Source organism: Ceratotherium simum, chromosome 37, assembly GCF_057802395.1.
Source record: "Ceratotherium simum simum isolate JZ-2026a chromosome 37, ASM5780239v1, whole genome shotgun sequence".
Classification (NCBI taxonomy): domain Eukaryota; kingdom Metazoa; phylum Chordata; class Mammalia; order Perissodactyla; family Rhinocerotidae; genus Ceratotherium; species Ceratotherium simum.
This window is the reverse complement of record NC_141936.1, coordinates 28,131,923-28,708,638: the sequence shown is the minus strand read 5'-3', so window position 1 is coordinate 28,708,638 and position 576,716 is coordinate 28,131,923. Positions and strand designations below refer to the sequence as shown.

The window sequence follows — 576,716 nt, the reverse complement described above, 5'->3', positions numbered from 1 at the left end:
TGGTTGCTGGTTTCCAGCCAATTCTATTTTTGCATTTATTTTCTCCATTACATTCCATTTTCTTTTCTGAGTAGAAGAATTTTTTGTGTTTTTCATTTTGTCAAAATGGAATTCTTCTCATGTCATGTCACGATGTTGGTATTTTCAGAGCTTAAAAAGCAAAGCCATGCAGAGGAGATTTCTACATAATTAAACATACCGTGGGCTTTTAGAAAAGATCTGATAATTCAGAAAGTATTCCGACCATCAGTGGGTTGGGAATGCCCAATCACTTTTCTCATAAGTCCTATGTTTTTGAGTGTAGCTGTCAGCTTGATGCAGCTGTGGTTTAAAAGAGGAAACTAGGAGTTTAGGAAGTGACCTCATGAGAATGCAGAAAATGAAGAGATTAAATAATAATAATATACAAAGACAGACAGCTTATTTCATTCTCTGAGTGCATGATAATTCTGAAAGTGGAGGGAATTCAGCTTAAAGAATATGCAGATGGGTGTGCACGTATGAGCACATGGAGAGAGTACTGGAGTGAGACTTTTCTCAGTCTGTTCTTTTGTTTCTTTTCTATTTTTATTCCTTTTCTTTTTTGGGTACGTGTTTAGAGCACTCTAGATTTATTTGGGTAAGATATATGAGCATTTGTAGTTCAGGATGTAAGCATTTATGAATTTAAAGGGGCTAGGACTCTGCCTTGGAGCAAATCCTTATTCTTCTGCCTCTATACTGTATGTTGAAAAATAACCAAGAAGTTACCTTAGAATTTGTAGAATACCTCCTAATTGAGCTGTCGGTGCTAGACGTTTTCAGAAATGTTGGCTGAGCTAAGTCCTGACTGTTTTCTGCCCCTTTCAACCTGAAGGTGAAAGAAGGAAGTGTTGCTGTGGGGAGAACTGTAACTCAATCAGACGGGATTCCTGTGTTCTGATCACGGTCATTGTGTGTTGAAACAGTTTCATTTCAGACCTTAAATATAAAAAGTGCAAACCTGTTTCCTAAGCCTGACCCTCCACAGCACAGCTATGGATGGGATATAGTGAGGAATCTGTGAAGCTGACAAATACCTTCTCTTCTCTCCCAGACCTGCTTACACTACAGCCGTGAATGTCTCAGTAGCTAGACGTCAGGCTGGAGGGCTCTCGTGCGTTCTGCACCCTCACTATCTGGAGTTCTCTGTACCAATCCCGGCGTCTGGGGAATGTGTAATTGCCACGGTTACCAGTTGGAATTGTCTCCGTGTCTCTCGGCAGCTCTCATGTCTGATGTCTGGTGGGCATCCTTCCACATCACCCCCTGCAACAAATGAGCGCTTAAATCCAATCTCCCCCACCCTGGATTTTTTATCCATAGCACGTATACGTTCTAGATGTATCTGTTTTGTCTTATATTTATTTGTGTGATTATTTATTTTTTATTTCCCCTAACTAGAATGTTCAGGAGAGCAGGAGTGTTTTCCTTTTTGATTATGATGAGTCCCTAACCCCCAGCCCAGTTTTTGGCGCATATTACATGCTCAGTAACTGTTTGTTGGATGAATAAGTCTGGTTGCCATCTTCACGCGTCCACTGATGTCCACTGGTCTTTGGTCTCCCCCTCACACACATGCCCTCTGCCTCTCTTCTCTTTGCCTCTCTTCTCTTTCTCTCCACTTCCCACAATTCCCATCCTCAGTAGCTTTCTTCAGTGTGGTGAGGTTACCCACGTGATTGAGGAACCATCTCTTCTAGATCTTTCTCAGGTGCTTAATGTGCCACCGTCTGTGGCTGTGCCCTGCTAGAGGTGAAGGTTGAGCTCCTCTTTGGCTTCCGTACGCTCTTCCTTGATGTGGGACACTGGTTCTCAAAGTGTATTTCCTGGACCAGCAGCGTCAGCATCATCTGGAAACTTGTTAGAGATGCAGATTCTGGGCCTGCCCAGACCTGCTGAGTCAGAAATGTGTGGATGCAGGCCAACAACCTTTTCAGCAGGCTCTCCAAGTGGTTCTGAAGCTGACGTTTGAGAGCCAGTGAGGGCACACAGGTTGCATCCCTGACTTTGTTGTGAACTTTTCAAAAACCCCGTAATTTCTCTGGGTTCATTTCTTCAGGGGCTCCATAAGGACTCATTATACTCAATTCTCTGTCTAGGTTAATACAGCGGCTTAAAATTTATGTACTGGGGCCAGTCCCGTGGCATAGTAGTTAAGTTCGCACGCTCTGCTTCGGCAGTCTGGGGTTCACCATTTCAGATCCTGGGCGTGGACCTACACACAAGCCATCAAGCCATGCTGTGGTGGCGTCCCATATACAAAATAGAGGAAGATGGGCACGGATGTTAGCTCAGGAACAATCTTCCTCACCAAAAAAAAAAATATATATATATATATATTATGTACTAAATTGTGGGTATGGTGGATAGAATCTATTATATTATGTACCTTTGTCAAATTTTGCTATCTACAAGAAGCTATCACTTTTTTTGCCTAAAAAATATCCAAATTCAAGTTTCTAGAAGACTGACTGTAATTCCTAATCCCTTTTTATCTGCCTGCCTCCTCCATCCTCCAAAAACCTCCCCCTCCTGGCATATGTAAATTTGACTCCAGAACCTGCTGCAGGTGAGCCATAGATCTTCAGGGAAAATATTCAAATAACTAATTGGGTCTAAGCTTAAAAAATAAAATACTTTAGAACAAGCGATGTTACACAGATATTATATATATTTTTCCTGAAATTTTATGTAATTCTGTTTTAGAGAAAGATAGGAATAATTGCCCATTTTTTAATTTTTATGTATTAAGTCTGGTTTAATTTATAAGATAAATACAATATTGCATTTTTTTAAATTAAAACTGCTTCTGTCATTTATGAGAAGATTTATTGGAGGCCACATTTCACTTGAAATTTGATGATAATTTGGTTAACATATTGGCAGTTCAGTCTTTTGCATGCTTGGCTTCCAGACCTTTTGCTGTGGCTAAAACAGCACAAGGATTAGGGCTGTCCCTCGAAAAAAGAGGGTAGCTGAAGCCAGGTCATCTTAGGACCTGCAGATCATCAGTCAATTTTTTTTCACACTTTTAAAAGTGAAATCACATCTCTAGCCTCTCTTTCTGGGGAAGATCAATGAATTGTGGTTCCTTAAGAATCTTTGTGTCTGAACTAAGAATAAGGAGGTGCTATTTGTCCTTCGAAATGGAGTTTGCCTGGTCCAGATGAGCACTAACGAGGGGTCAGGGGTTGTAGCTAGGACCGTGGGGATGTGAGTGAAGCAGCAGCTGGTGTCCAAGGTGGAGAGAATATCAAAACGTCCTTAGTTGCAGTGTTAGAGCCACAAAGGCATGGCATTTTGAAGGGAAACAAGCAAGTTTTAGAAGACCAAAACTCTATTACCAAGATTATAGTTAATTAGCAGGACATTCGGTCCAAACCGACTTGTAGTCAACGTATTGCACACTGACCAAACTGAGTAAGTAAACTTCTCAGGAACTATTGTATGTGTGCTCTGATAAAGAGATAGTAATTGAACCCTGGGGATGAGGGACATTGCCTGGTGGAGGGAGAAAAAGCCTACATCTCCTATGAACATCATGGATGTTACCATTAAGTCCGTTAAAATAGCTCTTCAAGAAAAAAATATGGGTCTGATAATCAGGAATGTTATTTATTAGTGTATCCAGTCTTCTAATGACAGCGTCCCCTAAAATCCCTTTTTAATTGTTCTAAAAATAGAATTCAATTTGAAATAAGTAGGAGGCAAGCAGATTCCCAGTGCCTAAAGGGTATTAGCAAGATGAAAAATGCTCCAGGGAGAAGCAATAAATACTATGAGCAAATATATATGTCACTAACAACTTATAAGCTATTGATTTCTCATTTTAACCATAAACTTTCATTGTTCTCCTCTGTATCCTAGACCAGTTACTCCCTTCTGGACTGCTGAAGTAATTTGTTAGCATTACATGTGGCTTAACTTTATTCTTTTTTTCTTTTCCATTGGCGACTGTAGAAGGAAAGCAAATCCAATCATTCTACAATTGTTGAGAGCAGTTTTTCTTAGGTATATTTAATTTTGACTAGATCTAGGAGAGAATGACAAAAAACCTCTGAAGAATATTTGTCAGTATGGTTTAAAATGGTTTTCAAAACTTGTTATCCTAACTAAATTCTAAAATTTGAAATAACATTAACGTAAGCCAGTCCACATTTGGCATCGTGCTCCATTATCATTGAGGACCAGATGTGCTGTGTTCTGCCCTGCCAAGCTCAGCTTGCAGCTTCCATTTTGTGTACAAGATGGCTGCTCCCGCGCCTGCTGTCTCATCACATAGACATCCACATAGCAGGAAGGGAACGAGCAGGGGAAGGGCACAGTCCCACCCTTTACACACACCTCTTGTGCTCAGTTCCCGTTGACCAGAGCTTAGTTATTTGGTCATACTTTGCTATTGAGACGAAATGTGGCCTTTATTCAGAATAAACATGTGCCCAACTAACGTTTGAGGATTCTTTTGCCAAAGAGGAAGGGAAGAATGGATAATGCAGGACAATTTGTAGCCTCTGCCACGCTAGAATTAGCTCTGTTTATTTTGTTAATCAGAGGAGGAAGTGCAGATGGTTAGGGTTGCAGTGAATGTTCACTGTTCAGTTACATGATTTTAGGACAAATATAGACGCGAAATTAAATATTCCTAGGAAATTGTGTAATTTGAGATCTTAAAATTGCCTGCTATTAATGAGGCTGAGTATTTTTCTCAGCTTGAATTAAATCATAAATCCTAGTAATTGGTGTTGATAAGAGGACAAACATTTATGAAGCTCCAGTCAGCGTGCTAGGTTTCTGATACATATTATCATCTTTTTCTTTATAACCATCCAGTAATATAGGTATTCACCTTCTTTTATAGTTGAAGAATCTGAGGATTACAAGAATTAACTTGTTCAAGGTCACATAGATGATAAGAAATGGAGTTGGATTTTAGCCCATGTCTGTATGATTCCACAGTACGTGTTCCCACCGTATTGTTCTGTATTCTAGTAGCTTCTCAGTGTTGCTGGCACTGTGTTTGATTTGTTTCATGCATCTGTAGATCTTCCTTGTTAGGGATAGTACCTGTAGCTACTGACTGAATGAAGGAAATACTGAATCCACTATTTTTACTGATGCTGTGAAATATTTTTTTTTCGTTTGTAGACAATCCAAAGCCATATAGTGCCTTTGCTATGTTTAATTTGTTTAATTTCTGATCAAATCCAGGTAATGGCTAAAATTTTATTGAGCAAACTCGGTGACATGAATGATAAGTGGGAAATTCCAAATAGTTTTTTTCTATTTGGAGAGATAGAAACAGATTAATAGGAAAGAAATGATAATGTCCTTTTGTTTGTTTCTGAATTCTTAATGTCCCTGTCTCCTCATGTTGTGGGCGCATTTTGTCTGTATTCTGTGACCCAAAACATTTGCTCTTTCTCTTTCAAAATTTTTCCCTCATCATTTAATAACGTGGCTTTTAAAGCCCTTTAGTTTACGAACGCATGTCTAGTGCCATTGAGTGATGATTACATTTGAGCACTACAGTAAAGAAAATGCAAACAGTGCTTTTATGAGCCTGAGATAGACTTTCATGAAATGAGTTATAAAATAAGTAAATATGTGTTTGGCATATTTATGGATATTAGGCTTGAGAATGTTGAGACAGAAGTTGAATAAAATTTGTCTTCAATACTCTTGAGTTTACTGGTTGGCTAATATGACTTATTTGTCATTATGGTTTAAAATGCTTTTTAAAATTTGTTATCTTAACTAAATTCTGAAATTTGAATAATAAAATTAGCAATATATGGATCGCTGGTTTAAACTATTTTTGCAGACAATTCCTCTTTCTGTTTTTAATGCTAAATTGAAGTGAGTTTAATTATCCAGGTAGAAACAGTTTTGGTCATTAACCAAATTAGGATCCTCTCATGCAACCAATCTTAGGCTCCTAAGGGAAGGGTCTTATTGAGAAGAAAGTGTCTTTAAACAATGTCATTCTTTTCTAAAATGTACATGTTGATTGTTTCCTTCATTTGGCTAATTAGAAAATGGGAGCCCTTGGTATGACTTGAGCTAGACTATGCTCTAGGGTTTATTTATTTCATATGAGCTCTTCATCATCATCATTTTCTTCATCATCATGCCTAATTTTCACCGAGTGCTAAGCCCTTACCGTGTGTTATTTCACTAGATAATATTATTATCCCCATTTTAGAGATGATGTAACTGAGATTTAGTAAAGTTAGACAATTTTCCCATGGTCTCACAGCCTGTAACTGACTGTGCCTGGATTCAAGAGGAGACAGTCTGAACTCTGGAGCCTGCCGTCTAAACCGTGCTCTGACGCCCGTAGACAGCAGCTCACAGAGTCTTAAATCTGGAACTGGCCACGTTTGGACGGCCTCTTCTGGTGCTTTCTCCCTACATCTTCTGTCTCCATTTTTAGCTGGCCCCCTGGGATTCTGGGTCACAAAAGCACATCCTGCACGGAAGTGGAGGTGGACTAGATCTGCAGGCTTTTTTCATTTGCCATTTTGATTCAGTTGGTTGATTGTTTTAATTGACCAGCAGGTTTGATGGAGTTTTCACCGGTGGATCAAGTGGTGATTTTAATGTACCTTGAAAACTAGGCTTGGGGCCAGCCTGGTGGCGCAGCAGTTAAGTGCATGCGCTCCGCTTCGGCGGCCCGGGATTCACAGGTTCAGATCCCAGGTGTGCACCGACAAACCGCTTGTCAGGCCATGCTGTGGTGGCGTCCCATATAAAGTGGAGGAAGATGGGCACAGATGTCAGCCCAGGGCCAGTCTTCCTCAGCAAAAAGAGGAGGATTGGCATCGGATGTTAGCTCAGGGCTGATCTTCCTCACAAAAAACGAAAACAAAAGCAAAACTAGGCTTAACCTGCTCTCTGTGAACTCATGAAACAGCTGAAGTTTGCCCACCTCTCCCCCTTCCCCTGACACACGACCCTTCCCCTTTCAGACTTTTTTTCCGTCCCGGGGTTCCCCACTGCACTCTGTGCGCACGGCCCCTTTTTACCACTTCAAAACCGAGTCTTGTAAAATGAGTGCAGCTTTACTTTCACATTGTTCTTCCCCACTGCCCCCACCTCCCTAGTCAAGATATGTTTTAAAATATGTTTCTTCTGGTTTCTAATTGTTGTGTTTTCGCTGTGGAAATTTTAGAAAGTACAGTACGGTATAAAGAAGCAAAAAGGAACATAGAGCCCTGACTCTGCCACCCAGATGCTGCTACAGTACACATTTTGGCAAATTCCCCCTGGTCTTCTTTTGTATGAAAAGTTTCTAAAGCATGAGGAATTATTTTGTTAATAGGATACAGCCCTTTAAAACAAAGGCCCGATTGTCAGGGTTTACTTCCAGTTCAGACGAGACAGAAGTTTCTGGTCGTTCTGGGGGGTCAGTGAGGATGTAGTGCCGCCCTCCAGGGGAGGACAGGGAGTTACTCACAGGTCAGGACCATTCCTGAGAGAAGTGGGGTGAGACAGGGTGAGGGGAGCCAGGCCAGGGAAGAGAGGTCTTTCTAGGAATTCTGTTAACACAGGAGGGTGGAGGCAGGGGCCTGGCCCAGCTGGAGGGAATGGGAGCTGAGTGCTGGTGGAAGGAACCAGCACATCCCCAGAGACCTGGGCTCCAAAGGGCCAGCCAGCTGCCTGGCTGCCCTAGGGGCTGTGCACAATCCCGAGAGAACCTGCCAGAGTGTGTGGAAACTCCACTTCAAAACGAAGGCCCAGTTGGCTGTTCCTGATGTGAGACCTTTTGTCAGTCTGCTGTTAATAACAGCTAACCTGTCCTGAATCGGTGTCCAGCACTGGCTGGTCTATTTCCTGTGTTATCTCATTTGGCCCTTACAGCAAGTCCTTTACTGTTAGGGTCTCCATTTTACAGATAAGGAGTCAGAGGCCTTGAGAAGTTGATGGCTTTGCCCAAGGCCACTTGGATAAATAGAGGAATAGGGATTCCAGCCCAGGCGTTGTCTGACCCCAGAGTTCTTGCTCGTAACTACTACCGGCTCTGTGATTTAGTCTTCTGTCTGAGGCTCGTGGTGGTATTCTGATCGACTAGAAGAAGCAGGTGTGTGTGTATGTGTAGGGGAGCAGTCTTTTCTGCAGGTCCTCAGACTAATGTACAAAGGTAACGTTGCTTAGCCCTTCTAAATTACTTTATAAAAATCTGATCTGTAAGTATGTCAGGTGTTCAAACTATCTCCTGACTTTGAAGTATTCTGGGCTCTTCTGTCAACTTTTTTTTTTTTTTTTTTTGGTGAACCTCAGTTTTATTCAGGTAGAACAGAGAATTATATAACAAGAATATCTTTCTCAATTGCCACAAATTCTGCAATAGTTACAATTCAATATTTAAGTAAATTACGGTCTGAAATAGCAGTCATTTTAAAGCTAATCTGTAGCGACGTGAAGAAATGTCCATGAGATCGCAAGGTCGGGTACCCTGCCTTAAATTTTATTGAATAAAATACTTGTGTAGTCTATTAAATAGAATGCTTGCATTTTATTTTTTTAAATAGCTTTTTTTGAAATATAATTCACATAACTAGACATTTCAAGTATACAACTCAGTGGTGTTTAGTTTATTCACGGGTATGTGGAACCATCACCACAGTCACCTTTAGAATATTTTCATCATGTCAAAAAGAAATCCTGAATGCTTTAGTTATCACCTCCCCACCTGCCCCCACCCCCAGTCCTAAGCAACCGTTAATCTACTTTCTGTCTCTTATAGATTTCCCTATTCTGGATTTTCATATGAATGGCATCATATAATATGTGGATTTTTGTGAGTGACTTCTTCCACTTAATATTTTCTAAGTTCATCCGAGTTGTAACATGTACCCAGTTGTTCTTGGTATTATATTTTTTTTCTAAGGGTTCTCACCCTTGATGCCACTAAAATGTGACTCCTATTTATCCTTGAAGACTTCGTTGGATATCCATGACATTTCCAAGGAGCACTTAGAATCCTAAATTTTGCACAGCATTGTAGAGAGGTCTTTGGTTCTTGCAAAGCTTTGAGGACAATCTGCACTACTTCAGAGATGTCCGTGTTCTCCTCAGCACATTTGTTCCACCTGAAACGTGTTTTTCAGACATGCATGTGTGGTTCTCTGCGGTCTTCCCCTATAATCTTGTAAAGTATCTTTTATTGCAGGGGAAAACTAATCCATGGCTTTGAATTGGAGTCAAAGGAATGCTGTGAAGCAGATAATGAGAATTCAGGATGGTCAGTCCATTTTTGGGAGGTTTATAGTTTTAGCCTCCATTAATAAAATTGCAAAACAGAGTAAAACTGGTGATAAATAATGTATTCATTTTGTTACTGTTTAGGTTTTCTCAGTTATACTCTGTTGTATATGTGGCGTGTTGTATGTATTACTACGTTGTATGTATTAGTACTATGCTGTATGTATTACTTTTAAGCTGTTCTCAGTTATACCAAATTAAATATAATTCTTTGATTACAATAATATAGAAGCTAGTATAATTTAAGGTTTTACTTATTCTCTCTTCCTCATTGTCTTTTCCTATAAACTGACCCATTATACTGGGGTTAAGTATTGTAAATATTTGTTCCATTCACTGTACCTTTGTCAACCTAGAATGAATTTTATCAAAAAAAACCCATAAAATTAGCTTTTTCAAAACTTTCTTAGAATGGGGCAGATTATATATAAAAATAAAATTATAATAAAGTGGCATTTTAATTGTTATGCTTTTTATGTCAGCACTGCCTCAAATTGAGACAGCTGAATTTTGAAATTACTCTCCTAAACATTCGTTAATCATCTGATCTGTGCCATATGCTGGGCTAGGTGTCTTTAAGTATATCTTAATTATTTATGACATATGCAAATTTAAAATACACAGGCAAAATGATGTCACATTTTATAGTAGGATTGTCCCGGCGATCCGTGTGTTCCTTGCCAAAAATGGATTTATCACTGTGCGTCCTTTTGAAATTCAGCTGACATCAAGAAAACCAGGCTGTTGAAAATGTGGATCTTCCTGGCAAATTAAGAGTTTGATACACAGTTATGGGACGAATCATGGATTCAGACACACTGCAAATCAAATTGTGTACCTATAGAAAGTTAAATACTGATGATACAAACTCATATTGGGGGAGTATTAGACGTGTTGGTCAACACTAGCTCCTTAAATGCTTTTGCTGTAGCTATAAATGATCTGTCATAGGCTGATTATATAGAATGGATTCAGAACTTCTAGAATAGACACCATACAATTGAAATCTTTGGCTGAGCCATAAGGTGGTGGTTTCGATTCCAGTATGTTTCAGTTCACAGGGGTAACTCTGGGTATTATTTCATGCTTTCTCTGTCTTCAAAATTGTTGATTTCCTCTTCTTTAATAGCCCTAGAATCATATTTTGATATCTGTTCTTGGAATATGAGGCATTATTAAGACAGTGATATTATTGATGTATTAACTAAAAAAATTGCATTCCTCAGGCACATTGTTATAAGGAAAATATTTAACTATTAGAATATGAAGCTACCTCAGAGTATCACTGTGGCATAAATTTAGTTTCTCATTAATCTAAAGAAATTTTAAAATATGATAGTAATTTTTTTTCATAAACCCATGACAAGTCCAAGTGGTTAACTCTGCGGAAGGAACATGTATTTGTGCCTATCCAGGATGGAAGTTTTTGTCTTCATCCTCTGTTTCTGTTTCCACTCTACTGGGGTGCACCAAACCAGGGTTTTCACTGAATGTGTTTATTAACTGTGTGTGCAAATACTCTGAGGGCAGCTTGCAACAGTGGGGGCATGCATTTTGTAGGATTTTTTTTCTAAGTGATCAAACAACACTGACTCAAGAGTAAATAGTGAGTACAGTAGATCAATGATATCAAGAGCAAATATGTGTTGAATATCCTTGATGTGTCCCTGAAATTTATTAGATGTTTCCCTTTATTTAGAACTATCGCTCGACAGCCGCAGATATCAATGTCATCAGTGACATGAACATAGAGAAATACTTTATTGGCATGTTCTGAGAATGAAAAGGGCTTAGTTACTGTTGAGATCTCGACCTTATAAAGTACTATAGCTCTTAATTACACTTTTAATGGAGAAAATACTCAGGAATGTGTTATATATATATGCTAATCTTCAAAATTTAGCTTTTTTACTTTCCTTATAATTTCCCCTAACTTTTCCTCAAGCCAGTAATCACAGAAAGTGGTTACTGCGTATTTCTGGTGTCCTCTGAGCTCACTCTCAGTGACAGATTCTGGGCCTAATCCACTATTCTATACTAACGTGGCTTTTGTGTGGTTTGGGCAGGTAAACAAATATCTCTCGCATGGGTTTGTCGATAACAAATCTGCACATCTCCTCAGTACAGACATAGAAAAACCAATTGTTAAACTTTTAAATTTAAATTAAAAAATTCTGACATTCATTAAGTGTAAATATAATTATATTACAGTATTCATTCACGTCATATCATAATAAGTGATTTCCAAACAAGTCAACAACAATGATGAGAAAAACCTTAGAAAAAGACAACCAATGAAGCCTTTAGTCCTAAAATTAAGTCCTAATTTTTGGGTATTCTTTAGGGAAAAGAGTCCTTTAGAAACAATAAGATCACAAACTTGCTCCTATATTTAATACTCAAATGAGCATCTCAGCTTAAGGGCCAATATATTATCAGAATGGAGAATATTAATTTTTTCAGCAGAAAAGACTAGCTACCTTAAATGGCTAGTCCAGATATTCTGAGTTATGTCATATATTAGGTCACACGAGTGGCTGGATCATGAAGGAGTAGAGGTGAATATTGTATAGAATTAATTAATCCAACAATTCATTACCTACAGAGTACATTCACATCTATTACAGAAACATTGTTCGGTTAATACTAAGTTATTTACTCTGTTCTTTATACTTGGCACCCTGTAAGAACAAAAATAATCCATAAATTTTAAGGTAACCCCCAAAGTGATAACAATCCTGGATAATCATATGATTGGCAGGTCAAATGAACACAAGGTTGAACTAAAAATTTAAGTTTTTAGTCCAGAATACCATCAATTACCAAAATATTGCTTTCCACCTTAAACATCGGGATCACACAGAAAAGATATTATTTTAATATTTTGTTGAAAAACCAGTTGTACACACAGAGTCTTGAATTAAAATTTCATTAAGCTATTAAAATGTACCTGGTTCTTAAAGAAGGAAACCACTGATTATTTTTCCATAACTAACTTAATAACAACAATGATATTCTTTGTTAGCTACTCTAACACATATCTATTTGAGAGTTAAACTTCCTTCTTATTGAGCAAACATTAGGATATTTAACAATAGATTTGGTTAAATCAGTGTGATCCATGCTGAGAAAGAAATATGGATTTTTTCAGCATTTCAATTTCAAATGCGTTTTTAGTAACTGCACAGGCAGATGGGGACAATATGGAAATTTATTATATCTTTTAATCCAGAGTATAGTGGGCATTTGCATTTATCTTTTCCAGTGTGTACCACATTTCTCCAAAACTAACTCATTACCAGTTCCATCCGTATGCAAAGTCACATGCAGAGAAGAAGATAGGTACTCTTTTGCCCTTTTGCTCTGACCTGCTGATTCATCCACTTTTTTGGATTAAATTGTGTTTTGTTTCAACTGGCTCAAAAAAAAAATAACAAACATTAAGCACATTTCATCATTATTATTTTGCTGAAGAGGATTTGAAGAACTTGTTGGCATGTGAGCCAATGATATAAAATAGCAAAAATGTCAGAGTCATGGTAGGAAATTCACTAACAACTCTTTCAACCTAACATCGGTCGAGACAATGGTCGTGAATCCGAAATATCAACCAGCTTCACTGTTGTTTTCCCCCTCTCCTCTCAGCATTATTTTCAACATGCAGTTCATTTATCTCATCATGTCATGAATGGTATTAACCACTTGTAAGGAATCCAACAGAGACAGTATTCACAGGCACAAATCCAAAAGTCAAAGTCCCCTCAGCAAAAACTGCCCAACCGGTTGTGTGTGGGACACAACCAGAGATGGTCTCTGTTCATGATCAGCATAGTCGATAGTCATGCTCAAGTGAGGGGGATGGACCAGGTTGAATCCACCTGACTGTGACCTTGGGTGAGGTCCTTAACCTTGGTGAGCCAGATACTATTATCTACCTGAAGATTTGAAATAAAATCATATGCAGAGGGTTTGGCACAGGTGCCAAACATCAAATGTGGTTGATGTTATTATCATTTCAATCCTTTTTGTCACCTCTGTGAGCAGTAGAAGAGAAAGAAAATTAAGTTCACATTGGTCAGTAATGCAGCTTTGTGATAAAATGCGTTGAAGGTGAGTCAGAGGCAGGCGAAGGAAATAAGTAATATATTCAAGAACATCGACGAGGGCGTCTTCACTGTGAGTCCAGGGTCTATTAGTATCCCCCTAAGGTTATTTCAGATCTTCCAAAGGACTTGGCTTAATTACAAGCCAATCCACAAATACTGATGGAATGACTACTAGTTTCTCAATGCCGTGCTAGACAATGATGGTACAGGCTCATGAACAACGTTACCGCCCTCAAAGCCCCTGAAATACCAGGAGACAAAGCTAATATACATACAGAAATAGTACACAGTACACACACACACATCTGTAATTAGTTTCTAAAGTGCATTATCTAGAAAATGATACAATTTGTCTTTTATGAAGGTTAGTTGAGAGTTTTTGGTTTATTTAGCCATTTTATCTAAATATAGTCTCAGTACAGAAGCAACCAGAATTTTTTTCTTCATTATGTTTCTAGTTGCCTTGTTAATTTACACATTAGCCTCCCCAGGTATAAATTAATTCAAATTATACTGAAAAATTTCTTGTGTCATTTTTTTTTAGTGACATTATTTAATTAAACTTGGATATGTGTTAGTTTTCAGATTTTAAAATTTGGCATGGAGGATGCTAATTTATCTTGGAAGAAAAAGTAAAGCTTCACTTCATCTTCATTTTAGATCAAAATTTGTTGGGGAATTTTTGAATAAAGATTTTCTGCAATTTAATAAACTTAATTAGGGTATGGTAAACAGTAATCTGCACTTCACAAAAGTTATGAAGTCTTAATTATTCACCATAGTTACCATTTATTAATTGAAGTCTGAGCAAAGATCCATTTGTACTTTTATATGCATACTTTCTTCTTCTCTCCAGTTCTGCAAGGCAGGCGTCATAGTTCCCTCATGAGGCACTTGAGGGCCAGAGGGATTAAACAACTTGTGAGAAACATACAGTTTATCAGTCATGGAGCTGGGTTTCCTATCCAGGTTTGTGTGATTTCAATGCCTGAGATATTTTCATTTCACCCTTCTTTAATATAATTCACTTTATTTACTCTTTTCCTTAAAAGTAAACATGGAACTCACAACATAGGGTAGTTTGGTTTAGATGTATTGTTCTGCAAGAGAATAATTGGATATTTTAGCCATATATTTTGGAATAAAATCTCAACATCTATAAATCTTAGGTATAACAAAATATATTTGATAAAAATAAAGATACAATGTAATATATTTATTGTCATTTTGTGAAATGAAACTGTGACAAGTCCTGTTTGGTTGTAGATGTAAATATACTGTACATATTAATTATGTTAATGGAGTATAGTATTCAGAAGTGTGCTTAGACGATAACTCTTCCCTTTACTTAATCAATGCTGCCTTAAACCAACATGGTGGGCAAAATAACCTTTGGAAAACATTTAAAGCTATTTTGCATCTGTTTCTATATTTTAGGATTGTATCAGGAGTTTTTAGATGCCACACATATATTTTAAAGATTTAAGGGCAGTTTACAATGATTCACTTTTTCTCTCAATGCATCTCTCTGTAGAAAACAGAGCATAGAAATCCTGGCTTTAAAACTGCATGAAAATGTGGTATCAAGTTTTATTTTGTAATTATTTAAAAATAATAATTGTGTCATAAATATATAAGGCCTCCCTCTCTAAGAGCTTTCACTGTTTGTATCTTTTTTTTTTTTTTTTACCTTCCTTTTTTTTTCTTATGGCAGTGGGGAAGGAAGGGTAATAGTTTTTCCCTTGACTGTGGAGAGGAGAGCTATATGTGGGATGATTTTATTTATAGGAGCCTCAGGGCTTTAAAATAATGAAGTTATTACTTTATGTATATATTTTGGAGCTGGTTCCTTCTTTCTTCTTCGGTTGATGTCCCATGTCTTCTCAGGTCCCTACTCAGGCAGCAGAGGGGATGTAACCTTGACCAAGTCATTTGCCTCTGAAGCCACAGCTCCTCTTCTATAAATGGCGATGCCTCATCAGAGGTTGTTTTCTCTCTTGAGAATTAAAAGAGATAATTTATGTAAAGTACTGGCACTCAGTAACCACTAATATATATTAACTATTATTTTCTAAGAAACCATTGAATTACTAGCTAAAAGCAGAAGAATGAAATCACAATCATGGACTGCTCACCCTTAGATTCTTCATCCATTTAAAAAATGTATTCTAACCCAATAATGTGATTTAATGGGGTATGGAGTCAGCATTGCACACCATCAATATCTTTATGGAGATTGGGGCAGATATTATGTGTACATTAAAATACAAGTACAGCAAGTACTCGATTATTCAGGCCTTGAACAGCCAGTGTCTAGATTGCATGGATCTTTGTTAAGCTTGAATATTCTTCTTCTGGCCATTTCACTGCTCATTAAACTATCTATCAGAACATGAATAGTGGAAAGGGAAGCAGATAAAATAGAATCCAAATTATTTTTGCCACTGTTTAAAGAAAGACACTGCTGTTAATTGTTTTTAGGGGGTTTCAGCTATGGTAAAATGGTAAGAGTGTTCTTTTTTGGGTGGGTGGGGGGATCTGGCAGTGACTGGATTATTTTACACATTTAAATTAGGTTATGTATACTCTACTAATTACTGAAGGTAGTTGTGAGTTTCCTGCAGTGTGCTGATCCTTAATTTACACTTTGCCGTCTATCTATGTCTTAAACATGTAATAGATTCTGCCCTGAAGTGTCTTCTTGTAAATGAAATCATCTTTGGAAAGGCATCCACTTTTGTAAACTCACCTAACCTGCACTATTGGGTCTCTACCTCAGAGACCTAGTAAAATTCAAGAGGCAGGTAATTATTATTTTTTAATGCTGCTTTGGGTTTTTTTGTTTTTATAGTGTAAAGCTTGGAATAAATATTAATCAGTTGGTGACAACAATATTATGGTAACAATGCACCTGACAATATTGTAACATTATTAGTCAAGTCACATGACTAGTGTCCCATTAACCTGAGAGTTTGTTTTCTATTTAAATTAATCATGGCTTTTCTGCTACGGAAGTAAAAGGTGATAAAAAAAATCAAATTAAAACTTATTGTGAGTTTCTAGCACACAAATTGCTGCATTTATATATTTTTTGTCACAATTTAAACTTTTAATTAAAAAAAAAACAAGTTTGAGGCCAGCCCTATGGCTTAGTGGTTAAGTTTGGTGCACTCAGCTTCAGTGGCCTGGGTTTGGTTCCCAGGCATGGACCTACCCACTCATCTGGGGCCATGCTGTGGCGGCAACCCAAATATAAAAATAGAGGAAGATTGGCACAGATGTTAGCTCAGGGCAAATCTTCCTCAGCAAAAAAAACAAAAAGGGTAAAAAGTACAGGAACATTTTGTGACAATAAAACTGAATAATTATGTTTTTTAAATTGTGAGTTGAATGTGAAGTAGTGAATAGTACTGAATTTAATCAACATATAACACTAGATGATATTTAACAAGCTTAATTTAGGAAATGCAACTTTTTGTAATTTATAGTCATGTTTATTTCACATGTGTATGGGTGTTTGTACATAGACATATATACTTGTATGTATATCTTTATGTGTATATATGTGCATGCAGATGGATATTGTGTATCTACATATATATACACATCAGTATACATATATATATTCAGTTACACAACTAAATATATATGTGTGCCTGTATCTTTATATATGCATATGTATCTATGTGTAGGAGTATCTTTAATGCTACATCTAAAAAGTAAAATGATTATGTAATTATGTATTATCAGTGTTGTCATTGAGAAAAAAGCTTGATCTATGGGTCAGATAAAGCTGAATTTCAACTGGGTCTGCCCCTCACTACTTATGTAATTTTTTCATCTCTTTGACCCCCTAGCTGCCTCACCTATAAGTTAATGCATATCAAAAAGACTATCTGTGAAAAGTAAATGAGATGATATGAAATGTATCAGGCAGAGATGCTGGGACTTATGAGGCTGTCAGAGTTAGCTGACCTTCCCCTAAGAGAAAGAAATAAAAAATTTGTTTGAGTCTCAAAAGGGTATACTGTGTTAAAAATGAGATGAAGAATATGATATGCTTGGCTTCCAAAACCATGTGGTTAGCCCAAAATTAAAAGGCATTTTCTATAACATTATGTAACAATTCTCCAAATAATCCAGGCTTTAGAAGAATTAATTAACTAAAACTCTATCCCTTTTATTTTTCACTGGCCTTGTCTTTAAGTAAAACAGGAAGATTGACTAAAATATGAAATTATGGATTTAAATAGTCCAGTGGCTAGGAAAATGCTTCAAGCATGGAGCACACATTAGGACTTTCCAGTGAGTCAATAAATAGAAGAAATTGTTTTTTTTTTAGTTGATACATATTTGGAAAAAAATTGTTTAAAATGCTCACTCAAACAGTCCAACTGGGAAAAATTACTCCAATTATACATATCCTGAATTGTGTTTTTGTTTTAGATACTGTCAGCTGGCATAAATGCATCAAGTTGGCTGGTGCAGGGGTTGTGGGAGGGAATGTGCTCCCGAGTGGGACCCTGGAGCAGAGGGGGCTTCCCATGATAACTTGGAGGGATTTGGCCTCACTTCTCCCCATCCAGTCTTCACACGAAGCAACTCCCCTCCAAAAGAAAACCAAAACCACCATTTGAATTAAATGCAGTATGTTTGCTCTACTCATGTCAAGTCCTGCTCAGTCCCTGAGCTTCTCACACGTGAGCCCCAAATAATCAGACATTCGAGTTACAGCAATGCTTAAAATACCAGCAGATTTGAAAGCTTGAAAGATCAGAAGAAGAAAAAAAATGACATTGGTAATAAAAATAGCTGTATTTCATATTGAGGGTTAGGGAGTCACATCACCTGGGTTCAAATTCCTGCTGTACCACTAATTTGCTGTGTATCTTAGAACATGTGACTTAACCTTTCTGTGCCTGAGTTCTCGTTGTCAAATGGGGAAAATAAAACCACTGACCTCGTAGTGGTTGTAAGAATGTTGTAAGGATTAAGTGAGCAATCAATGCAAAACACTTAGCACAGTGGAGTTAAAATAAGAATTAGTTGTTGCTGTAATTTCCATTATTATTATTAAATGTGGTGTCATATTGCATAGAAACAGACTTGTGAATGTGCTTGAAGGCTAGAATTCTTTCACATTTTCAGTACTAGAATATAGTCAGTCTTTTTACCAAAAATGATACTCATTGTGCAACAGTCTTTAAAATGGAAGAAAGGAAAGAAATAAGAACACAAGGCTTCTCCTTTTCCTATGTTTTTCACTCAAACAGTGGAGCTTTATGTAGTGCTTTTCTCAATAAAGCACCAGAAATAAACTGACTGCTGTTAATTATTATCTGGACACAGTGTCCTGATTGCTTTATTTCATCGAGGCATGTAAATGATGCCACATTCCACACTAAATTTGACTTCAGGATCCAGCATCAGTAGGAACGTATTTCCTGAGTAGCTTAACCAAAGGTACAAGGTTGAAATGAACGCTTTTGGGGCAGCCCCACGAGGAGACAAGTCCCTCAGCTTTGGTGGGCAACGTGAGGAGGTCCACAGACCTTGATTCTTCTGTAGGTCCACTTAGCCTGTGCTCAGAGGGACAGCGAAGATGACAGCCCGCCAGGAAAGGCTCTGTGTTTTCATTTGTCCTCTCTCTGCTGCTCGCCAGACCTTCTCTCCCCTTTCTCTGCTTTTTCTTTGCTAAACAAATAGCAGAGCTTATCTTCATGGCTGGACCCACACGTTTTATGAATCATTTTGACAAATACGGAAGGAGAAGCTTTTTCAGATGTCATAGAAATGACATAAGCACAAAATGTCAGAAATATATCGGGCAAAAATGTAATCAATTGTTCAGTGATACCATTAGATACCTAATGTCCTTACATCTTTTTACATCTTTCTGTGTTTTTATAAGGTTGACTTTTTTTCAGTCCTACCATTTGCCTCCTATTCACAAGATGGCTGCTACACCTTCAAGCGTCATATCTGTATTCCAGGTGGGAAACAGGAATGGTAAAGGCTTTCACCTCCAGAGGATTTGCATTTGGATTTAGCACAAAATCCTCTCTCCAGGAGATTTTCCTTTATTTATTATTTCCCCAGACCAAGCCAATCACTGGCCAAGGGAAATGGCCATTGAATAGACAGAATCTGCCACACTTGTCTTTGACAATGAGAAAACCACCGTCTGTGCCCCAGAACAGACCTGCACACGTCTCACAGTTACCGGCAGAGAAAGGTTAGTCGGCTCTGGTGGCTTCCACCCTAGCAAGCCTTACCCCTCCATTCATCAATCAAGTGTTCATTGAAATCCTCTCTAGAACTGTGTTGTTATTTTTGAAAGTCACTTTTAACTACCTTTAAGGGATAATTAGAAGTATATAATATAGTGATAAATAAACCACCATACTAGATATCTGGAAAAAAACACTTTGTAAAGAGTTTTCTATTTCTTAGACCTTTAGAGAAACTGGTGTAGGTGAAAATCTGTCAGGAGACTTCTTGAAGTGTATTGTTTTCTTCTCTGCAGCTACTGTATATTCTGCTGCCTGCTATTTTCGTGGTAACAATCGCAAGTCAGATGCTCTTTTTAGCATCCAACGGGATGCTGAATAGGCCAGCTGAGAGCTGTTTTACGAGAAAGTTTAGCAGTCGCTTTGGGGGGATGGATGTTGGTTTGTGGCGCATGCGTTCCAGTTTCTGCCTTGTTAAACGCTGTAAAGCAGCTCCAGTTCACCTGGCTTCTCTTTCTGACCCCTGGGAACTACAGCTTTTACGAATCTTGACCACTGGTGGTGAGCAAAACCGAGCTGAGCTTAATTGCGTATTTGCCCATTGATATTATGTTGAGAAGGCTACCCGGACACTTTTTAGTAACTTTTCATTTTATGCTGCTCCAAATGATGGAGAAGGTGCTGATTCATTATGATACAGAGTTCCAGCATCATCTGTTTGCAGATCTTCCCAGATTTTTTTAAAAGGGGTTTTTAATGGTTTGGAGAAAGGAAGCAAAATTTGGTGAACTCCATTATTGTCAATTCTGGTGGAAGGTATAGCATTCAATCAGTCAACTGTGTTTTACATTAGAGACATTGAGGGCCGGCCTCGTGGCTTAGTGGTTGGGTGCGCGCGCTCCGCTGCTAGCTGCCCGGGTTTGGATCCCGGGCGCGCACCAAGGCACCACTTCTCTGGCCATGCTGAGGCCGCGTCCCACATACAGCAGCTAGAAGGATGTGCAGCTATGACATACAACTATCTACTGGGGCTTTGGGGGAAAAATAAAATAAACAAAAATTATAAAAAAAAATAATAAGAGATAGGATAATTAATGGTGCAAGATCTCAGGAAAGGAAAAGGAGATGGGGTGGGGGAGGACGAAATCGGAGAAGAGGCACACCTCTTCCTATAAGATTTAAAGGATGCATAAAGAGAAATATTTAAAAAAAAAAAAAGAAACATTGAAAATGTGATTGCTGCTGGAATAAGATACTTAATGAAATGCCATACTTAAAAACAATATTCCTGTCTCTCTCTACTCTGAGACTATCAAACCATACTCAAAACATTGAAGCTGTTCACAATATCTATTTGATGGAAAAATAAATGTGCAGGGAGCCCATAAGCTTATGGTTATAGAAATAAAATATGTCCTGCTTTATAAAGTAATATTGACTCTAAATTTTAGTAGTAGACTGTCATGAGTGCCGTGTTAAAATGTATTATTAGGTCCAGTTAGAAAAGTTAATTAAAAGATTCAAAGAAATCAGGTTTGTTGCATATTCTTTCACAAAAATATTTTATTTCTCTGATTCTAATTCCTACACTTGATATTTTCTCTGAACCTGAAACAAGACTTCTGAAATATTAATAATGAATATGAAACAGACTTCTGAGTAGTATTTCTTAATTTCTAAGCCAGAGTTAACCAGATATAGCTAGAACGTTTAGGAAATGTTGCAAGAGACAATTTTTAGATGATTAATAAATAATCAAGATTAGTTATTTGCAGTTAACTAAAGGCTATAACAGTTGCAATGTTCAGAACACCCAAGAATAGAACTGGTTTTGTCAAGGATGAAATGTTTCTGGCAACACTTCCTACTTGTCACAGTTCTCATAATGTACTTTTGCTTGATTTAATATAATTAAGTAATAAAACTCCTGAAAGGTAGTCATCTCAGTTTCCCCCAGATGAAGGTTAAATTCTGTATAACTTGCATCAGGGATTTTAATGTAGGCAGGATCTCCTAGTCACATTGAGAAGGTCACCCTGGTCCCTTCTCATATCCCTTCCTGGAGCATGCTCATTGCAGTTTTGTTCTAAGCGAGCCATAAATGAAGGAAGATACATGGTGTCAGTGCTGTCTGATCTCAAACACCAGGAAGGACGTTCTGTGAGGGATTCCATGTTACCAACCAGTGCCTCTTTGTCAGCACAGGAAGTAAAGATTTGATTAGGCTCAAAGTTATAGGACTAGGCAGAAAAAAATACAATCCACCCTTTTTTATCAATGGAAAATTGAGCCCTACAAAAAAGGGGGGTTTACCTATTATTCCATAGGAATAGATTGTGTGGGGGTGTCTGCTGGGAAGCAGCGTCTGGATAAGGAAATGTGACGGTGCACCCTTCCTCAGTCTTAGTTTTGGATCAGTTCCTTCTACAGCTTCATCCATCAGTTTTCATTTCATTCCTTTTAAAAGTAGCATACATAAATATTATCTTTAAAAACATTCTTTTATATTGCGTTATTCACTCTGGAAAGCCTATTGTATTCAGTTGATAAGATAAATTTCACAATTATTCACACGTGTTTTAGTTTTGAATGGGTTTGGCATGTCCTTGCATACAGCCCAGAGAGCTCCGTGTACCTGTTCTGTTTTAGAAATCATTTTGATAACTTTGTTATATGCAGAGCTAATGTAGGTAAAATGCATGAGACTGTTTATTTTCAAGATTTTGTTTTTTTATTTAAGTAACAATTTCCATTTTAAAGATTGGCAGTCTAGTAGAGAAAGCATCTATGGTTTGAGGAAGTTTATGTGCCCTGAAAGCCTCTCTCTGCAGAAGTCACCAATGATTTCCTTTTTAGGGAAACCAGAATATGGTGTGGCCTATTATGAAAGAAAGGGGATTAACTTTATTGGGAGGGTATGAGGTGCTGTTACTTTGTACACATCAAATTAATTATTTCACACAATGATCCCATGAAGTAGGGATTCGTTAAGTCTAGGCTACTCAGTTTCCCCAAGGTTTTACAGCTAGCAAATGACAGAACTCAATGTTAAACTTAAGACTCACCCCAAAGCCACACACCACTCGGTGTACCACACTGCCAGTAAGATTAAATGGCTCAACGTGAATAAATACAGTTTTGGGTATAATGAATTATTTCTGTTATGGAATCATGGCACGTGAAGTTTCTGCCAAAGCAGAAAGCTTACATAAGTGTTTATTAGAGCATATATTCTAAATTTTTTCCCACTGTGAAGTTGTGGATAAGAACTTTGATAAATAAAAATATCTATAATAAAATAAGACTTAACTATAGACAGACTTAGCTCTTTTTACTGTTTCTAATTTGCTGTCAAGTTGCTGAACCCTAAGCTGTCATGAGCAGAAGTCTCTCCCAGGTTGTTTGGAAGCTTCACTTCTAACGACTTCCGGCCTCCATTCCCTGGGCTTCTATTCCCTGGGCCTGCATTCCCTGGGCTTCTATTCCCTGGGCCTCCATTCCCTGGGCCTCCATTCCCTGGGCTTCTATTCCCTGGGCTTCTATTCCCTGGGCCTCCATTCCCTGGGCCTGCATTCCCTGGGCTTCTATTCCCTGGGCTTCTATTCCCTGGGCCTCCATTCCCTGGGCTTCTGTTCCCTGGGCTTCTATTCCCTGGGCCTCCATTCCCTGGGCCTCCATTCCCTGGGCTTCTATTCCCTGGGCCTGCATTCCCTGGGCTTCTATTCCCTGGGCCTCCATTCCCTGGGCCTGCATTCCCTGGGCTTCTATTCCCTGGGCTTCTATTCCCTGGGCTTCTATTCCCTGGGCCTCCATTCCCTGGGCCTCCATTCCCTGGGCTTCTATTTTTAACCCTCGGGGTTTAGAGACAGACTTCGCACAGTGCCCGGAACATAATATATTTAAATAATGTGGAATTTGTGCTCTTAATACCATCAGAGTGTAGCGTGAAGTGAGCAACCCAGTGGCTCTCTCCCACTTCGCAGTTGTATGCACGGCCATCATTTCCTTTGCTTATATAATCTCTCCTTTTTTAAAAAGTCTTATCTATATGGCTAAAACTTGCTTTTTAAATACTTACTTTTAAAATTAACTAAAATAACTGGGAGGATTTTTTAGACTCTAACAAACACTATTTGAGAGAGCTGAGTCATCACAAAACAGAGTTAAACATTGAAAACCCACAGACAGACCCATTTATTTATTTTTTTGTTTGTTTGTTTTGTGTATTGCAGAACATTGGTTTATAACATGGTATAAATTTCAGGTGTACATCATTATACTTCTATTTCTGCATGGATTACATCATGTTCACCACCCAGATACTAATTACAACCCATCACCACACACATGTGCCTAACTATCCCTTTCGCCCTCCTCCCTCCCCCCTTCCCCTCTGGTAACTACCAATCCAATCTCTGTCTCTGTGTGTTTGTTTATTGTTGTTATTATCTACTACTTAATGAGTGAGATCATACGGTATTTGACCTTCTCCCTCTGACTTATTTCACTTCGCATAATACCCTCAATGTGCATCCATGTTGTCACAAATGGCTGGATTTCATCATTTCTTATGGCTGAGTAGTATTCCATTGTGTACATATACCACATCTTCTTTATTCATTGGTCCCTTGCAGACCCATTTATTTTTAAGAGGTGGTGCGGTGGAGTGAAGAGAGCCCTGTGCTGGGGCTCCTGACACACGGGGCCTGTGCTGCCTTCTCCAGAATCCCGGTGCCTGAGTGTATGAAGAAGCTGTGTGTGGGGATAAAACGGTTCCTGGGCCCAGCACCTTTACAGGATCCTCGGGAAGGACAGAGGAGACGCACACAGGAAAACGCTCGGTCAACAACACAGTGGTGTCCAGGCGTAGATGACCTCCCTGAATATTGCTGTTCTCAATACCCACCTCATAGTCCTGATAGCAATAATTGGACAGTCGCTCAGTTGAAGTCCAACAAGCCATTTCAAGTAATTTTTCCTGTTTGTGTGTCTCTATTGCTCTTATTTTTGGACTGTCCCTACCACATTTAATTAATTTGTCCTCATCCCAAAGTGAGGGATTTGGGAATGTTACCACTGCCTAAAGAAATGTAAAAATTATGTCAAAAGGAGGAAGAATCTCAAACTTTGAAGAGTTAGTAGTGTGCTTGAGGGGAGGGGGTGGGGCGGGAAGAAAACAAGCCCTGATTTGTCTCGTTAGCTGGATTTCTGTGGGTAAATACTGCCGCTGTGGCCAGTTGCGAGCTGCCATCTCGTTGTCATTGACCGCAGAGTTGTGAAGAGACGCACATAACTGGCTCTCGGGAGCGGGTAGGAGCCCAGTCCAGCGTACACACCGAGGGCCTGGGATCAGATGGGTGTCTTGAAGGTGACAGCTTCAAGGTGCCCGTTCCTCGGTAGAACCTGCTGAAGACAAAGGCACGGACGGAAACGTACGGCCCTCTTTCAGCTGATGGTCTTTTGGCTCTTGGACTCTCACCACAATATCTATTTCTGGTCTCTAATGGAGCATTTAAATTCAGTCTTTGGGTATTTAAGTCTAAACTGTCCCATCAGACCCTGGCTTGGCTCAGCCTTGTAGCCCGTGGCAGCCAGGTTGTCTCCAGGAGGAATTCTCGGCTTGGCTTCTGTCTCCTCCAAATTAAGCCCACCATTCTGGCCGCAAGTGTCCTACATTCCAGCTGCGTGTACCCTGCTGCCCTCCCCTCCCCTCTCCCCAAGGGTACAAAATTCAGACAAGTATAGCCACAGTACCATCGTGAATTAATATAAATGCTGCCACAGGAGGCTACTGAGGAGCAGAGGAGAAGAAGGAAAGTCTAAAAGCTTATTCTGGGGTTAAAAATTTAGAATCATTTTAATAGCAGGTAGACTGAGACCGCAGGATTTAAACGAGCCATAGCTATTTGATAATTATTTATATATATATATATAAATTTATATAAATAATTTATAATAATATATAATAATATATTATAATATATAATATATATAATATATATATTATATAATATATAATAATTTATATAAATATATATATATATATAAATCCCAGAAATGTAGTTACTGTTTGCTTGATACATTTTATATAGGAAGATGGGACTGTTTACTTTGGGCGCCCCTGGAAATCTCATGGGGACACTGAACTACAAAGGGGTGCCAATGTATTTATTTACTTACTTACTCACTCACTTATTCTCTGCCTTGTTTCAGAAAGGATTTAAAGTGTCAGAAAGAATTTAAGGATAGCCGTCGAATGGGCAAATACAATTACACGGTCCTGGTTCGCAGGGCTCCTAACTAAATAACTGGAAAATAACATATGATTTGTACAGGAGGACAGCAAAGGGCTGCTCGCTGCCCTTCAGAATCCTGATTATCCTTCATTTTATGATCTTATGTCTGTTTTTTGTTTGAGTCTATGTTACTGCCTAGAATTCGACCGTGGGGGTTCATTTGATAGAAAACATCTGATAAACAAGGATTTATTTCCCTTTAAAAAATGCATGTATTCTGAGAAAGCTAAGATGCCAGCAAACATCCATTCAGTTCAGTTATTGATTTATTTTTTCCATACTCTGCGTAGAATGTGCAGTGTGTGTGTAGGGGGGTTAATGGAGTCTGAGAGGTAGGCAATTTTGAATTATGGAAAATTCTGGGAAGGTGGAAAGACCTGAATGGGATTCTTAATTGAGTTCAGGGCTTATGGTTAGGCTGGAGGTAACGTAAGTTACACTGAGAATGTAGAGAACTACAGGGAAAGTTCTAATTTTCTGATAACCAAGATGCTTATCTGTAAGTTTTCAGTACAAAGGAGTCAAAACAGAAACTCAGCTTTATTTCTTTACTTTACAACTCGAGTTTCTTTCATTTTCTTTTTAATTATTTTATGGAGATCATATTGGTTTAAAACATTGTGTAAATTTCAGATGTACATTATTATATTTCAGTTTCTATATACCGAGTTTCTTTCTTTTATTCATCCTCTCAGCGTTTGAGAAGCTGTTAGCATCTTCCAGGAATAGTGCTCCCGAAAAGCACTTGCATCTCAGATTTGTACTATGATTCAACCACATTATGAGTTAAATAGATTTCTGTGGGCTAGCCAGGAAACCCAAGTAATATCTGTTACGCTTCATGAGCTGGGGAATGCCCGTATTCCACTGCTATCCTTCACTCAAGAATAAATGTAAAAATCTAATCACATTCTCAACTTCTGCGGTTTGTAACTCGTGTCAACCGTGAGCAGAGAGGGTTTAGCACTTGTGTTCTAACCATCCTGTTAATGGCGTTAGTTCTGGGGAAGCTAGATTTTCTGCTTGAGAAGAAATTGGAAAGAGAAAATTGTTTTAAAGCATTCTTTCTTTGATGATTTGTGGTTCCACTATTTATTGTTTTCTTGGGCAAGTTACTTAACTTCCTGCACCTCAGTTTCAATATCTATGAAGTGGAGATAATAATAGTCCCTGCCTCCTACATACTTGTACGTGTTACGTGAGCCTTGTAAAATGCTGAGCAGTGTCTGGCGCATAGCAAGTACAACGATTCTGCCCTCTACTGCTTAGAGAGAAACTTAGGGACCAAAAAATGGTGCCAGATCTCAACCTGATACACCTTCCACACAGAAACACACACACACACAGCAACATAATCCAGTTTATTAAAAAAAAAGGGAGACACACAGTGGAAGAAATAATCAAAATGGAAAGAAATATTTCAGCTAGAGATAAGCCAGCATATGACCACTGAAGCGTATGTTGACATGTTAAACCCACAGATGTTCTAACCTGCTTTCTAAAGATTCGTAAAGGTAAATGCATTATAAGCCACATGTAAAAAATTATGCCTCTAGTGCTGATATTTTTGTTAATTATTAAACAGTGCAAAAGAAAACAAAACAAGAATATAAGTGTAATGTTCTTCATTCTCCTAAGGGAAATATAGAGTTACTCATCATGCGCCACATAACATTTTGGTCAATGAGAGATCACATATACAAGGGTGGTCTCATAAGATTAGTACCATACAGCCTAGGTTTGTAGTAGGCTGTACCATCTAGATTTGCGTAAGTACACTCTGTGATGTTCAAACAACAACAAAATCACCTAACGATGCGTTTCTCAGAATGTGTCCCCGACATTAAGTGACAGATGACTGTATATGTAGATTAGAATTATAGATTATTCAGATCAATAAAGGAGTTGTTGGACACTGTTGTTGAGGTCCTCCAGATGAGGAAATTAATATATTTTGAATCTTTTAGTTTAACAGAAGACATTTTCCTTTCTTTTGACTGTTAAAAATATTTTAACATCCTCAACTTGATAAAGAATATCTACGAAAAACATACAGTGGAAGAAATAATCAAAATAGAAAGAAATATTTCATCATAGTTAACGGTGAGAGACGTGAAGCTTTCCCACTAAGGTTAGCTACAAGGCAAGTGTGTCCCCTCTCACCACTCCTGCTCAACATAGTACTGGAAGTTCTAACTAATACAGTAAGACAAGAAAAGAAAATAAAGGTATACGGGTTGAGAAGGAAGAAATAAAACTGTTTTGTTCACAAATGATATGATTATCTATGTAGAAAATCCAAAAGAATCAACAAAAAACTGCTGGACTAATAAGTGATACAGCGAGGTTGCAAGATACAAGGTTAATATACAAAATTAAATTGGTTCTGTATATACCAGCAATGAACAAGTGGAATTTGAAATTAAAAACACAATACCATTTACATTAGCATCTAAAAAGATAAAATACTTAGGTATAAATCTAACATAATATGTACAAGGTCTATATGAGAACAACTACAAAACTCTGATCAAAGATATCAAAGAATAAATGAATAAATAGAGAGAGATTTCATGTTCTTGGATAGGAAGACAATATTGTCAAGATGTCAGTTCTTCCCAGCTTGGTCTATAGAGTCAATGCAGTCTCAATCAAAATCCCACCAAGTTATTTTGTGGATGTTGACAAACCAATTCTAAAGTTCATACGGAGAGGCAAAAGATCCAGAATAGCCAACACAATATCGAAGAAGAGCGAAGATGGAGAACTGACACTACCCAATTTTAAGATTGACTATAATGCTACAGTAATTAAGACAGTGTGGTGTTGGCAAAAGAAAAGACAAATAGATCAGTGGAACAGAATAGAGAATGTAGGAATACACCCACATAAATATGGTCATTGCTCTTTGACAAAGGAGCAAAGGCAAAATAATGGAGCAAAGACAGTCTCTTCAACAAATGGTGCTGGAACAACTGGACATGCAAACGCAAAAAAGTTAATCTAGACACAGACCTTGCACCCTTCACCAAAATCAACTCAAAATGTATCACAGACCTAAATGTAAACTGCAAAACTATAAAACTCCTAGAAGAAAACATAGGAGAAAACCTAGATGACCTTGGGTATGGTGATGCCTTTTTACGAACAACATCTAAGGCATGATCCGTGAAATAAATAATGGATAATCTGGCTTCATTAAAATTAAAAACCTCTGTTCTACAAAGGACAATGTCAAGAGAATGAGAAGACAAGTCACAGACTTGGAGAAAATATTTGCAAAAGATACATCTGATAAAGGATGGGCAAGGATGTGGAGCAACAGGAAGTCTCATTCATTGCTGATGGGAATGCAAAATTGTACAGCCACTTTGAAAGGCAAGTTTTTGGAGGTTTCTTACAAAACTAAACATACTCTTACTAAACAATCCAGCAATCACACTCCTTGGTATTTACCCAAAGAAGTTTAAAACTTATGTGCACACAAAAACCTGCTGCTGCGTGGATGTTTGTAGCAGCTTTACTCCTAATTACCAAAACTTGGAAGCAACCAAAATGTCCTTCAGGAGGTGAATGGATAAATAAACTGTGGTGCTCCTAGGCAGTGGAGTATTATTCAGTGCTAAAAATAAATGAGCTCTCAAGCCATGAAATGACTTGGAGGAAACTTCAACTTAAATGCATATTACTAAGTGAATAAAGCCAATGTGAAAAGGCTGCATACTGTAGGATTCCAACTATATGACATTCTGGAAAAGGCAAAACTATGGAGACAGTAGAAAGATCAGTGTAGCCAGGAATTGGGGGTGGTGAGGAGGGAGGAAGAGATGAATAGGCAGAGCACAGAGGATTTTTAGGGCAGTGAAAATACTGTTTGATACTATAATGATGAATACATGTTACTGTACATTTGTCCAAACCTATAGAATGTATAACACAAAGAGTTGGACAGTAAACTGTGGACTTTGGGTGATTATGATGTGTCAATGTAGTTTCATCAGTTGTAACAAGTGTGCCACTCTAGTGGGGGATATGGATAATGGGGGAGGCTATGGGGGCATGGAGTATATAGGAATTCTCAGTCCCTTCTCCTCAATTTTGCTGTAAACTTACGGCTACTCTAAAAATATAGTCTTAATAAAAATATTTAACATAGTTAAGAAGTAAATAACACCCAGTAGGGTTTGAAAAGTCTGATCTCACATTTCACTCTCATCATTAATTCATAATGCGTTCAATAAAATGCTATTGAGTTTCATCTGTATCCTTGAATCCTATGACTTCTGATCGTGAGATCAAACGATGGACACGGCATCTTATTGCTCACACGACGTGACCATGTTGGCTGCATTAAGAAGACTAAAACTTCAGTTCAGAATGTCACTCTGACGGCAAAATGATGTCTGTGTTGCCTTTCTGGTAAGAAGACTGTTGTCCAGTTCTTCACAGATAGTGTAATGGTAAATTGCAGGAAAAGAATTGTTTTCTTTCTGTTTAAACTGCCGTGTTCCAGCTCTGTCCTGGAGTGTAATCACGCCCAAGAGTGAACCTTGTGTGAGGGCTCTTGTCCAGCACAGCTTGCTGTCCAGCTGCACTCTCAAGCATCGCTAGAAGGCTCTCCTAGTCTTGTTCCAAGTGGGTTTACAAATACCAAATGTAGTCTGTAAAATGAGTCCCCTGTCCTGGCATCTTGAGGCAGCCTGAATCCAAAGAGGCCTGGGGACTGAGAATGAGCTAGGTGGTCTCCAGCTGAAACTAGGTCCCCTTTTACTAGGCAGGTAAAGATAAGAGGTTGAAATGACGGAGAGGTGCAAGTCCAGGAGCAATGCAGGAGAGTGGAAGCTCGGGATATGGTCTCAGGAGCCAGGAGTTAGAATCCAGCTCCTCCTCCTCTGTGTTCTCATGGCTCCTTGTGCGAAACTATTGCAGAGCTTATGACATTGAACTCTAAAGAATTTTTATGTACCTTTCTCCTCCACTTTATTGTGAGCCCTTTGGAACATAAACAATATATTTTCCCCCCAACTTTTAATTTTGAAGAATTTTACAGCTACAGAAAAGTTGAAAGAATAGAACATTGAATGTCTATGTATTCTTCACTAGATTCACCAATTGTTCACATGGTGCCATGTTAATGTTATCCTTCTTTGACTGTATATTGTCTGTATCCTCATTTTTCTTCTCAACCATTTGAAAGAGAAGTTGCAGACATCATATTTCATCTCTAAATACTTCATCTTGTTTAAAGACCCAGACATTCTCATAACCACAATACCATTATCAAAGCCAAGAAATTTAACATTTATTCCATAATATCATCTAATATACAACTCATATTCAGACTTCCTCATTTGTCCCCCAAATGTCCTTTATTGCTAGTTTTTTTTAATCCAAGGATCAATCAAGGTTGCCATGTTTCTTTCGTCTCTCTTAATTTAGTAGAGAGCTCCTACCTTTTTTTTTTCTTTCATAACATCAATGTTTCTGGAAATTCTACCAGGTGTCTTGTAGAATATTCCACATGATGAAGTTTTTGTTTGTTTCCTCATGATGATATTCAAAAAAGATATTTTTGGAGGAAAATAGGTAATATTTGGACTTTCTAGCAATTAATTGTTAAAAGTACCTTTCTCCCTGTATAATGAAGAGAGAAACTATGGGTGACACTTTGAGGTCGTGGGAATATCCTGTCTCCTAATGACCTTTCACCCAGTACTTTCAGCATACATTCATGAGTCTTGCCTGTGTTCGTTGTTATATTGAGGATGCAATGGTGATTTGAAAAACATTTAATAATTCTTTCTACTCTTATTGACTAGAATTCTTCTCGAAAGATGACTTGTCCACATTCCCCACCTTCTCTAGGGCTCTCTCTCTGTCTCCATCTCTCCCTCTCCCCTATTAGAGCGTCTCTATAGACTCATGGATTTTCTTCTATTCAGTGTCTTATAATCTCAGTGCTGTCATTATTATATTTGATGCCTAAATTATCTCACAGTTGGCCACTGGGAGCCCCTCCGAGACAGCAGTAGTGTCCTTTTGACAAGCCCCATTAATCCCCCAGCAATGCCCTGCTTTCCGGTGCAACAAGATGTCCAGGGACGCTGTACTTTCCCTGCCCCAGACCTGGGATCACCCACTCTTTTCCAAGAAGTTCTGGTTCCTTTTAGTGATAAATGGTATTTAAAAACCAAGACTGGGATGTCGTTGCTTCTAGGACACAGTGAAGTAATTGATGTGAGAGTACCTAGTAAGATAGAAAGCTCCACACTGTCGCCGTTGTCATTAGAGTCATCAGACAAGCATCAGTTTCTCTGGAGCAGTGCTGAATAGCAGCACCAGTATGAGTCTCCCTGTGTTTAGAGCGTAATTAGGAGACACAGGGCACATGTGACGGGGGGGGGGTGGGGGGTGGGGAGAAAAATAAGCCAGCTTTGTCAGATACAATGTGAATCCTTGTCTTACGGCTCCAAGAAAGTATTTAGAACAGAAGAGAAGACCGTGGACTGTGTTCTTACCTTTTCCTGAAGTTGCTTTGTTATTAGTACTTCAGATAGAAAAGCATCAAGTATTTTATTTTGTGGGTCAGTGGTAATTTTTTTAGAAAATGAAACATTCATCTGAAAAATGATGAGACAGAAATGTGTGATTTTTTCTGTTTTTACCTTTCTTACATTTATTTAGTAGGTTCTAACAGAACAGGGAAATTTAAAGAATTCTGAGATTTTTAAAAGTTGCAAATATGTAACTTCTTTTATTTTCCCCAGTGGATGTCGTACCTAGGTTACATTTAAGGAGTTAACGTGGTGGCATCTTTGAATTTCTTTGTAGGCAAATGGATTGCTGTGGGTTTTGCTTCCTGTGACTTTATTACAAATAGAGAGCCTATGTATTTGTCTATAAATTCATTTTTAAGATTCACACTAGAAATATCATTTGGTTTAATTTCCAGGCTTTCCTGCTTGTGCTGCATCTCTTTATACTCTCAAATTAAAACTTTTTAATGACGTTCTGCTCTAAGACCATAGATTATGATAAATTGGACAGAGGACAGAGATCGGTAAACAGGTGATGTTTAGCATCTCATTAATTCCAGGGAGGGAAAGCACAATAGCCCAGATGTCCAGGAAACAGCAATTCTTTTCTTTTTAGCTTTGCCAGGACTATTTCTTCTGACCGTGGTGGCAAAGGCAGGGATGACGCTGGGGTAAGGAAGACGCACAGAGACCCAATGCTTTTATAAGTCCTCTTTTCACAGGAAGCCAGGCTGAAAAAGGAAAAGAACAAAAGGCATGTGATGGTATGGTCCATGTGGAGTGTCCTTTATTTCTCTACTTGCGGTTTTGGGTAAAATTCAGAGAAGGGATGCTGAATGCCCTTGTGTCTGGTGGGCGGGCTGGGCTAAGCGAGGGAGGTGATTGGGTTTGATGGGTCTGTTTCAGTTGTTTCAAGAACTCCTCGTTTTCCAATACTGAACAGAGTGAGCTACTCCCATAAAGAATTCCAAACATATGCAGGAAAATTTAGGCTCCTGGAGAAATTCACTGTCTGGTTCATGAAGGCTCTTCAGTTTGCTAGCAGTTTGTCCTTGGAGAAGTTATCTAACCTCTCTGTGACTGAATTTGCCCACCTTTAACATGGAAGTAATAAAGAACCTTCCTTATAAGGTCCTATTTTATGTGTAAAGTGCTTAATATAGTGTAGGCAATACTAAGCACCCCACAAACATTAGCTCATCTTGTTATTATTTACATATGCCTTAATAGAAATATTAAGAAAATAATATCACTTCTTATCAATATTAAAACAATCCAGCCAACAAATGGATCAAACACTCAACCTTCAAACTAATTTTATAACTTTATTTTGTTATTGGTTTCTTTAATTTTAGAGGTGTAATATTTTTAAAGACTTTTATGCCTCTCTTATTACCCAGATCCGCCAACTCGATACAAGACGCATTGATGAAGGACCTGCTATGGCTGGTACTCTACTAGCTGCTGGGACACAAAAATATAACACAATAGTTGTCCTCAGGTGGCTAACTCTGGTGGGGCAGACTGTTGTATAAACAAAGAAATGTTATTTGGTTTGATAATTACTGTTACAAGATACAATGGAGGTATAAACTTGTGAAAATTAAGGAATTCCTTAGACTGTAGAGTCATGAAAGATAAGCAGATGCTCCCCAAGTTAACAAAGCTGCAATGAACTTTCCAAAATGAAAATAGCAAATAACTTGGATTAGTGACCAGAAATATTTTTAAGTCAGTATGCTTTAACTTTAAAGCAATGATCTACACATAAGTGATTCTGAAGATTATATTTAAGAATTTATCATAATGTCCATGGCTTGAAGTACTGTTAATTTGTTTATTTTCCCTGGGCACCTTGTAATTTAAAAGAATAAAATATCACTTTCTCCTTTCAGCTAGAGCACATAAGTCTCAAAGGTCCCTACATACAGGGGTGTCTCTAGCTTAAAAAAAGAGCTGATGCAAACAGCATCTATATGAAGCACCGAAAAGCTGAAACCAGTGCTTCAGAAGACCAGCAGTGTTCCAGACTAGCTCAAGGACTAAAGCACGGAACCTTTTATTCTTTGACTCCTCAACTAGCCTTAAAATATAAGGCAGTTTTTGAAAATTTAGGACAGATTTCATTTAAAAAAAAATCTTTAATGTTAGTTATCCGCACATCTCAAAATAAAAAGTCTTAAGCAATGAGTTGCTGAAATTGTTTTTGGATATTCCATTGCTCCCTGGGTTATTATTCGTATTATTGATTCAGATTATTCATGTTATTGATGTGGACTCATTGTCAGAATTTCCAGCTGGAGGACTGGGATGCTAAACATTAACCCCTGCAAGGCCTTTAACCATCTCCCTGCTGTAGGAACAGTTTAGGTTACACTCAGAATATGTAAGAATGCAGAGTAGTAGGAGGTAGTGGAGTTTCTTGTTTGTTTTTCGAGTGTAATTTTAAAAGCATATCTGTAGCCAGATATGAACTGAGTTCATACCCAGTGGTTTAATCGACCAGTATCCTGGTTTCCTCATTTATAACTTGAGGATAGCGAGAGTAACTACCTCACCGAGTTGCTATGAGGATTAAATGACTTAAAATAAATAAATGCTCAAAAAAGTGCCTAGTCCTTAGTAAGCTCCTGATACAAGTTTCTCATTATTATCTAGAGACCCTTGGGCACAATCTTCCTTCAGAGGCCATCTGGATCCAGTTCCCCACCCAACCTCCATCCCAGCCCAGCATAGCTCTCTAGCTCGTGGCGGAATCTCTTAGCATCTCAAACTAAATCAACGTGGGCCTGGAATTCCCAAGTTCTGAAATCAGTCCCAAGTTCTGAAGACCACATTCATATAAGACGTGGGCATATGCCCTTGTGGGTGCTGGCATGTTGTCCCCACATCACTGATGGAGCTTTTGTCTTTACTCAAGTTAAAACCCTGTGAACGCTGAAGTATTGTTGCACTTTCATCTTCATAAACAGATATCTCACACACCTTATAGGTGCTTTGCAGTTGAGAGAGTAAGCTTTTTTCCATGGTTGCCAGTTCATAAGCACCAAGTACAAAACTTGCACTAGGGCCGGCCCGATAGTGTAGTGGTTAAGTTGGCACACTCCGCTTCAGCAGCCCGGGGTTCACAGGTTTGGATCCCAGGCGTGGACCTACGCACCGCTTGTCAAGCCATGCTGTGGCAGGCGTCCCACATATAAAGTAGAGGAAGATGAGCACAGATGTTAGCCCAGGGCCAGTCTTCCTCAGCAAAAAGAGGAGGATTGGCAACAGATGTTAGCTCAGGGCTAATTAATCTTCCTCACAAAACAAAAAATAAAAAAACAAAAGAAAAATTTGCGCTAAGATGATAGAAATATGGCAAGAATGTTAAAGACAACGTTATGATTTTATGAGCAGTATTTCAGTATTTGTAGATTTTATTTAAAGTATATGTCATAAATACAATCTTGGAATTCTCTTGGTGTCTTCATTTGGCTCTTAACAGTCAACGTGAATGAAAGTCAGTTAATCTTTAGTGTCCTTTGAGTATTTTTTCTGAATGTTACTTGTTATTACTGATTGTAGCCAATGAGGAAGGAATGATAGGAAAGAAAAAAATGAACAGAAAAATTAAAGGAAACAATAAAATAAGTCATGCTCTTTAAAAGTGCATTTCTAATTTTAATATAATCTTTAATTATAGAAGACGTGGTAATTCACTATGCTTGTTCTTGGCACAAATTCATATTCATGGAGTCTGACTCCTCACCCCTCTTTTTTCGGAGCCCCTCTTGGTTTCATTGGGACAAAACACAATACCTTTGCATTTGTTGAGGAAATAATTTATCCCGTTTTTTTTAATCCTCTGTGGTACTTTTTTCAAACTGTATTCCATGAACCAGTGGCACCAGAATCACCCGGGGTGCTTCATAAATACACAGCAGACTCAAGGCCCCTCGGGACTTCTGGATTGAATCGCGGGGAGGTGAAGCCAGCACAGTTCCGTGGAGTCCAGAAGAAAGGGGGTGAGCCACAGCCGTGGTTTCCACTTTCACAGTCTCCCCCCAACAGGTGGTGCGGGGGGAGTGATGGCAGGGTCTCATTTCATAACCCCTTGTTGTTGTAGTTGATGGTGGTTGTGTTTTGAACCACAGGTGCAAAGGTTGGAGTTCTTCATGCTCTTCATTTTGGGGGACACGTGATCATCAGAACATGAAAGTCCCTTTTCTTGCTTCACGTTATTTCCATTTTTCCCTTTTATCTCCAACTTCCATTTCCATCCCCTCTCCCCTCATACCCTCATTGCAATGTGCTTCATGTAAATCGGCCCTTGGTAGAGATGCCGTTCTGTATGCCTTTTTCATTCAATACTGTTGTGTGTTCACCTGGTTTGAGGCTACTAACAGCTGCACAGGACCCCAGGACCCCTCTGCCACCTTTGACTTGTCCATGCCCCTCGCCATGAGCACCTCAGTTGTCCTCAACTCACACCATCGTGTACCCGAGTTCACTCACCTCACGGAGCTTCACCACTGGACCCATTCACTTGTAGTCAGGCCTCAAGAATACTCGCACCGTTTTCCTTCATCTCTTATTAAATCCAGACTTTAAAAATTCTTTCTCGTTGATGATGTCCTAATAAGCTGGTTGGATAACATGTATTGGGAGGAACTGCAAACTCAATGGAAAATGTCTTTCAATAACATTGTAGAATGAGTTTTATCTGGATTTCCTTTAACCAGCTGCTTCCAGCTGTGATATATAAGTCTTTAAAAATATCAGTCTTAGGTAGTGCATCCTAACCCAAAGTTGTTTTCTTTTTCTTACATTTGTCATACAATTTTGTGATCCATCTCTCCAGGACTGTGGCTCTTTGTTTACTAAGTTATTTAGAATGTCTGACAGGGAGTCACAGATCCATCTTCGCTAGTAGAAAACATGTGTCCTATGCTAGAGGGCATCATTTCTTAATGAAATATGCACTCTTGATGCAAAGGTCACAATCTAAGACTATTTTCTCCTCTTACTTGCCTATGTGCAGTATCAGGGACTCTTGATCAAAATGCTCTCTTTGAATCTTTTGTCTGGCTGCACAGATGTTAAAAAGAAAATTATTCTGAGCGAAGATATTTTACGTGAGTAATCAAGCGTTGAACCTAAAGAAGAATGCAGCCAGCCAGTCAATGGTGATGCAATGCTCTTTGTCTGTTTTTCACTCTCCCTTGCTCAGACTACTGGCTGTTCACCTCCAGGCCATAGGCACATTGAGGGTGACATTCTCTCTTTCCAAAATAATCCCCATGATAGGATGCCTTTAATTTGTGCCGTTGATGGGATTGAACTGAACTGATTTGCATATCATCAATACACGTGAGTCCTGAGTAGAGGCCCAACCATCCAAATTAAAATATTCCCTGTCAAGGACTTGCTGTGTCTAGCAAATTCTGGAGTAACGCTGATTGCAGGTGGGTGGTAAATATTGGTGCTGTTCAAGATTTATAAGGCTGCACTGGAGGGCACATGAAACTTAAGATTTCTTTAGAACAATGTCCCTGTTTAAAACTACTCTCGTTCAGACCCAGCTGGGCACACAGTAATGCCAGCCACTGAATAAGATCTTTCAAGTGCTTCACCCTCCTCACCTGTCAGACTGGCTCCCTGGCTAATAGATGAAACCCTGTTTGCTTCCAAAGCTCCTGGTCCTCCAGCTCTTCTCCACCTCTCTCCCATCTTTTTACTTTTCCTTGTGATTTCAGCGTCTTAACCCTCCCAACACACACCCTCAGTGTTCATTTACTTCTTTCTTCAGGCGATGCACGAATAGCAATAGTCAATATTAGCGTTTCTCTGCTATTTTATCATCTTCACTCCCCCCGTTTTTTTTTTAGCTTTTCCTTATAAAATAAGTTTCTCTTTCATCACACTTGGCTTTTAATAGAATGTCCTGACTGCCAGTTTCTCAGGTCTCCCCTTTGTGCATTCTTTGAGCATTTAACACCGGTCTCCCTTCCGCTTCTCTCATCAGCCAGTCAATCGCGCATTTTGTTGAGCAGCTCCAAATTAAAATATGAAATTATAAGAAAATTATAAGCAACGTTTTGCCATCTAGAAAAACCTGTCATTGAGGTACCTCCTGCTCTTTTCTAAATGGGGTCTGTGTGATTACAGGCATTTCAGCAGCATTCTATTCTCTTTTCTTTATCTCGTCAGTTCTACTGGGTTCAAAATACATAGATACCATGCTGTAGTGCTATGCACAATGACCACAATAACCACATATTTTTCTCACCATTTCCAATTGCATTTTTTCTAAGTCAATATCCACAAACAAAATTATTCATTGTGCACCAATGCAGAAAGACTTTACCAGATATTGTAGAAAGAAAATGGTGTGAAACACATGGAGTCTGCCCTCAGCCAGCATGAAACCAGAACTCTAGGTAAAGGAAAGTCTGACTAATGGTTCTTCAAATATTTTCCTCTTTCCTTGACCGTACTCCCCAGACTTTCCAGTAAAAAGGAGAAGCAAAAGTTGGAAAGGGGTAAGCAAAGCAAGAGAGTGGGAGAGGAAATTTAAAAAACACAACAAGAATGTGGCAGTTGAAAACAGTTAGTGGTGCTAGAGGTGTGGACGTTTCTCTCCCAGGAAGATTTCATTGGCTCGGATACTTACAATGGCTACTTTTGCAAGGAGTGTATTTTCACAGTCCATTTTAAATATAAATCACAGTAGATGGAATGTCTAGAAAAAATGTTTGAGATTTTTTTCCAGAACATTAAAAAAAAATTCTGATTTCTTCAATCACGTGTTTGCTATTAGAAGCAAAAGGGGAAAAAAGTCCACAAAACTGCGGAAACTGATAGTTTAAGTTCAAATATTGCCATCTAGAATCCTTCCCACATAAGCTCTTTCTAGCCAAGTTGATGGTCCTGTTGAGTGAGAAAGAGTATTCATATATAGATATCGATCATATATAATATTTCCTTTAAATTTAAAGGCCCATGTGTCTTTTATCTAGAGTCTTGTGTAGCTTAGAAATCTGATGATGGATGAAGCATAAAAGTGCCCCACTCTCTATGATGGTGCCCGTTTCTGTTCACAAAAGGGATTTGATATCCTCATCATATTCTTTGCTTCCAGTCAATAGGATTTTGGACTTTAGTGCACTTTTAGATGTACCATTGAATGTATTCTAAATATTCAAAGTATGTGTCATTCTGACAAACTGTTTTATTTAGACTATCCATAAATAAATACCCACATTGCTAATTAATGTTCTGCCCTCATCTCTACTGTCCCCCTAGGACAAGGACCAGAGGGAGAGGAGCAATAGGGACTAAGAACCTCTATAAGCAATTCTTGGTGGCTGTCACTCTAGAGTCTACTCTCCCCTGAACAGCAGAGAGAGGAAGTATGGATTTCATAAATGTTTGGAATGTGGATTTCAGCTATTCACAAAATAAATTTGTTCCCTTAATAGATACATTTTCAGAAATCATTCCACATATGACATGGCATTTATTACACCATCACAGTAGACATTTTACGATGTGAACTATAAATTTTAGGCACTGAAAGAAAATGCTGCAGGAGCTTGCAAGATGTAAACCTCTTCAGAAGAATCTGGTGATGCTGAGGTTCAAGACTGCCTCATTCAAGTAGAAGGGCGCTAACTGACCTCTCAAGTACTGCTCGCTCTCTGATTCTACAAAGCTGCTGAGTATTGAAGGGATGACAGAGATTTAGGATATTGAGATATCTTAATCTTCAAAGCTTAGAAAGCAGTAAACAAAATAACCCGTTAGCATTTTTCAAAAAGAAATCGGAATTTTAGATCTAATCTCATGCAATGTAGTGTTTGATTTTGTGCCGTTATCCTGCCTTCTGTTGAATTGTAGTGGTCCCACTTGTGGAGACGTTAGATAAAATGAAGGTTCATTTCTTGCTTCCAGGAAGCTCAGCCAAGACATTCGTAACTCCTGATGAGGATTCTGCCTGACTGGCTGCTAAATGAAAATTTTATTGAATGAGAATTCTTCAACACTAATTCTCATAATTTTCTTTCATGGCTTGCCCATTTCTCCTGTAAATATGGTTTCCCCAGCTGGTTGTATCTCCAGTAGTGAAAGAAAGCAGTTCGTATCAACTTTTAGGTAATTGGAAAGATGAAGATAAACATGCAAGTTATCACTAAGGATTCATGAGCATGTAAAAAAATTGCTAGAACTTTTGTAAAAACAAATAAACATAGATAACTATTGTTAAAAATCTGAAGTAAAGGGAGAGATACTTAAAATAGCTCTAAGTGTACCAAAGATTGAAAGCCTAAAACTTGTATATTTAAATGATTAACCAAGACACAACCTAAATGAAATACATCACGTGTTTTGTCTAGTAATTTCTGAAACTAAATATACTCAACTGTTTGAGCTCAGAATTCAGATTTTTTAGGAGATAATTCATGCTTTTTATATGAGTTTTAGTGTTATACTTTGAATTATTCATGCATGCATGCTTGCATGAGTTCAATGAATATTTATTGTGTACTAGTTATAGACCAGGCCCAGTTCTAGGTAGCTGGGATATGTTAGTGAGCAAAACAGGCAAAGAGCTTTGCCTTCATGGAGCTTACAAGTGAATGAGGAGAGACGGACAATAAAGAATAAACATAAATAAATTATATAGTATATTAGAAAATGATAAGTATTATGCAAAATAGGATAAAGGAGACTGGGAATGGGAATTGCAGATTGCAGTATTACATGGGAGGATCAGGTTAAGCCTCATTGAGAAGATACTATTTGAGGAAAGACCTGGTGGAGGGAATGGAATTATTTGGAAGAAAAGTGTCCCACACCCAGAATTTAACTATAAATAAATTTAAGTTAATTTAAACAAGACATGCATTACATAATACGATATTGATATAATGTTTTCTGATGTAACCTTTAAGATTCACCATGGTATTTATTGCTAACTTGGTATAATAAAATGACGGTAGTGATTGACCATGTAAGACAGGCATTTTACTATTATAATCTATACTTTTAAGACTTAGGTTTCAACAAGATGTTTAAAAACATACATAATAAACCCAAATGGTCAAACAGTGAAGTTCTTTAAAAAAACATGAGCGTATATCTCACACCTTTGACTCTATATTCTCTGCCAAAAATAGGCCAGATAAATAGTAAATAAAATTATAGTGTCTTCCTCAACTACAGGAATGCTTGTGTTCACACAAAGACATCATTTACATATGAACTGATGGAATCTGAAATGATTCTGAAAGTAAAAATTCTTGTATCTAATACTATCCGTTATGTGCCCCTGGAGTAATACATAGTCAATCTTAAAGCGCCTGTTGTAGAACAATGGAAAATTCTTAGTTGTATGTTTTATTTCTCTCTTCCTCTTCTGATACCTTAGTTAGGCTGAATTAGAAACTACCTCAGAAGTCCAGAGATTGAGTTTCTATGCCACCACCTACCAGCTGTGTGTCCTTGGCACATAACTAAACCTCATTGGACCTATTTCCTCAACTGTAAGATGGAGGTTCATAACTCTCAGAGTTATTGAATAAAATAATGTGTTTAAAGAGGTTGGCACATTATAGATACTTAATCATTTATATTAGAATCATGTCTTATGCTTTTTTCATTGGTCAATATTAGAATAAATAGCTGAATATAAACAACTGAAGACCAGCCCAAGGCCATATGTACTATCAGGCATTATAGTACCATGGTGATTTTTTTTTGGTGCCATGGTGATTCTGAGAAAGGAAAGAGCTTTGTGGCACTGTCTGCTGGGGGAGTTCTGGAAGCCATTGTGAAAGAGGGCAGAACATTAAATGGACCAAACAGGAAGTATAAGATTTGGGTTGGAAGAAAAGAAGTAGATGATTTCTAAAATAAACTAGTGATTATGATGAGCGACAAAGGGCAAGGGATTTGTGTGAAAGGAAGATTATTCAAAGCACCTTACCTGTCCATTCTTCTGTCGTAGTGTGGTTCAGTACGTGTTCCTACAGACATTTTCACTTGTTATATTCCTAAGATACACATTTTACTACACGGCTTTTTACTGCGTGGTTTTTACCTTACAGATGCCTATTTATTAAAAGCCCACGTAAAATGTCCTCTCCCTTCTGAAGAAAACAGCCCCTTACAACGTGTTATTTAACAAACATATGATCATCATGGGGCCTTCACTTATGCAGCCACGGTTACATGGGACATTTGCAAAATGTATGTTCATACCAGAACCCTTTTGCATAATGTTCACTATAGATCCTAAAATTTGTTGTAAACAAAGAGTTTCTAAACCAATGGCACCATATTATCTATTATTGTTGATGTTATTATTATTACTGAAGTATAACATACCTTGATAAAGTACTCACATCTCAATGGTACACGCCCCCATGTCGTTGCCACCTACATCAAGAAGGCATTGTACTTCTTCCCAGTCAATACTGCCCTCCATCTTAATCCCCACAGGGGTAAACGTTATTCTAACTTCTGTCTCTGAATATTAGTCCTGTCTGGTCTTGAAGTTCTTATAATGGAATAATGCAGTGTGGGCTCTTGTGTCTCTTGCTTCTCTTACTCATCATTACGCTGTGAGACTCATCTGAGTAGTTGCATTTGGCAGTAATTCTTTTTCATTCTTTTTTTTCCTGTGTAGTAACCCGTTATATGAATATACCACAATACATTCTGCTATCAATGAGCATTTGAGTGGTTTTCAGTTTTATGCTGTTATGAATAAAGCTACTGAGAACATTTTTGTAAATGTGTTTAAGTAGACCCACGTACTCAGTTCTTTTGGTTATAGACCTAGAAATGGAATTACCGGGTCATAAGGCAGACATACATTTAGCTTTACTGGGTATTACCAAGCAGTTTTCTGAAGTGGTCAGACTAGTTTACACTCCCACCAGCAATGTGTGACAGTTTTAGTTTTCTACCATTATAGTTTTTTTTTTTCAACATCTGGAGAACTCTTTATTCTCAACATCGTTCTCCAGGCGTAATGAGATTATGACTTGATGACTTGAACTAGCAATTATTTTTCATAATTCACATGACACTGTTTTTAAAAAGAAGTTTTAAAAAAGAAATTTGGTTCAGTTTACTTTGGTGAAAGTATGTGAGCAGAATAGAACTTTGGATACTGTCATTTCCTAAGCCTCGATGATAATGGCACACAAAACCTACATATGGCCTTTGAGCTGGCTGGTTCCCTAGATGACAGTCAAACTTTATTTTGAGTGCTGACAAGAAGAGAAACTTTTGTCTTTCTCTCAATCTTTCTCATTTACATCATCTTTTTGGCTTCAGCTGGTTAAGTGAAATAAAAACACTGACGGGAAAAAGAAAAACAAAGTTTATTATTTTTAAAACTACCTGTGCAAAATTTCCAGTGAAATTTGAATGTTTCTGAGGTTCAAAATGGTGCATTATCCAAAAATAATTTGAAATGTATTTTGTCCTTACATTTGGATAAGAATATAACTGATTTTTAGGGAAAATCACCACACTAAGGTTTAAAATGAAATTGTGAAGCCAAACTCTGATCATGATGACTCAGAAGGGTAAGCATGATTCAGGGGCAGCTGGAAAGAGGTCCACGTATCCTGCCTTCCTCCTCACCCAACTTGCTTAGACTGTATTCATCCTTCCCACTGCAGGCCAAGTCTAATCAGAATCACAGTGAGGATGTCAAAGATGACCACGGGTGACCCGTATGTCACCATGGCTTCTTTAGAAACATACTTTATTTCTGATCCATTCTTTATCAAAGTTCCATGGAGATACTGAATATTTTGGTTTAAAATATTTCCTACTGGGTTATATGTATAAGAGAAAGTTAAAATAAATATAAAGTAAGGCAAATAATTATCGGGTTTGTGGCCTGGACAATATCAGTCTGTTTTCAAACTTTAAATAAGTAAAAAGTCCAGCTCAGTAGCATAGAATACCTAGTGAAAGTAAATGAGACATAAAGTACACAATAAGCTAATTAATGCAGTCTGTCCTCATCAGTCATAACAAGAAGAATTTGGGCAGGAGTCAAGTGATTCAAGTATTTTATTTTTCGGGGGTAATTTTTTTTTTTTTGGTGAGGAAGATTAGCCCGGAGCTAACATCTGTTGCCAATCCTCCTCTTTTTACTGACGAAGATTGGCCCTGGGCTAACATCGGTGCCCATCTTCCTCTATTGTATATGGGATGCTGCCACAGCATGGCTTGATAAGCGGTGTGTAGGTCTGTGCCCGGGATCCAAACCCACGAACCCAGGGCCACTGAAGCAGAGTTTGCAAACTTAATCACTACACCACCATGCCGGCCCCGTGGGGGGGAAGTTTTTGTCCTTCAGTAATAAATTTGTCCATTATCTGCTCTCAAAATCTTGTACATGAGTTTCTCAACATGTTGATTATTTTTTATAATGGATAATTCAGCTTTGTTGATGTTATGTAATTAATAATTTTTGTAGTTTGAAATGAGAAACAAAAGAAAACCATGTGAGTAATTTACATAAATTTATACTTTTGGTGCTTGGTGATGGTCTTTCAACTCCTGACCCGTTGTTATTCATCCCATTCGTTAGGGATTCTCTAGAGCATGTGTCTTTCATTGATGGTGTTGTGTTGAATCTATTTCCCATGCAAATTAAAAAAGAGAGAGAGATCTAGAAACCTACTATTGAATTTGTCAAGGAATTCAAGAAACATTTCTAGAAAACTTTCAGATCCTCAAATGAATCATAGAGCCCCATGGCCTTAAAAAAATCAACAGCTTTTGGAGCCATGCTTTTAATAATTTTTAATATTCGGAAGGTGCTGCAAATTGAATTTGAAACTTATACTTTAATCTGTGGGCATATAGACTTGCCCTGCCTGGAAACTGGGGCGTTGTGTACAACTCAGTCTACACAATTCTCCTTCCTTTTATAGCTTCTCCAGTATTAGATTGAACCATATGAAATTGCCATTTTGTAGGTAAAAAGTAATAGAATTTCAACATTTCATATAATTCAGACTAATATGCTAATTATGACACTTCTCTTTCTTGTTTTGTCTGTTTGGCCTCAGAATACTCTGTGTGGACCATACCTGTTGGGAGAGAAGATGGTGTCTGTGGTCAATAAGGCCAGACAGTGTGCACTGAATGTGGATGTGATAACAATTTGTAAAATACTTAGTTATTTTTACCTATTATGTTTAGAGTAACTCAAATTCAAGAGTACTAGGTAAAAGTATAATTATTATTTCTATTATTACTTTTAAAAATAAAAATTATAGTAATTATAGTCAATTTTTAAAAAGCCACTTCAAAGCAATTTTAGTCTTGAGGCAATATTGATTTATTAATTATTCTAATTTTATTCAAATAATCTGAAGATTAAAATTTAGCATATTTTGCCACCAATAGAAACATGATTTATCAAGCAAGCTTTTTCTCAGCATTTAAGAGTTGATAGCCCCATGCTGGGTACTTTCCAGAATTCAAAGAAAGTAGGAGACAAGTCCCTATTTTAAATAAATGCATATGCTTTAATGGAAACTACAGAAAATATTGGTTCCATGGGAAAAGGTGACTTATAATACAAATAAAAGACAATATTCATAAGGAAGACTGAACATAGAAGAAGGAAATCAGTATAGACTTTTCTTGTGCTTGAACACTCCAGTTCTCCCACTAATGTTGTGATTTCACACTCGCTCATAGAAAGAATTTTTCTGAGCGCCTGTATGTTCCAGCCGCTGTTCCAGGTGCTCTGGAGACACCAGTGTCCCAACCCGTGAAGATGATTTCGCTCATGACACTAGTAGAGTGAGGCACGTAGTGAATGGTAAACATGATAAAATTTATGGTATGATTGAAGGTGACAAGTACTATAGAAAAAAGGAAAACTGGGGCGGGGGATGAAGGGCTGTGAGAGGCACGAGGCTGCAGCTTTCGCTGTGGGCGTCAGGAAAGCCCTGGTTGGAAGATGGTATGTGACCAAAGCTTCAGGGGGGTTAGGAAGGTACGCCTCCATTTAGTCCTGAAGAGACTCAAGAGTGACCTACAAGTACACAGACTAATATATTTGGGGAATGAAACCAAGGGTCTTCCAGGGGAGCCACGTGGGTGAGCTGACTGAATCTGGGGATGTAGTTAAATCAGATTCCCAAGAATCGGGATCTGAGATCAAGCAGGGATGACAGAGGGGCAGAGACAGTGTCATCGCCGTGAGGAAAAGAAGCACGGAGTCCGATTTCTGTTTACTTCTAAGTTCTCTCCACTGTAGTTGAAGCTCCTTAAGGAGGAGATGTTGTTTCCTTTTTCTCTAGAATCTGTCAAGTGTCTGAAATACATGTGTTGATGTATGTGTGTCACCAAGAGTGGTTAAAGGAACTGACGATGGTGCTCAGCCAAGGTCTCGACTAGCTTAGGCTCATTAGCACAAATATAAAAATCATGCAAGTCTCTCAATTATCTGTCGTGCTGCGTTCTTAGAATATAATGTAAATAAAGGCAACAATTATATTTTACACACAGTGCTTATTCTACAATGGACATGTCAAAGTGATAGTTCCTTCACTAACAAATGGAAAAAAAAGGAAAAGAGGAAGAATATGCCAACCCGTTCTCAGTGGCTGAGCCGGACGTCCTGATTCTAGATGACTCCCAGAGAGTACTGAATGTTTTTGGAAGCTGTGCTATCTTTCAGACTGACCAAGAGTGTTCTGTGTGCTTTGTGAGATCTTGATGGAATATGACTCATGTTTCAAGAAGCGACAGGCTTGCGCATCATTTTTTTGTGCTCATAAGTGAACAACAATGTGTTAAAACAAAACATTTGCTGCAAAAAATAACCTTAGCATCCACAATCACTGAGGAAAAATAGACGTTTAACAGAGGGATCACATTGAAAGGGACATTGTTGGAGGAGAAGGATCCTTACCAGTATGTAGGATTCACTGAAACCTAGAATTTCTTGTAATTATTACCTAGGATAATCATGTTTTTTTTAAATGTGATTTATTTATTTTAGAGCTGACAAACTGGGGGAAGAGGATAGGGGTGGTGGCAGTAACCGTATTTCAGACATCAAAAAAGGCAATATGACCCTACGTACAGATGAGTTAACCTAAAAGCAATGAGTCATAAGGACTGAATATTGAAAAAATGTTTGAGAAAGGAAATAAAAACAGTAAAACATCAAGGTCAAAATCCTAGTCACAATTTTTACTGAGTAGCTCTGAAAGATTTTAGCAAGTATTGCGCCCCCTAGTGGTTGTTTTTGAATGAATTATCTTTTTTTATTTATTTTTATTTTTTAAATTTTACCTGGGCTCCCAGTTTTCCGGCTTCATTATTTTGGGTAACCACCAGAAGGTCCACATGGTCTCTGACTAGGGGAACTCTTGGGAGGCCAACTCAATTTGGTTGCCCAGGTTCATGCCTGCAGAAAGAGTGATGCCAGGGATGTTAGAGTACGTGGTGTGTCACGATCAAGTTCAGGCTTGACAAGGTAGGCTCACAAAAGGCCAGTCCTGTCTGATTCATCTGTGTTCCAGACAAGGAAGGAAAGGAAAGCAGTGACATAAGACCCCAGACTCTTCAGCCCTCCAGCACAGCGCAGCACAGATCTTAAGCAAAGCCAGCCCGCAGAATGACTGCAACACATTTTAGTGAGGAAGATCGCTGCCTGAGCAAATAAAAGAAGGCTTACAAAATCAAAGACAGAGGATGTTTCTGGAATCTGTTTTGCCTGCGAACAGAATGGGAGAGAGCACAGAAAGAAAGTCACTTGCTGAGAGGAGAAAAACGGGGACCTGTGCTAGGAAGCAGAGACGGTGACTCTGCTGCGTCTCCAGGCAGCTCTGTGACCTTGGTCAGACACCGTGGGCCTTAGCTTTTCACCTAGGAAACAAGGGTGTAGACTAGGCCGTGTGGTGGCCATGAACCCAGAAGATGGACAGAGGCAAGGAGTAGCAGGCTCCATCTCGTACAAAAGAGCCGTCATTTGAATATTTATGAAAGCAAAATTAGCTGGTGATCAAAAAGTGGAGAAGGAGAGAAGAAAGGTGGCTAATGGAAAATGCAAATTCATCCTAATGCATTCAAAATATAGTATAGAACTGACAGAGACAGTTCTTTCCAGAAGGAAGAGAATGAAGCATCTCGTTCTGTCTCTAAATTTCCTCCAGTGTAGTCTCCTTCCCTCTTCTCTATCATCACCTTGTTTTTCTCTGTACTTTCTGTTTCCGGTAACTACGGTGATGCTCCCTCCCCGCAATCTTCTTCACAGCTGGCCCTTTTGGTCCACATCGAATTTTGCGCCATTCACAGATGCAGGAAGCTAACAATGCTGTAAAAATTTATTTATTAACACTTTTCTCCTTCCTTTTTGTCCAAGAAATAAATGTAGGGAATTACTCCACCTTTAACCTCCCTACATGAGGGGCGCTGTAAAACCCGGATATTCAACTGTTAATTTCAGCTGCTAACATAAAGGGGATACTGATTATGCCAGAGATTCAGTTCCCTGCCTGGTCCTCAGGGGCTGTAAAGTCCCAGTACACAAGCTGGTTGCTATCTCATTTTGCTTTTTTATGTACAGGGAATAAAGTCGATTGCCCACAGAAATCACACATCAGCCCTGGTTTCCTAAGCCTCTTTGTTTTTTGCTGCATTCTCCCTTGTAGGGAAAACATTGCCAAGTGCATAATCATCACAGTTACAAAGTGACTGAATTTTCCATAAGAAAATCTACATAAATATATGCATTTCTCGAATGAGCACAGTTATTTATTTTGGAATATAAATAAGCAATGTGTGATAGTTTTAAAAATATTGTAATTATCTGCCAATGACAAAACATCAAAGAATCTGTGATGTCATCAATGCAGATAATAAAAATTCCCATAAACTGTCGTTTAGTCATATCCAGTTTCTGTAGCCTGACTTATTTGTAATCCTATATGCCCGGAAACTGTCTCTCTGTTTGAGCACGGGTGTGTGTGTGTGTGTGTGTGTGTGTGTGTGTGTGTGTGTGTGTGTGTCTGGCATTAACACAAAGGAGACCAGACGATGACATTCATAGGCTTACAGACTGACTCCTGGGGACACACTTGGATGGAGGCGATTGAAATGCCTGTCAGGGGTTTGATACCAGCAGCCCCCACGGCAAAGAACTAGATCATAAGCCAGGGCTGCATCTTTTTGTCAGTGAATGATGGCGGAGCTGGGTGGCTTGTCATCATTCTAGAAAATTCTGAGGCTAGCGAGCGCTCTCTCCCTCTCCCACTCGCCTTATTTTGCTTTTCGCCACTGCGGGGACTTTTTCTAATTTGCAGCTTCCCTTTCCCCGACACACACAGACAGGAGCTCGTGGCTTGCAGACTGCGTCTGTCTGGGGCTGGAGAGCAGAGCCAGCCCGCGGGGATAATGCTCCGGCAGGAGGATTCTGCAGCAATCCTCAAAGGCTAGACTTGGGTGGTATCGCTGCATATGCGCTGGTAATGGTTTGGGGTCTTCTAAATTTTATTTTATTTTGAATCCGTTTTTCAAAGGATCTGCTTTATGTGATCTCAAAGTAAAATGCTTTAACATTCATTACCGAGCTTCCAAAAAATTCCAGTACTGCCTTTTTGGTACCACAGATCTCAAGACGTAGATTTACTATCTGGATATAAAGAATGCATTTGCTTACTGGTGAGTTCCAATTTTCATATTTTGTTAACGAATCTACGTATGTATTTTTTCCTTTGTTTTGTTTTGGTAGATTCTCCAGCTTGGCTCTAACCGAAGAAACATTGACTGGGAACTACTCATTCAGAAAATTAAAAGGTACCACATGTTTTGTTTGGATGTTTAAATGGGAGAAAATCGTGGAAGATTTGGGATGTTTTTAGTTAAATTAATCTCTGTATGGTGGGTCTTTATCCTTGAGGCTGCGTGTCATTGTCTATAGCGTGTATGATTTCCTACGCAGAGAACGCCCTTATCAAGGCTGTTGTGATTACAAGATGTCTAAAAAATTGTCTTTTGCCTCTGTTGCAAGATGTTAACAAATATAAATATGTCTGGCTTATTTTCGAATTTTTATCATTGTAACAGCTAAAAAAAAATGTCCAAAATTCTCTATCTTAATGAAAATTCAATAATCTGAATGTAAGAGAAATATACTAAGTCATGATTTTATCTCAGGGCATCCTGCTAATAAGTGGTTTTTAAAAATGGCTAAATAAAATGGTTTGCCGTTCCCAGGTGGAATGAGCGCGAGAGACGAAAGCCCAGAATGACTCAGTATTGTTGGGTTTTGGGAATAAAATAATGGACTTCTTCACTGATGCTTTAGGCTTTAGCACAGGATATATTTAAAGGCCAAGGTTGTTAGTTATTAAGAGAACTGATTTTATATATGCTTTATTGGGCGTTGACAGCATAAGAAAGTAATCCTTCATCTTGCCGTGTAAGCAGTTGAATCCATTGATCCTGGGCCTGATGCCTTACACAAAAAATATTAATTTTCAGATTCAGCATCAGGATGTATATTGATTGGAGATGGCAATTATGAATATTACATTTTCTTTACTTCTTTAAGATAATCTTTGACTTTAACGTATACTCATGTCAATAAAACGTATATACATAATTTGCCTTTAAAAAAATGGGGAAGACATTTTCTGCCTTCCTGAGAAGAAAATCAATATTAGCTTTTAAATCTTTCCTTGGCATACATATAGTATTTCCCCTCAAGACTATCAGTCCAAAATATTTAATGCAGTAAGGTTAGTTTTAAAATGTACGTTAAAAATGGCTAATGTTCACCTCCTGATCTTGAAATCCCCAAAGTACGTGCGTGTACATCTGTGAGCGTGGATATTTGTAGCCCTTGAAGGAGACGAATGCATTGTCCTTGTTTAATTTCTTCTGCGATGTGTAATTATGGGAACCTGAGTGCATTCATTCCACAGCCCTTGTTAAGAGCCTTGCTGCTGTGGGCAGTCATTGTGGGAGGGGAGGGGCAGAGGCCACCGGCACCACCCTTACCCAGCGCAGGCAGCAGCACAGGGGAATGAATTTGCTAAAATACATCAGTGTGTTCCAAAAAAGGAAATTGCGTTATTTCAGATATTGAACAAAATCTAATAGACCGGTCTCAGAAATGCATGAAATGTTACATTTTTGTCCTCAGAAATTACTCAGTGGAATCATATATGAAATCCCCAAACAGGATTTACTATTCCTCTTGGATATTGTAAAACCCTTGGGACCATACTCTCTTTTTAGGTTTCACTCAGAGTAAGTGAAAACATTTCATGTTTGGCAACAAACAAATAAACAAACCCATCTATTTGGTATTTTTCCATCTAACTAAATCCGTATGGTAAATATTTCATGTGAGAATCTGTTTCCTAATCTTCTGACTCATTTAGCAAATCATTGCCATATTAATTTTGAACTTTGGGGTATTTTCAAGAATTGGAAAAGGATAAAATTATTTAACCACTAAAAAAATGTCTTCAATATATTGTCAATAGGAACTCATCAGGTTTGTTGCGATTTTTCTGGGTAGTGGAGAAGTGGCATGTTAACCTTACCAAGAGCCTCTTTGTGCCTAAGTTTTGTAGGACCATTTTAAAATTCATCCAGGGGTGTGTTGACAGATTTTGTGTAATAAACCAGAGTTTATCCAAATAGTCTATGTCGTCAAATCAGAATAGAATTTGATTATTGGACTCTCAGAGAGTCAGGGATCTATATCACGGTTTTTCTAATCAATATCGTCTTGGCATTAGTTAATTCCTTTACTGATTTTTTCACTCGTATCTTTAGCACCTAGAATAGAGCCTGGACCACAGTTGGAGTTCAATAAATATTTATTTAATTATTTGATAGATAAATGAATTCATCTGCGTTTTCCTCCGTTACGTTTTCGTTCTTGTTTTTCGTGAGATTACGCACTGTAAAACAGAAATTTGGTACATTTCCTTTTTTTTTTTAGTTACCCAAATATTCATTGTATATCTCTAACTAATGATAATTAATTACATAATTAATACTGGGTAGAAAAGCAGGCGAACTGTTTGTAGCAATTTCTCCAGGCTATATGGAAAAGAATTTTTCTGGTTTTAGGCTAAGATGGAAAGAGTTTCTGAAATGTCCCCTTTCGCTTTCGTCAGTCAGGGGACAGATGCCAAACTGCAGCGTGAGTTTCGCTTTATGGACGCTTCCTAAACACTACTCCCCGGCTTGACGTTGTTTATTGCTCTTCACGTCTTCAGCCAAGATGTAGCCGCAGCAGAGGGAGGAGGCCTCTCTCGCTCCCTCTCTCAATGTAATACTAGAAATGGTGTCATAGTCTTCTTAAACGCTTTCTTGCTCATTGAGGACTGCTAAGTGTGACATCATTTTATAAATATATATTTAAGGAATCTCTAAAGAAACTTCTAGAATCATAATAGCTTCAGAGAATGCTATTCTTACTTGTCATTTATTTTTATTAATAAAACTATAATGTTTTGTTATTAACTATGTGCCAGATAGTATCCTAAGCCCTTAACACATGTTATTTCCTTTCCACTCTCCCTACAATCCTGGGAAGTGGGTCTGGTCTCCATTGTACAGATGAATGAACTGAGACTCCAACATGGGCAATAACATAAGTCTGGCCCAAAGTCTTTCATATTAACCACAATGTACTACATTTTTTAGTAGATTTTTTGACTCATAGTCATTATTTTAATGTTTTTTTTGTGTACGTGATATATATGTTACTGCAATAAGGTTAAAATGGTATCCTCTAGGTTCTTGTTTTTCTATACACAAGGTAGAAGTGAATGTCTCTTCAGATACTTAACTACAATATTCAAGCTCTGGTATATTTTATATTTTTAATATATATTTTATATTTGACCTGAGGAACTTTATTCTTTAAGGAAGAATATCAGAGATAAATTAAGAAGTTTTAAAATAAACGAATTCATAAAGCATCTCCTCTATCATTACAATAAAGTCATATTACTGAATTGCATAATCTATGTAAGAAAGTTAGCCAGAGAATTCAAGTGCTAAATAGCATAACTGATGCCATTATCTTGCAAAGGTCTTTTTTTTTTTAATTGAATTAATGGCAGAAGAAGTTTCAGATGGCCGGTATAAATAAACAAGCAGGGAACAGTACCATGAACAGTGAGAAAATACCACGTTCAACCTTAAGTACAACTAACCCAGAAGAATAACTGAGGGTACTGACAGTTACACAAATATGCATTAAGGTGCTCTGCTTGCAAAGGGGTATAAACAACAGAACACTTTCGGAGCTCAGCCGGCGCAGCAGGATAAGACAGGGAAGTAGCACCGATGCTCATTGGTACCATAAGAGACACATGCATGATTTCTTAATAGACTTCCTTGTAGAACAAGATGACTAACAATTGAGAAGGGACTCAACAGGAAATAGATTGTGGAGGATGAGTCTTTTGAGGTGGAACTTAGAGATGAATAGAGGTATTCAAGGGAGAGATAATGCATGGAGGAAATCCAGGAAGAACAAACAACGTGAGCAAAGGGACCAGAGGAAGTGAACACACTTGGAAAGCGTAGACCGATCTCGGTTGTATTCTAGAGAACAGGGCAGAAGAAGGGATTCTTAGCAGATAAGGATGGAAAGGTCCGTGAATAGGAGTAGGTTGTATCGTATGAAGTGGCTAATAGTCTATCCTTTTTGAACTAAAAAATAAAAATTTCATTCAGTTCCACCTAATACATTGGAAGGGGACGTTAAATGCCAAGTTGAGGGGTTTCTTCAGTATTCAGCGGGAAGCTGTTGAGCGTATTTGGAATAAGAGACCACTATAAGGTAAACTGCGTTTTCAGATGACTTATTTTATACTCTGTATGAGATAAATTAGAGTTGTGTGTGAGAGCATGTTGGAGAAAGTATCCTCTGGAAGCTGTCATAGGATAATCCCGGAAAAAATGGGTGCTCAAAGAGGGTGTTGACAGTGGGCACAAAAAAAGAGGTAATGACGATGAGAGATGTTTCTGAGGTCAAATGCTTATACACAGTATAGCAGCTCTTGACTAGTAGGAGGAGTGAGAAGCAGAAGGACTCAATGGTGGCTCTAGCAGCTGAATTTGATAACTGGAAAAATGAGAGAAGAAAGGTAGCTAAAAGCTCCTTGAGGAAAGAGGCTCCTTTTTATTTTTATTGTATTCCTAGTCTCTAGCAGACTGCCTGGTACACAGAAGACAGCTAATAAATGCTGACTGAGTTAGTAAGAGAGTGAATAAAACATGAAGAGGCGGGTTTGGGCCATGGTGGCTGGATAAGTAGGTGGATTGGTCTGGTAGATTGCAGAACAGGTAGATCAACAGCTGAGAAATTAGGGAGATAGGACGTGGATGACATTATCAAGAAAGGTGAGACAAGAACCAGAGAGAAAACTATTAGCAGCACTGACATTTAGGATGCAGAATGAGGGGCAGAAATTGGTTAAAGGAAGAACTTAAAAAAGAAAAAGCAAAGAAAGAAGGACAGGTGAGGTAGTAGAAAACCAGGCTAAAATTCAAGTTCTACAGAAAAATTGAAGAATGAGAATAAATAAAAGACCACTGGATTTATTATTTATTTCAGTAATGTTTTCTGTTGTAAAAAGAGTAAATCCACCTTTTATAAAATTTAGACAAGTGTAAAGAAGGATGGAATGGTCATCCATAATTACACAATCCAGAAATTATGGTTAACACTTTTTAAGCCACTTAGCTTATTTCTTTTCATCTAGTGCATTTGAATTTACATAATCAAGATCAGAACAATACAATTTTGAATTCTTCCTTTTTTCCACTCAGCATTATCTTAAGCATCTCTTACAACGTTTTGCTACCTGCATAATGTTCTATCATGTAGACAGTGGACATGATTATTCCTTATTTTTCACTATCATCAGAATGCTGCAATGGAATAGATTGTACATTACTCTTACATGATATTTCAAATTATTTCCAATGGTTATTTCCTAACAACAGAATCACTGTATTCTATATTGTCAAATTCCTGGTCAAATATAATTTGGTGGTTGCAAAATTAGCCTCAGCGTTCCTCCAAGAAAGGGAATCTACAATTATGTTAGCACCTGCCACATGCCAGCCTCTGTGACAGGCACTTTAATAATCACAGTGACTGATGAAGATTCTATTATCTCCACTTAAATGAAGGAACAGAGACTGAGAGAGTCACACAAATTTTAGGACTAGTTTTGAATCTGGGTCTGACTCCAAACCGAATTGTGGGGACAGAAGCAAGATCTTGGGAAGCGAATGAGTCAATAAGGGTAGGAAAACACGCTTGAGAAGTCTAGGACTCACAGGAAAGGGAGATAACATACGTACGGCTAGTAGGGCAGCGACGGCAGTGGGCTTTGCTCTATTAACGTGGAAGGTCCTAAGCGTAAGGGCAGGGCCGATAGAGAGGGGATGCTGTATATGTAAGCAGAAGAAGGGCAAATTAGAGAACCAGGTCCTAATGGAGAGGAGATAAAGACTTGGGCTTGGAAAGCACAATTCATCTTCCCTATAGATAAAAGCAAGAGAAAAGAGCATGAGACTGTTCTAGGGGTAAAGAAAAGATATGCGGGGCCTTACATATCGTCTGGACTTTATCTCAGACTGGAGGAAGTTCACTTATTCATTCAGGGAATATTTATTGAACACCAATTCCGTGCCCTTTTCCTGCCCTCATGAACTTTCCTTCTAGAGGGAAAAGATAATCAGTGGGTAAACAAACAAAATTTAAGGATTACCCAGGCGGCTGTGCCCAGAGTGGACGATAAGGTGGTCAGAGTAGATCCTGGGAGATAGGCTGCTCAGACGTGAAAGCAGAGATGAGTGAACTGCGGCTCTTACTAAAAAGCAAGTTCAGAGTCAGTAGGTCTGAGGAGGGGTCTGAGATTCCATATTTTAACAAGCTCCCAGGTGACATTGATGCTGCTGGTCCATGGACCACGCTTTGGTCGGCAAGAGGTTAGATGGTGAATGTCCAGGCAAGGAAAAGCAGAGCTAATTGCAGCAGTTGTTCAGAGCGAGTCAAATGTGAGCCCTTCTCTTCGAGCAGCAGCACCACGTACTCGTAAACCTCTTGGATGATGAGAGAGAGAATTGTCCCTCTTTACTACTGAGCTTTTCAATTCCAGCCCGTTGTTTTATGAAAGATCCATTAAACCAGCCCTAATGAGCTACTGGCATTTCATTCTCTCTGCCGGGCTTGGTGCTTATTATGCTGTGTAATGAATACTTGTGGCTCAGGTTTGGGGATGTGATTGCATATTACTCTGGGCCAGTTTCTTAACTCCAATTCTGTTCCCTCCTTCATGATTTCTTTGGACTTTTAACCCCTACTCTGCCTGGATGTTCAGCACTGTGCCAGCCTGCTAAATTCTCTGGCCCCCTAGCTCTTCACATCCCCCATGTTCCCCTGTGCTGAGCAGCGAAGCTTCGGGGTCTCCACATCCAGTCTTCTTGCCACCCAGATCTTAATACAAGCCTTGGGGGACTCGGCTGAAAGCCACAGGGGACTATTGAGGATAGTCTCTGACTTACAGAATGGATTTTTCCAGCAAAATAATTTCTCATTGGAGGACTATTTTGGTTGGTGACAGCAGCCTGCGTTCCTCTGAAGGAAGGACGCTTGTGTTTGTAGACGATTAGATTGTTCAGAGGAGCGGAGCGTTCACAAGAAGTCTGGACAGACTCTGCTGGAGGGGTGTCATCTTTCTGCCTCCAGTCCTAGGCTCTAATTCTCAGTCCTCCCTTACAGCTGCAGGAACTTGGGATCATTGACCTGTTTGATTCCTCCCACACCACACTTTGCAGCTGTAAAATATCTAAGAAAGTAAGAAATCAAATAAATATGGCATACTCATCCATCAAGGAAGGCAGCTTAAGTGCATATTAAACATCTGGGGTGTCCTCATATTTATTAACACTTATCCTTTGTTTTAAGGGCTGGTTCCATCTCTAGGCCATGCCATGGCCAGGTCTCTGGACCTTGTTACTGTCATTTTGTAACTTGGTGTTTAGATCAACAACCAAGTGGGTGTGAGCAGTGTCATTAGAAACTTTAAAAATTCCAGTGAAATATCAAATTATTTTCAAATGAACAGAAGTCAACTTAAATTGATAACCATGTTTCTTCAAGGAGAACATTTAGGAAATGTCCTTGAGGAGAGAAGCCATGTCATAGGCATCTTAGTACTCCCTCTGTTGTCTACACAGAAAATGCCCTTCATGCATGTGCCAGGTGGAAGCTAAGAAGATGAGTGTGGTGCATAAGTGTGTGTGTGTGTGTGTGTGTGTGTGTGTGTGTGTGTGTAACTCTAGTCTTTCTATGAGGGACAGTGCTGGTCTTCTTTGCACAAACCGGAATTGGGAAAATTTCCGGAATTTGAATACTATGCCTATGCCCCTTAGCCATTCATTCAATAGTTAAGAATCTCAAGGTAGCACAGGATAATCTCTAGTCTGTCTGACGCAAATTCTCCCTTTTTCTCAAAAAGAAGTCTGAATCAATCCTCTTTTTTTGTGGATTCCGTTTGGGGCTGCCTCAGATGGTCTGAATTAACCTTTCTTCAGATTCTCTCCTGGTGTTAATGACTCTGGATTATGACCATTTAAAGCAGGCGGAAGAACATCGATCCACATCTGGCAATTGTTAAAACAAAGCTGCTCCCTTTAACACATTACAGCCAAAATGTATTTCTTCACATTGTGTAGGAACTTAGAAAATGATGTTTCTTTTTGGGAAGATCTTATGCTTTATTGCCAAGGTGAACAATGCTTGTATATAGTTTTCTTGAAAAATAGTTTCTTGCTCATTGTAGGATTTTCTGGTGGAAAGATTTCATGGTTATGTATACGGAATGAGATACAACACGTGGGCATTGAGGATTCTTCTCACATAGTGCCCAAGGGCAACTGGCTAGCACGATTTTGAGCGTAGCTGAATGTGAATTTGTGATATTCTAGAATCTTAAAAAAACGTAACTAAACTGCCTACACTTTAAATAGTGAGGACAGAAATCCCTAAAATGACTAACTTCCCAAGATTACATTGGTCCTCGTGGAAATATGAAATCTAACAATGTAAAAATTTACAAAATCCTACAAGAACTCACGGTCCTGAATAATTCCTATAACTCTGGTCAGACCGCTGTGCTTTTCCTCTGCAGGATGGTTATGGTCCAGTAGATCAAAGGGAAATAGTAAATGTCATATATAGCTCAATATGTGCACGCATTTTTAGTTCTGCCCCATATGTTATGTTCACAAAAAGGCCCAGGACATAGACTTTGGATTATAAAATTGTTGGAGTAATGCAACCAGTTAAGAAGTTGCATTTAGACTTTAAGAAAAAAAAATAATTCTGTACCACTTTTTAAGTTATACAAAGTATTTTCTATTCCATGATGTCCCAAAGCAATCTCTGGAATGGGAAAGGAAGATCTTATATTTGTTACAGATGAGAAAACTGAAGTTTGAAGAATGCAAATGACCTACCTAAGTCACTCCACCAGAAAATGATAAACCTGGGGCTCATATCCTCTGCTGACTCCAAAGCCTTCACTTTCCACCACTCTGCAGCCAAAGCATATAAATGAGTGTATTGTCCTAAATCTGGACGACTTTCATAACGCGTTGACTTGATTGCTAAAATAAAGAACCCATTCCAAGGTAGCTGTGACTTCCACTAAATGGATTGGCCTGCTCTCCCAAAAGACCCTTGCCTTTTAGAGTCGTAGATCAGTATGGCATGGAGCTCAGTAAATACTAGTACAAATAAGTCATTATTGAAATGGTTTTAAACTTTTCAGTACGAAAAAGAGATAAGGCTAAATATATCACAGAAAAGGTAATCTTATTGATTTAAAAAGCATTTGATGGAGGGATAGATAAAAAGAGTCCGCTGTTTAGTTTTGAGTTTCACAGAATTTTAAGGAAGCGGTAAATAAATAACTCAGCAAGAACCCAGGATCACAAAAGAAAATGATTAAAGCTTCAGAAAATCTGATCTATGGAGGAATATTTTGAAAAGCAGGCATTGTGATTTGCCTATTATTAGGATAATTATAAAAGCTTATAAAGAAGAACTTTGAGCTGGAAGCTGTGGGTCCCAGTTCTGATCTCAGAGGTGGAAATGGAATGGTGGCCTGTGTAAGGAAAATGAAAACCTCAGGGGTCAGTGAGTAGGGTTGGGGTGAGGCTAGATGTCTCAAGGCAGACGCCAACAGGAATAGGTCCACTGAGGGCATCCTCTTTGTGGTGGCCCGTCCCTAACCCAGATTCTCCTTTCTACCACCCCCATCCAGGCTCTCAGTATAGCATGCCAGGGTTACTGAATTCTGGTCTCCCTGCCCCGAGCACCATCAACCCACTAATCCACCAGACAAACTGTATCACTCCTCTTTGTTGTTCATTTATTCTCCCTTCAGTGGCTCTCGTTTGCTTTCTTGAGTTGTGCTGGCCAAAAAATATGGCAGCAGCCGGCCACGTGTGACTATTTAAATTTAAATTAATTAGAACAAAAACAATTAAAAGTTCACTTCCTTAGTCATACTAGCCCCGTTTCAAGCACTCCATAGCCACATTATTTTTCTATAACATGGTATATTATAGTCCATTTCCATCATCACGAGATGTTTCCTTGGAGAGTGCTGCCCTGGAACGTAACCAGACCCCTCACCCGAGCGTCCAAGGCCGACACTGACTTCCTACCCCCACTACCCTTGGCTGATACCCTCACTCCACACACTGCTCTCCTATTCTTCCTCGTCGTCATGACTACGATTATAATTGAAATAGTAATAGCTCTGATGTATTCAATGCATATTATGTGCCAAGTGCGTAAATTTTCTAACTGGATCATTAGAAGAAAAAGAACAGAAACAGGAATAGGAAGGAGAAGAAGAAAACCCTGCCAGATAGTTTTTAATCCCCATTTCACAGAAGAGGAAAATGAGGTTTAGGGAAGTGAAGTATAGTTCCCAAAGATAAATAGCTAATCGTCGGTGGTGCTTGAAATAAAAGCCAGGTCAGTCTGGCCCCAAAGCCAAGCGTTTTACCCTGAACCAGTGGTTCTTCGCCAGGACAGTTTGCCCCCTCTGCCAGGGGTCGTTTGGAGATGTCTGGAGACATTTTTGGTTATTGTAACTGGGCAAGAGCTACTGACGTCTCACGGGTAGAAGCCAGGGATGCTGCCACGTTCTACAGTGGACAACCCGGCAACAGAGAATTATCTGGCTCAGAATGTCAGTAGTGCCAACGTTGTTTGTTTTCTATCTCCTCCCACAAGAATTTAAAGTCTGAAAATATGGGAACTTTGGTTTGTCTGCTGCTATTTCCTCAGCGCCTTGAAAACTATTCACCTCAGAGTCGGCATGCAGTATATATTTTTTAGTGAGTAGTGTATTTACTTTTTAAAATAAAACTAGTACCTGCACGTGGTAAAAAACAAACAAGCCAGACAAAGGGACCAACATAAAATGAAAGTTTTCCTCCATAAACCCACCCCCAGTCTCACATGCCAGTGAAAACCATTTTATCAAAATTACCAATTGCAATTCTCTAAGAATTCTTCTGATTACCATTTTGGTGTAAGCAGTAGTTCAATTTCTTAACTTTGGACGGCATCTTTTGACTTCCTACAATTAAAATTGCGGAATTTAGCACACTAACACTGTCTTTCCCTCTTGCCTCCCTTTTTACTTTATTTTTTTTTCACAGTTCATTTGAATTGTATTTGATTTTATGATATTATTTGTTTATTTGTAAATTTGCTTTCCTTTTATAGTTGTATAAGAGCCACGGGTACAAGGAGTTAATAAATATGTACAAATATAAAATATCTAAGTAATAGTAAAATAAAAATAGTTTCAGTCCAGTGGGAGCCCCTCCAGGCAGCTCCCACATCCTTTGGTGGTCCCACTGGTCGTTGGATACACCTTTGCCTGCTGGCACCACAAGGTGTTTGCAGCTCACCTGTGCCATCCTTTCCCAGGACTGTAATCAGGTATTTCTCCAAAGGAGGAATTCGGAAGGCAAGATCTGGGTACCAGGTAAAGCTCATTGCTACTGTGGTGCTGTCGCTTCTATACCCTTCTATTCGACAGAAGTAAGAAAAATATATTTCTTAAACATTATAAATTCATACTTATGTCTCCAATTGAAATCCATTAACACAAGGGTTTTCCTTGTCTCCCCCATTCCAGGAGGAACCCCATATTGGTTTTTCCTTTTTCCTACAGTAAGAGCCTTCGTTCCCAACATCTTTATTTTTACTCATATACTCTCTCACAGAATGTTATTTTTATATTGTCAAGGTTTATAATGTTTATATTTCTGTTGTAACAATAATTAAGCAATCTGCATTTTTTTAAAGCTGATTCAGAAGAGTAAACCCTTCTCAAACAACATTTACAACTTTGCTTATGGAAATATATTTCCCTGTTAAATCAAATACTGTTACACTGAGAGATAAATGTAGTCTTGTGTCTCCCCAGGCTCCCCCTTTTCAAGTGAGAATATCCTGAGTGTTAAGATCCAGTGACTTGAATCTCTTTCAAGCTAATTTCTTTCTTGTAGGCTGAGATCAGCAGAGTTTTTCTATGAAGGGGCAGATAGTAAATATTGTTGGTTTTTGAGAGCCATGCAATCTCCATTACAGCTACTCAAACCGTCTCTGTCACAGCCACAATGTGCTCTGTCATCGTAGCATGAAAGTTAGAGAGATGATAAGTAAATGAATAGGGGCGGCTGTGTTCCAATAAAACTTTATTTATAAAAACAGGTGGTGGCTGTATTTGGCCCCTGGGCTGAAGTTTGCTGACCCCTTTTCTAGGTTATATTCCTCATTCCCTGTGCTTTCTATCATGTGTTATCTGTTATTGTATTCTCTTTCTGTTTTACTGGACTTTCTTTTGAAGGCGTTTATTCATATGTGGCAGGTCATTGATAAATTTGAGTGCTTACATGTCTCAAACCATATTTTCATAGAGTACTCATACTTGATTGATAGTTTGGTCAGATATACAGTTTTGCTCCATTATATCTTAGCATTCAGTGTTATTGATAACGAGTCTGATATAAGTGGGATTCTCATTCTTCTCTGAATAACCTTGATTTTTTTTCTTTCTAGTGGGTTTTAGGAGTTTTGCACAATTTCAAAAGGATGTGTGTAGATGAAGGTCTTTTATCATGTATCCCGTTTAGCAATCAGACCACTTTAAATTATCTCTTTTTAACGCAGAGAAACTTTCCTCTGGTTTTCTTTGATTGTTTCTTGCCATTCCTGCCCCTGTTCTATACTTAGGGGATTCCTATTGATAAATGTTGATTTATCAACATCCTGGAATGATTTGTCGTGTCTCCTTTTCACATATGTTTTAATCTCTTTTACTTTTTCTACATTCTAGGAGTTTTTTTTTTTAAATCAATTCAGTGAATTACTTATGTAGGTAGCCATATACTAATTTCCAGGAATTCTTTCTTATTCTCTGATTGATGCTTTTCCTTGCATTCCATAATTCATTTTTGGAAGGAAGTTCATTTTTAAAGTATGCAATATTCTTTCAAATCTCTGAGAAAGATACTTACAAGTTCTGTCTTGTTCCCTGAATGATCTCTATTTCCTCAGGAGTCATTTTTAAAAAGTATTTTTCTTGTCCATGCTGCTGTTTTTTCTCACGTCTTGATTTAGAGGGGTTTTTGTTGTTGTTGTTGTTCTTTTTTAATGAGTGAAAACCTAGGCAGAGGATCACAGGTGGCTGTTGTAACTTACTCTGCAACTGTGCAGATCCGTCCCCACTCACCGTGAAGGCTGACTGCTGGGCTGCGTACGTGGGCAGAGTCTGTCAGGAAGCAGGCATCCCAGAAGGAGCATAGAGACGGAACTGGCAAGTGAGCAGGTCGGGATCCCCACGGTTCCACAGTGTGTTTCAATTCCGCCTGGATTTATCTGTACTAGACCAGGTTCTAAAACTGATCACCTATTTTCATTAAAGTCTAGTTGTTCTTTTCACTCTTGGGGGATAAAAGCTTCTCCTGTCAGGTGAAAAGGAAGTAGCAAGGTAGAAGAAGAAGAGAAAGGGTCCCAACTGTTCTGAATACGTTTCTTAACGAATTGTTGTGATATTGGTCCCTCAGCCCCCTCGGACTCTGTATTTGAAGACTCTGAGCTTGGAGTTTCTCCCAGTTTTGTTGGAATGGACCCAGATGCTCCTGGCAGAAGTTTCCCTCGTGTTGTTTCTCTGTCTCAGCCCATCTGCATTCTGACTTCTAGAATATCTTCAAAATACATCTTAGGGTTACGTGATTTTTCAACATTTTTTATCATTTGAATGATAATTAGGAGAAAGGAGAAGTGCCTGTGATGACATGTCCATCAGTGATCATATTTAATTTCCTTCACTCTGATTTTTTATAACATCAGTGTATGTTTGCCCTACACTCTTTTGCAATTATTACATTCTTCTACTTCTACTATTCACTGGCTAGCTGGAAAAATTACTTCTCCTTCCTGGGCCTTTTTTTCTGCAAAATAAGGATAATATCTGATTTTCAGGGTTGAGATGGAACATATGAATGCATGTTGCAAGCTCTAAAGTAGAATATAAATATAAGCTATTTTTACACATAAGACTTTGTCACGGATCCCGAGTCATGGATAAACACAAACGTGGAGATTGGCCACAGTCACAGGAAAACCCCTTCCCTACCCGATAGGAATTACCAGGTGACCCCAAGTTGAGACAAGAACTAAAATTCTATATGCAATGCCAAAGAACAAGAAATTGTGCATTGGTTGCAATAGTAAAATAAGCAATGGTTCATAGGCATATTTTTCACTAAATGGTAAGACAAAGATAAAAGCAGACCAAGAATGCAGTTGATGTACTTTAGTTACAATAAATGTGAATTGTAGGTTTGGCATAGAGTATATGACTGAATATAGTTGATATATTTTAGTTAAAATAAATGTGAATTGTAGGTTTGGCGTAGAATATATGACTGAATGTTGTGTGATCCTTTTGCTTGGCACAAGTAAGAATGTGAATATGTATGTTAATAATGATGATAATTAGCTGCCACAATAATATTATTGATTTTATATGGCTTCAGTTAGTTGAAAGTTGCTGCTCTCTCGGTGAGGTTGGGACATGAAGCACCCAATAAAAGGAAAATAAAGAAAATGTGAATAATAGTAAAGTGGCTTAGTTGTAAAACTTGAAGAAATGTTAAGAGGAAATTAAACAGAAAGTTGAGTTACACTGGCCTCTGACCAGTGTGCTCGGAAGTGTTTGTGGATGATAAAAGGAGTATATTCCATAAATTATTAAAACACAGTATCTTACTGATAGCCTTTATTCTTAGAAACAAACTGAGAACACATCAGACAGACAAAGCATGAAATAAATCACCGTGAAGGTACGCTGAGGGATGCGCGTACAGCTCACTGATGCTAGTAATCCTCATTTTCTGCGCGCAGTTATTACATTCTGAAGTTGAATGTCTGTAGAGGGTGAGCCACCAGCCCTAGTTAAATGTTAATGGAACCAGTGACGTAACGTAATTTAAATTCGAGGCCTCTTCCAAAGGAATGTGAATAAAACGCATTTGTTTGGCTTTCTATGGCCACTACTAAAAGGAAAGGAAATGAAACCATAAACAACTATGCTCAAATATTGCTGTAGCTGAGGCTACCCTGTCGCAGTATAAAACTGTAGTCACCGATGGGAGAGCTCTGTGTAACTTACCAGCCCGTCTAGATTGTAATTGAGGTTAAAAAAATGTACTTGGAGACTTAGGCCAAGGGTGGAATGTTACTTCAAAGTGAGTTCATTTTGATGTGTTTTAATTTTCTGTTGTTGTAAAGGGCTGGTACAGTTTTTAAGTTTTATTTTTGTCTAATCCATACCTAAGACTTTAGCCCATAATTAACGTAGTACAGATTACTTTTGCCGCCAATATTGATTATCTCTGTCTTCCTCAGCAGTAATAGAACTCCTGCTTTTTGGGGGGGTACATGGGCATGTGGCCACTCAGAATGAGATGCAGAATTCTAGCCTCCTTTGCAAGTAGGTGTGACCATGTGACTAATTTCTGGCCAGTAAGATATGAACAAAAGTTGTGTGAAACTTAGGTCAACTACTTAAAAAGAAAGAGTGTGATTTTCATCACTCCTTTTTTTCTGCTGTTGGGAAGTCAGACTTAATGGCTGGAGCTTCAGCAGCCATTTTGAATATGGGATAATGTTGTAATGAATCCACTGGTATTTGAGATTTTTCCATTACTTACAGCCTACCCTAGTCATCATTTGTATAACAACTTTGCAGCTTTATATTTACTTTCAAAGTTTCTGAAATGTCATTTTATCAACTATCATTGTTATTTAGATAAATAATGTTTATATTAAAATTGTTACCTAAAATATGCCAGTTCAATCAGTACCAAGTCCTGTCAGTTCTACTTTCTAAACATTTTTCAAGTCCATCCGTTTCTCTAACCCCAAGGACCACGTTAGTTTCCTGTCATCTTTGATCTTGACAACTGCAGCAGCTTCCTGCATCAACTCTCGCCCCTTTCGAGCCATTGCACACACAGCGGCTGACCCATCTTTTAAAAATACAATCTAATTGTGATATGCCTGTGTTTAAAATCTTTCGATACTTCCCAGAGCATTCATAATAAAGTCTGGAATCTATAAATTGTGCTAGAAGGCCATCCATGATCTGGTCTCTGTCTGACTCTCCAGGCCCATCCTGAGTTTATTGCCTTGGGCTGTTGCACATATTATTTTTCTCTTTGACTGGAACACTCTTTACACTCCTCCCTCCCTGCCCTACTCCCACCTCCCCAGCCCCTCCACTTACTCTAGTCCCGCTCATTGGTTAGGTCTCAGGTTTCGTGGTTAATCCTTCTCTCAGCCTCAGGTCTAAGAGAGGCCTGCGTGTTAGATGCTTCCATAGCACTCTGCACTTTTCTCACTTAGATTTATCAGTTTAATGCACGTCTCCCCCTGGAGCCTGGAGCCTCCACGAGTGTCTGTCCCATTCCTCACTGGAGCCCCAGAACTCCCTGCAGAGACTGGTACAGAGCAGGTGCTCGAAGAGTGATGTTGACTGACTGACAGACTGAGCCTTTGTTCTCTTCTCTTTCCCTGAAAAGCACCTAACTGACATCTCAGCCAAAGTTCCACCTATCAAAACCCCGTCCATCCTCTGGATCATTTACACCATGTATGTGCTTTCTCCTTTTAATTAGATGTTTACTGTATTTTTCCTTTTTTTCCCTCCATTTTTTAAGACTTTGTTTTTTTAGAGCAGTTTTAGTTTTACAACAAAATTGGGAGGGAGGTGCAGAGCTTTCCCATGTGCCTCCTGCCCCCACACACGCACAGCCTCCCCCAGTATCAGCCATCACTCATCAGAATGGTACGTTTTTCATCAGGGATGACCACCGACACATCGTAATCACCCAAAGTCCATAGTTTACCTTAGAGTTCTCTCTTGGTGTTGTACGTTCAGTGGGTTTGACAAATGTATAAGGACATGTGTCTGTCGTTATAGTGTCACACAGAGTATCGTCACTGTCCCAAAAACCCTCTGTGCTCCACCCGTTCATCTCCCCTCACCCACTGAGATGTTCTTTTCTTGTCATCATACACTACACTTTAATTACAGTTATTTGTTTACAGAATTCTAAATTACTATTTGGGAACAGATTCTGGAAAATATGAAGTCTTTTAGAAAAGTTTTTTTTTTATAATAACAGCCTCTACTTAAAAAGCTATTTATTACAATTGCCTTCATCCCAACAGAGCAGGAGTTTCTGGAGGCTATGGCTGTTATTGCCTTTTGCAAGCAGAATGTCTGGCACATAAAAGGCATTTAACAAGTGTGGGTTATAATGTAGTGGCATGAGTGCCGACCTTGACATTAGATACCCCTGGGTTGAAATCCAGGCTCTGGCCCTCGTCAGCTGTGAGAAATTGGGAATTTATCAAGCCTCAGTTGTACAAAACAGGAATGATAACACCAGCGTTATTAGGATCTTGCAGGAGTTCATGAAGATAATTTACGTAGCAGAAATTCTATAATGTTTATACTTGGTAGAAACTCTATAATTGGTAGCGATTATTATGACTTTTCAAGTTTGTATTTCTGCATCCCCTTCGTAACAGTCAAGGTAGGTGCTCAGTTCTTTGTGTTGTTTTGAAATGAGCGATATAAGTTTGATAAAGACAAACCCTAACACTACGTAAAGGATGAGACCCAGTAAAGAAGTATTGAAGGTCCTGCACGGTTTTGTTTACTGTGCCCCTTTCCTCCTTTCTGCACAGTCCACCCCGCAAAAAAAAAAAAAAAAAAAACAGGTGAAAAGCAGCAAGACAAAAGATGGAATTATGTTAAGTCACCCGAGGTCACCAGAAAGGCCTGGAAATTATATACATTCTAAATTACACCACCTGAGGCCACTCTGCTCTCAGGAGAGAAGCTGGCTTTGGGGGGATGTTAAGAGTTCAGCTGTCTCCCGTGAGGTTTATCTGCAATGCAGATTTTTCCGGCCTGTCCGAGGTGTTTCAGCCTCCAGACCAACCAGCCGCTCTCAGTCCTCCCAGCTGGCTTAGTAGGATTTGTCTTCTCTGTAGCCTGCTTCCGGCTCGTCCGCCACCAGAACATCTTCCGGATAAACGTTTCCCCCCTACTTTGTTATCAAAATCCCTACCAATCCCCGAAGTTACAAGGGTCCATTATTGCCTGACTCCAAGAAAGGGAAATCAATGGAGGAATTATCTCCCACTCTGTGCCTCTTGTCTTATAGATGTTACCTTTTGCAGGAGCTCAGTCAGTCCTGCTGCAGAATAAAAGTGGCCTCTCTGCCTGTAGGGCTGGCGGGGCCGGACAAGGTGGGTGAGCTTGAAGGTACGGTGGGTGAAGCCTGGAATTTGCAGGCTTCCCAGGTGTTAGTGTCACTGAGCTACCTGATTTAGACACTCTGCTGCTCCTTGTCTGCGGGACTGCAGCAGCTGAGCCAGGAGGGTGACTGTGCACCCTTCCCTGCAGGTTAAGGTTACGCTTTCTTCCCATGTACAGATCCGTGCTCGGTTCTTGGTGACTAAGCGGGCGTATTGTTGAGAGGCTGGGAGCTCAGGTGGGTTCAGGTGTGGGCATCTCTCTCTGATGGCTGTGTGCTCCTGGCCGGTTACTCTGTGGGGAGAGGTTTCTCACGGGTAAATTTCAGTAATCCTTACCTCAAAGTCATGGTGAGAAATAAATGTCACATTGATTATGAAGGACATAGCAAGATTGTGACGTACTTAATAAATCTTTATTTTTAAAGACTTACATTTTGTGTATACAAATTAAAATTAGATTGTAAAACAGACTCCTTAATGACATTTCTACTACACCTCAGTACTTAGATATGGTGAATAAATAGTTGCTGGTATTCCAATTGTTTTTATTTATATTTATTTATATTTACTGACAAACACAAATTATAGGTAGTCAATGAATCTTTTCCAGTTTTTTCTTTTTTTCTTTTGTCATAATAATGTAGGGTTGTATTTTCAGAACATGTTTATAAAGAAGCATCTCATTTGTTTCTACATCTGATGTGAAAAAATAATTGTCTTTTTAGGCTTAATTGTAATACTTCAGGAAAATGGGTTTTTGTATCTAGAGGGAAAAATGTATTTATTTTCATAGGATATTTAATAATCTATGATGTGTAAAGCATTGCTTTAAAAAAAAGGTAAATAGCTGTTCTTTACTTATAAAGAGAACTTTTTTGAATTATGTCCGAAATGCGGTGGGCTTGGGAGGCAATATGCTACAGAGGTATGCTCCTGGGAGTTTTTATTTCTTTAATGTCTTTTCACCTGTGTGGCTAATGATTTACCAAGTGTGTCAGTGAGAAGAATGCTGATTGATTCTGGTCCATCAATAATGATTCTTGAGTCTGCTACAGATCAGCTCGGGGGAGATGCAATCGTGTTTGGCTGGCAGTGTATTTTTCTGCTATCTAGGATCTACAGATAAGAGAGGATAAAGGATATTCAGCATCTTGGACTCCTTTGAAGGAGTACTACTTATATTTTTAAAAATAAATCTTAATTTTTAAAGACTTCCACTTGGCATCTGCAAACTAAAATTAAATTGTTAAACAGACTCTCCTTGACGACACTTAAGGAAGGAGGTTGTCTACTTGTGTGACAGGCATAAACTCTTCTATGCTTTAAGGTTCAGCTTCATAAATTCCTCTTTTCACAGACATTTTGAGTGAAAAATCTCCCAAACTAACTTATGCAACATCTGACTCAAGCATGGAATATTGTTGTTGTTGTTGTAAATGACTTGTTCATCTTTTGAATTTTATCTGGTTTGAGAAGGAAATTGACCAATATGCCTTATCTTCAGTTTTCAGCTCCAACAAGGCTCAACTATTGATTTGCTTTTTATGTTCCCCAAAATGAAACAGATCAACTCTCAGTTAAAAAGAAAAAGTTGGCAGATTTCATTTACTGTTAAGGTTAAAAATATCATTGGCTGTTAAAACAAATATAACAACTATTAGAATTTTTGTCTTTAAATACACTAAGGTAGAATGAGCAAAGGATGCACAGAAGCCGTGGTATCCATTCAGTGGTAAAGGAAACGTGGCTGAACACTCTGCATTTGCTGTCACGTGCTCCGCCTCAGCAGGCCCAGAGCCACCTTGGGCGTGCTTAGCCCTCGGAAGGAAGGAGCCCTTTGTAAGTTCACTGGATCAGAATCCCAGAACTGGGAAGAGCCAGTGTAAATGGGAAGATGAGTACAGAGATAAACCCTAAACTTCTATGATTAGTGTTGATAATACCCTCTACCAATAAAAATACTTATCCACGCTGGGCATTCCTTTTAATGAGCTCATAGGACAGGAACCAGCTCTCCTGACAACTGAGCGAGACCAGGAAGACTCAGGTGCTGTAAGAATCTTAGTGGATTCTGAGCACAACAAAACGGGACCAGCTCTCCAATGGGATTTCTGTGAATGTGAAAGCTACCTAAGGGGCTGGGCACCGCTTCTCTCAAGTCAATATTACACACTGGAAATTCTCTACCACATCGTAAAATGGCTTCGTAAGTTGCCCTGTTTTCTGGAAATAGGAAGCAGACCAGCAAAAGCTACACTGGCAACCACACCTCTCAGGCAGCCCTAGGCAGGAGGCTGATGCCTCAGGCAGACATCTCAAGTTTAAAAATCAACGGTTTGACCTGAGTCCATTTATGATAGAAAGGAATTAACCCTAAATATCAAAGAAAGATAAGACATCCTTAAGGAAGAGGCTCGTTGGCTATGCACAGTCATTCTTCATCCAACTCCAACCAGGAGCCAAACTGCCTTCAAGCATGGGGGCAGTCACAGCTGGGTGAATAGGGTTGCCTCTTCAGACAGACCTGAAGCCAAGGAGTTTCTAGGAAAAATAAACTCCTTGTTTTACTAAGGCTAAGGTACAGCGTGGAAACTACAACATGGCGTGGCTGTTATTTTTTCTACCGAGCGTGTTCCCATGACAGGTGCCTAAAAAGACCATGACACTAATCGATAATCAACAGAGGGAGCTTTGTCGCCTCCAGTGTGCCTTCCTGGTTATTGTCTCATTTGTTGTAGAAACTTGAAAGCGAGCTTAGCACAAACAGTCGACAGAAGTACATGAACAGTATCCTCCCTAGTAGTGTTCCATTGACCTTTTATATGTAGAAGAGAGAAACAGGCACAGAGAAACATTTAGAGGTGCATTTTCAAAGCTTTTCTGCTTGATGTGGGCAGCTCCTTTGGCTCAATTTTAATAGCTAAGGGGGCAGAGGAGTTACCCCACTCCTTAATCGCTGTTTAACCCTTTCTCATCTCTTTTTATCCTCTGTTTTTGGCCTCATAACAGAATAGCCACAGTTTTGCACAGTTTTGACAGAATCTCAATTTTTGGAATAAATACAATGCTGTAAGAGAACCCTTCTTTTTAGCAACTGTCTCAAACTTTTCATCAGTGGAACAACCCACAATTGTTACTGGTTTCAAAGTTGATTTAACAATCTAAGGGCTGAGTGTGCTCAGGTGGCAAAAAACCAGATTTGGAAAAGTTTGTATAAACTCAAGGTAGAGGCACAAATGTCCTGCTTTTGCCAGACAGAAATGTGCGATTGCCTGGGGGGACGTGTTACACATTCCACTGAGCTCAGGGTTCTGCTGGATTATTTGGTTTTACATACTGTGTGCATTCACTCGTTTGCACTAGTCTACCTCTGAGATTCACTGGATCTCTCCAGCATTAAGGAGAGGTACCAAAAGGAAGGCTGTAGATTAAGCTAGGGACCACGAAGGATGAACAGACTTATTCTTAGAACGATTGCAGTTGTTTAATCATAGCTTCAGTGTAGTATTCTTAGCAGACACTGGGGTATTCATGAGGTCTGCGCCCAGTGCCCTTGAAACACACACGCCGTCCAAATCCTGTCCTAATCTGCCCTAATCCAGATGAGCTGATTTGGTGGTTTGGCCCTTGAGTTAACTAAAATGACTGCCACACAGGGACGCAGTCAGTGCCATCTACATCATCAATTGTAGCAAAAAGAATTTTGCTCCGGGTCTCAAGAACCTTACCAAGGTTCCTTTTAGTGATAGCTTTGTTCTCTGGGATGAACATCAGCAGTTAAAATATAATTGGAACTAAGAAAAGGGAGATCTTTTTGAGTGTGACTAACTTGCTTGCTCTTGGAAGCTTTTTGTAAAGGATGTCTGTGAACTTGCCTTTGGTATTTCACTGGAGGAACTTCAGTGGCAGCCTGTTTTATGGAGCACAGTGGGATCTGTCCATGTTGTGCAGAGGGGCAGGCCTGTAACCCTGTGCACTTGAGTCTTGTTTGTGGGGAGAACACTGTTGGTTCTTTTATTGCTTCAGCAAAAATAACAAATAATTATCCTGCTGTAAAAGAAAATAGTGATAATTATAGTTTGCCAGGCATGTGGTGTAAGGGGACTGGAAAGACAAAGTGTTAGCATTGGCAAATCCCCAGCAGAATCCTTCTGCAAACTGAGATACACTCCCACACTAATGGCCTCCCCACAGAAATCCTGAAGACTTCAGACTATGTGGTTATGGTATAGGAGAGGTAATAAGAGAGAGGCAGTGTTAATAGTTTAAATAGTCGAGAATTTCCCATTGTAGTTGAGTTAGTGTAGCAGAAATATACCCAGAGAAAGAGAGAGAGAGAGAGAGAGAGAGACAGAAAGGGAGAAAGGAAGAGGGAGAGAGGGAGAAGGAGAGAGGGAGGGAAGGGGGGAGGGTACAAAAGTGAATAAATAAGCTTGAAAGGAAAATACTTAGATAGAGATAACTGGACTTTTCTAAGAAACTGCATTTTTAAAATGCAGTATGACTTTTAGACAGTACTTATGGAAATAGATTTATTCAAATTATATCTTTTGCATTAAACGTGTACAAGAGGACTTCATTATCCAACAATAAGTGGTATCAGAAAAGAGGACATTTAAAGTGAATCTTCTTCGAACACAGATCAAATTTCATTAAAAACAGTGAAAAGAAGTGTGAGGCAATCTTTAGTTTGAGAAAATAAATTACATGTTATTAAATGTTTATTATAACTGCATAGACATATTGCCTTTATAATCACAACTCTGTGCTAATTCTAAGAAAAATAAATCAGGTGTTGTTTGGGTTTTTTGAGAGTGATTTCCCCACAGATTTTACTAGAGAACAATTCAACATCCTTTATGTCACATTTGACTTTTTCAGCATGCTCCTTAAAGAGGCTGTTTTTGTAAAAAATTCAAGAGCTTAATAAATTTTTTCTAGTTTATAATTATTGTAACATACAAATAACTATCTGCTAAAGGGAATAGTGTGTCCTCATCCTTGTGGATTTTCCCTTTTTCACTGGGAAACTGGTCTAACCATATCAGATATTCATTTTTCCATGATCTGTCTGTTACTTGAACATTTCTCCAACATTGCCTTCATGCTCTTTAAGAAATTCTGCATCTTTTGCACGACTTGCAATTTTAGTTTGCAGTGGAATGGTATCAAATTTGTGTTGTGTGGTCAGATATTATCTTCAGACAGTTGTCTGGGAATTGATTAAAGAGCAAAGACCTTGACTTTTTGATAAGGGATAGAAGCTAGTGTTAACGAGGGGCTAGATGGATGTTCAAGTGGATGCTCGTTTACACATCGTCAGTTTATTAGTGACCTGTGTTCATGTTATGATGGGAAAACCCAGTAGAAAGGAAATTTTCCAAATTTGTAAAATGGAGTTCCTCACTTAAATCATATATCAAGCCTTTTCTTTAAGAAAGCATCCATTAGGTTGACACCACCTCCGAGGACCATTAGTCATAAATTGTTCAGTCTTTTTGATTTCTAACTCTTTCAGAAAATTACTTGAAGACTGTTTCTAAATATATGTCCATGTAAAAATTTAGGTAAAAATATAAAATATAAATAAAAATATATGTAAAAATAAAAATATGTATGTAAAATTATAAAAGAAATGGAGAGCTGCTGGGTATAACTACACATATTTAGTTTTCAGGCACAGTAAAAGGACAGGTCTTCCTCTTGGTGTTAACATATGGAGAAAGAATAAGGAAATTGGTGTTAAAACATATAGTAGATTCACTTTGTGGACCCAGTTGAATCAGAAACTAGTTAGCGTCTGTGTCTATGAAGTTGGGCATATAGAGAAGCTTTAGAAAAATCTGTACAAATCTCTTCTTTTGGTTTGATGACATCATTTTGAATGTAATAAATAACGGTGGCATTTGATTGTTGACGTCATATCTCTGAGTCATTTGCTTTTGCATCTATGAGGCTCTTTTTCCTTTTTGGAGCTAACTGCATAGTTAAATTGTCATTCAAAGAAATAATAACAACAGCAGAAAGTCAAATGCTAACTCAAGTGACATGTGGTAAAGAAGGTCTGATATTTGTATTTTACGAGGACTTCACAGTAAACTTACAGCATTAATGATATTAAATATATTATTTGCTGTTGTGTTCCTGTTAAGTTCCAGCAGAAATATTTATTAATCTGAAATGTATTTTGAGATTGTTTTATTTTGAATGATCAGAAAAACCAATACCATCTGCCGGTTAGTATAATAAAACACTAGCAAAACTCATACGTTCACTAACACTTCTTATGTTTCGCCATTATATCCAGGGTACATTTCCAAGGAGATGGCATTCTACTTTTAAACAGAATTGGGAACTATATAACCATTGGATTCAATTTGACATTTAAAGGATTTTCAAAAGTTGAAGGATGTTCTGAATATGTAATGTTTTTTTCTTGTAGTATCTTAAGAGATATATACTTCAGCACAGGGAAAGACACCTGTTCCACTGACTAAAGCGAATCAGTGAGGAGATAATATAAAATTTGATCCCAGGGCCAGTCCATAGGAACAGATTGTGAAGTGCGGTCAGTTATTCCCTCTCTTTGCATGACCTTCAGTGTACGACCCTGTCGCTGCCTTTCCCCACTGCCTGTGCACGTCGCTGGATCTTGACCAGTTTGGTGCCTTTTACTCCAGAATCTCCATTCGGAAAGTTCCAGGCTCAGAGCTTACTGCTCAAACCTGCTTCTGTTTCTGGCTACCCTCTCTTCATTCCCTTTGCTCCAGCTCCTCTAAATGCCGGCTGCACTTATCACTCATTTCTTATCTGTCTCATTCTCTTCTGAGCATTTTGCTAGATTTTTTTTTCACCCTACTACTAGCTAAAAATACTTTTTGGGAGATTTCCTGTGCTAATCTTATTAAACAATTGAATGGTTGTCCCTTAGCCTTCATGCTGAATGACTTGTCTCTGCCATATCAAAGATGCAGTGGAAGGAATACTGAAAACTTGATTTCAGTCTTGATTCTGTCACCCACAGCTGTCTGTGAGACCTCAGACAAGTATAAAACATCAGAAGACTGTCAAAGATTAAATGCTATACACACACGTAAATAGATAGTGGCCACCCATTTCTCCTTGAAATCCCTTTTTCATTAGATTCTGCAAGGCTGACTTGTCTTGTTTCTTCATTGTTGTCTTTGCTAGCTTTTCCTGATTCTGCCACCCTACCCTTGGTCTCTCCCAAGACTATTGGTCTATCCAAAAATACTTCTTCCACAAATATTTGATGAGCTCATCCATTTCAATTCAAGGTTAATCTTCCTAAAACACAACCAATTATATAATATCGTACCTAAAACCTCCAAGAACTCCCTGTTACTACAGAATGATATACGTTCTTCCAACTAGGATTGCAAGCTCTCTGTCATATGGCTGCCACCTGTATTTCCATTTCCATCTCCCACAATTCCCCGTGTGCCAACCGTGTGTAGTTCTCGTTGCCCCATCCTCCTATACTTCTATTCTTTTACTTCTGCTTTCCCTAAATGTCTTCTTCTTCTGTCTCTCATCCCCTGCTTTCCTAAATCATGGGTAACTTTATAAAGCTCCTCTTAAATGCCATTCTCTCTAGAATAATTGAAATCCAACATCATCTTTCCTTTGACTCAGCATAGACCCTGATTTGTACTTTTTCTTCTGTGCTCTCACTCTGTGCTTTGTGTTATGGTTAATTACCATCCCAGATATGATTACATAAGCTCCTTGAAATCAGGGAGGATGTTTCATGCATTTTTTAACAGAGTCTGACTAGACAGGGTATAATTCAGTGTTTAATATATAGTAACCAATGAAGAAATAGTCAGAAGGAATATTCTGAAAATTTTGTTCCATTAAAGGAAGATTTTACCATTGCATGGGTTTAAACCTCTTTGAAAACTTAAACTTCTAAAAAAAAGTTAATATTTACCAAATGAATTTAGATTTTAGTATTAAAACTGTGAATTAATTAACATAGCCACTGGGTCATTGACTTTTTTTTTTAAATAATAGCTATGTTGAAATATAATTCACATATAAAAATTCACCCTTTTATATGATACAATTAGTGATTTTTAGTATTTTCACAGTTATGCAACCATCTTCACTATCTAATTTTAGAGCATTTTCCTCACCCCTGAGAGAAACCCCACACCCATTAGCAGTCTCTACCTTTCCACCTTACATGTACCCTAGGCAACTGCTCTCTTAGTTTCTCTGTTTATGGATTTGCCTCTTCTTCTGGACATTTCATATAAATGAAGTAATACAGTATGTGGTCTTTTGTGAGAGGCTCCTTTCACTCAGCATAGTATTTCCAGGGTTTATCCACGTTGTAGCAAGTATCAAAAAGTACTTCATCCCTTTTTATAACTGAATAATATTCCACCAAATGGGTATGCCACATTTTGTTAATCTATTCCTCAGTTGAGGGACTCTGGGTTGTTGAATCCCTGGTTTTTAAAACTGAAAGGGAACCCAGTGATCATTTACTCAGACACCCTCCTTTTATACCTATGAAACTGAAGCCCAAAGGTGTATTCCTAGACCCTTACCTAGTTATTGAGTTTCGTACTATATTACAGATGCTGGGTTGACACAAGATGATGCAAGCATTCATTCATTCTTCCGTATAGTTAACAAATGGTCATGGAGCGCCAAGTCGTTATGGTCTGGGTAGCAAAAACACTTGTGATCCTTGTCCTTGTGTAGCTTCCAGTCTAGTGGGGAACAAGCTTTTAATCAAATAATCACATAAATACATGCAAAATTGGAACTATGATAAGGGCTATGAAGGAGAGATTCAGAAATTGACCTTGTCAGGAAAGATAATTTAGCTGTGATCTATGAATAAGTAATGATTAAGTAGGCAAAGAGGGTGGAGAAGAGCATTCCAGGTGGAGCAAAAGCACATGCAAAGGCCATGTGGCTGTAGGAGCATGGCATGTGAGGGGGATTCCAGGAGGCCAGTGTAACAGGAGACCAGAGGGTGAGGGGAGTGTGGTGTCGACTGAGGCTGGAGAGATAAATAAGGCCAGGTAAGCAGAGTCTTCCAGGTCAAGGAAATGGTTTTAGTCTTTTTCCTAAGAGCATTGGGCTGTTGAAGTATTTTAATCCCAGTGGTAATACAACAAAAAGAAAATGTGCATTGCCGTACATTTCTCTCCCAGGGCTTAGATGTATTAAGAATGGTAAAACTTGCTGGATAATACATACCGATTTTGCCAAAATTTGTAGTAGAATCTGTGGAATTTAAGGTTTGTTTTTACTGAATTCCTTGTTATCCAAAGTAGAAACTTGTGTTATTTTTGCAGAATAAACAGCCTCCTTATTAGAATTCTCCAGTTCGGTTTTGTAAAGAACTATGCTTTCTAACCCTCCTACAGAATAAGCAATCACAGCTACTTGAGAAGTAACAAAAAGATACATAAAGGTCACATTTTTTCCCATTGCTCAATAACCACGGTTTAGACCCGTAAAATCTAAAGACTGCAGAAGTAGTTCTCTAAACTGCAGTGGTTAATACCTGAGTATTGAACCCCAGGTGCTTTTAACCTGAGGTCCGTTGGCTCCCAGGCTGTATTTGAATGGGACGCTGGAGGCTTTTGTACTAATAAGGGTTGTGCCTACATAGGCGTGAATCCGAAGCTTTCCTTAAATTTTATAAAGAGTCTATCACACACAGAAAGCTAAAAACCAGGGTTTTTTGAGAAGAGAAACAATCCATAAATTACTAGGAAAAAATATTCGGACTTATTTTGTATCACTTATAGAAGTTTGTCTATACAACAACAACAACATTAAGCTAACATCTTGAGAACAATATCATCGTTTTTTAAAAAATGATCTAGTGACAGTCAAAATCATCATGATTATATCGATAGAATTGATTAGGTATTCTATAGCAGTTATTTCTAAAACTGTGATCCCCTGGGATCATATTGAGTCCTGTAGATTCCTGGATCCCTCCAGACCTCTACAGTCAGAATTCCCAGAATGGAACCCAGGACTCTGAGTTTTTAACCAGGGTCCCAGGCGATTGTGTCATCACCCGTGTTTGGAAAGGGCTATAGAACATAATAAATAGCAAGACTCTTTCTCTCTTCACTGTCTTGACAGACGGTCCCCACCCAGTTCACAGAGTTGTGTAATAATACTAGTACCATGGAACAAACACTCAACAGACATGAGCCCTGTATAAGGAGCATTCTCTAATTCCTCCCTTGTCCTTAAAATTGTTCCACAAGAAAGTAGATGTTATTATCCACAATTTATGGATGAAGAAGTTATGGCCCAATGAAATTAAATAACTCGCCACATAGAGGGATGGCTGGCTCCAAAGCCTTTCTTTCCACTCTGTCAAGGAGCCTCTTGCTGTAACCATTATGCTAGTTCCCCGCTGCAAGAAGTTTCCAGAAAAAAGAAAGTGAATAGAGTTACATACAAGTCTGACAGCCCCAGTCAGCATCCACTGAAAGCCCCAGTCATCAACAAAATCGCAGATTGGGAATGAACCAAGTGTGACACCTGGGTCTCTCTTGCTGAGCACGACTGTCTGACACGTTTCTAAAAGGAGCTTCCAGAGGTGACACTTCACAGGCAGGAACAGTGTGAATGTGAGAAAATTGCTTCCAGTTGTTACAAATTAACAAGCAGAGAATATAAAGGGAAATCAAACATTACATTATATAAAGTGACCCTAAAACCTACCAGCATGTATCACTACCAAAAACAAAACAAAAAAAAATGAAAAAAAAGAAAAGAAAAAAGCTCTTTGTAACCCAATAAAGGAGCCAGAAGACAGGCGTTTTTTTAATATATGAGCTCTTACAAGATTTTTGCCTAAGAGAGATGGCGCTGTGATATGTGTGTGCTGTAACACTTGAATTATGCTTCATTTCGTTTAACGCCTTCACTGGGCACTGATAATTGAAATTATTCAAATAAAAAAAATCTTGGCAATCATCTCCGTTTTATAAGCTTTTACTTGAAGAAAGTTTAAACTTCTTTGCCAATATAATAATCAATTCTTGCAATTTTGACAGTGACAAAAAGCAAATTTTCTAGTTGTTATTCTAGTAGTAATTAAAAAACATGTTTGCATTTCAGTTAAGTCATCAGATTAAGAAATTTAACGGGACTTTTAAGGAGGCTTTATTGCAATAACAATGATTTCTTTTAAAATATCTTCACAGATTATTTCTCTTTGGGGAAAAGGATTTTTAATTATTTGACTAATTATTTAAGAGAAATGGCTGTTCATTTGTATAATGCTCAAAACCAATTCTCTGGGAAAGCAGAAACCAGAAATTTCCCGAGTCTGTTGTGACTCAGCTCCATATAAGGGCGCAAATTCTATTCCTTGTGGTCCCCACTGGAAACTGACTGTGCTATTCAATAGGCAGCTGTGGCAAGTAATTTGTTAAATGAATAAGAGAACTACTACTGGACATTTATATTTACGCCACACCTTAGAGACTGTTAGGAGGTGCAGTACCGCATTTGAGACCGTGGGGAGGAGTGAGTGGTGGATGTCTGTGATAGTGCCTGGGCTCCTTTAAGGCGTAAACACATCGTATTAGAACAGGTTTCAAAGGGAGTCTTATTTAGGGACAGAGAAGCTTGCAACTATCTTCTGACAGTTAAAGGTCCTTACCTTTTGGTCTAGCAGCAGAGTTATATGTGCTTTCTTACAGTTTAGTTGAAATCTGTATTCCAGATTTTAGTGTTATTTTCAAGTTATGTCAGAATCTAGTGAGTCCTCGCCCCTTCATGTCTAAGCTCTACTGTAATGGCCGTCAGTGGATTTCTGGAGGCTAGTGGTAAGATTACTGTCCATTACACCAGGGTCTCGGACCCCGCTGCGGCCACCAGGAGATCTCCAGAGAACCAGTGAGAGGAGTTCAAGAGCTTGAAGCTGATGTGCTGTGCATGGACAAAACACGCTCTCAAGAACTGGATACAGCCACCCAAAATGTGAGGCAAAGAGGAAGTCACAGATGGCTTCCAGCCTCTTTTTGAACTGTTTTCTTTTTTCCTTTTCTTGAGGTGCTTGAGTTTTCTTTTAGCTGAGTGATGTTCAGTTCCACATTACGTTAGAAAATAGGATGGATGTGAGATGGAAAAAGTAAAATCATAAATAAATTAAACGAAACCAAACCAAGCCAAACCACTGTACTGTAGGATCTGTACCCCTTCACTAAGAAGGTATTCTTACATCCTTAAAGTCAAAGCCCCTGCTACAGGTGAAATAATGCAAGGCTCTGGGTTTGGGGGCGCTCTCGGAGCATGCTGCTGGCCCTCAATGTTGGGAAGATCCTGGAGGGAGCGGGGTGGGCAGTGGGGGTGGGGGAGATTAGCCCTGCGCAGGGCGTTAGACCACTGTAAAACTCTAGGACTTCTGTACTGTCATTATTGGAGCCGTGATTTTAAAAGATCATACATTTTTTAAGTCTCAATAGTTCTGTTTAAAGACTGTTGACTCTTCATGGGCCTAGAGCAGCTCTAAAAACGATTCTCAGAGTGCGAGTGAAACCCTACCTCTGAAGCAAACTTTTGTGCCAGAAAACACCAGAGGTGGCTGGTGTAGCCCCCCGGGAGCCCAGGGGAGCCCAGAGTTCCTTCGGAACAACAGTAATTAGAGCAGCTGGAATATTTGCAGCCTCACTGGCTCACTTGCTGGTTTTCTTAGCTTAGACTTGAATCTTATATTCATATGTTTTTGTATAAATCAGACACATGTGGCTTGATTATAGATGTTAAGTGGCCACTAGGAGCTTTAGGTAAAAGCCTTTCATGAACACACAACACGCAATGCTGTGGGTTCCCTGGGATCTGGCGACAGCTCTGCAGTCCTATCTCTCTGGGCCACTCCTCCTGTGTTGATGTCTGCCCTCCTCCTCCCTCCATTCCCACTGCCTGTCATCTCAGTGGTATCTATTTACTAGAATCTCAGCCAATTAAAGCATAATAATGGAACACCCTTCACAAAGGAGGGGAATTTCATGGCCACCGACAGAAGAATAGAAGAGGGGGAAAACATTTTAAAGAGCTCTCAGCATACGATCTGCCTCCTCCTTTGCTTCCTATTTATAGGGAGGCAAAGCCTTTTTTTTTTTTAACCAGCATCTTCTATGCCAAGTCCTCTCCTTTGTTTATTGAAACCTTAATGATATATCTTTGTGCGTCTTAATATTTCTCAGATACTGATGGGAGAATCGTTATATCATGCACACATGAGTATTGTTATAGAATTTCCAGAACACCTGGGAATGCTAATATTGTGGATTCAGATATATTTCAAGGCTAGATTTTATTTTGATGTACCTTCTCAGCCAGTAAGTAATATTGTCACTCAATTAAGAAATCTTCACTTTTTAAAATGGGTTATTACTGGCAATTTCTTCAGTAATAAAATGTTGGCTGCCACTATTAAGAAAATAACTTGGGGAGGAAAAGAAGAGACTTCAGATTAGCCAACTTGTCCCCACCGCATTAATTAAGTGATCACGCATTGCCTCTTGAACAATATGCAGCAGAAGATGAAGGACCCAAATCAGCTGGAGATCACTCGTAATTGCAGGCTCTTCCCCAGGACTGCACCGAGCTGATGAAACACCTCTGCTTCCAGAGCTTCTAGCTCTTCAGGCTAAAACTAGATCTGCCAGAGTTCATTTTTCCGGTCAGGTGACTGCAGCACAGCATTTGCCTCTCTCAGGGAGTCCTCTTCTCTAAATGCAACCTTTTCAGATTATCCAGCAGTCGGGAATGTCATCCTCAGAGCATGCAGACGCTCAGACAAAGAACACCGTCAGTTGATTCTGCCTGCTTTAGACCACAGCTGGAATCTGAGTGCTCACAATGCCCTCAGAAAGAGCCTGGCGCTCTGTCCCCGGGTTGAATAAATGCCTCCTCGGTGCGATTTCTGTCTGCTGCTGCCGGTTGACAGATGGCTCCCAGCAGGTGAACTGGGGGCTGTTAGTGAATGAGCTGCTTTCTTTCTCCGGCACAATCCTTCTCAAAGGCGCTCTGTGTCTTAAGAACTTACAAAAGGCATTTGGCTGTAAAGCAAAACTGAAGAGAAGAGTTGAAGCTAAGACACCATGTGTTGGCATGAACACTGCTCCAGTTAACTCCTCGTCTCTTCTCAAGGGTCTGCAGTAGTGCTAAGTGGTGAGGAAACACTATTGGAAGACTGATGTTGACACCTTGCAATTTTCCACGATTGTCAAAGCATTTTTCTACAGATGATTTTATTTAATTTCTGCAGCGACTCTATAAGGGAAATCTCATTAATAATCTCCATTTTACTGATAACACTGAGGATCCTTAGAGTTAGAAGGTCCGCTGAGTATTCCATAGCCAGTAGGTGATAGGCCAGGGTTCCAACGAAGCTTCCATCTCCCAGGTTTGTGTTGTTTTTGTTTCAGAGATCTAACTTCATCAAATTCTAGTCAGCATGGTTAGGGAAATAAACTTGTTATCATTCTTTCATTCATTCACCCTTGACTAATCACCCACTTTCAAATCAGGGAAACTGCAAGCCAGGGAAATAAGGAGATTTCATTGGTTGGAACAGAGGAGTTCATATACACAAAATTAAAGCATAGCACGCCTTTCCATTTTCTGCAGTGCATACCTCAATTTTTCATTCCTTTGATGAGTAGTTGTTGAGCAAGTCCTTGCTAGCAGACAGGGGATATGGTAGCCAATGCAAAAGAAAATGGCCCCAGATGTTCCAGAGCTTACAGAAGAGCTGGGGTGGGGTGGGGCAGGCATGAGACAGATAGCGCAGGGTGCTGCTGGAGGTGCGGGGAAATAGGTAGTGGTAGGAGGGTGAACTGCTAATCCCTCTTGAGATGATTTGATGGTGTAGCAGCCTGACTTGAAGGGCATTGTATACTCTCATATTGTTAATATTTTTGTCTGTTGGTGTTCATTTTGAATTCAAAATACTATGAAAAAAAGAATTCATGTATTTGGCAGAAACCGACGGCTTCTAGGATTGCAATAAAGCAGAAAAAAGGGTGGGGATGTGAATTTCTTTCCATTTCAAGGAGCCTTCATTAACACAAGGAATTCATAAGAACGCCGGGTGAGTGATAGAAACAAGAACCGTACAGCAACAGACAGAGACGTTCCTGGAGGCCACTGGGGAGGCTTCACTGAGAAGAGAGCTTCCGTTCAAGGAGGAGTTGACAGACCTAGAGGAGGGAAGGAAGGGAGTGGGGAGACAGAGAGGAAGAGAAGAAAAAGAGAAAGAAGAGGACTTTGCAGAAGGTGAGAAGAAAACTAAGAAGCTGGAATGAGAAGGGCAATTAATAGATCCACCAAGGAACTAGTCTGAGGAGATGTGAGGGTGTGTGATGGTAGGAAGCTGGGGATAAAGTTGACGAAGTAGAGGGTTGTCGCGGTGCAGAGGACCTTGAGGACTGGAACTGTAGTGTTTATCACTGACGAGAGAGTTCTGAACCTGCGAGTGAGCTCAGTAACAGGCCTCCTGGCAGGTGAGTTCTGTGGTAGCCTCACTCTGTCCTCGCTGCCTCCCCTCCGTTTCTTCTCCTTGTACCACATGATCCTGCGGATCTGCAGTTACTTATTCTGCCGTTTTAAAAATGGTTAGTATTTGCATGGAAATTAGAAACAAATGAACAGATGGCTTTCTGTCAGGCAAAGAAGTGTGATTTCTTCAAATATATTCTGATTCTGAGCAGAAGACGGCAGTGTAATATATAAATGAAAACACTGACGTGTGTGCCCCCTGCTGCCCAGGGCTCTCTGGATTGTAGTGCCAGTTCATATTTTATTTATAAAATGAAACATTCAAATGTTCTATGTTCAACAGAGTCAGCGTGTGTTCCCAATTTAGGAAAATAAGTTTTTAGCTGATACCACCAAGCATTATTTCTTTTCAACCCTTTTCAACAAGGAAGGAATCGAAACGCGACCCTACAGTAACTGTTGGTCTTCTGGTCATGCCTATTTCACTGCTGCAGTGGAGATTTTTACTGCTCACCAGATGTCCACTGATCCTCCACGTTTCTCAACCCCTTGGCTTTAAGCCGAGCCATGTGGTTAGTTTGATCCAGTGGGCTGGGAGAGGAAGTGATGTGTATCACTTCCACGGTAAAGCATTTCAGAGCCAATGCACAGCCCTCCGGTGTCTTCCTCCCTGCTGCAGAAATCTGGAGGCCTGAGTTAAGCCACAAGAAGAATGGATCCAGGTCACTGGGTCACTGCGTGGGGCGAAGGTGGCCTGGAAAGCTAACCTCTCACATCAGGATTTGTATGAACAGGATAGAAACCTTGATTATGTAAAGACTCTGAGACCTAAGTCTGACTTTTCTGATGAATCCAGTCCTTCATCCTTCACCTATTCGTATCCTATTTTTACTTGAATTATGTTGAGATGCTTTTGACAAGACTAGATAATTTCTACTAGGTCAGCTTAACCCAGTCTGCTAGTGCTTGGCAATAGCCTGGAGTAGCAGTTTTGAGAAAGAAAGGAGAAAATTCTTACTGTCTGCCTTACTTAGATTCTCTGGTCAACTGGAGATAATATGTTTTGAATAGGCTTTTGTTAACTGTCCTTAATTCTTTCAAGTGTATGTTTTAAAGTATGTTTCCTTTACAGGAAACATAATGTTCTCCTAAAAAGAATTTTTTCAAAAGCCCCTAGGAAGGAATATCTTTCTCTGATCTATTCAGCTATCAGTGATGTTGGCTCTCTGTGACTTCTGGCTGCTCACAGATCAGTAGTGATAATGAGCTGTTTCTAAACCTGTGAGGCATAGGAGGGGTTTAGTGGCAGTTAGACGGGATGATGTTATGTTGGCAGCTGCTCTCCTGTGGAAAGGCTGCTGGGATAGTGGGTATTTTCCCAACACTATTGGCAGTTCAGTCCTCAGCAGTTGAAACCTTGTTATCCTGGAAAGTGCACTGAATTACATGAACGCTTCAAAATCTCCTAGAGCAGGTTGTTGGAGGAGGTGGAGAACATGTTGTTATTGTTTATTTGAGGGCTAACTGAGGAGGCTAATGCTAGCCAATGAGGTTAAGTTTAGCCTTCAGAAACACTTTTCAGGATTCCAGCAACTTCAACCATCTCAGACGTCAGCTTCTCTGACAAAGGCTATCAAAACATGAACAATGACTAAATGATACTTATACTAGAATGTGTTTCAGAGATTAATGAAAAGTATATCCTGGCCTCATAATCCAGGGAATATTTTTTCTTGACTTTGTTGCTGAATGAAACATGGATTCTTACATCAGTTGAGAAATCCACACTTTGGCAATATTTTCTTCATGAGATTCTAAAACTCTGCATGAAGTTATCACTGTAACTTCAACACTATAGGTGTCACATAACTTACACATAAATATGTCAGCAGCCAAACATGTATTATTGCAGCCTAAGTGCATTCTATGCATATCCTATTTATCTGAGTAATCAGCTGATAAAAGCTGATTTTGTTTATGGCTAAACAGTGTCTATTTTGGGTTCCTCTCATTAAATGATTTACTCAACTTACTTTGTGATGCCAACATACATCCTATTCTCTATTATGTGTAGGCTAGCCCTTATATATATACATTTATATATATACATTTATGTATGTATATATAGTTGTTTGACTGTATTTGATTTGTCCGGTGTCATCAGTCATGATTCTCAACAGTGTTCAGACCCAGCTCTAAGAGGTTCTGGAAAGCGCACAAGCAAATCCGATAGAAATAATGGAGTAGAGAACAGAGGCAGAACTGCAGCTGAGTACATTTCAATTTGTTCAAGAAGCTGAGTATGCTGGATATTATATGTGCTGAGTAAGTATTTCTAGTAAATTGGAGGTTGCCGTCGATGAAATACCACTTCCAGAGGATCCACAAAGCCTTCTGCTTGAAATGGTCTTTAACCAGAGTTGAAGACCTAAAACCAGCTCTCAGGGTCTATAGAGTTGGCATGTGGCTGAAAGGCTTGGGCACTTTCTGACTGTGTCAGGCTGGGAAGGGCACTTAGGATCTCTTGGCCTCGGTTTTCTCATCTGTAAATTGGGGATAATAACAGTTGCCTATCTTAGAGGGTGATAGTGAGGAATAAATGAATTACTATATATGAAGTCCTTGGAACCTCGAGTGGCACGTAGTAAATGCCGTGTAAATGTTCGCTAGTGTTATTTTAGGTATGTTGCAGCCACTCTGTATAATGTATCAAATGCTAAAGCTGTGCCAAGTAATATTCTTAACAAAAACTGTGTTAAAGTGATTTAATCCTTTTCATATGGAATAAAAATTATCCCTTCTGACTGCACTGTGTTAATTTAAAATAACTATTAAATTTTATGTGCCTTACGGAATAGGCCACAAGTTGCTTTTTGAAAATGAATCCCAGATGGCATTTATCTCTTTCTCATAAAATAAAGTCTAGAAAAAAGATAGTCATTTTAATTTTCTAACAAACAAAAAAACACAAAAATCAGGATGATGGGTAAATAGGGCATTATTTTTATGAGTAATAGGTACTGGGTACCCTCAATTTTCTAATCGTCATCTCATCCTTTGCCCAATAATCGCCAAATTCTGTTGGAATGAAATTAGCTTTTACGTGTTTAGGGCTGGAATTTCACTTTCATTTATATATAACTATAGTGTAAATTTTTACAAAGACTAAAAAAGACGATGTTATTTTTTAGATATTGTTTTTAGTGTAGCTCAAATGACGAACGTGTTCTTTGATAATAGGTGTCGGCAAACGTTTTCTGTAAAGGGCCAGATAGTAAATATTTGGGGTCACATATAAATATAGAAAAGGCCCTACAGTCTCTGTCACACCCTCTGTTACAACTACTCAGCTCCGGCCATGTAGCATGAGTGCAGCCACAGACATCTCGGAAGTGAATGGACGAGGCTGTGTGCGGGTAACGCGGTATTTAGAAAAATAGGCAGCAGCAGGATGGATCTGGTCCATGGACTATAGTTTGCTTATTCCTGTTCTGTAGAATTCCTTTTTTTTTTCCTTATTTTTACTCAACTGAAAGATACATGCACACATCTGTAATGTGTACTTGCACGCTTATACACATGTGCACGTGTACTTGAAAATCATGAAAATTGAGTACAAAAAATAGGCACCTTAAGGAATTCGAAGAGGAAATAAATCATATTTTTTTCAGCATTCATTTGTTAAATACCCAAAGACTCTTTCTATCAGAACAAGGTCCAGAGCTGGTCTACCATTTTATTTTTGTTCTACAACCAACCTACCGAATTTGCTTTTAATCAAAACTACCCTTAAAAATTCTTTCAGTAGTCCTAAGTTATTGTGTATAGAGCTCTGTATAATAGTGTTATGTAGATCTCACATTTGAGAACCACTGAGCTGGGCTAAAGGGAAAAAAAGCTGTGTTCAGAGGTCTGGGTGATCAAACCTTTTCTTCCTAAGATAAGTATCAGATTATTTGAGGGAGTGCAGAATTCTACTGTGTTTCTTCTTGCCTACAGAATTTTCTTAACTTTTAAAAATTATTCAGCCTTTCTAACCTGAATATGCATTAATAGACTTGTCTGCTGCTGCACGTTTTTTGTGAAGGCTCACAGGTCAAATGAACTAATACGTGTAAAAGCACTTGACACGGGACCTGTTCCCGTTGCTTTTGAGTGCAACCCTTGTCTGCTCACATTCAGACACACGTGGTTCTTGGAAGGGTCCTGGAAGGGAGCTGAGCCTCTTGCTTCTTGTCTTTCCAAGTTTCCATTTCCTACTGGCTCTTAAAGAAGACTTAATAGCTATCACCGTTTGAGTCTTAGGGCTCCTTCTTGTAAAGCTACACCTTCCTTGAGGATATACAATGGAGTCCACACCCATCACTCAGGCCCTGGCGAAAGCACACGGAGATGCATAGGTTTAGACACCTGTGGTAAGAGAGCAGGACTTCGAAAGGGGCCTCAGCTCTGCCCTTGCATTTAAGGACTTGCTTATGCATTGTGCGCCCTTTGTAGTCTTCCCTATAGATGAGGAGGATTACACCTGAATGGCCTATAAGGTACAAAACAAGCCTAGCGACTTCTAGTAATCATGTTTACTTCTAGATACCGCTTCAGTAAGAAGTATCCTGTATTGTTCTAGTGGAATTTCTAAGCAGAAGTGCTAATCCAGATTGACTTTTAGGATTCTGAATGTCAAAATAAGTTTAGTACTCTACGGAGAAAATTTAATTAGTTGTTAAAAAATTCCTCTCCAGGCTGTGCTGGAGAGGATCAGTGCAGGTGGGCTAGAGGCCCAGTCCTTAAAGCTTACTGAATATAATTAATGGTTTACCAGAGTGAATATATTCTCTTGGGGGAGAATACAATTGCTGGCTATTTATTAGCCAAAAACAATTTAAAATTTTATTTTTCCCTTGGATATTATACTTACGAAGCTTCACCGGAGTGAATCTAAAACGTGAGAACAAGTCTGCAACAGTTAGCGTTGTCAGTGCCTTATTCCAGACACCTGAAATAGTGCCTCCCGAGCTGCAAGTGCTCATGGGGTGTGACTGGGAAGAACCGTCCTGAAATCCGTCTCATGGTCTCATGGTTGACCAATATAAGAAGAAAAAGCCACGAGCTGAATTTTGTACTGAGCTACATGGCGTAATTGATATATGTGGATCAGAGACTAAATTATTCATTTCCTAAATTCTTTTTTTTACAGAAAGAAGCCAGGTCATATTATCAACCCTTTGAGAACACAACATAAACTGTACCATTTTACCACTTCCTTGAATAGGTAAGACCCTCCCCTCTCTACAGTAAAAGAGTTACCCACCATTGTGAAAAATAACTCTTTACTAACGATGTTTTGAAAGCTCTTTTATCAATTCATTTTGATAAGGGAGAAACACATATGAATTCTAGAGCTGATAGGTTTAGAATGATTAAAATAGCACTTCCTAATGTTTGGAGTGATTTGATAGCAAAAGAGTGAAATGATCTTTCTCTGCAGTGAGGGCTGAGCTAAGCCTGTCTCTCCTGTTGTGGTGAGCAACACCACTAATGTTACCTCGTGCCAAGTGTGGTCCTACACGACTGGCTTTGCGTAAACTAAACCGTTTATTCCTTACAGCAGCCCTGGGGGTAGATGTGGAGAGCCCGCCCATCTTCCAGATCCGAGGCGTGAGGCAGAGGGAGAGGAGGCAGTCAGTGTAGTTCAGCTGAGGGTACGCAGGGTCCCAGCTGCTGGAGGAAAAACACCAGCTTCGGCTGTTCTTGTGAGAGCAGCTTCACGTTGTGTAGAAATGTCCAGCAGTCAGATTCTCCTGTGTTTTGTAGAAATGTCCAGCAGTCAGATTCTCCTGTGTTTTGAGTTGGTTCTATCTGAATTTATGGAAGAAAAAAAATGTCATGCATTGACTGAAAGGGCCGTATCAGGCAAACTGTCATTTTATGTTTGTGCTTGTTACCTGTACAGTTGCTGCATGAGTAAATAAAGGGATGTATGCACTTGAGCTCAGTTTACAAGCAGAAACAATGTTTTCCTTTATTTAACGTATTTCTTTAAACTTAAGGTTCCTCTGATAAAAGCAGAATAATATTACAGAAAGGTTTCAAATGAATGATTTCTTATTCTAGGAAATGAATAATGCATTTTAATTTCATTTCTTTTTGTTAGAAGCACTGTATATACAGTCTTAAATTGGCCCCAGCAATATTCACTTTACTGTTTTCATTATTTCTCTATGATTTTATTTCTTGTCAAGAACATTTATTAAAAAAAAGAAAATTTATAAAATTTTAAAAGCAAAATACAGAAAATATGATGAATACCCAAGTGTCAGCCACATGGATTAAAAAAATGCTGACATTCAGCTTTGTTCAAATCTCTTCTAAACAATAAACCATCACAGAGAGAGCAAAAGCTCCCTCTTCTCCCTTTCCTTTCCTCCCAAAAGGTGTCACAATCCTGATGATTAACCCTCCCATGCATGTTCTAATACTTTAATGATATGTGTATGAAACAATATGCCCTATAATTATTTACATTTTAGAAGTTTACATAGGTGGTCTCATACCGTGCATATTCTCCTGCAGCTTGCCTTCACTCAACATTCTATTTAGAGATTCATCCATATTGATACGTGAAGATCCAGTTGGCTCATTCTAACTGCCGTAAAGTTGACTCATTTTAGTGTTTCAGTCATCTGGTGCTTAGTATTGTTAATTATTACTTCTAAATAACTTTTAGCGTTTTGAAGATTCAATGCTAAAATGGTATAAGCATGGCTTTTGTTGATGCAAATAATCAATAACAATCTATAAATCAAAATTGGGGTGGGTTTATTATAGGAGCCAGTTTTGAGGACTATAGCCTGGGAGAATGCTTCCACCAAGGAAGGAAGCTCTCCAAAGAAGCGGGGTCTATAGCCTAGTTCTATACCATCTTGGAACAAGGAACATATATCAAATATGACAGGAGTGTCCCTTTTACTACAGTCATGAGACACTTTGCTAGCACAGCAGGTTGGTGGTCACAAGGTGAGCACAGCATGTCAGTAACTAATCCTTAGTTTTGGGGAAGAAATGCTTATCTATAAAGAAATGCTGATATGGGGGAGGCAACATCCCTATTTTTAAGGGCATCGTTCTCAGCTTTGGGACACAGTAAATGTTTAAGGTAGGTGCACAATGCATGCTCAACAGGCCACGTCAGGCGTTTCTGGAAAAACAAGGTCAGATGTATTAGTTTTAAACCAAATGGCTTCTGGGCCGGCCCCGTGGCTTAGCGGTTAAGTGCATGCGCTCCGCTACTGGCGGCCCGGGTTCCGATCCTGGGCGCACACCGACCACCGCGTCTCCCATCATACTGAGGCCGCGTCCCACATACAGCAACTAGAAGGATGTGCAACTATGACATACAACTATCTACTGAGGCTTTGGGGGAAAAAAAGGAGGAGGATTGGCAATAGATGTTAGCGCAGAGCTGGTCTTCCTCAGCAAAAAGAGGAGGATTAGCATGGATGTTAGCTCAGGGCTGATCTTCCTCACAAAAAAAAAAAAACAAAACAAAATGGCTTCCTCATACCTCCATATGTCTTCTTGTTTTTCATTTATTCATCTCTTTCAACGCATCTTGGGATTTGTGTATAAGAAATCCAAAGTTATTAATATGTGGTCGATATCGTGCCCATTCAGTTTATGTTTCCTTTTTTCCTATTAGGCAAGCATTTTTTTGGTGGCTGTAAGGATCTTGCGAACTCATGGGACTCATGATTTTTACTGCTTTTGCCCTAACACAATAATTGAAATCTGTTTTATTTCCCCATAGATGAAATACTAACTATTCCCAAATACAGTGTAAATACTACCTTTGAAATTTGATACTTAAAAGAAAAACACTCTTGTTTGGCCCATGTTAATTGCTTGTGTTCCCTTCAAAAATCATGAGAGAAACTCTTAAAAAAAAAAGGATTTTCTTCCTAATTTTCTGTAACACTATAGTTAATTCCAGAATTTGTTTATGGTAAAGGAAATGTCAACATACAGTAGTAAGATTTATAGACAAAGAATCTTTCATAATTGTTTTATTTTCTGAAGGGAGTAAATTACTACTCTGGCAAAGTCAGGGGAGAAAGAAGAGAGAAACTCACCTTTGCTGGGCAAATATGAGTGAATATGAGACTTTGTGTAAGCCTCGCAGGTCAGAAGTGCAATTCTGCAGATGGTGAAATCAAGACCCATACACGTCAGGTAACTTCTCAAGATCACACAGTGACTGCAGAGACTGGATTCGAACGCATCACTCTCAGACTCCAAAACTATGCTGCCTACCAGAAAAAACAATTGGGAAAACCTAACTGTTTGACACATAAATAGCAGTTTTGTTTATTCCACCAATGTTTATTGGGATCCTTTTATGTGAGTTGAGGTGGCTGATGTTGGAAAATCAAGGAAGACACATTATCTACCCAGAGTGAGAAAACAGGCTATTAGGAAGGGCAGAGACTCCTCAGTGAACCATCATGTGACTACTTAATTCCATATCTCTCTTTTGCTGTCTTAACATTGTTGACCAGGTAATTACCTTTGAGGTCACCTAACCATGCCAGTTAGGTTATATTAATGGGACAATAGGAGTGAAAGTGCTTTGTAAATGACAAAATCTTTACAATCATTTACTGACATTACTAATTATTCTGTAAAATTTAGAATTGAGTATTTCAAATCTAATGCATGTAATTCTAAATGTAAAGATAATGTATGTCTCTGAAGTTGGAGTCTGACTATGTCATCTAATATCAGCGTCTCTGTGTTACAGAAGCCACGTTTAACATCGTAGTGTAGTTAACCGCCCTGACAGTGGGTTTGTTTCCAGCCCCCACCACCTATTAGAGGAATATTATTTAACCTCCTTAAGCCTCACAGCAGATAATAACAGTAGAAGCGCATGCCTGTCCAGAATCTGGTCATTTCTCATGACCTCTGCCGTATCACTGGAATCCGCTCTCTCACCTTGCCTACTGCAATGGCCTCCTGTGCTGTCTTGCTCTCCTACAGTCTGTTGTTCTCATAGTGTGATCTTTTATAAATCTTAATCAATTGATATGACTCTTTTGTTCAAAATCCACCAATGGATGCCCACAATAGTCAGATGAAGGCCATATTCCTACTGTGCCCAGCAAGGTGCTAAATAAACCGACATCTTCTACCTGCCTGACACCATCTCAACATCCTCTCCTCTCACTGGGGGCAGACTGTGACGTCTGAGCTGTGTCCAGAACGGTCTCTATCTTGGTGGACCCTTGCTTGTTGAAGGACTGAGTAGGTATGCGAGGATTACTGTAGAACACACACAGCATCCTTAAGCACATCAGAGATGGTTGTTGCCCTTTTAAGGATTCCTTTGGTTTGTCTTAATAGATTCTGTCGCTTCTGGAATGCTAAGGAGCTTTCATGCATGTTTTTGACACATGATTTTATAGCATTATGACAAAAATTTTTTCTACTGATATGTAATCTTGAATCTTAATTTATAGTACCGAAAACAGAGATAAATTAGGGACAAATTATTTGGGTAGATAAAAGAAAACCATTTAATGAGCAGAAAATATTTATTTGATTATTACATGCCATCTTTTATCTAAATAATAATATTCAGATTTGCCATAATGTGACATTGCTTATATTTTGCTTTATTTTCAGAATAGATTTATATCTTTTCATCATTCATAGATGGGTGAAGTTTAACTTTTGAGGTAATTTTCTGTAAAACAGAAAATTGGTTTTTGGTTTATTTTTACAATACTCCTTAGGAGCAGTGCTTGATGAGTGTTGACGTTGTTAAGAACATTTGTCAAGAGAAAGATAAACAGTAGGACCACAATACCCCAACAGTTAAGGAAAAGAGAAAGAAAAACTGGTATTTTCACCATCCTCTCCGGAAAAAAGTACCTTGACTTGTGTTGACTACTATCTCATCAGCATTCAGCTCTGGTCCGTGGCACTCTATGTGAATAACTTTAAAGGCAGATTTAACATTCTAAAAATAAATGTATTGGTAATGTAGGACATCAGATGTTCCCTTTATGGAAGCTTATTCTAATTTGTACTATCAGCTGGCGCTCATATCCAGACCCCAAACTGTTCTGGCTCTTACTGAGCAAGAACCTATTCCAGGGTGAGGTTCTGCAGGGGATTCTCTCATGGTGAACTAGAGGCGTAAAGAGATAGAGTTGCCCACATAGTCCAGCAGGAGTTAAAATAACAATAACGTCCTCCTACTTAACAGGCTGAGTCATAAGCACATTCTGCTGATTTCCTGGCAGTTCCAAGCAGATTGTTTGGGCTGGATTCTGTAGGCAGAGGTGGGCACCGCCTGCTGCAAGAGGCTGTACTTCTTGTTAGGAGGGTGCTGTTATTAAGTCTTGTCTTTTAACAGTCGGGCAAAAGGAGATAGGAAAAGACAAGAATTTGGTACCAATGAACATTTTTTCTAATGCTCAGAATAAAAGAATGGTGATCCAGGCCTCATTATTGTGCATTTCGTTCTTTTCCTGACCCTGAGTAAAGGTCACTTAAAAAGAGAGGCTTCCCAGGGGAGGTCTTAGAAGTCAGATCTTGCCGGGTGTTTGCCTTCAGAAAACTCTGTGGACCAGTTGCACCACAGTAGCCTTGTCTCAGTCAGTTTGGGGAAGGGGTCAAATCTGCTTTCTGCTTAAGCAGAAGGGGGAAAATTATTCTGTGGTTACTGAGGTACGTCATAATCCGGGGGCTGGGCACTCTCCCTCCCTCAGCCCAGGCCTCCAGTGCACTTGCCTGAACCTTTCAGAGGCCTTTGATGAGTTTGCCTTCTCCTGACTCTTATAACCTGACTTTCCTGCGTGTTGGCACCATATGATTTTTCATACACATCAGATCATTTCTTTTTCCTACTTACAATTTTCCTATAGTATAAAGGTCCAAACTTATTACAGACTTTTCAAAACAGGGCTCCAAGCAGCCGTTTCTGGATGGTCTTCCATCCGTCTCTCACGCAGTTGCCTTTCCTTCACTCTGACCGAGCAGACTACTTCCTGCTTCTTCAACTCGATGATTTCTCTTTGTACTCCGTGTTTTTCTTATGTTACTATTTCTGTGACTCCTGCCTAAATACCCATCTTCCCCTTTCTGACTTACAAGAGCCTATGTCTGTTCAATTCAAATGTCAGTCCCGTGAAACTTTCTTCTCCAGCCCAGAAAATGGTATTAATTGTGCCTTTGGGGGAGCATGGGCTTCCATAGCCTTCTAAGCGTATGTGGACTACAGAAAAATCATCTTGTGCATAGTTATTTCCATCCCTGTCCTTCTCCCTGGCTCTGTGAAGTCCTCAAAGGCAAAAGTTTTATCTTTTCCATATTTGTGCCTCCAGAACCATGTTATTGGATTTGAAACAAAATAGTATTTATTAAATTGTTGTAAATAGTTAATAAAACAAAAAATAATGACTAAATGATGATTGAAAGCGTAAGTGGTAAACAAATGAGGGTTTAAGGAAGTCAAAAAGAAATGAGCTATAGTCTGGGTGGCAGATTTACAAAACAGGTTTTATGGTGGGGGTGGTTGTTTTCTTGTCGTTTCCTTTGTATGTGAGATTGTTTGGGATAGGAAAAAGAGTATGTTTGTAGTCAGAAAGTAAGGGAAGAAGGAGGCTGACACTATGAGACCACAAGGGGATATTTAAGGAAGCAAAATTCCAGAGTGGGCAGGAAAAGTTGTGTTAAAGAACAAGTAGAGAGATTAATTTTAACAAAAATGAGGGCCACTTATTCCTCTAAGGAAAGGTGAAGACAATGAGGGAAGTGAAGAGGGATGGGGTAGACGGGACGTAGACTGTGTGTAAAGGCTTCTGGCTTCTCCCATCTCAGGAAGGGCCGTGCTTCCACTTTGTCCTTGGCAAACATCAGACTGTCCTGAGATTCTCTGAAAGTGATCGCAAATTCTGTCTCCACCTTGGCCACAGAGCAGGTGTTACAAGAGGACTACCCAAAGGCTGGGCCGCCTTGCTCCATCCATACCAGAGAAGAAGCGGGGCGTGGAGAGGGTGGTTCAGGTCCAGGAGCAGCAGGAACTGCTCTCTCACCTCTCCCCCTCCAGCACCCACGGCTGTTCCAACTGCTGTCAAGATTTGCTGTGCAGGCAATAAGTTGGGGATAGTTACTTAAATTTGCTTCCTTTCACCCTGTTAAACTTCTATTAGTCTCATCCTTTTTAAAAAATCTCATTATACTTTTTTTCAAACCAAGTATATGAGTTAGGATTGGCTGATTACTGAAACAAATAGATCCAGCAATGTGTTATAACTTTATTTCTTGCTCACTTAACAGTCCTGGGTGGGTGTTTGGGTTGGGAGACTGTCCTCTTCATAGTCAACTGGGGATCCAGGTGCCTTCCGTCTGTGGCTTTACTTGGTCATTGTCTCCATCCAACTGGTCAAAGGGCAAAGACCAAGGAGGGGCACCTGGGAATTGTATGTAAGCCAAACCCCAAAGTGGCCGTTCACTTCTGCTCACATGCCAATGGTGAGAGCTGACTCCTGTGACACACCTAGCTCCAAGGGAGGTTAGGAAACGTACTCCTGCCATGTGTCAGGACGAAGAAGGAAGAGATTTTGGCCAACTGCTAGCAGTCTCTGTTATACCGAGGGAAAATCTGTCTACAGAATTAATATATTTGAACATTTGGATCAAATAGCTCAAGCCCTGGTGAGAATAGGTACCAGTCATACTACAGAGGTAGACCTGTGAATCATAATTTCAGTATCATGTTAAATTTGGAAATGCATTAGATACATCCATTTATCAAAGTTAATTCTTACAGTAGTACGCAAAAAAGATATTTTTAAAACCTTCCTTATAGAAAAAAGCATTATTTCCAAAAGGATAATGGCTAAAAAAAGCATAGTGCCCAGTACCACTCTTGGTTTTCTTCAGTAACTTCTTGCTAAATAAATCAATTGATTAATTAATAGATGTAGAAAGCTTCCTTGAGGAACAAAGTAAATATTTGTACTTTTATGAATTTCTGGAATTCATTATAAAAATACATGAATTGATGGTCAAAACTCATTTTGAACTCAGGAAGTATGTGCTGTTTAAAGAAAAATAACAAGTAAAGGTAAAATGTTGAGGAAAAAACTCACAATTGGTACATTTTCAAAGATTTTTAAAGAATTTTGGTGTTTTGATGAACTCATAAATAATCATATATAGATTTCCCATCATATTTTGTATCTGTTCTCTTGGTACTATTTATTTGGACAGTAGGAAATTTGCTGTTTGTATGAGGGTGGCATTACATCTTATTATTTTATATGAATAGAATATTGTGTCACAGTGTTGTATAAAAGCCATTCTATTCACTAAATATTCTACAAAATCAGCTTATCTGCTAAATAGTTTTATCATGGAGCTTTAGTTTCCTGTGATTGCAGAACGCTCAGGTTTTTGGGAAAATACTGCATTGCGGTAAGCGTGTGATAATTGGTTTTTCCTGGAAGGTTAAAACACCTTTTCCATTTGAGAGTAGGTAGCAATTTAACCAAGTTCTCATGGCATCAGAGAGCCTTTTAAAATGAAGAAACCCTGATAAAGCTGGCCTTTTGCACGAGTATATAAGGAAAGGCAGTTTGATGTATCAGCCTGTGTGAGAAGAATGAGGGGTGACGAGCAAAAATCCAACAGGGCTGAACCTGGAGGCTGATTCCTTCTGAGTGTCTGTCAGATCTCTCTTCCTGAGAAGTATGATGGTTTACTTAAACCTGCTAATTTTTTGCGATTAATTTTTTTACTCTTTTTCTTTTCTCACCCACCCCCTGCACTTTTTTAAATGAATGTCAAGGACTGCAATCATACCACGTGCTCACAGGAATTACTTCAGAAGGCAGTCTAGTTCTGAGACAGCTGTAGTCTCTGTAAGAGAAATTTAGAATTCACTAGGGCAAATACTTCAGTGAGGGGGTGCCGAAGCTTGAGTCATTTAAAACCATTATGAACAGAGACCCAGGAAAAATCTGGTAGTAATCAATCCTGAATAAAGAGCAAGGGGCCAAAACAATCAAAAGGGCTTTTTCCAAGACAGGCTGCTGTGGTACTAGAAGGTTCCTGCTACTGGGAAGCAGTGTGTAAGGCTTTTGTTCTGGGCCTGTGTATTCCCTTTTGGCATATGTTTACTACTGGAGTGGGTCTTGTTTTTGGAACCTAGGAATTCTAGAGTAAACTTTGTTTTAAAAGCAAGAGAAATTAAAAAATATAGTAATATAAGATAATGTAATATTAATATACATGCACACTCATATATAATCTACCTATACACACATATGTCTATGGATCATTTAAATATACACTGCAAAATTCTTCAATGAAGGGAAATTCTTCACTGAAGCTCTGTAGGGAAGTAGCATACTGATGTGTGTAGTGTTTATGTGATTTTATATAATTTTCTCATTGCAGAGCTGAGTAACTATATTGCATAGTTTATATTATTTGGACATAGAAAATACATAGAAAACCCTTCTGACTTTTGTTTTTCACAATGGTTTGAGTCATGACAAACCTCTCTTGCATCTACTGCTTCTGGCATCCAGAAGCTACGGGCTTCTCATCCTCTTAGCACCCAGGTGATCAGAGCGTCATTGTCTCTCGGCTGAGGACTGCAGTAGACTCTGCCCTGGGCCATGTTTCCGCTCTTTGCCCTGCTGTGCCCTGTTTTCCACACAGCAGCCATATGGTTTTAAACAGCTATAACCACCCTGCTCATATTACTGCAAGGATTTCTTTTCATACTTTTTTTTCCCAGCTTTATTGAGACATAACTGACATACAGCATTGTGTAAGTTTAAGGTGTACGACGTGTTGATTTGATACTCTTATATATTGGAAAATGATTACCACTGTAGCATGAGGTAACACTTCCATCACGCCATATGATTACCATTTCTTTTTTGTGGTGAAAACATTTAAGATCTACTCTGTTAGCAATTTTCGAGTATATAATACATTTTTATTAACTGTAATCACCCTGCTGTACATTGGATCCCCAGAACTTATTGGTCTTATAACTGGAAGTTTCTACCCTTTGACCAGTATCTCCCCTTCCCGCCTTTCCCATCATACTTAGAAATAAATGCAAACTCTTCACCAAGTTCTATAGGATCCCACATGACCTGGCTCTGCTTAGCTCTCATAGCACTGTTCTTGTATCTTACTCCAAGTCAGTCTCAAACTCATTCCCACCTCAGCGCCTCTATACTTACAGCACCGCCCCTTCCTGGAGCATCCTTACCCCGGTTCTTTGCATAGCTTGCGTCCTCCACATCATTTGAGTCTCTCCTCCACACTCCCCTCCTTGGAGATGCTTCCCTGACCACCCTGTCGAAAACAGTGCTTTCCTCTTACCTTGCTATCTTTTTCTCATTTTTTATTTTATATTAACAATATTAAAAATGAGATATTTAATATACAATTAATATTCTCATATTAAATATTAAATTTTGTGTTTTAATTAGTTGTTTGGTTACTGTGTGATTACCTCATTAAAATGTAGCTGTCCTGAGAATAGGAATTTTGTGTGACCTGTGGCACACTGAGAGACCTCCCTGTGTCTCAAAATAAATATCTTTTATCTTCCCCCCATCTCCAATCCCACTACTACTACCTTAATTCAAACTTTTATATGATCTCTCATTGATTATTGCATTATTGACCACCTATCTACTTTTCCTGTTTCTGGTCATAACCTTCTGTACCCCTTTCTCTGGCTCATCTTATCCTTCATCTGCCTAAACTTTCTCAGTGGTCTGCCATTAGCAGTGATAAAATTTATACTGCCCCACCTGACAGACAAGATACTTCATCATCTGGACACCTGCCTCTGTGCAGCGTTTTCCACTACTCTTGTTTCTGGCATTTGGAAACATCCTAGATGTTTTCTAGTTGTTTCCAGTTCTCTCATGCCCCCATGTCTTTGTGTTGCTGTTGTGTGTGTGTAGAATTATGCCCTTGTCCATCATGAATGCCCTTCAAGATTGAAATCAAGTTTTGCTGTTCTCATCTCCCATGGCTTTTCTGATTTCTTAGGAATTTCCATAGAATCCTTTTTTACGTCTATTAAAGCATTTATCACATTGTCCTCTAACTGTATGTTGACATGTTGGTATCTCTCAATACCTCCTTCAGACCAAGACTTGAGTCTTGCTAGTGTTTGCATATCTTCAGCGTCTAGAACCATGCCTGTGACATCATAGATGTTCAATATCTTGTTAAATATCACCATCAGAAAAGAGAATTTTCTAATCTCATATTTCTTTCTTCTACTGTTCATGCTTAAGGCTCTTGCCTCACTTTTTAAAAATTTTAGTTAAGGATAAGGAAGTAGTCTCTGTCGTATTTATAACTTATTCCTGAAGAGACTTTTATTCTTTCCTAAGAAATTTTGGTTTCCTTTACATTTAAGGTCTATGGTGCATCAGAGGAGACACAACTATGCATTATAATTTGCATATCCTGAGTTTACTGAGAAAATATTTATGTTTAACTGAAATGTCTGTTTCCCTTTGCCTCTATGATTAAAGTGCCAGACGTGGAATATAGTTTTGGTTTTGATATTTTATTCTAATTTATTTTTTAAATAAAACAGAGAGAAAAAGGTAAGAAAGATGAAATTAAATCTTGCTGCTTAGAAGTTCTCAACCAAAATACCCACTGAAAATACGGATCTCACGTGAAGTTACATGACAGTTGTGTTGGCCATTTTCTTGGAGAAAAGCAGTTTTCTGGAGCATTCTTAGATCACTGAGTTTCCTGATCCCATCTGGAGTTCACATGTTTTACATAGCTTAACTCTGAACTTCCTAACCTAAATTTGGAGAATTTTTTCCCCTTGGTTGACCTCCTAGTTGAGCTAAAATAAAAGATTTTGAAAAAATTAAATAAGCAAATTCTTTTGGTTCCGTACTTCATTGGGTGAAGATATTGCTTTTTCCACCTACCTCAGTCAGACACTCTTCAGTAGTCGCATCTGGTATCAAGAGGACTGGCCCTATTGGAGATGAGTAAGCTACTGGTACTTGGTTTGGCCGAGTGGAGATCTATGAAAGTTCCATCACCCATGTCCTCTAATCCGTTGCCATATCTCCATCACTTTCTTTATAGGCTTTTAGAAAGAATAAGAAAAACATTTCTCATTGTAATTATCAATGTCTGAGGGTTTTGAGAAACCTTATTAAGTAGATTTGTAATCTTTTCTTTGTTTTAAAGAGAAGACCACGTAGAAATAGTCCATGTGCTTGTCTGTTGTTGAGAAGCCATTTCTTTGTCTATAGATTGACTTTGGTACTCAAGTTCTTCAGCATGGAATTGGAAAGAATCTCAAAAAATGTTTTAGAGATTAACAGTGGCAGAGATAGGAAGAGTCTCTATATTTTCCTACTTCTATAAGAACTTTAAGGTGAATTCTTGGATTTATAGTTTAAAAACCTGAAAACCACAGGGTGCCAAACAAAAGCACAGACAGAACCTACCTGAATGAAGCAGGTAAACTGCCATGTTCCTCTTGCCTCAGACCATCTGGAATCCCAGGAAGGTGAGGAGCAGCCCACAGTGGCCCTTTCTCTCTGCTTTTCAGGGGTGTTATCACGTGTAACACCTCTAACCTGCCCAGAGATTTCTCATCAGCCTCTTCTGTCCCCTTCTCTCCCCTTCTCCTACTGCCATTAAAGAAGCGTCAAGTTCTTATCATTTATCAACACAATGGTTATGATAAAGTGTTAAAATGTATTGGGTTTAATAAAAAGTAAGCATTACAAAATGAATATATTTAAAAAATTAACATGCCTCCTCAAAATTTTTGTGAGTTTCCTAGAAATGTGTTTTATTTTAAAATTAATTTAACTTTTTTTACATTTCAAATCATGTTCTTACTTGCTTTTGGCCAGGTCCCGTTTGCCTGACTTGCCTACGATGGGTCTATTTTTATATCAAAATGTTTTACCTTAGGGCCCACTTAGAATATTGCCACCTCCAAGCCTATGCTTACATTAAGACTTCCACATATAAGACTGGAAGATTTGTCTTTGTGGAAAAATCAATCATGATACATATTTGTTTGCTTGTATATTTTTTCTAGCTCAATTTTTTACCGTCTCATAAACATAGACTAATTACATATATTTTAGGCCTGGAGGATTTAAGAAATTTATGTCACATCATATCACCCCAGAACTTTAGCAGAATACAAGTAGCAAACCGTAAAAATTGACCTGATTTCTAGAGTGCACTCCAGGGCACACAAAGATATGTCTGCTCAAAGAGATGAGTCAAACAGTGTATGAAGACTGACCCAATTGGATCAGACCAGAGTTCTGAGAGAATTCCAAATGGTAAGGATTCTGTGTGCTTCTTTTTTGGCCCAACTCAACTGATAGAGTGAACAAGGCTACTTTCAACTTAACTCAGAATTCCTCTGAGTCACAATTACAGCCAGCAGTGGCACAGCACAACATAGAACACAGCCTGCCCTAAATTCAAAAACAGAAAAAAGAGTGAAAAAAGAAAGTGATCTGCTGTATATGACTCATACTTTACTTTTATATGACTCATATTTCACCTTTTCTAGAAGAAAATTAGCATTTAATATAATTAACTAGATTTTGGACTCTCTGTTGTAGTTTGGCATATTTAAAAATGCATGTAATACAAATATTTTGCATCCATCCATTTTTTTAAAATCTGTGACTCAGAAGATTTATGTTCATGTAGCACCTGTGGTGTCCTTTATTTTGCTTTTACTGTGTTATCTTGTAACATCTATTTTTCAAACACATCTGCCCTACTCAGTATAGTGTGAGCTGTGGCCAGAATCCATGTCTTAGTCATCATGTATTCCTAGTGCCTCACAGAATCCTTCGTATAAAGCTGGTATTTAATAAATGTTTATTGAATAAGATTCTAGAAAGCATAATAAATAAATTGATGATTGATAACCATCTGAAAATTAAACAAAGGCTCAGTGCATGCTTGTTAAGTCCAGTTCTCCAGTCATTTAGGCTCTCTCTCTTTTTCTCAACGTTCTCCATTTCCTTCAACGTCTCATCAGATGAATGCAGATCTGACTAGGCTCATGTGTCTCTGTAACCTGCTGTCACGTCTCAAAAAAAGAAAAAGTGGCATCTAAAAGAACCTCATGGGGCTCGTGCTGGACAAAACCAAACAAAAGAATTCCATCTTACATTGTTCATCAGAAATCAATCAGTATTCTCTAACACTGTGTAGTTTAATGAAAAGGAACTCTTCAGAACATGGGATGTGACTGGACCACACACTGAACTCAGGAAAATAATAAAGTAGATACCTGTCAGAATAGTACAAAACGTGATACTTTATCGTCCTCTTTCTCACAGCAAACAGATGGATAGTAAAGTCTGTAAGTAGGTAGATGATAGAAATATAGATAAAATAGAGAAATTTTAACTTATTAGGCAATCTGTTAAAAGAAGAAGGTTAGATTTTGTTTTTTTTAATTAAGTTTTTGGACATAGAACCTAGCCTCTCATTTCAATCACAATCACACTATCATAGTGCAGGTCTACGTGCTCCCTTCCTAGAGAGATTCTCTCTAAGAGATGCTTCTATATTTAGTCATGCCTCCTTCCAGTTTACTTTTAATACTATTTCTGGATCAATCATCCTCAAAAGTACACTTGGTTATGCCACTCCCTTCTCTCACATCTGTCATGGGTGCCCCATGGCCCTCAGGACAGTCTAGGCATGGCTTCCTGCCCCCCTGGACGATTCCGCCATTGCCTGCCTGTCAGCCTCCTTTCCCCGTCTCACCCTTCACTTCTGGACCATAGTGAACAATCCTGTGCTTTACACGTTCCTCACTCATTCACTCAGGAGACATTTGTTGTTGAGCCTACTCTGTGCCAGGTGCTGGAGGTGCAGAGGTGCACACAGCTCTCCCTCCAAGAGCTCACAGCCTCCTGAGGAAGACAGACCAAACTGGGAGGAACGTCTAACACAGAATGAAAACTGGAGTTATGGGATGCCAGAAGAATGCTCATTATGGTATCTTCCTGGAAGGTATTGACCGCTCCAAGTCAAATATAACATAGGATGTGGTCATCCAGGCTCTTTCTTCCTGCAAAATTTCCCCTCCTTTCTTTGGCTCACTCCTACTTGTCCTTTAAACTCAGCTCAGGTGTTACCTCCTCCAGGAAGTACTCAGTGACTTCCCAGTGTGGTAGGAGCTGTCCGCGTGCCTCTGCAGCACCCTGTCCTCATCTGCATCACAGCAGGCACCACGCTACGTTTTTGTTGTTGGTTTGTGAACTCCTTCAGCGTCAGGGCTGTATGTTTTTTCTTGTATCTCCAGTGCATTCTCTGTGATACTTAGAGCCTTCCCATTAATATTTTGGGGACATTTTTCAAACAATTAATTGTTTAATGAATTAAGATACGTAATCTTAGAGTTGGAAGGCATTTTAGCAGTCTTATTGGCCAGCGGCACACCAGTCAAAACCAAAATTGGTTCTACGGTGTTCATGACAAGATGGAGAGTCAGCTTTTGCTTCAGCACGTGCACTGACGAGGAGCGCATTAAGTTCAAAGAAATGCAGGAAACAACTGCTGTGACGGATTGTGCTCTAAATCCGTATACACTTACTACACTTGGAATTTAAGATTCATAGATTAAGATTTTAATCTAAACATGTTAAGAGGCAGCACTTCAGCCACAGACTTGCGTTTGTGGAGGGAGAATTGTTGGTCGAAAGATGAAGTGGTAGGAAAGAGAACTAACAATTCCCCAGGACGTCATCCTTCCTGCTGTCTTAAATGGCTAAAGCAGATCCCGTTCATGGAAAGCCATAGAGTATTTAGGTTTTGAATTTATGCTCTTATACATCCTTGAATTCTAATTCTCCATCCCTTTTTTTTTTTCTTTTCACAACTACCATTTTCTTTTCCAACTTTTTGGGTTTTGTTTGTTTTTTGTTTTTAATTCTAGCATCTTATTCTGTGATATGGAGCACAACTTCCAAGTTCACCTGGGTCATGGGCCTGTTCCCACCTTGTATAAGGAAATTTCTGAAGCGTCTTGTCCTCAAGGACTGAATATTGTTTTTAGATTGTAGCCACTTTAATGCCCAGCCAGCCTTCCCCATAATGTGGATCTGAGGGGTCTGGAACTAAAGGACCTTCATTTGGTGGTGGTAGTCATTTGGAATATCTGTAATTCTATAGAATATTCCTCAGATTTGTAGCCAAAGAAGATTTACTTTTACAGCATTTTGTTATGTGACGCTGGATAAAGTCTGGCAGGTCTGGAATCAGATTTCAAACTGGAAAAAGTTTTTAAAAAAATCATTAATTGTCAAAATCCAAATTATAATGTTCCTCTTTTTTGATCTTGATGCTTAAATTTATGCTTATTATGGAAAATTGTATTGAAATTATTATGATTGAACTTCTCCTTATATAGTGAAACTATGATGTAGGGGTCAAAATTTATCTGTTCAGTGGTTCAATAGTTAGTTACGTGCTCATGAAACTAGCACTCAGGTCTAGTGTCCTGTCTGAGTTTACTCATCTAGTCAATGGAAGAGCCAGGATTGGACCCTAATTTTCTGGTTGGAAATCATTACTTCTTTCACTCTCTCTCCAGTACCTCAGTGTAGGGTCCTTCCTTAAATATTAGCAGTGAAGGCTAAAGCTTTAGAGCATTTTAAATATTATTTATTTCTGATACGTATATGCGGTATTTATCAGTCTTCTTATGTCATGTGAAAAAGGGCTCAGAGATAGTACACAGCTGTGAAATATAAGTTGTGTACCGTAGTCACCTAAAGCACCTTACCCAGTTCACTAGAGTAGATTGTTATCCATGGAACAGGTTTATAAAGTCAGTGTTGTCATCTGGATTGGATTCTCTTTCTGGTTCCAACCTCATTCCACCTGCCTCCCTGCTTGGCAAAGGAGCAGGCAATGGAATGGTTGTTAGTGGCTTTGGCTTCTCAGACCAAATCTCCCTGGAAATGTCTAACTTGGTCAAATAAGTTACTCTCTCTGGCCTGTTTTTCAATATGGAGCAAACCATGCACTGAATCCTATTGCTAAAAATGTTCACATAAAAGCCATAAGATAATAACAAATAATAGGTAGCTTTTACTGGGCACTTCCGACTTGCCTGGAATTATGCTTTATTTGCATTATCTCTTAGAATTCTACCACCAACCTAACACTGGCTTGTGTGTACTCTGTGTCCATCATCATCAGAAATAATTATGCACCCACCAACTCTCTTCACATGAGTTGTTTCTTAGTCATGGTGTGTGAGGAAAATGAGTCATCCTTATGGGTATTTGACAACCAGCCTGAAAAGAGCAGAGAAGTAATGACACAAATATCTGGATTTTCAACTTAACTTTTTCATGTCATCAAGAACTTTTTCCTCAGTTTTGCATAAAAGACAGAGAGAAGGAATGCGGGGTGATAGTAAGTTAGTCAACAACTATTGAAGCTTAGAATTCCTCAGCATTTATAAGTAAAGATATGGATTCTATGTAAACTCCTAATATTGTTAGGGAGCAAAACAAAGTTTCTGTTTTGTAGTACTTGTCTGCATAGTAATAGTGTAAGGCATAATTGAGCCTACATGGAAAAGGGAAACGATATTCATGTGCTTAATTGTATTATATAACTGATTGTTTTAATCTCTTGTTCGTCGTTGGATATGTAGCAGTACAAAATTATAATCCAAGTGTTTTTATTGAACTGGCACATTACATGATGACAGGGCAGAACATATCGTAGAAGACATTCTAGAACTGTCTGTGCCAAGAGCATTATAAAAATGGCGCATTATAAAAATGGTGGCATGCCTATCTGGCACAGTGTATTTTTCCTTTAGATTTTCTAAGCTTTCATTGTTTCTCCTTTTGCCAATTTTTGAGGGTATTTAATGCTGCCCAGTAATAACTGTAATCGGGGACTATTTCTGTGCTTCGTGATCTTTCTAATATTGCAATTCAAAGAAAAAGAGTGCGATTTGTGGTTATATGGGAATCCCGAGGGAAAAAGTTCTGCTCTACTAAAGGACATCTTCAGCACACGTCTCAATTATCTAGATAGTAAATCATTGAATTACTTCTTTGAGAGCTTTTAAGAACTTTGAGAGCTTTGAGAACTAGTTCAGAATTATCTACCACACGTTCACACCCTGCCTAATACGTGACGTCCATCTCTAAAATGATCTAACAGGTAAAGAAAATTATAACTCGATTGGAGATATTTTAAGCAGTCGTGCTTTTGTCATAAACCACTAATGAATGCCAACGAGTGTCTAAAATAAATACTCTAAAGACGACTTGAAGATGGTGTAGACTGACCAGGGACTAGTCATTGTTGTCACAATATGAAGTAGGTTTTTACTGTAGACAGTGGGTAATTTAAACATTCTTCTGGGGTATTTCTGCCTCCCTCACGTACAATGGAGAACTGATGTGTTCCCAGGAAGCTGACTAAAGCAGTCAGGCTGTGATTGGACTCTATCTCCTCATCATAAACATCCTGGAAGGGGAAGTGAAAGGTTCGCCTTCCATTTGTGAGAATGAGCATGCGGCCTATCCAGATCATCGCCTTAACCTTTTATTCCAGTTATTCTACACGGGTGTCTCACGTGTGTGTTTCTGTCACTCCCTGTTCTTTTCTGAAACGCTGTGCAGCAGGCTTCCCGTAAATCACGTCTTCAAACTCGAGTGTCTCAGAATCACCTGTTGGACTTGTTAAAATACCAGTTTCCAAGCCGCATGCCCAGAAATTCTAATTTCTTAGGTTGACGTTGGAGGTAATTGGCTGAAAACACTGTAAGATGCACTGGAAATGGATGATCACCAAAGAGTGTTTCAGTTTCATGATTTTTAAAACCTTTTCTGAGATGGGATGAAATAGTTTATCCTAAAGGGATTTCTAAAACTGTCTATCACGTGGCCTCTATTATGTATTCCAAGTCTTATTCAGGACTAGTAGTTTGTTCCCCTGGGGCTGCTTTTCGTGGGCTCTCAGTGGAGTTAGAACTTGAGTCCCAGTCCTTCTACCATGACTGAAGACTCAGATTTCAAAACCATTCTCCTCTCACCAGTTGAGCTGATGCTGGCCAAACATCCATAGCTAACAGAACCTTTTCCCCTGTGTTCATCTGTTGACAATTGTGTGGACAATTAATTTATCCAGTAGAAAACAAATATTTAAACCCAACTTATCATTAAATGACACTTTGGTCAGTTTGTATATTGCTATCATGTTTTGGTTGTGTGCACCTTACTTTTGCACAACCCTTTCCATGCTTTGAAGGAAAAATATGAAAACCTCCAAGTAGGTAGAAAATTAGAAAATGGTTTCTTTTTAGTAAAATGTATCTCCAATTTACATCCTTAGCCCTGCATTTGCCCTGAGAAAAGAAATTCATCGGTAGCTCAGAAAGACAGCAGAACTGTTGGGGACATTTTCTTCTAAGTGTTTCTGCTTACTTCTTATTTCTTCCCTTTATTTTTTTTAATTTTTTGTTTATTGCAGTAACATTGGTTTATAACATTGTAAAAATTTCAGGTGTACATCATTGTACTTCTATTTCTGCCTGGACTACATCATGTTCACCACCAAAATACTAATTACAACCCATCACCACACACATGTACCGAATTATCCCTTTCACCCTCCTCCCTCCCCCCTTACCCTCTGGTAACCACCAATCCAATCTTTGTCCCTATGTTTGTTTATTGTTGTTATTATCTACTACTTAATGAAGAAAATCATACGGTATTTGACCTTCTCCCTCTGACTTATTACACTTTGCATTATACCCTCAATGTCCATCCATGTTGTCACAAATGGCTGGATTTCGTCGTTTCTTGTGGCTGAGTAGTATTCCATTGTGTATATATACCACAGCTTCTTTATCCATTCGTCCCTTGATGGGCACTTAGGTTGCTTCCAAGTCTTGGCTATCGTGAATAAGGCTGCAATGAACACAGGGGTGCATGTACCTTTGCAAATTGGTGTTTTCAAGTTCTTTGGATAAACACCCAACAGTGGAATAGCTGGATCATATGGTAGTTCTATCGTTGATTTTTTGAGGAATCTCCATACTGTTTTCCATAGCGGCTGCACCAGTTTGCACTCCCACCAGCAGTGTATGAGAGTTCCCTTCTCTCCACATCCTCTCCAACACATGTTGTTTCCTGTCTTGTTAATTATAGCCATTCTGACGGGTGTGAGGTGATATCTCATTGTAGTTTTGATTTGCATTTCCCTGATAGTTAGTGATTTTGAACATCTTTTCATGTGTCTGTTGGCCATCTGTATATCTTCTTTGGAGAAATGTCTGTTCAGGTCTTTTGCCCATTTTTTAATTGGGTTGGTAGTTTTTTTGTTGTTGAGATGCATGAGTTCTTTATATATTTTGGAGATTAAGCCCTTATCAGAAGTATGCTCTTATGCAATATGGAGAGAGGAGAGTCTTTTCCATTACACAGCAGGAATGGAATGTTACGCTTCCTGGTGCCTCACAAGTTTCCTTCTATAGATTTGGAGGTGATTTGCCTTTATCCCAGCTTTCTTATGTTCTTCAATCCACATTCACACTTTTCAGAGAGATTCGGGTAACAATAATATAATACACCAGGAAGAAGAAATTAAAGGAATCTGTGATCACTTTTGACTATGTTGTAATATCATCTTGAAGAATGGAGATAATCTGTGACCCCAGAACATTGATTAGAAACTTAAGTGAAATTCACCATCCTGTGGGTGGTATTTTAATGATATCCTATTGTGATTATAAGTGAATGTGCCCAAATAGTGTCTCCTTTGATTCTACCAGCTTTTCCCTGGAGCAGAAGAAAATCTTCCCAAATCATATTTTCTGTCAAAGTAGTTTTGTCAGAGCAATGCCAATTCTAGCTTGAAATCTCCTAAAATGATTGTCACTTAATATATGGTTAGACTATGTACATTTCAAAAGCCTAACAAATTAAAAAGTGGTATCTGATTAATCTGCATACATTCTAAAGAGTATATCTGAATAGTATTATCAGGAAGCCAGATGATGCATTTTAGGTAATAAATCCACTTTATTTGTGCCTCCGATATTAATTGAAATCATTGTGGTGAGCCAGCCCTTTCTTTTTCCAAATTAGTTTTTATTGATTAATTAAAAAGAAAGAATCCAAAACTCTAAAACACTTAACACTAAGGAGTTCACCTTTCGAATATCTAGTCTCGAGTTAACATGGGCTAACGTGCGAACCTAAGTACTTCCCAGATCTTCTTGGAGATGTTAGTAAACATGGCATCAGAAAGAGGGTTCTGTGGCCAACTGGTTGGGATGGTTTGCACATCACTGCGCCTCCCTGAGATTCCAGCATCCAGTAGTGTATGCAGAGCTCTCTGAAAGCTCGCATTATATGTGCCCATGTAACTCAGCATTTCTCAAGCTTATTTCAGCTCTTTACCTCTGGTGGTCTTCCTCCTAAAAACACGTAACCCAAAAGGGCCATCCTACAGTTTTCCTGACCAGTACTTCTCAAGGTCGTCAAAAAAAGGAAAGTCTGAGAAACTCTCACAACCAACAGGAACCTTAAAGAGACATGAAAACTAACTGTAATGTAGTATCTTGGGTGGGACTCTGAAACAAAAAAAAAAAGGACATGAGGTAAAAACTAAGGTAATCTAAATAAGCTGTGGACTTTAGTTAATGATAATGTATCAATATTGTTTCATTAATTATAAAAAATGTACCATACTAATGTAAGATGTTAATAACAGGGGAAATTGTGTGCAGGGGTACATGGGAACTCTCTGTACTATCTGCTCAATTTTTCTCTAAAACTAGTCTAAAAATATAAAGCCTATTAATTTTAAAAAAAGCAACATTAACAAGGCATGTACTTCTTTATGTGAAACTTTTTCTGTTTATAAGTGCTTACTCTGCATGCAAAATAGATTGGACCGTACAAGAATATGGAAATTTTAAGTAAGCTGTTCTGATAAAGGAAGAGTAAGGTGTGAAAGCATGGAAAGATAAGGATGCTGAGCCAAGAGTCTCACTATCAATAAAATATTGTGATCTAGAAGGTCACAATTTGAATTTAGACAATTTCTTCAGTCCAAGAGACACATGAAGATGACACAGCAACTCAGAAGAAACACAATCCTTAGACTCCTGAATTAGATCCTTTGATATTTGCATGGAAGACAATGGCAGAACGGAACCTAGAACATTGCAGAATCACCTTTACAAAAGATGGAGCTGAGTTTTCACACGTACACATGGAGTGGTTAATTCTGAGAATGTACCTCCCCATTCAGGCTCTCGTGTCGCAGACATTTGCCGTGTCTGATTTGGACCGTTCGTTCAGTCCTATACAGTATCTGGGAACAGGTTTGCAAGTAATTCTCATCGTTGTACTTATCTAGTGTTCAGGCCCTATGCCAACATAGGTGCCAACAATCCAGAAAACAATCCATTGCATGCTAACAATCCCGGAAAAACTACTTAAAATACTTTATATGTAATCACTGGTGATATAATGTCTGGGGCTAGAGTTATAGTAACAATAACAAAGGTGGTGACCACTATTTATTGAACACTCCAGGGACTGTGCTGAGCCCTTCATTTTATTCTGCTTAAACTTTGTAACAAACCAGTAAACTCGGCATCGCTGTCCTCGTCTTACAGCTGAGGAAACGCTGCTGTGCACACAGTTCCGTGCATGTCGTCAGTGATGTTGGAATGCTCCTTGGTTTATTCACAAGCCCTTCAGTCGATGTCTTAAAAGCTAAACTCCTTTTAATACACAGTGTCTGGAAGAGCATATCCACGTCTGGTTTGAATTGAACACCCTCGAAACTGAAAGGACTAATATGTTGGCTGTTGTCTTTTCTAGGTTTCACTGAGAGTTGTGTTTTTAAAAGAGTACTTGGAGTAATTTCCCCTAACTCAATATTTCCCCTCAGCCATTCCTTTTCTCACCTTTTCCGCCCTAATTTCCTCATACTGCAGGTTTTCCCTATGCTGAAGGATTCCTTGACTATACGGTTTAGTCAATATCATGTCAATGACAGGTCGTTAAAGTGTGACCTTAGATGCCAAACACTAGTTTTTTTTTTAAAGAGTTATGTGTAGATTGATGATGGTCTTCTATTAAAAGAATAGATATGCCAGAAAAGACCTACAAAAACCAAGGTGTTAACAATGGCTGCCTCTTGATATTAAAAGTGGGTTTATTGAACATATTTTTTTGACCATAGCTAACCACTGAGTTTACTATAAATTTGCCCTATATTGGTGCTACTAATATCAGATCAGATTTCCCCAAAGTGATGGCTACTGTTTTTCCTTTTCCAATCACAGGATAGGTCACAGGGCATTGAAGAATGGCGGATGATCGGAAAGATGAAGCAAAGGCACCTCACTGGACCTCAGCTCAACTCACAGAGGCATCTGCACACCCACATACACCTGAGATTAAGGATCAAGGCGGGGCAGGGGAAGGGCTTGTCCGAAGCGCCAACGGATTCCCATACAGGGAGGATGAAGAGGGCGCCTTTGGAGAGCATGGGTCACAGGGCGCCTATTCAAATACCAAAGAGAATGGGATCAACGGAGAGCTGACCTCAGCCGACAGAGAAACAGCAGGTAACCAAGGGGTCTTCTGTCCCCAGTGCCTGCTTTGTGCTTTGAAGTCTGTTTAGTCTGAAAGTGAGTTAATTTACAGCGCTGGTACTCTTTCCCTGGTGCTGGGACTGAAACTCCAGTCAGTCAGGGAAATAGACACCAAAAGGAGAGAAAAATCAGGGGAACTAGGCTGACATTCCCCCAAGTTAGTTGTGGGAATTCTCAATCCCATCTCCCTATTTGTTTTTTACCACTTTAATTTTAATAGACAGACAAATGGCTCAGTGTCTGTGTGTTTTGCTAGAAAATGTCATTATCAAAAGAAAACTTCACAAATAGTTTCATATTGATTCTCTGGAATGACATTGGACCTAAATCCAATTGATTGATTAGAAACATATTTACTTTTTAGGGCAGAAAAGAATGTAGAGTCTGTCTCCCAGCCTTCAAAAAGAGAAAGAAAAGAAAGAAAACAAACACACACACATGCACAGGAACCATTTCATACTTCCTCAGATAGCTTATTAAGAACTAATATTCGATGCTTGAAGGAGAACAATATAATTTACTCTTAGGTACTTCCTTTCAAGGTATGATTTCTACCAATAGTCCTCTTTACTCTATCATTGATAATATTGTCATTAAGGGAAGAGTCATTATATATATTAATGGCATAGAGAAACATTAGACTGCACTATAATATTCTTCACCATTTTCCTTTTTTCTGTAGTTCAGAATTTAATGCATTTGAACACAATAACTTGCAGACATGCTACTCCAAAAAGCATAAGTAAACTACGAGTAGTAAAAAAGGCTATTCCCCCTTCAAAATCATCCCTTGCTTATTCAAAGATTGGTTTTCTACACTCCATCAATTAGTCAGCACTTATTGACTATAGTCTCTGTTCAAAAAATGTGTTTGAATTTTAATGGGGAAATATGAAAGACATTTCAAATGACTGAGGAGATATTACATAAGTACATAGTGTAATTTTTTAAAAAATCCACTCATCCAACAAACTACTATTGGCATTTTCTACATACAGGGTGTCGTGTTAGCTTCTGTGCCAGGGCCAGTGCAAGGAATGGTTTTTGAACTTCATGGAGCAGATGATCTAGTAGCAGATATCAGACCTGTGCGTACAATTAATTCAGATACAAAATACAATGCATTAAGTGCCACATGTGCAGTGTAGAAGGGCAGAGTTGAAGAGGGGTTGTTTCTGTCTAGGGCCAAAGTTCCCAAATTGTGCACAGAAGCATCTCAAGGGGGCACAGCAAATTTACAGGAGTGTGGCAGAGTATTTTCAATACTCAAAGGAAACACAGTGATACTCAACATCTGTCAACCATTGCATGAACTGTTAGCTCTAGATAGTTCACAGTTTCAACGTTAGATCACACCACATTCCGTTTCAAGAGGTCATATCTTGCTGAAGTTGGGTTTTCTGCACTTGCTGTAATAGAAAGCAAGTACCCTGCAGAAATCCATGTGGAACAGGAAAAGAGGGTGGCAGTGTCCAGTCTAATTCAAGGATTTGAGAAATTGTGCAGTGCCCAATGGGTACATACATCCCATTAGTAAGAAATTGTGGTTAAGAATGAAATAAAAGTATTATTTTTACCTTTCATGGTTACAATGAGGATTAAAAGAGTCAAGTGTACAAAGTAAATGGCTCAAGAAATAGTAGCTGTTAATTACCACTATTATTATTATTGGTGGTGGCAGTGGTATCAGTATGGACAAACAGGGCACTCTTGATCTAGGAGTGTTCTTCTACAGCCGAGTATAATACAACTTGAAGAGCATGGGGCTTTGGTGCCAGGAGCACTAACTAGGAAGATTTTGAAGGGATTGAGATGTGAGGAGATGAGGACATGTTAGAGCAAAAGGAAAGAGGCAATGTAGACCAAGATCTTCTCATCATCCTATCCCGCAGCACCTCACATTCCTCTTCAAGGACTCAGTAAGTGCATGTTGAGTGAGTGAATGAATGAATGAATAAATGCAAAAAGAAGAAAGAAAGTCCTTTTCAAATTAACGGTGAAAACTGTTGAAAAGTCTTCCTTTGTCTCTTGGACTCTCACCAGATGACCCTCACTGACTATTATGGGGGTTTATAATACATTCACGAAAAAAATTACTATAGCATGCTTGGTCAAGCGGTGGAGAACAAGCATCACTCACTATTTCATTTTTTCAATGGTCTTAATTATTTAAGAGCATCAGAAAAATCTGTTTACCAGGTCAGAGTGTCCTTGCCAGCTTCTTTGAAAATATATAAATTAAAAAGAGACTAACAGATGTTTCCTTTACTTTATGGGTTTAGGACCATCCAGAGTTAATTTTGATTTCAGCTCTGCATATATCAAATGAATCTTATATTACCTTTGGGAGACTGATTATGAAAGTTTTATGTATATGTTCATAGTGGCAGAGGTTGTAAACAGCCATCTGTGAGTTATCTGAGTGATGTGTTCAGTCCAGACTATGGTGTGGTTTTAAACTAACCGCCCTCCAGAAGTAACAGGCCAAGTACTGAATCCATCAAATATCCATGTGTGGAAAGCTGTAGGAAAGGAAATATGTCAAGTATTGTCACCTCATAGAGGAGGATGTTCAGTGAAAAGTCAATGTGCAAGTACATTTCTCTCCAAGCTTTAGCTTAATAAAATAATAAATTTTATTATTGATAGTTTATATATACTGTTTCACAAATTACAAACAGAAATCATCCCAGTAAGAAGTGTTCTTAAATCTCAAATATGGTCTTTAAAAACGCTATCCTTTGATGATGGAGACCATTGACATGAGCTGGCATTGTATTTTGGGGTGGTGATTTTAAAGAGGACGAGGGAGGTATCTGCTCTCCCGCTGTTTCATCATCCACGTATTGTCTATCAGCATGTCGCATTTTCCCCCATAAAGGCTATTTCTCAGGACATTGTTAGCCTGAGCCTTTCCCGTGACATCAGGTCCTCAGCTTTATGTTGTGGGGGCCAGGCCATTACTGGCTGAATCCAAAGATCTTTCTCCTACTTTCCTTCTTTGCTGTAGTCCTCTCTTCATTTTTAGAAATACATGTTTTCTCCAAGATTGTTTATTTTTATTCATCTCTATAAACAAGATCACATGATAAATGAACCGCGACCATCACGTCTCCCCCCTCCTTCCTTCATCAGAGTGGGCTTACTTCAACCAAAAGTCTTACCTCACTCTCTCTATCCACCCTTTTAAATGTCGCCTTCATTTCTGGGCCATAATAATGTTTAATTTTTAAAGATGCAAGCCCTTAGTCAGCTTGTCTTCAGTCTCATGCACTGAGACTGGGAGTGGGGATAGGTAGGGAATGCTAGCAGGCAATCATATTTTAAATTGTATTTATCCACAGCTTGCTCTTCTAGATTTTGTCTTTTTTCTTGCAATTTAAAGACAACCCTTAGAAAGGTAGATAGAATTATTTACTCACCTATTATAGCATAACTTTTGATACTTTAAGAATTTTTCATACATTTACTCATTAAAGTATCCTTTTTAGAAGCCGTGTCACAGAAGGCTGAGAAAAGAAATGAGAAATCATTGAGAATCGAGCCACTTAGGAAACTTATTGTTATGATAAGGATAATGCAGCCATTTTTTAAAGTATTTTATTGAGGTCATAATGGTTTATAACACTGTGAAATTTCAGTTGTACATTATTATTTATAGTCTGTATAGACTGCATCGTGCTCACCACCAAAAGTCTAATTTTTATCCGTCACTATATATATGTGCCCCTTTACTCCTTTCACCCACCAAAATGGGCAACCCCAAACCCCTTCCCCTCTGGTAACCACTAATCTGTTCTCTTTATCCATGTGTTTGTTATCTTCCACATATGAGTGAAATTATGCAGTGTTTGTCTTTCTCTGTCTGCCTTATTTTGCTTAACATAATACCCTCAGTGTCCATCCATGTTGTTGCAAATGGGACGATTGTCTTTTTTATGGCTGAGTAGTATTCCATTGTGTGTATGTATATATATATATATATATATATATATATATATATATATACCACATCATCTTTAACCATTCAACAGTTGATGAGCACTTGTGTTGCTTCCACATCTTGGCTATTGTGAATAATGCTGCAGTGAACATAGGGATGCATAAGTCTCTTCGAATTGTTGATTTCAAGTTCTTTCAATAAATACCCAGTAGTGGGATAGCTGGATCATATGGTATTTCTATTTTTAATTTTTTAAGAAATCTCCATACCGTTTTCCATAGTGGCTGCACCAGCTTGCACTCCCACCAGCAGTGTATGAGGGTTCCCCTTTCTCCACATTCTTTCCAACACTTGTTGATTTTTTTCTTGGTGATTATAGCCATTCTAACGGGTGTAAAGTGATATGTCATTGTAGTTTTGATTTGCATTTCCCTGATGATTAGTGATGTTGAACATCTTTTCATGGGCTGTTGGCCATCTGCGTATCTTCTTTGGAAAAATATCTGTTCATATCCTCTGCCCATTTTTTAATTGGGTTGTTTGGTTTTTTTGCTGTTGAGTTGTATGAGTTCTTTATATATTTTGGAGTTCTTTATATATTAACCCCTTGTTGGATATATGATTTGCAAATATTTTCTCCCATTTGGTGAGTTGTAAAGCTGCCATCTTTAAACTGTTTTCTAAAGCATCAATAATCAGAACAAAGGCTTGTAATAAACCCTTCCTCTCTTTTCCACCTTATCTTTATTGAAGAAAGCAACAAGAGTGCATTTTAATCCCTACCAAGTTCCAACTCTCAGTGAAAATTAGGAACCTCATCCTTAGGTTTTTTATCCGAGGGCGGGGCCCAAACTCACATTAGAATTCATATCAAGATAACATCAAGATACCTGGAAGGGACCAGGAAGATGACCTTTCACAGTCCACCTCTTTACAGCTTTAGTTATCCATCCAAGATCATATGACTACTACCAGAATGCAGGTCTCTTGCTGTATAGACCAGTGCTCTTTCCACTACCCCACACCACCAGATTCAGAACAGCACAACCAGTTGCAACAATGATCAGTTATAGCCAAAGAAAACAGTTCTTCTATTGCAGAACTGCCACATTGCTGTACCTTTAAGCATGACAGAAAATCGTAACTTTTCTCCTGGTTTTCAGCATGAGTGGAGAAAGAAAGGAGGCAATTCTGAGACGTTTATAGATGCCAAAACATTGAAGTATTTAAAATCACGCTTCCGTGAATTTGACTATGGTAAGGTACTATGCTTTGAACAGCAGTAAGAAACACCAGTCACAATATAAGTGCCTTTGTAACCATCAAAAGCCAGTGTCAGCTATGTCTTTGAGTAAACTTGAAGATTAAAGGGCATTTCTTCAGTTGATTCCCCCCGATTCCCCAGGGCTGCTTTATTTCCCCAGCATTTCCAAGCGTTCGATCCAACGCAGTGAGGTCTGTAAAAGCTCTTCTGGGTCATCCATTGTCCCCTTTACAGAGCTTCCCCGTGGGGCTGTGCTTTCTGCAGCCTGTGCATGCACGGAGACGTCCGTCACATCAGCGACATACCCAGATATATATGTTTATTGTTGCTGCAGTTGTAAATTTAAGCTTGAAAATACACGACGGAGAAAGAGTTTGTCGTCACTCACGTGCAGAGAGCTGAGCATGCCTTTACGCTTCTCTGTTTCCTTTTTCAGTCTTAGGAAATTGGAACTTGCCTTTTCTTACCTCTCACATTCTCCCCGCCTTCCTTCCTAGATTTGAGATTTCCTAGGAGGAGTCATCATCCCATTTAAAATCTGGCATATTATATATAGTATTATATTAATGTATGCAGAGCAGAAGAGTACAGAGCCATCTCTCCTGCAGAAGGACTAAAGCCATCCACACTGCCCCCAAAATAAACAAGCTGGCCTAACAGTACAGGAGCATGCAGATTTTCCTCTCCTGTTGCCATGCCAACAACTCATTGCTCTGGCTGCCATTTCCCTGAGCTCCGCAGAGAGAGGAGGTGCAGAGCAGAGTTGTTTAGCATTCAAGGGTGGGTCTGCAGGAAGCAAAGGGCCTCAGTGCGAAGCGTCTGGGCCTGGCGGCGCTGATGGATGAGGACAGAAAATGGGGATCTTGTCGGTGTTTTCCTTCGAAAGGTTAGGCATCTGGGGCTAGAAAGAGTGAAAGACAAGGATTGATAGAAAACGCAGTTTCAAGAGGTTTGTATTTGTCATGTTTGCTTTGTCCTACATGGTCTTTGTACCAGATGAAGTAGGTTGTGGGTATTAGCTTCAGTCATAGCATGTGGCTTGTCTTGGTAAATGGAAGGACGTGAACTTCATTGAGGGCTGACTTACAGGGACGTTATAATAAAGAACTGCGTCTCTTACTCTTGGTAGGGTGTGAGCTGGTGCAGAGCCGGGATAACCAGCTAGAGCTTGCAATGTTTTACAAATTGGAGGAAAAGACAGGCATCAGATAAAGTTGTTTGTTTAAATGTACGGGTGTAGGGTAGTTCTTCCTGTAAAAATCTAGCTCGTCTCTATCTTTGCTTTTCCAGCCGGTCTCAAAGGAAGGTGGTCTTTAGCCAGTAATTGTGAATCAAAATACGAGGAAAACTTGATTTCTCTAGACTTGTTTTAATTAAACCCAATGACTCAACAAATTAAAACATGATTTTATTCCTTGGAATTTCAGTTGCCTACAAACACTTCAAGCTGTGAAGAGCAGGACTTTATCTAACACAATAGAATATGATATTTAAAAACTAAGATAAATTTACATACACATTTACTCCCATGTATGTTCTTCCAGAAAATTCCTCCATGCACTTGTGGAAATGTCTCGTTTATTGTCCTGTTTTGCACTAAACATCAGGACCACGTCACAAGCGCTCTCTCTTCCGCCCCCTGACACACTGAAAAATTATTTTGTTGAGTTTGATTCTTAATCAATGCAACAGATTTGAGCTAAGAACAATTCAGACGTTACTACTTGTAAAATTGTTCTGTCTGGCTTGTTTTTAAATGTAAATATAACTTAATTATCATTGTATTTTTTTTTACTTGATCTTTCCATCCCATCCTGTATTTTCTAAGATCTTATCAAATTTTCTCCTCTTTCATTTGCTGTCATGTTTTGTCACCGTATTTTTCTTTTAATGTATTCCAGTTTTTTGAGGATTTTTTTCCTACTGTCGTGCAGTGGTATTCCACCAGTGTGATTTTCCACCCCTGCCCCCGAGTATTTGGAAATGACTGGACACATTTAGTATTTTTACGGTATGGATACACTACTGGTACTTAGAGGACAGAGGCCAGGGATTCGGGTAAAACCCTACAATGCAGAGGACAGTACCCAGTGAACAACAAAGACTTATCTGGCCCCAAATGTTAACAGTACCAAGGTGGAGAAACCATGATGTGGGCAAAATCCTATTGTGTGAATCTTTGAAAGACTGACAATTTCTATGATAATAAAGCTGCCTGTCATATTATTATTATTTAAAATAAGAATAAACTTTTAACTGTACAAACTGGGCAGATTTTGGAGAAGCACACCTTCCAGATAAGTGTGTCCCCAGGGAAAAGGCAGGGGAGGGTGGGCAGGAGGAAGGCAGAGGTTTTCCTGTCAGCAGTCTTTCTTCAGTGAGAGTCTGCAGGGAAAGGAGAGGTGGGTCTGGGGGCTTGGCAGACCTGCCATCTGGGGTGGTGGGAGCTGGTGGTGTCAATGACTCATGGAGGGGCAGAGCAGGGGCAACAGGGTAAAAGACTTGTGGGTTTGAGTCTCAGGAGGTGGTGGTGGCAGGGCGCTGACTCTTAGGACACAGAGCGAGTCAGGCAGCAGGAGGCCCAGGCCCCAGGGAGCCGGCACCTCCCGGCTCTCCAGCCCAGCAGAGGCTCTGACTGTGCTGGAGGCGGTGGTGTCCTCGCAGCGGGGTGGTGTAGGGAGGGCTGGATGTCAGGCCCGGGGTCGGGCTTCTCCTCTCAGGCACTCTTGCTCAGGGTCAGAGGCTGCCTCTCAGATGCCCAGGCATGGGCACAAAGGAAGGAGACACTCCGTTTCTCCATACAGGCTTGAAGGCAGATGGCCTGCCCTCGGGCTCCTCTCCTCCGTGTTGGGGTTCTCAAACCAGAGAAGTCCATCCAACTTCTTTTTTCCTTTGGGGCAGGGACTCAGGGCCCTCAGGACGGTCTCCTTGGCACAGGGGTCCGGGGGCTCTTCCGGGGGGGGGTGGACACCTGTAGACGGCCCCTCTGTTCTCAGGAGGGTTGATTGTGATGGTGACCCGGCTCCGGGTGCGTCGGGGGTTCTGGGCATTCCCAAGCCACCGCTGCATGAGACGCTTCCCGTTGTGTGAGGAATCCAGCCCGTGCATGTGCCGGGGGCGGCTTGCTCGGGGGGCACTTCCCAGCCTCGGGCACGCAGGCCCCGCGCATGGGGCGCGGTCCCAGCCGGGCGGGATGGCGGGAGGGCTTGTGCCCGGACCCCGCGCTGCAGGTGGACGTAGCTGACCGGGCGCTGGCCCCAGCCCGGCGGGCGGCGGGCGGGCCTGGGTCCCCGGGACCTGAGTTCTGGGGCGGGGGCGGCGCGGCCTCAGCGGAGCCCAGGAACCTGCCCAGGAACCTGCCCAGGTAGCTGCCCCGATCGCGGGGCGGCGGCGGCGGTGCCTTCAAGGACGGATGGGCACCCAGACGTCCTCCAAGTGTGCGGATGCGGAGCGCAGGGCTGGGGTGACCATTAGCAGTGGGTGCAGAAGCTTCTTAGTTTGAGGTAGTCCCGTTTGTTTATTTTTTCCTTTTGTTTCGCTTGCCTGGTGAGACATGGTATTTGAAAAGATGCTGCTAAGACCAGTGTGGAACAGCCTACTGCCTGCTGTTTTCTTCTAGATGGTTTATGGTTTCAGGTCTTATACTCAAGTCTTTAATCCATTTTGAGTTAATTTTTGTGTATAGTATAACAGAATGGTCTACTTTCACTCTTTTGCATGTGGCTGTCCAGTTTTCCCAACACCATTCATGGAAGAGACTTTCCTTTCTCCATTGTATGTTCTTGGCTCCCTTATGGAAAATTAGTTGTCCATGGATGTCTGGGTTTATTTCTGGGCTCTCGATTCTATTCTATTGATCTGTGTGTCTGTTTTTGTGCCAGTACCGTGCTGTTTTGGTTACTATAGCTTTGTAGTATATTTTGGAATCAGGGAGTGTGATACCTCCAGCTTTGTTCTTTTTTCTCAGGATTCCTTTGGCTATTCGGGATCTTTTGTTGTTCCATAAAAATTTTAGGATTCTTTGTTCTATTTCTGTGAAAAATGTTGTTGGAACTTTGATAGGGATTGCATCAAATCTATAGATTGCTTTAGGAAGTATGGACATCTTAACTATGTTAATTCTTCCAGTCCATAAGCATGGAATATCTTTCTGTTTCTTTGTATATTCTTCAGTTTCTGTCAGCAATATTTTATAGTTTTCAGTGCACAGGTCTTTCACCTCTTTGGTTAGGTTTATTCCTATGTATTTTATTCTTTTATTGCAATTGTAAATAGGATTGTATTCTTAATTTCTCTTTCTGATATTTCATTGTTAGTGTATAGATATGCAAGTGATTTTTGTATCTTGATTTTGTATCCTGAAACTTTATTCATTTATTATTTCTAATAGTTTTTTGGTAGATTCTTTAGGGTTTTCTATATATAAAATCATGTCATCTGCAGATAGTCAGTTTCACTTCTTCCTTTCCAACTTGGATCCCTTTTATTTCATTTTCTTGCCTAATTTCTCTGGCAAAGACTTCCGATACTATGTTAAATAGGAGTGGTGAAAGTGGACATCCTTGTCTGGTTCCTGTTCCTGGAGGGATAGCTTTCAGTTTTTCACCATTGAGGATGATATTAGCTGTGGGTTTGTCATATATGGCCTTTATTATGTTGAGGTACTTCACTTCTATCCCCATTTTATTCAGAGTTTTTATTATAAATGGATGCTGTATCTTGTCAAATGCTTTCTCTACATCTATTGAGATGATCGTTTGATTTTTATTCTTCATTTTGTTAATGTGGTGTATCACATTGATTGATCTGTGGATGTTGAGCCATCCCTGCATCCCTGGAATAAATCCCACTTGATCATGGTGTCTGATCTTTTTAGTGTATTGTTGTATTCGATTTGCTAGTATTTTGTTGAGGATTTTTGCCATCTATGTTCATCAATGATATTAGCCTATAATTTTCTTTTTTTGTGTTGTCTTTTTCTGGTTGTGATATCAGGGTAATGTTGGCCTTGTAGAATGAGTTAGGAAGCATTCCATCTTCAGTTTTTTGGAAGAGTTTGAGAAGGACAGGTATTAAATCTTCTTTGAATGTTTGTTCACATTCACCTGGGAAGATGTTAGTATGTTTAACGTTGTCCCAGAGGCCCCTTAGAATGACCTCATTCTTTTTAATTCTTTTTTTCTTCTTTCTGTTCAGCTTGAGTGATTTCCTCCACTCTTTCATCCAGCTTGCTGATCTGTTATTCTGTGTCATCTGCTCTGCTGTTGACTTCCTCTAGTGAATTTTTCATTTCCATTGTTGTATTCTTCAGCTCTGATTGGGTTTTTTTTAAATATCTTCCAGTTGTTTGTTGAAGTTCTCACTGTGTTCATCTGTTCTTCTCCCAAGATCAGTGAGCATTCTTATGACTATTAGTTTGTGCTCTTTATCAGGAAGATTGTTTATCTTTGTTTCATTTTTTTCTTTTTCTGAGGATTTGTCCTTTTCCCTAATTTGGAACATATTCCTTTGTCTCATCATTTTGCCTACTTCTCTGTGCATGTATCTATGTTTTAAGGTAGAACAGCTACATATTCCAATCTTGGAGAAGTGGCCTTATGTAAGACATGCCTATGGGGACCAGCAATGTGATTCCCTCTTGTCACCAGTTCCATATATTCCAGGAGTGTCCCCTGTGTGGGCTACATGTTCCCTTCTGTTGTGGTGGGGTTACCCTTGCTGCAGGCGCGTAGTAGGCTAGGCTGTCCCCCAGGTCTGCTGGTTGTAAGGTGCAGCCGCATGCAGCTGGTGTGGTCACTTTAGTCACTTTATTTGGCTGAGGAGCCCCAGCATGGCTGGCTGCAATGTCTAATAGCACACACAGCTGCTGTTTTGCTGTTAAGTGAGTCAGGCCCCCAGCGTGGCTATTTGTTAGGGTCATGGGTCTCACAATTGCTGTAGGTCTCTGGCCTGCAAGGCTGTTGTCAGCTCTCTCAGGAGAGCAGCTTGGTGGCGCCGGCCCCAGCTGTGGCAGCACACAATTGTTTCAGACATTGGAAGGTGGAGCAGATCCCCCATGGCTGTTTGAGAAGCACGAGTCTGCTGCAACCAACATGCCCCACTGTGCACAGCCCACACACCCTGCCAACAGAGTCCTGCCCCATACACACACCCCATGCCACAAAGGCAGACTGACTAGCCCGGCTGCAGAGGTCCTGCACACCCTGCCTTCACGGGCCCACAAGTTCCCTATGGGCTTGCTAGTGGGCAGGGCCAGTCCCTAGGGTGGGCTCCCTGCCTTGGCTGAGCTAGATTGAATCAGTGCTCTAGCACACTCCTGCCCTAACAGGCCAGGGGAAGAACTCCAATGGCATCTGCCAGCATCCATGTCAGCACATCTGTAGTAGGTCACACCGATGGCTGCCACTGGCTGACTCAGTTCCTGGGGAGGTGGGCCGAACCGCTTCCTGCCTGTCTGAGATGCTCTCAGAGCTTATCAAGTGAGTCTCTTTTACCAAAGGACTGTGCCCCTTTCTTTCTGGTGATTTTGTTTTGGTTTCTAGAACGGGTGAATTTGTGTATGGGCCCTTTAAGAGCAGGCTTTTCTTTCTCTCACGTTCGATAGCTTTTCTTGGGTATTCCCCATTGATTTCAATAGCCAGCAAAGCCAGGTGTTATGGCACTCGAGTCGATTGTGCTGAATTCAAAGGCTGCTTATTGTGACAAAGCTCTCCTGCTCAGATCCCCCGCCCCTCTAGGAAAAGCTTCGTACCTTAAGATTGCTCCCGGCCTTGAAGCACCATGGCTAGAATGTGTTTTTTTTTTCCTCAGCAGAGGGGTGTCTCTGCCTCTCCCACCTCTGTCAGTGTTGTCCCTTGTTGTGGGGGTTCTTTTTATCCAGCTTCCAGATCTCTCTCAGAGGAAATTGTTCCACAGGGAGTTGTAGATTTGTTGTGTCTGTGGGAGGAGGTGAGTTTGGGGTCCTCCTACACTGCCATCTTCTTAGAAATCCTGAGGTTTTTAAAATCTCCCTTTAGAGAAGAATTCTAAACATTTCATAAAACCTTTTTTATTTATTGTAAGCAGATGAAAATAATCAGTCAGGGAAGCAAGTCTTCCTGGGTTCGTTTTTGGATGCCTTTCTTTTGGTTAGGATTATGCACAGCCCTTATGTGTCTTGTTATATTTCTAGGAATTCTCTTCTCACAAAAGAGAAAAGAAAAAAAAAGATGAGAGAAAAACTTTACTAGTAATTTGGAAGAAATATATTGCTCTAATATCTTGAGAATATTTTCGTCAAAGAATATTTTTTCTAAAAATATGACATAGAGTTAAATTGATTATATTTCTTGTATACACCTGAGAAAAATACCCGCCGATGTATACCGAATACCACCTTGCGGGTTGGCTTTGGGTTTGATTTTATTGCTATTGGGAGATGAGGAGACTGGGGAGCACCTAGCATTCATCACCCCTCCCTGAGTTACTGAGATGAGCCGGCCCTTTCTCCTTCAGTGTGTCAAGCCTTTTTCTCTTCCTCTCATCCTCTCACGCATCACCGCTCCCTAGCACATCACATAAAGCATGTGCTCTGACTGCCAGGGGAGTCTGGATATTCATGTCAGGAGCAGATGAGCAGAACAACTGGTGCTACAGTGCAGACCTGGTCATTTAAGCTGATCTGACTTGGCATCACTGGTCCTGAGGGGAAAAGGACACTGAACCTCTCGCTGCCTGCTCTCTCAGTGGCTCATCTCACAGAATGAGTCACCATTAAGCAACTCATAGAAAAAGCAGTTCAAAGCCAGCCAAGCTGATGAGCAAAGAAAGAGTGAAGTGTATGTTCTAGGCTCTCCTTGCAACTTCTAACAAATATGCACTTGCTAGGTGGTTATCAGAACACAGGAATGAGAGGAAAATGTCTGCTTTTACAATCGATTTCAGCAATGCTCAAAACTTACAAAGACGTTAGGCAAAATAAATAATAAGGGGGGAATCTAGATTCAGAGAAAAATCATTTTTAGTAGAGATGAGTCAGCTTCAGGAGCCTGAAAATCAGACTCAATATTTTCAGTCCAAATTTCCTATTTGGAGACACAGGTCAAGGCAGTGCCAGGATACCAGCGCCTTTGATTCTTGCATAAGCAACTCTGGTACGAATGGCCAGTCCTCTGATTGAACTAAAAATCTTCTCTTTTGCAAAACAAGTGACATTTACCCAACCAATCTGTTGTGGCTTCATGAGACAAGGATGGAAAACCATTGTGAAAAGGCACATTCCCTATAGGCGAGATCATCAGAAGCGATGAGCAAAGACCCAGAGCCGACATGGATTTCCTTCTCTCTAATGAACCTCTTGCTCTTCCAAACGCCCCCATATGGCATGTTTGTATCTTGCCAATAGCAGTGATCTTATTGAACATTTTACTGAGGTTCCTTGTTACTTGTTTTAACCCCATCACTGGGTTGTGAGTGTTTTGAGGTGGAAGATGTGCTTCATTCGTCTTCATATTTCTTGTGGTGTATAATGTCATGCTTATTTTCTATAGCAGGTGCTAGTAAATATTTTCTTGAATTAATATGAAGAAGAGAGAGAGTTAGTGTCCATGTTTGGTTTTGAGAATGAAGATCACATAAACAAAATGAGGCTACAAAAGTTATACCACGGAGTGAGCAGTGCATTTGTGGGAAAGATTGTGTTAGACAAGAATACTGAACATGAAGGGGCAAATCGAAGCACTGTGAGAGGAGGCTGCATGCAAAGTGAAGACAGAGCTATTGTCCAGAGCAGAGAGGAGTTAGGTGGGAACTCTGAAATAGTGTTGTGAAAGGACATAGGGGAGGACTTGACGTGGTCTGAAAATGAAAATGAATCTTTGGAGTGGAGAAAATATATCTTCACTTATGAGAGCAGTAAGACAGCTGATTAGAAATATTGTCCTGATGATGAAAATTACTGAACTGGGAAGAATATGAGAAATCAGGATAAATGACATTTCTGAGACATCTGTAATCTAACAGCTAAGAAACACATGGATATTGAACAACTTTTCTTGCTTATTCCTGCAAAACTGAGCGCGATGAAATAGTTGGCCTCAGTTGAAAAGGCCACTGAAGTATCCTGCAAACAGAACGCTAGGATGCGTGCCTTTGTTGATCCTCTGGCTGTAAGGCAAGGATTGCCTGGATGTTTTAGGTCAGAGCTCACAGAATTTTCATTTCTAACAAATGGACAGTCTGAATCTTAAAGCAAATGGATGTTCTGAGTCATTGACTTAATTATACTTCTTTAAAGGAATGTACCAGTATTGTCTTGGAGAGATGTCATGTATCTTATTTTTGAAGGTCAATCTGAATAAAATATCACTAATGCCCTTTTTTCTCTACTTCATCTTTGAATCTATAAAATAATTTGTAAATGATAAGTTCTTAGGTAATAAACAACATTTTACTGTTGAGTAATAGGAATATTTATTCATTCACTTTAGGCAAAATGTTTTGATTTCAATTAGATGTACTTCTCTAGTTTCATTATTTTATAAAAATGATGAAAGCTTCTTATAATCCATAATTTTCTTTTTTGACATATTAAAATGAAAGATGCTCCCATTTACATTTTCCAGTTCTAATCATTAAGTATTTCAATGTTTAAAGGACGTTCTTCTTCTTCAAGGAAGAAAATAATAATAATATTAATATTAATAATCTACTATTACTTTTATAAGCAATTTAAAAAATTAATCAGTTCACTAGATACTTTTTCTCATTGCTGCGTTTTGCATATTGGTATCCTTTATCTTAAAGCCCATGTGCATTTTTGTCTTTCTTGAAAAATCGGCTATTTGTTGTTTTTCTTATCAATTTAAAAAATAGAGATTTGTCACTAACGCATTGAAAAGGTTGCAATAAACCTGCTTTCCTTAGGGCTTTACCAGAACACAGATGCTGACATAGGGAAAACTACTTTTTCTCAAAAAATTTGCATTAATTTGGCCTAGGTGACAAAGCATGTAAGATTTTTCCTCCAGGCCATTTCTCACTCAGTTCTTTTACCATAAGAAAAGAAACGAAGAACTGAGTTGGAAGCAAGTGCAGATGCCACTTTCAAAAGTCACGTTTTAGAAGGGGAAGTTCATTTAGTTGGAATAACAATGGTCACTTGCCCTCATGGAAATATCTGCTCTCCTGCCTAAGAAAAATATGGTGCTTGAAATGCTCTGTGGACCACGTTGAACTTGCACATGTGATCTGAATGCAGCGTTGGAAACGTTGCTCAAGAACTTGGCTATTTTGGTGACACCGGTTTCCTGTTGAATTGAAGCTACCCTTGCTGATAATCTAACATCTTAGGACTACAATCACCAGCTAAGGTTGAATTTAATTTTTTTTAATGTGAAGGAATAAAAACTTCCCAAATTATGTTTAACTTTTTAAGTAAATTTTAAAAACGATGAGCATTTCTTCAGTTCTAATTAGAAATACTGGAGTCACCTGTGCCCCAAATCATGGTAAGTTTCAACCCTTCCTTATGTTTTCTGATGCAACTGATGTGAAAAAACTATATAAATACAAAGTGTTTTTCTTCACCAGGTCTGTAGATAAATGAAAATTTCCAAATATGCTTTTTAGAAAACATTTTGGACAAGCTATTTGATTAAAATGTTGAGGTGGTTCTTTTATTTTGCTCTATAAAATTTTAAATATGATGCTTTAATTAATGTGACTGCATTAAAACCATACTTCTTTTCCTATAGCTTCTGGTCACCTTCTTGTTACCATCAGACCAAGCCCTTCCTGCCTTTATGTTTCGTGTTGCATTTAGGAATTATCGAAGAAAAAAAGGCCAGAAACCACAAAGTTCCTTAGTCTCATGAGAGTTTTCACTTTCACAGCAAACTTCTCTTTGGGAAAACAGACCCAAACTATAAATTCATGTAAAACATTTTTGAGGTGTGGAGGATCTCTGTAAAAGTTGAGAAGGAGGGATTGATAAACTAGTAAGGGGAATGAAAATAAATCAGAAAAACCCAGCTATTTTCAGGCGTATTGTTAGAGCCAAGAATTGGTCAACCTCTTCGTGATCAGGGGTTCCATATATAAAATATTGAAATTGCAATTTCGCTTTGAAAAAAAAAAGCTACAAGTCTGTTAGAAAGTTTCCTTATATGTCAGGAAGAAAATAATATTCCTTTTCATATATTTTCACGGTAAATTGAATTTTCATTGCGATATTTTACTAAGCAAATTTCAAGGCCTTTTTATGCTACCTGATTTTCCATATCATCAAGAAGCCTCTTATATCTCTTCCACAGAATTGTGTTTTTCATACCAAATGAAGCTCTGTGTTTATAGACATAGTATATAGCATATGGTCCCAGCATCGTCTGCCTATCTGGGACCAGCCCTAAGCAAAATTATGAAGTAAGTAGCACTTGTCTTGAGTGTCTTTCGGTTTGCTTCTTGAATCCCATTTCTTCATTTTCTTCAGGTTCTCAACACTCACCTGCAAAGACCTCATGTGCCCAGGGTCCCACCCTCAACTCCACTGCAGAGCCCAGTCGCCTTGCCCCCTGTCAGCCCACCTACTAGATAGCATCCTGTTTTTATATTTTTCTCAACTCTCCTGCTCCATGAAAACCGATCTACCCTTCTTGCTCTGCCTGCTCCTACAATAGAACAGAGCTGTTACCATAATGAGTTACAGTTTTATGTTTTCTCGATATCATTTGCATTCTGATATGAAGCTTCAATGTCCTCAAATACAGAGTGAATACTTAATACTTGGCAGTTTGAAGTAGGATGTAGATGGCACACACATATCTGAGTATTTCTAGAGGTCTGCTTGGTAACAATGAGACCCAGTACACAGAGAAGAGATACAGATTGACATACGTAAGCAACATTGAAGCAGAATCATCAGTGTAAAATTTTATTTCCACAGATCTCTAAGGAGTATTTTCTAAAGTAGGATTTGTATGTTATTTGCAAATTTCTGAAGATAATTTTGAAGTTAGTCATTCTTGTTCATCTTACATAATGAACCTTTTGTATCTCTTGATTGGAGAGAAATTCATTTAATAATATTTTCCATGGGGTGCATTAATCAATGCAGAACACAAAAGAAGTCATCTTTATTCTGGAATAATTTTTGGCATGAAAAAATTTTAACACTCTATTAAAGTCTTTGTTTTTTACTGTCATAATAGCACCCAAGTACAAATATAACATTGGACTTGACACTTATTTTCTTAGTTTAAAAAAGATGATCTTGCAGTCTCTTGATTTTGCTACTCAGAGGTCCTAGTAATAAGTCTTTAATTATCATCAATTTTACTTGTTTGGAATTTTTCCAAAGAAGGTATTCTTATATTGTGTTGTGGCTAAGCTTTTATTTAACAAAAATGATTAAAGAATAATAGAAAGATGGCTCAAAATTATATCTTTCTTCCCAATTTTCATTTTGTTTTTCACCATAGCATTTTAGTTTTCAGAATTTCATAATGTAATTAATTCCATTGTACCTTTCCCTATAGCATCATTGAAACATTACTCTCTTATTATATATATTCAGTTATAATCTGAGAATTATAAAGAATTACCATGTGCACTTATTAGTTACTTAAAGTCTGCCGAGTCCTTTCAGGACTGATATAAAGAAAATATTTGCAGACAATATTTTATATAGCTACAATGACAAAAATAAAATAGGCAGTCATGGAAGATGGATAGTCACTTATTTCAAGCATTTATAGTTCCTGAGAGAATTGCTAAGAAGAAAGCACATAAAGCTGATGTTGTATTTGCACATTCATTCTTAGAAATGTGTTAGGACTGGTGGTTTAAGCAAAATATAATTACACAGAAGTCATGTTGGTCTCTCTATGTGCTGATTGAACGTACCCTACGATGTATTGTGAACAAACCAATTTTCCCATCACTAGTTCCTAAATTCCGTATGCTCTGAGGTCACAAGGCCTCCAAAGATTTTCTCAAGTTATCATGCTGTGGATGAGATAGAAGGAGGAACAAAAGGTAGCTAAGCTGGTGATTTTTTACCATTTTATTGTAGCAAACAGTTTCTCCTAGAAGAAATAGCCATGTGTATAGAGGTAACTAGTAAAGAATATTCCTAGTATACGGAGAACTTGTATTTTAAAAGTTCACTCCAAAGACTTCTTTTGGAACCTAAAATATTTTTCCATTTTTCATCATGTGCTCTGTCTCAGGCATTCCTAGGTTTTGCAACTATAGAAGCATTGATTTCCCAGTATGAAATCCTAGCCTTGCTCCTGGTGCCCAAGTCCTTTGAGGTACCTAAACACAGATGAACCTTTAAAAACATGGAGAGCCCCTTATGTGTGTGAGTGCTGGCACATGCATACAACACACACACACACACACACACACACATCTGCTTATCTGCATACATATCACTACATTTTGTATTTTGTTTATCCCAGAGTTACTATTTCTAAGGGTGAATTTATTCAAGCTCTCTTAGTTTTACTGATATTTCATCTTCCCATTAATGTTATTAATAATGTCTCACGCTGCATTCCTTTGACACTGTGAAGTGTTCAAGACCAGGCAGAAGATAATCCAATTTCTCACAAGTCTACAAGGAGTAGTACAATTGTAATGGTTTTGGCAAGATGCAGACCTGAGCATTTCAAAGCTCTAAAAGCATTATCAATTCCCCCAGTGCCTTACTGATTGTATTCAATTTATTAATATTAAAGCGATCTTAAAATTTTAGGGGGGGGCAAAATCCCCAAGAAATTTCTCTTTCTCAAATTCATTTAAGATCAATAAAATATTACAACCTGACAATTAGTAAATGTTGAATATATGGGCCACAAGCAGAAATATACGTATGCGCACATTACTACATTGGAAACCCCCAACACCACCAGTAGCAAAAACCTTTAGCTAGAATATGATAAGTATAAAGCTAGATCGTATTCACTTATGATATTTCTTCTGCTTAAATGTGTTTTTTCTATTTCCAGCTGGACTCTTAAAATTAGAAACAAAATTTCCCGGTAGGTGCTATTTATGATCTGTGCTTGCCTTTCTAATTACTTTTGACTCCATAATATACAGTACTTAACCTGTGGTATCCTTCTGCTGATAACCATCTTAATTTACTACACTTTCTCCCTTTACTAAATTTAAATGCTAGGTCGATTTTGTTCAAGTCTAAAAGCTTCATTTGAATAGGTTAAGTCGTCAGTCTAAACAAATTGTGGATTTGAGCACATAGGTTGAGGTAGGAAAAGGAGTGAGAGAAATTCTCCTGTAATCCTACACTGTACTACCAGTCCTAGCCCAACCAGGTTGCAAATGCATTTCGGAAGAGGACCATGTGGATGACTTTGGCTGGTTCAGCCAAGATCTGTGGCCATTACTAGAAAATCTTAAAAAACAAGAACATGTCCTTCAGTGTGATCCCCACTTTGACGCACAATGTAAATGTAGGAACATCTTTAGGAAGATGTCTTACTGTTCTTTTTATCCCCCATGATGACTAAACGTGTTTCATGGTCTTTAGCGGGTGCGATATTAAGATCTCTTAAATTTAAGTACCCATCAGAACCGAATTTGGTGAAATCATGATTCCACATCCTAAATGCGTTTATCTCCATAAACTAACTTTACCACAAATGCATTTTTCTCCATAAAGTAAATTTATCCTTGTTTTAATCAGTACATCTTTAGAAGAAATCTTTGGAAGAAAAAGTTGGTAGGCAAAGATCTACAGCTGCAGCCTTGGCCAGGGTGACCCTTCGAGATCAGTCGGAGTCTGACTAAGGATGGCTATGCCAACACAGGCCTCTTTAATTAATGCTGCTAAGGTGCCAGGGAAACAAACAAACAAAAAACCCAACAATCCACTCTTTTAATTTCCTTCATCACCAGTTGATTACAGGAAATCGTTTCAGAGAGACCATTTACTCTCCAAATTCAGCAAGGAGTAGAAGCAAGGAACTTTTCTTCTTTCCCTGTTTTTATGAATTTACCCAGGGTATTTGTTTAGCAGAGTCCTTCCAACTGCACAGTGGTTTCCTTGTTGACTGCTTTCCATCAGCAGCAGCAATTAGCATCGGTTTCCTAGGCAACCATTTTGTACCCTACTGAGAAAAACCTTTTCTTGACAGGAGCGTTCTGTCTAAAGTGGTTTTATTTTCCTTCTTTCACAAGTGTAAGGTAGGTTTACTTGTCATTTCTTTTAAAACAGCATTATTATGCCAGTTATTCTTAAAAGCAGAAACATTTACTGCCTTTTGTATTCCATATGGCTGAATTTATTGTCAGTGTCTCTTACTTCTCTCTTAACAACCTGGAAGAAATCAACAAAAATATGTTCTCAGGCATATGCCAACTTGCTTGGATTTTTCACTCACAGTCTCATTGTTGCGCCTATGAATGTTCAAGTAATCACAGCTGGTCCTGATGAAAACCTAAGGGGTACACATTCAAATCAAACCTCTGTGTATACCCACAATGTCATCCATTGCTCAGAAGTAAGTTAGAATTTTCAGAGCACTGAGCAAGTTTCAACTCCGTTGTTTTTGTTATAAATCAACCAAGCAGTAGTGATAGATTAATATAACAAAATAGCTAAACTAATAATATGTGCTAAAAACTGGGCCTGAGACTGTCCTATAAATTTTAATGTGATAAAATCCTGTGACGAGAAGAGCACAGCAGTGGTATAGCATGAATCAGCATCATGGAAAAAAAGAGCTTCAACAGTTATAAATGCTGAATCGCATGGCACAATAATAGAGGAAAATTTATTTTGTCATTTTAGTTTAAATAATCAGTGGCATGAGCCTAGTATGTTGTCTGTTAGGCAGTGACAACATTCAGGCAAGGAAGTAGCTGCTGTGAAAAATGACAACATCATCTCAATTGTACAAAAAGATCTTTACCTACATTTTATCCATCAAATAATGATCATAGATGATAACAAGTCAGCAAGACTGACTAAAACAGTGGTATGTAATTTAAATAAGGACTTGATATATATATTGTTTCATTTAATTGTCACAGCACACCAAAAGATGAATACCACCTCTACTCCCTTTACAGATGGAGAATCTGAGGGTTAGGGAGATTGTTGCTTACTTGTGGCTAGTAAGAGATAAAGGCAGAATTTGATTCCAGGTTTTCTGACACCAGGACCTACTATTACGTAAAATATTTGTACTACACTGATATAAACCAAAGTGATATACAAATGGAACAGTAAGTTGCCTTCATGCGTTATTTTGCGTTTTTTCATCTGGAAAATATGTTATTGTGTGAATTCAATAATGTTGATGAATAATTGATCAAAATTGATAAATTTCCTCAATAATATTGATTGAGGAAATAAAAGTGTCTGGTGTATCAACTTGTTTAATAACCTTGTATCACAGTATGAGGTTTATTCATTACTTAGGTGAAATGTAAGTAGCTTAGCATGATATTTTGGGGTGTTATCAAGTAGGTTTCTGTGGATTAGAGCAGGTCTCAATTAGTTTCTTATACCTATTTACCTCCTGTATATGTTTCCACCAATTTCCCCAGTACCAAAAAAATGTGTGTTATTTCTTTTCAGAATTCAGTGCATCTACCAGGGACTGCTTTGATACTCTTTTCTGAATACTGACCCCCTTCTCTGTTGCCCAGAATAAGTGTTCAAGACAGACTTCACTTTTTACCTTTAAGTGTTTACCTGTATAGTGATAATCTGTTACCACCAATAGCTCTGTTACCTGGGTTGTATCTTTAAACCTTTTATTTTGTGTCAGTCTATAGTCAGTAACATTTTTTAAAGGTTATGAGATGAATTTGTTTTAAAGAAGTTGCTTTTAATGTTTTCTTTCCAGCTTATTTACAGGCAGATCCACTTATCAGATTAGTTCCAAGTTGTCATTCATTTTGCTTCAGCATGGCGTGACTTTAGAGCTGTATCATGAGATATTTTTGAATTACTGCTAGTGACAGTCTCATTACCATAATGACACTGCTGATAAAATAATAACAAGTTAACTTTTAAATAGTGGTTCTCAGTGCAATGTGACAACTGCTGTTAGTTGGTTACGTTGAGAACCTGACATTAACAAAAGAGGGAATAAAATACATATCACACACCTTAACTAAGACAGTTTTTAAGATAAACTAAAAATGTCCACTTCCGGAAAACTTTAGATGTTAAAAGAAAGATAATTGAGCCTTTCAAAGTTTCAGATAATAGTAAGAAGTGTCATGTTGTCAGCTGTAAAAATTGTTGTTACCTTCAGTTATGTGTAATGAATAATAATTTCCCAATTTATGTGTAATCTAGATTCATCTTTAACCTTATGAACAACTAAGTCCTATTCATAATTTTACACATGTAATGTTTGGAAAAAAATTTAAAAATTAGAAAGTAGGAAAGGGCATAAGGAGGTAGAAGATTAAGCAATGAAAATGAAAATGTAGTTGAATCTCTTACCCCAAAAGGAATTATTCATGTGGCTAATTGTCCTCGGAAGTAGACAGGGGTTATCATGCCTTTTGGAGCACTGTCTAGAAGACAGTTCTGAATCGGGACTTACTGGTGGGAATCCAGAGCAGATGGTAGCCCAGGACCTGCACAGCCAGGGAGGTGGATATGAAGCTGGGTAAGAAATAGCAGGGGCAGTATTTGCTTCCCTCTCGCTTTGTCTAGTAAAAAAAACAAAAAATAAACGCTGCCCCTGGCACCAATGTATGTGATGGTGGATTAAGTCTATTATCCAGTGCTCGTGATGATAGCCTAGTTGGGCTGGACCCTTGTGCACATCGCTGTTGCTCCTTCTTTACAGTAGAAATACTCAGGTGGAGGACCCAGAAGAGAGTATGACTAGGGAAAACAAAGACACCTTGGTGAAGAACTATTTGAATGTCTTCTTTTTATTTGAGTTTCTGGTGTGCCGGACCTGTTATTTAATTATATAATTGAGTCCACACAACAGCCTGTAAGACAGGTACTATTATTATTTTCATTTTATGGGTGAAGCATGGAAGCACAATCAGTTTGAGTAAATTTATGGGATGAAATAACTAGAGAGTAGCAATGCTGGCATTTGTACCCTCATTCTCTGAATTAAAGTCTGTGCGACTCGCTCTAATGTACACTAAGAAAGACAGTAATCCCCTAGATAGACAGAAAGAGATGATGGATGGTTGGATGGATGGGTGGATGAATGAAGGGAGGCATTTAATAGATACTGTATTTGTAGAATGAATGAAGAAATTATATATAATCACACACACATTATCACTCCCATGTTTTCATTTTTATAGGTCTGATTTTGGGACTTTCTTTGTCTTCTGTGTTTGTTTGGCACGTTTACGTTAATCTTCCCTAAACTTTACCCATACCCTGAGTGCATTTGCTCCTGTCCCAGAAGCCAGGCTCTCAGGGCGAGGCTCACCCAGGAGATCTACTGATTAGGTCTCTGCTGGGAGAAAGCCATCTCTCCTTGGGGGAAGCTGCCATCTCTACGCTGATGACAGCCCTTGCTTCCCCAGAACAATCTTATGCTGTTTTCCTAAGTTCACTGAGCAATTAATATTAGAAAATGTGTTATTTCCTGTTTGAAAAGTTTTAACAATATTATTCTTCCAAAAAAATTGAAGATAATATATCATTAACTTGGCTCCCACATAGCCTGTTGGATTATTCTAAAATAGCATTTCTTAAAATATGTTAAATTCTTTTAAAGAAAAAAAATGATCAATTCTTCCAAGATTGAGTTAAATTATTTTCTTACAAATTTTGCTTAAATATATTCAAATATAAAATTAGCTTATTCATAAGCTCTTATTCAGCTATGAAACTCAAACGCATGTAAGTTAATTTTCTCTGAAACAACAAAATCAATAAAATTCAAATGTTGTACTACTTCCCATCTAAAATAAATGATATTGTTTTGCTGAAACTAAGTTATTGCTCACAAGAAATGTGGTAGCGGCTGATACAGTGCATTTTATTTAGATCAGACATGTCAGTACTGACTGGAGACAAGCAGTGATTCAGTTTTCCTTCACTTGTCTCTATTTAGAATGTTTTGGAAGTCTGTCTGTATGGTGCACCACAGTGCCATTTGGGCTACACCTTGTGTGAATGCATCCTTTATTGTATTAAGTTCACCTCTGTTCTCTTCTCATTAGCCCACAACATATAAAATAATTCTCCACGGTGTCAAAATTATTCTAAATGCAATCCCAAACAAAAAGACTGAAATGATATAGTATAGCTCAGTTGTAATTTGTTCACATAAGCCAATAGATACTTATATTATTTTTATTGGGTTATTTTCCCAATTCAAATAAACTTAATTCATGTTAGGTACTCTCAGACCCTGGAAAATTCATCAATAGGTACACAAGAATCTGGGAGATATTGTTCTAAAATGCATCAGAAAGTTACAGAAGAATACAGTAAATATATAAATTGGGGGGTTTTAAGTTAGTAAATATAGTAACAAGCATAGATTATTTCTGAATTTGTATAAATATCATGAACAAGACCTTTCATGTTAATTTTTCATCCTTTGAAAACATTGTGTTAAGCATCCAGTCTGGGTAAAGATCAATGAGTGAAGCTTTGAGAATTGCAACAAAGACAGAAGAGTTCTTGACTTTGGGAATTTTACATAGTAGGGGAGATAAGGCATGTGTACCAGCACAGTTCCACGCAAAATGTACTAACTGCCATAGGGAAATACTAAATTTTGCGTAAGTGCCAACAGGGAGATGCAAGAATGATCCAGAAGACACTTGGTTCTGCATGTGTCCCAATTTCTGCAGTGCTGGCTCCTCTCCATTACACACAAGTTTCCAGAAAATAATTTGTTAGCTACAAGTACTAAAAATCACTCTGTTGATTTTTAAATGTCTAAATTTCATTGAAAACTAGTATATACAAGTGGCAATTCTCAAAACCTAAAATATTTCCTTTTGTAATTTAAACTAAATTGAGAGTGCAAAGTGTATTGTGTAAAAACTTGCTTTATGAAAATTACTTGGCATATAAATATATGAAACAGATTTACTGGAGCCTTGCTTAGAAATGACAACTTTTTCAGAAATAATTTTTTTTTCTTTTGGTGAGAAAGATTCACCCTGAGTTAACATCTGTTGCCAGTCTTCCTCCATTTTGTATGTGGGCCACCACCACAGCATGGCTGATGAGTGGAGGAGGTCCACGCCCGAGATCCAAACTGGCAAACCTGGGCCGCTGAAGCAGAGTGCAGGAAGTTTGACCACTGGCCATGGGGCTGGACCCTGAGAAACAATTTTTTTTTTTTTTTTTTTTTTTTTTGCTGAGGAAGATTGTCCCTGAGCCAACATCTGTGCCCGTCTTCCTCCATTTTGTTATGTGGGAGCCGCCACAGCACGCGTAGGTCCGCGCCTGAGATCCGAACCTGCAAACTCAGGGCTGCTGAAGAGGAGCATGTGAACTTAACCCCTACGTCACTGGGCCAGCCCTCCCTGAGAAATAATTTTAAGTAGATTATCAGTATTTGCTCTTGTATTACATTTTATCCATCAAATAATGATCATAGACTTAGATGATAAGACAGCAAGACTGACTAAAACAGTGGTATGTAATTTAAATAAGCGCTTGATATGTATATTATTTCATTTAATTGTCACAGCACACCAAAAGATGAATACCACCTCTACTCCCTTTACAGGTGGGGAATCTGAGGGTTAGAGAGATTGTCACTTCCTTGTGGCTAGTAAGAGATAAAGGCAGAATTTGATTCCAGGTTTTCTGACACCAGAACCTACTGTTACATAAAATATTTGTACTACACTGATATAAACCAAAGTGATATGCAAAGGGACAGTACTTGCCTTTATCCATTATTTTACCAGTTTTTTCATCCAGAAAATGTGGTATTGTGTAGATTCAATAATATTGGTCAATAATTGATCAAAATTGATCAGTTTCATCAATAATATTGATAAATAAAAAACGGTATTATTTTATTAGCATTTTTGTTCCATTTTAGTTTTTGAACAGAATTGTTCACAGTTATTCCAAGTTAATAAATAACATTAACAGTTGCCAAAGCATCAGAAGGAATATTAACTGCTATGCTATTCACGGGGGAGGGCAATAGAGGAGAAGGAGGGGCTACATGTCTTCGTGAAGCCAGGGTGCCGGTGGGGTTCCTCTGAACATTCCCTGAAGGGCTGGGCTCCTAAAGTGACATTTTCAGTGGGAAAGAATACTGCAAAAAGGGCCATAGAAAATTATATCCACTTTGAGACAGCTCTTAGATGTCTGCATTGCCTGATAATATTACAAAAAGTAGTTGCTCTTTGAATACTTGAAGTTTGAATTAGGACTCCAGCTTCCTAAGGTTATAGTTCAAACATAAAAGAAATATTAAATCCCATTTAGTTTAGTTTTAGTATCTAAGACATTTTACAATATCCTAATTATTTGAAAATTAATATCGTAAGTATGATATTTATAGTAATAATTATGTCTGATTCATTATTTGAAAATTGCTATCCTAAGTATGACATTTGTAATAAGAATGTCTGATTCTCCAGGGTAACCCTATTCGTCCTCTATTTCCTCATCTGCAAAATGGGAGTAATAATAGTAAATAAATCATTGCAATGATGAGGACAAACCCCTTAGTGGAGTGTTTGGCACAGTGAGCACTATAACAGTTGAAGATACTGCTTCTGCTGCTGTGACTGCTGGTGCTCCAGATGGGAGTGTTTGCAGGCCTTCCCTTAAGACTACACATAGGTCATAGTGTCAGTTGGCTATGGAAAAAATTAGGAAGTCAAATATATAAAGGCAAATATACTCAATCAGGTAATCCAGGTTTTAAAATTCAGATGAATTCTGTCCAAGTGGGTTGCTCACCCCCCAAAACCCTGACTCTTCAGCACTGTACTCTCTGTCGTCCAGGGTGGGGTGAGGAAGGCTTTCCAGGGGAGGCTGAATCTAAATGAACTGGGTAAAAACAGGCAGATCTCCTCCACCTGCTTGTGAGTGTGGAAATTCTGGTGATGAGCCATGAACAAATTTCAATGAAGCATTTATTCTAAAATCTTACCTAAATTTATGGGAACAAATCCTACCGCCCCACCCACATTGTCCAGTACAACTTGTTTCTATTAGGGCTGTAAGTGGGCTTATTTCCTGGTTTGGTAGGTGTTTTTATATAAAGACAATGAAAAGTTAGAGTCTGTAGAATTTATTTCTAATGTAGAACAATATTATTAATCTCAAAAGTCTTTTATTTTTAGTTGCTGACGTGTGGAACATCATTTCTTGACTATTTTTCTGAGGAGGTTACATAAAACTAGCATTGATATGCTCTGGTGGGTACCATTTCAGGCCGAAAGCTGGTTATCTGGCCTCTCACAGACTGATCATTTTAATGACGAACCCCGCTTTTTTTAAATAAAACTATTGCACTAAGTGGGTATATATCATATGGCCTTAACGATCTTTAAAACGTCTGCTCTCTAGAAAAGTAGTAGCTCTTTAGAAAGAGACCATCTGATATATCATTTCTGTGTGTCTCATTCAAATTTTATCTTCCCAGGTTTTTCTTAATCAGTCTTGTTCACACTGATCCCAGATAATGCTGTTTAATCACAAATTCACATTTTGAGGCATCTTCTTTAGGTTTTAAATCATGATATTTCTGCAAATCAGCATAGAAAATTATTTTAATGACTCTTTTCCAGCAAACTGTTAGAAAACCACAAAAAAAATTAGAAGTTAAATCGAAAATCTTTTCTTCTCTTTGAATTTGTTTTAGTAGGTATGGAAAATTACACTATTTCCGTTTGTATAAACAGCTTTTTAAAGATAAACTGCCAAAGAAATTAATTATTTTTCTGTCATTCTGTGTTTATTTTGCTTAGCTCCCAGAATGCAATTCCTTTTATTTTCTCTTTTCTTTTCTTTTTTTCTTTTGGTTACAATATATGTATTTGTGTTTTATCTGCAGTTTAATAAATTCTGTTGTACTTTTTTGGGGAGAAGACAGAGAAAATGAATTCTAATCGACTACATTGGCTGAGTACTTTTTTCCTCTTTGCCGCCTGTTTTGGAGGTCTCATTATTTTGTTTTCCTTTGTTGCTATTTATTACAGAGGAGGTGTCTGCGAGGATAGTTCAGGTGGTCACGGCTGAGGCTGTCGCCGTCCTAAAAGGTGAACAGGAGAAAGAAGCGCAGCATAAAGATCAACCTGCAGCCCTGCCTCTAGGTAAACGCGAAGGAGCCTCAGGTCGGGGCTCTTTCTGCTGCACCCTGATCTCGGGGTCACATCTTCATGTTCAGAGATAGGCCGTATCTCATGCTTCATTCTTACATGTAACCGGCATCGAACACCGCTGTTGGGGTGCACTGGCACCTATTTTCACCTTTCTCAACAGGCTCATTGTGGTATTTGGGTCGTCTTCAGGGTGATGAGCTTATGTTTAGGCTTTGCCCCAAAATTGACCTCAGTTTTGCATTTCCAGTCCACTACAGACAGTTATTATAAAAATAAAGCCAATGCATTTTGATGGCATGGCCCCCATTCATAGGGAAAATGTCCTAATACTCTAATTAGAGATGATTGTTTCCCCTTATGGGTTTTGGTGAATGAGTGTCTATACTATAGCCTTGTTTGAGTCACTCTGAACTAACTACACAAAAACGTATAGCTAGGTCTTTGTTAGATTCATCAGTGACTTTGTATCTCACATGAGGTTCTGGCCTTCCCTTGGTTCATTTAAGGGCCCTGAGATAGCATTGCTCTCTCTCCTGGTCACGAGTCAAATGCCGTCCAGGGCCAAACAAGTAATGTAATGGTGCTTGCCAAGGAAAGCGTGTTCAACCAAAGACTGCTGCCCATCTTCTCCGTAGATAGATACGTAGATAGATAGATAGACACACAGACAGGCAGATAGATAGATAGACACACAGACAGGCAGATAGACAGATAGATAGATAGATACATAGATAGATAGATAGACACACAGACAGGCAGATAGATAGATAGATTACTAGATAGATACATAGATAGGTTGATAGGTACATAGATAGGTTGATAGGTACATAGATAGATGTAGGTGTATATACATGCAGAGACGCAAGAACGAACTCTCTTAGGTTTAACATATATGTTTATTTCACAGGTTCATATAGCTAATCCACAGAAAGATATGGTTTTTAAAGCCTAAAAATAGTACATATCCATTTTTCTCTCTCATATGTATCCTTAATATTTGATCTTCTGATCAATACTCCTTCAATTGTCTATTAAAAATTAAGCAATAAAAAATTTTACTCTCCCAGAATAATAATTAAAAATACTCTCCTTATTTTTAATAAAATTTTCTTTGATTATCAAGGATTATTTTTCTCTTAAAACAGAGAGAAAAAAATTATCTAAAACATTAACCTTCTGCCTGTGGTTCACTTCTATTCTTTGAAATAAACGAAACTACCCCCCCATTTTTTTCTCATTGAAACCTTAAAATATGCCATGTAGAAGCCAAGAGGGTCAAGGAACTAAGAAGTCATCTGTCATCCCAAAGCTGCCTCTACTAACTGCTTTATGAAACTGAGTTCACATAATCTTAAAAGAGATTTTACCACTAGCCTTGACTGTTGAGTATTTCCTTTTGAAATCGCTTACCCTCATATGAGTGGTCATAGAAGGTAAGTGTCTTGAAGAGAGAAAGAGTTAACAGTGAATGAATCACATCTTCTAGAACTTTTCTCTTTGGTCCTTCATGTGTAATGCCAAGGCCAAAAGATTACTCAGCTCCCACTAGTACGTGGTGTCTATCTGAAGGCTGCCTCAGGTTGTGACAGCTTCATTTTTCTTTTCTGAGAATACGTACGGAAGAGGGGTTTTGACATTGGACTCAGTGGAGAAAATGTTGTTTAAAAAATACATTACCAATACTAACTGTGAATGATCAAGGTAACAGTTGTTTCCAGATCAAGAGGTTGAACAATATGGACTTCTAATATTTTTTCAGCCAGTCAAGCCAAATCCAAACTAAAATGCTTGCCTGTGTGTGTTTGAATATAGTAGATTAGGACCAGAATGAAATATTTTATTAATTGGACAGGCAGACACAAATTAATGCGATTAATGATAGAATTTTAGCAGGCATCTCTAATCCATTTTTATGGAGAAGAAAAAATGATTTTTTTGGAGAATATTAAATGCTTTTCTTTCTTTTAGGTTTTCAAAAATATGTGAATCAGGTAATGAGGCTAAAAATAAGTCAAGTGCATCTTATTATGACTCTCTTTCTAAATTTCGTAGAGAGGACTTTTTACAGATTACAGAAGTGCCTATACACCTACTGGCCTAATAGAATTAATTGTTGTATCTCATTTTTCCATTGTTTGATCTTTAGCAGCTGAAGAGACAGCTAATCTGCCTCCTTCTCCACCCCCATCACCAGCCTCAGAACAGACTGCCGCCGTGGAGGAAGGTGAGCCTATTGGACTTTTTGAGGTTTGTCTTCTGATAGAGGGTAGATAAACACTGACCCATGAGCACTGGACTCTGGTATGGGTTAGTATGTCACCCAGCTTGGGAGCTGTCTGTTTCAAATAGTCAAGAAGAAACAAAGGCTTTAAATAAATGTATAATTATTTCTTTATATAAAATCAGAAGTAGAGGAATATGGTAAATAAAAAACGAAAATCTAACTTTGTATTTAAATTACTAGAATAACTACAGAGAACCAGTTTATTTAATGTAGAATATTTTGACAGAGAAGATACAATCCTATAAGTGACTGAACAAAAATGAATTTATTGATGAAATCAACATTTCCTTAGGGAAGTGTTGTCAGGAATTGTCTCTGTTTTGCTCACTTTTGTGTTGCCAAGACCTTCCCCAGGATCTGGCCCATAGCGAACTCTCCATAAATATTAATGAATAAATGAAGAAGTCAGTGAATGAATCTGATATTGAGAGCAGGGCACTGGGAGCTGAGATCATGGCTTCTCTCCTGCTGAGACCTGTTATCGTCCGTGAGTCTATTTATGCATTTACTCCACATTCAATGCCCTGTCGGCTTTCAGTTCTCCTTGATAAAACAGAGGGATGCCTTTGAAGAATATTCATTCAGAATCTGAGATGAAAGGCTCTATTTAAAAGCAAACTATTATTGGTCCTCTGACTTAGCTCAGTTAACTTTTGTGTATTGTTTGAGTTACAGGAGAAGGCAGAGAAGAGCTACAGCTCAATGTTGTTTCAATATAGTTTAGTTTTCATATACTAAAATCAGAATTTTAATACTGTTCCCTTTTATTCATTTATTTCTTCACTTATTTTTCCTTTTGTTGTCCCTTTTAGAGATCATTTTACTGTGTTAAAAATTGAATAACATCACGAAAGATTCACTGTCTTTTTATAATCTGTAATTAGGTTCATTTAAAATATTCTTTGATTTCCTAAATACAGATTTTCCTATTATTGAACTATAAACTATCAATAAATCTAATTTATTTTTGTCACAGATTTATAAACCTAAACCTTTTTTTAAAGAGGTTTTTCTTTCCTGAATTGAAGCCATTTTTTGGTAATTTACTGCCTGAAACAATGTTAAACAAACTAAATTATTCTAAGGAATAAAAGGAAATTTGGGGACTATGATCAGTGCTTATAATCAGTGTCATAATAGCCATTGATTATTAATTAATTCCCTGAAAAATGTGATTTGACCTTTTAATTCATAGATTTGAAAGATTCTTTTTGGCCTTATGTTCATCCATCATTGGGCACATATTTATGGAGCACCTATAATGTCCCTGGCATTCTTCAAATTCTGTTACCCTCGTGAACAAAACAGACATGACCACTCATTGTAAGGAGCACACAGTCTGGTAAAGATCAGAAATTCAATAAATAAGCTTACAAACAGTTTCAAATTGGTTTAACATCAGGAGAGAAAAGAACAGGGAGCTTTAAGATAGACAAGGGAAATCTGATTTTATAGGATGGTGAGGGGAGAGTTAAGGGCTGAGCCCAGAAGCAGGAGGAAGTGTTGGCCAAGCAAAGATGGAGGAAAGGGACATTTTGGGCAGAGTGCCCAGGACGTGCAAGTGTGCTCAGGTGGGCAAGAGCGTGAAGCGTTCTAGGAACTGAAGGAGTCCCGTGGCTAATGGGTAGTAGGAAAGGGATAGAGAGTGAGGGAGTTGGAGTCAGCAGAGCCCGCTGGGCTCAGGGGCCTGGAGTTCACTCCGAATGCAGTGGAGGCCTTCCATGACAGCTCTACTTCCCTTGGGTCACTGAAAATGTTTCTAGCCCCTTTCATGTATCAGGGAATGCTCCTAAGCCAGAGAGGGGTGTGATATGTACCCCAAAGTCAGCGGAGGTCAAGTAATGTACTCTGCTTACTCTTAAATGGGAATCAGAGCAGAAAGGGCAGTAGGGTCCTCCCTCACCTGGGAGCTGCCCCAGTCTGCCTTCTGGAGGGTGACATCCTGGACATCATGAAAATATAAATAAAATATGGAGTCACCTTTACATTTTGGTAACTTAGGTGTCACTTTCCAGAGTAACTGTTCCCTTATATTTTGGGGTTGCTTTCCACAAGCTGTTAAAGTATGTTCGGGGAAAATGTCAGCTTGCTTCCAATTTAAAGTAATTCAAAAACATTTTATTCTTAACACTTTTGAAACTAAATTTTTATTTTTCTTGAATTATTACTTTTTCTGTTTTCAAAAGAAAGCATTAAACCATTTGAAGGCCTAATGATTTGCTTTTAAAAAGATAAATATTTTTTGAGTTATGGGGGAAAAAGTGTTTTACAAACTCTACCCCATTAATATAAAAGACTGGGGTATACCTTAAATATGTGAAAGATGTGTGGTCTAGACAATAACACTAGCCCCTCTTTTATTTTACACCACTTGTAAAATATATATGTTATTTTTTTTTTAAGTTTTGTTTTTATCAGAAAATCAATCAGTTGAAAAGTCACAAGATTCAGCTCTTCAATTTTTCAAGCCAAATGGTTTGTGAAGACCCAGCCAAAATGCCATTAATGTTTTGTTCATAGCAAGTTGGGTGGAAAGAGAGCAGGCGGGTTTTTCATCTAGGAGATTTCTACCCTCCTCAACGCACCCTCAAAGCAACTTTCATCTAAAGGCGCAGTGACTACCACCAGCCAGTCCTTTTATGCAAATGTGAAAGAGCTCTTGGATTAAATTGAGTAATTCTATGATTTTGAGGCTATGCTTACTTTTTATTGATTATGAAACATTTTAAAAGCTGTTCTTTCCCAAAGGGGAAGCATGAAAGATGTTAATTACCATCATTTATGAATATTCATTTATTATAATTGATGCAATAGTAATCATTCCCAGAATATGTGCTTATTCTGGGAAACACACGGATTTTGATGGAAGAATTAAGTGGCACACTTAGAAAGGACACCCACGTACAGTGACCAATACTGTCCCCATCCTGATGTTTTCAAATTAATCTCCTGTTTCTTTTGGCCTCACCGTAGTAGTTACCGTTTGGACTGGACTGTTAGAACTTGGAAGCCCATGCAAGAACGATGGAGTCATCTGAAAACAGACCCAGGACTCCTTCTGCCCCTTAGGTTTGCTCCAGAATCCTAGGGTGGCGTTTTCCTGTGTCAGTGATGTGGCGACATTATAACTGCTCATCTGAAGGCAGTTTTCCTTCCTTATCATTCTGGGGCAGCAAACACAGTGGGCAAACTGAGGAGTCCTCAATCCAAAGCTTGCAGAATGGAAAGGGCCTATCGATGGTGAAGAACAGTGTACGTGGAGCCAGCTGCCTCCGCCGTAGGCTGTGGGGCAGAGCTGTGATGCCAGGACAGGCAATCACGGAGTCACCAATACCCCCTGAGACTCAGCCTCTCACAAAAGTGATGACTCGTTTGTACCAGAGCAGGCTGACCCCAACGCTGGGTTCTGCATGGCAAACCTTACTTTAACCCAGTATAAATTTTCAAATGCTTTTTTTAAAAAAAAAGTTTGTATGAAAGAAAATTAGGGAAAATGTATTCCTCCACTGAAACCAGGTTAGGTTCACTTTTGAAGATAGTCATGATGCAAAAGAACTAGGTAGAAGTCCGAGGTTCATAAGGCTACCCTGTCCTTTAAAATATCACATTATTAAATGAAATAGAATATTTAGGAGCAAAAACAGAGTCCCCAAAAGCATGGATACTTTTAGTAAAAGGAGGCTCAATCCTGACCTTAAACAGTAAAACCGTTATAAAATGAATTCAGTTTTCCATAAATATCTCAAGTCCAGCTTTGACGTGTCGAATGAAAGAGAAGAGCAGAGGTACGTGACAGTTGGAGTGTGTTGAAGGTGTGTTGAAAGGTGCTAACATGTATGGAGTCCACCATCGTGCCTGGCACTTTCTCAGATATCTTCTCATTTAATCCTCCCAGGAACCCACAGTGATAGGTAATATTCACTTCCCCTTCTTGCGCAGGATGTCATGGCTAGCAAGTGGCCTATCCAGAATTTGAATCCAAATCCAGGTTCCTGCAAACACATCCTCACTGCATCCCTTAGGCTGCCTCTTATCCAGGTTCTTAGTGTAGGACTGTGAACGTGAAGTGATGTTCCAATGAGAGTTTATTATAAGCTACTGGACTAATTTCCTTTTAAAAACCACTCCCAAATAAGTAATTCATTCACTTGTAATTTATTTATTTTAATTATTATATATCCCATCTGCACTGAGTATGAACCAAAAGCACGTGCCATACACAGCTTTGTAGTTTAATGCAGGTCTGTTGTCTTCTGTCACATTGTTGAAACTGAGCGCACTGTTTGGACTTAGCGAGCCTTGGTCCTCTAAGCATCACTTCTGTGGTCCTCTGAGCATCACTTCCATGTTCCTCTGAGCATCACTTCCGTGGTCCTCTGAGCATCACTTCCATGTTCCTCTGAGCATCACTTCCGTGGTCCTCTGAGCATCACTTCCCTGACACATCTCTGGGACTTGTGATAGGGATGGACTGTAGGCTCATGGGTCCTCAGCAGAGACTTGGAGCACACACAGCTCTGAGTACCCAGAGAGGACTGTGCTTTGCCAGACCTTCTTTCTGAAGTTCCCCAGCTCAGGGCCAGACAGATACTACAGAGAAGCTGCTTTTCCACTGGAGCCCTTAAAGTTCTTGTTGTTCTCATTGTTCTCTGATTAGTGTCAAAGTTTTCAGAATAGAAAACACTGTTTCTTTGAAATGTTATAGATCTGAAGCAAGACTCTGGGCTATTTTCACATTTGGATACGTTCAAAAACAGCAACAAGAAGGAGGAGGCAAAAATCTTCAACAGGTTAAAATACCCCAGGAATATTGCCTTTCAACTACCAGCTCTCAGCTTTAAATTCTGTAGTTTTATACTGTAGTCTGCTCTTCTCCCCAGAAAATAAATGTTGAAAAGCAGAGAGGTGAATATGCCATTTTCACTCATTGCCGTTGCAATCTGTTGGACACATTAGAAGTTTTAGAGGTAACTTGCATACGTGGGGAGTTTACAGCCCCAGAGAGTAACTGGAGGAAATATGAATGGCTGGGACAGGTGATAAGCCCAGGGCTTATGATTCAGCCAGTGTTGTAGACTAGATCTCAGCCAGTTATCTGCTCAGTTGAGAAATCGTGCCAAGCTGACCTAAGAGTATCAACTATCATTTCAGACTTCTGCCATCCCACAACATAATAGGCTTCGTGGCTGAGAAAGTTCTGAGCACTTATCCGGAAACAACTTCCATGGAACAATCAGTAAATAATGTGCTTGAAAGATTAAAAGTATTCTCTCTACAAAACATTAGTTTAGCATCCTTATGACTTCAGACTTATTTTCAGTTGTCAGCAGTTGGTTGCTAAAAATAAGTTGCTGTCCTAAAAATACAGTGCATTTTCAAATTCATGCTATAATTCTGTCTGCTTAAATTTTGATAGAAATAGAAACTATATAAGCTTTGTTCTTATTATTGAGAGTTATGAAATTTTAAAGTTATTTCTCCGTATAAATAAATAAATACTGATTAGCAAATTTAGTAACCTGCCATGGAGGCCTGAGATGTGGTTTCTGCACCACATCAGAAGCTAAATATTGTTCATTGTCATCATCCTTAAAGCTCACTGAAATATGTAAGAATCCAAATGCTAAGCAGACTGATCTGCATTTGTATTTCTAAGGAAATCTATTTAAATAATACAGATTTCCAAGCCAAGACACAGGAAAGGACAGAAATGAGAGCAGTTCCTTTAGCATTTCAATGACAAATATGCGCTGAGGGGGTTGAAATACAAAAACAGCCAAGAGCCAGTAGTGCAAATGAAACTGTGTAGAATAAAGTCTTGATGAGTCCGAAGTCAACTCAGTAGAAATTCTCAGGTAATTGTATCTCCATTGAGCTTTCAGAAGAGAAGCAAAACACGAGAAAACAAGTTTATATTCCTAGGGACTGTCTTAAAACCATATACTTTCACAGTCATGTAAATGAGAGTCAGGGTTCAAAAGGATGCCCTTAGGAGTTTAACATCCGGAGGAAGACTGTACTGGATGTGCTGTCGGCACTCTTCTTAGCAAGGCAGGAAAGAAGAATGCATTGTAGATTTTTCTTAACAAGATGGAAATTAAAAATTACTTTCTGGTTCAAGTCATTAACTAGAAATTAAACTAACCAAAATGCTAACTATGTGAGCATCTCAGATAATTAGGGTTGTGCTTGAGATGGAACAATTTTCCCCCATAATACAGGCATCAGATCCTAACAACTTTCTTCTTTTTTAACTTATAAATATATTGATATAAGCATGAGAAGAATTAATCTGCTTGAAAGAATTTCTTCCAAAGAATGAATTTGTTTTGTAATGCTTCGTTTCTATTCCAGTGTTTCTGTGGTTATTCTGACTTGTTCGAGGGGGATGTATAGATAATTTCTAATATGCAGTAGGGGTGTCATTGCATTTGATTTATTTAGATCACTGGCAAGATTTGTTGAGGGAAGGTTTAAATTCAGTGGCAACTGAAGCATGAAGCACTCACCGTCCCCCATCCTCCAGCAGTGTGGTCTTGCTGACCTGCTCCATCCCTCTGTGCTGCTTCTGTGGCCCTTTGTGTCCTCGTGAAGGTGTTTGTCTCGTCTGATCTTGTGTCTGTCTTGTCCAGTTCTCCCTGCAGTTTCTTCCTGTGTGTCTGTTTGTAGATGAAGGGGCTGAGGATCAAGTAGGTCCTCTACACAGGTTCCCCAGCCACGAACCTGCCACCAGCGGGGAGAGGCGTAACCTCCTCGCCCCCTCCATCTCGGTGTCTGTGCCTGACGATGACCCTTCCAATTCCGATGAGGAGTACTATGAGCATCCTTTGTTCAGCTCACAGTGGACCACCTCTGGTGTGCTGCCCAGTGTCCCAGCGCCCAGTGCAGAGGCCCACTTAGGCCAGGAGAAAGGTGAACCAAGCATGGTCCCCTTTGGCCCCTCCTCCCCGGCCTGCAGCTTTGCCCACATGCATCATACTAAGTGTGCTTCATATGTGGGGTGGGAGGGGCAGAGCCTGTTTTTTCCACATGAAAGTGAAGTCCCTATATAGCTTATGTCCACGCAAATGCCTCAACAATTTATATACAAGAAGCTTTACTTGAGGCATGCGAGAACTCCCTTTCTCTGTATCTTTACTTCTGAAAAGGAAGCAAAAAAACGGGGAGGAGGGAGAGGAAGCAAAAGTAGTTCAATTAAAGTATGACTCCTTTCTGCTGCCTGCAAATGGATCAGTCAGGGAAGAATATATTCTCTTATCTAAGCTAAAGAAGGTGACCCTGAATATAATTTTTTTCTCCTTGGATACATAATATTACTAAAACTACATATACATAGAATTAGCCTTCTTTTTGTGCTACATTAAAATGATAGCTCTTAAAGAGAAAGACTGAAGAATCTGTTTAGGGCAGAATAAATGTTATGGAATGAATGTATTTCTCCAGATTGCTTAATTATCCACAGAAACTACAGAGGCTTCTCTAGGTGACTAAATCTTGGCTCACATCAGTAGAGCTGGGCTGAAGTGAAGGAAATGATCCGAAGCCTTTGCCATTCCAGTCTCACAAAGCTGGGAGCCCCCAGCGTATAATTGGCTACGGTGAGGATGAAACAACGGAGCAGTGGGCTGCAGTGTGTCTCATTCTAACCAGCTTGTTTAGTAAAGAAAAAAAACTAGAGCTAAAAAGTGTTTTGCTTAGGTGAAGAGATTATTTTCAAATAGAGAAAAGTAGCTTGCTTAAGTGAAGAGTTTATTTTCATATGGGACTATATTTAATATAAGGGCAAGCAGTTCCAAAGCAATGAGGGGTAAGTTCAGAGCTCACCAACTACATTCACGATGATAAACGTCTTCCAGGGTCCTGTGGAAAGCAGAGGGCCCCCATCACTCAGATACTCTGACAGAGGAAAGGACCCATACTGAGTAAAACTAAGTTCTTCTCATGATGTGAACTTAATTCAGAAAAATATGTGAATTATGGTACAGGTGTAGCAGAAATAAACATGATTTATACAAAATGAGAAAATGGAAAGCTAAAAAGTTACACAGATTTGGGAAACATGTAAATTAACTTGATTCGACTTCATCCAATAAGGTGACATTAGTAGAGCAGCTAAATTAAAATTCTCTTAGCTGTAATCAAAATCTCTAATTCTATGGCATTATAAAAATTGCCTTAATAAGAAATTAGAATCAGAATTTTTTAAATGCTACTTACATAATTAAATTACAAAAATGAAAATGTGTAAATGCTAAATGTGAGGAAATAGATGAAGTAGTTCTCTTCTCCCAAGGGTTTTAATATTTCTCAAAAAAGAGTATTTCTTTCCTTTCCCTCTGTACTCTTTCTCACAGGGCCGTTTAAACAGTGTGTAATTGTTTCCTAGGAATTTCATAAGAATCTTCCATTAGCAGAACTATAAAACAGCTTATGTATTTCCCTTTAATTTCTTAAATGATAAAATGGGATTTATTTTACTGGCATTTGAGGTATAAATGAGAAACAAATGAACATAGTAATTCGTGTCCTTCATAAGTTTGTTTTTCACATTTTAATTGTTAACATTTTTCCATGCGATATACATCTTTTGGGGGAATCGTTTGGCCATTTGGTTGCCTCTCAATTATCTTTCCTTGGTGGTTTTGTTCTGAATTGCAGAAATAAGACTTTACAGCTAATATGCACATTTTCTTTTTTTCTTTTTTATATTTTATTTATTTATTTATTTATTTATTTATTTTTGTGTGAGGAAGATCAGCCCTGAGCTAACATCCATGCTAATCCTCCTCTTTTTTTTCGCTGAGGAAGACCGGCTCTGAGCTAACATCTATTCCCAATCCTCCTCCTTTTTTTCCCCCAAAGCCCCAGTAGATAGTTGTATGTCATAGTTGCACATCCTTCTAGTTGCTGTATGTGGGATGCGGCCTCAGCATGGCCGGAGAAGTGGTGCGTCGGTGCGCGCCCGGGATCTGAACCCGGGCCGCCAGTAGTGGAGCGCACACGCTTAACTGCTAAGCCACGGGGCTGGCCCCACATGTTCTTTCTTATCAGTGTCGAAGAGCTATATTACCGATATTTCAGGGGTTTAAGCAATATTATAACAGTTGTGTCCCAGAAGTAGACTTTTCTAATTAGTAAGATTAAATTTTACCTGGACCTTGTTTTTCAGAATATTTTATTTACTCCTTGAAAATTTTTACATTCTCCAATGTCATATAATGCAATGAAGGTAAAATAAATTCAGTTAGGTAGTGTTTCATCTTAGAAATGCTAAATAGATTATATTTTAAATCATTTTGATGGACTTCATGATAAAATAGTAAAAGTAGTTGATTGGATATTATTTTGAGGCCAGGCTTTTTTTATTCCCAAAGATTTCTTTAGCGAAGTTCGCGTGTTTTAAATAAAGTAATCAGAAATTCTTATGTAGGGGCTTCCTGCATTGGAGAAAACAGCACATGTCTAACAAATTTAAAGATTTTTTTCAGCACATCAATGCATCTGTCTTTTCACAACCATCTGTTATCTGGCAGCACCATCTCTTATTTCCAGCAAGCTTTTCACGTGTGCACAACTTACTGCCATTTCCACTAAGGGTAATAGAGCAATAAAACCCTTTCAGCTCTCAAGTCTTAAAATAAATAGCCTTTTAATGAGACTTTTAAAAGCATCATTATTAGCAGATTCTACATAATTTTCCAAGCAATACATAATGTACGTTGCATTAGAATGTTAATTTGCTCATCTGAGTGGTAAAAGAGGTCCTCTGAGGTGATGATAATGGAGCTGAAAGTGTTCCTTGAATAATATTTCTGTGTTTCTGTGTATTGTTCTGTGGTCATGATGTCAACATCTTTTTCATCCCTAAGAAGAAGAAATGCTAGAGGGTCCAATGCCTGAGGAAGAGAAACCTGCCACTCTTCCTGAGAAAGAGTGTGGGGCAGCCAAGGCCTCAGACCAACCCAAGGGCCTCAGTGGGGGCCAGCTGGAGTCTAGTGCGGAGGCCCCAGTAGTTCCCGAAGAGAGTGCCCCAGCAGGGGTCCCAGAGGAGAAAAGTGTAAAAGAGGTCACCGAGGTGCCTCCAGAAGTAAAAATCCCTTCCTCTGCCGGGGAAGGTGTGTCTCTCATGGGATTTGCATGTATTTTGTTGCCAATGGTCTCTCCAGCAGCTTACCAATGATGCCTTTCCAATGCTATTCCATCGCTCCGTCTTCTCATTAGGCTTAACGAGCAGAGAGTGTGGCTTGTGCTGGTGCTGTGTGGCAGCTTGGTTTTCCACCACTGCAGCCGATTCCTGGTTTTACTTTGCTGTGATACAATATGCTTTGCAGCCAGGTTGTGATGCTGTGTGAGCTTTCTTTCCGCCCCCCTCATTTCAAATGTTTGCCAGTCACATTGCTAATACATGTATATTTTTCTTTTTCTTTTTGGGACAGCAATTCATGTGCTTTTCTTTCAAATCATAGAGTTGGATTCTGGCACATAGAGCCTTAAATGGTAGAGACGTTTTTGTTTGCAACCGCAATGTGCTGTATTTTTTATGCTTCGATGAATACTGGTTTGGTTTCCTTAAAAGCTCCTGCTGGTGCTTCTCATATCATTTCCTCTCCATGACAGCCAACCCCTTTGATCATCCCCATATCTCTTGAGTTTTCATTCATCTAACCTTTATTAGAAGTTCATAAATTATTTCTTTTCTGTTGTTACAACAGGACACACAAGTATATAAGGTAATGATGATCCATACACTTGCTCTTCGAGAGATGATTGAATTGTCTTATTTTCCCCCAAGTCTTTTCCAAATAATTACATTTAGCCCTAATGACCACAATGAATTACCTTTGGCCTTAAAACACAAGTGAAACTATGAAGCCTTTTGGGTTGGCGAATAAATAAAAATAAGAAAGAGTCATTTAATTTCTGTAGAGCATCTCTAAAGCCAGTAATGATCAGTGCTTCACCCGTCAGTCGTGTTTCAGGGAATGAGGTCATGACCAAGGAGAGAAAGATATTTTGATAACTGACTCTTTTAAAAATTTTGTTGCTCATATGACATCCTAGTATTAACAGTATAATTCAGATTTTCTTACATCTATCATACAGACTAAGTAATGACTAGGAATTAAGAATTTTGAATATGTGGTAGAAATTGACTCTTTAATTCTTAGATCATATCATATAAAGTCAATGGCAAATATTTATTTATGTTCCTGAAATTTAATCTCAGATGACTTCTAAAAATTTATGCCAGTAACCTTTCAATGCCCTAAAAATTGGTCCTGGCATTTGTTGATCAAGTTAATTGAAACTGTTAACACTTATTATAAATTAATTGGCCTTTTGCCCATGGCCTGCCAATTCACTTTAAAATGAGAAAACAAATGAAAAAGTTCAATAGAAATCAACCCTTTTCCATATTGAGTCCTTAATATGTCTTCTTTTGTACCCTAATGTTAAGTACTTATTCAATATTCTTTAATTTATAATTTTTATCTGTAGAAGGCACATGAAATTTCTACTATAAAACATGTGACATACTATTTAGGAGAGACCAAACAAAGGAAAAAAGAGTATTCAGAATATACTCTTATTACAATTCCTGTACCCGTTAGTTCACAGTGGGAGTTCATTTTAGCAATCGTACAAATGTGTCTCAGTCCTGACATTTTCATATTGATTTTTAAGTGGGTAGCATGTTTGCATGTTCCATAGTTTTTCATTTTACCCTACCGTTCATTTGTCATTTCAAAATATAATTTTAAGCTTACTGCCTGAAAGCCCTTGCCTATTATTTGTTTAAAAATCAACCCAATTACTTCAGGTTTACTTACAGCCTCGACGATGGAGTTCCATGATCAACAGGAATTGACTCCCTCTGCAGCTGAGCCACTGGACAAGAAGGAAGAGGAGTCAGAGAAACAAAGCAAGCCTGGCGAAGACCTTGAACATGCTGCCTTAGTTTCTCCGCCTGAGACAACTGACACTTCTCCTGATAAAAAGGACATGCAAGGCACAGAAGAAGAAAAAGCACCTCCCAGTCTGTTTGGGCACCCTCTTGGTGCCAGCCTGGAAGACATGAAACAGAAGACAGAACCAAGCCTGGTGGTCCCTGGTATTGGCCTCCCAGCACAGCCTCCAGCTCCAAAAGAGCAAAAGGACTGGTTCATCGAAATGCCAATAGAAGCAAAAAAGGATGAGTGGGGTTTAGCTGCTCCAATATCTCCTGGCCCCCTAACACCCATGAAGGAAAAAGATGTACTTGACGATATCCCCAAATGGGAAGGGAAACAATTTGATTCTCCCATGCCGAGTCCCTTTCAGGGGGGAAGCTTCAGTCTTCCTCTGGATGTCATGAAGCATGAAATCGTTGCAGAAGCAACACCCTTTGCCCCTGCCCTATTACAGCCAGATGACAAAAAATCTCTAGAAGAAACCAGTGGCTCAGCAACTGCCAAAGATAGTTCTACAGTTGAAGAGCCCCATAAGGATAAACCTGACAAAATGGCAGAAGCACCAGCCTCAGAGGCAATCACCCCACCCGAAGATGCTCACATTCCAGTTGTGGATGAATGTGTCCCAGAGAAAGTTTTAGGGGAAGAAAAAGAGGAGATAAAGCAAGACAGTGTGCCGAAAAAAGAGACTTCCATCCTCAGTGCACAGGAACCTACACTTACTGAAAAGGAACCTCAGCTAACACTTGAACAAAAAACAACCATTTCTGACAAAGCAGCCACGCCAAAAGAGAGTGAACCCCCAGAAGTGACAGATGAAGAAACAAGCATACTTCAGCCCTCCACAGAGCACACTTTCTCAAAAGAAGAACAGAAGAGCCAAGAACCTACCACAGACATATTAAAACAGGACTCATTCCCTGTAAGCCTGGAGCGAGCTATTACAGATTCAGCCATGACCTCTAAGACACCAGAGAAAGTCATCACCGAACCAGCTGCACTAAGTGAAAAGAGTGATACCCAGGACCTTTTTGAGGAAAAAGTTACTGACGAAGATAAAAAGGTTGAAGGAGTTGGCGCTGCAGCATCAGCTGAGATGGAAATGCCATTTTATGAAGATAAGTCAGGAATGTCCAAGTACTTTGAAACATCTGCCTTGAAAGAAGAAGTGACAAAAAGCATCCAACCAGGCAGTGATTACTATGAACTGAGTGACGCAAGAGAAAGCGCCCCAGAGTCTTTTGATACTGTATCTCCCGTGTATAAAAATGGCGACAAGGCACTTCAGGCAGCGAAAGAATCCCAGCCCAGTGCTCCAGCACAAGAAGCAGGCTATAGCACTCTCGCACAGAGTTATCCATCTGATTTACCTGAAGAGCCCAGTTCTCCTCAAGAAAGGATGTTCACTATTGATCCGAAAGTGTATGGGGAGAAAAGGGATCTCCACAGTAAGAATAAGGATGATTTGACACTAAGCAGGAGTTTAGGACTTGGAGGTAGGTCCGCAATAGAACAAAGAAGCATGTCAATCAATTTGCCCATGTCTTGCCTGGATTCCATAGCCCTTGGATTTAACTTTGGTCGGGGGCATGATCTTTCTCCTCTGGCTTCTGATATTCTAACCAACACTAGTGGAAGTATGGATGAAGGGGATGATTACCTTCCAGCCACAACACCTGCATTGGAGAAAGCCCCTTGCTTCCCAATAGAAAGCAAAGAGGAAGAAAAACAGGTAGAGGCTGAAAAAGCTACCGGAGAGGAAAGTACTCAAGTAGAGGCATCATGTGAGTCACCTTTCCTAGCCAAAGATTATTACAAAAATGGTACTGTCATGGCCCCCGACCTGCCTGAAATGCTAGATCTGGCAGGAACAAGGTCAAGATTAGCTTCCGTGAGTGCAGATGCTGAGGTGGCCAGGAGGAAATCAGTCCCGTCAGAGACTGTGGTTGAGGAGAGTAGCACTGGCTTGCCCCCTGTCACTGATGAAAACCACGTCATTGTTAAAACGGACAGTCAGCTCGAAGACTTGGGCTACTGTGTGTTCAATAAGTACACGGTCCCACTGCCATCACCTGTTCAAGACAGTGAGAATTTATCTGGGGAGAGTGGTTCCTTTTATGAAGGCACTGATGATAAAGTGCGAAGAGATTTGGCCACAGACCTTTCATTGATTGAAGTAAAACTGGCAGCTGCCGGAAGAGTAAAAGATGAGTTCAGTGCTGAGAAAGAGGCACCACCACATATCCCTGGAGACAAATTGGGACTGGGTAGGGAATTGGATCAGGAGAGGAGAGCTAATGATAAGCTGGATACTGTACTAGAAAAAAGTGAAGAACATGCTGATTCAAAAGAACATGCCAAGGAAACAGAAGAGGCTGGTGATAAAATCGAACCATTTGGAGTAGACGTAACCCACGAGCATGCTCTGGCCAAAGAACTGACAGTATCAAAAGATGCATCACCTCTTGTGGCTGAGAAAGCAGAGAAAGGTCTCAGTTCAGTGCCAGAGGTAGCTGAGGTAGAACCATCCAAAAAAGCTGAACCAGAACTGGATTTTGCTGCAAAGAAAGCTGACCAGGGTCCGTTAGATGTTAAAATCAGTGACTTTGGACAGATGGCTGCAGGGCTAACCATAGATGCTGGAAAAGCAGTAGAGCTTAAACCTGAAGCTACACGGGACCTGACTCCCCCGTCCGCAGCCCCTCAGGAGGCAGAGGCATTCCTGGGCGTTGAGTCTGGCCACTTGAAAGAAGGCGCCAAAGTCAGTGAGACGGAAGTCAAGGAGAAGGTGAGCAAGCCTGACTTGGTGCACCAGGAAGCTGTAGACAAGGAAGAGTCCTACGAGTCCAGCGGTGAGCATGAAAGTCTCACCATGGAGTCCTTGAAAGCCGATGAGGGCAAGAAGGAAACGTCCCCGGAGTCTTCTCTAATTCAAGACGAGATTGCCATCAAATTGTCAGTAGAAATACCTCGTGCACCCGCTGCTTCAGAGGCTGACGTAGCTCCAGGGGAGAGAGCTGATGTCCAGATGGAATTTATCCAGCTGCCAAAAGAAGAAAGCAAAGAGACCCCAGACATATCTGGTACGCCCTCTGACATGACAGAGCCACTGCCCGAAGCCGTGGCCCCTGAACCAGCGGGGGCTCAGAGCGAGGAAGAAGAGATAGAAGCCCAGGGAGAATACGATAAACTGCTCTTCCGCTCAGACACCCTTCAGATTACCGACCTGGGTGTCCCGGGTGTCCGGGAGGAATTTGTGGAGACCTGCCCAGGGGAACACAAGGGAGTGATCGAGTCCGTTGTAACCATCGAGGACGATTTCATCACTGTGGTGCAAACCACGACCGACGAAGGGGAGTCAGGTTCCCACAGCGTGCGTTTCGCAGCTCTCGAGCAGCCGGAGGTGGAAAGGAGACCGTCCCCTCGTGCCGAAGAAGAGCTCCAAGTGGAAGAGGCAGCTGAAGCCCAGGCAGAACCCAAGGACGGCTCCCCAGAGGCTCCGGCTTCCCCTGAGAGAGAAGAGGTTGCTCTCTCAGAATACAAGACAGAAACCTATGACGATTACAAAGACGAGACCACCATTGATGACTCCATCATGGATGCGGACAGCCTCTGGGTGGACACTCAAGGTGTGCATTATTTTTTTAAATTTTCTACCCCCAAATAAAATCCAATAACCTAATGGAAAAATTTTTTTCATTTTAAACATTTTTAAATGTCCCCTTTCTCTTTAATTTGCGTTTTGTGAAATAGATGCGGGATTGTGTACATTTGTTACTAATATTTCCGTGTTGTTGTTGTTGTCATGGTTTGCTTCGATCCACAGATGATGATAGGAGCGTCATGACAGAACAGTTAGAAACTATTCCTAAAGAGGAGAAGGCTGAAAAGGAAACTCGGAGACCATCTCTTGAGAAACATAGAAAAGAAAAGCCATTTAAAACCGGGAGAGGCAGAATTTCCACTCCTGAAAGAAAAATAGCTAAAAAGGAACCTAGCACAGTCTCCAGAGATGAAGTGAGAAGGAAAAAAGGTTCATTTCGCAATCACTTCTTTTAAAATGTTTTTGACTTAATTCATTATTGCTCTTTTGTAAAAGAAACTGCCTAACAGTGGTAGCTAATTATTCGTGAAATTTCGTTCTGTTTTGCTGCAAGTGTTTATTTTTTCCTGATGGTATGCTTTTTGTGTTTTCTTATTCATAGCGGTTTATAAGAAGGCTGAACTTGCTAAAAAAACAGAAGTTCAGGCCCACTCTCCCTCCAGGAAATTCATTTTAAAACCTGCTATCAAATATACTAGACCAACTCACCTCTCCTGTGTTAAGCGGAAAACAACAGGTGACTGTTCCGTTCTGCAATGTGGCTGGCAAACATAGACATGGATTTTTTTTTTTTTTTATCTCATTACCGTAGCAGCTTCTTCATTTTGTTTTTCCTCCAAGAATCTCAGTAGTCATGAACGATTTCACTATTAAGTGTCTTGTATCATTGTTCTTTTTTTTCCCTCCCTGCAGAAGAGGTCATGACCACCTGTTTCTTTCTCATGCTCAGACTTAACAGTGATTGTATCTTGGCATTGTGCTCTAATGTCACGTTCTGGGGATTCCTATTTTCATTCTGTGTGTTTGGGTAGACGATGGCGATGAATATAACCGTGGTATGCATTCTCATTATTTTGCTTATTTATCTCCTTCATGCTTAAACCCATACGTATTTGTCCTATTTTCTATATTGTTACTGCCAAATCTGTTACTGATGTTGATGAATTGATTGAAAACCACCAAGAATGCGTAGTGATTTTGAGATTGAAAATGAAAAGCTAATCTGGGGTAAAAATGTGGTTGAAAAATTACTTTGCTTTTGGATGAAAGGAAAAAAACGAAAATGAAATTGTTTGGTGATCTCATCAGATTTTATTCCTCATATCCAAAATTAGCAAGACTTTCAGTCTACTGCGCTATATCCGTTAGCTGACGTTTATTTCCTCGTTGAGATTTTGCTAAATGTGTTGGATCCAAACTGCTAAATTCTCCTATATAATTTAATATTCAAAATTCTAAGATAAAACTCCTTCCTTCTGAATGTCTTAGAACTTGGGTTTACTTCTGTTTCACTCCCTTCTTATTTTTCTGTCTTCTTCAAATATACTCGTTTTTTACTGTTAAAAAAAGTGGTGGAATGAAGGAGTGAAACGTTACGAATCATAATAAAAACCCATTCAAACATCTATAATGCAAACTCTGTTCCTAAGTTTCAGGGCAAACTATTTATTTTCAGTGTATAATTACATTAGGATAATCTTAATTTAAAATGTATTTTATTTTAGCGTTTATTAAGTGGCACACTTGCAGTCTGCAAAAGAAGATAGCAAATTGCTGAGCCAGAAAGGAATATTTTCCTTTCCATTATACATTAGAAGTGCCTTTATATAAATCTTTGGATCTTTAAAGGTTAAGAGCAGCATTAACCTTTGTAAGAAAAAGAAAGTCAAAGTAATTGATGGTTTTATAATAGCCACAAAAAATTCCAGATGTTGTGTATTTGTGTTCTTCATGTAAGAATCACCTCATGTGCTTTCCCTGAAGAATTAGTATCTAAGGCCGGATTTGAAAGTGGAAGGCTTGTTATTATACCTAAACCTTGATGACAAAGGTTCAGGATGAGGAGTTCCTCCAAGTTAAGAGTTAGGAATTAATGTGACATTTCTAAATCTTGTATCACATCTTAGTTCATTTCCATTAAACTTGGAATTTTTCTTCTAGTTAGACAAGGACTTGGGCGGGCGGAATCTCTTAGTTTGGGCATAAAAATTCCATACGCTACCTGAAAGGCTGAAAGAATATATCAGGATTTTGGAATTTCAGAGGAAATGTCAAATGGTTTGGTGAAGTACCTACATGTCATTGGTATTCAATTTACCACACTGAGAGTAAACTGCCTTTTTAATTGATTCATTAAAGGAAGTTTAGGATCTTTGGATTAAGTAGGGCCTTCCTTTTTTCTATTCGAATATTGAGATACTCATAGAGAAAGCATATTCCAAACATGAGCGTCATTGGCTTGAAGCAAACTATGTATGTCACGGAAATTTGAGATGTATCATAGAAATAGGGAGGGATCATATGTACTGCTTCTTAAAAAAAAAAACTCAGTTCCAAAATCTATGAGTAATCTTACTAGCCAGTCCTAAATAGCATATTGTAGCCAGTTCTAATTTTTTTGTTAGAGATGCGTATGGTATATGAAACCTTGTTGAAACTTATTCAGAGTGCTGATAAGGATAAGTATTTTTTTTCTGACGTTTTCTCTCTTATGAAAGAAAATTGAGGAGGAAATAAACACACAAGCTTGTGCCTTTCATTCTCTAAGCACAATTTTTATTTTTATTTTCATTTATTTATTTTTTGTGTGTGAGGAAGATCAGCCCTGAGCTAACATCTGTTACCAATCCTCCTCCTTTTTTTCCCTTTTTCTCTCCAAATCCCCAGTAGATAATTGTATGTCATAGTTGCACATCCTTCTAGTTGCTGTATGTGGGAGCCGCCTCAGCATGGCCGGAGAAGCGGTGTGTCAGTGCGCGCCCAGGATCTGAACCCAGGGCTGCCAGTAGGGTAGCGCGTGCGCACTTAACCGCTAAGCCACGGGGCCGGCCCTTAAGCACAATCTTTAAATAAGGATAGTTTTCCAAAACAAAGGATTGTTTTCAATCATAAGAGATTTTTAAGTCAGGTCAGGTAAGTCACAGACAGAAGATGTGCTGGAGATGATGGAGCTCAAAATCGAGACCAGAAGTATAAAACAGCAGCCAGAGAAACAGCAGTAACAGATGTGGCGCTAATTTCATCCAGGAGATGCATGTGCAGAACACGTTCTGCATCACTGGGCTTGAAGTCCTCTCGTGTTTTCTCTTCTTGACAAGCTGTTTTTCTTCCCTTCTCATGTGGTACGTTTCCCCTCAAACAAGTGTGTCCTTCATATTGTGAAATGAAGGGGTACAGAGGGAAAGGGGTTGGCTGACCAGGACAGTTTGAATATAAAATGCGGAAATATCTATAGATATGCAAATGGCTACATAAAAAGGGTTTGGGAATCTCCATGAACGCTCTTTTACATCATGCCAACCTTAGAAACCAATTTGTTCCCTTTTCCTTAAATTCTACGGCATTCAGATGCTATCCTGTGACTTCCATTCTAAAGGATCTATCCTCATGTAACAGTAATTTACAAGCACATTGGTAACGAATAGAAGATTATTGGTGTGCTCACCTGTGCTTGGTAAACACTGGGTTATATTGATTAGCACACGTTATAGTGGGAGCCACATGCTATCCTGTTATTATTCAGGTTTCTTCGGTTACTGAATTTGAGTCTCAAAATAAGCAAAATTCACTTTATATTAGTCTATTGACACAACTGAACATCCAAAAGGTTTTAAAAATGTGTTCATGTGGTTTTTAGCCACTAAGTTTGGGGTCGTTTGTATCTCCTCTTTCCAACAGCAGCGGGCGGTGAATCAACTCAGGCTCCCAGCATATTCAAACAGGCAAAGGACAAAGCCTCTGTAAGTACAATGACTTGTTTCTTGTTCTTCATTTGAAGTTCCCTTTGGTATTAGCGGCAACATTTTAATAACTTTAGATATAACTTAGACGTTAGATGTTTACTCTTAAACATCATTTTACATCGTTCGCTCGCCCTGAGCGATTCTCGGTGGCCTTCAGGTGTGTCTTAACGTCTTCTGAAATGATGTGATGGTGGTCGGGGAGGCAGAGCTGGGACTGAGGCTGCCTCTTCATTAGTGAGACAAAAACATAGGGAACAGCGCGATGATCTGGCAAAAATGGGGAAGCCCAATTTATTTACTTTTCTTAGAATCAAGATAAACCATTATCATCTACACTAAACCATTTTCTAGTACATTTTCAGTGTTGTTATTACAAAATAAGAATATGAGAAAATTGAACAATGTAGATGAGCATAGTAAGTAAAAACATGTTATAATCCCCTTATCTAAGGATAACTACAGTTGCCGTTTTGATGTAAAATCTTAATTTCTTTCTACGCGTTTATAGGTTTAATAACAAAAATGGAAACAGTGTGTATCCATTTTTAATTAAATAGTAAACAGATTTCCATGTCATTAAACATTCTTGTACATCATTTTAATGACTACATAACCATATATTTTATTTATTTTCAGTGATACACTTAATCAGTTCCCTAGTATTTGACATTCAAACTATTTTTTTGTTATTTTAACAGTATTACTGTAGAAATCATTTTGGCTAAATCTATGAATGCATCTATATGCATTTCCTTAGGATAATTTTCTGGTAGTCAAATTGTTTCGAGAAGAAAGTCCATATTTAAAGTTTTTTCTACAGATTGTCAAATTGTCCTCCAGAAAGGTTACTGACTTACCTGTCCTCCAGCTGTGTCTGCGAGTGCCTGTGTTCACTGTTGTTAGTAGATACTCCTGTGGCTTTTCTATATTTGCCACGTTATGGAGATGAAATATCTTATTCTTTTAATTTGGTTGTATTAATGATGTTTAACTTCTTCATATGTTTAGAAATATTCTGTGTTTCTTCTTTTGTGAATTTTATTTTTTATACTATGAACCATATTTTTTAAACTTCCGAAAGACCAAAGCCAACACGAAGTATTGTACTGCTTTCTAATTGAAAGACAAATTAAAAAACTACTAATGAAATCCTAAAATTTAACAATAATTTGAATAATGTTAACTAGTAGTGTATCACAATGTTCTGGGTCTGAGCCATCATATATGATACGTAAATCACAGTTCTTTCCTGAGCTTTCTAAAAACTAGTAAGATTTTAAACTTCCACATTTTATTCATTGTGAAAAATAGGAATTCATTTCCAGTGACATCCAAGCCTTTTATATCATCTTGAACCCAAGGGTTTATGTTGATAAAAACATATATATATTTGACTTTTATATAAGTGTTTTCAGACATACTCTTGAAACATATGGCAAGCAATGGAATCTCTTTATTGCTTTGGTAAATACTAGTCTTTATTTTGATCACAGTGTGATTTCAAGATTTGTGTCTCTTCACCTCTGTTTCTGATGGGGAACTAGTGAGTTGTGGTGGTGAAGAGCATGGGTGTGAAATAGACCAGGTCCAAGTGTTGAATATTTATTAGCTATGTGATCTTTTTCTGCCTGTGTCTTAATTTTCGAAAAATAAGGGGAGGAGTAAAAATTCCTGTATCATAAGTTAGTTGTGAACATTAAGTATGGTCATTTTATAAAACAGTACACTGTGTGATGTCGAGAACATAATTTTTATTCAATAAACAGTGATAGCTTACTATTATTATTTGGAAGGTGGAAGTCTTTAGGATCAAATATAGAAAGTAAGTCTGAGTTTTCCCTTGTTAGGAAAAGAATTTTTAAGTGGACATTGTTTGAAGAACCTTTAGGAAATTTTTAAATCCCTTGGTCCTCAAGTAACTCAGCAGGAATTGGCATTCAATGCTTACACTTAGGACAGAAACCATATATGTCTTCTAGCACAAAACTAACTTTTTTCCTTGTAAATGCCGATCTCGTCTTTCTGAAGGAAAGAGATTAGGCCACCATTCTTTCTAACTTTTTCTCATTTAACATCCTCTTTTTCCCTTCTCTGTAACCTCATTCTCTTCCTATAAGTTTCCGAGAAGCCCAAGATTAACTCTTATTTATCTCTGATATTCAGTCCTTCCATCAGAACAGTTGTCTTTGATTTTTCATTTTATCTTGGTTGTGAACCTTCATTTCATTTGGGTTTTTCGTTTGTTTGTTTTATTTTGTTTTTGTTTTTAGCATGGGATTAGTAGTTGTCTTTCATAATTTGAGGCAATCCAGTGACTCCGTTTTTCTTTCCTATATCACACTTTTGAAATTCACTATTTTGTGGGTAGCATCAATCAAAAAGACTGACTTGTGCCGACCCAGTTACACTTCCCACTCAGGGTGCTGGGTCTGTAAAACAATAAGTGATCCCTGCAGGCTGTGAAGATGTATGCCTCTGTTGAAGTGGCTATGGTGGCTAAAGCTTCAGATAAAAAAAATCTCAGTTTCAACTGCTATTTTTGCAACAGCTAAATCATATTAATTATTTGAAGATAAAATCTCCTTGGCTTTGTCAAACTTGTCTGTATTTGTAACAGAGTCTCCCATGAGACATGTGCATACGAGCAGAGCTTTCTCCAAAAGCCGTACACATTCAACCCACTTACTTTTACTTGCCGTCAATCTCCTCGGGGATTATCAACCTCTTGGAATTAAGTCTTGTAATTTTTGTGGGCAATCTCTTCAGTGCTGACTTTCGTTTTTAGGATTTATCGCACATCATACAAAGTATAGTCCATGCATTAAAATGTTATTAATTCTGTGGTATAACTTGGTCCCCAGTATGCATTTTACTCATAAAATGAACTCAGTATCTATAAACTCTGCGATTTTCTGATGAAATCAATGTAGATAATCTGAAAATACGTTTTCTCAACTTTAAAAGAATATTTTCCATTATTAGGCCTTAAATATACCTTGTTCTAAAGTTTTTAAAATGTGATCAAGATATCAATTATATGTATACCTTAAGGGCTATGTTTGTTAAAGGAATAATTCCAACAGTCTCTCAAGATATTTTTCCAAATATGGTATCATTGTAAGACCTATGGATTAATCACAGACCTTATACATAGAATCCATAAAGAATATTTTAATCTATATTCTCATATATGAGTATTCTTAAGTTAGGTCCAGTTAACAAAAGACGTTCAGTGAGAATCTCTTGTTCCCAAATGTACATCTCTGTCATTGATTACAGCCATTTATCATGTGTTCTCGTTAAAAGTAGATGTTTAATTTCTCATATGTTTATACGTTTTTTCTTTATTTTCCTTTTGCTTCATAGTTTGGTTTATTTTGTGTTTTTGTTTGCTTTCTTTCATGGCTAGAGTTCTACCTTGTCAAAGATTCCTGCCTTACAGGGTAGCACAAAGTCCCCAAGACACAGCCCAGCCTGCCCTAGCACCACTAAAAGGGCTACATTTTCTGACGGTGTTTTAATCCGGCCCACCTCAGAGGGCTCCACAGACTGCTTGGCATACTCAGAATCAGGGGACAAGGTAAGGCAGGGGTCAGTCCAGGTGCAGAAAGGAAGGGAACAGGGCACAAGCCGGTAAACGTGTGAAAGCAGAGAATTTAAATTCCAAGGTGTTTGACATATAAACAATAGACCTGATTAAAAACAAATACAAATTGAAAGTTTCAATAGTTGTGAACAGTCTCATCATTTAAAAAAAGAGAAAATGTCTTTTTTAGCTGTACCATTCATAATTAATTATTTATTTGATAGTTAATAAAATTTCAATACAAATGAAATATATGCTATGTAATATTACAGGTAGCATAATACCATATACTCTAATAAGAACAGGTTACATTATATATAATAGATCATTTGGACTCAGCATCAGACACAGCAGGATTTAAGCTACCTCTGCTGCCTACCAACTCAGTGACCTTGAAAAAATTACATAAACTGATTAAACCTGTTTCCTCAGCTATAAAATGCATATAATGTTTTGTGGTAAGAATTAAATCATAAATAGATGTAAAGTGCTTAGAGTTCCTGGCACAGAAATGCACAGTATACGGTAGTGGTCCTTGTTAAATATTATGCATACAATGCCATACTGCCCGTCCTTTCTGGTTCATAAATTATCATGTAATGAAGATTTTTCAGTAAAATTATTAATTTACTGGCGATTACTTGAGTAAATTCATTTTACCCATGTTATCATTTAGAATTTGAATTTCACAATCAATTATTAGCACTAACTCCAAAATAATATATTTTTATAAAACCTTTAGGCAGAGAGGAACTTTTTCTAAAAGTGTTGAAGTAGAAACACGTGTAAGTATATGAAGTTCAGTAATGTGTATTAGAAGAAATTCATCTATCTGCACAGGAGGCAAAACAGCACGAGCAGTGTAATCACTTTGTAGAATTAGAGTAAAGAGTCACAAGAACCCGTTGTTCTTCTGTTTTTCCTAATCAGGATGGAGTACCCAGGAGCCCGGAAAAGCGCTCTTCTCTGCCGAGACCTTCCTCCATTCTCCCTCCTCGCCGAGGTGGGTCAGGAGACAGAGAGGAAAATTCCTTTTCTCTCAACAGTTCTATCTCCTCTTCAGCACGGCGGACCACTAGTAGGTTTATTTTGGTTTGGCTGCTTTTTCAATCGTTTTTAAAAAAATCCTTAAGTGGAGTAGAGCTTATAACGTATTTATATTTGACATTTCCAAATAAAACATGCATTAAAAACAGATTATATTTGTCCTAAGAATCAGAAAATCCAGACTATCAATGGGTCCAAAACAGCTGTTTGAGTCAAAACGATTGATGGAGAAATGAGTAGTTACTGCCTTATTATCCATTAAATAGGACTAAAATAAAGTTATTTTTCTCAGAATATATTTTTTTCTCTTCTTTCACATTTAGAGTAAAAAGGAAAATTCAGAAGAAGTAATTAGTAGAGAAAACCAATAGTCAGGGATTTTTAAAATATATATCTATATAAGCTTAACCCTTGTTAGAATTCCAAGTCCTAAAATCTAACTAGAAAGTCAACAGTCAAAACCTCAGATCTTGCTCAGTTTACTAAGAATTTGCATTCCAACGAGGCTGTAAACATAACATGTTCTGTGCAGTAGCTTCAATTTCTTTTGATTGATGGCCCATAAAGCACTGGTTGGCAATTATCACAGTTTATATGAGAATATAGAATGTTCCAATCAGTACTCACTTATATGTTGTGTTGCTACCAAGAAATCTAGTAATTCAAGTTATTTTCATAAATATGTTTATATTACAACAAAAATAGCTACCATTTATTGAGCACATATAGATGCTAAAATCTTTTATTTTTTTGTGGAAGATTGGCCCTATGCTAACATCTGTTGCCAATCTTCCTCTTTTTCTTTTTTCTCCCCAAAACCCCGGTACATAGTTGTGTATCATAGTTATAGAGTTGTTGCTCTTCTATGTGGGATGCCGCCTCAGCATGGCTTGATGAGTGGTGAGTAGGTCCCCACCCAGGATCCCAACCAGTGAACTCTGGGCCGCCGAAGCGGAAAATGCGAACTTAACCGCTACCGGGCCAGCCCCAGATGCTAAAACCTTAAGACATGTTTTTCGCTCAATTTAATTAACAGTGCTAATAGTTAGGTATTAATAATCTCATTAAGTCTATTGATGAGAAAATTGACCTTTTAGAGAGGGTAACAAGTCCAATGCTACACAGCTAGTAGGTGGTTCAGTTTGATTTTCAGGCCGCTGATGACTTCATAACCTGCCCTCTTAATGTCTTTATATTTATTTGGAAGAAATAGTACTAGAGAACTGCTCTGTAGAATTACTTAGAGAATGGTATCTCTGTCATTGAAAATCCATTACAAAATGGTGGAAATTGCTACGACTATCACATCATAGTTGATTTCACCACTTATTTTTTAAATATTTAATAATAATTGGCGCACTTCGAATGTGACTATTTTGTATGATAGTTAAACAGCGTTTTTGCCTACAGTGAAAGTGTTCATTATAATTAGAGCAATTGTGCTCTACACCATTTGGTTTCATGAAGCATTAACATCTTTTGAAATATGTGCTTCAAACACTTTGAAATCACTAAAACTCTTTTTTACCTTCGCAAAAATAAAGTATTCAAATGAACTAGCAAGGAAAGCATTTAAGAGTTAGTAATCTCCAGAGAAAAGACTTGAACTCCAAATGTCTGGAGTTGGAATTGGGCATCAGCAATAACCCCAGCGATGCTGAGACAAGACAGAGGCAACAAGTGCTCCCCAGAGGCACACCTTGAATTGTGCTTGTATTTGTTGCTATGGAAGCAAAATGGCACTTTTCTCCATCAATCCACATCTTCAAGCCACTGTGCTCTGCCTTTTAAAATGTGTCCATATATAAACTGCTTTTTATGTTCTGAGACAATTCTATTTTGACTTTCTAACTTTACTTGCGTTCGTAAGCATATTGCATTATATTATTTGGTAATGAACATAACTGATACTCTGATAATCGGAGGACGCAGGATCTGTGTTTTCTCTACATAGCAATAGCTAAAAGGCCTTGGGACAATTAGCAGAGCAAGCAGTTTGCCTCTTCCCATTTGCCTGTCATCTCCTTCAATGCACACAGGAATGTTCTGGCATTTTGTACAGCTGTTGAAAAGATTTGAAAGAAAATGCTATGCAGGGAGTTCATTTAGCCCAAAAGGAGGGAAAGACATTGTCATTGAAGAGTTGACAAGATAAATAAGAACATAGTTTAATAAAGTAACTTGTAAATATTTTTTAATTGTTTTAGTATCTTAGATTTAACTTTTTTATTCAGAACAAATAGAAAACACTCAAATTTGTCATTTTGATGACTAGAACATAATTCATTACAATAAAAATGGATCATATCTATGGAACAGCAGTGTTACGAGCTTAATACTTGTGGTTTTTCCTTATTCTCTGGATGTAACACAAAACCTTCATCCTTTACTTTTCCAAAGCTTAAATCTGTATTCTAAGAGTATAGAAATAATTCTTACTTTTAAAAAATTATATTTCTTTTGGTAAAAATTGTTATGCACATCCAAAATATTGCTTCAGCTCAGTCTCCGTGAAGTAAAAATCACCTCAGCACACTTTGATAAATTCTGAATCAAACTCATACCATTAAAAAAGAAAGTACGTTGAACTGCGACAGTGTGCAGCCCCCATGAGAGCACCAGTGCTGGGTACAGTGGCAAATAATACTGAGAAGATTCCTCTCCCCAAATACCTGAGCTCCTCAAAGGTGATGAAGTCATGAAGAAAACATTTGAGGAAGAAATAAGGTTTCTGAAGAGATTTTTCAGAAAGACGGTGACTGATTCAAGCCTATGTCAAAGACTCAGTCCATGAACAAAATCTGTAGCAAGGAAGCTGCAGAAAGCCAAGTTAGGTGTGACTGTATCATCCTGGCCTTGAAATGTCATTTTTGTGGAAAGCAATAAAAATCACAGAAGGTACACTAATTTATCACTATATTCTTCTCGTATCCTGTTTCACATTGTCACTTGAAAAGTCCACCTTATGTTAAAAGATGAAAAGAACACGGGGCAACTTTGCCTTGATGTGTGAAAACTGTTCACTGAAAGAGAAAGTAAAATCGTTCTGTGTTTCTCCAGGAGACTGAACCTAGACCATTGGATAGATTTACTTTGTCTGTAGATGACAGTTATCTCAGAAGCTCTCTTGAGCTCACTGCTTGTAATAGTTAAGCAAAGAATAATTGCCCCCCTTCTTAGGAAGAACTTTCTGCACTGATGATCAGTTGCATTAGATGACTCAAGATCCATTTCACTCCATCGATTTTACAATTAATGAGTTATATCTTTATCCTCTACAAAATTTCTAGAAAATTCATTGATTTTACAAAGTATACATATTCAGTGGAAAAAAATAAAAATCATGCCCTTCTATAAAATACCAAAAAAAGAGGTGAAAGAATGTTTATAATAAATGTAAACAATGTAAATAAGTGTTCTATTATTGGAATAGGTGTATTATTTTAATAGAAAAGATTTTTAGAGTTAATAGAAAGTTAAAACAAATAAGAAGCTAAATATCACATCTGGCTTAGATTTAGTATCATCTGGATAAATGAGCCTCAATGTCCTCATTTTTAAATTAGAAATAATAAGAGCTGCCTCTAACTATTGTATGTGTTTGGTTATCAAATGTTTGGTATTCACAAAAGTGCTTTGAAATCTGTCAAGTGTTGTACTCTTATTTATGTCATTATTCTTTTAAAAAAGCATTTGAATGGCATTCAAAAACACTTTTAAAAAAATAATAAGAGAGAAACATAGTGTAGGAAAATGGGGAGAAAGGAGTTAAATGATCAAACAAGGCTAAAGTCAAGTTGAGGCAAAGAAATGCCCTTCACAATATCCTGTATAATTGACAGGGATTACTGATTTGATTTCAAACTGCCAAACTAGTAATGAAGGTAGAGGAGAAGACACAATCAGGTACAAGATTCACTGTGAATATATTGTTAAAACATCCTACTTTTCTAAGGAGAGAAATAGACTTTTTTTTTTAGTATTAAGATCTGAGACGAATTTCCTTATAAAGGAAATGCCTGATATTGTAGAACAACGTATGACATAATTGAATGGCTTTCAATAAACGCATTTGCAACTCACAGTGCTCCTCCCTATAAGCTGAGGGAGTAACATGGAAACGCAATCCAATAAATAACCTTCTATGCAGGCCAAAATTCTGTAATTAAATACACAGTTTTATGTTGTATGTCCACTTGGATCTTGGAATGAGATACAAAGAATAGTGATACCACAGAGGAATGAATGGTCTGCATGTCATTCAAGGAATCTTCAGTAAATATGAGCCCACACAGAACATTAAGTGCAGACTCTCTGCAGCTAAAGGCAGATCCGTATGCTTTAATGATCACACAAGTAGAAAATAGCATTTGACACATTCATAATGAGAATTAAGAAGAAGAAATCAGGAAAGCCCAAGTTTTATCCTTGCATTGACAGCAATGCATGCTCAAAAAAAATGTCAGCAGGTTATGAGCCTAAAAAAAGGAGGCTGTCACCTTTTTGAGCATTGGTGTAATCCATAAATATTCTAAAGGCTTTAGAAATGTGATGTATTATGAGTTCTCACACTCTATGGGAAGACGGATGCCTTGAGGAGAACTTGCTGATGTTATGGTTTTGTTTGTTTATGTAGGGTCAGAGCCAATTCGCAGAGCAGGAAAAAGTGGCACTTCGACCCCCACTACCCCTGGATCAACCGCCATCACTCCTGGCACCCCACCTAGCTATTCTTCACGCACACCAGGCACTCCTGGAACCCCTAGCTATCCCAGGACCCCTCACACACCAGGAACCCCCAAATCTGCCATCTTGGTGCCGGGTGAGAAGAAAGTTGCTATCATACGTACTCCTCCCAAATCTCCCGCTACTCCCAAGCAGCTTCGGCTTATTAACCAACCACTGCCAGACCTGAAGAACGTCAAATCCAAAATCGGCTCAACAGACAACATCAAATACCAGCCTAAAGGGGGCCAGGTAAGAATGACATGAACATATATTTGCTGCCAGAAGTAAAATCCCACTACTTGATATGTTGCCTTCCTCATATTATACGCTAGCACTTCTTCCAATGAAAGGAAGGTGGAGATATTAAAGAGTTACTGGTTAAGATTCATTGCTAAGAGTTTAAACCTTGTCTGAGAAAGCTAGCTCATAAAATATGGTGACAATCACATGACATGTCCATTCCTTCTGATTATCATTAGCTAAAAATTGTGTTAATCCATGTAGGAGAATCTTTCAGTTGACCGCCTAACAGATCTTTTCTGAATATATCTCTATTGCCTTGTGGATTTTAATTAAGAGATTAAAGTTACATTTCTGATATGATTTTGAGAGTTCTATTTTAGATCCTGACTGTGGGCTCATTTGACTGTCTTTTAGTGATTCCACTTTTATCTCCTTCCTTCTTCCCCAAGGATTTCCTATGATGTCTTCTACCGTTTCCCCAAGTCATTCCAAAGTCAAGGCATGGTTCACCAAGTTTCTTCTCTGGCTGCTATTGCCTAAACGTTGCACAGGGTACATATTCATGAACAACATTCATTCGTCAACATCATGTTGATAATAAATATTTCTGTATGGTTCTAATGAATAAAATTGTTGTATTGGAACTTCCATTTAAGATTAACACCTTTGACTAGAGTTATTAGTAAATCTTCAGAGCAAATATTCACATCTTTCCAGCCGGGAGCTTGGAGTTCCGCCTTGACCTGAGTGAACCCTGCTTACACACTATATGTTTGGACAAAGCAATTAGCCTGGAAGGAGAGAATACAAATATCATTTAATGTTTCCCTTGTGATCTACCCATGGGTAGTTCGACTTTTCTTGTCATTGAAGAGATAAAACACCCGTCCTTGAAAGAAAGAAAGCAAAAATTTCCTTTGTACGTGAACAAGCTTGAAATGCCCTTTCAATATCTGAAGACAACTTTTCTTTTTAACCTCAATATTCTTTTCTGTCACTCTTTTTCTTGTCTCTTATATTGTCTGCTACTGATTTCTGGTATCCCTCCTTCATGCCAAAGAAAATTTTCAGGCAGGTTTAGAAGAAAGATCTTGCCAAAATATGAGGCTATCAAGGACTCCTACTTACTGTTGAAACAAAAATTCAATGTTGCTTCTTCCTTTAGCGAAAAACCTCTTTGCTGTCTCATTGTGATTCTGTTTAAGGAAGCCCAAGGAACTAAGAAAGATCAACCTAAGGAGGGAGGGAGGACTCAATGTGCCCTTTTCAGAACAACTATAACATTCTATGATAATATACTCATAGAAAGATGCTTTTTCATAGAAAGGTGTTATTAAAATTATGGGCTACAAGAAACCTTTTTCAAGCCAAAAAAAAAAAGCATTCTACCAAATTTAAGCCTATAATTCCAAAAGTCTCGTACTATTCTAGCGTTCATCAGTTATGTACATCCAAGAGAGAGAAATATTTGGGACCTTTTAAATATATCCAAATGTCATTATTTTTATATTTATACATAAATAATTTAAAAGAGTAACTTGAATAAAATCAATTTAGTACCACTTTGAAAGTTTATCATTTTAGCCTTTGGTGAGATATCTCTTAAAATAGAGTAATTATTATATGTATTTAAAATCAATTCTCTTTTTGTAAATATCCCCGTGTCCCAGTATTCTCCTTAACTAAATGTGTGACTATCCTGGAAAATATTGATACTTAAAAGAATCTGTTTCCTCTTAGAATGACAAGGGAATATAAATTGTCTATAAGATATTTTATTGAAACTAAAAAGAAAATTTAATGAAAGGGGAATAATTATTGATATAATTTGACATAGAAATTTTACAATATATGATTTTGTTCAAAGGAGTCCTCAAGGTAGAGAGGCCAAAAGAGTGGTTTTAGCCTCAGCTTTGCCAGAATCACTAAAGTTAAACCAATCTAAAAAATATGAAGACTGATTTGTTTCCTGTTTCTGCTTCTTTATCATATCTGGTTGTGACTATTTCTATGTCTAATTTTAACTGACTTCTACTATGTTTGGTAATTCATAAATTGATATAAAGAAGTCCTACTCTTTTGAGTTGAAGTAACACTGCCCCGGAGATTATGGTAATTAAGGACTAGTAAGGACATATGATGCAAAAATTACAGACAGAACAAAAATAGCCTCAAAATCACAGTGTCGTTTAAGAAAAATCTCTTCTTTCATAAGACAAGTGTTAACCTGCTGCAAAATTATCCTATCACTGCCTCAGATGACTTGGAAAAAATCCACAACAGTGGAGTTACGAAGTGACTTTTGTTGGAGAAGCAGGAGGTATTCCGTTACAAGATAGGGAACAGATGGAAGGAAGATACTTGCCTTCTATCTCGTGATAGATGGTGTCAGTGCATTTAAAGTGGAGGAAGAAATGAATTGGGACATTGAGATGCACTGCAGTTGAACTGTCTTTGTGGAAGAAATATATCACTCAATACTTTAACACTGTCCCCTTAAAAGCCTCCTTGGGGGCCGGGCTCGTGGCTGAGTGGTTCAAGTTCTGCACGCTCCACTTGGGCAGCCCGGGTTCGCGGGTCTGGTTCCCGAGCGCAGACCATGTTGTGGCAGCATCCCACATACAAAATAGAAGAACATTGGTACAGATGTTAGCTCAGGGCTAATCTTCCTCAAGCAAAAAAAGAAAAAGAGGAAGATTGCCAATGGATGTTAACTCAGGGTGAGTCTTTCTCACCAAAAAAAAAAAAAAAAAAAAGCTTCCTTGCAGTGTATGGTCTTCTCAAATACAGGGAGCGAGGAGAGATTCTTTTTCTACACGTTAAACTGGAAGTTTTGACTGGATTGTTAGAGTTCCACTTGCTAGAATGACGAGGAGATACTTTGATGTTAAAGTTTCTTAGAAATTATCAAAATGATGTACTAAAGACCCTGTTTTCTGTTTTGTTTTGTTTTTTTTCTGTTTTGTTTTGTGAGGAAGATCGGCCCTGAGCTAACATCTGCCAGTCCTCCTCTTTTTGCTGATGAAGACTGGCCCTGGGCTAACATCCATGCCCATCTTCCTCCACTTTATATGGGACGCCGCCACAGCATGGCTTGACAAGCAGTGTGTAGGTGCGCACCCGGGATCCGAACTGGTGAACCCCGGGCCACCGCAGCGGAGCGCGCGCACTTGCGCCACCGGGCCGGCCCCCAAGACCCTTGTTTTCTGATTAAGAATTCATAAATACACACTGTTGGGGAAATTGAAGCCACTGGCTTGTTGTTCCCAATTGGAATTTGATTATCCTAGGATATTTGAATGGACAGTGCCCAACCCAGAATCATTGAAGAGGACAGGACGATGCTGATACTTTCTGTAGGAGCCTGTAGGTATTGAGAAATATGTGGTCTGTAGGTATTGAGAAAAAGAGTCACACAATTCTTATTCATAAAAATGGGAGTAAATTTGTAAATGTAACCTTAATTTTTCTGCACAGGCTCTATTGTTATAAAATTTGGAGTGGTGAGATTGTATATAAATGATTTAATTTTAAAAGCTTTCTTATTGTTGTTTTAAAGTTTGTGCAATCACTAAGAATCGGGAGAAGAAACACATAAAAAAAGACATATGTATCGGAAATTCAGCAGCTTTCTAAACTGGGAAGCCTTATTATTTGCCCCAGTTTGAACATTGATCCCTCTTCCACACGTATAGGGTTTCTGCTTATGGCCATTATCTCTTCTGTTCAAGTCCCAACTTTCTGTTGGCAAAGAGGCTCAATTCAGTGGCTCAGTTCAGCGAGGCAAATCAATGCCTAATGGAATAGATAAGCTAGCTGAAGATATGAGGAGCTGTACAGAAAGCAATAGAGTTAATCTTTTCAGCTAAAACATAAATACATTCTACTGGAAAGAACATATGCAATCCCGGATTCACTGTAGATGGTGAGCTTGGTCAATTTAACTCAAGGTGTAAGTAAGACTTTCTTATTAATTTGGAACTATCTCAGTGTACTTAGCTCCCTAACCTACATTAGTGTAAATATAAATTTTAGAATAAATAATGTTACCTTTTTAAGAACATAGCTGCTTGATTTAAACAAAGGTGGGAAAATAAACGATTTCTCTACGTGAATGGCATAAAAGAATTAGGCAACAACTCAGTAAATGGTACTTTTTACCTTTTCTATCTATAGATCAGGTTTTTTATAGGCACTTGGACTTATATGGAATACTCCTGCGTGTTTTGACAGGTTTCCTGTTTTTTCCTCCACCAGGCTTATGAAGACTCATATACAAAGCACAATTTTTGTACCCTTGTGATAGTTGAAAGTTCCTAATGAGGTGGTTTCCCAGAGGCTGTTTCCATTTACAGCTTGATGGATAGGGTGGTGGGTGGATCATGGTCTCTGCAAGCTGGTCTTGATGGGTTTGATTGACTGTCTTGTGAATTACATACTTCTACTTCATTCGTGGGCAGTCCGTCATTTTCAGGTCAGCTGGGCTAACGATGGTGGCTTCTTCAAGCCAAGACACTCCTGTTCGAGGAAAGAACAGTACTCGTGTTTTATAGAAAGAATCTTTTAGGATTTGTCAGCTATATACTTTCGCAATCAGTGTTGCCCTGGCGTCTTTTTAAAAAATTTATTTAGATAGATCCATTAGACTAGAACCTGTGAAGTATTTCTTTACATTCTAGAATTAAATTTCTCAGTTCTATATGGATCCATTGAATTAAGGAACATTGGAGGCCAGAGGTATTCAGCTCCTTATAGCCCAACTTTCACATTTTCACAAAATAAGAAACAAAAGTTCTCACATTACCCACATCTTATGTATAAGACTTCTAATATCATTCTTTAATGGCTGAGCTATAAAGTCAGGTTCTATAACTTTGTATTTAATGAATAATCACTTGTCTACAAAGTATACAATTTTATATACCTTAGTCTTTTTTTGTTCACTTTAACTTTCATCACACAACATGAAAATGGTAATTTTATTTAACATTCCCTTCCACGCCAAGGTTTTATCACATCAGGATTGGAATATGAAGCTTCTGAACTTTTATAATAAAAGGCCACATAGATCTTTGAGAGTAGAAAGTTCACATTAAATTATCATATTTTATCATTTTTTAATATTATTATACCTATTCAAATAATAGGACTTTAATATTGCCAAATCAAAAATCTAAGAGTCTTTTCATTTCCCTTTCCATCATCCCACATCCTGGCCATCTTTAAGTGCTACTGATTTTGTGCCCCAAATAGCTCTTAAATCTGCCCATTTCTCTCAGTCTACTCTGCTCCACCCCAGCTCAGGACACAGTATCCCTGGTCAGTGTCACTGCAGTGGTGGTGAACTGGTCTCCCTGCATGTTCTTCCCTCTACTGATGTACTCTCCATGTGTAGCCAGTGCTCTCACCACATTTGCAATTAAACATTCCACAGTACAACTAGTTATTTAATGTCTATCTTGTCTCACCTACTAGACCATAAGCTCCATAAAATCAGGGATGAGGCCTGTCTTGTCCTCAGGGTCCAGTATGTAGTTGATGGTCAATAACTATTTGCGGAGTGACAGTCGAATGAAGGTAGTGTACCATATGCATGGAGAGGTGCGTTCTTCCTAGTGACTTGTTGAATGAGTGTGAACGCTCAATGCTGTGACAGTGATTACCCAAAGAAACTTCCCGTGTCTGGACCACAGTGAATTTTGGCTAAAAGAATATTGGACCAAGATGTAGGAACTGAGTTCTTGGTCCAGCTTTTCTGTCACCTTATTGTGTGACCTTAGACACTGACCTCTCTGGTCCTCAGGTTTCTTATTTATAGAATAGAAGCAACAAAATAATACTTGTTTTTGTATATAGCACCTTCTCATTTAAATAGACTATGTGGTCACTTTAAGCTCTCAAATCCATGGTTCTACTTAGAGCATGATAATATTTTTTCATTGCAGCTCATCAAAAAACATTCATTAAGGTTTTCTCATAGACTCCATAAATATTTGTGGGCAAGCTGAAGTTGAGTGAAAAAGCAGTGTTTCTGAAATAGAAGAGGAGTATAATTGGGGAAAAGGGAGCATTAGAGAGAGAAAGGAGGGGATGAAATGAGTGAAGCATGGAGTGGAATCTTGTTAGTATTTTCTTATAAAGTTTTAGGCATTATCCTGAGACTTTTTTAGGCCTTCCACATGCTAATTTGAACAAGTTGCTTATAATTTTATATTCAAGGGGAAAAATGGGCTTAATTCTGGAAGCAACTAATAAATTATAGTGAAAAGGATTTTTTCTTGTTATATAAAATTATGATGGTCACCACTGTGAAGGTCTACTGAGTGCTATTAACATATGGGCACGTTTATAAAATTGTATATTTTATAAACAAAAAGAGAAGGATTGAAGCTTATTCAGCTTATTTTTTCTCATTTGCATATTTATTCTTTCATCAAACATTTACTAAGACTCTGCTGGGTACTATATGACCGAAGGGGGATGAGAGACAATAAGACATGGTCTCTGTAATCTGGGAGAAAGGAAGTGGGTTTTCTCCTTTTCTTGTTCTCCCCTAGTGTCTTGCCCTTATTTAATTTTAAGTTCTTTCCAAGCCATTTCTTTTCATCTCCTTAGGGCTACAAATAAGTGCTGAATAAGAGGAGTAATAAAATACCCCATGACCTTTAAAATACTGTCAGTCAACCCAGCGTGAAGAAAAACTGTTCACTGAAATACATTACATTATATTGGCAAGGTATTTTTTTTTGCTATCAAAGTCATCATTGTCTCAAAATGAAAGCTCCTTGATATCTGAGACCCTGTCTTTATGCAATAGAACTTTTATAACTATAATTCCAGTATCTTTTGTAGGGTAATGAAAAGTTTTGGAGCTAGGCTTCATAATTATTAATTATTAAAAACTATGAAAAAATTACTACTTTGGGTTTACAAAGTTGAGGCCTGTAAGGTCCTTTTTTGTTTGCTGTTCATTTGCAAGCCAAACAGGGACATGGGAACAGCCTTGAATCTCAAGTTGTTTTCAAACAACTGAACAGACTTTTTAAAAGTTTACCAACTTGGTCCACTATTATTTAAAATTTCTTAAAAATTTAAACTAAAGAAAAAATGTAATGTCAAGAAATTATGGCATATGAACTCATTATCTGTTAGTTTTCATGAATCACAGTGACTGCTGTGTTCGTACTTTTCCTTCCAGTTCCCGTTGATAGACCATGTAAAATATTTAACAGTGGGTCTAATGACTAAACTCAATATCTGTTCCACCAAAAAGCTCTTTCCAAATTTTTCAGCGCATCCATTCACCCCAAGGTTTTCCAGTGTGGTTCTACTTTCTGTGCTGTGTGGCACAGCCTGCATAGGAAAATTGGGCTAACACCTTAATGGGCCCTCCAACTCGTCCTTTTCCTCTAAATTTAGAGTTCTGTGGAATTGCATGTTTTGACATAAACTGTTATTTTTATTTAAATGTGTAGTCAAATATATTTATTGTTTATATTTGATATACTTAGTTTTGAATAAGTAATTGGTCAGTGTAGGCAGGGTTAATTAAAATTCAAAATGGACTATAAAGTTTGTTTACCTGTATAGTATGTTAGCACAGGGTTATTTACAGATGAGCCTTTGAAAAACATCATCTATTCCAGAGAACTTTCAATCTTCAGGAATATCTGATGTAGTCATATTTTTGTTTTAATACATGATGCCTCAGGACTCTATAGAAGCTAGATAAATGGTTTTCATTAAAGCTTAATCTCCTATAAAGTTGAAGGGAAGTTAGTTGGGTGCCACTAGCCACTACCCTTTCAAAAAAAAAAATCATTCTTTCTAAGACAACCTTGGCTGGAGGAATAAAGAGATGATGTTGCAATTGAGGTTCACACCTAGAGGATGCCTGAGGGTCTAGCAGTACATTGTGCAAGAGCTGAGAACAGAATCCACTCTTCTGGACTCCCCGTTATTCTCCATATCTCACCATCTTGAGCTGACGTGTGAGTCTATTGATAAAGGAAGCAACATCAGAGAATATCAAATTAAGAAAAAAAGGTCGAAATTCCATTGCTCAAGAAATTCAAGTTGACATTGGGATTAATGTCTCTTGTTTATAAATTGTTTTACTAAAAACTATAAGTTAGGATTGTATTTTATTTCACTTTACATGTTTCATATTTCCGGCTAACCTCTAGTAAGAGAGATTTGTTCTTGCCTGCAGGCATATCCTGCATTTTGTCTTCTTGTCCTTTCTTAGAGTAACCCCATTTTGGGGGAAAAAAATTAATTTCTTTAAAGGAGCAATTAAACTTATATACAGAGAGAGTACAGTAGCAGATCATTTCACTTGAACTGTCATGATAAAGTCCAACTAGAGTCACACCAGAAATATCTAGAAAGTAAATACACTGTCTTCCCTAGCATGGTGAAGGAATAGATAGAATTAGTAAAAAGTAAAATTAAATAATTCTAATTAATTATTCAATTACATTAATCTATTCTTTATGACTCTTGCTTATATGACCTTATGTGAATGAAAAGTCACCTGTGTATGCAAGGAAGTCACCAGCGTTTGCCCATGAGAATGAAATCCTTTTTTTGCCAGCCTCTCACTGGAGGTCCCGGTTAGGCTGAGCCTTGAAGGATGATCTGTTAGACTCAGCTTGGAATGAGGGCATTCTATTGAGACATAAAGAAGGCATGGGGATGAACTTGAAAATATCAACCGGAAGATTTAAGGCCCTTAAAGTATGGAATGTAACACAGTCTGGACCAAAGGTAAAATAATAAGAGAGGGCTCAGAAATCAGAATTGCTGAGAACCCTGGTTACCTAAGAAATTTTGATGCATTTAATAGGAAATAGGGAGGTTGGGAGAATTCTGAATAAGGCAGAGCTTTAGGAAGATGATCCAGTTGATCGATATAACACATTTCACTTCCACTGTGAAGTGTGCAGAAGGAAAGATTGTCACATTCTTTCAGATCACCCCATTTTGCATTAATAGTGCAAGTAAAAATTTTGGTTGAAAGAAATTGACAAAGATTAAAATGTAGTTTAGAGTTAATCTTGGGTAATTGTTATTCAAATATTTTTCCTCCATATCATGAATAAAGAAAAATTAGCTCATTTGTCAAATAGAAGTTGGTTATATTTTTTCTAGACAGTCTGTAAGATGTTAAAATAATTTCCCCTTGACCTAGGCTTTTAGGAAAACAAAAGTTCAATGAAAATTTCTCCCCAAACAAAGTAATTTTTGTTTGGATCCATCCATAGAGAGTTAAAATGCAACTCTCTGATAGAAAAACTAATCTGGAATAAAGCTTTATCCTTCACAGCAGCCATCTGTTTTTCTACTTTATGGAATGGTTTCTGAGGACTTCTGGTATTTGTGGAATTAACTCTCTAAAGTGTTAGCTATTTGTAAAGGATCCTAGAGATCTTTGCCATGAAGTGTTTTGTAATTTTGCTAAGACATAAATGCGAGTCACATGGACTAGATGGTGCTCAGGTGCAAGCTGTCAAGTTGGGGCATTAGTCTTAGTGAGCATCAAACACCCACTGCCCAAAGTGGTTTTGTGTCTGTCTACTCGACCATCAAGCAAGATGGTGAATGTCATACTTTGCCTTGTTTTAGACAAAAGCAATATACTATGAAGCTATTGCAAATGTGCAAATACGTAAAGAACATGCCATTAATGGATTTCAAAGGTCTGCTTCCCATTATAGATGGAGTATCGATTGAGCAGGCATAGGTTGAGAAAGTTGACCATCAATAAAGACCAGCTCTTTGTTTCACTGGAAAAATCTATGACTCTCTGGAAAATCTGGGGAAAATCAACCTCAGTTGGCCTTTAAGTTTTAGGGTTTTAAGATTTAAATCATCTCTAAGTAATGCTGGCAGTGTGTGTGACCCCTTTGGGTTTGAATCATTTATTTTGGAAATCATAAAAATTGTCAAACAGTTGATTGTTCAGAGTCAGATTCATGCAACTGAATTTGGAATTTCCATTTTTGCAAAAAGTGAATCAGATTTAACATTTGGCTTTGATCACTTGGTAATGAGTCACTTGATTGGTACTCTAATGATCTCAAAGTTCAAATTTGTAAGGGAAATAAGGGACCCTGTATATCCCCAGGATTAGAAAAATGGCTTAGATGAATTCTGTTTCATTGCCAAAATAACTAGATCCTCATGGAGAATAATTAAAAGTATTTTTATTATTACAAATAATAAATCAAAATGATTTGCTTTTTAAAAGTCGTTTATCTATGAGGTTTGAAATGTAATGGCCCTTACTCAAAGTTGTCCGCCTCTACAGTTTATGTGAAACAGAGTGCAACTACACTTATTGTCAATACAGACTCTGTGATAGCCTCCCTTTTTTTTAAAATTGGAATTTTTATTATGCCCTAAAGAGTGGCCCAATCATCATGTCTTCTGAATTCAGATTTTGACAAGAGGCCCTTCCTTGGGCTGCTGATGAGAGCTGTCAGTGATATTTCCCTGCGAGGGACAAGTTATCTTGCCACTGTCAGACAGGCACTGTGATTTAAGCTTTGTCTAGTTAAAAATAGTCAGGATTCAGTGTCCTGTTGAATTTTCTACTGTGTTTTGCAAATACCAAGAAATGTGAAACCATTCTTGGAGATGGCTGTATATCTAGGATAAACTTTCTTAGCTTTTTTTTATGAGGATAAACTGTCCTCTAAAGCATTGAAAACATGATTTCTCTTTAGCTCTTGGGGGCATGGGGGGAGGAGGAGCCAAAGTAAAATCAAATAAACAACAACAAAAATAAGCCTTCTGGAACTTCCATGCCTACAGTGCTCATCTGCTGTCCAAAACATGCAAAATTCAAAAGACACGTGAAAGAAGTCATGAGAGTTATTAATTTGCACATTACATTACACTGGAGTAATATCTTTCCAGATTTGGATTTGCTGTCGTCTTCAAGATAAGTACAGGACTTCCTGAAAACAGAAATAAAACAATTAACCTCAAATCTGTTGAACCCAACCAAGGCCTGGACTACGTCTACGTGACCTAGTGCAAGTCATCTAACTGATGGTCCTTGGTTTTCTCCCCACTAAAAATGGAAAGAATGCTTCCACACTGACCATCCAAGGGTAATGGCAGTTTGTAAGCTGTTGTCAGAGAGAGGCCTTTCAGAAGGCCACTGAACCAAACCTGCAAGGGAAGCATAAAGCCCTTTCAGCAGAGGAGGCCCAGAGCCTCCTGGTTGACCCTCTTGGGAAACCAGGGGTTCTTCCCCTGGGTGAATGAGAACCCTCACCTGTAGCATTCAGCCAACCTGGTTGTAAACCTCCCCTGTGCTGTGTGGACCAATAATATAGTCAAGTCAAGTGTACCAGGTGGTTTGTAATTGTGATGGCTGGCACTGTAGAGGTGAGGGGATAGGGCACTGGTGTATCCTGCAGAATCCCTGGCTGAACTACACTATTAGACCCTCCGTGGAGTGGACCTGAGTCCCAATGTTGCCCACAATATTGGAAGCCTCCTCCTCACAGATAATCCAAGTTTTGTTTTTCCATTCCTCTAATCGTTTCCCGATTACACGTGCCTACAGCTGGGATATGTAAGGCTATCGAGCATTTGGCCCTTGGGGGTACAGGGCTCATATTTATATGATAGATCTGCACTTTCAGTTCCCGTGTTAGTTTTTTCTCGTAAATGATTATGCAGGTGGAAGGGAGTTTAGAGCTTTGACGCTATCCTTTCTGGTTCCCTGTACTCAGAATATTGAAAGAAAAATGCACAGTGAAGTTACCTCCAATTCCTTTTAGGTTAGGATTTTAAACAAGAAGATCGATTTTAGCAAAGTTCAGTCCAGATGTGGCTCCAAGGATAACATCAAACATTCTGCCGGGGGTGGAAATGTAAGTAGAATCTTCTATTAGAAAGCTGTCCTGATTGTGTGGAGCCACCTGCACAGCCAGCACCCTTTTGCCTTTCTTGCCTCCCTCCCAACACACTCTCCCCTTCTCGTTGCTGCTCCACATGTGCCCCTGGTCTGGGAGCTTGTCAGCCTTGCGTTTTGGGTGATGGGCTTCCCATCCTTCTCTGTAAGATCATCAGCGAGTTTCTTGCTTTCATTGAGGAAGAAAACCTTAACGGGGTGCACGGTGGTTTTCAGGGGGATGGAAAACCCGCTTCACTTGCCAATTTTGTTTGCTGGCCTTCGGCTTCGAGGTATTTCCTCATACTGTCTATACTCCTCCTCAGAAGTCAGCTGGGCACACGCTTTTCTAGCTCTATTTCCATTACTCTTGAGGCCAAGACTGATATCCCTGAAAGTACCTGTGTGTGGAATGTCAATCTTCAGTGCTTCATTATTCATGAGAGTTAACATATCGTTTGGAATAATACAAAACTGGTGAAACACAGTTCATCTGTAATTCAAAGTGGAAGGATTCAAGTCCCAGTATGCACTTTATCTTGATGGGATTTTTCCGGTCTCTTAAATTGAGCAGAAATAATTTCCTTTGAGAGAGAGGGGAAGATGAATCCGTGTTTCTCAAATGTAGTTGAGGCAGAGTTGAAACAGGCAAACTCAAGCTAAAGGAACATGATTCTTCGTAAAATGAGAATGATAAAAAGGGTGAACCAAGCTGACTTTCTATTCTACAGATCCTATCGCATAAACTTTAGGTTCTGGCCATCTGTGACTCAAGTAATTTAGAGTATCAAATCCAGAATTCTCACCTGTCTAATAACTCTTGACTCCTTGCTCCTCAACTGGGCAGAGAGGAAGTCAAGCAGTGAAAGGAGAGACAAGCAGGCCTTACCAGAAACTGTCACCTGATGCTCTAAGTAGCTCCACTGAGCAAGAAAATGTCACTGTCATGGGAAGTCCACAGCAAGGCTTGCTGGGCTCCTTCAACAGTGCTGGGCTAAGACCCAGGGTCAGTATTTACCTTGACATGGTTACCTTGCCCCCTGTTGCCCTGACTATAAATGCAAACCATGTGGTGCTCTCACAGAAGCAGTCTTAGTCCTGGTAAATAACTTGAGGGTATCAGAGGGTGGACCCAGCTATCCTCTACTGCATGTCAAAACCCCCCGGTGGAAAAGGATAAATTGAGATAACTAACGATCTTAAAGTAAGTAGGGAGCTTCCAACCTCCAAAGCAATAATCTAAAACTTTCCTCTGGAGAGGAATCACTTGTTTGAATATGCAGATTTCCTGGCCCCATTTCCACAGTGTCTGATTTAGTAATTCCCACGTGCTTCTGATGCAAATGGACAATGAACCACACTTGGAGAAGCACTGTTTTCAAATATCAGGAGAGGAAATAATTTCAATGAAATACAAAGAAGAAAAAAATGTTGCTATCATTTTATAATTTGGTGTGCAAGAAAATTCCATTTAGCCAAGACATGACAATATTTTAGAAAAGCATGTTTAGAGCTTTCTTCTTCTTGTATCTTAAAGCAATGTTGGTCTTCTTGTATCTGTGAGCAATGTTGGTCACTTTTATATAAAAATCACTTTTTAAGGAGTAATTCATCTCTTCACTTGGCTCTTTGCTTATGGAAAGGTTTAACATGGTGTGGCTTCATTTTCTGAGTGGAAGCTTGCCTTATTAATCCAGATGTTTCTGTCCTCTTGTGGCATGACCTCTTTTCTACTAATAAAGTCTTCTCTTCTAGGATTTTCTTTCTCTTGGGTCCTTATTTCCAGCCAAACATGGGAGAACATATGGGAGGTTATGTTTTCCTGCGTGTGTGCGCCTCTGTTTGGGTTTCTGTATATGTTGTTGTGTGTTCTGAGTTTGGATATGTTTCTAGATTTTATGTATGAGCTTGGGGGCTTGGCCACGTCTAAACTATTTTAAGCATATTTGATGTGGTTCACACAGGTACAGATTGTTACCAAGAAGATAGACCTAAGCCATGTGACATCCAAATGTGGCTCTCTGAAGAACATTCGCCACAGGCCAGGTAAATAAGTACTTTTTATTAGTTTGAGAAATATTGAATTGGATTCAACAAAATGACAAGCAAAATTTTTGTTGTTTTGAAATACCTAATTGGAAGGACATTTCAAAATCCTGATACTTCATGCTTTTAATAGAAAGTTAGAAATTCCAAGGCATCTTCATTTGGACAAGTAAACTCAAGTACCACAGATGGGCCACATATCATAGGACAGGTTAAAAATTAAAAGGTGTATAAGATTCGCTAATCTCTATGTACTCAACATGCTTATTGGCGCTCTTTTGAAATATATAGTCTATAAAATACATTGGGCCATGTATTCTTACATAATTACATGGACTGAAAGCAGAATTTCCAAAGATTTTTCATGAAGTTGTTTCTCTACATTATGTGAAATAAGGATTGTGCTTAAGCAAAGCTAAAGAAATTTATCTGCTGAATTTCTCAGATCGTTTAGTAGCTCAGTAAGCATTGTGAATCCTCAGCAGAATGAAGTGCTTCCCCAACTCATTAGACCATGGACCTCTTGTTTCTCTAGAAAATCTCATAGGATTAGTGCTCTAAAGTGGAATTTATATGCATACTTGCTGGGGACCTGTCGCTCTTTAAAGTGTGAATCTGACATATGATTCATTTTTTCTGAATATCACATGATATATATTTTTGCTAAATTCCACCTCCATGCATATTTAAATAATGGAAAACTATAAGATTTGTAATTTTCTTGAGAATATTTTGACACAATTTATATACAACATTGGATTATAGAAAGACAAGAGGAAGCAATTGGTTTTAACCATCTGTTCTCGACATCTTAATTAAATCTGGGAATAGGTTTTTCCCATTAATCATTGTCCCAAATGTTGTCAGAAACAAAGTATGAGAACAGTTGAGCCCAGTAAGATTTCTGACCAGGAGAAGATTACTAAGAAGAATGTATTAGTAAAAATAAAGGTAGGTGGGATAAGTTTCAAAATGGATAAATGCATTGGAAACATGTCTAGAAATCAGGCTCCACTTTGGCGAAGGGTATTCATAAAGCAAGTCAAGGAGTTAGGAACTATATCTATGGAATCTCCATTACTGGTTTTAGAACTGCTACCCTGGAATTAGCTTCTCCATCATCCACGAGGCGGCAGGGACATACTGTCTACTGTGTATCTTCCCAATTCCCCTGTCTGTAACTCAGGCCTACAAACACTTAGTTGAGTTTGAACTGCTGTGCCAACAGTATGACTGAAGTATTTGACCACACTACCTATTTTCTTCCAGAATACAAAATAAAATATTGGATTCTTTAATTTCAGACAGTAAGTATACAGTCAGTCAAATTCGCCTGGGGTCTTGATGCACAGAAAAATCTTATACAGATAAGGAAATATCCTGTGTAAGATTTCCTGGTCGTAAAAGGTCATGGACTCCCACCTATTTCTAAATCTAGCTTTTCTATAATCACTGAATCAGATGACTAAATTCATAAAGACGTGTTAGCACAATGATCCTTGACAACAGCAAGCTTTTCACAAAGTTGCTTTGGAATGTGGAATGTCTAAGGAGAAAATGGAGGAAACAGTTCAACACCTGGAGACACAAATTGAAATATCTAGACTTATCAACTTCAGTTTAGGACACATGAAGCTGATAAAAATTATAGTCTTTCACAATTACTGCACCAGGTGGGTGCTAGAATTCCTCAGAACCAAAGGCATAGCTCTCTGAATCCAAATGGGCTTCTCTAATAGTTACATAAAATTTTTTAGTAGGACTTCAACAAAAATAGACTTCTCAAGCTTCGTTTTCTGAATATATTATAGGTCAATATTAAATTATTATTTTTTCCTCTAAAAATACAGTTCAACAAAAATTTTAACAAGGTTATATTGACACAACATATAATCATAAAATAAAGCTTGAAAAGGCAATTTCTATCAGAGGCTACCAAAAAATAGAAAAGTAAGATCCCAAGAAAGTTGATCTCACCAATTGAAAGGTCAGTATCCTCCCACCTCTAACCAAGATGAGTGTGTTTTATGATTCACACTAATCCTGTCACAGCCAGCAGGTGAGACCCACCTGGCCAGGTAAAATTCTGGGAGAATAACACTTCCTGTAATAATGCATATTTTGAGAGAAGGCCAACTACAGGTCTCCTGTAAGCATGAATTAACATCATGCGTGTCCTAAGCCTTCAGTAGACGAAAGAATGGATGTATCTTCGATGGTAATTCAATAACACTGTATAATTTCAAGGGGCCCCTGCCCAAGTAGTTGAGTGTTAATATAAATGTCTAGGTATTGCATGAGAAAAACACCCTGAAAGACCTCTGAAGCCTTAACAGACCTTTCTCTTTGATCTACAGAGATAAATAAGCATCAAGAGCCCAAAATTGAAAAATCTTTTCCATGTTTCCATAGAGTCCCGCAGGTATTGTCCCCAAATCAAAATCCCAAGAGAAATGCAATGATAGTAGAGGATCATATTGCTTGCCACTGGCCTTCCAGAAAAATGCCTACAGCCAAAACCAAGCTGCTAATGAAAAGTGAAAGCAAATCTCTTAGGTGGAAATGGGTAAAGGAGTGTAATCCAGCTTCTTTCCAGGTCAGAGACATCAGCAGACACTCAGAAGCACTCAAGGGCAAGCTAAAGGACAAGAGATACCTAGCCAGTGTAGAACTCTCTGCATTTGCAAGCCTGAGACAGGCATGCAGAGGTCAGGAGACCACACTGAAGGGTGGCACGTGGCACTCTCATCTCTCAGCAGATCCTTGAGTTTCAGACTAATTAGCATTTAGGGAAATGGCATGGTTAAAGCTGTCTCAATATTATCAGATCAAAGTCAGTGTCAGGTCGGTCCTATGGCATCTGTACAATGGGCTCTCCTAAGATTCTATTCCTGGGGCCGGCCCAGTGGCGCAAGCGGTTAAGTGCGCACGCTCCGCCACGGCAGCCCAGGGTTCACCAGTTTGGATGCTGGGCGCGTACCGCCGCACCGCTTGGCAAGCCATGCTGTGGTGGCGTCCCATATAAAGTGGAGGAAGATGGGCATGGATGTTAGCCCAGGGCCAGTCTTCCTCAGCAAAAAGAGGAGGATTGGCAGATGTTAGCTCAGGACCGATCTTCCTGAAGAAAAAAAAAAAAAGATTCTGTTCCTGTCGCTCCATCTGCTGATTAAAATGGGAAGCTCTGAAACTTACTAGTTATAAACAACTTAGTTCCTGACTCTGGTTTCATCAGTCAAGCTATCAGTATTGAAAATTTACAAATGAATGTGTTACCCATATGCACACTATTTCTAGCCTAATAGTTCTTTGGACGAGTGACCTATTACCATGAAGAAGAATAAAGAAGAGCTTTATTTCAATTTAATTTGCTCCCTTAGGAATAAGAGACTAAATGATCCAAGTTTTAGAAAGGATGCAATAGGATATTTTCATTGTGTTATTTTTAGAGTTTTTATTATACAGATAAGAAAAACCCCTCAGAGAGGTCCCCCTGTGAGAGAAAGGTGTCATTTGGCTTTTAAAGGGTTAGAGGAGCCACTTAAACAAAAAGTAAATGGAATACAAGGACTGTGACCTCTAAAGTCCTTGTCTCATAGCCAAGTAGATTCCCATGGCATAGGGGTTATTCTTGGGGGTGATAACTCTGAAACACAGTTTTTAAAAGAGAGCCTTTGGTGAGATTCAAAGAACAGAATAACCAAAGCCAGACTTCAAAGAAAGTGAATAATACTGGAAGCCTCAAAGCTGCAATCAAACCATAGTGTCAAAAAAAAAAAAGAAAGAAAGACCCCTCTATCTTAGGTTAGACATGGGTAGAGGAGAAAGGTGTTAATATGTAAAGCAACCCGTATAATGGTACAAAAAGGATGTCGTTATCTTAGGCAGTATGGGGAAAATGATATGGACTAGAAATTCTAAGATTCCTTTCACATCCATGGTCGGAGGGATAGTAGAGTTAAATAAGTTTGTGGTTTGCAATTGTGTTGTAATCATTTTTGGGAAACAGTCACCACAAATATAACATTTAATTTTAGCGAGGGATTTAAAAGCCTTTCTCCTCTCCTCTAGGTGGTGGGCGTGTGAAAATTGAGAGTGTAAAACTGGATTTCAAAGAAAAGGCCCAAGCTAAAGTAGGTTCGCTGGACAATGCTCACCACGTACCTGGAGGTGGTAATGTCAAGGTAAGAAGCAAGGGCATGAGCCGATCTTGTCTTTTTTTTAAATCCTTCTGAAATACTCTTCATCAAAATGGGTCCCAGATTGAAGACCTAGACATACAAGAAGTAGGGATGGCAGAGCTGAATAGCAGTGACATTGACATCAGCTCTGGGATAGAGAGAAAGAGCTAGAAGCCAGTTAAGATGCTTGAGTTAACGAGGACTGATGCTTGTCTTGAACAGATTGACAGCCAAAAGTTGAACTTCAGAGAGCACGCTAAGGCCCGCGTGGACCATGGGGCTGAGATCATTACGCAGTCCCCGGGCAGATCCAGCGTGGCCTCCCCTCGACGACTCAGCAACGTCTCCTCTTCTGGAAGCATCAACCTGCTCGAATCCCCTCAGCTGGCCACTTTGGCCGAGGATGTCACTGCTGCACTTGCTAAGCAGGGCTTGTGAATATTTCTCATTTAGCTTTGAAGTAATAACGTTTAGGCATGAGCTCTTGGCAGGAATGGGCTCTGAGCAGGTGTTATATTCATTCTTTACAATCCATAAAATAAATAATCTCATTCCCAAACTGTAGTCATTGTTACAATTTTATAAAAAAAAAACATGAATAGTATATGCAGAAATTGACTTGATTTCCATTCGCAACAGGAAGACACTGGCTTTACATGAGTACAATTGGACAATTATTTTTGCTCTGCTCTGTTTTGCATGGAGAATTATTATTTCAAAAATTGCATTTTTACCTTTCATGTGCCTGAAGGCTATCCACTACGTTCTGAAAGGCCTTGTTAAAATCCAAGCTGCTCATTTCACTGTTCTGTTGCTGGGTGAAAACACAAACGCTGCCCATTGTAACTTACTACAAGTCAAATTAAATCAGGAGTCTGATTGCAGGAAGGGAAGAGCATGTAAGAAATACGTTTTTTTTTAAATGTTATTTTGTATAAATGGGAAGAAAGATTCAATTAAGTTATTAACATTTTGGACCTGGATTATTATATCAGAGTATAAGTAAGTCAATCCAATAAATTATTTAACTAATTAAAAAATAGGTACGAAGCCTTGGAGCTGCAGTTGAGGAAGTGGTGTAGAAGTGCATCTCTTAGGAATGTTGCACTTTCATTAGGACGGACTCGTGTCTGATTAGAATGTCAGTTGATCAGCTAGATTTGTGTCCACACTACCAGTTTCACACCCTTTTCCATCTGTTTGATACAGTATTATAGATATAAATATATATATATTTCTCCGTGGCCATTTGTGATACTTCCTCATACACTTGAATATTATACTTCCTTATTCACAGTATCTGTGTCTCCTGCACCCTTTGGTGTTACAATTTTAGGTATGTGAAAGTAGCTGTTAGCAGGGTTCTTTCCCTATTTAAAAAAAAAAAAATTACGTTAAAAAAGACAAAATGTTTTAGCATGAAGTTGCTTTCTGTAACAACTCAAAGCTGTAACCCTGTTTTAGTGCCAGATACAAGTCTCTTCCGTGATGCTAGAAAAATTTATTTTTCTTTGCTTTCACCAACATGGAGTTTGTGGGGGTGGGTCCAGTTATACATAAAAGGATTTACAGATTGTTGGTTTAAGGTTATGGGTTTATCTAATTTTGAATCACGGAATAGTTTGGGTTTTATTCCTGTAATCATTCATGAAACAGACTTCCTAAGATTTCTTTTTTTTTTTTTCCCCCATTTGCTAAAGTTGAAACTGACAACAGTGGGAGCTTGGGACATGGTAGCCCATTCTTCCAAATAATACCTGCTTGTTAAATTATCTGATAGAAGATGTTTGGCTTCCTTACTCAAAGTAAAGATTCCTTGATCAGAAGGGAAAAATACAGTATTTGGAGAAGCTAGAGCTGCAAAACATGTAAGATGCAGGTATTTATCTAAATCAGTTTTTTCACGACTCCAAGATTGCACTCTATAAAGGAACAATGACTGACTTAAGTATTACTTACCAGTGGATAACTGTTCTGACTTTTTGTATGCAGTCTAGAAATCACAAATCAATTAATTTCTCTCACAAATCATTCATCTTAGACTTATGAATAAACAATGAAATAGTCAATGGCCTGAATAAGGCAATGAGTTATCAGGCTGGGTGGATGCTTTTTAGTATTTTATCTATTCTTTTTCTTGCTCAGGGCTGGTAGGTTGGATCTGAACAGTTAAAGACAAATGGTCTGATAGGTATTTGAGCCAAATCAATTCCTGATTGATTAGAGGAAGAAATGATGAGCATGGACGGAGGCAACAAGGAAGGATAGTAGCATCTAAGAAAGACGCAAAGACAGAGACGTGGGTGCCATTTTGTGACCCACTGGATATTGCAATCAGTGTGACCTCCACAAAAGAAACTCCAGGAGCAAAATTCATTCTCAGCTAAGAGGTTTTACGTAGGCAAATCTGTCTGCAACCACTATAAATTAGTTATTTTATACGACAGTCAAAGTTAGAAACTACTGAGTAGGACTATGGATGTGTCTATTTTCTGCCTAATACTAGCTGTGAGGTTTGATTTGACCAATCTGGGCATTTTATTCATTAGCTTCTCTTGAAATGCACCAGAAAATAGGAGAAGAAAGAATAGTTGTGTGGAGACTTATGGTATTTTCTTACATGTTTGATAGTGGTAGATAGTGATTAAAATTCTCTAGAAAGAAGTGAATAGCTGATTAGAACAGGTTTAACATGTGAAACATATTTTTTTTCAACCTGGTTTAAGTTTTTTATAAAAGTTAAGAATAAGTAAACATGCTCTACATATTAAAATTCAGTTTCTTACAAATACATGTCCAAAATAAAGATTATATAAAACTCTAAATTATTAGATTTGGCGTTAAAACGTTTATTTCAAATCACAGCAAAATTATAATGAATAAATGCCCTTACTTTGTATGGAAATGCGATTCTTTATAAAATTAACAAAAAGAAACTGATAATTTGTACAGTGAAAGAGAGAAACACACAGGCTAAATGTCTTCTTATGGGGATAAGGGCGGAACCCATCTTGGCTTCACTCTCAAGATTAACAATGCAAATTAAGCTTTTTGAACACCACTCTTGTGGGGACACCCATACGCTGATCTAGAAATTAAAACTTCATAGTTTCAATTCTAGATCTATTAATGCCAGTTTCTCTCTGGCTGTCGCCTTTGAGAACCTGTTTAAGGATACATAAGTAATCCAGAGCTGTCAAGAGTTAAAAGGCCAACTTCTCCAATGGACTCACTGTCTCTGGGTCACCTGCAACCAAGAATTGGGTACCTTACGAGGATGCAGGAAGGATCCGAGTTCACGATGAGTTTCAAAGGCCATGTTCATTAAGAACCTACTCTCTCTGGATTCTCCTGCTGAGTTCCAGCAGGGCGATGGGCTGAATCCCGCCCACAAGCAAGACGCCTGTGTGACCCCGACTGGGCATGGCTGAAGAAGACTGAAGAGGGAACTTGGTTACATGGAAGAGTGCACTGATGGTAACTGGCCTTCTCCACACACTCATGTAGTAGTACAGCAGGAAATGCCATCATCAGCCGAAATACAACAAACATTATGTCGACGTTATTAAAGAAATAATCATCTCAATGTGGTTGATTCTGACATAGCTGCAATTACAGTTTTTCTCCTATTTTTCATGCCACAATCTAGGTAGTAAAAAAAAAGTAGATTCATGGCTTGGAAAGGCAAATTCTAAGCATTCCTTCAAAGATTGATATGCTAAAATCAGCATTGATGTTTGTCTTTTTACACCTAGGAATTTTAGCCTGGGTATGTAGGTTGAGGCCAAGTCCCTCTGCAGGAAAAAGCTTATTTTTAAACTCAGAAAATGTCAATCATGAAAATCTACTTCAACTTTAGCAAAGAGGGAAAAAAAAATCAATGAAAAGTATACTCTGTATGCTGGGAATCCAGGGTTCCAACATGCCGCTACAAATCTGTGGGGGGTTTCTTTCTTCTGATGATCCTAGAGCCTGTCTCCATAGAAAGGCATTTCTTCAATGGCTGGTTGTAGTTAGTTTCATGTTTTTCAATCAAAATTTGCAAATGTATTTGTTGCTGTATAGTGATTGTTTTGCAAAATAAAATTGCTTGTCACCTAACTGATAGTTTCAGATTGTTTCTTTGTCTCTGGAAAATAAATATTAGTCTCAATCCAATCTAAGAAAAATTGTGAAGAGAAGGCCACAATTATCAGCTGAATTCCTACTGTGTCAGGCCTTGTCACTACTGTATTAGCAGAATGCTGTCACAAGTGACAGAAACTCAAATTGAATTGGCCTCAGCATAAAGGCAAATTTATTGGTTCAAGTAACCAACTAGGCAGGAGTATCTACCCCAGGCATGGATGGATCCAGACACTCAAAAGATGTCATTAAGAATCTTTCTTTTTCTAACTCTGGATCCAGGCTCTCAAAAGAGGTCATCAGGAATCTTTCTTTTTCCACATCTTAGTTCTGCTTCCTCTGTGTTGGCTTCATTCTCAGTCAGGCACCCCTTTCATGATGGTCACTGGAAGCTCCAGGTTTCACAACCTAGCGAAGAAAGCCTCTTTCCCTATAGCACTGGCCAAACAAGTGAGTCACCGCCTCACTTGTGCTGATTGGCCCGACTTGGGTCACATACCCAACTCTGTCACAGGTGGTTGGGGTAGAAGGAGAGGAAAGGGAGCAGTGGCCACATCTGAACCAGAGGAACTGATTTGGAGAGGAAATGTTCCCTCCAAAGACAAGTCAGCCTGCTACTGCCAGAAGATGATAGAGGAATTGATCTGGTGCAGGCCATACAAAGAGACACTTCTACATCCACACACCCTATTCTCTATCTTTCTTCATCCTTTAGCTCTCTGCTACTCAAATTGTGCTCAGGCTTCACCTGGGAGCTTGTTAGAAATGCAAAGTCTCAGGCCCCACCCCAGACCAGTTTACAACATTCCCCTGGGTGACTCATCTGCACATTAATGTTTGAGAAGCACTCAGTTCATCCAGTCCTTGCTCATGTGTGTAAGGAGGAAGACTCCACTGCAGCCCACTAACGGGTAAAAATTACCCCGAAGACTACCTAAGACAGCATCACTAACTCCAATGTCAGAGTTTAGTTACCACACAGTAGAAACTGTGACTAGGGGAAGAAATACTTTCATACTGGAGGTTTTCCAGACCTCATTAACAAGGCAAAGAAGACTTTACTTGGCTTGAGAAGAAACAAGTAACTCAGATATAGTGGAGGATGACACAATAACCCTCTGTGTAGCTTATAGGGAAAAAAAATGTTCCTCTTCTCTTTTATGATGTGACACTTAACCTGTAGAACCACAACCCAAATAATTCAGGGCTATAATGTTGTCCCTGTCAAACGTACACAGACCAGCAACCTAAAATTGTTCAAAACACTGTCCTGTGTGGGGTTTTCTTGAGTATGTTGAAGAAACATCTTAGACACAGTCCTAAAAGCCCCCTTTTTTTCTTTCATCCCTTTCTGTCACAAACACACCACAGCTGTTCCAACTTCTCCAAATTCCATTAAAATCTCCAGCCCGAGGCCTGGCTGAGGTAACAGACCTATTGTCTCCAAATGTGCTTTGTGTGGCCTGCAGTGTTTTCAAACTCAAGAAAGTTGACACACACACACAATCCAGATTTGGGTCTTTGAAAGGCTAAAAGATTTGGCAACACTGGGCCTGCATTTGTTCGTGATAACGGTTGGCCAGAGCTGGTGCGTGATGATGAGATGGGTCTGCCGCCTCCACTTGGACGCAGTGCCCGCCCGTGCCTGTCGTTACTCCCAGCCCACTTCATTCCGTTTCACCCTTTAGGCAATTAGACTCTGCAGATTTAGAGTTTATAACCTCTGATTCAGACCCGCTTCTCTTTCCCTCCCTTCCAATTTCTTCCTCATCCTGTGCAACAAAAACCCAAAAGAACAAGCCCTTAATCCTAGAGAGGAGGAGGGAAAAGGTCAGGTTGGGTAGGTCAGATCCTAATCCTCAGGGAGCCTGGGAACCTGGGAAACCAAGAGTTAATAGATTTTTGCCCTGTCTCAAGGAAAAAGAAAAAAAGCCTTCAATTATTACCTGTATTTGACAGTAGCAACTGGTAACTTTCACGTCCATGATAAACACATTTAAAATTCTGCTCCTACCTGTATTTATCATTGAAGCAGAGAAAAAAGAAAAATACAGTGGAGTTTTTTCTTGTTTCCCCACCCTGTGAAAAATAAAAATCTCATTGTCAAGTGAGAAATGACAAAAATTACCATCTTACTCAGTGGGCCTGAACTTAGAGGACACTTGCCTATTACTTTTGGAAGTAGAAGAAAGGCGTAGTGGAAAGACGATCTAACCTAGTCAGGAGAGTGACGTGTTCTTAAACCCGGGCTGATCTTCAGCCAACATACTCCTTATTCAGCTAATAAGTTGTTAAAATATTGAAAGACTTGCTGCCCAAGCCTTCTCCTTACCAGTACCTGCCTTTTCCAACCAGGCCTATTGCCCTGGGCTCCACAGACCTCCTCCAATCAAGCACCTGTAAGGTTAACGCCTGCTACAGCAGAAAGCCTCCAAGATCCAGTCCCCCCACGATTCCTGCCTTCCAGGTGTCACCAGTGGCTATGATCCCCTCAGGGGCTCTGGAGAACTGGCCTGTGCATCACAGCTGTCACAGGAAGCCCAGATGGTCTAGGCGGGCACCTAGCAGCCTGTTGGCTTGCCAGCCAGCCCACCACAGCTCTCCCTTACCTATTGTTGTCCCTGCATTGTCCCCTCCCCCAAGTCAGAAGAAGACTGGGACCTTACAGAGGAGACAGTGCTGTTTTTGGCCTCCTGGTGGGCAGGTACCTGGTGCTCATATCATCATGCCTTGGCTATGGTCACCTACTACCAGTCTTCATTCCCCCAAGAGCCTCCCTCGTGTGGTTGCTTATAGGAACAGCAGTCGCCACAGGCCTCACCAGAGTATGAGAGACAGGCGGCAGGCACTGAAGAGGTAATGGGGCTCCTGGGCCAACAACAGAAGAGGTTGTGAGCAATAGATAGGCCCATGGGGCAGTGTGGGCCTAATGGTACCTAATGTAAAACCTTCTTATGGTCCCTGTTGAAATTCACCTCCATCTAAAAGCCACCAAAAGTCCATCTGATATGGGCATCAACAACATTAATTTTGTGCATATTTAGTGGTTGCACCAGGCATCCTTATAAACATACGTTAACCCCTGGGAGTACTGTTATTATCAGCGTCCCCATTTTACAGATGAGAAAACTGAGCATAGAGAGGTCATTTGAAACAATGGGAGAGCTGTAATTTGAACCCAAGCAGCCCAACAACAGGTGTCTCATCTGGTCTGATGGATTAAGTTTGATCTAATTAAATATTCTAATAAACAATTTTCATGACAGTCAATAATAAAGATACAAAATATATATTGTGCAAAAATCTCAGCATTAAAAGGGCTAGAAAAATGTTCATGTATTTGCTGTTAATTCAGCAAAGGATGAAAGAGGATTATGGATCATAATATCATTTATGTAAAGAGAAATTCTTTCTGTCTCTTTTAAAATACAAGTTGTCCAATGACAATCAATTAAATGGGAAGTCATTGGAAACATTTCATGTTGTCCTCTACGTTAAGTCATGGCTCAAACAAAGGCATGATTTAGTGAGTGACATCATGGCAAAGATCAACCAACAATTTCTAAAAATCAACAATGTATTTGGAAATTATTAGGAAAATTGGATGAACTATTTGTACTACCATACACATCATGTGACAAGCAATTTCGTGATTCACATTATTTAGAGAATAAAGGCGTTTTTTTATTATGAGTTAATTTAGGGTAGTGTACCTGTTGCTAAATATTTTAACATCACCCTTGCTTTCAGCACCATGCAGCTTCCTTCAAGGCTGTTTTTCTTTCTTTATTATGACACCAATAACTGAATTAAAAGTCTTGTTTTTATTACAAGCATGGCATGTCACTTAGATTTTCCTTATGAAAACAAGGATCTGCAGTTCATAAAATATGAGATCAAGCTGATACGTGGAATGCACACTTCAGATAGTCTTATTTGATTTTGAAGATTAGTAAATAAAAAGTATGATGATTTTCATTGGCATCAGAAAACTAAGACACAAATAGGTACCCAGGGGACTTCTCGGCCATTTTCTGCTTCAACTGTAGAAAAGTCATAAAGCACTCATTATATGGACACCAAAGTACCAATATTTTGTCTCTTCCTGTGTAACCAGTGTGTTGAACAAGCATGACTCACATGAATTGTGACCAAAACACGAATTTACTTTTGCCTTTCACAGTTCCTTTAAACATTATGCAGTGGAAGAAATCTCCTGCCTCAAGCTGAGGACTTGGGCAGACTCGTGACTTTTTAGTCACTCTCAGATAATAAGATTCTTCTGGTTATAAAAAGAATCTCAATTATAAAAAGAGTCTCAATTCAGAAATTGAAATATCCAGCCCATGGAGTAGTCAAGACTCTGAGGCTGATGGTGTAAGATCTGTGTCCATCCCCAGCATGGATTTGCCTCGGGCAGAAAGCCTGCACTGGGCCTGGGGTACAGTCCGTCCTTCTCCGTGAACCCACTTTCTCTTCTTCCTGGCAGGTGCTGTTTTTGCTCCCTCTAGGGATAAACCGGGGCAGTGAGGAGAAATAAAGGAATAGGAGATGTCTTACTTGATTGGAGACCGGGCATTCTGTGACCGGCAGGTGGTTGAAGCAGATCTTTCTCTTGGTGGGCGTCCAGTGTCCACATCCAGCCTCTTTCTGCTGAGCCTTCTCTCCCGTTCAGGCAGCCTTACTGCACAGGACATGAGACTTTCTCCAGCTCCCTCTCCTGCACGGCCCTCACCTGGCCCTCCTTGTTACCTACCCTACTAACTCTAGGAGTGGAGGCAGATCCCAACTCAGCAGCACTCCTGGGGCCCCACAACCAAACCCATCTGCCCGCCTCTGGCCACCGTATTTCTCCAGCCTGTAAAAATCTAGTGTCTCTCAGCATCAGGGAACACATTTCAATGCTCTCCAAGCGTTTGAATCCTATTTTTATTAAGCTTAGGGTTAGAAGGTAACACTTCACCACACCTCCCCCAAAAGGAAAGTGACTCACAGACAGCATGGCATCTCCAAAGAAATCCCCTCATGTATCTCCTCTCACCAAATCCCTCTCAATGTCCCCTTTTTGTGTTGTTAATCTGACAGAAACAAAGTCCTGGAGATCATTTCCGTTGTAAATCTGCACATGGGAAGGGCAATTTGTCACTCTCACGTTGTGTCCTGATGTCAATTAGGCTAGCCCGCCGTAGGTTCTGTCTGTATCTCACTCTCCTCCTAACATCCTGTTGTCTTGTCTTTTCTCCACTTCTGGCTAGAGTAGCCTCCTAATACATACACTGCTGGTGGGAGTGCAAACTGGTGCAGCCACTATGGAAAACAGTATGGAGATTCCTCAAAAAATCAACGATAGAACTACCATATGATCCAGCTATTCCACTGTTGGGTATTTATCCAAAGAACTTGAAAACACCAATTTGCAAAGGTACATGCACCCCTGTGTTCATTGCAGCCTTATTCACGATAGCCAAGACTTGGAAGCAACCTAAGTGCCCATCAAGGGACGAATGGATAAAGAAGCTGTGGTATATATACACAATGGAATACTACTCAGCCATAAGAAACGACGAAATCCAGCCATTTGTGACAACATGGATGGACATTGAGGGTATAATGCAAAGTGAAATAAGTCAGAGGGAGAAGGTCAAATACCGTATGATTTCCTTCATTAAGTAGTAGATAATAACAACAATAAACAAACACATAGGGACAGAGATTGGATTGGTGGTTACCAGAGGGGAAGGGGGGAGGGAGGAGGGTGAAAGGGATAATTCGGTACATGTGTGTGGTGATGGGTTGTAATTAGTATTTTGGTGGTGAACATGATGTAGTCCATGCAGAAATAGAAGTACAATGATGTACACCTGAAATTTTTACAATGTTATAAACCAATGTTACTGCAATAAACAAAAAATTAAAAAAAAAAATAAAATAAAATAAATAGAAAGTGAATAAATGCCACAAACACTGAGTGCTACATCCTCCTCTGGGCCAGGGCCCTCAAGGCATTCGGAGTCAAGCGAGGGAGACAGATCATACACAACACACCACAGCCCAGGATAAACAGTGATAAGTGGTGGAAACTCAAGTTCACACGAAGACCTATGGGGAAAAAGGAGTCCAGGAAGGACAAGGGGATTTCTAAAGCAAAGGCATGAGTGAAGGACACGTTCTGAGAACATGAAATCATCTGGTGTATCTGGAGCACAGGTGGGTCAGAGCAAATGAGATCAGGAAAAAAAAAAAAGATTTGAGACCGATTTGTGGTCTCATTCGTATTCAGAAGTTTGGATTCTATCGTATAAGCTAGAGCATTCATTAAAGGTTTTTGCGGAGGAGAAGTGATACAATCAGATCTGAATTTTGGAAGAGTAATTTCAGCAGCGGTGTGGAGATTGGACTGGAAAGAAGAGACTATATCTGGGGAAACCAGGGAGAGGTGACCAAAGCCTGAGCCAGAAGAGTGGGAGCGAAGATGTGGAGGCAGGAAGATGCTCAAGACACTTTTGAAATAAAAGGGATAGAACTTGGAGACCATGGGATGTGAGTTGGTTAGTGGAGAAGGAGAAATAAACTCAAGAGTTATAACTTGGATAACCAAGTAGATGATAATGCTACTAATGAAGATGAAGTATGCAGGTGGAGAAGAAGTGTCAGTGGAGTTTCCATGAGGAAATCTTAGCAAGTTGTTAATTCACATCTGGGTCTTAGAAGTGGAATCATGGCCAAAGAAGGATATATGAGTATCACCCCAGATTCTGGATGGTCCCAAGCCATAGGGAGTAAATAAGAGGAAGAGGAGTGGCTTGCCCCAACCATCGCTAACCCAACCATACTGATCAATAATGAGCAATGCTCTCACCATTCATCCCAGGGCATGGTTCTCTCTGAGTTCAAGCATCATCCCTTGGGACTGATCTGGCCGACAAGGATTGCAATGTTGGTGACCACGCTGGGTCAATGACTTGCCTGTTCTGGATCCCTGCAAATGTTGCTCGTTTTAGGGAAAGTTAGAGGAGCTGAGTTTCACACATCCTCTGAGTCAATGGGATACAGGCTGCAGTAGTCCCTCCTTACACTGGCACAGTTAGTTTATACTCAGCTCTTCCTATGCCATCATCAGTGCTGATGCTTAAATGGCCCATTGCTCCTAAGACTGTTTCATCTTAAGAAGGGAGGAGGTCTGTTTTTCCTAATTCTTTTATTTGTTCTTGACATCCACTCATTAGGCACCAGATATCTTGGCTCCGCTTATTTGGTTTAGGGATGAAACCTCAAGTCGTCTGGAAATAACATTCTTAAAATCAAGTCAGCCAGGGCCAGTGCAAAGTTATTAATTTTGCTGTTACCATAATACTGGAAATTTATTCTCCTTTCCTCATTTGCCAAGGCTCATAATCTGAAACAGAGCTTTGAAAAAATTCCTGACATATAAATGACGACATTAGTCCTGGAGAATGGGTAAACTCATGCAAATTGGGCTCACAAAAGGGAGAAGAGTTAAAAAGTCCATAATGAAACTTGGTGTAATTCCTATATTTAAGGAGCAAGCAGAAAAAAAAGGAGGTGATCATAAAGACCGAGAACCAATCACTTGAGAGAAGGTAATGGGGTAAAATGTCAGAGAGGCCACAGGAGTGGATGTCACATAGCATTAAGAAGATCTGCAGAGTCTGCCAAATGTGAGAAATGAGAAGCTGTTGAGTTTTGGAATAGATCATCCAGTGACTTTGCAGACCAATGGGGGATGCTGAAGATAGAACAGGCATCTCAGGCTGTACTTCTTCATTTCACTTATGTATGACCCGGGGCAAATTACATAACTGAGCCGTTGGCAAAGAAATAGCTTCTCCGGCTCTGAAAGGGCAATGTAAAATGAATTTCCCCACTCATAGCTTGGGGAACTTCAATTATAAACGTTTTCCTCTTGAAACACCTTTCATCCAGGGTACACGCTGTTTGTCAGTATGGTCAGTGTAAAAAGGCATTGCTCTGCACCTTGTCGCTCCCATGGTTATTTTTGAAAGCCAGTTTCTATTTCCTTTGGTTCACAAGCACCTACATTTGCTATCTTCCTGTTGCATGGCTGCTATCTCTAACACTGGCTTCTAAATGTATATAAGTAGATTTATTTGCTTGCATAATAAAAAGCATGAATAAAATTTTTCAGAAGAGTAAACAGGCTTTGATTAGTATGTGAAGCAGCTCAATAGAATGTCAGGGGTTAAAAGAAAGTGATTAATGTCTGTTTCATGACTGATTCATTTGTTGGTCTTAGATTAAATCTTTTAACCAACCCTTCCAGCCACAAAAATGAAGATAATAATTCTTGCTTATGTCCTTTTGTTTTAGCCAATTAGATTTGCAGAGTGATTTGTGATTTTCAGGTAAAAATTATTGAGTTTTCTCATTTATACGTTGTAAGAGTAGTGGATAATGAGTTGATGAATTTAAAACCCTCTGCCTTCAGGGCCAACCTGGAAAACCACAGTACATTAATTTTGGTTACATAGTTTATTGTGATTTTTTTTCTCTAGATAGACTTGAATGCATTATATAATCATGCAATCATTTGTACATAATCACCTTTTAATTATATTCTGTTGTGATCTGATTCCTGTTTTTGCACATACATGCATGTGAGCACACTCTTAATATTCTACATTTTATGACATGCCCATTCTAAAATTAAGTTCGTTTTCAATTTCTTGGTAAATGAGAAATGTTTCTGATGACTCTAGAATGAAAGGGGGGCTAAGTTTGCAGGCTGGCTCTCACAGTGGGCTTGTAGTTCTTCCCAGTTATGTTGCCTGTGCTTTCGTTCCTGATGCCGGAAGAATCAGCTTGATGCAAGCACGATGGTGCTTGAGTAGAGAAGCACATTTGCAGCAATACAACTTACTGCAAAGCAATAAAAATCCAAGAGGAGATGGGGCATTTACCTATGCCATGCAAGGAAATTTTTCATCAATAAAAAAAAATCATATTCAATATTACTGCATAAAGGAGTGGTTTCCACTCTTTTTAGAACATGGGTTAAATATAGGACAGCAAGTAGAATACTTCCTTTTGAACCTCAACTCCACATCCAATGTCATTCCCTTTTTATAGCAAAATTTCTCACCAACCTTCTCTAGAGAGACTGCAAAGTTTCATAGAATCGATTTCATACATTTGAGAGGAATATCTTAGCTGTGATATCAGCGAAAGAAGTAAACATTGAAAGAAGTCAGTTTGGCTTGTTTAAAAAAAGAAACACTTCTGCACAGTAACGGAAACCATCAACAAAACGAAAAGACAAATTGCTTATTGGGAGAAGATATTTGCAAATCATATATCTGATAAGGGGTTAATATTCAAAACATATAAAGAACTCATACACCTCAACAACAAAAAACAAACAACCTGATTAAAAAATGGGCAGAGGATCTGAACAGATGTTTTTCCAAAGAAGATATACAGATGGCAACAGGCACATGAAAAGATGTTCAACATCACTAATCATTAAGGAAAAGCAAATCAAGACCACAATGAGATATCACCTCACACCCATCAGAGAGGCTATTATAGAAGGGCTATTCCCCTTCTAGGTATTTATCCAAAGAACATGAAAACACTAATTCAAAAAGATATATGTACCCCTATGTTTATTGTAGTACTATTTACAATAGCCAAGACATGGAAACAACTTAAACGGCCATTGGCAGAAGAATGGACAAAGAATTATATATATACACAATGGAATACTATTCAGCCATAAAAAAGATGTAATCTTGCCATTTGCCACAACATAGATGGACCTTAAGGGTATTATGCTAAGTGAAATAAGTCAGATGGAGAAAGCCAAATACCATATGATTTCACTCATATGTGGAAGATAAAACAACAACAATAAACACAGAGAACAGATTTGTGGTTACCAGAGGGGAAGTGGGGTGTGGTGAGGGAGGAAGGGGTTAAGGAGCATATTTGTACGGTGATTGATGGAAACTAGACTATTGGTGGTAAACACAACATAGTCTATACAGAAGTCAAAATACAATGATGTTCACCTGAAATTTATGTAATGTTATAAACCAAAGTTACCTCAATTAAAATATATGTATATAAATTTTAAAAGAAAATGCACGCTAGAAAAATAGAGATTAAAATTACCAACTGAGGCACAGCACAAATCATGGAACAAGATGCAACACCTTTGTTGTTTCAAAGGTGTTTCAATCACAGGGTGCCATCATTCTCTATACAGGACGCTTGACCAAATCTGTTTTCTTGTGTTTGAACCAATGGCTATAGCTCAGCTGTTTCTGGTACCCCAGCCATGACACCTACAAAAGGAACCCATAGCAACCATCCCCGACTGGTGGTATTTTTTCTAACTCGCTAGGCTGCAGTCCTAACACTATCAGAAAGGGAATTTCCCAAATTATTCCTTTGAAAGATTGAATATTTTTGTTGCCAGCTAACATATTTTCTTCAGCAGACAAATGTCATTCTTAGGCAGGCTGGGTGATACCTCTAGATGTAAAAGGTGCTTGTCTGTGATGGAGGGACTGTATAAATTTTACATCAAGGGTTCAAAGAATGATTGTGATGTGTGAGATCAGTCTTTTCCATTAGCATCATTTCCTTGAAAAGGACAAACTAATGATCTTTAATATAAATTAGTAGCTATAAACTGATGACATCTAGTCTTAAGAAGCAGAATTAAATTACATAGTCGCTGCTTGGTATTTTCAGCGATCCATATGCAGACACATAAGGGTAAATTACGGCTCTCATTGCTCATTACGTTTTTAAGGAATCAAAGTTTATGGCAAGTTATTTTCAAATATGTCTTACACCCTTTGATACATTGCTTCATTTAATCTTGACAATAACTCTGTGAGATGAATATCATTATGTCCATTTCATTTTAAGGAAATAGGGCCTCATAGGGCTAACAGAGCAGTGAATCACATGGATCTCCCTGACTGGAAAACCCATAGTTTTCCCGCTAAACTATGCTGCATCTCAGGAAGGGCATCAACTATTTATATTAAAAGAATAACTAAAATTTACTGTTTGGTTTTTATGAAAATAAAACGTGCAGCCCCATCCTGAAAGGAAACTATGTCACAGATACGAAGAACATGAACTTCGTAATCCCGGCCCTACTGCTTCCTGGTTATGTAACTTCGGGCAATTGAATTTTTCTGTGCCTTAGTCTCAACACTTGTAAAATGGAGACATTTCTAGGTATATTAAAAACGTGATTAAATTAAAACAAGTGAATAGTTCAGGATTTTGGGGAATTTTTAATGAAATTATGTGTAGAGTTGTCTGATACAGTACTTGATACTCAGTAAATGCTGAATTTTCTGCTGTTCCACTTTTCAAATTTTTAAAAATCATAAAATATCACAACATATAATTTTACCAAAAGAAAAAACTATACAGATTCATGTTTTCCTTGCTGTTCTCCTCTAAACATGTATTATGAACATTTTTCAATTCAATAAATGTAGGTTTACATTATCCTTTTTAATGAGTTTATTGCATTCCATTTGGCGGACATACTGCAACTTACCCAGCTAATTCTATGTGTTTGAACACTTGATCTGTTGGCAAATTTTTACTATTATAAATGATTCTCCTTGCCAACATCTCTGCATAGACGTCTAATTATTTCCTTAGCAAAAATTTTTAGAAATGGAATTCTTGAATCAAAGGGTATCCAGATTTATAAGGGCTTTTTATACATGTAAAGAAATTGCCTCCAGAAAGTGTGTGCTACTTTTTGTTCCCACGATAAAGGGTTATTTCCCTAGTTCAAATTTCTTTTATGTTTCCAATTTGTTACACATACATTTAGTTTTTCAATTTAAATGCTTTTGATAACAATTGATATGATGTTATTTTCTTATTAACTTCAACAAAACACTTTAAAAGCAACCAAAAATTTAGATCAGGGGTTTGTAAATTTGTTCTGTAAAGAGCCAGATAGTAAATATTTTAGATTTTGCAAGCCATACCTTCTGTGTCTGCTCAACTCTGCTTGGTAACGTGAAAGCTCCCACAAACCACACATAAATTAAGGTGGCTGTGTTCCAATAAAATTTTGTTCATGGACACTGACATTTGAATTTCATATAATTTCCACATCTCATAATTTTATTTTGCTTTTGATTTTTTTTTCATTTAAAAATATAAAAACCATTATTAGCCCAGGCAGCCAGAGGACCTGATTTGGCGTAGGCTGTAGCTTGATGACCCCAATTTGGATAGATGTAATGTGATTTCATGTGGCTCACTTTTCCTGATTTTCAGCTAACAAAGGCAAGGGAGGAGATAGCATAGACAGAGCCATCAACTGTTGAAGAGACTGGTGCCCTTTGGTCTTCAGTAAAGAGTTGCACCCTTCCACAATCCAAAATGACTTCAAATCCTGCCTTATAACTTACTATCAGTGTGGACCTAAGCAACTTAGCCTCTCCGAACCTCAGCTTTTCCTCACTTATAACGAAGCTGGAATCATCCATGTGGTGCCCTTAATTCATTTGGAAGCCGTTAAGTAATAACCAATATTCTTCAGTGTTCTGGAAAATTCACACGTGAGGTGTTGCATTAATATATTGGATACATGTGTTAAGATGGACAGAACAGCTGATATTTATTGATGAGCAGTTACCCTGCATGCCTTCTTTACAGCAGCAATTAACCTGACATTCTGGTCATTAATTACTCCTTTGCATTTGTCTTGTCCTTGTAGGTTTACTAAGCATTTTCAACCTTTTATTTATTTAATCCTTAAAATAATCCTGTGGCGTATATATTCTTGCCACAGTTTATAGGGAGAAAACTGACATGAAGTACTTTTCTCAGATTATACAGAGTACAGCTAGTTAATGAAAGAGCCATAAGTTGAACACAGGTCTTCTAACCACAAGTCCAGGCTTCTTTTTTCCACATCCAGATGGATCCTCTCATCTGTGAAAAGAATCGATATCTACCTTTTCTGCTGTCCCCTGATCCTAGCGCTGTCACTCTGTGATGAGAAAACAGCTGTTCTGAGTTGCTGCCTAGACATTTCACAGTCTGACAACCCTGCTCACACCCAGAGTCTGGACACTGAGAAGAGGGAGCTTAGGGTTCCTGCTCTGCTTTTTCCAGGGCACCTTTTAAAGTAACCACTTAGAGTGGAGCCCACGGAGAGGTGGTGACCTCGCCCCAACCACCTTATACGTGACAGGTGCTTGCCACCCTGCCCTCCGTCTCCTGCTCACTCGTGGCCTGGGACGGAGGGCTGCCCTTCCATTGGCTCGTTGCATCCCCCGCCATCCCCCCACCCCCGCTTCTGGGCTCTATAAGTAATAAATCTTGTGACTTGACTTCCTTTGTGCGAGGGTACTGGAACTGCGCTCTCAATCGAAACAACCCCAGGGTTGTCACTTCCCCAAGGTGGGAGCTCGGATGCTGAGGGGACCACCTGCCCACCCACATGGGTGGCTCCTGCCTCCTCATTCAGGAGGTCTTAATCTTCATAGTCTTAATTTAAGACGCCTACTAAGGGCCCCCCAACACACACTCATTGCCTGACTTTCACAGAGATTCAAATTGAGTCTGCCCCCCAAGTCCCTGCTGTCATAGTCACAGTTGACAACATGTCTTTTCTCCTCCCAACTCCATCACGGTTTATAGACCCACCAAGGACCCTGTGGTCAAAGACACAAAGTGACAGAGAGGAACAGGCCCACGGAGCACAGCCGAGTCACTAACACGGAAGCTGGAGCCTGAAGCTGCTGTGGGCCGTGTCCCACCCTTGTACTCCCTAGTTCCATCTCGGTGAGGCTTAAGCACAGCTTCTGCGTCTGTGAGATTTCTCTCTTATAACAGCCCCCTTTGTTTAAGCCAGTCTGAGTAGGTCTGTGTCGTATAACCACATCAGCCCCAAATAAAACATGCTGGTCGATCCACGTGGCATTTTTATTTCCTTCCTTCAATATATAAAGGCCTATATAGATCTGTGGGATTTGGGGGAGGAATCTAAAAATAATTAAGTAAAATCACACCTATGATCATGAAAATAATAAAAAAGGAAACTAACATGTAACAGTCAAAACAACATTAGAAGCTACCTGTCGATGTAATATTGGGCACGTTTAAAAATATGATTTAAGGAGGCAAACTGGGTTTTGAGTTATTTCTCGTGGCAGGTAAGGAACATTAATTATAACTAACCATGACATTTGCTTTGGACGAGAGTATTCCAAGACCAAATGTTGACTAAAGGCTTGAAGGTAAACAGGAGTAGATTGCGTTCCTCTTATGGCATTAGCTTCTGCTTTTCCTGGTGACAAAACTACTCTCTTGGCTGACCCTATTTGTACGGCAGTCAGCGTTGTTTACTTCCGTTTTTCAATCTTTGGGGTCGTGGCCTTTTCTACATTAAAATAACAGAAGTCAGATCATTGTCATCTTGTCCTTCAGCGTGCTCTGTTCCCCCTTTGGCCAGCTACTCACCTGCTTTTTCTACTGGACGAATAATTCAACTTCGGTCGGATTAGAGTACAGCGGTGCATTCGGTTTACACCCTGGAGTCAACTGCAAAGCTTTGTAAAAATTTTCAGAAGCTTCCCCCCCCCAAAGATTCTGATTTAATTGATCAGAGATGGAACCCAGATATTAATATTTTCTAAGTTCCTCTGGTAAGATGCTAATCACCAGGATTGAGAACCATTTGTTTTGAGAAACCTACGGACTTCTTCTAGAACGCAGTTAGCACCAGAGTTGATAAATGCGTAGTTTGTTTCTTAATCAGATAAAAGGATATTGATCCAGATGCACAGCACTTTGAATCAGGAAATAGGAGAAAAGATGAGTCTTAATATGTCTGTAACTCAGAAGTGCAGCATGAAACGGACATTTCACAGAGGGACCTGGGAAGGCTTCATGATCTCGGTGCCATCAACAGCAATGATTACGCTGAAAATAAAGAAAAATTAAAGTATTATATCAATGGTTATTTCTTGCCTTTTTAAAAGAGAAAACTATGAGCTGTCAGAGTTTGCTGATATTTTACATCAAGTTGCAAATGCTTCTGCAGATGAGATCCCCTCCTCTGGGAGGAAGTGCTGCCTCTGGGAGGTCGCACTGCTGGGTTTTCTGGAAGCAGATGCCCAGCTGCAGTCAGGGTGCGAGAGAGAACTTGTATTCCCTGCGGAACAGAGCTCTCTCTGCTGGGGGCAGGCGAGGGTCTGGGGTTTGTGCTGCTGCCACCTGACTGAGTCGTGGGCAGAAGCTGCCACCCTGTGAGGGACACATGCACTAAAGAAGAGAAGGAACGAGGAGCAGAAGCCACACAGCAGCAGGGAGGAGATGTGGCGGCCAGACTGTTTCTCCCTGATTCCTAAGGAGCCCAGCATGGCCAGGTCTCTTCTCACACCAATGCTCATCACTGCATACGGCAGGGCACGCTAATTAAGGTGTTTCTGAAATTTCAGCCGGTTACACACAAACTAACCCTGCATTAATAAGAAAATGTCAACAGAATACTTAAGGGCAAGTATTGCATGTCCACATTTTAAAAGGATACACTTTCTAAAATAAACAATTTTATTTTTTCTAAATTGGCCCTTCTGCAGCAATGGTTTAAACTCTAGGAAAACATGAATCTCACCATTCTTTTTACAAGTGGTGGTATAAAGGAAATTTTTTAAAAAATATTTTTTTTCCTACACTTCAGAGGGAAAATTAAATTGAAGGATAGTTTTCTAAGGAGCTATTCAGAATTTCCACTTTACTAAAATAAAGCTTCATTACAATATAATATAAAGTTGAAACTTGCACATCTTCATGATCATAATACGATAAACAGTGTGCATAATAAAGAAGGCTGAGGATTAGAAATATTTCAAGCCATACTAATGTTGAACAAAAATGAATACTCAGTGATTCAGCAAATATGGCTTCCAGCGTTGTGAAGCTTTCATATCCTTTAAACAGAAAACGTGATTGTTTATAAAACGAGAAACAAACAAACAAAAATAGGCTTTAATATTGAAATCTACCCAAAGGGCAATATATCTATTTCTTCTTGTCTGCTTAAATCTATAGAAGAAAAAGGGTTTTGTACTCCTGAAACAGAATTGTCAGTCAAATAGGAACCAGAGGGCTGGCATGAATTCCTTTGGTGAAGCCATTGAAGTTAAAATTAAAACAGGGATCTGACCTATTAAGGGGCTGACCATTTGTGTGTTATGACTTCAAATCAGTGACTCCTACAGCTTCAGGAGCCAGCATCCACCCCCACCCTCCGCAGGCATCTGTGAGCAATTCCGTGTCACTTCACCCTGCGTTCAGGGACGTGTGGATTCATAAGCCCTAACAAGATGCCGAGTGGAAAAGGAAAAATTAAGTGTAAATGCTCTAGCAATCCTCTCCACATAACTACGAGGTTTCTGTAACATCGGCTCTGCGAATTACCGGACTGTTGTTTGTCCATCTTCCTCAGCGTCACTCCACGAAGAAGCATCGTGGATTGCAAGATCAAGATGAAATGAAAAAGAAGACGAAGCTAAGAGATCATTTGAAAGGCTAAAAGTCTATGTCATCGTGTCAAAAGAATAATACTAATGATAGAGTAGAACAGGCGTTCTTCCAAGGGCTTTACCTGTACTGTGCTTATTTTTAAATATGTCTGCAAATTCTTTGACAGTCCTCCTGTTGAGAGGTGGGATCTGTGTTGCTTCCTCTTGACTCTGGAGGAACCTCAGTGACTTACTTTTAAGCAACAGACTGCAGCAGGAGTGTGCTGCGTAGCTTTTGAAGCTAGATCAGAAAAGGCCGTGCAGCTTCACCTGGTTGTCTTGGGATGCCCTCTCTGGGTGAAGTGAGCTGTAAAGAGTTCAGCCACCCTGAGACTGACACTCAGGAGAGGCTGTGTATCTTTGCTCCAAGGGACAGCCTGAGCTGAGCTCCCAGCTGGCAGGCAGCATCAACTGTCAGCCACGTGAGTGAGCCATCTTGGGCATACAGACCACGTAAGTCTCCACATAATACAGCCCCAGCCCATCGCTAATTGTAACTGCACTCGAGACTCTAAGTGAGAACTACCCTGCAGAGACTTCCCCAATTCCTGACTCACGAATCGTGAGCACAATGAAATGGCTGTTTATGCCAGTAAGATTTGGACTAAGCGTTTGTTATGTAACACTTGTAACCAGAAAATATATTGACTCATTTACTCCTCACAATAATGTTACAAAATAGCTACTCTTATTTTTCTCATTTTTCAGATGAAGATACTGACCCCCAAAGATGTTAAGTGGCATTTTCAATGTTTCATGGCTTGTGAGCAACAATGCTGGTATTTGAACCCAGGTAGTAAGTCTCCAGGGTCCTTGCTCTTAAGGATCTTGAAATGGTTGTTATCAGGGCCGGCCCTGTGGCTTGGTGGTTAAGTGCGCGCGCTGCGATGCTGGTGGCCCGGGTTCGGATCCCGGGTGCGCATTGAGGCACCACTTCTCCGTTCATCCTGAGGCCGAGTCCCGCATACAGCAACTAGAAGGATGTGCAGCTACGACATACAACTATCCACTGGGGCTTTGGGGGGAAAAAAATAAAATAAAATCTTAAAAAAAAAAAAAAAGAAATGGTTGTTATCATATCTGAACTTGTTAGTGCCATTTCAAATCCTTTTGGCCTCACCTGGTTTCTGGAGTCAGTGACCACTTGTTCTAGCTCCAGCCACTCCTGTGGAGACCAATACTGTGTGGACTCTTGCCAACTTCACCTTGCCTAATGCCCCTGCCATATGCGCTACTAGTGACCCAGGAATGTCTCTTGCGTACCAAACACCCTTTGTTGGTTCCCTTAATCCTGCCCACATCCCTGTAAACGGTCTTTTCGTTGAAATCTCTTCAGTGGAACGGTTGAGTTGATGCTGAACATCTTCGTTGATGCTGAGCCATGAGATGTTACAAGACCCTCTCTGAGACCACACGTATGTCTCCAGGGCTTGTGGAGGAACTAACGCTCCATAGAAGAAATCAAACCTCCACATGAACTTTTCTGCTTTCCCTCTGTAGATCTATACCCTTGAGAAGCAGTTATTCTGAGGAACAGTTTCTCAGAAGACAGTTCCCAGATAGCAATCAATTACATTTGATACAAAGTAGTACTCAGCTTGGTAATGCACCATACTATTAGCTTCGCCTCCTTCCTTGTGGCGTCTATTTTTGGTTCCCTCCTACCCCCCCCCCGGATTGCCCTCCCTAGTACGAAGTACCATAAACTATTATATCAAGCCCTGCTTTCTGGGAAGCTCAGACCAAATAACAGCCAAACATATTTTCATTAAATTATTATGCCTATATATACATACAATATGCATTGTTTTCCACATTTTAAACTTCTGAAATAAATGGTTTTATACCATAAAATCATTCTGCAAGTTGTTTTGTTCACTCAACACTATGTTTTTTAAATTTTCTTTTGTTGATACATGCAGCTATAAATCATACATGTTAAATGCTATGTATTATTCTATTGTGTGAATATATCATAGATAACTTATCCATTCTCCATATATGCATAGGATGCTTAGAATTCATTGCTAAAATACTGGTGTCATGAGCAATTATTGCTCTTAGCTTTTTGTGCACATAAATCCTCCAGGGTTTACTTAGGGAATTGTTGGATTGAAGTGTGCACATATTTCAACTTTACTAGATATTGCCAAATTGGTCTCCAAAATGATTTTATAAATTAAACCCTCATTGGCAGTCCTATGTATTCTTGACAAAACTTGGTATATCAGACTTTTTTTTAAAGAAAGACTTTATTTTTTAGACAGTTTTAGGTTTACAGCAAAATTGAGAGGAAGATAGAGATTTCTCATATATCGTCTGCCGCCACACATGCATAGCTTCCCTGATCATCGACATCTCCATCAGTGGTGCATTTGTTACAACTGATGAACCTGCATTGGTATGTCATAATCACCCAAAATCCATAGTTTGCTTCAGGGTTCCCTCTTGGCGCTGTGTATTCTCTGGGTTTGGACAAATAATGACATGTATCCACTGTTATAGTACCATACAGAGTATTTTCACTGCCTTAAAAATCCTTTGTACTCCACCTGTCCTTCCCTCCCCCTTCGGCAATCCCTGACAGCCACTGATCTTTTTACTGTCTCCATACTTTTTCCTTCTCCAGAATGTCATATAGTTGGAATCATATAGTACATGTAGCCTTTTCAGATTGGCTTCTTTCACTTAGTAGTATGCATTTAAGTTCCTCCATGTCTTTCCATGGCTTGATAGCTCATTTCTTTGTAGTGCTGAATAATGTTTCATTTTCTGGATGTACCAAAGTCTATTTATCCATTCGCCTATTGAAAGATGTCTCAGTTGCTTCCAGGTTTTGGAAATTATGAACAAAACTGCTAAGTATCTACAAGGAGATTTTTGTGTGGACATAAATTTTCAGTTTATTTGGCTAAATACCAAGGAGTGCAATTGCTGAATCTTATGGCAAGGGTATGTTTAGTTTTATAAGAAACCAACAAACTGTCTTCTGAAGTGGCTGTGCCATTTTGCACTCCCACCAGCAATGTATGAGAGTTCCTGTTGCTCCACAAACTCACCAGTATTTGGTGTTGTCAGTGTTCCAGACCTGTGCCACTCTAATAGGTGTGTAGTGGTATCTCATTGTTGTTTTAATTTGCATTTCCATGATGACAGATGATGTGAAGCATATTTTAATATGCTTATTTTCCATCTGTCTATCTTCTTTGGTGAGGTGTCTGTTAAGATCTCTGGCCCATTTTTAAATTGGGTTATTTTTCTTTTTTTATTATTATCATTATTATTATTATTATTTTTGAGGAAGATTGGCCCTGGGATAACATCTGCCAATCCTCCTCTTTTTGCTGAGGAAGACTGGCCCTGGGCTAACATCCATGCCCATCTTCCTCCACTTTATATGGGACGCTGCCACAGCATGGTTTGACAAGCGGTGCATCGGTGAGCGCCCGAGATCCGAACTGGCAAACCTCGGGCCGCCACAGCGGAGCGCGCGCACTTAACCGCTTGTGCCACCAGGCCGGCCCCGGGTTATTTGTTTTCTTATTGTTGAGTTTTAGAAGTTGTTTATATGTTTTGGATAACAGTCCTTTATCATCTGTGTCTTTTGCAAATATTTTCTTCCAGTCTCTGGCTCGTCTTCTCATTCTCTTGACATTGTCTTTCATAGAGCAGAAGTTTTTGATTTTAGTGAAGTCGAGCTTATCAATTATTTCTTTCATGGATTGTGTCTTTGGTGTTTTATCTAAAAAGCCATCACCATACCCAAGGTTTTCCCCTATGTCATCTTCTAGGAGTTTTATACCTTTGCATTTTACGTTTAGGTCTATGATCCATTTTGAGTTAATTTTCGTGAAGAGTGTTAAGGTCTGTGTCTAGATTCATTTTTTTTGCATGTGCATGTCCAGTTGTTCCAGCACCATTTGTTGAAGAGACTGTCTTTGCAACCTGTATTGCCTTTGCTCCTTTATCAAAGATCAGTGACTATATTTATGTGGGTCTATTTCTAGGATCTCTATTCTGTTCCGTTGATCTGTTTGTCTATTCTTTCACCAATACCGCACACTGTCTTGATTGCTGTAGCTTTATAGTGAGTCTTGAAGTTGGGTAGTGTCAGTCCTCCAACTTTGTTCTTCTTCAATATTGTGTTGGCTATTCTGGTCTTTTGCCTCTCCATATAAACTTTAGAATCCGTTTGTCAATATTTATAAAATAACTTGTTGGGATTTTAATTGAGATTGCATTGAATCTCTAGATCAAGTTGGGAAGAACTGACGTCTGGATAATATTGAGTCTCTTATCCATGAACACGGAATATCTCTTTATTTAGTTAGTTCCTCTTTGATTTTATTCATCCGAGTTTTGTAGTTTTCTTCATATAGATCTTGTACATTTTTTTTAGATTTATATCTAAGTTTTTCATTTTTGAGCGTGCTAATATAAATGGTATTGTGTTTTTAATTTCCAGATCGACTTGTTAATTGCTGGTATAAAGGAAAGTGATTGACTTTTGTATAATAACCTTCCATCCTGCAACCTTGCTGTAGTCACTTATTAGTTCCAGGAGTTTTTTCCTCAATTCTTTTGAATTTTCTCCATAGATAATCATATCATCTGTGAACAAAGTTTTATTTCTTCCTTCTCAATAAGTATACCTTTTATTTCCTTTTCTTGTCCTGTTCCATTAGCTAGAATTTATCAGACTTTTTAATTTTTTTAAGTTTGTGTATTTAGAGAGGAATTAAATTGTCTTTATTTGCATTTCCCAGCTTATTGATGAGATTGAGCATACTGATTATTGACATTATTGATGCAATACAAGTGTATTCTCATTTCTCAAATTTTTTGTCATTGCTTATTGCCTTTGTAATATATCTTAGTTATTCTGGATCCAAATCCTTTGTTAATTAAAAGAATTGCAAATATCTTTTCCCAGTCTAAGATGTATACTTTCATTATATGAGTCTTTCATTGAAAAGAATATTTAATATTTTTGAATTATCTATATTTTCTCATATAGATTTAACTTTGTGAGTCTTTTACAAAAAAGATTCCAAATATTTATAAGAAACCAGGAGATTGAAAACATCCATTTATTTTTTAAAAATTAAAAATTTTGCTTTTTACATTTAGGTCTTTAACTCATCTTGAATTTATTTTTTGGTATGGTTTCAGGTAGGAATCTCAATTTTCTTTATTCTCAGAGAGACAACACATTCCATTGAGTCACATATGATCTCCTCACATTTCATTTTTTGGAATTTTTCTTCTGTTCTACTAGTTAATTTTTCTATCGCTATGTCATCAATCACATTCTCTTAATTACTGTATAGTCTTGTGATTCCTCACCCATTTTTTTCTTTTTCAAATCTCTCTTGGCTCTTGATTCCTTGCTCTTCTATATGAATTTTAGGAACAGCTTTTTAGAGGTTTTATGAAAAGTCCTGAAATAACATTAGATTAGAAGAATAACAATGTATCTTTATAGACATGAGTTTTCCTACCTAGGCACATGGTATTTTTGCAAATCTTTATGCCTTTAAACAATTAATTTTATTATTTTCCACAAAAGTATTAAATATTTTTATTTATTCCTGGATATCTTATAGACTCTCTTGCTATTCTTTAGGTTAAACAGACAAATTTTAGAACAAATAAATATGATATTTAGAGAATGATGAATTTTATGAAATAAAAAAGAGGGACATATAACAGACCATTACTGGAACAGGATAGGGAGGACTATTTTAGGCAAGTTACTAAATAGTCTTATATGAAGTTATATTTTGGCTGAGACCTGAATGGGGAAAAGGTGCTGGCCCTATAAAGATATGGAGGAAGAAAGACCAGCAGTCCGAGGTCCTTGAGAGGCCTCATACTTCACCTCCAAATTCTATTGGCTGCCATAGAGTAATGGTGTGCTCTTGCCAAAAACTGTTTTTAATAATTACCGTGAGTGTTTATATTACTACTAGCTCTCATATACTTACACAGCATTCTGGATTCTACTTACTGAAGCAGTCTTTTCCAAAACCCAGCCAGAGATCTCCCCTGCTCAGCCTATCTGCCAAGAATGTTTATTTATATACTCATCTAGCAACTCAGCATCCGGCCACTGTAAGAGCTTGACCTTCCACTTGAAAGAGAGGATAACCTTCCAGGCTGACATACACCTGGCTACCTCTGTCAGGATCTTCCTGCAGTTTGCTTTCACGTGCTTCTTAAGGCCTGGTAGCCAGTTTCCTCTTCTGGCCCAAGGCCGCTCCATCACTGGGCACCATCTTTGGGAAAGCTCCGCATCCAATCCAATGTCTTACACTCTGGATGATAATGTCATGCAGCAATTACAATGGAGCTGGTTCGTTAACTGTGATGGTGTAATTGAGCAGATTAACTCAGTTCTCAGCTTTCCTCCAACTGTGTTCATCTGAATTGAAAAGGAAATGTAGGAAAGAAGGCAATGTAGATGAAAGCACTTAGGGAGAGCAAGTTTCTTCCCAAAAGCCAAAAAATATTTGGCGGTTTTCAATGGGTGTATGAGAAGTACACCATCATGATAATCTTGATTCTTCACTAAAATATTATTTTGAAAACTGATCTTGACAGTGTTTACTATAGATTTCTTCCACCCCCAGATGACTCATTGCCTTAAGGGCATTTGGGAATGGAAAGGGACACTAGCTCTTCTTCATCTTTTGCCATCAACGGAGCAATTCTTTCATACGTCCTTGAGCAGCTCGCATTTACATGACTCATAGTACTTCTTCCAAACCCCACACTACACAATACTCAGTATCTTAGTGGAAAGTTGGAACAGAAATTTGAAGCCAGACGTCACAGTTTCTTTCATCACTTACTGTGTAACCTCAGGCAAGTTGTGTTTCCTTTTTCTTTAAAAGTTGATAGCAGAGCTTTTTGGATCAACTGATTGATGCACTTAAAACAGATCTTGGCATATAACAAGTATTCGGTATATGTTATCTGCTATCAATATTTTTCTGACAGATTCTTTACTCCTCCCCCATCAAATGTCACTCTGGAAAAATGATCTTACTGATTACTTCACAGCTTACATAGCCATCAAGCCTGAATTCTCTTATATTCTCATCCTTTGTCCTTTCCTGCTAACTTAGCTTCTATCATTCTTCGTTTTTATCTCCCATATTTGAAATTATTCCTCCACCCAGAATGATTAATCCAGCTGTGCACCAGATATAGTCTCCTCCAGAATCTTATTAATTAATTATCTTCTCTTTCAAATATCCTCAATATTTCCTTCTTCAATAATTCTTTAATACTGGCCCATAAACTTGTCCAAGCCTTTTATTTTAAAAAAAATTCCATGGTACAGCCACTATGGAAGACAATTTGGCAGTTTCTTACAAATCTAATCATACTCTTAAAATACAGTCCAGCAATTGCACTCTTAGGTATTTAACCAAATGAGTTGAAAACTTACATCCACACAAAAACCCACATGTGAAATGTTTGTAGCATCTTTATTCAAAACTGCCAAAACTGGAAGCAACCAAGATGTCCTTTAATGGGTGAATGGATAAACAAACTGGCACATCTTACAGTGGAATATTACTCAGCAAGGAGGAAGAGAAGTGAGCTATCAAGCCACAAAAGGACATGGAAAAAACTTACATGCATGTTGCTAAGTGAAAGAAGCCAATCTGAAAAAGTTACGTACTGTATGATTCCAACTATATGACATTCTGGAAAAGGTAAAACTAGAGACAGTGAAAAGAAAGGTTGCCAGGGGTTAGGGAGCGATGGAATAGGTGGAGAACAGAGGACTTTTAGGGCATGAAACTATTCTGTATGATCATAATGATGGATACATGACATTATTTGGTAAAACCTATAAAGCTGCACACCCCAAAGCTGAACTCCAATGTAAACCATAGATTTAGTTAATAATAATGTATCAATATTGGCTCATCAATAATAACAAATGGACCACACCAACACAAATTGTTAATAACAGAGGAAACTGTGGGCTGGAAGAGAGACAGTATATGAAAACTCTCTATACTTTTTGTTTAATTTGTCTGTAAACCTAAAACTGCTCTAAGAAATAAAGTCTATTAAGAATAATTTTTAGAAACTTCCAGAAGTTTTATGTATATAGTTTCACAGCAGCACCTAGATTAGTATTTGATTGAATAACTGGGAGAAGGTATATATGTACACTGGAGAGCAGGAATCTTGGGGGCTATCTTAGAATTCTGCTTACCCCACTATCCTATCTTCCGCTGTCACCTCTCAACAACATCCTCTGTGGTAATAGACTAACGCTGATGTCCCCTATACTTCCAAATTTTGGGCTCTTTCTTTTCTCTTTCCATATACTCTCCTGGATTAGTTTATCTACTTCCATGTTTCCAGCTACTTTTTACACAGCATTAATCGATTTATCCTACCTAGTTGACTCTTCTGAACTCCATACTTTTATTTCTAGCTGCCTCCTCATGATATCCATTGGAATTTCCAATAGAGACTCAAGGAAAACTCATTAATGCTCCCATACACACACATAAAATAAGAACATGATTCTCCCTGTCAACTTTCTCTCTCTGTGAATGAGATCATCAATTACTCATTTGCTCAAAACAGAAAACTTAGAGCTCTGGTTGATATTTATGGAAGGCTTAGTATAGATCAGGGACTCTTCTAAATTCTTTACAAGTATTAACATTTAATCCTCACGACATCTCTGTGGGGAAGGTACTATTATTTGGAAACCTTGGCAAAGAAACTTTCCCAGGGTATTATATCTAGTACAAGTTAGGGCTGGAGCCAAAACTGTCTGGCTCAAGACCTAAGCTCTTAACCACTGTGCTATCTATTTTTCTTTTACCATACCCACATGGCTATCAGGTCCTATTAATCCTATCTCTGCAAGTTCATTAAACCTCATCTTCTTATCTCTAGCTGAGCTGTCATGGCCTTGGTTCAGGATCTCATGGAATATTTCTCTCATCTCTAGACTGGGGTTACCATCTACAACTCTTGTCTATTTCAAACAACCTCTATATCTTTGTCACATCAATCACCCTTAAGTGGAAATGAGGTTTTTACTTCCCTGCTTAAAGTCTTCCTATCCAAACTTCATAGCCCGCCATATAAAGACTTTATCTGATTCCTGCCCATATTTCCTGCCTCAGCCCTTTGTTCGTAAGTGATCTGTATCATGTCTCCCTTTTCTTTCTTCTTCTTCTTCTTCTTTTTTTTTTTTGCTAAGGAAGATTCGTCCTGAGCTAACGTCTGTTGCCAATCTTCCTCTTTTTGTTTTTTTTTTTTTTTTTTACTTGAGGAAGATTCGCCCTGAGCTAACATCTGTTCCAATCTTCCTCTATTTTATGTATGGGTCGCCACCACAGCATGGCTGCCAATGAGTAGTGTAGGTCCACGCCCAGGAATCCAGCCACCAAAGCAGAGCACCCAGAACTTAACCACCAGGCCACAAGGCTGGCCTCTCCCTTTTCTTTACATGTGTGTCTTCACTTCAATCCTGTGAGTTCCTTATGAGCAGGAATCTATATAGATTTGTGCTTGGCATATAAAATGAACTCAATAAATATGCATTGAATAGACTGTATTTGGAGTCTATCTTTCCTTGTTTCAAGATTCATATTAAAAGACGACTTCAAGAAATTAAATGAATTTATTTTTGTAACTGAAAATACTAATATATACCATATAGTTCTCTCAAATGGAAAAGATGTATATATAGTTAATTATACTGGAAATATTTCTGTCTGTTGAGATCAGGCCCTGGTGTCTGATGCTTTATGTAATGGGTTACACCAATATCTTTGCTCAAAAACGTGTATGACTGTTTGTTTGCAGGTATTGGATCCACAGCAGTGGTTTTCTACTCAGGCTGCTTCACTTCACCCCACCTTCACTTGTTTTACCGCTAGATGAAACATGTAAGGGTCATCCACCTATACAGTGTGTAGGCATTTGACTGTGACAACTGAAGGAAGATGGCGGATCTCAATGGGATGAACAGGGTCACCCAGTGCACTAACGGACTATGATAAACCACATTTCCTAACAGCGTGGTTCAGATGTTCTTTCCCAAGTTGTAATTAACTGATAGCCACGACTGGTTAGTTTGGAGACAGTCTTGCTTTGGCAAAACGATCGAGGTTAATTTCTGGTGATGACCATTTAAAAATAAATTCTCACGTCAGAGAACTTTCAGGCTCCCTCTGCCTTGCCAAGCTCGCTCCCTTCCTGGGTCACACTTCTAATCATTTCCACGTGCTCCTTCCGCCACACCCCGAGGGTGGACTGCTGACCTGCTTGCTAGAGGTGCGAATGATGACTGCTCTGCGGTTCCCCAAGCTCCTCCTCCCCAGACGCTGGCAATTCTTGGGGTGCTGAGGTTGGGAGGCAGGACAGGGGGCACTCCTGGGGGGCAGCTCCGACGGGAGGGAGCCGAATCCCGGGGGCTGAGAGGGCGCGCAGGGCAGCGGCGCGCGGCGCGGGGCGCCGACCCCCTCGGCCCTCCCGCCGCGGCTCCGCGGGCGCGGGCCGCTGTCCACGGGGGCGGTGCTGAAGGCGCGGAGCGCGCGCCCCCTCCCGCGCCCCTCCCGCCCCGCGGCGCCGGCGGCCCTCCCCGCCTCCCGCAGCCGCGTTCCGCGCGCGGGGGGGGGCGCGGGGGGGGAGCCGGGCGGGGAGCGCCGGCTCGGCCTCGGGGACGGCGGGGATGCGAGTTGGGGAGAGCGGCGGCGGCGGCCAGCGAGGAGGCAGCGCCGGGGCCTGCAGGAGGGCCCCCGGGAGCCTCCATCATGGTGAAGAGGAAGAGCTCCGAGGGCCAGGAGCAGGACGGCGGCCGCGGCATCCCCCTGCCCATCCAGACCTTCCTGTGGCGGCAGACCAGGTGAGGGGCGCCGGGGCTCGCGGGGCGCCCGGGCCGGGGGCGCGCGGGGCGCTCGGGGCCGCCGCTGCGCCTGAGGCCGCGCCGCAGCCGCAGCTCCCTCCCGGGGCCGGAAGGCAAGCCCTCTGCGCTCGCTGAAAAGCACGCATTTAAAAATATCGCAGTGAAGTTTGATGGCGAGCGGCTGGGCAGTTGTCGAATGAATATGTACGTTATTTAGGGGGTGGAGGGCAGAGAGGCCAGGAGGAGGGGGCGGGGAACTGGGGGAGACGATGATGCCTGGTTGTGCTCCTGCGTCCCGTTCCCCCTCCGTCTCCTGCTGCAATCCCAGCCCGGTGACCTGTTGTTTTTCCAGCTCCTTTTTGGCGCATATCTGCTGTGCCCACTTGTTAACCATTTTTGTTCGGATTCAGCCAGAGTAATCTTCCTGGTTAAAGCCCCTGAGCAGAATGATTTTTGATAAGGATATTTTTTTTTTTCCTGGAGAGGTCTGAAACCTATCCCAATACACAGGAAACAGTGTTTCCTTTTATTATTATTATTACTATTTTAGAGATTTATCAGATAAGAAATTAGAGTCTAGACCCACAAGCTGTGTTCATTTTTCAGTTTTTAGTATGACTGTACACAGGAGTACTGCACCACTTCTAACCATTGGCGATTTAGAATCTGATGAGGTAAAAGTCTTCAGAATCAGAGTGGATACAGAAAACGTGGACAGCCGCACCTCTTTCATATATGTAATTGCACATGTAAAAATAAATGTCTTCAGCTGTTCAGCACCTGCTCATTAACAAGCTATAGGGCGGCATGAAATTTCAGTTTTGTAGCACCATGCCTTATTCATGAAAAATATGTCATAAGGATGCTCTAATAATAATTTCCTTATGTTTATAACAAATATCTCTATTAATTTTTCAGTGCATTTTTGAGGCCTAAACTGGGGAAGCAATATGAAGCCTCTTGTGTGGTATGTGATATTCACCATTTAATGATTATTTCCTTACTCTGTGTGGTAATTTCAACCCAAAGAAAGACGTTAAATCATACTGACTATATATTAATTGGCAAATATCCTTGGGCATCTACTGCGTGCCAGGCACAGTTCTAGATGGTGGGATAGAGCAATAATCAAACAAATATAGAGTTTGCATTCTAGTGCGAGAGGGACAGGCCACACACAAATAAGTATAAAACACACAGTAAGCCAGATGGTGATAAGCATTATGGAGAAAAATTAAGCAAGAAAGGAGCACTAGGGAGGGAGTTTCATTTTAGAAGTGGTGGATGAATAAGGTTTGCCGGCTAATGTGACCCTTGGATGAAGATTTGGCAGAAGAGAGGAGGGGATAGTTGAGGGAAGAGCAGAGGGAACAGGAAGTCTAAAGGACCTTCACTCAGAGTGGGGAGAGGTAGAGGAGTAAAAGAGAGGGTAGAGAGATTAGAGAACCAGGTAGTGGAGCCTTGCAAGCAAGTATAATAAGTCAAATCCGTAATCAACAACATCGACACTCTTATGTAGTGGAAGTTCATAAGATGAGTGTCTGTGAACTACTCAAACAAAGTAATATGCAATTCTGAACTTTTATGGTCTGTATTTGTTGTCCAAGTCTGAAGGTGGATGATACAAAATAATTATTAAAATAATGCTATTAACATTTAGGCGAAATAGGGTGCACTTGTCCTGAGATTCTAAGAGACTCCCATATCCCTACAAATTTCCATTTTACAAATTGAGAACAGAAGACATGAAATCGTGAAGCACAATTGAAATGGATTTTTCACAGACTTCATTAAAATTTGGAGCTTACATAAAGGTCTTCCCATTGCATACATTATAACCTACCCATTTGGATATTGTCATGAATATTTGCAAATGACTAAATAGATGTCCTTCTAGTAAGGAGCTCTGAAATGTGTCAGGGCCACAAACTGTGATGGAAGCCAACTGGAGAGTTAAACACACACGCACACCCACACGCACACACACACAAACAGGAATTTGTTTTGTTGTATCTCCTGCCGTTTAAAGTTGTCACAGAGATGTTTTTTTAAATATAACTTTCTAATTAAGGACCTTTTAATGGAATTTGTTGTTGTGCTTAGCTCAAGTTAGAGTAATTTGACACTTGAAATCTCTGAGCCTTCTTTAAATCGTGTTTACAATTGTACTAGCTTAAAATAATCCTGACTTTTCTCTGTTCTTGGCAAAGATATGTCTGACATTTTAATGTAGTTACACAATATCAAATAACTAAGTCACATTCGTAGATAGATAGATAGGTGATAGATATAGAGGTAGTAATATAGAGAACAATTTCTGGGGTTTAAAAAATTATATTAGTAACATTTAAGAAAATGTCGTTAAGTACCTAGAGGTCCCTGAGATTATAAAATATGTAACATCCTCTGAAATGTACTCATCCAGACTGTATAAATTCTTTACAATCTTGTAATACTCATCCTTTACTTAATAAATACTTAGATACCTGAAGGCTGAAGAATTTAAAAGTATTTGGGTCTGCTTTTACTTAGTTTCCTTTGGGGAAAAAAAAAAAAAAGATTGCATTTCTGATTTTGCTCCTTCCCCAAATCTCAGCATGCCTTTTATAATGAAGGTGAATTTCTTTTTTTTTTTTTGAGTCAAAAGGTAAATAGTCTTCTTTGGAGAATCTCTATATTAAGCCATGTGTTTTTCTCAGGTATCCTAATTCCAATAATACAGCTTGAATACTCGGGACTTGTATTATGATCCCTCTAGAGCACACTTACACAATTTTCTTGACCATTTGGGGCACCAAGTGGCAATCAGGTTCTGTTCATACAAAGCAATGTTTATTAAATTTATTCTAATGTTTGGTAGCTACACTTTCCCCAACGCCTTATAGTAATATCTCCCTTCCCCTTCAAAAGTAAAAAAGAACTGTGTAGGTCAAACTTGTTCTGGGATGCTTCACCCTCTAGAAGTATCCAGGGCCAGGATGGAAGATTTAATAAACCAGCAAAGCCAAAAAAAAAAAAAAAAAAGAAAAATTGGCTTATTTCCATCCCGTCTTCTCTTTCTCCTTTTCTTTCTTTATCCAACAGATACAGTATCTTTATGGTTACAGGCATCAGGTACGCATGTCTTGGGCCAGGTCATTGCTAAGGACATGGAATAACCCCAAATCAGATTTTTGGAAAGAGCTGTACCTTATTTAACACCTGTGGAACATTGACATAAATTGTGTCCCTCAAGACGCTTTCACAGAAGACACTTCACTTTGGATGTCTCAGCAGCATTTTATAAAACACTGCATCCAAAAAGTTCCTGAGTGAAATGTATTGTACTCTTTTTTAGAGGAAGCTTATTGTGGTGGAAATAAAAATCATTCATAATTCAAGCTATATACTTTAGATCAAGAACCTGCGAATGGGTAAATAATAAGAAATTATCACTGACCCATTGCATGTCGATATACACAATGAAATGCAACGTGAGTGCCCTCTGAAGAATCTGGTCCAGTAATTTGCGTCTTTGAGTACCTTGATGTCCATTTTCTCACCAGTCAGACTCTCTGATTCCTTGTTTTACATGCCTTTGTTGTTTTCACATCTGCAGTCCTTTGAACGAGTGTTGGTAGAGAACAAGCTGCATGGCCTCTCCCCGGCGCTCTCTGCAGCCATCCAGAGCATTTCCAGGTGGGAGCTGGTACAGGCTGCCTTGCCTCACGTCCTCCACTGCACTGCAACCCTGCTTTCAAACAGGAACAAGCTAGGTTGGTGCTCCTGCACTGCGTCTCTGTGGCTTACTATCGTCCTTTTTATTCAGCACTCATAACAACATGTATTGGGTACTTAGCATTTTCCCGAGTGCGGCACACACATTATCTCCTTCAGTTCTCACAAAATCCTCCTCACATTGGTGCCACTGTGATCTCCATTTTTCCAATGAGGGAACTGGCTGTCTTATTTTTAATTTTACAAATAACATGTGAATATTTTCTCTTTTTAGACACTAAAATATTATAGGGAACCTAAAGACTTTCACCATCCAAGGTGAATTCCAATCAGAATTGTCCCTTTTGCCCTCCCGACTCCTAAAGCAACCACTTCCACTTTGTAGTACTGTGTGTATGTGTGTGCCTGTGCATAAAGATTATTTTTCTTTTTTTAGATCATTTTGCAGATTGCCTTTGTCACATGGTAATAGGTCCTAGCCATCTACCCCATGTTAATGTACATGCTCTTCTCTATCCAGTTCCTTCCCCTCATTTGGGTGTCTGTTCAAATGTTACCTTTACAGAGGGCCCTTTCTTGGTCACACTGTCTAAAATAGACTAGTTGTTATCTTCAGAGCCTATACCCTTAACTACTATGCCGCCTGTTTGGAAATATGCATGGGTATCTGACTGAAGAGTGTGATGCATGCAGTTTCTCCCCCTATGACAGCATGGCATTCTGCAGAGATTGAAGCCAGTTAGAAAGCCCCCAAATGAGAGTGAGCCCTTCCAGCAGTGCTTATAAGAGGTGTAGAGAAATGCTGTGTCTCTCAGGAAATTGAACCACAGAGCGAGGCAAGAATGTTCTTCCCAGACCCAAGGTTGACATCCATTGTTCTGGTCACAGATTTTGTCTTAACCTGGCTGTGTGGTTGTCCCATGCAGGCCACCAGGATAAACTGGGTGTCGCTGAGACAAAGCTCCTTCACACCCTGCACTGGATGCTCCTGGAGGCCCCCCAGGACTGCAACAGCGAGCGATTTGGGGGCACAGACCGAGGCTCCAGCTGGGGTGGTAGCAGTAGCGCTTTCATCCACCAGGTTGAAAACCAGGGTTCTCCAGGGCAGCCTTGCCAAGGCAGCTCCAATGACGAAGAAGAGAGCAGCCGGAGGAAGATCTTCCAGAACTCCATGGCTACCGTGGAGCTCTTTGTGTTTCTCTTTGCCCCTCTGGTACACAGGATCAAGGTGAGCAGACAGCTAGTGTTAGGCTGAGGGAGGATGCTGGTCAGGTGAGGGTGGGCTTCAAATGGTATTTCCATATTTGGTTGTCCGTGTTTTCTACGCTCTTTTATAAGCCACAACATGGAGATCTTTATTTTTGTATTATACTACTGAACATTATTTCAAAAACACAAATCTCCACATGTCATTTACCTACTTAAAACCTTCATTGGTTCTCCATCTGCCCAAGGTGATGCCCAACATATTAAATATGGCATATAAAGTCAAGCATGATCTGGGGCTTAAGTTCCTCTCTTATCAGCTGCCAGTCCCTACTGGCCACCTCATGATCCAGCTCTCGGAGCCGTGGGAACCGTTCCCTGAATATTCCCTTGCCGTTTGCTCTGCCCTCCTTTTCCCCCTCTGGTCCTCTCATGGTTCTTCAAACCTCAATTTCAGTGTCATCATTTCCGTGAAGCTTCTCCTCTGACCTTCCCCATGTAGACTTAGTCAGTCTCCTTTTATTTCTGTAGCATTTTGTAGCGACCTCTATTATAATGGAGGGTGTAGAGCTGAAGTTTTTAGTTTTTATGTGCTGTGGACTTTTTGACAGTTCGGTACAACCTGAGAATTGCTTTTCCAAATATTTTTAAATGCATAAAATACAAGACATAGGAAATAAATTAAAATACAATACATTAAAATATGATTATATCCATGTACCCCTTAGATCTGAAAGAGACAGTATAATTTGAAATTGCTTTGCCACCATCTTCCAGCTGTGTGATCTTGGCGATATTACTTAACCTGTTGCATCCTCCATTGCATAAAATTCTGGATATATGTGAAGATACAGTTTAGTTCCAACACAGGGAAAGAAATCAAGAACTATTTGTCACTTCTATGAATGAATAAATTAACAGTATTCCATCTGAATGCTCTGATAAGACATAAGAAGGAATTAACATGCCTAACTGTTCTTTAATAGAATATTAGGATCCTAATGAATGGATGTTTCAAGTTAGCGATATATATATGTTCCTATATAGAGATGTATATGAAGGTGGTTGTGAGACCGTTAACAGTCACTATGAGGGGGTGGACTAGTGAGTCTTTTCACCCGTTTTAATTTTAGTTAAAATTCACTTTCAGTTGACTCTGTGCCATTGCTAGTAGGAATAGAATTGAAATTACCTGTAAATTCCCAGCATGCTTTGCATGCACTGGCCACATTGCCCATCAAACATAGCAAAAATTTTAAATGTTGTTAAATTAAGTTGCTACTTGAAAAGCTTTGACTTTCATTTCAGAAAGTCTTTTCTAAAGGTTACACTTAACAGAAAGCGTTGCTTTAACTGAGACCATCCCCTGGCCTAGGGACCCGCAGGACCTGGCTCCTGCCCACCCTCTCGGCCTCGTCTCCCTCCATCCCACCAGCCTCGCTGTTGTTCACGAATCTCCAGGCTCACCCGAGGCTCCCCCTCGAACTCAACAAGTTCATTCTTGCTTTCAGGTCCTTGCGCTGGTTTTTCTTCCATTTGAAACATTACCCCCACCCTCTACCCCTAGACTTTCCCTTGGCCCTGTCCTTCTCATCAGTTTTCTCACCCCTCAAGTGTCACAACTCAAGAAGGGCTTTCCCTGGCCACTTCAGTGCCGCTAGTACATGACTATACTTTTTTTTTCCTTCTCAGCACTTCTCAGTACCTGAAATTATTTTATGTGTTTGTTTACGTGGTCGTTGCCCATCGCTCCCCCTAGAACAGAGGTTCGTGAGCACAGGGACACCATCTGTTCAGGTCACACTGTATCTCCAGCGTCTGGAAGTGACTGGCGTATATGAGGCACTCGATAAATGTTTAATGACTCACTCACTGAGTAAACCCAGGTGATTATCAGAAGCTGATCCAGGTGCTAAAGGTAGCACTTATATGTGGGTACATGGGTCCTTAAAATAAAGAGGGCAGGAGAGAAAGCTCCTTAAAAAAAAAGATGGCTCAGAAAGATATCTATTTGTGCAGAAATATCCTCTGGAGTAAAAAATGTGGGAAAATAGGAGTGGCCAGAATCGCTGTCATTTTATTTGAAGACGTGCTGAGTGCCCAGGTTTTGGAAACAGCTATAGGCCTGCCTTTGAATCCAGTGCTTGCTCCTCCCAACTCTGTAACATTGAGCCATTAACTTCTTTAAGTCTCAGTTTTCTCACGTATAAATGGAATATAGAAATAATGTTATGGGGTATTGTGTGGATTAAATGAGGTATAGTACTCAACCTGACACATAAAAAGGCATTAACGAATTAGTTGCTTTTGATGTTGGCATTGTTTTGCTATTGGTATTATGTATTATCAGTAGAAAGGGGGCCAGATCCTCTTTCAGGGGGGACTCCACGGACAGTGGAGGAAAACTGGGTCAGGATCCCCGAGTTCTACCTGTGACTTAGAATTGGGGCATTTATAGGGGAGTAAGACAACACAGATAAACTGCTGCACAGTGATTAATACATAGTACTGTGTTGTAACAATTATTGTTAGCTATTTTTACTAGCACTGTTGTTTTATCATTTTATTGTTGCTATGAGGGAAGTATTGTTCTAGATGCTATCGGGAATAAAAAATATCTAGACCTAACACCACACGTAACACTGTGCAGACTTCCCCATGTCCGTTTCAAGAGGAATGGGGTCCTCTCTCCTTAAGTCCCGTCCTGTCTGTCTAGCTGTTTACTCAGTATCTCTAGTTGAATGTTTAAGGGGCATCTCAGACTTAACATGTCTAAAACGAGGCTCTGGATGTCCCCAAACCTGTTCCTCCTTCATTTTGCCCATCTTTATCAACGGCAAAGCGAAAAACCTTTGCCACCTGTTTCTTTCACACTCCACTTCCAGTGAACTAGCAAATTCTGTAAACAGTCTTCAAAATGTATCTGGAATCTCCTCTTCTCATTTTGCCCTCCACCAACACCCTAGTCTAATCATCTTTCACCTACATGATAATAATAGCTTCCTAAATTGTGTCTCTCTCCACCCTTGCCCTTTCTCGAACTATTCTCAATAGCCTGAGTGATCCTATCAAAACATAGGTCCAGTCATGTCACTCTGCTACTCAAAACCCTCCCTCGGCTTCCTGTCTTACTCAGTAACTGCTGAAGTCCTTACTGTGAGCTATCAGGCCCTGTATGATTTGGGACTCAATAACTTCTCCGACCTTATTTTTTCCTACTCTTCTGTGGTTCACTTGACTCCAGACACCAGTCTCCTGGCTGTTTCTCCACACACGAGCATACTTAGGACCTTTGCACTTGCTGATCTCTTCTCACGGAATGCTTTTTCTGGAAATATCTACATGGAAGCTCCTTCATTTCATTCAGACCCTTACTCAAAAGTCATCTTCACGATAAGTCCTTTCCTGGCTATCTGTCGAAAACATCAGCACCTCGTCTGATACATCCCTCACCGCTGTTACTTCTCCTTTGCACCAGGAGAGCAGCGACTTTTGTCTGCTTTGTTCACTGTTGATCCCAGAACCCAGAATAGTACCAGGTACGTAGTTGTTAGTGCTGTGGAGTTGATTCCAACTCCTAGCGCCCCTGTGCACAGCAGAGCAGAACCCTGCCTGGTCTTATATGCCATCCTCTCACCTTCCTGTGCTGTATCTGACAATGCTCCGCTGCTATGCGCAGGGTTTTCGTGGCCAGTGTTTTCAGAAGTGGGTGGCCAGATCCTTCTTCCTAGTCTGTCTCAGTCTGGAAGCTCTGCTGAAACCTGTCCACCATGGGTGACCCTGCTGGTATTTGAAATCCTGGTGGCATAGCTTTCAGCATCACAGCCACATGCAGCCGCCACAGTGTGACAACCGACAGATGGGTAGTGTGGTTCCCTGACCTGGAAATTAACCTGGGCTGCAACAGTGAGAGTGCTGAATCTTAACCACTAGACCACCAGGGCTGGCTAGGTACATTGTAGGTGGTCTATAAATATTTGTAGAATGAATGTTGAATGAATTTGCTGTATGTGCTTTCCTAATACTTCCGCGGGGAGTCCTGGAGGCTTTCCCATCGCGGGCCCTGCTGTGGTGCCAGGATCCCTGTCTACAGCTTACAGAACAGTCCTCTCTGTACCAACATGCAGGATTATTCAGGGATTTCATCAGCCTTTCCAGTTGAAGCTTCCTTTGACACTGAGCTACATTGATTCACCATTTACAGAATCACTTCTTCTTCTTCTTTATTTCCAATTTGTTCCTAGCTCTTATCCTTCTAGATCAGTGGTTTTCAACCATGGCTACAGATGAGAGTCACCAGGGGGCACTTAGGAAAACCTCACAGTGATTCTAATTTAATTGGTCTGGGTAGAGGAGGAAGTGGAACCTGGGCATCCTGTGTTTTAAAAGCTCCCGAGGTGATTATAATATACAAGCCAGGGCTGCAGATCATCGCCCTAAAAGAATTCCTGGGTCTCAGCTGTGTTCATTAATCCGTGATCACATTCTCTGCTTCTATCTCTACATTGTTTTGACAAGCTGAGTTGTTTAAAATGTAACCTCAGATGTCATATAATTGCACTTATACGACATGAGATTGCATTTAAAACATCTCAGCCTCTCAAAATGATGTAATGATGAAGCAGATAATGTGCTCCCTGGAAGAGACCTTAAATTACAGATAAATTGAGTAAGTATGAGTTGTACCCAATTTCTAATGCTATATTGAGCATTGTGATCATGCCAAGAGCTGTGGGGGAGGAGGAGGCCTGACATATCCCTGCCCTCGAGGAATTAAAGATTGTGGAGAAGGCAACATTACAAAGTAATACATTGTGAAGGGCCAAAATATATGTTCCTGATTCTGTGAAATACAAGAACGAGAGACGGACTGGAGAATAGAAAGTCAAAATGGCCAGCATCTGAGGATATTGCCTCATGAGAGAAAGAAGGACAATTACATCATTAAGAGGAATAGTAGTGACAACCACAAGTAAAGAGATCTGCCAAGACTCTTGAAATAAATAGGCCATGATCACTGCTAACACAAAACGATAATTTGTTTTATGCTTTGCCCAAGCTGCATTTTAATTAATTACTAATGTTGCCTAAAGTAGACCACCGTGATTTCCACAGTAATTGTGATGATAGTTTAGGGCTCCTGGTTTACCCCAGAAACACTCTTTGAGTGATGAAAGAAGGTCTGGAAGATCAACCCATTTTGAAATGATCTTATGAATGATGTTAATCCTTGCATTGAATGGTCCCTTCAGCCAGTTCCTAGAAGCCAGTCATTGGACATAGATCTTCTCTTCCCCCAGGAATCTGACCTCACGTTCCGACTGGCCAGTGGGCTTGTTATATGGCAGCCCATGTGGGAGCACAGACAGCCCGAGGTCTCTGGCTTCACGGCACTGGTGAAGCCCATCAGGAGCATCGTTACAGGTTTGTGCCTCGGACACCCAGTGTGGTGGTCTTAGTGGACTCCCTCATACACGGGGTGAGGGTGATGGGATGCTTTGGCCTGAAGGAGCCAAGAGGAAGAAAATTTCTCCAGGGAGTTATCTAGGTGTCCTGGGTACGGGGCTCATTCACATGATGAGCAACTCCAAACCAAGAGCACATGCTGTTGTGTTGTATGACTTTAGATAAGTTGTTTAAAATTCCTGTGCCTCAGTTTCCTCATCTGTAAAATGGGAGTTAAAATATAATATTACTAGTACTTAAGGGTTGTTATGAGGAATAAATGAATTAATTTATGTAAAGTTGTTTAGAAGAATGCCGGGCACCTAGTAGGTGAATAAGTGGTAGCTACTGTTGCTGTTATTATTATTATATCATCATCATTATGGCAGATGGAGTAGCAGCTCCTTAACAATCTCATCTTAGTGTTTTATTGCTATCAGAGCATTTTACTGCAGGAATCGTCTAATAAAATAGTCCTACTGTCAAACTGTAGAAAGAGCACAACATAGTGGCTTGAAAAGTGCCTGGAGGGCTCAGGCTCCACTCCAGATCTGCTCTTACTGTGTGTGTAGCCTAACCTCTCTGGGTGTTTCTATTTCATTTCTTTACAATGGAGATAATAGTGCCGCCTTATAGGGCTTCACACTGTACACACATAAAATGCACACACGTGCCCATTTCACAGTAAGTGCTCAATAAATCCACCCTTCTATTCCTAACCCAATTTTTAGCATCAATAACAAAATTAAAAAAGAGATAAATTATGTGGAAATTTACAGAGGCAAATATATATGTTCGTGTGTATATATGTATGTATATAGTTTGCTTACTTCATAAGGTTTTCCTGCAGACAGTGGAGGATTATGCATGTAAAAGGGCTTTGTAAACGGAAGGAAACTATAAACACATTTTTACATACTGTTTTCCTCCTATAATTTAAAACAACTTTGCAAGTTACATATTATGTTAAGGAATTTTGTAAACCAGGAGTGCCATATTATTCATATATGTGATAAGATGCTTATAGTGACATATCGTGCTTACTATAGTCATTCAAAAGGAAGAGGAACTTTTTCATATAGTAAATGGAGACTGACCCCACAACTTACATGTATGCAATACATTAACGATTGAAATAAATTATAAATTCAAGGGTAATACTCTGTCATACAGTTCAAATATTGAGCAACTAAATAAGTAGAGGTGTCGTAGCCAAAGTGATCTACTTCATACTCCACGGATGGAATGAGGTTAATTTCATTGGATTCAAACAAGCTGAGAGTGGAGACAGATGTACCAGGTTAAAAAACTGAAAACAATAGAAATAAGGCAGAAGAAAATGAAATATGCTATGGTGAAACAAGACTATTACTGAAGAAGCCATATGTTTATGTTGATTAAAGAAATTGAATTTTTTTCATTTTTTTAAGTCCTATCACTTTCCTGTATAAATGGGAAGATCACTGCAAATCTAGGTCTCTCTCTCTAATACATAAACATGCATAAAAACTATTGAGAACTCACGTGCCGCCATAGAACATGGGCTGTTCTCGTCACCCTCCCTTTCTCGTGGATGATGTTCTCGGTGGGTTCCTTTCTCCTCTGCCTGATCTCGGGGGACCTGAAATGATGCACAGTGTCTGAGGGGAAATGAAACTCAGCTTAGACAGCATGGCCAGAAGAAAAAGCAGTGGCATGTGGGTGACACTCCACCAGACACTGGTCTCTGGTTTTGTGAGGTTGGTACACACTTTCCGCTCAGCACCAGTTTACTCACAATTCAAATGGGGCATCGACATCTTAGCTTCCCACCGTCCCTGATCCGCAGGTGAAGATGTGACTGACTGGACTCTTAGCTCAAGGGCAGCTGAATGTGCTTATTAAAGCACAGACCCTGGATGGAGCCACATAGCCTGGGCTGGAACCTTCGCCTTGGGTCAAGTGACCTTGAGCAAGTTAAACTTCCTACGCCTGAGTGTCCTAATCTGTAAAATGGGTCTAATAATATACCATATGTTTTTATATGGTTATTGTAAGGGTTAACTGCGTTGCTGTATGTAAAACACAACAGGACTTGGCAGATCCTAGGTACTATGTAGATGTTAGCTATTATTATTTTTAGTATTGCCAACTTTTTAGCACTTTAACCTGTTGAGTCAGACTGAATAGGTGAAGAGGTCTACATTGACTACCTAGAAATGCTAAGATTTTTGAATTGGTTATTTGGTTTCTCTTACAACATATGTTATTAAATGTCTTCTCCCAAGGTGATAATGATCTATTAAAATGGGATTTTTATTTGAAAATGAAATGAAATTACTATAATCTTATAAAATTTGTGATGGAATTTCTTCTATCTTTGCAGCCAAGAGAAGCTCTCCTATCAGTAGTCAAAGTCAGACCTGTGAATCGCCAAATCAGGATGCAAGACACCGAGAGGTGAGTTTATTATAATCATGACAAGAAAGGAAGCAGCTGTTCCTCGGACTTGGTGTCGTGTGAAGGGTAAGACATAGTTCTAGAAAGATACTACTTGGCTTCAAATCAGGATCCTCCTCCCTGAATGTGAAACTTCAAAGAGCCTCAGGTTTTCTATTTTTCAAGTATGGAAGATAATTTTATGGGCTTCCCAGAAGTGTGGGGGTGCTGAAACAAGACAGTGTATGGCTAGTGCTTTATTACAATGGCTAGTGTGTGATAAGTAGTGCTTTATCTCAGTGGCTGGTGTGCAAGACTCAATAAATGTTAGTTATCATTATTTGTCCCACATTAGCTAGAGTATCATCTTGTTTCGGTCAATTATCGAATTCCCTAATATTTGTTAGGCAGCTCTAATATAGGTGTGATAGTCCTACAGCAGGTTGGGGGGAGAGGGTAGAAAGGAGGCATAAGATACAGTCCTAGCCCTTAAGGAATCTAAAGTTTAACGAGGAATCAAGACTAATCCACATAAAACAGAAGATGCATAATAAAACAGAATATAATTCAATGCAACTTTGTTATGCAATATTTGGTTTGGAAAAGAAAGAAATGAAGGCCCGAGTAGTTGAAAGCCACCTAGAAATTAATCCTACCATTAGCTTAGCAGGTGTTTAAATGACCTGCCTTCACTTCCAGCTCAACATGTGCGAAATAAAACTTGCTGCCTTCCATCAAAATTGGATCCTCTTTCCAACTGTTGTATTATTGTCAGGGGTATCATCATTCTTTATGCCCTCCAAACTGGAAACTTTGGAGTCCTATTGTATTTACTATTTACTGCACAATTGCTAAGTACAGACACTGTGATTTGTATGCTATATTTCATCTGTTCTAAGATGTAATGTTTTTCACTTTTGACATCTTTGAAATCGAGTGAGTTTGGCTACCTTTGGCCTCTTGCAGTCTCCCTGCCTGGTAGCAGCCTTGATGTGCTTGTTGTTCTCGTGCAGCATGAATTTTGTCATTTCCAGCATCTAAATTTGCAGAATCGGGGTCAGTGGCTTCGAAGAATACGTCAGAGCGAATAGCAGAGCACTCCTTTAAGAAATAACACTCTTGACACAGAGGAAGTTATTCTATGGAAAAACATATATCAACAACTCTGAGTTGAAATTTCTAGATGTGAAGAAATTTTAGGAATACCTACACAAATTTATTTCACTTATATTTTCCTTTTAACATATACACAGGATGGATATATGATCAAAAGCTATGCCTTTAATAAGTCTAAGATAGCCCCTTTAATAAGTATAAAATAAAAAGTCCTTACTAATAAGAAGTGACCTAGTTTAATTAGCACTTTTTTTCCTTAATTGAACATGAATTAATGGTGTGTCTTATAACTGATGGCATCTTAGATACAATGAAATACTGTTCTCCTCAATCCTATTTGCCTCAATTCTATTTGATTTCTTGCTGAGTCATTGTTTTCTTTTTTGTTACGTCACTCAGATGTGCCCTTTATTCTCTGTGCCCACTGCTACCCTGTAAATCCAGGTCCTCAGAACTAGCTTGCAGCTGAACCACCTAATTGGATTTTCTACCTCTAGGCTCTCCTGCCTTACATAAATACTGCTTAATAATGCCTGACTCATCTTGCTAATGCATCATTTATTTATTAGCTCATCGTTCAGCAGAGGCTTCCTATATGCAAGGTGCCGTCCTTTTATCACATCCCCTCCTCCTTAGGAAGCTGTGGTGGATGATGTTGACCATCACCTCTCGACACCAAACTCCTCTCCCTTGATCTCCGTGCTTCCCGCCGCCTGGCATATCCGTCTTAAGTGACCCTGATGGCCCCTTCACTCAGTGAAGCGCTGCTTCCAGTGCACAGAACATGGGTTCAGCCTCTGAATCCTTGCTCAGCCTATTTCCTCTCACTGGAATGCTCTCTTTCCTCCCCATTGCCTGTCTAAATTTTTGTCTTTCTTATAAGAACCAATTAAGATCTCGACTCCCCATGAACTCTTGTCTAATTACCCTAAACCCACACTGTCCAATGTGGTAGCCGCTGGGCCTTTGTGGCTGTTGAACGCTTGAAATGTGGCTAGTCTGAATTGAGATGTATTGTAAATATAAAATGTACACTGGATTTGGAAAACTGAGTATAAAAAAAGAATGGAAATATTTCATTAGTAATTTTATATTGATTATGTGTTGAAATAATAATTAGGGGTTAAACAGAATATATGATTAAAATTAATTCCACCTGTTTCCTTTTACTATTTTTAAAGCCATATATGTGGCTCACGTTTGTGGCTTGCGTTATATTGCTATTGGACATGCTGCCCTAACGTATACTCACTTGTCTTAAACTTAATTGTAAGCTCTTGAATTCACATTTCATCTCATATTTTTTTTTTCCTCCCAAATCACCCAACATGAGGCACACATAGTATGCTCATGCTAAGGGATTCTTTGATCAAGTTCAGAAGACTTATTTCATGAAATTTCTGGCTGTATTTGTCTCTCTGCATCATGGCTGAACAAAGCTTTCTTATTTTACATGTGAAAATAGAAATTGTAAGAGCTAAAAATACTAGGATAGATTTTTGAGGCTCTTTGTAACTTTAGTGAAGAATTTTATCTGTAATACCTATGGAAAAATATCTCACATTTCCTGGGCAGAATTACATTGATCAGCTAAATGTAACTGAAATAAGCCACTCTGTAAGAGAATGGCTGAATCTGTGCTTACAAATCAGAATAAAGGTCATCATATCCAGTTGGAAAAGTGTATTACATCTCTCCTCTGATGGGTGATGGGAGGGCTGAACCTTGAGCTTCCATCCTCGTGTTCTGGCTTCAGTTTAATTAGCTCTTACTGACCTGGTGTTTGTTTTCAGCCTTGTGTCTCTGTTCTGTCCTCCTCAGTTTTGGTGTTATCTTTGATGAATTGTTGGTTTGTAACGCTTCTCCTATAGATACTGGATATGAGGTGAAAAAGAAAAGAATCAAAGGGAAAATGAAATAAAGTATATGAGAATACTTAGCCTAATGCTTGGAATGACACAGGTGCTCTCTAGAAGTCTGTTCCCATTCCCTCTTAAATGAAGCCAAAATCCCCTGGTCTATGACATCGTATTTAGCTATACGGCAAAAAATTATTCCAATGTAAAACACAATGTTTGTCATATGATAGCTAATTCTAGAGGATCTACCTGAAGAAAAAAAAAAACTAATCTGCTATCTTCACCTCCAAAAGGGGCTCCAGGTGGTCTGTGAGACCTTCCAGTCAGATTCCATCTCACCCAAGGCCACCATTTCAGGCTGCCACCGAGGAAACTCCCTTGATGGAAGTCTGTCCTCTCAAACTTCCCAGGAAAGAGGACCATCACATTCAAGGTACATGACTGCAATGTTAGGGACAAACATGTATCCCCAGTCACCAAAAATTAAATATGCATTTTTAGCTGCTTCTATAGCCTCTGTTCCTTAAAATACGTATGTGCATGATATGTGTATATATATTCTTGGTCAGTATATAATTAGATTGATAATTCCAGGAATGTGCTATGAATGGCTCTCATTTAAACAAACTCCAGTGGAAGTGAGAAGACATGTCTGATTCAATGAGATGTCTGAATTAGATAATATTTTAAATATTTAAATGCAGAAACTCAAATAATGCTATCAAAAGATTATTTTGCAGGGATGTGCAAGGATCCGCTTTAATGTACAAGAATATTTTATACCAGCAGATCCTTCTGTTAAAATGGGTGCTTCTAAAATTCTCAAAGGGAGTTGAAAAGTGTGTTCTTCGTATTACCATTTCAATGCCGCCGCTGTTAGCTCCATATGGTGAAATTGCTTACAAATGCCTTCCCTATGTACAATCATTAGTCCACTTCCTCCTGCTCCCTGCTGAAGTGATGGAAGCCTGGATTCATGAGGTTTGCCTTTGTACCCAACTAGAAATTCCACCAAGGGGGCCAGAGTCCCCTAGACCATTTGTTTATCCCTCCTTTCAAATGAGGTTGCTGTCTACTGGATAGTATTTTAAAAGTTGATATTTTAAAAATAGTTTTACTGAGGTATAATTTATATACCATAAAATTCACTCATTTTAAGTGTATAATTTAATGATTTTTTAGCAAATTTACAGAATTGTGCAACTATTACCACAGTCCAATTTTAGAACATTTCTATCACCCAAAAATATCGCTTGTGCCAACTTTCAGTCACCCCCATTTCCCAGATGATCACTTAATCTGTCATAGAGACAGAAATACATAGAATATTTGCATTTCTGGACATTTCAAATAAATGGAATCATATAGCATGTGGTCTTTTGCATCTGGCTTCTTTTATTTAGCATAATGTTTTAGAGGTTCATCCACATCATAGCATGTAAAGTAATTCATTTCTTTTTATTGGTAAATAGTATTCTATTGTATGGATATATCACATTTTGTTTATCCATTCGCCAGTTGATGGATATTTGAGTTGATTCAACTTTTTGTCTATTATGAATAATGCTGCTGTAAATATTCACATACAAGTTTTTCTGTGGGCATATGTTTTCAATTCTGTTGGGCAAATACCTAGGAGTGGAATTGCTAGGTTGGATGGTAAATTTGTTTTATTTTTTAAGAAACTGCCAAACTATTTACCAAAAAGGCTGCACCATTTTACATTCCCACTGAAATGTATGAGAGTTCATTGTTTCTCTGTGTCCTTGGCAGCCACTCTTGTGGTTGTGGAGTGGGATCTGATTGTGGTTTAAATTTGCATTTCCCTAATGATTAATGACATTAAGTATATTTTCATGTGTGTATTAGCTATTTGAATATCTTCTTTGATGAAATGTCTGTTCAAACCTTTTGCTCAAGTTTTAAATGGGCTGTTTGTCTTCTTGTTAATGAATTGTAAGAGTTCTTTATATTTTCTGGATACAAGTCCTTTATAAAAAAAAATGATCCACAAATATTTCTCTCAGCATTAGCTTGTCTTTTCATTTAGTAAGTTTTAAATGATCTGCCTCCTTCTGGCACCAGAACCAGGCTACATGGGTGTAGTGTTTTTTAAAGATTTCTTAGACTTGTTAAAAGCACGGAGCCATATAAATATAATTGCTTTTTAACCAAAATACTACTATGTTGTGCTTTAAAAAAATAATATGTAAAGAGTTTATCTTTATGTCTTCATTTTGGATTTTAAAACCACGTGACCCAGTTGAATGATCTTTTGCTGGTTGAGAATATGAATTCTTGACGGCACTTTAGTCATATTGGCAGAGATTGTTTGTATTTTTATCCACATGATTTGCTGTACTGGGTCGATGGTGATGATGACTACTTAAAATCATACCACTTTTAATGTGGACAGAGCCCTATGATGATAACCAGTCCAATCTGATGCACTAGCAACATTTTAACCACTTAAACACGTTCAGCAATGAAGAATTCAGTATTTTCAGATAAAGCTCATTTCATTTTTAGATAGCTCTATTCAGTGGAATGTCCTTCTTATATTTGACCAAATTTTGCTTTCCTGTAGTTTCGGTCTATGGTTCTTGTATTAGTTTTCTACTGCTGTGTTACAAATCACAACAAACTTACTGGTCTAAAACAACATGCATTTATTATTTTATAACTTCTGTGTGTCAGAAATCCGGCACAATTTAGCTAGGTTAACTGTTACAAGGTCTTACCAGGCTAAAATTCAGGTGTCAGGATGGGCCGTAGTCTCATCACAGACTTGACTGGGGAAAGATCCACTTGCAGGCTCCCTCAGGTTGCAGGCCTGAGGTCCCTTTATTCTTGCTGGCTGTTGCCTGGGGGCTGCTCTTGGCCCCTAGAGGTCTCCTACAGTTCATTGCCACGTGGCACTCTCCATAGGCTGCCTCACAACATGGCAGCTTACTTCTTCAAAACCAGCCACGGAGAGAAATTCTCTCTAATTCCAGTCTGCTAATAGAGTCTTTATGACATAGCAATCATACAAGTGACATCTCAGCACCTTTCTTGTATAAAATAACCTAATTATGAGAGTGGCATCCTGTCTTCTTTGCCACATTCTGTTGGTTACAAGAAAGTCACAAGTCCTGCCCACACTCGAGAGAAGAGGATAGTAAAGAGTGTGACCACCATTAGATGGGAATCAAGGATGGCTTCCCTAAGTGTGTCCACCACAGTCTTTTTGAAGATGGACAGAATCTTCCCATACTAACTTTCCTCTTACTCAAAAGTAACTATCATGATGACCTTCCCACCAAGGCTTCCATTTTATTTGATTACAACAATAACTCACTAACAAAGTTATGAAGGGCATCACTAAATCAGATTTGGGGAAAGGGAGTTACTTAGGACGCAGAGTAAAGAGACTAACAATAAGAACTGCCTTTTATTGGACATCTTCTATGTGCTTAAAACAGAACTAGGGTCTTTACATTTATAATATTACCTAAATTTTCATTTATTCACTCATTTATACATCTTTTAAGTGTATGCTAGACATTAGGGTTATAGCAATGTCAAAGTTCTTGTCCTCAAAGGGCTTATTTTCTAAAAAGATAGATTAAAAAAGAGTAAACAAATAAATAAAAGTATTTTTAGGTTACTCTAAGACTATGAAGGCAAAAGCAAAGGGGTGGGAGGCGAGCTTTTTTTCACGGAGACCTGAATGATGTGAAAGAAGCAGCCTCATGAAGATCTGGGAAGAGCGATCTAGGCAGAGGGAAGAGGAAATCTAAAGGCTCCGAATTGGGAATCAGCTCAGTGTGTTTTGGGAACAGCAAGAAGGCCATTGTGACCAGGGTGCAGTGATGAGCAGGGAAAGTCATGGGGAATCAGGTCAGAGAGGATCTGAGGGGTCAGATCACAAGGGACCCAGGAGGCCGTGTGAGAAGTTTGGGTTTTGTTGCAGGTGTGATGAAAAGCCACTGGAGTTCTTTGAGCAGTGGGGTGCCATTAACTGAACTACGCTTTTTAAAGACCACTCCAAATGGTTTGCGGAAAATCGACTTGGAAGGCCCAAGTAGACGCAGAGACTTGTTAGGAGGCCCCTGCTGTGGTCCAGTTGGGAGAGAATGTGGCTTGGTTAGGGTGGTGGTAGTAAGGATGGAAAGGCTGAGATGAGATTGGAATTGGGACACACTTGGGGCTGGAGCTGACACGATTGTGTGTGGGAGTGAGAAAAAGAAGGGAATCAAGCATAACTGAAGTTTTTGGCTTGAGCGACTGGATGAATGGTGATTAAATATATGAGACAAGGAAGTCTGAGAAAAAGCATATATAAAAATATTCTAAATCTGTCCACCTCCACCTATGTCTAAGGCCACCACCATCATCCAAGCCACTCATCACCTCCTGCCTGGAGTATTGTAATAGCCTACTTATTGGTTTCGTCTTATTTGCTCTTGCCACCATCCAATATAGAACATGCAGAGTCATGGAAAAACATTAGTGATGCTGCTCCTACACTGTAACTCTTTTAATGGCTGTCCATTGCTATCAAGTTAAAATTCAAAATCCTTGACATACCCCTCAAGGCTCCACATTATCGGGCTGCTGTCTAGTTTTCTAGTCTAACATTGTGCTACCACCCACACCCCTATCACTAAACTCCAGCCTTTTCTGAGATCTTCCCATGCACTAAACTTCCCCTTAGCTCTGAGATTTGGAGTATGTTAGTCCATCTGCCTAGATTGTTCTTCCGTCTATCTTCACTTAACCAACTCTCATCCTTCAAGACTCAATTGAAATATCATTTCGTTATCCCTGGAGAGGCTTTGGCCCATGTTAAAGACTGTCACGGAACTCCCTATTTTCTCTTATGGCACAAATGGCAATCATAATTCAAATACTTGTGTCATTATTTGTCTATCGCCTTCCCTAGGCTGTAAAATGAACGAGCAGTGTGACCTAGTCCCTTTTACCCACTGCTGTAGCTCTAAGGCCTGGCACACAGCCCTCAGTGCCGGGTACTGAATAAGCAAATGAGTTTAATCTTCACAATAAACATGCAAAGAAGACATTATTCTTTTAAAGATGAGGAGCTAAAGCATAGAGAGATTAAATGACTCACTCAAGGACACACAGCTAGGAAGCAGAAGAGCTAGATTTGAACCCAGTCTAGCCAGTGCCATGGTCTACACTCTTCACTACTCTCCCACGAGAAGGTAGATCTTTAGGGGGAGCACTGTTGGCTTCCTATAGGAGCCTACCCATCTCCTCAATTATGTTTTAATGGAAGCCTCCTTTCTCCTTGATCTCTCATTTAAAGTGGAAATATTGTGGTTATTTGCCAGAATTAGTCATTTTCAGGAACAAAAAGATTCCTAGATGCTTAGTATCACCTTCCCCTGACCTCTGAGAAGTTTGAAACTCAGCCTTTATTTAGTACTTGTCTAATTGGATCTTGTAGAATTTTAACGCTGCTGGCCCCTCCAGCCTTCCTGACAGGCCTTCCTTGACTTTTCTGCATTATGCTCTACTGTTTATCTTCTTACCTCTCTAACAGACCCTTTCCAGAATTTTCTTTGGCTTCTCTTTCATGGCCCTCCTTTTACTGTTGGTATTTCCCTCTGCTCCCACATTCTCCCTCTTAGTGATCTTATTCACCATCACAGTTTCAATCACTAGCTATGTGCTGATGACTTTCAGACCTTTATATCCAATCTAGACAACTCTTTTGAGCTCCATACCCATGTAATTTACTGGTCTCTTGAACTCTGTACCTCTTTCCTAAGATTTTAAGAACACCACACAATTCAGTCATTGGCAGACAAAGACTATTTTCTTTCCTAAACAATTCACAGATTTAAAAAACTTATATATATAAAATATATGACAATTAAGTGTATACATATGTGAAAAAGAAATACATAATCTCTACTAAGGTGTCTAATTTGTCTTTTTTTCTACTAACTGAGAAATTATTCTCCAGTGTAAGATCAGAGATGTAATTTTCTTTTGCTTATCCATCTTTAATAGATTTACCAATAGACTATTTGGAGTTATACTAGTGTATCAGGTATTTATTGCTGCAAAACAAATTACTCTGAAATTAGTGACTTAAAATAATAAATACATGTGTTATCTCGGTTTGTGAAGGTTATGTATCCAGGAGCAGCTTGAAGGGTTTTTTCCGGCTCAGGGTTTCTTATGAGGTTGTGGTTAAGATGTTCGCTGAGACTGCAGTTGTCTGAAGGCATTACTCGGCTGGAGGATCTGCTTCTAAGATCACTTAGGTGGTTGTTGGCCAAATGCCTCAGTTTCTTACTGCCTGAGCCTCTCCATAGGGCTGCTCACAATATGGCGGCTGACTTGTCACAAAATGAATGATGAGAGAGAGAGAGAAAGAGAGAAGGGTGTCTTATAACCTAGTTTCAGAAGTGACATACCACCACTTCTGCCGTATTCTGTTGGTCATATAGACCAACTCTGATATGTTTTAGGAAGGAAGAATACAAAGGCATGAGTACAAGAAGGCAAGGATCATTGGAGAGATGTTAGAAGCTGGCTACCATGGTCAGCCCTCTGGCCCCAATGATTCCCATCCATCCCACATGCAACATCCCTCCCACCTACTTTCAATAAGGTCACCCCAAATCTCATCCAATTACAGGATCAGGTCAAAGTCCAGATCTCATCATCAAAATCAGATCTAGGTGCCAATGAGGCACCTTGTATACAATTTAAGTACAATTCTTTAAGTACAGTTTTTCTCAATCTGTACACCTGTGAACTAAAGAGACAAGTTATCTACACACAACACACCCAACATACAGTGGTGGAGTAGCCATAGGCTAACTGCTGTGGTCATTCCTGTTCAAAGGGAGAAAATGGGAGGCACTGGTCCATAGCAGTTCTGAAATCAAGCAAGGCAAATGTTGGAAGCTTCTAGATTGAAACTCATTCCTATTCTTGTTCATGGCTCTTGGCTTCACTCTCTGGGCTATTCATTCCACCCTCCAAGTCAACTTTCCGTTTTCAAGAAAGATAGGTATTTACAGCTGAGTAGTTTTCTCAGCCTGCTTCCTGCCAGTAAAATTTAGGAGGTGGCGGGGAGAGAGGGAAGTATGACAGCCTCTTTTCATTTTGTACTATCTCTGAAAGTGTTTTTGTTGGTATAATTCTTTTAGAAATTTTGTGGGTCCACTGTTAATCTCATTGGGGCCCACTAGAATAGACAAAAGCCACACTTATAAATCTCTTTGAGATAATTCCCTCTTTACCTGGAGCTTCTATTGAAGAACAACACCCTAAAGTTTGTTAGAAGTCTCATTTTTTTTTTAATATGTGAATCACACTCTCAAAATCTTTACAGGGCCTTTTGTCTGGTGAAATAATATGCTGAGGCATGACCTTATATCATTCTGAAGTCTTAACAAAATGATTTTACAACTCCACCCTTGACTTCATCTTTAGACAATAATTTTTCCAGAAGTGCCCAAGATTTGATGTTTGCTTGGAAGCCATTTCTTAATTTTAGCATTATTTCTCATCTGGAGAGCTAAGAATTTTCAAAATCATCAAGTCTCAGCTAATTAGGCTTTAACAGTTCTTCATTTAGTTCATATATCTTCTCTCTCACTTTACCATAAGCAGCATGAAGAAATGAGAAGGCACTTTCAACAGCTTATTTGGAAATCTCCTTATTTAGATCACATAGTTTGTTAGGCACATTTCTTTAACTTTCCACAGCACAGCATCAATATCATGCTTCTTACTTCCCTTGAAGTCCTCACCAGTGGCCTCCTTAAAATTCAGGATTTCTATTAGCGATTTGTGCAAAGCAATGTAGTCTTTTATTTTATAACACACTCTTCAAAGTCTTTGCGGTCTCTGCCTACTGCCTGATTCCAAAGCCATTCCCCAAGTTTAGAGTTTTATCTTGTATGAAAATCTCTATTAGCTATCAATTGCTGTATAACAAATTACCCAAATTTCTTAGCAACTTAAAACAAAAGACATTTATTACCTGACGTAGTTTCTGATGATCGTGAATCCAGAAACCGCTTGTCTAGGTGGTTGTGGCTCGAGGTCTCTCAAGAAGTTGGCCAGGGCGGCAGTCATCTGAAGGTTTGACTGGCCTGGAGACTCTGCTTTCAAGCTCACTCAGATGCCTGTTGACTGGAAGCCTGAGTTCTCCATCTCTGCCTCTCCGTAGGACTGCTCATGACATGGCAGCTGTCTTCCCTCAAAACAAATTATCCCAGAAAGAGAGGGAGCAACCAAGATCTATGCTTCCGTGTCTTCTATAACCTAATCTCCAAGTGACAGCCCATCACTTCTGCTATATTCTGTGGATAGCACCAACCAACCCTGGTACAGAGGGAGAGGGGACCACATGAGGATGTGAATTCCAAGAGGCAGGGATCATTGGGGCCTATTTTGGCGGCTGGCCACAACAATAATGATGATAATGTCACCATCATTTTATGTATGATGATCGTTAAGACTATATCTGTACATTTTCTTCATATCAATTATTGAATATCCTCATAGTCCTCCTTCACTCATTACATTCTACGCAAATGCCAAAAAGTTTAATTTAATTTAAGTGTAAGTCATTTCTTACCTCAAAATACTATGCTTTGGCCTGACTTTAAAAAATTATTAAAAACAATATTAGAGTGAAATCTTGAGGTCATAAAATGTCCAGAAGCTTATATTTCTTACAAAATTGTTATCAACTGTAGTAAACATTGGAAATTTTCAAATATAAATTGCAAATGATATTTCTTTTCTCAGTCAAAATTCAGTGTTAATGGCTCCAATCTGATTTGCTTGTAAGGACAGAGCCAACTATAACATTCAAGGTTCCCTCTTTGTGGAAGGACATTGTTTTTTCTGTTCTCCGATATTGCCACATACAAACATCTACGTATGTACGCATTTTTTGACACATACACACAGTCACCCACAGCACATGTCCACCCACATGTGAGAATTAGACATATGAGTCAATGAGACTTGAGAAGAATGACTTAGGTCTTCTTTCTGCCTAGCTGCAGTAGCTGGTTGCCATGGAAATGATGCACAAGGTAGACCTTTCAGAAAATGCTAATGTTAATGTGTCTTTATTGGAGGAGTTCATGTATTAATCAGAAATGAAGAGAACTTTAGTAACAAAGCAACTCGAATGTCCTGGGAACAAAAGCTGTCTGCGTACATCAAACAAATCCAGTTCATCATCTCTTTTGCCCTAACTTTCACTGAATTAAACCTCACTCTTCCCTGAACTCTGCAATCAGTGAACAGGTAGCTAGTTTTTTAAAATTAATGTGAGATTTCGTCTTTAATTACCGTATGCATAGACTTAATTTCTGCTTCATTAGGTACTGCAGGCAGTCACGACTGATTTCCACAGTTCTCTCCTCCTTAGATATTATTTCGTGGGTGCTTGTCTGCCTTAGGTGTTTTCCACTAGCATCTCCCAAACCTAATTAATAATAACTTTGTTTCCTAAAGCCATAGTTGCTTGAAAAATAGATTAAAGCAATTCTTACTTTTTTCAAAATTCTTCTTTTTGTTGTAATGTGTTATTTATTCTATGCCTATAAAAGAAGTATGTGGTAATTATAGAAAACTTTTAAAATGTATAAAATATTTTTTAAAAAATAAAAATCATCCATGAGCTTGTCAGGTAGACATAAACATCATTAATTTTTTTGTATATGTACTTCTCTTCATTATTTTTACATATACCATTTAGAGTAAAAGTTGTATTCATACTTTCATAAAATTTTCACTTTTCATTTTTTTCTACAAAACAACTTATGGAATCATAGAATATTAGAGTTGGAAAGAATTTTTCTATCATATCATACAATGAGCTGCCCCATATCATCTTTATCCAGTTATGTAAATTTTTTTGTCACGTGTTAATTAGATAGATAGTTGATTAGTTAATTAAAATGACTTTTACTGGTTACTCAGTGACAAGTTGGTTGTCTGATAATGATGTCCTAAAAGAAATTTAAAAATTGATTCATCATTCTTGCTTTTGATTGACTACTCGTCCTGGTACAGCTCACACTTTAAGCCAAATAGACTAGTGCTTGAATAACACCTAAAATGAAGGTAATTTGCTTATAAATATTTGCTACAGAAGGCCTTGTTTTTTTTTTTTTTTTAATTTTTTTTTTTTAAAGATTTTATTTATTCAGCTTTTTCCCCCCAAAGCCCCAGTAGATAGTTGTATGTCATAGGTTCACATCCTTCTAGTTGCTGTACGCGGGACTCGGCCTCGCGTTGGACGGAGAAGTGGTCCCTCCGGGCGCTCCCGGGATCCGAACCCGGGCCGCCAGCATCAGAGCGCGCGCACTTAACCGCTAAGCCACAGAGCCGGCCCCAGAAGGCCTTGTTAACTTCATTGTTGTTTCAAATGGAGTCTCTTTAAATATTAAGCAATTGAAATGTGAACTTACGTAACAGATTTTGATTGTCTAAGTTACAGACTTGGTTTTAGTCTCTGATCACAGCCTTGTGTTGGTGGTGTCTTGCTGTTGTGCACTCCATCATTGGCTGAACTGGCGTGGTCTGTTAGAAAGTAGTTAATGACTGCGGGACTCAACTCAGAGTTAGTAATTACTTTCAGTCAAATAAATTTTGTGTGTAGAGAAAGAGATAAATTTAGTCACCTGGCCCCCTCAGGGACAAAACTGTCAACATATCATTCTACTTAGTGTTTCCATATAGGAATTCTTTTGGATGTTGGCTTAAAAGTGCAAAAATTATGCATTACATATTTCTCTAGGGCAGTTGTCCTCCAATCTTATCAAGAGTGTTTAAGAATCACCTGGAGGTGTTGTTTAAAATAAAGATTCCTGGGTTCTGTCCTCAGCAATTCTAGTTTAGTAAGTCTGGGGGTAGGACCCAGGAGTCTACATTTTTAACAACCTCCTTCCTCCCCATTCCCCTTGGAATTCTCATGGAAGTAGTCCGTTGGCATCTCATTATATGGAACACTGTTCACTGCTCTAGGGATTCGAAATAACTTATGGAACTCCCTAATCTAATTTACTAACTAGAAATATTTGGGGACATTGAGGTGTGGGCAGAAAGTAAAGGATAAGGATAGCTAGTCCAGTGTGGGGGGAGGAGGGAATAAGTCCATTGAACTACTACTATCTGCCTTAATCACAGCAGCCTAGTCAGGAAAACAACAGTTTTCACAAGCTCTTATAAGTCAAATGATTGTCACAAATTCTTGAGGACTTAAAATTACCCAGCTGGTAGCCAGACAACCTCATACTTTGTCTTTTCTTTATAAATCCAAGAATACAGCACTGGAAAAAAAAATCCTATTATTCTAGGTATAAATGATAGGCTGAGAGGAGTGGGTTAGTGCATGCTTTTTTAAGAAAGAGAAATGGAATGGGGTGGTGGGGAGGGAAGTCTCTTAGGACGTGGTAAAAAGGAGAATCAAGGTTGTTGCTTTCCTTCAGACGGGGCTTCAGGATGTGATCAGTCAGGGTCCCAGGAGGAAACAAATGTCACACTGGGTAATTTGAGAAGAGATTAAAACAAGACTTATTACAAAGGTTTGGACAGGATGTAGGGAAACCACAAGAGCTAGTGCCTACTCCAGGGATGGTGTCAGTAGGAGGCCTACCAGTTCTAGGCCTGAAGGGGCAAAAGGAGGGAGCAGTTGTGGAGAACTCTGTGGAGAGAGTGGCTATCAAGATCTGTGACCCTTAATCGCCAGCCCCAGGTCACACTGTCAGCCCTGGACAAATCTCTGAGAGGGAGGAGCCTTGGGGAATAAATCATTGTCCTTCTGCCTTCCACTTTCCTCTGGGAGCCTCCTTTTGCCAAATTCAGTCAGGAACCAGAGGCAGGGATGCCCTTGGTAGAGTCTATACCGATCAATCTTCCAGGACAGGGAGGTAGAGGAGGGTGGAAAGTGGATGGGGTCGGGGAGCAGGGTTGAAGGGTAAGGCAAGACATCTTGCCCAGGATGGAAACTTAATTTTGAATCTAGCCCTCATGCTTCTTAGGAAAACTCAGCAACTCATGGAATTCTGAGACTCAGCCTTTCTAGTAAAATGATTATATAATGAAAAGTTAGATACTAAAATACTTTGAAAGAACAGGTATAGCACATCCTTCAGCGGATAATGAGACTGATTTGTGCAAAACTATATATATATAAGTTATGTATGTTACATATATAAATATTTCAATTATATATTCATATTATAGATAATGTATGTACAATGTTATATATAAATATACATGCATATAATATATGTGGATAATTTTATATAAAATGTATTAGATATAGTGTATATATGGATATACGTTATGTATATATAAAGTGGATATTTAGTCCATATTGATGAAGTCCAAGGTCTTCGTCAGCCACTGTTCTCTAAAGAAACACAGAGAAAAATAGACAACACCTAAGAGTTCAGTTTTCTGTCTTTTCACAAGTGAATACACTGGAGTAATCTACACACAGAGAAAACAGAACATTACAAGCACCCCTGCCTGGTCCAGCATATAACGCATCTTTAATATTTGTTCAATGAATAAATGTACCAGCATTTATTTGCCCATTCTCCTTTGGCTGACTTTCAGAATATTCTCTAGTTTTTTACTACAACACAATTGCTGCAGTAAACATCCCTGTACATGTCTCCTTGTGTACATGGGCAAGAGTTTCTCTAAGGTAGACTTTCCCTTGGGAGCGGCATTTTTAGATCACAGGGAAAGACACTTTAAAATTTACTAGATATCACCAAATTGTACTCTGAAAGAGTTTACCAGCAGTGTCTGAGAGTTTCTGTTTAATTACAGCATGTCTGAGTGTTTCAATTTAATCAGATTCTCAGCAATCCTTACTGTCCTCAGGCTTCTGTATGCTCACAGATCGGATGGGTGTGAAGTGATAGCCCGTGTGGTTTAAGTCTACATTTCCCTGATTATTAATGAAGTGGACCATCTCTCTAAGTTTAGTCTCTCTTTCAATTTTCTTTTTGGTGAAATTTCCTTCTATACCCTTTGCACGTTTGAGCTGTTTATCTTTTTCTTGCTGAGTTATATGCATTCTTTATTCGTGAGAATAATACACCTTTGCAGGTTAAATACATTGCAATTATCTTTTCCACTTTGTAGACTTTTTGCTTTATGTTTTTTTTATAGAAGTTTTAAATTTAAATATAGTCAGATTCGTCAACATCTTTTAAAATAATTTGGGATGTTATCTTCTTTATGAATCCTTTCATACCCTAGGTCATAAATATTTTTTTCTGTTTCTTCTGTTTTGCTTTTCCTATGTCTTCAGTAGTGCTTCTAAAGTTGGCTTTTTCTTTAATATGGTGGAATAAAATAGGAATATGTTTTTCTCCACGTAAATAATTACTGTTTCCCTCACCATTTCTTAAACAGTTATTTTCCTGCAGATTTGTAACTTTCTCTCCATTAAATATCAGATTTCCACATATGTGAAGGTATGATCTGGGACTCTCCATTCTCTTGCATCACTCTGCCTGCCTCCGTACCAATGTCCTATTGTCTTATTATTATAGCTCTTTTCTAATTTTTGTTATTGACTTTAAAAAATTAATAGTAAGTTTTATAAAAGGTTCTGCACCTATTGAGAAAATCATGTGGGTATGTTCTCCCATCATCTTTTTAGGTGGTGAATTACTTTAATAGATTTTCTAATAATAAACCATCCTTAAATTCCTGGGAAAAATCCGACTTGTACATTGCTGGATGTAGTTTGTTAATATTTTATTTATTATTTTTACATCAATGCTCGTGAATGAGAGTGGCTCACGATTTTCCTCTTATGCTGTTCTTGTCTGGTTTCAGCAGCAAGGTTATACTGGCCTCGTGAAAAGATTGTTCCCTTTTTTTCTGTCTATGGAACACTTTGTATAAAGCTGGAGATATCTGTTTCCCTCATGTTTGATGGAATTTGGCTGTAAGCCTTCTAGGCTTGGTGTATTTTTAACATAAATTTATTTACCACAATTCAATTTTTAGAGGTGGTGGCTCTATTTAGGTTTTCATTTCTTCTTGAATCCGTTTTGTTGGATATATATGTAGGTATTCAAACTTTTAATCACATTGTCCATACTTTTTTCCCTTTTTCTGAAATCATCACTGTGTCTAGTTATGTTGCTTTTTCAGTGATAGTATTTTGACCATACCTTTTACTGCATTTCTTGATTAATTTTTATTGGTTTTGTCAAAGAAATAATGTTTGGTTTTGTTAATCCTATCTACCTTTTTTTAATACTTTATTAATATATGCACCTATTTTATGTGCCATTTTTTTGCTACTATTTGGGGTTTTATTTACTTTTTTTTAACCTGTTGTAGTAGCTGCTTATCTCATTATTTTTCAGTGTTTCCTTTATCCTGATATGAGCATTTAAAGCTCTAAGTGTTCCTCTAATTTCACTTTAGCTGTATCTCACAAGTTTTCATATGTGGAATCATTATCATTCCATGTAATATTTTTAAAATTCTCATTATAACTTTTTATTTGGCCCATGAGTTATTTCAAAGTGTGTTTCTAAATTTGCTAACTGATTAGAGCTTTTGATTTTCTTTTTGCTCTGATCTCTATTGGGATTCCACTGTGGTTAGAGTATAGGTTTGTGCGAGATGTTGAGTCTTCAGTTTCTTTTGAGACTTATTTGTAAACATTCCAAGATGCAGGGAAACAATGTTAAGCATATTATTCAAATCTTCTATATTCTTACTAATATTTTCTTTATATGCTTGATCTATTATTTGTTGAAAAAAGTATATTAAAAATACTACTAGTATTATTTACTTGTCTATTTTCCCCTTACAAGTCTCTCAGGTTTTTCTTTAAGCATTTGGAAACTTTGTCATTAGGTATATACATGTTTAGAGTTAGTGTAGCTTCCTGGCTAATTTTTTCTTTTAACATTGGTGACCATCTTTGTATCTAATAATACTTTTTGACCTCAAAATTTATTTTTATTATTGCTACATCAACTTTCTTTTTGTTAGATTTGCATTTCTGTATCCATTCTCCCCTTCCCAACTTTCTGTGCCCTCAAGTTTTATGATTTTCTTTTGTAATTAGCGTGTGACTAAACCTTGTTTTTTAAATCCAATGGCAATTTTTGTCTTTTATCTCATGAGTGTATTCAGTATTTATTTTGATAATTGCCATTTTGGATTTATATCTTCCATTTTATTTTATTTTGTGCTTTTTGTGCTTTTTATTGACTCTGCTTTTTATGTTTCTTTTTTCTCTTTTTCTCTGACTGTTAATTGATTAACTCAGTTTTTACTAGTCCCCATTTCCCTTCTACCTGAAGGAAACTGTCTGTTTCTATTAGATGGTTACTGTTGAAAGTGTAACATACTTACTTGTCTCCTGAAAGTCAGAATTAAATAAAATCCCAAACCTTCAGCTCCACTCCCTCTCTGCCTTGTTACATACTGTTGTATGCACCCATGAAACCATCACCACAATCAGGGTAAGGAACATACCCACCCTCCCAACAGTTTTCTTGTGCCCCTTTGTAATTTTCCCTCTCCCCACCCCACTTTTTCCCCATCCGCAGGCATGCTGCAGATCTGCTTTCTGTCACTATGGATTAGTTTGCAATTTTCTAGAATTTTATATAAATGAAAACATACTCTTTTTTTTTTTTTTTTGGTCTGGCTTCTTTCACCCATCATAGTTATCTAATATATCAATAGTTCTTTCCTTCTTATTGCTCAGTCATAGTCCATTGCATGGATGTACCACAGTTTGTTTATCCATTCACCTGTGGATGGACATTTGTGTTGTTTTAAATTTGGGGCCATTACATTCTTATAAAGTCCTTCTTCACTCCATGATTATAAAAAATAGCCAAAATGGTTTTCTAGTACTTTTATGCTTTTATATTTTTGCATTTAAATCTTAATCTATCTTGATTTTATTTGGTGAATAAAATATGCTAATTTAAGACAGGCTAAGTTAAATTTTTCTGAGGAGTAAGTCAATTATACCAATATTATGTATTGACTAATGTATCCTTTGCACTAATTTGATGCATATCTTTTTTATATATTAAATTCTTATAAATATTTGAATCTTTTGTAGCTCCGTATTTTATACCATGGAACTCTTGTCTTTTCCTAAATCAGCACTACATTACTAAGTATTATTGTTATAAAACACAGAATAGTATCTGTCAATTTACACTCTTTACACTTCCTTTTAAACCTGTCTTGATTACTCTCAAATTTTTATCATCCATTCAGTTAAATTTCAGAACAGCCTTATTGATGTATAAAAGATAAATCCCTTTGGAATTTTGGTTGGAACTGGTGATATTGTGATTTATTATAAGAAATATATATTTGGTCTTCATCCCATTCCTGGCACAGAGCTTGTAAAACCTTTGGAATTTCCTAAGAGATGAGAGCAACAAAGGTGTCTTCTGTTATGTCAATGAGGTGATTTTGGGCTGGCACTTAAGTACAGGGGCTGGTCGCCAGGAGAACCAACCATGTGATTAGAGGGTTGTAACTTTCAGTCCCACTGTCTGACCTCTACGGAGGGGAGAAGGCTGGACTTTGAATCAACTGCCAATGGCCAATGATTTAATCAATCATGTCTATGTAATGAAGCTTCTATAAAAACCCAAAAGGATGGGGATCAGAGAGCTTCGGGGTCGGGGAACATGTGGAGACTGGTGCGCCTGGAGAGGGCATGGAAGCTCTGAGCCCTTTCCCCATACTTTGATCTATGCATCTCTTCCATCTGGCTGTTCCTGAGTTATATCCTTTTATAATAAACTGGTAATCTAGTGAGTGAACAGGTTTCCTGTGCTGCTCTAGCAAACTAATTGAATCCTAGGAGGGCATCATGGGAATCTCTGATTTATAGCCAGTTGGTCATAAGTACAGATAACAACCTGGACTTGCGACTGGTGTCTGAATTGGGCCAGGGGCAGTCTTGTAGGACTGAGCCCTTAGCCTGTGGAATCTGATGCTACCTCCGGGTAGACAGGAGTCAGAATTGAGTTGAATTGTAGGACACCAGTTGGTGTCCAGAGAATTGTTGGTAGTATGGGAAGCCTCCCAGATATGTTGAAATTGGGTGCAGAACACAAAAGAGAATTACATTAAACTATATATACACAATGGAATATACTCAGCCATAAGAAACGATGAAATCCAGCCATTTGTGACAACATGGATGGACATTGAGGGTATTATGCAAAATGAAATAAGTCAGAGGGAGAAGGTCAAATACCATATGATTTCCCTCATTAAGTAGTAGATAATAACAACAATAAACACATAGAGACAGAGATTGGATTGGTGGTTACCAGAGGGGAAAGGGGGAGGGAGGAGGGCGAAAGGGATAATTCGGCACGTGTGTGGTGATGGGTTGTAATTAGTATTTGAGTGGTGAACATGATGTAATCTATGCAGAAATAGAAGTACAATGATGTACACCTGAAATTTATACAATGTTATAAACCAATGTTACTGCAATAAACAAAAAATAAAACAAAAACAAACAAAAAAACTTATGAATTATTTGGGGGAGAATGGAAATCTTGATAATATTGAGTATTTATCCTAATGAGTATAGTTTGTCTTTCTGTTTATTAAGGTGTTTTAAAAAAATGTTCTATAGCATTGTCTATGGTGTTCCCCAAGTGCCACCAAATTCCTGTATTACCGTTTTGTTTTGGTGTGGGGTTGATGTTCTAGGCTAACTTGTTTAGTGCCTGTGCAATCTTTCCCAGTGTACTCTGATAGAGGTTATTTTTTAAAGTATTTTCAAATCATGGTATAGGACAAGAATCAAATCTATGTTGAGAGTTAGATATTCCCTACCTACTGCTGATACCAATTGATGTTAAATTGTTAAATGTTAAATTCTTTCCGCTACTTTTTGGAATAGATGTTTATCTTCAGCTTGTTCGGTCAAATGTTAGTCAAATTTGAAATACTTGTAAGTTATCTTATCCATTTTGTTCCTCATCATTTCACTCCCAACCCATGGCATCTGATCTATTTGTTATGTTGAATAGGCCCTTTTTCTCTTTACATCTTCAGAATGTTTATTGCTTGTATATACAGAAGGCTTTGATTTCCACATCTTTGTCTTGAATCAGTTTCTGAAATTTATTAATTTATCAAATAAATGGAGAGAGGCAATAAGCAAGGAAACAAATAAAATATAAATTTCAAGTCATGCCACGTGCTGTAAAGAAAATTAGAACACGATGAAGAGACAGAGAGTGGGAGAAGGAGGCCGTTCCACGTGGTGGCTGGGGAAGATCTGGATGGGGTGAAATTGGAACAGAGCCCAGATAAAGCCAAGGCCATGAGGGTAGAAATTTCCACATAGAGTAAAGCTTTGAAGCAGGCACGAGCTTGATGTGTTCAAGGGAGGTAAGAAAGCCCATGTGGCTGGGGCACAGCTACCAGGTGTCTCAGAATGGGTCCCATCAGAAGAGAAAAACCACACAGTAATTTGAACGGGGCAAGTTTAATATAGGGAATTATTAAGTGGAAAGGGATTGGAGTACTGGAGTAATGAGGGACTGGCAGTAAAGAGTAAAGAAAACTCTAAAGAATATAGGGATAGCAGATATAGTGGAGCAGTCACAAACTTTAGGGCTCAGGTAAAACACCCCAAATACCCCCTCTCTTCCCAGGATCTATATTCTGGATTGGCAGAGAGAGGTTGGATTGGTTGGAAAGGGCAAAGTCGTGCCTCACTGGAAGGCAGGGAAATCGCTGTGGTGCTGCACCAGGAGAACTTGCTGGAAATCTGGAAATTGTCAGAAACTCACCATCTAGGGTGCTAGGAGGAGCTGTTCATGGGGAGGTGTCTTAGTACAGGCACTCTGCTACAAAACGTCCTGAAATAGAGTGTGCCAGGGGAAGCCACCGGCTGCTGGGTGCTGTAGGAGGGACGCACAGGAAAGGCTGTGGGTGCTGCAGGAGCCTGGAGCTAGAGAAAACACCCTTCCTGCAGAAGCTGCACCCTAGAGAAGTCACGTGCCCTCCAGGAGCCGAGCACTGGAGAAACCACAAACCCTACAGGAGCCTGGTACTGGGGGAGCTGTGCACATGGCAGAAATGTGCCAACAAGTACACCAGAACCAGGAAACAAAATTCTTTCCTCCTGCAGTACCTTCCCATTCCATCTACTGACAAAGCTTAACATTCTGCCAGATGTCAATGGAAAACTATTTACAGGACCCAGATCCATTTTCACAGAGCAAGCAAAAAAGATGAATTTTGAGCTGAGAAGCAATATGTAAATAACTGGTACACCAGAGCAAGCATGATGAAGAATGACGTTGGAGTGGTGGACAGAGCCTGATGCAGGCCCTGTTGGCCACTGAAAGGAGCTTGCATTTTATTCTAAGGGTGATTAAAAACATCTGTTGGGAAGGTTTGAGCAGAAGCGAGGAGGAAGAGGAGAAGAGGCAATGAGACTAGAAGGAAGCAATTACAATAAGCCTAATGAGAGACGTTGGTGTCCGTGGAGCTGATGAAAAGTGGTTGGAACAGAATCTATGCGTCTTTCTGATGGATTGAAAGTTGCCAAGCAGCTGATGTCCAAGGAGTATTCTAGCTCCTTGGAAAAGGCGTGAACTCTAGCATAACATCTGTGGGAACTTAGGTGATTGTAGACAGCTTCTCTTCATCTTACTGCCAACTCAGTTAAATAATTAGTATTGTAGCACCTTATGTGATTGAATTTTAACTTATATTTACTTGGCTACTTGTCAATTAAAATATTCAAGAATATTTAGACTACAAGATAGCTTTCACAACCACTGTGTACGCGAGCAATTGCCCCTCAACACGCCAGTCAGTGCTGCTAATGAGATACAACTAGTGACATGCAACATGTGCTTTGGGAAGGAAAAAAGCTATGAAATGATTCACAGGGCACCAGACCTGGACTGGGTTTGTATCTTTGAACTTTTTACTGCAACCCACAGTAAGAAATATATTTTACTCATGACTCATGACCAATAAGTGAAGTGAAACAAAAATTTCACCAACCATACAAATCCTTACTCCATTTGCCGCATTCTGATAGTTTTTATTCGAGTTAACATTTTAATGAGTCGTATCCTTTTGAATTAATTTCTTGAACCAATAATGAGTCATACCCTTCAATTCAAAAAATATGGGTGTAGGAAGTTTAAGAAAATCTCCTGTTCTCACTCTCAGTGGCTGCATTTTTTTGCTGAAGCTCTTTATGTGTGGGTAGCACCATTTGCTAATTGATAGCAGGGTACAAAAATTTCCCTTTTGCATCATCTAACTCAGGAAGAAATTGTGCTTATGGGTTAAGTTTAGATTTTAGATTAAGATTCTATCTTGGATCCCAGAAGTTCTAAGTTTATAGTTTGTTATTTATTGTCTGCCATTTTCACTGGACCATATGTTTCTCAAGACGGGGAAGTTAAACTATCTTACTGTCGTATCCCCTAAAATACCTAAGATGATGTATTATGCTAATTGCTTAACACTGTTTGGTAGTACAGTTAAATGGAACACTAAGATAATGAATATATCATGTGTTTAAATTGAATAATAGCATTTCAGAACCTTGAGATTTTTTTAAATTAGCTTTGCTATCTTACATGGATATATGACTTTAGAATGTTCAAAATGATTTCATTTTCCTCATAGTATAACTTTTGCTTGTTTAGCACTTTGCAATTTCCTTGCTTCTTTTACATAATATTATCACAATTAAAATTAAGATAGTCTGATGAAGTACACAAATATCATTCCCACTTCCATCGAGGTAAAAGTCAAACCTGAGAGCTTAGTGTTAAAGAAGCGTCATGATCTGAACCTCATCTATTTCTGTTGACTCTCATCATTGTCCGACACTCAAATTACTCATCAACTATACCACTTCTCATGATTCTCCCCTACCCACCCAAAACTCATGATTTTTTTAAAGCTCCATACATTTGTAGGCGTTACTCCCTCTGACTGAAAGGCCAATCCACTCTCCTGCCCCATCCTCCTCTTTGCCTTGCTAATTCCTACCTACCCTTCAAAACTCTCTCCAGTGTCTACTTCCAGGTAGAGTCTAGCAAAAGTGGAACCAGTGAGACCAGTTAGGAAGGCGTGAGAGTAAAGCAGACAAGAGATAAGTGAATAAATAAGTGAAGAAATGAGAAAAGCAGAGCTATGAGCCTTGTTGTGCCTCCCCTTTTGACTGCCAATGTAGTCATCTTCTTTCTGCCATTGGGAACAGGGCCTCTCTCATGATACCTCCGTGCCAAAGGTCCCGCTACGCCACCTACTTCGACGTTGCTGTTCTTCGCTGCCTCCTCCAGCCCCACTGGTCTGAGGAGGGCACTCAGTGGTCTCTGATGTACTATCTACAAAGGCTGCGACACATGTTGGAAGAGAAGCCAGAAAAGCCCCCAGAGCCAGACATTCCTCTCCTGCCCAGACCCAGGAGCAGCTCGATGGTGGCCACAGCTCCCTCACTAGTGAACACCCACAAAACCCAGGTAAGAGAAATGTGGTCCATTGTCATTTGAATCAACAACTTCAGCCATAACAGATTCTCTTTGTGTTCTGTGCATCCAGCTCGCATTTATTCCAGTTCTGACTGGTTGGTGGGTTACTCTGATGCTGTTATCCTTTCTCTTCCGTCTTCTACTGCTGGACCATTTTGCTGCCTTTAGCGTTTAATTTACTGTTCAAAGAAGTGCTATCTAAATGCCTCTAGTGCACACTAATCTAGAGTAAGCCTCTCTTGATCCAGAAGAATGGAAATTGAGTCTTTTGGCTAATCGGAGTACTAGTTAATAGAGAGTTCTCACATCTACTCTGTCAATTACTAATATCATAAAATGCTTGACACTAGCATTTTACTGAACATGACTTAACTTTTTTTGCATAGCTCAAAGTTTTCTGGTACCTCAATGTCATCATTAGGAATATTTGATATTTTTGATATGTAGTCTTGCTATTTATTGCAGTTGTTTGGAAGAATAAACTGAATGTATACTGAAGTCATGACATTCCCTTGAAAATCGCTTTTTTTGATAAATGAATGTCCTGATATCAGCTTGAACACTTGTTCCTCCCTCTTTCTCATCAGCACCACGTGTTGACTATGCAGAGAAAAATGTGATTTGCAGTGTGTTCCAGTTGTTTGGGTTCACTTAAATGTGAGTTGGCTGTGTCTGAGAAAGTTTGCCTATTCTGAAAATAAACATGAGCAATGTTAGAGAGAAAAGGAAATAGACTCTGTTTTAGTTGTAGATGATTCTACCCAAAGTGAGTCTCTCCTTTGGTACATCATTAAATGGAAAAACACTTTTTTTAATAAAAGGAGGAAAAAAAGATACCTATTCCCTCCAATTTTCTTAGCTTTCCTGAATATGGAGCTTCATGGTCTCACTGTTGAAAACTCCAAACAGAAGTTACAGTTAAGATGAAATATGTCTCCTCAGTAGCAGGATTTAGATTCTAAAACTCTGGACACACAAGTTGAATACTTCATAGATATCGCAACAGGAGGCATAGCCCTATTGAAAACACAACATCTCAATAAGAAAAGTATTCGGATCTAAAGCCCTAAGTCCTTGATCATGAAGTCTACCTTCATTGTCTATTAAGGATCTCACCATGAAGTGTAATGAAGAGGAAAAGTCTCTCAGCCCTGAGGCCTTTTCCAAGGTTTCGTTGACCAATCTACGGAGGTCTGCAGTTCCCGATCTTTCTTCAGACCTTGGCATGAACATTTTTAAGAAGGTAAGTAGAACCACTTATGCTCCTGGATATTTCGGTAATTAAAAAAAATCAGTGGGGCCTGAGGTGTTGCTGATCATGCTGCGGTGTGGGGTAGGTGGGAAAGGAACATCGGGGAACAGAAATCGGGTCCCAGTTGTGATCCTGGTTGGCAGCATGACCTTGTGTGAGTCCCTCTGTGTGCGTCCCATTCTCAGTGGTACCTGGGGTTGTGACAAAGCTCGGTGCTGATGACGTGTGTAATGCGCCTTCTGTAGAGTGGTGATGGAGGCAACTGCAGCAGTGATGGTAACTTGCATTTAGATGCTTCGTCTCATTTGATCAAGCACTTTATGTAAATAGTTCTCATTTAATCCCGTGAAATCCTTATTCACCACATTTTGCACTTGAGAAACTGAGTCTTATTGCAGTTCTTAGAGTAATAGGATCATCATGGTACATTTATTCTTAAGTCATTTCTGTTTTAAAGACAGCAAACAAACCAAGCTGTGTTAATAAAGGAGTAAATTCTTATAACAGACCACTACATTTACTACCATCACAACTTCTCCTTGTGAGTAAGTCACAGTGCAGGTGTCCATTCAACAAACGTTTATTGAGCATCCACAAGGAGCTAGAACTCTAAAGATGGGAAATTAAAGGTGGGGTCTTTGGCACAGAGGATTAAGAGCTCACACGTGGGAGTCGGTTGATCAAGCTTCAGTTTCCAGCTCTGCCACTTTCTCTCGTGTGATTCTGGCCAAATACTGATACTATGTCTCAGTTTCTTCATCTGTACATCGGGTACATAATATACTTAACCTCAAGGTTATGAGGATTAAGGGAGAGAATCCATGTACAGTCCTTACTGTGCCTGGCACTTAGTAAATACTCTCAATAAATGTTGATTATTACTCTCAAAAAAAAAAAAACGAAAAAAACCGAGCTTTAGAAACTTTAGGTAGTTTGTGAAAGATTGGGTCCAAACTCAAAACTAGGTCTTCTAGCTAAATAGTCCCTGCTCTTGTGAATCCACCACTCCACCTCTCTTTTCTATAATTATATGGAGCTAATCAAATAGAAAATATGTGTAGAATAATATATGTGTGGTAGCTTCGTTTTCTGTTTTCCAAAATGATTATTTTAATTATGTCGGTGAAGAACACAGAACAGATTATTAAGTTATCTGTGAGCTCAGAGTGTTGCTAAGCAGGCAGTCATGTCTGCCTTCATTGATAGTGAAATAATAGGCAGTGGCTGTAGTTTTCCTAAAACATTGGTCATTGCGGGGAAAAAAGAGGTTTTCAGTACTGATTGCACATGAGAATCTCTGGGGAGTTTTTAAAAATTCGAGTGCCCAGGCCTGACCCCAGACCACTTAAGTCAGAATTGCTGAAGGTTAGGCCCAGACATTGGTATAATTTAAAAGCTTCCCAAGCAATCCTAAACTCTTATTTATGCTGGATCTTGAGGTTGCCTGACTGGCAGAAGAAATGGGTTTGTACCGATGCTTCTCTGTGTCTTCTTTGACTCTCCTTATAAGCAGTGGCACACGTTTGAAGTTGTCTGGCTGGAACAATTCATCTCAGTCTTGAAAAATGAAACAGAAAATACTGGCTGGTCCAAGTGGTGGCTCAGGGATCCATATACAGACCCTAGTCCGGTGGTTCTCAAATTCAGCATGCATCAGAATCACCTGCAGGGTTTATTCAGGCCCGCATTGCTGGGCCTCACCTTGTCTGAGTCTGACCCGGCAGGTCTGGGGTGGAGCCTGAGGGTCTGCATCTCTAACAGGTCCCCAGGTGACTCTGACACTGCTGGTCCGGGGACTGCACTTTGAGAACCACTGCCCTAACCCAACCCAGCAGAAAGACCCAGGGACCATGTTACCTTTTCTGCGTTTCTTTCCCTCTTTAATGCATTTTGGAAATTTCTCCCATCTCTCCTGAATGATATTCAGTGACTTTCTGGGTCTCTTCTTCCTGGAACATTTTCTGTATTTCACTGCAGATTGTGGAGCCCTTTGGGAAGCAGACTGTAACCTCTCCTTTGCCCTGTGCCTAACCCTTCACTCTCATCCTTGTAGTTCAAGAGCCGCAAAGAAGACCGAGAGAGGAAAGGCTCCATCCCATTCCACCACACAGGGAAGAGGAGGCCGCGGAGGATGGGAGTGCCGTTCCTGCTTCACGAGGACCATCTGGATGTGTCGCCCACCCGGAGCGCCTTCTCCTTCGGAAGTTTCTCTGGGCTTGGAGAAGACAGGCGAGGCATTGAGAAAGGAGGCTGGCAAACGACCATTTTAGGTGACCACAGGGGCCTTCCGAAGTAGGGCAGAGCTTGTGACCTGTTTAGAAATCTGGATCTAGGGCTCCCGGGCAAATCTGGATCTTTCTTAGACAGTTTAGTCAAGAAATTTGGGCCCAAATGTGAGACTCCCAGTGTGAAAATAATACTGTGACTTCACAGCCAAAGAAATGCAGATAGTTGAATTAATTATGCAAGAATCCTGTATAATTAGACAGGTAATGGCCCTATTTCTTGGATAGTCTAGCTGTGGGAACATGGCCCGAGAGTTCCGTGCATTAACTTTCGCTGTGAATCCAAAGACAGACTTTTATTTAACCTGGTTGTTAAAAAAGGAAGACGTAAAGAAAAGAACAAGAAAGCTTTTTTTTTCTTTCTGGATGACGTGTTAAGAAGGCCAGCTTAAAACAAGGAGCTGACAGTGAGCAGGGGGCCAACAGATGGGTTCTGACATTTGGCTTAGATTGGGGCTGGCCCTGTCACAGGCAGCTTCATCTGTCATCCTGACCCTGAGTGTTCCCAAGGCAAGTTCAATTCCTGCTCCTCGGCTGTGCCTCACGCCCTCGTTACTATCCCCTCACGCTCACTGCTATCCTTTGGAAAGACAAAATCTCAGCAGAGAATCTTCTAGGTTTTCAAACCTTCTGGTGGTGCTCTTGTTCGTCTCAGGGAAATTTACCCGGCGGGGCAGTTCGGACGCGGCCACGGAGATGGAGAGCCTGAGTGCCAGGCACTCCCATTCTCATCACACGCTGGTGAGTGACCTGCCAGACCACCCCAACAGCCACGGAGAAAACACCCTCAAGGAAGGTGGGTCGGAGGCGGCAGCTGCAGGCGGGAGTTCAGGTTCCTTTTCCTGTTTCCTGTTTCTACTCCATGTTCTATTTTCATTGTAATCTGACTCTCTGTGCTTTTTGAAAATGTGCATTCGTGTATTACATTGCTTGGTAATTTACTTGTGAGCCATTCTTAGAATTTCCACAGTAGCAAGAGCTATTTGACAGCACACTGTGAACACCTCCTCTCAGAGGGGAAGCTAGGGCAAGCCATTCATACTTGTTTTCAAAAGGTCATAGACCCACGGGGCTAGGAGAGACGTGGAGGACAGCTGGGTCCAATACTTTGTTCCCCTCTATGACGTCCCTCTGAAGGCTTGTCCACCTCCGGCAGAGGGAAGTCACTGCCTTCCAAGGCCACCGATTCCTTTTTCAGACAGCTGCTATTTCAGATAAGTGCCTTATGTGCTCTGTATAGAGCAAACATCTGTCTCTGGGTGGAATCCAAGACGGGTTCTTATTCTGTGCTCTTAGCCTATGAGCAACAATTTCGTCCCTCCTTTCCTGGGACTGTATTGAAGGTATTTGGTGACATCTATTAGTTACCACCACAAATTTTTGTTCCATTACTCTCAGGCAAAGGAGAAAAAATTCTTCTTGTTTATTATTGCTTAAACATACTAGATAAAATTAAATATTTTACCAGCCACAAACTTGTGGGGAAATACTTCAACTAAGCTTGTTTAACTATATCAGTGGGGTCTGCCATTTAATACGGGGTAAAATCCACCTATTAGACAAAAGTTAAATTCTAGCTTGGGTCTTAAGGAAGCCAGATGGAATTCACATTTTCCATAACCTTCATTATTTATCAGATATTAGATGACCTTGACACCTGCGGCTGTTCCAAGGGAGTTGAGAATAGCTTTAAGACTGTCAAATATCTGCGAAAGCTACAGCTGTGACTGTGGTCATGAATGTCCGTGTAACATGGTGTCGCAGGTTAATATGGGAAAACTAAGACGCGGCTTTCCTTTTATTAGTGCGATCCCAGATCTCCACCATCACAGTGGCAACCTTCAATACCACGTTGGCGTCATTCAACGTAGGCTACGCAGACTTCTTCAGTGAGCATATGAGGAAGCTCTGCAACCAGGTGCCTATCCCGGAGATGCCACACGAACCGCTGGCGTGTGCGAACCTGCCGCGAAGCCTCACAGACTCCTGCATAAACTATAGCTACTTGGAGGACACAGAACACATTGATGGGACCAACAACTTTGTCCACAAGAATGGCATGCTTGATCTTTCTGTAAGGAGCAAGAATTTTTCTTACCGAAGCTTGAAAGATATTGACTCTTTGGTCCGGTTTTTACAATGCTGAGTAAAATGGGCGTATGGTTTCTTATGAATGTTGAACCTTGAAATGAAAAACTACCCATGTGAAAAATTTCACCAATGTGTCAACCATCTTAGATGCACCTTTCCCCTTTTTTAAGCATTCTATTACATTTGATCTGATCTCAAAATATTTTTATAATCCAAAACATTAGTGAATCCTGAGTATACATATATAAATATACATAAATGTGTGTGTTTGCTGAGTCCCTTCTTTTTAGAATGAGAATAAAAAGTTCTCAGTTTATTTTCTTTTGTTATATAAGCAACATGACTACAAACCTCCCGTGTAGCAGGGAAAAATGAGTACAAGTCCATTAAGAGATTTAAACCTGCGTTCTCCAGAGTACCTGTCTTGGTTATAGTTATTAACATGTGAAAGGGTTGTTGTATATTACAATTATATTTCACAAAATTTTTTATTTCACATTAGGGAACCTGGCTCAGCAAATAATTTAAAATATTAAAATCAGCGAAAGGACATAATTTAAACATGCAGATATTTTTCATTTAAAATTGCAGTGTAAATAATGATACAATTGTGAACACACAAATTTCCCTCTGTTATGTGCATAAAGAAGTCATTGTTCTTTATCAATTATTGGTGGAAAGTGAAAGGCAGAGGATTAAAACACTTCAATTTAAAAAATCGGTTGAACAAGTTTCCATTTGGGCAAATAATTACCCATTAATTCGCTATGCTTCAGTATCCCCATTCACTGTCTATATCATGGCAAGTTTTAGAATATTTAAGTGAGATGATACACATTTTCAGTTCTTTGGGTGAGTTATACTCTGTATTAAGCACAAACACAAGGTCCCAATGCAGCTTAGATAGAACGTCTGAAAATGACTTGGATTATTTATGCTCAAGTGCATAGAACAGCCTAGAGGAAATAGATTAAATAGAATAACCAAACCTCTTTAGGAAGAGGCAGTTCAGGTAACTTAATCCTCTGTTTACCTTCGTCTTCCTGCAGGTGGTTCTGAAGGCTGTTTATCTTGTCCTGAACCATGACATCAGCTCTCGGATCTGTGATGTGGCGCTGAACATTGTTGAATGCCTGCTTCAGCTTGGGGTGGTGCCCTGTGTGGAGAAGAGCAGGAGGAAGAGCGAGAACAAGGAAAATGAGGCTGTGGAAAAGAGGCCAAGTGAGGGGACCTTCCAGTTCAAAGGAGCATCTGGAAGTTCCGCCTGCGGATTTGGGGGCCCCTCAGTGAGTGGAGCTGGAGATGGTGGAGGAGAAGGAGGAGGAGGTGGAGACGGAGGAGGAGGTGATGGAGGCGGAGGAGGAGGTGGAGGAGGTGGCCCGTATGAGAAGAAGGATAAGAGCCAAGAGAAGGTATGGCGGCACCGCCTTCGCATCATCACGAAGTGTCGCCCCTGGTTTCTTTCCAGTGCTTGCTTGTCAGCAGTTTGTTGACTCAGAACAATAGCTAGTCACTAGAGCAAGAAAGTGGTGAGTCTGGAAATCTCTTCATGAGCTTATCAGCAGACGTTAGTAGAAACAGATGAAACTGTCCTAAATTCAAAAACCGCTGCCATCCGAGCACTGCTAGAGCTAGTTGCCAGGTCGTGTTGTTTCTGCAGGAGAACATCTCTTATATACCACATTGCCATAATTTCAGTCTGCCTCCAAGGGTAGCCTCTTTCTCAAGACCTTCAGGGTCTGACCTAGTTGAGCAGTGTTTTAGTCCCCTCAGGCTACCATGACAAGTACCATCATCCGCGTGGCTTAAACAACAGACATTTATTTCTCGCAGTTCAGGAGGCTGAGAAGTCAAACATTAAGGTGCCAGAAAGGTAGGTTTCATTCTGAGGCCTCTTCTTGTGGCTTGTAGGTGGCTGCCATCTCACTGTGTGCTCACTTGACCTCTGTTTTCTGTGTGCACAGAGAAAGAGAGAGAGAGAGAGAGAGAGAGCAAGCTCTCCGGTGTCCCTTCTTATAAGGGCAGTGATTGCATGGGGTCAGAGCTCCACTGTCATGACCTCATCTAACCCTAATTACCTTCCAAAGGCCACATCTCCAAATAAGATCACTTTGGGAATTAGGGCTTCAACGTATGAATTTGAGGGAGACACAAACATTTAGTCCATAACAAGCAGTATTTTTCCTCAAGATAAAGTTCTTTCTCTTGATCTAAGAAACATATTTTTTGGCAGCCAACTTTAATCAGTTAAGGAGAAAGATAGGGAAGAATTTTGTTTGGTTAGTCCGCTGGCTTACGGGTGTTGGTTTGGAAGACTAGCCTTGGTCCTCTCGTGTCTCAATGTGTCACGTCCCCATATCTTTAGCTTTCTTATTATTGATTGTTCCTGAATTTGATTCCCTTTGCCTGGGCAACACCTGGTTTATGAACTCTGCCCTTAACATCAAGAATTAGTTTTCTCCTTCAATTTGGGTTTTAAATAAGAATGATCACAGCTTAACTTCATGTAACTCATGCTGATTTGAATTTGGGGTTTTAGTTGGAAAATGCTGTTAAGAAATTGAAATGAACAAGAGATTTGAATCTCTAACAAGCGACAATCTACACACCAGGTTGAGTGTGAGATTTCACCATGCAGAGTTCTGCATCTAAACTATCAGTTGTCCATTTTTTTCTCACAGGGTATCAGGTTTTTACGTCTGAATAAGCATTGTAGTACTCTTTCCTCTTGTGTAGTTTCTTCTCCATCTCTTTCCAGTCCCACTTGATGTATGTTTAATGTGCATTCATCATCTGTTTCTTCATCTCTTCATCTATACCTGTCTTCGCAGTATTCATGGACTCTGATCCAAATATTCCTGCCCCAATATTCTTGGGTTCCTGAACCTTGTCTTTAAGATTTTCTTCTCCTGCCTTAATCATATATATGTTATTTTTCAATTCTAATAGAATCTTCTGGTACTTAAGATTCCCAACTTCTTACCTCCCCTTACATCACTGAAGACAATCCAAGGATCCCCAGCTCTCACCTTAGATGAAGATTGTCTAAATGATGGTACAGATCACAGGGATTTGATCTTGGATTCTAAGATCTCAGGGATCATTGTCAGCAGTTACGTAGGAATTAGCACACAAATACAAATTATAAGGACCAAATTTATAAACATAGCAAGTGGTGAGATTCTTACTAAAGTTCCAGTTATTACCTATGGGTCTAGGCTGGTCACTCAAATAAATGATAGATGATGCCATGCCCATTATAACCTTAAAGGGAGAATATAAAGAAAAAATGTAACAGTTGTGAAATTTTGATAAGCTTTTATCAGTAAAGCTTAGATATTCCAGCTAAATTGGTGAGGGTTTTGTTATGTATCCTAAGGATCTCTGAGGCTCATGATTCGTATTTTGTCTTTAGTTCTAAAATTTGAGTTCTAAAATTTAGAAGTAGTATTTTCATTTAATTTCTTACATTCTCTTGACTATTTAAAATCTAGGCATTATACTAGATACTTGATAATATACATGTTATTTGACCAAAGTTATTACTTTTGATTAGTGTGGGATTTTTTTTTTGTGAGGAAGATTGGCCCTGAGCGAACATCTGCCAATCCTCCTCTTTTTTTTTTTTTTTTTTTTTGCTGAGGAAGACTGGCCCTGGGCTAACATCCATGCCCATCTTCCTCTATTTTATATGGGATGCCGCCACAGCATGGCTTGACAAGTGGTGCATTGGTGCGCGCCCGGGACCCGAACCGGCGAACCCCAGGCCGCTGCAGTGGAGCACGCGCACGTAACTGTTTGCACCACCGGGCCAGCCCCAGTATGGGATTTTTTGAAGTCAGATTACCTAGTCTCCAAACCAGCTATCACGATGTTTTGTAGTTAGCTCTGCAAAATAATTTTCTTTGTGGTAGAGAGAATTTATAAAATAAAACCTATGTGTTATGTATGTGATTTGCATAAGTCTATTCTGCCCCAAACCCATCTGTTATTTCAGTGCAATCAGAGGGTTTATCTCATTTTGCAACCTAGTAACACCGGAAGCATGGGGAATTAAGCCTGAAATGTTACTTAATATCTGTCCTGGTTTCTGCCTGTAGCTTGATATACCTTTCTGAAAGTCCCCTGTGAGAGGAACCTAAATCCCAGGAATATCTGAAGGTCTAAAGAAATGCAAACCCGAAGAGATATTTGCAAAGAGATTTGGAGCTAGAAATTTTTTTGAAGGAACATGTAGTAATTTAAAAAATGTATGTAAACCAGTCTTCCAAATCAGCCCTTACCCAGGGTGACCTTTTCTGAGGCACTGCCGCCTCTGGCCGTGAGGTCTGTGCACCACACAAAGGCTCTGGGCCCAAGGGGCTGAAATCCAGCATAGGCTCCACTCATCGAGCTGTTCACCCACCGGCTGTATCTCCTAAGCGGTCTCTCCTTTTTCTGATTCATCCACCCAAAGGAGCGCCTCTTCTCATTTGCACAAAGTTGCCCCAAAGGATAGTAGTGCCCCACACCTAGAAATCATAATTAACATTTGTTTTGCTATTATTATGTGCCTTACATGTTTTGACTCATTTTATTCTCTATAAACTCATTTGACTCATTTTAACTCTATGAGATGAATATTATTATGATTCCCATTTTGTGGGGCACAGAGTGGTTAAGTAACTTGCCCAAGGTTATGGAGCTAAGAGTTGAACCAAACTAAAACGTTTCTGAATTGGTATATATTAATATAAATATAAATAAATAATAAATATCGATAAGTTCGAGTCTTCCGTTTGCAACCACCTGAGCTGTAGAGTTCCCAGGAAACAGATGCAGACATGGAGATATGTGTGCAGGAGGTTTACTGGGGGGGTCCTTCAGGGTCAACATCTGTGAGGTGTGAAAGGAGCACGATGGGCATAGGGAGAAGTTGAACTGCCATGTAGTTGCAAAGAGGCCTCAGCTCATCACTCAGGGAGCTCTGGAGCTGGACTGACTCTTCCAAGTAATCCCCAGATGAAGTCAGGGAGCCCATCTTTATACCCCCCACCCTCTGTATGCCCCTGATCAGCCTTTGGAGGCGGACTGCTCCCAGAAAGAGAGCAGAACCTTGGGTAAGGCAGCTCTCTTTAGATAAGGGCAATTCCTCGAGAGGAGCTCGACTGAGAGCTGTCAGGCATCCACACTTTCAGCAGCTCAGAGTGAATGCTTGGGTCTGAAGGGAGAATCTCTGAGGTTCAGCACCCATGCACTTCATGAGCCTATAGATTAGGAAAGGAGGACCCACTACATAATTTAGTGGAGGAGAGAGTCCACCCTACCACGTATGGCACATGATGATGTCTAGATAACCCGCATCCCTTTCACACCCTACTCACTCATCTTTCTACATGTGTGGTCCCAAAGTTTATGTATCAGCCTGATCATATAACTATGGAAAAGCCCTTCACAATTTACAGAGCAATTCTTATCCATTATTTCATTTGTTCTGCATAGTAAACCAATGAGTAAGAAGGGAAGCTATTAGGATCTTCAATTCACAAATGAAGAAACTAAACAGAGAATTGGTTAACTTACATAACATCATATGCAGTTAAGGAACAGGGACTGGAATTTCAAGTCCATGGTGTGTGTGCTAATAGCAGAATGTAGCTAGAAGGACTGAGGAAGTTTGAAGCTTCCCAAAGGTAATGGTGCTCCCACTTTGGGATCTGCGTCATTCCTTAGCAATGGCTTCCTCATGCTTCTTTGAAAATAATTCAAGGACGTTCATCTTTCTGGAAGCTGTGTTCTCCACTAACAGCAAGGATTAAATGGGACAAAAGAAAGGATGATGACAGTTCTCATGATTCACTCAGGAAGGCTTCCTGTTTAGCCCAAAGGAGGAATCAAGCTGAATGTTTACAAATTTCTTTATATTCTCACTTTCCTTCTGCTTGAGTATTACAATACAGTGAAAAGTATAAAATTAGAAAAATCCTTTGAAAATGTCAAAAACTGCCATGCAATTTCAAAGTCCCAGACTTGGCTCAGTTTCAGAAATTTAGCAATAATCCTTGCTTGGTGGAATTATCAGAAGCCCGTAGATGAGAGTAGCCTCTGGGAAAGTCTGTCTGCCTTCATCACTGATAGTTCCCACCGTCTCTCTCTAGACAGTTCTGATAGTCAGTCCATCGAGAATGTGAAAGCCTGTCTTCTAATAAAGAGGTCTACGTTCATATCCTTTAGCACTACAGAGTGTTCAAAGTGCATAGACTTCTTTCTTTCTTTTAGATAACATTCTAGATTTTGGAGAAGTTAGCTTGCTTGCTGAGCCCTTGACAGTTCTGTTTCCCAAATTGCAGGTGCTTATTGTAAAATATGGGAATTTGGTATAATACTAAAATAGAATCTTAGTAGCAAAGCACCTTGGTGACTAAGTCAACGAACTTCTCTTCCTTTCTCGTTTGTGGGTACCAGGGTGAAAGCACACCTGTAAGCAGCCATAGGCTTGCTCTCACCATGCTCATCAAAATAGTGAAGTCTCTGGGATGTGCCTATGGTTGTGGAGAGGGACACCGAGGGCTCTCTGGAGATCGTCTGAGACACCAGGTATTCCGGGAGAATGTAAGAGAATTAAAGTAGATTCCATTTCCTCCCCCTCTTCCCTCCCTCCAATTTAGGAATGAGTCCTTTGACAATGAGGGTCAGTGTCCCTGAAAAGTATTGTACTTCATAGGGGTAATTAATGCTGTCTTGGGGTGGGAGGATTCCCACAAGATACCTCAAGACATCTAAAACCCAGGCTTAGGAAAGTTTAATTGGGAAGACACTTCTGCCTCCTGCCTAGGGCAGGCCAACTGCCAGTTGGTGGAAGGTGTATAATTGGAATGTGTGGATTATAGTTTGAAAGGCTTTGCAAAGATGAATACATTCAGCAAGGTTCTGATGGTCTGTGACAAATGACTTTTTCATTACCTGCCTGGGTACTATAGAAGCATATTTTATGGTAGAGAAAGGGGTCAAAGTTTAAGGCTTAGTTTGTTCTTTTTCAGTTATGGAAAATGGCCCTTATTGGGACAAAACAGGACTTTAAAAGTAGCCAGTCATTTTCTGGCTGCTTTGAGAATGAACCTTGACTTCTAAACATTTGAGATTGTGTCTCTTTGAACTGTGTGAAACCTGAAACTCTGCGCGTGAGCTTGCAAAGCGTAATTCTGTAATGTAACGTGGTCCTATTCCAGCTCGTTTTCATTTGCCTCTGCTGATTGCTACTTTTCCCTTCAGACTTGAGCAGTAACTCTCCTCCACAAGTCCAGGCTGGGCCAGTTGTCTCATACGTACATTTGAATTGAAATTGTAAGAAAATACTCTCTTAAAAATGAGAGTTTGATGCAAATTTGAGTTCAGGAAACCCTTTGGCATATCTTAGCAGAGTTTTAGGATCATGTCAAAATCTAACACCGCCCATTTTTCCTTGGTGTTAGGTTTTGTCGTGAAATGTTCACACAGTACTAGCATGCTGGGTTTCTTAATCTATCGTCTACCTATCCATCCACCTATCTATCCTTCTCTCCTCCTTTTGTATCCTATTATGTTGTATTATATTAGTTTATTATATGTATATGGGGGGTTATATTCACAGTAATTCACTTCTAAATTCTGAAACTTGAAAATTTTGACCAAGATCTAGATTTTGAGGCCAAAAGTTAAAAAAATCAAAATAATAATTAATAAGGCAGTAGGAAGCTGACATTGCCCCCATCTATGCACGTGTATATGATTTTTGATCTTTGATTTTTAGTTCTATCATGATATGAATAAATGCCTTTAAAGCTAAAACCACATCACTCCTCATGCAGGAGACCAATTCTGTGAAATGAAACACTAAAATATAATAAGTGTCATGCTTTAGTTGGAGGTATAGACTGGCTCTGACACCAGAACCTTTCTAAACTTGGAGAAAGTAGGGCCATTTGGGTCAGAAGCCACTTGGGAGGCCGTTGTTACTGCTTGGCCCACCATGCTCTCCTCTCCAAGAGGAACGTTTCCCGTCAGGATGTCCAGAGGGTTTTCTGCCTGCCTTCTCAGCTTTGGTGACTTACATGGCAACTCCTCCATTATGTTGTAGCCCAGTGTAATACTCATTATAAGGATTATGTTTGCTTGTCCATGCTTAGTAAACACATTGTCCAAGAGATTTGAGAAATTTTTCCTGGGAAGGTCTAATTCAAGAATTAGATATTTCCAGATTTCTCTAGCATTGGACTTTCAGAAGTTACTTAACTTTTAGGATATTAAGAATATTTCTTAGCTCTACCAGATCAGGTCAGGTACTCTATACTTCTATACTTCTTTTTTTTTTTTTTTAAAAAAAACAGAAGATTACTGTAATGATGTTCATCAAAGTGCCTAGCAATTCCAGCAAGTGTTTCTTAGATTAATCTGATCACTAGCTGATAGTCCCAAATTATTGAAAGATAATTCACTCTTTAACAGTTTTGTATTTCTTGGAGAAGTTTAGAATATTCATTCAGAGTCAAAATACCTAAGGTTTGATATTCTGATTCTTGCTTAAACCTCCCATTGAACTCATTTAGACATTCTAATAGCCTCTAAAGAGTAATTTTGAAACTATGCCTTTTTTGGTATAGTTTATAGAGAAGCTGGGATAGTTTGTACTTCAGGGCTTTCCAACCCAGGATTTTAAAGTGCTTTGTAAATACTGCAATGAAGATCTTCACAAATTCTTTATGGAACAATAATTAAATACTTCTTTATGCATGACATATTTTATCTAAGTGCTTTGCCAACTTCATTTTACAGCAAGCAGCATTTATTTTGTAAGAAAAAAATGAGCTTGCTTCAGATTTAACAACTAGGAACCTCTCTGGAATAAAAACACCTCATTTCCCAGTCTTAGAGGACCTAGTGAAGGAAGAATGAAGAAAAACAAAAATCAATCTACTTGACTTTGTGATACAGGTGGAGAGAGTATAACAAGGTCACACCAAGAAACCTACTGCTAATTCCAAGTTTGTCTTTTTTTTTTTTTTTTTGGTGAGGAAGATTAGCCCTGAGCTAACATCCGTTGCCAATCCTCCTCCTTTTGCTGAAGAAGATTGGCCCTGGGCTAACATCCATGCCCATCTTCCTCTACTTTATATGTAGGACGCATGCTACAGCATGGCTTGATAAGTGGTGTGTAGATCCATGCCCGGGATCCGAGCCTGCAAACCCTGGGCCACCAAAGTGGAGCACACCAACTTAACCACTATGCCACTGGGCCAGCCCCCCAAGTTTCAGCCTTTTATGATCTTTCTTTTTCCTCTCAAAATTTTCAAGAATCTTTCCCTGGGCCTTGATTTGTCAAAATGGTGATGTAGCTTAAATTTTCTTCTGGACCACCATTAAGGGTCTACCCTATTAGGCCCCAATTCTCAGGGATTGCCTTCCCTAATCTGACTTCCGTGCTTATGCCAGGTTGTCCAAAGTTCTCCATCCTGATTAAGGTGGTCCTTACCCAGCCACCTCTCCTGTCTTGATCCTTAGCCCTTTCCCCTCAACCCAGAGTCTTCTCCTGTTCTTTCCCCATTTCATTCCATTGTTATGGACTTTCTTGTATCTCTTTTATGCAGAATTTGTCTTAAGATATCAACCAATCTCTATTATCAGTCATCTTAAGTCCTTTTTGGAGGTGGATAGTATCTAAATACATTTTCCTCTGAACTATTCATGAGACTACTGTATCATGGGAGAAATAACCACTATGAGGAGGGAAGACCCTGACTTCTAATTTTGGCTCTGCTGTGAAACTTGCTGTATCAACTTGGGCAAAGTCCTTGACTTCTTTGTGCCTCAGTTTCCTCCACTGTAAAATAGGGATACTCATCAAGTCTCAGAGAGGTGTGAAGTCTAATGTTGTTATGCACTTACAAGTAAGAAACATGTTTTAAACGGCAGAGCACGGCACAAATGTGAATTTTCTTTCGTTGGTAGGAGAGGGCTAAGAGGCCCCTAACGATCCCAGGTGGTATCAATCCATTCTGTCTGTGGCCTTTTGCAGCCAATGACTGGACTGCTTGTTCTGGTGGTGGGAGTTATTCCCTTTTCCTTTGCCAGATGGCAAAATTACCTGCTGGATCATAAGAAATGTAATTTTGAGTGGCAGGGCCTAGTCAGTGGTCACTTGCTTTTCATGTCCGTAAGGCCAACTTCTATTTAAATACCAACTTTTGCATTCAAATGCAGACACATAAATAAACAGACTAGACTTGCCTTTATTTTAGGCCTCTTCCATGTTTCAAGGATCTTTCCCTCCTGGCCATACAAGAGGACACTGGATACCCACATCTGACGTCCCTCTCACCGCCCCCCCCATTGAATCTCCTTAAGTTCAGAGTAGCTCTACGTGGGAGTGGCATGGTCTCTCCCACTGCACAAAGCCTTTGAGGTTTTCTGAACCTGGATTACCAATCCTATCACCTACCTATATTTTACCCTTTGAGCTTTTTTCATTGAGATCTTAAAGTCTTGATCTTGGTGAAAATACTGAACTCCTTCTGGCGCGAGCATGAGCCCTTAGCTTTGGGTTTTTCCTGGAGCAGCCCTTCTCCAAGTCAGCCCCCTCCTTGTGCTCAGCCCGCATGCCCACTGCTTCCTCAGACAGGAGGGGCTAGCAGGCTTGGCCAGCACCTGCCAGTGCATGCATGGAAGCCTTTGCCTTCTGAAGGCTTCTGTCTCAGACTCATGGTCTCCCAGCTAAAGCTGGTACCTGTGACTTTTTCACTTTTCTTCCTTCATTGCAGGCCCAGAACTGCCTCACTAAGCTCTACAAGCTAGATAAGATGCAGTTCCGACAGACCATGAGGGACTATGTGAACAAGGACTCTCTCAATAATGTAGTGGACTTCTTGCATGCTTTGCTGGGCTTCTGTATGGAGCCCGTCACTGACAGTAAGTAAAGCTGCCCCAGGTTCCAGGAGAAATCGTGATGAGGTGAGGCAGCTAGAGATTCAGAGGTGCGCTAAATTGTGGGGATAGGATTTAGAGGAAAAGATGCCTCTGTGTGTGTGTGTGTGTGTGAGAATAGACTATAAACAAGAGAAGCTTGCACTCGTCTTTCATAACACATTTTGGAGCTTTCTGAGGATGACTTACTTCAGCAAGTGGGCGTTTGGTAAAGCTGTGGCATCCTTACCGTTAGCCCAGTCCTCACACTACCTCACATGGCACTCTTCTCTCTCATAGGGCCTTCTGTTGTATGACAGGGGAGGCAGAGGTCAGGGAACAAGGGACTATATTCTTTAGTTCAACAAATATGAAATGAGTTCCTACTATGTGCCAGGGACAGTGCTAGGAGATTTTTTTAACAAAATAAAACAGGAAAGAAAAAAAAATATGTAAACATAGTAGTAACACAATTTTGATATACACGTATACACATACATATATACCGAGTGTTTTTTTAAAACAGATAAATGGATTGATAGATAGGCCCACAGACTATTTTATAGCTTCATGGCTTTAGGAGAACTCTAGTATAGAGACCTGCGTTATAGGGGCGACCAGTGAACACCAATTGTATCCATAATAAACCAGACACCTTCAATACCACTTGAATGCAAATGCAGTAATGAAACGAGAGTGATGCATGAAGCCTGAGTTGAGTAAAATATACATTTTAATTAGAGCCTGGAAGAAATAAGTTCTCAGCATAGGCTTTTATTATTTATGTAATGCACGTGTGATAGTAGTTGATTAATTTATAATGAAGATATACTTGATGGATTTTGAAGCAGTTTTCCTGTTTGTATCCCAGGCTTTATTATTTGCTTATCATATTAAACGAAAATATTGTTCCTCTATAGAACCCCTGAAATAATGTGTGTTATAAAAGTTGTTTTAAACCAAACACACTACAAACTAAAATAACAGTGAAGTGAGAATTGTAGTTGAGATACTGCAAGAGAAATTCTTGATTACAAACTATTTTTTTTTCTCTTTTTTAAGCTATTTGAGATGGAAGCTATAAGTATAGACTAAAACATTTCTTTCTATAATGTAAAATCTAGAGATAATCCCATGCCAATTGACTCAGACAGGGAGAGGCTGGTAATAAGCTCTATTACTTTAAGGTCACGAATTCCTGCTGGGATTCTTGGGGAGTGGATGGGGCTCCCAGTGGATCAGCCAGCCTGACACACCGGTCCCTATCTGATCAGTCTTGGAGCTGCACACACTCTGCCCCCACAGTCCACCATGATATGTGAAAAACTAGCATAAAATGCCACCAAGAGTGACGGCTTCAAGTCACTGGCATTTCATGGGTGAATGAAATTAGAAGGAGTTGGCTCCCAGAGAGGTTGTAGGTTTTCCCTCTTCCAGTGTCGCTGGTAGCGAGAAACTGCTGGAAGTCCTACACAGCTCTTGACGGGACTCAGTCTCCTTGTTTCCAGTGCGGGCGTGAATTCCCGCCTCTTCCCCGCCCCTGCCCAGCTCACGCGATCGGCCCCGCCTCACTCCACTTCTGACAGTCCATTGAGAAGCCAGCATTCCTCACCACCAAAAAGGTTAAATCAAATTCTTTCTCCAGTGACGGACCATTTAGTAGATCATTTTTTTTAAGGGATCACCTATTTAAAAACTACTCTAGGTCTAAAAGTCTTTCTTAGGGTCAACAGTTGATTCTCTTTTTTTTTGCTAAGTTTTGTCAATTGAAACATTCCACAAATCAATGGAATATGCCATAGTAAAGACTCTGAAGGAGACTGTGAGTTGATTATCTCCAAGTCCACGTAGAGATGATTAAACCAGGGGTATCTTGAATCCTGTTTCTGTATTGTGTAGCTCTTCGCTAATTCCTGCGTGCCAAGTACTTCATTACTTCTTTAAACTGTGTAGCTTAATGGAAACATTGCCTTTAATTGGTGCCTTTGCATTCCAGACAAGGCTGGGTTTGGGAATAACTTTACCACGGTGGACAACAAATCCACAGCCCAGAATGTGGAGGGCGTTATCGTCAGCGCCATGTTTAAATCCCTCATCACGCGCTGCGCTTCAACCACACATGAACTGCACAGCCCCGAGAATCTGGTGAGAAGCCCCCTCTTCTTCCCACAGGAATTCTCAGTCTGCTGGGAGGAAAGTTTTCATGTCGTGGTCATGAGAAAGACAAGCTGAAGTCTAAAAGTGTGCACTATAAAGTTAACATATCTATTTTCCCGCTGTCACCAGTAACTCACGGTAGAACCTCCGCAGCTCATTTCTCCTCCTTGCTTCTTGTTATTCTACCTGCGAATTGACTTACCTTCCTCTTCCGTCTCAGAATGGTGGTGGCTGGTGAAATAGCTGTAAGGTGCTTTGAGCCCTTTAGAAAGAAGGTGCTAGACCACAGCATCTTGGCTCATGAAACATTAAAGAATGTTATACCAAGCATTTTTTGAAATCATACTTTAAAAATTAATGCAAATGTGCCGCTGAAATTGGTTTTGTTTTCTTTTATTGAACACTGTAATCTTTTAGCTACTCTTCATAAAAGACTGTGTTAATTAAACCTCTGAAGCCACAAGTAGAGAGAGCCAGGCTATAAAAGGTTATTGCTTGATTGCTACAAAGGAGATTGTGGTTTGGGATACTACAGTGTAGATTTAGGCTGACAAATCTGACAGGAATAGGTGAATTCATGTCTCTCTGGGGAGCAAAGGACGCTTTCTCTATCTTACCAATCTGTTAGATGTTGTGACTCCTATGCAGAAATTAGCCCGTTTACACATAGGACACTATCTGTTAATCTAACTAAATCAAGGAAATCATTTTAAGCTATTCTAAACCGTTGAAACTATTCACTTAACTTGAGATAAACAGACTAAAACCCCAAGCTGAAGGGAATTTAATTTTGCTGATTGTGGAAGCCACCCCAGCAAAGTTCTTGGAGCTTGAGAATAACATGGGTGCCATCCATACATTCAATTTGGTCACAGAAAGAATTAATTTGACAAGTTGATTATAATATATGTGAGCTCTTATAAATGATAGTCTACAAACTCAAGTGTAGAAGAAGTGCTGTATTTCTTATTTTTCTTTAAATCATCTTGAGTTTGACTTTGAACCACCATTGCACCAGAAGGGCTGGAAGTTGAACCTCGGTCATTCTTGGGTTTCCCCACTTCACAGAGGGGTGCAGAGATTCCCCAAGTCTCAGGTAGGACTTGGGACCTGGGGAGGCTCTGTGGGTTTCAATCATTAGTCCACCCCTATTATTTTGCATGGTGTTCTGTGCTTAGGACTGGGCATGCCCGTGAGTTTGGAACCCTTGCTCTTTGGGGTCTTGCCTTCCATGGAAGTGCCACCAAAGAGCAGAGTGAGGGCACAGGGCCTTACTGACCACAAGACCCAGAGGACATTCTCTCCATGTTGTCCTCAGTGGCCCTACCTTCTGCTTTTCTAAAGATCATGGGCATAATTGTCCCAGTGTTGTTAGGTTTTGAAATGCAAAGCTCTCAAGTTAAATGTTTTTTAGCCTCTGTTTCTGCTTTGCCATGAATCTTTTCCCAAGGCAAGGAATACACTAACCACCTTCTTAAAGAGGGAAGAGATGGGGGGAATGCTGAGTGCAAAGCTTTAATATTCCCCCAAAAAGTCCTGTGTATATTTTTAAATGTTGAAACACTAATATATGGTTTTAATAGCTCTGCATCGTCTTAAATTCATAGTCAAGTTCATGTTCAGATGGGATGCAATATACATATTATTTGTTAAATCTATCCAGCAAAATGTATCATCCTTGAATATCAGGCTCTAGACGTATCTAGAGGACTTAGCATATTTTATCTCAACGATGCAGAAAATTTGGAGACGCTGAACAGGGACTGAAATCTCTAGTCTAAACAAAATTCTGATTGCCTTCTTTTTGCAGGCATCTCTTCAGAAGTCACAATTAAGAGAGAAAATTAAAGCTTGGAAATCCGGTGGTTAAAAATGTAACTTGTTGTCTTTCTAGTGATACAGCCGACTTTCTAAATATGAAGCATGGTAACCATCCTTTTTTATACTCAGGATGACAGGCAGGGTTCTTGGTAATGTTTTATAGGAACAATGGAGAGGCAGTACACCATCGATTTCATCACAGTAATGTCTTCCTTTTGTGATTCCCATGCTGATCTAAGCCTAAGGAATTACCTTCTCCCCCCTCTTCCTGTGAAAACTGTTTCATCGCACAACTTCCTTTCTTTCCCCCGCACTTGCCTTCTTGGCTCCAAACAGGGGCTGTATTGTGACATTCGTCAGCTGGTCCAGTTCATCAAAGAGGCTCACGGGAATGTCTTCAGGAGAGTGGCCCTCAGCGCTTTGCTCGACAGTGCCGAGAAGTTGGCACCAGGGAAAAAGGTGGAGGAGAATGAACCTGAATCTAAGCCTGCCAGCAGTAAAAGGTTGGAAGCTTGAGCTCTGAATACTAGCATTTGCCTTATGTCAGTAGAATATAATGTTCTATGTACTGTTCCTGTGGTTCCAAACATGGTGTGTAACTACAGTGCAGGGCTGGTGGAACTGTCTTGTGCAGGTGGTATCGCTGGTGGTGGTCCAGCAGCAGCTTAGAAAAGGAATGAGTTTTCATCAAATAAATTCTGCCTCTGTACAAACCAGAGTTCGGTTGATCCCAAACTTTCACACACTTGACCTTCACTTCATAGCTCTTAGTTATATGGTAAAATGTTATCTATGTTTTAGTCTCTTCTGTAGATGATTTACATGTTTATCCAGAAAGGAAAAGCAATTACTCATACCATATTGTACCATACCGTACTTACTGTTCAGAACCTAATATTTTAGACTTGGCAGAAGACGAATTGCTGAGCAGTACCCTGTGTTTTTCCTTCTAGTAAACATAAATTTATTGTATGCCCATTCTATAAGAAATGCCACTTACAAAGATTAAAAGAAACTCCTAAACTTAAAATCCTGCTTGCAGTTAGTGACCCTGTTTGCAATGATGGTGGTATTCTTAGGCCATGCGGCAGCTAGGTCATGACTCAAACGGTAGGGTATAAATTCCATGCAACATAGACTCATGGTGACGTAGGGTTTGTGAGCCATATAGGTTGTGTATAAGAGAGTGTTTTGCGTTATGAGGTGTGTGAAGTATTGAGGGGTGGTGTCCTGCTCTTTGTGACTGGTGGAATGCACATTTGCGTAGGTCGGAGGCAGGAAGCATCATGGAGAAAGGCCAGGTGTCCTCTGCCCCTGAGGAGTGTCGCAGCTTCATGTCCGGTCGCCCCTCGCAGACACCAGAGCAGTAAGTAGCGTTGGTTCTGTCTCCAGTGCAGTGGGCTGAGCATTGTCCACTGGAAGAAACTCTCTTTTCCAAGCTGTTCTTTGTTTGCTTTTTGTTTCTTTTGAAATTTTCCTTGCGTCTGCCCATTATTTTTCATTCCCAAAGCCACCAGTCTCTACAGGCCCAAACCAAAAATACCCAACCTCGTGCCTCCAGGAAGCCTCCCTGATTGCATTTTCCATCTCCAGTCTCTTCCCCACTCTGCCTTCCGTGCACACTCCAGCAGATAAATCTTGAAAAACAGCGTATGCATCAGATGAGGTGGGAGTGTCATCCACTTTCTTACTTAAAATCACTGATAACTTTTTTATTTAAATGTATGAATGGCTGTCAACGTGCTCAATGAAACTTTTCCAAAAATAAGTAAGATAAACTTCTTTAGTGCCAAGCTTTAGGTGAAACATAGACTCTGCTCCACTTCACCTTGGTCTTCTTCTGACATCCATTCCCATGATATCAGTAAATCTCCACTTTTCATAATGGCAAAATCAAAAACATCTTGAAGTTAGTGCCCCCAGAAAATGTAAGGATTCCTGTAGACACTAAGTATACAGCCAAGTTCTATGCAAGCCTCATCTTTATTCATTCTTCTTTTGAGAACTATTTACCCACATTTGATGTGACTAGTATTTAAAATATGAACATCATTTTAGGTATACCATTTTACTTCCCAAAACTCTCATTTAGTATTAAATGATTATCCTTCCAGAAATTCTGCAGGGTATTCTAGGTTTTATGGTATCCCCTCTCCATAGTCAAGGAAATCACCATCGTCAAATAGGACCTTGGAAATCCACAACAAGCAAAGGAAACCTTCAAAGAAAAAAAGCCTGCACAGTTCTTGTAGCCCTCAAAAACCTTCAAGACTGCCCCCAAAGGGTAGAGAAAAGAAAGAAGAAGGAAAATCAACTCCATGAGTCCAGGGACCCTGTGAGTTTTGCTTAGCATGATAGCCCCAATGCCCGGACGGGGCTTGGTCCATAGCAGGCACTTAATATATATTTAATGAATCGATGACTCAATCAATCAATGAAAAGAGAGAATTCTCAGATTACCATTAAACCTTTGTTCCCTTTAGTTTCCTTTCTCAAAATTAAGGTTTAGCTTTTCCTTTAAAGTAAACTTGAAGGACATGGTAAAAATCCGAACTTAAGTTCTAAGGAAAAAAAAAATTAATGTGCAAGGCAAAATTCTGTAGCTGAATAGCCACGAGACTAGTTAAAAGTTCTCACACAGATTCTGTTCAAAAGAGGAGAGGGGACCTTTTTTTCAAAATAACACTATAGAATATCCGGCTAATCTGATCAATGAGAATGACCTAATAGGTAAATTGGATTTTAAAAAATAGAACCATTATCTTCATAGCTGATTTAGTTTTCTAGATTGTAAAATATTCTTTCTCCAGTGTTCCGTAAACACCACCTGATTTCTCAGCATTTAGCACGTTTCTGTTCTTTCCCCTTGAATGAAGATATGTGCTTTAATATGCCTCTACATAAATGTTTCCACTTGGAGGGATGTCACAGAGTGTCAGACATGGGCCTTTTCCCTGATCCGAGTGGGCCCAGGAGACGAGCAGGCCCTATGTCCTCTGTTTAGCCCTGGAGACAGGTGGGTGGATGATCCCGGCTTCTCCTTTATCTTCTCTTTCTCTCTCTTTCTTACCCTCCCCTTCTTACTCCTCCTTCCTCCTTAAATAAAAGTCACATTAACTGAGTAATATTAAAAGCAGTTTTATGTGCCTGTTTCTCTGAAACTCTGTATTAATACATACTTTGGACAAAGCTGATGTAGCATTTTATTGAGAAAGCTGATAAATTATAGCCTTCCTGAATGTTTTCCCGTTTAGACCTCATAGTCATATACTCATCCTTGTGCCGCACATTCCACAAAGGTAAGAAATGCTTCCTGCACTGTGATTATTTGATAAAAATAACTGAGAAGTCAAATTCTAAAACACTGGTTTAAATTCACATTGTATTTGATAAGCAGAATGTCCTGGTTTAAAATAAAAATAAAAGGTGTTTAGTGCTCTGATGAGATTTTGACAGATAAAATCTGGATCCCCATAAAAATATCTCCAGAAAATGATTGCTTTATGCAGTACTGTCAAATTTGGGGTAAATTCTAGATTCACCTCCAAAGCTTGTAATCAAATCATTACCTAAAACCCCATAAACAAATTGTGTCATATGTTACTAGAGTATCTTCTATAGTCTTTTCTTCTGTCCAAATTACTAAAATAATATATGTTGCTCAAGTTGACAAATGTGGAAAACACAGAAAACCATAAAGAAAAATAGTTTTAAATCAAAATACCATCAATTGGAGATAAGCACTGTAAACTTTTGGCGTATTGTGTTGGGTACATTTTTGAGTGTGTGTACACACGAACACACTCAGACTCATGCTCACCTGTATTTTTTTTATTAACCTGGTGTCATCCTGTTTAATCCATTTGATCACCACCTTTTAATTTTGCAATATATCAGCAACGTCCCATATGAATAGTCTTCTAAAATAGGATTTTAATGACTACAGAGTGTGCCATCATATGGAAGTCCCATGATTTATTCAGCTGTTTCCTTAGAGTTGAACATTTAGATTTTTCCAATTTTTTAGTGTTGACCCATAATCCTCAGTTAGCATTTGACCTTCTTGTGGTCATGTCCTAGTATGTTGTCCCATCATTTCCTTGGGATAACTTCCTGGGAATTGAATTTCTCCGTCATGGGTGTAGATATAGGCCTTGCCTAACATATTACCAAATTACCTTCCAGAAAGGTTGACTCATTCTATCTCATCGCTGGTAGTATGATAGTAGCCATTGCTTTCTTTCCCCCTCCCCCTTAATATTTGCCTATTTAATGAGTGACAGTAGGGATCTCATTTCAACTGGCCTTTTTTTTTTTTTATTCCTGGTAAGACTAACTCTGCATACTGTTCGCTACTTGTCTTCTTCCTCTTGTGGAAAGCCCTACTCAAAAATCCCTTTGGAGATGTTCCCGTTGGTCTTACTGAGTTGGGCTAATTTTTTTTACTTTTAAACCTTACTTAAGTTTCTTTGACTTAAGAAAGCTAAATAATCAGGCACTATGAAAATAATTTAATGAACAATTGTGGGGTGATGCATCCCCTAGTGTGGTGATGGCATTTTATTTATTCATTCCTTCAAGTATGTTTTGTGAGTTTATTTAATGCAAAGAATTATACTATACTGGAGTGGGGATGGGGAGTCGGATGTGGTACTGCATATGCCTCAGGGAACTTCAAAAAAAGTTAAATATTTACTGACACTGTAAGTGCTTCTGCCGTTATGACTCACACCTGCAGATGAATACCTGCAATAATATTTAGTCTTTTTATTAAGGTTGAAAAAAAATGATCACCTCAATTTGACAGCTGAGACGTGACTCTTTTCCAGAAGAGCTTGCAAAGTCGAGCTTAGTCTCCTTCCTGACTCTTCCCACTCCCACCCTGATTATTCCTAAATTCCAGCCCATCAAAGATCATCCTGCCCAAAGATCGTCATGATTTGCCTAAATGTCATCGGCAGGAGGTTGAAAGAAACCTAAGAGAGCGTCACACACATTGTCAGACATTTAACTGCATCCTCCACTTGCTTTCAGTGATGAACAAATGCAGGGGAGCAACCTGGGGCGGAAAGATTTCTGGCGCAAGATGTTCAAATCCCAGAGCGCAGCGAGTGACACCAGCAGCCAGTCTGAGCAGGACACTTCAGAGTGCACCACTGCCCACTCAGGGACCACCTCTGACCGGCGCGCCCGCTCACGGTCCCGCAGGATTTCCCTCCGGAAGAAGCTTAAACTCCCCATAGGTAAAAGTATGTCTGTGTTTATTTATGGATTCTCCTACTCCCTGCTGTGTTCTCAAATCAACTCACCATCGAGACAGAGCAATGCGTGGTAGGGCAGAGAAAGGGAAAGGCCGAGGCTAACTCCATTCATTCATTCATTCATTCATTTGTTCAGTTTTTTCAGGAGATATTTCTCAAACCCTTACTATGTACTTCTACAGTGTGCAAACACTGTGCTAGGTGTCAGAGATTAAATGGCGAGCAAAATTACACTGCGCTGGACTTTGCCGAACTTGCAGTCTAGCGGGGTGACCATCACTGAAGTAGATAATCATCAACTAAGAATAGTTGCAAACTATGAATTTTGTGAAGGAAATATACATAGTGCTATGACAGCATGCACCAACAGACCTGAACTAAATTGAGGGAGGAGGCAGGAGTCAGGGAAGGCTTCCTGGAAGAAGTGACACTAAGATCTGCAGGATACATAGGGGAAGGAGGAAGGAGGCAAGAGAGCACTCCAGGTGGTAGCAATAAAATGTGCAAAGGTATTAGGAGGGGAGGAAATGGAAGAAGAGACAAAAAGAATGGCTGGGTGACTGTGGTAGAGCACTTGGCCCTTGCTGGTCAGGTTGGTCATCATCCTCAGCCCTACATGGCCCAGGTGGGAAGGTAAACAGGGAAAGAATATAATCAGATAAAGTTTTTCTGAAAGATCACTATATCGAAAACATTGGAGGGAGCACTAGTGGATAAGGAAGCCCACATAGGAATAGTCCAGGTAGAAGTGATGGTAGCTGGGACTGGGTGGTGACCATGTTGAGAGAGAGAAGTGGACAGGTCAGAGATATTTGCAGGTGAAATCGACAGTGCTGAATGGAGGACGTGAAGGTTGTCGGGGGAGCTGGGTGGGTGATGGTTTATACACCACAGAGGCCCAGTTCTTTTCATCCTGGTCTTTCTCGGTCATGTAATCTTACAATCCAACGCTGAACATTTGGATTCAAAGTATGAACATTGAAAACAATTTGTTTTCAGTTCTATTTACATCAGGCCGTGTAACTTTCATTGCTTCTTGGGCACATGGTGACGTTTCTGTTTAATCCGTTTGGGACCAGATGCTATAATGGTCTAATTTTTAAAAAATTATGAAATAGGAAACTGGCTGAAACGATCCTCCCTCTCGGGCCTGGCAGATGGCGTGGAGGACCTCCTGGACGTCAGCTCTGTGGACCGCCTGTCTTTCATCAGGCAAAGCTCCAAGGTAAACAGGACATCACTTGTTTGTAAGAGAATGTTGAAGTCACTGATAGAAAAATGTCAGGGCTGAGAAACGCTGAACACCTGGAGGGCCGAATAAGGAAGAGCTGAAGACATTCCCTTCAAGTTGAACAAATTCTGGAAACTTAAATGAGAAATGGAAACTAATATGTCTGAGTAGTGGGCTGTCATAAAAAGGAAAAAAAGTGTGACAAAAATTTATGTAAAATTATAGTGCAGTATAGAGATGTATAGAGGTGTTATTTCCCAGTTATGTTTAACTTGTAACACACATGTGAAACTCCTGACATCTCAAGCTCCTCTCCAAGGGTCCAGTAATTCTCTGATTCCTTTTACATATTGAAACACATACACACACATCATTCGTCTTCTTTCCACTACTTTGCCACCATCTGAACCATTCTCCCTATTGAAAAGGACACAGAAACTCAGGGTGACTTTTCCTATTAAGTGCTTCTTCATAATTACTGTTAAGCCTTGTAGAGAATACTGTCTTGAATGTAATGATTCTCAGTGAAATCCATGTCCTACAAGAGCCTTCCCTGTGGCTGATTTGTGGCCTGACCCCTCTAATTTTCTACATATGATGAGTTACATTTCTTTATATATAAATTATTTGCTTATATTCTTTCTTCTTTGAATCTCACTAAAACCAGTTTTCTTCTATCTGTTTTAAAAGTAATATTTTGAAATTATAAAAAGAATATAGCAACATTGTAAGACACTTAGAAGATATATTTATAATTCCTCCTTCACATTCTTTTTGCTAAAAAATTGGCCAAGTATTTGAGAGTATGTGAGGTCCATAGCTTCCTTGCTTTGCTGAAAATTTTTAGTTCTGTTGGCCTAAGGGCAAGGCCAAGAACATATTTTAAATCTTAGGAAAAAAACCATGTTATAACACTTTAGTTTTAGTACACATTATAAATTAATTTATACCGGTTCTTTCATAGAGATTTGAAATCTTCTGCTTGGCTATCTTTCACTTGGTCTGATTCTCAGTTGTGGTGGTGTTTCTCAAGGATGAATATGGCTTGCTGTTCATGAATTAGAGTTTGGACTTTATGAGATTTAAACTCGAAGAATATCTCAATTGTTCACTAAATTATTTTCATAGTGCCCGATTATTTCACTTTCAATCTACGACTAGGATTCTCCTTCAAATGACAGTTATAAGTGATGTCTTTTTTGGCACATGCGAATAAACTATACTGACTAACTAACCAGATGTGGAAGTCTGAAGAACTGAAGTGACCTTTATCTTCTAAACAACTTACTCTCAAGGCAAGGGTTAGTATAAACACAAAGAATTGCCTGTAAATTTAGTTATCTGACTACTTTCCTTTTTTCTCAGGTCAAGTTCACCAGCAATGTGAAGCTTTCTGAAGGTGGGCCAGGGAGTGGAGTGGAGAATGGAAGGGATGAAGAGGAGAATTTCTTCAAGCGTCTTGGTAAATGCCATGCAGCCTAAAAATAACATCCAACTTGCGTCACACACAACAAAAACTTAACTAGATAAAATGGTTCATTCTCTCTTTCCATTGATTTCTTAGTCACATCTTTCTCACATGTGTATTATATTACTATCTGTAGCTTCTCTATCTGTTATCAGTTTGGTTCAATAGACATTTATGGAAGCCCCACTGTATTCCTTGTTCCCTCGTGGGCACTGGGTTTACAAAGAAGGATAAGACACAGCTCTTCTGCTGTTCTGTCCTTTGTTAAAATCCGAGAGCTGTAAAGAACCTTCAGATATTCTTTTATCCACCCACCTACCTACTTAGGAATTCCGCACGTTATATCCCTGACAGGTGGCCAGCCATCCGCTGAACGCTTCCACTGAGGGGGAGTTTATTACTTTACAAAGCAACCTGTTCCAGAACTAGACAGCTTTAATTATTAGAAAGTCTTTCCTTACATTCTGAAAATATACTTATCCATAAATTTGATTCACTGGTCCTAGTTATGACATCTGTAGCCACACACAGACATACACACACGCACAGTCACTCATTCATCCACACATAATTGCATCTTCACCTGTTATCCATTTCATGTTCTCTCTTTTGATCTCACTTCTGCTGGTTAAAGACCGTTGATTCGTTTTGTTTTCCTTACATGGTAGAGTCTCTAGATCCATCGCCATCTTGATTTTATTTTACTATATGTTCTAGTTTAGATGATGTGCTTTAGAAAATGTGGAGCTTCAGATGGAATGCAATACGCCGTATTTGACTTTAATCGGTGTAATAGATAGCGTAACTATTAAGCTCCAGGGAAATAGCAAGTGTATCAACACAATTTACGATTGTATTGTCTGTTTTCACTTCACATGTTTGGTTTGCATTGAATTTTGGATTAACTTCTGCCAGCTCCCTCACATGAATAAATATCATGCTGTATTTTGATATAGCCATTATCAATTCTTCGTCTCAAAATAAATAAAATTTATTGTTTCATTAACTTGGGGGGTGGTTTAGTCACTTGCCCAGGAAGGAAATTAAGAGACAGAACCCTAACCGAGTTGGGGTTTTTTCTTCTCTACAGTTGTGCTATAAAGATCCATCTGCAGAGACATACACATTTCCCTGTTCTCATCCAAGTTGTTGATATTATTGTTGAACAGGATAAATACATAGATACAACTCCTAGAACACTTCTAGTTGACTTTTATTAATTAACAATTTGTGGGTACAGTTTTTCAGCCAACCATACACTTAATTTACAAATGATTGGTAAGTGCTTTCCCACCTCATTACAAAAACATAAGCAGACTTTACCAAAACAATATCTCAGTGATATCTTTATGACTTGATCTAAAGGAGGAATGTAGCTTGAACATATCAACATGATATATTCTTCATGAAACTACAGTGGTTCCTATGGTTACCTCTGTGTTTTTTTCCAAATGTTCCTATCTATCCAATTCTCTCTTAACAGAATTTGGCTAGGGCACACCTCAAGCTGTTTAGTCTGTGGTTCAAGGGTCTTCCCCACAATCAGGATCTCTGTGATTTCCAGATCTTTTGCGCTCTTTCCTCTCCTCATAATATTTCAGAGAAGAGACTTAGTGTTCCGAACTATCCGTATTATAAAGAGATTTTTGTGGTGTTTTTTGAGAATGAAGGGTGGAGCTGAAGTGTGTTCTCTGGGTATGTGCCGTGTTAGCTGGGCGTCATTTGACTGGGACTGTGATCGCATCCCCAAGCTCTTTCTGTGCGCTGGAGTATCGTTTGATGGAACTGAGGCGTAAGCTCAGAGAGTAGGGTCTCTTACGTTTGGTGCCTTCTTCATGAAGCTTTTCTGTACTTTCCCCCTTGTGAGTTTTTCTCCTTAGTGGAAGGATGGAGCCATAATTGAGCTGTTTACCCTCCTTTGACTCCCTTCCATTCCCTTCTTCCAGTAATAGGCCAATACAAAACTCTATCTATCTATCTATCTATCTATCTATCTATCTATAACTATATATATACACACACATACATATTCTTTTTTAGTGAGGAAGATTAGCCCTGAGCTAACATCTGTTGCCAATCCTCCTCTTTTTGCTGAGGAAGATTGGCCCTGGGCTAACATGCATGCCCATCTTCCTATACTTTATATGTAGGACGCCTGCCACAGCACGGCCTGATGAACACTGTGTAGGTCCACGCCCGGGATCTGAACCTGCGAACCCCGGGCCACCAAAGCAGAGCACACAAACTTAACCATGATGCCACTGGGCCAAATAGGCCAATATTTTTACTTTTACTCTTGTTCCAAACATTTTATCATTATCATTTCTCATAAACCTTGCCTCACTCTGGATTCTGTGTTTTTCTCACTACTGTTCTTACAGATTTCAGCCATTCATTCACGTAGTCTTTAAATTCCATTCACAAATAGAAAAGACCTGATACAGAATATTCCTAGAGCCTGAGTCTAGGATGAGTTTGTGTCAGCAATACCTGAAATGCAGACAGTCTCCTCCTGTGTGTCTAGAAGACAAAACCACAAATTCTGGAACTGATGTCTGGAATATTTTATGTGCTTTTGACTGGCAAGAGAATATGGCTTGTGCATTGTCATTCTTTGCTCATGTTCTCTGGCTTGTTAAAAGTTGTGAAAGGTATTCTATGAGAGAATTCCTTTGGAATCTCTTGCAGAAGATGGTTATCCTCAGCTATTCTAAAGAACCACAACCTTAGTACATTGTATTTTGCGACAACTACCATCCTTGGTCATGTGAACATCTTTTATCTTTCAGCTTTTCCTTTCTTTTTACTTTGCAATCTATGTGTATAAATGATCCCTATGCATCCATTATAGATGCATTGCCTTTTCTTTCTCATTTAAATTATTTTAATTACATGTTTTCTTTGTTTCTTTCTCTAAAGTTGTTAGAGAAAAATATCAAATGTTCTTTCCCTCAATTTAAATGTATTACCTGAATTTCACTGAGTTAAGATAAAATGCAGGTAGCCAATAGAATTTCTTTAAAATCTAAAAAATTACTCAACAAATGAAAAATACATCTGCTGAACATTTAACAGAACTAAAATTATATTCAGAGATCAGCTACCTTTTTCTTCTAGGTTTTCATATTCACTAAGAATATTTCGTTTTAGAAATCATATTGTCTCTATTTGAGGGAAGATATTTCATTAATTAAAGCAATATTTTTTTTTAACTGATTATCAAAATTGACTGAATATCTTCTGATGTGCTCAGCTCTGCCGCAAGCTCTATGGGAAATGCTGCTAATAGAAATATTAGATTTTGAAATGCCCTTTTTTGGATTTAACAGCTTATTAAAAATGCATTCTATGTAAATTATACCTCAATAAATTTAATGTAAAAAAATAAATAGTAAAATAAATGCAACTAAAATGTACTGAGACTAAAAAATTAGTTATGGTCAAGGAAGCCAAGAGACAGCCTTACATCCTAGTAAGTTTATATAAAAGATTGGTAAAGAAAAGGTACACCTTATAGCCAAATTACTTTTATTATTATTTTTTTTTATTGAGGTCATAATAGTTTATAACATTGTGAGATTCCAGTTGTACATTATTATTTGTCAGTCACCATATAAATACGCCCCTTCACCCCTTGTGCCCACTCCTCATCCCCCTTCCCCTCTGGTAACCACTCAGCTGTTCTCTTTGTCCGCATGTTAGTTTATCTTCCACATATGAGTGCAATCATGCGGTGTTTGTCTTACTTTTTAATATTTCCTTTAGTATTACAATACGGAATGCCAGCAGGGTACAATTTTACAATCAGTTTGTAACAGGTACAATGTTGGTTTATGTCTTACAATAAGTTTTCCTGACATAATCACTGCCTTCAGCAGGATATGAAAGTCTGACCTCCTTGAGCATAAACATTTGAATATTCTAGAGATACAGTGTGGCTCAGTGGTAACAGTGCAGGCTTGTGGTCTGGATTTGAATCCTGAATTTTCACCTTCCTATTGCATGAACTTAGACGGGGCTACTTAACCTGTCCCTTCTCTCTTTATCTCTCTGCTCTGTTCTCTCTCATTCTCTCTCTCCTTTTTTATTATCTTTAAAGATTTATCTTATATGGCTGTTATAAAAAATAAACAAAAATAAATTATAAAATCTTTTATACAGTACTTGGTACATATTAAGTGCCCCAAAAAGGTAGCAAATATATTGTCACCTGTTAATGCTATGTAGGTACAATGGAAATTTTCCATTGGAAATAGCTTTATTTACAGCATGATCCTTAAGTCCTGGGCTCGCATGATTCTGCTAATCTTACCTATAATAAATGTACATCATTCCTCGAAGCAAAGAATATAGGTTCTTGCTGACAAAAATTTTTCTGATCACTTCTCTCTTCATTCTTTTCCTTACACTTCTTAACTGTACTGTTTCTGAAGTTCTTTTGATCAAAATGGCATTTCCTTTAGTAATATTGAATACATTTCTTTTAGAATTAATTATCTTGTCAAAAAATATTGAAAAATCTGGTGGAACACTTAATGCTTCCTTCAGTAAAATGATGACAACTATTCTTAATAAATTGGTTAAATAAAAATAAGTTTTTTGACCATCCATCCTGTCTTATGTATTAGCTCTATTACAAATTTTGAGGCAGTTATCACTTAATGTATTTTAAATCTTAATTCTGTTAACAAATAATAAATCAATTGGATTCAGTAAAAAAAAACCTTCTTATTTGGGGCCTGTCATAAATTCAAAGTTTAAGTTCAAGGACTGTTCAGGTTATAATTTTTTTAGGATGAGATTTCCTCTGATATGTGTAACTATTAAAGGGCTGTATAAAAATGATTCATAAAGTGACATATAGAGAGGAAAAATAACAAGAAGTTACCTGTTCCGCTAGCTTTAGTAATGCTCAGTGAGTAAGTTGAGTAGCATTTTGAAAGGCAACTGTCTGGACACAGGTTGTCCAGGAAACATTTGTTGCTTATCTGTAGCTTTCACCTGTGCCTTCTTTGTGCCATGTGAGATTCTGTCTCAAGTTTTTCCACCGTCAGATTCTTCTTATGCTCCTTCCTTTTGCATTTGATATCAAATATGCTACACTAACTGAAAAAAAATACTAAAGGTGTTGCATATGGAATTTTGAATGTGGAATGTTTGCATCTGAAGTGGAAGCATACCCATGAGAAATTAAATACGGGAAATTTTGATGGCGATATTTTAATTATATTCTGAGCCATTTTTTGTACTTGCGAAAATTTTCAAACATAGACGAAAAGTGAAGAGAATGGTCTAATGGATCCCAAATAGCCATCGCCTTCCTGTGATAATGATCAAAACTTTTCCGTATTTGCTTCATTTATCTTTCGTATTTTTTTAATGTTTTAAAACAAATCCCAGACATGATGTCATTTCACCCCTACATGCGTCAGTATGAATCTGAGCCATTTTGAAAGTTGTGTGCCAAGAATCGGTCATTATTTTGTGCCATGCCATACCTTTTTATCTTATGGTTCAAAAGAATCTGTATTCTAAGCTTGAGCTGCTTCCAAAGGGTGTGTTCCCTAAAAGAGCAGGTGCCCCTCCTTTCCACCAGTGGATACAATGGCTGACATCCCTGTGCGATGCCTGGGCCCGTAGCTATGAACGCCTCCTTTGTCTACCGTGAACGCACGTTGTTACAGGGATAACTCCAACTCTGGATTTGATTTTTTTTTTTTTGATAAGGAAGATTCGCCCGGAGCTAACATGTTTGCCCATCTTCCTCTATTTTTTTGTATGTGGGGCACCGCCACAGCATGGCTTGATGAGCGGTGCATAGGTCTGCGACCGCGATCTGATCCCTGGATTTGATTTTTAAATGCAACTTTGCAGACATCAGTGTTTATTAAAAGGGCCGAATTAGTCACCATCAGCCCGCAACCCCAAGCAGTGACATACTTGTGTGGGGGGCACCTTTGTGCTGAGGCAGCAGGTGGGGAAGTGGGGTAGGGGGCGGGAGGGATCAGGGTGTTCTCGACAGCAGAGGTGAGAAAGCCATTTCTGGAAGTCAAACCTGTGACTTCTCAGTGAGGACCAGGAGGTGGTAACATCGCAAATGAACAGTGTCAGCACAAATTATGCCAAGCTTTCAGTGATTCTCACCCTGGGGGTATATATTCTCAGGTGTCAGAGGTACGTTTCAGAATCATGAGAGAGGCTTGGGCCTGGTTTTAAAAGGTATATTCAATATTATAACCTTATATAAGAAAAACTAAAAATATATATACTAGAAGCTATAGAAAAGCCATGAGATATTTAGGTTTTTAAAAATGTGCCTGGGGATAAAAAAGATGAAAATCAGTGCTTTGTATGATTCTTCCGTAATGTGTAATCTTTAGACTTTCTGTATCAAAGTCACGTGGAGTGTTTGTTAAAAATATACGTAGCCCCAGACCTATGGAATCAAAATCTCTAGCAATGGGATCTGATATTCTGCGTTTTAATGAGCTCTGGACTAATTCCCCTTCGTAGGCAGCTTAACTATGGAAACACAAAGGAGCAGGGATCAGTGCTTCCCCAAACTCTGAGCACCGTGCGGGTCAGGCTGGCTGCGTCATTATCATCTGGGGGGCTTTACAAAGCACCGATTCTTACACTCCACCTCCAGGGATTCTGATTCTGAGAGTCTGGATGAGGAACTTCCCAGATAATCCTGATACACAGCCAGGTTTGGAAACCCTGGAATTAAATGCCCCACCTCTGAGGTCCTTTACAACTCTAACAGTCAGTGATTCTTTGCGTTGTAACTGAGAAATCAAGATATTGTCCTTGATATCAGTTTACTGTAACAGGCCTGAAATTGCACGGTGATCGCCTCATCCATAAAAACAGAAGGAAGTTGTTGGTTACAGGAAGAATCATTTTAAATGGATCCAAAGGATCCACCAAAGGATCTTGCTGTTTGGAGAGGAGACCTGGCAGCAAAATAGTATTTATATATCCAGATATTTAAATTTAATTAAATGTTTAAATTTATATATTTAAATATTTATGGAAAAACCTTCTTCTACATATGCCATGTGTCTCTAGATTCCCAGATGTCAGGGTGTGTCCAGATGAGCATGAGGCTGGAGAGGAGGAAGGTGGAGTTAGGGAGGAAGTTTTCAGGCCAACGCTACAGAAAACACATTGTTATAACTTTGAAGTTCTTTTTCAATCTGTGGTCCATCACACTGTCCCTCCTTCATTTCTCTACCACAGGTTGCCACAGTTTCGACGACCATCTGTCTCCCAGCCAAGATGGTGGAAAAAGCAAAAACGTGGTGAATTTGGGAGCAATCCGACAAGGCATGAAGCGCTTTCAGTTTCTGTTAAACTGCTGTGAGCCGGGGACAATTCCGGACGCGTCCATCCTGGCCGCTGCCTTGGATCTTGTAAGTGGTTGGAAGACTTTGCCCATCCTGTTCCCAATTCCAGTTAATCCTGCTGATGGAGGAAAGCATGAATCCCTAATTCTAATCCTAACTGTGGACTTATGTTTTGTTTTCTCAGCATTGGTGGCAAAAGGAGGAAGATAGGTGGTGGGGTAAGAGAAAAAAATAAAGGGGAAAAAATCTTAATAAATATGATCTGGGAGGTAGAGTGTATAGCATCATGATTAAAAGTCTGGAATCAGACTGCCTGGGTTAAAATCACTCTGCATTTACTAGCTAAACCTCTGTGAAATGAGAGTCAAAGTAATAATAATATGATAACTACTCCTAGGGCTGGTGTGAGGATTAAATGAGATATTAGATGTAGAGCCCTCATCTCAGTGCCTGAAATACAGTAACTGCTCAATAACGTAGGCCATTATTATTATTAAGTTAGTATTAGTCGTATATCTGTCGTGTATTAGTCCTTTAAATTCTGAGTCTTGACTTAATTATCTGTCAATTGAAGGAAAAATATGAAGCAAGGATCAGCTGAAATTAATTGCACAGAGGTGCTTTTGGCATCATATGGTGTTATACACATGTAAGGGATTAAAGAGTATAGAGTAGATCTTGTTTAGACAGTGTTTTTGTCAGGTAAGCTAGGCCCAGAGGTGAGTTTTGAATTTATCATCTTAATTTCCTTTATTTACCTTCTGGGTTAATAAACTCTTCATACACTGTAAATACTGGATATAAAATACCAAGTAAATATCAAGAAGAAAAGTCTTTTATTTTCACTTTTAAAAAAGAAAAACTAAAATAGACTTTTATTACAACAAAAAACTTAAAGCCTGTCTATAAGTGATGCCTTTCCCAGGCTTTACAACACGTAAATAAATGACCACTGGCCACTCGTATTTTATGGAAAATATGGAAAATCATCCAAACCTTATAATGTCATTCATGACATTTTTCTGTGACATTTACAGCATTTACTCTCAGGACATTTAGTGACCAGCAAGCCTGAAATGCAAATATCACTATGGTCACCCAAAATGATGACTTGTCATTATATAAGATTTTTCAGTCCTTTTCCCATTTCTGGATATTGGCCTTTGCAAATATATTTTTTTTAAATTCCAAAATGTTCAATGTGAATTGATGTATGCTACAGTGACTGTAAAATGGAGAGAGTCACGGGTCTCCAGGAGTTAAGCAATCAAAGAACAATGAGATGCCCATCTACAGCAAGAGAGTTTGACAAGGCAAGGAGCCCATCCCTTGCTTTCTAACTGGGAGAGTGGTACCTAGCCTGTCACTCCTCTGAGTTGTGCATGGTTCTTCTTAATCGTATCTTGATCTATTCTAAGAAGAACAGATTAAAATAAATAAATGTGACAAATTAATAAGAAAAGGACAAACAATTGAACATTTAAATATGGGTAAGTCCATGAACAGTCAGTTCACCAAAAATACTAATATCCAATGAAGTATGCCCTGTCTTATATGTACTTAAGAAATGCTCATTAAAGTATCCACCAGTTGCTATTTTATACCTCCCAAATCTGCACTGATTAGAAAGCGTTGACAGGGTACAGAATATCAGACACTGCTACATGGTGTAGGTGGTGGTGGACACTGTAGGATTTGTTAGCGAACAGAAGGAGGTCTTGCAATAATGGGATGATAGTGAGGGTGCAGTCATGGTGAGTGGAGCACTACTCGGCCCCTCCCTGAGTATAAGTAATTTTGAACTGGCTGGAGTCATGGAGGAGGGGCAGTTCTCTACATATCAGATACATCAAATGGCAAGGGCGGTGGAATTTAAAAGCCTGGAGTCGCTGTGGCTTACAAGATACTCACTGTATAATAAGTAAGTAAGTAACTCAACCAGTGTCTATGCAGAGCTTCCTATGCGCCAGGCACAGTGCTAACTGTTAATGATGATGCACCCACACTCAGTGGAGAGCTTCGCCTGTTTTGCAAGTTCCTTAAGAAGATTATATTTGTATAGTGATCTATTTTCCAGACTTCCTAGTGCACAGCATTCTAAGGCTGATAAACTAATGACTAACATTTACTGTGTGCCTACTAGCTTTCCAAAGGAAAAAATCAAAGCTCAGAGAGACCAACTAACAGGCCAGGGCTATAAAGCCAGCAAAGAGTTTGTCTTCCAAGTCCCTGTATGTTGTACTCCACCGTGTTGACTCTCTCCTTAAAAAGTTGTGTGAGTTTGCTATAGGAACTTACTTTTAAGCATGCAAAAATAATACATTCTTTATTTTTTACCCGATAGTTTAAATGTGATTAGGAAAGTAAAGGTGACGGAGCTAGTTGAACAGTTGCTCAATACCCAGTGACAGCTGTGCACTAGCGCTTTACGTGTGCGTAAGCTGTAGTGTCCAAAGGTGCTGTCACGTCCGCCTTTGTCTCAATCCTAAAGTCATAGCTACTTGGGAAAATTTTTAGACAAATGAGGCATCAAATTTCTCAAGTAGCTGCTTAATGGATTAAGGAAAATAATAATAACAAATCAAGTTATTTCAACTTATTATTGAAGAATTAAGAGAGAGAGAAGGGGGCAGAGCTGGCTGTACAAATTGGAAAATGATGGGATAACAGCATTTGGACAACTTCAGTGAAATAAGCACCTGATGACAGGGATGACGGACTGTCCTTCACTCGCTGGAAAGGTCTAGGCCCCACGTGCAGAGATCCGGAGCTGAAATCTTCATGTAAATATGTATCCTGCAATGGACTTTATTGAGCAGCTCTTTTCATTCACATATTTTCCACACGAGAGAACAGAAGCCCCAAGAGCTGAGGTGACTTTGCTCAAGGTCATATAAACCAGTTGGTGCTCAAACTGGGCTCAGAGCAGAATCTTCTGATTCCATTCAGGACTCTTTTAGCAATACTATATACTCTCTCAGTAAAAAATTATTTAAATAAATCAGAATGAGCATCTCTTGATACATTGAAAATATCCTTAAATGTATATGGTTTCCATATACATTAGGGTTTCCATAATAAATAAGATTGTGAATGATTTTTAACGGTCCAAAAGCATTTGAATCTTTTAGAAAGACTTCCTTATCACATGAATACATGATGAATTTGTAATAGAAAAATATAGGAGATTTTCAACTTTAAAGATTCACACAACACGTCCACCCTCTAAGCCAGTGATTCTCAACATTTTGGGGACATAGACTTTTTTGGGATTAGATGAAAGCTATGGAAATTCTCCCAAGAGAAGTGCATTTATACACAAAATTTGGCATATAATATCAGAAGGTTCATGGGCCAAAACCCATTCATGAAACCAGAAACGTTAAGAACTCAATATCAAGTAATGCATTATCACTGGAAAAGTAATTGGAATGATTTTACGAACATTTATTGATGATGTAAAAACAGAAGGAATAATTGCCTCCTACATGGAAAGCTTCTAGGATTTATATAAGATACGTGGGCACAGGAGAAATATGAAGCTTGTCACAAAGAAAGAAACACATTTGAAGCTTTGAAAAATCCCAGTAGAACAAATTAATGCTGGTTTCTGACTGGAGATTATTTTAAGAGAAATATTGATGAATGTTTTATCATCAAGTCTCTTGGGTGTTGAGATTTCATTGCCTCTCATCAAGGAGTTCCACACCTGTTTGATTTCCAACTGCTGTAATGCTTAGAATCTCAAAGAGTTTCCAGGTACAGGTACACTCTATTCCTGGCTGCAGCTTCACTCCTGCCATTAAGTTGGGCTGAATCCCATAGACTGAAAATTCATTTTACTTCCCTAAAATAAGGCTACGGTCAGATAGTTACCAGACCACTAGATTCCCCTTTCTTCCTTTCCTGTGGAACATACTCTGGCCCTGCTTGACCTTTCAATCTTATAAATCTTGCAGTAAGAAATAAAATAAAGGGGGCTTGGTGCTTATCAGCAGTGTCTGTTGAGCCTCAAAGAATCATTTTCTGATCATTGTAGACGTCCAGTGATGAAGCAGCTGCATTGGGAAGCAATGAGCTCTCGGTCACTAGACTGGATTCAATGGGGGCCAGTGTACAGGGGGCTCAAGAAGTGCGTGGTTAGTACAAGTTCCCTTCTTATCTGGGAGACTTTGATTCTAGGTCAAGGCCAAGGAGTGTGCAGAGGTCAGAGGTCCGAATTCCAGAGGTCAGATTCGGTTAAGGTTTAAAGGAGCCCAGTGGTCTCCATTATCAGACAAAGAGAGAGAATCCAGGCAGACCTGGTTGGTTGAATAAAAGGGAGAGGTGATGATGGTGGTGATGGTAGTCATGGTGGTGGTGATGGTGGTGGCAGCGATGGTGGCAGAGGTGGTGGTAGAGGATAACAGTAGTAACATTTTCATTACACTTGATGGTTTATAAAGCACCTTCACATTCATTGTTTTATTTGTTTATATGAGAGGAAAGATTCAAGCCAAGAAATGGCCCCCAAATAAGGGCATGCTTAAATTCGGTTTCTCAGGTATGGAAAAAGGAAGGAACTGCAGTCACTGGTGAATTCTGACGAGTTGGACTGAGAGGAAGGGAAACGTAGCTGCATGTCCCGTGTGCTTGAGTCAAAGTAGCATTCTCTGATTACGGTTACCCATGCAGGTGTGACATCACCTGTGCAGGTGTGGCAACTGCAGTTGTTCATACCTGTTGACCTGAGTTAGGAGTTTCTCAGGATTACTCTAACTTTCACAGATGTCTTCTGCTAAATGCATCTTTAGCTTTTGTTTCCTCTGTATTTGGCTTCTCTTAAGGTCTGATCTTCTCTGCTTCCTGTCTTTCAGAAATGCTTCACTTTTAAAAGATGTTTTATATGTTTTCCAATGCATTCGTGATTTTAGTCATGTACATATGTGTGTAAATATAGATAGAAATATCTATATTTCTAATATACAGATATAGATGTAGTCATAAATAACATAGATGGATGACAGATAGATACTATCTGATGACAGATGATAGGTGACAGATAGATATACAGATGCAGATATGGATACAGATACAGATGTAGACATAGTTGTGGATTCTGCCATTTCATCAGATAGGATTTGGAAGAGGAGGGGAAAATGAATATGTTCAGTTCATCATCATGTTCCAGTCCAACACTTTCTCCCATCTCTCTCTTTTATTGTTTGTTTTTGTTTGACGTTGCACTTTTTTTAAGTCCAGCTTTAATACAATTTTTGTATTATAACATAATTTTTATTTCAGAACAGTTTTCATAGTTTTGTTGCCTAAGTCATAGAATTTAAATGTGGGATTTTTTTTGCAAGTTTCTTCAGAATTAAAAAGTATCATTAAATGAAAGAAATACTAGGAATGTCAACGTTCGAAGTCTTGCCAGTCTGAAGGTTTTTGTGTGTTGTAAACAATCCTGTTGTCATTACTGCTGTGACTACTACACGTAGGGATAATTGGTTCAATTTTAAGTCCAGCAGAGCTCTTCCTAACACTCTTTCTCTTTAGTATCAGTTTAATAGATGCAACTGTAAGGCATTTTTAAAAAGACATGTTTTAGAAAGGACTTATTTTGTTTCTAAGTTTAGGTAATCGACAAGCACAAAAATAGAAAAATTAAACAGTTTAAACAAAAGGCACATCTGTCTGTTTTCTATATATTTCAGGTGAAATATTCTATCCTTTTTTATACAGTTGAATATAAAACATGTGCAGACATAGTGCTTTCTAATTTATTGGTAATTTATTTGCATGAGTAACACTAATAGAATGTCAGTTTGCTTTTGGAACAATCTGTGAATAGAAGAAAGTCACTGGGATCATAGCATTCTCCCTCGTCTGTGGATGGAGAATTTACTATGTGAATGGTATAAGATAGGAATTCATTTTCTTTATTTTCTTTTTTTTGACATGGAAAAATAATTATCCTAGCATAAGATATTGACTAGTTCATATTTTATTCTCTGATGTGCAGTGCCATCTTAATCATGTGTCAGGTTTCCATATGTACATTGGTGTGATTCTGAGTTTTTTAATATTCCGTTCCATGTGTACCGTGAGTGATTCTATCCTGTCTTAATAGCTAGAACTTTAAATGTCACGTATGCTATTCTTGGCTCTTCCGTGTGAATTTTATAATTAGTTTGTGAGGTTCCATGAAAATCCTTTGATTAATTCTTGGAATTGCATTTATTCCACAGATAAATTTAGAGATAGTTGAATTGATATTCAAAAGTTCTTTTTCTTTCTCAGTTTAAGTAATATTAAGTTTTTCAGTAATTTGTCAGTTTCACCTACATTTTCATATTTATTGGCATAAAATTGATTTTAACATTTTATTATTAGTTCTTAATCTTTACAGCGTCTGTAGTTATTTTATCTATTTTTATTCCTAAAATTGTTCCTTTTTTTGTTGATTAGGCTTGCCAGATATTTGTCAATTTCATTTATCTTTTTAATGATCTTGCTAATTCTCTCTATTGTATCTTTACAATATTCTCTAATTCATTAATTCCTTCTCTTATTTTTATTATTTCCTTCTTTTCACTTTGACTTCATTGTATTATTCTTTAGCTTAGTAGTTGATTGCTTAGCTCATAATTTTATTTTTTCTTTTCAAAACTGAGCATTTAGCTATTAATTTCCCTCTAAGTACTACTTTAGCTACATGCCATAAATTTTGATAAGTAATATTTTTGTTACAATTTATTTTTAAGTAGTTTTTAATTTCTTCAGTGATTTCTTTTTTGACCCATGGATTATTTAGATGTGTATGTGTGTGTTTCAATATATAAATCCCACGGTTTTGTTAGGTATCCATTTGTTATTGGTTTTTCAGATACTGATCCTTTGGAATTAATTTAGCCTTGCTTTATGAACTAGAACATTGTCAGTTTTCATAAATGTCCCATGTGTAGTTGAAAAGAATGTGTATTCTCCAGTTTTGGAGTACAGTGTTTTATATTCTAATCTTCTGTGTCTTTATTTTTTTCCCCTCACTGCTTGATCTGTCAATTACTAAGTTGATCGAGTTAAAATCTCCTCTATGATGGCAGATTTGTCCATTTATACTCGTAGTTTTGACAACTTTTGTTTTGTTTATTTAGGAGCAGACAGTTTTGAAGTGTGACATGTTTCTGGTGCTATGAACCTTTTATCACTATCTAGTGACCCAGTTTATTTCTAGTAATGCTTTTTACCTTAATATATATTTTTCTCTAATACTAATATGACTGAAACAATTTTATTAGGTTAGTATTGGCCTGGTATGTCATTTTGCCAATCTTTTACTTTCAGCTTTTCTACGTCTTTGTGTTTTAGGTATATTTCTTATAAAAAGCACATATTTGAATTTTTATACCATTTTAATAGTCTGTTTTTCCTAGAAAATTTAGTACATTTGCACAGACTATGATTACTGATATAGATTCACTTCTGCCTTCTTTTGCCTATTTATCACATTTTTTCGTTGTTCATTGTGTATATGTTCTAGTTTCCATTTCATGGCTTCTTTTAAATTGTGTTGGATTTTCTTTTATTTCTCTTGCTTTGGTCTGGCTTCATTTTTTTTTTTTATTTCCCTTTACTAGTTCTGAAATTATTGTATTATATTTGTGTTTTTAAAAATTGCATATATATGTTTAACTAAATGAAGTCTAAAATTAATGAATATCTTTACTCTTCTCTCAAACAGTAAGACTGTAAAGGGTTTTAACCCCAACTGTTGTTCAAGATTTGGTTCTATCTCGTTTTTGCTTTAACATTGACAAAGTAGACATTCTTTTTATTGATTTTTAGGAAAATGACTTTTAAATTTACCCAGAAGCTTAGCATATTCTTTGCTCACCATTTCTCCTTGCATCTTAGATGTTCCTTCTAAGATCTATATCCCTCTTCTGAAGGAAACCTTTCAGAAGTTAGTGATGATGAGTTGGCAGTAGCTCTCAGCTACAATTTACTTGAAAATGTCTTTGTTTTGGTCTCAATCTTGAAAGATACTTTTGCTGGCATTATAATTGTAGGCTTACATTTTCTTTCTATACTTCAGAGGTATCATCTCATTCTCGTCTGGTTTAATTGACATTCCTTTATAGGTATTTAGTTGCTTTTAATGTCTTCTCTTTATTGTTGATATTTTGCGCTTTCACTAAAATGTTTCTAGCTTGTTTTTCTCAATTGAGGTTTATTAAGCCCCTGAATCATGTAATTGGCATCTTACATCTATTCTGGGAATTTTTCAACTGTTATCTCTTCAAAGATTGTGTTTTTCACATTTTCTCTAACCTTTGCTTCTAGAAATTGATGAGATGTATGGTAGATCTTCTCCATTTATCTTCTGTTTTTGACAACCTCTCTTTCATATTTTACTTTCTTTGTCTCTTTCTGTGCTGTATCCTGGGTAATTTTCTGAGCATTTCTTCCATTTCCTTTTTTCTCTTTTCAACTGTGTTTAATCTCAAGGTTCTTACCCAGGGGTAATTGTCCCACCACGGGGCATTTGGCAGTGTCTGGAGGAATTTTTGATTGTCACAACCTGGGGGTTGCTCCTGGCATCTAGTGGGTAGATACCAAAGATGCTGATAAATGTCCCATAATATATAGTGCACCCGCCAAAGAAAGAATTATCTGGCTCAAACGGTCAGTAGTGCTAAAGTTGGAAAACCTGATCTAATCTGTGTTTTAGTCTATCCATTGTTTTAAATTTCAAGTACTATATACTACATTTTTTATTTGTCAAAGTTCTATTTGATTCTTGTTTTAAGACTGCCTGTTCAACTTTGATAATCTAATTCCTTCATCATGCTTTCAATACCCACATTAATATTTAAATGCATTTGATACGCCATGATTCCGATAACTGCCGTCTTTGTGTATTTGATTCTACACTGTTATTTCTTCTGACTCTTGCTCATGGTGGATTATTTTCTTATGTATTTTTAATGTGAGCTTAACTCCTTGGAACTTTATCTCTGGGAATTAAGACCTGCATTAAAAGCAGTGTTATCAACAGACCGGCAACATTAGCATTACCTGTGAGCATGTTAGAAATGTACATTTTCAGGCCCTGCAACAGGTCTACTGAGTCAGAATCTCTGGAGGTAGGACCAGGGGATCTGATTTTTCCATATTCCCGAGTGACTCTTATGCACACTCAGGTTGGAAGGTTTGAGAAGTACCTGTTTAAGGTATTCCTCCAGAGAGGATTTCCATTTCTTTTGTCAGGCACCTGGAAACATCACCAACCTAAGATCACTTTTTAAACTATTTTTGGGGGGTCAGGAGGGTGGAAGTAGTGCCCATTCTAGTCCCAACTTATATGAGAATGTGGGATGTTGATTAGGAGTTCTCATAAAAGACTTTTTTCCTTTTTTTTTTTCTGTTCTACCCAGAGCCAAGTCTAGTCAGGCAGGCCTACCTCTGTGGGGCAGATCTTTCTCTCATTCATCCACTGAGGGTGGCTTCCAGCTGGGATCTTGGCTTTCTGTGGGAGTGTATGACCTGACCTCCCGCTCTGCTGGAGCTCAGGCACTTAACTTGTGGCCCATTGAAAAGCCATGGTCTAGTCTCTCATTAGTCCGTAGAAACCCTTGGGGAAACATTCCTACACTAGCTCACACCCCTCCCTAGACCCCCACCCCAGAATTGCACTTTCTTGTAATTTCTACTCTCCAATGGTCTATTATCTCATGTTAGAAACAAAAGCCAAAACAAAATGAAGAAATTTTTGGATATTTTATCCAGCATTTTCAGGCGTCTAAACCAAAAGAAGTTTGTCTTCACACCTAATCCGTCATACTGTCAGAATATAAAGCTCTTGCTGTTGTAAGATACCTATATCTTTATAGGTATCCTACAGAAACCGAAGTCCTCATTTGGTTTTTAAAATACTTATCCAAAATATTAGCAGGATCTGAGTAAGTGTTAAAATGACTAGCCACCCAGACCATGCACTAAACAATAATGCCTGCCTCTAGCCTGGCAGCTGAATCATTTTAGTTGTCTGCAGCTACTGTAGAAATGGGCAGGGGCAGAGACGGCCTGTCGGTTACTTGATGAGCTCAGTCAGGCAGAGAATTCAATACAGGCTGAGTAATAAATACTGACTCAGAAGCACATGCCCTCTAGCAAACCAGCTTCCACTGCACACTAAGACCCACAATAATTGCTTATTCCCATGGGTTTTAAATATATAGGTATCCTACACCAGCAAGAGCTTTATATTTTATTGTAAGGCAATAAAAATATTATGTGATTCCCCAGGGGCCAACATAAAATACTCAGTCTTTAAAACAGTTAGTTCCTGTCCAGTGTTGTTATATGAGTTTTCAGGATCAGTCAGGGTTTCTTCTCACATAATAAGTTTAGATATGGTCCTTCAGGGAAAGGAATGTATTGCAATTATAACCTTCAATTAACTGTCGTATCTTGGTAACAGTATTTTCTAGGTCCCCAGGCAAAATAAAGCACAGCTGTTTGAATTAGTATTCCAATTCTCTGCTTCACTTTCATAAAGGAAAGATTCACTATACATAAGGATCTTATAAAATGCAGGAAGAAGTGACAAAAGAACTCAAGGAAAAGTAGCCTGAAGTTTTCTAGTTGTGGAGTGTTCGAGAAATCTATGCTGCATAATGATGTTTTCATGACATCTTGTAATTTTAACTAGATAACTCTGTAGCCGTTGCACAGAACACCTTCTATAAGATCCAACCATATGAAATTGTGAGTATTCTACTATTTTTGACCTTTAAACTTAGAAATTTCACATGGTTCAAATGAGATTTTGTCTTCCCACTTAAAGTTGATTCTTGCTTGTCTGGGAGCTATGAAGTTATGATTAATGGCATAGAAGCTTGTTCTGTGGCATTATGGAACATAAAAAGGTGATCCGGCAGAACTGCTGGATCTTTCTTATTAGAAAGAAGAAATTTAATGTGCCTACTTTTCTTTTAGGACCACCAGCAAAATTCTCTGTGGTATGCCAGTGGCGTCAAATTTTGTTTAGATGTTCACTTAGCTATGCCTCTGATGCTCTGTGGTTCTTTCCAGCCATGCAGCATTCTTCCGATTCATTTTTCTCCATTTGTGCTGTTCTCTCTGTGATGTGAATTCATTCCTATCCATTCTGTCGTGCCTTCATTTTTTGCTGCTGCTTCAGATTGCACTGAGCCATAAGAGGTAAGCGCCATCAAAAGAGGAGAAATGGACTTTCCATTATGTTCAGGAAGAATCCTTTGTCCAAGATATTCCATAACCCTACTTCTAAAATCAATACTTTCTACACTACACTTTGAAAGAAATTTATAAGGAAAAAAATTCCCAACAGCCATACCCACACTAGAATGCCTTGACTGCTCTTTCATACACATTGTGAAGTCAGTACTTATTGCTAAGTGTTTTCTACTAGGATGCACAGAGTCCTTAGCTTTGTACCTCAACAACTCCCTCAACTGTCTGTACAGTGATACACACAATACAATGCCCCGGAAATTGGTATTATTCAGTGGCTTCTCGCCTCTAGGACTCCCAAGCCTGCCTTCCCCACCCAGTTCATGAAGATTATAACAAAAAGACAATATTTGAGTTATTCTATGATATCATCCTTTAACATAGACAGCGACATTTCCAAAAGTTACTGGGTTTGACAATTTGCATGGATCAAATTCATCCTATAATAACTAACCTTTCCTTTAATGTTGTTCTGTTTAGTTAACGGGAATTATTTTCATGTTGATCTCAATTCCATTGCCAAACTTAGATTAGGATTTCTTAGGGCCACTAACTGATAATACCTGTTTTATCATCATAAGTTTTTGAGGGCAGAGAATTGACATTGCTTTTCATTCAAAACACCTTGAGCTTTCTAAGCAAATAAAACCATTTCTTCTAAAGAAGGCAAGATGATCTGCATAGGAAACTTCACATAGCAGTCTGGATTGTTCATTCATCTGTTGTTAATCCTCAGTGCCATCTAATAGTTAAGGGCAATAAAAGGATCCTCTGCTCCATACACTGAGTTAGGTTACATTTGCCCTTGTTAGTCCTGAAGGAGCCGGGGTTTGTGGCATAATGCTATTGCAGCAGTGTTGTTTCTGTCTACTGTCCTTGAGCAGTGAATGCCATCGCTTTATATTGGGAATGTGTCACAACGTGACAGGCTGAGAATAGATTTGCATCACTCACCTTGCCCTCCAGACTGGCCTTCGTTTTTAGAGACAGATGTCGCAGCCTTTTCCAGACACAGATTAGCATATCTGAGATGTTTAGTAAAATAAATATTTAATACAAGGAAAGAGTGTAGATATTTAGTCTGTATGTTATGGCACCACAATATTGATAGGTTTGATGCAGAAAGTCATTTGGCCCTTTGCAATCTCAAAAATCTTTCTGTCCCTGTGACCTGCTACCCAGTCTTGCCACCAATGTGGTTGATGATAGATCCTCACCATCAGTGTCCATCTTTTATTAATTGTAGATTCGCACCATCAGTGTCCATCTTTTGTTAATGGTAGATTCTCACTATTGGTGTTTATCTTGTATTCTGCCTTTTCACGTAGGTTAACTTTGTATGTTGTGGCAATACATCATATACTTTGTAAAATTAAGTCCCTACATAAATGTATTTCTTATTGGAATTCTCGATGGCTTCATTTAAGACAATGAGAAAATGCTTAACAGGCTAACTTACTTGAATCATCCAGTTTGTTTGAGAAACTGTGGTACTCAAAAGTGTAAAGTAACCAACTCTGCCTGAAGTGGGAAGGGCTTAAGGAAGGCTTCTTAGAGAAGGTACTAAACTGAGTCTTAGAAGTGGGAATTTGCCAGATGGAAAAGGGACTTAAGTGTCCTGCAAGCCATGGAAACAACGTATGGAAAAGTATGAGATGCCATATTTGGGAGACTGTAACCATTGGACATAATTGGACCATTGAGTGCTTGAGAGGAGGACAGAAAGGAAAATGAACCAAATAACAAAGGTTGGGTATCTTAATTCATTTTATGATTGAGGTGGATGGAGCCTATAGTAGATTTTAAATGGGAAAATGATGTGATCATATATTTGAGTTTTATAAAATAACATTACATGACATTAATATCCCATTTTTAAATAATGACTTTCTACATGCATTCTAGAAATCATCTTTTACCAAAATTTATATGAGTATAAATTAAGACAATTTAGATACCAAAGAGGAACTAGCAAAGATCTGGGCATCAGAGAGACCTGAGATTCAACCCTATGCCTACTCGTTCCCCCAGCTATATGGTAGTGGAAAAATTATACCTCATTTTAAAAAGTATTAACATGAGGATATAATTTCTAGGACAGAGGTTTGTTATGATAATTAAGAATTACAGTTCAAAAAATTAATTGGCACTTAATTGATGCTCTCTATATATTAGCCCCTTTTTTTAACATTATGGATCAATGCATTGTTAAGAATACCATTGCTTGAAATGATGAAAACCATTTCAATTTGAAACTTATGGTTGCTAAGCAGCCTATGGTATCTCTGAAGTAATGGCTAATATTGTTACATATTTTTTTAAAACTGGCACAAGTCAAAATACACAGTAATTGTTGATGTATGTGTTTTCTGTGACTTCTTGACCTTCTGTGAGAAATCTCACACTCCTTCTCTTATTAATTTTTTTTTAGCTCGTGAAGAGTTCAGTAGATATCTGATCCTTACCAGTTTCTGGGTATCAACTATAGGTTGTTTTTTCTTTTATTTTTTTGAGTATATCTTGACATGACAATATGGAGCCATAGTTTTATTTTCCTGAAGAAATATTCTGATTTTTATTTATCAATTAAATAATTTCCTCTTTGTCAAACATTTTCAATTGACAGCATGCCTATTTAAGCAGAATATAGTCTGTTATTCATGACAAAGTGGGGGGAAAAAGACTAACTCAACAAAATCTAGTAAGCATTTCCTTTTCTTACTAGCCAAAATGCGCGGGAGCAGTTGTACTTCCTTGGAGCGTGTGGATGGTCATAGATAATAGATTATTGTTGGAACAAACTCACTATTGACACCTTTGGTTAGCATAAGACTAGTTCTAGAAATTGAATATTTGTTTGCTTCATATTAAAATTTTAGGTTTAAAAACTTCATATTTAAAAACTTCATATCAAAAGTAATCTTACTCTCACACTTAAATCCAAGCTGCCTCTTAAATATGCAAAGATAGAGTCGTGAAATTACGTGAGATTCTTCAGAAGGAGAAAGATAAGCACATAAGCCTACTTAAAATGTCTAATTCTTCAATATCCAAATTTACCTCAGTAGATTCATTTTCTAGATTTCCCACGACTATGTTAGCCATGCTAACACTAGCCTGGGAAATATGGCTAAACGAAATGAAAACATGGAAATTAAAATAAGCTAAGAGTACATGGTAATTCCCTTTAAGGTCACTTGATTGTTAATTAATCCCATATCTTTCTTTCCTTAACAACCCTACTCAGGAAGCGCCTGTGGTAGCCAGGGCAGCGCTTTTCCTGGAATGTGCCCGTTTTGTTCACCGCTGCAACCGTGGCAACTGGCCAGAGTGGATGAAAGGGCATCATGTGAATATCACCAAGAAAGGCCTGTCCCGGGGACGGTCTCCCGTCGTGGGCAACAAGCGGAACCAGAAGCTGCAGTGGAATGCTGCCAAGCTCTTCTACCAGTGGGGAGACGTGAGCTTTCGATTTTCTTCTGTAAAAACGGGCGCTTGAGTGAAGTGAAGAAGTTGTATGTTTATGTTTGTTTGGGAGACAATTTATTGAATACCTGTTATGTATGAGGTACTGAACAAAACTTTTTAGGGGAAAATAAACTTAATTCATTTAATTCTCCCAATAAATCTATGAAGTTAGACATTATCATCTCCTCTGCCTCCTTCCTCCCTATAAATGTGGACATTCCCAGGATCTCTTATAATTTCTTGCCATATGATTTCCCCCCGAGTTACATTTATTCTATGTGTTCAACTGTAACCTCTGTGCCAGAGGCACAGAATTCTGTATCCATAGCACTTTTCAGATCCCAGCTCAGCATTGCCCACTACGCTTTGGAGGCATTCACTTAATATCCTGAAACTCGATCTGACCAAAATGAAACCCTTCTCTCCATGTACACACACCCGCATCTACAGCCCCTCCTGAACTTTCTATTCCTGTTAATGGCACCACCATCATCTGAGACGACAGCGTTGGAACATATTCCAAACCTCCTTCTCTTATTGATTCCACCTCTTCCATGTTGCTGCTGCCCCTTCAGGTCAGATCTTCGTTACTTCTCATCTGGATGACGACAGTATTTTCCCATTTTGTCTCCTCCCCGCAGACTCCCCTCGTCTGATCCATCCTACACACTGCCAGTAAAATGATCTCCCTATGGCGTAGCCCATCTAAAAGCAGAACATTCATACTTCGCTCCCAGCCTCCAGACTTGCCCCCTCTGATTCATTCTGCAAACTGCTGTCAGAGTGATTAGGCTAAAATGCAAATCAGTGTGTTTCTCACCCACTTATAATGCTTCAGTGGCACTGCTCTCTCCAGAACCTTTGTTCAAATCATACCAAGATTATGGATGATGAAGTCAAATGAGTTAATGTATCTAAAGGACATTTATCTCAATTCTTTGCACCTGAGAGGTATTCGATGATAATAAGTTATGACATTAATTTTTGAAAGTAGGATACATGGTTCGTCTGTGCATTCCTAGGCAGCTAGTATAGTGCCCCTCGAATGAGGGATCCAGATTACTCCCCCACTCAAGAATGACCTTTCATTCTTCTTCAGAATGCAAAACGAAGTTCAGCTTCAAGGACTGTGAGACCTAGCCCCAATCTACCTTTCCAGCTTTCCTGCACTTTATTTCCTCTCACAAAATTGTGCTTCAACCAAGTGGCTTACTTGTCAGTCTCTGGTGACATCAGTATATTTCCCTGAATATGGATCTTTTGGAACTCTCCATCTGGAATATCCACTCTTTCCCATCCCCATCAGCCAAAACACCAGTTCTTCAAAGTCTACAGCAATGAGACTTTCTATGATTCTCTGAACTGAGTCTAATCTCTCCATCTTCTGAACTAATAAAGTGCTTTCAGTCTCTTTTGCCACTTAGCGTATTATTTTCGTGTGCTATTACCTCCTCAATAGACTGTAAGCTCATTGAGGGAAAGAGCAAAAGACATTGAGTCAGACGCCCAGTGTTTGGGTCAGTCCATGGCTTGCTGAGCAACCTTGAGCAAGTCCTTCAACCTCGCTAACCTTCCTACTTGCCAAACAGTAACCCTTCTGTATGAAAGTTTGTAATCTACTACGGCACATTAAACAAAGATGTTGATGTACTATAACAATTTATTCAACTTTATGTTTTAATACCTACCAAATTACCTCACAATAAGTATTCAAAGAATGAAGAAAGGAATAAACATATCCCCAAGGCATTTTTCTAGCCTTGGAAGAGACATAGAGCTCTAAATTATTATTTAGACAATTAATTATCCTAGACAAGTTCATATTTCGAGCAGCTCTTTATGATTTAACTAAAATTGTGGATTTAATTTAATTTGCTTAGTTTCAATATCCCGGAAGGGTCGATGTAGAGTTTTTGCCCCTTTGATTCTCAGTATTAAGATTGTTGGCTTCACTCAAGACTCACGATTGCATGCCTCCTTCTTTACAAAGGATCTTCAAAATTGGAGCCTCAGGACACGGCTTTTTGTTAAGGTCGTGGTTTTTGTTTCTGTGTTTTGTTTTGTTTGCTTAAAACTTCTCAAGTTAGCCGCTAAAATTGTAGGATCCTGCGATATCTTTTTACGTTGCTTTCTTTCTCATTGATGTGGTTTTTGTTACTCCTCACTTAATTCCAGAGTTGAAGGAGACCTCTTTGTTTCCAGATAGCCAAGACATTCAAACAACTCGTGTTTTTTATTAAAGAGTTCAGGATGTATGTTCATCAGTTTCTAGCAGTGAGTCTAATTTCCTGCATGCTCAGAATTTGGTCACTTTACTAAATATTTGAAAAGGATGATACAGGAAGAAACAAAATTTGCTAGAATTTTGTTCTTACTAATGCACAGAGCAACCAAACTGTCAAATGCCAAGTTCAGTGCTCATGTTAGCTTTTTGACTCTCTCTCCTAAGCAGGTGTTTCTTCTTTTGTTGCATACTTTATGTAATTGGAACATAAAAGGAATTAGATAGAGGTAGTGTATTTTGTCTCTTCTTGTGGAAAATTCCTTTTCGTAAATCAGATGATGATTTGGAAGAACAGATAACAAGTATTGGTTCTATGAATAACTTGTAAAAGCCAATATTGTCCATATGCTGAGTTATTAAAAGTCATATTTTTAACGTTCATGTTGGGTACTCTACCAAAAGAATAGTGTTTCTTACTAATTCATAGAGTATCATGGAAGAGGGAACAAGGTCTACCAAAAAAGCCATTAATTGTATACATAATGGCAGATACAAATAAAATTGCTGTACCAGAATTAATGACAGCCTCCAAACTCATTAGCATGCCGTGACATTCTCATAAAATAGCATAATCAGAAGCACTCTGAGGAACTGTGATTTCTTATTTTTTACCACAAAAAAATCCTCCATTAAAAACAACTGCATACTCTAGATCTATGTAAATGACCTTTGAGTAAATGGAAATATTTTCAGAAAAATTTTTGTAAGAATACAAACGTATCATTGCAGTTCCTACAAGTCTTTAGACTAAATGACCTTGAAGATAGGTCAATGCCTTCCATGTCTGGGTCTCCACATTGGGAAACATGGTGCTAACAGCACTGTGGCAACAGAGGAGGCATATGCTGGAAATAATTCCCATTAATTGGTTGCGTACGTCCTCTGTAATATGAGAGCCTATTTTATAGTCTGACATACAGTCACACATGACTTAATGATGAGGATACATTCTGAGAAATGTGTCATTAGGTGATATCATTGTTGTGTGAACATCATAGAGTGTACTTACACAAACCTAGATGGTATAGCCTACTACACGTCTAGGCTATATGGTTCTAATCTTACGGGACCATCGTCCTATATGCAATCCGTTGTTGAGTGAAACATTGTTAATCGGTGCATGACTGTACTTTATGCTGTTTTTTTCTTTTTCTCCCCATGATAGGCAATTGGCGTCCGATTGAATGAGTTGTGCCACGGGGAGAGTGAGAGCCCAGCCAACCTGCTGGGTCTCATCTATGATGAGGAGACCAAGAGGAGACTGAGAAAGGAGGATGAGGAGGAAGACTTTTTAGATGACAGTAAGGAGACTCCCTTTACTACAAGAACCCCTGCTTGTAAGAACCTCTGCTTTAGGAGCACTTAATATTTCTCTTTCCTCTTTCATATTCCTACCACCTTCCCATGTCTCCCCACTGCACCTTTTCCCCTATTCCCTGTGCATGGATGTAAAGCATGTGCATAAAGCCACACAAAGAGGGGGCAAGAACCAGCAAGAGAAGACAATAGACAGATGCAAAGAGTTTCAGGCAATATGGAACTTCCATTGCTTTGTAGGCTCTGACTCTTACTATTATATTAAGATTAGCATTAGGCCCCTCTGAGACAATATAGCTGTGGAAAATTCCTATCTCAGAAGAGGTTTGTTCAGGTTTTGTATTTTGCTACTGCTCTTCGAGAAAAAAAAGTTAGACCAAATAGAATTGAATATGAAATGCTTCCCAAATCACTAAAATATTGAAATATTTAATCAGAGTAATTACAGTATTTAACGTGAATTTGAAATATTAAAAGATTCAGATTGTTAGAATTGTGAATGTCTGCTGTACTGTATTTATTTATTAAAATTAGAAGTGAGTCCCACCATAGAAGAGTAGAGACAAAGAGATTCCTGTACGTCCTCTCCACACCATTTTGTGCATACATGTGTTCTATACCATACAAGCTTGTGTGTTTGTGTATCACTGCCTTTTATGGAGTATAAAATTCCAATATGGTAATGAAATTAGTACCATTATCTGATGAAGACCGGGAGGGGTCTTCGTCTTGACTTTCCCTGTGATTTGAAACAGACTCTCTGATTCTATGTTAAGGATTGTCCTTAGTTAAGTGATGCCAAAGCTACTTTGTCTTTGTGGTCATGAAATGTACAAGGATGGCTAGAGTGTAATATTGGACAGAACTGAATAGTAGTCAAAGAAAATTTATTTTCTTCCTTTCCCCTTTCATACCAAGAATTTTGTTATTGCAGTATTTTTCATCGTTTTGCCCTTTCACAGCCCTTATCAGATCAGAGCAAATTTTCTTGACTTAGCTATTGACAAAACACCAAATTCTGACATCAGTCTTTCAGCCTACTGGTGAAAATTGGCCCCAAAGATTCCCTTAAGTTCGCAAGAGTCTGGACTATTCTAGAATGTCTCCTGGAATTGGGTCTGATCCATAGGAGGACTTGAGGATTATCCAGCAATCACAAAACCTAGTGATAGCCTGCCAGAAGACATCCTCAAACTGCCCTCGATCTCCTAGGGATCCTTCAGAACAGAGAGGAGCTAAAGCAACATTAGATGGATGCATCCTCACAGGCCAAAATGAACCCTAACCTCCATGAGACCACATCAGTATCATTCACCAATATGTTATGTCTAGTGTTTTAGCTTTTTGATGAGCTCGTGTAGAACTCAATCCTTGTTCGTTGTAACAGAATAGTTCAGATGATAGTCATGAGAGAACCGGGACTAAGACCGAGTTCGTTGTCTACAGGACTGATGGGAAGAACCTGGATGATAACCTCGGCAGTAAAAGGACGGATCCAGAAGTGTATACTGAATATCTAGTGTTCGATTATTTTTTAAAAACTGTTGCACATCCAGGCAATTTCTGGAATCTTGTAAGCTCCATTGATTATAAGGTTGGAATGTCTGGTTTAGTTCCACTGTCAAGTCAATACATAGCACATCTTGCATTTAAAAGATAATTATGGTGCAAGCAAGTATCAGTCTGGAAATTTGGAGGAGTTTGTCTCTTCCATTCTTAGTAAGAGGCAATGTCACCAGCCACATATTACTTCTGGAGAGAAAATAATGGTTTTCATGAGGAAGTGATGGCCAGATATCTTCAGAGAGAACATAATTTCCACCTACTGTCTATATAAACCATGATGTATATATTCTATTTAATTCAGAAAGCCTAATACACAGGAGATATTTTAGAGATATTTTTGGGAATGTTGATATGTAATGATACTGTGATTGCTTGATGACTTGATTCGTTCAAAATAGATAACTACTTTCTTTCTTTTATGAGAGGCAGAACTCTACGTTGCTTTGGTCTTCTTTTCTGAACACTGATATATAATCAGTATATTTCTGCATGATTAGTGGTGACATGTATCTGAGAACTAATCCTGAGAATTTAGAAGGTCTCTTTGGTGTCTCTTTGGCTACTGTCTACCTTTAGAGCAAAATCTTTTTCTTGGTCTATGATGGATGCAGTGTTTTACTCATTCAAAGACTGGTATTCTTCAGAGCAAAAGAGAATATTTGCATACTTCTAGTGTAACTGTGCCTCAATATGATAGGCTAACTTGTATAAACTGTAAGATACAGGTGATCAAGTCAGTCTCGTCTATGCTGCAGAAACACATCTGGATTAGAGCTGAAACAACTTCACTGCCCCAGAACACCGAGATAGACGTCTCTCATAGAATGAGCTGACAGGATTTTTATAGTTCTAATCTAGTTCATTGTCCTGTATATAATCTAAATCTGATTGAACAGCAATGTGAAAATCTTGCAAGACTGCTTTCCGTTTCTGTTTTCATTAAAAGGCTTTCTAGTCTAGTGGAGCTGCATTTTGTTATTCTGTGATGCCTTGGGAGAATAATTTAGTTCTTAGTGATTGACATTTTCACACTGAGGCATTACAGAATTGCAAAATGGAGGGAGGGAGAGGTGCGTGGGAATGCACAGATTATGCTAAAAGGAATAGGTAAATTGAACATGTATAGGTAACATTCTCACATGCAATTTCATTTTGGACATGTATAGGTAATGTTCTCACATGCAGTTTGATTCTACACATGTGTAGCTGTGTCCATCAAACTGTGCCTCTCTGTGTTTTTTATTGGTTTCTTTATGAAAGCACTCTTTGATTCCGTAGGTACTGTGAACCCCTCTAAATGTGGCTGCCCCTTTGCCTTGAAGATGGCAGCGTGCCAGCTTCTCCTGGAGGTTACCACCTTCCTGCGGGAGACCTTTTCCTGCCTGCCCAGACCACGCACTGAGCCTCTGGTGGTAAGTAAAGCACACATGTGAATTATCAGGTTACTTGGAGAGGCCAGACACGTGGCTAGGTTTTGAGTATTCACAATTTGCTCAAATGTCCAATCGCCAAATGTATCATATAATTTAAAAATTCAACCAAGGGATTTTCATATATAAAAAGAAAATTTCTTTTTTCTGTTAAAAAAAAAATAACTCTAAAGTTGGCCTTGAAATCGCTAAAGATAGCACCACTGGCTAAAATGTTTAACTGGTCATGTCAGTTGTGCTAAGAATGTCTAAGAACCATTAGCTTCCTTTATGCTTCGAACTGTGAGCAGTTTTATGGCCATCATTTTCCAGAAATCATTGACAGAATTTTTTTCATGCTGACTGCTCATAAATCCTTATGGAAATGTCCTTCCAATGAGTTTTCTCAGTTAAATTATGGGCAAAGAGACTTTTTTAAGTATTTAGCGTGTAAATATCCCCAAACATATATTTTTGTATTCCTGCAGTACTCCTTATGGAGTATGGATAGACAGAAAAAGACCATACGCGCGCACACACACACACACACACACACACACAGGTACACACACACACATACATACACACTCCTATGCCATTGGGGCCTGATTTGTGTAACAAGGGATACAAATACTATGCAACAGCCAGGAGTCTTCACAGAGTGTGTGGGACAGGGCACACCCTCAGCAGGCCTCGTCCAGCTAGAGCCGAGGAACCAGACAAATTCTTTTTCTTTTCGTTTACATGAGGCTTACACTACTCTACCAGAAAAATTGTTGCGCTAACAATCTGTGTGCTTCCATTTAAGCAAATTTTACAGTCCATCACCTCTTCCGCTTTTTCATCCAAACTCTGCTTGGGGGGTTGAGGAGGAGGGACAAAAGAATCAGTGCTCCGGGGTGCCTGAGCGTGGCCTCTGCTTCTGCTTCCCCAATGTCTGGAGAGCCCGTTTCCTCACACGCTAAAACATACATGGATGTTTTCAAGTTGGAGGCATTTTTAGGTAAAATACATGTTTTTAAGAGAAACATACCAATATTTGGACTGTGAAACTGCATCATTTGAATATTGGAGGAGAAGGAAGTTCCTCTTACTGCCCTTATTTAATTTCATATTAACCTGGGCCTTTAATGTTCCGAATTGTCACCTTCACTATTGTAATGAGACAGCTGTAAAATCAAATCAAGGCCACTGCTCGAAAGCTATGTTTAGTGGAAAGTCAAGTGTGATAAAGCATCCGATGTGTAGGCCTTTGTCAGTGTTATCCTCTCAGCATTCGAATTACACTGAAGTCTTGTAAAAGCACAGAAGTACGTCTACTTTTAAGTTTTCAGATTTATACTGGTCACCATTTTAATCCATTGTGATTAACAAAAATAAGAATCTTCAAGTTTGACTCAGTTATTTTTGTTTAATGTCCCTTATTATTGTAACAAATTTTATTTTTTAAAAAGTCAGTCAAATCTTTTAAAAATTAGTGTATAACTCAACTGGCAGACTAGTAGGAAATGCCAAGAAATTGAGCTAAAACAGCCTGCAGTGATTCAATCAATGAGAGGTGAGTTTTCACTGCTCCATGCCCTTTAACAAAGACTCAGAAATCTCTTATTCATTACACTGGGGTTTTCATTGTCAAGCATAGGTTTGTGTATTGTGTTGGGATGTGACTTTTATAAAATAAATGAGAAAGAAGCTTCTTCTCGTGTCTAATCTATCTAATTATAGTTGATGGTAAAAAAATAAATAAATAAATAAACCCAAGTCACATTCTAACCTACTGTAGAGAAAACAGTGAGTATCATAAAACTGTTTTATCAACACAGAAGCTGTAAATGCTTGAAATTGTTTTTTAAGAAATTGTACAAAACAGTAAATCTAAGGAGGCTGAGCATAAATATCATCAAAGTGACATATTCTCAAGTTTTAACAAAACACTTGCTGCAAGCGTCTTTATAGATCTTTGGAATGTTTTATTAGTAACATTTTTAATAGCAGTAAAAATAAATAGCTACCCTAATGTAGAGAACAATGAAAGTATAAGGTAGTAAAATAGTCACACTAGAAACTGTAAATATTCTCAAATCAGAGGCTTGAGGATGAGAGAAGATCAAGAACACAAACTTTCTACCAAGAAAAAAGTCTTTCTGATGGAATACCATGTGACATATGAAGTGGATGAAATTTCCATGTGAAATATTTGTTTGGGAAGGTCCTAGTTATATCCAAAATGTGGAAGACAAAGTAAAGGAACCTGAAATACAACAATTAAAATAAAAATTTGTTTAACCACAGTTATTTCTTAGATAGGATCAGAAAATCCCAGGAGGCCGCTCCCGGAATTGGTGGGAAATGGAGGCAAAAAAAACAGGAAAAATGACATCAAAAGTTTTACAAGTTAATAAAACAATATTTTTACCAACTTAGCAATCTTTTCCAGGATCCCTAGATGTAACTTAATTAATGTGCTTTTTTTTATCTTTCAGAAAAAGAACTTCTGGTAGCATTTTTATTCACTGTCTTTCTAAACCACACAAATAATGCCTTAAAAAAAAGAAAAAACAACATTTTTACAAGATTTATAGTCTAAAAGAGCATAATAATCAAATTTTTCTCTAAATATTAACTTACAAACTTGGGGACAATAAAGAAACATTTTTAAATAGAGAATTTGGTTTGTAAAACTGCTGGTCTATTCAAATGTTTCCCAATTGAATTAGCGAAACCAATATCCAATGACCAAGCAACATGGAATTAAAACGGGTAATTCCCATCCAATGCATAAATGAGTCCATAATAATAAAGAAAAAGGCAGTAAGGAAGTCTCTGTATGTCTGTGTTCAATCATTAGGAAACACAACATATTGGATGGTTTAATGCAAGATTGTCTAGAAGCTGTACCAACTGTACCAACAGGATTTAACATATCAAGTTATAAAGAATACACTGCTGGATTCCAAACATTCCTAAAGTTATAAAATTAGAAGCAAAACACCATTCACATATATCAAGACTAAACTGATGAATATTTATTGAGAGAAGACTATGAACAAGGTGGTGTGATGGTTGCAGGGTTGGGGGTGGGGGTGATACAGAGATGAACCAACAAATAAAAAAACTATTTCCCGAAGCAAAATATAAGAGAGGCCCTGAGAAAAGAGCAGAGGGCCATGGTTGGCCAAAGAAAGGGCTGGAAAAATCTGAAGAACCTTCTTGGAAGAGGTCACATTTGAATGTGGCTTTGAAAGATAGGTAGCATTTAGGGCCAGCCCCGTGGCTTAGCGGTTAAGTGTGCGCACCCCCCTACTGGCGGCCCGGGTTCGGATCCCGGGCGTGCACCGACACACCGCTTCTCCGGCCATGCTGAGGCCACGTCCCACATGCAGCAACTAGAAGGATGTGCAACTATGACATCCAACTATCTACTGGGGCTTTGGGGAAAAAAAAAGGAGGAGGATTGGCAATAGATGTTAGCTCAGAGCTGGTCTTCCTCAGCAAAAAGAGGAGGATTAGCATGGATGTTAGCTCAGGGCTGATCTTCCTCACACACACAAAAAAAAGATAGGTAGGATTTAACAAGTAGATAAAAGAAGAAATTGAAAGAGATAACTAATTACTTTTGAGAATCAGAATTGTTGTATTATTACTTTTTGGCCCAACTCAGAAATTTAATTAAATTTGGCTACCAAAATGAAAAGTAGATAAGGTTATTTTTTTCCTAAAAGGGATTAATTTCAGGGAAGCATATTTATATTCCTAGAATATTTTTGACAATGTTAGATAGATTCCATATAGTTTCTTTATTTTTCTAGATGTGATATAATTTTCTGGGTACCAAAGTGTAACTTCTGTTCTTAATCCAAAGGGAAAAGAAAAAGCAACATGTATAGTCTCCTTTTATTTATTAATAACAATTAAAAGCCTAAGATTTTAATCTTGGTGCAAACTGAGTTTTTTAAATACTTTTCATTTTCCATATCTGTTTGAATCTGAGGGCTTATTATGTCATAATTAGAAAAATGCTATATAAAAATAAAGTTAGCATTTTATATATTTTTCATTTATCAGGTCTTCCAAAAGTGTTTTATAGGTTAATCATTATCTATGATCTTCAGAATGAGCAAGTCTCCAATCACAGAACAGGTCAGATTTTCGATTGAGGCCTCACAGGGCAAACTCCTACTAAATGCTTACCCTCCCCTAGGCTTACCTGACGGTATGAGCTCATTCTGTTCGTAAGCAGGTGGTAATGAAACCCTGTTACACTGAGGCCCTCATGGAAGGGAGTGAGAAATCCCCCCAATGTGTGATCCCGTTTTGAGCCTCTGGCCCTCACATGAGGTTTCTTAAGCCCTAACTGCCTTTCCCCACTTGTTTGCCGAGCTAACTTTACTTAATCCTCAACATTTAACTCCAACATCACCTCTGCATTCCTTTCCTGTTTCTGCCGTGACAGACTACCACAAATTTAGTTGTTTAAAGCAGCACAAACATATCATCTTAGAGTTCTGGAGATCAGAAGTCCAAGACAAGTCTCACTGGGCTAAAGTCAGGGTGTGGAGAAGGCTGCATTCCTTTCTGAGGCTCGAAGACTATTTCCTCATCTTTTTCCATTTTTAGAGGCCGTCCACATTCCTTGGCTCATGGCCTCTTCCTCCGTTTTTTATTTTTATTTATTTATTTATTTTTTTGGTGAGGAAGATTTGCTCTGAGCTAACATTTGTGCTAATATTCCTCTGTTTTGTATGTGGCTCGCTGCCACAGAGTGGCTGATGAGTGGTGTAGGTCCGAGCCTGGGATCCGAACGCGTGAACCCAGGCTGCCAAAGCGGAGCGCGCTGGACTTGACCACTATGCCACAGGGCCACCCCACCCCACCCCCCGCTCCATTTTCAAAGCCAGTAACTTAGCATCTCTCTCATCCTTCTTCTGTAGTTCCGTCTTCCTCCACCCACAGCCTGGAAATTCCTCCACTTTTCAGGATTTGTGTGATTAGTTTGGGCCCACCTGGTTAATCCAGGATAATCTCCCGTCTCCAAGTCCTTAACCTTAATCACATGTACAAAGTCCCTGTTGCAATGTAAGGTAACATATTCACAGTTTCCAGGGGTTAAGGCATGGACCTCTTTGGGGGTCCGTTACTCTGCTGACCACAGCCTCCGAGTCTGATTTCTAAGCTCCTGCTTTTAGTAGGAGTTTGCCCTGTGAGGCCCCAATCGAAAATCTGACCTGTTCTGTGATTGGAGACTTGCTTATTCTGCTCTGTCTCTCAGTCTTGGAATTTGTCATTTGTTTGTCTCTTCAGTGTCTGTCTTGAGATTCTGAATGCCTTTAGGGCAAGAACGATTTCTTATTTATCCCCCAGTACCTAACACGTTCATACTCAGTACACTCAGTGCGTGATTACTTAATAAACAGATACATGCCAAAGATGTGGTTCAAGTTGTGGACAGAGTCAGAAGGTGAGGGAGCTCGTTCTGGATTTGGAGCAAGTCTGTGCTTTTGGAAAGTGAAGCGGGTGAAGAAATGGGAAAAACTGTGAGTTAGGAAAGATTTTTCTAATTCAGAAAACTTTTCCTGGCCACAAGCTAAGATTGGCATTCAATAAAGGGGAATTCGCGTGTTCAAAGGCAGTTGTGTGCAGTTCAGAATGGAGGCGGGTTGGCCGCAAGACGGATGCAGGGCTGGGGAGAGGCCGGCATTCACGTGCTCCTCCCTGCCCTTTCAGGACTTGGAGAGCTGCAGGCTTCGTCTGGATCCCGAGATGGACCGGCACAGATATGAAAGGAAGATCAGCTTTGCAGGGGTCCTGGATGAAAACGAAGACTCAAAAGATTCCCTCCACAGTAGTAGCCATACCCTCAAATCAGATGCAGGTGTTGAGGAAAAGAAAGGTATGGAAAAGCACTATTTCATGTTTCCAGTCTTCTCATAGGATATTTGGTCTGGGGTCTAAATTGCAGAACTGTATACCAAAGGAAGCCCAGAATTGTTAGCTCTGTATAGTACTAACTGTGTTTACTCACTGAGTTAGCAAACCATGCTCCTTAGGAGTTGGATCTGCAGTGAGAGGCTTGGGTTCTAATTCTAGCCCGGTAACTCTCCGTATCCTATTGAATGTAAGGTGCCATCAATTGTAAGATGAAACATTGTTTTATGTACCAATAAGAAGGAAAAATTCTCCCAATACAGTCTTACACAATACTGTTTTATCGTATAGTTTGTATTTCATTCTTATTGAAAGAGGACTTTCATACTTAATTAGATGTAGATTTTTATCATCACTATCTATCATTCTTGTGCAGACAAACAAAAGGAAAGTACAAATAAAATACACTGGTTAAAGTTTTTGTACACTATTTTCAACTCAGAGTTCAAATTTCTTAATCACTTTCCAACTCAGAATTGTCAGGGTCCATGTTTTTCTGTATGATAATGTCCTCTGTGTCATCAGAATGTTAGTAACATACCATTTCCTAAACAAATCTATAAAAGAAGTAAAGCTATTGATGCTGGTTACTTAAGCCTACATGCGATGGTATGAAGCTAGCCTACCTTCAGTTCCTGCTTAGGAATGTTGCTACCCCCTCACCCACTCCTCCACCCAACTACCATCTGGCTCCTTGGAGTTAAAAGACGCTGGCACCCATTCTGCAAATTTTGTTGCTGATGCTTTAGATATTCACATGGACACAAGCAGTAACACGTGTGTCACAATTGCTGCCTGGCACTAGTGACCTTAAGATGCCATCAGTTGTAAGACAAATCTAAATTCTAGATATGTTAAAATGTGAAAAAATGTGCATCTTAAAATGGTGAAATATAGTAACTAGGTGTGAACCTTCCAAGTTACCTTCTAAGCCATAGTTTCCTTCTCTGTAAAATTAGGTTAATAACACCTACCTCATTTAACATTGAAAGCTTTAAATGAGACAGTGCAAGTAAAGCATAACCTCAGTACCTGGTACATAACAGGTACACAATAAATAATTGTGCTATTTTTTGTTATTTTTTATTTCAAGAGCATATGGATTAGAACCCATGCAGAAAATCCTAAATATGAGCTAAAGATTGCAAAGTTTTAAGTGGGTCTCTAAAGGTTCCTTTAAACTGTTGACTTCTCTATCTGTTTTTGCTAGTTCTTAAATTCCGTTGCCCTTTAATGTTTTTCTAATGAATTTCAATTAAAAGAACATCAGCATATTTATAAAAAGAATCAAAGATGACTTTATGCATTTAGGTATATTCTAATGTCCTGTAGACAATGACTATATAAATGTTGGGTAACTTAAGGAATGAATGATTCCCAAAAGGAATAGCTGTAGATAGAGAAAACATAAAATATTTAAAATCTTTAACATATTATAACAAATTGATATACACTGGAAAAATGTTTTCATATTAAAGATCAGGTTGTTGTCACAATGTTTGAAAAATGTAAATGATCATTATATAGTATTGAATTTATGGTGAACCAAATATTTATTAGCCAAGTCATAGCAATTTCTGAGTATGAAGTATCAAATCAATATTTTATCAAATGTTACTACGTCAGACAAGGATAACTGTGTATGATGAGAAACTTCCATCTTTTAAAGATATCCCGCTGGGATTTTTGCCCACTTGAAGTTCTTGTACGAGTTATTGTTTTAAGTAGCTAAAGTAGGGGCTGGCCCCGTGGCGTAGCGGTTAACTGTGTGCACTCCACTGCTGGCGGCCTGGGTTCAGATCTCGGGCACGCACCAACACACTGCTTGTCAAGCCATGCTATGGTGGCATCCTGTATAAAGCAGAGGAAGATGGGCACGGATGTTAGCTCAGGGCTGATCTTCCTCACACACAAAAAAAATAAAGTAGCTAAAAATTCCCAGTACTGACATGATTAAACTTCAGTGGAGTAAATTCTACACTGTTTAAAAAAATAAAACACCAGATTAATTTTTAAGAACATTTTAATTTCATGATTATTATTTATGTGAATCATTTTTAATGTTCAAACACACAAATGCTTAGTAATTTTTTTCTCATAGAATGGCTATGTTAATATATGAAAGTTGTTTAATAAATGAGGAGCAGCAAACTGATACTATAAATAAAATGTTTTTTGCTAGTTGGCAAAAAACCTTCCCGAAGATTCCTAAGTATTTCTTAATCTTTTTGACAAGCAGATACCAGCTGCTAAAGCCAATATAAAAATGGGGACATAGGAACCCTGCTAACTTAGATTATTAAAATTTTATCTAAACGTCCATACCATCTGTTTTGATCAAAGCTAAAAGTGTCAGTTCTTGAAATAAGCAACCTGAGCACAATTCAGATTCTACTAAGGAAACTAACATGAAATAATCCTTAGAACTAAAAATGTCTGCCTAAAATGTCCAAGCAGGGTCAAATCATTTTACCCATGTTCCACATACAAATTAAGACTGGCCCTCCAAAATAGACGACGCATCTGATCATTCAGCAATCATCTACTGAGCACCTACTGTATGCCGGGCACCATTACAGGTTCCCAGATTACAGTAATGAATAGGAAAAATTTCCCACATATGTTTAGTTTATATTAGCTAATAGTTAGTAACACAATAGTGAATAACATTAAATACTGGACTGTCAAGTAGAGATGAGTAGTATGAAGAAAAACCAATTAGAGTCAGAGAATTGGTAGTGACCAGGAGTAGGAGGGTGTAGTCAGAGAAGGACCCCGTAAGTGATGTTGAGCAGGGACCTGTAGGCCGTGAAGGAGCCAGTTGTGCCAAGGGCTGGGGAAGGAGTCTTCCAGACAGAGACAACCGTGAGCGCAAGGCTCTGGTGCAGGAATGAACTTGGAGCATTTGAAGAAGGACAACAATGCCCTCACGGCTGCGACAGAACAGTTGGGGGGAAGTGGTAGAAGATGGGGTCGGAAAGGAAGGCAAAGGGCAAATAAATAGGGTGTGTAGGTATGGCTAAAGTTTAATTCTATTTTTAGTGTGTTGGAGAGCTGTTGACAGGCTTTGACCACAAAAGTGATATGATATGTGTATTTATGATTTATGTATTTGAAAGATGAGTCAGACGATGGGAGTGGGGCTAGAGGGAGCAGGCAGGAGCTACATTAGTCTGGGGAACAGGTGACGGGGGCTTCCAAAAGCCTGTGAAATTCTGAGGTCTGGAGCCAGCAGGACTTACTAATGGATACAATGTGGGATGAGAGAAGGGAAAAAGAGATGTTTTATCCAATTTAGATGAATTTGTTTCGCTTTCATACTAGTTCTTGTGGTCGTGGAGATAAAGGCTAAAATTCACTGCTGTGCAATCTCAACTGATGTTTTCCATGTACAAGACCAAATCTGAATTCTAACGGTGTCCGTTCTAAATAACCAATGCCATAATTCTGAACACTAATTTTTCAGTGCTGTAGGATGTCTCCAATTACCTTTGGTGGTAAAACAGGGTCGCAAAATTCAGTCTCTTTCAGATCACATTAATTTGGGGTTATTTTGCTGCATTTGTAGGCTGAAAGGTATCGTGAAACCAGGCAAAGAATGCTGGAATGTGCCTCTGTATAAATCAAAAAATTATCTGTCTATTTCTCTACTTCCCAATCTACTTTGACATGAAATTGTATTCATAGTTATTTAAAATGATAATTATATTCTGTTTCAAGTGTATTTTCAAGTATATCATAAAGTCTCAATTAAGCCTATAAATAATAATGAAAAATACAATGGGTGAGTTTTGTGCTATAATTAAAACAGAGCATTATGGTCTATAGTCTTTGTGGAATTTATCTAACTGTGGAATTTATCTAGATGTGAAATTCTATCCAGATGTGTTCAGGGAGCTCCATAAAGCCTTTGCCAGCTGAGTGGTGATAATTTTAGTCTTTCTCAATCACACGACTAAATCAGAGATGAAACGTTTCACATTCAACAGGAATCCTTCTAGGTTCCCTTATATGGCATTAAAAGTATATGTTTAATTAACATTTTGTAGAGCTGTAGAAATTCTGTCATAGTCACAACTAACTCTTCTGTGAGTGAGAAACCTGAGACTAAAATGCAATCGTTGTGGTTGGGACTTTTAAGAATATTAACGGCTATTCCTTAAATAATTAGTAAGAATCTTGTTTACGTCTTAAGAAGGAAACTCTACAAAAATGGCCCCTTCCTGATAATGACTTTAAGTTCTGAAAACTTTCTTTATCCCACCCTTACAAAATCAGCGTGTGACAACACCAGATCTTCAAAAGGAAGGGAAGAAGGTGTGTGTATGACTATGGGAAATGAGGATGCTTTTGATAAGAAAGTAGGTTTCAAGTGTAAATGTGTTTCCTTTACCCTTTTATTTTCCTCACTGATGACTGTTTCTTCCAGAACACTAAAGATGAATAATGCATGTTCTTCTTGGTACACATAGACTGTCAGGTTGACTCAGGGTGTTGCAGCATTTGGACTCACACCTCACCCAGCCTTTTGGACTGAAAGGAGCATGCTATGAAACCCCTAGGTGCAGTGAAAACGGAACCATTTTCACATTCATGCCCACCCAAAGCGCCCCAGTGAAACAGACCCTTTAGTGCCTTTGCTGAGGAGCTGAGTGGAGCCCGCTGCTGACTGTTGGAGAGAGAAGCGCCTCTTGTTTTTATTTCTTAATGAGGTATTCCAAAATGAAGGGGTTTACATAAGTCACAGGATTCTGTAAGTCTTGTTTCAAAACAAAGACAAATGGTTTGTGGTCCTGTTGCATCAAGCGATGATGTTGTGTAAATGTGTACCATCTCTATTATGAAGAGTCCCAGATAATGCTGCTGCAAGGGCACGTTCATGCTTGTGAACCCTGGGCCAGAACGAGGGCAGGTTGTTCCCAGCACCGATGAGCTTTTTGTCCAAGAAAGGAGCTGCACCAGCCCTTCCTGGTGGACCCAGCCTCCTGCCTGCCCAACCGAGCCGCCTGATGCTCCTTGTCCAGACATGCTGATCGCCCCAGCCGACAGAGAGGAGGCTGTTCAGGGACAGGTTGGGGAGAGCTTGGATCTAACACTGCCCGGGGAAAACCAAGGGGGAAAAAGCCCTATTTTATTCTTTTAATACAGTTCCCAGCAGGAAGATCAGGATAGGAGGTTCCCGCCTGCTCCAGATTAAAGGAACCCGCAGTTTCCAGGTGAAGAAGGGGGGTTCCTTGTCCAGCATCCGCCGGTTCGGCAGCTTAAAGAGCAGCAAGCTATCACGGCAGGACTCAGAGTCTGAGGCTGAGGAGCTGCAGCTGTCCCAGAGCAGGGACACTGTCTCTGACCTAGGTAACATAGACGAGTGGGGTGTGCAGGGACCCGGGGGGCAGGAAGACAGGGCCCAAATCCTGAAAAGCTGAAGTCCATTCTCTTACACGTTGATAGATGGAGAGCGGAGCCATCGGTTAGACCGCTCATGCCATCTGAAAACCATACTTCTCTCTGGAATAGTCTGCTCAAACCTTAGAGTCCACTTGGGTCACCGGGGAGTCTTGTTAAAATGCAGATTCCGACTCAGCAGGTCCGGGGTGGGAGCCTGAGATTCTGCACTTGTAACAAGCTTCCTGGTGAAGGTGATGCTGCTGGTTCCAGGACCACAGCTTGAGCAGTGAGGATCTGGAGTACACATTTGGGAAGGAAAATACTTTAATGACAAGGACACGTTTTTGAAATCCAGATGTTGGTGCATCCATTCTTCTGATCAGGACCTTTAAAGCAAAATGTAGAAATTCCATTGGGGACAACGAGCTAAAGGTTCTCTAAATTTTAAAGTCTCTCGTTCACAGTAAAAACAACCAAAATATCAGAGAGAAAGGATTGTCTAGACCTGATAATCAGTGACCTTTGGCAAGTCAGTCAAATTCTCAGAGATTTGTTTTTTCCAGCTTCCCAATGGAATAATTCTATTTAATCCGTGCCTACTCTGAAGAGAAGCTGTAAAGATAAATTCGGTGATGATTGTAAACTGTGTTAAACACCTGAGAAGGAGCACTATACACAATCAAAGCATTGGAGTTGTAGGTGGTCATTGTAGGATCCAAAGAGACTCTGAATCCCAAACTGTGCTGGTTCTGTGGGCCCTGGTTATCATCTTAATAGACAAGAAAAAGATTAAGCAGGCATGCAGATAGGACTCACCACTGCCTAGAATTTAACTAAGTAAAAGTCAAAGAGCATTCTCTTTGCCATTCTGTCCCTGTGTGAGAAGCAAACGGATAGCTCTCCTTTTTAGGTGAGTTGTTTCAGAAGTGAGTCCGGAAATGTGGATACATTATTGATCATGTCTGCTGAAATAGAAGCTGAGTGTATCTAATCAGAGAGTTTAAAATAGGAAATGTTTCTACACCTACCCACCCTCGCCCTTGAAAATAGCTAATGTATGCATTACTTAAGATTCAGCTTATTTTTTAAGGAGAAAATAGAAAAAAACCCTGCGGCTGCTTTTGTTACGGGTCTGAAGCTGTAACAATATTGTAAGTTAGTTTGGGGGAAAAAAGTATTTCAATTAATCATTTGAACTGATCAGTTTAACCAGACCAGTTGAGTTAAACTATCTAGGCGAAAGGCATGGTTGTGTCATGGAAAAGACTCAGAAAAGCTTTTAGGTTTGAGGACAAAGCTTTGTTGTCTAATCTACTAAGTAGTGAATTCCTGAGAGATGCCTGCGTCATCTCACAGAAGGAGTTTGGGCAAAAGGGTTGTCCATGATTGGACACAGTTGCTTCCAGATTTCCCTTAGTTGTTCTGAGGCCCCCACCCATCTTTGAAATTGCTCTGATAGCAAAGCCAGATAGCATTAGGAGCAGTAGCACTAGCCATAGTCACAGCAGCAGGGGAGGCAGCAGCAGCTGTGCAGCCTCTGCAGGTTGGTCGGTGTCCCTACTTACCTACACCTGCAAGGTCTGGGCAGTCTGGAATGGATTTGGGCACACTCCGCCAATAACTTGCTCATCTCCGCAATTCAAGGACTTGACTCTGTTTTTCCTCTGCTCCCATGTCTCAGCGTGGAAGCCACCATAACAGAGATCATAAATGTCTTTGTCATCGCCAGTTCAGCTGGTGGTGAAGGGAACAGTCCAATTAATATTCCTCCACTGAAGTTGATGCCATGCCCTGCAGCCCACTGGGCCGTGGTAGTCTGCCCTAGGATTCAAAAGTATGGACAGCTGTATCACACCAACGTGCTCTTGAGGGAGACTGAACTATACGCCTCTCTTGGTGTTTTTCTTTTGAAGAAGGGAGTCCTTGGAGTGCCAGCGAGCCCAGCATCGAGCCCGAGGGGATGAGTACTGCCGGCACAGAGGAGAACTACCACCGGAACATGTCGTGGCTCCATGTGAGTAGGGATCTCAGAGAGAGCCCTGAGATCAATTTCTTTTGGCATTGGGGAGGTCTGTGGAGGGAGGATAAAAGATTATACTAAAACCATCAATCCAAGTTAGCCTCCAAGAAAAACCACTAAGCTTAACTAAGACCGAGGGTCCTTTGTTATGGCTGACTTGTGGGTCAACATACATCCGGGAAAACCATGAGGGAGCAGGCCAGGGTGGTGGTTGAGATGGCCTGAGTGACACAGGCAAGGCATCATGGTCAGTTTTATACAGGTTAGCACACACGCTGAGAGCAAGGTCATGGTGTCTGTCCTGGGTCTGCATTAGATCAAATTGTGAACCGGAACATGGAGGTTCTAGGATCATGGAGGTCACACCTCAGCGGACCATCCAGAGGGCACAGGCAGGAGGGGATCCCAGGGAAACTGCAGGCAGAGTTAGAGTTCAAGAGTTGAGCTGGGCATGAAGAAAGAACGCAAAGGGTAAGGAAGCATAACATCACATCCACGTTGGCAGGGCCTGCCAGCTCTGCTGATCTTAGATACGGACGGACGGTCACCATCTCCTCTGATGTTCATCTGACCACTGGTAGAGGCAGATAAGGGCTGGCTGGGTGTGATGCTCCGCAGAGTCTATAGCACTGTGCCTTCACTATGGAAGTGGTCCCCAAACTGGCTGATTTTGAGAATCTCTGAAGTGGCTGTTATTAAAGTAAACTTGTTAGTGAAGTCCAGCCTACATATTGAAAAGCATACGAAATCTATGTGTACAGCTCAATAAATTTTCACAAAGTGGACACATCTGTGTAACCACCACCAAGTAGAGAAGAACATTATCGATACCTTACAAGCCCCACCCAAGCTCCCTACTCTCCCCCAACAGTGACCACCATACTTCCAACACCATAGATTAGTTTTGTCTGTTTTTGAAATGTGTACAGTTAACATCATCCACTATGTACTCTGTTGTGTCTGGTTTCTTTCGCTCACGTGAGTGTAAGTCTTCCCACTTTGCTCCTCTTCTTCAGGGTGGCCTGGTCTATTCTTGGCTGGATTCATTTCCATTTAGAATCACCTTCTCAGTTTCTATTAAAAAAACTTCCAAAGCAGCCTTATATTGAATATAAAGATCATTTAAAATTGAGGAATTGAAATCTTTATTATATTGAGTCTTCCAATGTATAAGATGGTCTACCTCTCCATTAATTTATATCCCTCCACTTATTTAGGACATCTTAAATTTTCCTCAGTAATGCTGTTTAGTTTTCCGTGTAGTGTTCTACACACAAGCACTCTGGAATGTTTGTGTAAGACCAGCAATATTTCTTCTTTAAATATTTAGAAAAAAAATTGCTGGCAAAGTGTTCTAGACCTAAAAATTTCCTTGTAGGAAAGTTCTTAATTACAGATTTAATTTATACAATTAAGACCATTCAGATTTTCTATTTCTTCGGAGAGCAGTTTGGGTAAATTGATTTTTTCAACTAGGAATTTGTTAATTTAATCCAAATATTCATATTTATTAGCAAAAAGGTGTTTTTATAATATTCTCTTAAGATCATTTTAAATTCTGTAGGATCTATAGTGCTGTGCCTTTATCGTTTCTGATATTGGTAGGTTATGTCTTTTCTCTCTCTGTTTTTGATCAGTCTTGCTAGATGTCTGTCAATTTTTTAGTCAAAGAATCAGCTTTTTGTTTTGTCTTTTTTTGGAATGTTTGATTTTTGTTTCATTAATTTCTGCAGTTATCTTTATTACTTCCTTTGACCTTCTTTGAGTTTAATTTGTTTTCTTTCCTTAACTTCTTGATATGGTTACTTAGATCATTGATTTTCAGCCACCTTGCTAATATTTAAAGCTTTAAATGTTCTCTAGGAATAGCTTTAGCTGTATCACACAACGTTTGATACATCAAATGTTCATTATCATTCAGCTAAAATATTTTAAAATTTCAATTGTGATCATAATTGATCACAGATATTTTAAAGTCCAAGGCTGATAATTCCAATACATGAATCTATTGTTTTTACTTCTCTTGGTTCTTCTCCTTAATATGCCTAGTAATTTCATTGACTACAAAACATGGTGGATGAAAAATTATAGAGGCACAACAGTGGACATATGTCATTTCATTATACATCTGTCAAAAACCATAGAATATACAACACCAAGAGTGAACCGTAGTGTAAACTTTGGAGTTTGGGTGATGATGATGTGTCAGTGTAGGTTCATAGATTGTAACAAATGTACCACTCTGGTGGGAAATGTTGATAATGGGGTAGGCTATCCATGTGGGGGGCAGGGGGTATATGGGAACTCTATACTTTCTGCTCAATTTTGCTGTGAACCTAAAACTGCTCTAAAACAAAGTTTATTAATTTTTAAAAATTGCAGACTTATAGAGGCCCCAGATGATGTTTTCTGCCTCCACAGGGGACACCCTATACCTTGGCAGACAGCAAAGATCCCCTCAGTCCAATCAGGGACTAAGCTGCCTTGACTTGCACTCTGTCTAGTCCCCCACTACACACACACTTCCTAGTGTGAAGCCTTTCGAGGTTCCCAGTGAGAGTCTGGAGTATGCCCTAGGGCCCCTCATTCTTGATGGGTCAGAAACTCCAATTTTGTTTCCCCATCACAGTGAAATTGCCAGAACTTCCAGTCTGCTTGTCAACTGGTTTCTGCTTGGCTTCTTAGCTACTTAATCAGCAAGTTCCTAGCAGGGAAGCCGGTCTCACCCGGTGTCAGTCTCACTTCTCTGAATCTCCCTTCTCTACAGGATCTTGGCCACTCAATTCCTCCCTCCTTTGGTAATTCTGAACTCCAGTTGTTATCTTCCAGCCCCACGAGGTTGCCTAAAGCCCTGCCTGGCTCCTTGGCCACTTATGCTTAAGAAGTAGCAGTGCCTCAAGGGGAGATGGGCATGTGCTCACTGTGCTCACCTCAGGGAATGCCCTTTCTCTCCACATCGCACCCTCAGGTCCCGACTGCCTCCCTGTGTTGAATGCTATCCTCTGCATTCAAATGTATATATTCAAAAAATGTATTACTATATGTGTGTGTGTTGAAAACAACACACGTTAGTTGTCTTACAGTTTCCGTGGGTCAGGAGTCCTGGCCCAGCTTACCTGGATCCTCCACTTCAGGGATTCTCACAAGACTCTAATCAAAGTGTCATCCAGGGCTGGGTATTATCTGCAGGCTTTTGCTTGACTGGGAAGGGATTTGCTTCCAAGCTCATGTGGTTGTTGGTAGAATTTCAGTTCCTCAAGGGATGCTGGCCAGAGGCCCCAGTCATCTCCTTGCCACGTGGGCCTTTCCAACATGGCAACTTGCTTCATCAAAGCCAGTGAGGGAGAGAGTCTGCTAACAGAGAGAAGTCACTGTCTTATGCAGCCTAACCGTGGAAGTGTCATCCCATCACCTTCACTGCACCTGTTGGTTAGAAGCACGTTACAGGGCTAGCCCATGTTCAACAGGAGGAGGTTTCACAAAGGCATAAGTACCAGGAGGTGGAATCATTGGGGACCATCTTAGAACTATGTCTACCAAAGGGACATCCCTGGGAAGAATCTTAAAATTATGGATTTCTAGGTCACCTCCACCTCTACTCCCAACGTACTAAATCAGAATCTCCCGAACTAAAGTCCAGTAACATGTTCATTTGTGTGTTTGTTTTTTGTTAAGCTTTCTTCGTATTTCTCTTGAACAGCCAGATTTGAGAATAACAGGGGAAACCTTACAGTTCTTACATGTGCCCGGCCTCATACCAGCATAAACAGGAATATCAGGGATATTCAGTGAATCTTGAGAGAGATATGGATATTCTGCCCAGACAACACCTACAATTTTTGGAAAACTTGGAAGAGTATGAGGTATTGTTAGCTGAGTTTGACAGGGGTATGGAATTGATTGTATTGTTGTTTGTCTTTGTCTCAGAGTAAGCCAGGCCACTCATCCCTAAGGAAATGTGTGGCAGCCCTGCCTAGCAGGTTTGCTTGGCCTTGCCGTGTAGACTTAGTTTATGTTCTCCATCCAGTATGGCACACAGTCTCTCACAGCTTAGGTGTTGGGGTGGGAACTGGTTTCATGAAGGATGGAAGCATTTGGAAGATTCCTCTATACACATTTGACTAACTCTGTGGCTCTAGAAATGCTACTGCCTTTTTAGGAAGGCAACTTAAGAAGTTACAAACTCAAGGGCCTTCATTCCTTATCTTAAAATAATCATATCCTTTAAATTGACTGAGTTCTTTTCTGGAATCCTGCCTGGGAAGTCTAGGAGATGTGAGGATTTGAGCTAGATCAGACCACAAGTGAAGAACTAGAATGACTCAAAAGCTGGAGAAAAAGTTAGTTTGTAGGGAGAGGAAATGAGGCTCTACAATGGGATTCAAGGCACAGTTGAAGGTTACAGCCCAGGGTGGAAATGTCTTCAAGTTCCGTATAGGTGGGCTGGAGCTGGACACATCCCACAGCTGCCAAGACCAGCCAAGTCCTTTGGGACAAGATTCCTTATCAGTTTTTGCTCTTCTCTCTGGCTCCTTCCACAACATACGAGCTGAAAAAAGTGTTTTAAGTTCAGAATCTTCATTTGAGAATACTTGGAAATCATACATTCTACAATAATTAAGTTTTTAAAGATCGCTTCACCTTTTATTGTTTCAAAAATATCTTTCTATCGTGTGTGAGTCGGGGGAGCCAGAGAAGCCAAGTACATGAAGGCTTGTAACTCTTCGTTCTCCTGTGGGAACACTGAATCACTGTGGTTTCAAGACCCTTCAAAGAGAGCTGACATCCTGAGTTTCCGTCTTCCACCCACATAAGTGTTCACAGTTCGTCTGCGCTCTGGCTGCCTGGTTGAGCCTCCGCGATGTCTGTGTTCCAGGTCATGATCCTGCTGTGCAATCAGCAGAGCTTCATCTGCATGCACGTTGACTACTGCCACCCACACTGCTACCTGCACCACAGCCGCTCCTGCGCCCGGCTGGTCAGGGCTATCAAGCTGCTCTACGGGGACAGCGTGGACGCCCTCCGGGAGAGCAGCAGCATCAGCAGTGTGGCTCTCCGGGGCAAGAAACAGAAAGAGGTGAGAGCATGATCACCTGATAATACACCGATGATGTCTAACAGTCTTTTCTCCAGAAACACAAATTTCAGGCCCCTGCAGTTGTATAAACCAGGCTACAGATCTGTGTTATTTTGAGCAAAGATAGAAGATGAATGCAAGAAAGACAAGTGCTTTGTCTTAATGTCCATGAGCAAACGTGGGATTTTTTCCCAGGTTTTGTCTTATGTCTGTGAATAAATATGAACTACTGGGGGTGGTGGTGATGAGCAGGTTGTTGTGGTTGGCAGAATAATGCACCCCCCCCAAGATGTCGCCATTCTAATCCCTGGAACCAGTGAATAAGCTACCCCATGTGGCAGAAGGGGTTTTGCCTCTGTGAAGAAGTTAAGAATCTTATAATGGGGAGAGTATCCTGGATTATCCAGGTGGGCCCAGTGTAATCATCAGCGTCTGTATAAGTGAAAAAAGAGTTAGGAGAGTCAGAGGCAGAAAATGTGACAACAGAAGCAGAGGTCAGAGAGATGCAGGGCCATGAGCCAAGGAATGCTGACAGCCTCTAGAAGGTGGAAAATCCAAGGAAATGGGTGGTTCTCTAGAGCCTCCAGGAGGAACGCAGCCTTGCCAATCCATTTTAGACTTCTAACCTCCGATTGTAAGCTAATAGAGTTGTGTGGTTTTAGACCAGAAAGGTTGTGGAAATTTGTTACAGCAGTAATAGGAAACTGATACGGTTATATATTAAGAAATAAGTAATAGCTAGCCCAGCTGTTCACAGATAAATAATAGAGTAATCAAGGTCAAATCAGACTAAAGGATGCTCCTTCAAGAAACGATTACATTTTCTAAGCATTCAGCTGCACTTTCCTGACAGCTACACTGAACAGCTGAGCCGGCAGAAGATGAAGACAGTAACCAGGGCTCCTGGCAGGGAAGCCCTGAGCGACCCACCTGCCCCTGAACAGGCGTGATGGCCAAGACACCCGGCTGAGTGCTGCTGGATGCCCTTGCAGCTGCTTCTCACAAGTGGTTTTGCAAAGAGATTTCTATATAATACCTATTCATTTCAGTGCACATTCATGGTGCACCTGCTGTTGGCATGATATGAGGCCAGATACTCTGGGAGAAATAAAAAAAATAAGTAAGAGTAGAGGATCTTTCTATTGAGGAGTTTGCAAGCCAGGTTCGGTGGAGTGGAGGGATGGCAATAACATACAAATCAAACAACTAGAGAATATAAGCAATGGCAAAAAATGCATGGTTGAGTTGTGTAGCAATTTGTAATGCTTTAGCACTTGCAAAAGGATTTTTTTTTAATTACAGCTTTTTAATTATGAAATCAGTACAGGTTCATTGAAGAAATTTTGGATAATACAAGAGATCCTAAAGCAAAAAAAAAAATGTATTCATGCATCTCATAAGTGTGCTAATTCACCTTCTGAGATATGATGTTTTAGTATTTTTTTGGAAGCACTGTGTGAGGGTATAAGGCAGGTTGTATCATTGATAAAGTGCTTTTGGAGTCATACAACCTTGTGCAGGAGATACTGTTCTCCCCACTTTACAGATGAAAATTTGAGGCTCGGAAAGATGGGATTGTCCATAGTTCACATCTATAACATATTCAGCTAGACTTTAATTTAGAAAAATGGAATATTAAAGTCAGGGATTTTTTAACTAGACTCTGTTACATCTCATGGTATTCAAACCACACAAATTCTGAGGGGAAATCAGTGGGGAGTAGATCAGTGTGGGTAACAAATAAATTGCATGAACTGCTGAATGATGACATAAAAAGAAAAATGTATACGTATATATGTCTGTGTGGGTATGCACGGTTTGTGTGGGTGCATATACATGACTGCATACATACATATCTCAAACATAAGTGATGCTACGTTCAGAAAGAACCTCGTTTCATTCTTTTTGAATGTAAAGTTTGCCTTCTTATGAAAACTCCCTTAGCTTTAGGAGAAAACCATATATGTTGGAAGTTGCAAACAGCCTAAATGAATGTTCATTGTTCTGCATATGCTCTCTGAGACCTCTCACTTTGATTCCGACTCTGCCTTTACCTGTGATCCATAAATGACCAAACCCGAACATCCTTCAAGGTCCGAATCAAGTGTCACCTCCTCCCTGAAGCCTTTTCTGACCTCCTTTGTTTTAACCACAGGGCATACTAGGGATGATTAACATTTTCCTTCCTTCCTTCCATTAAATTACAATGGTGTTTTACTTGTGCTTTTCTCATTCTTCATTCAATTATTCCTTCCTTCACCATCCATCCATCCATTTGTCTGTTCATCAATTTTTTTTTTTTTGCTTTGAGGAAAATCAGCTCTGAGCTAAAATCTCTTCCAGTCTTACTCCATTTTGTATGTGGGTCGCCGCCACAGCATGGCTGACAAGTGGTGTAGATCTGTGCCTGGGGTCCGAAGCCGTGAACCTGGGCCACCTAAGTGGAGCACATTGAACTTTGACCACTACGCTATGGGGCCGGCCAGCATTCCTCAAATTTTTAAAGAACCTGTGGGCCACGTGAGTCCATCCTATATGCTGTGTATAATAATGGACAAAAGAGGTGTGGTCCCTGCCCTCATAGGATGCACACAGTCTAGTTGGAGAGACAGACAATAATCAAATAAACCCCCAGATTGATGTAAAATTTTAACAGTAGTAAGCGCATCAAAGGAGAGGCACACCATAGTGAGAGAGCTTATGGACAGGGTTTTGAACTTGTCCGGGGAAATAAGACAGTCTCTCCAGTAAAGTGACAGATGAGCTTTCACTGGAGGATGTGTAGATGTTAATTGGATACAGAGTTTTCCAACCAGAGAGAAGAGGTGAGGACGAAGGACCATGGCTGGAGCACAGAGGATGTGGTGCATGAAGAGGCTGCATAGATAGAGACCAGACCACGTAGGGCCTCCCAGGTCGTGGGAGGATTTTAGACTTTATCCTATGAGTAGTGGCAAGCACTGGGAGGTTTTAAGATCACTCTGCCTGCAAAATGGGGCTATTATATGCCTGTTTCTCCTCTACCACTTAATTATAAACTTCTTAAAAACGGAAGCAGTCTTAACATTTTGTATCCTGTGTGATAACTAGCAGAGTTATAGCAGAGGGACAGTAAATATTGAGTGGGTGAGTGGGCTGTAGTTCTAGGGTGTTTTGTGAGCGCCCTTCACCTCTGGCCCAACGTTCTGTGTTGCTTATATTTCTGAAAGGGAAAGAGAAAGTAAAGCAAGAATAAATGTCCTCTAATCTTAACACACTTAAATTAGCTGTGCAGGTGGAGAGCTGAAAAGATTTATTGAATCTTCTGTGATAAACATTTTATTTCCAAAATGCCAGCCCCCTGCTGAAGCTCTTTTTCTCTCTCATGATGTTTCCATTTGCCTGCTCTGAATCTGTCACATAAATGTACAATGCCCACATTTCCAGAGTCAAAATGAAAACAGAGCAGGCAATAAATCAAGAATAAAAGCAGTGATTCTGATTAAAATTGAGTCTTATGAGCAATTGGTATGTCATTCCTGTTTCCTTTTTAATTGGTTTTTATGGCAGACTGTATTTCTGGCAGCTAGGACATTTTGTAATCCATCTAACTCTGATCAATGTGCTAATCTGCATTTCAATGCTCGGAGACTCACGGTACATTCTGTTATTCTATTTTAGAACACTTCCAAACTTGAGAGTTTTTTTTATAAACTATCTTTGTGTGTATAATCACCTTCACCAAAGAATTCTTTGATTTTTCCTATATAACTGTACCTTGTCCAATGCTATGTTCTAAATAGAGTAAATGTTCAATTAGTGCTTGTTGATGAAAAAAGGAGCAGATAAAACATTTTTTTTCCTTTCAGCCAAAAAGGAGAGGGGGATAAAAGATGATATGTGCCCAAAAAAGAAAGGGTATGGAGTTGGTAACTTTCGTGAAGCCAATGCAAATGGCAAGAGGCTAACTGATTTCCTACAGGACTGATATTTTTCTAAAACTCTGGAAAACACTGTTGTGAGGCCAAGACCAGGCCCTAGGTCTTAATTTTTCCTAGGACAGGAATTTGGTGGGCCCAACTTCTCTTCTTTTTGATCTGAACACCACAAGTGATAAATCCCTGGCCAGTCAAAGAAGTGGATTTGCATTACAAATTTAATCAATAGGGGTCAGGATGAGGAGAGAAGTCACAGAGTCAAATATGATAAATATGTCCAAGACATAGTCAGAGAAGAAAATGACACTAGCCAAGTTCTACACCAAGCCGTAGCAAGCATCCCCCAGTATCCCTGACAGCTCTTGGGGCTGTGTGGCTGCCTCCCGTCGATCACAGCTCCCTCTGGTAGACGGCCTCAACAATGAAGGATGTCCTCTATTAGTCCTTTGGTCTAGGGTTACTAGTCTTGGATTTCCTTACAGGTCCCAGCTTGCTGTGTAATTCCAACCACATTGTGCATCTCACAGTCCAGTGAAATTCCTTACTCTTCCGAGAACCCTTAATAACCAATAGATGTGTTCAGAACTAGCCTCCTACTCCATCCAGTTCCTAGCTCTCTTCTAGACATGTTTTACATCAAATTACCAGAGCAAAAAGCAACTGATGATAGCCTTGTTAGTCTGAGTTAGGATCACACCAGTAAAGAGACTCTAGGACCTTCTCATAGCATACACAAATGCCCATCATGCATGTACCCATCTTTAATATCTATCTTTCAAGCCTGAACATGTCACTCAAGAAGAGTGACTAGCCCATCACCCTAGTATAAAAGCCCTTCCAATTCCCTTCCTTTTCCACTAAAACAAGCATCCTAATTATTGTGAGGCCACCAGAATATAGCATGCTTCCTTAGGAAGCATACCAAGATATTAAATATTTGATATCTGAGAAGCTTGACTTATACCTTCTGTCCCCAGTAGACAGAATTAAACAGAACTCTATATTTCCCAGAGTGTCAGAGGCAAACATAAATGTTCATCCTTTTTCTTCTAAGCTGAGTATTTTCCTGTATCTCCTTGGTTAAAAAAAACCTATAGTTTAATTAAGAAGTATTGTTCAAAAGTAACCCTGAAAAAGACAAAATGTCCAGACAAAGGAGAGTGACAAAAATTATATTTTAAAATAATTATAATGATCTGGGGAAATATTCGTTGTAAGATCATAGTGAAATAGATTGTTTAAAATTGTGTGCTACATACATAACATCCTCAGAGTTGTGCTAAGATGTATAGGGGAAAAAAAGGCTGAAAGGAACCAAATAATGACCATCACCGGGTTTGACATTATAGGAATTTTTGTTTTCTTCTTCATAGTTTTTCTGTGTTTTCCAGATATTCTGCAGTTTGTGTGTATTGTTTTATAGATAGAATAAAAGAGAGATGCTACATTTAAAATAACGATATTTAAAAGGAAGTCTGATACACCCCTACAATTATATGGAAAATGATTGCCATGTGTGATTTTAGAACCCTTTTCAAATTATATAAAATAGGCATGATATTGATGCTGTATATTGCTTTTACATTCACAGAAGAAAAAAAGCAAGGCAGGGTTTCTCTCCCCAAATGATGCGTTCCCAAGTATGTGCCTCCGTGTTTTTATCTTTCGAAAACACAGCAAGAGCTCTGATTCATTTGCTTCCAAGTAGATTCATTTAAAAGGCTGATTCCATGCTAGTCACATAACAGATGCATTGTCTTGGGTCTCTTTGTCAGAGTTTTGAAAGACTTTCTTGGCACATGCATGTACTTTTAGATTTGCCTTTTCTTTCAAATATCTCCAACTATAACACTGTGAAGCTCTGTTCAAAAATTCTTAAGGAGTTCAGTTTTATCCCTTGGCATTGAGGGAGAAAGTGTTTCATTGACATGGCTCTGGAAAAACAAATGAGCATTTATTCTGTGGAAAGGGATGGATTCCCTCTTTGCACAGCCTGGAGTGCAAAAATAGGAGGAATCAGGACTCAGGATAAATAAACAAGGGCTTGTCACCATTGGGACCGATCCTTCTCCCAGCTGTTTTGTCCACCCCATTTCTGGGCATTTAGGGCATCGGGGAGAAAATGTCTCCTCCGTGCTTATGCACATGGGTCTGGACCCTGGTTGAGGGGACACTTTGAAAGAAAAGCTGCTGCCTCCAATAGATGAGTATGTTGTTTGTTTTTCTTTTGATGAGTATGGTTTTTTAAAGAAACCATCTTACCTGTACAGCTCAGCCTCGATGATGGATGCTATGAACACGTATTTCCTCGATGAGTCTTTTATCTTCCACTTCCAAACATTCCTCTATGAAATATTTTCTTTCTTCCATGACCAAATGGTCGACTTGTAAATTCAACCCTGTAAAGGGAATATTCTAGTGGATTTTAACTGGCTTAATATTTTCAAAGATTCATGTTTTAACAGCTTAGTGGAGTATAATTAGCCCTGAATGAAAGTCCAGAGATCTGCATCCTTTCCTTATCCTTCTACTAAACAGCTTTGCAGTTTGGTCAAGTTACTCCACCTCTCTGATCCCAGTTTCCTCAGTAGTAAAAGAGGAGTTTGTTGCTAAATATCTCTAAGCTTCCTTTTCATTACGAAATTAACTGCTTTTATCACTTTCAGAAAGTGTGGGCCCTTAAATAGGCCTTAAATTGTCTCTCCCGCTAGAAGATGGTTGTTTGGAGAATTGGGGGGAAGACAGCACTATTGGTTTTTGAGAGAGCACAACCCTCTTTGTCACGTATCTCGTGTTGTTTTCAGTGCTCAGACAAGTCATGTCTGAGGACGCCTTCTCTGAAGAAGAGGGTTTCAGATGCCAACCTGGAAGGGAAGAAGGACTCCGGAATGCTGAAATACATCAGACTGCAGGTATTGACAAGTGGGTCAGAAATGTGCATGGAGCGGTAAGAGGGAGGGGGCTCCACATGTCTGTTCACTGATGTTTGAGACATACAGTGCCAGTTGGCACAGTGTTGGCATAAAGTCCCCTTTAATTGGTGGGTAAGAGTGCCACCAAGTGTGCAAGGAAAAAATCCCTTCTTGCTAGACAGCCAACTTCCACAGAGACAAGGCTTGGGGAGCTAGGCTGGAACCGTGCCTCTTCCCACCCGCTCCACTCCACTGGAGCTAGTTTTCTACCAGTGTCTGGTGCGACGCTCACAGGTCTTGGAACGAGATGATCTGGGGTCAAATCCCACATCTGCTGCTCCGGCTCTGGGACCTTAGGCAAGTTACTTAATTTCTCTCAGTCTTATTTGTCTCATCTATAAGATGGGGGTTATAATACTAGACCCATCTCAAAGGACTATTGCATGGATTAACAGAGATAGTACACTTACCTGCTTATCTAGTGCTTGAGACATTATTGTATTGTTATCACAACCTAAGCCCTAAATCATAATCCATTTCCCCAGAAAAAAACGTTTCCTGTTTTTCTGGAAAGTGTTTAAAATGATGGTTAGAGACCTAGACTTGCCGAGAACCTACATTTATCACCTAAATTATCTGAAATAGATTAAATAGGATTTTGTGGGCTAATCTGGGGCAGTATCCACAATGTATAATGTTGCAAAGGGAAAATGCCATCCAGATTCACTGGCTTAGAAAACTAGCTTTCTAAATGGAACTCCTTTATAAATTAGAGGCTGCTCATAGTTTCCAGTGGAAATCAGCTCCTAATAGGGATGAAAACAGGGTGCTTGGGAAGCCCATCAGGGGTTCAACACAGAGATGTATTGGCTGGAGTCTTTCTTTTCTCAGAGAGCTGTACTCGTTCCACAGTTTGTTCCTTAGGGGGTTGCAAAGCAGTTTTTGTGATGAAAGCATTATAAAATTTGTATGATTTTCCTCTAATTATGCATCACCTAATGAGCTATAAAGCTTATTATACACATGCCAGTAAGGATGCTCCCATTTTAGAAAGAATTTTAAGGTCATTTAAGGAAAGCAGAGAGAGGAGAAGTGGCACTTAAGTTTCAGGAGGAGTGCAGCAATCAGTGTCTTCAAAGATTTTAAGACGTGATTTCTGTCTTTCCCCAGGTGATGAGCCTGTCACCTGCTCCCTTATCTCTGTTAATCAAGGCAGCACCGATTCTGACAGAGGAGATGTATGGCGACATCCAGCCAGCTGCCTGGGAGCTCCTGCTCAGCGTGGATGAGCACATGGCAGGGGCGGCAGGTAAAGACAGCCCACGGGCCCCTGGTCCTGCCACCACTCATCCCTGTGTTTAAACAAGAGAGAGGTGCATTCATTCCATTTTCACTCCCTGGTCAGACTGACAGCAATTGCTAGAACTCTAGACAGAGCTGTGTGCTCTAGGGAGGCAGGCCTAGGTTCTGCGTGCTCCCTCTTCATTTCACTGTGTAGTTTGTAAAGAGCAGTATGTCTCTCTCAGGGTGTTACCAAATTATAATGATTTTCTCCAGAACCTACATTTTCACTATATTTTACAAAAGATAAAATTCTTGTTGTGATTTCCCAGATTTACCATGAACCGCCATCATTAACTTTATTAAATCTTATGCAAATAATGTTTGATGTCCTAATTTGTTGAAATTTAAGCGATATGTCCAAAACTACATAGCTAGTAAATGGTAGATGCAAAATATGGGTTCTTCACCTTTTTTTCCCATTTTTTGTACATATTCCTTTGGCTTTATGTAGTTATTTTAATTGCAAAATGCACATGATAAAAATTCAAATAATACAAAAGTGTATGAAGTTAAAAGTATCACTCCTTTTCCCATGGCTCCCAGTCCCCTTTCCCAGAGGTGACAATTTTTGAGTTTCTCAGGAACCCTTCTAGGGTACACTATGCACATGTGTATACATAAGTATCTATGTGTATATTATGTGTTTCCTTTTTCATACAAATAAAGCATACCATAAAGACTTTTGGCACTTTGCATTTTTTATTTATATCTGGGTGACCTTTTTTGTTTTTTTAACTTTAAGAGTTTATTTGAGCAAAAATTGATTCGAATCAGGCAGCACCAAACCAGAAGCGATTAGGAGCTCTCCGTCAACAGGAGCTCAGGGAGAGACTTGTGCAGAGAAAAGGCAGAAGCCAAGTCAGGCAGTTAGTGACTGGCTGTAGCTTAAAGCCAAGTTTGCTGTTTGTGATCGTTGTCCTCGGCATTTGGATTCGTAACCTTGAGGCGTTTACAGGCTTGGGTTTTGGTTTGCTTACGTAGGTGCCACGGCACTAGAGCCACATCACTCTAATAGCCTCCTGTTTAATTAATCTAACAACTCCCCCCTTTTGGCTGTCCTCTCATGCATGAGAGATTGACCTAACATTTGGTATTAGCACCACTCTCAATCACCATCGGAGTTAGGTAGCCCTTGTCTCGTTGTGAAACCTGTAGATTATGATGGCAGATCCGTGGAAGCCTTGTTTCTGCTGCTCATGTCATTGTTCATCTTGTTTCTGTTTCTCCGAGTGCAGTGAGGCCGTCTGATGTGCTGCTGCTGGCCGTAACATGCATTTAAGATCTTTTGAGAGAACATAGTACACCAGGGAGACTACAATGATAACTATTAGTAGGATAATCCGAGAGACTGAAGTATATTCCTAAGCCAGGGCTCCCATGAACCAAACCAGTTGGTATCAAATAAATCCAAGAACGTGCGTGTTTTAGCCAAGTGGCTTGTTTGTTAATTTCTTGCATTCATCCAGGTGCAGCAGAGGGTATTAGCTATGGCACACACTCCTCCTTGTTCAGCCAATAAGTGACCTAAGGCAATTCTGTTATCCAAAACGCCTAGGGACTTTTGTTGTGCAACCATGGCTTTAGTGGTAGATTCAGCAGTAGTTGCCAGAGTTAAGGAGCATTGTCTCCCTGCACATTAACAGAGAGAAAAAGCAAGTAGTGAAAAGGCAAAAGGAATAAAGATTTTCATACAGGAGATGAAGATCTTGATCCATGATCTTGGGAGAGCTGTTAACTAGAAGATGCCATCTGTTTCTGGGGAGGAACCTCCCTAGTCAATTTTAATTTTAGATCTCCAGCTGGTGTGCAGCTCCAAGAGCTGGGAAGAGCCCTTTTTAATTGAAGGATGTGGACCCAAGGTTTAAGTCCCTGAAGTTTGGCTGCTGTCTGGGTAGTGAGGAGGACCTGGTATGGTCATTCCAAGGAGCCTCAGGGAAGTCTTTGTTCTTAGTGACTCCAAATCAGAAGGGTGGGAAAAAATTGGAAACATTAGTTTGGAGAGTTGTAGCCAGATATTTGAGGAAACTAGAAGAATTCAGGATCCAGTTCAGTGTACAGATATATAACAAAGCCTCAAAGACAATGAACAGGACTAGAATTTGATATCCACAAGGTTGTGTTTTTTCTATGTATAATTTTCTACTGAATCATAATTTTTTCCTCTACAATCACCCTCATTTCTATCAAAGATAATCACAGTAAGACTAATTTGTTTGCAAAATAAGTCTAGTCTTATTAAACTTAGCCTGATTATTTACATAGGTGCAGCAAGATTAGTGATGGACCACATAGGCTCTTTTAAAATCCGCTTGGCTGTAACTTTTCATAAGGAATCTTAGATCACACTTTTAAAAGCCTCTCCAGGCTAAGAAGCCAAGCCAAGAACTCACCATCAGACTTTGCCTGGAATACCCATAGATTTGGGTGAATTCCTCTCTTCTTGAGGTTCCCAAAATATCTTGAGGTTCCTGGGCCTGCCAGGAAGTGACCTTCCTTACTTACCTGGTAAGGCTGATGCAGGAAACCCTGTAAGCAAGACACCGGGCTGGTTTTTCCAAGAGACTTTATTGGCTCCAGAAAGTCAACCTTAGTCCATTAAAGCTGTCTGTTCATATCTGATTTTATGCATGTTATTCAATACGACATTCTTGTCAAAAGCTTGGTAATATAACCAATGTTTCCAATTGTATCCTGTTATAAGGAGAACAGTTTCTTATTCAACTTATGCAAATAATTATATTGCCATGAAAATAAGAATACTCAATAATTTTCTGAATTCTGGAGGGATCAGATAGAGAGAAAAAGTAAATGTTTCAATTCTGTTTACAGAGATATACTTGACAAAATCACTGTAAGTTATAGGTAGCTTAAGAGAAAAATGTTTCCTTAAATCTGGGAAAATAAAACATTAAGGAACCAGCAATGTTTCAAAGAAAAAGTTGTAAAAAAAAATTTTAATCATCCTCCTGGTGCATTTGATCCCACATTATTAATTCTTGTTCTGCTTGAATCCTGTTTTTCCATTAGTTTTGGAAATTCTTACCCAGTTCAGTTTTATGATCTTAAAGTTATCAGAAAGCTACATTCTAGAGTACTTGTCAGAGTCCTTCCTGTGAATCTCTATGAAGACGAAGCACCTTTGCAAAAGCATCAAAGTAAAACAATAATTGTCTGTAAATGACAAAAACACTTAAAAAAATAGCCATAGTTAAAGATCTGATGATAGTTCATTCGATAAGGAAATGTAATTATTTCTGTGGCATACAATAATTTAGGATAATAATTGGACATTAAGAGTATTGACAGATTTCTAGAAACTTTAAACAATTTCTGGAATACATATATTAGTAATATATATCCATACACGTAAAATTTAAGAAGTTTTATCATCACTTCTTATTTGACAATGCTTCCCACATAATTTAACATACCAAATAAACCTAATTAGTTTAGTATTTCTCTTTTATAAGATGAGAAACAAATTCTTTGAGATTTTCTAGGAGCCGTCTGGAAAATCTCAGTTACTTTGAGGTCAAAAAGACTTCATTTAGAATTTGATTTTGGGAAGTTGTCAAAATGTCAAAAGGTTTGAACATTTGACTAAATAAGATCTCAGATCATTATGAAATAATAATTAATTTTCTATTTAACTAAAGTGACGAGAGAAGATTTTAAAGGCGAATACAGAAGCTTACATAGTCGTGCACAAAACTTAGCTCTTTTAATATTTAGAAGATTGGGTTTTCTCAAGTAATCAAAGGCCTGATAAAGACAACGTGAAGCACAGTAAATTATTTAGGTAAGACACAAAATCTTTGCTTCCCAAGTAGATTACCCAAAGGTGAAAAACACCTTTCACAATCTTTTATCAAGAACAGACCAATAGTCCAAGGAAATTATGTCCTTTTAACAGAGAGAAAACAAAATTCTAATTTTGCACCAGTGTACTTTTGATATTAAAACTCATTCTTAAAAAACTTGAATAAATCCATTCCAATTTTAGTTAGCTTGACCATATATGAAATTCCTTTTCTGAGATTCCTTTTCTACAAACTTTCAACAACTTTTTAAATATCCATTAAGGTTTTGTCCTATGTTTTCTTCTCTATCTCATTCTGGAACAACCAGTCATTCTACTTTCCTTACCTACCTTTCACCCTCATTATTTCTAATTAGTTTTAATTACATCTGTTGATTAGAATTCTTAACCCTTAGAATCCTTTATTCCTAGTGAAAACTAAGAAATAAGCAATTGTGGACTGTTATACTAGCATTCTGTGCATTGGAAAATTTATAAATATATTTCACAATTTCTAGAAGTATATGCTTCCTCATAGTAAATTTTTCAATGTGGCACAAAACATGTTTACTAATAGACCCAAATATCTCTAGTTCCTCCATAAAAGGAAGCTGAAAGAGAGTAAACCTATGTTTAGTAATTAATACTGCAGTATTTTATCTTATTTGGATATAATCTAGATATTCAATGAATATCCATCATTTAACTTAGCTCAGTATAACTTTAAGGTTTTAAGTTACCAAAAAGATTTTGGAAACTATATTTAAGTGCACATGCCATAAAGCATAATCATTGTTGAAAGGTTCATTTATAAACTTTTATCTTACATCTATTTAGTTTGTTCTTAACAATTATGTTTTAATTACTCATGAAAATTTCATGAGACATTAAACAGCTCACCATTATTTTAAGTTATCTTTCTTGCTGACAAATTCTGTAACAAAGATAACATGAGCTTATTTGACTTTTAGTAAACCTAGGTAGAAAGAAAGAATTATATTTAATGCTGATAACTAAAGACATGCCTGTTTTAATTAAACCAACTAACTTAAACTCGCTTTTATTTACCAAAGATTATCCTAGATCACATGAATCTGAAAAACGTTTGGGTTAGTTTCTATATTTCTGAGGGTATACTTGATTTATACAAATGCTTATTTGTCTCTAAGCCAGTTAAGTAGAGCTCTTTAAAATTAATTTTGGCAATACTGTCTGGAGGTGGAAAAATAGCATACGTCTATAACATACATACATAGACATACATAAACATACAGGCAGACGCAGAGATCTTATAGCTTTCATTTTAAAATTTTAGCCATGAGACAGTACAGTAATGAAAACTGACTAGTTTATAAAAGAACAGTTGAATCTAAATTATGTTTCTGTCAGAGGGAATAAGTTAAGATTACCCACTCAGATGGCTAAAGCTTTTACTAATATTTGTTTCTAAATCCAGATCTTTTATTGTATCTTCAAGCCTTTTGAGATGAATGGAGAGGCTTTGGGTTTGGTAAAAAGGGTAAACGGGCTTTGAATTATTTCTAGAGCTGCATTTCTGTTCTTGTAAATGCTCTATTTGTTAGACAAGTACAGTTGTTTTTAATTCCTCAGAGAATTGGGTTACAACCTGAATATCAAGATGCTGACCCAGCCATCCAACTACTTTATTCTCAATTAGCTTCTTTACATCAGGGAGAAGATCTCCAACTAAGATGGAAAGATTCTTATATTCTAGACTTGGACCTGTGTTCCTTTGGAATGTTGTTATAAATCCTGCCACAGTGGCCTTCCAGATGTTTTTCTTTCCCTCTGGGTATGTAGTTTCATTTTAGCTTAGGGGAGAAGGCCTTAAAAAATGTTTCTATAAGGCTCTGAATATCAGGTTCAACTCGACCAACTTCTGACCATAGAGCTACTTATAAAAAAAAAGTCATTTTGAATATCCTGTCAGGTTTCAGCTGGGACAAACAGTAAATATTCCTGGCAGTATTGAACAACCCCATGGACACAAGAAGGGTCCCCAAAGGGAGTGCAAAAGATATTACCCTCCCAAGACCCAGAGCCGCTCCCAAAGATAGCCAAAAGAAAGAAAGACTTAGACAGTTCTCCTGAGAGCTGGCAACAGTAGGATCCTAGCCACAAATAGGGTGCAACCCAGGTATCTATCTGGCCATATTTTTGGGACCCCAAGCTGACGTTTGCCAAGCCAAGTTCTCAGGACACAAAATAAGACAAACAAGAAGGCAATAACTGTCCCTGGGAGAGAAAGGTTCTATAACCAATATTTTTCCCTGCCAATTTGTAAAGGAAAGGACAATGTTAAATTTTATCTTTTTCTCTCAACCAGGTACCACAGAAATCTGGGAGAGCTGACATTGGTGAGAATTCTTACCCGTTGCCAGCTTCTGCCAGTTTTCCCAGGATGCTGTCTGCAAGCTCTGGGGCAAGTGGGGTGTCCCAGTGGGTCTCATCGTGGTCAGAAGTAACTGTAGAAGAGGAGAAATGATTTTCACTCTGCCCCTTATAGTGAATGTCTGACTGAGACCCTTTTGTCTCTAGGGCACCTCATGAGTGGATAAGCTTACCTAAGATGATTAAAAGTTCTCTGTTGTGGCCACTGTAATTCAAGATTATTTTTGATAAAGTTAACCTACTTGTTCAGCCTAAAACGGAATTTTATTCACCTGAGGGCTCACACTGGACCCAGTCCAGTTTAAGTTGAACCCAGTCTGACCCTGGACCCAGTCTGGTTTCTAAATTGGAACCAGTCCTTTCCTGAACCCAGTTTTGTTTTTAAGTTCGATATAGTCTGACTCCGGCCAGTTTCTGGACCAAGTACTGAAAATAATTGGTCAAATAAAGTCCGAAAGCTTTAAAAGCCACAGAGCTAGGATCTAGGATCCCAGAGGGACTTACCATGACCTCCAGAGCCAGCAAAAAGGCAGCAAATTCAAGGAGCTTAATAGATACCTGTGCCTGGTTGCTCATTGCTCCTGGGGCCATTGGGGTTCTCCTTCAGTTCTCTCTTCTAACACCACAGTGTTAAAAAATAATCTTAAGCATATTAAAAATTTGAAGAGTTCATTTGAGCAAAAATCAATTAGAATCAGGCAGCGCCAAAACAAAAGTGGTTAGGAGCACTCCCAGGAGAGTATTTTTCAACCTCAGCTTATAGGTTTACCTCACTCTTTTTAATGGCTACCAAATATTCCATTGAATGAATGGACATAACATATATTATTTAATCAGGACCTATTAATGGAAATTTAAGTTGATTCCATGCTTTTGCTCTTTTATATTATACTGCAACAAGTGTCTTTGTAAAATATCTCTGTTCAGATTAAAGCTCAGATTTTTGCTTCTCTACCACATTTCTCAGAGAGAGCTGCAGGAGTTCATGGAAGGGCATGATCCCCAAATGTGGGGCAGCCATAGAAACTTCCAGGGAATGTGTGATCAGGTTTACTGAGCTTTAAGAAAAGCTGGAAGGAAGAGGAAAGGGCATGTGAAAGCCACATGGGGTGTGGAAATGCACTGGGCTTATCTGGAAAGCCTGAGGGGGACTGGGGACTGGGGTGGCTTTGTAGAGGGGTCACAAGTCCATAATATTAGACAAGTGAGTGGGACTCAGATTGTAACAGACCTTGAATGACAGGCTTAGAAGTGTGGACTTTCTACTGAACTGTGGAAAACTACTCATGGGTTCTGAGCCACAGAGTAATGTTGTATGTAGAGTGTGAATTATTGCCAAGTTTAATGCGGCAGCAGAGTGGAGTACTTTGGTTTTAGAAACACAGATTTTTGGATGATTAGGAGACATATAGTTGGTCATATGATACTAAAGCTAATGAGAAAGGCCAAAGCTAGAGATCAACTTGGGAAAAGCTTGATATATGTGGCATCTGAAGCACTGAGAGTGGAGGGGATCTCTCCGGGAGAGTCAGCAGAGGAAAGAGCGGAAGGATGAGCACTAGGCCACTGGTCTTCTCCACCTTCAGAGGACAGAAAGAAGAGCCCGGCCAGCCAAAGACCCAGAAAAATGACTAGAAAAGTAAAAGAACTTAAATAATCTCAAACCATGGAAGCAAAGGAGGATAGCCCTTCAAGGAGATTGTCCATGAAGTTGTTAAAAACTGAAAGGAAAAAAATGATGTAAAAAAAAAAATGGATCTGCTGATTAATGAGCATTACAAGAAAAGTGTTTCAGTAAAGAGATGGAGGTAGAACTCCAACTGCAGTGATTTGAGGAGGGACATGGTGTCCAAAAATTGAGGCAGAGTAGAGTACGCTTTAAAGAAAACGAAAGAAAGGAGAAAGAGTGGAGGTTTAAGAAGCTGATAGGATACAAAAAAGGATCATCAAAAGCTAATGATCACAGTAGCTAACATTTGTTATAAACCTATATCACGCATGTTATCTTTCTTGATCCTCATAACAACCATTTTATAGACGAGTGAACTGCCACTCAGAGGGTTGAAAGGACTTATCCAAGTGCACACAGCTCAGAATTAGCCTAGCCAGGGAACCAAACCCAGATCTTCTGACTGCACATATTGATGCCCTTCCCATACCCCACATTGCCTCTGAAAAGTAAAATATACTTTAGAGTTCTGTAGTACTTTTCATGTCACAAAGCACTTTCTCATATATTATTTTATTCTCACAACAGATTTGGAGGCAGGTATCATCATCACCATCACCATCACCATCACATCACCATCACCACCATCATCATCATCATCATCATTATTGACATTTCACCAGTAAAGAAAGAGAGGCCAAGAGAAGTTAGGAGGCTTGCCCAAGATCACATAGCAGAGAAGTTTCAGGGCTGAGATTCGACCCCGGTTGTTGTAACACAATTGCCCGAGCACGTTTTGAGTCTCTGGGGAAGAGTACAAGAGAGATTTTAAATTATGTGTTTGTGATTGACACTGGCTCCTCCATCTGTGCTGTAGAGTATATTTTTTTGGCTTCATTATTCATTAACTTTGTAACTTATCATGGACTTGACCTTTCTCTTATTGATATTTGGCTTTTCCCAAAATTAAGAAACAACAACAACGGTATTATGATTCATGAACTCTCTTTAGCTTCTCAATCTCTTTCATTTCTCAGAAGGGTAGAAGTTTCTAATAGTCTACAATGTGGATTTTATTTTTAATGTAACTAATGTCTCTGAGGCAGTTTTTAATGGACATTTTTATGGTACTGTCCCAGAGTTACTATGAGATGCCTCTGGCATTTCCTGAAAAGGATATTTCAATATGTAATTTCCTTTTATCATTTGCTTCTTCTGGCATTTAACTTTTCACTGTGAGCCGCAGGAAGCCTTGCCTAGAATGAGTTATTCTACTGAAATGTCATGCTGTCCCTGCCCTCACACTAGATATCGGAAGGCTGTGGGTGGCACAAACGATGACATTTGGTTTCCAGTGGCTGAAAAACAAAGCTTGCTTTTGCCAGTGCTGGTGGCCTGGCTCCGTGTAGCTCAGGATTCGTTTTCAGGAGATATGAGCAGTTCCCCTCCTCCCACCCCCAGGAATTAAACAAAATTAAAAGATGCGTTGCTGATGCACTGTCGACTGTCTCTAGCTGCCATGTTCCTGCTGTGTGCGGTGAAGGTCCCCGAGGCCGTGTCCGACATGCTGATGTCCGAGTTCCACCACCCGGAGACCGTGCAGAGGCTGAACGCCGTCCTCAAGTTCCACACACTCTGGAGGTTTCGCTATCAGGTCTGGCCCCGCATGGAGGAGGGAGCACAACAGATTTTCAAGGTGAGGGATTCTTCCCGCGTGGGAATTAGATCAGCAAACCCAACCCCAGGCTTATTTAAATCCTTGAATCTCAAATTCACAGTATATGGCCCAAGAAGTGCTTCTTTTTTCTCTCTTATTGTGTAAATAAAGCTAACTATATATGAATGAATTCTTGTTAAAAAAATTGAACTATAGAAGAATGTAGAGTAAGAAAATAAAGTCTGTGTAAACCTCAAGATCTCGCTACCATTCCCAGAGGTAAGCACATAAAAGTTTGGCGTAATCTTCCAGACATTTTGCTATATATACACAGATGGTTTTTGGAGGATGGGGTGATTAACACAAATAGAGATCATTTAGTTGAAGCCCTTCATTTTGTTAATGAGTGAACTGAGGCCCAGAAAGGTTCATCCTGTGCTCTGTCACATCCTGTGCTCTACAAGATTTGTCATAATTATACTTCAGGCTCATTCTAGCTTATTTTCCACCCTGCTCACCTCATTCTTCTATCAATGAACAGATCCCGCCTCCCAGTATAAATTTCACCCTGCCCTCACCAGTGCTGGGAATGCCATCTGTCCCAATGTTTGACCCACCGTGGGTCCCCCAGTGCAGCGGGAGTGTCCAGGACCCCATTAATGAAGACCAGTCTGTAAGTAACAGGCTCTTTCTTTCCTATATCTTCAGGCTCCATGGTGTATATGCAAGTGAGAAGAACAATGACGTGTGAGACAATTTGTTCATTCTTATCGTAAGAATGTAATAACAGCACAGAAAATCAGCCACAAAAGGTCTTTGTTTTGTGACTAGAATAGAAGGAACTAACATCTGGTCATGAGCATTTGCAGCCTTCCAAATCAATGCAGTTTTGTTTTATCATCAAAGCAGCAGCCACCTTATAAAGCTGTTAAAAGCATTAGGCATTGATTTCTTGACCAAATGTAGCACGTTTGCCTCTATTTATTATAAAACAAACATATTCATTTAACCTATAATACATAAGCTACCCAGAAGTTAATGATACGGACCCTGGGCAAATGAGAAAAAGAACTGAGTTGGCAGCTCTTGTTTCCTTGTTTGGTCCTTGGTCTGGTCTTCATTTTGTTGATCGTCAGTATCATCATCGCAAACATCACTCTGAGACCTCAGGTCTTACGTTACTCAAATATGTCACTGCTATATGTGATATAATTCATAAACAGTTAAGTTTAGAACAGTCTACTTATAGACAAGAACCAAGAATATATGCCTTTTGAAAAAATGAATCTTCAAAATATGCCTTTTACGCCCGTTGGAGAGCATTTTTCTGAATTACAAGAGTAATGTAGAAAATTTGAAAAATAAAGCAAAAATAGAAAAAGAACACATCTCTTTGCACAAATCCGTGATTATTTCCTTGCATAAATGCCCATGGGATTTAGGGCAATTGGTATATTATTATTAAAGATTTTTAATACATCTTCCAAAACATCCTCAGGAAGATTATACTGTTTTATCCTTATACAACAGAATAGGGAAGTGTCTTCTTTATTTGAATTAACTAGTGTTATTTTTTTAATGCCACTTTGAATGGCAAAAAAATAGAGTTGTTTTTTTATTCACACTTCTCTAAAAGTTGGTTGAATATATGAAGTTAGAGTGAACATTTTTGCATATCACACATACGTTTTCTAGGCATTTGTAGTTTTCCTTGGAGAACTGTTTGTTTGAACTCTTTACCCATGAATATTTTAATTTAATTCTTCTGCATACAGTACCTTCGTACCTGATGGTTTTCATGCCACATCTGAACCAGTGGCATAAGGATCTTTGAGTTTTCTCCCATATGGATAATGAATTCATCTGAGCCAAGCACACTCTCTAGCTCAAGTTCAGATCCTGATTCTATATCTAGTTCTCTTTCATTCCACAACTCTTACCTTGCCTTATTATAATAAATCATCTTAACCGCTGGCTCTGAAAATAAATTGCCATGTGGCCCATCAAATGCCCTAATTGCTATTGTATCACTGATCGTACGAAACTTTTAGTCTTGTGTTCAGATCTTCCGTAAAGGGAGCTTCTATGAATGCAGCCCCTTAGAAGAGCAATCAACACCCCTTGTCTGCCTCTAAAACCCTATGTGACCGCTGGCCAACAGAGATGTGGAATTGCTATTGCATAAACTTCACATTAATAGTGAAGAACTCCAGTGATCTCTGAGATCCAGAACTCTGAGACCACTGACTTTGTCCCCAAAGCTCTTGGAACTTCTCTCAGTGTAAGCATCATAATTAAGGCACAAATAGAATAGCCATTTTGTAGAGTGTATCTTCTCTCCTTTATCTTTCTTTTTTTTTTTTTTTTTTGAGGAAGATCAGCCCTGAGCTAACATCTGCCAATCCTCCTCTTTTTGCTGAGGAAGACTGGCCGTGGGCTAACATCCATGCCCATCTTCCTCCACTTTATATGGGACGCCGCCACAGCATGGCTTGACAAGCGGTACATCGGTGCGTGCCCCGGATCTGAACCGGCGAACCCCAGGCCGCCGCAGCGGAGTGCGCGCACTTAACGGCTTGCCACTGGGCCGGCCTCTCTCCTTTATCTTTCTTGATGCATTATGCCTTTGCTGCTGGTAAACAGAGTCAAATTTCACATTCAACTTAGTAACACTATCAGCTCTCATAATTTCCATTCAGTAACTTTGTTTCTACACATATTATTAAGTATTTACAGTGTACCACTGTATTTATCTACAAATAGTAAGTATGAACAGTATGGTAGATACCTGAGATACAAGAAGGAAATAAATCACATAACTAATTGGTTTATATGGGAGATAGATCTCTTTCCTCCTCCTTTCCATGGTTCTGACTTTCTCTTTTATTAACCTTGTGAAATAAATGACCTTCATTTAAAACCAGTTCAAAAATTTTGGAAAGAAATAGAGTATTAAAAATTTTTATTTGATTTTAATGTTTAAAGAGTGGATCATTGATATCACCCCAAATCCTAAAGTTGAAATAGGATTCTTTCCAGAAATTACAGACATTCTTGAAGAATTATTCTGATTGAGTGAAAAAGAATAGCTCAGTTGTACACAACCTGGAAACTTGGTAGAAAAATAAACAAACGAATAAACAAAACGAAACTAGATCATGGGTGCCCTACCATTTCCTGGGAACAAACTGCCATGTTTGTGTAATTCATTGGAACACTCTTTATGCCTGTGACCTCGTAGAAGAGCTGCTATTAAATGAACTTGCCTTCATGTCTCCATAGAAATCCTTTTCAGCCCGGGCTGTGTCCCGCTCCCATCAAAGGGCAGAACACATCTTAAAGAACTTGCAACAGGAGGAGGAGAAGAAACGTCTTGGTCGAGAAGCCAGCCTCATCACCGCCATCCCCATCACCCAGGAGGCTTGCTATGAGCCCACCTGCACGCCCAACTCAGAGCCAGAAGAAGAAGGTGCCTCTACATACAGGACTTCTTGGGGGGCTGAGTCACAGGAAAGGGAAAGGACTTGCTTTGAAATAAACATTGATGATTTTGTGTGACATGAGGTGATATGCTCTCTCTGTCTCTCTCTCACCTCCTGACATTATCCAAAGAAAGAGGGGAGTTGTCATTTTCTACGTGTTTAGAGTTGGCCTCTACAGAGGAGGATGTTAGCCACTTTGAATGAACCAATATGATAAGGGGCCAGAAACTGTGATTCAGGGATCAGCCAAATCCAGCATGTGTATTCGAGTTAACACAATCAATCTTTCATCACTAAAAATGGGGTTAGTCCATTAAATACTTTCAGCCTTCACAAGTGCAGACAACTTGTTGGTTGGTATCAGAAAATGATTTATGAACCATTCTAAATTCAGTGATTCTCTGCCCTGCTTTTATGGAATCTTTGGGAGGAATTTTTTGTCTTTCTTTCTGTAAAGTTTTTTTTTTCAATTTCCTAAGTACATTCTAAATTTCTTAAGCCTTTTGCTCTGGGAGCAGTATATACTTATGATGAAAGTACAACTGTAGTTGTGATGATGTAACTTTTCTGTTATAAAACCAAAGTTCACGTTCCCCGTTTTCTTTGCCAGTAGAAGAAGTCGCAAATCTGGCCTCCCGTAGACTGTCTGTGAGTCCGTCCTGTACCTCCAGCACCTCTCACAGGAATTACTCCTTCCGCCGAGGGTCAGTCTGGTCGGTGCGTTCAGCCGTCAGTGCAGAAGGTGTGTGTGTCCTCTTGCAGCTGTGCTCTTTATTTCTCATGACTCGTTTCAAAACATATTTCAATTAATATTATTATCTCACTTCATTACATTATCTTCGTTAAATAACTTGCTTCATGACTTGAAGTTTTAAAAAATATAATAGGTTGAGTGGTATTCTATAAAAGAAATTATTGTTGATTTAACCCAGCAATTATCCTTGATAAGTTGGTTCTATTTTAATTACATTACATGTAACCATATTGCTAAGGGTTCTAGTTAACTGTTAATTAGACAGTTAACAGTTTTCAACCCTGGCTACACATTGCAGTCAACTGGGGAGCTTTCAAAAAATGTCCAAGCTACACCCAAGAACAAATCAGAATCTCTAAGGGGGAGACCCACACATCAGTATTTAAAATCTACTCAGGTGATTCTAGTGTGTGGCCAAGACCCAGGAGGATGCATTAGGATGATGTTCTGGGATAACTTAACAATCAAGAAAGACCAAAGCTCATGCTACTACTTAATGAAATCTGATTCCAGGGGGGAAGTGTGGTGCCCTTCAGTCCCAACAACTTAAAAAATACGCTTCTCTAATGATGAATAACTGTCTGGGACTCATTGCTTCATGAGTATACACATTTCATCAGTGATTTATAAAGCTGCCAAAAGTTGTACAGAAACCAGTGGTTCTCAACCCTTGGCTGCACAACCCTGGGGAACTTCAAAAATGACCAATGCTAATTAATCACAACTTATGCAGATGGGGCCTAAGGCACATCTATTTTTATAAAACCTGTATTGAGATATAATTTATATATCATAAAATTCACCCTTTTGAAGTATACAATGTAGTGGTTATCAGTATATTTATAGAGTGTGCAACCATCACCACTATCTAATTTTTGAATATTTTCATCATCCCCGAAAGAGACCCTATGCCACGTTAGCAGTCCCTCCTCATCCACCACTTCCCCCAACTGCCGGCAAGAAATAATCTACTTTCTATGGATTTGCCTGTTCTGTACATTTCATATAAATGAAATCATATAATATGTGGCCTTTTGTGACTGAATTTGTTTACTGAGCATAATGTTTTTAAGGTTCATCTATGTTGTCACTTGTATCATTTCTTCATTCCTTTCTATTACCAGATAATGTCCCATTATATGGATATACCACATTTTGCTTATTAGCTTCATCAATTAGTGGACATTTGGGTTGTTTCCACTTTTTGGCTATTATGAATTATGCTGCTCTGAACAGTTATGTACAAGTTTTGTGGGGAAAACTGCCGAGCTATTTTCAAAAGTGGCTGTATCATTTTACGTTTCTACCAAAAAGTATGAGGGTTCCAATTGCCCTGCTTCCTTGAATACCCAAAATAATCTTGGAAATGAAGAACAAAGTTTGAAGACTCACATTTCCCAGTTTCAAAACTTACCACAAAGCTGCAGTAATCAAGATAAGTTTGGTACCTGTATTGATACATAGGTCAATGGAGTGGCATTCAATAACCAGAAGTAAACCATTAGGGGCTGGCCCCGTGACGTGGCGGTTAAGTGCCCACGCTCTGCTGCTGGCAGCCCGGGTTTGGATCCCGGGCATGGACTGACGCATTGCTTGTCAGGTCATGCTGTGGCGGCGTCCCGCATAAAGTGGAGGAAGCATGGGCACGGTTGTTAGCTCAGGGCTGATCTTCCTCACACAAAAAGAAAAAAAAGAAGTAAACCATTACATTCATGTTGATTTCATGTTTGAAAAGGGTGCCAAGAAAATTCGGTGGGGGAAGAATAGTCTCTGCAGTGAATGGTGCTGGGACAACTAGATATCTGTATGCAAAAGAATGTTAAGTAGGTAAGCCTTGAGCTGAGAAGTCTTGTTGTGTTAGAATTACAACACTGAGAGGAGCACCCCAATTTTGTCTCCCTCGTCAGATGAGGAGCACACCACTGAACACACTCCAAACCACCATGTGCCTCAGCCCCCACAGGCCGTGTTCCCAGCATGCATCTGTGCAGCCGTGCTCCCCATCGTTCATCTGATGGAGGATGGTGAGGTGCGGGAAGATGGAGTAGCAGGTACAGATTTTACTAGTAAAACCACCAATAACTCTAATAAAATACTTAAGCTGTTCCTCTGATGGAGGACATAGAGTGCTCTTGAAGACATCAACTAATGGCAACGTGTTGAGGTGTTTTATGCACATATTATAATTACAGATTTGTAGTGCACTGTACTAACACTATCACTTTTTCCACCTCGTCCTCCCATCACCTTTATGACCAAGAAATTGCATTTAAAATAAATAGTTGGGTCCAGGAGCATTGTTTGTGACCAGAGAACAGTGTAACACTTATTTGGCCACATGGAAATCAAATAGTGATTTTGGCTAGAAATCTTAGCTATTAGCTTGACACCTTGAATGCCGTCTTTGCCACTTGATTACCTTTCCAGAGGTGCTACCTACAGAGAATGGTCACAAAATGAAATGAAAAACTAGGGGTAAAGATGAGTTACGTTTGTGATAGACAACAGGTTAGTATTGTTAATGTTCTTTTAAAACAACTCTTATAACTCAGTAATGATTTTTTAAAACCCCAATGGAAAAACTGGCAAGGATATAAACACAGAATCCAATGGCCAATGACATCTGTAAACAATGCTGATGTTTAATATAACGTTGAATCTTACATTTCAACTAAAAAATTGTAAAGATTATTTTAAATGAAAATACCCATAGTTGGTGGTTACCAGAGGGGAAGGGGGAGGAGGGCAAAAGGAGTGACAGGGCACATGTGCATGGTGACGGTCTTTGGGTGGTGAACATGAAGGAGTCTACATAGAAATTGAAATATAACGATGGACACCTGAAATTTATATAATGTTATAAACCAATGTTATCTCAATAAAAAATAAATTAAAAAATAATTAGCAAGAAAAAAATCTCTAACAGCAATAAAAAATTTTAAATCAAAAAAACAAAGAAAGAAAGAAGGAAAATACCCATAGTTGGTAAAGGTTCAGGGAAAAGAGCATCCTCACACCTTGCTGATGAGAGTATAAAATTTGATACAAGCATTCTGGAACAGAGTTTCATGATATGTGGCAAAAACCTTAAAAATGTGAAAACTCTTTGACACAGATTTTGACTTCTAGTGATTTCCTAAAGCAGTAATGAGGGCTATATAAAGGTTTATATAAGATGCTGTACACTGTACATTATTTGAAATAACAAATATTTGAAGAGTTTAAATGCCAGCAACAGGCAATTAGTTAATCATGGAACCTCCATATGACAGCATTCTGTGAAGATTAGAAATAACATTCAAGAAGCAAAGTAACATAAAAAGTGTTCGATATATTGCTAAGTAAAAAACTGAGTACCAAAGAATATTTCCTATATGATATTATTTAAAAATACGTGTAAATATTTATTTCCTGTGTATGAAAGAACATACTCCAAAATGTTTACTGTTGTTTCTGTGATTGCTAGACCTACCAGTCTTATTCTTCTCTTTGTGTTTTTCTGTAGTTTTCATGTTTTAACCATTGAACTGCCTTACTTCAGCAATTAGAATAAAAATAATGTAATAAAGATAGTTTTGCCACCAGTTGCAGCCTAAGAAAAACCCAGACTTAGTTTAATTATTTATAAAGACACAAGAAAGCTAAAGCTTATGTCTGCATCTCTCTTGTCAATCTTATTTCTTTATGTAGCTTTTGATTTTAATTGGATGGTTAATTTCTTTTTTTTTTTTTAATTTTTTGTTTATTGCAGTAACATTGGTTTATAACATTGTAAAAATTTCAGGTGTACATCATTGTACTTTTATTTCTGCATAGATTATATCATGTTCACCACCAAAATACTAATTACAGCCCATCACCACACACATGTGCCGAATAATCCCTTTCACCCTCCTCCCTCCCCGCTTCCCCTCTGGTAACCACCAATCCAATCTCTGTCTCTATGTGTTTGTTTATTGTTGTTATTATCTACTACTTAATGAAGGAAATCATGCGGTATTTGAGGATGGTTAATTTCTGAACCAAAAAATTGGTATCTTTTCTTTAAAATACAGGCTTAATGATAAATTCATGCTAAATTCTATATTCCTAGTTTAGAAGACTAAACTAATTAAACCACGTAGACTGAAGGTCATCCAGTACTTACTCACCACTCACTTTTACCCACCTACTTTCTTAGCCTGGGCACTTCCCGGTAATCTTAGCCTGCCCACCTTCCCCAAAGAAGTAATACTTTCTTCCACGTTAGGAATAATTATTTATTTCTAAGACACCCTCATCAGAGGCGGGAGCCTAATTATTACTGCCTCAACTACTTTATCTTCTGAAAGAGATACTATTTAAAGCATTCGTGTGAACAGTAAAGATCACCTCTAATTCATATACATTCTAAACCAAAACATATTTCTAAAAACCAAATAATTACTTTAGGAATTTCTCCATACAGCCAACAGTGAAATATGACTTTAATTTAATAAATACTTACCCCTGGTATTATTAGGGTGATTTCCAAAACAAAGATTCACAAATATATTCTTTTTATAAAATTGAGATATAATTGACATATAACATTGTATTAGTTTTAGGTGTACAACATGCTGATTTGATATACTGTATATATTGCAAAATGATTACCACAATGAGTTTAGTGAACATCCATCACCACACATAGTTACAAACTTTTTTCTTATGACGAGAACTTTTAATATCTACTCTCTTAGAAACTTTCAAAAACACAATACAGTATTGTTAACTATAGTCACCATGCTGTATATTACATCCCAGAATTTATTTATCTTATAACTGGAAGTTTGTGCCTTTTGACCCCTTCACTTATTTCCCACCTCTGGCAACCGCCAATCTGTTCTCTTTATCTATGAGTTCGTTTTTGTTTTTTTAGATTCCATGTATAAATGAGGTCATACAGTATTTGTCTGGCTTATATCACTTAGCATAATGCCCTCAAAGCCCATGCATATCGTCGCAAATGACAGGGTTTCCTTTTTTTTAGGCTGAATGATATTCCATTGTATAGTATAGGTGTATTCTTTGCAAAAGTAATGCTAATACCTAAAGACCACCCTATATTTTTCTGTTACCTTTCCTTTATAGGTGAAAATGTTCACAAACAACAACGAAGAAAATAAATATCTACCTTTCAATAGAAAAACAGTTCACAGAACCTTGTTAAGGCAAAAAAGAGAGACTAATTAAAGCTTAGTAAATTGTTTGAATACTTTATCTAATAGGTTTATCTCTATTTTAGACAAATGTTCAATTTCCTTTCTCTTCTAAAGTGAGTGCTGTGGCCCAGCAAGTCTTATGGAATTGTCTAATTGAAGATCCGTCCACAGTCCTTCGACATTTCCTGGAAAAACTGACCATCAGCAATAGACAGGTAGATTCCTCTTTCTTTATAGTGCAGCTATGTCGCTATGTGTGTGAACAGTGTTAAAAGCAAGCAATGGACTTTATAGGGCTGTGCATGCAACGTCATGTCCTCTGATACATAGCCATACTTTTAGTCCATAGCTGTACTTCAGGTAATGATAATGATGAGCAATATTAAACTGTGCTGTTTTCTTTTGAATTTCTCTGTTAACTGATGTCTCCGTGTGTGTATGGTAGACTGCTAGTGATGACCCTAAGATACTGAAAGATTCTCAGTCTTTTAAACAAAGATTAAATTCGGTCTAATATTCTTAGTATTGGGTACATTTATTGAATTCTGATTACTTGGTAGTCTGTGATGAATGCAGGTACGATTATTAGAATATGTTGAAACTCTTCATTAATCAAAATATCTAATTTACCAGACCACCCTGTAAGAAGATTATGCCAAATAGTATTTTTCTGAGCAATGACAAAATACCCGGGTGATTAAAAATTATTTGTTCATTTCTGTGTTATGGTCCTGTCCACTGAAGATTAAGTTTAGTTTCTGAAAGGTAAGGTTAATTCCAGGCATTTCCATTTATCCTCCCTTGGCCTAGTTTTATCTCTTTGGCTCAAAACCTGGGAAGCAGAACTATGAAGTTCAATAAATCTGGTTTGTTAAATGGTTTCTCCACGTAGGTCCTCGCCCATTTCCATCACACCTGGCAGGCATGGCAGATAGAGTTGACTCAAGACACAGCTTTCCTGTGATTTGCCTGTGACCTATAGACACAGTCTAAATTTTCATTTAAAAAAAAAAGAAGTCTGCTGCTCAGTGGTTTCATGTGTTAGCTCCTAGGAGAAGGTGTTACCATTGGTTTACATGCTATTTAACAAGTATCATATATACTATATTAAAATCCTGAACATAATGGAAATCAACATGTAGCAAAGGTAACAGAGATCCCCCTGCTTTTCGAGAAGTTAACTTTATTTCCAGCGGCGTGGCAGCTGAATGGACGTGGAGACTCTGTTCTTCTTGTAGGACGAGTTGATGTACATGCTGCGCAAGCTCCTCCTGAACATCGGCGACTTTCCCGCCCAGACCTCGCACATCCTGTTCAACTACCTGGTGAGTTCCCACCTCTGGCAGGTTGTCACTGTTCATTCGCAAGTAGGAAGCAGCCCGTGAGAAAAAGGGCTTAGGAAATTTGTTTTCAATAAATTCCCATTAATTCTGTGACTGGAGATGAATCATGGTTTGTTTGTATGGGGAAGCCCCTCCTGGCAGAGTCCTCACCGTGTGGTGGGCACTGAGCAAATGTCCCTTTCCTCTCTGTCTTCCTTTGACATTCTACAACGTCCTTCTGTTGGTTCTGAGTTTTGGTTTTCTCTTGAGAAGACTTCTGTGTAATTTTTAGTCATTTATTCCTCTTTTCCTATCTTGCTGTTTAAAATACAAACACATACAGAGGCAAATGTCGCCCTAGATGGAAAGTATTTGTGAGTGTATTTTTCCATGGCAGCTATCTATGCTTTAAACCATCCTGACAGCTTCTTCCTGAACCCTCCAGAATTTACCATTTTTTCCGTATTCTCCTCCTTACACCCTAAATGAATCTGCAGTTTTGGGACTGTTGGCCTGATTAAATTTGAAATTGCACCTTAATCCAGGCAGACAGATGGCCAAGTGAATGTCTACGCTGGGAGAACTTCTCCTGTCTATTTTCGGTCCTCTAGCAGGTGGGGAGATAGAAGGGTTATCCATATGCATCGTAGCAGAATGACAAATTTAACTCACGCTACAACTCTGATGTGCAGAGAAAATTTGTAAGTCTTTTCTCTTGTCTGTGACTAATTTGGTTTTCCTCTTGAGTACCCACCTGCTGGTTGACAAGGGAAAAAATGTAAATGTGTCCAATCCAGTTTTGAGTTCAGACTGATGAAAACATATACATGGTACCTTTGGGTAGTGTTAATCTCTCTTGGCTAAAAATACTTAGTCTCTAGGAATTCTCCTCCTTTGCACTGCTTTCATTTCTAAATGCTGTGTGGAGTTGGGGAGAAAAAGGGCCTTTGTTCAATGTTGCCTCCCTTGTTTGGTGTTTGCTCGGGCTCTTCCCTTCGTGAGACGATGCTCTTTATCTGGCTGGTTGCTGGATGCTGGGCTGGCAGAAGCCGAAGCCCGTGGCTGCTGTAACTCAAGACCTGTCTGCTCCTAGCGGTGCTGGTTGGGAGACTCAACCTCCCCCCAGCTCCTGCTGGTGCTGTACACCCCTCTGAGTTCTGGTCATGAATCTCATAAGGCTCCAGCTTAGGAAATCCCCTAGCTAGAGCATCCTGCCCAGTGACACCAGCCTATGGCAATTCTATCCAAAAAGCTCTCCACCCAAGCTTTCTGCTACTTCTTGGTCTTGTCTACATCACACACAAACCAAAGGTAGATTAGCGAAGACCAATATCAGGGCCTCCCTCAGTTTAAGTGTGTGTCCTGCCAAGTTTATTTTGCATCCAGGTTGGTATCGACAGGCTCTGAGGTGAACTGCTGTCAGAGACCCAAACAGAGACTGGAGGGAAGAGCCCCTTCAGTGGGCCTGCCTGTTCCCCAGGTCACTGGATGGGGGAAATGCTTACCTAGACCAATGTCTCCTCTGTCCTTTAGCCCTGGGACAGGAAGATAGACATTTCATTACCCTTCTGCCATACTCTCCTGTCAACTCCAAGTAAGCCTTAATGGTAGACATAAGTCCTCCCAGCTAGATAATTGATAAGCTAATAGGAAAAAGGGCTGGCAACACTCTGGCCTTGCTGTATAGTCTTGTTTTACATGAATATAAATCCCTATTTTTGCATTTCTGTCTAAACCGTAATCTTTCCCCGAATCCCAAGCACATGGATGCTTTGCGTAGACTAGGGAAGGGATTTTGTGCTCAATATGGTGAAATAATGAAGAGCAGAGTCATTCATGACTCTTATTCTGCATCTCTGTTTTCTAATGACCACTAGAGACGTGTATGGTGGGGATGTTGGGAACACCCACCCATCTCTTCCAGGCTTTGTTAGGGATAATTAAAGCCATTGCTTAACTTGACCCAGTGATCCTCAGCCTGGGGTATGAGCACTCTGGGGGTATGTGAAGACTTTTAAAGGGGTTTGGTGCCCAGATGGTTTTAAAGGAATAAGTCTCCAAATCCTCAGTTTACCATCCCAGATATTGCCAGGCTGCATGGACAGGCATGTGAGACAGAGGCAGAATCTGATGCCCTGTATTGGTTTTAAGGACGTCTCATTTCTGATTGATCAAGATACTGAAACCCGTAGAACTTCCTCCCTTTTCCTGCCTTTTATAGATTTCTACTATTTCGTGAGGTTTGGTCCTCATGAGGGTGTTCAGCCTTCAGAACCACCAAAGCAGATTAGGTTAGTGACAATGATTCTTTCAGTGTAACTGGAAAGTTTTCTAGGATTAACAAATTTTTCAAGAAACATTGGATAAAAGCCATGGGGTTGGGGGTAGGGGGCAGGAACTTTTACATTGTTTCTTTCTGATTTTGTTGTGCATTATTGAATAAAGTGGTTAAAACTTATTTCATCCAATTTGATGAAATACACTTTGCAATTACAGTCGTCCTCCTCTTATTTCAACGTGTGAAAGTTTAACATACTCTACTCCTATTAACAAAAAATAAACTTATGATGAGACATTGGAAATGTCAACTTAAAATTGTAGAGAAAGACACACGGTTTCTCAGAATTATTTTAGAGGACACAAACAATGACATTTAAGTTCACTGACTTAACCAAGCAGAGTGTTTTTAGGTTCAGACTGTTAGACATAATCCAAGCTGCAAATAGCGTTTGGGCAAACATCATTTACAGATTAATTTTGGGGTGGCCTGAGTCCCTGAGCTATCAAGTGACTTGAAGCCTGGAAAAATGATCTTGTGCTTTGCTCTTAAGAAGAACCATTTTAGTGATACACAAAAATGTTCAGAATCTGCTCTGGTCAGTTTTCTAGTTACACCCTCTCCTGTCACTGAAGGTGTTAGAGAAGCATTTGAACAGAGAACACGAAGGCACCGAAGAATATTTAATTGAGAAAAGAAAAGCCAAGGAAGTGGGGACATGAGCTCAGGATTATGTGAACTCTTCCTGTTCTGACTTGCAGGTGGGGTTGATCATGTACTTCGTGCGGACCCCCTGCGAGTGGGGGATGGATGCCATCTCGGCCACGCTGACTTTCCTGTGGGAGGTGGTGGGCTATGTGGAGGGCCTCTTCTTCAAGGATCTGAAGCAGACCATGAAGAAGGAGCAGTGTGAGGTGAAGCTCCTGGTGACCGCTTCCATGCCAGGTAACCCGCTACTGCTTCTGGTTGACAGACTTGTTTTTTTAAGAGTATAAATAACCCTTTTAAAGCCCAAGCATCTCTTTCATTCATGAGAAAATTTTCCGAGTTCTGACCCTGGTGTTGAGTGCTTCAAAGAATTTTTGTTTAATACAATCTGAAGAAATACAATAGGCCCTTTAAAAGTCAGCAATTCCCACATGAAAAGGGAGACATTAGAACTGAGGTCCGCATGAGTCAGTCCTTGAAGGGTTGCCAAGGTTGGAGATTTATTTAAGTCTACCGCAGCAGGCCAGCTGAACTGAGAGCCTTTCTGAATGAAGTTTTGGCACTGCAAGGAGAATAATATTGTTTGCATGGCATGGACCCTAGTCCTTTGTAAACTCAGTGAGAGATGGCTTTATGTAAAATTGGAAAAGGGAAAAGCAGGAAGAAGGAGAATTACAAAGGAACCTGGGTGTGACGTTGACTCAGATACAGCTCCTCTTCCCTTTGGAGAGCTCGTCTTTTTTTAAGATAAAAATTGTCCCCAACCTTTATCCTTGGGCAGCGACTAAGAAGATATGAGATGGTACATGTATTGAAATAAAGAGAAAGACATAAGAACACAGGTTCCAGCAGCAAAGAGGCCTGTGTGAAAATAGCACTGCCACTTAGCCTCTGTATAATTAGTATTAGCTGTGAAAAAGCACCTAAGTTTTCAAGCTTTCTTTACTCGTGTGTAAAATGGGGTTATAATTCCTACTTCACAATCGTGAGGAATAAAAGATTTAGGAATGTAAGTCATCTGCTGTCATATCTGACTCATGGAAAGTGTTCAATAAATGGTACTTGTGTATTGATATGTTCTGTAGATTGTCCAACACAGTGGTCAGTTTTCATTATAGCAAAGAAACTCATATTGTCATTCATTTACTTAAAAACGACTCATTAAAACTCAAGGTATGTCATAATGTTCATAAAGATTTATAATTAATGACTGAAGTAGAATTAGTACTCTCACCAGCCAGACAGAACACAGAAAATGCACGTGTCAGCTACATTCCAGGGACTTGTTTCAGTTTTGCTGATATCTCTGTTTGCATTTTCTCAACCGTTATTGCCTGATCATCTCCTTTAAAGTACAGGAATGTATGACTGGTTGCAATGCTTACGGTTTGAATTCTCACTCTTCCGCTAACTTAATGTGTGTCTTTGACTAAGTTACTTACAAGTTCTCATAAGAATAAGAAGTTTTCTCTGTTTCCTTATTTGTAAGACGAGAGTCATAATACTCATATCACAAGGTTGCTGTGAGACTTAAATATGATTATGCACACAAAACGCATGTAAAAGTACTGGGCACTCCGTAAATGGTGGCTATCGTTACTTGATAGTAAGTAAATGTATTTAACATGTATATTTAACTATAAATAAAGGAGTGCAGTTAGTATAATACACAGCTTACACTAAGCACTCAATAATAGTAATAATGATGATAAAAATAATAAAAAACATCAACTTATTGACCATATTTTAATATTTTGTTCTTTAAATACAAACTCTTATTTTTATTTTTACCTCCTGTAGGTACCAAAACCCTGGTGGTTCACGGACAGAATGAATGCGACATCCCAACCCAGCTGCCAGTCCACGAAGACACGCAGTTTGAAGCCCTGTTGAAGGTAGGGGGTGACTTCTGAGAAATGAGTTTTTTATGTACAACGTCTACGGCCACCGCACTGATCATCCAGTTTAGAATTAAATGGCATTTTCTATCTTCAAACGAATATGTGTGTTTATTTACTTCTTCTAGAATCTGCTCCAGTATTGTGTACATCCTCTGTTTCCTTGCATAATTTTCCCCACATTTACTGAATTGCATTGCCGTGCAGTGAAGTAGGCCAAATCATACGGGTTCTCTCTCAGCTACAGCTGAACACTCTGGTGTGTGTGCACAACTCCTCTTGGGACGCTGCGGCTTCCTGCATAGGAGCTTCCTGGCGTCGCGTATGGTGGTTCTGCGGTGCCTGGGTTTGCATACTGAGAACACCAGGGTAGACTCTGTCCATAAGCTGATGGTCTGTGCCAGAGATCCTCTCTGTGGCATCTAGTTAATGATATACAGTCTTGACTTGCCACTGACAGATATTATTGGAGAAGCAGAGAATGTATACCTTAGAATAAATCAGTTGAGTCAAGAAAGTATGTTTTATGGTTATGACAGTTATTCCCCTTAAAGAAATGCAATCTGTAGCTACACATGCCTGTAAGGTTTTTAAGGTAAAGTAATAAGTAAACTAGTACACCGATTCCCCAATTATCTGGGGTCCAAACTCTGGTAATCTGACTTCCTGGACACAGCTCTGGGCCCAGACATAACTAGAAAGCCCTCTGAAAAATTCAGCTTTACCAAACTTGTGTCTTTTATTTCAGTAGAAAGGGTCATTAAGCCTCCTTCAGGCCTCACCCTGACATCTCCAGAGAATTTCTAAGGCCCAGTGAAGCAAACTTCAACAACCACTCCATTTTCCTACTCATGTCGAATGGGAGGGTAGCATGAGGGCAGACAGACTGAGTTCACACCCTGCTCCACCACCACCCGTGTGACCCAAACCAGACGGCGGGGCCTCCCTGTCTCAGTTTTGTCAGCAGTCCTGGGATGCTAGCACAGGTTAAATTATCTACTGGGAAGCACTGAACTTGGAATATAGGATATAAGTGCTCAATGCATTGTGGTTTGTATTCCTCTTAATGTTGTTGCTGAACATGCTTTCTTCCCGATACTGAGACCAGGAGATGCCACGGTGCCCCCACAGTTCATCCCTCAGTCAGAATTGTAATTGTACATCTTTTAGCAGCGTGAGAGCAGGAGGTTTGTAGTATTTTACCAGTCTTTATTGTATCATTCTTTGGAAAGCTGTGTATCCAAATCCAGTGTGTATCCATCTACGTATATATATACACACACACATATGTACTATATAATAAGTGTATAAGATATATGTATATAAAATTCTAGTAAGAAGTTACCTTGCCTTTATGATATTTGTATCTTTCAGCTTACTGCCTGGCACACATCATGTTAAACAGTTATTAAAATTTGTTGCATTGTTCTAGGAGTGTCTGGAGTTCTTTAATATCCCAGAATCCCAGTCAACACACTACTTTCTCATGGATAAACGATGGAACCTTATCCACTACAACAAGGTGGGACTGGGCAGTGGTGACGCTCTTGCTGTCATGTTGGGAGCCCGTCATGCCTTTGCTGACGGCAGCCCCCCTCGGGGCGGCCGCATTGTTCAGAGGTTGGGAGTGTGGCCACCTCACTGTCTATGTGGCCGGCAGTGGTAATGGTGCTACTGCAGGGTTGTTGCAATAACTAAAGGAGATGAGCCAAGCAAAGCACATAGTTGCTCATTATTATTACATCTAAATGAAAAACTAAGTTGCCCCTGTGATAACTACATGTGTTTATTAGGGATTTTAATGTTGTTCTTGTTTCCCTTTCTATTACATTGAGTATGACTGGGGTGACCTGATCTAGTGGGCAGAAGGGCAGCTCATGAAGATCACTGACAGTGCTTTACAGTGACTTCTTCTCCAGAATGTCCTTCAGTAAACTGCTGTTGGCCCCTTCGCTCCTGACACAGCACCCTGCTGTGTGGAGAGGGTACTCAGCCTGGGTGGTTTGAAGCTTTCCTGAGGGGGGGGTTACCTTCCCTGGGCTTTTATAGAATTGGGGAGCAAAGTGTGATAAAACCAGTAGAATATATAACTTTTGGTTGTCTGACCTTTGGGTAAGAGGAGAGGAGAGTAAAAGTGTGATCCTTCGACCCCCATCTGTCTTTGTGTGACCCCTCACAGACCTACGTCCGGGACATTTATCCTTTCCGGAGGTCGGTGTCTCCACAGCTGAACCTGGTCCACATGCGTCCAGAGAAGGGACAGGAACTCATTCAGAAGCAGGTGCCCGACCACCCCGTCTTATTCTGTGGTTTTGTCCTGTTGTGGGGACAGATGATCTGTGTGTGAATGTGTCTGTCACCAGCCTTGAGATTCTGTGATGCTGTTGTGATCTTCTCCAGAGAGAGTGGACGGATAGGCCCTTTGTCAAGAGATAGTTCCCCCAAATAGTGTGTTAACTATGTTTTATAAATTGGATCATATTGTAAAGGTATTAAGGAACACTCATTTGAAGTAGTGCTAGGACAAATCATTGGGTTTAAACAATAGAAATCTTCTTATTTACCTACTGGTTTCTAAGTACAGATTTTCATTTCACATTTTTATAAAACATGGTTGGAAGTACACATAATGTAGCTGTTAGAGCATCGACCCAGAGGTTTACACCAGCTGGAAAACAAATAAATAAAGGGATCAGTGTGGTATGCCTGACAAAAGCACTGAACTGAGGAGGCCAGTCCCAGCTCTGCCGCTGACCGGTGATCTGACCTTGGGCGGCGTCTTATGAACTTCTCTTAAGACAGGAGGAGACATAATCATGCAGTCGTACTTAGATTTAAAATTAAAGAGCAGAATAACGTTCACATGTCTGATTGCAAACCAGACTTTGAGCTTAAGGAAATTCACGATTTTGCATGCAAAGTATAGCTACAATACACAATTCTCATAGTGATACAACTTTAATATGGTCTATGTGTTACCTTCATTTATTTTTTTAAAAATGTCTAAACGAGAATTTCAGGATACTTTATCGTTTCAATTTTTCTGCACACATCAAGGATGCTAATTTGGCATCAAAGTATTTGAAAATACCTTCGTGAGTTGAATGAGAATGGCATAGAATTAGACCACTTAGGTAATTAAGAGTATAGTTAGCATTAACTCACAAAATTGCATTTAACAGAAAGAAAATAGGGAATGTGTTACGAAGTGTGAGGTGTTGGGCAAAACTGTAAGACCTTAAATATAAATCATTTCTAAAAAAATTCCCCCTAAGTTATCCCAGCCTCTGATTTTGGCAGCAAAATAATTAAAACCATCATCAATGATAGCACTTCACTAGTGTGCTTTTTAAATCATGTTTATGAATGTGTTTTTTAAAAAATAGCATAAAATGGGGCTCTCACTCTGTGCACACTCCAACTTGGAATCTTCAGACTTCTTGGTAAGTTCCTCATGGAGACGATAATAGGCAGACATGTGGTTCTGGCTCTGCAGTTTCTTCAGGAGCTGCTCGCCGCTTATGAACGTCCTAGTCACATCCCTGCCCAGTGAGCATCAACAGAAAAGGAGCTAAGAGAAGGGACCAAGAGCCTCACGTCCATGCCATCTAAACTCGGGGTTAAAGGGGCACCGGTCAAGCTCCCATCAGCTTTTGTCCCAAGATAGGTTTTTCCTGGATCACACTTCAGGCTGTTTTTAGGAGGCAAACCCAGAACGGACAGGAAACAGCTTAAGGCATCAGTGGAAATGGTAGGAGCAGCTGGAAGGGGCTGACGGGCTCCTGTTGGAGAAGGTCTTCCATATTATGACATCCAGACAGAGGGCCCTGTTTAATGTTGGACCATTCTCGACAACGCTCACCTTGTGCTCCTCCAGCCTGCAGACTCCGGGAGAAACACTTCCTCCTGCCGAGCGGACAGAGCAGGAAGTGAGAGCCGATCAAGTGTGGTTTGCTCTTTCTGTGTGGTAGAGAAAGAAACACTTCTCCCTCATTTCACTCCCCCCCATCTTTATCAGCCCAGTTTTCCATTAAAGATTTACTTCCATTTCTTCACTCTTTGTAATTCGGAGTTGCTAATTCGACTCTTCGTCTCTCCTGCTTTGTTTGCTGCTAGGTGTTCACCCGGAAGCTGGAGGAAGTGGGGCGCGTTTTGTTTCTCATCTCCCTCACCCAGAAGATCCCCACGGCCCACAAACAGTCCCACGTCTCCATGCTCCAGGAAGACCTCCTCCGACTGCCCTCGTTCCCCCGAAGTGCTATTGATGCTGAGTTCTCACTCTTCAGTGATCCTCAAGGTATCAAGAAAGCAGCCTTTCCTCTCTTGGGCTTCTTCTCATGCCTTTGTGCTGTGCTCAGCTGGAGAGCATCTTCATGAGCAGACAGTTCTCTAAGCCAGTGATTCTCAGCCCTGAGTGTCCATCAGGATCACCTGGAGGACTTGACGAATCACCCTCCACCCCAAGTTTCTGATTGAGGAGCCCTGGAGTGGGGCCCAGGAACTTGCATTTCTTACAAGTTCCCAGGGGAGGTTGATGCTGCTCTTCCCGGGACCAAACTTGGAGACCACTGCTCTCAGCTGATCGTCAGCTGTGGAAGGAAGGTAGAATGGTGTGGTTAGGGGGGTTCTTGTCTAAGTGAAGAAAGGGTATTTATATGAAGTTCAAGAGGAGGCAAGACTAATCTACAGCGACAGAAATCAGAACAGTGGCTGCCTCTGGGTTGAGGGAATGGATCTCCTGGAAGGGGGCTTGAGGGAGCTTTCCAAGGCGATGAAAATGGTCTATATGCTGATTGGAGTGCTGGTTGCATTGAGTGTGTACTTTTGTCAAAACGTGTCAACTCTATGTTGAAGATCTGTGCATTTTACTCTCTCTAAATCACACCTGAATTGAGAGAGAAAGCGAGACAAAGACAGAGCAACAGAGAGAGACCCACTTTGCAACCTCGGTCTGTTACTCAGTCATTAATTCAGGACGCTTTACTTAAAGGGCAGCCCTCTGCCTCAACATCTTCACCCAGAAGCTCAGAGCAATAGTAGGAAGAGCTGTAGTCTGACCAGGAGTTGAAAGACCAAGAACTAGGCCCAGCCCCGCTATGTTCTTTCTGAAATAGTTTACCTTTTCTCAAAGCCACAGTTTGTTCAGCAGCAACGTGCTGTAAAAGCCTGCCCAGTCCTGCCCACAGAGTTGACTCAAAGAGGTGATGGTGAAAGTCCTTTGAGAACCAGGAAGTGTTATACCCATGCCAGCCAAATTGTGCTGGGAAGCATTTCAGCAGTAGATCTGCCCGTCCTGGAGCTGGAACAAGTGGAAAGCAGCAGTGCCTAGGTGTGGTCACCCTCCCGTGATGACAGGATTGGCGCGGGGCTGATTCTGTCTCTGCTCTTTATTTTCTCACAGCTGGGAAGGAGCTGTTTGGCCTCGACACTCTCCAGAAGAGCCTGTGGATCCAGCTCCTGGAGGAGATGTTCCTGGGCATGCCGAGCGAGTTTCCCTGGGGAGATGAAATCATGCTTTTCCTCAACGTTTTTAACGGGGCTCTGATCCTGCACCCCGAAGACAGTGCCCTGCTCAGGCAGTACGCTGCCACCGTCATCAACAGCGCCGTGCACTTCAACCACCTTTTCTCTCTCAGCGGCTACCAGTGGATTCTGCCCACCATGCTGCAGGTGCTGGGACCGCCTCCCCCCCCCCCACACACACACACTGTGTACTGCTCATCTAGTCAGGAAACAAGACAACAAGATCCGTATGAAACTTTTTAATGACAGAGTTACCTTCTTTCATAACAGCAGAAAGCACCAAATGAAATCCTCCTAGAAATTTCCAGGAGGTCACAATATTCCATTCTATCCTGAATCTCCCGAACTTAGGATACTGTTTTCCGTTCCTTCTAGGCCAGTGGTTCTCGAACTGTGGTCTCTGGACCAGCAGCATTAGCATCACCTGGAAATTTGTTGGAAATTTGCATTCTTGAGCTCTGGGGTCAGTCATCTCTTTCGACAAGACCTCTAGGTGCTTCTGATGCCCTAGAAAGTTTGAGAACCACTGCTCTCTTTATTCAAATGTATGGCGAGTGTGCAGCTGATGTTTCTCTCAAGAGATTCTCTGACCTCTATCTGAATGGAGATTTTCATTGCCGTTAAATTTGATATGATAGGATTGGAGGAGATGAATTTAGCAGGAACAGTTTCTGTTTACTCGCGTCTAATGTGTATCTGACTACATTTAGCGGTACTGAATAAAGTTCAGACAGAGCCTGGGAGCTTATCCTAGTTCTCTGTTTTTATGAAAGTTTTAATAAGAATTATGAAAGTAATACATTTTTGTGCAAAATGGAGTTCACTCAACCTCCTGGGGCAGGAAATTTACTTTTAACACCACCAGGACTTTCTGTTCTATTTTGAAATAGGTGAAATGTTTTCTGTTTTTTGTAACTTTTTTGCTGATTACCAAAAGCAATAAATGCTCATTATAAAATTCAGAAGATTAAAAAAAAAAGTTTAAAGAAAATAAAGATTACCTATAATCGTCCTTCCTAGATAACCATTGTTTACACGTGAAAATCCTAGCACTCTATCCTATGCTTACACACACCTTATTTTCTTAAACAAAAATTGGATTATATCATATATTCAAGTTTGTAACCTGCTTCTTTCATGTGACACTAAGAATATCATGGGCAGTTTTTCATGTAGTTTTCATTTCATTCTAAAGCATCTTTTTAAATAACCACACAGTATTCTATTGTATGCAGGTACCATAATTCACTTAACCAACCACAATTTATGAATAATTTAAGTTGTTTCCAACTTTCCACTCTTATAAGCAGCCTTACAGCAGGTGTTCTTATATATACATCTTGGTACACTTTCCAATTCTTTCCTTGAGATAAAGTCCTAGTCACAAATTCCCTGGGAAAAAGTATATTTAGATTTTTAGGTTTTTTATGTATATTACCACATTTCTCTCAAGAAAGGTCATACCATTTTACACTCCTCCCTACCCATTTATGAAATTAGCCATTTCCCTCCATGCTTCCCACGGCTATGAGTTTTAAAAGCAGACACAACTCGGCTGTGCTGGTAAGGCATCTTCTGAACGTGCGGCATTTTCCACAGGTGTACTCTGACTATGAAAGCAACCCCCAGTTGCGTCAAGCCGTCGAGTTTGCCTGTCAGCAGTTCTACATTCTCCACCGGAAGCCCTTTGTGCTCCAGCTGTGTGCCAGTGTGGCCCCTCTCCTGGAGTTTCCTGTGAGTAAACTCGGCAGGCATAAATGAAGATCAACTGAATGAGAAAAGCAAAGGCTGTCTACACGGAGCTTGCTATATAGCAAGGGAGTCAGCCACTGTGACTTGTGCTTTGGCAGAAACTGGAAGGCAGACAGAGGAGTGAGGAGACTTTACAGTGGAGAAGAAGGACGTCTCCACGGGTGCTGTGATTGGAGGCTGTTGGCATGGGGAAGCTGTAGGCGGGCTAACTCAGAGTGGGGCATCCTCTGCAAACTGGTTAGGGGTGGAAAGTTGGCTTTCTCTGGTTCGTTCTAAGTTGAAAACACAGACAAGGACTAGGGAAGCTGTCGGTTATTAATCAAGTCCCGGCCATTTGGGGGCCAATTGTTACAGAGATGATTGTTTGGTTTCCCCTGGCGCTAGTAGCCTGACTTCCTCCACGCCTGACTTAGAGCAGGCTGCCTTCGTGGGCAAGTGACTATAGGTTGTGGATCCGAGTTCTGTTTTTACATGTGGTCTGGCCATTGCCCGTTGTGTAATCAGTGTCTCTGCCTCTGTCCTCAACCAATGGGATATGGGTACCATAAACCATTTCTCCTTCAACAAGAAAATCACTTCTCTTCAACATTTCCCTTCAACCCTCATCTCAGCTCCTGGGATGTAAATAGACCAGTTCTCCAATTTTTTATACCCAATTAATAAAAGGGACAGAAAATAGGAAATGATAAAAGGCAGAGTTCCTGATTCTCGTTCTTTTCTGTTACTCTCCACCACTTGGCCTGCTTTGTGATTTCTTCAGAGCGTTTACTACCATAACATGCGTCATACGTGTATTTGTTTCACTAATTTCTATCTATGACACTCTGCAATAGAATTTAAGCTCCATGAAAGCAAGACCTTTGTCTTGTTTTTTTGTTTGATTGTTTGTTTTTGTTTTGTTTGTATGTTTTTTGTTTATTCTTTTGTTTTGCTAGAACCTCAGTGCACAGAATAGTGCCTGGCACATAGTAGGAATTTAATAAGGATTTGATGTTTTAGTGAATGAATCATTTTCAACAGATTTGAGATAGCGAGTATCTCCATTTTTGGAGATCTATTAGCAAATGAGACCTGTAAAATTCGCAGAGTTGTAAAGATAAGCCTCTGTTGCCCCAAATGTTTTTGAAGTATTCAAGCAGTTCATTGTGGAAATTTCTTTGGGGGATTCTGAGTCCTACCATCGTGGACCAGAGGAGCCATTGGCATGATCTTTTCTGGCAGTTCACATATTGCTGTATTTTCCTGAGTTTCCACAAATATCTCTTTTATACCAGACTAGCATTTAATAGATACTGTAAAAGTCAGGTGTTCCGCATCAAAATCATACAGCAGCATTGTTGGATGCAAAATTATGTAAGCTGCATACCGGACAGATACTGTAATTGTTATTGGTGGTAGTGTCTATGAGACTTGAATTCCTGATCAAGCAGTATTAGTACTGAGGTGGGAATCAGTAAACTAAAATTGCCTTTCCTTATACAGGATGCTGCCAATAACGGGCCCAGCAAAGGGGTGTCAGCTCAGTGCCTGTTTGACTTACTGCAGTCCCTGGAGGGAGAGACCACTGACATACTGGACATCTTAGAGCTGGTCAAAGCTGAGAAGCCTCTTAAGTCGTTAGGTAAAAGCAAATTTTGCCTTGACATTCTTTTTCTCTGTGTAATCATTTAAAAAAAAAAAAAAAACTCTATATTTAATATTTTTACTAAATCAAAACAACAGAGAGACATGGAACAGTGGTGTAAATTGAGTGACCACATTTTCCTATCTCCTGTTTTTCTTAAATTTCTTATAAATCCTAGAGTAAGGAATTCTCTGCCCTGAAAATTGTATTAAAATTATGCCTGGTCTACCACTGCTCTAGCACTGCAGTTTTCAGAAAATTGGGTTATCCTGGGTAATTCTGAGTGAATAACCCTTCCAGATGGTCTTTTATTATCATGGAATGTGTAGAACTAGAGGTAATTCAAAGATAAAATCTCATGTCTTACTTGAGACATCCAGATGCCTTTCAGTGTCTTCTAATAGGTGAGATTTTTAGAAACCACCAAAAAAAAACTGCTTCTATTTTTCATCTGATTATTCAAAACAGAATTTTCAGTTCCTTTAGATGAGGAAATTAATAGTATTCACAGTTGAGATGTAAAGTCTGACAAAAAAAATGGCTATAAAATATAACTGGAAAGAAAATATTAAGAGTGATCAGTTCTTCTTTATCACTGTCAGAATCCACTCTGATTGTGTTCCCTGACCTCTGTCCTTTCAGATTTCTGCTATGGAAACGAAGACCTGACATTCTCTATAAGTGAGGCCATTAAGCTCTGCGTTACCGTGGTGGCATATGCTCCTGAGTCATTCAGAAGGTAACTGTAGCCCTTTTTCTGTGCCTCGTGATAAGTAAATATTGCAAAAGAAATAAAACTGAATGAATACAAAGGTTATGTTTGCTAATATCAGCCTGTAATATTCTGGCAAATAAGTTTTCAAAAACTAAAATTTAGGAAACTTATTACAGCAGAGGTTCTGGAAAATAGAGTAAATCTTCGCTAATTTGAAATCTCCTAATTTGGAATTTGTATAGCAGCTAAGATGTTTAGTCTTGTTTAGAAAATATTGTCACATGTAATACAAATTCATAGCAAATACAATTTCACAACAGACATTTCAACTGTTTAAGAAAACTCCTTTCAAGGAAGAATAAGAACTCCTGTCACACAAAGAACAAGAATATAAATCTTGTCTGAGTATCTTCCCAATTCCAAGATGCTGGCTCTAGTCTAAACCAGTCACCTCCATTGGTCCACCTCTTCAGATCTGATGATCTGATGTTCTTGGGCTGAGTTGTGACTGACTCAGGTTTGACGTGAAAGGGAATATGTCCAGTGATCTCCTGGTAAAGGGGCCAGAGAACTAGCACCTGTCTATTCACACCAGTCCAGTTCCAACCTAATAATCAAGCCTATCCTGTAACATCTGTGGATCAGGTGATTTATGGAGCACTGGGTAGAAAAATAAAACTGATCTAAAAGTAAAATATAGTAACCTAGTTGGGAGGTAAAGATTGCATGGGGCTTGCAGATTTACACATTATGTCAAATTCTTAATTCTCACTGTCTGATCCCCATCTCCTTATCATCAACTTCTCATGCTCTCATATTCTTCCTCAAACCTACTTTTGATTTTCAGTGAGTGTAGAAGAATGTTGACTCGACTATTACAGCTATAATATTTTAACCCAGTGGACATTTTGACTCCAAGGATATTTTGACTTGGACTTTATAAATACAAACATCTTAATTCTAATTATACCTATAGTGATACATTTTCATTAAGGGATTATTTTCTAAAACTGATTTCCTTATGCCAGTTTAATTCCTTGATTGGTCATTTTATGTTGCAAATAAGCCACTTTCAACTTTTCACTTTTCATTTTTATTTTATCAAAGTTATTTTCACTGAGATTTTCTTTCCATGTAAAATTTATAATAAAGATTTTAATTCATTGATTAGGTTTTTTGGGAGGACTTATTTTATTTTGATCTATATCAACCTTTGCCAATTTGAGTTTCTACCATTTTGAGCTTTTGTGTTTCAGGTTTTCATCATTATTCCTGCCAATTTTCCCAAGTCAGATTTCAATGTTGCCCATAAGATGCAGTTCCTCCTGTTACTTCAATTTATTCCAATAACAGATTTTACTGAGTGGTGTTTTAACCATTGTCACTTTTACTTTATCCTGGAAATTCTTTCAGGATACTTATTATAAATTGGATAAAATACTGGGAATTTGTATTTTTTTAAGTAATCTGTGAAAAAATTATAAGCAACTGACAATCTTTCAGATAGTCCCAGACTGCCTTATTATTCATGATTAGTCTTATATCGTAATACCATTATTTAATAGCCTTCCATCAGTTTGCATATTATGTACAGTCATGTGCTGTGTAACAACATTTTAGTCAACAACGGACTGCATATACAACGGTGGTCCTATAAGATTAGTACCATAGAAAGTAGGTGTGTAGTAGGCTGTACCATCTAGATTTGTGTAAGTACACTCTATGATGTTCACACAATGACAAAATCATCTAGCAATGCATCTCTTAGAACGTATCCCCATTGTTAAGTGACACATGACTATCCTATCTCCCCACACCACTGGGAATTAGAGAGCAAATGGTAGGGTCAGAACATCCTGCTCATGTACAGGGTGACCTCTGCCCATCTCCACGTCACATTTCCCAATCTTCCACTACAAATAATCTCTCCTGCCTCTGGTGCTATAGCAATTTATTTCTGTAGATTTTCCTCGTAAATGTGTTGCTCAATTGTCTTGAGGTGCAGTGGCAGGTCGCCTCACCCCATCGTGCCGTCTACCACCATCTTTCTACCAGCACATAAGGAACCACCTGAAGAAAATGCACAGATTTTATTCTTGCCACAACCTCTGGTGTAAATCCCCGCTCCTTCCCTGAGCAGAATGTTACAGCCATCTTGAGGAGCGCATTTATTCTTTCTCAGAAACTCCTGAAGTAGTGTCAGTCCTCAGAGTTGAGGTCTCTGAGAGGACCCAGTGAAGAATCCTCTCTTTCTTGCCCATGTTTTAAACAAATGAAGGAAGACAAGGAGTAAGGCAAAAGGGAGGTTGAAATATCACCTTTATTACTGATAAAGACTAAGTGAGAAGATCAAGCTTGAAACAGGCCTGCCCTGAAAACTCACAGTTTGGAGGAGATTAAGTCCTGCTCTGTAGGCAGGCTCTTCCAGGAAGAAGGAGAGAGCTGAGCTGATTTTGCCCAGTATATCTTTATCAATTTGTCCCTCAGATGAGACTTACCCTGAGGAAAAATTTTCCCCGATTTTTCCCTCTCCCCCAGAACAGAGTGAGTAAAAGGGCAAAGTGGGTCCAGGATTCGTATTAATTGAGCTCTTTCTGTTGCAGGGAAACATGAGCGTTGAGTGAGAAATGTTCTCCCCTGACACTCCCAGCTTTTTTTGTGTTAAACAATGGGGATTAAACATTATGCCTGTGGTCAACCAGGAGTGTGGCTGTGGCCCTTAGTCCATCATGATGGTCCTCATCCCACTTCCCTTGGGCTCCTCCTACAATATCACAGCTCCAAGAAAGGCTTGAGAGTGGATCAAAACTCTCCATTGGGTTAACTCCAAGACTGCTCTATTCCTGAGTGTAAAAATACTCCCAATTCCATATTCCATTCCAGCTACGTTGTTAGTAGGGTGTATCAGAGACTCTGCAGTGAGATTAAGTGATAACATTAGGACACTGTAATAATAAATGCATAAAGATTCTCTAATATTCAAATGCCAACGACATAGAAAACTCCCAAATTTAGCTAAAAAATCCTCTCATTATCAAATTCCTGGTGAGGCATGAAATCCTCTTTCAAGTTAAAATCTAAACACATTGAAATCAAAAGAAATTAGAGTTTACAACCAAATTCTCTTGTCATTGTGAGTTAAAGGCCAAAGTCCAATATTATTAAGTTAAATTAAAATTTTAAGAGACTATCCTCCTTAATACTCTGTTCTGCCCTGTTTAAGCCAGAGGTGTCCTTCATTCCTGGATAGAGTCAGGGATATTTCTCATGGGAATAAGTTCAATTCTTACGAGACTTCAACATTTGTAACACCAACTTTCTGTTGTGTTTAAATTCTTGTTAAACAAGGTATTTTATTGAAGTATAACATTCATGCAAAATAGTTTTAAAAAATCATAATTTTATAGTTTCATGAATGTGCATAAAGTAAACACACCTGTGTAACTACCACTCAAATTGAAAAATCAGGTAGAGGAACCACTACACTGATTTCCAGCATCACAAATCAGCTTTGCTTGTTTCTGAGCTCTATTTAAGTGAAATAATATAGTAGGTACTTTTTAATGTCTGACTTGTGTTATTCAATATTATTTCACAAGATTCACCATATAATTATGCATAACAGTAGTTTGTTCTTCTTCATTCACCTATAATAGTCCAATGTAAACTATGCCACAATTTGTGTGTTTCTTCTCTTGTTGACAGACATTTGTGTAGTGTCGAGTTTGAAGCTATTACAGATAATGCTGCAATGAACAGTTTTGTATATGTCTTTGTGTGCACGTGTGTGCATCTCAGTGGGTGGAAATGCTATGCCAGGTCATGAAGTATGTCTGTGTTTTGCTTTAGTAGATACTACCAAAAAGTTTTCCAAAGTGGTTGTTCAGTTTTCACTCCCACCAGCAGTGTAGAAGTGTTTCAGTACTCTGCAGCCTCATCAACACTTTGTATTGTCAGTCTTTTTAATTCTAGCTGTTTTGTTTGTTTATGGTGATATCTCATGTGGTTTTAATCTCATGTGGTTTTAATTTTTCTTTCCCTCTTGCAAGTTAAAAGGTTTGGAAGCCTGTCAAATGTTTATTGGAATTTGGATATCTACTTTTGCAAAGTGCCTATTGAAGTATTCTACCCATTTTTAGATGAGATTTCTGTATTTTTTTATTTGATATGTAGAATTTGTTTAAAGAGTCTGATATAAGTACCTTTTAGCTTATGTGGAAAGGTGTGCTGGTAAACATTTAACAACCAGCTCTCTGGGGGAAAAGAGTCTCTGCTACGTAGCATTGTCATTTTGCCAGGTGTAGCAATTACTGATACAAGATACCAGAAAGACATCACTGAACACGGAGTTGGAAGGAGATGCATACCGTAGGCTTTCTTGACCCACTGTGTAGCCACTCCAGCATGCCCCTAGTTATATGTATTTCAAATAACATCTTTTACTCTGTGACTTCTGATTTTACTCACCTAAGTTGTCTTCATTTTAATGTAGTCCCACATATCACTCTTTTCTTTACTGTTGAGTGCTTTCTATGTCCTCTTAAGAAATCTTGGCTAACCCAAGGTTATGAATATATCCCCCTATATTATCTGCTAGGTGCCTTTTTGTTTTTACCTTCACATTTAGATTAACATTCCACCTGGAATTCGTTTATGGTGTGGTGTAAAGTAAGGGTCACCGTTTATTTTTCCCATATAGATATCTAATAGACAATAGACCCAGCACCATTTATGGAAAAGACTAGCCTTTCCCCATTGCATTGCAGTGTCGTCTTGTTATAAATCAAGTATTTGTGGATTTGTTTCAGACTCTTTATTCTGTTCCACATGTCTATTTGTCTATCCTTGCACCCATATTATACTACCTAATTATTATAGCTTTATAATAAGTCTGATGTCTGGTAGTATAAGTACAGCAACTGTCTTTTATAATTATGAGATTTCCATCTTTGAACTATAGAAGTGCCTTTTGCCTTGAAGTTTATCTTGTCTGCTGTGAGTAGTCACACCAGCATTCTTCTGGAGTTTCCTCTTACTTTGACTTCAACATTTCCATATACTTACATTTAACATGTGTCTCTTATTAGCAAAATAGTGTTGAGATTTTTTTCACTATTCACTCCAGTAAGCAGGCATTTTCAGGCCTGCATAACAATGGCTGTTTCCACAGACTCTTGCTGTAAAATTGCTTAAGCTCTAAGAAGCCAGTTTCTTGAGGAAGGGTTTTATCTTGTCTCGACTCTCTTTCACCTGGAAGATCACTCAGCATATTCCTGAGTGGAGGCTCTGTATCCACAGAGCTTGTTTCTAGATGGACCGCACAGTATCATTCTGTTACTGTCTCAACTGTTCATATATGTGCTGATTCCCCCCGAGGAGGTCGTATGCTTCCTAAAGCAGGATTTCATCACCTTCTACTGAGTGCTCAATTAATTAATTGATTAATGTTGGTCAATATTTCCAGCAGATTTAATGACTCTTGACTTGGGTGAGGTGGGAAGGGGGTGCAGAGTCCCTCACCTCTCTAGAGGCTTTTCATTTCTCCGTGCTCCTAAATATGATGTAACCAACAGAAGTAGTATGGAGAACGTGACTTGGTCTTCTTCCTGTTGATTCAAGTCTTCAGATGCTGATGGTCCTGGAAGCTTTAGTCCCGTGTTACCTACAAAAGCTGAAGAGGCAGACGTCACAGGTGGAAACGGTGCCTGCAGCCCGGGAGGAGATCGCTGCCATGGCTGCTCTCGCGACCTCCCTACAGGCCCTGTTATACAGCGTGGAGGTCCTCACCAGGTAAGGTTCTGCTGGGGGCGGCAGAAATATCCACAGCCTCAAACCATGTGTATCTACCAAAAAGATGAAGGAAAAACGTGGTGGCTAAAAGTCTCTAAACCTCAGTCTTTATGTACAGACATTTGCCCAGACTCAGCCCTTTGCGGCTTAAACTGCAAACTTCCCTAAATTGTTTGGATGAATAGTGCTAAGTACTCTTAATAGTAATAATAATTACTATTATTATTCTACCGTGATTGCTAAACACACATTTGCATGTAGCTTGCTGAGCTTCTGTGGCAGTTTTAACCCCGTGGGTAAATAAATCTTTTGTAAAAGGGCCAATTTAGTGAAGTGAAAATGTGACCCTCATTTTTACTAGCTCTTATATTATTTTATGAGACGTGAAATGTCTGCAATTCCCAGTGAGCCTTCTTTTATTATTTTACTGTTTGTAAAGAGTTGTTTTTTTACTGTAATTTCAGAAACTACATAACAAACATAAACTGCAGAATTTTATTCTAATGCTAGAATTAGCAATTCTCTGTGGGACAAGACTCAGTAGTGCTGAGAGACGGGTGAGAGACTTGGGAATGGAAAGGTAAATGGACACCAGAGTTCAGGCCTGAACAAAGTGGCAAGAAGTTAGTCTTGTCACAAGATTCTTGGGTGCAGAAGCAGAAGGAATGGAGCTGCCATATGCCAGGGAAGGATGGGGGACGGGGTGCACAAAAGATAGAGTGAGAGGAGAGGGGAAGGCAGGTGCAGGAAACTATGCAAATGGCTGGCTTTCCTTCTCCTTTCCCATCTAAAGTTAGCTGGAAGGAGATATTCGTCCCCAGGGTGGAGGCGGGGAAGCCTTCCTCCTGGGTTGATATCTTTGCGTCTCCATCCCATTTGGCCACATCTTCAGCTTAAATTTTTGTCTCTGATTTTCCCGCACCCAAAGTCCCCAGCTTCACCAGCCCCATCTTGCTCTGTTGATGAGGGGTCTAGCTGAAATCCCTCAGTCCAGGAGGACTTTTTCAGCAGGCACCAGCAAGTGAGAGAGGGAGTGAGGTCGTTATTCATTAAGTCAATATGTGTTTAGTTTCTAATCATGAGCTGCATTGCCAACCTAAACAAGCGTAATGTAGCCCCAAAGCCTTGAGTAGATAGTCACTGCTGCTGGGCTGAAATGCTCCTCAGCTGGGGACCTGGGAAGCAGTGGGACAGGGAGCCGGACAAGTTGCCTCTTCCAGTGGGAAACAGTCCCAGTGCTTTGATGATGGTTTCATGAAAGAACAAGGAGGAAGAACATCCTCGGGGAAATATCAGACTTACCCTCTTCCTTCTCCACCCATGTGTTACATCACTGCCCCTTCCTGCTACTAGAGAGAAGAGCAGCCAGGTTTCCACAAGTGGCACTTGAGTTATTTCTCCTCATGTGGTACAATATTAGTGCTTTCCTCCTTTCTGCTCTCTTTTATAGTGATGAGTCAATGAACTCATCCAAAATTGACTTACCCAAAATTCCACAAAGAGTTATGGATGGAGCTCTGACATTGAAAATTCTGTGGCTTGGGCCGGCTCCATGGCTTAGTGGTTAAGTGCACATGCTCCGCTAGTGGCGGCCCGGGTTCGGATCCCGGGCGCGCAACGACGCACCGCTTCTCCGGCCATGCTGAGGCCGCGTCCCACATACAGCAACTAGAAGGACGTGCAACTATGACATACAGCTATCTACTGGGGCTTTGGGGGAAAAAAAAAAGAGGAGGATTCGTGATAGATGTTAGCTCAGAGCCGGTCTTCCTCAGCAAAAAATAAATAAATTAATTAATTAAATAAATAAATAAAATTCTGTGTCTTTAAATATTCCAGTGGCTTTAATATTCTTTGGGTGGAGTGGAAAACCAGCCTCATTAGTTGGTTGTAATTATTCACAATAAAATTGGCTTTACGGTTTTTACAAAGATAAGATGAATTCCATTTCACTTCCACACACCTAATTTCTTTACTCATAACAAAACAATTTAACAGTTATATAGGTAATAACACATAAATAAGTATATTACAAGTATATTAGTATTAGTTTTCTTTTTTTTTTTTTTTTTAATTTTTTGTTTATTGCAGTAACATTGGTTTATAACATTGTAAAAATTTCAGGTGTACATCATTGTACTTCTATTTCTGCATGGACCACATCATGTTCACCACCAAAATACTAATTACAACCCATCACCACACACATGCACCTAATTATCCCTTTCATCCTCATCCGTCCCCTCCCCTCTGGCAACCACCAATCCAATCTCTGTCCCTATGTATCCGTCCATTGTTGTCACTATCTACTACTTAATGAAGGAAATCATACGGTATTTGACCTTCTCCCTCTGACTTATTTCACTTTGCATTATACGCTCAATGTCCATCCATGTTGTCACAAATGGCTGGATTTCGTCGTTTCTTATGGCTGAGTAGTATTCCATTGTGTATATATACCACAGCTTCTTTATCCATTCATCCCTTGATGGGCACTTAGGTTGCTTCCAAGTCTTGGCTATCGTGAATAAGGCTGCAATGAACACAGGGGTGCGTGTACCTTTGCAAATTGGTGTTTTCAAGTTCTTTGGATAAATACCCAACAGTGGAATAGCTGGATCATATGGTAGTTCTATCCTTGATTTTTTGAGGAATCTCCATACTGTTTTCCATAGTGGCTGCACCAGTTTGCACTCCCACCAGCAGTGTATGAGAGTTCCCTTCTCTCCACATCCTCTCCAACACATGTTGTTTCCTGTCTTGTTAATTATAGCCATTCTGACGGGCGTGAGGTGATATCTCATTGTAGTTTTGATTTGCATTTCCCTGATAATTAGTATTAGTTTTCTATTGTTGTGTAATACAGTGCCACAAATGTAGAGGCTTAAAACAAAATACATTTATTCTCTCATATTTCTGGAGGTCAAAAGTCCGGGCAGGCTCCACTCGTTTCTCTGCTCAGGGTCTCACAAGACCAAAATCAAGATGTCAGTCAGCCCGGGCTCTTGTCTAAACGTTCTGGGGAAAAACCCACTTCCAAGCTCTTTCAGGTTTTTGGAGGATCCAGCACCATGCAGCTGTAGGTCTGAGGTCCACTCTCCTCTCTGACTGTCACCAGGGGCCACTGTGCTCTCAGAAGTCACCTGCAGTCCTTCCCACATGGCCCCTCTCTCTTCCAGCCAGTGCCTGAGTCCTCATGCTTCGAATCTCTCTGCCCCTAGCGAGAGAAAACTCTGCTTTCTATGCACTGGTGTGATAAGGTTAGGCCTACCCAGATAATCTCCCTTTTGTCGTATAATGTTACATAATCACTAGAGTGGCACCAGGGGGTGAAGCTCTCGGAGCCATCTTTAAATTCTGCCTACCCCAACAGAGGCACGGGAAGAGAAGGTCTGGTGTGACTGTTAAAACCTTACTCACGTTCCAGCCACACCCGGCGTACAGGAAATGCACATCACAAAAGCAAACCTTTGGGAGTTCACATAAGCAACTGCTCTGAAAAGCTGTGTCCTCCCTTCCACGTCTCGGACACTGAAACAGAGGCAAAGTCTACGTGATATCTAAAGTAAACCCTGCAGCTATAAAAAGAGATGATTCAAATCTACTTCTAAGCATCTACATTACTGACTTATAATAGATACCAATTTTCTCACTTTCCTGGGTAGTCTTAGGTCTAATTTGGACTAGAAAGTTTCATTCTTTGATAGTTTCTCTGAAAAATAGCGTGGTTGATGCTGGTGTAGGTGGCCAAAATGGAATGTCCACCCTTAGCGTTTACTTATTGTCTAGAATGGTTAAATTCCTAGTACCTGGAGAAAAATGAGCTCTTAACTCTCACTTCATCAGTATAGACTTAGAAGTTCAATTCCATGCATGTCTGGTTTGAAGAGCCATAGCTGATTACTCAGAACCAAGAAGCGGAAGAGCTTAAATCATGGGGACTTTCTTAAGACCCTCAGGGATCAAAGTTCCCTCTCAAGTGCCACTCGGAACAGAAACAGCCAAAGAGTGCGATAGAAAAGCCCAAAGCTAGACCGTCTATCTTCTTAAGACTCTAAAACTAAGTTAAAATTTATGTGAGCTTCAATAACTTGAGGATTTGTACCTGTTTCCACTGTGTTGTTGTTGTGTTATGTGGTGGTTACTATCCTTGTTACAGGCCCATGACAGCCCCACAGATGAGCAGGTGTGACCAGGGCCATAAAGGGACCACGACCGCCAATCACGCCCTGTCGTCTGGGGTGAACACCAGGTAATTCGCGGGCCTTATTCTTCTCTGGCCTCTCAATTTCATGCAACGTGAATCTCAGCTCTTGGGAATGAAAGGAATCCTGAAAATAGTCAATATTGAGTGTGAAAATCTCCAAGGAAAAGAAAAGAAGGTGAGAGTTTAGAGTTACAAGAAAAGACCAAGGCTTCTTTTGAAATTGTCGAAGAGAAATCCCTGCCACCTTCATAAATTGGTGTTTGTGTCAGTTTGTTTGCATGAACATGCAAGATGGCCCCTGCCTCCTGGGTGGTCTTTGAACTATTGCAGTGTTGTTTCATTTGCCTCCAAGAAAAAGGCAGAGGAAACAATAATAATCAGGAGGTGGTTTCTGTTCCCAGGGCAGCTACGCAGAGTCGACTTTCATCTGGACAGATTTTCCACGGACATTTCATCCAAACTTTGACTTAGGTCCTTAAATGATTTTTTTACGGTTGTTAACTTAATCTCCTTCCCCACTTTGGTGTAACTCAGACACTGGCTCTGTTGGTTAATCCTTTACGTGCTTCATTCTGCCTGTGTTAACCTCTAAATACTCCGACACATAGAAAAAAGTTGAATTAGCTTCTTCCTCCAAGGAAGATTTAAGACGGGACAAAGGCAAAATCAGTTTGGGAGAAAGTTCATTTTCCCAGTACGGAATAGTTACAGGGAGATCTTAAGGAGAAATTAAATAATTTTCCACTCTCTCTGAGGCACATTTTCAAGTGTGTATCATTATTTATGTAAAGAAAATTCCCTGCTTATGATGTATATTTATATATACAAAAAATTCCAAACACAACTATAAATTACCTGATATGATGGTTAACTCAGGCCACAATTTCTTATATTAAGGAAAAATGATTATAGTTTAAGTGATATTTAGGGGGTAGGTTCAAGTACTAGATGAAATCAGTCAATCAGAAAGCAGTAAGTCTCCAGAACTGAGAGGAAGCCAGCCATATTTCTTCCTCTGATCATCTAAAACAGTAGGTGGTGTGAAAACTATAACTTAGATTCACTTTACTTTCAAAGTTTTCAAAACTTGCCCTCATTTGGCTACATTCCAGGAGTTTGTGTGTTTTTGTACTGTCTTTCCACAAATTATATGGCAATGGAACAGCTTTCATAGCAGCTATAATTGCAGCATATGTGGTAGTCAAAAGAAAGATACAGATTGTATATTTTAGGATTAGTATGTGCGTATTTGTGAGCTTATCAAAACGTGTAGCTTCAAGGGCTTCCATAGGAAATGGTCCTTCGGAAGCCCCACCGCCGGGCCCTGTTCTTCTGATAGTCACGCAGACTGTTTTTCTGACTCCCAGGTACCAGGAACAAGGCGCCAAACTGCACTTTATCAGGTACAGAAACAACCCTAACTTCGTACTAATTCTGACGTCTTGTGGTGATTGCATTTTGAGCTGGGTTACGATTCCGTTAGATTTGATTTCATTAGCACATGGCGTACTATTTCTGGGTGGATCCTCAGCAAGAGGCTAATGTAGAGCCTCTACAATTTGGGGTGATGATAAACTTTCTTTATTCTTCAGATGAGGTTCTCCTAGGCCCCACCCTACTGATTCATTAACTTATATAAATAATATAAAGAATCTTACATTTTTCTTCAGTTTCCACACACACTCCTTTCCAGACCCCCAGTTAACCTTTTATCATCCCCCAGGGAGAACCTTCACTTACTGGAGGAAGGGCAAGGCCTTCCCAGAGAGGAGCTGGATGAACGAATTGCTCGGGAGGAGTTCAGAAGACCCCGGGAGTCCCTGCTGAATATTTGCACCGAATTCTACAAGCACTGTGGGCCAAGGCTGAAGATCTTGCAGAACCTGGCGGGGGAGCCGCGGGTCACGGCCCTGGAGCTGCTGGACGTGAAGTCCCACATGAGGTACGGTCCTAAGTCCCACATGAGGTACGGTCCTCCCCTCCCTGCCCCCGAGTGTGGACACAGTTCAGGCGGTGTGTCTGGGTTTGGGGGGGCGGTCCCCAGGGTGAAAACTTGGGATGCTCAGAGTGATTTGTTTCCTGTGGCTTGGGTGCACATCACACGGGGAAAATGAATGTTAAATCCATCAAAGAGGACCTCGGGGTGGACAGGGAAATTGTTCTTAAAGGCGGAAAAGCACAGTCTGTGTATTTGCTCCCCAATAAAAGAGAGTGAAAGGGAAGTTTCATCACCTGAATTCGTAGGAAAGTAGCCCTTCTTCCAAGTTCTGTTTACTGCCCAGATTCTAATTTTTCACCAGAGTCCAGTGTTTCCTCTATTATTTTATATGAAAAGTGCACGACTGCTTTCTGCTTGAGGCCTCGCGCTGCCCCTGTGCTCCCTGAGGACTCAGCCATGAGTCCCGCACTGAGCACACTTTGCCGTGTCTGAGACCCCTTTACACAGACTGCACACGACAGCCTTCCAGCATTTCAGACAAGTGTCCTGGTAAAAATGCTGAGCTGGATGAGGCCAGTCATCACTTTAAAATTTTTGCTCCTGGTGTGCCAGGGAGAGGCCCAGAACTGCCTCTCTGTGTGCTCATATTTCCCTCTTCCCATGGAGACGCCATGTCGCTTTTACTCAAAGAAAGGCTGCGTCTGTGTTTTCAGATTCTTAAAAGGAACATGATTCCAGAGGACCTTGTGTTCAGATTTGTAACAGTTTATAAAGGGTCATAAAAATCCCTTGAAAGGAAGATTCCATGGGTAACAAAATATTCACTTGGAAAGTTTACAGCTTCTGTAAAGCTGAAGGTTCCAGTCATTCAGAAAGAACATTGCAATTTGGCAAAATGCCAATTTCCTGATTATTGATTTTTTCTTTTTTTTCTTTTTCTTACAATTACCCCTTGAAAAATTTAGAAAGTACTAAGTGAGGGAAAATGAGAGGTCAGAAATGTATGGAGAACACAGGCTCTTTCTCCTCCAGACTGATTTCAGCTTCTCTGAGTTGCTGGCACACAGCCAGGACCCCAGAGTGGGGGGCCCCTGTGTTCACACTCCCCGCTGTGCAGTAAGGGGAAGAGCTTATTTCACACTGAGAATGTCAGCTCCTACAATGGGAGAGGGAGGAAAGTCTGGAGTCTTAAGATCTGGTGCCATAGCAACCCAGTGATCCATGCAGTCCATCGCCCCGCCCTTCCCAGGATCATGGCGAGCCCACCTAAGTAATAGAGTGAGGAGAGCAGCATGGCATTCCCAGAATCAGAGAATCACTACTCCTGACAGCCATTTTATGGGAGAAAGGGGAAAAGATTCCTCAAAGATGGCTGTGAGAGAGAGGAGGGATCATGAGCATGGGTTAGTAACTGTCTTATTAGTTGACCATCTGTATCCGGGGAGAGCGGGAGTCAGAGAGGCCAGGAGCTCCCTCTAGAGGCAGACCCTGTGAACGGTTAAATGAGCTCCAGGTCAATGATCTAGCTCTGTGGGTGGCACAGATCAGGGGTCAGTAGACACTAATGCTAAGGAGAATGATACAAACTCTGTGCTAGACACTGGGACGTAAAGTCAAGTCCTGTCTCAACATGGTCACAGTCCAATACAAGAGGCCACATAAGAAAATAACTAGAACACAAGGTTGCAAGTACCGTGTATCACGCGTGTCTATTTATATATCGATCATTTTACACAGCACTTGAGGCAACTTAGAAAGTTATGTGATACGAAGAGATAGAAGATACAAATTAGAAAGTCAGGACAATCTGAAAAATTAGCAGGGAAGTAATTGTTTATGATAACATTAGCTCAGGAAATCTATATGATTTGATCATAGTAGGTGCTATTCCTGAACCATAAATTTGAGCTTCTGAGTTATCAAAGCAATGAGGGAGAAATGATCAATTACAAAATCATGGTGTTAGACAAGATAAAAACAACTAGTTGTTTGGTAAAACATTACTTTTTTCAAATACAAAGAACAAGAAATATCTCCTGGTTGGTGTTTGTTAAAAGGAAGGAGTGGTGTGAGGAACACCATCCTCAACGTCCCCACAGTACACAAAGTGCCGGTGTCCCTTGGCTGGACGCCTGTAGGTACTGAAAGCATAACATCATAATGCAGTTCAGCAAGACCAGCCTGTCTGGAGGCGGGAGAGTGTCATCCGAGAGCTCCGTTATTTCGTGGCCTGGATCTATACAGGAGGGGAGGCAAAATTTTTACTGCCAAGGAATAGTTAGACTAAATGCCCTCAATTAATGCAGTATCTCACAAGCTTTTGATAAAATGGACCTGCCATATTCTCTAGCCAAACAGAGATATTCTATGTTGCTGAGTAGGGGCAGATCCATATGCTCTGAGCCTATACCAATCAAAGGGTATAATTAACGTTTCTGTTGTAAATTAAGTACACATTTGGACACATGTAGAAGTCAGAGCTCAATATATAAATTTTGGAATTGTGGGCATGTAGGTGGTATTTAAAGTCATAAGAATGAATAGTATCACTCAAGGAGAGAGGGTTGACAAAAAAGAGAAAGGGATGGTATAAAAGAGAGAAGAGAGAGTTGCACCAAGTATTTGATTCGAGCCCAAGAGCCCAGAAGCAGTGTTGATGCAATCTGTACTCCGGCATCTGCAGACTCTATGCTTGACTGCAGGCTCTCTGGGAAAACATTCTTGATTAGATAGAGTCTCTGCCCTGAGGGAATTTACTGCCTCATTTGCCGAACCCAGAGCTGCCACAGCAGCAGAATAGCAGGACAGTAAGATCTGCAAATCCTCCCTCCCTCCCTCTCCTCCCTCCCTCCCTCTCTCCAGTTCTTCCTCTGTCTCTCTCTCTGTCTCTCTTGCTCTCATTGGGAAAATCTCTTGTGTTCTCATTGGGAAAAGACCACAGGAATGTTTTTTACCTACAGATTATCCATGTGATAGTAAAGCAAAGACTATTGAAGGAAATTTTTGTTTTATGCTCAAAGCAAATTCATTTTGTAACATGACCAAGGATTAGAGCAATTCAGGTAGGCAATCCATAAAATGACTCAAATTCAGCTCTAAATATTGTTTTCAAGCTTAAAATAGATTAATCATTTCTCAAGCATTTCTCAATGTTATTTATACGGGACAAGAAATATATGCATATAGATATACTCTTATTTATCACACAGACAACCTGAAAAGTAAAGAATTATTTTCTGCGTAGCACTTTTTTTTTTTTTTGGGAGGACGATCAGCCCTGAGCTAACATCTGCCAATCCTCCTCTTTTTGCTGAGGAAGACTGGCCCTGCGCTAACATCCATGCCCATCTTCCTCCACTTTATATGGGACGCCACCACAGCATGGCCTGACAAGCAGTGCGTGGGTGCGCGCCTAGGATCAGAATCGGCGAACCCCGGGCTGCCGCAGCAGAGCACGCGCACTTAACCGCTTGCGCCACCAGGCCGGCCCCTCTGCATGGCACTTTTGTGAGAAAGAAATAAACAAAAGAATGTACAGGCTGTTTAAAATGATTTCTTCAAAATACGCACATTTTACAGACAATTTCCAGAAGGACTAATGTGAAGACAAGTGGAGATGAAGAGACAATAACTATTTCTTGATAATGAAGGGTTGCTGTGGATGGATTGAGTTCATGCTTCCAGACTTAAGCCTTGCAGAAGAACCTGTGGGAATTGGGGGACCTAACATGAGGAGAGAGTCTGACAGTGTGGACCGCTGCCTTGCGCAGTAGTGAATTCTCCATCCATGGAGCTAGTCAGAGGGGGCGATCGTAGAGCAATCCCAGGGTTAGAGAGGCAGTGGCTTGGCTGTGATTCCTAAACCACATTGCCTGTAAGAATCGCCCGGGGAGCGCTTAAACCACAGATCCTTTCAAGCATTGATCCTGTCTTTCTTGGAGTAATCAAAAGGAAATTTCCCCTTATTAAAATGTTATAGTTAATACACGAGAAAAAGAATGGTGCAATATTACCGTTGTACTACTTCTAATGAATTAATGGATCTGTGCGACGATCACTGGTGGCAGCTGACAGCACAGAGTGACAGCTAAGCATCACGTGCCTCCTGGTGAAAGAGCACATCAGCTGTGACGCACACTTGCAGGAAATCCAGACCTCGTCTGATCTAGCCCCTAGATCTAACTACTGATTGAGCGAAATATGAGAGCAGTGGGATGGATTAAATGACACCATGGAGACTCAATCAGAAAAATCCAGAGTGTGGGAAATGTTACAGGACAAACGGCTAATTTCTTCAACAGATGAGTACAAGGCATCAAAAAAAGAGCAGAAGAGGGGGAACCTACAAGTTAAAAAGACTTAAGAGACATATCAGCCAACTGAAATGTATGGGCCTTATTTTATCCTGATTTGTTTAAGAAAAAGTTTATTTAAAATTATGAGATAATGTGCCAGAATGTTCTTAGTCTGGGGACTTGGTGTGTTGGAAGGAGGGTGATTAGCATGGTGCTGTGTAGAAGATTCTCATTGTGGCGTTGTAAGTTTATTCTTAAAAAAACCCAACATTTTAGGTTGGCAGAAATCGCACACTCCCTTCTGAAGCTGGCCCCGTATGACACCCCGACCATGGAGAGCCGTGGACTTCGCCGCTACGTCATGGAGATGCTACCTATCACCGACTGGACCGCTGAGGCCGTGAGGCCGGCCCTGATCCTCATTTTAAAGAGATTGGATAGAATGTTCAACAAAATTCATAAGATGCCTACTTTGAGGTGAGGAGGCCTCCTAGTCAGCGGTTCATGTTGTGAGCCTCAGAGTTAGGGTTTGTTTAATTAATTTTTTAATGGTGGATCAATCTAGAGTTGAATGAATGGCTTGAAAATTTTCTTTGGTGTATGTGCGTAGCTAATCAGGTGTATGAATGCATAGGTAGGAGGATCTACATTTTGAGGAAATAACATTCTTTAAAAATATGTATTTATCTTGAAAAATCTATTCATTTCTTAGCTATCATGTTCCTTATCTGACACATATAAAAAATTCAATGTGTATCCTTCAATTTCTTTTGAAATAATGCAGCGTATGCCTTATAAATAAAATGACTAAGAGAAAAAAATTAATTTAGTGTTCAAAAAATACTGTATTTAATATAGTATTTTAAGTACCAGTTTAGAGAAATGCCAAGCTTCACAATAATCAGCCAAGTAGCAGCTAAAACTATCCCAGGATTGATAACAAATACCTATTCTTCACCTAATTCAGGTGGTATTAAATGAACACTGTTATCACTTGATCTCTGTCCAGTGGCCTGAAATATCCATTGGTAGCCTTCCTATGAGTGCATGCCTCTGAACCAGTCTACCTGGAGATCTGAGCCCAGTTTGGGAACCTATAGCACAAACTGGGCTCAGATAGCTCAATTGATAAATGTTAATGAACCCACTAACTTGGAAATTTCAAGTTTGAGTTAGAGCATTTTCTGTTCTTTTAAACTAAATCCAAAATCAGTGCAATTCTTGCCCAAGAATTTGTAGTGCTTAGTGTTCAATTTGTCAGAACTTTTCCAGGTTTTCTTCTTCAATTATGCAGCCATCAGGAGTTGTTGAATTTATAAAAAAGAAATTGAAAGATTTCATTCTAATAATTGACAATTTGTTCCTGTATATTTTTATACCATGATGATGAATGCCTATCCATTATTTCAAGGTTAATTATTTCAGTGGCATGGAAATGCTTGTCTGTAAAGCACTCCTATTGTCTTTAGTGGTCCCAATGGAATATTTGTGCCCATCAGCAAATGGCCAAAATCTTCTAAGTCTTACAAGAGTGTATCAAACTAAATTCTTTTTCTTAAATAACTTTCTGTCTAAAGATGTTAAACATCTCCATAGGCTGACTTATTTGTAACTAAGCCCATTATAAAGATCATCATGCTTCCTAAAAGTAGATTTCTGGATCTATGCATTGACTCAGTCAATTGTAGGCACTTTTCTGGGGTGCATACTGTGAATTGGAGGTTGCCTTGGATTTAATTTCTTCAGGTGATCTCAATTCAACAAGAGAAATGTTGACTGAACCTGACTGTGGGTTCCTTGGGCATCGGGGATGTCAATATATCCTCATTTACGAACATTTCCATTTTGTCATTGTAGATATTTCATTTTGGTAGGAAATATAAGCTTAGAAATTGTTTCCAGGTTAATATTTTGAAATAGTGTTGATATCAGTAAAGCCGAACCTGTTTACTTGGGGACCACAGAATGCCTCTTTCGGTACTGAGACAATTACAGACTAGATTGACTTTTATTACAGAAAATCCCATGTTCATCTAATTGCATTGTGTATACCCCATTTATACTACCATAGAAAGTAGCCAAAAAATATAATTTCTTAGGAGGCCAAGAAAGAACACTTTTTAAATAGACTATTTTCTTCTAATGTGATCTTTTTGGCAGGAGTTAATCCATCTAAATCCAGTTAGTTGCAGTCTGGTGTGAAAGCTGATGAGATCAACTGGATTCTGGTAAACAGATCTGAGAAATGCAGCCTGAGGCCAGAGTAGTTCTATTGGGAGTCATGACCCCTGTGTCGGGTTTCCTAAAACGGTAGTCTTACACCCTCTCTCAAAGTTAAAACCGGGGAACTTAAAATGCAACCCATTCATCATCTCTGTTTTTTCTTCAGTAGATTTTGTCTCATTAGTCAAGTGGGGCAGGAGTGCCTCTGCTACGTTTTCAGTATCTTCCTCCCTTCCCAGTGTGCTCTGTCCTTTTGGAACAACATGGGTAAACTTCATCCCGTGTGACGCACTTTGTTGTCTCAGACACCCGTCCTGTCTTAGATGGCGTCAGAATCACTGTCTCGTTCGCTTGTTTCAGACTGTCTCCAGAAGGGAGCCAAGCTGCTAACGGCTCCTATATTATATTCCAGGCGACAGGTTGAGTGGGAGCCTGCCAGCAATTTGATTGAAGGGGTTTGTTTGACACTTCAGAGGCAGCCAATCATATCCTTCCTGCCTCACCTTAGGTCACTGATCAATGTCTGTGTCAATCTGGTGAGTAGCCAAGTGGCGATCTTATGAAACTTTTCGAAATTTAACTCTGCTATTGACTTCTCTGAATTGAAGATTTACAGGTCAACCACTTTGTGCCCCTACCTATCCATGAAAAGAGACGGCTCAGGTGACACTGACAAGAGTGAGGTACATTTCAAGGTGGTGCATGGGGAGATACAGGGGCCCGTCCCTACACTGATGGGATTTTGGTGAGCTGCTTCCCACGCACCACTTTGACAATTCACCTCTTTAAGTTGCGCTGAGAGTTGAGGGCTGCCAGTTGGAGAGTGGGGTGGTGGAGACCGCACAATTCGCTAGAAGTTGAGGTAGTCTGGGGTGGGAGAGTTTAAAATACAAAGAGGAATTTTTTCTTTTTTAGTGCAAAATGACACTATGAGTTGGCCAGTCTAGGATTTATGTAAAGAAAAAAATTTTTTGTCATTTATGTAATATCTAGAGTCCGGTCCTGACAAGGTTTTGTACAATGTGGAAACCATGTTAGAGCATTTCACTGAACAGGGTCTGCTGCTTCACTAGTTGAGCAATAAGTCTATAGCTGCAATGCCTAGTGCAAATAGAGCTGTTGCCATCATCATTGTTATCGGTATTTGCTCCATCAAAGAGTGTTGACTGCATCCCTTTGAATCCACAAGTAAGTATGTCCAGTCTCCTGATTAGAATAGTTTTTGGTTCATCTCTCATATTGACATAGTGAGCTATAAATAACATTATACAAAACCTTGGCTGAATCCAGTGTCATGTTCGATCTGACTCCAGGCATTACACGCCTTCAGAAAAAGGCAACAAGAACAGATTGCAAGTAACATGCCCAACCGTCAAATTATTATTATTATCATTATTGGATAAGACTCCCGTTCTACGGTTGCATGAAATTGCAGTAGTCAAGGCTGGTCATGTGCTCTGTTTGTATTTCAGGTGATGGGAGTGGTAGGACCTTCCAGTGTTGCTGATGGATTACCCCTTCTTCATCTCAGCCCTTATCTCTCACCACCTCTGCCCTTCAGCACAGCTGTTGTCCGGCTTGTAGCGTTGCAGATACAGGTGTGACTGCCTTACCTGTTTGTCACGCTCATTAAGTTGCTGGTTGAGGCACCAGATCACGGTGTTCTCTTTTTCCTTCTGCAAAGGCTGGGCAAAATCTGTGAAACAGAAGTGTCAACATCTCCAAACTTACAGGTTTGGAGCTTCAGCCCTGAGCTTAGCCCTGAGTTGTCCTTCTGTAATTCTTCCTGAGATCTCAAAAATAGCAGAGTCATTTAGTCCTGCCACAACCTCAGGAACCACCTCGGTCATTTAACATGTGTGTAAATACCCTAGGAAAATAATGGTTGACAGATAATCAGCTCACAAGTGTTAATTAAATGAGGCAGTAATATTCAAAGTCTGGTTTTAAATTACTTGCAGAAAGAATTGCAATATAAAATTCTTTCCAAAGTTATTACTAGACTTTGAATATCTTAATTTTCTTTAATGATTGTGGGTTGAGTATTATGGGTGATTTTTTTTATTCTCCCAGTTATTTTCTTTCTTAAAATTAAAATAATCATTCCCAAGGTAAAAAGTACAAAATACCAATTTCCCTGCCTATTTCTGTGTGTCACCTAATTTTAGAGAGTGAGGAGTCATCAGAAAGCTCTGTGACCAATGGGGAGCAAACAGCTGGTGTAAATGGATAACGGCCCATCCATTATCTGACAACCAAGCTTGGTGGTCCATCATCCAGAGAACCAGTAGATGATAGACAAGAGATTAAGCTAGAGCTGTGTCCACCATGCAGAAGGGACACAATGACATCCCTAAAGTGGTACATTTAATAACGTGTGTACAGCGATCATTTCTTTCTTTCTATGTTGCCTGTTGCTTTCTGGCTTGGAGAAGGCCTTGTGCAGGGGTCAGAGGACTTGGAAATAATTTCCAAATGGAGCAGGTGGCAAGTTCTCGTGTTCTTCCTTTTCTTTGTCTCTAAAGTATTTATTGGTGGACACATGCAGAAAGTAAATGGGAAAATGCTGTTGTAAGATTTTTTGTAACAGACCATAAGTATAATAATTTTTCATTTAATATTCAAGATGTTACTGTTTTAGGTGTATAGCTTTCAATTATGTCAAACAAATGGTAAATAGTCAAGCAATGGTAAAATTGAGTGACTCTTATGTTGCACAGATGACACCTGAACTCATAGTTTACAGGAGCAGCCAGTGGGGAGTCACCGTCTCCGTCATGCTGTGTAAAAACAAACTTACTGATGGGTGTGGGGGTCCATTAATCTTTTTTTCTATCGTTGCTGCACAGGCTTTAAAAGAAGATTTTCCTTTAAGCCAAGTGATCTCCCCGTTCACCAATCAAGAGCGAAGGGAGGGGATGCTTTTAAATCTACTCATCCCATTTGTCCTCACAGTAGGATCTGGAAGCAAAGGTCTGATTAATCTAACTAAAGGAAATTTATCATTGTTGTTGTGTTTTCTTAAATGTCAGGCTTTTATTTCTTTTTCCTTTTCCCATGAAGACCATCACTGAAGTCGATCTGAATGATTTAAACAGGGTTACTTTAGGAAGTAGGGTTTTTATTTCTTTTCAGTTTAGCTACCCTGGGTCAAGAGTTTCTCTGCTCCACTTCTTAGAAGACACATCCTATTTATAATCATTTCAGGACAGCAAAAATCAAGAGAACATTGCTTCAGTTAAGAAAATGGTATTAATTGAAGTACAGTATGATGTGAATTGACAGGTGAATGGACTTTATAACCTACTGCCACTAGGTTTAGCATAAATCCTGCCACTGTCATTAAATTCCAATGTATTTTCATTACTCTTCCTTCTTGGGGGATTTTTCTTTTAGGAAAAGTTTATCTCAAATGTAAAGATGGTACGTTATGAGTATTTGAGCAGGAAAAAGAAAGGAGATGGAAATGGTAAGCAGGAGATTGGCTAAGAACACGCACCATTGGGTGCCCACTACAGAGAAACACCCAGTACCAAGAATGCTGTTTCTGTCCATAGAAGCTCTGCTTGGTGGGGAAACACCCGAATTTCTACGGTGTTCTAGTTTGGAATTGGAAACAGGGCTGAATTTTTCTGTGTCTAATGTGGAAAGTCTACCTTGTGACTTGTTTCTCTTTCCACTTCCCTCTTCCAAACTCTGCCCCTCAGATAGCCCGTGGCTGGAGCAGCCTGAGGTACAGCTGCTGCTGCAGACGGTCATTAATGTGCTGCTGCCTCCGAGGATCATCAGCACGTCCAGGAGCAAGAACTTCATGTTGGAGAGCTCCCCCGCCCACTGTTCCACCCCCGGGGATGCGGGGAAGGACTTGCGCAGGGAGGGGCTGGCGGAGTCCACCAGCCAAGCAGCATACTTGGGTGGGTGCCTTCTTCTCTCTCTTTCTATACATACACATGTGTATGTGTATGTATATATGTATACGTGTGTGTATATATATATGTACTTACTTATGTTTCACTTTGACTCAAAAAGTAGTTTAAAAAACTTTGATCCAGAAAGTATTTCAAGAAGCCCCTTGAGCAAGTAAGAAGCATCACCCTTGCAGAAGAGTCTGGTTTCCTTCAGGAAACAAATGCCAAAAAACAAAGTACTTTCATGTCTGTGGTGCCTGAATTACTTGGTTGTTTTTATTAGTGTGTCTGGGCGTGTAAGAATTCCTCCTCACTGATTAAGTATGAGATCACTGATGAGGTTATCTTGGTAGCTGTTATCAGATCTGACTCAGTCTAGTGTACAGGACACTGCATTGCACAACTCATGGGCTCACTGGTCTGTCATCTGTGTGAATGGAGCCCCTGGAGTTGGGCAGTCCACAACCTGTGCAGCAAGACGTGGTGGCCTGGCAGTACATTATGCCCCCTACTAGCTGTTTTTCTTCCCTTACAATGTCATCTTTAAATCGCCGTCTTGATCTTCACTCTAGGGAGGCCAGTCGACTTGTTCTCCTCCCTTAGGCTTGCCAGTTCCCTCCCCCGTCCACTCCTACTTTCCCGTTACCCCATTTCTGCCTGAACTTGGTCCTGACCCGTGGAACACTGGAAAGCCACTGTTGGCCCTGAATGAACTAAGCCAGGGGAAAGACCACTCTTGCCACAGCACTGAGAATAAGGAGCACTGGCAGCAGAAAATTGCAAATGGAGGAAGTTGAGAAAATCTTGCCTGACATTTTTCAATTCATCAAAGCAAATCTTGGTGGGGAGTATAAGATGGATGCATATACACTGGTAAAAACGGGTCCTTGGAGTTTGGAGTGTGTCAGGTGTTTGGACTGTGTTATAAAGGGATGTATTTGAAAATAATGTGATTGACAATGAGAATGAAAAAGGAAAATAAGAAGCACGGACCTACCCACGTGGGGCTTGGTTGCCAGACGCCTGAGAATGTAGGGTTCGAATATAATCTGGACCTTGGGACAAAGCCCTGCGTGAAGTTTGGGATTGCACAGAGGATGATGGAGAAAGAGGGCTTCACATGTAAGATAAGGATAGGAGAAAACATTTGATGAGTATTTTTAGTTCTCTCCACTTTCTCCCTTTTTAATGAAGACAGGTCCTTTGGTTACTTGGGCAGACTATTGGGCCTCTATTTTAAATTAATTTTTACACTTATTTTGAGCACTTACTGTGCACTGAGCAGTGCTTTCTAGACTTCACATTATCCTCATGTTGAATCCTCACAACACCTCTAAGAAGTAAATGTTCTTCTCATTCTAGGAGTCAAGAAGCTAAGCCCCAGAAAGGTTGAGTAACTTACCTAAAGTCACACTGTTAATAAGTGGCAGAGCCCAATTTCATATCCACACCGTCTGACACCAGAGTCCCTGCTCTTCTTGAGCCCTCTGCTGTCTTGGTTATGTGTTGGGCTGATGGAGGTGAAGGTGGAAAGCAGAATGGCAGAAACCCCACGAAGAGGCACATAACAGTAGAAATGTCATCAGGATCAGGGTAGGGAAAGAGGAGTGTTGCTTTTTGTTCGTTTGTTTGTTGGTTTAGTTGAGGGAGGGGAATTGAGACGAGGCATTGCTGTGAAAAGTGAGGTTCTGTGGAGGGAGAAGGGTCAAGGCGAATCTTAGAACATCTCTCTCTGTGTTATGTAGCATGGTTGTCCCCTGCAAATGCTCTAAATAGATGATAAAGGTGTATGTCACTCCTGGGGACTGTAGGCAGTTGGATTTCTGTGTCCTTTAGTTGCTGAGATGAGCTTAAGACATGGGCAAGAAGGCCCAGATTCCCTGACTGCCCCCGGGCAGACCCTGTGGGGACAGAGCCCTGGGGTGGCAGAGGAAACTCGCACCGTTATCTGTGACATCTTTACCATGTCCTGGTTTGTCCTGACATGCTGTTTGGGAAATTTGCTTTCTGAAAAGAACTAGATAAATGTAGATTGTGAAAGGGCTGCCAGAATCTGGGAGGAAAGAGATATTGTAAAAGAAATCCAACAGAGTTTAGTAATAGACCTGATGTGCAGTGTGAGAGAGGAGGAGGGGGATCAAGTGTTTATCTGGAAGGATAGACTCAAACATTTACTGGTGCCCCAGGAGCAGTTTGGGATGGGGTTAGAAAGAGAGCTGAGAAAGGGAAAGACTTTTTTTTTTTTAACTTTGTGCATTTCTGCATGGTTTTATTTTACTTTTAATAACAGGAATATATCCTTTCTATGCATAAAAGAAAAAAAACATGAATATTTTAGACCACTCATGTTGTCACGTAGGCTGTGAGTGATATGCCGGTATTACCATAAAGCCACTGTGACAAAACTTTAGGAAAGCAAAACATTAGCTCCACGTTACATCTGAAACACGTTTCCCTTTCAAGTCTATGCACCGCTTTGCTCTGTATTTTCCGAAATGGTAGTTAAATGCACTTAGGAAAGATGTTTGTGTTCTTCTAATCAGAATCAAAGCATGTTTACCTACCATACAGATTTTTGTCTTGATGTCAGAGCACTCTTGCTTGGGAATACACGTAAGTTTTTGGAAACGTGCAGAGAGTTTCGAAATTTAGAAAATTTTCTGATGCAGAAAGGGCTGCGGGTATGAGTGGGTTCCTCCAGAACACAAGTCCGTGGGCTCACTCTTCTCTTTTCCTGGTGTAAAGCGCTGAAGGTGATCCTCGTCTGCTTCGAGAGGCAGCTGGGAAGCCAGTGGTACTGGCTGAGCCTGCAGGTGAAGGAGATGGCCCTGAGGAAGGTGGGCGGCCTGGCCCTGTGGGACTTCCTGGACTTCATCGTGCGGACCCGCATCCCCATCTTCGTGCTGCTGCGCCCTTTCATCCAGTGCAAGGTGCGGTGCCTGCCTCCTCCTGGAGGTGATGAGCCGGGAATGTGCTGCTCTCCAGATCAGGGCAGGATCATGGCAGCCGTGCTCCTGGGATGTACTGTAGCTAGTTGGTAGGACCTGTTAACACCATGCTTGATGAGAAAGTTTGAGAAAGCTCAAAAATGTATCCCAGAGGACAAAATTTCCTGTTAGAAGTACCTGCACAGCGAGAGCTTTATTACAGTCTATAAAGCTTTGCCCTCTTCCCACTCACCTCCCCCCACAACAAAAAAAAAAGGTTGACCCAATGGAAGGATCTGGAGAATGTTCTCCTTTCTGCGGTGACATGAATGAGATCTGACTAAATAAACATGAAAAAGATGGGATAAAGTGTGTTTTTCCTCTGAGACCCTCCGTATTCATCTACTCTTTTATTCTTTTCATGCCCCAACTTCCTGGGGCAGTGATTCAAAACAATGTCTTGATTAAGCTCTTCCTGTGTAAAGCACTGTTCTCACAACTTCATATGCAATACCTTATTTAATCCTTACAACCAACTATGAAACAGGTACCGCGATGAGCCCATTTTACAGATGGGAAAACTGAGGGCCTGAGAATCTCTGTTTGCCTTTCAGCTTCTGGCCCAGCCAGCAGAGAACCATGAGGAGCTTTCTGCCAGGCAGCATATCGCAGACCAGCTGGAACGGCGCTTCATCCCACGCCCTCTGTGCAAGAGCTCCCTCATCGCGGAGTTCAGCAGTGAGCTGAAGATCCTGAAGGAGGCGGTGCACAGCGGGTCAGGTGAGGACACTCGGGGCACTCTGAATGTGTTTGAGGAAACTCACAGCCTGCAGGTAATGCCTCTGTCCAGGTTGCTGCTCTCCGTGGACCCATGATGAATCAGCCATTTTCGTGCACTGGTAGATTTGACCATGTGACCACTGTTGACAACAATCAAGGGGGTGCCGTAGGAGTTTGATTTTACCCCTTCTCTAAACATTTTTTTCAACCTTCATTTCAGTGGTTAAGCTCTTTCTTGAAGATTTAACGGGGGGAAAAAACCTGTTTAAATTCTTGCCTTCATTTCCTTTTCGAAAGGGAGAAGAGGGACTCACATTCATCGAGCATCTATTACATGGTAGATTATTTTGTAGATGTTATTCCATTTAATCCACACAGACACCTGCAAGGTGCATAACGGGAAGGCCACTTAAAGAATGAGGACACTGAGACTCAGCAGAGGATAGCTTACACACATGACAGTGATAGCATGTGATAGCAGTGAGGGGACTTCACACCAGGTCTGCGTGATTGATTACAAAGCCTTTAACTTTTCACAAATTGGTGGGAGGGAGGGTTGAACTAGAGTTGGCAGGCTAGGAGGTACTTTCTTTACAGTGTTCAGAAGATTTTCTTTGGGAATACATCATTTACTTTTTACAATTATATTAACAGCAGATTACTGCTAGAAGGGAAAGTAAATCATTATCTGCCATTAGAGGGCAGTCATTATCCATAAGAGAATATTATATGTGTGGCTTTTCTTCTTTCTTTGTACAATTTTTATTGTTGCTTGCAATGTATTAAAGACAGAAATTTTGACAAGGACAATCTTGGTGAAATATACACAGTGCCATTCAAATATTCTGCTTCATAATAAAATAATCTGACATAGAACCAAGGGGGTTGTTTTGTAAGTTGTATTTCCAGACAAGGAGAATGACGGCATGGTTTTGATTATGGATTCTGATGCTGATTGTGAGGTTCCCACCAGAGAATATACTTATTCCTTCTGTATGCTTATGTCAGGTAAGGTGTATTTCTCAGTAAAATTCTGCCAGGTTGGAAGCTACAGTTCACATCAAGCCTTGGAAAATGAAATCGAGAGGCAGTGAGGGGGCAGCATCGGACACTGTTAGAGATGCTACCCTCCCACAGGAGACCATTCAATGATAAGTTCGTCAATGGCTGATTCTTCTTCTTCTTCTTCTTGTCTCACTTCCATTTCTACTTTGTCCTAAAGATCATTTATCTGGGACGCACTATTTAACTGACCTTTCCTGAAAAAGACGAGTGGTCAGGGAGGAGTTTGAAGCAAGCGTTGGTTTTCTCTCGAGCCCCTCACCTGGATCTTCTCTGGTCTCTCCCCCAGCCTACCAGGGGAAGACCTCCATCAGCACCGTGGGCACCTCTACCTCAGCCTACCGCCTGAGCCTGGCTACCATGTCTCGCTCCAACACAGGCACCGGCACCGTCTGGGAGCAGGACAGTGAGCCCTCCCAGCAGGCCTCGCAGGACACCCTGAGCCGCACTGATGAGGAGGATGAGGAAAGTAGGTGACCCCGCAGAGCCGGGCAGGGGGGCCTGGATGACGTAGGGGACCCCAAAGAGTCGGGCAGGGGCTCCTGGATGATGTAGGGGACCCCGCAGAGTCGGGCAGGGGGCCTGGATGATATAGGGGACCCCGAAGAGTTAGGCAGAGGGGGCCTGGATGACATAGGGGACCCAGAAGAGTCAAGCAGAGGAGGCCTGGATGACGTAGCGGACCCCGTAGAGTCAGGCAGGGCAGCCTGGATGACACAGCTTGGCCATTGGAATGAGGGCTCAGGAAGGATTTCTGCCTTTCTGACCTTTTTCAGTTCTGATCCCCTGGTCGTTTTTACAAAAAAGATTTAAAATGGAATTGTGACTGATGTCATGATTTCTACTGCCTGCTCCTCTATAAATTCCTTGATATCTTTGGTCATTTGGAAGGAATTCAGGCAACATGTAAATCTTTAGTGACTCCGAAATTTTCTTTGAGCTTATTCATTCAACTTTTTCCACTAACTCTCATTTAAATTGTGCTTAAGTGACTCAAGGAAGAGTTTAGTCCCCTTTCTCGTGGCCATCTTGCTTGGAAGGTTGATCAGCACTTACATGACTCCATCGGGCAAGGAAAAGTGAGCGATGCATACGCTCGGGACTCAGAAAAGACTGGTTGGCTGTGCTGTCTTGAACATCAGCCGGCAGCTGTCTTGAGGGAATACAATCAGGAGTGTTCCCAGTGACTGAGGCAGCCCAGGGGCTTCTAATGCATATGCCTGAGATTTGGTGTTAGGAAGTATGAGAAGATCCAGTCAAGAACACATGTCATATGTATGCCTTGTAGGAGTCGGTTTTAAAAAGTAAAAGGTGAAAGGTTCCATTAAATACCACTATCGTTTAATGTTTTTTTTTAATTGCATTGATTATTTTCTGATTGTGTTTTAAAGACACTCTGATAGAACACTTACAGCAAAGTGTGCTGTCAGTGCCTTATGGATAAAAACAAGATCTAGATCTTCACGCAGGGCTTTCCATACCAAACAACAAGAAAAAGCCCTGCTCCAAACTAAATTAGAGGAAATGCGAGTTGAGGTTAGAATTTTAATTAACTAAGATGAATGAAGGTATTTTAATACCCTACCACAGTTGGACTTGCAGGAGAGGGAAGGAAATCAATGCTTTGTCAAAATTCCAGATTTAGTTTCAGGGTCATCAGATAAAAAAGTGATAATCATATTGTCCTGCACCCGACCTGCAGACATACTTGTTTCCAAATCACCCCATCATTGCCCATGGAAATAGTCCTAAAATCATAATTAGGGAAGTCTTGAAAAATCTTGACCAGAAAACAAAATGAGAGAGACAAAGATCAGCAGTTTGAATATTCATTAAGTCCCAGTAATAGTTCAGAACTTAAAGTAATATCTGTTTTTCTTTAATGCTTGAAGTAGTCTCTTTTAGAAATTTTTTTTTAAATTATGGGAAATGATACCACCTATCTTTAGTAGGGCTAAATATATTTTGCAGGTAACCTCATGAATAAGTAGATAACCTAGCCAGTAGGAAGGAGCTAGGGAAGAAAAGTAGAGAAGACGTAAACAGAGATATCGTTGACCAAGAGCCAACGCTTATACACTGATGAAGATCCAGTGTTTTGCTAATATCTCTGCTCTGGGACGTCACAATCATCCCTGTGAACACAAGGTTGTTAACAAATGTGTGGTTGTGACGTAGGTGTGTATTAATTTATATGGGTGGGGTATAAAAGCCAGATGGTTGACTGCTTTGAATTAAACTATTTTCCCATTCAGTCATCAAACCTGTATTAAGACTTAGCAGGTACAAGACAAGAGGAACAAGAAAGTCTGAGAAAGATACGTTCTCTGCCCTCTGAGATCTTACACATCATCCTGTAGAGGAGATGATAGACATTTTCAAGAAAGAACACTTTAAAGGGTGAACGGAAGACAGCACATGATTAATCACCAAACAAATATTGAAGGATGAAGTGTTAAGTGATATGAGAGTATGAATAAGAGGGAAAAAAATCAATGAGATCTGGGAAAGGCCTTTGCAGAAATAGCTCAATCCACCTTACCATGTTTTTAAGGCACATTTTCTTATTCTCTCCTCTGTGAATACGCCTGAAAAGGAAAGACCATTCTATAACAAGAATCAACTTCAAGTCAGTCATTAACAAGCAAATTAAAATTTCTAGCACTTTTTGTGTACACCTTTTTGGTTTGAAAGAAGTTTCATTAGAAATATGACCACTTGGGGTATTTTAAATAATGATGCTAGATGACCTTATATGGTAGCATAAGTTCACCAGAACCCTATGTCAATCAACATGTTTACTGTTCAGCAACAGATCACATTAGCTCACTTAGAATGCAGTCACCTTATCACAAATACTGTGCTAGAGGTAACTTTCATGTGGACGTGAGTACGTGGATTTCTGCTTCTACGGAGAAAACGCTTAAAATTTAAAATTTACGTTAAAATAAGCATTTATTTCTAAACTTTATGGGTTTTTAAATATTTTTCCTAAAACTCTCTGAAATAGTCTTTCCCTTAGCAGCCTAAAAATCATTACATGTACTGAATGTACGTTTTGAATGTCAAAGAAAGGTACTCGACTCATTCAATAACAGAGTCCCTCATTGAACTATTCCTGGAATGTTTAAAAATTTATAGTCCAGCTTTCCTGAAATCTTTAATATGCAGACGGCCCTTGACTTTCACAAATTACTGGTACAAATGGACAAGAAGTTTACGTTTATCTCATGAAGGCTGTTCGAGAGTGGGAGATGTGTGGATGGGAAGAACTATCATTTATCCCTTTGTACAGATTAAAAACTAAGACATCTGCTTTTTAGTCTGTACAAAGGGACAAATGATCATTTAGCTTTAGAGGCGGCCCTGAGGTTGTATTCAAGCCGAGGATGTACAAATTTGTTTGGGTTTTCTGAACGATGTCAATGTTAACAAAATGTGTTAACATTGTATAACCCTCCCTTCCGTTGCCCCTTTCAGATGACTCTGTAAGCATGCCCAGTGTGGTAAGTGAACAAGAAGCTTACCTCCTGAGTGCCATTGGAAGGAGGCGGCTCTCCAGCCACGTCTCCAGCATGTCTGCACCTCAGGCTGAGGTGGGCATGTTACCCAGCCAAAGGTAAAGAGCCATGGATATCTTACACTCTATATTTGGGGGCAAAGGTAGAAATTCTGAAAATTCACTCCTCCTATTCTATAAAGGATGAAAGAGAAGCAAACATAATATTTTTAAGTAGACCATTCAACAAAGAACTTTTCAACCAGGGTCATGCAGGCAACACTTTGCAGAGTTTTCTAAGCCAGGCCAGTAGAAGGGATCACAATGTCTTTTTGATCCAAGCATTGTTTCTCCTTAAAAATTCTCCAGAAATAGATACATGGTCTTCTTTCTGGTTGTCAAATGACATTCTTGCATTTCAGATATATCATTAGCTAAGCTAATAATGTGAGTACCTAGTACTCACATTATAGGAACTAGTGTATAGGACTAGCTTGACACATCTGGTAAAGTTTGGACTTCTGGTATGTCATCAGTATTTAGTTGGAGGTAGTGATGCTTAACCAAGCAGAAAAGGACCTGTCCCACTCTGTGTGACCTTGGGCAGGTCATTTAACAAGAGCCCACAGTTTTCTCCTCTGTGAAATGATCTTTAAGGTAACTTCTCATTCTATAGTTCTATGATTCCACGACTAAACCCTTTAAAACATTTTCTTTATGTGTTCTCGCCTTCTAAGAATATACATAAAAAAACTTCCAAGAATATATAAGTATGATATAGAAAATGATCTGACATAAGAGTCAAAACATTATCTATTTTAGAGCCAATGATATTTTCACTTCAGGAACTGAATTCTTTCAAAGAATCAGCCTTATGTGTTTTTAGCTAGTTTGTTGTTTATTCTTAATACCTACAGATTCAATGTGGTATAATTCATACATGAAAAATAATAAAAATCAGGGCACATGCTAATATTCAGATAAAATCAGTTTATATGCAGAAATAATTACCCTATACTCAAATCCTTTAGCAAATAGTTCATGAACTATATGGATGAAATAAAATTTGTGAAATAAAGCCTAACTTTGGAGAATATCAAAAATTAGGGAAAAATGATAAAAGATGATTAATGGATAAATTGCATACTTGTAAAGAAAGCAATATCTTATGTGCTATTTAGTTATTACACAAATTGATAATATATAAGGGTTACTGTCATTGTAAGAGATTCTTTTACCTACATTTGGTAATTTGCCTTTGAAAAGAAAGTCTTATAAACAAAATGTGTTAACAAAATCAGAGCCAAACTATAAAATGTCCACAAAAAAAGATTTGTCATATAAGCAGTTAATATCAATTAATTTTTAATTGCTAGCAATGTGCAAGGTTCTATCAAGAATAAAAGAAACTAGCAATTTATTTAAAAATTTTATTTAAATTAAGGAATTGTAGGAATTTAACATAGAGGGTTTTGTGCTATTAACCTAAAATAACCAGGCCATCAATTCCCTTTGTACATATCTATTAAGGAGTGAACTTGTATCCAGGGAGAAAATTTATTCTATTATGGATATACTAGAAATCCAGAAAAATCACGTAGTTACACCCTTTGGGCTTGAGTTGTATTTTGGAAGGCTAGTGAAGGTAACAATGTCTCTGTGCACTGGGGAGAGGAGCCTCTTTCTGGAGACAGAGGCTATTTTGCACAATTAGGTAAAGGATTCTTTGGGGGAGTTACTCCAGTTTTCTAAATAGGTTAATTCCATCCAATTTAGCAAACATTTATTGAATGCCTTGTGGGTGCTTAGCTCAAAGCTCAGCACTGAAGAAAGAAAGATAAAGTATGACAGTTTTTGTTCACAAATCCCCAAATCAGCTATGTCCAAATAAATCAATAAACTATTTGATTATTTTCTCACCAACCTGACAGGTTTCTCCTTTTGACATTTATAATTCAGTCACTAGAGGATGGAGTAAGGAGGTAAATGCGAGTTCCACGTGAATTCTTCAGGGTTATCTTCCTTCCATTTGTTTTACTTGCGTTTTCATTGGAAAATTAGCAGGGGAAGTTGGGTTCTTTCTTTGCTTTTCTTTATGGCATCAGTTCCAAGAGCTTGGTTGTGGCAGTTCATGGTAAGTGGTTTCTATGTGATAATGTCACCGCACACAAGAAAGAAGCAGGATTCTGGTCAATGAAACATCTAAGACAGGTTAAAAATAATAACCATCCAGCCAAATGGTTGTCAAAGGAATGACAGTTTCATCTTCTACAGATGCATCTGCAGTGTGTTTCAGAGCTCACGTGTCCATTTGGAGCTCATTTTAGGTCCCAACTCTTGACAACAAATAGATCACTCCTCTGAGAGTCCATCCGAAGTCCCTTCTCCCCCATTGCCTCGAGTCCTTTGTCTTGACAAACCCAGCACAAGGTGAAATGGTTGACTGTCTCCTTTTCCTTCCTTGTTCTGTTAAATTTATTTATTTTTGGTTCTTGGAAGCAGAGAATTGCATGCCTTCTTTCTTTTTTTTTTTATTTGTTTGCATTTTCTTTCCCTAAATGCTTCATCTCCCTACCCCTCCTGCAGTGAACCTAATGTCCTCGATGACTCCCAGGGCCTGGCCGCTGAGGGCAGCCTCTCTAGGTACAGTGTCAACGCTACCTGTCTATTGGTGTCTGTGCTGGGAAACGAGCTGTTTCCTGTCTCTCTGTCTCTCTGTCTCCTCTCGCCCCGTCTTGATTTCTATTTCCATTCCTTCCTTTTGTTGCTCATGAACACACGAGCCTGGAAGTCAAAGGTGTAGCCTCCTTCATTGTCAGCTTCAGAGCTCAATCACAAATGGCCTAAAAAGCTTGCTAAAAAAGAAAAAAAAAATCTGTGGAGTTCTTTTATCTGTTTTAATCTGTGGGAACGTCTAAAAAGTTTGATATGCCAAATGTTAAATATATCCCATCTAATCATTCCCTCCCACACTGATATTCCTCAAGAATTGTTTTGCAGAAGCTTTTTAAGACAGCTCCTCATCACCAGGAAGCCCCTTATTAAATCGAGACAGGGCTTTTAGCTAATGTCACGGATGGTAAGAAAACAATGATGCTATAATAAGAGTAGCAACGTCGATAAAATTGATATAATTCCCTCTCTTTAATGCATGCTATGTGGCAGGCTATTATAGCAGCTTGTTCAAACAACACTTATCTAAAGAATGTCTGTGCCAGCACAATGACTCCCAAACTTGCCATGAAATCTCAGACACAAACATTTCTTGGTAAGTAAGAGAAGTCTTATGATGCAAACAATACAATGTCTTGGCTCTTGGTTTAAAACACCGGAAAGGGGGACTGCACCTTTAACACTCAGATAAACCAGGTCAAACATTCCTAATCTTGTGCTGTTGACTCGCACCTCTCAACTAATCCTCATTAGGGGTAATGCTTCTTGTTCATCCTGAGAGTGCCTTTGTTCTATCTCAAGAGAAAACATTCCCTTTCAGGTTAGCTTTATATAGTCAGTACAATACACCCGTGTTTATTGCTTTGTCGCAAAGATGAGGAAATGTTGAGAGGCTGTTCTTGTGAAAGGTTGTCCTTTGTTTTCTTTGCATCTTGTTCAGATTTCACATTTTCTTCCACAGTCGAAAATGGGAAATTTAGTCCCGTCATCAGGTGTATTTTGTTTTTTTTTTTACCAGACCCATAATTCATGACATTCATTTGTGTTTGCGAGCCCTTGCCTTGACAGATCAGTCTCTTATTGGTGGTAAATGTGGAAGTGCTGCAGAGTGCAGACTTAATTCAAGAGCTTTGGGGATGAGGAAGAGAAAGACAGTCCTCAAGATGGTTTCCCTTTGTTGTTCACAGTTTTGGAAGAAATCTGAACCAAGTCTAGCACTGTGACCGCTGCCTTCAAAGAATGCATTTGTTTAATGCTTAATGTTACATGTGAGACAAGAGACCCCTGACTGGAAGACAATTTCAGTGGCCCACTGAGAGTAGAAATCAGACTTCCATTGGCTGACTTTGTCCTAGGGCTTTGCTGACTAGGCCAAATTCTACTCTTGCTGAGTAAATATAGTCTGGGGTTGGTGAGAGAAGGCAGGAGTTTGAGTTGATTTTTACAAATGTCCAAAGGATTTGGCCCTCTCTGGCAGACTCAGGTTTCAAATGACTGATCTGGATTTATCTAAACCAGTCCAATCTGCCCTGGGTCCAGTGTCACTGGGAATAAAGCCAAAGTTCTTGCTACCTGAGACTGATTCAGAGACAAAGCTATAAATTTTATCTACAACTTGAATTAATCAATCATGTCAGGACTTTGATGACTATTTTAGACCAACTGTTGTTGATCTGTTGTTCCTATAACTGGTGTGTTTTAGTTCTGGGTGTTAGTCACCCAGACTCAGTGGTGGTCATGAAGGAACCAGAAGAAGAGGCATTCACTTTGGATTCTAAATCATTCTATTAATGTGGAAGCATTCCACCAGCCAATAGCACATCCACCTTTGCCATCCACTGCAAATCGTATCTCTTGAACTCTATCATGTCACCAAGTTCTCTTTGGAGGAGAGGAACTTTTGGCATTTACTAAGAGGTGGGTTTATAAAATAGGATATATACTTTTTATATTTGGTTTCCAGGCTTTCTTACTTTTGGTATGAAACTTCTTTATGCTGCAGACTCAAAATCCCCAAGAAGCGGTAAGGCCCAACCATGTAAATTACATTTAGCACACACCTGAACACTCAGGACCTAAAATACACCCAAGTATTCCTAAGGAAAACAGTCTGAGGGCTAAATAAGGAAAATACCAGGATAACTAGGATAACCTGATGAGTTGGTGCAAACCAATAACAATTTTGCAGACCTTTTGAAAATTTCTTCCAGGATTTTTTTTTTTTTTTTTTTTTTTTTTTTGGTGAGGAAGATTATCCCTGAGCTAACATCTGTTGCCAATCCTCCTCTTTTTGCTGAGGAAGACTGGCCCTGGGCTAACATCCATGCCCATCTTCCTCTACTTTATATGTGGGACACCTGCCACAGCATGGCTTGACACGTCACGCGTAGGTCCATGCCTGGGTTCTGAACCTGTGAACCGCAGGCCCCCGAAGTGGAGCATGCAAACTTAACCACTACACCACCTGGCTGGCCCCCCAGGATTTTTTTTAACCTGTGCAACTGGTTTCTTTTAGAGATTCATCATGCAGCACTGTGCTATGGAGCAAAGATTCTTTCTTCTGGAAATTAATAAATTGAAATCATATCCCATGGGAGATTCTCTTCTCTTGAGACTGTTGCTCTGGGAGGTACAGGAACTCACTGTAGACGTTCCCTCCCTGTGCCCGCCTCCAAAAACACACCCCATGGACCATATTTTCTCTCCAGAAGAATCAGACATACAGGAGGTTATCCAGGCACTTAAGCCTGAATGTTTATACTTGAGGATTAAATTTTGTTTGGACACGTTAGAACATTTTGCAAGGCAGGAATTGACAATCAATTCTAATTAAAAAATCATCCACATTTTCCAAGTATGAAAACTTGGATAGTACTTAGAAAAAAATTTAAACAACTTTTTCATGTAGCTGCGAATTGATGGCTAAGAAAATGTGTGTTGTGATACACAGACGTGTACTTGGCCAGTGCTACGTCAGTTCTATGGTATGTCTAAGATCCAGATCATTCCCCCTTTTCATTCTAAGTCCAGCCTCTAATCTCTAAATTCTTTGGCATTTAAAATACATTTTCTTGGATGTCGTGGAGGCTAAGTAAATGTTAAACAGTGATCTTTTACTGGGAAAGGGAAGAGGAGGATTTGTCTACTGTTTATTCTCTACAAACCCTTATGGCTCCCTTGGTCTGGCTTTATGCATTCCCATCGCAGGGCAATCACTCAGGGTAAATGGCTATGCTCTGTGTCTTGTGTTCTACCTCTAGACGTCTTTAACCATATTAAAATTGAAACTAAAAGCAGAGATGAAAGCAATGAAAATACTAATTCATTTTCCATGTGTTTGTCTCACCTGGTGCTTCTACTTAAATTTTTTATTTATGAAATATATTATATTTCAATCTATACACTTTTTTGTAATTTGAGATGAATGATATGAATTTTTATTGTATTAATGAATGTCCCCTTGTTCACCAATCCTTTATTTTAAGAAATACCATTAGGTATATATTCCATTAGTAGACATATACATATTTACACACTACAGTCCAGGCCATCATGCTGAAACAGGGGAAAAGAGGTTATCTGTACCAGAATTGTTCTCCTACCATTGTCCAAATTTCCATTGCTTAAATAAGTCACTTCCTTGCATTCTGAGTAAGGTGTTTTTGGTTTTTGTAGATAGTTGAGTTACATCAGTTCTGCCAAGCCCCAAGTGCATTTACTTCTCTTAAATCTAGATTATTATATGGTTTGTCATAGTGGTGTTTTTCAGTGCCTCAAAAATACAAAGGATGATTCTAGCTTCAATTTAGAAAGTTTTATTTGCTTTTATCCTTGTTGTTTTACCCTATTATTTGGTGAAACAGTGGAAATCAGCCATTTCTCATTCCCAAGATTAAAAATTTCAGGAAACCAGTTTTCTGTGGGGAGGTTCTGAGGGCAAACACCTTGGTCTTCTCCTGACTGGTTTTAGTATTGGACATGGTCTGGTCACATATCACAAATCATACAGATGACTGAAATATTACATGACACAGAGAGAAGCTAAATTGAAACTACTTTTTATACGCAACTCCAATTTGATATAGACTTGAGAAAAAGAAACATGTCCTGCATAAATTACTCCCATTATTAACTTCTCTGGCTGTTTATTAGTAATGTGTCCTAACTGCACACAGTTAAGCCAGACTTTGATGTCCCAAATATAAACATGTTAGCGTCACTTTCTTAGGGAGAATATAATTTATTAGCTGGGATATATTTCCAAGGACACATTCTATAATTTCATCTTTGATGTGTGCAATCCATTGATGAAATGCTGTATCATTTACATAGAACAGCTAATTACTAAAGCTATAAACTTGATCCATTTCTTAGATATAAGCCTCTCTATCCATAGAGAAAATTTTGACACTTATGGTCCTCCCTTGGAATAATCATCGTGAAATTACCATTATGTTTTGACATTAACACTTCCTGAGTAATGTGTATTTCTTTTCTTTTCTTACACCATTTTTTTTCTCACAATCTCAGATTACTGAAAAAAGTGAGACAAGTGGACTGCCTCGATTTCATTTTCTCTGCCCAATTATTTTTAAGACACTTTATTACCCACTTCCTTTTAGTGTTCTAGAAGCAATAAACTCATTACAAGTATCAAATGTGAAACAAGGAAGCATGCTATATACATCACTTTTCATGTTCAAACCATTTTACATCAACTAACTTATTTTCTTCACCTTAATGGGAGGTAGGTGGTAAGTATTAACCTCTCTTTACGGCCAAGGGAACTGAGGTAACATTTAGATGTCAATGAAGAATCCGTTCCAATAAAAGCTTTGCTTGGTATTTGGGAGAAACTTGTTTCTACTTTTGTGCATATGGTAATTGAATACTCTTTCCAATTTAAGACACATGTTAAAATGTATAATTAATAAGGAGATGTCACTTCAAACATGCCAGCAACATAGTCTGGATTGCTTATCAGAATTTATTGCATTGTTCCTTTGGGGTAATTTTCCATCTTCATAGAAAGGTCATATATGGTACAAGGTCATATATGTATAAAAATAATGTACATTGATCTTTTGAACTTGATATTCAGGAGAACAAGAAAGTTTTAAAAAAATCTGTTTTGGGGACTCTTTATGGAATTTCGTATTGTGTATCCCAAATGGTATAATTATGATATAATTGCATCCTTACTTCATAAAAACTTTGATAAACTCCATTTGGGAATCATTGATTTTCTTCTAGTGAAAATATGCATAAGACTTTTAAACAATGACAGATGTGACTGTGTCAACCATGTGATGAATAACTGGTTGTTAACACAAGAGGGGAAACATCTGATTGCCCATCTTGCCACCAATTTCTCTCCCTACAACTGCGGCTAGATAGCTCATTTTAAAAAAAATGGCAATGGATGAATATAGTCTTTCTTTCTTTTTCCTGGACAGTTGCTGACTCTGAATTCCTCTGTGGAATATTTTACTTTAAAAACTATTCATAGATGACTCTCCTTTTGCAAAGGCAAAGCAGTTAATTACCCATTAACCAAATAATCACATTGGCATCATCCACAGGATTACAGTGTTCTCTGGGGCACAATACATTTCTTTTTTCACCTCCACTCCCATGATAAATACCTACTATACATGCATGCAGAATGAAAAAAGATCCTCTGCCCATGACAGTATTTTCAGCTTCACTCAACACTAAAATAGTGACCACTGCCAACAGTCATTTCTGCATATAAAATATGCACATACACAGTGAATTTGGGGGGAGCAGGTTGTTGCTTTTGTAAATTGCACGATATGTTTGAATGGAGCTACTTGATACTAATTAATTAAGCTTCTGAGTTCTACCGAGAGCTTAATTACTTTGCCAGCCTTTTAAATCTAAAACTATTTTTAGAAAACATTTAATCCTCTACCCACGTGACTATTCATTTACTCGGTAGTCACAGAGACTTCAGGCTGCAAACATGTGTTGAATGTGCCCCTTCACCCAAATGGATTCTGTGTCTGATGTGTTTGATATCCGTCCATCTTATTTTCATTTAAATTGAAATTTTAGAAAAGGTGTTCCCATCCATGTGATAGAGTTGTTTGTGTTGTTTGTCACCACCGTTTCCCTTCCCCTCAAAAAAAAATTGAGATTAGAATATGACATCTTAAACCTTTTGGTGGCTTCTAAACCAGGGGTGTGATGGAACCAATGTTTTGCCAAATGATAGATATGGCATCCGTGATTGAAAACAGAATCTCAATTTTCGCAGCTTGGGGCTACAGGGCCTCGTCCTCCCACCCAAACCTTTGAAACCTTGGGGTTCTTTCCCACCTTTCCTTCAAAGATAATGGTATCTTTGAAGTGACTGCTTCGTATAAGTGATTTTGGCTAACACCCACCAGAGATGGTCTCCTGTCCCCTCTCCAGATACACTAACACTCTTGATGCTTGACAGGGTGGCAAGTGTACAGAGTGAACCCGGCCAGCAGAACCTCCTCATTCAGCAGCCACTGGGGAGGAAGAGGGGCCTGAGGCAGGTAAGCAGACCCCGAAAGGGCAGGACAGTCATCCTATGAAATGCAAGCTCTGTTCACTTTTTAATGCCCAGGTATATTAGAATTATATTTTGCCTTCTCTCCACCTGAAATAAGCAGTACAGAGCAACTTTAAAATGTGGTAAGTGCTTGGGCAAGCTGAGAGTTTTTAGCCTCTATTTTAGCTCTGAATCTTATTAGCAAAGCTGACTACTTTTGTTCCCTATGCAGAAACCTTCTCTCCCAGCCAAACTTACTCACCAAGAAAGATTTGTTATAAAGTTGATTTAAGGCCTCTTTCTGTATAGAGGCATAGACACAGTTGTCCTTTTTTCCTCATTTCAAGATTAATGATTCAAGGTGAAACTGAAATCAAACTAAAGGTCATCTTTACAAATTTCCTTAAGTGGGGTTTCTTTACATTACTCTCTAAATAAAAATGTAAGTAAGCGTGTGCACTGTTGCTTTGAGACGAGCTTCCCAGCATTGATTGGGACCAGACACTTTCCCAGCATCTGAGGTTTTTGTATCAACCTCCCCTTGAAAGTCAGCATATGTTCAGCTACAACTTGAGATAAGCAAAAGCTGATCCATAAGTAATTATTAGTTTTGTATTCTAAAATTCACTGAAATTCTCATTGACATTTTAAATTATGTTAAAAATTAATGTTCTTAGGATATATAAAGGAGTCATAATTGGGAGATAGAATTGGTTAAAGGGGATGCTGGAATCAAATACTGGTAGTAACATACACAGAAAGAAGTTTGTTTTATCAGCTATGGATGTCAGGAACAATCATAAGAGTCCTCAGAAACCCTCAGAGAAGAGAGTAAACCAGAGTCAGAATCCTCTGAGCTCAGTGTTTCCTCCAAGGCAGTTAGGCCCTTCTTGCCAGCTTCCTCTGCCTGTTCTCTTTAGTTAAGACGTCCTCTCCTATCACGTCAGAAGACTCAGACTGAACCCAAAAACCGCCACGCAGCTCGGCTGTCAACCACTCGCAGGAGCATTCAACCTAAAACGAAGCCAACTGGTGAGGCCTCCTGTGTCCCTTCTGACTATACCATTGACACAATGCCACGCAACTCAGCCAGGAAGGCCTGCAGAAACTGAGCTCATGCAGACAAGCACACCTTTGGGAAGGCACTAGGATAAGGGAAGAAGTTTCTCAGAAAACTTCAATTCCTTTTTCTTCTCACCTTTCCCAACCTCCACCCCTACCCCCATGAACCTAGGGAAATGGAAGAGTCTAAGGTAAACCACGAATGCTATAAGATTTAACTATAGAAGGTTGCGTTTTCTTTACCCAAGCCAGGAGCTGGGTTTGTTCTATGTCTTACTGAAGACAAAGAAATGATGAATAATAGGGACTTTTAAGTCCCGTTGGCAGTTGTTACGAGTGATGACCAAGTTCACCTAGTGCTCTGTGCAAATCTTGTTTTTAGGCCATTTATGTAAAAAATGATTTTTCTACCCAAGTCCTACTCTTGATAAGAAGGTGAAATCAAAACATACACATAACAGTCAAATATGTTCTTATTTATTAATAAACCAGCAATGTCTTTACTAAGAAAAGCCAGGAGACACTGGTTAAAGCTAATTATTAAGCACTGATAGCATATTTTCCCCTATTTACTGCTTTACTTGTGACCTACAGTGGATCAGAAACGATCTGTGACCTTCATTGAGGCTCAGCCGGAGCCAGCAGGTGCCCCAACAGACACACTTCCTGCCACAGGTCAGCCACAGGGCTGCAGCCCAGCCCCACCTAGAAAACCAGAAGGAATGGACAAACCAGTGCTCACATCTTCCCCCGCCATTGTTGTTGCCGATCTTCACAGCCTGTCTCCCAAGCAGGTGAGGTTGCTAGAGAAACAGACAAGGCTTGCTCCCTGCCTACTTATGTCTAGGGACCACTTGGATATGCAAATTTATCCCATATAATTTAAGTCTGAGTCTGCAACGTTTTGTTAGCCAGACAGACAATGGTCCTATCATCATGCAAAAGAGAATCTATATGAAGGATATGGCCAGGAATACATCTACTTAAGAAGGAATGAGAGAAGTCTTGGTATTCTTCATTATGAAAAATCTAGGAGAAAATATTTCACAGCTAAATAACTACTGAAAACCAGTATGTAATACATAGTTGAAAGAGAGTTCAATTAAAAAAATATAAAGTTGCAAATTTAGATGACGCCTTTAAATATAGAGCCTTCTGTATCCTATGAGATGAGAGAAACTTTTGTTTTGATCTTTCTCCTCATTGTTTTGGTATTTTTCTGGTGGTTTTTATACTTCTTTCTTCTTTTGATTTTTATGAATGAATTCCCAGAGGTCCCACAGACGTCTCTTGTGGGATTCAAAGAAAGCTAAGGGGCAATATCACTGTGTACATTTGCATTGTCTTTAATGGTTAAAATGTGTTGTAACACCATTATCTGATTGTATCTTCACATTCTACAATGTAAGCAGGGCACAAAATTATGCTCATGCTACAGGTTAGAAAACAGGCTTAGAAAGTTGGAAGGGCTTATATAAGATCTTAGCTATACCACAGGCTAGAACTGGGACTAGCCTTGTGATTCTTTGTCCAGTTACAGCTAGAATAGTTCATTCTATTCATAATCAATCACAACAACATTTTTGATACTCTTCTTTGGCACTCATCCTACCTTTCCATGATGTTATGATCCTTTTGATCATAGAGTGAGACCCTCCCTGCTGAAGAAGCAGAAAAGGAGGAGGATACAGAAGGACAAGGTGCCACGGCACACAGCCCCCTCTCTACTCAACTCTCAGACGCTGATGACTTCACAGGCCTCGAGACCTCCATCCTCCTACAGCATGGAGACACTGTCCTTCACATCAGCGAGGAGAACGGCATGGAGAACCCCCTGCTGTCCAGCCAGTTCCCCTTCACCCCCACTGAGCTGGGGGAGACTGACGTAGACCTAGATGAGTCTCACGTTTAATTCCGTACCTTGTAAGAGTCACAGTGTAGACAAGACGTGGAAGGGACCACAAAGTTGACTACTTTTGCCTGGAAAAGATGAAAACACAGCACTTTACATCCAGTGGGTGGCACAAATCTCAGTAGATTTTGCTGCCAATGTGCATATTGTTTCATAAACATCTTTAAAAAATGAATGGCTAGGATGATTTGGTTCTGTGAAGACCATAAGAGCCAGGGAGGAATAAGGGGAAAGAGCCATTTCGTTGCACATTGTTTATGATTCAAGAAGCCTTGAGCAGTTAAAAATGCTTAAAATTTCAGAGCTGCTTACCTGGGAATATTAACAAATAATATGTTCTAAAAAGAAAATGCAATTTTTTGAGGTTACTCACATTATACATCTCGCACAAATGTTTATTTTTATAGTTTCAAAAATATGAAATTGGGTGGCTGTACAAGTAGCAATTTACACAAAAATAATAAATAAGGAAAATATTAGTTTGGTGAAACTAAATAAGCCTGCAGCCATTTTTGTTTTGATCAACAATACAGCCATTTAGAAGAAGGAAAAAATACTATTTTTAGAGCTGTGAACTTTTCAATATTTATTTTTGAACTGTCATTTTCATTGCATGTTATAAATCAAAGTGCTAATGCCCTAAGATCATTCTATTCATAATCAATCACATTAGAGAGAGAATATTCTAGAAATTATAAGACATAATAAAAACTAAATGTAAATATAATAGCTAGAAAGAGATGGTGTTCCTACTTCTAGCCCTGACGACATCAATGCCAAGATTAGGAGGTATTGGAAAATGTGATTACTTTCCTTAACAGTATCCTGTGCCTGCCCTCCAGGGCGTACTGGCAGATATGAAGGTTCCTGTGGTTAGAATTGGTTTAATAAAATAACTTTTTTTCCACGTTAACAATATTCTTATGATCCTTTAGACATCTAAGTGTATGAGAAAAAATATATAAAGTGAACAGCCTCCTCATAGACACAGTCAGCTTGTGTATTTTACTTAAGTTGAAGTTAGTTACTTCAAGAAAAGTATAAAACTTAGAAGGCCTGTGAGGCCATATCTAGTGTGTTGATCCTTTAGGACGACTTGGCATCATATAGTTTAAAATGGAATTTCAGAATTTTAACAGTTTACATTAGAAAACTGTTACATAACTACTAAGCATATAAAAACTCATATACATACCTAAATTGGTATGGTGGTGTGTGTGTGTGTGTGTTTTCTAGTTCTCAAGTTGAAGTTAAATATAGACATTGATTACATTGCAAAGAGTTAAAACATGTTCTGTATGCTTAAATTTGGATGACTTTGGCTATGAAAAGTATATGTATATAGAGAGGAGACCTACTAAAGTCACGCAAATCACAAAGGAAAATTATTTTTCTGTTAGAATGGCTTATTAAATAGGCGTTGTTTATATTGTGATTTATATTTTCAAATATAATTTCGGGATTTTGTCCCATTCACTAAGAGAATGAAAGATATCTATAAGTTAAAGATAAAGGACAAAACTAAAAATTTCCAATCAAAAACTTCAGAAGATGGAGGTGGTAAATGGCCTCTTTTATGTTTTACAATATTTTCAGAACATTTACACTTAATGCTGAATTAATTCTCAAGTGCAGAAATATACATATAAGTGGTTTTATGAATCTTTCTAAGCTGATGTCTTCGCCTGTTAAAAATTATGCTGCTCAGTTAGCGTTAGAGGCCTTATGTTTGCTAATTACACATGTATGGGCTACATGAGTCTCTATATATGTGCGTGCTTTGTTCCAGCTTCTTGATTCTTGATTCAAATTCTCTATGTATAATTGTATGAAATATTTAAGGTAAAGGAGTCAAAGAAGATTGTTAAATATCCAGCAAGAATCCTACATACCTTTATATATATCTTAAAAGTATGGGGCTGTTTTGAACATGATTTTGCTTGCCTGTCTGCCTTTTAGCCTGACTCCTTCACTCTAGTGTTACGGAAGTCTGTTGGAAACTTTTTCAATAAGCTAAGTAATGTTGTACCTTGCAAAAAAGCTTTCCACTCTGAGAAACAGGGCCTTATAGAGTGGGAATGTTTTCATACTGGGACTACTGAGATTTTGCAGATGTGTGCATCTGAGGTGTCCTTAAATGTATTGAATGTAATGTGTTGAATGTTTATGTGTAATCGATTAAGTATCTATATGTATGTGCATATGACTGTCTCAAGATGTATTCTCAGGAATACCGTTACCTGGAGTTTGAAGAATAACTGTTCAAAAAAAAAACAGTCGGGGAAGATTAGAAAAAAGTTCAAGATAATTAACAATTTTTTGTAATGTTCAAAATATTATTGAGTATGTGACTAAAAAGCTAATTATTACATATGATAAATACAGTATTCGTAATACTAGATCATTTCTTGAGCTAGGTTGCTTAATGATATTTATCTTATTCAGAGGAAAATTAAAACAGACATCTACTGCCCATGTATAAAAAATTGGACTCAACCAAGAGGTTGCTTCTTCAGAAATTAACTTTTGAGAGACCTTGGAATAAACAAGTATCATCCCTGATAGTAGGTGTAGATTTATATTACTCAGATTCAATTAAAGCAGTTCAAATCCTGGATATACCATTTCTATAGCAAAACATTTTACTTTCATCTTTCAGTATTTGCTGCTTTCTGTAATTCTATTAGAAAAGTTATTTGATTTTTCCAAAAAGGAAACTGAGTGCACTGGACAAGGCACTGAGAACTATAGTATCAAAAGGCATAAATGGACGTGGCAATGCTGGGAAAAAAGTCTGTGGTGTTGGTGTCTGGTTAGAGCCTGTTGCACAGGCTGGGAATAGCTGGTTTGCTATTCAAGCCTCCACGAGTACCTTAGGCAGAGTCTCATCTTTCTTCTTTAGTATCTTCCCTTTAGTCGATGAAGAACATTCTCTACTCTGCTGTCCAGCTCCAAGAGTATCTGCGATGAGAATAGGGCGTATATAGGGACCTATAGGGAAGAAAGGGTCATAAATAGAATTATAGTCCAAAACACAAATTAGATATCCTTCCTCAAGTTATACAGGATGCTTCAGTAGTCCCCGGAATTTGCTGCTAACACACCGTGTCATGCTGTTGTCCTGTGACCTCACACTTCCAATTCCATGGCCTTGTCTGAGCAGTGAGTGGAAAGCCTCACTTCCTCATTTACTATAGTGGGTCTCAACTGCAGCATCTCAGAAACAAAGTTTAGTTTGACACTCAGGACAATAAAAACAAGTTAAGGGCAGAATATATTTGGAAGAGCTTAACACAAATTTATTTATATTATTTTAGGATCATTTAGGATTACAGATCCGTGTACCTCCATAATATTTTTCAATAGCCACTGTGACTGCAGGATGAAAATCCTTTATTAGCCATTTTGTAGGTAAAAAGAAAAGATTGATTTCACAGCCAACTTCCCTCAGATGACTATGAAGTCTGTTATGAATACTGAATGACCAAAGAGCATGGAAAAAATGCATATGAATAAATACTGAAATGTTTATGAGAGATATTTATGAAAGATATTAAGACTTCTGTGTTTGAATATGCACATATAATAAAGTAAATCTAAAAATATTTAAGATGCCTAAGTTTCATTTCTCTTTTCTCAACATAGGGGAGAGGTTAACTCATTCAGGAAAGTGTTCATTTTGGGTCCCTAGGCTGTTCCTTGATGTCTCTCCTCCGCCCCCACAGTGTGGCCTAAGGTCACCCTCCAGTAAGAGACACCTAACTCCTCCCTCCAGTCCCAAATGAGCTCTGTTCTACTCATGCTTTCTACCCCCAACTTTCAAAACAAAGCAGAAGGGGCATAGTGGGAGTCAGTTACCCCAGCCTGACTCCTCTGCCCAGCTTATGACCTGCTGGAATGACTGGTGGATTTCCCAGGAGCAGTGTTAAAGCCCTGGCTGTCCTCTCCAAGTGGCCAGAACCACAACCGGCCCGGTTCCCACCAGTCTGCCTTTCAAACAGAGGATAAAGTGCCCTGTCCTACCCTCTAAGCTACAATCTTGTTAAATGCGTTTTTTGCCTCACATGGCTTCACCACATCTCTTTTCCTGACCCAGTGACCCCTCTTACCCCCTCCTGGATTGTGTCTGAACAGTACATAAACGTATTACAATTTGTCATTGAGCGTTTCTGAGGGGAAAAACAAAAGAGAAGGTAAGAGGGATGAGGGCCAGAAACTGAGAAGGAGAATAGTGATTGATACCGGCTCAAGGCAAGGTTGACATTAGGGAAGCCATATTGCAGAAAAGAAACCCTATTTCAAACCCTGTAACTCTGAACAGCCTCTGACACACTGACCCAGCTGGATGTGCACCCTCCAGGAGATCTAACTGCTCTGTAGCCTTTACGACCCCTGCTTGTGCGTGTACCTCCCAGCTGCCAGGAGATGATCACTTTGTCTTTTGAGTTCCTTAGGAATGTGATGACCCGGCAACAGAGGGTCTATGCCGACAGCCATCATCAGTGAAAACTGAAAGTTCTGGGGTGGCACTCCCAGTCTGTAACAGCCGAGGGTCAACATTCCTAACCCGCTCCCCTGTAACCCACGGGCGTATATAACTGCTGTAAGATGTCATGCCCCCTGAAGATGGTTCTTAGGGACATGAGTGGGCCATCTTCCGTCTTGCTGGCAGGCTGTAATACACTGTCCTTTCTCTGGCGCCATCTTGCCTCTTGGCGACTGGCTTCTGCCTCCTGGCGAGCAGCTGGTGCCCTTTGTGTGGTAACATAACCCACCAGCGCCCGTCCACGCTGACCCCAGGCCCGTGCGGGGCGCGGCCCGGCCCCTTAGCTAGCCCTCACGACCACCCCGCCGACCACCCTGCCGCCGGCACCGGCTCAGCAGAGGAGGGAACCGAGGCCGGGGAGGCACCTGCCGTCACCCAGCTGGTACCCGGCAGAGCCAGGATCCCGCTCTAAGTCTCACTCCCCAGGCTCTTGGAGGAGTTCAAGGAGAGGCACGGGGGATGGGTTATCTGGTTTGTCTCTCTCGGCTAAGCCCAGGAGCTGGAGGGGAAGGAGACGAGCGCGTACGCAGACAACGGAGACACAGAGGTTGAAGGGAGGGCGCGAGCTGAGGAAAGCGAACCGCAGGGCATGGAGGGCGAAGAAACCGCTCCAGCACTGCCGGCACCAGAGACCCGCGAGTCCCGCCGCGGGAACCACGGTCAGAGGAAGGAGGCTGGAAGGCCCTCAGACAGCCCGGGAGCCCTCAGGCTGGCAGCCCTTCCCAGGGGAGGCGGGACTTCCGGGCTGCAGAGCATCTGCTTCCGGGGGAGTCCGGAAGGCTGTCTGGGGAGGGGGCGGGGCCAGAGCCGCGGGCCAATTGGGGCGCCGCGTTCGTCGCGCCGGGCCTCGCGGGGTCACCTGCCCTCGGGGACCAGCACCATGGCGTCAGGTTGCAAGATCGGCCCGTCCATCCTCAACAGCGACCTGGCCAACCTGGGGGCCGAGTGCCTGCGGATGCTGGACTCCGGGGCCGACTATCTGCACCTGGATGTAATGGACGGGTAACTCCGTGGGCTGGGGCCGGGGGCCGCGGGCGGGACCGGCGCCCCTTCTCTGCGTGCCTGGGGGTGCCGGCGCCCCAGTCTGAGCGCGCTCTGAGGAGGACGGGGACCTGAGCGGCTCCGGGCTGCGCCCTCCCCAGGGACGCGTGTCCCCGCTGGGGACCCGGGAGCCGCTGAGTCCCAGGACGCCCGCTGTCGGTGAGGGAAACTGAGGCGGGGAGGCGTGACTTGCCCAGGCGCGCACGGCTGGTGAGTGGCAGTGCTGGGAGGCAGACCTGGGGTGGTGGAGAGATGGAGGGCTGGCCGGGGGGGCCGCCCGAGCTCCGCCTCCTGACCGCCGAGGGTCGGTCGGTGGGGGAGGAGCAGAACCCCGCTGAGGCGTCTGGAGGGTGACAGGAGCGGGACAGCCGGGTGCACAGCGCCTGCCTGCAGTGGGTTCCCGTAGTTGCGCCGTTGTCCGGGCGTGGACTTGCCGGTCTGTCTGACCAGGCGCCCTGCTCTGCAGGGAGGCCAGCGTTGTAATTTTTCGGCGCTGAAGTTGTAGCGCGTGCCTCAGCACTGTTCGGAGTCAGGAGGATGCTAGTTTCCTAAGTCGGCTGTGAAATGAGGAAACAACCCTGGAGAAGACGGCCAGACTCCCGCAAGATTGCACAGCGTTGTGACACAGCTGCGACTGGCGTCTTCTTGGGTTTGCCAGGTCGTTCTCTGAGCCCCGCTGGTGGCAGCCGTTACCTCGGGGCGGGGTAGAAAGATAAATTTATTTTAAATAGATAAAATCGCTGTGTGTTCTCATGCAGATTTCCAAATTCGTGTGTGTACAGAAGACGGCCAGTTACTTCCCTTTCTTTTTAGTGTCACTCCTTTTGGGAGACTGTTGTCTTCCTCTCTGTTCTCTGGTTAAATCTGTCTGTTCTCTTTTGCGTTCCTCTTGGTTAACCACTCTGCCCAGCGAATAATGGCAAAGTCTTGACCTTAGAGTGCTAAGAATTCTAGGCTAAGTGTGTAAGAAGATTACTAAATATTACCTCGTACAGAAGTTTGATTTTTAGTTTGCTGTCATGTGTAATTCTACTTCTGTATATTTTTTTGACACCTTTGCTTGCAAGCCCTGAAATTTCACAGTTAATATTACTGAGTGGTGTGCATACCCCAGAGACGGGTAGCTACATTTTTCTGTCTGTGACACAGAATGAGACACAAAATTTTGTGTCTGAGACACCTAGGGGTCTCAGGATAGAACAGGCTCTATGTATATGTGTATGGTCTGTTTGACGCAGAAAGCAATGGTTTAAGTAAGTCTTGTACCACGCTTGAGTAAATGAATGAATGCAGAAAATTGTTTCAATGCACCAGTCAGGAATATTAATGACAATAGTAGCTAATATTTAGGAGCGCTTACCTTTCTGTTCTGACACTTTTTGTGAATTAACTCACACAACCTTAGGAAGTTGGTGCTGTTATGAGCACCAGCATTTGACAGTGAGGAATCGGACATAAAGAGGTTAAGTCACCTGTCCGTGGTCTCACGGCTAGGAAATGGTGGGGCAGGATTGGAAGCTTGTGTTGTCTCACAATTTAAATATCTTCTGTGGGTACTGGGCTTGCAGAGAATGATTAAGACATTCTCTGTCCTCAAAGAGCAACTTGGAATGTATACACTCACTGTTGTTATGTATTTCTTGTCTGTCCTGCTGCACCATAAGGCAAGGTCTGTCTCTGCCTCACCCCTGTGTTCTCTGCAGGTAGAGGACCAGGACAAGCTTAGTTGTAATTGGTTGAGTGAATGAATGGCTTTATCATAAGGGAGGGATCTCTAAGGAATCCCTTTTGCCCCCTCCCCCTGCGGCAGGCGTGGAGCTTATTAAGACAAAAGTATTTGGTTTTTATCACTCCTCTCCCCCTTCGCCAAGAAATGTCTTGGTTTGAAAAAACTAAATACTCTAAACACCGTTTTAAAACCCTTTCCCTTTTAAGCTTCACAGCTTTTTGAGCTAAGAGCTGTTTTTATTCTCCTTTTGCAAAGGAGGAAGCCAGTTGAGGGAGGCTCAGCCCTTCGGGAATGTCCCACCAGAGGAGGCAGAGCCTGGCTGAGCTGCAGGGTCCCTAGGCCAGGGAAATGAAAGGGTAGTGTGGACTAACCACAGCTTGCCTTCCTGCCAGGTCCTGTCTCCATGCTTCTCTTTTTCCTGCCCCCCTTAAAAACCTCCACCATGACGCTGAATATGGGTGCACTGCTTGTTTTCTATGCTCCCCCCCACTCCTCTGGAGGCCCCCAATTTCTCTCCTGATTAAAGCTGAATGTCTCCATCTTGAAAGTCAAGAACAAGTTCTGGGAACACTGTAGGTGTGGGGCCCTGGGATGGTGGGATATGTGAATAGAGGACAAGTGGATTCTCTGGAAAAGAAAATTGGAGAGCACGTAAAGCCGGATGACAGGACGGTGACTGGAACTGTGTTGGTCCTAAGTGTGGGAACAGAGCAAATAAGCAATTCCCAAATTAGTTACTAGGATTTAAAATTGGGGAGATTCACATTAGTGCTAGATTTTTGACTTTTCATAAACATCCAAAGATTTGCCCGTAGTGGGCCCACAGTCCCCTAAGGCCGCCTGGGCTGGAGCTAAGTGGCAGCCACCATTAGCCAGGCCAGGTGTTCTTCATTTATCCCCTGGCCCCATCTGCCCTGTTTTGCTCTTCTCTGTTATCTGCCAACCCCTGTAGGCATATGAGTTTGTGATTCCTCTGTCACAGAAAGTGTTTCTGGGTACAATGTTGCTACATTTTATATCAACCTCAATCCTCCTCTTACCATCTCTGCCTTGTTGGGAGACCTAGTAAAGGTTTGATCTGTCTGAAGTAGATTGCATGACAATTGTAGACAAAGCTTCCAGTCGATAATAGAACGTGATGAGAGATAAAATAATTGTATCCTGTATTATAAACAATTATAGCTTAATCTCAATAAATTCAATGGGAACAAAGGATACTTTTTAAATTACATTTTATTTTTTGCAGACTTTACTCCAAAAAGTACCTTCGAGGAAAAAGAAGATAATTATGAAGCAGGCTTCCTTGATGAAATATCTCTTCATTCGAGTGAAATAATTTAGTGTTTTCCAAGCTACTCTAATAAGAACTCCCTGGGCACTTGTTAAACACTCAGATTCCCAGGTCCCCTTTGGTGTCTCTTGGCATGGGGCAGAGCCTGTGAATTCTTTTGTGGCAGGTGCTCCATGGTTACTGTTGTCAGGCAAATTTGAGGCGCCCTGACTTCATGCTTGGGTTTGTAGCCTTTTTTTTATTATCACTTAGCTGTGAGCCTTTGGTTTCTTCTGAGGATATTGGTGTGTTTTTATTCTTCCAGTGTTTTTGGTGAACCTGGTGCATCAAAGGGATCTAAAGTATTGCAGTTGGTCATATATTTGGGGGTCAGTAGTTTTGTACAATATGCTTCCATTTCCCAATGAATTAAAAGTGTGTTTGTTTTATTCTCATTTTCTCAAGATGTGGTTCTTATGTTTATTTTCATGAAAAATGAAACCTAAGGTGGAGACAGCAAAAGTGCTTCCAAAGCCACACAGCAGATTAAAAGAAAGTGAACGGAATCCACATCTTTCATTTCCAGCGATGTGTAACCGTCAGTAGGCCTTCCTGCTGGCCTCTCTGACCCTTTCTTCCAAGTTCTAAGTAAATAATAAGGGTTTATCCGTAACCCTGGCAGTCATTGCTCTCAGGCAAATGGTAGAATGATTTCCAAAATACTAGAAACCCAGCCTCCAAGGACCAAATGTTGGTGAGTGGAGGTGTGTGTGCCCGTCCACCCTAGGCGTCCTGCTCAGATATGTCCTGAGTCCCGACCTCTCTCTGTCAAGTCTCGCCTCCTCCCCTGTTGGTTATTAGTTGTCAGTGGAGGGGCAGACGAGCCTAGTAGTTAAGAGCCTGGACTTGGAGCCCTCACCTGTGTTTAATGCCTGCCCCCAGCACTTCCTGGTTGTGTGACCCTGGTTCTCTTCCTCGTCTGTAACGTACAAGTAATAGTAGTACCTATCTCATAGGGTAGTTGTGAGGTTTTAATGAGTTAATATATGGAAAGTGTTTAGAATGGTGCCTGGCCTACATATGTTTTAATTTTTTATTAACACTCATTCTATCTGTCATCTAAGCTTAAGACCTCAGCCGTGGCTCAGTGTCTCTTCAACCCCCGCATCTAATCAGTTAACAAATCCTATCGCTTTGGCCTGTCCTGTTTCCATTCTTACTGTTTACTGTTCTCTGCCTTTTACCAACACCTCTTACCTCCCTTCTTCCAGTTTACTGCCTAGTCTGTCTCTGTACGTTATTATTCACATCTTATTTTTTACTTGCTTCTTGCTTTAAAACCTCACTTCGTATTTACAGCAGGCTAAAGTGCAAACACTGAGCCTGGCGTTTGATACCCTTAATGTGACCCAGACTGCCTCCTGCCTTTTCCACACTGGCCAGGCTGGTCAACACCATCTCCCCCCTTATTTGAACACAACTTTTTCTGCCTTAGCTTCATTCCTTTTCCCATCTTTACAAGTTAAGTTTGTTCTGTAAATCTCATGATCTTCCCCTCTTGTAAGTGCTGAACTCCTTGTCTCTGGAGCTGTTTTCCCTCGTTTTGCCTACTTGTTGGTGTTTAGCTTTTCTTGCAATCCTTGTATAGGCTAATACCTACTACTTTAACAAATAATGCCCAGATTTCAGTGGCTTAACATTATATAGTTCCTTTCTAGTTTGTGTGACAGTTCAGTGTGAGTGTCCTTCCATGCAGAAATTCAGGGCCACAGTCTCCTCCCATCCTGTGGCTCTGCCATTCCATAAGGGCTTCCTTACTGGCAGAAGGGTAAGGTGAGAGCAGAAGGGGAATACCACATAACCTCCTGGGGTCTGCAGTGACACACATCACTTAAACTCAGTCTTTTGGGGAGAACTACTCGCATGGGCCACCTGGATGTAAAGGGACTTGGGAAACTGGTCTTTGGTGGAGTTGGCTTCCTGCTGACACCTGTACTCTGACAGTGGGGTCATGGATCCTGGTGAGTCGTTAGCCATCTCTTGCCAATGAGATTGTGAACTTTTCTGGGGTAAGCAGGAGCTCTCACACGTATCTTTATAAAATACAGTACTCTCTGAAGCACCTAGCATGGGACTTGCATATGGGAGGTTTTGTTAAGAACTGAAGTGAGCTAGTGATAGAACAGGACTGACTGGAGTGGAGTAGTGGTTAAGCACTTTGGGTCTGATATGAGGAAGACTTAATTTGAGTCCTGTGCCCAGAAATTATTAACTGGGTGACTTAAGCAAGTTATTTATCCTGTGCTCTTTAAATGGGGATAATAAGAGCATCTCCTTCCTAAGGCTGTTGTGAAGATGAGATGAAGTAGGTACAATGCCTGGCATGTTGTAAACCCTCCATAAATGTGGTTATTAATACACACATCAAGTTTCTTTATTGATGATCTTTAAAAAAGTTTAAACAGTCATTTACTGCCCTCTGATAGCAGTGGATTATAAATAGCCACAGGCAGCCTGTGACAGACTGGGACTTGACGGACCCACATCATGGTCCAGAACTTTTTAACTAGTGTGTGACTTGGGCAAGTCATATAATTTTGGGGATTTTGGTTTTGTCTTCTTTCTGTTTCTACCTGTCAGGGATTATGAATTATAGAGTTAAGTCATGTGACATTATTATGATTTGTTGAACTATCAAGGAGATATTGCTTTGTAAAACCAAAATTATCCATATAATTTTAGTACTGTTTAATACTGATGTGAAATGTGAAAATGAAAAATATTGCAATCACACATGATCCCCTCTACCCGCATCAGAATTCATATTGAGAAAAATACAGAAACTGAATTGAAAACATTTTCAGAGTAAGATTTTGTTTGTCTTGTAGGCATTTTGTTCCCAACATCACCTTTGGTCACCCTGTGGTAGAAAGCCTCCGAAAGCAGCTAGGCCAGGACCCTTTCTTTGGTAAGTGGGTGTTGTGCCATCTGGAGCTGGGGGTGTTGCTCAAGTAAAGGAAAAGTAGATGGTTGAGTTCTGAACTTCCAGTTTCATCTTGAACCCTTTCCTGCTCTGTGCTGGAGCATCGTGGGCTGCGTGTAACCGGCCAGGCTCTCTCCTGCCTGAGGGCCCTGGCACTTTGCCTATCTCTTTGCCTGGAAAGCTGCTCACGTGGCTCGCTCTGCCCCATCTTTTGACCCCGGATCGTTTTTCCTTTCCTCAGAGAGGCCTTTCTAAGCACCCTGTCCTAAGTGAACCTTTATCCACTTATCCTATCACCTTCTGAATTTTCTTCTGAGAGCTTCCTCCATTCTGAGATTACTTTTATCAGACTGTAAGCTCCCTGAAAGCAAGGATTTCATCCACTTTGTTTACTGTGGTTTTCCTAGAACTAAGCACAGACACAAGACTGGGGCTCAGCAGAGTTGTTAAATGAATTTATGAATCGATTGATGGCCTAGAAGTGAAGCTAGTTATTTCATGCAAATTGGAGCTTTCTACTGGTGACGCCCATGTATGCTGCACTCCAGTGTCGTGGAGTAATGTGAATTAAGATTTTTAAGATCACACAGTGACCTAGAAATTACTTCTCATGGAACATGGATTTAGTCCATGTGTTATTGTTGCTCTTTTAAACTAAGCTAGCAATTCCTCACTTACCAGATCTCTTGTACATAAGGAATTTAACGAGTTTTCATAAATATGTTTTTATGTAACTTGGAATTTAGTAAAACATAGATTTTTTTTTTAATTGGCATCTTGTGGACTGATTTTAGGAAAGACTCTAGCTGTGCTGTTCAGTATGGTTGCCACTAGCTACATGTAGCAATTTAAATTTAAATTAGTTCAAATTAAATAAAATCAAAAATTAAGTTTTTCTGTGGCATTAACCATATTGTAGGTTCTCCGTAGTCACATGTGGCTAGTGACTACTCTATTGTACAGTGCCACTGTGGAACGTTGCCATCATTGTAGAAAGTTCTGTTGGATGCCACCTCTCTATAGGATCCATCCACTTTGAGCACAGCAAAGAAAATGTACGTTATTGCCTGATTTGTGTGGCATGAGGGAAACAGTGTTCCACCAACGTGTTCACCATTTTGAAATTTACAAATAATGGAATATAGTCTTCTGATTATCTAACTTATTTTGTTTTTTACTACATTTTGGAAAATGAGTTTTCCAAGATAAATTTGTTCTTATGATTATCAGAGGTGGATGAAATAAATACCATTGTTTGCCCCCATGGTACAGTGGCCTCAGAGTCCTCTACTTCTGGCTTTGTGTGGATTTAAAAAAATTTTTTTTTTCCTTTTCTCCCTTTTACTTAGGCTCCTAGTGTCACGTCTCACTGTTATTTGTGTCTCCTGCTGTCACTGCCTCCTCTCCTGTCATCAACCCTGGTGCACCACCACACACAGTCTGCTTTTTCTTCCTGTTTTTAGTTTTTTACTTACTGATAAACTTGCTGATAGATCCTTCTAGAATTAGGTCTAGAATAAAGATGAACGGATTCCATATACTTTAATATGTGGGTTTTGTGACCTTTGTGTTTTATATTAAAAGCGTTTTTTCTGTTTATATAATTCTTGCATCTTGGTTGTTGGATAATTGATACATGAATATGTTCTAGGAACTAAATCACAGGTTGTATGTATAACTGCTAAAGTTCTTAACTGTTCAGTCTCAGTGTTGAGAAGGAATAAGTATCTAAGAAATAAACTGATAGGGAAAAGTCTGTGCTTGCCGTTATCTAAATCAGCGATTTTCAAGTATGGTCTGAGGACCTACTGGAATCCCTGTCAGACGGTCCATGAGGTCAGAACTATTCTTATATTATGATATTATTTGCCATTATTTGTACCGATGGTGCAAAAGCAGGGGTGGGTTAGCGTGCTGGTGCCTTAGCCCAAATCAAGGGGGTGGTGTTGAGCTATACAAGTAGTTGCTAGATTCTTCATCGCCATGCTTTTGTAGTAAGTATCCTTGATGAAGTGGTACAAATTATTAATTACAGTAAATCTTGATCCTTGAGTGCATGTCTTTTTAATACTTTGCGTGACAAGGCGGGAAGTCACGTAAAGCACTTCTCCCGTGTACTGGAGAGTGATGGTTTTCTCAAGGAAAAGCAAACTTGCGCCATTGTTAGAGGGAACTGAACTAGCTGCTTTATTCACGAACACCATTTTCACTTGAAAGAATAACTGACAGATGAAGTATGATTATCAGACTTGGGTATTTTACTGACATTTTCTTTAAAATTAAATAAATTAGCCTGTCTCTTCAAAGAAAATACCATATTAGTTTTTGTTGCCACTGATAAAGTTAGAGCTTGCAAATGAAAATTAGAATTTTGGAAACCTTGTATGTGTTCCTTTAAGCTTGACCGCTTCCCAGTACTTACATCTTTTCTGATAAGATCTGTGACATTAACAGATGTGATTTTTTGATAGTATATAATGAAATGTGTCACTATTTAGAAGATCTGTGTAATTCAGTGAACCAGTACTTAAAACAACCCTTCAAAGTGTGATAGACCAATGGGTTTTAGTGTAACGAAGTATGCAAAGTTCACTGATAGGGTTTACAGATTCCGCATTGCAGCTGACATTGATAAAAGTACCACTTGTTGAGTTTTGGTGTAGAAATAGAAGAATATCCACACTTATCTGAAGAGGATATTAATGTACTCCCTTTTCTTCATATAAAACAGCGTATTGCACCAGATTGAAGGGAAAGCAGATGTGAGAATACAGATGTCTTCTGTTAAGCCAGACATTAGAGACTTGTAAAAATGTAAAGCAATGCCACTGTTACATTAACATGTAATAGATTTATTGTTGCTTATTATTATTGTTTTTTAAGTAAATTAATAAGTAGACACTTTAAAAATTTCTTAGTTTGAATTTCTAATACATTAAATATTAATAAATATAACGCACATCAACAACCTCTTTTGGGGTCTTCACTTAGATTCCTAAGAGTGTAAAGGGAGCCTGATAATAGAACATTTGAGAACTGCTGGTCTCGCTCAGTGTGTAGACCACAGGCAGCTTCATGGAGCTGTTCCCTCCCTGAACACTGGAGATTCCCCAGTGAGGTTGCTGCTCCCACGAGGGTGCTTGCGGGCTGGGGACTGAATGACAGAGCAGTCTGGTCACTTAGGGAATGAGTAAATGAGATATTTTTAAACCAGATTGAGTTGTCCTTGTTTATAATACAAGCAATAAGAAACCTCATATAGAATCTATCTTTTAAAAACAATGTTTTACCTATTAAAATATGTTCTGTTTTTGTCACTTTTATTAGTTTAGAAATATAAACTTTAATTTTGGCTTCTTTAGTCAAGTGATATACATACTCTTTTCCCTACGTTTTTCAAAGCTGTATTGCATTTGATAGTCTTAATTGAGTTCTGGAATACTAGCATTTTTTTCTCTAATGTAGCTCAGCTATGTCAGAAATGTGCTTCCTCTAGTAAAACAAAAACTCAAAATTCTTCTCACTGCCATCTGTCCAGCACGGGAGTATTTCCTGTTTCCTTCTTCAAGCGTTATTTCTTGATTTAGCCTCTTTTAAGCTGCCCTGTCCTTCTCATTAAATGCTGTTACATTGTAAGTCAAGATCTTGAAGGAGGCCATGCCCATTTCCCCTAACATTTGTATAATTCAAGCTTTAGAATTAGGGTGCATGTCAGGCTTCTTCTAGTTAACATCCTTCCCCCGAAATCCGTTTCTCCTCCTGCAGTTTTCTGCCTTTCAGTTAACGGCGGTTCTGTTCCAGGTACTCAGGCCCAGATCATTGCACCATCCTGAGCCTGCTCTCACCCTCCACATCGAATCCACAGCAACTCCTGCTGGCTCTACCGTCAGAACATACCCGGAATCCCACCATTTCTGCCCGTGCTCACTTGCTACCATTGTCATTTCTTGCCTGGGTTGTTGCCATGGCCTTCTGAGTCAGGTCTTGTCGCTTCTCCACTAAAGATCCTGCAGCGTTTTCCCCGTCTCCTTCAGAATCAGGTCCGATGCCTGCAGAACTCTGTACTGTGCCTGCTCACCCCGGGCCTCTCTGACCTCATCTGCTCTCCCCAGTGCCCCCCAGCCACCCTGGCCTTATTAACAACCAACCTAGTGTGTATTGTATTTACTCATTTTCTTTATGGTCTGTCTCCCCTACTAAGAATGTAATCCCCATGGCAGCAGAGACTTTTTTGTCTGCCTATTTTTTGCTCTGTCCCTGGGGCCTAGAATAGTTAATGGTGCAGTAAGTGCTCAATAAAATATTGGTGGAAGGCCAACCTTGGTGGTCTAGTGGTTAAGTTCAGCACACTCTGCTTCAGTGGTTGGGGTTCAGTTCCGGGGCACAGACCTACACCACTCTGTTAGTGGCCATGCTGTGTTGGCAGCCCACATACTAAAAAACAGAGGAAGCTTGGCATGGGTGTTAGCTCAGGGTGAATCTTCCTCAGCAAAAAATAAATAAATAAACAGATAGATAGATAAATATATATATACACACTAAAATGTTGGTGGAGAAAATCACTTGATTTGGCTTTCTTATTTTACAAATGAGGAAGCAAGTCCACATGGATAAAATGACTTTTTAGTTTTTTAGAGTGGCATTTCCTGGCCCTGGACCTAGGTTTCCTGATTTCTAGTCATTACTTTTCATATATAGCACCATATGATTTTTGTGGAAAATTGGGATTTTTTGGTAAATGAGTTTAACCCAGACCTTGTCTTCGGGATGAAAGGAGGCTAGCTGTAGAGAGGGTGACTATTTAACAATGACTGTGATGCCAGAAGAGTTCCTGCCCGCAACGGCGGACACTGTGGGCTGGCTGTGGTGGTGTGCGCCGGGTGTGGTCCTCGAGGTGGTGTTCAGGAGCCGTGTCTCTTCTCTCCAGACATGCACATGATGGTGTCCAGGCCGGAGCAGTGGGTGAAGCCGATGGCGGTGGCAGGAGCCAATCAGTACACCTTCCATCTTGAGGCCACAGAGAACCCCGGGGCTTTGATTAAAGACATTCGGGAGAACGGGATGAAGGTGAGAGGCCAGCGAGGCAGCGGTGTTTGACACTGTTTACCTCCGAGTTTGGGAGATTTGCTGGAAGGTGGGAGATGATGGGAGAGAAGACCGGACCCAGACAGCTGGCTTCAGCTGGGAAGCCAGAGTTTAAGTATAACTTGTTTGTCAGGCAAGATTTCTGTATTCCACTGATGTTTCCTGAAAATTACTGCATTTTAGAAACATTGACATTTGAGAGCCTGAATTATAGTCTGAACAATTTATGCATTCCATTTATATATGTATGCTATCCTCTAAGAGTAAATATTTCTACTGGGCCTGGTATGCCACAATAATATAATGTGGATGTAATTGTTGATGTCATGTAGCACATGTGTCTCTGTTACAGGTTGGCCTTGCCATCAAACCAGGAACTACAGTTGAGTACTTGGCTCCGTGGGCTAATCAAATAGATATGGCCTTGGTTATGACAGTGGAACCTGGGTTTGGAGGGCAGAAATTCATGGAAGATATGTTGCCAAAGGTAAAAGAAGTGTTTGATTCTGGGGTGAGGCTTTTATTGTGTGTGTTCATTCAGCGTGCATATATTGAGCCACTTGTGTATTTAGACGTGTCCTGTTCTGAAGGTGGGGAGATGGGGGTACCTACAGATCATTGTCATACAGTATGATAAATGCTGTGTGAGATTTAGGTGTGGAACTCAGAAAAGATATTAGACCTTAATCTTGAAATTTTCTTTCAAAACAATGTCTCTGTAGCCTTTAGATCTCTTGGGAGTTTTCGTTGAATGTTGAGGTTTTTGTCTTGTCCTGTTTCCGTGAAGCGTGCTCTCTGCAAAGCCATGACAAGTTGGATGCCATTAGCCAAGCAGAACGGAGCTTGGCTCCGAAACTTAATTTGTTTCAGTATATTAAAAAGGAAGTTTCCCCAATCATGATTGCATTGATAAAAAGTTATTGTGTGAGACATTTGAAGTCCCGTTTCAGTGGCTGACATCGGCTCTTTGATTTATTGTTTATTTGGTTGTCTGTTCCCCCGACATACCCGCTTCAGGAGTCACTTCCTTCCTTGTTGTGTATCTAGGTTCACTGGTTGAGGACCCAGTTCCCGTCTTTGGACATAGAGGTCGATGGCGGCGTAGGTCCTGACACTATCCATAAATGTGCAGAGGTGAGACTGCGGGACCTAGACCACTTTCCTATCCAGTGTCGTGCTCAGGACGTTGTCTTGTGGGCCAAAGAGATTGCCCCTCTATTTCCTAAATTGCCTTTCTTTCTTGGAAGAATATTTTTTGTTTAAATGTAGAAGTGAGAAAATAAAGTGAATATTCTGAAATCACATAATCATTAAATAGTAAGTCCTGGATATCTCAGTAATGCGGAAGAAAGTTCTTTTTTCAAAAAGAATATGCTGAATGCCAGCCTTTGGAAGATCAAGTTCCAGGGCCTTGGAGTGAGACATTTTTCCAAAATAGGGAAAGAAAACATAACTGCTTATGAAGGGAAAAAAATGTTATTCTGTAGAACTTATTTGTTAGCAGTTTGTCCCTTGCAAGAGCTGACCAGAGCTGTTTCTGATGAAGATCCAGATCTGGTGTCTGGATGCGTCTGGCGCCTACATAGAGGTGGGAGGGGGCCTTTTCCAGGTAGCGGGCGTAGCTGAGGGCGGTTCCTGAGCTCCATGAGAGGATGTGCCCCCGCTTCCTCTGCGCTGCAGGGGGTTCTGGTTCCTGTGGCCTGCTCTTGTTCAGCCACGTGGTCTCGTCCACACTTCCAAGTTCTTGTATAAATGCCACACTTTTCTGCTTGGTATGTATCACGAGTTGCCTGTGGTGAATATTCCGTGAAGAGGAGCTGGCCACACACTTAGTGCGCACGTGTCCTTTGATCCGTGGCCTCTGTGTATGAGCTGTGCTGTGCTGTTATACTGTTCCCACTTAAGAGACGCTACAGCTGACGTTGAGGTGTAACCTTATAGAAGTTCTTTTTTCATTTTTGTGAGCAATGTTGTTAGAGATGTCGCACACTGTATCCTGGGGTGACGTGTCTCCCTGGAGAAGTTCTCTGCCTCAGTGGCTCCCCCATTTCTCCTGGTAGTGAGTCACCTCACAGATGGGGTTTCCCTTCTGGAGTCAAATCCCAGGAAGCTCAGCTCCATTTGGACTTATTTGCTTTTCTCTTTCTTTGCTTCCACATTTAAAAACATCTTGAAAATCTTTTTTAAGCCCCCTCAAAACCATTCTGGAATGCAATGAAGCATAAATAAAGAGAGATTCCATTCCTTCTGGCATCAAAATGAGAAATTATTTAAATTTAATGTTACCATATTTTATGGATAATTTCATGTTTTAGCAATAATTGTTCTTTCAGACTATCTAGCAATTCATATACATAATTCAAAGATTAAAATATTGGTTTTTTTTTAGTAGCTCCGGGGACTTTGGTATATATTGGAAGAACCTTAATAAGGTTGAGGATTCAAGGTTTTAAACCTTATGTAAATGTTAGCGAAGATGCAGTATAGCTTATTTAAAGGCAGTGACAAAAACGTCAGTGATTTCCTAGACACATTTCACAATAATTCCACATGTCATTTGTTAAGCGTTTTCACTTCTTTCTTCATGGAATTGGAGGCTGAGGTCTGTTCATCTCACAGTGGCTTTGGTACACTTAGAGTGCTGACAGATAGACGCAAGGGTAGGAGCTCTAGCCCAGGGATTCTGTGTTAGGCTTTTCTGTGTCTTCCTCTGAGGCGTAACCTAAGTGTTTACTTCTTCCAGGCAGGAGCTAACATGATTGTGTCTGGCAGTGCCATTATGAGGAGTGAAGATCCCCGATCTGTGATCAACCTGTTAAGAAATGTTTGCTCGGAAGCTGCTCAGAAGCGTTCTCTTGATCGATGAAACCACAAGGAGGCTTATGTTTCTGCTCATGAAGTCTCCTCTCTCCTGGAAAATAAGAATATTGACTTCCAGCTCATATCACAGTTGAGGCAGTGCTGCTGTTCCGAGCAACTATTCATTCCAGTGACTAAAATCTATGGTGCAGAATGTTATAAGAGGTTAGAAATCGGTGTGTATAGCTACATTTGTAGAGACGGAATTTAAAGATTAGTGTGGTAAAATACCGTTTTTACTGCAAGACTTGATTTTTATAAAGAGTAAAAATATGGCTGTATTAAGGTTATAAAAAGAAATGTGTCTTAATGTCTAAGGAAGGCTTATTAGCTACTATGGAAAAAATGTTTTTTTCTGGATTTCTAAAAAGAATATTTTGCTGTTTCTCAGCTGTTTTCCAAAAGCAAAGGAAGTCCTTGTTTTCCCTGTTTCATGTCATTTTTGATTTGTATATGTGCTTGATAATTTGAGTAGAATGGAATTTATGAAAAATCTAAGTTTGGATCTGGCTGGGATGGCATACATTTTCTTCTTGCTTCTAAAACATTTATTTTTCACTTTGCACCTTATATTTGATACATAAAAACAATGCATGAAGCCCAGAAATTTTCTGGTGGTCTATTCTAAAACACAAGCATAGATTTTATCATGGTGTTTTCTTTGCTGGAGGGGCAGGCTCTTCAGTGATTCCCCCCACCCTTTTCTTAATCACACCCACTGTTCTTCAGCACGTGAAATAATGTTGTGCCTCCTCTGAGCAGAAAGGAAAGGAAAGCCTCTATTTGGAAGTAATATTGAGTTGAATCCTGACCCTTCCCCTTTCCTGCGATTTGAGCTTAGAAAATCACATCAACCAGCCTCTTTGAGCTTCCTCAACTGGTTTATACATTGCATGTAGTTATAACCGTGCAGGGTTGTTTTGAGGTTAAAAGAGATACTATTACATATGTAAAGCTTCCACTGCTATTCTTGGAATTGTAGGGTAGTAGAATTGAGGGTGCTCCTTACAGAGAAGCTGTCATCATTATGTAAGTTAGGTTTTCTAGGTTATGATGTACTTTGCTGTAATCTCATTGAATCTGCAGGTCATCCCTCTGGCTGGCAGGACAGGTGTTTGTTTTGTCCCCACTGGAAGGTGAGGAAGTGGAAGCCCAGCCCCAGGCTGGCACCGTGGGAGGGGCCAGTGAGGCACAGGTTTCTGGGCTTCACCCCTGTCACACATGCAGCGCTGGGGGCTGGGTTAGGCAAAGGAACTTTACTCATGTTGTCTTATTATTTCCAGTCTGACTTCACCCTGTAGCAGAACCACCTGGCTGAGAATATTCTGGAACTATGGATTTTGACCCCAAGGGTATATATTTTATTAATCTAACAAAGACAAGGTTGGCTAAGAGATGATAAGCTACAGAGCTAAGCATAAACTAAATGTTTGTTTATAACAACTGTGTCCCGGATTACACTTCAGCAACAGATATGTATCAGCCACTTCCTTCTTGTAAACACTCTTGCTATGTAACACATATGGCAAGAAATAACAGGACCAGTGTCATTGAATTTCTTTAGGCTATTATGAGTTTTGAGAAGTAAGGTTTGAAAAATAAGAATGTTAACGCTTAAGTATAGACTAGAGCTTGCTTGATTTTTTTCTACATTACAAGGTAAAAATGTGTTTGTTTCTTAATGTTTGTTGTTATTTTGGCTTAGGAGAGGTTTGTGCCGTGAACGGGTGGTGTTTGATCAGGTCAGACAACACAAGGCATATAGAAATAACTTTAATTAAAAAACTTACATAGAGGATTATAATATCAGACATGACAGATTTGAGTTTATTTACCTGGACAACTTGGGTTTGTCTGGCTTTTGTTTTCTTTTTTAAAAAATAAATGTACAGTAAAACTACAAGCAAAAATTTGTCAGTATTGAATTTGATTTTTTTTTTCTCTTTAAAGGGACTAGTATAATTTCCAATCCCTAAACAAAACTTGAGTGTCAAATCCCCTAGACTAGGCCAGATGGCCAAGATTGTCAGTTATATGGGTACAACAACCTGAATAACCTTTTTACATGAGAAAAAGCGATTCATATAAATTGTCCTCAACTTTGACATAAAAAAAATGATGTAATAGCTTCAGAAGGAATTTTCCTTAATGTACACTCCAGTATCCAATATTGAAGCATTATCCTTTGAAAAATGTTAATTCTCATTGTAGGACACAAGCAAGAATAAATGCTTGTTTGAACAGAGTAAGCTATGGGAAGGAATGACCAAAGTCACTAATAACACAGCAATATTTTGTATACTGATAGGACGTTCCTGTTTGTTGCTCATTTTAAGTTGGTGTCTTCTCTTCATGAGATACACAAAGTAGATAAAACTCAAGTTGAGTTTTAAAAGATGTGATAATTTTAAAATACACCAATATTTAACTCTACTTTGCTTGTCTTATTCTGTTAGGAGTGAACAGACAGTAACTTGTGTTTAGTCCCACAGATATCAGTGATTTCAAATAAAGGAGTATTGTGTTATCTGGTGTAGAAATTTCCATAAATAACTTCTACTATTGGTTAAACATGTTAAAAAAGTTCCTTCTCCATAGTCAAGACTTTTAGATGTCCATTATCATTGGAAACCTGTGTTTCTTTGTCTCTAGTGCAGCTTACATTGTCATAGGGTAGTTCATGTATGTATTTTCAGGTGGAGTGGTCACTGCCAGTGTTTTTAAAACTGTGTGTGTGTGTGTATATGTATGTATGTATGTGTGTATGCTCTATACACACACATTTGTATATCCTAATATATTTCTGAGGCAATTTTAAGGAATTACCATGTGTATAGGAAGAAGAAGAGGTGTCATTTGATGCAGAGGCGTGTGTGTGTGTGTATCTATGTGTGTGTGTGCGTGTGTGTGTGTGTGTTTGGAGTCTCTTAAGTTCTTTACCAGTGATGTGACCTGACGTCAGATTGCAGCAGTGTTCAGTTTTTGGTGCTTGTATTTGCATCATAAACACAAATGACTAGCACTTGTCTGTAGGTGAAAGTTACTCCTGTGGTTCAAGGAGGAAGAAGAGACATACCTTGCCTGTTTCTTAAATAGCATAAAAGATGAAGACATGCAGTACGTGCTCTTACTCTGGAACTGTGACCGGAGGGGCGGGGGATGGAGAACAGGGCTTCTTTTTACCTCCTGTTTTCCATTCAGTTACATGGGTTTCTTAACCTGTTTCCTGTCACCTATTTTTTTTAATATGAGTAACTCCTAGACCAGAGATGTTGTACTCTTCCATTCCGTCTGCCTGCCTTTTTGGATGGTGGCCATTCTCTGATGCATTGGTACAGAAGACTTCACTGAGCAAAAGTGGGCTGGATCTTTCAATCTGATCTTGTTTTTCATCTTGGCATATTAAGGCTTCTGTGTCTTCATCCTTCAGTGGAAAAACCCGTCGTTCCCACCACAAAGACTGCAAGAGAAAACATTTTCAGTTAAGTTTCAACTAATTTGTTTTATTTAAATTCATGTATCAAGTAATCAGTAAATGTCAATTGTGTAGTAACTATTATCTTCTTCTTTAGCACATAAATGTACAGATTTTCATTGGGACCTAAATATCTAGCAACTCAAAATGGAACGTACTGAGAATTGTTTAGGGATCTTGGGGAATTATTTTTTCACTTTGCCTCTTGCAGGAGGAGGAAGCGCTCCCACAGGGTGCTGGTCTTCATCTCATCCTGGGAGCACTTCGGGAAAGCCCCTTTTACAGACATCTGTCTACTGACTCTTCCTTCCCCGAGCTGTCTACGACTTGCCTGTTAATTTCTATAGTCTCCACTCCCTGCCTTCTAGATATGGTTCTTCTTTTCCAACACCTACTTATGAAGAAAAGTGCATGAACTTTATGGATGCGGTGTTAGAAAACGCTTCCCTCGAGGTTGAACTGGATCTCTGGGGAGACAAGTAAAAATCTTTTGTAAGAGGAGGAAGGGAAATAGCAGCTAACGTTGACTGTGTGCAGGTGCTATTCTCTTTAATCAGATGTGCTCTGTAATGAAACTGGTGGAATCCTTTGTTCCTAAGATGTAGGTGAGCAGGTGGAATGAGGTACTGCCACGTCACATACGAAGCTAAGGAGGTGTTTGTAGTTAGTGCTGGAACTGGAATGCTGGATTGCAGATCCTCTGATTTGTACTCAACATTCTATACTGAGAGTTGAAATGAATTTGTTATGTCACGGTGGAGCCTGAATTTGCAACAAGCAGTTTCTGCAAACAAGTTTACAAAAGGTTGAAAGGCAATTAAAAGGGGGTTTAAACAGTCATGGATATTCTACTGACCTTGATTTCTTGACTGCCGTTTAATGAAGGTGAGCTGTGTGCGCTCAGATGCTGGCTCTCTGCAGGGTGCTCCGTAGGACTCGCAGCAGCACAGGGCTGACCACCACTCCAGTCAGGAGGGTATTCTCTCAAAAGCAAGTCCTGTCCTTCAGCATTCTTACTGTACACTCTAGCAAGAAAATATTTAACTATTTGTTATTTTGTGAGGTCTTAACCTTTTATGAACAACTCAAGGTGTCACTACGTCAGTGTAACTTGATGGCTGTTCTTTAAACAGTTCTGCCCAAAGGATTTTTAAACTTCATCTGCTGATCTTCCTGATGCTCTTATCTTTGTGTCTCAAAGGCTTAACTAGGACTTTATGAAATCTTTTGCCAAATTATAATGGTTTTTGTTTTTGTTTTTTGGTTTGCCTTTTTTTGGAAAACAAGAAAGGACAGTTATTTGACCCTTAGAGTTTTTCTATGATTACTGTAATGTTATCCACGAAGGACTCATTCACATGTTCCTCTGTGCTCCTGGAAAGTTTTATATCTCTGGGATGTGGAGGAAAATGAGAATTGAATCTCATGTTAGGATGACTCTTAGAATAAGGATCTACAACAAATCTGGATATCTTGAGACCTAAACAGAGAAATGTGTTTTAACAGTACTAATTAAGTGCGAGATCCCCCTCAATAAAGTGACTACCAGATTCCAACAAGATCTTGCTTTTTGACTTTTGGCTGTATTAAAAAATAGTCAAATGTAAATATACAATACCAGAGATTTTCTCAAATATATAATTACTAGTTATGTTTTGAGGATTTATTCCCCCTTCCCCCAAAGTCATGTTCAAAGTATTTTACATTCTTTTCTTTTTAGACTGAACAGTTTTCTTGAGAATTTGTTTTTTTAAGAAAAACATTTTTTTGAAGTGGTTATGGTAAAATAAATTACCTAGATTCTAATCCTTAGTGTTAGGTCCACGATTACAGTACATTGAAATGACTACTTGATCTAGGGAGAATTTTCACACTGTTTGCTCAGTCAAATCTACTATTCCTGAGGCCGGCAATGAACATGAGAAATCGTGTGGTGTGAAATAACAGAAACTCGTGTCATCATTGTGTCATTAGCCCATGGAGATTTTGAGTGTAAGCCCAGTGAATGCAGTGCCCGAATAGCTGGTGTTATATCAGTGTGTTTTTTTCTTTTTTCTGGTCTCTCTCATTATTGCTGTAGGAGTTTTGTTGATTCTGCGGTTTGGGGTTTTAAATTGATAACACCTGCCTGTTGTTTCTTCTGTGCCACTTGCTTTGCTCCCATAGTGACCATCTGGCCTGCTCTCTCTCTTCATATATCTTGTGTCTTAGGGAAAAGACTTCATCAGAAAGATCTTCTATCTGGAATTAGAAATAAAAAGTTTTGCTTTTACCAGAAACATTTTGAAATATTAGAACAGGTTTCAAACAACCCTTCATCAAGAGAACAATAGGAAGAAAACTCTAAAATAAATGCATTCTAAGTCGAGAGAATGAGTGTTATGAGATGAGCTTCAAATTCCCAAAAAAGAGGGAGTTAAAACCTTTTTTTAAAACTTAACTATTGGGTCATGTTTGAAGACCTACCTAGATTGCAGTGCTTTCCATTTTCATAAAAGATTCTTAATACTTTATTCATTCAGAAGTTTGTATTGATTGCCTGTTATTGGTACGCTGTTCTAGGAATATGTTAATATCAAAGAAAAGTGAAACTAGTTGAGATAAAGGAGAATTTAACAAATGACTTATCTGGAGTTCTAAGACTTTGGTTGTGGTGTTTTAAGAATTTGTATTTCCTGGCTAGGATCATTCAGAACTAGGGAAGAGTGCATTAAAAGAGGAAAAGGCATTAAAAAGTAAATTTTGATAGTTGAAAAACACGATTGGTGGGCACAGAAAGATTGTTACTTCTGCAGATGATCACTTTCGAATTAGTTTGGTTATACAGTATTTTTCCCTGTAATTGTTCTTGTCTTAATGTAAGTTTTACACATACAGGTCCATAAGCCCTTTCCTGCAATTCCAAAAATCTGAAAAAACAAGTTTTCATAATTCATTTTGTGACATAGCATGATCTGAAATGATGTCAGGCTGTTCCACTGCCTATAAATATTTCACTTATAGAAACATTAATATTTTATTATGAGAACTGTTCTAGGTTCCCTATGTGTATTACATGATAGTGTACCTACCACATTACTTCTAAAGTCCAAAATTTTCCAAATTTGAAAGCTAATTTGTTGCCAAGATTTTGAATATGGCATTGTAGACTTGAATATTAAGACTAAGTCTCCTCATGCAGAAAAATATGACTAATACTGGGAATGAACGTAGATATTCACATAAATTGAGTACCTCAACAACTCATGTAAGCAAATGCATATTTTATTTTTGCTTTTCTTTATTCTTTATACATTATTGTCTTTGCGGTCAAATTTGCACAAAAACATTTTTCTAATCAAATCAATATCCTTTAATGAAGAACTTGCTTTTCATAAGTGAGAGGAAAAAATCAGTGTACAGTGTTACACTGAAAAACTCAGCGTTAAAGAGCTTATCTTTCCCTTTAGGCCCTCAAATATCAAATTAAGCAGGCCTCGTGATACATGAAGTCTAATTATCCCGTAAGTGAAAGCAACTTACCTCTTCTTCACCTAAATTACATTCATCCAAAGGCTGAAGAACAACCATCCTCCAGCTGTTGAAGATACAAATCAGTTTCAAACAACTTTTGTTAGTCTATCTAAATGTAGCAGCTTTATTCTCTAAGGACAGCTAACGAAGTAGTGTTTTCGTTCCTTGGGACTTCTATAATTTGAATGGTTGTATTTTAATACTTTTTTTTTTTATTAAGAGGAAAGGACAAGGAGAAGGTGAGGCTTTACTTTTGGCCTTCCAGTGAACAGTCTCTTCCACATAGCTGCATTTTTGTACCTAAGCATGTCCTTATTATGAATTAAGTCAGTGGTGTGCTGATAAACTGGCTCAGGAACAGCAACAACCCCGATTTGTAGCATGTGCCAGTTTCTTTGTGTGGAGACTCTCGTCATGGCCTCCTGAGTTGAACATCTGGATCCCAGAATTCCTCTATATTAAATAGCCAGCTCAACCAGCCAGCTTCAGCCTACCACGTAAGTTGAAAAACACGGTTGCAATAGAACAGCATAGCCACAAAGGTTATTCTTTACTTATGTAGAGTATATCAATAGATTCTCTGTAGGAGTTTTCATAATACCTCCTAGAGTATTAAAAGTTCTCCTAATACCTCAAAGTAATTATGAATAAGAGGATTATGAAATTTAGCTGGAATAGAGATGGGTAGGAATTACTGTAGTTGGCACCCAGCTCATGTCTCTTTCTGGCCTCTTCTCTCTCTTCTTGCTGGTGCTAGATTCATATTCTTAAGAAACTGCTTTCATCGTTGCTAAAAAAAATTCGACTAACTTGGCTGCCAGTAGGCAGCAGATCTGTGTATGGCATTCAAGGACCCCCACAGTCTGGTTCTAACTTCTTTTGCAGCCTGAACTTCCTTTATCGCCCTAGACAAAACCTCAGTCTCTGGCTAAGACGTGCACATTTGTCCCTGTGCCTCTGTTGTGGTCTCCCTGTGGGAATTCACTTTGCCCTCCCCTCCTTCGTGGACGTCTTCCCAGACCTTCCCACTCATCTCTCCATTAATATGCTTATTGCTGACTTGGCAGTACATCAAAACATTATTTTTGTTGTCACAGGTGTTACTGTCTTAACAGAGTGAATACCCCATGCAAAGGAGTTGCTTTCTTTGAACTCTTTTTGCAACCTTGTGCAAACCTCCATTTTAAAGAGCAAGGATTATTTGTTACTGTAATTATTTACATCCCTAAAATACCTTTTGGTGCCATATACATAATAGATACCAAAATATCATTGAATGAAAAAAACTCTAAGAGTGCTAAAGTAAATAAGTCCTTGGAATTTCCAATTCTTAATAAAAATTGAGAAGTAAAGTTGTGATACTATATGGCACTTTTTTTTTTCCGTGTGAGTAATGTAAAGGTTTCTTTCACCATTTTCTTTCCATGGTTATACAAGTGGAAGGAAGGGGGAAAGGAGCATCTTCCTTTCCATAATTAAAATTTTAACTTCACTCTGAAAATATAGGTATTCAAGAAAAAGAGGGAAGAGAGAAAAATAAGAAGATGTAAGTATTATACGTACCTTGGAGTAAGTATTTCCTTATATTGGAGTTTCTCTAATTTAGCTGGGGCGACTAACGACATGGGAATCACAATATTATCTATGTCATAGGAGCTCTCACTTCGCAATCTCCGTCGTGCAGGATTCTGCAAAATAGGATTACAGTAGGATCTAGTTACCTGTGATGATACTCTCCTTTCATGAGTTATGTAAAGAGAATATGGCAGTAGTACATTGTTATAAAATCTGACTATAAAATGTTAAGAAAAACAGGAAAGCATTCCTATCTTCCGTAAACCAGTGCAATCCCTTTTGGCGGGTATGCAGTATACCTTTGTGTGTGCACCCATACAAGCCTATTTTTAAGATCATAAAAAATATAAATGCCTTAAAATGCAAAACTCATCAGAAAAGATTACCATGAAGCACCCTGGATGTCAATGAAATTATCATTTAACAAACTCACTTTTTATTAGAAAAGCCTGAACTCTTTGGTGGGCCATTTAGTGAAGATTATTATTCCAGCCTTCATTTGTGTGCTGCTGGTCCCTGAGCATCACACTGCTCTTTCTAAACCCTGCCCCCTTTGACCTCTACTCCCTGACTAGGTAACAAAAAACTAAACAGAATAAGAACAACACAAGTGCTGAATTCTTACTAGCAAGATTATATTTAGCTTCATATTGAGGAGTAGGGATGGTTATGATATAGTTTTTTAAGTTTTGAACACAGAAAAAAAAGCCATAACCAAGGATTAATGAACAATTATCTCCTGAGTAAAAGTGTAATCAAATGTATTCCTTCCTAATAAGATAGTTTTAAATATGTACTAGTAAATAAGGCTGTAATAGATTAACAAATTTTAAATATGTACTAGTAAATAAGGCTGTAATAGATCAACAAAATATTCTATAATTTTTTTTTTCAAATCAGCTGGTTTTAAAAGTCTAGAAAGCGATATTAGAGTTCAGTATACAAAAAAACCTACTTGTGATGATGAATTTTGGGTTCTTGATATAACGCTGACATTAGTAACAGCAGCAAAATTGCTATGGGATCCTGGTTGTGTATGTTGAAAAGCAAATTCTTCAAATCTCGTTCTTTCTCCTGTCATGGAAAGATCCATTGAGAATTCATACATTAAACGTGACTGATAGGTATTAGAATTATTTTCCTAGTTAGGTAACATGTGACTCCTTACCTGTGAATTGATTTTCTTTTTATTACTTTTTAAATTCATGTATCAAAAAACAAAACAGAATTTAAGGAAAAAAATATCTTACCCACAGTCTTGCCACAATTATTCCCATCAGTTTTTATCCAGTGTATCTCATTATTTATTTAGTAATCTCATCCCCTCCTTTACTCTCTGCATGTTTTCTGTAACTTGGAGGCTGAACCTCCAAGACTTACCCTCCTTAATTTTCTTCTCTATTCTCTCATTCTTTTCTTGTCTTTGACTTTTTTGTTATACTTTCTGGGAGATTTCCTTAACTTCTGACCATTCTATTTTTGAAAATTTTCTACTATTAAAGTACTAATTTCTAAAAGTTCTTATTCTCTGTTATTTATTTTTTATAGCATCCTGTTCTTATTTCATGAATGAAGTTTTTCTCTCAGGGTATTAATTAGAAGTTTACTTCTATTCTTGGTATTTTCTGTGTTTCTTCCATGTTACTTCTTTCTGTTTGTTTTGGTTCCCTGTTGGTGAGTATGTATTCACTGCCATTGTTTATTTTACTTTAGTACGGATCTTAAAAAATAGTATTTTCCTGTGTAAGGTAAAATCTAATACCCAGTCCATATTTATATTTTCCCAGTTGTTAAAAAATGTACTTTATGGCTAGTTTCTTCAAATCAGAGACCACATATTGAAATTGGTTATTGTCTTGTAGGTATCTTATAATCTAGAAGAGTTCATTTTTCATGACATTGACTTGTTAAAGAGACTAGACCAAGTGTCCTGCACTTCAGGGAGTTGTCTAGTTGCTTCTTTTTAGTATAGCATTTTACTTGTTCTTCTATCCTGCATTTCTATCAAACTCTAAGTTAGAACTATCAATTCAAGTGAAACATTTTACATCTTAGGTAATGTGTATTTCATGGTACATCTTATTAAGAGATACAGGTTTTCCTATGTTTCAGCATACAGCATACATGTATGAAAGTTCCTCAAAAGCTGGGTGACCCTTGGTTGTCTTAAGATTGAGGCACTAAAAAGCATAAGGAAATCTCTAGACGGGGGTGATGTTTGTTAACTTTGTGCCACACTAGTTGATCAGATAGTGATTATGGGGTGGTGACTTGGTCTGTTATGGTGGGATTACTGGAAACAGTAGAGATAAATGTGTTAAATCCCTCATGTATGAATCTAGTCCAGTACATCTTGGACGTAATTAGTTTCTGATTTATTGGGTATATTGACATATTACATCTGGGGAATACTTGACCAATGTATATAGCGTTATATCCACTGGAACAATGAACGAGAACCAAAAGAGTATATAGATAATTTGCTATTTAATATATTTCCGGTTAATTTTTTTTCATTATTTGCAATAATTATGAAAACTATCTTATCCCAAATCCCTACAATAAACCCCACTTTGTATTACTAGCATAGTTCTAGTTTCAAAGACATCTCTATTGATCATCTAGGAACTATAAGTTCCTAAGGGAAACTGAACTAGGTAGTTGAGTTACCTTAGATGAATCTCATCCAATTTCTCAAAATTATGGAGAAGCTTCAGTGAATTGACACCTCCACAGTAGGTACCAGAAATGGTAATAAATTTCTATAAGGCAACCTTGTACTGACCTATTTTGAGTCCAGAACAGAACGCTGGAGACTAAGTCCTGCCCAGGAGGAAGCTGGTAGACGAGAACTCCAGGCAGGGAACACAGGAAGGAAATCCTTAATTGCCATACAGTGGATGGAACCAGTCCACAAGTAATTCTGAACTGACTACATGAATATGCTGTTTAATGCTCATAGGACCATGGATGTTTTGTGTAATTAGTGACTCTTCTGGATTATAAACTCTCTCAAGGCAGGGGTTCTTTGGAGATGAGAATTTTTTGTTTTCAGTTTCCAGTTCTAGTGCTCATATCCTCATTTTAACCTACCTAATGCTGTTTCACTCAAGTGCCTTTTCTTTCTTCCCTGTAACAGCTGTGCAGAAGATTCTGACCTTATCTGAGGCTTGCATGTAGGAGAATATCCATTTCTCCATTGATACAGAGAAGTATTACGTACTAAAACAAATGGAAAGAAAGGAAATGCGACGTTTTAGTTCCTTAACATACAGATAATGAACATATTAACCTGTTTTTACTTATAACATTGCAGAATTTTAATATACTAGATCAAAATTACATATACTACTTATGTACCAAGATGGAATATTCCTAAACTGAAAATACCAGAATAAGATTTCTTAAAAACATCTTCAGGAAATGCCCAATTTCGTATATTTGCTCCATTATTTGAAGGGGATGAAAAGGAAAGGTGATCTGTTCTCAAAGTCTTCTTAATTACAGATTTTTATAGAGAAGATTGGTTCACATCTGTAAATCTTGGCTGAATATGATTTGAATCTTTAAGTGAGTTTCTGCTAACCCTTAAATCTGGAAATAATTCAGGATCAAGTAAGATTCTGGAGAATCGAAACAGACTGGGACCTCGAGAGCGAGAGGTAGTAGTAGTCATTAGAAGGATATCTGACGTGAAAAGTATTCAGTGAACGTTAGTTTCATCATGATTATTGTCTGTGTGAACCTCGTATTTCCAGTACTAGATTAATAACCAAATTGGCTTCTTTTTTGAAGGGTTTGGAGATGCAGAAAGGAAAAGAAAAAGAAATATGTAGACTAAAGTGCAAAAAAGAGCATGGCCTACCACCAGTGACCGGGACACTGACTGCAAGATGGCCAAGCACCCTACAAATGATAGACAAAATTTTTATATACGTAGACAAATGCATAGACCTGCCCATACACATCCACATTAGTGTGCAAAAAAAGGAACTTGTAAGTAAAGCAGAATTTGTGAGAAATCCCTGAAAGACTAATACCAATATGGAATTTGACTGAAGAACAAACTCAGCACAGAAGGACGGGGCAAAGTACTGACACAAAAACGTCAACACCAGAGGTGTTCTAGACCTGGAGAAAAGGGAAACTGGGAGCAGGACAGTTATCTGGAGCAACTGCAGGTCACTGCCTCAGGCGGGCGGCTTGAGGAGGTTTTCTGCCTCATCTGACAAAATCGGAGCCTTCAACAGAGAAATGGGTGGGTGGAGAGAGAAGGCAGTGTGCCCCACTTCGAAACATGCCCTGCCCATCCCCAACTGCCTCTGCAAATGGTATAGAATGCAAATCTCTACCCCTTCCATGAAAAGGGCCCTGTAAATAGCCGTGGCAGAATAGTCTTAACAGTGAATCTCAGCTTTAAAGATGAGTACATAATCAAGAGTCCAAAAATCTCAATACTAACACCATAAAACACAGAGGAGACGTGCAAGCAACAAACGGGAGAACCATCTCAAGAAACAGTTAATGGATTCACAGGATACTGATTAACAGGTTTTTAAAACAACTAATATGGCCTAGAGAAATCTCAGAAATGGAAAATTGCTCAAATTTAAAAACAAAATCATCACTAACTGGGCTGGATAATAGAATGGACACGGCTGAAAATCAAAATCATTGGGTTGGAAGAGGAATTCCACAACTCAAAGGAAGAGAGTGATGGAAAATATGAAAGAAAAAAAGGAAGACAAACCAAAAGGGGGTAAGAGAGGAGAGACTAGAATGAATGGGAGGCAATATTTGAAGAAGTGATAGACAAAAATTTTTTCAGAATCAGTAATCTTAACCCGAAGATTTCAAGAAGTCGAGTGTCAAAGCAAATGAAAATTATAATCATACAGTGAATCACAGTGAAGTTATCCTAAAAGTGACCAGAGAAGGGATAAAAAGATTACTGCAAAGGAATGAGAAGCAGATTGACGTGAGGCAAAGCTAGATGTAGGAAACAGAACAACAACTTGAAAGAGCTCGGGAAATGGTAGGCAGATTCCAACACGGCCCCCAGGATTCTCACCACCCCAAAAAGGAATGTGGAGAAAGATGTTACACAGAGGACAAAATTAGATGGCATAATTCTAAACTCATTTCTGAAAAAGGGTAACTAGAATTGTGAGAGGTTTTAAAATGTGTGTGTGCCTGGCACAGGTAGTCGTTCCAATAGTGCCCACTCTTGTTTTAATGGAAACAGTTTTGGACTATTTTAAAGCAAATTCCAGACAATTTACCCTTCTAAAAGCTATTCACCACTCTTAAAGCACATCCAACTTTGTGAAGAAAACAACCTTCACAAAGGTGATGCTTTTTATTGAATTTTACTCAAAAGTTTTCTTTACATTTATCATTGCTCTCTTATTCTTTAGTGTCTTGTAAGGTTACAATAGACTCTGGAAACAGTAGGAAATATATGACAATTCAGAGTCTAACTCCACACATTCTGCTTACCTGTTCTATTTATAATGACCCTCCCAGCCTTTCCATTCTTGCTCTCCCAAATCCTCCCCTAGATTTCATCCTAAAAACACACCTTGCTCCGGTATCTCTCCTATCTCCTGTCTTGCCTTCCTTCCTTTTCTTTGATGCATTTAGCAACTTTAGAGAGACCCAGTTACACACTGGGCACTGTTACAGCCTGGGGACACAATGGTGAGCAAACACGGGCATGGTCCCTGCCCTTGAAGTGATTTACAGGCATTACCTCACAAACTGCAACGAACATGTGACAGAAAAGAAAAGTGAAGGAGAGTGTGTACTAGAGAGCTAGTAAGATCCCTAGGACAGGCCTCCCCAGGTAAAGGGATCGATTTCAAATATGAGCAGAAATAGCTGATGGCAGCAGGGGGGAGGGAATGGTGTGTGCAAAGGCCCAGGGCCGCAGGAGCAGGACGATTGTGGCAACTGAACAGCAGCTAGTAGTGGAGTAAGAAGACCTGGTGAAAAAGCATGAACAGGCAGCCAGCCTGGGTGGGTGGGGTTTAGGGGTCCTTTATGAAGACTGTTCCCTCTGTCAAATGTTTTCAGGGAAAGGGGGTGGCGAGCAGGTGTGACATAACTAGGTTTGCATTTTGAAAAGATCACCCCATACAGGGATTGGAAGGAAATAAAGGTGATGAGACTATTTCAGCAGTATAGCTGAGGGATCATGAGGTTGGACTGTGAAAGGGGCGGGAAACAAGACAGAAGAGCAGATTTGAACGAAACAGCACTGACAGTTGGTTTAGATATGAAGAAGTGGGGGTGAAGGTTGAGCCCCAGGTTTCTGGCTTGCTTGTGGGGTGGTGGTACTATTCCTGTTTCACCTGTCCTCTAAAAACAATACACTGTACCTTGACGTAATTTCAGGCTTGAGAAAAACTAACAGTGCAAAGAATTCCTATATTCCCTTTCCTCCGATTCCCCAAATGTTAACATTTTATCACATTTGCTTCATCTTTCTGAGCTCTGATGACATTAAGTTGCAGACATGATGCGCCTCTACTCTAAATACCTCAATATGTATCAATAGATACATCAGTATGTCAGACACAAGTCATTGTCTTATATAGCCACACGATCAAAATCCAGAAATTGATACCAATAGCTAACTGTAGACCTTCAGATTTCACCAGTTCTTCCTATAATGAACTTGATAGGAAATTTTGATCACTTGTTGCATTCAGTTGTCAGGTCTCCAAAGTCTTCTTGTATCTAAGCAGTTCCACTGTCTTGTCTTTCGTGACTTGGAATATTTTGATGAGTACAGGCCCTCAAATTGCCTTTGTCTGGTATTTCGTCGAGACTGGCGACCAGTCATCTATTCACTCTTCAACCCTCTACGATTGGGCTTTTCCCTACTTTTTACCTGAAGTCAGCAGTGCTGTCGTAATTGCCGCCTCTGATGGACATCACAGATTAAGTCCAGGCTCTGTGAGCACACACATCTGTCTGCTCACCCTCACACGGTTTATTTACCCTGCACGAGTACAAGGCTGTGTGTACACCTGAACACACCACGCTGCTTCGTGTCTCCATGACGAGTCGTGTGTTGTTTCCATTTTAAAACCTTGTTACTCAATATGGGCCAATAGTATTTGAATCACCTGGGACCTTGTTAGGAATGCCGAATCTCAGACTCTATTCCAGACTTGCTGAATCAGAAGCTGCTTTCTAAGGATATTCTCCAAGTCATTTGTTTGCACGTTAAAGTTTGAGAAACGATCTGGAACAGTTCACTCTTCTTCCTCTAAATTCCAATTACGTATATAAAGTTACCCCTTTATCACCATCTTCCTGGAGTTCCTCTTCTTGCCTTTTCCCATCAGCCGTAACCTCTCCTCCTCTGCCTTTCCCTAGGCAGAATTATACACTCCCTCTTTTTAGAATATTTTTATATCTGTGCTCATCACATCTTCCTCCTATTACATTATAATTCCTTTGATTTCTTGTGAGTCACCCTTGACTCTGCAGCACTTAACAGTCTGCCTGGCACAGAGAGGTGCTCAATACGTGTTGAACTCTAGTTTCACTTAATTCTGTAGAAATCTTTAACAGTCAAAGAAAAATTAATGACCAGCTATTTAAGACAGATACTTATATAAGATGAAACCTAATTAATGCTTAATTATTTGGGTTGGGAGTGGTATGGAATGAGAAGATAGGGGAGGAGAGATTGGGATACTAAAGAATACGTCATTGATTTGCCTAATATGACTGCAGCATTCAACTCAAATGTCTTCCATTCCTAGCTCTTAATTTCCCATCACTAACATGTCATTACCTTATTGATACATTAACATTGATTTTGTGCCTAACACATTTACATTGCCCTATTTTTTAAGTCAGATAACAGCAACATTAGAAGAAATAGTCACCTAATCTCACTTATCTACCTGAAATATCTGAGGGTCCTGTTTTTACTACACAGTCTTGCCCGAATTGATGATTATAATGTTTAAACTTATTAATGTAATCGGAAAAAATAGTAAACGTTTAGCAGTGTCTGGCACATAAGCGCTCATTAAATGTTAGTTGTTATTGTTTCCGTTATCATCCCTGAATACACCTAGTTTTTCTTCTAATTCTTTAAAGATATTTGTAACATTTAACTCTTTAATCTATCTGGAATGTATTTTAATATTCATCTTAAATTGGTTTTAATGTAGCGTAAAAGGCAGAGATCTCATTGTATTTTATTTTTTTCCAAAAAGTGATTATTTAATGCCTCTGATTACAGAGGAAACGTAGTTGTTTGAAGCACGGACTCTGAACCAGACTGGATCTGCGTTGTGGCGCTACCACTGCTCAACTGTTCCCCCGCCCAGCTGACTAGGGAGAGGAGTTCGGGGAGTTAGTGAAGGAGAAGTATAACCATCATACCTGCCTTAGAGGGGTGTACAGACTGAAGTGATTAACAAACGTACAGCCCTTCAACCAGGGCTGGCATGTGCGAGCGGCTTCCTAGGAACCATCTGCTGTCATGACTGACTGATGAGGCCGTCCCTTCCACACTGGTAGGAAGTTCCACCTTATCACACAGTGACCCTGGGTCTGTCGCTGGGCTCCTCTCCACTTCCCTTAATCTGGCTTCCATCAGCACCACAACATGTTCACAGTTACAACCTTATAATACATTTTCATATCCGACATCTGCTTATTGATCTTTTAAGAATTTTATTGGCTATTTAACTTTTTCTCTCAGAGATAAACTTAAGAATATCTTTGTTCCAGAAGAAGAGTATGTGATTCTGTGATTCTGATTAGATTCTGATTAGAAGTACATTATAAATTAATTTGGGGAAAACTGACATCTTAAGTGACAATGCTGTCTTGGACAGAAGGGGGTATTTCTCTCCATAGAGGCACATACTTATGTTCCTCAGTAAACTTGGAGTTTTCTTCATGTAGGTCCTTGTTAAGTTTAATCCTAGATATTTTATATTTTCTTTGTTAGTATGTCTAGGATAATTTATTCTCTTGCATATTCTAACTGGTTATTACTGGCATTTATAAAAACTATTGATTTCATAAATTTTAAAATCTGCTTCCTTTCAGAACTCCAATTCTAACAGGCACTCAGGTGATTCCTGACTTTTTGAGATAGATGATTATTTCATCTAGAAGTATTTCTTAGTTTGTATGACTTTTTGATGTTGAGAAGATTTTAGCTTTGCAGATAGTCAAAATACGTTGATGTTTTTCTTTCTTCTTCTGATTGCTTCCAAGCATAGATAATGTCTCCACCCCCATTCAGAGTACTCATAACACGTTTCATTATAATTCTTCAAGTTTTATTTTGTAATTTTAGTGTTTTATTTAATATTCTTGGAACCAACTAGAATTTATTCTGATACATGATACAAAATGAATGTCAAACTTTCCCTCAAATACTAACAGTACTGTTTATTGAATAGCTCTCCACTTTCTTATTGATATATAATTCTTCCCTGATATAATAAAGAGTAAGCTATGTCTGCTTCATGGGTACATTTTCCTAAATGTAAGCAAAACAGAATCTCTGCTAACTTACAGATTTTGTCATGTTTCCCTATGTGCTCAGGCTAGAGTCTCTCAGTACATTTTCCTGCAATTCCTTTTATATTTTCCTGTTTATTCTTCCCAGTGGGCTTTAGAATTGTTTTGTTAAGTTAACCAAATTCTATTAGAACTTCAAGTTACATTGCATTAGATATATAAACCAATAGGAAAAATTGATATCTTTATTAATCTTACCATCCAAGAATGCTGTTACTCCACATTTATTTAAATTTCCTTTTTTATTTATCAATAATATTTCATAATTTCATTCAATAAGTATCACACATTTCTTGTTAGGATTACTCCTGTGTATTTTCTATTTGTGTGTGTGTGTGTGTGTGTGTGTGTGTGTGTGTGTGTGAGTGATTTGTGAAAAGTGAATATTGAAAATTAAGGATTTACATTTATTCCTTTGTTAAATTTTATTTCCTTAGAAAGCAAAAGTAATAAGTATATGAAAGACGTAAAGGGTATATAAATACAAGATTTGTAAATGACATACCAGGTGATGGAGATATGATACAGTCTCCTACAAATTTATTTTCAGCAAGATCTCCTTTTATTTCAGTCTTTTTTAACAATGTCTCAAAGTGAAAATGCAGAGGCACATCTGGAAAAATGAAGTAAAAGTACTTTCAGTGAACACCACTCTCTACAGACTCTAATATTAAGACTGCTTTCTTTCCATAAATAGCACATAAACTTAGAAAAATAAGCAAAAGCTTGAAAAGTCACAACTATCAGAAGTGGCAAAATAGTCTTTACAAGTGTATTGGTAGCAGTATTTTGGAAATGACTGGTTATATGTAGTAAATAAACAAAAACACTAACGATGAACAACTTCACAAACTAAAATAGTACATAAGATGAACAAAATTATAAACATTAATAAATAATATTCACAGATGAAACAAATATACTCCAAAGGTCTTTACTATAAACACCCAGCCAAAACCTGGCTGGCTTAGTCCATTCCCCCACTCCCACAACCTGCATTTAAAATAATGAGGGTCCAAAAGATAAAATAACCTGGTTTTAATTACTTGAGGGAAAACCACTATAATTCTGATGTAACCTTTTATGAAAATATCAAGTTTCACATTCCCTTAGTGTCTAGTAGTAGGAATCAGAGAATGAATCTACTTTTACAAAGATTAAAACCTAGTGACACACACTCTTTTCCTTTAACTAGAGACTTAGAGAGATGTTCAGTTTACTATGCTTATATTCTATACTCTCACAACCAAAAGAGGAGCCCAGTAATAAGGTAGATGTGCTTCACATTTATTAATTAAAGAGTTTTCTCCTTCAATGTAAAAACAAAATCAACTTAAAAAGCATTTATTAATAGACACCTAAACTTTTTCCTAAGAAACATAAAGAAATATTTTATAAAGCAGTTGATATACTGAAAGTTTTGCTATTGAAAGAAGCTATTTATTTATAAGAAAACTAATTATGAACACATAAATCAGGAGAGACCCAAGAAGGTCTCGATTTTAAACAAAGAAGTATCTCTCCTTCAAATGATGTATTTTAATGGTAGATCCATACTCAAGTGTGGAAAAATATGCAAAGAAAAAATGGGGTCATGAGTATCTCCATGGAGTCTGAGCCAGGGACAGGTAGGATGGATTTCAACCCCAGCATTATACTATGGTCATATGAAACTGTATGACAAAATGGAAATGAGAATACAGATTAATTATGCTGCTTAAACATTTTGGGATTCTGATATTTTCCAATTACCAAAACAAGTCTCTCCAAAGAAATATCACTTAATTTTACAAAGAGAATATCACCTGTTCTACCACTGTTCTTCGTGAGTTGTGGGAAAATGTAACGTTAAGTAGGGAAGTCCTTGTCCCACCTGGACACCTTCCTTAGTACCCACACCGTGACCTGTGGGCTGTTACAAAAAGGTTTCATAATATTTTATTACATGTACTAGATTACAGTTCAGTTGTTTTAAACTAGAATGCAAGTACCTTGAGGGATTTATTTGTATTTATACTCTTAGCACCTACTTAGTACCTAGTATACGGTAGGTGTTCAGATTTTTATTAAATGAACACAAGAAGAAACAGATAACCCTAATTAGCAAGTGAAGAAGCTAATCTTAACGTATTAGAGGGGACATAAGAGGATTAGGATGAAGGATATTTATATCAGCTCTCAGGGTTATGTCATCAGAGAAACAAATTTACTAATAAGAAAACAGGCAGTCAAGAGTAACAGGAATGTGGCTTTGGAGAATAACTACCTCAGGGCAAATCCTGCTGCTGTCATTTATTAACTGTATAGTCTTGGATGAGTAATTTAACATCTCTGAGCTTCAGTTTTCTAGCATATAAAATAAAGAGGACAACAGTATCCATTCTCATGGGGTTGTTGCAAGAATTAAACAAGAAAATGTAATGTGCTTATAGGGCACAGTGTGTGCTAAGACCAAATGTTAGCTGTATGATTATTGTTATATTTATTATTGCTTCCATTATTAAGGTTTCCTCAAAGATGGAATAAAATAGTTCCTGCCAGAAACTTACTTCAAAGTATGATACAGCTAAGAAACCACTCTAATACTCGTAAAACCAAACTAAGACTCAGGGCAAGGAACAGGCGTAAAAATAGTGCTTTACAACGGGGAGCAGTCCCTAGATGATTAGAACCAAGAGCTGAAAAGGAAACAAAGCCCATTTGAGATATCCTCCCGTAAGAAGAAGAACCAGAGATAATCAGTGTGAAAAATGTTTCCTTTTTTACCCTAAATATGTACTTCAGTTCAGATATAGACAAGACTGGAAAGCTCCAACAGAAACCAAGAACTGGAAACAACACCACCTTAGGGATGTGGGGATGTATACGCGTCACTGACTCAGTTGTAGATTACGATATTCTTGGGGTTCAGAAGTTGACTACAGTCGTGAGCCGCATAATGACGTTCTGGTCAATGATGGACCACATATATGATGGTGGTCCCATAAGGTTAGTACCATACAGCCTAGGTGTGGAGTAGACTGTACCATCTAGGCTTGTGTAAGTGCACCGTGTGATGTTCACATGACAACAAAACCACCCAACCACGCATTTCCCAGAACATGTCCCCACTGTTAAGGGCCGCATGACGGTATATGTAAGATGGACAATTTTTTTTCTCTTGGGGAAATTCAATGCTGATGATAAATGGAGGAGTATTATATGTCAGGGAAAGCCCCACGCCAAAACAGCACATCAGAAAAGGAACACTGACTGAGAAATAGCTCAACAAGCACAGCCATGTTATCAATAAAATGCTAAAAGTTTAACACTCAAAACAAGATCAAAACCTAGTTATTTCCCAAGGTAAACCAAAACGGTTTCCAAGGAATGAAAGAATCAACTTGCAAAGATGGAATGCTAACTCAGCATGTGACTAGATTAACTCTTCTATGGAAACTCTTTAGGTCTAATATCCAGTGACAAAATAATTGATAGAATTTTATTAGATTCCCTGTATTTACAGGATTAGATTTCACTATCGAAAATATTCAGAGTTACTTTGAAAGTTTTTGTAAGGAAGCTTACCTGACGGCAGCGACAGCACAGAATGGAGGGAAGCATCTAGCTCTGATGCGTGTTCTGCTAACACGGGAGACTTTGAATTGTGCCCACAGCTACTCCAAGTGGACGCTGACTGCAGGCAAGGCATTTGTGTCGTGTTTAAAAACGTCGTTTCTTGTGAAGGCAGAGTCTGCAAGGAAAAAAAATAATTTAAAGACTTCATTTTCACTTGAAAACTGAATCAGAGAGTGACAGTTATAGTCCAGTCTCTGAATGACACCAGAAAGAAGTCCTGGCTTAATAAGTTGCCTTGGAGAAAGAGCTTCCAGACGACATCGAGGAAGTGAGCAGCTATTGAAGGCCGTGAATGTGATGAGATTTGACTGCTCCCTTTCCAGTTTTCAAAGTGAAGAACAATGTCTATGAAAACGGGTCTTCCTGCCATCTTGCGAAATCACCATAAATAGAAATGAGTTTGAGGAACTTTGGGTCCAAAGAAAATGGTTACACACTAGACAGAACCGCAAGTGATGATGAGCAGGTGCTATGTTGAGATTGAGAGTTGTGTCTAAGGTTTTCCTTCTTGGAAGCTGTTAGAACAAATGAACGGAACTGGAGTCTCCCCCTTAAATTCTAGTGCCAGACAGTGTCTACACCGCATTAACAGTGAAGTACTGTGATCGTGTTACATGTAATTTAAAACCAAACATAAAAAAAGATATGTATGAAACACACAATATGTCACATGACTGAGTTTCTTAAGATAAAGTTATGATTTGAGTCCAGTAATGTCAAGAAGCCCATTTGCTAAATCAAAACAGTAATGTTGCTACACTAAAAAATTCATATTCTGTTTAAATGCTGGATTAAAAAAATTTTTTTTTCTGGTTATAAAATTAGTATAGGAAAAAAATCTATAAAAGAGAGAAAATATTTCAAAAGTTAATAGAGTTCACTTGTACTCCTTCCCTCTCATCTCTACCTCCTACGATAACATTAGGGCTGATTTTAGTTTGGACTTTCTTTTTCTTTGCTGAGGAGGATTTGCCCTAAGCTAATATCTGTTGCCAATCCTCCTCTTTTGTCTTGCTTGAGCAAGATTCGCCCTGAGCTAACATCCATGCCAATCTCCCTCTATTTTGTACGTGGGTCACTGCCACAGGATGGCTTGATGAATGGTGTAGGTCCGTGCCTGGGATCCAAACCCACAAACTTTAACCACTCGGCCACAGGGCTGGGCCCTGATTTTAGTCTTTTAATGTAATTGATATTTAAAATGCTTATAATAACTGAGATCTTTAGATGCTATATTTAAACATTTTTATTTTATAAATTTACGAGGCTTGTCAACTTTCTTGAGTCTGGGTTTCCTGGCTAACCTCAGCATTTTCTCTGTGTTTGCAGGGCACTGTGGGTGTATCTGTCTCCACCACAGCATTCAACCAGAGTTCCTTTGGACCGTTGGCTCCTTGAAGGGTGGACTGTAGTCTGTACAATCCTGTATCCCAGAGCCAGACACAGTCCCTGACAGATAGTTGAAACTTGAATGCTGACCAAGTTTTACCTTATTTGCTTTCAAAAAAAAATCATGTGAATAAAACATTTCAAATGTATGTAGGCCTGAGAATGTTTCTTCCTTTGGGAAAAAAGAACCAGTCCCTGTTAATATATGCTCAAATTTATCACGTAGTGACTTCTGTTTACATTCCACTGGCCGAGACGTAGGTTGGACAGTCATAGCTAGCTGCAAGGATGGCCAGGGAATGCGGTCATTCTGGACGGTCAAGTAAACTGATGAGTTTTTATAAAAAGGTATAACCTGTAAATACATGATTACAAGAAGGTGCGTCATTTCCAAGATTTTTTCTACCGATGTTCTGTGTATATATTTATGGGAACAGTTGCTGTTTCCTACCTTTACCAGATGCACTGGTCCTTCTGACTCACTTTAGCATTATCTGTTCTTTTATGACGTAATTCAGAAAGGTACAAAGAACATTTATTTGCAATTACAAAGAAAATATGTGCTAACCTCCTCTTCTCCATATCTGGCTAGAGCATTATGAATAAAAGGTGACAAATATGAATATTTAGCGTATAATTAGTTTTCTCCTGCAATTTTTCTGTATCCAGGAAACCCATTAGCCAATGTGAAACTATCCTAAATAATTATGGAGACAAGTGAGGGGCATCTAGGAAAAGGCCCTTTTTCCCTGTAGAGAAAGTGAAGCTCAGGAGGCTGAAAAGGAATGGATGCAGAAATAAGAGAAAAACCAGGAGATTCTTGCCAATAAAAATGCACATGTCTAGAGGGTGTGCGCAACGATACAACATGGTGCATAAGATCCCAGCAAAATCAAGCCTGAAAAGTCTCCACTGATGTACTGCACTTGAATAATGAAACATTTAATATATACAAAAGAATATATAATTTATGGGGAAGGTATAAAATAATTTTTAAGAAACATCTAAACTCGCCACCCTACTTTACGAAACAGAACAATGCAATCCCTCTGACGCCTTCTCCTACCCCACCCGCAGGAGCCAGTGGCAGAGACCGCCTTTCCCTCCCCGTGTCTGCGCTCCCTTCTCCCTGTGCTAGCACTCCTGGTTTTCAGCTGGGTACATTTCTCAGGCTTCCTGTGTAGGGGAGGAAGACAAATCCTCTACCCTCTAGGTCCTTCTGGCTGGCCTACAAATTAAATTGACATGAGACAGAATAACATGAGAAAAATCAAGGTTTAATAACGTCTTCATTTCCACCAAAAACCCTTAGACCTTTTGTTTAAAAATATATTGAATCTGTAAATCAATTGGGAGATTTTTGATAGTTATCACAATTAAAGATCATCCAGTCCATGAATATAGTGTATTTTAGGTCATCTTTAATTTCTTTCAACAAAACTTTAGAATTTTTTCCTCTACAAGTCTTCACATATTTTGTTAGGTATATTCCTAGGTACTTTAATATTTATTGTTTCAATTGTAAAAGGAATTTAAAAATATAGTTGACTTTTGTATACTGAACATATCCCACAACTTTGCTAAACTTTCTTATTGTAATAATATATTTGTAGTTTCTTTTAGTTTTCTATTATCCAAACATAGTATCTACAAATAATGACAGTTTAGTTTCTTTCATTCAATCCTAAAGCCTTTATTTATTATTATTTAGGGTGTTTCAACCATACTAGATGGGCTCACCAGTTCAATAATGAATAGAAATGATCAAAATGAGATACTGTTTTCTTTCTGATTAAAAAGGAAATGCTTTTAATTTCTCAGAATTAAGAATGATGTGAATTAAGAAAGATCGTAGGATTTTTTTTTTTGGTATATTCTTTATCAGAATGTATTCCTAGTTTGCCATTCTTAAATATATTAATGTTGAATTTAATCATACACTTTTTGTGAATCTATTGAAATGATTACATGGCTTTTCTTCTTTAATCTATTAATGTGAATTACCTTAACAGATTTTTAAATGTAAAACCAACCTTGGATTCTTCTTGAGGAATCTTGCTAGAGGTTGACCAATTTTATTAATCTATTCAAAGAACCAACAATTAAATTTGTTTATTTTTTATATTGTGTATAGAAAGTTATTATATTTTTATGTTTATATTAGTTTCATTGATTCCTATCTTGTTTTCTTTAGGATTAATCAAATATTTTGTTATATTTTTCCCTTCTATTAACATATATTTATACATTCTTTTACTTTTCTTTTAGTGGTTTCCCTAGAGATTACAATGTGCATCCTTAACTTATTGTCTTTTCAGTATAATACAAATTATTCCTTTTACCACTTCCCTGAATACAATGGGACATTAGAACACTTTAACTTCTTTTACTCTCTCTCTCTGTGTTATTGTTGTCATGCATTTTAATTCTAGGCATATTTAAAACCCTGCAATACATCGCTATTAGTGTTTTTGCTGTCAACATTTATATTACCAGTACATTTATCCTTTCCCTTGTTCTTAGCTCCTTCCTACAATTCTCTGTTTCCATCTGGGATGGAAATGTTCCTTCTCCTTTTGCTATTATTATAGTGTAGATTTGCTGTCAACAAATTGTTTCAGTTTTTATTTATCTGAAACCTTTGTATATCATCATTTTTGAAGGATATTTTTGTGGATATAGAATTCTAGGTTGGCTTCTGTTTTTCTTGCAGCATTTTAAGGACACTTGCATCTTCATTTGGCTTCCATTGTTTCTGTCGAGTAGTTAGGTCTGATTGTTGCCCTCATTTGAAGGTAACGTGTCTTTTTTACCTTGGCTGTTTTTAATATTTTCTTTATGTCTTCACTTTTTTAGCAGGCTTGCCATAATATGCCCTGATGTTACTTCTATGTATTTCTTCTTTTTGAGGTACACAGAACTTCTTGAGTCCATGGGTTGAAGTCCTTTTTTAGTCTGGGGAATACTCTCTATTATTATTTGTTCAAATGTTACTTCAGCCCTCTTCCCTCTCCTTTCTTCTAGACTCTAATGACATATATGCTTAGACTTTTTTTCACTGAGTCACACATTTCTCTAATTCTGCTTTCTGTATTTTTTCATTATTTTATCTCTGTGCTTCTGTCTGAGTATTTTATATTAGTAAGTCTTTTAGTTCATTAATTATATCTTCTGCTCCACCTAATTTGTAGTTAAGATAAACAATCTTAAAAGTATACTGAACAATGCCACCCCACTTTTAGGGGGCTTTTGTCATTTATGTTTTAAGCCTCCTGCTCTGTGCAGCCCCAGTATTTAGCAAATGTTCTGAGGAGAACATTGGTCAAAAATGTTCTGAAGTCAGGAAAAAGACAAGGGTGCCCACTCTCACCACTCTTATTCAAAATAGTACTAGAGGTTTTGGCCAGAGCAATTAGGCAAGAAAAAGGAATAAAAGGATCCAAATAGGCAACGAAGAAGTGAAACTCTCACTATTTGCAAAAGACATGATTTTATATATAGAAAACCCTAAAGAATCCATTGGAAAACTATTAGAAATAATCAACAACTACAGCAAAGTCACAGGGTACAAAATCAACCTACAAAAATCAGTTGCATTTCTGTATGCTAATAATGAACTAACAGAAAGAGAGCTCAAAAAGATAATATCACTTACAATTGCAACAAAAAGAATAAAATATCTAGGAATAAATCTTACCAAGGAGGTGAAAGACCTATACAATGAAAACTACAAGACGCTATTGAAAGAAATCGATGATGACATAAAGAAATGGAAAGACATTCCATGCACATGAATTGGAAGAATAAACATAGTCAAAATGTCTATATTACCTAAAGCAATCTACAGATTCAACGCAATCCCAATCAGAATCCCAATGACATTCTTCACAGAAATAGAACAAAGAATACTAAAATTCCTATGGGGCCACAAAAGACCCTGAATAGCTAAAGCAATCTTGATAATAAAGAACAAAGCTGGAGGCATCACAATCCCTGACTTCAAAACATACTACAAAGCAATAGTAATCAAAATAGCATGGTACTGGTACAAAAACAGACACACAGATCAATGGAACAGAATTGAAAGCCCAGAAATAAAACCACACATATATGGCAGTTAATCTTTGACAAAGGAGCTAAGAACATACAATGCAGAAAGGAAAGTCTCTTCAATAAATGGTGCTGGGAAAACTGGACAGCCACATGCAAAAGAATGAAAGTGGACCATCTGCTATCGCCATTCACAAAAATTAACTCAAAATGGATCAAAGACCTGAAGGTGAGACCTGAAAATATAAAACTCTTAGAAGAAAATATAGGCAATACACTATTTGACATTGGTCATAAAGGAATCTTTTTGGATGCTATGTCTACTCAGACTAGGGAAACTAAAGAAAAAATAAGCAAGTGGGACTTCATCAGATTAAACAGCTTCTACAAGACAAATGAAACCAGAATCAAAATGAATAGACAACCTACCAGCTGGGAGAAAATATTTGCAAAACATATATCTGACAAGGAGTTAATCTCCATAATATATAAAGAACTCACACAACTGAACAACAAACAAACAACCTGATCAAAAAATGGGCAAAGGAAATGAACAGACACTCCTCCAAAGAAGATATACAGATGGCCAAAAGGCACATGAAAAGATGTTCAGCATCACTAATCATCAGGGAAATGCAAATCAAAACAACACTAAGATATCACCTCACAACCGTTAGAATAGCTACAATCACCAAGACAAAAAATAACAAATATTGGAGAGATTGTGGAGAAAAGGGAACCCTAATCCACTGCTGGTGGGAATGCAAACTGGTGCAGCCTCTATGGAAAACAGTATGGAGATACCTCAAAAAATTAAAAATAGAAATATCCTATGATCCAGCTATTCCACTACTGGGAATATATCCAACAAACCTGAAATCAACAATCCAAAGAGGCTTATGCACCCCTATGTTCATTGCAGCATTATTCATTATAGCCAAGATGTGGAAACAACTGAAGTGTCCCTAGACTGATGATTGGATAAAGAAGATGTGGTATATATATACAATGGAATACTACTCAGCCATAAAAAAAGACAAAATGGTCCCATTTGCAACAACATGGATGGACCTGGAGGGTATTATGTTAAGTGAAATAAGCCAGACAGAGACAAACACTGTATGACTTCACTCATATGTGGAATATAAACCAACACACGGACAGAGAGAACTGTATTGTGGTTACCAGGAGCAGTGGAGGTGGGGGGTGGTCACAACGGGTGAAAGGAGACATGTATACGGTGATTGGCAAACAACAATGTACAACCAAAATTTCACAATGTTATAAACTATTAAGACAGCAATAAAAAAAAAAATGTTCTGAAGTGAAAACTAGCCATGTGCTTCAGCCTCCCAAAACACCACCAACAGCACCCCCAGAGCTATCATCTACTAGCATTTGCACCAAATTTGAAAGTTCCTGCCAACACTCAGGGTGAAAGTGGTTGCAGAAGCTAGCTCTCCTAGGCGTTTCCCTCTCTGAAGACAAATGTTAGACCTTCTCCTCTAACCTCTCTATTCATTAACCTTTTTTCATATTTTCTAATTCATTTTTCTCTGAGTATTTCATTTTGTATAATTTTATTCAGAGTTGTCTTCCAACTCACAATTGTCTCTTCAGTTGTATGTACCCACTTCTTAATCACATTACTAATTTTCTGACTTATTTTCCTTAAACATATTAAACTTAATTTTACATTCTGTAAATGATAATGCAATACCTGAAGTTATTTTTGTAGGAATATGTGTGTGTGTGGTTTTTAAAAACTTTTTTGGTTTGTTTCTGCTGACTCTCCCCATGTTGCCTAGTTGTATGTTTTCTTAAAAATTTTTTTCTTATTGGGAATTGACATGTGTTGGAACTTCATTCATGGAATTCCTTGAAAGTTTCTATTGCGAGTTCATTCCCCTTGAAAGGATATATATTTGTTTCTGCCAACCATTTGGAAAACTAGCTAATCCATTTTAAAACCTAATTCTTGCCTTTTAAAATAAAACAATTGGGTAGCATGATTTCAGAATTTAAAGATGTAAAAGGCCTGACTTCTTACAAATTGTGTGCAGAGACTCGATTTTCCATTTTTAGCCAGAGCACAAGGCAGAGAAAAGCACATTCTTTGCATCTCTGTGCAGAGGTCTGAGTTCCCGTTCACCATTCACAACTGGAGTAGACTCTGAGGACCCTTGGCTTTGTGCAGGATCTCTAATACGAATCCTCATGTCTCCCAGATTCTAGGCTTTGCCTCCAGTCACTCTCGAGACTATTAAACAAAAAGTTCTCTCTCTCTCTCCCTCTCCTCTCCTTTCTTCCTTTTGAATTCTGAGGATTTCCATTTTTCTAGCCAGATTAGCCATGCACTGTAAAAAATATTTTTTATATTTTACATTCTAATATGTTGTACCTGGAGGCTTTCCTAAGTTAATTATTCCACCATATTACTGGAATCAAAAGTCCTGCATTGGATCTGGCAATTGAAAGGTCACTCTGACCTTTAGAAACACTGTTTCAATAAAATGCTTTTGTTGGACACCATACTATATTAGGGTTAAGAGTAAAATAAAATAAGAAATTAGAGACATTGGGGTGCTTCTCAGGAAACCTAATGTGACAGAAATAAATACAGACACTTTCAAACTTGCTGTGGAGGAAAGAGATTAAGCAATAGCTAAATGGGATGTGCTACTAAAAATTCAGTTTTGCAAGTAGAAAAGGCATTTCCATTTCTGTCCATGAAGAAGTACAGCTATGAAATTTATATCAAACAACTATTTTCAGAACTTGGACAACAGGCAGCACATGACTGTTACCCCTGAGAGAAGAAAAACAAATGAGGTTTTTGCATGGAGATATGTTCCCCAAACTCTGGCACAAGGACTGGGGTCCAAGTAGAGCATGACAGTCTAGCTGACTTGAAGAGACAGATATTAAAGTTTGGGGAGAACAAGGTGGCTGCAATTTGTAGAAGAAAGTGCCAGAAAAGATGAAGCTATGCAGAAAAAGGCTCTAGAAATCCAGAGGGTGCTTTTCAATCTTTTACCAAATAATAATCTACCCATAAATAAAGTGAAACAACAAAGGCCAGTCTAAGAACAATTAATTTCTAAGGGGAAAAAAAAGAAGGAAAAAAGAACAAACAACACATGGGAGAAATAAAAAAGAGCAAAATGGTAGTTTTAAACCTAAGTATATCATAATTATATTAAATGTAAATGGTCTAAATAAAAGGCAGAAACTTTCAGATTGGGTAAAAAAGAAAGACCTAACTATATACTGTCTACAAGAAAACCCACACTAAATATGAAGTCATAGATAAGTTACAAGTGAAAGTATGGAAGCAGACACACCACCCAAGCACTAATCACTAAACTGCTGGAGTGGCTGTACTGATATCAGTGAAAGTAAATCTCAGGGCTAGGGACAAACATGTCACAATGACAAAGGGTCAAATCATAAAGACATAAAAACAAAACTAAACATCTGTGCAGGTACTAACTGAATTTCAAAATATATAAAGCAAAAACTGAAATAAGTAAATAGACAAATAGACAAATCCACACTTAGAGTTGGAGTAGGAAGAAAATCAGTAAGCATATAAAAGTCTTGACCAGTATTTTCAACTAAATGAACCTAATTAACATTTATAGAAAACTCCATCAAAAAACAGGAGAATATATACTCTTTTCAAGTGTGCATGTAATATTCACCTAGATAGACTATATGCTGAGCCATAAAACAAATCTTAGTATGTTTAAAAGGACTGAAATTTATACACAGTATGTTTTGTAATCACAATGGAATTAAGGTAGAAAGCAATAACAGAGAGATATTTGGAAAATCCCCAAATATTTGGAAATTAAACAGAATTCTAAATAATCCAGGGTCATAACATATCAAAATGTGCAGGATGTTAAGGCAGAACTCAAAAGGAAAACGACAGCTTTATATGCTTGTAGTACAGAAGAAGAAAGGACAGCAGGAAGGACATATTAAGTAGATTATTCTAAATGGCTGTATATGCCTCTACAATTGTACATAAAAGACTGTTTCCCCAAGAGGACTCCTTCCTAAATGCAAACACTAGAAGCTGTGCATACATGGATAGCACTTGCCAACTGGAAGGCTTCACCTAGGGGATTTCTGCATCCCCAAGTCTCAGTCATGTGTGGGAGACTCTAACTAACCTTGTGCTAGCCCTAGATGAAGAGAAGCATGGGAGCATTCTGAGAACTGTAGCCATCTAAATGCAATGAATATGATGCTTGTATTAGGTAACTTCAAATTTACTTAAAAGTCTGAAGGGAAGAAAATTGTTAAATTTCTTTGGTTATGGGGTGAAATATTATTTTGATTACAGACTGTGTTAGTTTTTCCAAATTTCCTCTGAACAAGTAATACTGGGCAATAAAAGAATCTCTAGTAGAAACAAATAAAGAAGAAGAAAATACAGGAGAATTATTTTATGACTCAGAATAAGGAACAACTTTTAGAACTCTTGACTCAAAATCCAGAAGCCATAATAAAAAGATTGATAAATTTACTTACATAAAAATAAAAAACTTCTGCACAGAAAAAGAAAACATTAAGCAAAGTAAAAAGACTAAAGACACACTAGGAAAAAAATTTTAGCAAATCATGACAAAGGGCAAATTTCCCTAATATAAGTATGTAGGAGAAAAATATGTAATAAAAATATAATTTTCCTAATATATATGAAGAGCTCCTACAAATCAATACAAAAGGCAATAAATACTCAACAGAAAAATGGGCAAAAGATATAATTAGTCAGTTCACAGAAAGAAAATGAAAATGGCTCTTAAACATATGTAAAGATGATCAGTCTAGCTCATATTAAGATAAATGTAAATTGAAACTATACCATGACACCATGTTTTCTACCTATTATATTTTCAAAAATAATAATTAAAAAAAGTCTAAAAGTTTAAAATTGTACCATGTTATAAAGATATGGGAAAATAGGCATTCATACACTGCTGGTGGGAATGTAAACTGGTTCAACTCCATAGTACCTTGGATTAGGCAATGGAGTCTTAGATAAGACACCAAAAGCACACAAAAAAAGAAACAATAGATAAATTGGACTTTATCAAAATTAAAAACTTTTGTGCATCAAGAGACATTATCAAGAAAATAAAAAGAGAATCTACATAATGGGAGAAAATACTTAGAAATCATATATCTGTTAGGGTCTAGTATCTAAATGTATAAAGAACTCTTACATGTCAACAACAAAAAGATAAGCAACTCATTTAAAAAATGGACAAAGGACTTGAATAGACATTTCTCCAAAGAAGATATACAAATGGCCAACAAGCACATGAAGATATGCTCAGCATCATCAGTCATTAGGGAAATACAAATCAAAACCACAGTGAGGTACCACTTCACACCCACTAGGGCATCTATAAGAAAAAACCCAGAAAATACAAGTGTGGAGCAATAACAAGTATTGTAGAAAATTTGAGAACCTCATACACTGCTGGTGGGAATGTAAAATGGTTCAGCTGCTGTGGAAAACAGTTTGGTGGTTCCTCAAAAAGTTAAACAAAGAATTACCATATGCCCCTCAATTCCACTACTAGGTATATCCCCCCAAAATTGAAAACACATTTTCAAACAAGTACATGTACACACATGTTCATAACAGCACTAGCCACAATAGCCAACCGGTGGAAACAGCCCAAATGTCCATCAATGAATGAACTGATAAACTGTAGTATATACACACAATGGAATATTATTCAGCCATAAAAGAGTGAAGTACTGTTATGTGCTACAATCTGGATGAACCTGAAAAACATTATGCTAAATGAAAAAAGTCAGACACAAAAGGTCACATATTGTATGACTCCACTTATAAGAAATACTTAGAATAGATAAATCCATGAAGACAGGATGGTGGTTGCCAGGGGCTGCGGATATGGGGCAATGGGGAGAAACTGCTTAATGGGTAAGGAGTTTTACTTTGGAGCAATGAAAACTTTTCAGAACTAGATGGGGTGGTGGTTGTACAACATTGTAAATGTACTAAATGCCATGAATTGTTCACTTTAAAGATTTTATTTATTCATTTTTTTCCCCCCAAAGCCCCAGCAGATAGTTGTATGTCATAGGTTCACATCCTTCTAGTTGCTGTACGTGGGACCCGGCCTCGCGCTGGACGGAGAAGTGGTGCCTCGGGGCGCGCCCGGGATCCGAACCCGGGCCGCCAGCATCAGAGCGCGCGCACTTAACCGCTAAGCCACAGAGCCAGCCCTGAATTGTTCACTTTAAAACGGTTAATTTTATGTAATGTGAATTTCACCCCAATAAGTTATTTATTTAATTTTTTGGTGAGGAAGATTGGCCCTGAGCTAACATCTGTTGCCAATCTTCCTCTTTTTGCTTGAGGAAGATGGTCCCTGAGCTAACATCTGTGCCCATCTTCCTCTATTTTGTATGTGGGATGCCACCACAGCATGGCCGATGAGCAGTACGTAGGTCCCCGCCTGAGATCTGAACCCGTGAACCCCGTGCCGCCGAAGTGGAGCATGAACCCAACAATTGCACCACTGGGACAGCCCTAAATTATTGTTTTAAATGTGAATTGATATGATACAAGATAATTCATTGCACCATTGCTTGTAAAAGCAAAAACTGTAAATAACCCAAATGTTCATCAACAGGAGACTGGCTAAATATGTTCGAGTATGTCCGTACACTGGAAAACTAAAAAAAAATGAGGAAGCTCTGTATAAAACTGACGTGAAAAGATTTCTAAGATGTACTGTTCACTAGGGGAAAGAGGTGAGGTATAGAACAGTGTATATAATATGCTGCTATTTATGTTAAAATGTGGGGGCAAATTACATACACATATATTCACTTACATATGCATAAAAACAGATGGCAAGATGCACTAGAAATTAATAACACTGGTTACCGTGTTGCAGGGGAGGTAGGCAGAAGCAGAACAGGGAGGGAGGGAGACTTTTCAACTTATACCTTTTCAAATTTTTCATTTTGAATCATATGTATTAATTATTTAAATAAAGATAGTTTTTTGAAAGTCTCTGGCAAGTTTTAAGTTTTTAAAATGATTAAACAAAAACAAGAACAGAAAATTATCTAAAACTGAAGTGTATAATGTAATAATTATAAAGTAATCACATGTAATCTTTACCTGAATCAAGAACTACAACACTGCTTACACTCCAGAGGGCCCTCTGTAGCCCTTACTGTAAGCCCTTTCATTTCACCAGAGGTAACCACTGTCCTGATTTAGAATCCACTCACTTTGTTTTCTTTATACTTTACCTTGTATTTATACATCGCTAAATAGTATTAATTTAATTTTTACCTGTTTTTGAACTTAGTATAAATGGAATTCATTCTTGTTGTTGCATGTTTCTGTATTCACTGTGATACAGAACTTCATTATCGAACACTTCAAAAATCATTCATCAGTTCTATTATTGATGGACTACTGGATGGTTTCCAGTTTGTAGCTACTACAAATAGCACTCCTCTAACTCTGCTATACATGTCCTGCTGATGCACAAAATCACACGTTGCTCTAGGATATCCTTTTTGTGTGTGAGGAAGATCAGCCCTGAGCTCACATCTGCTGCCAATCCTCCTCTTTTTGCTGAGGAAGATAGGCCCTGGGCTAACATCCGCGCCCATCTTCCTCTACTTTGTATGTGGGACACCGCCTCAGCATGGCTTGATAAGCGGTGCATATGTCTGTGCCCAGGATCTGAACCCACGAACCCCAGGCCGCCAAAGCAGAGCTGGTGAACTTAACCACTACACCACCGGGCCAGCCCCATAGGATATCTTTTTAAAAGCATACTCTTAAATTATAGGTATGTCTATCTTCAACTTTACTAGAAAATAACAAATTGTTTACCAAAACGCTTGTACCAATTACTCTTAAACTACGTATAAACTGTGTGAGAGTTCCCATCGCTCTACAAGCACACCAATACTTGATATTATTTTACTTAAAATTATTTTCCAATCTAGTGGGTATAAGGTGATATCTCGTGGTTGTTTTAATCTGCATTTTTTTCAAATTTCAATGAGATGGCCACTTTTTTATATCTTTTGGATGGGCAGAATCTCTCTTTTATGAAGTGGCACGTTTGAGTCTTCTGCTCATTTTTAACTGGTTGACTTTTTTTCTTTTAATAGTTCTTCATATTCTGACTATGAGTTCTATGGTGGTTACATGTGTGGCAATTATCTTCTCCCACAAGGTTGCTTGTGTTTCACTCTGTCTTTTCAATAGAAATTCTTCATTTTAATGTAGTTAATTTCACAATTTTATGGTTTATTAGGATATTTTCCTACTTTGAGATCATCATATATTCTACAGCATTGTCTAAAATGCCTTTTAATGTTTCCTTTTATATTTAATTCTATAATCCACCTCTGGATGATTTTTTTTGCATGATTATTGAATATAGTAAGGGACAGAGATCCAATTGCATTTTTTCCCATACGGATAACCAGTTTTCCCAGTACCATTAACTTAAAAGTTTACCCTTTCCTGACTGCTCTCCAGTACCACCTGTCTTAAATCAAGTGCCCATATACATTGAGTCTGTCTCTGAGCTCTCTACTGTTTCACTGTTTTTGTTTAGCCCTGCACAAATACTATACTTTTATTTTTAAATGTATTTGTCAAGTTTCAAAACAAAGAGGCAAAAAAAAACCCCACACAAATACATAAAACAAACTACCTTTTGAGATTTTGATAGGCATTGTATTAAAGCTATGAGTCAGTGTGGAAAGAACTGACTTCTTTGCAATGTGGTAGTATTCCTATTTATGAATATATTTTACCATTTATCTAGATGCTCTTTAATATCTCTCAGTAAATTTTTATAAATTTTTCTTAATGGGTTTGCACATCTTTGGCTGGATATGGTACAAAGTACCTAATAATTTTCAACACTATTGTAAATGGTACCTTCACAAATTAATTTTACTTTTTGCTGGAAAATAATTAAATTTATAAACCAATTATGAATAATTCATCTGTTTATTCTGTTGGATTTTCTATTGAAACAATCTACAAATTACGACTTTGATTCTTCCATTCTAAATTTTATCTCTTTTATTGTTTATTCAACTGTGCTGGACGGTCCTTGCAATAAAAGGCAGGATACAAGTGCCAATAGTGGGCATCCTGTGTCATTCTCAATCTCAAAGGAAGAGCCTTCCATGTTCACCATTAAATGTGATGCTTAATATAGAACTTTATAGATACCCTTTTCAAAATCAGATTAAGAAAGTTACTTTCTATTCTAGCCTTTTTATCATGAAGAGACAGGTAATATTATCAAATCTTGTTTTCTGTACTATTTAGATAATCAAATAATTTCTTTTACCTAAGTAGTAAACTAATTTATTTTCCTAATGTTAAACAATCATGCATTCCTAGTATGAAGCCAACTTTGTCAAGATGTCATTTTTTTTAATATATTGCTGGGTTTAGTTGTTAGCAATTTGTTTAGAATTTCTGCATCTCTGTTCAGAACAGAGATCAGGCTAAAATTTTCCTTTTTTAAACTGTCCTTGTTAGTTGTCTATATAGAGTATGCTAAACTCAATTTCTCTTGAGTTTGCATAAGGTTGGAATTCTGTTTTCCTCAATTATTCAGTAGCATTTGATGTTCAGTGAAGTCAAGTGAATCTCAAGCTTTCTTGTGAGAAAAATTTTAATTATGGATTCAATTTCTTTAATGGTTATAAAGTATTCAGGGTTCCTATTTCTTTTTGATTCTACTTTGATATGCTACATATTTTTAAGGACTTTGTCCATTTTATACAAATTTTTAAATTTAAGGACATAAAGTTGCCCCTTTTTTCTCTATTGTTATTTTTAGAAAGATGTGTATTTTTAGCAGAACACATTGCCACTCTGTGCATAATTTAGGGTTCTATTTTTAAGAAAGGAAGGGAAAGTTGATACTGCATAGGCTGGGAGTATAAACAGAACCCCATAAGCAGCATATTGACTGAGCAATGAAGCTGGAAAAGACCAGCTCTAAGGTGTATCAGCAACGGCACTGATGTGACTCGCAGGTCACAGCAGCACCACGGCAGCAGACCCACAGCAGATGCCTCAAATCCAAATTAAGGTCTTTCCTTAAAACAGGAGAATATTATTAAAAGACTTGTATCTTTTTCTTCTGAAGACATTCTGTTGTTAAAAGTCAGAACTCTAGGGGCCGGCCCGGTGGCACAGCAGTGAAGTTTGTGTGTTCCTGTTTGGCAGCCTGGGGTTCGCTGGTTCGGATCCTGGGTGTGCACTGGTGCACTGCTCATCCAGCCATGCTGAGGCGGTGTCCCACATAGAAGAGCTACAACTCTACAACTATGATACACAACTATGTACTGGGGCTTTGGGGACAAGAAAGAAAAAGAGGAAGATTGGCAACAGATGTTAGCGCAGGGCCAATCTTCCTCAAAAAAAACCAAACAAAAAGTCAGAATTCTAATTTACATGGTTACTGAAACTCTAGATATCTGTTATTTATTAGATAATTTAAATATTTTGTAAAGACTTTGTAAAGACTCAATTGTGGTCATGAAAAGGACAATATATTTTAAATTTAAAACAAATCTGCAGGAGGACTGGTTACATATCCACGTTCCTCATCTACATAGCCCTTTTAGAGGAAAGGCGAAAAGAAGAGAATAACTAATAAAGTGGTCTAGGAATAATAAGAATGTGTGTTGTGGGCCAAAAAAACACTTTTAATGAAATAATGAATAAAATGTTTCATTCCTTAGAAATGTTTTAAATGGTTAAAAAAATCATGTAACTTGCACTTTGAGGTTCTTTTGCTAAAATTTTTATGAAAGTGAACAAAGCTACCACAAGATTTAACATTTTAACAAAGATGTTTTTGGATAAATATTATTAAGTAGTATGCACACTAGCACTGGCTCAGTTCCCCTAAGATTTTTCAGAAACTAAAGATATATTTTTCCCATTTGCTAAGCAACTCCTGAATGGCATAGGCAAGTGACCTACAGACAATAAAGCACTGCATTCCTTCATCTATCTATATAGTACCTTCTAAGTAATATGGAAAGTCAACTGGTCCTTTAACGTGTTAACGTTGGTACTGTGACACCTTAGTAAAGGAATGGCAAATAATATAGTATGTTTGCTCCAGTCTCCCCTCACTTGTGGCAAATGCTGACAATTAATCACAGTATTCCTTTCCTCAAGCCAGATGTCACATTGGTCTCAGAGTGTCAGGCAGCAATAGCCACTACCAGTCAGTCGCAGTAGGCGGGAGAGACGGGGAATATTTGCCATTCTTTCTTCAGCGGCAGGAAAGAATTAATACACCACATAAAGAAGAATGGGCTATAAAGAAAAAACATATAGTCGAGGACCACAAGTTGAAAGCAAATGACTTAAGGCTTGTTTACGTGTGTTCTGAAAGCTATGTGTCACTCACCCGCTTCCCAGTGGAGTTGAGAGAAAGGTGAGTCGGATGATGGTCAACTGAGAGGTGGTTTGGCTCATATTCTGCTGCTACTTCATCTCTGATCTGTGTTACTATTGAGACTCGACGTGGGCATTTTACAAAGTGGACGGAGCAGGCCATACTTTGCTGTGCCTCTTCTTCCTCTCCTCCTTAAAATTTTTCTTTCATCATCAACTCCCTTAAGAAGACTAGTCATTTCTTCTTTGAAATGTTTTTTATATCTGTCCTTTCATTCCACTCTTTAGAACCCTGTATCTGGAATACTGTAATAGCCTCTTAATTGATCTCTGTTTCTCGAGTCTCTTCCCAGAGCAATCTGTCCTGTTCAAAAGTACTAACACAATCTTTCAAAAATAATGCTTTGATCATTTCCCTGCCCTGCACCACAATCATCATTGATCCCCAGTGTCATAGTAATCACTGAATCATCATCATCATCATCATCATCTTCGTTGTTCACACTTGATGAAGACTTGCATGCCAGGCATTGGGCTAAGTACCTTTCACATGTGTTAATCTTATTTAATATCGACACAACTCTATAATGTAGCCCTATTCTTTTAATTTTCTTCATTGTTTGATTCAGCTGATGTCTTAATTTGGGATCACCCCTCCCCCCACCAAAGCAGACTCCAAGTGGAAGACTGCTTAGTGGTCACCAGGTCCTCCCATCCCTGTGTGTGTGTATGCCCCTTTGCTGCAACTCGTTTCTAGAGGTGGGGTCTATTTCTCTGCTCCCTGACATGCGGGCTGGCCATGTGACCTTTAGAACACAGTGAAGATGATGTGACTGAGACCCAGGGCCGAGGCCTGGAGAGGCCTGCAGCTTGCCCCTTGCCCTCCTGGAGCACCGTCCTGAACTGCCGTGTAAGGAAGCCATTCCAGCCACTGCAGGGTAAGAGGCCACCAGGAGAGCCAAGCCTCCTAGCCAACAGCCAGCACTACCTGCGGGTTGAGCAGGTGACGCTAACTTCTTCCAGCTCAACTGGAAGACCCTCCAGCTGACCCTCCAGCTGAACGGAGCCACGTGAAGGGAGCCCTCCTTTCACAGTGAGTGATCTGTACTACACTACATGTCTTCCAGAACCCCTGTGTGAAACCACTCAAATGTGCTGCCTCCTCATAGGAAACCATCTTTAGGCTCTTTAGAATCTGGTACCTTCCAGATTTATCTACAACTACATAAAGTATATTTTCTCAAAGAAATAATGCTATATCTGCTATAAATTTATCTCTCCGAGTCAACCCATAAAAGTTCCTGGAGTACGGAATTGTTGCAGCAGGGTGAGGAAACCCTCAACCACAACCCTTCCCCCGTCTGGAGCAGCTGCTCCCTCCACAGGGGGAGCTGGAGTCTGTGCGGCGTGAGGAGGGAGAGTGGGCTCCTGGCAGAATAAAGACACATTCAGCCTTAAGTCCTCTCCTCTTCTTCATTTACTCAGACACCTGCTACACCATGGAATTAACCTATTTTCTATTTCAGAGTCATTATTTGTCACTTCAATTCAGATTTTTCTTCTCCCTGCCCTCATTCTAGAAGAGATTATCTGAGACTGCCTATATTTATCTCTATGTTGCAATTTAATTTGCACGTTTGTGGCATGTTTCTCCAACAGGAATTTAAATTTGTGTTAAGACCATGTCTTTATTTTTCTTTAAAATTTTTTAATTACTTGCTCGCAAAAGGAGCCTGCACACACATAAAGTTTACAAACCTAATCATTTCATATTTTAAAAAGTAAATTAAAACCTTAAAATGAAATTTTTATTATATATACTTTAACTTTTATAACCAGATTATTTTAATAAACCACCCCGCCTTAGGATTCAAGAATCTATGAAATAACAACGATGAGACTGACATTAAATACCAAAAAACACTACTTTTGCAAATTTGCCTTGGGACATATATAAAGAACACAGAAGAACAGAGTTTAATATAGGAATAGTTCTGCCTTATTTCATAAGGGTTATAATATTTATTCTTAATAAATTTATTCTAAATAAATTTTACCTCAACTTGCAAATACGTTAGATCTACTACAGCTGTTATCATAAATATATATGAAATGGCTCCTGGATTACATGCTAAAATTTATGAACAATGAAAAAATCCTCCTGCTCAAAATAGTTTCCCACCCAGCATTCCATAGCCCTAATGTGATTATTTTATATTTAATTCACGACTTCTGTAGAACTTCTCAAAGCACACACAGCCTTCTTCAGAGTGACAGTATCACTGGTAAATGGTTTACCAGAAAGTAGCAGGGTCACCGAGAGACAACACCGGTTAGTTATGTTTACACAAAAGCAAGGAGAGGAAAAGAAAGAAAGAAGTTAGGGAGCCCGAAGAATCCTGTGGATAAGCAGGAAGCTCACACAGACCAGCAGAGACCAGAGGGGATGGGAGATGCCACGAGGGAAGAGGGGCAAGAAAAGACAAGGGGGTCCTGCAAACAAAGTTTCATTTATTTAAAACTTTTGCCCAGGTCATGTCTTGTACTTTCTAGTATTTATAGTACAGCGACTTACAATTTGTACTCAGGGGCTGCAAGTATTAACAAGGAAGAAATAATCACCCCCATTGCCACCCCCCCAATATGAAGGAAGGTGGTTTGGAGCATGACCAGAGAACTCTGCGCCTTTTTCCCACCTCCTTTCCCCACTCCCAGCCAAGCCATCTACACTTTTATCAATTTCATATAACATAACCTTGGCTCTAACTGACTGAATAAATTTCTTGGCCTATTCTTGCTCAAACACTTATGTTTATTAACTAAAATCTTACAATAAAATAAAATCACTACTCTAACTTAAAATGGAATTATTGTTATGATTAGCATCCTATATAAACTATTTGTATGCCCAACTGCCCATAACCTGTTTTGATAGAAAACTGTAATCAGAATTCTAACCCTGGACCCAAGAAGTCTCTGCTCTCTTGCCCCAGTGGGAGAGAGAACTCCCCCTGCCAGGAGTCAGTCAAGGTGGCCCCTGTTTTCCAAGGCTAAGATGCCAACAGGGTAGGGCCTGAGGCTGCATGGTGATGACACTCTTATCAAGAAGGGGCTGCAGAAGCATTTTATGGCCAAATACACGTTTTTTCTTTAATTCCTAATTGCAAATAAAATTGTATTTTAAAGAAAGCTATTAGTCACATTTACATTGTAAACTTATACTAGAGTATTATTCTAGAGAACACATCTTATCTATGCATGTCAGTGCATTTTCCTCAATCTAAAGCTATCTCTGTACTTTACATAAATCAAGCAGTATTATACCAAGCATAAAAAGGTATAGATTGTCCAAGAAAAAACTAAAGTGTCCTAGTAATGAATAAGTAAGTAGGCTTAGATAGCAAAAGATGTGATTCAGCTAGAATAAGAAACCCAAAACACTTAAAATAGCTTTAGAAACTACATGGAGTTTTAAATTGTTGCTATGGGCTGAGATTTCATAGGAAGAAAGGTCTGAAACAATTCACAAAAGATTCAAATCTCAAGTTTTACTCAAGCTCATGAAAGAGGTAGTGTTAAGACTCAGCATTAACATTTAAAAGAAAACTACATACTCTTACTTATATTTATTTAAATAGCGCTAAATATGTGCATCTTTTCATCCACCTCATGCTTCCGTTTTCCCATGTAACGTGGGGCATGAAGATAAAATAAGACACACATGTAAAGTATTTCTAAGTTAAAACAGTGCATGGCACATGACAGTTGCTTAATAAATATTACGTATTATTACTTGACATTCTTATTAGAGATTAGTATTGTAAAAAGGGCAAAATCAAGTAAAAATGCATACAAATTTATGCTTTTTATTAATTTTGCCCAGCAAAGGGACCACGACCTCTGCAAACGATGATTCTGAATAATGACTACAGTCCTTACATCTCCTTTCTTTCATCTTTCATCTTGTTGCTCTGGTAGAACAAGCAGTGTAACAGCCGCCTGTAGAACGTGGAGGATAAAAGAGTCATAAGGAACTCATGGATCTGGCTAAGGAGGTTTCTAGGAAAAATGTTCCAAGTGCCAACTGGTTTCACTTAAATGCCTATGATAAAGTATGGATGGAGTAGGATGAGCTTAACAAGGAGCTGCTGTTTTCAAGCAGAATTCAGAGGAAACACAGAGCCAGGAGTTGCTGGGTTCAAAAATAAGGCTGTTTCTTGTTTCCAGCCACTCCAGACAGCCAAAGGTTCACACAGTAAGAAATGACAGTGCAAAGATCAAACCCAGGCAAGTGCCAGTAAAACTATAACCTCAGTGTCAGGACTTCAAGGGTGAGACTGTGAGACCCTTTGTTAAGACCTTGGAAAGGTCTGAGACAAGAGGGCTTCTAAGAATCTTCAGAGTGTGTCTCAGTGATCTCCTCTGCTAGACAAAAGTGCTTCCAAGTATCATAAGGGTCTCGTTCCACAACAGCCTCACACAAAGTCCAAAATCGAGAATGGCCTGTGTTGAAGAGATCTGTAGACGACTTTTGTCCAGTAGAGTTTATTTTAACGTGATACATAAGAAACCTACACAACTGTAAAGACGAGCTTGGACAAAGACAGAAATAGTTCAAAATGAAAAGCCCTCTGGGCCTTCACTCTTCTACAACTAGGAAACAAGATGAAAAAACTAACACATAGGCAAAAAGGGGCTCTTTTTTAGGAAAAGAAAAGGTGACTCAGAGAAGGCAGCCAAGAGCCCTGAGGGCAGAGCTAACAGCAGCAAAGCACCACTTCCAGAGAAACAGACTCACATCAACAAATCTGCAAGATGTGCCTAATTGTGTATTTCAGAGCTGCCATGTTCCTCCCTTTGCACTGTCTGAGCAGAGTGCCTCTTCTGATTATCCCCGTCTCACTATCTATCGTACGTCGGGTGTGTGTAGAGAAATAACTAGTAACATTAGTTCATGAGTCTTTTGATCCAGAGGAACCACACTTGAAAAGTCACATCCAAAGAAGCACACCTGAGGAGCCACACCTCGAGGCCCAGTTCAGGCACACAGACACGATGTAAGATGATGAAAGTCAAGACTCGAAGCCCAAGCCTAAGGAGGTAATGGGATGAGACCCTGGGGGTCCTTGGGGGAAGGGGCTAAGTGGCGTCTACGTGAGAGAGAGGTCACTAAGTGGGGGCCAGGGGGGACCCGTGGCAGTCACTCCTCATGGATGACTCTCGCAGGGTTCTTGCCCCTGGATAATCCTCCCACGTTCAATCCCACACGGATTCACTTCAACAAAGTCAGCAGGAAAGCACTGTGCTAGTTCTAAGCCTAAGAACCAGGAGGAACTGACAGCTTTCACATCTGCATTTTTGAGAGCCCAGGCCACCAGGGAAAACTACCCTGCCAAAGAAACCACGTGAAGAGACCACAGGAAAAGACCCTGATCTACACCGAGAGAAGGAAGCCCAGGTATCGCAGTCCATTCAAACCCCCCGATGGCTCTGGGCCCAGTCACCGTCTTAGAGCAACAGTGTGAGAGACCTGAGGCAAGACTGGAAAAACAACTGTCCAGGCAAGTCACAGAATCATAAAAGATAATCATAAATTGTTTTAAACCACTAAATTTTGTGATGCTTATTATGTAACAATAGTAACAAAACTAAGAAGAATGGGCTAACTCTGAATGCACAGCATGGGACACATGTCTACTTCTGTGGTAAAGAAGACATACAACATGACCAATTTCTCCATGTGTATACACCTGGTAACCACCACCACCATAATCAAGATACGAAGTAGTTCCAACAACCTAGAAACCTTGGTTGCGCCCTTTTCTGATCAATCCTCACCCCTCACATTGAAGTAACCAAAGTTCTAATTTCTATCACCATGAATAAGTCTTGTCTATCTTTATTATAGAGTATGTGCTCTTTTCTTTCGCTCAACATAATGTCTGGGCAATATATCTATGTTGTTGTATGCATAGTCCATGCTTTTCATTGCTGTATGTATTTGCCACAGTTCTGCTGATGGACATTCAGACTGTTTTCTGTTTGAGGCTTTAATGAGTAAAGCTGTTATAATCATTCATATACAAGTCTTTTTGTATACGTATGTATTCATTTATCCTGGAAAAGTTCCTAAGAGTGGAATTGCTGGGTTATAAGAATAGATGTATGTAGCGTATCTCATTGTAGTTTTAATTGCATTTCCTTGATGAGTAATGATTTTAAACACATTTTAACATGTTTATTGGCCATTTGGTTATCTTCTTTTACAAAAGATCTGCTCAAATCTTACACCTATTTTTTTTTTTATTTAAAAGAAGTTCTTGCTGTGGTAAAATACACATAAAATTTACTATTTTAACCATTTCAAAGTGTACAACTGTTTAGGCCTATTTTTAATTGGGTTGTTTGTCTTTTTCTTCTTGGCTTTTTAGGAGTTTTACAAAATATATATTTGTAATATGTACACATATGTTCAGAATACAAAATCTTTGTTGGATATTTGTATTGCAAATGTCCTTCCTCAGTGTATACTTTATTGACTTTGTGTGTGTGTGTGTGTGTGTGTGTGTGAGGAAGATCAGCCCTGAGCTAACATCCATGCTAATCCTCCTCTTTTTGCTGAGGAAGACCGGCTCTGAGTTAACATCTATTGCCAATCCTCCTCCTTTCCACCTCCCCCCACAAGCCCCAGTAGATAGTTGTATGTCATAGTTGCACATCCTTCTAGTTGCTGTATGTGGGACGCGGCCTCAGCACGGCCGGACAAGCGGTGCGTCGGTGTGCGCCCGGGATACGAACCCGGGCCGCCAGTAGCGGAGCACGCGCACTTAACCGCTAAGCCACAGAGCCAGCCCTCTATTGACTTTCTTAATGCTGTCTTTAATGTAAATAAATTCATAATTTTAACAAAGCCCAAATTAACAATTTTTTCTTTTATGATCACTGTCGTTTGTGTCCTGTTTAAGAAGTCGACTACCCCAAAGACGTGAAGGTGTTCTACGTTTTCTTCTACTTTCTGGCTTTCCTTTCACATTGGGTCCAGGATTCACTCCCTTTTTCTTGATGGGTGGTAAATGTGTGTAGCTGAGTAGCTCTGGCAGTCCATTTCCTGCCTGTAAAATCTTCGGGGTCCAACAACTTTCTTTGATTTTGTCCAGTCTCTGCCCCTTTCAGTCTAAGCTGGCAGTGTTTCTGTTGATATGACATCCTCAAAAACCTTGTGGGTCTCCTCTGCCTGTCAAGGCGATCCACATCATTAGACAAAACGGTTCTCCCAGATCTTTTCTGGATAACTCTATCTCTACTACTGGCTTCTGCTAGATGGATGATTGGATCCCTGAGTCATGCCTAATCCCTCCTGCAAAGCTTGTCCAGCCATACCCTTAGATTCCCTCCAGAGCATGCCATATCATTTTTTTTTTTTTTTTGCAACAGGATGAGAGTTTTACAAATTATCAAGTTCTGGTTCCTTTTTGCTTAATAATTCCTTCCTCAATTTATTTATTTCCTCTCATATTTTACTATAAATAGCAAAGAGAAACCAGATTGCCAATTCCACACTTGATAATTTCCTCAGTAAATATCCAAGAGTTCAATGCTTACAAGTTCTATTTTCCACTCAATAGCAAAATATTATTCAGCCAAATTTTCTACCACTTTATAACAAAGATCACCTTTCTTCCAGTTTCTAATAACATTTCCTTCTGAAATCTTACCAGAAGCACCTTTAATAATCAAACAGAAATATAGTAACATGTTCTTGACAATATATGTATTCTCTAAGATGACAGCACCTTTTCTTCCTTCCTCCTCATTTCCTTCTAAGCTCTCATCAGAATTTTGGCTTTTTTATCATACACCCCGAAATTCTTCCAGCCTCTGTCCATTACACAATTTCAAAGTCACTTCCATGATTTTAGGTATTTGTTAAAGCAGCACCCTATTTCCTTCCTGGTACCAACCTCTGTAGTCATTTCCCAGGGCTGCCATAACAAACTGTCACAAACTAGGTGGCTTAAAACCACAGAAATTAATTTTCTCACAGTTCTGGAGGCCAGAAGTCCAAAGCCAAGGTGTTGGCAGGGCCTGGCTCCCTTCAAAGGCTCTAAGAGAATTGTTCCCTGCCTCTTTCAGCTTCTGGTGGCTCCTGGCATTCCTGGACTTGTGGTAGTAGAACTCCAGCCTCTGCCTCCATCCTCACAGAGCCGTCTTCACTGTGTCTCTGCGCCTCAAATCTCTCTCTCCTTTCTCTTACAAGGACACTAGTCACAGGATTTAGGGCCCATCCTAAATACACAATGACATTATCTCAAGATTCTTAATTACATCTACAAAGACCCTATTTCCAAAGACGGTCACTGTATTGGTTTGCTAGGTCTGCAATAACAAAGTACCACAACGCAGTGGTTTAAACAAGAGAACTTTACTGCTGCACAGTTATGGAGGCTGGAGGGCAGATCAAGGGGTCAGCAGGGTTGGCTTCCTCTGAGAGCTGTGAAGAAGAGTCTGCTCCATGCCTCTCTCTTAGCTTCTGGTTCTTGCTGCCAATCTTGGGCATTCCTAGGTTTGCAAAGAATAACTTTGATCTCAGTCTTCATCTTCACATGGTGCTCACCCTGTGTGCAAATTTCTCTTTTTATAAGGACACCAGTCATATTGGACTAGGGCCCACCCTAATCACCTCCTCTTAACTATATCTGCAACAACACTATTTCCAAATAAGGTCCATTCTGAGGCACTAGGGATTAGAACTTCAGCATATGAGTTCTTGGGACACAATTCAATCCACAGCGGTCACATTCACATGGACCAGGCGTTAGGGCATGGACATATCTTTGTGGGGGACACACAATTTTACCCACTAGAATCGTTTGTTTTTTTCTATCAACACTTTAAATATTTCACTCCACTATGTTTTTCCCTGCATGGTTTCTGAGGAGAAGTCAGCTGAAATTCTTATCCTCGTTCTTCTACAGGTAAGATGTTTTTCTCTCTGCCTTTTTCAAGATTTTCTGTCTTTGGTCTTCTGTGGTTTGAATATGTTATGCCTAGGTGTTTATTTTTTGGTATTTATCCTGCTTGATGTCCTACTGCTTGAGTCTCCCGGATGTGCGGTTTGGTGCTTGTCATTACCTTTGGAAAATTCTCATGTGTTATTACTTCAAATGCTTTTCCCGCTGCACCCTTGCTTTTTCTCCTCCTAGGATTCCAATTACACATCTGATACACCACATGCAAGTGCCCCCAAAGTCTTACATGTCCTATTCTGTTTTTCTCATCTCTTTTCTCCTTGCATTTCAGTTTGTGACGTTTCTATGGACCTACCTAAGCTTGCTGATTCTTTCCTCAGCCGTGGCCAGTCTACTGATGAGCCTATGAAAGGCGGTTCCATTTCATCTCGCTTACAGTGTTTTTGACTTGTAGCATTTATTTTGATTCTTCTTGAGAATTTTCATCTCTCTGCTTACATTAACCATCTGTTCTTGCATGTTTTCTACTTTACCCATTAAATGTTTTAACATATTAATCATAATTATTAAGAGAATTCCAACATCATTTTTGAGCCTGGTTCTCATGGTTTGTCTCTTCTGAGTGTGTTTTTCCTAGCACGCCTTGTAATTTTTTGTTGAAAGCTGGCCATGACGTACCAGGTGACAGGATCTGAGGTAAACAGCCTTGACCGTGAAGTGTTATGTTAACGTGGCTAGGAGTCAGGCTGTGTTCAATGTCTGCCATAGCTGTAGGTGCCAGAGGCCTCCAGCTCCTCTGCTGTCCTTGTTTGCCTCCCGTGTTGACTTCTGACTTCCTCAAGTACTCCTCCTCAGAGAGAATCCATGCCTTTCAGCTGAAACCCACTGACACTCTACTGGAGTCCTGCTGGTGTGCTGGTAAGGGCGGGGCAGAGGAAGCCTACCTACTACAGTAGCATGATCTACTAAAATCCGTGTCCCTGGTCTGTGACGTGAACAAAGCTTTCTTATTTTCCACCCCCACTCCCTCTTGGGTGAGACAGAAAGGCTACAGCAGGCAGGGGTGGGAGAAACGCTCTTCTCCCAGGTGGCATAAGGCTCTGGTGAAGTCCTTTCCCCTGAAGAGTGAGCCTTGTTAAAGACAATGCTCTAGGCTTAGTTCATAAAGGTTACCCTTCCCCTTCCCTGCCAGAGCCACGGGGAGCCTTCTTGGCTCCTCACTGTGAGAACCTAGGGGGGTGCCTAGAGGTCAAGTCCATGAAAGTGGGGGTCTTCCTAAGATTGTGGTCCCAGGAGTTTTCCACTCTCAAGCTAGTCCACACTCAGCCGCACGCAGTTCATCACAGTTACCATGTAAGTGTTCCTACCAGTTAGTTTACGGTCAGTGTGGCTTCCGGTTCAGGTAAGCAGATCTCGGCCGTGACTCTGGATTTGCCTGTCTCTCCATGTTCTGGGGTGCCAGTTTGCTCTGCAACTTCAATTCTCTGAGGGGTCCATAAAAAGGCATCGGTTTCCAGTTTGTTCACCTTTTCCTTGTTGTAAGGACAGTAGTGATGACTTCCAAGCTCCTTACATGTTGGAGCTGAAACCAGAAGTCCCACTAACGTCTTTAATAGTAGGATGATTTTTTTGTAATTTATACACGTAGTTGTTGCAATGAGAGTGACGATCAGCCAACTATACCATCTACTTCCTAGCAGCAAAAGACTCCCACCTCCCTCCATTGCCCTTACATAAGCTTTTCTCAACCAGTCCTCTACTAGAGAGTTAAGTGCTATAGAAAATGATTTAAACAACTATTTTCCCAATTCTGCCAAGGATGCTACATAGCCAGTACCAATCTAGATGCAATGGAGTTAATTTATTACATAAAATAGATGCCTTAGCCACTTTACCCCTTAATATTTCAATGTATATTTCCTAGAATAAGGATATTTTCTTACATAACTGCAAAACAGTTATCACATTCAGGAAATTCAACATTCATACAATATTTTTATATAATCTACCATCAATAGTCCAGTTTTCTCAATTGTCTCAATAATTTTTTTGCTCCAAAACAATTCTGATCTAGATCATATATTCATTTAGTTGTCATATATCTTTTTAGTCTCTCTTTCGACCTAAAACAGTTCCTCAGGCTTTCTTGGATTTCATGACATTGACATTTTCTTAAGAATTCTGGCCAATTGTCACTTTTTTAATAGCATGTTTCTGATTTTGGTTTTGTCTGATGCTTCCTCATGATTAAATTCAGATTATGCATCCTAGCCATAATACTACATGAGATGTTGTATCCTTCACATAGGGTATGTCAGGTGTTAGTTTTGGTCACTCAGTCAAGGTTATTGACTTGTACTCTACCAAATAGTTAAGACCATACAAATATCCTGCTCCTCATCAAACCTCTCCTCAATCCTGACCCCAGATTTTTAACCCACTGATGATTCTTGCCCAATCAATCTTCACTATGATTACTGGAATGATTCTCTAACTTCACTGCTCATGGCACATTAGTCAGCATTCTATTATATAGAAAAGTCCTCCCTCTCCCCTTTATATCTATCTATCTATCTATCTATCTATCTATCTATCTATCTATCTATCTATCTATCTATCTATCATCAGTATGGACTCCACGCCTTCCCATTTCTTCAGTGGTTCATTACTGTCCTTAGTTATTTTGACGCTCAACTACCCCCAGTGTTGGCCAGTAGGAGCTTCTATAAACTAGCTCCTGGGATCTTTTGACATGTTCCCACCATTGTTTTTTTTTGAACAGTTCCTTGGTTTCTGGTAACTTGAAGATGTTCCAGGTTCAGATACTGTCTCTTCCCCAGCCCCTGAGGTCAGCCCTGGCTCCTTTTGGTAAGGAATGGTGCTAGACAACAAGAATGAGTGCCAGGTGTACTCACTGCTATAAGGGGAAGTTCGAGTCTAGATCTGTCATATCCAACTTGGTAGCCATTATCCACACGTGGCAATTTAAATCAAAATTAATAAATATAAAACAAATTAAAAATTCAGTTCCTCTGTTCCACTAGCCATACTTCGTGTGCTCAAGAGTTACATGTATTTAGTAGCTACTGTACTGGACACCACCGATATTTATAGAACATTTCCATCATTACAGAAAGTTCCATGGGATATAACTGTTCTAGACCCTTTCACAAGGCAAATCGAGAAAACACACACACACACACACACACACACACTCACAAGTCCTCACTCTCCACTGCCCTCTAAATATCTTCCTGTGTTCTACTACATTAATTCTTCCGCACATTAAACAATTATCTGCTGAGCATATACTATTGAACAGTTACTGTTTAAGGCCCTGTAGGTTCAGGAATACAGCAGTGTCCCTTTATGCGTGGGGAATACGTTCCAAGGACCCCCGTGGATGCCTGAAACCACAGATATAATACCAAACTCTCTATATATAATATGTTTTTTCCTATACAGGCATACTTCTTTTATTGCACTTCACTTTATTGAGCTTCACAGACATTGCGTTTTTTATAAGACCCTCCACCAGCAAAAAGATTCAAAACCGCTGAAGGCTCAGATGATGGTTAGCATTTTTTAGTAATAAAGTATTTTTTAATTAAGGTATGTACATTGTTATTTTAGATATAATGCTACTGCACTCTTAATAGACGACTACCGTATAGTGTAAACATAACTTTTATGTGTACCAGGAAACCACAACAATTGTGTGCCTTGCTTTATTGTGATATTCATTTTATTGCAGTGGTGTGGAGCCCAACCTGTAATATCTCTGAGCTATGCCTGTACGTACATACCTACAATAAAGTTTAATTTATAAATTAGGCACAGTAAGCTATTAACAATAACTAATAATAAATAGAACAATTATAACACTGTAATAAAATTTACCATAGATCTTAGCAACCTCAGCATATGATTTTTTTCCTTCCTTATTAAGTTAAAAACTCACCTTTTCACTTAAAGGAAGCACTTTACAGCTTTTCTGTGTCATATCCGAATTGCCAGCATCACTACTCTTGTGCTTTGGGGCAATTATTAAGTAAAATAGGGGTACCTGAACACAAGCACTACCATACCACAAGTGTCGATCTGATAACGGAGACGGCTACTGAGTGACTAACGGGCAGGGAGCGTATATGTACGCTGACCAAAGGGATGATTCACATCCCAGGAGGAACAGAGTGGGATGGCATGAAATTTCATCACGCTACTCAGAACGGCACAGAATTTAAAACTTATTAATTGTTTATTTCTGGAATTTTCCATTTAATATTTTCGGACCACAGTTAATTGTGGGTAACTGAAACTTCGGAAAGTGAAACTGCAAATAAGGGGGGACTATTGTATATAGTCCCTGTTCTCTAAAAACTTACAATGTAATGAGAGACAGAAAAATAAATGGATTATTACTATAAAATAATGAATTATTATTATAACACATGGTGTTGTGTCAATATGTACGCCATAGTGGGGATGTCAAGGAAGGCTTCCTGAGAGAAATGACGTTTATTAAGTTTAGAAAGGTAAATAACTATTATTGTGCCAATTGGGGAGATAAGTTGGAGGTGGGGCATTTACTATTCTCCATCATTTTTTTTATCTCTGTTCCAATTATTCACTTAAGATGCTTTCTTTATCTCCTCCATACCTTTTCAAAATTCTGTTTATCTTTCAGAGCCCATCTTTTCTGATGCATTTCTTAATACAGTCATGCATCGCTTAAGAATGGGGATACGTCCTGAGAAATGGGTCCTTAGGTTAGGTTATTCTGTCGTTGTGTGAACATCACAGAGTGTACTTACACAAACCTAGATGGTACAGCCTGCTACACACCCAGGCTGCATGGTACTAATCTTACGGAACCCCTGTCAAATATAGTCTGTCATTGACCAAAACGTCATTATGCAGTGCATGACTGTACCTCAAACCAGACAAAGCCCCTTCCCCAACCCCCAAATATATTGTCTTTACAGATTTCATGCACACACAAGATTCGGTTTATGTTTGCTGTTATCAATGTAATGGTAAGAACATGGGCTTTGGAATAAGACTTGTTGCTCACTAGCTGTGTGACCCTGGGCAAGTTACTTAATCTCCCTAAACCTCAATTTCTGCATCTAAAGGTGAGATTAATAATACCTCATCGTTACATGTTTGAGGATTAAATAAAATAATGTACTGAAAATGCTTCGCATTGTGACTAGAATATGATAAAATATTTGGTGTCCTAGCAACAATAATCTTACACTTGTTTCCTCCTTTGTTTGCTGAAAGTTTTAAATTTGTTTACACCTTTCCAGGCCAATCTTTACATTATCAATTATACGCAGTATTTTAGTAACAGCTAGCAAATCCCCTAAATTATTCAAGCAGGTTCCTTCCAGTCAGAATATTATGGCATATTCATATGTAAAATATTTTAGATAGTTCTATTTATAACTATGAAAATACAAAATCAATTTCATAAATGTTATTTATCTATTGCTTATAGCAACTTTAAATAAAAATCATTAAATAAAATATGATTTTTATGTATAAAAACTTTAGATAAAAATATTTTCCCATTAAAATGATTACATAAAATTTCTTAAAATTCTGAAATAAAAATTTAAAAAATATTTTCAAATTGGGGGAGCATGCTCATAAGAGCTGAACTACTAAATGGTAAAAATCAATCTATCAATAAAAACAAATTTATCAGAATCCATGTTCCTATTTATAAGTGGATCCTACAAAATCAAACTTAAAAATGGTTCCTAATGAAACACAGCATCTTGATTTTTATACAAATATATTTAAAATAGTTAATGTAGTAATAATCAGAAACACTATTAAATGACAGTATCAAGGAGAATTTCTTTCCTTTGACACATTAGTCAAAAATATAATAGAAAAAAAAAGCATGTCATATAATGAGCACTAGAGATAACTTATTTTGCCCTTCATCACAGTGTATTTAGATATGCATTGAAAGATATATACCTAACATTTTGCTAACAAATAAAAAATACACTCTCTAAATGAATGCTTCTAATGAAGTATATTTTATTTGTAAAAAGTGTAAGCATGGACATCTAAAATTGAATTGTTTATATTCTAGAAAAAAGAAAAGAAGCACGCACCAGGATTAACAAATACCAAACCTAAAAAGGAGAGCAATGTCATTTCCTCCAAAATAACAGAGAGCTGTGCAGGTTTTCTTTGCCAAGCAAAAGACAAATATGTAGTACACTTGTGTTTTCCTTATTACCTTTACCAGTAAAATTTTAAAATCACCTTGATATGTAATTTTCCTTCAAATTAGTTTAAGCATAATAATGGATTAAAAAAATGGAGATGGGAGAAGTTTCAGAATATACTGCTATGTTGAAAAAATTATTAAATTCTACTTATATATTGTCAATACCTATTAGGTCATTTATAAACTATATATTTAAAGCATTCTGGATGTAATTATTCTAAATAACTGTGTACAATCCATATCCTCATGTATGTGAAATACATTGATGGTAAAATCTTTGCTCATGTTTTCCCAAAGGCGACCTTACCTGCGGGGTCCAATAAAAAGTAGGGCTCAATCTGTAGAGTTTTCTTTTGTGGAAACTCTGAAGCGGCCTTGTTCGAGCTGCTGTACTCATGATAGTCAAGGATGGAGATTTCAATCTTGTCCTGTCTTTTCTCCTTTTCTTACTGTGCTTCTGGTTAAGTAACCAGCTACTGGAGGAAGAGAGCTCATCTAAATTCTCTGAAGCACTGAAATGCCATGAAATAATTGAGGAGTGGAGGGAATAAAACAAAACAAACAAACAAACAAAAAAGACAAAGAAAACTAAATGTAAATTGCCTTGATCTATTATGACAGAAGAGTATTAATTTTAGCCAATTTTGTGGTAACAAATGGTGAAAGAATCAATATTAATGGGGAATTACATATTCAAGTTGTGCAAATAATTTCTACTTCTATTTTCTCCTGCAAAACAAATATCCCATAGGTTAGAAATGATCATGAGTTCATTAATACAATGTAAATGTTCATTATAAATCAATAATTCATGTATATTACACAGTGTTGTAACTATTTACACCAAATTCTTTTTGCATACGGCTGAAACTACATAGGATTATGGGTTTAAAAAGGGCTAAAGTCTCATCACTGCATCATTAGTTGCTCTTCAATAAGCACTCTGTACCATTTCAGGGAATTCTGAAACAAAGATGCAATCCTACTATATTTTAGGAATTTTTTAAAATTCTGATGATACAGAAACCACAACTATAAAATAATGAAACAGATCATACAAACTACACATGAAAATAAGCATATTAACTTTATAATTATTCTTCATATTAATTTTTAAATATTTTATATATTTAAATATTTCAAAACATCAGAAGAAAGTGAATGCTCATTGCCACATAAATTTAATTTCATTTATATCAGTATATTACATACAAAATAATTAAGCTTTTCAGGCAGTATACGTACAATTTCAACCTTATTTATGTAGACAGAAGCTAGTCAATTTAGTATTCTAACATCAACATTTGAATCTGCTATATGTGATACTGGTAATCAACATGTTAAGCTCCAAATGTGCTATTTGAGTCAAGTAGAATCTGTGTTTAACAGTAAACACAAGATACCGTTTTCCTATAGTAGTATCATTGGTTTTGAATCATATTTATGGCTGCCATAAAATAGTCTATTAGCTTGTGGATAAAGCAAGTAATTAAAGAATGCTTTACAAAGCAATAAGAAACCAGAAATAAAGGTACCTGAATGGCTTATGTTGGTGAAACCAAAGAGAATTATTAAACATGGAATTTGGTGACTATCATACATTCAACAAATACATAGTTGGGTATGTACTATTGGCCAGACCAGTGTAGGGAAAAGAGCTGATGATAACTATTTCGCTTTTAAAACATTAACTTTAGTCTTCAGAGAGCTCTAGTCAAGAATGTTTTAAGTCTCAGTTAATAAATGTTCTAAAGATCTTCTATCTGAGAAAGGTTTAAGACACAATGCTACTCTCAGATTAGCAGGTGCAATCTCATCCTGATGTTACTTTCTGTGACATATCATATGCATTACTATGGAAACCTTGAAGTGTAGCAGTGCTATAACAGTCTGCTCTTGAGAGACCAGCCTTGGAGCTGGGCTATCATGTCAAGGGTGAGCAGAAGGTATAGATGGTGGCCAGTATCAAGTCAGGCGCTGGGCAGGGCAGGTGGCCGGCACAGAATGAGTCATGGTCAGGAAGAAGACAGGTTTCAGTAGGTGGCATTAGAAGTGATCGAGTCAGGAGAGCTAGGATCCAGGGATGGGAATAGATCCAGTACAAAAGAAGGTTCTTCATCCAGCAAGTTAGAAACACCTTTAGGCAGATTATACTGGCTTCGTAAAAGAGACACTGCTTGGGTAGTGCCTAGGGAGAAGGAAGAGCTTTGATTCTGGGAGGCTGAAGCCAATTAACTAACTCCTCTATTTACAACTCTTCCTTGTTAGTGAGGCTTTATTCCCCTCCCCACTGAGACTAAGCCCTAAAGGAGGTAAGGCGCCATCTCCTTAGGAAAGGACAGCACACAGTCTTTGAACTGCTAGAGGCCCATAGGCTGGTTTAAAGAAAAACGGGAAGCTTGTCATTTGTGTCACCAAATGTCATATTTTCACGTTTCTAAGGTGGCTGACACATTATCATAGGAAAAAAGCTCCGTTTCACTTTTTCTTTAAGTATGTTCCCAGCTGCAGACAATTCATCCTTAGATGACTTTTAACTAACAGTTTCTATTAAGGATCCTTGCAAAGTATAATCAAAATTTATCCTTCTCAACTAAATGGGGGAATTTACTGAAATTGAAAGATGTGAAATCTGTTTATTTCACCACTAATCAATTTGTAAAGCACATTATTCTCACCAAAGCTAATTTGGTACATAAACCACTTTTATAAATAATTGATGAGGTTGTTGTAAAGGGTTACTGCAAATCATTGATAAATTCACTTATTTTGCACAGTGTTTTACACTAAAGAAAGGGTCAATCAACGAACCTCATTGAAAAGCAGAATAAGAGGAAAATTATGAGGAAATTCTTTGTAAGACAACATAACCCTGCTCATGTGACTCTATAACCTAAGGCTTTTCTTTAGGAGATAATAATAGAATATCTAGATAATTAAGTATTAAGTCAAACAGGAACTTAAGACAAAGACATCATTGATAATCCAACATAAGATACCATCATCACATGACAGTTAAAAAAAAAAGTTGTAATAGGAGAAGGAAGAGAAAACCCAGGAGGGAAAAAACATTTCAATAAGAGAAAAGGCTTAGTGTTCCCTCTGAGTTGTAGGTACACCTAGGAAACCCCAGAAACTGAGGATGCAGTGGGCCAGTGTCAAGTGTCGTCATATTATAGTTATCAAGACAATTATCAACAAACATCAATATGTAATTACCACTGGACTTTTGAAATAGCGGCGTACAAGTGGGATAGTACAGGTGAGGCAACACATTACACTTCTCTAGATTTATAACAGGAAGCTTTTGATCAGAGAACAGTAAGAATCCCCCAAAGGATCACCTAGATCCTCTGTGTTATAGGCAGAGAGCGTAACTCGGCTTTAAGATGAATTAAACGATGAGGAGGGGGAGCAGTGAGGGTGGGTTTTTAGGCCTAGGCCATGCTCCATTTCCTCTGCACTGCCCTAATCCAAGCTATGTTGTGCCAGCATTACCCCAACAGCCTTGTAACTGGTCTCCCTTCATCCACACTTTTTCCCCTCCAGTCCCTTCTCTACCAATCTTTGGAAAAACAAATCCAATCCTGTCATACCCTTTCCTCCCATCCCCACATGACTTAAAATCTCTCAAATCCTTCCCACTGCTCTGAGAACTCAACTTGAATCCTGAACGCACGGGGCTCTGAGTGGCCTGGCCTGCTCTCGCTCCTGCCTCATCTTTGCCTCATGCTCCCTCTCGTTCCCTGTTCCAGCCACGCTGCCTCCTTTCATTTCAAATAACTCACACTCCACAGTACAAGACCTATTATTTATTTCTGCTTCCTGGAATTTTCTCACATCCTCCTCCACCTACAGAATTTTCAATAACCATTTGGCTCTCAGTTCAAAAGTCAGTTCCTCAGGGAGGTCTCTAAGCCCTTGTGTAGTCTCTCCAAAGATGAGGTCAAATCCCCTCTGACAGCACTGCTCACCTTTCTTTCAGAGCGTCTTTCACGGTGATAATTATACATTTATTTGTATGACTATCTGACTGACGTCTGTCTCCCTGTCTAGACTGTAAGCAGTGCAGGGACTGTTTTGTTTGCACTTGTGTCGGAAGTTCCTGCTGTTGTACCTCGCAGACAGCAGATGCTGTAAATATCTGCTGAATGAACAGAGAAATATATCATATATATTGTCAGGTTTATCATCCCAGCTCTGTGCTTTGTACAGTGCGTGTACAACACATACTACACCTAAATAATTAGTTTAGTGAATGAGTAAACATTGAACATGTTTAGCCTAAGAGCCAAAAGCAGCTCCAAACAGAAGGCTACAAAAGAGCTTTTCAAAGATGTATATTTACACTGCCTTGAGTTCCATTCTAAATCTTTAACTCTTTGATTTAGAAAAGTTAGTTTTTGATAGTAAGATATGATGTATCTTATTTTATCTTATCTTATAATCAAGTATGCCCACCATATATTTATGCGAATAAGCAGATGACAGCTATAAGATGGTTTGATTTGTAAAAGAGAAGACATGAATCAAGTCTAAAAAATTTGTTTTAATCTAAACGTGCAAAATGACTGACAGCTTTATCTAAGAAAATAATCAGCAAGTCCTGAGTTCACATTTTATTAACACTGTTTAATTTCTCTTATTTAATAACTTTCTGAAATCATTGGTTTTCAATTACAATCCTAGAAAATCTTGGCAGTTAAGATATTTATGGATAATAATAGGCACTCAATTTGCCTTTACAGAGTATGAATGGGAAACTTCAAGTGCATTTTTAAATAATGTATTCCTATAGTCTGATTACTACAGGAACCAAAAGCCCAGAAGTGAGTCGATTAATCTTTTACCTGATATTTTACTATAAATCACTACCAAAATCAATTTCTATAAACGTTATGTACTTATAGCATAATTCAGAAATAAAACATTCTAAAGATATAAGTATACAGGGACATATATTCGCTACCTTCTTGGTGTCATCTTGGTGGTGGTACTGGTGCATGAAATTGGAAGAATTCCAATCTATTTGATTTCAATCTATCTTTTTATAAACCCAGTGAAAGATAGTCTGCAATTTTTCACAGTAAATTATTCAAGTATGTAATAACCTTTTGCCTAAGCCAAATTGTACTCTTAGAAGGACTGGAATAAACATTATGAGGCTCTGCTCTAATACTTTTAGTAAATAAAAAATTCCTGGTTATAAATTTAGAATGCTAGAACCATAAAAGCACGGAAAAGACTTCATGAGGTTATTTTTATTTTTTATTCTCGAGGAATAGCAGATAAAAAGTATTCAGTGCAGAATTCTAAAATACTGTTTTAGGCCAGTAGTTTTCAACATTTCCTCACATTCACCCATTCTCATATTAAACACACTTAAGAAAAAGTAGAAATCAACAATGGAGAAGACAATTAGAATGTACATTCCCAAAGAGATTACGATAGCTCCCTCAGTTCCCCATACACTCTTATACGCAAATACCCACACCCACTGTACTGAGAATGTGTCCTCACAAAATTTATATCCACCAGGAACCTCAAAACGTGACCCTATTTGGAAATGCAGTCTTTGCAGATGTAATTAGGTAACATGAGGTCACACTGCATTGGGGTGAGCCATAAATCCATTTACTGATTTACTTATAATAAGAGACACAGAGACAAAGAGGAGACCCACCCAAGGAAGAACGCCATGTGAAGAGAGACACAGAGACAGGAGAGATAGTCTACAAGCCAAAGAACGCCAACGAGGCCAACAACCACCAGAAGCTAGGAAAAGGCAAGGAAGGATTCTTCCCTAGAACCTTCAGAGAACATGGCCCTCCCCAACACCTTGATTTTGAACCTCTAGCCTCCATAATAGTGAAAGAATAAACATCTGTTATTTTAAGCCACCCAGTTAGTGGTAATTTGTTAAGACAGCCCTAGAAAACTAATATATCCATAAAAATACACCTAAGAATCATTGTTTTTGCATGACTTGTAATCTCTATTCCAAGTCTCTCCTTTTCATCAATTGGAGTTTTCTGATAAATTCAACCTATAGCAGCTAAAGTAGGGGCAACCTTTCCCCAACTTTCCCTGATGTCGAAAGTCCTCCCAACAGTTGAATCTACTGTCTTCTTCTCCCTTAATAGTGTTTGCAGAAATGAATGCATCACATACTCAGATAACTCCACGACACAGGATGGCAGTGACCAATTTTAAAGAAATTACAGAAAATAGGACTTATATAAACTTACTAACATGGCCCACTAGGGGCATTACTTGTCCTCCAAATAGCAAAAGTAAACACCCACCTCTCTCAAATGGGCAATGGATCAAGATCCAGGCATTATCTGGTACAGAGAAAACAATGCCTTGACCAGGCCATTTCTTCCACTCTGGGTATTAAGTATACCCCTTACTCAAAAATACAAGTCTCTTCAACTCTAGCAATAATATGTTTACAACATATTATACATATACAACAAAACTGTAAAATGGCATTCCACATTAGATGTTGTCTCTCTAAAAAAAATTTACATACCCATTGTAAAAAAAGTAAGGTACATCTTAAGGCAGTCATTAAAATGGAAAAAAATATTTTAAATATAAAAAGCTTCAGATATAATATTATTGAAATAAGATATAAAACTGCTTTCAGTAGATCTCAACTATGAAAATAATGTATAAAAATGATAGGAAGTAAATATACTCTGAGCAATATAAGTGATTTCCATTTTCTTCTTAGTATTTTGTGAATTTTTCAGTTTTCCTACAATGAGCTTGTACTATTTTTATAAAAAGAACAAAAAATGTCATCTAAAAGTTACAGTCTTCTTTTTCTTTGTATTAGGAACTTCTAATACATTTTTAAGTGGCTATTTGAGAATAAGCGACTTAGGAGACATAATAACCGAATGTAATATGGTTTTTGTTTGGACTCTGATTATAACAAATTAATCATAAAAAGATAATTTTGTGACAAGTGGGGTAATTTGAATATGGATAGAGAATTTCATGATCGTAACAAATTATGGCTAATATAAGAATACCAAGCAGATGATAATAACATGGTGGGTACATTAAAAAAAGAGCTTATCAAAGAAATATACAGAAGTATTTACAGTTAAAATAACAATCAAAGGGGCCGGCCCCGTGGCATAGCGGTTAAGTGCACGCGCTCGGCTGCTGATGGCTCAGGTTCGGATCCCCGGTGCGCACCAGCACACCCACTCGTCAGGCCATGCTATGGCGGCCTCCCGTATAAAGTAGAGGGAGGTCAGCATGGATGTTAGCTCAGGGCCAGTCTTCCTCGGCAAAAACAGGAGGATTGGCATGGATGTTAGCTCAGGGCTGATCTTCCTCACCAAAAAAAATAAATAAATAACAATCAATAGAATTTGCTTTTAAAAAGTCCATAGAAAAAAAAATCTGTCAGGAAGAGAAATAGCTGAAATGAGTTAGCAAAATCTGGAGAACTGTTAAAGCTAGGAATATGTGGATTCACTTTACTACGCGTTCTATGCACCCAAGTTTTCCATAATAAAAGATAGAGAGAAACAGAGACCAACCATTTGCAGTGCTGTCTGCCACTCCTGCCTCTGCTGCTTAACTTCAAGTGGGGCCTTTCAAAGCATAAAGGGAAAGATACCAGGAAGCCAGTCTGACAGCTATATTTTTCTGAGAATTGAGACATACAGTTTGTCAGACATTTCTAGTTAATCTATAGTTTGGGAGATACAGTTCAGATTCTTCAATATAATCTCTGAGCTGTTTTTCTACATATGAGATATAGTTTGAAATTGAGACTTTGTAATTTACTAATTACTATTTTTCATTTTAAAGGAAAATTTGGAAATTAAAAAAAGTTAAAAAAAATAAAAGCTAAAATACGTTTCAAAATCCCATCATCTAAATACTAATATAGCTTTCATTAAAATTTTGATTTATATCCTTCAAGTCTTTTTTTCTATGAAATCATACTGTACAATGATTTTGGTATCCTGATTTTTCCATTTAACATTCCAAAATAAGCATGTTCCCATATGATTACATACTTTCTATACACATAATTTTTTAAGAGTTACATGATATTCCATCCAGTGGTTGTATCATAACTTCTTTAAACATTCCCTATAACATTAAGTTTCAGACATGTTAATAGAGATAAAAAGGGAAAAGTAAGGTTTTTACAAAAGAAAATAATTCCTACTGGCATTACTTTAAAAACACAGTAGGGTAAGTTTTTTTTTCCTTATTGATGTTGTACATCTAGCTAATACGATAATTAACGTCATTCATAGGAACCCAAAATTATGTAGAAAACTTCAGCCTGGAACATGCTGCTAACAAACAATGGTTTCTCATGACCGAGAGGTGTCTACTGAAAATATTATGAAGGTTAAAGAACTACTTTATATGCGATTGGTTTGCCAGTTTACCCGCAGTTTTTCAATTATGATACCCAATTAGAAAGAATGGCTGCATTTCATGAGATAATTACCATTAGTGGAAATAAACAGCATGGCAATGATTCATTGGAATTTAATTTCATATCATATTCTGAGCCTCATTAAAGCAAAAACAAACAACCACCACCACCATAAAAATCTAGACATTATTTCAAGTAGGAACTCACTTTCTCAGAGATAACACCCCATGGGGTAAACAAGGGTCCATTTACAACAGTTTGTCTTCATTTTAGACTGAGATCTAAAAGCCAGGAAGGCTCCCTCTGATGATAAAATGTAACGCTCCATTTGTTTGAAGACTCAATCTTTTCAGTTGCTCATTTCCTGGTGACTCATCTTAGACCCTGCTGCCAAGATTAATAAAGCTAAAAAAACAATTCTGACTTCTGGGAGACACTGCCATTAAATAAGAGATGGGGGCTGGGAATCAATGAATAACAAGTGGGCAAACGGGTGCCCTGGAAAATAATTAACCAGGTGAATTTATTTCAGACATGGTGAGAACAGATCATTAGGATATTAGAAAAATGACCTTAAGTACGTTTTAGAAATTATATCAAACAATAAGTTTTATGTGGTCCACTAACAACTAAGACAGAGAACAGGTGGCTAAACTTTAAAAATTCAAAATTTAAATTTCTTCTAACCTAATTATACACAAAAACTACGATATGTGACATAAAGCTAGAATAAATATGCTTTATTAGAAGAACTGTAACACTTCACTTACGAGATCATTTATCTGGCAACCCCAAGTAAACAGAATACAGCTGAAATTGCAAAAAGATCTCAGTAAGTCCATGCCTGGAAGCTCACTCCTGTTACTGTTAAGAGAGGCCTTCTCTCCTACTAGAGAATGTCTCTTATCATGGTGCAGATACTTCCACCACGTTGGTTATCTGATTGTCTAGTCCAGAGTGAAATCACAGGAGAGGAGGAAGAACTGCGGGAGACAGCCATGCGAGCAGCAACTAAAACACCAATCTGACTACGGGCGAGAAAAAACAAATAAGTATAAAATATTTTTTATGGAATGCTGATTACCTGCAAGAAATCTTGAAAGATTTTTCATTCATTCAACAAATATTTATTTGTGCCCACGATGTGACTCTCACTGATCTAGATGCTAGGAAAATAGCAGTTAATAAAACAGACAAAAAAGAAAATTCCTACTCTCCTGGAGTTACATTCTCTTCCAGGAAGACAGACAATAAACAGGTAAAAAAAAATCAAATAATATCACACTCGTGATCTCATTCTATCCTCACAACAATCCAGGAAGCAGACTGTTCTCATTAGCTGTGATTTAGAAAGTTGCCCAGGATCACAATGCTTCTAAGCAGCAGAGTTGAGATTGACCTCAGATCTCTCTAACTCCAAAGTGATAGTCTTAACAATGAGTTTTCTTCATAGCATTTGATCAGGGTTTAAAATCAGACATTTATTTGTGTGATTATTCGGTTGATGTCATTTTTCCCAAACTAGGGACTCTATACCACGAGGACAGAGACCACATCTACTTTTGTCTAACACTGTATCCCCAGTGCCCTGCTCAGGGCCCGGCACACTGAGGTCCTCACAGGTATCTGTTGCGTACTAAGCAGATTCGTTCATGAATCTACAACTGCTCATCTCAACAGCTCCTGAGGATGTGGTCATAGTGATGAGCCTGAGTTATCAAAGAAAAACTGAGTTAAGTTCAGTATCATCTAAGAAAGGCAGTGTGTAATAAATTTTACTTAGACAATTCTTCCCAAATGGTTTATTTGAAAGTTTTTGGCACTTGAGTAGAATCTTCATTCCTCCTTCTGTCTTGGGTACGTCTTTCCATAATAACTTCTAGATTATGCTTTACAGTTACTAAGACACGTTGAATAAAGTAATTTCTCTCTATCACTAAATCTCTTGACTTAAGCTAACATAAAATTATTGCATCCAAAGCAAAGCAGAAAGTGATGTTACAAAAAGATATACATTTTAGGCTGTATTGAAATCTTTATGTTTTTATTGTTCATTTGTTTGAAAAACTGGAATTCCTCAAAAATAAATGTTTAATTAAAGAATATTAGCACTAGAAACTAATTTAGGAAATATTTGTGTCCTAGTAAATTTACAGATGAAGAAATGAGATGTAGAGAGATTAATTGGATGCCCAAGGTCACGAAATGTCTGAAAGAAAGAGAAGACGTAAGAAAGTACACAGTCCCATAACTGCAAGTTAGCCTGAAGCCACTAAATTACAAAAAACACCATAATTGACTAAGAATAAACAAAAGTTAAAACTTTTCAGGGGGATGGGGGGTGCGGGTTGGGGGAGGGAGATTAAATGTCCCAAGATGGTCTTTTGAGGAGCTGTGTTTTAGTTTTTTGTGAAGAACATCAGCCCTGAGCTAACATCTGCCAATCCTCCTCTTTTTGCTGAGTAAGACTGGCCCTGGGCTAACATCTGTGCCCATCTTCCTCCACTTTATGTGGAACGCAGCCTCACCATGGCCTGACAAGTGGTGCGCCGGTGTGCGCCCGGGATCCAAACCCCGGCCGCCAGCAGCAGAGCGCACACACTTAACTGCTACGCGCCACAGGGCGGGCCCCAGAGGAGCTGTGTTTTATGTACCATGAGAATAAAACCCAATAGTGTGCTTACCCTGGATTTCAGAGGGCTTGATTACGGGGTCCCATACAGACTAGGCAAATGGAAGGTGTCGGCAACTTGACATCTTCCCAAAAGATACGATGGAAAGATAGCTGGTGCCCCAGTGGCCCCTAGTACATACCTGCATGATAAATGTCCTCAGTAACAGCTGGCCTGTGAGGCCCTACATATGCCCTCAAATCGTTTCCTAACTCGGCCCACTCTGAAGCATTTTTTTAGAAGGGTAAGAATAGTTCTAAATCAATGACTAGTACACTGCCCAGGATATAAAACAAACAACAGGCTATATCCACAATTTTAATATACATTATGTTGTTACATAAAAATATCAATGGCTAATGTTATTAGGCTGTTTCTTCTGCAGCAGGCATTGTGATAAGAGTCTTATGTGTACTATCTCATTTACTTCTCCCACGACCGCACACTGTCTCCCAACATCTGGTCTGTTTACTGTGAGACACACATGTAACTCTTGGTCATGATCTGCTGAGTGGCATATTACATTTTAATAGACGCAACAGGGAGCTTTTAAGATAATATGACTATAGAGATTTGGTTAGAGTGGAGACTGAACAACATCGTGTTGATTAAGACTTTATAAAATTTTTGGAACAGAGAGAATATAAATATTTAGACACCATAATGACAACTTGAAGACAATACAAGGCAAATATATATTATTTAACACAGTAAATTACCAAATTTCCTGTTACTTTTAAATATACCTTTTGCCTATAGCTACAAACATTCTGCAACTTCCTATTATTGTACTGCTGTTATTGGGTCTGACATTTGTATTAATTTACACATTTCAGCTGAGTATGTGCCTCAACATTCACAACTGAATAGAAGAGTACTTTTCAGGTCAAAGGGGACAATTAAAAATACACGATAGCTACTGGTCCTTTTCTTTTGGCCATTCTTCATTTGCTTTCCACAAGTATGTATGAATGCTTTCATTGGAAAAGACAGAACAGATATCCTAGATTAAGACCAATTTGACAGATAAAGAAAAGGGCAAGGATTACAAAATCAATACTCGGATCAGTCTCTACCACTAAATTTTAAGGTAACATGTTGAAATGAGATATAATTCTCTTTGATTCCCTTTTAACAAATTAAATATCACATTCCCACTTCTATCTTAAAATTTTGATATTCTAAGGCTATAATTTTAACAACGTGGGACTAGTCAAATTTTGCTCACAGTTTTAGGATTAATAATGGCATTTAAATATTTTTTTAAAACTATAATGACCACTGTATTTTCTATTTATCCTTTTTAAAGTGTATAATTTGTGCCTTATTTTTCTTAACTTCTTTATTGGGAAATACAAGATATCTATAGATAAGCACATAGAACATTTAACTTACGTATAACTTGTAAATATGAAGCAATGCTTCTCCTACTCCTCCACTCAGGTCAAGAAATGGAACATTATTAGCACCTAAGAAGCCATACCCCCACGTGGACCTTCTCTTCATACTTAACTTAGAAAGATCGAAAGTTAAATCAGCACTTTTACAGGCCTCCTGAGCAATTCAAGGACCCGAGAACAATTTAAATCCGTTTACCTTCCTCCGGAACCACATGCTACTATTCCCATGGACTTTTTTTGTGTTTGTGTGTGAGGAGATCAGCCCTGAGCTAACATCTGCCAATCCTCCTCTTTTTGCTGAGGAAGACTGGCCCTGGGCTAACATCCGTGCCCATCTTCCTCTACTTTATATGGGACACCGCCACAGCATGGCTTGACAAGCAGTGCGTCGGTGCGCGCCCGGGATCTGAACCTGCGAACCCCGGGCCACTGCACTGGAGCGTGTGCACTTAACTGCTTGCCCCACTGGGCCGGCTCCCATGGGCTTTTTTTAAACCCCACTAGACGTATGTTACTACTGTTTGTTCACATATGCCCATCGGGTTATTTACCATTTCATTGGTTCTTCATTCTTGCATCTCCAATTACCCATCTAGGATCACCATTTCCCACTGCTTGAAGCACACCCTTTAAGGTGATCATTAATTGGAGTCCACTAGTGACAAACTCTCTCCATTTTGATCTGTCTGAAAACATCTGTTTCACACTCAGACTTGAAGGATGTTTTCTCCGAGTATAGAATTTCTCGGCAGTTACTCTCTTTCGACACCCTGAAGATACCATTCCACTGCACTCTGGCTCCTATTACTCCTCTTGAGAAGTTAGCTGTCAGTCAAACAGCAGCTTCAACTGCAGCAACGTCTTCCTCCCCCTCCCCCGCCCCCACTGCTGCTTTTAGATGTTCCACTTGTCTTTTGTTCACATTTCCTCTATCTTTCTAGGGGTAGATTTCCTCATATTTGTCCTGCTCAGGAATCTGTGGTTGGCTTCCTGAATTTGGTGTCTTTCCTAAGATCAGGTAATCTTCTAGCTGTCTCTTCAAATACTGCTTCTGCTTCATTTTCTACCTCATCTTCCAGGTCTCCAATTAAGTCTCATAGTAGAGCTCAATATGTTCTCCACGTTTTTTTTGTTTGTTTGTTTGTTTGTTTTTTTAAAGATTTTATTTATTTATTTTTTCCCCCCAAAGCCCCAGTAGATAGTTGTGTGTCATAGCTGCACATCCTTCTAGTTGCTGTATGTGGGACGCGGCCTCAGCATGGCCGGAGAAGCAGCGCGTCGGTGCAAGCCCGGGATCCGAACCCGGGTCGCCAGCAGTGGAGCGCGCTCACTTAACCACCAAGCCACGGGGCCGGCCCTGTTCTCCACGTTTTTTAAATGACTATTCTGTATTTTCCATTGCTTTGTCTTTTTTCCTGCATTCTGGAACTTTTCTTCTAATCTATCTTCTACATTTCACCTTCTCTCTTCAATTGTGTGTCCATGTTGCTGCCAAACTCACTTGGTTTTTAATTTCAGCATTTTTCATAAGTTTTATTTGGACCTTTTTCACATGTGCTATGTCACTTTCATAGTTTCTTCCTTGCAGATATTTTCAAGCCTATCTTTTATTTTTAAAATCAGAATAAGCACTGTTTTTTAAATAATCAGTGTTTGATAATTCTGATATCTGAAAATTTTATGATCTGTTTTTGTTATCTGTTATTTTCTCCTTATTCTTATTATTATTGCTCTGTCTCCTCATGTTTGATTATATTTGACTGTGTGCTGATCATTGCTCTTGAAAAATTATCCCTGAGGATTTCCTGGGGCTAAGAAAGAAGGTGCCTTCCTCCAGAGAGAATGTGGCTTTGCCTCTGCCATCTGCCTTGTGGTATTAGCCATTCCAGAAGCATTTTAAACTAGGGATTCCTTGGATGATGCATTGATGCAAATTTGGACTGAAAATCCATGTGAAAGTCCCTATCATGGTCAGGCTATCTCAAAAACAGGTTTCCTTTTTTTTCTTTTATCTTCTGCTCTGCTCAGCACCAAGGCAACTCTCTCACGCTGCTTATAGGGGTGGGGAAGGGGGAACCAGTTTTCCTTTGGATTTATGTTTACTATGAGGTGTAGCCCCTGGAGGAAGGTGGTCCTAGCTAAATATGGGGAGGATTTCCTTTCATCTCCCTACCAGAGGCATATCTTCCTCTCAACTCACAAGCTATTAAAACTTCACTTGATTTTTCTGGATTTGGCTTTGATTTCTCTTTCTTTCCCACAAAGCTATCAAAGCCTCAACTTAATTTTCTCAGAACGTGGCCTCAGACAAAAGTAGATTGCTGTGCTTTGCTTACTTTTCTAGGTTCTTACTTTTTCTTAGCTCTTTGCTTGGAAATATCATTAATGACATTCACTACTTTCTTATTTTCAAAATAAACACTAAAATATTCAATATCAGGGACTCAAACAGATATTTGTATACCCCTGTTCATAGCAGCATTATTCACAACAGCCAAAAGGTAGCAGCAACCCAAATGTTCATCTAAGGATCAATGGATAAACAAGATGTGGTCTATACATAAACAGAATATTATTCAACCTTATAGAGGAAGGGAATGTTGACACATGCTACAGTTTGGATGGACCTTGATGACACTATGCTCAGTGAAATAAGCCAGTCACAAAAGGACAAATACTGTATGATTTCACTTGTGTGAGGTACCTAGAGTAGCCAAATTCAGAGACACAAAATAGAATGGCAGTTGCCAAGGACTGGGAAGAAGGAAGAATGGGGAGTTACTGTTTAATGAGTACGGAGTTTCAGTTTAAGAAGATGAAGAAAGTTCTGGAGATGGATGATGGTGATTGTTGCACAGCCATGTGAATGTACTTAATGCCACTAAACTTAAAAATGGTTAGGGCCGGCCCTGTGGCTTGGTGGTTAAGTGCGCGCGCTGCGATGCTGGTGGCCCGGGTTCGGATCCCGGGTGCGCATCGAGGCACCACTTCTCCGTTCATCCTGGGGCCGAGTCCCGCATACAGCAACTAGAAGGATGTGCAGCTACAACATACAACTATCCACTGGGGCTTTGGGGGGAAAAAATAAAATAAATAAAATCTTTAAAAAAAAAAAAAAAAAAAAAAAGGTTAAAGTACTAAATTTTATGTTATGTACATTTTACTGGAATTTTAAAAATTCTTATTCAAATGATGAATTTTCTTACTTCACATTTACTTAAATACATAAAATGAATAATATTTATATGCTTAATAACGACATCTTCAGAGAGTGCTTTGTGGTTAAGTGCCAAGTTTGAATAACATTACAAAGACTATGCCCTTACTCTTGAAAAGCTTTGAATCTGAGAGACGTTTTCTTCATATACAATTATATTTAAGAAAAAATAACAATATTTGAAAAAGAACAAGACACAAAAAATAAAACTAGGCTTCATTTGACATTTTATTCTCAGGGTCAAAAGGCTTATAAAGAGATAAATTTCACATTGCTTCAATACAGGTATCTTTAAATCAAAGCTTTTTCATATATTACTATAATATAAAATTGTCTCTCCAATTGTTTTTCAAAATCTATGGTAATCTCAAATGTGAGTAATGTAAAATAATCTGTTAAATTTATAGAATTTCACTACTACACGTTTATTTTATAAAAAGTTCAATTAGAGAATACTTTTAAATTAAATTCTCATCGAGTTTTACAAATATGAATTAAGTACTTTTCACAATATAGTTAAGGGGTTAACAAAACCGACTTAGAAACCACGTAACAACCCTCTTCAGGGGTGGGCTCTGCTCATGTTACACAAGACGTGTGGGGCGAGGAGGAAGGGACGGGGCGATGTTCTACTTGCCAGTGTCTATCCAAACTCCTCCACCAACATCTCCCACTCTTCACTCGGCTACAGTCACTTTACAAACAGCTGCATTTACACCCATCTTAATCTCTTTTGTGCCACTCTCAAAAAACAAGTGCATTTTCTCCTGTTATAAGGTCCCTCCACAACTTAGTGATATGTATTTCTGCATTTCCCATCTCTGGCTCTTTCCCTTCCCTTTATTTTAATAAAGATGCTTACATTTCTTCCATCTTAAGAACAAAAATACCTTCCTTGACCCTGTACATCCATTTTCTTATAGCCTTTACAATCAGCAGCCTTCAAAGTATAATCTTGACTCTCCCTCTGCTTCGTCTCTAATTCCCTTACTAACCACTGTCGTGTCTCTCCGTCAGGCCAGGACACTGCTCTTGCTAAGGTCTCCATTCACGACTGACAAAACCAAGAGACATTTGTCAGTACCTCTCTGGCATCTGACATGACGACCACATATCCTCAAAATTTTCTACTTTTCCTTCAGAGTTATTACTCTTTTATCTGCAACATATTCCAGTTTCTATGTTCCTGGTAAAACAGACTTGTATATTATAGTATCTATTATCATAAATGGTAGAGTTTTCACAAAAATTTTAATGAGATCATGAGTATCCCCCATATCTTTTGATTCACACAGCAGTTTGCTGGTTATCTGGTAACAGCATTTAAAAAGAGTTATTAAACAAAGATAAATTATACATTTTTAACAAAACCTCTAATATTCTAAATTTGCTAACCTTCTCTTTGACGAACGGTAGCTGTACTACATTTTCTAGCAAATGTTAGAAAATAAATACAATCTTTCCTTCAAAGGAAATATAATATTTTGACAACAAATGTGAAAATAAATGCTTTTTGAAAGAAATTCATTTTATGTAGAAAGTATTCTGAAAAAATGTTAATTGTTGCCAAAAATAGATAAAACAAATTAATAAATTAGTAAAATTAACAAAATTAATTAAAATACTTACAGATCAACACACTTCAAAAAGCTGGAAAACAAATTTTTATCTGCTTTTAAATCTACCAAAGAATTTTAGTAGGTTTTGAACCTGTTACAAACTTTCAAAAATAAACCTGCCAATTAGTTTGTAGGAATAACTAGTTGACATCAGGAAAGATGGCCATTACTAGCTGATTTCAACAAGAACCTTTGAACTGTTGGTAGACAGAATTGAAAAAGTATCATGATTCAGTAAACACCCAATGTTGCATTTCTTTCATTTGGATCTATGTATCTTTACAAGGTATCTTTTTCAACTATGACACCTATTACAATCAAATAGTCAAACAATTGCACACAATTCCATTATTATTATATGATATTTAAATAATTACATGTTTCACCTACTACACTGCAAGTTATTTAAAAGTAGGAACTTTGTCTTCTTCATCTATGTATCCCCAGGACTTTGACTACGTGGCATACAGCAGATAGTTATGCAATAAATACATAGTGAATGAAGGCCCAAAAATACAGGCAAGTATATTAAAATGAATATATGTATACATGCACACGTAAGTATATGTGTAATAGTGTAATGCCTGGTCAGGTAAACAAAATATTACCAAAATGGGCTTAGCTCCAAGGCCCAACGCTCACATACCAATTTGATGGTGTTTAATGGCTCAACTTGTAATTATGGCTTTCTTAATTAGGATTTGTTCTCATAAATGAAGATATCATAGTTGTCCTATACAAGTGAGAATCTTTACTTTCAAAGCGAATCATCAGTGATACAAGGAATGAAAATAAAGTCAACGAAAAGTAAAGCAAAACCAGCAGAAGAACTGTTTCCATTACAGAATAATGGATAAATGACCCAGGACAAATAAAACTGTAAAAGTAGTAAAAATTAGACTTTCAAAATAACAAATTAGAAATAAAAATTGAATAACAGCATTTTTATTTTAAGACAGTTTATATTCACTAATCTCATTAAGAATGTGCCTGCTACTTAGCACAACTTTCACCACGGTATAAATTTTCCTTTCATGCTCTATTAAAAAAAATTTTAATAATAAATCATATAATTACTAATATAAATATTTCTCAATAGTAAATTACACTTAGTCTTCTATGGTAGTTAAAGCAAAGAAGCCCACATTACAATTTTATGGGAAAAAAATTAGATGCACACAAAAAATGATATGCTATTAGCATCTTTAATTCTAATTCCATCTTTAAAAGAAAAGATTCAAAAAGAAAAATAAGCAAAATAAAAGAGAACAAATGCTGTTTCCAAAAAAGTATGAGGATTCATAATATATGTATATATTTGCTGATATAACATAATAAATTGGTAATGATTGTAGGAATTATTATATTAATTACATTCAGAAAAAAATTTACCTTATAAAAGCTGAAATACAAAATGATTGAGTAAAACTTAAGCTGAATTTTATGGACGATATCTATCAATCTTTTGTGCCCAAACTATATCTAGGGTCTTTTTCTCTTAAAATGCATTACCAGGGGTTGAGCTGAAGAATCTAAAACATACCAAATAGAAGGTATACTAAATAAGGCAGTATTTCTATAGCAAACGGTATCACTGTTTTTCCTTTTAGAAACATGATAAAACTTTCTGGAAAGCTGTCTACCTCATTCTCAGGTTTATAGTTAGTTAATTATGTAAGTTTGATGTTATCTAAAAATGTATCCATGGTCTATTGATTGTACTCTAATAGTGCTTAAGGTAGAAGAAAAAAGCAGCTATAATACTTAAAAGATCAAAACAAAATAAAAATAAAATAAGCAAAGCCAAATTTAGAAGCAAAACTATCCCACTGCTACCTACCTCCTGGAAACGCCATTAGCCAGACACTGATGGTGACAGGATCTGGAGGAGAGGGGTGACGAAGCTGGAGACAAGTTGAGAGGGGCAATCAAGCTGTTGATGATCTCGGTCAGCTGTGCGCTCTGCAAGAAAACAGTCAACCCTTAGTCCTGCTGAGCAAGAAACTAAGTTACATCTCAGGTCTTTAGTGACATTAGACGCTTAACTTCTCATGAAACAAGTAAATGTTTATATTTTGGTAAATATTTTAATCTACAAAGACAATGTACACCACTACTGAATTTCCCCTTATTATAAGTATGCACATTTGGAAGTACTCCTCCTTTCATCTACTCACCTTATCCTCTAAAACATTTGAACTCAGCTAATGGCATCTACGTAATATTTCCTTTGAGGCAGCCAAATTAATAATAATAACTCATAATTTATGATGTGCCAGGCACTATACTAGGCACTAAACATAGAATATTTCTAATCTTTACAACTAACCTGCAGAGTGGACAATACTAGAGCTACTGATATTACTACTATTAAAGTAAATTACAGATGAGGAAATTGAAGCAAAGAGAGATTAAGCAGCTTGATCAAGAGTTATAAACTTGGTAAGAAATGGGGCTAGGATTCAAATTCAGGCTTGAATCCAATGCTACACTGTTTCTCAATATTTTTCCTAATTCAAAAATATCAGTTTTTTTTAGGTACCCAAAATTTTTATTCACTCATAACCCAAACTTAAATATTTGTAATATATTTGTAATATGTAATAAATATTAAATTATTCTCAAAACAATCAGCTACAATAATTATAATAAACATAAGCTATGTCAATAGAAAGTACATTTCTACATAAGAATCACTATTTTCATTAACATGTAATCCATGCTCATTGGAGAAAAAAGGGAAAGTATAGAGAGGTTTAGAAAAGGAAAAGAAACTCACCTGTAATCATATTTCACAGAGAAAACCATTGCTAATATCTTGGTATATATCCATCCCTCTAGACTAAGTCTTTTGAGTATATGTGAGCATGAGTGTATACACAACATGCGTGTACACACACACCCTTCTCATTAAACCATACCACATCAATTTTCTAAAACCTGGTTTTCTCACTTAATATAGTGTGACTATATTTTTAAAAATATAAAGACCTATTTCACCATTTTCATTAACTGTAAGATATTCTATTATAAAATAGAGGGGCATATGATATAATTATTTTGAAATTAATAACATGCTATTAGAAATAATGAGACTAAAGAATATGACAAAACTAAATCTAATATTTGAATTCTTCAGAAAGTCTTTCATGGAAAAGATCCTGAAATGTTTTTACCATTTATTTTCTTGAAAAATAATACCTACCTAATGATTCATTCTAAAAATTATTACTCATTTTTAGATTAAAGCTCATTTTCAATATCACTAAAAAAGATTCTTTATCCATTTAAAAGCAAGTATTCATTAGTTTAGTCATACAAAGAAATTTATAGAGGATTACATATTTTCCATCTGAAACACCAACACAGTCTCCTCATTCCTTGTTCTCCCTCAAAAATATCATCTAAAATCTTCTAAGCCACTGGAGGTCGCTGGTCAGGTATGTGTGAATAACTGGCCAAGAAAGACAGCATTACGACCAACCCCTAGTTTTACCTTAACAACTGCCCCACAGCAGCCCAATAAAACCTCAAGTACTTGAGTCCATATCTAGGACAGGAAACTCACAGTAAGAATGAGAATAAAAGTAAAACTAGGAGAGGTATAATTTGAACTCTGAAAACAAAAACTATCAACTTAAAAATCAAAATATGTACTAGCTATTGATAATGACTTTTCTAATGTAAATACACCAGTGTGACATTTATTTTAAATTACCTGAGGTTCTAAAATAAAGTCGTCATTCGATTTACGATTTAATATATTATATATAATGCAAGTATGCATTAATACTACGGATCAATGTTATTATTAAAAATTGATATCAGTCTACAACCCAATAGTACCTTTATATTTTAACTGCCAACTCTTTAGTTGCTTTTGAGATAAATAAATTTTTTTTGGTAAGCAAAACATTCCTCCAACAAAATTAATTTAATCAAGTTATAAGGATTATCTGGGCTATATTCAAGTTCCACCAAGGTCAGTGAACAGTTAGATATCAGTAGATCATCTCAAGAATAATACGTGTAATATCAGGCTTGCTACCCCCACCACTTAACTCATTCCTGGACTGTTTTCTTCAACAGGAATTTGAAAACAACTTATTTTTTTTTAATTGGCCTATAAACACATTATTAGCTATGTTTCAAGAGCAAATGACTGTTCATGGGCAATTTATTAATGACCTCTACAAGTGGTTGCTGCTGCCCCCTTCTGCACCCTTCACCTCCACTCTCCCCCCGTCCGGAACCCTTACTATTGTCCTCACAACTCCTGGTTCCCTTCCCTACCAAAGCCTCTGGCACTCCTGTCAGCAATGGGACCTGAAATGAACATGACACCCAGGGTCAACTTTACGGGCGAGCAACCTGTGCAGCTGCACAGGGCTGCACTCAGAATGCTATGCTGTCACCAACTTAAAACAACAAAGGGCTATGTAATTTCATTTTGCATTGGGCCTGCAAATTAGGCAGTTTTGATATTAACTCAGGTTCAATCAAAGAAATTGGTGCAAGGAGAAACAAAAAATACGAGAAATCTCTTTCCAAAGGATTAGTGAGCTCCAGTAAAGAAAGTGAAGATCCGACTGACCAAGCAAATACATTATTCTGGAGCGTGAAACAACTGAAAGGGTATGGATCCCATGGGATGAGGAGGGGGAAAAGAAAGAGAGAAGTGGGAATATAACCAACACTAATTTAAAACAGCACTTATATGGTAAAGTACATTCCAATTTAACATCAGATAATCACAAAATAACTTGCTGAATCACAAAATATTCATAAAAGTATTTTGATTATGCATTCCAATTAAGGAAAATTCTAGGAAATTGTAAATTTAACAAATATGGGGTAGGAGGCATTATATCATCTTCTGACTTACCAGGAATAAGACGCTAATAACCTGGTACTAAATTATTTCACAAGGTATGTGAGAAGAACCCAGAAAGATTAGATGTGGGCATGCACGGATCCATATTACCCACTGCAACAACGTAATCATGCCACGCATCTGTGGCCCCAGCTGGGTCTATTCCCAAAGACTCAGTCTGGTTCCAAGTCAACAAACTCCTAGAGAGCCAGGTTTGTTCAAGAGCCACCGAAGTCTAAATCAAAATAAATCGTTTGATTTCAAAGGATAGGTATAGGACAGAATAATTCAACTTCCAGAGTTATCTAGAACAGGATTTAAATACCAGGAAAGGCTTCGGGATCAAAGTAATTTATTAGGGGCTTATTTGACTTTCTACTTACATAATCATTTTTTATGAAAGAATCCATATTCCAATATTATCTTTCACTAAAAATCTCTATCAATAAATTAATCAAACAACTTTTCAGATTTATTAAATGGTACCACTGTTCTTTCCCCATGAAAAAAGTCCAGCGATGAGCAATTTTGTTAGAAAAAAGATTTTCCAACCCTAGTATGAGTTATCGCCCTATGACTGTGTACCAATACTTTACATATTATATTTAAATAATCTTAATTATATCAATATTATAATAGAGATTAGTCATATACTAAATATTTTAATTGTACTTCATGTGAAATAGCCAGCCTTAATAATCAATATTCCAAGCAGACACACACGTTTATCTGAATAGTTTATACAACCAACTGAAGTCACTTCACCTCACTCACGCTTCCTCTTACGTCACATTACCTGTTTCTCTATGTTGCGAAGAAGCAGAGTAGGGCTACTCGGCGACATTTCACAATCCGGTTCTGGTGAAGGGTCTTGACTTTTTAGGGGAATCTGGGGATTCCCTGTAGTGTTTAATGAAGCTGCTTCGTCTGCAAATTGTATTTGTTTTCTCAAAACGTCTTTTGGAAGCTGACATTCTTCTAGGATCACTATCCCCTAGGCAAACAGCAATTAAAGAGTTGAAATGAAAACAAACTGACTGCTGAATCAACTTAATGTTACAGTGCACTTGAAACCCTGCCCTTGGAAATCAGAAAATACACACCTGAAGGTATAGCTCAACTCTAAAAAACTGGCTGATTTAAAACATGTACAGCTAAAATCACATGTTATGTCTGATAGGTTAGGCTTATAAAATATTATTATACATTATATACACATGGTTGTTTTTCTTCGTATTGGTTTTAGTTATTAGCATTAAAAGCACAAAAATTAAAGGCTTATACACAAAATATGAACATTTCAGACAGAAACTTGGAACACGTCCCGATACAATCTTCTGATACTCTGGTCACGAGCATTTCCATCTGAGTTTCATATTTGAGCACCCCTGATTTCACAGAGTCAAACACCAACTTACAAACATCCACACCACAATCTCACCTTGCACTAACCCTTTCACGGCACTGTAAGGGGCCCCAACCCTGTGTTGCCAGCCGGGCCCCATGGGCAGGACTGCACCGCTGAGGAAAAGTACTCTCTAGGCCAAGCAAAGCTCTCGTTGCTCACAGGGTGGAGGAGTTAATATAAAGACACAAGTTTTCAACCTGACGGGGTATTTTCTGGAACATAAGCAGTTGGGGGAACGAGTAGGGATCCAGCTGCCTCTGTGTTCCCGCCTGCCTTTCACACACACACGTACGTAGTCCTCAGCTGGCTTGTGGAACTTGCTCCCACGTCCCCAGCTTCTGCACTCTAACTGCTCTCACCCTTAGGTCCCTCAGGGACAACAAAGACAGAGAGAAAGGGGGCAAAGGAGCACACAGACATGACCTGAGTAGTTGCAGAGTCAGCTCTTGCCCTAAAACTTCTTCCCCTCCTACCTCTTTCCCCTGCAAACAATGATATATATTATTACGTGATATATATGTAATGTGTGTGTGTGTGTGTGTGTATATATATATATACAATTTTTTTTTTTTTGCAAAATGCCAATAAGCTCCTATAGGCTAGTTGGAAAGGTATTAAATGCCTATGTGGCTAAAATATTATATTCTTGTAATGAAAAATAGACTAAAACAATAAAAGTGTACAGTATTCAAGATGGAACAAATTAAATGACTGCTGTGGGCCAGCTGATATCATGTATAAGTGCTATTTATAGAATGGAAAGTGCTGTAGATTATGTTATATATGAGCAGTTTTAGTTCACATTATAACTTAGAGAACTTATCACTTTAGCATGAACATATTCAGGAATGATATTAAACATACACTCTATTATTTTGTAATAATATATTACCACTGATGCTTAGAAAAGTAATAAAGTATTTTTTTACCCTACACTTATAACAGTGCTAGTAACTTGTACAAAGGGAAGCAGATCCAGCTGTGAATCCCATCTCAATGACTGTTTTCCTAGAATGCACAAAATACAGCTGTCAAGAAATCTGAAGAAATAGATTTAAAAGAAGTTTTCATTTGATATTTTAAAAATTAAATTATACTTGATAGATACATACCATCAATATCAAAAGCTCTTGAAAGTGTCTGAAATGTTCATTCAAAATTTGTACAAGTCTCTCACTAGTTTTCCCGAGTACCTGCAAGCATACAAGTTCTCACCATCTCAGTTTAACTATAATTCCCTTTGGTTTGACTACAATTTACATTATGGGCCAGGTTGCTGTGAATTAGCCTGATTTCATAACCCTTACTTATAATATTGTTTCTATGGAGAAACTGATTCTGAGTTTCAAAAGCCCAATTTCCAAACCTTTAGAATACTACCTTGTTACAAGTAGGGGCTTATAATAGTTATTCAATGAAGGATGTTATTTTTTTGTTTGTTTATTTTTGAGGAAGATTGGCCCTGAGCTAACATCTGTTGCCAATCTTTCTCTTTTTCCTTTTTTTCCCCCAAAGCCCCAGGACATAGTTGTATATCCTAGTTGTAGGTCCTTCTAGTTATTCTATGCGGGATGCCACCTCAGCATGGCTGGATGAGCAGTGAGTAGGTCCGTGGCCAGGATCCGAACCTGCGAACCCCAGGCTGCTGAAGCGGAACATGGGAACTTAACCACTATGCCACCAGGCCGGCCCCAAGAATGATATTTTTCAAATTCAACTGAGCAGAGATTCATAGTCAACTTCATAATCTACTTTTTTCCCTTAAACTACTGCCCTGGACAAAGCTCTCTTAGTGTGAGAAGAATGGCCCATGACTTTTCTCTGCCACAGCTGAGGACAGAGAAGAAAGAGAAGAAGATTAAATCCTCTGGAGACACTGCAGAGATAATTTCTGTTCTGAAACAATAGGAAAAGAATATAAATGTGTTGGGTCACCATGATGTACACTTTCAATATCTTACAATTTTCTTTGTCAATTATACCTCAATAAAGCTGATTTTTAAAAAATCAGGAAAAGAATAGTCTAGATAGATAAAACGATAGATAAAACAAGGTAAATAACAAAGATATGAAAATTTTTTAGAGAGATGAGTTGCGATAACTGAGACAAGTGAAAACTCTAGCGTAAGATGCAAGTGAATCAGCCGCTCCAGAGAAGACGCTGGTCCCGAGGACAAGACCAGAGAGAGCCACCGACACTCCAGGGTCATCACAGAGAAGACAGGGCATGAAAGACAAACCACGGCCTCAGCAACACCTGTATTATTTCTATCAAGTCACTACAGCTAATTTTAAGCAAAAATTTAAATGAAAATTTTAAAACACAGAAAATGTACAATTTAAAATGTGGAAGACCCTATTATAGGATAACAAAAGAAATCTAAAAGAGAACACATTTAATGTAGGATATACTAATATTTTAAAATAGGCCAGCACATTTAATATAGGATAGCCAGCCTCTCGACCAAGAATAACTATTTTCACGTTTCTCTGCAAGTGAGAAGAAGCTGCTGTCTTAGTCAGAGCTGAGGCAGAGAAAAAGGGAAGCGTGGAAGGCGTAGGGTGTGGACAAGGCTGCTGCAAGAACAAGGGAGGGATGGGTGTTGCTAGTATTTGCTTTCTTCCCCTCTCCAGAAATCCAAACAAAATTTAGACCACCTGGAGAGTGTCAAAGAAGGGGCAAATGACAACTTAAAGGCCTAAAACTTGTAGATGTACTAGTAGGTCTCATCAGTGTGTGTTTCCTTGCCAGCGGCACAAATTAGCACTTATTTAAACAGGATATTTACAAAAGAGCATCTTTCAATCTTTCCCTTCCCCTTATCTCTAATTTAATTAAGAAGAAAGGTTTTTTTTTTCTTTCATGATACATTAAATAAAAAGTTCTGTCTCACTCAAGATAACATTAACCACTCCTCTCAACTTTTTAATTACAATAATTCAAGCAGCTATAGAAGCAAAGAAACCACTGTATTCCCTACTGAGTATAATAACAGCTCAGCTAAACTGCACATAAATAAGCAAATTAAACATCTTGATTAATTCCTAAGAAATGTAAGGAGAAACTACCAAAATAAAGAAAAGAAATACTGTATGTTGACAGTATAATTGTAATGACATTTTCTATAAAATAAAATAATGTGATTCTTAAGGGAAAAAAAGCCAGATACATATCTAGCCTGAACCAGGAAAATTTAAGGCCATATATGCTATTACTGGGAAGTTTAGATTTCTTTCCCTAAAATAATTTATTCCAATAGATGTTACATAAACACATAATCAAACTTTTTAAAATGTTTAAACAACAAGTATATGGCACTGCTTAGAACACACAGAATATTAAACTATCCTCTCTCAAGTCAAAGCAACATGAACTAGACTGTCTAGATTCAAATATAAACTTAGTCATCAGTTTAACTAGGAACCTACTTTCTTGGAAATTTCCACTGTTTTTAACTTGACTTGTTCTTAGAACTCTATTTGCTATAAAAATTCTTGCAATATATCCTTAAAAAAATTGGCAAAGAGGAGAAATTATCTGGTGATCTTGAAAGGATTGGGAAATCACTACAGCTGAAGGCCCTGGTGGAGACAGAGTTAAAAATGAGAAACAGACCTAAAGGACGTGAATAGGAAACTTCCATCAGGAAACTATTCTTGAACATAGTTCCCTCAAATCCACCAGACAGAACAGGTAAGCCTAAGGTTTTATGTCTATCCTTCTATCCACCTTCCTACGACGTCACCACCAAATTCTATAAGACATTAAAGAATATTCATCACCTCCTAGCTTCCTCTCCCATCCCTGCACAACTCGTCCTTTCTGCTCCTTTGAATACCACACTACTTTGACGTTCCTAAAAGAGCTCGTGTTGTTTCAGGCCTTCTAACCTTTAAGGAACGCCCTTTTCCAGTTTCATCAGTTCATCAAGCAAACTACTATTTATCCTCCAAAATCTTACTGAGGCATCACCTCTTTAAAATAAGAGTTAAGTATTCTCTCTATGCCACTTCTATATCTTATTAAAAACATGTATCACTGAGCATATTACATTATATTGCAATTAACTATTGACATGGTCTGTCTCCCCTACCAGAATACAAACTAATGATAGAGCCTAAAACTGACTAATCTTTATTGATGTACAGACCCCAGTGGGGTTGGGCTCACCACAGGGTTCACAGACTCTGATTCCTTCCCTTCTCAGCTTCTTCTTTTCAGACCAGTTGCCATCAATCTTACACTATCATCTCCTTTATGTCCACAGTTTCACCACGGAGAATACAGTTTCCCACAAAAAAAGTTACAAATAGATATTTAGCAATATTTAGATTAAATAAGACTTCATGGGATTGTATAAGAACTCTTCATATTATTGCTTCTATGGGAAAATATACTTCGAGTTCCAAGCAAGCAGCCTGTAGTTTTTGGGAAACAACATATCTTTTAGCTAGGGAAATCCCATGTTAAATTTCCCCTGGTTGGAATTAAAACAGCATTTATTTGTGTAATCGTTTGCTTAATTTTTATCCCCATTAGACTGTAAACCCTAAATATATAAGAACTCAGTAGTTTTGTTGACCACTGTTTACCCTAAGCACATATCAGGCACTAATAACTACGTGTGAAAGGCAAGAAGGGAGAGAGTGAAGGAGAGAAGGCAGGCAGGCAGAAAACAAGGAAGGGGAGAGAGGTGAGCGGATTTCATTTAAAAATCGCCATAACGTGACAACATAACTTTAACTGCCATTTCTACTGAAATAACTCCAAATCCGCATCTTCTCATAGCCCTGCCTTCTCCAGTATCTCCTATGCCCAACTCTGTCAGGATATCTCAACACGAACATCAGACAGAACTTGTAAATCAGCGTGTGAGAAGGTAAGCTGATTTTGATCAAATTTCCTGTAAAACAAGGACTCTTCTCCTGTCCTGGAAGCAGGTCACGGACTACTAGACGAGATTGTGGTGATGGCTACACAACCAGATATCTGTCAAAATCCAGTGAATTGTACCGTCAAAAACGTGTGTTCTGAAAACAAGATGAAGACAACTCCCTAAGGAGACATCTGTTAGTAAAAACATATAGAACAGCAAATAAACAAGAAAATTTTAAAGTTACCAGATAGAAAGACAGAGCACTTACATAGGAAAAACAATTACATTGACAGTAGACTGCTCCTCGGTATCAAACAGTGACAGAGAATCTTTACAGGGAGAAGGGAAAATAACTACCAAATCAGAATTTTATATCAACTGAAATATCACTGAAGAGTGAGGGTAAAATAAAGGTATTCTGAGACATACAAAGACAAAGAGAGTTCACATGTTCCGAGTTTAATGTCAAAACTACTCAAGAGGGCCGGCCCAGTGGCTTAGCGGTTAAGTGCACGCACTCCGCTGCTGGCGGCCCGGGTTCGGATCCCGGGCGCACACCGACACACCGCTTCTCCAGCCATGCTGGGGCCGCGTCCCACATACAGCAACTAGAAGGATGTGCAACTATGACATACAACTATCTACTGGGGCTTTGGGGGAAAAATAAATAAATAAAATCTTTAAAAAAAAAAAAAAACTACTCAAGAAGGTGCTTCAGCAGGAAGTAAACCGAGAGAGGAAAGGTGAGGCAGCAGAGGCTGCAGACTCCTCCCACACCCGTTTTCCTCGTTTTCAGAGCGCACCCCGCTGTTTCAGCGCTGCCACACCTCCTCCGGGAGAGCCCGCGTCGCTCGGCTCCTACTCCCACACATCTAGTTGCAGTGCTGAGGCTACATGTGGGCCAGCGGAGTAGGAACAACAGAGAGCCACTTCCAAGTCTCCTGCAACCTGAGACAGACCGTGCTGCACCTCTCTCGCTTCCCAAGGGCGTGAGAGAGGAGAGGACTGCACGCGGCTCAACACCGCCGCCGGCACGCCCTCGAGGACAGCGGGGCCGCCGGTCAGACGCGACCCAAGTGCCAGGATGACGCGGTGCCACCAGGCTGCTCCATCCGCCTGTGCTCCCCCTCCCACTGTGGAAACGCTGCGTGCCTGTGTAAAGCCCCTGTATTGGGGGTTTCTCTGTTACCGCAGCCTGACCTGTAACCTAATTTTTATAGGTAGGACACAAAAGAATACTAAGCACATTTTTTTAATGAAATCTGTTAGAAATTTAATTAATTACTGACTAAAAAAAATCTAGATTGGAGTAGATATATTCAATTAGTAGTCAAATAGTATTAAGATCCATGTTTTAAGTTTAAAAAAAAAGAGTATAAAAATACTGAGTCCTTTTAGTCATTGTGAGAATTATTTCTAGTTGAGGAAGTACGTTAAAAATTAAGGGTAATGACAAAGAATGAAACTATAATATACAGCTTCCAAACCAGCAGAGGGAAAAGAAAGGAATGAAGCAAATTCTACCAATCCAACCAAAGAGAGGTGAAAAACAAGACAAAAATACAAAGAGAGGAGAATAAGGGTAGATAAAAAGTAAAAACTAATCAGAGTGGATTTTTTAAATCTAGCTATATGTAGCTCATAAAAGAAACACCTAGAACAATCAAAAATTTATATCTACCAAACAACATTACTTATGTGCTCGCTTCGGCAGCACATATACCAAACAACATTACTTAAAAATGCGAGAAGCAAAAACAGAATTTCCAGAAGAAACTGAACAATTCACAATGATGTGGGAAAATTTTAACAAATCTATATTAGAAATTGAAAGATCTAGATGTATAAAGATATAGCAGATATATAGAACAAAGTCAACCAGTTTAATTTAATAGAGAATTCCATAATCAACCAAGAAAGAATATACATTGAGCACTTACAAAATTTGATTAGCAATAGATCACAAAGAATCAAATCCATACAAGCTAATCAGTTTACAGACTACAATGTACATAAATAATAAATTACCAAAAAAAAAAAAAAGTTTCATGAGTTCAGAAATATAGAGATGTACTACTAAATAACTCTTGGGTTAGAAAGGCAATCACATTGATTGGAAATTTAAAAATATTAAGAGCAGAACAACAATGAAAGAATTAAATACATGGTATTCACTCAAAGTGACACTTGAGTATGAACTGAAAATAAGAGTTGTAAGGTCAAGAAGCAACAACAATAACAACAGCAATGGTCTGGTAAATCTAATGCCAACAAAACAAAACAAAAGAGCAAAAAATAATGACAGAAAACACAGAGATAAAGGAAGATCAATAAAATCAAAAATTTATTCTGGGATGAAAAGACTAAGAAAACAGACATAAAATTTTTGAAAAACAACATAGGGTGACTTTTGTATTAAAAGCAAATTTCTTATTTAAAGCTGTATAATCAAGACAGATATATAGATTAGTAAGTCCAGTAAAAGATTCATACATATGTGGAAATACAATATATGACACAAGTAATATTTTAAACCAGAAGGTGAGGATGAACTACTATAATTTATAAAAAGGTGCTGGGCTGACTATCCACATGGAAAAGAGAAAGTTAAGTCATCACCTCACAACCAATACAGAACCAAATATCAGGGGTAGGATTTCTTACACAAGACAGAAGACACAACCCATAAAGGAAAACATTAATCCATATAATTACATGGAAGTTAAAATCTCAGTTCAAAAACAGATGTACTGAAAAAATGAAAAGACAAGCTACAACATGAGAGAGTTGTAATACTGATAATTGACCACAAATGGTATCCAAAATTTGAAAAAAATTCACATACACACACCATCCCCCCCCAAAAAAACAATAAAAAAGATATGTTAATTTTTAGACAAAAAAAAATTTGATAGTCAATTACACTGAGGCCCAATCTCACTATATGCAGGAACAATTACATTAAAACAGTAATAAAATAGTATTCCACACCCGTTATACTGGAAAAATTAAAAGTCAAATAATATAAAACGTTGGCAAGGCCGTGGAGAAACAGGAGCCTCACCAGCGGGAAGACGGACTACCAGTCACATGGGTGAGCACAGGGAGGCTGCAGACGGCCACGCCTGCAGTCCAGCATGTCCACTGCTCGGCAGAGACCCCAGAGCAGCTCTCCACAGGTTCACATAAAAGATAGCCACTGCACTATTGTGTTTACTGACATAAAAACTGAAACAATGTACACGTCTATCAATAGAACAATAGGGGAAGAGATGAATATTCCATGGTATTCACACAATTCCATTCCATTCATACAATTAAATAACATGCAGGAAGTGTAAACATGTATTTATACTATACACGCTTTATTTACTTTCTCTTCTCTATGTAGATAGCTCAGCAACTTTTTATAAATTAGAGTAGTTCATCTTCACCTTCTGGTTCATTATGTGAAATACTATAGAAGTACTTCAACTGTACATGTCATGCTTTATTATTCTAAAAACTAAAGCCAAACTAGTAAAATTTAACATCTAATAAATTTGGGGGTGGGCACACAGGTGTTTACTGTACTGCTTTCTAGCACCTTTATATGTGTTCATAATTTTTCTTAAAGCAAAACACAAAAAACTCTAAGGAGAGTCTAATAAGATACGCTCATAATTTTACACATATGTTAAAATAAATGCCAACAAAGTAGGGGTTTATTAAAAAAATATCATTTCTATTAACTGGAATCCAATAAAGAAGTTCTGAATTGCTCAAGTATGATAAATACAAAGGCATTACAAAGATAGCTTCAACTTACAGCAATTAATACATCAAAAATCTTAAAATTAACTACATTTGTATAAAGCCTTGTCACAATTATTTGGTGTGGAGAGATGAGGAGAAACTAAAACAGTAATAACTTTTTAAAAAATAGAAGACAATACCTTGGAGGCACGAATCTGCCTGTGAACGTCCGTTAGCTGTTGGATTTTGTATTCTAGCTCTGAAATCTGGGCTTGAAGCCATGTCCATCGGCTGCCAACTCTTGCTCTGTCTACAAGCCACTTCCATTCAGTACTACAGTTACTGTGAACAAGACAAACACTGTTAGTCAAAGTGCAAAGGCAATCAAGGTTTCACAGAGACTGCTTAATACCTTCCTTGACTCCTTCACACAATCCCAAATTCCTTTACAAAACACCTAATTACACGAAAGAAGACTGACATATAAACTTCTTATCAAAGAAAAAGATTTAATTTCCTTATCTTTCTATGCCACAAACACCTGTTTTTATTCAATATAACTATCCAGTAGCAGGATAATCTCCTTTGCTAGTTAATACTTTATTAATGCTTGAGGGCTGAAATAGGAGTGGGCCAGCAAAGGAAAGGCAATGAGAACGACAATAGTGACACCATGTAAAAACTGTTACGAGGCTTTTAATGTAAGCAGATGTCAAGTATCTGACAAGTCATTTGAACTGTGCTAGATCTAAATCCATGTAACAAACCATAGAGTACTCTTTTAATATATGTAATTTTCATTTGCTAAAACAGGAATCACTACTAGCTAATACTTAAAATCAATTTCAAGAAACTGTCAAAAATGATCAACTATATGAAAGCTCTGCTACATTTCAAATAAGCATACTAAATATATAGGTCTTGAGATGTTTATTAAGATAAACAGCACCTTAAAAATCTGATTCCCAGAATTCACAGCCCAGAGATGACACAAAGAATTTATATCAAGCCTTTCTTTCATGCAAATTTGAAAGGGTTGAACCCTATCTCCACTATCTTTTGGCAAGAGCACTGCTCTAACCTATATTTTGCGAGATTACAGAATAATTGCTTTATGAAAATATTCCGCTCCCTCCAACTAGACAACAATTATTTGAATGTGTGTGCATGTGCATGTGTGTTTGGGATAATTAATTAGGCTTCAGATTGCCAAGGAAAAATATGACCGAAATTGAAGGTATAACTGAAGGGCAATAACTACTTAATTTCAAAACACAAACTTCATGAAAAACTTGTCTAAAAACTGCATTTATTTTCGGGGCCGGCCTGGTAGCGTAAGCAGTTAAGTGTGTGCGCTCCGCTTCGGCAGCCCAGGGTTCGCAGGTTCGGATCCCAGGCGCGCACTGACGCACTGCTTGGTAAGCCACGCTGTGGCGGCATCCCATATAAAGTAGAGGAAGATGGGCACGGATGTTAGCTCAGGGCCACTCTTCCTCAAGGAAAAATGGGGAGGATTGGCATCGGATGTTAGCTCAGGGCTAGTCCTCCTCACAAAAAAAAAAAAAAAAAAAAAAAAGTCAAAAAAAAAAAACTAAACTGCATTTATTTTCAAAACCCATACAACGTACAACACCAAGAGTGAACCCTAATGTAAACTATGGACTTTGAGTGATGATGATGGGTCAACGTAGGTCCATAGATGGTTACAAATGCACTGCTCTGGTGCAGTGTGTTGATAGCGGGGGAGGTTATATCTGTGTAGGGACAGGGGGTATATGGGAACTCTGTATTTTCCACTCAATTTTGCTGTGAACATAAAATGCTCTAAAAAATAAAGTTTAATAATTTTTACACATATAACCATAATGGAAGGTCTTTCATATAAACTTTAGACAGAGAAAACATTTATTCTACGAGATCATTTGTTGGCAGAGAAACAGAATACAATTATTGTAACTCTACTATATAGAATTTACTCATTTTTTTGTTTTGTTTTGTTTTTTGTTTTTGTGAGGAGGACTAGCCCTGAGCTAACATCTGATGCCAATTCTCCCCTTTTTTCTTGAGGAAGAGTGGCCCTGAGCTACCATCCGTGCCCATCTTCCTCTACTTTATATGGGACGCCGCCACAGCATGGCTTACCAAGCCGGGCATCGTTGCGCACCCAGGATCCGAACCTGCGAACTCCGGGCTGCCGAAGCGAAGTGCGCCCACTTAACCGCTTGCGCCACCGGGCCGGCCCCATAGAATTTACTCATTTTAACAGGATTTTACATTATACCAACATTCCCAAAAGGCTATTTTAAGATTCTTTTTTTTTTTGAGGAAGATTGACCCTGAGCTAACATCTATTGCCGATCTGCCTTTTTTTGTTTGAGGAAGATTGTTGCTGAGCTAACATCTGTGCCAGTCTTCCTCTATTATTTGTATGTGGAATGCCACCAAAGCATGGCTTGATGAGCAGTGTGTAGGTCCATGTCCGGGATCCAAACTGGTGAACCCTAGGCTGCCGAAGCAGAGTGCGTGAACTTAACCACTATGCCACCGGACCAGCCCCTATTTTAAGATTCTAATTGCATACAACGTGATGGAGAAGACCTTCATATAGATTAGAACTTCTCTTGGTATTATTATTATTTATTCAGTTTATAGTCATTATTGTGATTTTGTAAATTTGACACTTTTAAATCACATTTTCATAACTATGGACAAAATAAAAGAGAATGCCTATGCAAAATACACTATTCACAGATATTTAATAACACTAACTGCCAATCATGAAGTTAGTGAGGAAGGCAAGGGTCATATCATGCAGTACTTGCAGAAGTGAGGGCAAAGTGTTGGATTTTATGCAAAAAAAAATTATTAAGAAGGTAGTAACACATATTTTTATCTGAGCACTCTGGTTCTTAGGTAGAGAAAGCTCTGTAGTGGGGCATGAGAGGAAATACGGAAATCAATTAGGATGCAGCCCTAACAACAGGCATGTGGTAAGATAACTGTGATCTCCACACATTTCATGTGCTCTCCTACATTTCCCAGCATTCCTTGCACTTAGGCTGGAGCCATGTGACTAGTTCTGACCAATGGGCTGTGAGCAAAAGTGACACAGTCATTTCCAGTCCACCTGACAACCATAAAACCACTAGCACAGACAGTACAGCTAGCAGATAGAGGAGGGTCACAGACCAGAGTACACTGTACTTCATGTAAGCCACAGTAAACCTCTGCTGTGTTAAACTACTGAGATTAGGAGGTTAGTTTGTTACTCGAACTCGAGCCTATTCTGACTAGAACACTCAATAAAAGATGAAAATGGCCCTGGGAAGGGGGTGGGAGCAAAAGGAGAGAGAAGGATAAGAGGACTAATTCTAGCCTCACTTGAAAGTTGATAGGACTTGCAGAAGTATGGTGTGGGAGTAAGCATGGGGAAATCAAAGATGATCTTAAATGTTCTTTCATCAAATTTTGTTTCAGTTGGAAAATTTCCCTATAACATTGCAATTTTGCTTGGTTATCAAACTGAGGGTTAGTAATGGTCAAATATAACAGAGAAAAAAGACAAATTTTATGGAATTCATGTTATTGTACTTCTAGTTAAAATATTCTGATACTGAAATTAAGTTTACAAAAATTATTTTTATGTTCATACACTACATTAAATTATCCTAACATAGAAAAATAGTAATATCAGATTAAATTTAAGTAAACTAAACAATGCTAGGGCTTTGTGATATGTGAAATTAATTTTCTGTAAAGGATATCTTATCCTATATTTTAATAAGAGTGAATAAAATCTGCTTGCTATCCCTTAAAAGTGATAAGCTTTTCCACCAAAAATGCTCCCTTGCCTGAAAACATGTTTTTCTAAAAAATAATTATGGTTGTAAACATGTTACAGATAAGCATATGGCTATCTCACTCAAAGGAGATTAACACCTGTTGCACCCCAAAGTCAAAACACGTTTTATGTAGACAGCTTATATAAACAATGATGCAACGGCTTATATAACGTAGAGCGTAACCAATCAGAACACAGCTGACGCAACAACAAGCCAATAAGAATATGCGGCACCCCAGGGTGTCTGGAATCCCCAGGTAGCATACAAGCCTGGCCTGCCAGGCGACTAAGAACATCGACTCCATGCATGTATCAGGAGTGGGTTGGACTGATCCAGACCACCCCATGCTGACCACAGGATGGGGCTCCTACTTCCAGGATCAGGGCCAAGGCATCTGTGAGTGGCCCCTACCCCGGGCAGTGAGACTAGTCAGTCCCCAGAGAGGCAGCACATGCCTTCAGTCCCCATCCTTGCTTGTTTGCAGGCACCTCTTAACTTCCTGAAGGAAACAGGTACAAGCTGTTGAAACCAAGTGATTTTGAGTACAATTTCTCCTGGTACTAACTTCTTGTCAACATCATGAACCCACATCCCAGTTTTGACCTCAACGTGTAGTTCCACAGAATAAGACAGAGCTTTCTAACATTACATCTTAAGTTACCAAGACTTAAAGAGGGGCATGTATAAATTTTTTGCCTCTAACATAAAGATTTTGTTAGCTTACTAATAACAATGAATTAACTATAATAAAAAATCAAAAAAGAAGATCTAATTGTGAAAAATAACAATCCCAAGAAAAATACAGTTTGTCCTGGGAAAAAGACATTAAATTAGTCCAAACTTCTCCACTAGTGTTTGCTCACCTAGGAAGAGCTTATCCTTCCCTGGAATTTGATTCGTTTAGACCAGGGGTTAGCAAAGTTGTTCTGTAAACAGGCAGAGAGTAAATATTTTAAGCTTTGTGAGCCACATGGTCTCTTTAATAACTACTCAACTCCGCCATTACAGCATAAGAGCAGCCATAAATGAATGGGTGTGACTGTGTTCCAATAAAACTTTATTTACAAAAACAGGCAATGGGCCAGATTTGGTCCATGTGCCAGTTTTCCAATCCCTCATGTAGAGTATCTTTTCAAAAGCCTCCTGTGCTTCCCAGGAGATTATGACTTCCTTGATGAAGTGTCTGTTCAAATCTTTTGCTCACATTTAATTGGGTTATCTTCCTATTGATACAAGACCTCAGTCAGACTACATGTATTGGAAATACTTATAGTCCCCAGCCTGTAGCTTGCCTTTCATTTTCCTAATGGTGTTTTTTGAGCAGCAAGAGTCTAATTTTGATGAAGCTCAATTTATCAAACTTTTCTTTAATGGACAGTTCTTTTTATGTCCTAAGAAATCTTTGCCTAACACCAAGTCATAAAGATTTAGTCATGTTTCTAAAATTCCAAGAATTTTAGAAAGAAGTTTTAGAGTTTTAGCTTTTAGATCCTATTCAAGTTAATTTCTGTGTATGGTGTGAGGTAAAGGTCCAGATTCAATTTTTTCTAAGATATTTAGTTCCTGATCATTTGTTGAAAAGATTCTATTATCCTTTAATAGAAAAAAAACCCTATTCTTAATAGATAAAAGACTATCAATAAACAAACACATAGAGACCGAGATTGGATTGGTGGTTACCAGAGGGGATGGGGGAGGGAGGAGGGTGAAAGGGATAATTCGGTACATGTGTGTGGTGATGGGTTGTAATTAGTATTTTGGTGGTGAACATGATGTAATCTATGCAGAAATAGAAGTACAATGATGTACACCTGAAATTTTTACAATGTTATAAACCAATGTTACTGCAATAAACAAAAAATTAAAAAGAAAAAAAAGACTATCTATATATACATATTTATATTTGAAATACTCTATCTGTTGTATATACACACACACACAGACCCCTTAGGATATCTACCTATCTATCTACCTATGTCAACACCTTAATTCAATATCACACTCTTATTGTAGCTTAGAGCAATTCTTAAAATCCAGTACTATAAATTCTCCAACATGGTTCTTTCTCAATATGGTTTTGCCCATTTTAAATTTGAGAATCAGCTCCTCAATCTCTACTAAAAACAACAACAACAAAACTAGCAACATTTTAATTAGGATTGCACAGAATCTACTGGTGGAGAATTAACATCTTAACACTGAATCTTCCAATTAATGTATAAAGTATTATTTCTCTGTGTATTACATACTGTTAATTTCTCTCTGTTATTAAAATTTATCTCTATGCATTTCATGGTTATGGATGCTAATACATAGCATCCATAAATTGGGTGCTAGTATATAAAAATACAATTGATTTTTGTAGTGTGATATGACCCTGTTAAATTCACTTAGGGATTTTAGAAGCTTCCTCATAGAGTTCTTAGTATTTTCTACGTATATTATCATGTCAACTGGAAATAAAAAGTCTTTTTTTGTGTGTGTGTGAGATCAGCCCTGAGCTAACATCTGTTGCCAATCCTCCTCTTTTTGCTGAGGAAGCTTGGCCCTAGGCTAACATCTGTGCCCATCTTCCTCGACTGTATATGGGACGGCGCCACAGCATGGCTTGAAGAGCAGTGCGGCAGTGCGTGCCCAGGATCCGAACCTGAGAACCCTGGGGCCACCGAAGACAGCGTATACACTCAACTGCTATACCACCGGGCCAGCCACTAAAAAGTTTTATTTATTTATTTTTAATCTGGATGCCTTTTATTATTTTTCTTACCTTACTGCATGGCTAGGAATTCTAGTATAATGTTAATTATAAGTCGTGTGAGCGGACATCCTTACCTTCTTTCTGATCTTAGGGAAAGCATTCAATCTTTCATCATTAAATGTAATGTTGTATACTTTTTTGTAAATGCCCTTTATCAGACTGAAGAAGTTTCTGTCTATTCTGGGTTTGTTGTAACTTTGTCTCATGAGTGGGTTTGAATCTTGTGAAACGTTTTTTCAGTCTCTATGGAAATTATCATATGTTGTTTCTTCTTTTTTTCTTTGATTTTTGAATGTTAAATCAACGTTGCCTCCTGGTATCAACCCCTTTGATCATGATGTATTATCTTTTTTATATTTTGCTAGATTCTATTTGCTATTTCATTAGGGATATTTTGCATCTATAGTCAAAGGAGATATTGATCTGCTATTTTCTTGTAAGGTCTTCATCTGATTCTGGAATCAAGCTAATGCTGGCCTCACAAAATGAGTCAAGAAGTGTTCCCTCCTCTGCCTTTTTTGAAGGAGTTAGTGTAGATTGGAATTGTTTATTCCTTAAGTTTTAATAAAATTAATCACTGAAGCCATCTGGGCCTGGAGTTTCCTATGAGAGAATGTTTGGTTTTTTTTTTGTTTTTTTTGTGTGTGTGTATGAGGAAGATCAGCCCTGAGGTAACATCTGAAGCCAATCCTCCTCTTTTTGCCAAGGAAGATTGACCCTGAGCTAACATCTGTGCCTACTGTCTTTTAGTTTATATGGGACGCTGCCACAGCATGACTTGACAAGCACTGCTTCCGTGTGGGGATCCGAACCTTCAAACCCCGGGCCGCCACAGCAGAGTGCATGCACTTTAACCACTACGCCACTAGGCCGGTCCCCCATGAGAGAATGTTTTTAATTATTAATTTCATTTCTCTAATTGATATAAAGTTTTTCAGGTTTTCTATTTCTTCTTGTGTCAGTTTTGGTAATTTGTGTCTTTCAAGCACTTAGTCTATTCCATCTAAGTTGTTGAACTTATTAGCATGAAATTGCTCATAATATTCCCTAATTATTCTATAACATCTATTGTGATGCTTTTACTTCCTGTTATTGTAATTTTTTTCCTGATCAATCTAGCTAGAAGTTTGTCAACTTAATTCTTTCAAAGAAGCAGCTTTTGGTTTCACTTATTCTCTCTATTGCCTTTTTGTTTTATATTTCATTGATTTCACTCTTTTATCATTTTTTCCTTCTTCTTGCTTTGGGTTTAATTTGCTCATGTGTTTGTAGCTTCTTCAGTGGGAGACTTAGATCATGGACTTTACACCCTTCTTTTCTAATTTATAACCGTAAATTTTTGTCTGAGCCCCTGCTCTGGTTATCTAGTAGCTGCCTCCCACAAAATCTCATAAGCTGTGTTTTCATTATCATTCCATTCAAAACGCTTTACGGATTCTCTTGTGATTTCTTCTTTGATCCATGAGTTATTTGGAAGTGCGCAGTTTAATGTCCACATATTTCAGACCTACGTATTTGCCATTCCTTACCACTTCATCTTTCCTTTGTGTAGATCTGAGTTTTCACTCACTATCATTTTCTTTCAGTCTGAAGATCATCTTTTATGATTTCTTGTGGTGTAGGTATACTCACAGCGAATTTTCTCAGCTTTTGTTTATATGGAAATGTTATTTTGCCTTGGTTTTTTAAAATAAGTTTAGATTGACTTTTTTTTTCTTTCAGCTTTTAAATATATCATTGCATTGTTCTCTGGCTTGCTTACCTTCTGATGAGAAGTCAGCAATGATTTTTTTTTTTTTTTTTGTATCTTTGCTCCCCTATACAACATGTCTTTTTCCCCCTCTCTTGCTGTTTGGGATCCGAACTTGTGAACCCTGGGCCTCCGAAGCAGAGCACGCACACTTAATCGCTATGCCACCGGGCCAGCCCCACCTCTCTTACTGCTTGTAAGATTCTCTCTGTATCACTAGAACTTAGTGATCTGACCACAGTACGCCTTGGTATGGTTTTGTTTTTATCCTGCTTGTGATTTTTGAGCTTCTTGGATCTGTGGTTTTACGGTTTTCAGCAGATTTGGAAAATTCCTAGTATTTTTTCTGTCCCCCCTCCCTTTTACATCTACAACTCCCATTACATATATGTTAGAACTTTTTGTGTCCAGGTCACTGATGTTCAGTTCATTTTCTTTTTGTTCTTTTTATCCTATGAGCTTCAATTTGAATAATTTCTGTTGCTGTATGTTAAAATTTATTGACCACTTCTGCATGTCTAGTCTCTTGCTAAGCTGAAGCAGTTTTCATTTCAGGTATTGCATTTCTCCCCTGAATATTCAGTGGTTCTTTATTGTATCTTCAATTTCTCTCTTTAGTTTGTGTTTTTCTTTTTAGTTTGTGTTTTTCTTTTAAGTACTTGAGCATATTTACAATAGATATTCTAAAGTCTTTGCCAACTAATCTCATCATCTGGGTCATATCCATGTCTATTTTTATGGATGATTTTAATCCTCCTCCTTTGCACTTCTAGTAGTTGGTTATACATATACACACATATGTACATGTATGTATGTATATACACATACACATTTATTATAGACCCTATGAGAAATATGTTGAATTTCTGGATTTTATGGTCTTCCTTTAAAGAGTGATAAATTTTGTTTCAACAAGTTATTAAATTACTTGCTGTTCAACTTCATTCTTTTCAGCTTGCTTTTAAGATCTGTTGGAGCGGGTACAGAGTAGCCATTCACTAGGGCTAATTCAGCCCTAGTCTGGACGTGTGACCTTTCCGGGGTCTCTACTGGATGTTCCAGATGTTCAGCAAAGTATCCCCACTCTGCCTATTCAGAACTCACACATTTCTCTGCCCTGCTGAGTGCTGGGAAGTGTTCCGATTACTAATAGCTCCTCGCAGTTCTTTGTCTGTCCTTACGGAGTTTCACCTACAGGTGCACAGCTTAGTGTTTAACAAAGGTCTTGAGGGGACGGCATGAAGATTTCTGGAGCTCGCTCCTGACATACATAGGGCCCTCCTCTTCAGTATTCTGATCTACCAGTACCAGCTATCTCAGCTGCCCCAACCCTAGTCTGTGTCTCAATCAAGCAAGACGACTGTGCTCTACCTGGCTTTCCTCTCCCTGCACCAGATATCAGAAAGTGACTCCAGGCAGAAAACCAGGGCGATCACAGGGCTCATCTCATCCTTTTCTCTTTTCTCGGGAATCACTGAATTTCTGCCTGCTGCTACCTTATGTCTATTTTCTGAAAACAGTGACTGTTTCATATATTTTGTCCAGTTTTCTAGCTATTCACAGCCAAAGAGCAAGTGTAGTACCAGTAACTCGACTCCATTATGACTAGAACTCAAAAAAACGTGAGAGAGAGAGAGAGAGACAGAGACAGAGACAGAGACAGACACTGACTCTAAACTCTGAAGCAGTTTCTATTTTGTTTCCAATATTTCATACACAGAATTTCATTGCCTTTTTAAACAAACTACAATTGCATACTGGGCCAGAATCTTCTTAAAAAAAACCTTAAAAATGATTCCTTTTTGGGGTATACCTGGACTATTTCATAGAAGCAGAGTTATTTATCCATCCTGTGTCACCCATCTACCTCTCAACTGTTCTGTAAGAAAAAGAGTTAAATCATGTTTGAGCCACTATGGTTTTAAACCTTTCTTACAACAAATTATCTTTTATGTTAAATGTTACAAAAATTGTTATGACCAATAGGATGGGCCATAAGAGAAATCCAAAACATGTGGTATTAACTTAGAGGTAGGACACCCAGCAGACAGGAAAGAGATATTCGAGTTGGTGATCCTTTCTATACCATACTATATATACTAAACTAGCAAAATATGATCATTTAAAAGAGAGACCAAGTGCCTACCAAGACTATAGTTCTAGCAGAAGCAGTTGGGAAAAGTCATAATGTGTTGTAATGTGTTGGCTATTCCTTGTTTTAAGCCTGATATAAATGAATTTAGGCAAGAATTAGTCAGTTTACAAGAAGAGAAAAAAGGGAGCACAACTCTGCTTAGGGAGGCTCTCTGACTACAGCCTACTTCTATCTTAATGGATAATCCAATAAACAGGGCCTTGAAGGAATAGACAAGCCAACTGCTTCTCTACAGCTGACAACAAAAAAATGTATTCCAAGACTCTCTCAAGAGTTCTAAGCCACATAATGAGAGCCAGCCTAGGAGCAAAAATCAGATTAATTCTTACCCAAATGTACTGTTTCAGGTGCCCTCAAGGTAGCAGTCATTAAATTGAGGGAGAGTTGGATGGTCTGAGGAAAATAGCTAGTAAATTAACTAATCTGTAGGTTTAACAACCATGAGCAAATGAGATCCCCGGCAGTGATGTTTTCACATATAGCTGACTGGAGGCAAACAGAATGGAAACCCACATTTTTGAGGGAACTCTATTAGCAAAAAATGCTGCAAGCCTAATGTGCTGTACCTGGGGAGCCCAAATCTGCACCTATAGGAAGCAGGGTGAGAATGCGGTGCAGCCTCCAACAAGAGTACCCTCTCCAACACCCACTGTAGGTATACACACAAAGGAGAATGGACAAGGAGTAATTCCCAAAGAGCAAAGTCAGGGACCATGCAGGACACAGCACAAAAGGAACTTCTCTCAGACAGCAGAATTAGGATCCCAGCAAGACCTTACTCTACTTCCAGAGCAAGAAGTCTTATTAATTATTGTTAGGACCAGGAACTATCATGTGTATCCCATTCTTCCCTTCTCCATGGGAGTTTTGATTGTGGCTTTCCTGTCCCTGCCCCAACATACACACAGGAAACAAGAGGGTTTCAAAACTTGTCTATCAGTTTATAGTCATGACATTATAAGGAACCACATCTGAGAGGACTTTACTCCATCCACTGAATGTGACTTCGAGTTGTTATCTTGAGGAATTGATGTGTTTTCTCTATGAGAAGGGAGTGCACGGATATTTGGGTGGCCAAAGAGGCAAACTGAACAGACTGCTTATTTTCCCTCAATATCCATTCTCCTTTCTTGTTTGATAATAGAACCCCTTGAGTTTTAGCTGGCAGCTCAGCAAGAGATTATATTCCCAGCCTTACTTGCAGTTAGGTGTGGGTATGTGACTAAGTCCTTGACAATCAGATGTCAGCCAAAATAATGTGTGCAACCTCTGAATCTTGTCATTAAAAATGATTGGTGCGGAAATCAGATGAAGTATTGGTGAATCTGTCTCAACAGTGCAGGCAAGGGTAGCATCCCAGAGGACAGCAAAGCCAACAGGTCCCTACAAAACCTTGTGAAGCATACCTAATTCTTGGCTATTAAAAGAGAGAAAAAGAAATTCTATGTATTCATGTTGAGGTCTTCTTGTTATGACAGCTTAGCAAATACCTTAACCAACATACCCCTCCCTCAAAAATATTTCATGCCATTAGGATTATTTAGCTTAACAAGGGCTTATTTAAAATGTTCATTGTCTTTAAGAAGATTAAACCTCATTGCCATAAAAGTTAACAACGTTAATATTGTACCACTTAGTTATATGCACACACAGAAAAAACAAACAAATAAAAAAAAAAGAAAGAAAGAAAGAAAAAAACAGTTGTGAACTCTAGGAAATTTTGGCATGGAGATAAACCAAGTTAAGGGGCGGGGTTTAGGATGTCCAAGGATAATCTGAGACTGGAACTTAAAAAGCATTCTCAAAAGGCAGTAGAAATGAAAGAGACCAAAAACAATCTTAATATATTGTGCAATTCTGCCTAGAACTCGGGCAGAACCCAGTGTGTCAACTGCCTAAACGGAAATTTTCCATATTAGTTTAAAAGAATTCACACATCAGATTGGCAAATGTAGTCTTGTTCTCCTACCACCTATCTCCCCTCCTATGCCCAGCCAAAGAAAGGCAGAGAGAAAGAAAAAAAGGAGATGTTAAGGAATACTTATGCATTCTATCAATACCACCATCTTTCTCTTGTATGGAAAGAATCTTGAGAGTTAATAGTCTGTTAAATATAGTCTTAACTGTGTTTTTAAAATCCTTGCATAACATCAAACATTGACAACTAGGGACATATAAATAAAGAAAATAAATGAATAAAGAAAAGAAAGTCGTGCACCTCAGCAGTTCAATAAGGTGTGTGTGTGTGTGTGTGTGTGTGTGTGTGTGTGTGTGTACGTGGGTGTCTCTTTGTTCAGGAAGCCAGCCACCATGTAGTGTTTCCAGCCCACACACTGTACAAGGGCCCGGCTGAAAGGGAAAGCAGGGCTGAAATCCAGCAGGAGTTCTGCACTCCAAGCCCTGCACTCCAAATCTAAATCTCCTCAGAGGCAGGAGCACTTTTATCCAGTGCACACAAATGGGCTAGTGATGGCCCTGCCAGCCACTACGATGGGCACTGAAATAAAAGATGATTAGACTACCCTTGTTACTCAGAAAGGTGACCAGCACTGACCCAGAACTGAGTACAGGTGTTTCTGCTGTAGTACCGTATATGCATTCCTGAATAACCCCTGTTCTATTCAATAAAAATAACTGAACTTAGGAAGAAAATAGAATTAGAGCCAGACGACTCAAAATCTAAGGAAATTTTAAATCTGAGTCCTAATAAAACAATAACAATCCTTATAAAAATATCAGTAAAGTTTCCACTGGCATTTGTATCAAGAATAAGCCAGTCCATCCTTGAAAGCTTCATATCATGCAGCTCATGCTTCTTCCTTTGATGTGAGTCCTTGACAACACTCACTTCTAATACAGACCAGTTTAATAAAAATTTAAAATATTATTTAGAGATAGCCTTCCTCATCAATCAGTTTCTTTTTAACACAAGGGAACTATCTTCACAGCTTCTTCAATGGAACTTGCAACTTCCTCAGATCTTTTAACATGGGGGAATAATATAGCAATTATTAAAGCCAATAAGCCAGCAACTTACTGCACTATAGGAGAGTACTTTTACAGAATTTTCAGCATTTTTCTTATACTACTAAGACTTTCTCTTTAGTTGTGAAAAAGCTTACCCCTGATCATTCCAAAACAGTAACATGTTTGAAGTGGTTTGGAAAAAAATCCAAGCCAAATTCCACATTACATTGACATCATTCCCCTATATGCCAAATGTTAAAAGAAATTTTTCAGAGAGAAGGAAAATCGTATAGGTCAGAAACTCGGATCTACATAAAGAGAGGAGGAACCTGGAGAATAAGCAGAGGTAAGATAACTTTTATTTTTCTTATTCTCTCTCTCTCTTTTTTTTTTTTGTGAGGAAGATTAGCCCTGAGTTAACATCCATTGCCAATCCTCCTCTTTTTGCTGAGGAAGGTTGGCCCTGGGCTAACACCTGTGCCCATCTTCCTCTACTTTATATGGGACGCCACCACAGCACGGCTTGACAAGTGGTGCATCTGTGCGTACCCGGGATCCGAACCTGCGAACCCCGGGCCGCTGAAGCAGAGTGCACGCACTTAACCACTACACCACTGGGCCAGCCCCTATTTTTCTTATTCTTAATAGATGTAACAGATAATGGATTTAACTGTTCTAAATCATAATAGCAACAACGTAACTGATCATGTATGCATGTGTGTATGCTTATATATACCTATAGATGCTTGTGTATACATGTGAAATGAATAACAAGAGATACAAGGGATGGAAGGTAAGAATTATGATTATTTTGGTAATATAAGGTACTTGCAGTACCTGGAAAGAGGTATAGTGTTATTTGAAAGTAAACTTGGATTAGCTGTAAATATATATTGCAAAATATAGGGTAACCACTAAAAAAAGTAAAAGAAAAGAAATATAATTGATATGCTAAGAAAGGAGAGAAAATGGAATCATATAAAATGTTCAGTTAAAACCACAAAAGGCAGAAAAAGTGCAGAAGACAAGAATAGGAGCACAGAACAAGGACAACAAAGAGACACAATGACAAATGTGGTTGATGTTAACCCATGACATTAATAATCACTTTAAACATCTATGGTCTAAACACACAATCAAAGGATGGAACTTGTCAGAGCGGATCAAAAAACAAGACCCAACTATACGTTGTCTATAAGAAACCCACTTTAAATATAAAGATACGTACAGATTAAAAGTAAAGAGATGGAGAAAGTTATGCCACGCTAACACTATTTAAAAGAAAGCAGGAGTAGCTATATTAACTTCAGACAGAGCAGACTTCAGATCAAGGAGGGTTATCATGGATAAAGAAGGGTATTACATAATAATAAAACAGTCAAGGGGCTGGCCCGGTGGTGTAGTGGTTAAGTTTGCACACTCCACTTCAGTGGCCTGGTGTTCGTGGGTTCGGTTCCTGGACACAGACCTATGCACTGCTCATCAAGCCATGCAGTGGCGGCATCCCATACACAAAATGGAGGAAGACTGGCACAGGTGTTAGCTCAGGGACAATCTTCCTCAAGCAAAAAGAGGAAGATTGGTGACAGATGTTAGCTCGGGGCCAATCTTCCTCACCAAAAAAAAAAAAAAAGAAGAAAAGAAAAGAAAACCACAGTCAACACTCCAAGAAGATAACAATCCTTAATGTGTATGCATCTAACAAAAGAGCATAAACTGATAGAACATGAAACAGAAATAGATGAATCCACTATTACAGTTGGAGACTTTAATACTCCATCTATCAGAAATGCACAGATCCAGCAGGCAAAAAAATCAGTAAGAATGTAGCTGAACTCAAAAGCACCATTAACCTATAGCCTACTTCGTCCAATAACAGCAGGTTAAACATTCTTCTCAAGCAGACATGGAACATTCACTAAAGAGATCACATTCTGGGCCATAAAACACACTTTAACAAATTTAAAAAACCCAGAAATCATAGAATGTCTGCTCTCAGACCACAATGGAATTAAATTAGGAAGCGATAACAGAAAGATTAACTGGGAAATTCCAAAATTCCTGGAGATTAAACAACACCCATGAGACAAACAAGAAATCTCAAGAGGAATTTAAAAATAGTATGAACTAAATGAAAATGCAAATACGAGTCATCAAAATGTGTGGGATACAGTAAAAACAGTGCTTATGGGGAAAAGCATAAGAGAAAAGCACCGAATTTATAGCATTAAAAGTACATATTAGAAAATAAGAAAGATCTAAAAATCAATCATCTAAGCTTCCACTTTGGGAAACTAAAAAAAGAAGAGCAAATTAAATCCTAAGTAGAAGAAAAGAAAGAAATAAAAATTAGAGCAGAAATCAGTGAACCTGAAAACATGAAATCAATTGAGAAAAATTGAGAAAATCAAGAAAACCAAAAAGTGGTTCTTTGAAAAGATCAATAAAATCGATAAGCCCCTCACCAGGCTAACCAGAAAAAAAGAGAGATGACACAAATTACTAATATCGAAATGAAAGAGGAGACATCACCACAAATCTTATGGACACTAAAAGTCTAACAAAGGAACGTTAGGAAGAACTCTTACGTCCACAAATTTGATAACCTAGATGAAATAGGCTAATTCCTTGAAAGGCACAATCTGCCAAAACTCACACAAGAACAAACAATCTGAATAGGCTTATATCTATTAAAGAAATTGAATCAATAATTAATAACCTTCAAAAACAGTAAGCACCAGGCCCAAATGAGTTCACTGGTAAATTCTACCAAAATTTCAAGATGAAATTTTACCAATTCTCTACAGTCTCTTTCAGAAGAGAGAAGCAGATAAGACTACTTCCTAACTCATTCTTTGAGGCTAGCATTACCCTAATACCAAAAGCAAAGACGTTACAAAAAAAGAAAACTACAGATCAATATCTCTCATGAAGATAGATGCAAAAATCCTCAAAAAAATATTAGCAAATCCAATTCAACAATGTATAAAAGCATTTATACACCATGGACAAGTGGAATTTATCCTAAAGGCTGGTTCAACATTCAAAAATCAATTAATGTAATCCATCACATCAACAGGCATCACATCATCATCACATCAAAAAGAAAAATCATATGATTACATCAATAAAGGCACAAAAAGGATTTCACAAAATTCAACACCCGTTCATGATAAAAACTCTCAGTAAACTAGGAATAGAGGAAATTTCCTCAACTTGATAAAGATCATCTACCAAAAACCTATAGCTACATAATACTTAATGGTGAGAAACTAGTAACTTTCCTCCTAAGATCAGGAACAAGGCAAGATATCCCTTACCTTTCCTTTTCAACATTGTAGTGGAAATCCTAGCTAATGCAATAAGACAAGAAAAGGAAGTAAAAGATACACAGGTCTGTACAGAAGAAATAAAACTCTTAGCTAGCAGGTGACATGATAATCTATGGGAAAAATCCAAAAAAAAATCACAAAAAAAGCCTGCAGCTAATTTATAAGCAATTATAACAAGGTTGCAGGATACAAAGTTAATGTACAAAAGTCAACTGCTTTCCTATATATCAGCAATAAACAAGTGGAATCTGAATCAAAAACATATTACCATTTACATTAGCACCCCCCAAAATAAAATGCTTAGGTATAAATTTTACAAAATATGTACAAGATCTATATGAGAAAAATTACAAAACTCTGACGAAAGATATCAGAGAACAAAATAGATATTCCATGTCCATGAAGAGGAAGACTCAATATTGTCAATACATCAGTTTTTCTCAACTTGATCTACAGATTCAATGCAACCCCAATCAAAACCCCAACAAGTTATTTTGTGGATATCGACCAACTGATTCTAAAGTTTATATGGAGAGGGAAAAGACCCAGGATAGCCGACATAATATTGAAGGAGAATAAAAAAGTCAGAAGTCTGACACTATCCACATTCAAGACTTAGTATAAAGCTACAGCAATCAACAGAGCGTGGTACTGGCAAAAGAACAGACAAATAGATCAATGAAACAGAATAGAGAGCCCAAAAATAAACCCACATAAATCTGGTCAACTGATCTTTGGCAGAGGAGCAAAGACAATACAATGAAGAAAGGATAGTCTTTTCAATAAATGGTGTTGGAAAAACTAGACATTCATACACAAGGAAATGAATCTACACATAGACCTTACACTCTTCCCAATAATTAACTCAAAATGGATCACAGACCTAAATGTAAAACACAAACTATATAACTCCTAGAAGATAACATAGGAGAAAATCTAGGTGACCTTGCATATGGTGATGCCACTTTAGATACAACACCAAAGGCATGATCCATGAAAGAAATAATTGACAAGCTGGACTTCATTAAAGTTAAAAAATTCCACTCTGCAAAAGATACTGTCAAGAGAATCAGAAGACAAGACACAGACTGGGAGGAAACATTTGCAAAAGATATATCTGATAAAGAGCTGTTATCCAAAATATACAAAAACTCTTAAAACTCAACAATAAGAAAATGAACAACCCAATTAAAAAATAGGCAAGACTTAAATGGACACCTCATCAAAGAAGACATACATATATAGCAAGTAAGCATATGAAAAGAGGTTCAACATCATATGTCATTAGGGAAATGCAAATTAAAATAATAAGATACCACTACATACCTACTAGAATAGCCAAAATCCAAAACACTAACATCAAATGCTGGTAAGGATGTGGAGCAAACAGGAATTCTCAATCATGGTTGGTTGGAATGCAAAATAGTATAGCCACTTTGGAAGACAGTTGAGTAGTTTCTTACAATACTAAACATACTCTTACCCTACGATCCAGCAATTGTGCTCTTTGGCATTTACCCAAATGAACTGAAAATTTATGTCCACACAAAAACCTGCATGTGGATGTTTTTAGCAGTTTTATTCATAAATACCAAAACTTGGAAGCAACAGGGACATCTTTCAACAGGTGAATGGATAAACTGTGGTACATCCAGACAATGGAATATTATTCAGTGCTAGAAAGAAATGAGCTATTAAGCCAGGAAAAGACAAGGAAGAAACTTAAATGCCTATTACTGAGAGAAGCCAATCTGAAAAGGCTCTGTCTACTGTATGATTCCAACTACAAGACTTTCTTGAAAAGGTACAACTTATGGAGACAGTAAAAACGTTAGTGGTCGTCGGGTCAGTGGGGAGGGAAGGATGTACGGGCAGAACACAGAGGTCTTGCAGGGCAGCAAAACTACTCTGTATGATCCACCACTTAGTGGTGGATTCATGTCATTACATTCATCCAAATCCATAGAATGTACAACACCAAGAGTGAGCCCTAATGTAAACTGTGGACTTTTGGTGATGATGAATCTATAGGTTCACTGACTGTAAGAAGTGGTACCACCATGGTCGGGGATGTTGATAGTGGGGGAGGTTGTGCGTGGGGAGCACAGGGCATATAAGGGAACTCTCTGTACTTTCTGCTCAATTTTGCTGTGAACCTAAAACTGCTCGAAAAAAAAATTTATTAATTAGAACATAATATAAAACAATGAACTCATTTTAATTGAAGTGTTACTTTCCTCAACAGAGTCCATATGCCACAGTATAAAATATTTCTTTACCATTTTGTAGCTATTAATCCATTTCACAATTACATTTTGAATTTCTGTTCTTCACTTCCTTTCTGTCACAAATTGTCACTGAATATCATTGCAGTTCCCCTAAGACTGTTTTTATTTTTTTTTGCTGAGGAAAATTGGCCCTGGGCTAACATCCATGCCCATCTTCCTCTACTTTATATGTGACGCCACCACAGCGTGGCCTGAGAAGCAGTGCACAGGTCCATGCCTGGGATCCGAACCTGTGAACCCCAGGCCGCCAAAGCAGAGCGTGCAAACTTAACCACTATGCCACCAGGCCGGCCCCTCTAGGACTGTTTTTCATCCAACTTTTTTCTTTGTTTCCCATATAATTAAAATAAAACAAATAAAATCAAACTTCTCCCATCTATTTCTGAAGCATAGAGCATTTAAAAAGTAATGAATGCAAAAACAACTTGTCAACTTCACATTATACAAATATTAAAGGTACTCCTATTTGCAGTTTCTTAATAAAATGTTATTATATTAGTCTCTCTACTCTCTGAATGTCACACTGAGTTCATACTGCTGTTTTCCTCAAAAGGAAATTCATCACCCGTTTTTTTACTTCTTTTTCTCTCTACTGGCAAAATAGGAAAGCATGAAGAAAACTCTGAGTATGCATCTCTGTGGGTCTGCAAGAAACTACTTAGTTCTCTTCTGTCTTTTAATCTGGGAAGATTCGCCTGACAGATTTTAACTAAATATCAACAATTCTCCCTTCTTTCTTGGTTGACTGCCTAATTTTGTTTAAAAGAATTTCCTTATCAAGACTACCAACTTACATACCGAAGTAAAAACTCAAAGAAAATTTGAATATATGGGGACTAACATGGGGAAATGAAGGGATTTTTCTCCCACACCCAAGACAGTTGGGTGATTTGGGAGATACTGGCAGGTTTCCTCAAAGAAGAGAAGAAACCATGTTTCTTTCTTTTTTTACAACTTAGGAGGATCAGAACACGTCTGTGTCCAAACTCTGTGAGTTTTCCCACACGCACGCTGGAAGAAAGGGACTGACCATCGTTTCCTGCAGGAAAAGAAATGCCAGAACTCTAAGGCCTCACCGCCGGATGAGAGGTGACATGACTGCAGCCGAGTCTGTCAGTGACCCCCCCACATCCCGCACTCACCCGCTGAGCACGCGCAGACCTGTGTTCCAGCTGCACGCACCTGCATGTCTTCGGGGGCCTTTCTCTTGTTGCTTGAGGCCACTTTGTCACCCAAGTGGCAGAAGAGAAGTGCCCGGGAATTAACACAACCAGCAACGGACTTCACCCAGTAACTGAGGGGATTTGACGCACAAATACTCCAGCTTCCTCACCTCTCAAACGGGTTAACTCAGGCACATATTTTACACTGGCTCCCCAAATTTCCAACAGAATGTTGAGGTCCAGTCTTCCCCAGTAGTAAAGTGCTGAACAAGACACTCCTTACTGGCTGCTGAATCAGTGCCTTACTGTGCATAGGCACTTTACATTTACTATTTCACCTGATTATCTCCAGAACTCTTTAAGGAGACCAAAGTAGAGGAATCTGAATCACAGAGCTAAAAATAACCTTAACTTTTACTCAAGGTCACAGAGCAGCCCATGGCTGTAACACAAGTAAGTCCAGAATCTCTGCTCCTTCACCAAAGGAACAGAACAATGTGAGGAAATTCCATTCACATTATACGATAAGGATTATACCTCAAACCTACAAAAATCATAAAATCCTCTTATTTTCCTTTCCAAAGGAAACTGACTTTTAAAAAAAAACCTCTAATGCACACTAGTCTCTCAACCAAAGTTATTTTTAAAGCATATCAGTAATGTCATTATGAATAAGCTATTGCCTACATTTTTGGACGGAAAGGAAAAGGAGCAAGTCGAATATATATTTAAAATAACAACGGTAGTGGAAATGGCTAATAAAAGGGCTTTCCAATTTCCTAAAACAATTACATTCCTTCACAGCTAAACTTCCTGATCAGATGGAAGGAATTCGTTTTTCTTATCAGGAACATAAACTTAAAAAAAAAAAAAATAGGGCCGGCCCCGTGGCTTAGCGGTTAAGTGCGCGCGCTCCGCTGGTGGCGGCCCCGGTTCAGATCCCGGGTGCGCATCGACGCACCACTTCTCCGGCCATGCTGGGTCCGCGTCCCACATGCAGCAACTAGAAGGATGTGCAGCTATGACAGACAACTATCTACTGGGGCTTTGGGGGAGGGGGGAGGAATAAATAAATAAAATCTTAAAAAAAAAAAGAATAGAAGGCATCTATAATAATATAATTTAAGATTTTTAAGTTAAATATATTTTACTATCAATTTTAAAGTTGCAAATGTTAAATATTATAATAATTACTTTTAAACGTCCATATTTTGGCACATATTCATTCATTCATTCATTCACTGAATACACACGCATGCTGGTTCTGAGACGTATAAGGCACAGTTTGTGGTCAGTTTGATACTAGAGACAAAGGAAGAAAACGGGGGTAAAAATCAGATAAAGATAAACTACAGAATGGAAGAAGAAAAAATAGAGAGAGAGAAATTTCAGATTGCCAACCCCAATTTTTGTATCTTCACAACTACATATACAAACACAGAAAAATTCATTCATTCACTCAACAAACACCAAACAGCCACTAACAAGCAGAGAGTGCTTGGCAGTGCCCACACAGTGACAGAAAGAGCAGCGCTTGTCCTGAAGTTGTTAAAATTAAGTTGAAGTAACATTAGTATTTGCCACCGTAGATATTATGACTTAAGTTGAGAAGTCTATTCATATTCCGGAGAGATAATGAAAATAATTTAATTGTGTTAGCACTCACTTCAAAATTTAGATCCACAAAATGCACCTTTTTACCTATTTTATGTTTAATTCTGAACTTTATTCAGAATTTAAAAATATTCATCTACATTTGAAAAATGCACTTTCAGAAGTGGAACAAGAAAATAAAAATAAACTTTAAAGAAAAAAATTAACTTTATCAGGATAAATGTTTTAAATTATAAAATGAATTTAACAACTTGAAACAGAATTCCAATTTAAAGAAACAAACTATTTTTATACTCACATCAAAAGATACAAATAATTAATGCTGTGTTATTTGTTCAAAATTCAATGTCAAAATTAATAAAATGTTGAGAAACAATCTTTCCCACAAGAAATCTATTAGCATTAGTAAAGACATTAAAAATAAACAAAATTTAATATTTAATTTTTGGGGAGGTATATAAAATCAAGAAATGTTGAATAGAGTTCAAACGGCAAAATACGAACCAACAAACAAAAAAATCTACACAATTATCAAATAATTCAGTGAATTAAATAATTCAAAGAGTTATTATATAAATTTAGTAATATCGATTTGAATTGATCAGATGAGTATAATCTTAGAACAAAGAGTATTTGACCTCTAGAAATTCAGATATGAGCTTTAACAAGCAGGCATCATAAGATTAAATGGTCAATAATGCAAGAGGCTAGAAGTATATCTTAAAGAACATTAAACTTCTTAGATTCATTATTTTCCTAAAATGTATGTCTAGCATCCCTGAAGCCCTTCAAGTTGATTATAGGGAAAAAAAGACAGAAGGAGAAATAAGCTTTCCAAGCCTGAACCCAATTTTTTCCCGGCTACTTTACTTTAATTTTCCTCAATATACTGGCAAAGTTGACAAGAAAAGAGATGAGATGTACATTGCTTGATGCTTTGTATAAAAATTTTTTTCAATAACTTGAATTTCAGCAACTGTGTATGTTTTATACAAATGTCTGAACTCAGTGTTCTCTCACTAAACTCAAGGAGTAAGTGAAAATCTTAAAACAAAATGTTTTGAGCAATCAATAATTAGATCCTTGATATATAAGAGATTTTTTTAAAGTATAAAATGTGGTTTCCACCCTTATTAGGTGTTGAGTTATTAAGACTAATAGATACACCAGCAAATCATATAGGACAAACTATGATTTAATGATAAATGGTATGGCAGACTAAGTGCTGTAGATCAATGAAAGAGAATACTGATGAAAGTCAGTCTAAGAAGACGTGATTTTCTTATTTCTGTTTCTAGCTTAAAAGAAGCAAACGTGCCCATTAGCTCTTCTCAACGACAAAAAAGTAAATCATTTACTAAATTTATCTACTAAATTTTATTAAATTGAATTACTTCAAAAGCATTATAAATAGAAAAATTGGTAAATTTCTGGACTTCTTTCAGAACACAAGTGCTTAATAATTCTTGTGGCTAGGAGCATCAACCACATAGTGCTGACAACGTTGCGCGGCGCCACAGGAAGAGCCTGGGTCTGAAGTCACACGTGGGCAGAATCCTGGCTCTACCCCTTACTCGGCTGTTTGACCAGGGGCAAGTTACTTAACCATGCTGAGCCTATTTCTTCTTCAGTGAAACACAGATAACAACTACCACCTACCACGGGTGTTGAAAGGATTAAATAATATATCATATGTAAAGGAAACAGCACAATGCCAGGCAGAAAAATAATATCTGCTGACAACTGTTAGCTCCCACATTCAAACATATTTCAAACACAGCGATAACAGAACACAGAAGACTGGAATGCTCACTTTGCTTCACATTTTATCCTCACTATAAAAATTAGTATAATACTGACCTTCTATTTATTAGTAAAAATTAATGTATTCAGCTTCTAATTCCATAATGATTCTTATTCATCTCTGAAAATTTGATAAAAATGATGGACCTCCTCCTCCCAAAATACCACAGATATGTACACAGTATTTTGCACCAATTTAGAGACATTAACAGATTCCCTGAAAGCTAGATTTAAAACTATGTTTTATCTGGCTATTTAAATAAAATTCAAATTAAATAAAATTAAAAATTCAGTTCCTCAGTTGCACTGGCCACATTTCAAGCGCTCAATAGCCACACGAGGCTAGTGCCTACCGGAAAACACAGATAAAGAACATTTCCATCCCCTCAGAAACTTCTATCAGATAGAGCTGTTCTGGAGAGTTAACAAGGTTCGAAAAGTAAAACTATTTTTCTTTGTGTTTTTGTTTTGTTTTTTTAAATATCTAGATACCTCTCTTTGAAGCAGATTCCTAGAGGCTGCGAATATTTTGCCCACAACTGAACCTCTAGGGTCCAGCACATAATAAGCATTCAATGGGTATCTAATAGCTGACATTATAATTTTGTTTTGGTTATATTAATCTAGCAAAAATTGACTAAATTGGTAAAGACCAGAGCTGAAAGCTGTGAATACAACAAGTATAATAGTTTGAAAAAAAGAAAAAAGTAGCAGGTCAATTTATACGTACTCTCAACTGATAAACTCCTGAAGTCAATGAGAGCTCCCTATGTGTAGACTAAATTTTTTGAGTTTTAGCTACACATATTGGCTAGATCGCTTGATCAAAATTTTCAGGCTTGTCCATAGCCTATTGTACTCAAGAACAGAAAAAATGCTTACTTAAAGCTAATTAGCCTTTATTATTCCTGTATGGGTTTTTCCTAGATAGAGCAGTTGAGTAACTTATTTTTAAATAATATGTATATATTCACACACATTAGTGTAACAAATGAAACATTTTAAAAACTCACCAAAGTTTTATAACTTAAAGATTATGGCATTAAGATTTTAGAAAATCTATTTCCTTTTAACATATCTTGAAACGAAGACAAAATTGCCACTATATACAGAAAAAGAAAAGGTCTAATAATAATTTTGCACTTACACTGCCACATTTTTTCTAATGGTATATTCATCCAAATCATCATCAGAGCTGCTATCAGTTGCGTCAGAATCCAGACCCTCTTCAACATGAGACAACAGCCCTGTAGCAGACAGTGCAAATCTTTGGATTTCTGCAGCTGTACACCGTGCAAAGCCATTTTTTGTATCATTCCACAATTTATTCTCTGCAGTCAATATGTTGACATCTGGCTTCGTTTCAGTGCATTTAGGTACACGGTTATCCAACACTGTGGTGGGTTCATGAAAGATCTTCATTTGGGGGAGCTGATGTTTCACAGAAAATTTCATTTGCTGATCATAGTGCTTGACAACATGCTTTGCCAGGAGCATCTGCAAATGTTTCTGAGTTCTTCTCGCCTGGCTGAGTAAAATTTTCTGTTTGCTTACACAGTGAAGTAGACGAGCCTTCACTTCCTCCTCTTTTTCAGCAGCTGAGGAGCTCACAGGCACATCTGAGTGGCCAGGCCCAATGTTCTTTTGAGCACAGTGCAAGAAATCCTTTTTAATCTCAGCATCGGTAACTTTACCCAAAAGTACATTCTTTTGGTACCATTTACAGTTTTGCAGTTGTACTTTATCTACATTAGTGTCTTTGGTTATATTTGAATCCAAAACAATATGTCCATCTGTCATGCACTGGCGTGTGGTATCTGACAGAGGGTCCTTCCTGATGAACTCTTCAGAATGAGAATGACAGACTTTACTGAGCTGAATGTTGCTGCCATTGCACAGTATGTTTTTCAGCGTATTGCAGTTGGGTTCCTCTAATTTCTTCTGTTTATAATTCTCATTGTATTTATTTAATGTAGAATTAGAACTCATTAAAAGAACTGTCTGATAATGCTTTGAAGACTGAGGGGAGCCAAAATGTTTTAAATTCACAAAATTAGTGTTAAGAGCAGGTTCAGGAGGCGGAAAGCCCAGCATCTGAGAGAAGCTGTCTCCCTTCAGCTTCTCATCTACCGTTCTTGGACCTTCCACGCACAGCATCTTGTCCGACTCCATGGTCCTTGAGAAAGATGAAAAGCAGATACCCTTTGTCGCTGCCTCCCTCAGGGCTGGGGTCATGGCGAATCCTGCAGATAATTACTGGAAACCTAAAATAATGTAAAAATAAACGATCAAATATCTAGAAAAAAGTTTTATGCTTATACTTTTTCCATGGGCAACATTTTCAATGTTTCTGATTACAAAGTGAATGGAACCAAACTCCTCCTTTATTTCCCACCTCCTAACATCACCTCTGCTCTTTCCTAGCTCATAAGGAATTCAACAAGAACTAAGCTATTTTTCACTCAGACCATGAGCCTAATACCCCAAACTCCAATTAAAGCTGCATGCTACCTAGCACAAGAAACGTTAGACAAATATGTGTGGGTGTAACTACATCTCAAGATTCCATTTTTTTGCACAATGTTTAGTGAGAGTCAAAAGAAAAAAATTCCAACCTGGGAATAATACTTGAAAATGTGACTCAATCTCATACTTGCAGCCAAAAGTCAGAATTACTTATCTTTATAAAATATAATAAATTGCTCAAAATCTCTATTTCTCAATTTAAACTTCACAATCTGAACAGTATTAATAACAATGACTAAAATATGCTAAATAATGTAAGTGAACTACAAACAAAAAAGTATATAACTTCACAGCCATGAAAAGTAATGATAGTGAAAACTTGCCTAATCTGCAATGTGCAAAAGTTTTTCCTGAAAAAGCATCTATAATAATGTTTTCCCTTCTGACAAATGCTGATTCTTTGCAAAGACAAACAAATGATCAAAAAGAAAAAAAAGGCACAAAATTTTCTATGCAATTAAAAGAAAAAACACACCCAGGGTTAAAAACAAGTGATAGACTAGGAGACAATAGCTGTAACATGTAATAGACAAAGAATTAGTATCTAGAATATATAAAGAACTCATACAAATGGGAAAGGATACAGCAGTCAGGCACTTCATAGATTATGGCATCCAGATGGTCATTAAACATATACTCAGTCTCACCAGTAATGAGGGAAATGTAGATTAATAAAGCAAGACACCAGTTTCCCAACCCCCAAGTTGAAAAGAATGTTTTAAGTCTGAAAATATGACCTATCATGGGAATGTGGATAAGTAAGATTTCTCACATCTCTTTGGACTATAAATTGATTCAGGAATTTGACAATAATGTAGAAAATGTTTGTCACAGGTGCACAAGAGAGCAGTGTTTCTAACAGCAGAACATTATTTCAAAGCAACCTAGATATCTAATAACAACAGAATGGATAATAAAACATGATGGAATACTAACTAGATAGCAGTTAAAAAAGAATGACCTAGATCTATATGTATCAATATGGACCCACCTCAAAAACAGTATAAAGTTAAAAAAACAGTGCAGAATATATGTAGTGTGGTACCATACAAACAAAATACAAACACAAAACCATGTTTATGTATGTACATATATGTGCATCTGTGTGTTTATGTGTTTATAACAATAAAAAATGAACCAGAAAAATACCCACCAAATTTGTAACAGTAGTTGCATCAAGTAAGTTCCATGAAACAGAACTAGTGGTGCTTTAAGAGCAGTTGAGTTTTAACTACAAAATTTTATTACTTGGGGGGAAAAGACTAAATGCAAAATGAACAAATGTTAATGGCTGTTAATTTTGTGTAATAAAAATACAAATTTTTGCCTTCTTTATACTTTACTGCATAATGTCTCAAAAAAAAATGTAGAGATTTCTGTATAATCCTCTCCCCAATTCTGTATGTCTCAAAATTTATAGTTTTATATAATGTCTCAAAAATAATAAATCCTATAAAACAGATTCTCATTTATCCTAAATCCAAAAAAAAAAAAACCAGGAAAATAAAAATACCCAGATTATTGGGAGATAAATATATCCTAATATATATATATATCCCTATATATATATATTTTTTTACACTCTGCTTTTATGAGAAATAGAAAAATAATTATAAAACAAGCTAGCACTGAGAATTCTTTTTTCAAGATTCAATCTGTCACTTGATCAACTCAATGACCTATTATCTTACAATCTATAAACATCTATAATAGTATTTTTTTTGTGTGTGTGAGGAAGATCGGCCCTGAGCTAACATCTGCCAATCCTCCTCTTTTTGCTGAGGAAGACTGGCCCTGGGCTAAATCCATGCCCATCTTCCTCCACTTTATATGGGACGCTGCCACAGCATGGCTCGACAAGCGGTGCATCAGTGCGCGCACGGGATCCAAACCGGTGAACCCCGGGCCGCTGCAGCAGAGCGCACGCACTTAACCTCTTGTGCCACCAGTCCAGCCCCTATAATAGTATTTAGATAACTACATTGCTCTCTAAGGGAAACTGCCTCAATCATAGTTCTCGCTGATGAGGTAGTCATATTTAAAATACTAGACTCTGTCCCCTCCCTACCCACTTTCTCCCTCTCAAAAATTTGAACAGGGTGCAAAGTGCAGAAGGGTGCAGCAAGGGCAGAAGGTGAAATGTCAGGAGGCAGTAGAGTTCATCTCAGGCCCTGGATAAACTAAGGATCACGGAAAACCAAAGATAAGAGGTAGAGGAAAGATACACAGATGAATAGTTAAGAACTAGAGTTGGTAGCAAAAGGAGAAGGAAAAGAACGGTAGAGATTGAGAGTGGTTAAGGCACATTTATGGAGGAGAACTAGAATAAAACATACACAAAAACTCTGGTGAGATCTCTAGGGCTTACTTGGTATGATAGGCAGCTTCTAAAATGATCTTAATAATTCCCATCTCCTGGTTTTCATGCCCTTGTGTAATCCTCTCCTCTTGAGTATAAACTGGATTTAGTGACTTGCGTCTAGCAAACAGAACGAAGCAGAGGTGATGAGCTGTCACTTCCGAGATTAGGTTACAAAGAGACTATAGCTTCCATCTTGTCACTCTATCTCACTCTCTCTCTCTCCCACTCAGGGATGCCAGCTGCCATGTTGCGAGCTGGAAAGACCTACATGGCAAAGTACTAATGTTTCCAGCCAACAGACAGCAATGACCAAAAGCCTGCCAAGAGCCACGTGAGTGATCTGAGAAGCAGATCCTTCCCCAGTCAAGCCTTCAGATGACTCCAGCCCCAGCCAATAACTTGACTGCTGCCTTGTGAGAAAGCTTGAGCCAGAGGCACTCAGCTAAGCCACGACTAGATTCCAGAGCCACAGAAACTATAAAATAAATGCTTTAAGCCATTAAATTTGAATGTAGTTTGTTACCTTGCAATAGATAACTAATACACCTGGATACGAAGACTTTTGGGTTCTAGTCTCTGGAAGGCCCAGCCATATCACAGTTCCTATTCTAGGATTTCCAAGAAGTTCCTCTGTATTCTATTTCCAAGTGTACCATTATAAAAAATCTTAGCCTGAAAGTCTCTCTACTCTGCAACCAAAGAAACTCATAAAACTAGATGTCTCCTGTAAATAAGAAAAGTTTTAATTATGTTCATATAGTTTTAGCATAAAACATAAGGGCATTAATTCCAATTTTTAACATTTTTTAAATATGTAATCACTGTGTACAACAATGTTTCCTGATTATTCTAAACTCTACTACTTCTGACAACCTCCATATTATGTAAATAACTACACTTATCACTAACACTCCTAAGATCTACAAAAGCTTAGATTGTTGACTATTTTGCTAACTACTATATTATCAACATTAAAAAGTATCTGACATATAGCAGATGCTCAATGAATATCTGGTGAATGAATAAGTGGTTGCCATTACACTTAGCATAAAATCATGGCCTAGAATCATGGTCTACATTATCAGGCCCCCGACTACTTTGCCTTCTACAACTGTCTCCATAGACTACTACACTCCAGAAACACAGGCCTGTGCCATTCTTGAAACACACCAAGCGAGTCCCTGCTTCAGGGACTTTGTGCCTGCAATCCTCTCAGCCTGGAACAATTTCCCACAAATGAGACTGCTGGCTCCCTCACTGCACTCACGTTTCTGCTCTACAGTCATCTCATCAGAGTCCTGCCTTGACCAATATATTTAAAATAGCTTTGGCCTCTCACTTCACGGCTCTCCACTCCCTTACACCGCTTCATTGTTCCTCATGGCACTAACCGCTACCTGACATTTTATTACATTCTAGGAGGAATAGAGTTTAAGGGAAGAACTCTATTTTGTTCAATGTTCTAATCCCAGCACTTAAAACAATGCCTGGTACACAATAATTGTCAGATATTTGTTGACTGAATTAATAAACAAGTGAGTCATGATCTTTAAAGGTGTTCCAGGATTTAGGTAGTAATAAGTAGTAACAACACCTAGTTCAATTATTATTTTTAAAATAATGTTATAAACACAGCAACATATAAAAAGAAGAGTATGTCACAACCAAGTGTGGCTTTTTCCATAAATGCAAGACTGGTTCAACATTAAAAAAATTAATTATTGAAATTCACTGTATCAAAAGACTAAAAAAGAAAAAATATGATCTCAACAGACGAAGAAAAAGCATTCAACAAAATCCAATAACCGTTCAGGATTACAATAAACAACTCAGCAAATTAGGAAAAGGAGGGAAATTGTTTAACCTGATGAAGAGCACATGCACAAAAGCCTAGAGACTGCTTCGTAATTAATGATGAAAGACTGAATGTGCCTGCCCTAAGACGGGGAACGAGGCAAGGTGTCCGTTCTTACCACTCCTATTCATCATCACACTGGAGGTCCGAGCCAGCAGAATAGAAGAAAAAAGAAAGAAAAAGGCATACAGATTGGAAAGTAAAAAGTAAAACTGTGTCTGTTCCCAGATGACACGACTTGCTACACAGAAAAATCCCAAGAAACTATAAAGAAGCTCCTAGATTTAATGAGTTTACTAAGGTAGCAGATATAAGATCAAGAAAGAAAAATCACTTTATATTTCTATACACTAGAAACTAAAAATTGGAAGTAGAAATTTTTTAAAGAGTATTAATTCCAATAACTCCCAAAACATGAAATACTTAGGTATAAATCTAACAAAATATGTGCAGGATCTATATGCTGGAACAAACACTCATGAAAAAAATCAAAGAAGACCTAAATAAATAGAATGATACACTGCGTTCATGGGTTAGATGTTAGATGTAACAACACTGTTAGAATATTAATTCTTCTTAAACTGATGTATAGATTCAACACAATCCCAATCAAAATCTTAGCAGGATTTTTTGTTGATATCAACAAGGTGATTCAAAAATTTATATGAAAAGGGAAAAGAACTAAAATAGCCATAACAAAAAAAAGAAGAAAGCTGAAGGACCCATACTACCTATCTACTCACAACAGTCACACTAAGTGTGGCATTGGCAAAAGAATGGACACACAGATCCATGGAAAGACTAGAGAGCTCCGAAACAGACTCACACAAGTACAGGCAATCGCTTTCTGACAAAGAGGTAACAGCAAGGCAGTGCAGAAAGACTCATTTTCCACAAGTGTTTCTGGAACCACAGGACATACGTATGCAAAAAACTGAGCCTTAACCCATACCTCATACCTTATATAAAAATGGTCACACCCATCAGAATGCATGATAGACCTAAATGTAAAACCTAAAAGCATAAAACTTCTAGAAAAAACAAGGGGAAAAAATCTTTGTGATATTGGGTTAGGCACAGATTTTTTAGATATGATACCAAAAACATGACGCATAAAAAATTGATAAATTGGACTTCCTCAACATTAGAATAAATATTAAATAAACTAAGTATTAAAGTATGCTTTAAACAACAATTTGGGAGCCTTTGACATATATGCAGAAGATATATGTTCAGGAGTTGGTGGAACTCAGATGTGCATACTCCTGAAAGTCATTGAATTTACAATTCAGGTTAACTCTGAATAATGGTTTTGACCATTATACAGTTTTAAATTGTAATTATTATTGATTATGTATTATTTCACTTTTATGCATAATGGACAACTAGTTAGAGGTAGAATGCATAAGGAAAGGAATACTGATTTGAGATCATAAAATAATGAATAATTCTGCGAATTTACTTCAAGATATCTCCAATAGTTCCATAAGCTGTGTTCCACATGATTACAATTATTTTATAGCACTTAAAGGTTCCTCCGGTATTTCAGAAGCCAATTTTAAAAACAAGACAGTTAGAATAACTAGCTACAAGTAAAGACATCTGGTTTTCATTTGGGTATAAAGAGTATCCATACCACAACATATTATTTAAAGTGCTTATGAATGGCAGCTAAAAACCTATTTCCACTTGTAAAAATAAAACAAAATAAAAATTTTCCAAAAATTATGGAAATAAACCAGTTGACTTTTTTTAAAGCAGAAAATGAAGAAATGGCCAACATTGAGTCATAAATGTAGGTTTGTCTATTTTTGGAAGAAGCTAGATTTTAACCTCCACTTATATATTCAATCTAAAACCAAACTTTCGATAATTCATATTTATTGAGCAACGTGTAATAGATACTATCCTAGATACTAGACGATGGCAGTGAATGTGAAAAATAAGGTTTCTACTCTCACAGAGCTTACATTCTAGCAAATGGTAGATATAGAATAAATACACAAATAAGAAAATATCAAGTAAATAAGGGTTCCACAGTGTTTTTATAAAAAGTAAATGAAGTAGAGTTATAGAGCATGACTACATTGGGTTAGGAGTCAATTTAGATTTGTAGATGAAAGAAGGCCTCTGTGCGGATGACGTCTGCTCTGAGACCTGAGGTGACAGTAACGAGCTACCCAAGATTTCAGGTAAGAGCCTTCCAGTAAAAAAAGACAACTAACAGAAAGCTTTAGGGCAGGAATAAATTTGGTTTGTTTATGGAACAAAAATGACAAATATATCTAGAACATAATGACCCAGAGTGAGAGTAACAGGATATAAGATCAGAGACATAAACAGGGTTCAAACCATAGACATTTTATATAAGTCAAAGGAAAGCCACTGAAGATATTTGGATGAGAGAGTAAGATGATCTGATTTACATTTTTAAAAAGTTACTCTGGCTGTTCTGTAGAGAAAGATATGTATTGGAGAAAAAATGGAAACAGCTTCCAAGGATAGAAGCAGGGAGACCAATTAGGAAGCTACGGAAGTAATCTAAACTAGAGATGGTACTGGTGGCTTGGACTAGTGAGGAAGTAGTGGAAATAGAAATAGTGAATCTAAGATACATTTCAAGGTTGAGATGACAAAACTTTCGACAGCCAGATTTTGCAGGGTTAAGGTCAAGAAGGCAATCAAGTGTGACTCCTAAGTTTTTTGCTTGAGCAACCGAGTGGTCAATGGCGCTATTTTCTGAAATGGGGCAGACTTGGAAAGACAGAAAGTTGACGGAGAAAAATAAAAAGTTCTGTTTATATGTTGAGTCTGAAGTGCCTATTGGCCATCCAAGTGGAGGCAGTGGGATAAACAAGCCTAGAGTCCAAGCAAGAAGCCATAGTTAGAGATACTATCTTGGGGAATCACTGGCATAAAAATGGTATTCAGAGCCAAAGGACTAGAAGAGTTTACTGAAGGAGAGGGTCTAGGCAAAGAAGAGAAAGGAGCCCAGGATCAAGCCCTGAGCGTCACTCACATTTATTTGGGCAAAGGAGGAGGAGCTACAAAAGAGAAAGAGTCCTAAAAGGAGACTTAAAAAGTCTAGTCAGTGAGGTAGAAGGAAATTCCAGAGAGTATGGAATTGAGATACCAAAGTGTTTAAAAATATACAAGGAAGACTTGGGCAGCTCTATCAAACGCCACAGTGAGGTTAAATAAAATGAGGATAAAGAAATGACAGATGATATATCATTTTCTAAGAAATCTGTTGAAAAGTCTTGCTTTTTCTTAGTTAAAAGTAAATTCAAGAAATACCCAACTCTAGTCCATTCTAGCCTTCCATGTTGGGGAAGGGCAATACCCAACCTCAGCCCCCTCCAGCCATCCTGTCCCACCTAAGAGAGGGAGAAACTGAGAAGCATTTGTGAAATTCACAGTCCAGGGGCACAGGCTCTCTAAAATACAGACCTAATCATCAGATTACAGAATGCTTCCCCTACCCCCGCATCTTACTAAAGGCCTACTTATGGAGTTCCTTTTACCCAGTACATCATGTCCCCCTCTTTCAACAAGAAATTACAAGGCATACTAAAAGGCACAAAACACAGTTTGAAAAGACAGAGCAAGCATCAGAACCTGACACAGATATGGCAGGAATGTTGGAAACCAAATTGTGGATTTAAAAGAACTTAAACAACAAATTATGATTAATTCACTAAGGGGTCTAATGGAAAAAGTAGACCACACGCAAGAACAGATGCATAACGTAAGCAAAGAGATAGAAATTCTAAGAAAAAACAAAAAAGGAATGTAGAGATCAAGAACACTGTAACCGAAATGAGAATGCCTTTGATGGGCTCATTAGTAGACCGGACACAGCTGAGAAAAGGATATATCAACAGAAACATCCAAAGGTGAAAAACAAAAAGAAAAAAGACTGAAAACAAATAGAACAGAATATTCAGGAACCGTGGGACAACTACAAAAGGTATTAACATACATGTAATGGGAATACCAGAAGGTAAAGAGAGAAAAAGGAGAAAAAATATTTGAAGCAATAATGACTGAGAATTTCTGCAAGTTAATATCAGACACTAGACCACAGATTCAGGAAGTTCAGAGAACACCAAACACAATAAATGCCAAAAGTAAATTAAATAGCTTATATCACTCAATAAATGAAGCACTGTATTAAAACTATATTACATGAAATTATAAACAATAATTAATGGTATACTTACAACAAATAATAGTTCACTTAAAAATTTTTACTAAAAATTATTTATCACATATTTTTCCCACTAGAATGAAAGCTACATGAAGGTGGGATTTGAATGTTTTCATTCACTGCTATATCCTAGGATATTGTTTGGCACATGGCAGGCCCTTAAGAAATATTTCTGCAATAAATACCATCCAAAATAATAAAATTATTTTAAACTTTCAAGGAAGGAGGATCATGAGATATTTTATTGTGAAAAGAGTCTTAAGGCTAGGAAATACTGGTATGGAACACTGCTGTCCAGTACAAATATGATGTGAGCTACACAGGTAATTTTCAATTTGCTACCAGACATATTTTAAAAAGTAAAAAGAAACATATGAAATAAATGTTAATTTCTTGAACCCATTATGTACAAAATATTATTACTTCAACCTGTAATCAATATAAAAACCTTAATGAAATATTTTACATTCTTTTGTATGTATGCTAAGTCTCCAAATCCAGTGTTTATTTTACATTTAGCACAAACTCAATTCAGACTAGCCACATTTCAAGTGCTCAATAGTCACATGTGGTTCAGGACTACTGTTCTGGACAGTAGAAAGTATAAAGTATATGGTCCCCCTAAGTAAATAGGAATGAACCATTAACTAAAATATTTCAGTCCCCAAAGTTCTTACCCAAACATATTGTTTAGTATTTTTAGGCACTTATAATATTTTAGGTTAAACAGAAAGAATATGGAAAATACAAATCCTCAAAGAGCTAAGAGGCATCTTGATCTTCTTACGAATATTCAGTTTCTAATTATTCTGGTTCCTAATTATTCAGTTTCTAATTATGCACATAATTGTGTGTAAAAAAAGTATTTGGATCTCAGTTAAATCTAAGAAATTTCTTTCCAGCTGCTAAAATACTGCACGCTACTCCAGGCACCACCATTCATCTTTGATGATTAGTTATTTCATATATACCCAAGACACTCAGGCCAAATAGGTCCCTTCTCTAAAACAGTCTAGTCTAATGATATAGAACTTCAAAGAACCTGGAAGGGATAAAACTGAAAAAAAACTAAACTCCTTTTGGCCACAACATACAGAAACTAAAATATTGAGCTAGTAAGATTTAAGAAGCAAAACGGCAAGTTAAGAAACCAACCATATCAGTACCCTTTCAAAGAAAACCACCAGATAGATTATTTTGATTATTTGTCAAGAGGCAACAGTTCTAGATTTTCCAAAAATCAATTCTATTTCCTGGGCATGAATTTCACTTTCACTAAAGTTTTTACAACAGAGTTTTCAACTTACACTCCAGTTTGACTACAAATAAATAAATGATAATAAATTCCTTAGCACATCCGCAGCCAAGAAATGTTTTGGGTGGCAAAAAAACGAAAACAAAAACCAACCCGTGGTAAAACTGTTACAGATAATGCACCAAATAAATAACCCTACAGAGAACAGTTCAGATCTCAATATATATCCATTTTTCTTAGAAGTCTCACAAAAATACCAACAAGAGAGAATTTCAGTAAGACAAGCCAAAATTTATGCCTTTAAATAATAAACATTTAAAAACCACAAAAAATCAAAACTTTTTTCCTTCTTTTTGGTTATATCAAATTTCATTATAATAAAATCAAATTAATTCAGAAAAAAAAAGGGGGGGATTGTAAGGTTAAGTCTACACTATAAATTCTAATTTTTGGTCTACAATTTAATCCAAAGAGCATTCATTGTGAATTATGGAAGAAATTTCTTGTTCTGATATTACTACAAATAAAAAGTCGTGCCGTGTTGTCTCCAAAATGTTTCCATTAGTGACTTAATCTTTATTTTAAGATTTATAAACCATACATATTTGTGAATTTGGCATTAATTAAATGCAGTCTGATCCCCTGGACATCATGAGACATAGTAACTACCATTACATCATCCCTCAAAAGCTGCATGTACATAGTGAGATAATTATGATGACAATAATTAGAGTTGATCGCAATACCTACTAATCAGGTCTTTACAAATTAATACATAGGTCACATATAACAAATAATTTTTGGCATACATTCTAAAGAAAATAAAAAATTTGCTAATCTAGTCCATTTCAGAGTTGAAACTGATAATCTAGACAATCTACATAAGAAGAACCACCCTTCCTCCTGAGAATGAACACTAAAAACTAAAGACCAAATCTGATTTTCCATGCCCTAAAATACTGCTCCCGATTTTGACTATGATTTATATTCTAGCATGAATATGTACAGTCCATGAAAAATATCCTATCTAAATCTACCCCTAAACATTAAGTTTACTTTTTCAACTGGAACCTGGATAATCCCAATTCTCTTAAATGCAGTAACACAAACTAAGAATAAAAGTATCATAAAGAATGCATATTCATCCTTAAGTTAAAAGAAAATGAAAAGACTACCAACAGCAATTTTGAGAGAGGGGAGAACCCTAAAGTAGGGACAAACATTAAATTATTTCCACACTTACAACTTAAATGTGTTTCAGATAGCTGATCCATTATAAGAAGTCAGAGAAAGAGTAGGAAAAAAGACAAATTCTTTTAGCAAACTATGAGAAGCTCTTTCAAACATTGCTGAAACATAAGGGGACTCAAAATTTCTAATTTGTAACTCAAAGGAAAAATCCAATTAAAACAATAAAAGTAATGAGAAAGAGTTTACTTTGATATAATTTTATTCCTCAAAAATATAGGAATTAGTAGAAAGTATGAACACAAATACAGTGTCGTGTTTTCAGGATTTCTTAATGCCACATATGGGTGTTCTCAATTTACAGCAGAAAACACTGCAGTAATTGGCATGACCAGAGTACAGTTAGCTCAGTACTTTGTATTGAATAATGTTTATAGCACGAACTTCTTCTACTTTGAAAACTATGCCTAAAAAGGAATTCTCTTTGAAGACTAAAGGAATTTAATTAAAGATAAAACCACTTGGGTGGCCACATAACACATCAAACAGATCATACTTCAAGGAGAATTACTGCTATTCAGTTATAAAGTGCATGACTCATAGGAATATAAATGAAGAGTCATTTTTTTTCTGTGTACATCAACTTGGATCCAGAAATTTACATTTAGAAGTGCACTATCACATTTGCTCAGTCTATACATTTTGGCTCCAATTTAACTTCATGTGGTTAAACACTGATTAATGACCTACCACCAATAAAATTTTTAAAAATTACTCTAAAAAACATGTTTGAGAATTCTTGATCTTATAGGACTGGAAACAAACAATAAATAAAAAGTTCATTAAAAATATTAACAAAGACTCAATATTATAAATGAATTTTCTCTCAATTCTGTCACACTCAGAGAATTATCACATCCATATAAAAATAAAAAGTGTTTCTAAAACCTAAAAATATTATCAAGTATTAAAAACTTTCATTGTGAATTGTCTTCAGATTTCCATTATAGACTATCTACACGCAAGTACAATATTACCATTTTTACTAACATTTTCTGGTTGTTTATTTATCCCACATGGAATAAGGAGCATAGTTCAGTGAAGTCTCTTTTCAGGGCAACATTTAAAAGGAAAAAAAAGAAATCTTTTGGAAATGATACCCCTTCCCTGCCTTTCCAAGTGGAAAATACTGAAAGCAATGTAAGAGTGCACTGTTGACTCAGGATGGTCATTATACAATATTCCATTATAGTCCTGTAATGCAGTAAAGACTTTAAGGACAGAGGAATAAGAGACGACAGGCTTTCAAGTCAGTAAACTGGTTGCTAATTCCCTATTAGCTGTCACGTCTGTTGCAGACAGCTCCATACCTTGCTGTTTACAACTTGACGAACCCAAGTGGTAAACAATCCTAAATACAATTCTCAACCCTTCTCCCTCCTTCAACTACTATCTAATACCGTATACACACATGTAAAAGGACATGGAAAGATAAATAATTGAATAAATGAAAATTACGAAAATAAAAATTACATACGACATATAAGGCTTACGTGGGAGGTTACAGGCAGTAAGAGGTAGCCTATCAAGCACAATCTGAAAAATGAAACAAGGAAATTTTACACAGTAGGCTTTTTTTTTTTGACACAGAAAAGGCTGCAAGTGAAACTAGAATGAACAAAGTGAAAACCGTAAGTGAATTCCACTCAAGATGGATGAATGAATAAAGAAATAAAATAGCCTAAGTTATCATACTAAACGGCATCAAAACTGGACGGAGCTCTCGGATAATGCAGCAGGTGGACAAGGGGAAGTCACTGGACCTTTTAGTACAGAACTGTGACGAAATCGGTGAGGCCCCACCTGAATGTAGAAGTACTCAAAGTAATGAATCAAACAGTAACAGCTTATTGCCAACCATGTACTCCTAAATTCAGACGAAAAAGCAAGATGTAATTTCCCAACCTTCCAGAGGTCAAAAACATAAATCGTGGCCAACTGGAAAGTATTTATTGAGCACCCACTATGTGATTTGCAGCATGTCACCTATTAAATGTATTCCCCTCCTTCAAGCAGCTTACAATGAGTTAGAAAAATAAAATAGATATATCACAGACATAATCGAAAAAAAATTTTAATGCAAATTAAAGCAAGGTTTTTTCATTTTAATGCCAATACCAGATGATGAACAAAGATGTAATATGAGGTTTGCTCATCTCATGTTACGAGGGCCTTAAAAAACACATACACAAACAAACCCCAGAGTCTGACCTAGTAATTTCTCTTTTACAAATCCAACAGAAAAAAATTTTCAAAGATTTATGTAAAAAGCTATCCTCTGTAGTGAAATTTATACTAGCAAAACATTAGAAACATCCCAAACATCTGCCAATAAGAAAAAATTTTAAATATGATAGTTACATGATGTAATGTTAAGCAACCCCAAATAATTTTTTCAAAGATTATTTAATGACATGGGAATGTTCATAAGGTAAAGTTAAGTGAAAATTCCACATGATCCCAGTTTCAGGAAAAACACACAAATATTCATAGGAAAATAGAAATATAAATTATTTGGATTTTTCTTATTTACACCTGCCTTTATTTTCCAAATTATTTTATAACAAATAAGGATATTTAACAAGATAAGCAACTGTTACTTGAAAAAGCACATATGACACACACACACACACACAAAGTAAATGTAAAAAAATCAGTAGACAGATAGAATTGGCCTCGATAAAGAAAAGTTTCCTGTAAAGAATTATTGCAGAAGGGCTGGGGAAGAGAAGAGAAGCAAGGATAATCCATCTAGATTAAATCTATAAGGAAATGGTGGCGACCTTGATGCTGACCTGAATAAGTAGCTGGCAACTAAGAATCAAAGATAATAGTTACAACAGATTTTGAAGATACTCAAATATATCCTATTTCATGATTCATTGTTTATAGTCTCCCAGTAGGATGGCTTAAAAAAAAAAAACTGACTTATAAAACCGTACTACCTGGCCCTTTCTGCACCTGCAGTGTTGGTCAAGATCATAAATCACCTTTGCTAACACAGGGCACTTGATCGTCGCCACCATCTCCGAGGGCGGGGACAACATCCTGACACTGTTTGCAGGAGCAGGCAGGGACTGCGCCGGGGGAGTGTGACTCGCCGAGGGCGCCGCTGGGGAGACCCGCAGAGGCAGAGCCCGCCGGCTGCGCGGCCTCTGTCCCCGCAGTCCGCACTCCAGCACGCCGGCTTTTCCGCCAGGATCCCACTGTCTTTAGAGCCACTTCTTCCTAGTCGCAAACGCGGCCGGTTTTGCCGGCCGGACTGGTCAGGAGCTCGCTGAGGTCTGCTGGTAACCAACCTGCCCTAGCCCGTATTCAAAAACATCCCAAATGACCCAAACTCGGCACCAAAGTTAAGCCAAGTGGATAAGGAAAGACGCAGGGAGCTAGCCTCCCAAATCGCGCCAGATGACTCAAGTTTGGGGAATCAAAGAAGAATGTGCCTCCCACAGTTAGAGAGAAAAAAAAACACCCCCACCGCCGGGGGAGCGGGGGGAGGGCCACGCCGGGGCGGGCGGCGGCACCAGCCACCCCTCTCCCTCTCTCCCGAGGCCAGGACGGCGGGGCCCGCCAGCCTCCTCCTCCCCAGGGTTTCGCTAATGACCAGAACGTTGCTGGAATTTCTTGCTACCTAACGCCACACATCCGCAAACGTTCCGGCAACATCGGCCCCTTCAGCGCACTGCGAAGCGACACCAGCTTGGAGACGCCGTTCCTCAGAGATTCTCTAGACTCCCCGCCATCCCATCCAACTCTAAAGGCCAAGTCAACGTGTGCTCGGGAAGAACTATGAACGAAGTCAGACTAGGGTCACATCTAACACGGGCGGGGCTCCCGCACACACCGGTCCCCGCCACCCAGCGGGAGCACCGGCGAAGGACGGGCGCGGAGACCACGTGTCCCGCCTTCTGCGCACGCGCCAGCCAAAACAAAAGGGAGGCCTGCCAAGCCCCGCCCCCCACGTGACCGCGCCCGGCCCGCCCCCCCCTGCCTCCGCTCCCTCCGCTCCCCTCCGCTCTGCCCAGGCTGTTAGCTTCGGCCGTTTAAATTTGGCCGCCGGCCGACCCTTGCCCTACGGCGCGAGCCTGTGCCGGGACCCCGAGTCCAGCAGCTCCGAGGACCCGGGGACGAAGGGGCTGCCGGCCCGCCGCCCGGCCCGCGAGTTCCCCCGCCGAGCCTCTCTGCTCTCCCGGCCCCGGCGAGGAGACCCACCCCCTAGCCCGCCGCCGAGCCGCCGGCCACTCGCCTGCTGGGGCGCCCTGGCTCCCGCCGCGCCCTCGGTCCGGCCGTGGTGGGCGCTGCCGAGGCGGTGTCTAGCTGCCCGCCCGCCTCCCGCCCGGGCGCCGCCGCCGCCTCTCCAAGCGCGCCCCGCTCCCGCCTGCCGCCGCGGTTTAACAGTCCGCCCGGCCGCAGCTCCGGCGGCTCGGGACGGAACCCCGCGGGGGGGGCGGGGCCGGGGCGGGGCCGGCGCCGGCCAATGGCGGCGGGCGACGGCCGCGCCATGCAAATGAGGCGGGCGGTGGGGAAACCCCGGGGGCGGGGCTGGAGGGCGGGCGGGGCGGGGCCTGGAGGGGCGGGCGGGGCGGGGCCTGGAGGGGCGGGCGGCCGGGGCGGCCGGGGCGGGGCCTGGAGGGGCGGCCGGGGCGGGGCCTGGAGGGGCGGCCGGGGCGGCCGGGGCGGCCGGGGCGGGGCCTGGAGGGGCGGCCCGGGCGGCCGGGGCGGGGCCTGGAGGGGCGGCCCGGGGGCTCTGGAAGCGCCGGCGCGTGGCTCCACCGGCTGCGGCGGCACCTTGGGGCGACTCCTGCGGTCCCTACCCCGTGCCAGCCGGGAAACAGCCCCACCGCCCCCGCCCCGAAGACACGGCCCGACGACTTCCCGCCCCCGCTTTGCTAGTTCTGTAGCGCCGGGGCGCGTCTCACCAAAGCTGTGTGACAGCTGCCAGGTCTGTCTCTGTGCAAGTCCTTCTGTTTGGGCTGTGCGCTCGACTCCAAGGTCGTAATTCTGTAAGATTCCCCGAGGGGCCCTGAAATAGGGTGACAAATCTGCCTTGGACGCAGTTGGGTCGTTTTATGGTAAAAATCAGGAGCCGGCAGCTCAAGCTTTGTGAAATCTGTGCAAAGCTGGTTTGAGGGGCACTGGAGTTAGCTCCCGTCCGCAGGAGCGCAAATAAGCGGAGTTTTATCTGGAGACAGCTGGCCGGGGACACGTAAAAGCATCTCTGAGAGGCTTACACCTGGCCCGGCGCTCCCCTCGCCGCTAAGCTACACCCGGGCGTTTCCCCCGCCACGTGCTCTTTTTTTTTTTTTTTTTTTTTTTTTTTTAATAAACTAAGCACTAAATATAGCTCCTCAGATGATGGCTTACAGGCTTTCCTAAGCACCTAACTTACACATGGAACGATTTAAGGCATGAAGCGCCCTGGAATTTTAGATCCAGAAAGACAATTGCCATTATTTCAATCTTATTAATTGGATACGATCACGAGTCGGGGTGGGGGTGGGGGTGGAATCCAAGGAACTGGAGTTACAACAAAACGTAAGACATGACACAGATTACTGGAATTGGAAAATAACCAGCTCATTCCTGGTCTTTCTAGTACATTGTGACATGACTGCAATAATTTTTGTGACAAGCAGCATTTATAGGCGAGAATACTTTTTAAAAATTGCTCAAAACAATAATAGCACCTTCATATGGAGTAAGAGAAGAGTTTCTGGAAATTGATTTACCTTCATTGGAATAAAAATTGTAAGCGAATGATGTATGTGAAAATAAATCAACAAATATTGATTGGACATTTACCATATTCAAAGGGCTGTCCTGGTCCCTGGGGACAGAAATGCAAAAATGAATAAGGCAAACGAAGATTTTTTTATTTGAGCTGGGTATTTTAAGACTTTCTGCAGAGAAGGAAAAAAGGCATCAATAGTTCAGGAGACAGTATTTGAGTTTGAATAGAGGTTGTGTGTATCACATTACTGGGCTGGAAAAGACATTGTCAACTAGATTGAGTAAATCTTGAAAACAGGAATTCAGATTTTAACTCGAAGGAATTGTAGTGCCATCAAATCACTTGAGGATAGTTTTCTCCTATGAAATAATGATCAATTACCAAAACAAAATATTCATACCGAGTATTTATTGAACACATATTGTGTGATGGGTGCTGGAGATACAGCAGTAAACAAAGTTCCTGCTCTCATGGAAAGTGTAGTGGATGATACAAGCGTTAAGCTTTGTAATTACACAAGAAATAATTCAGAAGGCATTTTTGCATACACCGTCTAATCTGTTCATCAAACAACCCTAGGAGGTAAGCTGTTTCCAATACTCTAGGTTAATTCTTTTATCTTACAGTCTGCCGCATTTGCGTATCTTAAATAAATATTTCAATTTATTGCCATTTTATGGCATTGCCATCATCAACTTATAAGCCATCATACAAATACAATTTTATTGTTTCTTTTATATTCAGTTTATGATACTTTAAAAATAATATGAATTTGGGGGATAGGAAATGACTAATAATCCAGGTTTGATGTAAAAAATATAGAAAAGCACAAAGAAAATCACCATCATCTGTAAGGCCTCCTGTATTTTATGCGTATGAGAGGACATCACATACTGTTTTTTTTACCCCATTTAGCCACATATTATGCACATTGTCCCTTGACATTGAATATTATTCTAAAGCATGATTTTAATATTTGCAACATATGCATGCCAGTTTTCCAGAAACTATAGAATACCAAAGTTCCTTAATATAAAAATTGAAATACTGAACCGTTTGTCAAATGGTTTTCCATATTCCTTATTCAGCAAAGGCCCGAAAAATGCATGTGGTTAATTGTTTTAAACTCAAGGATATATTATTATTCAGAAGGTACATTAAAAGCGTTCTTATTTCCAATACAAAATATAACCGTGGCTAGGACACTTACAGAACCAGCAAGAACAAGGAGAAGGGAAGGGCACCATTTTTGCTGACATAATTATTACCTGTCTGGAAGCACACAAAAGTGTCCAGGTAAGCAGTATTACAATGATTTCACGAGATAAACTTCTCTCCTCAGCACTGGTGTTTATTCAGTAACTCCTTTCATTCAGGAAACGTGTGCATCGCTTAATATACAGCTGACATTATGATAAATGCTAGCGATACGATAGAAAGATCGTACCCTTGGCTCAAGCAGCTCGCAGCCAAGCAGGGGTTACAAGCACAGCCTTTTCTTTCCCCCTTCCCTGCTCTGTTTTTCTCCATGGCACTTACCTCCATCTAACATAACATAGATTTGATTTTTTCATTTTTGTTGTCTTCTCTCTTGAGGTAGAATGTAAGCTCCATGAGGTCAAGCACTTTTGCTGTTTTGTTCACAGCTGTATCCCTAGAGCCCAGCACAGGAACTGTCACATGTGGGTTTTCAACACATGATTTGTTAAATGAATGCATGCATTTAACTCTCACATTCTGCAAAGTGAGTGTTATATTCGTTTTCCAGGTAGAAAAAAATGAAACTCATTGAGGTTAAATAATATATTCAGATTCTCCCACTAATAAATGGCCAATCTGGGAATTGAAGACAGACCAGCCTAGCTCCAAAGCCAGAGTTCTTTCCTCGCTACCTCTCAGAGAATAGAAAGCTAGTTTGGAAGCCTGTACCATGTATCCTCTATATTTCTGTGCCCGGGCAACTGCCCTCCACTGTCATATTCTAGTATATTTGATTCTTTCTTTTTATGATCGTGGTTAGAAAGTGGGATAGGAGATGCAGCTGGGCTAAGGGTGATAATTCGTATCCGTGATGGATGTGGCTCAAACTTGCCTGTATCAACAGACAAGCCGACAAAGGGCAGGGGTAGGGAGCAAGAGCTATAGGATCTTAGGGCAGCATACAAGAGTGGTCAGAACTGGACCGTGGCTGTAGGAGAATCGAAAGTGACTCCCTGGGTATACGAGTATCCGTAGCACCTTTATTCACAATAGCCCCAAACTGGAGACAACCCTAAGATCCATCACCTGGTGAAAAGATAAAGAAATTGTGCTGCATCCATGTAATGGAATGCTACTCAGCAATAAAAAGAAACAAACTATTGATACACAGGACAACATAGATGAGTCTCAAACAGCATGCTGAGTGAAATAAGCCAGACACAAAAGAGAGTCAATATTGTATGATTCCATTTATATAAAGCTCTAGAAAAAGGTAAATTTAACATATAATGACAGAAAGCAGATCAGCAGTTGCTTAGGTTTGGGGTGGGGGGAATTGACTGGGATGGGTATAAGGGGTGATGGAAATACTCTATATCGTGATCAGGGTGGAAGTTAAATGGGTACATGCATTTGTCAAAACTCACCAAAACGTATTCTTAAAACAGGTACATGTTAATATATGAGAATTATACTTCAGTAAAGTTAATTTTTAAACCAAGGACTCTCTGATGCAGGCTGACTCAGAAATCTCAAGGAGTTTTAAGTCCAAAACGTAGACAGGCAGAAAAATTAAAAACTAGTCTGCATCAGTTAGGAGGCAGCAAGTCTGTGTGAAATGTATCCAAAAGCCCAAAATAATGATGGCTTAAAAACACAAGGGTTAATTATTTCTTTTATAATGTATTTTGTTGATTCTAAGACACATTTTTTTCCCCACAATTTAACATTTCTGAAATTGGAATGACCTCAGTGTTGAGACAATAAGAAAGCACTGTATCAGTTTTATTGGCAGTGGGCTTTTTCTTAATGATATATAAATAATGGTGCATCTTAAGATTCAATGAAACATGGTAAAAAAAAAAAAAGTTTATAGAGGTAGACAGCCCAGAGATGATATAACAGCTCACAAAGTCACCAGGGCCCCAAGCTCCTTTCTGTTATTCTCTTCTGCCTTTCTCAGCCCTCACTTCCATTCTCAAAGTAATCTCATGGTCCCAGATGGCTACTGGAACTCCAGACGTCATAACCACTTTCCAGGCAGCAGGCAGGAAAAGGATAGAAGGCAAACAGGGCCTTTAGGTGCCTCTCCTTAAGTCCTTCTCAACAATTCTACTGCTTGATCATGTGGCTATATCTAGTTGTAAGGGAGACTAGGAAATACAGCTGAAGTTGAACATATTATCACTCCAATAGGATAGGGATTATTATTTAGGAAGAAAGAATAGATGTTGATTAGGCGATGGTCTCCACCAGTTTCCAAAGCATAATGTCTAAAACCAGAGTCAGCTAAATATAGCAAGCTAGGTTGGGGGAGTGGGGTGGGGGGTTCAAACAGAAAGACAGCTACAAGAGATTTTTTAAACTACATTCGCTTTTCACCCTCTGTGTTGTGCACGGGGTGTTAAGAATGCTGAACACATTGATGCAATTAAAAAGAAAAATGGTGTACAAGTCTGCAAAGGTAGGTTAGGACCAAAATATGAAACGCTTTGATGCAAGTTTAAATAAGAGTTGTAAAATTTATTCTGTAGGTAACAGTGGAACCATTGAAGATTTTTGCATAAGGAAGTGAAATGATAAAAATGTTGTTTTTGGAACACTAATCCCATAGGTCTTTATACTAAACAGGCATATCCAGAAATACTGGTCAGAAATCACTACAATTGAAAAACTATTCCAACATTCCGATTCATTTCCTATGAAATGTGAGCATCATGGCAATTTCTTGGGGTCACTGAAGGTGTTACATATATTGTTATACCAGTTCTGTTTCCTCAATTACATATCATGTGTAAGAACATACGAAAGCTGTGTCAGTCATGATGGGTCAGGTTATGATGCAGTAACAATTAACTTCCAAATCACAGTGACTTAATGCACAAAAAGTTTATTTCTATCTCACACAAAGTCTGTTGCGGTCCAGGTAACTTTCCAGAGCACTTGTCTTCCGTATGTCGGATCTGTATTCCATGCTCTGTTCTTATGTCACCTCCACAGCACCTTTATAATTGCTGCCACAGGGTAAGACACACATACGTCACTTCTATCCACAATCCATTGGCAAGGACTAGTCACACAGCTCTGCCCAATATAAAGGAATCAGGAAATATAAACTTCTCACATGCCCAGAAAGGAGACCTGTGCATGGATGAACATTAAAACTCTCTACTATGAAAATCATGTTGAAATGACTTTCATTTTAAAATTTTAAATGTGACAACATGTAAAGATGTGGCGATCTTCAGGCACGGATCCTAATAATCAGGATCTAGTTTGTAGTTATTATAGTAGGTATTTGTTAGTTGCCTATTTTCTTTCTATTCCACAATTTCCCTTTCCTAAAATTTTCCTGATTTTCATGCTGGTATCCAGCCCTCCACCCATCTCATGTGCTTTGAGTGAATTTGTTCCTATAGCCATGTCCCAAAGTGAGCCTGAATTGGCTTAAGCCAACTAATGCATTCCATTTCCCTTGGCACAATCGCTGGTTCAGAGATTGATATGTGCTAAAACTAGCCCCATGAGAGTGGATTTCAGCTCCTATGCCCCAAATGCCGGGCAGAAGTGCATTCTCTCACTCTAGACATGAACAGGAAAGCCCATCCCCTGACCATTAGAGGAGCCAGCTTTAAAATCAGGCCTACACTATAAATGACAGAACACAGAAATGGAAAGAAACTAGTAAAGTGGGTCCTTACTGACAAAGCCAAGCTCTTGAGTCAACCAGCTTTGAGTCTGCCCTGTCTCTGAGCTTTCTAGTTTTGTGAGCTCTTTCTTCATTTTTTAAGCCAAATTTGATTTGGGTTTTCTGTTTCTTGCAACAGAAAACAGTCTATCTAATATAATTTTCTACTGTAAAATGGAACATAACTTCTCTTGGGATATGTCAAGATAAACTTCTGGTGAGTTTAGATTTAAGGAAAAGACTGAAGAAAAAGTACGATTTTTAGTAATCAAAATAATTTCAAGAGGGATTTTATGAAACGGAATGTAAAATAAACAAAAAATAAACAAACACATTTGGTAGTAGCCTGAAACTAGAAAAAACTCCACTAAAATAAACTAGGATCTTTGGGAAAATGGCTGATTTCAGCTCTAGCGCAGGAATTTTACATGTTGAGTATGGGAGATTTTGTTGTGCCAGAGAACAAGGACACTATCATAAATAATGGGTCATGTCAAAATGATTCAGGGTTACATAGCATCTGGTATTTGTTTTAAAATAATCCATGAGAGTAGGGGGGTATATAGGGATATAGATGACTAAAGGTTGGTCATGAGTTGATAACTGTCAAAGTGGGGTGACATATACATGGTGGTACATCATACTATTCTCTCATGTACTTTTGTATATGTTTGACATTTTCCATAATAAAAAGGAAAAAAATATAAGAACAAACTTGAAAGGCCTCTTACTGGCCTAAGATGAAACAATTTCTGCATCAAAAAGAATAATGACTGCAATTAATTAAAATACATAAACATTTCCAAAATCCATGAGTTCTTATTGACACTGAAAATATCATTACCGTTGGAGGTTCTTAGGGCACCCAACTCATTACTCTAAAAATTGATAAAAGGGAAAAAAATCAATTCTGACTTTTATTTACAAATTCTATTTCAGGGTGTGACAGCCATGGAGATGCAACTCCCAGATCTCCCTTCAAGAAGGAACTTGCTACTTTGTTATAAGGAATACAGTTAACTGAGCCTCCAGCTGTTAGCACGTTTAGGATTCACATTAGCTTTTGCGCTGAGGCCACCCTCTTCCCAGGCAGACTTGGACAATGACTGAGCAGACCAGAGGAACCAGGGGCTGACCATTTCTACTAAATGTGGGACTCCTCTAATGGGTAGTCTTTACTCCAGGGCTTCTCATTGGATTGGGCAGGACTTTGTCGGATCTGCTTCATGGTGTCAGGCTCTTTTCTCCCTGCCCAGTATGACCTTCCTTCCCTTTTCATCTTTCACAGGTGTTGTCTCTCAATAAACCTCTTGCACTTCTAACTGTGTCTTCACTTCTGATTCCTAGAGGAACCAACTACTAACCAAAAAGTTGATGAAGGTTCTTCTTTATGAAAGTTAAATGCAAAAGGAGTTAAAATTTTAGAAAATCATCTTTTATAACTCCTAATGAAATTATAGGTCTTGTAAATAATTATCAATGGATGTTAAAACCATGTAAAATGTTGATAGGGAATTTTATGGAGGTATCAGACTAATGCTAACTGAATCCACTGATCAATCTCAGTATCTCTAAAAGTGAGACAACTAGACATTATGTGTCTCATGGTGTGATGCAATAGAATATTCACAGCACCACCACTTATTAAGTTTTTTGGACAAAAATATTGAGCCTGAATCTAATCAAACCTCTAGCTCTGACAATCAGTTTATGGAAAACATAGGGAATAGAGAAATAAATTAGAAATCACTATGAGAGACCAATCAGGCTGTCGACACAAAATAACCAATTACCATTCTATAGATAAGAGAAATAAAGTGAGTTTACTTGAGCCAGAGTGAGGATTATAACCTGGGAATGCCTTAGAAAGCATTCCAGAGAAGCATGGTTTTCAGTACAGTCTTATATCTTTTTAGAACAAAGAACATACATTAAACACACCAAGCACACATTTTTATCAAAATTTTAAAGAGGTATTCAATTGCAAATTAGCAAGTGAATGTGACTGTGATGTCAGGAAAGGAACTGATCTGGGCATTACCAATAGGGCATTACTAGTAGCATGTAGGAGGAGAAGTGTGCATTCTTATCTGAAGAGAGTGTATTCTTTACTTTAATGGTTAAGCGGATGTACAATGTATGTTTGATAGGCCATAAGTCAGGCTTTTTAGTTCAAGTTGATTCAGTTTTGAACCCTAATAGTTAACCCATATACCTCAATATGTGAAAATCTCTTGTGAAGACAAATAATAATGGTGCACATTCTATGAAATAAATGATATGTTTTTTTGCAACAAATCAATGGCATAGAGGAAAAAGGGAGAAATAATCCCCATCTCATTTTACGAGGTTAGCATTACCATGATAACAAAACCAGGTGAAGACAGTGCAAGAAAAGAAAATTACAGCCAAATGTTCCTTTGAAGATAGATGCAAAAATTCCCAATAAACTATATCAAATAAAACCA

General features: G+C 39.0%; 4 protein-coding genes and 1 long non-coding RNA gene across 57 annotated transcripts in view; 3 read left to right on the top strand and 2 right to left on the bottom strand.

The window, feature by feature from the left end:
• The window catches only part of MAP2 (microtubule associated protein 2), a 281,613-nt gene extending 86,837 nt beyond the window's left edge, over positions 1 to 194,776 (top strand). The window contains exons 3-20 of one of the 39 annotated variants that reach the window (XM_087424937.1): positions 50,224 to 50,288; positions 89,132 to 89,206; positions 112,358 to 112,642; positions 141,013 to 141,126; positions 143,282 to 143,359; positions 150,089 to 150,331; positions 153,292 to 153,534; positions 155,241 to 158,999; positions 159,197 to 159,403; positions 159,576 to 159,710; positions 162,872 to 162,933; positions 166,346 to 166,516; positions 167,453 to 167,600; positions 172,206 to 172,546; positions 184,339 to 184,431; positions 186,416 to 186,497; positions 190,566 to 190,678; positions 190,898 to 194,776. In XM_087424937.1, the coding sequence (XP_087281063.1) occupies positions 112,381 to 112,642; positions 141,013 to 141,126; positions 143,282 to 143,359; positions 150,089 to 150,331; positions 153,292 to 153,534; positions 155,241 to 158,999; positions 159,197 to 159,403; positions 159,576 to 159,710; positions 162,872 to 162,933; positions 166,346 to 166,516; positions 167,453 to 167,600; positions 172,206 to 172,546; positions 184,339 to 184,431; positions 186,416 to 186,497; positions 190,566 to 190,678; positions 190,898 to 191,113 (6,267 nt within the window). In that variant the 5' untranslated portion in view covers positions 50,224 to 50,288; positions 89,132 to 89,206; positions 112,358 to 112,380 and the 3' untranslated portion in view covers positions 191,114 to 194,776. Of the gene's footprint in view, positions 1 to 50,223; positions 50,289 to 89,131; positions 89,207 to 112,357; positions 112,643 to 127,984; positions 128,364 to 131,864; positions 131,898 to 141,012; positions 141,127 to 143,281; positions 143,360 to 150,088; positions 150,332 to 153,291; positions 153,535 to 155,240; positions 159,000 to 159,196; positions 159,404 to 159,575; positions 159,711 to 162,871; positions 162,934 to 166,345; positions 166,517 to 167,452; positions 167,601 to 172,205; positions 172,547 to 172,989; positions 174,104 to 175,518; positions 176,079 to 184,338; positions 184,432 to 186,415; positions 186,498 to 190,565; positions 190,679 to 190,897 lie in introns of those variants that run through there. The other 38 variants (XM_087424904.1, XM_087424905.1, XM_087424903.1 and 35 more) reach the window with 38 other exon arrangements.
• A 27,367-nt stretch (positions 194,777 to 222,143) lies between these two features.
• UNC80 (unc-80 subunit of NALCN channel complex) lies at positions 222,144 to 420,889 on the top strand. 2 transcript variants are annotated; one of them, XM_087424899.1, is made up of 64 exons: positions 222,144 to 222,262; positions 223,181 to 223,229; positions 225,861 to 226,017; positions 226,906 to 227,207; positions 232,486 to 232,609; positions 234,996 to 235,069; positions 238,317 to 238,456; positions 259,310 to 259,571; positions 260,689 to 260,823; positions 262,886 to 263,102; positions 263,773 to 263,913; positions 264,923 to 265,191; positions 266,258 to 266,620; positions 271,653 to 271,799; positions 275,981 to 276,128; positions 278,119 to 278,267; positions 280,437 to 280,603; positions 281,368 to 281,466; positions 285,135 to 285,343; positions 286,480 to 286,586; positions 287,958 to 288,054; positions 295,303 to 295,475; positions 309,916 to 310,128; positions 313,586 to 313,721; positions 316,582 to 316,715; positions 322,437 to 322,602; positions 327,786 to 327,989; positions 329,936 to 330,036; positions 334,919 to 335,119; positions 341,841 to 341,948; positions 343,119 to 343,257; positions 352,687 to 352,868; positions 353,371 to 353,502; positions 356,112 to 356,298; positions 356,922 to 357,053; positions 358,973 to 359,116; positions 362,363 to 362,463; positions 363,487 to 363,573; positions 366,610 to 366,793; positions 368,357 to 368,451; positions 369,887 to 369,976; positions 370,634 to 370,735; positions 372,571 to 372,751; positions 373,856 to 374,124; positions 375,577 to 375,711; positions 377,212 to 377,350; positions 377,996 to 378,092; positions 383,688 to 383,858; positions 388,018 to 388,110; positions 389,433 to 389,468; positions 389,789 to 390,007; positions 394,576 to 394,776; positions 396,935 to 397,058; positions 397,995 to 398,120; positions 399,372 to 399,495; positions 400,230 to 400,436; positions 403,176 to 403,360; positions 403,972 to 404,137; positions 405,489 to 405,668; positions 408,680 to 408,818; positions 417,838 to 417,919; positions 418,836 to 418,947; positions 419,572 to 419,771; positions 420,623 to 420,889. In XM_087424899.1, exons 1-64 carry the CDS (start codon positions 222,171 to 222,173, stop codon positions 420,887 to 420,889), a joined length of 9,912 nt encoding a protein of 3,303 aa, XP_087281025.1. In that variant the 5' UTR covers positions 222,144 to 222,170. The 2 variants fall into 2 exon arrangements, with proteins under 2 accessions (XP_087281025.1, XP_087281026.1); XM_087424900.1 differs by lacking the exon at positions 327,786 to 327,989 and having other exon boundaries at positions 271,653 to 271,784; positions 285,135 to 285,349.
• Positions 420,812 to 426,188, bottom strand: LOC147912322 (uncharacterized). The gene is made up of 3 exons (XR_015550082.1): positions 423,994 to 426,188; positions 423,762 to 423,880; positions 420,812 to 420,957 (listed from the first exon to the last, which is right to left on the bottom strand). It is a non-coding gene; the product is annotated as an uncharacterized LOC147912322 (long non-coding RNA).
• A 94-nt stretch (positions 426,189 to 426,282) lies between these two features.
• Positions 426,283 to 442,312, top strand: RPE (ribulose-5-phosphate-3-epimerase). Of its 4 annotated transcripts, XM_087424898.1 has the most exons (7): positions 426,297 to 426,426; positions 431,232 to 431,308; positions 432,364 to 432,443; positions 437,386 to 437,525; positions 437,896 to 438,030; positions 438,591 to 438,677; positions 440,287 to 442,312. In XM_087424898.1, exons 1-7 carry the CDS (start codon positions 426,316 to 426,318, stop codon positions 440,407 to 440,409), a joined length of 753 nt encoding a protein of 250 aa, XP_087281024.1. In that variant the 5' UTR covers positions 426,297 to 426,315; the 3' UTR covers positions 440,410 to 442,312. The 4 variants fall into 4 exon arrangements, with proteins under 4 accessions (XP_004427563.1, XP_087281024.1, XP_014640751.1 ...); XM_004427506.3 differs by lacking the exon at positions 431,232 to 431,308 and having other exon boundaries at positions 426,283 to 426,437; XM_014785265.2 differs by lacking the exon at positions 431,232 to 431,308 and having other exon boundaries at positions 426,302 to 426,426.
• Positions 442,163 to 568,013, bottom strand: KANSL1L (KAT8 regulatory NSL complex subunit 1 like). Of its 11 annotated transcripts, none has more exons than XM_087424884.1 (17): positions 567,876 to 568,013; positions 555,036 to 555,178; positions 551,321 to 552,437; positions 526,702 to 526,843; positions 519,002 to 519,082; positions 517,278 to 517,475; positions 513,449 to 513,570; positions 494,586 to 494,790; positions 462,097 to 462,262; positions 459,035 to 459,142; positions 452,059 to 452,187; positions 449,921 to 450,039; positions 448,954 to 449,078; positions 447,400 to 447,454; positions 446,006 to 446,118; positions 444,734 to 444,902; positions 442,163 to 443,862 (listed from the first exon to the last, which is right to left on the bottom strand). In XM_087424884.1, exons 3-17 carry the CDS (start codon positions 552,406 to 552,408, stop codon positions 443,632 to 443,634), a joined length of 3,051 nt encoding a protein of 1,016 aa, XP_087281010.1. In that variant the 5' UTR covers positions 552,409 to 552,437; positions 555,036 to 555,178; positions 567,876 to 568,013; the 3' UTR covers positions 442,163 to 443,631. The 11 variants fall into 11 exon arrangements, with proteins under 11 accessions (XP_087281010.1, XP_087281016.1, XP_087281017.1 ...); XM_087424890.1 differs by having other exon boundaries at positions 494,586 to 494,754; XM_087424891.1 differs by having other exon boundaries at positions 494,586 to 494,751.
• Positions 568,014 to 576,716: the final 8,703 nt, after the last annotated feature.

Excerpts from the sequence above, each read along its gene's own strand:
- UNC80 (XM_087424899.1), top strand. The coding sequence starts at position 222,171 with ATGGTGAAGAGGAAGAGCTCCGAGGGCCAGGAGCAGGACGGCGGCCGC. Across the intron at positions 378,093-383,687 it reads GCTCCTGAGTCATTCAGAAG|TCTTCAGATGCTGATGGTCC; the intron begins GTAACTGTAGCC and ends TGTTGATTCAAG. Across the intron at positions 383,859-388,017 it reads AGCGTGGAGGTCCTCACCAG|GCCCATGACAGCCCCACAGA; the intron begins GTAAGGTTCTGC and ends TCCTTGTTACAG.
- RPE (XM_087424898.1), top strand. The coding sequence starts at position 426,316 with ATGGCGTCAGGTTGCAAGATCGGCCCGTCCATCCTCAACAGCGACCTG. Across the intron at positions 426,427-431,231 it reads CCGACTATCTGCACCTGGAT|AAATTCAGGGCCACAGTCTC; the intron begins GTAATGGACGGG and ends CCTTCCATGCAG. Across the intron at positions 438,031-438,590 it reads TGGAAGATATGTTGCCAAAG|GTTCACTGGTTGAGGACCCA; the intron begins GTAAAAGAAGTG and ends TTGTGTATCTAG.
- KANSL1L (XM_087424884.1), bottom strand. The coding sequence starts at position 552,408 with ATGACCCCAGCCCTGAGGGAGGCAGCGACAAAGGGTATCTGCTTTTCA. Across the intron at positions 513,571-517,277 it reads TTCGCAACATAGAGAAACAG|AGCGCACAGCTGACCGAGAT; the intron begins GTAATGTGACGT and ends GTTTTCTTGCAG. Across the intron at positions 450,040-452,058 it reads CTTGAGTGAAACAGCATTAG|GAGAAAGAACGAGATTTGAA; the intron begins GTAGGTTAAAAT and ends TTTCCATGACAG.